At 41.6% G+C, this 576,716-nt stretch overlaps 5 protein-coding genes across 13 annotated transcripts; 3 read left to right on the forward strand and 2 right to left on the reverse strand.

Moving 5' to 3' along the window:
- The first annotated feature begins 67,336 nt into the window (after window positions 1-67,336).
- UBL3 (ubiquitin like 3) lies at window positions 67,337-123,606 on the forward strand. Its single transcript, XM_027727146.2, has 5 exons — window positions 67,337-68,317; window positions 113,405-113,513; window positions 117,044-117,130; window positions 121,390-121,467; window positions 121,845-123,606. Exons 1-5 carry the CDS (start codon window positions 68,291-68,293, stop codon window positions 121,895-121,897), a joined length of 354 nt encoding a protein of 117 aa, XP_027582947.1. The 5' UTR covers window positions 67,337-68,290; the 3' UTR covers window positions 121,898-123,606.
- A 49,750-nt stretch (window positions 123,607-173,356) lies between these two features.
- Window positions 173,357-218,272, forward strand: SLC7A1 (solute carrier family 7 member 1). 5 transcript variants are annotated; one of them, XM_027727139.2, is made up of 13 exons: window positions 173,360-173,459; window positions 182,367-182,466; window positions 193,546-193,929; window positions 198,097-198,255; window positions 200,505-200,679; window positions 202,589-202,713; window positions 204,281-204,503; window positions 205,259-205,398; window positions 207,115-207,217; window positions 208,961-209,172; window positions 209,504-209,649; window positions 211,838-211,946; window positions 212,540-218,272. In XM_027727139.2, the coding sequence occupies exons 3-13, from the start codon at window positions 193,560-193,562 to the stop codon at window positions 212,647-212,649; spliced, it is 1,872 nt and encodes a 623-aa protein (XP_027582940.2). In that variant the 5' UTR covers window positions 173,360-173,459; window positions 182,367-182,466; window positions 193,546-193,559; the 3' UTR covers window positions 212,650-218,272. The 5 variants fall into 5 exon arrangements, with proteins under 5 accessions (XP_027582941.2, XP_027582940.2, XP_027582943.2 ...); XM_027727140.2 differs by lacking the exon at window positions 182,367-182,466 and having other exon boundaries at window positions 173,357-173,459; XM_027727142.2 differs by lacking the exon at window positions 182,367-182,466 and having other exon boundaries at window positions 173,434-173,518.
- A 3,650-nt stretch (window positions 218,273-221,922) lies between these two features.
- On the reverse strand, window positions 221,923-469,808 carry MTUS2 (microtubule associated scaffold protein 2). Of its 3 annotated transcripts, none has more exons than XM_039386853.1 (15): window positions 468,993-469,808; window positions 390,114-392,700; window positions 383,960-384,200; window positions 374,469-374,675; window positions 285,286-285,447; window positions 279,609-279,707; window positions 274,280-274,488; window positions 247,301-247,367; window positions 240,473-240,687; window positions 236,127-236,232; window positions 234,237-234,310; window positions 232,710-232,808; window positions 231,144-231,263; window positions 228,655-228,752; window positions 221,923-224,359 (listed from the first exon to the last, which is right to left on the reverse strand). In XM_039386853.1, the coding sequence occupies exons 2-15, from the start codon at window positions 392,394-392,396 to the stop codon at window positions 224,143-224,145; spliced, it is 4,197 nt and encodes a 1,398-aa protein (XP_039242787.1). In that variant the 5' UTR covers window positions 392,397-392,700; window positions 468,993-469,808; the 3' UTR covers window positions 221,923-224,142. The 3 variants fall into 3 exon arrangements, with proteins under 3 accessions (XP_039242787.1, XP_027582936.2, XP_027582934.2); XM_027727135.2 differs by having other exon boundaries at window positions 279,609-279,710; window positions 469,522-469,807; XM_027727133.2 differs by having other exon boundaries at window positions 279,609-279,710; window positions 468,993-469,807.
- Window positions 469,809-536,223: 66,415 nt separating this feature from the next.
- SLC46A3 (solute carrier family 46 member 3) lies at window positions 536,224-548,335 on the forward strand. 3 transcript variants are annotated; one of them, XM_027727125.2, is made up of 6 exons: window positions 536,225-536,430; window positions 536,547-536,760; window positions 541,846-542,719; window positions 543,121-543,204; window positions 544,652-544,808; window positions 546,168-548,335. In XM_027727125.2, exons 2-6 carry the CDS (start codon window positions 536,569-536,571, stop codon window positions 546,253-546,255), a joined length of 1,395 nt encoding a protein of 464 aa, XP_027582926.1. In that variant the 5' UTR covers window positions 536,225-536,430; window positions 536,547-536,568; the 3' UTR covers window positions 546,256-548,335. The 3 variants fall into 3 exon arrangements, with proteins under 3 accessions (XP_039242773.1, XP_027582926.1, XP_027582924.1); XM_027727123.2 differs by having other exon boundaries at window positions 536,225-536,435; window positions 546,168-546,285; XM_039386839.1 differs by lacking the exon at window positions 544,652-544,808 and having other exon boundaries at window positions 536,224-536,430.
- A 2,760-nt stretch (window positions 548,336-551,095) lies between these two features.
- Window positions 551,096-560,693, reverse strand: LOC113991079 (proteasome maturation protein). The gene is made up of 6 exons (XM_027727129.2): window positions 560,647-560,693; window positions 559,145-559,242; window positions 558,180-558,240; window positions 556,028-556,129; window positions 553,212-553,305; window positions 551,096-551,624 (listed from the first exon to the last, which is right to left on the reverse strand). The coding sequence occupies exons 1-6, from the start codon at window positions 560,647-560,649 to the stop codon at window positions 551,557-551,559; spliced, it is 426 nt and encodes a 141-aa protein (XP_027582930.1). The 5' UTR covers window positions 560,650-560,693; the 3' UTR covers window positions 551,096-551,556.
- Window positions 560,694-576,716: the final 16,023 nt, after the last annotated feature.

Genomic DNA, 576,716 nt, shown 5'->3' on the forward strand with positions numbered 1-576,716 from the left:
ACCTCTTGGCCTGTGATTCTAGTTAATGCTCAGGTCATTGATAGTGGTGAAGAGAAGACTAGTGAGCATCCTTAGGCAAGATTGTGGTGATATGAGAGGCTATATGAGGTGGGAGTCATCTCACCTTACTTTACCTCTTGGAGGCAGGGTGTCCAGCCCAGTTGGCTGACTGGGCTCTCCCTCTCATCAGTGGTAGGAGGTGTGCTTCCCTTGGAGGATTCAGCTCATCCTAAGATGTATATTTAAGATTTGTGGATTGATACTGTTGAGGATAGTATTCAGAGTTTACTGTCTTTCTTTATCAGCTACGGCGGGGGAGTCTAATCTACAGATTAGAGGAATAACCAGCTTAGACTTGGCCAGTGGAAACTATCCATTTTGGTGTTTGATTACAGGTGTATTTTAAGAAGCCACATGGCTCAACATCTCTGGGAAGTGACCAAGCCCCTGTGAGCGCCAAGCTCAGCACCAAGGCAGTCTTGCCTTCATGGGATCACGAATCAGAGTTTTATATGGCTAAAGCTAGAGAGGAAAGTCCAATTCCTGATGCAATGTGCCACTATCCTCAACTTCTGCTCTTTCAGAGTCCATTTTCTCATGCTGGGGAGCTGAAGACTTATGCTTCCTACTAGAAAAATGTATTCGCCTTTGGTGGAAAAGTGAAACCTCAGCTTGATTTGCCCTGGCCAGGCTACCAGAGGCATCCATGTGCCTCATTCTCTCCCCATTCCTTCTTCCATCCTCTGATCGCAGATGCCTCCCCAATGCCCTCACATCTCTCCAAAATGGCTGTACTGTGTCTGGTTGAGCTGGAGTTCATTTCCCCACAGCAGCCCTCACAGTGCTGTGCTTTGCATTAGTAGCCAGAAGGGTGTTGATAAAACACCGGTGTTTTGGCTACTGCTGAGCACAGCATCAGCACTGTAACATTCCTTCCTCAATCAAGGGCAAGATCCTGGGAGGGGATCCAAGGGGATCCAGGCCAGCTGAACCAAACTAACCAAGGGGATATTCCATACCACATTACATCAGCTCAGATATAAAAGCTAAGGAGCAGGAAGGCAGGCATTCATTGTCTCCAATGGCTGCCTGCTGAGGAACCGTCATGCGTGCTGAAGCCCTGCTGCTTGGGAGTAGCCGACCATTGCTGCTCATGGGAAGTTGAGAACAAACCATGTTATCTTTCTCTTCGCTTTGGTTTTGCATGCACAAGCTTCCACTTTTGCTTTTGCTTTAAATAAACTGCCTTATCCCAACCCATGAGTTGTTTTTCCTCCTTACTCTCTGCCCTGTCCCCCTGGGAAGGGGAGTGATAGAGCGGCTGGGTGGGCACCTGGCATCCAGCCAAGGTCAACCCACCACAACAGCATTCATCATTTTCTTTGCTGACTCTACCTCCTGTGTTACAGTGGCTCCTTCTCCCTCTCCAACTACCATGTTATGTACTCCAGAGACTGCCTCACAAGACTTCAGAAAGGCTTTCTCTGCTATTCAAAGAGAAAAGAACATATTGCTTCTTGATTCTCAAAAGCAGTCTGTGTTTTGGTCAAGAAAACAACTAATTTGGCCTTTCAGTGCAATAAGACCAAGAAGAAAGCCAAGAATGTTGATCTGCATCTAAAAAAGGTATACTCTGTCAGCACAAACATGACAGATATATTTTGTATCTGTGGAAATCCCAAAAGAACATTTTGGAGGATACCTACGAGTGTACAGACAAACCACTGTGCAGGAGTAGGCTGTTTCCAAGGAAGGCTCTGTCTCCCTCAGGACTCTTAGCAAAGCAGCAGTGCTGGTGACCCTGACACCCAACAGGCTTTCATTCATTGTAAACGGCATTGATGGAAAAGCAGACTTGAGCTTGTTCCACAGGGTACCTTAAATAAAACGTTACACAGAGAAATTGTTCCACCATTGCAAAGCTCTTCCTGGATTTTAAATTTATGATTATGCTCTTTCAACCCTGCATAATGCCATGAAGAATGACAGCATCTCATCTCTTGTTCAGTTTCTCACATCTTTACAAAAAGTCAGTCTTTTGTTTTTAGGTCATAGGGATGGAGCCACTGTCCTCTGCCCATGAAACTGCTTGAAGGAGGACAGATGTTAGTTCATTTAGTTCAGCTACTAGACTGTCTTCACCAAGTTTTCTATTCCCTTTCATGCTCCCCCTGAATTGCTACTCAACAGCATTTCAGCCTTAGGGCTTCTGCTCCACACTGATCTCCTAACTGAGATGCAAGACTGGAGAACTGTATGTGTCTTACTCCAGACAGCAAACTGCCAGCAAACGCCATCAGCAGTATGTCTGTGGGTCTGGCAGGTCCTGAAGCCACAGGTCACACAGGGACCACTGATTGCTAGAGCCTGGGAGCTGCTCTGGAGGCAGTATCTCGAAAGCAGAGCCTAATGAAAAATCTCTCTTCTTGCTGCCATAGAAACTGAACAGGCATAACAACTTGTTACTTCTCTTATCTCCAACAGCTCAGCATCTGAAGTGACTTGACCTATGAAGATATTTGCATGAAGTATCACCCAATAGTTGAAGAAATGGGATTGAAGGAAAAAAAGAGAATAATGTCCCAAAGTTCCTTTGAAAGCCAGTGGGCAAAGGGGAAGTTTTGAGAAGTGGAGGCACTTCTCTGGGATGAGAATCTAGGCAACAGAGAGGCCAAGAAGAGACTGTTGGCCAAGAAGAGTTCACTGTGGACATGGAAAAAACTCGGCAGGGTGTTTCCAAGCTTTCCTGTGACCCAGCAAGCTGCAGGACCAGCAGAGCTGTATAGGCTTCATTGGTATGTTGCTTCTGGACAGCATTTTCCATCCAGCACTCCATTTCTTGTCCAGATAGTCATGTCAGTGTGAAGCTGCGTTTCCTGGGGAGCAGTGGTTGTTGCTGGAGTCCCATCTCATGAAGAACCTGTGGGATGTGAGGGCCCTTGGTTCCCCTCGCTCCAGCCAGCCCCACCACTCCCAACACCTGTGAGAAGATCAGGCTATCCACAGTGAGGGAGGGCTTTTGCACTGAGTTGGCAGCTTTGTGAACTGAAATGTCCTGTCATTCAGCTCAACCCCCTGCTGCTTATGCTTTCAGGGGAAAAAAATGAAACTACAGATTAATTTGGGGTTTTAGTGATTTTTTTCTTATTAGTGCAGTGTCCGATACAAAGAAAGTCTGTCTGCTGTTGCTTTTAAAACTCTGAGACCTACAAAGGATCTTCAGAGCTCTCAGACTGGCCAGGGGCTAGAGCAAGTTTTATAAATTAACAGAGATGCAGGCAGGAGGAACAGGCTCTGTCAGGCTCCTCTCTCTGCAGGCAGGGAGAGACCAGTTTAATTCTAGAAGATGCAACCATTGTGCAGAATGTGACATTAAGACACAGCCCTATTGATAACATTCAGATGCTTTTTTACTGCTCTTGGTGTCCCCCTGAGAGCATCCACCACTCTGCATATCACAGATAATGGGTTTAGAGCATTTTTACAAATATGTGCCCCATTTTAATGAGTTTTGATCAACCTGTGTAAAGAGTTAAGACAAGCAGATTGTGAAAAATGAACAGTACTGAGTAGAAACACCCCTTGAAATTTAGAAAACTGTGGCAACGCCAGAGTTTTACCATGGAGTACAAGTCAATCACAGGCAAGTGTCACATGAAGTTTGCGTCTGAAGCATTTTCTTCTCTCACCAAACAGCTGGGGGAATCCCAGCTAATATCATGGGGTGAGATCCTAGGTGCTAAGGGAGAATGTGTCCTGAAAATGTGTGAACTCGTGCATCCTTTGCACCGTGCTCTGACGGCTGTGGTGTAAGCTGATGCTGTGATGATTTTGTGATTCAGCTGCCCAGAGAAAAGCTGGAAGAGTTGAGGAGTCAGGGAAGAGGAAGGAAAGGGAAGTCTTCAAGAACAGAAGAAACAGTGACACTTGCCTTAGAGTGCTCCTGGGGGGTCCAAGGTCTTGGTGAAGACCATGCTGGGAGGAGCTTGCCTGCCAGCACAGTGTGAGCAGGTGCCTGTCACACTGAGGATGGCTTGAAGAAGGTCTGCCATGGTGCTGGCATGAGCATTATGTTTGTGGATCATGGATACTGCTGTATTTTTGGCTGGAAGAGCTCTCACAGTGAGATCACTGGCAATGCTGGACTAACCTCCAACATTCACTGCAGCTCTTGCAGGATCCTGCGACAGCTTAACTTCCCCTGGGGAAGATTATAAAACGGTAAGTTGTTGTTTCATATGTTTAATGTGGTAGTAAATTAGATGAGGATCTCAGCATTTAGTTGTGAAACTCAAAAAGCCAGATATTATCCATGAGCCCTGACATCTTCCCAATGATATTTTGCAACCCTGTGGCACGTGCTGGTGAGAGTTGAACTCTTTGCTCCCAAAACATCTTTCTTATAACCAGGGAAGATGCTCTGCTTCCTGCAGCAAAGCCTCCAGGAATAAACCTTCCCACCATGCCCTGCTGGCACCAGGCCCTACTTCTCTCTGTCTCTTCCCACTCCACTGTGACTGCAGCAGGCACTGCAAAGGGCTTGGATACATATGGCCTTTTGGAGGCTGGAATGGATGACCTCTCTGGCTGGCATCATCCCTGAGCACTGCTGCAGCCCAGCGCACTGATAACAGCCTGCAGAACAGTCCAGGGGCTGTGACTGTGCTGGGTATGGGTAGGGCTCTGAGCATCTCTGTTTGACACTTTTAGTTTTCCTGTTTACCTCTGCTGGGTTTGCCCTGCCATACCCTGAGTGAACTTGGTCAGGCAGGCATGGACTGGATCCAGAGCCTGTTGCCTTATGAAGCACTGTCATTTATTTGGCTGAAGAAGTTGCTCCACTTGCTCAGCTGGATGCCTCCTGCCAACGCAGTGGCATCACTTTGTGTGAGTCCTGTCTTTTTGCCAAAGACTGTAAACCAGAACAGGGCTGTTTTGGGTGGGACAGCCCAGGTGGGTGAGAATTATTCAGGTACCCAGGGCATGTTTGAGAGAGTCACAGTTTACTGTAGGTGTCATCTTTCCCCTTTGCAGGTACCATCCTGCCTGCTTGCAAGCATGTGGTCAGAAGCAGCAAACCCCTCAAGTGCCTCGGCATGTAGCCATCATCTTTGCCCCATTCTGTCCCTGGGTTCTCACACCAAATTGGACAGCACCCTGCAGTAGGTGCTGGGGACTCAGCTGTGAGACCCTGGTTCAATATCACAACTCCTGGACCTGCTGCAGGTATTGTTGTGTTAGGGGTTTTTGGTTGGTTGGTTTTGGTTTGGGTTGAGTTGGGGTATTTTTTGCTTGGTTGGTTGTTTTTTCATTTATTTTTTTTTAATTTTGTGTGTGGTCTTTTTAATGTTTATTTTTATTTTAATCACATGTTGAAATCATTGGCACCCTCCCACTGAGGGCTGGGCATACCTATAACAGAATAACCTGTCCCCAAACAACTCCCAAACGGACCCTCTATTCTGAAGTGAAAGGATTTAATTCTGAATAAATAAGTTTTGGACTAAAACCATTTTTACTTTACCTAATCAGCCAGCTGCTCTGGAATGATTTCTTCAGAGGTGTTTATTTCAGTCTGGTTTTCCATGAAGATACTGTATACATATGCAGTGTACTGGATAATGATGCTGGCAAAATGAAATGGTCTCCTCTGGAACATTTGGGTTTTGCTCAACAGGTTATTCACATACATGGGCTATCCCAAGAGAATGTCTCCCAAGCGAATGTCTCCCAAGCCTTAGATGCTTGGGAGACCCTACCTTCTGGCTGGACTGAGCTAGGAGTGCAAATATAAGTGGTTTTGTTGTTGCTGGACAGTATCTTTGTCTTGGATCAAACATTAGGAGTTTGGGCCTTGCTTCTGGCACAGCAATAGCACTTCATAAAGAGGAAAGAGATGACAGTTCTTTTCCTATGTTAGCTTTGGCATGGGTCAGTCTTTCTTGCAAAATAACCTCTTAAATTAAGCTAACAAGCTTTCAAATGGGACAGGCCATCACAGTGTGGAGTGGAAGGGAGGAAGAAGGTGTGTCCTGTTGGCCATGCTCAGCTGTGCAGAGGGTTGTGTACCAAACAGCCACACAAATGTACCAAAATTTTATGCAGGATATGTCAAAGTTGTCCCTGCCCAGGCCTGGCCATGGCATTTGCCCAAAGCTCATGCACTGTCACGATCGTGTAGGAAAGGTTGTGGATGCTCTGCTGCCTTGGGGCAGAGACCCTATAGGGACCCAAAAGAAAGTGGGGAATTCCCCAGATGGAGATGGAAGGTGACCTGTGGGCAAATGCTACCCAAACACACATCTCTGTGTCTGTGGGCAAGGATCTGGCATCAAACCCATCGAGGGGCAGTGCTGGCACGCAGAGCCAAAACCTGTGGCCAGTTGCTCATCGGATACTTGCCATGTCATGGCTGTTGCCTGAGGAAAGGTCCAGATGAAGAACCACAACTTTGACATAGATGAGGATGCAATATGACACACTAGACCTCACACATGCTTGTTTTTGAAGTCTTCAGGATATAGGACATGGAGATTGTATCTGCATAGTGACTAGAAGGTGCCCTGGGCTGTTGTCTGGCTCTGTGGCAGATAGATTTGGGTATCTCCCACCTGTGTGACTGAGCTCTCTGTCTCCCAAAACAGAGTGATTGTATTCAAACTACCTACTGGGAAAGGTCCTTGTCCTGCACTAACTCCCTGAGCATGCCCTGGAAAGATTTGGAAGAATTGTGGTCAGCATGGATGAGCCATGGTAGAGCACTGAAGTCTAGCCCCAGAGAATGCTGCCTACCATGCTGCTCACAATGCTAACACGGATATAGCCAATGAGTATCCAGCTGACAGAATATGTGAAGGAATATTCCCAATTTCTGTGCAGCATAGATGCATTTTGACTTGTTTCTGTGAAAACCATGAGGAACACTATCCAATACAATATCCAAATTTCATTCTAAACCGTAAAAAGCTAAACATTTTTAAGTACTATAAAAGAAAACAGGGACAAGCTGAAGTGGTAAAAGAAATCAGAATGCAACTAGTCCTGCTTTCATTGATAAAAACGTCCCTTATCATCCTGTAATATAGCCCAGTGTAGGCTATATTGGGCATCACTTTGCTCTGAAAGCATCACATATTACTGATGTTACTATGTTGGTCAAGAGTCATTACAGCTACAGTAGTGATTTGCACTGTAAAATTTTGGACTTTTTTTTTTTTCCATAATTTCAAGTTGTCATTTGGGGAAATGCTTGCTTAAGGGAGAACTAAAAACCAGGTGTTTGTGCCAGGAAAAGTTCATTGTATATACAATAGGTTACATTTTATTCCTTAATAGTTTATTTATTGAATATAATGTAGAGAACCTGAGTTGAATAGGAATTTCTGTCACAGTCCATAAATAGTGTCAGGTAAATGAAGACAGAGGATGTTGTGTATTGAATCATAGTACAATAGAATCATTAAGGTTGGAAAAGACCTATAAGAACATCAAGTCCAGCCATTAACCCAGCACTGCCATCTTCACTGCAAAAACATGTCCCCAAGTGCCACATACACACATTTTTTGAACACTTCAAAGGCTGGTTCCCCCTTGTCTATGGCTGTGGGGAGCCTCCAGCTGCCTGCGGGACCATGGTGCAGTGCAGACTGGGGCTCTGTGTACCTTTTTGTCCTTAGGTCAAGGGCTTTGTTGAAATCTGCAGAAATCTCTGGCCAAGTGGCTGCGGAGGGAGGGGATAAGGGTGTGCCATGGTCTGGTCCTGTCCCCGCCTGGGTCTGTGACTGTAAAAGGCAGGAGAACAAACAATGGAGCAGCCTCCATAGGCAACCCCTGCCCAGGGCTCTGCTAGATTCATGATGCCTTAACTTGGTGTCAGTGTCCTTGTAGAAGGCAGTGAACCTCTGTCTGTGTGGCTGAGGGCAAGAGATTGCGCCATAGTGTGGTATCATCCCTGTCTGGGTCTGCGGCTTCAAAATGCAAGATAATATCAAAACCCATCGGAAGCAGCCACCTTGGCTTACCATGGCCAGCCCCTGCCCAAGGTTTTCCCAGCCTCAGGCCCAGGCTGTGAGACCCACATCTCCCTGGCAGCCAGAAGACACTCATCCCATGGTGTCATGGACCATCACCAGGCAAGTGCTCACTCTGGCAGTGCCAGCACATCAGTAGGTTGGTGCCAAGAGCTGGTGCCACTTTTCATTGTTTAACTTCGTGTCAGTGTCCTTGTAGAAGTTAGCAAATCTCTGGTTCTGCTGCTGAAGAGGGGAGTGCACCATGGTCCTCGTGCTGTGTTGCACCTGGACTTTCTTGTGGCCATGCTCTCCCACAGCCTGGACCAGGATCATGCGTATGATGTGCCTCTGGTCCCCCTGGTGTGCACAACACCTATGAGACAGGCAGTGTTTCCCTTCCCTCATGTTTTCTTAGGAATGTGGTAGAGAACCAATGCAATGAGTTGCAGGTGTGTTTTCTATCCTGAGGTGTAAAATTGCCATGGCGGTTGCCTAATTAATTGTCATAGTTAATTGTTTTTCTCAGTTTATTTGTGCCTCAGGAGGCCTCTTTCCTGCTGACTTTTCAGTTTGGAAACATGAGCTGTCTCCACCAGCCTTCACCAGCACTGTATATTGCAGATGGAAATGTGATGGTTGTGGTTGCTGTTTACTGTATGATTGCTTCTAGAGTCAAACCTTCTGGGGAAGCATCCCATGTGCAGATAAAGCGTGGTGAAAGCCAGGATGTGAATCCTGAAATGGATTTCAGGAAAGAGAAGAAAGAAAGCACCTGTGGCAGAAGTTGGGCTCCAGTGGTAGACCTTTGCCTTTGGGAAGATAACAAAGGTACTACTGAAGCCAGACGGAGTTTCCAGTCTAAGTTTGTTTGCCACACACAGACACTGATCACCTAACAAATTGTCTGGGTCCCAGGTATTGGGAAAGAGCAGCTATAAATTATTTCTGGGCTAGAATTTCTGGCACTGACCCTCTTTCCCAAAGTTTATATAAGAACTGGGCCTCCTGTGATCTATTTATTGTAGAATGATTTGCAGAAAATGCACCTCTAACAAGGTTGTGCCCTTTCTTATGGCTCTGTGAGGCATGGGATGATTGTGTCCCAGCTCACCACTTCACTTACATGTGTCAGTGAGTGTTTGGAGGGGGGAACAATGGGACAGCCTCCCCTGCCCAGGGGGTGAGTCCCAGTACATGAGGGAAGGTGAAAGGTGTTCACCCAATTTCTAGCATGGGTTACATGGACTTTTTCCAGGAAGTGTTCAAACCATCCCCATGAGGGACAGAATGAGGACAGCATCCCTGCTTCCATGTCATCCACCCTTGGTTCTGGGACCCCACACAGACATAGGGGGTGACATCTGCCCAACACATCCTTCCCTGCAGAAAGGTAGTAGCTCCAGCAGGGGCATCCTAAGGGCAAAACTGAGCCCTTGTTGAGCATCTGGACGATGCTGAGTCTCCAGCAGACCCAGAAGATACGATGGACAGCAGCATTTTTGTAACTCAGATCGCAAGATACCCCGCAGAGAGGACAGGAGGGCTCCGAACTGCACAGAGGCGTGGGGAGCGAGGGCAGAAGACGGTGTCTGCCACTATCATCCCTGTTCCTTTGCTGATCCCGGTGTGCGAAGCCCTGTGCATCACCTTGGCACGCAGCGTGCGGCCAGCCGCTCCTTGCACGGCATTCCCAGTGTTAGGCAGGGTGCAGCTGCCCTCTGCCGGCCTCCTGCCGCACAGCTGCCCGCTCCCTTGGCGGCTGGAAAATACAGGGATTGCGTGGATGTGCTGCTCTGCAGCGAAAAGGGCTCTTTGGGAACGAGGCGGGATTCCACGCGATGCCATATCTGCTCGTGAAAGTGTTCGGAATAGGTATTTCTGCCTGGGTTTCCCCAGGCTCAATCATCCATTGTACGATGAACGGGAAAGTGAAATCGGAGCTCTGAGTGTTGGGGCACGTGTTGCATGGAGAGGGTGAGGGGATGGAGGTGCTTGGTGCTGATTTTCAGATGCTTCCATGTCCCTGGAGGCTACTTATGTTTCTGCGTTTTCTGATGTTCCTATGTCATCCCCAGCTGTTTCTGCTCCTGGCAGAGGAGAACTGACAGAGGGCTGATTTAGTCAGATACAAGTCCAAAGTCCCTGGAATAGAATTTTAAAAGCACATTTAAATACTAATTTTGCAAGCAAAACTCCTCTATTGTAAGAGGAGAATTGGTGGTGTCACGCTGGTGCACTCAGCAGTCAGTGTTGCATTGCAGGTGAGCAGCAGAGAAAGCAGAAGGGATGAATTCCCTCACACTTACCCCACATCGCTGTTAGCATTTTGGGGTCTGGAGGCTTCGTGCTGCAGAACATCATTGACTACAGGCATGTAGCAGAACATCCAGGTGTGACCACACAGATGACAATGCTGTTTACTCCTGTGGTCAGCATTCAAAACAGCTGGCTGAGTTGGCAGAGCTGGTTGTGGTAGCTCATACACATTGCTTTGGTGCTCCAGAACCTGGGTTTATTTACTCCCTATGACCAAGAAGCAGCAGGAAAAGTCCCAACTCTCTCTGTGTTTTGACTAGCTTCCTGAAGACCACTAGGTCTTCTCAAAGGATTTCTTAAGGATGCTGTGGGTAGTGCTCTATCCATCCTTGCCAAGGTGTGAACACGGGGAACAGAGGGGACAGCTGTGACTATAAACTGAGTTTTGAAGTTGCATTGCTATTTAGCTTCACCTGACACAAGGATGCAGCGTTACCCCAGATTTTCTGTAAAGCTTCTTTCCATACAAATGTCAGAGAGGGGCTGGAGTGAGATACTAGGTGAAAAATAATGGGCTTTTTAATGCCCAGATGGGTATGATCTCCAGCTGTGCACAATGCCAGGTAGTGGCTATACAGGGAGAGCTCTGGAAATGCAGGTTTTGCTAATCAAAAAATGATGAGTCAAACCAGGAAGGCCAGGCACAAAGGCAAGGCCCTGCCATTTGTGACTGTGGACTATGGAGAAGTGGAAGGGCAGAAGCATTGCTGAGCCAGGGTGCACGGTGATGCCTGAATGAGGTGTTCAACTACAGCCTCTCATGAACATCTCAAGTCCACTGTGTCATGTGATGCATCTCTGGGTGGCCAACTTTCTTCTACTGAACTTTGATTTCCTTCTGTTTTCTCTCTGTTGCAGTCACCAGTGAGCTGAGTTCCTGTTGAAGCTTCCTGGGTGTCTCAGCTTGCTCCACTGGGTGCCGGGTGGGCAGTGCCATGACATCTCCTCCAAATTCTTGTCATCCTCAAAGCAAAGTCCCCACATGTGTAGTGGTGCCTGCAGAGCATAGGCAGCACGAACAGACGGGATGGGGGGTGCAGTCTGGGGATGCTAAGAGGGAAGAATAGAAACTGTACTCCTCTTGCTCAACTTGGAACAAAAATCATGATTTTAAGTGGAACTGTCCCCCTCTAATTGAATATGATTGATGATAATTTGGTTGGACAACTACAATTCTCACAAATACCTTGGTGTCATTTTGGGGAATGAAAAAAGCATTATGTTGATTTGAGCTGCAGAATTACCAGTGGCCACTGAAGTGTACAAACAAAAATAACACTTCCAGGATGGTTTGAGATTGGAATACTAAATGCAGCAGTGGGGCTGCTTTCACAAAATTGTGGATAGAGTGATTCAATGTGAAGTGTTTTAAACATAACTAGCAATACAGCAGAGTTTTAATTAAAAGTGCCTAGAAGTAATTAATTATTTTAGCAGTTCAAGCACAAACTAAAAATTAAGTTCTCACCCTCTTGTAAAGCAAGATGCTGTTAAGGGATGGTCTTTTTTCTATAGAATTTTAGTGTTATTCTAGCTCTGCAATGGCAAAAAGACATGTGTAGGATTATTGTTTTGCCCAAAATGAGACAGCAATCGAGCATGGAGCCTGGAAGAGAATGATGTCCCCACTCTAGCCCCAGGGTTTTGAAGCCAGGGTGTCCCAGTCTGCCAATTTCAAGAGATGCTACAGAGCCAGGAATTCCATGGCCCAGGCATTTTGCCCCTGTTGTGTGTTAGGAGATCCCTGGCAGTGGAGGTCTGGGCCCCAAGGCTCAGATGTGGTCAGAAGATACATGTATTAACATCCTTCACTGCTGAAAACATGTCTTCAGGACAAAATCCTTTTGAGAAGAAAGAATTACTGTCGACTCCTGCCTGATGAATCTCCATCAACTCCTAATAGCCTCTGGCAGCTGGCATGGGGTTTTACCATGATCGTGAACTATAGGTCCTGTGTTTTTGCTGTTGCTGGGACACAAGTTTGTGATTGAAGCTGAACATCTGCTTAAAAGCTTGAATGCAGGGATATCCAAATGAGAGCTGGAGATTTGCTTGCCTCTTCAGACCCCACAGACACTCAATCTTTTCTAGCCTAGAATTATCCAGACTGCAGGGGACCGTATATCCATCTAAACCTGGCAGATGCTGCTGTTCTGTTCCCACGGAGTTTGGAAAAGAAACCTAGTCCTAGCTGCACTTAACTTTATGACACCATTTCTGCCTGGACGGCAACGCTGCAATAGCAGAAGGGATGGAAAGCTGAACAAAGATGCTATTATTTATGCATTTGTTACTCAGCTCTTGTTTATAAAAGTCGATATTTGTAGTCATTTCCCACCAGCCCTCCACAGGGAGGCACCGATACACATTGTGAGATGTTTTCTGTGGGTGCCAGATTTCTCACTCAGCTCTGCTCTCACAAAGCCTTGCTCTTTCGGCTCTTTGCTGGTCCTAGAGGCTGTGGGTAGCACTATGGATTCCACTACGTGCATAATTACCAACACAGATGCCTGTGCAAATGTAGCAAATTACAAGACAGGTAGCACATGACAGCCTCTAATTTCACCTCCAGCCTGGGCGCCAGCAAAGAGGGTTTTTTGCAGTCGGTGCAGATATCGCTGCTGGAGAGGGGGTCAGTGGGGACAGGAGAGTGAGGAAGGCTTTGCTGTCCATCAGTGGGGCTTGGTCCCCAGTGTTTTTTTCATTTTCTAGTAAGTTTTTTTGTTTTGAAGAGAATCTAAAGTAGAGTTGGATGAGAAATGGTGAACTGCTGGCTGGGTAAGCACACATTCAAGTTTCACTGCTACCATATGGCTAGTCCTCCGCGAGCCTCAATGCTTTTGGGGGCTGTGGGAGCAGCTGAAGGGCTACAACAGTAAATAAAAGTGATCCAGGCTCACCCCTTTGCTCAGAAACTTGTAAAATGTTGCACTCCCTTTGCCAGGCAGTGGGAGGCAGGGTAGAGAGATGTTCTTCCGCCTCCCATGGAATCCCCACCCTGATCCCCAAGATGTGTGGGCAGGTCCCCAACCCTAGCAAGGACGAGTGGCAAGTGGAGAACTGGTCCAACCTGGTGGGGGTAATCCAGCTGGCAGGAGCATCCCCGCCCACAGGATGTTCTGGGGTAGCTGTATCCCCACTTCCCCATCCACTAGGAACCTGGAGGTGCTCTGAAGGGAAGAAGCATACCCAGGGAATTTTGTTTAGGGCTGGAGGAGTCACTGCTGCAGTCACAGCACTGCCCGCTCCCACTCTGTGCCAGCCAGCTGATGGTTTGGGCAAAGATCTCTGTGGACATGCTTGGCTCATCCTGCTGTGTCAGGGAAATTTTTTCAGACATTCAGCCTACATTTCTGCTTTCTTAATCTCATTCTTAATGTTCTTTGCTTAAGCCCTTGGGGCAGTAAATAGGAGGCAGTTTAGCAGGAATAGCTAAGTAGCTGTAATGAGATTTCTGCTCAGAACGGTTTTGCCTCCCCGTTCATCTGCGTCATGCCACTTCTGCTTGAGTCAGCGTCCCCTGGAGACGTGCTGCTTGCTGAGGTCTTCCCCCGGGATTTATTTTTAGTTCTTTCAAATCACGATGAATTAGCTTTATATGCCTCTCCGTCTGTTCCCGTGTTTCACCTGTGGCTGACTGCAGGTTCTTCTGCTGCTAGGAAAAACTGGAGACCAGAGGTCCTTCCAGTGCAAGTTTGTCCATCTCAGTTACAGCTACTCCACACAGTGAGGAGGTTTCCTGCAACATTTCTGAGTGTAGGAGTAGGGTTGATGTTGTATTCTCTTTGACATCAACTTCTCACAGACATGGAGGAGCTTTTGTAGGACTTGTGGTTTCTTTCTGCTGTAAGAGCAATTCTTTCCCCTCTCTTTGCAAGATTTACAAATTCATTTAAGAGGTCTGCAGTTACAACTTTCAATTTACTTTATTTACTTTTCACTTTTGTCCTGCCTCATTCTCTCTTACTTTGCAGTTAAATTCTCTGAACTCCTGCCCAGCTCCTCCTTCTCCTCCCCTTTCACACTTCTTTTTCCTCCCAGGACTGAGACACTCACTGGAGTGGGATAGTAGCTGCAAAGGTCCACAGAGAATGGAATCTGCTCTTAGCCCTAAAATGCAACTCTAAATGAGGGATAACATCCCAGTGCCTCCTGTTTCACCCAGGGAAATTTGCCTTCTGAGTCTGCTGCAGACAGCCCCCACTTATCCTGATGGTCCTCTAGTGCTGTATTCCTGCAGCCCTTTTTGCCCTCGGATGCTCCCCAAAACTCTTCTGCTGCACCCCAAGATGCGCAAAACACACCCTTGGCACCCATTGCTGTGAGAAGGCACCACTCTGGCAGGCTATGATGTGGTCCTCCTATTATTTCAGACCTTTGGAACTTGAAAACCATGGAAAAACAACAATTACACTTAATGACCATGGGGGCACAGTGCAGGACTCCAAGCCTGGGCCAGCTCTGAGAGACCAGGCCACCTTCCAGCAGGCTGAGCATAAGCTACTGATGTCCCTGGTGCAGGGAGGAGATTGAAGTGGCTGCCATCAGATGGAGAGGTGCCTGCATTGCACAGCCACAGAGCTCAGTCCTGCTAAGCAACACCAGCAGTAAGGGCTTGAGCAGCTTGGGCACAGAGTTACCTGAGACTGCAGGGTGCTCAGACGTGCTGCTCCAGTTGTCTGAGCTCACCTGGACCAGCTTCTCCAGCAAAATACCCTCCAGGTAGCCACAGCTCCTTCTGGGCACATGGGGGTGCGGAGGGGCCAGTCTGGCAGCATAGCAGCAGGGAGATTTGCTCTGTGGGCAGCAATGAATAGTAATGGGTGGAGTTTCATCCACTTCTCCTCCGGCAGTGCCTGGCCTCCTGCTGACCTGCCAGCTAAAGGGAGCCTACTGTCACCTGAGCACCAAGCACCCGGCTGTCTCCACACAGTATTAAGCATTTTTTATTCAACATATTCCCTGCTATTGCAGGAGGTTTTTCATGCAGCAGTGTGCTTTAGCACAGTCTAGCTTTGAATTTGTTTTTTTTTACTATAAGTCTGAATTTTGTTATAAGATGCTGGAAGCTTTTTTTGGCCTGTGATGTGCAGAGAGATGTGAACAGAGTCTCTGTGACCCATAAGTGTACAGTCTTTTACGGATGTTGTTCCTTTACAGGCCTTTGCCAGCATGTTTCAACCTCAGCCCAGCCTCCTCCCATAATGTTTATCACCTCTTAAAACACCCACAGCATTTGAATCAGTCTGTTTGGGAGGTAATTGATGTTATCAGATGTGTGTGTCAGAAGGAATTTGTCCCTAGAGCAATTAGGTTGGTTGCTTGTCTTTCATGGGATCTCTCTTGATTTATATAAATTGCAGTAAATACAGGCTTGGCCTCCTGTTAGTCAGGCTGCGACTGGTCTGACTGGGGTGATGAAGAGCTCCTGGGTTTAATGTCTCTGCATATTTTCTCGTAGGCGAGTTCCTATATTTGCTGCCTGCATGTGTGCACAGATGGTTGGTCACCAGTGGTCCTCTCTGAGCCCAGCAAGCAGTGGCTGCACACTGAAACACATCACCCCTGAACCATCATGTTGGTCCAAAAAGGGCATGTTTGGTTCAAATTCCTCCTTGGAGCAGCTGGCATGAGATACCCCTCTTTGGCTCTTCCTGCTATGTTACAAGTTGATGTTCAAATAATGAGTGATGCAAAATTATGCCCTTCCTATGACAGCTACGGAAGAAGGTTGTGTGTATCACACACAAATAGGTTCTGACCCAGGCAGTTCAGGGTTTGACCAAGCCTGTTGTTATGTTTCAGACTTAGCATGTCTGTTAAGTGCTTCCCGGGTCAAATCCCGAGGAAATGCTTGACAGTCCTGGGGGACAAAACAGCCATGGGATGTGCTGGGGCAGCAACTGCAGTAGAAAGCCACCCCAGGATGAGGGCATACTGCAGCTCCCATTTAACTGACCAGAATAGCTCCTGTGAGTTTTGGGTCTGGAGACTGTCCTCTTGCAAAGCCTCTGCTCTGAGGGCCAGGGAAGCCTCATCTCCAGTCACAAAGCAGAGTAATATATTTCTCCTCCAGGGAGTGGTACTGGAAGAGCTGAAATTGTGTCAAGCCAGAACTGTCCCTGTCTGGAAAAGCCAGTTTTCTCTCATCGACAAGACCTCAGACCTGCCCCATCCTTTCACAAGCAGCCGGGTCCAGCCTAACCCTCCTCCCCTTGTGGTGCCTCTTGATAGTGACATCCATCCCTAGCCCTGGTCAGGGGTGCCTTGCACTGGAGATCCAACTTGTGGGTGCTTAAAAAGGTGAACTGAGGTTTTCAAGTCTGGTTCTGCCACTACAGTGGTTTGAAGAAATGTAAACCAACTAAAAAATGAAGCAGTGCTCAGGGCCCAACCGCCTATGCTGGGACAGCTTATGGGTGTGCACTGTCTCCCAGAATGCCTTCCACCCTGGCAGCAATCACGGTGAGGCACCTCCTCTGTCTTTAATTGCTTCCTTCCGTTGTGCCCTCCCTCGCTGCCCCCGTCCCCGTCCCACATGGCCCAACCAGCATTGGTGGGCGTGTTCCCCAGGATCAGGGGCTTTCTCCTGACCTATTTGCAGCACGGAGTAGATTTTGCATTCTTACCTTTGTGTCTTTCATCTTTGTCTCCCTGCACCCAGATTTGGGCACTCACCACCAAAAAAGCTGTGCCACTGCCACCAGCTTGTACCTGGTAACGCTGATATATACACATGCCCTTGGCTTACCTTCTTGCACCTGAAAACATTTCCATTTAAACTGTCTAGTGAACATGATCACAGAGAGTTGTTGCAAATAACCTCCTAAATCGAGGTGTCACCTTTACCCAGGATGAAGAATTACAGTTTGCCCAAAAAGAGAAATCTTGACCATGGTCAAGAGATGCTGTAGGTGCCTTGGTGAGCATTGCTAATGGTGGTGCTCATGTATCTTAGTGACTCTGAAGATAATTTTAAGCATCCTAAAATGCCTAAGAGGTTGCATAAATAAATATTCTAGACAATATTCATGCCTCACATGTTAACACAACTGTTAAGCACCAGACAGCAGGTGAGTAAAGAGAGGAAGATGCCTGATTCCTGTAGGGACCTAAAGGACAGTGGAGCCAGGGAGCAAACTGTTTTTTCTGGCTTTGCCAAGAGGCAATTCTCTGATCTTCATTTCCGGATTTCATGCATTCTTCTAAGGTGAAGGTCCTGGGTCAGGTGCTGTTTCTTCCAGGGCCATCTGGAGTCAGAAAAGCAAACCTCTGGATTTCTTCTTGTTGTGACTACTACATGTGGGTATTTACTATTTGATATTTAATCAAACAGAAACGTACATGAATGGAATGTGATTATAGTAATAATGATAAAAAACAAATCAAACAACAAGAATGCAAGAAGACATCAAATTACACTGAAATTAGTCAGACTGTCAAAAATGAGAAAAATGCTAGATGTCAGTGGAGCCTTAATTCCCACCCACCTCTGGGTGACACAGGTTGACAGCCTGTAATTGCACCATGACACACTACTTTGTTTACAGGGCTAGGATGAAGGGTTTTGGGAGAAGGGAGGTGGCAGGAGAGAAGAATCAAGCTAAGCATGGCTGGCAGTGCTGATAACTCTAGATCCCAGGTCCAGCCCGGCATCCTCTCCTGCACCAGCCATGGGTCTATATATGGAACCTTCACCTCCTTCTCTTACCCCCTTCTGCTTTTACCATCCACATCCAGTGTGTGGCTTGGTTGTGTGCACCCAGGTATTCCCTGCACAGGCTTTATAATGATTAATTTCCTCACAGGTGCTTCTTCAGTTCTGTCAGTGTGGCAGCAATCTGCAGCCAGTACTTATTCGGTCTCCTCTGTCCCCTTGCAGGAACAGGTGGAGCCTCCCTCTTCACTTCTGCAGCAAGGGGGCTGTGGTCAGTCTTCCCGTCTCATCTGTGATGCTCAGAACAGGATATTTTCAGTGTGCAGAACATGTTTCATTACAGCTGTTCATGCCTAGCCCACCTCAACATCACACGTCCCTCTTGCTGCTCCCTGGGTATCGGGGAGATGGGGACGTCAGGTCACCTGTGGGTTGATGGGCTGGTGGCATCACTTAGAAACATCATAAATTCAGCAGGGGCAGAGCCCCATTCCCTGGCTGGGCCCTCATCTTCTTCAACTTGTCATTTCAGCAAGTCACTGTCCCTCTTCCCCTTTCAGTCCCCTTCATTTCTTCCCAACTACATAACATGAGCAGTGATCCTTCAGGCAGCAGCCTGTCCTGTGCAGAGCCCAGGCACGTTCCCAGAGTATTGTCTCTCCTGTCCCAGATGGAACGTGGGGCCCAGCTGATCTTCAGTATGTGTCCATGCAAGTAATTTTCCTAATGCACAGGTTAAGTGAAAGTTTCACAAGCAATTTTACTTGCTGCTGAAGCACAATTAAGCAACAATGATTATATATTTTATTTGTGTACCCTAAACCAGCTATTTGTTATATCATGTACCATGTTGGTAGAAACATGTTCTGAAGGATGAAACTAGTGGTTTAAATTGCTGACCTATCAGTTTTTCTGAGTACTTTGGTTACTTTTTATTTTCTGTTTGCACAGCATCATTTAAATTCAGCTTCCCCTTGGGTATTAAACAGCAAGAACTGCAAACAAGCCCCACTTATAGGGAGATCCAAACCTTTAAAGTGCTCCTCAAAAGCATTGCTACTATGAGGGACAGACCATAGGTTTCCTTCCAAGCAACAGTGCTGACCTTCATCAGTCCTCCCAAAGCAAGGAGAAACTTTGAACCATCTTCCCCATCCCCAGATCTTCCATGATGGTGATTTCATGGTAACTGCAGCAAACTATCAATTTAGCAGGAGAATTATCTGCTGTGTAATGACACCTTCCAGCCTGGTGACAGGAATACTTCTGAGCTTTCTTGTAATGGTATAAAAGCCACAGACAGGTCATTTGGATGTAGCTTTTTCAGAGTTTTTGGAGTCTGCTGAAAGACAGCAGATCCTGTCTGCCAGACCCTTAGTCCTGTTAGTGTATGCCTGGAGAACCTGGTGTGAACGTGGGTGGAGATGGGCACTGTGTGGTTGTAAATATATGTAGGATAAATATGAAATTACTTTGTAGTGGGGACGAGTGTATAGAATTTAGAGAAAACTATGCTGATATCTGCCTACCCTTAGATCAGTCACAGGGAATCTCCATCACTCAGGGTACTCCAACTTCTTCTGGTGGTCCAGTCAACCTCTGCTGTGGACCTGGCTCTGCAGTTGTGGATGAAAGGCTGCTTGGATCTTCACTCTGTCCCTAGAAACAACCCTGCCCCTTTTTCTCAGAAGAAAATCCCCTCTCCTTCCCTTCTCCAAGAGTTATTGATTCTCAGTTTATTCAGGGAGCAGTTTTTGGTATTCCTGCAACACTTTTTTGGCAACATTCCTTCTCTCAAGGAGAGAGGCTGAGCACAGTCATCCCCTGACTTGACAGCAAGCAGTGCTGTTAGCAACTTCTGCAGTGCTCAGCTAAGGAATAAACACCTCCTGTGAGCTGCTCTCTCCTCTTAATGTGTCAATGTTGAAAGCTTCAGTGCAGCAATACTGCAATCCAGTGTTAAGGATCTTCATGAATCAAATGCTGTGACCACTTTGATGCAAAATATTCAGGATAAACTCACTGATGGGACTCTGCTAGGTGCAGGCATTGACAGACAGACATCCTCACCTGCCCTGCCGTATCCCTCCAAGTGACCCTGCGCCGTGCTGACCTGACATTAGCAGCAATGGACTGGAGTCTCTCTATAAATTCAGCTTTTGGATGAATGAGTAAACTGGCAGCCGTTCTCTATTTGCAGTCATTGACACATTGCTGGGGCTGGAATGAGCCCACCCATGACAGTAATTGCAGGATGACAGGAATTTTGGGGTGGCTGACCTCCAACCCCAGAGTTTGAGGGATGCCAGTGTACCTGTTTGGGGAGTGGAAGCTGCGGGAATCCAACTCACCCTGCCTAAGATGCGCAAAAGATTCATTCAGGTGTTCAAAGTAGCTTGTGGATGCTCTGAATGTCCTGTGCCAGACATGTCAGCACCTGTCATGTTTTTTAAATTTATCCCCTGTGGTCTTTGCTGTAAACACTGGAGCAGCCAGCCCTGCCTTGTGCATGCAAGCGTTCAATGAGTTGCAAAGTTGTCCCTCTGGCTGTACACTCACAACCATCAGGGGTGGACCTGCACATCCCCCAGCCACAGCTCTGGCCTGGGTTCAGTTCACCAGCATGATGATTTTTGTTGTTGTTGTTGTTGCTCTGAGCTGGCACATCTTAAACACTTTAATACAAAGAAAATGAGGATCAAAATGATAAATGAAATTCTGGGGGCTTTTTCTGCCCTGGATCCAAGCAGAGGCTGAAAGGGGAAGCAGCCAAGGCTTCCTGCCAGTTCTGCCACCGCTCTCCAGGAAGCAGCTGCAAGCAATCCCCACGTGAAGCATCCCTGAAATTTGCTCCTAACAGCAGGAGCAGCCTAACCATCCTCCTTGCTGCAAGAAGCCCTTCCCTGGAGTGGCAGGTGAGGACAGAGTTGTGAGGAAGAGCGAGGCAGTGGTTCCGTGCAATGGCAGCCCTTTGCCATGCAGCAAAAGCCACGGTGAGGGTGTACCAAGGGGACCTGATGTACTCCCACATACAGTTTATTTCTTGAAATTAAAAGCTTAAAAATAACTTTTGCTGCTGTGGTGGAAAGCCTTGGTAGCCCCACAGGAGCACTGCTATGCCTGAAGTGTGGTGATTTGGCGGTTCACCACTCATGGACCATCTTCTTCCTCAGTGATGAAGCAGGCCAATGGGAGCCCACTTTGTGCTGCCAGGGCTTCAGTTTGAGGAAATAGACTTAATCCATTAAAAACAGTGAGGTGGCAAGCCCAAAGGCAGAGCGCTGCAGCATCCCCCAAGCAAAGAGAGCAGATGTCACTGCTGCTTGCTCTGCTGCTGCCACCCCACCTTGTGAGGTCAGCCGGGATCAGTGCCAGGGCCCAGCTCCAGAGACACTGGAGCATCGCCTCCACTAAGCCGCTTTCTTTACCGCTCCCTATGGCAGGGATCAGCACTGTGGGTGAGCTGAGGCCATCCGTGGGGTGCAGGGACTGGGGTCACCACAGCTGGGTGCAGGTTCAGCAAAGCCATCCTTAGCAGGGAGCTGTGGCCAGCTCTAGGCTCGCAGAGAGCAGGACATCAGAGCCTGGTGCCCCATATGGTACAGCCACAGGTCTCTGTTGCCTCATTCTTCCCCCTGCCACAGCCAGGTAGTCCCTCCCCATCGGAGCCAGGAAAGATCTTGCAGAAAGATCTTGCTTGGTCTATAGCATCCTTCCTGAGCTCCATCTGGCCTGGAAGCTGGAGACAGGGGAGCTTAGTCTACAGCTCTTTGTGCAGTGCCGAGCTGCCCAGAGACCCCATTGTTACCTTAAATGCCCTGTTTCTGATAGAACAACTAAGGGGTAACTGGTAAAACACGGGCATCTTTTATTTTCTTCTTTTATTTTTATGTTTTTGCAGGGTGTGACTGCCTTGCACTGTGTGCTGTGCAGAACAAATAGGTGTTTTTCAGGGCTGCAGGGCTGCCTGGCAGGAACATCTTGGGATTGGCCCTGCTCTGCCCATCCATGGAGCTGCCTGCAGCCACCTCTGGCATCAGAGGCCTTTGGCAGCACTGCCACAGCTTAGCTGGACCAGAGAGTCTCCAGTCCTGCTTGCACGTAACAGGAGGAGTGGAGGCCATCGTGGTGGATGAGGAATCATCCTCCTGCCTTAGGTTTTGTGACTTGCCCTGCCTGGGCACATGCCATGTGCCAGGGTGCGCAGCCTGATGCAGGGCTTAGACCTGATCCCTGCCTGCTACTAAGGCAGCTGAGGAAGCACATGCCCATATCCTGCAGTACATCTGGAATGTAACAGTGCCTTTCTTGGGGTTGGTGATGAAGTTTCCCTGTCTGCCTCACCCTGATCAACACTCATTAGGGTGTTCCCCGCTCATCCTCCCTGCCCACTGCAGCAGCTCCAGCCCCAGAGCTTCGGCTGGGAGTGGCTTTTGCCTCCCCTGAGGAGGGGATCTGGGGGCCAGTACCTGGGGGAAACACCATCCAAACCTGTCAAGATTAGATTCCTGTAACCCCAGCCAGGACAGGGGCAGTGCTCAGCCCTGGTATGTGACAGTGGTGCTGGGCCCAGTAAAACTTCCCATCTCCCAGAACCAGCTGCTTGTCCAGGTCACATCCTAGCTCCATGCCAGGAAAGGGAGGTCATCCCAGCACCCACAGGGGTGCATACCCACCAGCACCATGGACATGAGCATTTTAAGGAGCAAGGGGCCAGATGACCCCTTTGCCCGAGTTGCCTTTGCAACTTTGAGGGTGTGCATGACAAAACCAAAATTTCAATTTTTGCAGGTACTGAGTCCCACCATCCCTTTAACACTGTCCACATCTCCATCACTTGGTGAAATGATGTCACCTCCAATGGGTAATGGCTGTGGCAGTGGTGGGATTATGTGCCCTGTGTCTGCCCCTCTCAATGGAGGCACCAAGTAAGCCATTTATCAGGAACACAGCCTTATTTCATGTGGTGTGGTAGGTCACAGAGACAGAGCTGGTGTGATTGTCCCTTCCCTGGGCCATACACGCACATACTTAAAACTGGGCAATCGAATACTCGGTGTATCCTCAAGGCATTCTTTATTTGCTTTGCAGTAGTGAACAATCATGTCTGACAAAAAAAATCTTTCTTTTGATAGTTTTCCCTTTTTTAGCAGCAAACCTTCAGCTTTTCCCAAGGGCCTTGGTAAAACTAATCCTAACCTCCTATGTTTCACCAATCACCCCCCCACATATGTCAGTGGTGGGTTGGCATAGTTGAGGGTGGCTCATACCCTTGTCCTTTCACTTTTTGCCTGCCAGAAGAAAATCCTAGACCCAGGAAACACCTCTTGCCAAGTAAAGGAACAGTGTTAGATAGATGCTGAGGACTCAGAAATCATCGCTCTTCCTCTAAACGAGGAGAGCTTAAAGCTGTGCATGGGCAATACGAAGCGCTGCCCCACGCATTCTGAGAGGGGACATGGGAGTGTTGGTCACTGCACAAAGACATCTCACTAGTTTGATGCAAAGGCCAGGTTAATCACCAGCCTGCCACAAAGCCAAGAAACCATAATATTCACCCTGTGGTCTGTTCTGGCTTCCCTCAGGATGCCTTGGAGCATCTGTGACACTTGTATCCCCCACTGAAATGCTGACTTGTTTCTGTCAGGTATCCCAAGCTGGTTCTTCAGTGTCAAGCTGACTCATAAGTCGCTGTTTAATTTTATGTGGAACATGACAACACAATGCACAGTGTTACCCAGGGTTACCCGAACCTACTGAGGCTGTGTGCATGATGCAGAGCATGCAACATCTTCCTGTTGGAAGGGTAAAATGCATGCAAGGGCAAAAAGCAGCCAAGGAAAGCAACATGGAACCCTTCAGTATCTGTCTGTGCCCCTGGCATCACCCAGCTACAGGGTATCCCATGCCAAAACAAACCCCACATGAATGCATGGTGGGCTCTCACTTCCACCCAGGATGTTTCTGGGAAGTAAGTGGTGTGTTTACTGGGGGGAGGGGAAGCATGCTGTGGTCTGTCCCCACATAGCATGGTGCCGCTGCTTCCGCATGGTTCCTCCTCTCTTGTGATCAAGCTTGGAGTCATTGCTCCCAGCACTTTCCTGACTCACCTGCCCAGATCACTTCCTCCAGCACTGCTTGCACAGAGCTGCAGTGTGAGGGCGTGCATTTAGCAGAGGTGTGATGCTAATAACAAGGTGTAGGGCAGCATAAACAGGAAATCCCGCCACGAGACACCTCCAGCGCTTAATCAGGCTTCCAGAGAGAACCCTCACCCCAAAGAGATGGAGCAACTCTATATCCTCTTGTAATGCTGTGTGGGAGCGCTGCTGTCGGGGTGACAGAATACTGTGACTGGCCCAGCTGCTCTGTCTTTGGCAGCTCTACCCTCCAGAAAGTGAATGTGAGCAGGAATCAGATGCCTGTCAAATCCAAAGAAGAAAGATTGACTTGCCAAAACTATTTAGTCTGTTCAAGGCAGAGTAATAGATGCTTGTCTGAGTTGTGTCTACTATTAGTGGACCTCTTCCAGAATGGTAGGAGATGTGATGAAAAAAAGGGGCTTCCATTTTAATACCTAATTAAACAGCCTAACTTAGCCAGGAACTGCTGCCGTGGAACTGAATCCAAAAGCTAAAAGAAATAGCGGTAGCTATAGCCTGAAGCCTTAGCAATGAATGAGTGAAAGAGTAAAAACATCTGTCCCTTGGAAGAAGGTCAGAAAAGGCTGATAGTCCTCTTCCAAATGGAGAAAAACCTCTCCAGACCGGGAAATAAAACTGTTCCCACTGGACCCATGCCCCTCAGTCCTTGACAAGCTGGCCAGTGCAGTGGCAGATACTCTGTCTGTTGCTGTGGTTCAGGCATATGGCTTCGTGTGGGCTGCAGTGGTCCAGGGTTAGCACAGAGCCAGGGGGATGCTGTGCTGCTGCAGGAGTAGCCAGTATGTCCCAGCTCAGCCCTGGCCTTTCTTGTGGTATTGCTGGTTTATTAAATCATCAGCTAGGCTGACAGCTCCCCAGTGTCTTCATGGCTTTGTCTGCAAATCTGGCTTAATTCCTAGCCTTGAAACAGGCTGGGAACACAGCATTCATGGAGAGTTACAGTTCTCAGCATGTTTATCAGGGAAAACCTGGCCTTTTCCATGACCTCTAAGGGGTCACCTTAGAGGTGACCTTCTGGGCTTTTCAGACTGTTGGGGTTTGCCTTCAGCCTCTGTGCTGAGGGAGATGTGTTGTGAAAAGCAGACCATTCCCACATGCTCCCGTTCTTTCTCTTTTATTATTTTTACCCCTGTCAAATAGAGAACAAAGCCAGGACCAAGGTAAGGCAATTCACATCTCTCCAAAGTGATGCTCTGGGGATAACCCAGAGAGGTATCCACACATTGCATTATATATATATATATATACGTATGTATAGAGAGAGATCCAACCCCAGGAGGTTTCTCTACAGTAGCTGGCGGCTTCTGGGACAAGGTGACCACGTTTTGTGTCCTGCTGCCACCAGTTGCAGCCTGAACTGCTGGTACAGTGCCTGGCTGGGCTGCTGGGACAGGGCCAGGACCATTGGTTTCACAAGGCACAGGCTTTACCTTCACTCCAGGCTCAGCCCTACCATAATCAGGCCTTCACCCAAATCCTCTGGGATACTGTGGCCTTTATAATCAAAAGGCCAGAGCAAGCCCTTGGCCCAGGGTCTCACCTGTGTGTTACAGGAGGCCTATTGAGCCCAGATGGCCAACTGCTCTCCAAAACTTTATTCACAGAAAAGCCACTCAGCCCAACTGCTTGGGATGTTTGAGCATTGCCTCACCATCTGAGGAGACTTTATTGATCCCCAGGTAAGTAATCAGTGAATCTACCCACCTTTTTTCCTGCCCCTGTCCTCTCCCCATTTCCTCAGTGCTTGCCTTGCACATCTTATGCTCAGGGAACCAGTGTTACATTTCGATTTTTACCTGTTTGTCTTGGACATGTACATAGAGCAATTATGGTACACAGGAAAACAACAGTAAGAGGTACACCTAGTAAACCTGCCATCTCCTTTTTTAACTGCAGAGTTGTATTTTAAGCTGGGTATTACAAGGCTTACTTACCACCTTACTTTTAGCGGTAAAGAGAATGGAAGGGCCCAAATGACTCATCTCGTTGGCCACCAGAAAGCTGTACTGCTGCTCTTCCTCCCTCCTCAGCTCCAGCAGCCAGTGGAGGGTCCCTCGAGCATGATGCTGCTAAGGAATGATCACGAACTAATTTCTGTGGCAAAACAGGCAATGTCTTGGTTACCCAGGCCCAGTCCAGTGTCCAGCTTCCCAAGCGTGCAGCTTTCGTGTAATCAGTCTATCTCCTCTCAGCAAAAGACAGATATTGGGAAGAAGGCAAACCCCCATTGACAGGGACAGACCCACCTGCCCTTGCCCCCTTGCCCCAGAGGGATGCCGAGGTGAGGGGCTTGCCCGAACTCACACCACAGCTGGAGGTAGGAACAATTCAAATTTACAAAGTACAGCATTGTGCTTTGTGCTAAGAGAGGTTTAAGCTGTAATCTTCCTTCGCCAGCTCTCATATACAGATCAAAGGGCAGGATACTGTGCAGGCTCTTTTGGATGAAAGATGCTTTAAAAAGTAGAGAAGTATTTATTCCCGACCCCTTTCCATCCTGATTTGAGATGAAGGATAATGCCAAGCTCACTAGCAGCCAGGCTGGGAGGGCAGCTTCTCCCAGAGGGAGATTTTACCATATGACTTGTGTCTGCAGGCATGGGAGGAACAGTGATAGCATCAGCTGAGATAAGAAGAGAGAATCCAAACTCTTATCCTGGCAGCCTGGAGGTCAGGAGAAGAGGCGGCTGAACAAACTGCAGCTCAAGGGCCCAAAACACCACAACTGGCATGCCACAGATTATTTTGAAATAAATATGCACATGCCACTCCCAGCACTCAATTGTTTTCCATCATTAAACTGAAAGAGAGCAGGTTTAGATTAGATATTATGAAAAAATTCTTTACTGTGAAGGTGGTGAGGCACAGGCAAAGGTTGCCCAGAGAAGTTATGGATGTCCTATCCTTGGAAGTGTTTAAGGCCAGATTGAATGGAGCTCTGAGCAGCCTGGTCTAGTGGAAGGTGTCCTGCTCATGCCAGGAGGGTTGGAACTAGATGATCTTTAAGATCCCTTCCAACCCAAACCATTTTCTGATTCTATAATTCTGTGATCCTTTCTGGAGCAGCTTAGGGGCCACTCTGGTCCTCCACAGCAGTGGAGCTGTGCTGGGGCTGCTCCCTGTGCATCTATGAGTCAAATGTACACTACAAATCCCTCGTGGAGACAGGCACAGCCCAGCCACTGCAGCATGCACAATGGCCTCCTCTGATAAAAAAAAACAGTGCAGCCTCCCATGGGAAGAGTCACTCTATCTCTGCCTCATCCCAAAGTAACAGGAATAAGTATGACCCAAGGCAGGTGGGCTTCAGCAGTCTGAAAAGGCTCCGTGCTTGGATAAGCAGACTTGGAGCACTGTTAGGAACTGAGAGGGTTGCAGAAAGGGAGGTAAATTTAGGTCCATGCCCCACACATCCATCTGAAAGATTTATTGCTCTGCCTGGCAGACGAGTCCACATGAAGAAATGAGACACCATCACTGGAGAGATGACTGCCCACTTTAAGCATAAACTGTGCCCAAATCATCCTCTCTGGGTTGTTCCAGATTTGCCTGAGGAACTGTCAGGGGAAAATACAACAAGATTTTTCTGTCAAATGCACCCATAGAGGCAATTTTTTCTAACCTGATTTGGCTGCGGAGTTCTGGATGCAAAACCAGGTGGGATGAGCTCTTTGCCCACACCCTCAGTGGCCACTGCTGCAGGGACCCCCTGGCCTAGCGCTGCCTACACTGGCAGATGCACCCCAGCATCCTGGTACCCCTGCATCCTGGTACACCATCACTGTACCCTGAGCTTCCAGCCTTCTTCCCTGCGAGCATGCACACGGGTGGGCATCTTTCTGCCTCTCTGCTCCTTTTTGGAGTAATTTCTTACCTTACTGGTCAGCCTCAGCCAAATGCAGCAGCAGGGCAAAGGTAACCCAGGCAAATAGATTTGTGCGAATCCAGTAAAAACAGCCCCCCAGGTAAGGCAGGATGTCCTCTGTACTCAGGAAAGCTGACAAAAAGCTGGTGTCAGTGGGACCTTAAGAAACCCAGGTGAATATGATCAGTAATGCAAACATAATATGATGGGGGAGGCTGTGTCACCATCATGGGGGAGCTGCCAGCACCTTCAGTCTGCAGGTGGCAGTTCCATACATTCCTCCCACACATCTGTGCCCAGCCAGGGCTGTTGTGTTGTGCTTCCTTCCCCTTAAGGGTGGGTCATCATACATGTGAGGAGCAGAAACTTATTGCTCCCCACCCCTCTGTGACTCACAGGGCACCTGCTCTGCCTGAGCTGTTGTAACCATTTCGACATGCACTGCCATCTGACCCATTCCTGGCAGGTCCCTCGTGCTCCAAAGACCCTTGAAGGGCATCCTCCCTGGTGTGGGACAGTGGTTTGTGCACCACTGTGATGTTCTTCCTAATGCCCTGTGCTGGCTCTGAGCTCCACATGGATGCTCTGTGACTGGCTACGAGAGCTGGCACCACCTGTAAGGCACAGAAACAGGGCACGGATGTTGCAAAGATACCTCTCTAATTGCCCTGAAAACCACCCTTCCAAATTCGTGATCATCCTCTGACCTGTCAGAGGTCAGACAACCGTGATGCTATTTTTGTCTCATCTGGATCTGTGCTGCAGTATGCCAGCTTGTCACCATGATAGCTCTCTTCCTTCCTAATCTCTCATCACCCTTGATGGTCATATGCAAGAGAGTGACTCCTTTCCTGTGAAGTGCCATGCCTAAAGGATTAGTTTCAAGCAGCCCATGAGAGATTGATCTTGGCAGCTGTGAGTTACCCTCTTCTATGCTATGTTTCTTAAACCCACTGTTTCATCTCTCTGGCATCACACAGAAGAGAATTCCAAGTTCCCTTTTAGTTTTCTCTGCTACCCTTTAGGAGGTTTCATGCCCAAAATCCCACGGGAGCTTGCAGGAGCTGAACACTGCTTTGCAGAAGCAGGGAAAAGATCCCAGAAGCAGAGACCAACCAAGGGGAACCTCCACAAGACCTGTTTGAGATTTCACAGGAACTGTAGGCACCAAGAGGAGTGTGTCTAAGTGTCCATGGATCCAACTGCTGTTTCAGGTAGTCTCTGGACCTTCACACACCATCCCAGGGGCTCTGTGTGAAGTACCCGTGTCACGGGACAGCCGAGCTCACCATGCCATCATCTTGCCACCCGCAATTTCCATAGGGCTCCATGGTGTGGGATCTCTTGGGAGGTGGTGCTGAGGTTTGGTCACCCCAACCTCCTCACCACCTTAAACACCAGCTTACTCTCAGACCTGCCTCATTCACACAGTGGTAAAGAGCTGCAGGCATTCACTCCATGCCAATGCCAACACCTTCAGCATGGCTGCCGGAGCACATGGTGTTTGAAGAATCTCTGATCGGTGGGACAAAAAGGACTCCCTGGGTTTTGCGCTTGGCAGGAGGCTGAGTGGACTTCTGGGACCTCTTTCAGCAAACCAAAACTGCCACAGTGCAGTGATAAAAAAAGCTTATCTCGAATAAACATGCTCTACCAGTGGGAATCTGTTATTTGAAAGCTGACAGGTTAATTCTGTGTCCCATCAGGGATTGTCTCTCCCTGGGTGGTTGGTGCAACCCTATGCCACCTCCATGGCTAGAAATGAACCCATGTGTGTACCTCTGTCTAACCTGGGTCAGACGTGCCCAAATGGGTGCTTTTGCTGAATTGAATGATGATGGGACCACAGTCTGGAATTGCCTGCCCTGGGGGAGAGCACCTTATGCCTGCAAAATGGTATATGCTCTGCTTGATAAACCCTTGGGTTTTCAAAGAGATAATAGCAGCCAGAAACATCACTTCCTAGAGAAATCAGGGGTCAATAACCTTTGGGGGGAGAGGGAAACTTTAATCTGAATTACATACCTGAGAGATTTCAAGAAAGAAAAGGACTTTAAAGGCTGCTGTGAGTGGAATTTCCACCCTATGCAGGCAGCCAAAGGACCTGGGGCACACAAAGGCACCAGGAGAGTTTGTAGGAAAGCAGTGGGAATAAAACAGCTTCTTTGCAGAGAGCTGTGTCCCTGGCTCGCCTGGCAAAAAGACCTCATGGAGGGTGGGTATTAGGCCTTTTATCTGCACTATGTAGTGATAAAGGCTCTGGGTCTTGAGAACATACGAGATCAAGTGTGAAAATCAAAAAAGGGCTTTATTTCAGCTCCAGGCAGAAGGAAATAAAATGGCCACCCTGCCATCCTGAGGGAGCATTAGCAGCCTTAAGCCAGGCAGCTCTAGCTCTCTGCTTTCACACAGCAAAGCAAAATCTGTTTTTGATATGTGTGTGTTAGGGGGGCAGAAGAGTCCTGTGTGAATTTGAAAACTCATAAGGAAAAAAAAAAGGGGGGAAATCTTGTGTTAGGTTTAGAATAAACAATGTTTAGCTGTGTTTTGCAGTTGTGTTATTCTCAGGCACAATCAGCAGCAGACTCATCAGACTGAATCATTTCAGAGCTGTGTGTAAGCCTGCCGCTTTATTTTTTATTGCCATAGGAATTTAAACAGAAACAACTGTTTCTCTACTCTTCTTTTTAATTTTCTCTTTTTTTTTTTATGTGTATAATAGAATTGCAGTTACAGAATCATTTCCATGGGAAGAAACTCAAGGCATGGCCAGCTCCAAAGCTAGACCAAGTCCTCAGACCTTCAGTTATGAGTTTCTCCAGGGATGGAGATCCCAGCTCCTCACTGGGCAATCTGTACCAGTGTTTGACCACCCTCATGGTAAGATACTTTCCTTATAATGAATCAGAATTTCACTTGTTGCAACTTGTGACTATTGCCTTGGTCATTTCAGTATACATCTCTGGGAAGAACCTGCCTCTCTCTTCCCTGTAATGCCCTTTAGGCAATGGACAACAGCACTAGGTCCCCCCCACATAGGCAGCATTAGGACCTCCCTACACACAATCCCCCTAAAAGTCCTGTTGTGCAAAGCACCTTTGAAGCACTCCCTCTTCTTGCTTCAGACTATTCTATTACCACCACCTTCCCTGCTCTGACACTGCTAGAAATCTGGCTGGGCTTGGGCAGCTGTGGCTTGTGCTGGCTGAGGGGATACAGCCTTTACAAGCAGTTGGTGCACATCCCACCCAGCCAGTTCACAGACTTTTTGTCCTTTGCTTCTTCCTCAAGCTACAACAAACCCATGCCCACTGATGTCGCTTCTTGCTGATGGCTGATCTCCCATGCACCGTACTCTCCCATCACAGCTTCAACCAAAACTATGGAGAGGGAGTCAGGACAAGTTGGGCACATTTTGATACCTTCTTGGTTACGTGAAAACGTGAGTATGGCAAAACCTGCACCTCATGTCACCACCTTCCCTTGCTCTCTGGATCCCTCACATCACCCCAAAGCTGGTGCATGCTTGCTAGTGCTGCTCACTAAATCACTTGAGTGCCTTCTGACCGTGTGTTCCCTCACCTAAAGGGATGAACGTGGCTACCTTGAGGTCACTGCTGTGCAAGACACATGTGACTCATGCCTGACTGCCCTCTAGTACAGGCATCAAAATGCTCTGGGGAGGGTTTCTGTGCTGGCCCTCTAATTCCTGTGCCTTACTCTCAGAGTGGGCAGGTTTCCAGCACGGTTTGCAGGCTGCTGGTTTAAGGTGGATGCTGTTAAAACAGTTCCTGGATGTATTGGTGTCATTGCTGAACTGCATATGGTTGCCATAGAAATGTAGAACACACAGATCTGACTGATGATCATCTCTTGTCCCTCCCTTTCTTTCTTTTGCATTAAGTAAAGGAAACTGCACAGCTAGACATGCCTTTGAGGAGCGGATTGGGACATCTGGGTAGCCAAGTGGTGGTTTCAGATACTGAAGCTGCAAGCAGCTATGTGTTTACTGATAGACAAGGGTAATGCTCAGGGAAGAGACCTAGTCCAGAATGGATGATGAACAGAAGCTGGAGAAGGCTTCTGCTCAGCTACAACCTTATACTGCTGGTGGCGGCACAAGGTGGAAGTGATCGTGGACCTCAGTTTTGTTATGCACCATCCCTCCACCCTCAAAATACATGATCTCACAACAGCAGAAATATTCTTTCCTAAATAATGATCCATTTTTGTGTCCAGAGAGCTCTGCCAGCTATTTCACAACAAATACTGTTTGTACTGTACAGCATGACATGATATGATCTTTAACTATATAAACTTGCTTTCCTCCTGTAGACCCTGGATAAAAACAATAAAAAGCCTCATTCACCTTCAGAATTACCAACTGTTTGGTACATGTCCCAGTGCTTCTGATTTTTAAGCAATCTTGCTAGTGTTACTCTTGCTGCGGTTGTGTTTATAACATGCTTTGAAAGAACAAGATGAGGTCACAAACGATCATACAGCAAAGAAATATTTGTTAAAATATTTTACCAGGGACCATAACAGAAGCATTTAAGAAAATGTTGAAGTGTTAAGAGTTTAAAGAAATGGGACTTCCCAGCACAGCCAGAATTATCTCCTCCTTTGGTTTCACAATGTCCTCCCACAGTGGAGCCCTCACCAAACCTGGTGGTTGCTGCAATGTGAGCTGCAGCCAAAACATCCAAGACAAGGAAGGCCTTTGCCTTTTTGGAAACTACTTTTTCTCACAGAAGCCCAGAAGCCACCCTCTGCTCACCTTAGAGAGTCCTCCCTCATGTGAATGCTGCCATTAATGTCAGAGGAAATGAGTGCATGCCCAACAGCATGGGAAAGCCTTGCACAACCAGGCCTAAACATAAACCAGACATGAAAGATAGTGTCCAGTAAATATAATTGCGATAGCTTGGGGCCCCAGCCAGCTTGTGTTAATGTCAGGGGGTGTCAGCTATCCTGGCTTCACCTCCAATCAGATTCAGCCCATGGTTGAAACACAGGGTGTTTTCTGAATTAAAAGCACTCTTAAAATTCTCCCTATTAACTGGTGTTTTAAAAGTACTGTGACATAAGAAAATGAGCAGCAAGGCTCCTCCTCATGCTCAGCAATCAGGACTGTATTTCTTGCTGCACAGCAGTAAGGATGTTTACTGCAGCAGCCTGATGTGCCAGCCAACCTGATGCCTTCCAGCTGGTGGGATGCTCATGGATGGGCACCATCCATACACCCAGCATGCTGGGCACCATCCATACACCCAGCATGCTGGGCCCCATCAGAGGGCAGAAATTTGGGTAATTGCCTCTCTGAGAGCCAGGCTTCCAGAGCATATAATTGAGCTCAAATCAAATTGCTCATCAACAGGTAATCAGCTGGTTCACTGGATTTGCTAAGAGTCATAGCTGATGCTTTCTTGTGCCTGTGTTTTGTTCTTTGACACATTCCAGAACTTAAGGTCAAGGTGGGGAGCAATGATCTGTCCATCCTGCACGCCAAAGCCTAGCTTCAAACTCCAGCCTCATAGTATCTTGAAATGGCTTTAGGTTGGAGGGTTCAAGCACACAACATGTAGAAGATTGCTCTGGCACATCCCTTTTCTGACACTCCTCCAGAAGGAGATATGATTTCCCAGACAGATTTCTGGGCAACCCAGCTGCTGGTCGGGTAGAGTATGGGCATTTTTTTGCAATATGAATGTGTGCAGTAACGATGCTTAAGCTTTCTTGCATGGTACTTGAAGGATATAAATCAATTTGAATTTATACTTCAAGGGCATAAACCAACAGCAGCAACAGATGGATCTAATACTGGAGATGCTGTGGGCCTCTGACAACGTGTTGATGCTCTCACCTGCTGCTGGTGACTGCAGGAGATGCCTCACACCTTGTGAGACACAGGGAAATGTCCAGGCTCTTAAAAAAAAACACAAAACCAACATTAAAACAATGCATCAATTTGTGGCCTGAGTTTCAGAGTGTTTACAGGACCTTTTGCACTGGTTTCAACAAGAGAAATATCCCTGCAGGGTGATGGTTTGCAGGAAAGGCAGCATGGCTTGCCTGCACACACAGGCGAAGTTTCAAAGGCAATGGAGATCAAAGGAAAAGGCTTCAGACAAAGCCACAGCACAGAGTACTAGGTATGTTAATAATTTAAAACCAGTTGAATGTAAGAATAGTCAAATGCAGGCATTGAAGGAGTCATAAGGCTTCTGCAGTGAGTACAGCTCAAGGCAGGAGATAGGCACTGATGCAGGGCAAAGGGCTCTCACTGCCTGGCTTTCCCTGCTGGCTTGCCAAGGGAGGTGACAGACTATCTTCCCTCTCCAGAGGGCCTGGAAGCACAACATGTACAGGTGAGCATATCTTTGGGAAAAAAACTTCTGTTTTTTGCTGGGTGTATATGCAGAGCCTTTGTAAAGTTGTGAGTGCACAGACTATGGCCTGCTGTAATTCATTTTGTGTATGAGCGACCTGAACCTGAGTATGTTGAGTGTGCCCAGATGATAAAACCAATTTTTGGGGTGATAGCTAAAAATTGTTAATAAGTATTATTAGGGAGATGAATTTTTTCTTTGGAAATAAAGGATTTTTCATCAAACTTTAATTACCAAGGGCCACAGATCTTTCTTAAACTGAAAACAATGAACTTCAGCATGAATTGTGTTCTTAGGTGAGTAATGAGATATTGGAAAACTCACTTGGTGATTTTTAGGGATGAGTAAGAGATGATGTAAAGAAAGAACCTGTCAGAAAAGTGCTTGTAATTATTCAGCACTGACTGCATGAAGAGAGGAAAATAGGAATCTGAAATGAAGCTCCCTTATAAATCCATCTCACAATATTAACGTATAAATTTTAGAGGTAGCCCACATAACGGCTTTGAGTTTCAAGTCACAGGTAAGATTCATTTTTAATGGTACTATTTTTGCTGTGGTGCTTCTGACAAATGGCCAGAGAAACGTCTGTCTTGACAGCGCTTAAAATTAGCAACATCTCCCTAATAAAGCTAAAGGCAGGACCCACTTTCTGAACCTGAAGGGGCCAGAGCAGCCCTGAGTGTTCAGCACAGCTCAGGCTCCCCAGTGCTGTGGGGATGGTTTTCTGTGTCACAGCAGAGTCTCTCTGTAGGTCCATGTGCCACAGCCCTTGCTCTCACTGGGTATGTGCATCAATAGCTTCTCTGGAGGACCTGTACCAGCATCTCACCACCCTCAAGCAAAGAATTTCTTTCTCGTATCCAGTCTAAACTTACACTGTTCAACAGTTTAAACCTGTTACCCCTCATCCTGTCCCTGGTAAAAAAACTCTATCGTTCTTGTAAAACCAGTTTCTGTACTGAAGGGCCACAATTAGATCTCTCTGGAGTCTCCTCTTCTCCAGACTGAACAACCCCAACTTTCTCAGCCTTTCTTCTCCTGTTCCATCCTTCTGATCATTTTCATGGCTCTTCTCTGGACCCACTCAAATAGGTCCATGTATTTCTTTTACTGGGGGCCCCAGAGCTGGATGCAGTAGTCCAGGTGGGGTCTCACCAGAGTGGAGCAGAAGGGGAGAATCCCCTCCCTCGGCCTGCTGGCCATGCTGCTTTTGATGGAATCCAGGATATAGCTGGCTTTCTGGGCTGTTAGCATGCGTTCCTGAGTCATGTCCAGTTTTCATCCACCAGTGTCCTCAAGTCCTCAGCAGGGCTGCTCTCAATCCATTCATCCCCCATGGGATGCCCCAGCTCAGGTGCAACACCTTGCACTTGGTCTTGTTGAACCTCACGAGGTTCCCATAGGCCAGCTCCTCAAGTCTGTCTGGATCCCTCTGGATTGCATCTCTTCTCTCCCGCGTATCAACTGCACCACTCAGCTTGGAGGTCTGCAAACTCACTGAGGATGCACTTGATCCTACTGTCTATGTCATTGATGAAGATACTAAATAGTATTGGTCCCCGTATGGACCTTTGAGGGACACCTCTTGTTACTGGTTTCCATTTCAACATAACTATAACTTGTTCGACACAGCCATCCAGCCAATTCCTTATCCATCTAACAGTCCATCCTATATCTCTCCTATTTAGCAGCAAGAGTGTCATGAGGGATCATGTTAATGGCCTTACAGAAGTCCAGGCAAATGACATCTGTACGTCTTCCCTTGACCACAGATGCAGTCACTCCATCATTGTCAGGAACGATTTGAACTTGAGAAGCCAGTGTAGCCAGGCAGTCTGTGTCCACTGTGCATGGCCAGTGCTTTTGGGGTGAAGGTTTCCCTTAGACTAGCTGCAGCAGAGAAGAATGTACGATGCCTGGGGGTGAGGTGTTGAAGAGTCCCAGAGCTGGTGGATCAGGAGGCTGGGGATGTTGGAGCTCCCTGCTGCAGCTGACTGCTCGAGGCTACACTAAACAAATGTGTGGCCTCCTTGGACCTCAACTGGGAATTGCTGTTCCCATACAGTCTTGCAACCCTGCAGTTGCTATTTTTAACTCAAACACCAAGAGAACATTGGTGTTTCTGAAACAGTCTGGTGGAGATCCTGCCCTAGTTGCAAGGCTTGTATAGTTGGAATGTGCCATCAGTCTTGGGCTGAGCCCCGGGTGCCAGCAGTCAGCACAGTGTGCTGTGCATTGCCATGCCAGGCACAGGATCAGCCCCCAGGAAAGAGGAACAGGATGGGGATGATGGAGTAAAATGCTTACTCAGCACCTAATCTTGTCAGGTCTTTTAGTTTAGGGTTCCTTAAGGTACGTGCCTACACCACACCTACTTATATATATACATACTTATATAGATTTCAAATCCAAAGTTGAAGTGCAAAGACTTTTAAAAAATTTAAAGGATTTAAAGACTCCTGCTAGGAATTATGCTAACGTGGAATAAGAGAGAAAATAAAGTTTTACCCTGGCTGGGGGAGCAAAAACTCAAAAGAAGTGGAGGGAAGCTTGGTGTCATGTTTTTGTCCATTTCCAGACATTGTTACAGCACATGAATCATGTTCTGTGTCTGTGAAATGGGGACACTCAGCCTCTTTGCCACCATGATCCCTAATGTCCTCTGCTCATGGGCTGTCCCTCACTGCACAGCACAGTGTCAATACTGCTACCTCACACTACTAAAATAAAAATAACATGAAATAACAGAAAATTAAACTTGGGTCAATGGCTACTGATTGGAAGTGAATGGAGGGGGAGCAAGTTCGGAGAGGGCTCATATCAGGTAATACAGCCAACAGCTGATGCTTCAGGAAGTATTCAAGAGGGAACATGGGGTTTTTTCCTCTCTTCTTCTCTTTTTTCTGCATCTTTTTTATTGATCTGCAAGAGGAGAGAGTTCTGCGGCTGCTATATCTGAGAGCTGGTGGTATCTCATGCCTTTGCCTGCAGCCCCTGTCTCTGTAATTGTTTCTGGCTTTCTCTGTACTGCATCTTGGTCTTTCAGCTGTCTGAAATTAAAGGTTCTTCTTTACCAGTCCCTCACCTGAGCTTCCTGTTTCTACTACTAACCAGCAATTTTCTCAGCATCCTGGATCAGTTCAGTATTTCCATCAGAGGTCAGGTGTTTCAGCTGAAAAGAGCCACTGGTGGTGAGATTGTCCACCTCTCCTTTTGTCCCCAGCCCTCCTCCTCCTCAACCAGCACATGGAAGACGAGTTCAATTCTCCATGTCCTCCTCCAGCACAAGCAGCTGGAGCGATACTGTAGACCTGGCATTTCCCTCATTTCAATGTTCAAACAGCAAAGCCACCCTTATATTTTCATTTTTTGAGGGGAAATGGGTGAGTGTTTCCATATCGCATCTGTGTGCTCAGAGCTGATAGAGGGGAAAGCATTACCCTGCTTCTCATGCCTTCTCCCCTTCTCTCTGACCCTCTGTGTCTGGTGGTGTGGGCCTGTGACAGATGGCTGCTCAGTTTGGAACAACGTTCAAGCCTTGAGATGCTGGCATTTCCCAGGCAGAGTGGTAACTGGATGCAGAGATTAGCTTTGGCTCATCTCCATGTTTAAATGAACTTCCCCTAATTAGTGAAATTGCCTGTGCTTACACTTCAGACAGATCCTCGCTGGAATTATATTCATAAATTTCTTGTGCACCGCTTCATGCAAGCTCAGTGTGAGGTGTTGATTATCCCCAAGCCCCTGGCTGCTCCCACCTCTGCTGCAGTGGCCATATCAGTGTCCAGGGTTTATGCCCTTTCACACTCTCCTTGCTCACTGTGTCACCTCTTTTGCTGGAGATGTGCAAGTTCCTCTTCCTCCATCTCTCAGTGGCTACTCTAACACCACTAAAACCATGACCCCACACCTAAACTTTTATTATCCACCACCCCCTGCTCAAATCCCACTGATATCTCTAAAAGGTCAACTCATGATGAAACTTTCCCCACCTCCCTTTGTTAAATATGTACCATTTTTAGGAGACCTTATGGAAGAACTACTTTAGGGAGTTATGTGTGTACATATTATATTGCCATATTTTTGCTCAAAAGAGATTTTTGGTATATGGTGAAGACTGTGCTCTGTGAGACAAATTAAGTCTGAGGGAAAAAAGAAAGAAAACCAAACAAATTAGGCTTGTTAAGCTCTACAGTAAACTGCTGCAAGGCTGAAGCATGACATAAAAGCTGGGGTTTTCAAAGGGCCCTAGGGGAAACAGACCTGGGACTGACACTGAATTTAATTTGCTCTATGCTGAAGGAGGCAGCTTTGGAGAAATGCCCACATGCATGCTGATTCCTCCAATAGAAGTTTTACCTGGTTTAGCAAAAATTAGGAGCTCCAGAGCAGCCAGAGAATCCTTGTGATGGATAATGAGCAGCAGAGAAGGAGTCCCTCTGCCCTAGTGCACAGTGAGGACTTCATGAGCACCACGCTTGCCTTTTAATAGAGATATTACTTTTTCTCAGGAGATATAAATGGGAATTTATCCATGTACACAGACAAGAGAAAACATTTTCAGAACAGAAAAAAACCACCCCAACCCTCAACAAATTGCACATGAAATCTATGTAAGAACAGGAAATGAATTTTCTGTTAATAAGCCTTAAGGTTAACAAACTCAGAAGAGCCAGAGGGTGAGAACACTGCCCAGCTCTGACACCTGCCCTCCAAAGTGCTTTTTATTTCATGTCATTTTTTAATTGCATGGATTTCTCTTTTTCTGTTCTTTGTATTGCAGGCAATGCTTTGGATGGCATAAAGAGGCATCGAGCCAAAATGAGCTGGAATTGAAAGAGAACTGAGGGAAAAGCAGAGCTTGCCTGGTTTGAAAATATTTCTTTTTAATGTGGAAAGAGAGAAACCAAATAGGCAGAGTTCCCTCCAAAGGAGAAGACACCAAAACCTAATTCAAGTCCTGGCTTCAAAGTGTGATTCCTTATCTAAGCGGCAGGGTTTGTCATCACAGGTTCGGCCATAGAGAGACAAGTGGAATAATAAGAATGAAAATGTATTTAGTGCTTTTAATATAAAGATGTCAATCTGATTTATTTCATCTTGAATTCCAGTATCTGGAGCTTTTGTTAAGGACCAAGATGCTGCAGTTGCGCAGCTTTAGCAGCACTGTGACTCTTCATTACAGCTTCTTCTTTCTCTCTTATATGTGGGGGAAGAAAGCTTGAAACTCTAAGTCCTGAAGATCAGCCTTCAAAAAGCTTATGAAAGATGTCTAGCTTCTGTGGCTTTAAAGCCTCAGTGTTTAGAAGCAGAATGAAGATTTTGGGTGTAACTGGGGTAGCTTCTGGGCCTGGCCAGCATGAGACACGCACTGTAACTGAAAAGAAAAATAAAGAGATTGCCATGTACATTATTCTTTTCTTTTTTTTCAAAAAAATTTTATGTCAACTTCATAATGGGAAGGAAATGGACAGATGCTGACAGTTGACAATCCCGACTTTACCTAGATTTGTCCCAAAAGCAGGATGATATGAATGTGCTGGAGGGGACTCAAGCCTGTGAATAAAGTTTGACCTTAATACAGGTAGAGAGGGAGTGGGGCATTTGTCCTGCCTCAGGTAGACCTTTGTGACTCCACCAACAACCAGATGCTATTTCAGGTGCTGTATATCAACCATAGGATCTCTCCTTGGTAGTGATGTCTCTCTTCAACCAGGCAGGGCTTGCGAACTGCCACACAAGGTCCTTGCCTCCCCTTCAAGTATTTTGCTTGGGTTTGCTTTGTGATTGAATCTTTGATGGTAGAACTTAATTTCATTCTAAATTTGCATGGGAATTAATCCAGTTACTCCAAGCACCAGCTATTTACAAAGAAATGATGATGTCCTGGGTTAGAGTAGCTCTGGGGCCAGTGATTAGATCACCAACCCTCCCTCTTGCTTTGCACAACACACAAAGAACATGGCATTCTAACATCAATATACTCAATACACTTTTCAAACCCACCAAGTAAATGTGCACTGAGAACGTGCTGCAGGTAGACTTGGTTGCCAAGGGCTGCTGCCTCCTTCCGTAGATGTGCTTAGCGTGTACATGGTTTTGTTTAAACAGGAAAATATATTGAGGCACTTCATCTTGGAGCGTTCTTGCCTCTGCTGCCTGCATTCCTCGCTGGGGTGTTTAATACACATTAAGTGCAATGTGTTTGTCGGACCCTCTGATTAAAATACCATCAGGCCAAGAGTAATCAGGGTGACTCCTTAACTAGGAAAAGGCCAGTTATGTTCAGTTTTTTATGATATTTCTTTTTCTTTAGGTTTCATGTCCATTTTCCCATAGTCTATATGCTTTCCATAGAGTCTCCAGTGGCCACAGCAATGGGACCTGAAATAAAATCCACATTCACAATTTTCAAGCATGACTTCTGGCCTTAGGGTTGGGTTTCTTTAGCTTGCACAGTGTGAAAGCTTCCTTCAGCCTCAGCTGTGTTTCTTGTGCAGCCAGGATTAGTGCCCAGTCAGTGAGGCAATGCTCTCCCCATGCCCATTTTTCTATGCTAACCAGGGACAGACATAAGAGAGCTTACAGAGGAGGGATGATGTTGCATGAGGTAAATTCCAGCTGAGATTGCCCTATTTTCAGATGCTCAAGTTGAGAGAGGTCAAGGTGCTTGGCCTGTGTGAGAGTTCTCAGCAACAAATCTGGTGCCCTTGAAGTGTGTTGAGTTGAGCAAAGACACTCATCATCCAGCCAGGTCCTCCTCCTGATTAAATATGTAGTGTAAAATCTAGTTTTAGTCTCTTCTGCTCAATGGGGTGATACAGATTTATAGAGGTGTAATTCTTGCCCAAATGTGAAAATTTACAGATGCAGTTGTTCCAGAAGAATCACACCTAAACCAGTCCTTGACTATTACTCCAAAACCAAAATGACATTCCCCCATGATGTCCTGAAACACATACTTTGGCTGAATGCAAAAAGATATCTCCTTACCTTACTGAATTTGAGCCCACAAACATCAGATCCACAGTCCCACAAGCATCTTGGTCTGCAAAGATGACAGCAGAGCTTGCTTTCTGTGGCCTGCTGAGCATGTCCTGGGAAAGGGTTCTGTTTGCTCCACCTTCACCCCCAGAACCCCCCCTGCCCTGAGCCCAGTGATCACTGGTGGTCCTGGACTCACTTTGCACTAAGCAAAATCTTTCTAAGAGCTCCCAGTGTGGCAGGCATGGAGAGGGTCTCTCACAATACCCTCTGAGTTTAGCTACTGGGGATGAGAAACAGATCTTATCTGTAAAAAAGAAAAAAAAAGAAAAAACACAGCCACTGACCCTTTCTAACATCCTTTTCATCTCCTCTCATGAGCCTATTCTGGGCTAATTTTCTCAAGCAATCAAGTTTTCCCATCTCTATCTGATACTCTTTCACTCAGACCGAGACACTTCTCACCTGCAATCATGTTTTTTTCTAGTAATCAAAAAAATCCCTGCAGTACAAAAGAGAAGTTATTTTTCCTCCTCAATAGATGAGGCTGTCGAAGTGGGTTTCCATTAGGTGCACTATATGAGCACTGAGGATAACAAGTGCTTTTGTTGGTCTCATAGCTTCTTCCCAGCAGGCTGGGTTGCAGGTGCCAGAGACCTCCCTCAGTCCACGGCTGATCTGGTTCCTTGTGGTACATTAGGGACACGGTGGTTTAAGACACTTGCCAAAAATCTAAGTTGTGCCTCGACAGTTTCTCCAAATGGTCATAAGACACAAGGCAGATTGAACTGAACTTGGGGGATAAAAGGGCACCAGACCTGGAGATAAGCATGCCAGTGTTTACACCAAAACAAATACTTGGAATAACTTAACAGAGCTTATCCTGGAGAAGATGTAGAACAATTTGCTGAGTATGTTTTCAAGAGGAGATAAAGCAGGCCAACAAAATTCATTTTTACATATATTAGGAGAAGTGCAAGGAAATGCTTTGGAAACAAGGGAGGGTCTATTTGCTTGTCCTGGAAAGATAAATATTTTAGGGTTAGTGGTTATGGTTGTCAGCACCTCACCTGAAAGACTGTCTAGAGGCCCATTTGCCAATAATAATGATCAAGTTACAGCATTACAAGGCCCAACACGTGAGAAAACCAAGCAAAGAAGTCACTACTGTACAGCACTTCTCTGTATGTCTGCACAGGTTGAGGCAGTGCTCTAGTACTGCACAAACACTGCTGTTAGTCACAAAAGCAAAGTGCCTCACAAAGAACCAATACTTGGCGAACCAGTTGACCAAGGAAATGGAGGCTGCTGTAAGAAGAAATGTTATGTTTGTAGTGTACCCAAAGAAAAGCCAAGAGGAGCTGTTACTGCCTCTGCAAATGCCTGAGAGAGTAGGAAAAGCTATTTAAGGTAAATTCTGTAACCAGAAAAAAAATTATAACCTGCTTCTACAGCAGCTCATGCTGCAGAGAGAAGATCTTTCACCATTGAAGTGTGATGTTCTTTGAAGTCCATGAGCTCCCCAAGGCAGTTGTGGAGGCTGGAAGCCCTGCAGTGCTCTGCAGCCTGGAACTGTGGGGCAGGGGCTGGCACGTTATCCTGCAGTGCTCCCTCCAAGGAGGGAACTGTGGAGCAGAGCAATGTCTGCTTACAGCACTGAACAACCAGCCATTGTCCTGGGGTTGGCAGCCCACGGGGATCCCTAAGATAAGCTGCTGGCTGAAACCAGATCCTGGATGCTGATGATGCCTGCAATGTCCATCAGTCAATAAAATCAATTGATCTCCTTTTCATGGAGGGGAAAAAGCACAGAAGAATTAGCCTGGGAATTGCACCCTGGTCACATCTCTCCCCTAAGAAGAAATGAGTCTCACAGGCGAAAATAATGTAGCACAGTCAGAGCTGGTCCAGTTTGAAACACTGGAAGCCACGTTTGTCTCATTAGCAAGGAGGAGCAAATGGGGACAAACCCCAGAAGAAGCAACAACCAGAAACATTGAACTGGAGAACCCCAGTGAGCCATGCAGGTCCTGAAGGTGTTTAGGGTGTTGGTAGAGAAACAGCAGCAGGGATGCAGCAAGGACCCAGAGACCCCAGAGACCATCCTGGAGCCCTGGCTGGGACTGGTGGCCACCTGCAGACCAGCAGAATCCCAGGGAGAGGAGTCTCCTGCCCACTCAGAAGATCTTTCCTCTAACTTTCCTCTGTTTAAATATGGTCTTATACTGACAACTGGTATAAAGATCCAGTAGCCTGCAGTCAAATCCTGGCCATAGGATTTCTGGTGCCCCAGATAACAGCTGTTGGAGGAGACTGCAGTGACCCCATTTATTCCCTGGTTACCATTAGCAAGAATGGCATGCCCACGTCAATTCAGTTATATCCATCTCTGCTGATAATTTTTCTCTCTGGAGGAATATAAATATTCATTTCTCCTTTCCACTTATGAGGGGTTTCTTACAGCTGGGATAACCTCACTGACATCCATGGCACGATTTCTGGTTTAGAAAGAAAAAAGTACCAGGGAGGTTGGCCATGCCAGGGTTTTCCACACCCTCCATCTGGTTTGCATGACAGGATTTGGTTGTTTTCTGACTGCATGGCAGTGCTGAGATTTGCTCTGGCCTTTGAGGGCTGCTCTAGCCTGCAGGGAGCATGGCAGCACCTGCAGGGAAACAGGCAGGTCTGCCGGGAAAGAGCCTGCCAGAGCTGCGGGAATTCATCTGCTGGAGCCCACCATGTTCTGCCCAGGTGGAAGGAGCCTCCAGGTCTTGGGACAGCCAGTACCTCCTCCATGCACAGTGCACTGCATACTAGGGTCTGAGTTAGACTGGATAACACCTTGTACAGTGTACCAGCAGAAAATGCTTCATCTGTTCACGAAGGGATGCAAGAGTCATTATTTGCCTCCAGACTGATTATATACAATACCACTAGATACATTTATAAAATAGTGCTTTGGGTTTGCATGGTTACAGGGAAGGGCTACAGGGTTGGCTTCTCTGAGAAAGTTCCAGAAGCTTCCCCTATGTCTGAGAGAGCGAATGCCAGCCAAGTCCAAGATGGACCTGCTGCTGGCCAAGGCCAAGCCCATCAGTGAGAGTGGTAGGGCCTCTGTGGTAACAGATTGAAGAATTGGTGGAAAAAAGCTGTTCGACAGCAATTGCAGGCAGAGAGGCATGAGAATATGTGAGAACAGCCCTGCAGACACCGAGGTCAGTGAAGAAAGAGGGGGAGGAGGTGCTGGAGCAGAGATTCCCCTGCAGCCTGTGGTGAAGACCATGGTGAGGCAGCTGTTCCCCTGAAGCCCATGAAGGTCCCTGGGAGAGCAGATATCCATTTGCAGACCATGGAGGATGCCACACCAGAGTAGGTGGATGCCTGAAGGAGCTGTGACCCTGTGGAAAGCCCATGCTGGAGCAGGCTTCTAGCAGGACCTGTGGACCCATGGAGTGAGGAGCCCACACTGGAACAGGTTTGCTGACAGGACTTGAGACCCATGTTGGAGCAGTCTGCTCCTAAGGGACTACACCTCATGGAAGGGATCCAGGCTGGAACACTTTGTGAAGAACTGCTGCCCATGGGAGTGACGGGATTGCAGCAATCCTAGGCACCGTGTCAAATGCGTGGGGAGAGCCTGGAGGTTTTGAAATCTGAGCAGACCAACACAGAGCACAGAGGTGAAGAGACTTGCCCAGGGTCAGAGTGCAGTTTAGAAGGGCAATGAGCTCAGGTCCCCTTGGCACTGCATCGCATGTACAGTTAGGCAGGGCTGCCTTAGTGCTGTGTATGTTTTTGGCCTGGTTACTGCAGGCTTAAGCTTTGACTTCTAGCAGCACCATGCTTCCTTCTCATACCCGAGCTGGAGGTTCTTCCTTTCACTTCTTCTTTCCCCAGCTGCACACAGCCTTGGGGCAAACGGCCAAGAATGGCAAGTTCCTCTTTGCAGCTTCCTCAGCTGAGTTATGCAAGAAATTAAATGGTTTATGCTCCCCCTCCTGCCCCATTTTCTATCTTGTGACTTTATGGAGGGCATCTTTTAGTCAAAATTAATAGCCAACCATTCTGATAGCGGTCTCTGGAGTTGCTGATCTGCCCTCCTAGCTCCAATGCTGCATATATGGTGCTGGAGCAGCTTGGCTGTCACCACACTGCAGTCCTCAACACAGCTCTTTGCAGAAGTCACAGCCAAGATGCCGATGTTTCACAGGCAGCTGAAGTGGTTGTCTTCACCAAGTGCCCAAGCTGTAGTTGGCTGCCCCGGAAGAAACTGTTTCCACCAGACACACTCCCTCTCACTCTTCTGAGCAGCTATTCTAGCTACCAGGCAGAAGCCTATTGTCATTAATCAAAGCCATACCAATGAGAAAGGGCAGTAAAAAATTGTTTGAGGATATTTTAAATCAGAAACTATTTTTTATGCTTCCTCTTGAGATCAATCAGTCTCTGCACAGGAATGAAGCATCTCTTTTCTCTTCCATTTCCTTTGTGCTACTCTGATCCCAGGAGGGTGCTAGCAAGGGCAGAACCAGGCGCTCAGCTCCCAGGGCTCCAGGAGCTCGGGATACTCAAGCTCTCTCAACACCATTGTGAAAAGCAGCAGGCTGGTGGACAAAGGCACACGCTGCTCTGCTGTGAGGGCTCAGGCACCAGGCACAGCATGTGGGAGTCAGTCGGTGGGTGCCTGCTGACTGTCCTGTGCTGGAGTCCCATGATGGTGCCTTGTGCTCCAGATCCTCTGCTGTTACATGCAGGTGCCTTAGGTCCCAGGGGACAAACCTGGCGGCACTGTGGCCACTGACTGCACAGGGCTGCCTCCTCCCCCAGGTCTGCCACCCTCCTCTTTCCTTCCCCCTCATTCAGTTCTGTGCTGTTCAGTGCAAAGCACTCCTTCAAGGTGAAGGTCACTTCCAAGAAGTCTGGAAGAAAGACCCAGGATATTTTTCAGCATCCCCCATAGATGTGGGCCCCTATACAACCCACTCAAGAGTTCCTAGTCTTTCCTGAGGGCCAGCAACTTGGCTACAGATTTTCTGTATGCACTTTAGCATCCAATTTTTCTTTCAGAACTGTTTGCTCTGAATAAGAAGCTGCAACACCTTTACTGTGCCAGAGTATGCCTTACCCCTCAGCTACAGCTCACAGTTCATTGCACAGTCTTTGGGAGGACTCTAGGTGCCAAGGTGCATTGCAAACTGAAGAGGGTCAAACCTTCCCTAACTCTGAAATTACTGCATTTGCCTCCCCAAGCCCACCTCCTCCACCTCCCCCATCTTTTTATCAGCACAGTCTGGTTAAAACATTGGGGAGAGAGGCACAACCAAGCTCCTCCCAGGGCAAGATGAGAGAGAAAGCATATGTTTAGTGCCAGCTCTGACCCCAACTCCATGTGTGGCTCTGGGCAAATAATGCATAGGTAGATGGACATGAACTCCTAGGCAGCACCAGCTGCCTCTGGCCAAAATGATGTGGTGACCAGAGAGTACATTATATGATTCCTGTGGCCTTTGGGAGAATGAAGGAGATGTGCCCATGGTACCTATGGAACAGGAGGGGCGTGGCACAGACATGTTACCTGCCTTCCCTTCCCAGCAAGGCTGATGCAGCTCTGCAGGAATAAGGGGGTTTACAGCCTTGTGAACATGTCAAAGTTGTTTCTGATCTGCTTGGACATGTTTTGTAAGGTCAGGGAAGGGACTGTGTGGCTGTTGAAACTGCTTCCCTCTGCTAAGACAACCAGACAGAGGGCAGGGGGAAGGGGCAGTGTGAGTACTCTGCTGAGTGGCAGGAGACGTGGTGGGGCAGGAGGGTCATAATTCCCAGTCCCTTCTTCTGGGCTTGTTTCTGAGTTTCTCTTCATATCATTCCTTGTGAGCTCCTGCATTGCCAAGGGGGACCTCCGCTGCTACCAATGAAAAACCTTATGTTAGGGGCTCACAGAGGGCCTGTGACAGAGGGAGAAACTGGCCACATGTCCCCACAGTGCCTGTGGAATTGCCTGAGAAGAGAGAGCATCCTCTTGTCCAGCGTCTCCCCTTTCTCCCAAAACCCAGACACACAGTATACCCTCTTACACCTTGTGACAGCAAGTGTACAGACCTCTACTCCCCAAGGGATTAGTCATTCCCATCGGGATGACCCGCGACACAGCCGGCTAAGCATCCAACTCCTCAGTCTGGCACCGGGACAACCCCCCAGGGCCACGACTGCGCACATCAGTGCTAAAAATCATCACAGTGACACCAAAGGCTGTGCGGTACAAGGTGCGGGAATAGGAAGGGATCCGGCTTTCTGTCGCCAGCAGGTGGCATCGCCACTCTCGACGCCCTGACCAGGGAAACCAAGAAAAACGTCTGCTTTTCTATTCCTTTTTTTCCCTTATTTAATTATTATTATTAGTAGTAGTAGTAGTAGTAGTATTTTTAGGTGCCGGTGAGCCCAGAGCTGCAAAGCATTTGATGGGTAAATTTTAAAATAAATTTATAGAAATCGATTTTCTCTAAAGGTCTGTTCATGCAAAACCTAATGAAGGAATGCTGGCTCATTTATTCCTGGAAAATAAAGGGCTTGATGTGTAATATGCCAAGTATCCTTACGTCCTCCTAAACTGAGCAGCTGAGGGTACTTAGTGCCTTGGGTTTGACTCGAGGAGGACCCAGGAACATATTTCTTATGCAGCATCTCAGAGTGCCTTGTGAGGTGACAGAGAACCATGCTGGATGCTGATCCCAGCCTGTTCACCTGCCAGGTCCTACATTTCACCCGCAAAGCACTGACCAGGGAAGACAGGCTGTGCCTCCAAAAGCTGAGTCAATGAGTCAGCAAAATAATGCTGACTAAGCATTTTCCCATTGCGGAAATCAAGCACAAAGCGTCAATGACTTTGCATTTATTAGGAAGAATTACTGAAGTGGCTACAAGCTAGCAGCCTTAAAATAACCAGCTACTTCCCTCCAAAAGAAACATCCTTACTAAGCCCAGGTGATAAAGATTTCAGTGCCCCCTCCCCACAGCAAGGCCGATTTGTCTGAGAGAAGCATAAGCCAATATATCCTGTCATCTCCACTTACATGCTGCTTCTACCATGTCAAAGGGTCAAGTATGTTATGTTTTGCACGTACCATTAATGATTAACTGTTGTCTATAGAGGAACTAGTTTTTCTCTTGGCTTTTAAAAAAATAGACCTTGAAAGATGAAATGGAAAACCAGCCTTGGATTGATTCCAGTGGGTATTTGTGACCACGGCATTGTTGGTGCAGAAAATTAGAAGGTATTTCAGGCTTTTTTTCCTTTTTTTTTTTTTTTCTTTTTTTTCCCTGATCTGTTCCTGGTAGGTTTGAAAACGGTTGGAAAAGTGTGAGAGAAAAAAAAACAGGCTTGTGGCTGGGGCACATAATTTCCTGGTCTGATTGCCAATTCTGCATGACCTTGAATGGGTCATTAGGAAAGGAAAGCACTTCTGTTTCTAGGGTTTTACAAGTTTAAGTCCAACTCCCAGAGACAGAAAATCTGGGTCAGTGTCATCCCCTGAGCTCTGGGGCCAGGCCCTACAAATATCGCAGGCTTCCCTGAAAGTGGTTGTGTAGGTTCTCCTTGCAACTGATGGAGGGTGAATCATCCCACCTATTTTGGGATGAGAAAAAGTGCTCTTCTGGAGAACCTAGTAAAAAGAACATTTTAAAAAAGAGGTTCTCAACTTGGCTTAGTGGCCTAATTTTAAGATGGCTGAAGGTGATTAGGATGAGCACTAGCCTTAACCTCCTCAGAACCTTGCCTTTGAAGTGGGAACAACTATCCTTTCTACTGTTTTATTCCTTTGTATACTAAGATATTCACAGAAAGGACTGATTCCTACAGTGGCAGGTAACTTGTTTCCAGCTAGACACCAGATCAGGGAAGGTCAGCCTGACTCAGGGGAGCTGGGGAGCTCTAGTCCAACCCACCCCCCCCCCGTGAGTCAAAATGTTTCCAGGGATGGAACATCTACCACCTCTGTAGGCAAGAGGTCCCACTTCTCCACAGCTCAACTTTCACATAATAAGTATCTCCTGATGATAAAGGAAAATAAAAATAGTTATGACTAAATTATTTTTTAAAGACACCCTCTGGTCATTGGGGAAGAGATGGAAACATGAATAGAGAGTCACAGATCAGTCAGTTGCTGTGCACAGAGACTGTATTGATGGACATGTTAAAAATATCCATATGGATGTAAGCCAGAAACTATTTAGTGTCTAAAATGGGATTTCATTTCCTTTTCCTTCCTTTTGTTTTATGGTTTTTTTTTTTTCTTATTCCAATTTTTCTGAAGGACCCTATCCATGATTCATTACGTCAACATTTTACACTTCATTTGTTGTGAGTCAGGAAGGGTTTTTATCTGCTAAGATGCTTACAGCAACATTTCAAATGGTACATGGACATATTTGCAGGTAGAATTCCAGTTCACTGCTGCAGAGCTCTCTGTACCAGTGAGCAGAAAACTTGGTGCATGGCCTCTCCCTCCAGCTCTGCAGGGAGCTGGCCTGTCCTGGGGAAGGACAAAGGGTTAAAAATCATGTCATCCCAAGAAAGCACAGGTTTGAAGGAGCTTCTGGAGATTACCTGGTGTGACTTTCCCTTGAAAACAGTCTTAGATTAGATTTTCTAACTCACTAAGCACCATCTAACTCACTAAACCATTCATTGCATCCTCTCCCATTTTGCCATGTGTCTTTTGAACTGGGGATGCCAAAACTGGACCAGGTCCATGAACTCTGTATAAGAGTGTAAGAGTCTCATCCACTGCTCTGCCAGCTATGCTATTGCTGGTCCAGCCCAGGAGAAGGCTTGCTTCTGCTGCTGCAGGAGGTTGCTGCTGACTCAAATTTGGGAAGCTGCATTTCTGCTGCTCAGAAATGTTAAGGAGGCTGATTTCAGTGGCAGGTACACAGAAATACACATGGATCTGTTTTAGAGCAAACGTACTGAATAATTGATATATCCTAAGTACAGCACTATAGCATAATCTATGCTGGATGCAACAAGAGTGTTGTGAAAGAAGCAGAGGAATATAAAGACCTTTTGCCCAGGAACTACAAGTATTTAAAATCATTATCCAATGACTTAAACCCTCTCTTCAAAGTAGCTAGATGTATTTCAGCACAAAAAATAGAGTGCGTTCCTCAAAATGAATGTAATAATCAGAAAGCTTTTATCAAAGGTCCCCAATTAGTTTTTTACAAAATTTCAAGACATTATGTGCAGAAAGCAGGTTGATTTTCTCCAGCATAATGGTGGTCCTTTGTGAGACGTGACAGCGAACTCCCTAATTAATCTTCGAAATGTCAGAGCCTGCTGGAAGTAATTGAGCCTGACAGTTCAAGGACCAATTAACTTTAAACCTTGTATTTTCTCTTGCTTCCTCCACAATTCAAGGTCACTTATTTACTTTCTTTTTATACAATTTTTATTGTTCTTTAGTGTATCTTACTCATATCTGCTTTCCTGGGCATGAAGATCAAGACTGAAGGTGTTAAGTCAGGTGTGTTGCACTTAATGAACCCTCGTGGAGTTTCCTGACTTCACAAGAGAAGAAAGCTCCTGTAAGCAGAGGGCTGGTCCCCAGGGAGCAGCTCACTGTGGGAGATGCTAGCCTCCTGAGGTATCAGTAGTATCCAGGAGCAGGGAGCAGACAGTGTTCCTGGGGCTGGGCATCCTGCAGAGCGGAGCCAGTGTAATTCATCACCATTGCTGTCCCAGTGAGGCAGCAGGGAGTAGTTTTTTAGGCCCCATATAGTGCTGCAGTTTCACTGCTCAGCTTTATGTGAGCTGCATTACGTGTGCTACAACCTGCTGTCTCGGCAACCTCCGCTGGCCTCCTGCATCAGGTCTCCCAGGGCTGGTGTCCCATTTGTCTTTCTGTCTCTGCAGTCTCATTTGACCCTTGGCTGAAAAAAGATGAAGGACTTTTGCAGCAGAGGCTCCAAAATCCATCTCCTGCTGTCCATACCCATGTTGAATGACTTTGTGGCTGTTACTAGAAAGGCATGAAAAGCCCTTTCTCTGGTTGACAGGTTCAGTCTCTGGTTGGAAGGCTCAGACTCTGGTCACGCATGGAAATAGAGCACGTCTTTGTGAGAACAGTGTGTGTGAAAACTCCTGAGCTGACCACTGCATTGGTTTCCATATGGCAAATTTACAAGGACAAGTGAGGCAAAGAGCTATTTGAGAGGTGCTCCATGCGGGTGTACCTGAGCTGGGAGCTGTGGGGCTGCCTCCAGGATCTCTGGCAGCAGGAGCCTGGCAGTGGGAACAAGCTCCTGTGCCAGATCCTGACCTCTGCTGGCAATGAATGGGTCTCCTCTGGGCACAAGGACAGGTAACAACATCCCTCCACTACCTCTTGCTGCTGGCAATGAGAGTCACAATTGTCTAATGGTTTCAGCCTTTTTCTGCTTTAGGCATAGCTGTGCTGATTACATTTTCCCTTAGTGTAAAAGGGAAAGAATAGGAAGGAAAATTCTTCCTATGAAGAATAGGAAGGAAAGCCTATTAAATGGCAAGCGATTTGAGGGGAAGAAAGGGTTTTCATCCACTCAGGTCTGATCACAACAAGGCTGCAATTTTGGGTCACTGGAGTTACATCACAGCAGTGGCCATCTCCCATTCAGCCATTAGCTTCAGACACACACAGCTCATACCTGAGCAGAAGAATCATCTGCTCCAGAGATCAGGGGCTGAAAAAGCTGTATCTGATTTCCTCGCTCTTTTTTTAAATCCTCATTTCCTCTCAGCTAGGCTTTCTTACAGCTGCCGCATAACCCTCTCCAGACAATATCTAATCGGTCTGTCACAGGCGTATCAAGATGTCCCTTGAGTGTGATACCTAGTGATGACTGACAACTGTCGTTAAGCACTACTCTGCAAACGACAAGGCTCATTTTGTTAACAGGATTGCCTAGATTCAGTCTGAAATCTCAGAAGGGAAAAAAAATGCCATATGTTCACACAGGATTTATATAATGTCTCCTTTTACAATCCCTGTAATTTAGTAGCCCACCAAAATTAACATATGATTATACTAGCTATATATTTCATATATATTTTTGTTGGTTTGCTTTTATGTGTTCTGTCAAATAAAAGAATATTTGATCTGATTCAGGCTGCTTTCTTTGGCTAAATGTTATCCAAGCCACTGCAAGTGGCCTCTGAACCAATGAAATAGAGGTGAAATATCAATGCAGAAGAGGTTTCTGAAAAGTTACTATCTTATGGTAAAGGGGTGGTGGTGGTGGAAAGCAAATATATTGAACCAGAGAGCAAATGGCAGCATGAATCTTTTCCATGCAGACATTGCAATATTTCCTCTACAGTTATGGTTTTTTTTGTTCACACTCTTCTAGAAAGACCATATGAAAGCACTATTAATTTCAGTTTTTCCTGGTCACCTTCCTATCCTGTGTCGAATGATGCTGTGATGACAACACACCATCTGAAATCAGCTCCACTATGAATTAAACTACTTATTCAAGTTAGAGAAGTCAGGGGTTCATCAGAAACAGGAATCCAATGTTAGAAGTAATAAGTCTTTTGTTAAGGCTTTAAAGGATCCTGAAGTGTAAGGAAATCACCTCCATCAGCTTCCCTTTCTCAGTGTTGCAAACAAGGCATATGGTGACATGTCAGGAACTGGCGATGCTGAAAGAGGGGGGATGACTTTGAGCAAAGAGTTTCTTGTCTGTGTGGCTGAAGCTTACATTTATCCTTTCTTTGGTCTGAACACCCTCACTCCCCTGCCCTGGCTACCCTGTCTGGCTCTTACCACCAGGACAGCCTGGAACCTATTTGGGTACCTCAGTACATTGATGTTTTCCTGCCTCATGGCTATATCCTTTGGCTCTATGCACAAGGTGTACCACCCACAAAGAAAGTGAGGATCATTTTTCTTCAAAGGTGTTGGTATCAGGGAGGGATGCTGCCAGAATAAAAAAGTACTTTGTTTTCCTAAATGAGGTCCAACTCTGAGAAAGGCAAGGTGTCACTCCAAAACATGTACATGCTTCCAGCAGCTGAGATTACCACACCAGGAATTTTGTAGGCCTATAGTATCAGAGTATGGTGCTAATAACACCAAAGTTTGACCCCTGTAGGGGCCTTTCATTTAAGGGTTGGACTCAATGATCCTTGTGGGTCCCTTCCAATTCAGAATATTCCTGACTCTGTGTGAAATACTCCTCATATTAAACCAGCATTCACCTTTGGGTTTAGCCCAGTTATTCTTCTGAAAGTAGTTGTTTCTCCCCTCCCTATCACTGATGTGTTGGGAGGAATTAGGGGAAAGATGACGGTATCTGGGCTCATAACTGTAAGTATGAAACCTGGTACAATAGTAAGTTCATCCAGATAGAGATAACCATGCTTCAAGCTGGCTGCAATAGAATTTCATGTGCTACGGAAGTAACCAGGGAGGAGAACAGCTACTTTCGATCACGCCTCCAGCAAGCATTGTGTCTACAGGGATATGTTTCTGGGTACTGCTACTTTTTCTTTCTTCGCTCTTCATCAAATCCATGACTTCTGCTGCATCCACAAGTAGAAACAGATGATTTTTCATTGTGCTTTCAAAGATGAAGCAAAGCAGTAGCATGCAACAGTAGCATGCAACAGAATGGGACTGGTAAGATTTACTCTATCCTACATTGCCTTCTCTGTTTTATAGAGCATGCCTGAAGGAGTGTAGGAATGGCAATGGACCTTCAGCTGCTGTCTCCAGAGAGAGGAATCATTTTGCAGACACTTGCATTTTGGCTAAAGGAAACTCCAGCATCGCCTGTAGTGCTGTGCACTCTCTAGCAAGGGTCTCAGACCCTAGTCTTTTCCTGGTGTCAAAGCAGATTTGTCCTTTTCCTCTCTTCCTGCACTCCAAGGACAAGTCTGAAGGTAACAAGAGAAGGCTTCCTCCTCTCCAAGTCGGAAGGCATTCAGGGGCATTGCTGGGAGCCAGAGCCAGCATGTGGCTTCTCGGGGTGTCAGATGTGGAGTTCAACATCAGGAAGAAAATCCTCATGGGTTCCTGCTCCTGGGTCCTATTACAAAACTAAGTGATTGCATTTTCTGCTTTCTGTGTGTTTAGCTTTTTAAAAGGCACAAGCATTTTCTGGTTTCAAAGTGAGAAGCAGTAAATACATTGGCTTTTGAGTGTTTCTTATTGTCTTTATTTTCAAGCAAAGTATTTTAGTTCCTGTACACGGAGGCATTGCCAGCTTTCAATATACAGGATATTTAAGCTACCTGGGACTCTGTGCCATTGTCTTCCCCGTGACTTCACTATGTACAGGTGAGACTGTTATTTCCATAATGTACAAGTAAAAGCTCATTGGTAGCATGAGCGTTTCCAGTAATTAATGCTGGAAAGGTTAGGCATGTATCCCTTGATGAGATATCACTGTGCTCTGGCAACAGGGATATCTCACTTCACTACTGTGTGCAAGGTCGTTTGTTGTTCTAAGAGCAGTAAAGTGTTTTGTTGTTTGAATGTTATGAAGATTGTGTAATTCGGATGTGTTGGTCAAAATCCCTTGAGCACTCTGTTATTCTCAGCCCGAAGCTCCTCACTGCTCAGTGTGAAGCTGGAGGGGGCATTTTTCTTTTTTTGAATTATCAGCAGAGCAGGAATCTTCTGGCAGCAGGAATACCATAGTACCACATCTCAGCTGAGAGGCAACCACTCTTTAAAATTGATCTGGCATGATATGAAGTGCTTGGACTTTTGGAAGAGGAACAACAAACTCTCTTGGGGGACCCACACCCACTCAGTTTGTCTTAAGATTAAAAATTCAAGGTTGGGATTCCCATTACCTAAATTTTACTTTTCAGGAGTCAGGCATTGGTGGCCAGAAGCCAGTCACATTGGCTACCTGTCTGGTCAGAGGAGAGATGGGTTGCCAAAACATGGTTCACCCCTGTGAAGACAGCTGCCAGAGTACATGGGAAGATTTGCCCTCTGCTCCTGCCTTTGTAGTTCATTTGAATCTTAAGAAAAACACCAGCCTTTCAGATGGCTTTGAGGGGAATCTACTCCTAAGTGTTCAAAGCTGCTGTAGAAGACTTCTCTTTAAATTGGGGAATCGATATTTTTTCCATGCGATTATGTTGTTGGGGTGGGTTTTTTTCAACCCGCATGCTTGAAACAAATGTGAAACCTGTTAAGAAACTAACAGATGGGGTTTTCTTCTGTCTTGGTTTGTTTTTTTCTTATGTGTGTCAGTATTTTCCAAGGGAGGCGTTTGATCTGAGACAGGCTTGGATGTCAGAAAACTATGCACTGATCCCTCAGAACACAGAATTCTGTTTCACCCTCAGAGAAGAGAGGGTGGTCACAGAGCTGAGAGCAGAAGGGTAAAAGGATAGGGCTCTTGGCATGTCCTCTTCCATTTGCCCATGAAACAAGTTTATCCAACACTTAATTTGATAGATTAACAAAAGAAGATATCCCTGTAGAGCTGGAAACAAGCTTCGTTACGCCACTTCCCAACAAGTCTCTACAGGATCTAATTTAACATATTTATTTGCTCACAAAAGTGCTTGAAGAACAACAAACCTGTCCTGTACAAGGACAAAGAAACTCTCTATTCCCATACTTTTCAAGTTGAATTAATCATAACAGTAATTGTATCCTTCTGTTCTTTATTTGTACATGTATATCTGATTCTGTACAATGAGTGAGAGTATCCATAAAACTTCCCTGGGGCCCCAGAATGCTTTGGACTCAACTAAAACACCCCAAATGCCCTTCACTAGAAGACCCCCCAAAATATGCCAATTAATTCTACAACCACCCATTTCTGTGAAACGCCCAGGGGCCCAAGCACCAGGTAATAGAAAGTAAGGGATTTCAGGAAAAAGAAACAGCTGGCTTTACTCATGCACACACACATATACTTTTATAAATACATATTTCGATATATGTATGTTTCTATGTTCACTGTCCCCATAGGACTGCTGACAGACCTGGTCACCTACTGTATGAGAAAAGGGCAAGAGGTGTTTCAGAGTCCTTGTTCTCCAGAGCTGCAAAGCCAGGATTCAGTCTGAAAATGAGAGAAAAGAAACAGACGTGCCACACTATGGGCCTTACAAGCAGAAACCATGTTGAAACTTCTAAAATGGACTTAAGCAAACCACTTGATCTTGACATTTAGAACAGAGCACCTGAGTAGTTCACTGATGTCCTGAATTTAGTTACCAGAGCAGGTGCTTAAGCCTGATTTTCAAGGCCACAGTGTGCATGACCTGATGTCTGCTTCATGGCAACAGGGAGAGGATGTCTTCTCTCCACCCCCGGCCATTAGAAGTCAGCCCCATGCACAGAGCACACAGTATAGACTTTCCCAGGAGTTGATGGATTCCTATGGGATGTGTTCCTGTGTATCTCAACACAGGCCAGTGAAGAGGTGCAGGCTGTGCTTAGTTTCCACACATAAATAGCCTGGGATTAGTGATGTTCTTGGGATTAAGCATGTGCAAAAAATACTTTGCCAGAAGAAGGAAAAGAAAGACTATGAGAATGGAGATCAGTGATGCACACTCTACTAGCTGCTTAACGCACACAAAATATTCAGAACAAGGTTAGACACATGCTGCCCAAACTATTCAGCTACTTGTTCATCAGCTTGCAAAACATTGCATCAAATCCTGTTAGATTAATAGGAAAATATTTTTTAAATGGGGAAGCCACTCTCACCTTTTTTAATATAATTTTTCTAATAATTTCCAAGTCTACAGAGATCTTGTCTCTTCTGTCACTATAGTTGCCTATTTATATTTGCTAAAAGGTAAACCCATTTTAAGAAATCACCTCTCTTTAGATTAGAGGATTAAATAAAAGGTTTAAATGCCAAAGAAATCAGCACACTCATTTATTTGTCAACATCCCCTGATACAGCAATCCTGTGATGCATCACTTGGATGCTTATTGTGGAGAAGGAATAGTGTTGCAGACAGTGAAATGAAACTGAATCTAGTGATGCATGCCAGCAACAAGAAAACCCCAAAAAATTGCTTTTCAGAAGAATTTATAACCAAACTGTTTAAATTATTTCTTCAAACAAGTGCAGGTGTCACACACCTCCTTGTTACTCTTGATACAAGTTGCTACAGGCTGTCATTTATTTAAAGGTTCAACTATAGGAAAGAAAAAACAAATACGGAAAAGAAAAAATACCACTTTTCATATAAAAATTCAAATTCTACAAAATACTGCCGATGGTTTAGAAAATACAGAAAATGCAACAGTGGTTCACGGGTTCTTGTGTATTTTCGGGAGGGCACACACTGCTGCCATGCCTTACCAGGCAGGGGCAGGATGGTCTAGTGCTGGTGAGCCTATGGCAAAGACATAATGCTCAACTCTGCACTGATCTTTCAACTCTCTATTTGTATTAGTACCTGTGCAGGACGTGAGGACTAAGCCAAAACCAGACATAAGAATGGGTAAATGCCTGCATTTTAATGAGAATATATTGCTTTACTCCCTGAGTTTATGAATTGCTTAGCTACATGTTCCTCTTTATTGCTCTTCTCCATCCTACAGGCTGCGAACTACTCTAATACTCTTCCGCTTCCCTGTTCACACTGTTTTTCTCATGTCTTTTTTAACCTGACTCAGATTTGCAACATTCTAGGCTCGGATGTGATTAAGAGTCACCAGATGGTATTACTGGAGATGGTTTTGCTTATCTTATTTAAACTGGCTTATTTGAGACCAGTTCCTTCCTGAAGAATTTTTTATGGCCAAGTGTGATGCATTGCCAGTCTCAGTTGTTAAGAATTTGAAGAGTAAAATCTATTTTGTGTAGATGAAGTTGTTTTTTTTTTAAGATAGATGTGTGGGTTCTGCCTGTTGGTTACATCTATGCAAGCAAACAGCCAGGAGCCTTGTAAATCCAAAATCAATCTGTGGAGAAGTTTGCCTATATTATTAAATTTGTTAGGATCCTAGAAAGAATTGTAAAGGTCTCATACTCTTAGGGGGTGGAAAAGTCAAAGCAGCATGAGACCTCTGCTGGATCACTGACAGCCCACAGAAATGTGTTGCTTTGAAAATCAGTTGTTTATCAAAAGGTTTGCAGGCATATACTGCCTGCAAAAGCTAAAATGGAAATGCATTTTTTGTTTCATCATGCTACACATAGTAATCAGGAATAGCACAATTCAGTCTGATGAGAGTTTTCATTCCTTTTCTTTTAGGGAAAAAAATCTGAATAGCTTTTTCTTTTGCAGTACTTGCCTCGTTCTACTACTTTAATGTACAGCTTTCACTGGCTTTCTCAACTGCCACTTATACACTTTCTAAAGCACAGGAAAATTAGTTTTTGATACAAAAGGGAGGAGGTGTTTCATAAATAAGGAAAAGCAGGAGTTCACTTTTACTGCAGTCATTTCTCACAGAAAGGGCAGGGAAAGTGAACAAGATCTTTGTTTGGTGGCATTTTTAATGCTCTTGAAATACTATAATATTCTGTGTAACCAGTCTCTCTTTAAGAACTACCTCTTGCTGCACTACAAAGAAATCTGCAGCAGTGAACTAGAAAGCATACACAAGTTACATGGCATATTAGAACTATGAAGAAAAAGAGATCTAGACATGTTTTCCCCAAGCTTTCATGTCCTCTTCTTGTTCTCTTCCAACAAGCCTTTAACGATCAGCTCCCTCACTGTGTCCTCCATGTCCTACATAAAGATCCTTCTGGAAAAATGAAAGGTTTTCAGACCTGATGCCACTCTCACCTGGGTAATGGGACTCTGCCCACACAGTTTAATAGCAGCCAGGCTGTACCCCAAGGACCTGATGTTGCAGACTCCAGAGCACATGCTGTGATCACCGAGTAGCCTCATTTAGCAGAACAAGCAACCCATAACCTTCTCACCTCTCTCAGGAGAGCGTCAAGGCATTTCAAGTGATGCCATAATTGTAACACTTCCTAAGTTACTTCATCATTCATCAGTTTGAAAACCAAGTTAATTAAGTGACAATAGAAGGTTTTGTGCCGTAAAGGAAGCAAAAGAAAAACATTTTCATGCCTTGAGGTGATTATTATTTAAGCCCTGATCCTGCCAAAGTTTATTCACTTGCTTAGGTATGTAGCTAGTTCTGCTTGCTGTTATGTAATTCCTTCAGCCTGTGCCCACTGACTCCAGCCAGGGTGGTACCGCTTCCCTGGGGTTGGATCTCAGCCCTCCGGAATATGAACAATGCCAAGGTCTGGGTGAGTTGGTGCAGAACAGTCCTGAGTATCAAATCATGGTTAACTTTTCAGCTAAGCTCTGCGAGGAGCTGAAAACACAGTGCTGGTGGGGAGAAGTGAAAGAGGTGGGGAGGAGTTCACAAAGTTTGTCTTCAGCTGTACAAAAATTAAGCATCTAGTCTAAAGTAATTGTGTGGGCTTTTTAAATGCTCAATAGAAGGAAGTTAAACATCTTATCTAAGAGGTCAAGGTGGTGGATGTGCCTTGCTCCAGTGACGACAAGATGGAGGCTGGACAAGTACCTTAGATAAGATATGCAATATTTTTAGAGAACTAAATTCAGATGAGTTGAGTCCTATCCTTAGCATTCCAATAAAAGGAATCTGAAAATGTGGCATAAGTTTTGGCGCATGGGCAAAATTTGGCACTATTGCTCTTCATTCAGCTGTTGTGCTGCAGCTTGCACCAAAGACACCAGCCCATTGCCAATGACAGACATAATGTAAGTGAGCAGTGACAAATTCTGACAAATTCTCCTTTCATTTAACTTTTAATTAAAAGAATTTTAATAAATTAATGCAACTAAATTTAATAAAAACAAATTTAATAAACACTAATATAGCTCTTTAACAGCAAGTACACATATATAGAACAAACTGCAATGTGGTAAAACCTGTCCACTCAGTCTTTCAGACTCTGTTGCTCTCTTGCCGACAGTAAACCAAGTAGAAGACTTCTAGTGCTGACTGTTTTGGGAGCAGTTGTCTCTACAGCCCAAACACCTACTACTCTCTACAGAGGCCTTGGGACTAGAATGAGAAAGGGAGGCTAGAATGAAATCAGGCTCTCCTGGGTTCATGCTCATGATGAGCAAAAGTGAAAACAGAGAAAAAAATCAATCTCAACACTGGCAGCATTCAGGACCCAGCAGACTGACTCTAAGCTCAGAAGTAACACGGAATTTAGGTTCCTATTAATTTGTCCAATCCCTCCATTTATCGTATAGTAAACCAGGAGTCATTTAGATTACGTCAATGAAGCCAAACTCATATAATATTATTTTAAGAAAATGCAGCCTAAAGTTTGTTAAAAAAAATTCCTATATGCAAGACTCCATTCCCTAGAGCTACTTTTTTTTCTGTATTTTCCCCTGTAAAACTGAAAGAAAGAGGACTATTCACCAAAACAAAAAGCAGTTATTCAGTGTTTCATATACTGACAACATTCATCCTCAGGAAGTCTTTGTCGATTGTGCCTCGCATGTATAGTAATAAAGTAAAAGAAACACAAAACTGTGGTGTCTCCATATCCTATGGATGACATGAGACTATTGTCCAGTTATGTTTAAACAATGCACCACCACTCATGGAGAGTCTCCCCAACAACAGTAGCCAGTTACCAGAGGTCAAGCAATCTCTTTAGCCAATTAAAACGGGCATTTCTAGACACTGCTTCATTCAGATATTGTTTCTAGTCTGAAGACTAGTGAATGATAGAAAATAAGGCAAATTAAATCTTATATTACATTGACATAGCATATGTAAACAACAATTAACTCCTCAGTGCAAATTATGAGATGGATTTTTGTTTTCAGTTCAAGTAATATACAATCAGATTTGTGTGTAATCTATCTGAGAGCTTCAGCTAATTTTAAAAGTGTTCAGAGAATTAATACACATGTGTGCATATAGATTTAGACCCTATATAAGTATATGTTTAAGTATATATACATGTACATATAATGCAAGTAACAGCCTTAAATTACAGGCATATGAAGGTCCTTAAATTAAAAAAAAACTGAAGAGTTCTAACATAACCAACATGAAAATCAAAGAAGCAAAAATGATTTCTTACTTCAATTTTGTATTTTTAGTACTAATTTCATAAATGGTAAATGTGAGCTATAATGGGAGCTCACTAATGTTTAGTTGCCCACTAGAGACCCTTACAGTAAAAAAAAATAATAAATAAATGAACTCAGCTGTCAAATAATGTAAAAAATAACCTGCTGGAGTCAGCAGGACAGAGAGATGCTAAAACAGTCGGTACCCCAGGGTCCCTGCAGAGCCTGGCTCTGTGCAGCTAATAGGCTACATTCAGCCTTGGGCTGCAGCGGCTCCTGTAAGGCACAAAAAAAAAAGCTGGGATCCTGGTAGCACCAACAAGCAACTTGAGCTTCAGCTCTTACATTTCAGAGCTTTGCAAAGCCATTTTTCTTCTACATCCTTGATCTGTCTGAGAATGATACCTGGTGCTCTTCTACTGTCCTCTCTTGAACATAAACCATGCATTTTTCTTCCAGACAATTTCTTTTGCACCATTCAGTTTTGCAATAGTCATCCCCCAGAGTCACAGATTCTGGTTCCCTTTTCTGCAGAGCTGTTATTTAATTTGATATGGCACTTTTCCTGACCTTTGGTCTCCCTCTTCTCTGGCAAATTTTAATAATTTTTGCCACCATATATTTGATTTCTTGACAGTAAAGAGTATTTTACTGCTATGTTTTGTTAAATTCAAGTTTCAAGTTCAGATCTTGAGCATTACTTCAATGCTTCCCCTAGTTCCACCTTGTTGTCAGGAAACTGATCCAGGATGAATGCTTTTCTGCTAAAACTTCTTCCTGTTTCTTATCAATTATAAAATAAGGGAGTTCTTCTAATTGTTTTCAGGGTTATTTTTCTGTATGAACTGGATAGATGGATCTGTTAATTTCTAGATGTACAGATAGTTAAACCACCTCAAGAGCACTGGTGATTTGAGTACTCTCTAAAACAGGCTCGGTGACTCTTTATTCGCATTATTCTTTCCTTCTCCTTATTCCACCTTTGTACCCTCTTCTATCAATCTTCACCCTTGCTCTTAGGAGTTACCTGTCATAATATATGACACCAGTAACTGTGACACCACTATGTCCTATCTCTGCAACACCCATTAGATTGGCAGAGCACAGCCCCTGCCTGGTTCAGCTGCATCAGGAAGGTCAGGAATAACCTTGGGCACTCAGTATCACTTGGCTGTTTCCTATCGTCTTGTGTTTATACCCAGTTACTGCAAATGTGAGGGGGAAAAATAAATCCTTAAAGCATATTGGGGCATTCAGAGGAACAATGCAAATAGTTTTAAACAGCTGCATGGTTTTATTTTCCAGCAAGATCAGTATGATGAGTAACTTATAAAGTAAATAAATCAATCATGATTCTTGCTGGCAGTGTGTATTATAAACTCTACAAAATGTCAGAGGTCCCTTTGTTGCCTTCCTGCTGGCTTGCAGAAAGGTGAGGACCTGAGGAATGTCATTCCCAGAAGCCTGCTGGCATAGACAGAGAGGCTGATAGGACCCACATGCTGGTTTGGCTTGACACGGAAGCAGCAAACAGGCAAAAATCAGTGTTCTTCCAAGGTGAAAGGAATCAGTTTAGTAAAAAAAAGAAAAATCTGAAAACACAAAATATGATTTTTTTCCAGAGGCCAGAATGAGAAACCAATAGTGCATAGGAGCAGACGGAGGGTGGCCGGCCCTTGCTTCCAGGGCAGCTTTTTTGCCTAAACGCTTCTTAGTAAGGGGCTTGAATTCAGTGTGACTGAGTCACATTGAGTTAAATGCGAACTTGGCTCTGTAAGAATTAAAAAAAAAAAAGGTCACATGTTTCTACAAAGGTATTAAAAGTATCCTGTTGAGAAACCTAGTGTGTTCCTTGCTGCCCTGGATGTCTTGCCTCTGTGGCTGCCAGAGAGGGAAAGAATCCTGATCTGTCCCATGGCCAAACCCTGGAGAATTAAACCCTTTGTCTCAGGAGCCTTTCACCTTCTTAGGCTGCTCTGAAAATCTGGAGACAAATCAGAAATTGCCTTGAAAGAAATTTTGTGGTGGTGTGTTCCCTCTCCTGAAGATGATACTGTTCACAGCTGCATCAAAGGGAAAACACTAGAGAACACTACTTGGACTAGAAGCTTTCAGTGTCAGTCTAGGGGTGTATGTTCGAAGTGGTCACCAACCCTGGCAATAAAAACTGTTGGGAGAGAATGCCGCTCTTCTGAAAAATGGCAGACAGTCTAACACGTTAACAATGGGTTATGCTGTCATTAAGGCTATAAGGGATATGAAGTTTTGTGCTTTGGGGCATGAACCAGCCTCTCTGGCAGCCTTGGCAGCAGTGGAAACTTAGCAAATAAGATGATTATAACGTGATTGTCCATTGTGGGGGTTTGTGTGTCTTTCTCTGAAGCATTTGATGCTGGCCACTGCTGGAGACAGGATATCTGGACTAGACATTGGCTGGACTACTAATCTGATTTAGTATAACAGACCTTTTATTCCTATTAAGCACATCTCAGTAGAGAGTCAGGTTTCAACTAGTACTGATGGCCATGAAATGCTAAATCCACAGCCCAGTCTACTTGTAGATACCTGGCACAATTCTTCTCAAAGGGAATAGAGCGTGGCCAAATTCAACTTATGCCATGTCATATTTTTCAAACAAGAAGTAAAAAACAAGTTGTATACTTTATAATTTTCTCCCATAAATTGAAAAAGTAATGATGATGAATGATTTTGTACCTGGATGGCTAAATTCACATGACGGTTCTGCAAAGGAGACTTAATAGAAATAAGATTTGTGCATCTGACTACAGGATTAAGCTCCAAAAGCAGAATAGCCTTTTAAGCTCTCTGTGTTGCTAGCATTCCTCTTGAACAGCATTTCCCCTTTTTGCTTGATCCTCAGATGCAGAAAGTATTTGTTTTCTGATGTGTATGCCTGTAACACTTGCTTGGGGTTTATCTGCAAGCTGATCCCAGACTCAGCCCGCATTTACACTTTTGCAGGGTCCCTTGTTCCACCCGACTACTGCTGTCCACAACTCTCATTTCCTCTCTCTGCAAATGTGAAATGAATACTATCATAACAGCCTTTCTTAGTATGTGCCAAAGAGAAAAGGTCTTTTTTCTGTTTTATATTTGACTATTCTGCATTTCAAATTACAAAACTGGTGGGATTTACCCCTACCATCATATGTAGTACAACTTCTACCAGGATCATCATGCAGCACCTCTTTTTATTCATTTGTCCAGCACAATCACCCTAAAATGTTCTCCAGCATGTACCAATTGTGCCAGATCCTCCATTCATTTATGTTTGGTCATCATAGGTGAGAGCTGGGGAGAAAAAAATCATTCAAATGTGATATAAATATCACCTGTTGAGTAGACCAAACACTATGAACCATTTAGGACAGAACATGATATGTACTTAGACCATGCTGTGCCTAATACTGTGGCATTCTGGTCAGCAGTCTTAACTGTAGATTAGTTTAGAGATAATAATAATAAAAATTAAAAATCAAAAAGATAATTGACATCTCTTGGTCAGTACAGCTATATGTCAAAGAGAGGAGCCGATTCTCATTTATACAACACTTGACAGAAAAGCTGACCAACTCGACCGTATGCACAAAGCAGCAAGGACCTGAAGTTGTCAGGACTTCTGACTTCTCCTCTACCCCACTTCTTCATCAACTCAAAATGCATGATCCTTCCTCTTAATAGACTGCTAAAACAGAGGCAAAAAAGCAAAACCCAGAGAATCATGCTGGTTTCTTTCCTATGGTGATGTCCTATGGATGTACTTGTCTTTATGCATCACAGATGAGTCCCTCCATCTAAATAATTAAAAAGAATCATCTCCAGTGCAGCAGATGTGCCCTGCTGCTGCCTTCTTGCCTTGCTGACCACTCATTCAGTTTGCCTGTGTTTGTTGCTGTCCTTACTTGCCTGACTTGCTCGGGCACACAGACTTCTTGATGTTCAGCTGAAGGGTATTTCCACATAACCGTTGGCAATTCATCCTGTGAACTGTAAAGGATTACACAGTCTGCCTTGCCTCCTCATAGCAGAGCAGGTGGGAAGGGCCATGTACCTCAGCTGTCACAGTGTGGCCAAGGACAAAATTTTGAGTTGCCACCAATTTCAGTTTACAGTAGGAGACAGCTGTGATCTGCAAGGTGTCTACAAGGCCTGACTGAGACTGGAGATGTCACTGACTCCCAAAAATGTACCATCTAAGCAATTAGGCTGGTAAGAGAGGGAGTGACGTACCTAAAGTCATACGATGCATGACGGTACAGAATCCTCACAGAGATCATACGTGTAGGGCCACTTCTGCTGGCCCCCAAATCTTCTCCCAGGCATCAGACAGGGCTGCTTGCTGTCCGATCTGTCTTCTGAGGTAAGTAGTTTTGTGCTATTTTGGGTCAGAGTACAAAGTAAAGAATTATAACCTCTACAAGGGACAGTGTCTCACCAGGGGTTGCCTTTGCAGCATGAAGTCTTAAAGAAAGGTAACCTCAAACTTTTAGTATTAAAGGGAACAACTCTGTCTTAATTTCCTGTGGTTTTACATGAGATTTGTCCACAAAGGAACCATCTGTCACCGTCTGCTTGATTTCCTTGATTTATTTTTTTTTTCTTGGACAGTTTCACAGTATTGGTATGCGAATGTGCCTCTCCACACCCCTCTCAAAAGGCCAACTCATTTTTTCAATAGATTTGCACCTTGTAGGGATTTTTGTGTCTTTGAGGTGGAGTGTACTTTTCATCAGGCACTGCCTTTCTTTGTTGATTGCTGGTCTCTGGGAGCTGGATGGAAGAAGGAACAAAACACCCAACACACACACCAGCTCAGGTTACTTGGATCCCTAAAAAACATGAAGCTCTTCAGGAAGCGGGCTGGCTTTTGAAGGGGTGTTTGACATGCTGAAGGGAGTGCTCTTTCTCCGGGTACTTCCAAACCTGAAGTCATTGTTTACTGGAGCTTTTTTCATTATTAAAACTACACATTTTGGGGAAAAAAAAGAACCAAAACACCAAAAAAAAAACCCCCAAGAAAACCCTAAGAATAATGTGAGAAATGAGAAATACAAAGAAGTGATGTACAGACCCAGACTTGCAGATCTGGGGTGCAAAAAAACCCCAAACCAATGACATGAAAATATAGCAAACTTCCAGGATCTGAAGGGGGCCTACAGGGTGGATGGAGAGGGACTCTTTGTCAGGAACTGTAGCAATAGGACAAGGAGTAACAAGTACAAACTGAAAGAGGGGAAATTTAGGTTAGATATTAGTAAGAAGTTTTTTACTGTGAGGGTGGTTAGACAGTGGAACATGTTGCCCAGGGAGGTTTTGGATGCCTGAACCAAGGTAAGGTTGGACAAAGCAACCTAGTCTAGTGGGAGGTGTCCTGGCCCATGGTGGTGGGGGGATTGAGACTAGATGATCTCTGGTCCATTCCAACCCCTTAACATTTAATGGTTCTACGGAAATTCCTTTTTTTTTTTTTTGGAAGCCGTCCAAGAGGACAGCGCGGGCCACGCGCTGGGAACGGCACCCGCTGCGGGAGGAGGGGGCTGCGAGGGGCGCACCCGTGAACGCCCCCGAGGAAGCTGCAGCGCCCTTGGGAAAACGCCGATTTACGTGGCGGTCGGGGCGTCCCCGCTGCCCGCCGGGGGAACCGCCGCCGCTGCCGCGGAGCCCCCACAGTGCCGCCCCGCCGACACCGAGGGAGCGCGGCGGGGGTCGGGGGCGCGCCCGGCGGGGCGGGACGGGGCCCCGCGGAGGGCGGGCGGCCCCGCCCCGGCGGCGATCGGAGCCCGGCCGCCTACAAGCCCCATGGTGCCGCGCGGGGCGGCGGCGTGTGACGCGCCGGGAGAGGGGGCGGTGGCGGCGGCGGCAGCGGAGGGTCCGTGTCTCCCCTGCCGCGTCCCCTCGCTCGGCTCGGCGGGCGCCATGTTGGCTTGAGCCGAAGATGACAGGGGGCGGCTGCGGGCGAGGATCGCGCTGAAGGAGCGGCACCTTCGGCTCGTGGCGCGGCTAGCGCGGCTCTTGGGGGGCGCCCGGAGCGGCCGGCGGACGAGGCGGGAGAGGGAGGGAGGGCGGGCTGAAGAGGCGGCGGCGATGCGAGCGGAGAGCTGAGGCTGCGGGAGGCGGCCGCCGTCGAACGCCCCCCGGCCCCCGCCGAGTGCCGCGGGGGAGGGCTCTCCCCTCCGGCCGCCCTCCCTCTCCGGCCCGTGTCCCCGCCGGCGCTGTTGGATGCCGCACAGCGCCTAGGGGGGGCCGCAGCCCGGCGTCCTCCCCAGCGGCCCCGGGCCCACCCCGGCCCTCCCGCCTCCCTGCTCCGCCGACCAGGGCAGGAGCCAGGTCCTGCCTGCGCGCCCGGGTCGCCTGCGCCGGCTGAGGAGGTGACTTGGACGCACTATTATCCCGCGTGAATCATCCCGTCGTCATTTGCCGAGGCTGGGAGAGAAGGCAGAGGGAGAGAAGGGGGGAAAAAGCCCGCACGCAGCTCATGTGGCGGTGTAGTCTTGCTGCCTGGTCTACCTGGCACCGCTGGTGCTGCTGCCGCCGCCGCTGCTGCTGACAGGGATCTGCTGCCATCTCTGGTCTCCCGCTGGCTCCTCCGGTACAGCCTGGCACCGCTGCCCCTGGATATCCCTGCTGTTCAGCCAGCCGCCTTCCCCGCTGCTTGCCGGGCACCTATTTCGCGTAGGGGACGTGGAAGCTGCTGCCTCCGACACTGACACCGGTTTTGTTTCTTGAAGATCTCCGGCGGGCTGCTCTTGGTGCTGCCTTTTTTTTTTTTTTAAGTTCATTTTAAGCCATTTAGGGTAACATCAAAATGTCCAGCAGTGTTCCAGCTGATATGGTGAGTCTTGGACTCTTTATTAGTAGTGTTATTATAGAATAACGTTTATTTCGACCTGTTTTTGGCAGAGAAGATGGAAAGAAGGGTGTGGGAAGAAAAAAACCAAAAAAGTCTCCGTTGCGTATTTAAGGAACATTAAGTTCCCAGTTAATAACCCCCCCTCCCGCCCCAGATGCTGGTTCTGCTTCGCTTTTTGGTAGCGGAGTGGGAGATCTGCAGCGTCGCCTCCTGTGTAGCAAGGGAAGGGGGATACCAGCGCTCCCTTACCTATGGCCGTCAGTACCTGACTGCTCACGCTTGTCTCGTGTAGCACTGCTCTTCAGCACCGTTGAGCATTTTTTGGGGGAAGATAAATCGAAGTAGAACATTTGGGATGAATTGCTCGACACGGTTTTTTCCTTTTTTTTTTTTTTTTTCTTTCTTTAAATACTTCTTAAACTTGACTTGTATCTTGCCGACGCTTTGTCTTCTGATGTTGGTGAGAAGTTAATCTGTTCACTTGCTGCCGGGTCAAGAGCGAGAGAGAAATTCTCGTGGGCTTTATTTTCATGGCGAGGTTCTTTGTGCACTAGCTGCAATCTGGACATTTTTCAAGGGCACTCCTAGTACTTCTTATGGCGGACTGTACTTCAGCTTGTATTGGATACTCGGCTCCGTACATTTAAAATAGGGAGGGATAGCTGGGCATGAGGAGGTAGGGTGAATCAGGTCTGCTAGGTAATCGTCCGTTCAGCACGACTTTCTCCGTTTGTATATTTTTCCATGAATCAGGATATATTTCCATAAATCACTTAATTGGGGAAAAATAAAACGCCAAACTTGTAGCTACAGTTGGGTATGTTAGTTCTTTATTCTTAGGGCAGAATATTTTCGTGTATCTCCGCACGACTGTTCACATTTAAAGGTACTTTCCCCCCACCCCCGAAAGCAGAAGACTTATCTATGGTTTTTTTTTTCCTTTGAGGATGAAGTTCTGTTTTGAGTGTAAAACCTGTCCCGGTAGTGATAACAGTAAAACCGAGTAGCCCTTGTTTCAGTCATACTTATGGCAAGTGGGCTGTTGAAATAATGGTATCATGTTAGTTGCTGACTTTAAGTGTTTCCTTCGCAGCTTTTGTACAGCAGTCACAATGAGTAAATTTTGACCAAAAAACCCCCAAACCAGTAAGATATTGGGGATGATCAAACACGTTTATAAGCTTACTTTTTTTTTCCTTTCTTCTGCCTGCCTTTCTCAAATACTGTAAATAAATTTTGCTTCCCTTGGACGAAAAGACTGATCAAAGGATTTAAAGTCAGAGGCAATAATCTCCTCAGCTATCAGTTCTCACATATTTCTTTTTGGTCTCTCTCTCTGACTGTTAAAGCCTTCTGAACCTCCTTCTTGCTTGCGTGTGGCTGTCTAGCGTTATATCACAGAAATCCTCGCCTTGGCTGTGGAGGATTAGATGCAAATCTCAGTGCTGCTTTTTAAGTTGCCTGGAGGAGTCCCTTGACTGTGACATGAAGCGCACTCCTCTTCCCTCTCACCCTGGGCTGAGCTGCCACCTCCACACTCCTACTAGGTCCTGGCTGCCACTAGGCCTGTAATGTTTTACATTTTCTACAAAAGGTACAGATGTTAAGATAGGTAAAATACAATTTTGATTCTATGAAAACTACTTCCTTCTGTTGTTACAGTGTAATGAGAATACCACTGCCGGGAATAGCTGGGCCTAGTGCTGCTCTGTTTATTCAAATCAGGAAGAAGCTTGTTATACATAGTGATGTTTAAATACTGAGTCATTACAAAAACATTTGAATGAAGATGTTACCAATGACGATAGAATTTAACTGAATAAATAGATATATTCTGCTCTGGATGTATTCTGCCCTGTCTTGGGATCATTTGTCCTTTTTTTTCTGCATTATTAACTGCACTTTCTCTATGAAAGTTTGATGTGTGTTGTGGAAATTCCAGTTATTAATTACAGCTAATAAATATTACTTTATAAAAAGAGTGCTTGAAAACTCATTTTGGGTCTCCTTTTGTCACCATCCTCCATATTTCAAAGGAGGTTGTTCAAGAAAGAAAATGAAATTGCCATTTGTTTACTCTTTAAAAAGGAGCACTTACCAGGCTGTCGCGTTGTTTATATATGTTTTTATTTAATGTAGGATTTTGAAGTTTGCATTTCTCTTATCCACCCACTGTGTAATTTGCATTTGCAAAAAATTGATTTCCCATTTCTTCAGGAGTTGGCATCAGTGTGATGGAGTGTCATGTTATGAAGACTCCATTACACTTAGTAAATCTGCTATGAATTACATAAGTATTATAATAATTATCTTGGAGACTGTTTATGTCAGATTCATGAACTAACCCTCTCATAATAATAATATTGTAATTGCTGCTTCTTAAAAATGTGTTCATTTGTCTTCCTGTCCCACCTTTGAGAATGATGTGCTCTACATAAATTCGTAGTAAATTATCTGATCTTCAGCAAGCTTTGTATTTGTAAGTAGGCATAATTTGACCCAGTCTCCCGTTCTCTGACATTTAGCTGACTTCTTTCCAGAACTGCAGCAGATTTTACCAGCTAACCATTTCAACATCACTTCTTAAATAATTAACACAGTACTTTATAATTTGCATTCCACTAATAAATTGGATAGTGACACACCACATTCCGGGTATTGTAAGTTTGTGGTGCATTATTCCTTGGCAATGTGTGCTACTTACAGGTTAAAACTCCACTCCTGAAATAAAACCTGCTAATATTGACCTCTCTACCTGAGTAGTGTCATTACCTTCATTAGGACTAAACATGTATGGGGCAGTACTTGAAGATTATACTGCATATTTAGAGCCTAATTTGGTTCAATTTTTCACTGGTGACTGTAGTGGCAGCAGGGCACCTTTGATTATGTTCAGTAATTTCATCAGGTAATTTATCAGTTTTACCATTTGTTAGCAGTTAGAGTTCGACTGTGAATAACATCAGGGTTGTTTGCAAGTTGTATTTCTTTTGTAATGATACATAGACATGAGGTGGTTTATGGACTTGTGAAATTAATCACGCTGGTTTTTTGAGTGGACCAAATGAAAATGGTTTGATATTTGTTAAAACACTGTAGCTAACTATTTATAGCTATGAAAAACTCAATTCAGTCAAGAAGTTATTCCTCAATTGAATAATCCCCGTTATTTGAATGGAGTCATCACAAGAATCTGGCAAGCTGCATCTCTGTATTCTGTGTGCCTAAGATACTTCTCCTTCTAGTTACAATTCTTCAGACATCTTAGAATTCCACAGTCTTAGAATTTAAGTCTGCATGACTGAAAAGTATTAACAGTGTCCACTGTTTCCTGTATTTGGTGCATTTTATGTAGGTATGAAAAGGCTCTGCCAGCACTCTCTGGGCAGTTCTTTGCATGCCCTCTGTGTGAGTAGTAACAGAGGGTGATGCTTTCGGCTTGTGGTGGGGTTTTTATTGTTTGTTTGTTTTGCCGTCAGGTTGGGGTTTTTTTGCATTTGATAAACAGCAGAGTGCCAGAATCTGTCAAACAATTAAAGGTTTTAATTTTTTATGTGCACAGCTATTGAATCCGTATGCTATATTAAGAGATGTAGGTGGTATGGGAGAGATTATTTTTAAGAGAACTAAACGTTTGGTGCGAGACAGTTGCAGACATACAAGAGGATGAAGTATAGGGTCTAAAATACTTATATGTTTGGGCAATATTAAAGGGGGTAATAGGTGGAAGAACAACAAATAGAAACCCTGCTCAGTTCACTCCTTGTTAGTGTCAGCATCTTTAATGGAAATGTGTAGGTGCATGTTCTTTTTTAGGAAATTTAATATAGAATGGTGATGAATAGTTTAACATACATAGGGACTTCCTTTTTCATCCATATTAATGCAGGCTAATGGTGGGAAAGGTTGGACTTGTAACTGATGCTGCATCAGTAGGGGAATCTTAGCATCCAAGAATAAGGCTCAGACAGGAAAGATTCAAAGGAGTAGCTGGTTGTATGGCAGCTGAATTTTGTTGTCCACCGTTCAGTCTAAACAGTCATTTAGGAATAATACATGTACTTTGTTCACTGATAGCATTTTAATGTATTGGAACAAAATGTGAGAAGTCAGGCATCTCTGTTCTTCTGTTTTAGCTGCTTTTCTTTTTGCCTTCAGTAGATCCTTTTTCTGGTTTTGAAAATTAATGTATTCCTAGTAGCCTCTGTGCTTAACAGTCATAAGTTAGTCCCCTACTTTTTTTAATAATAAAAGTCTAATTATTCCTCTGTATTTTTGTAACCCCCCACATGTTGAAAGTTCATTACATTCTATGATCAAAATAGCTCATCGAGTTTTTCTGTATGGATATTTTTTCCTTCTCCTTTTTTATTTTTCACAATTGTTTGCTGATTGTAACAGATAGGAGTAACCTATTTTTTGCCATTTTCAAGTGTTTGTTTTGGGTTTTTTGCCTATTCTTGGAAAAGGAATTGGTGGGATCTGTGTTAGAAAGAACAGCTTGAAGAAGCTTCTTCCTGACTGCCTGTATATTGAGCCAATATGTAAGCCGGTTGAGCTGTTGTGTAGCATATTGCAGTGCTTCTTGTAACAAAATGAAGAACCTCCTTCTTGTTATCTGTAGCAGTGGCCAGGGATAAACTTAGCAAAGCTGATGTTGAGTGTATATAGTTGGGTATACTCCAAAATGATTTGTTTTTATCATTTCCCCCACCCACGTGTTTTTGTTTCACAGATTAAAAAATGTCATACCTATTTATCTAAAAACCAAAAAGAAACATCTTAGTAACTACTGACGTTTTATTTATGGTATTGTAGTAGAAACTTTGTAACATACTAACACATTAAAGGTACTCTGAAACAGTGTTTGCTTGTCCTTCATCTCATTTGCTTTGGGACTGAGCAGCTGCAACCTGTGGATGAGAGGCTGGGCCTTGGTGCAGCTCTGTACTTCAGATGGAAGCGTAGGCTGGTGGTGTAAACTGTTCCTTCCTTCCTGCCACCCACCCTTGTTGTTGTTGTTACCTGAATTGGTTTCTCTTTGCTTTTGTTGTCTCACTCCATGAAATACTGGAGGGCGCATATACTGAAGGACATTCAACTCCTCCCTTGTTGGGAATGCTGGGAAGCCAGCAGTAGCTGCTGGCAGGTTCCATCAGGACTGAGAGACAAAACCCAAATGCTGAGTATATCTGAGTGTGGTAAAATGATCACATCTACAGCAGGAACTCAATTCTGCACGTTAAAAAATTTACAAACAGCATCTGTGGTAAATGGACAGGTCAGTCAGGGCCTGAATGGGGACAAATTGCACTTGTTAGGTGTGGAATTAGGGACAACTTTAGGTATGTGTAGTCTGTGTTTCAACTTGGAGCTTGTAACTACTGTTTGTGCATATATAAACCTAAATTTTAGATCATTCAAGGCCCACATCTCACTTCCTTGGCTTGGCGTAAGGCAGTAGTAGGAAGTTAGCCTGGCTGAATGTGGTCCTTGCAGCAGACTTCATAAGCAATGCTTTCATGATACTGTAAACAAAATGACTATGGGCATGCTTTGCTGCTTTTTTTTTTGAGAGTTCTTCCTAAGTGCAACTTTTGTTGAAAGCCATGATCATGGTATTTTCAGTCAGTGGGATTTACTTGTTTTATATTTCTGGTCAGATTTGCTTCTCAGTAAAAGTCAGAATGTAAACTTTTGGTGATGTCTGTATATCTGCATATACAGTAGTGAGCAGAACGGAGACCTCAGACCTGACTCAGCCTGTGAGTGCTACACTAGCTTGCAGGAATCCAGAAATATCTGGAAAGTGACTAATCATTCTTGTGGTTTTATGTAAAAGAGATAGTACAGCTTATTTTCAGTCTCTTCTGAGGACAGTATTGGATCCACTAGCTTGGTTATTCTGAGTATGGTGAAAGGTGTTGCTGCCGAGCAGTACTCTTTCTCACATTGTCTGTTTTCACAGCAATTAATTGAGGCTACTGAAGTAGCAAGCCTTCCCTGCCACAATTTTGCATGCATAAACTTTAGCTCATCATGATTATTAAGGGATTATGACTGAGTACGCTGATTTCATTTTAGAAGTTGTTGAAAATGAGCAGAATGTCAATAAGAAATTTTAATGTCATTATTCTCGTGTCAAATCTAAACTTTGAGACCCCAGCTCTTCACCAGTTTCGACATAATTTAGAAATCTGTCTTTTTGTGTTCAGTTATTGTTAAAAATTATCCTGTAAATTCTTCTAGAAGGACAGCCTTTAATTTTTGACAGCTTCTGTTACACATAATGTTGCAGAACATCTTAAAGCAATGACTGGAACATTTTTCACTTGGTATACCTCCAGACAAATAGAAAGTCACAGATGTACCGCTAAGTGTTGCAAGCACTGATGGTGAGGAAAGACTGAGAGAAGGAAAGCATGAATAATCAAGACCCTGCAAGAACTGGTAGAAGAAGAGGTTACTGAGACATCGGTTGAGGTTCTGCAAACAGCATTGTGCACTTCAATATTATGGGTTTTTTTGTATCTGAAAAGAAATTTAAAGGGGGAGAAAAGATGCTAAACAAGCTTTCTAACAATGTAGATAAATTATGTAGGAGGTCTGTTTGTTTTTGAGAGCAATACTTAAAGAAAAAGTTAAGACCTTCTTATTTGTAGGTCTGTTGTGCCTCAAAGGTATAGTTCTGCAAAAATACTTAAATGTTGCAGCTTACAACTCTTATATATTTGTGGAAATTTAGTGTATTTTGTGGTCACTAACTGGAAATGTGTTTAGCTGCTTGACAGAGGATGAATTTATTGCCACTTGTAAACTATACACAGTGAAGGCCTGCTCTCAATTCATAGTAAAACTTTGCAAGTATATTAAAAATCTGATTAAAAAAGTAGTACATTTCCTACAAATAGTAACTGTGTATAAAATGAAAATTTGGCAGATTGCACAACTGTGATACTACCGTCGGTGTCTTACAGGGGTTTTTTTCTACTTTCTATAAAGAAATGTGAAAATAGTTTGCCAGTGGCAGGATTACGTTTGTGGGTTTGTTTTGGTTTGGCTACTCACTTAAAATTATTTGGGTGATTCAGTTTACAGTTAAATGGAAAGCTTGTGGCAGAGTTTAGCTGAGTCTTTATTCCATGACACTGTTGTTATGGAGACAAAAATAAACAAAAAACTCTTTTGAGTTTTATGTATCTGATACAGACTAACCAAGTAAAACCAGAGATCTGTCTTGGGCTTTGGTAGCTTTGGTTTCACTGCTACTGAATAAGAAATCTGTGCCTTAGTGGGACGTAGGTACCAAAACGATACTTCCTGTTCAACTGCAGGGATGCAATCTGGAGATGTTTGTGTTGGTGTCTGCCTACTGTGACGCTTTCAGTCTCTCTTGAGGGCTGGCACAGGTTACTGTTCAGGCCAGTCTAATTTATGTCAGTAGCTTGGGCCACTGCTGAGGAACAAAGGTGGTCTTATTGTGGAGTGCTCTTTAGCTGCAGCTGAGGATCTGGATTTTGATCTGTGAATCTATTGACCATTTGAATGGGAATGAAAGCTTAGCTCTTTTTTTTTTTTTAAGCGTGGTCTTGAGCTCTTCTGTAAGCTCTGTGATCTTCATTATGCAATATTAACTGTTTCATGTTGCATAAGAAATTATCTCAAGCACTTGATAAAAGTGGGAGACCAATTTCAAAATAAACACAAGGAAGCTATATGTGTTTTTCTTTGAGATTGAAAAGAAGAATATGTTTCATCTCAAAAAGAATAGTACTTCAAAGCCATATACTGTAGCATTGGTTCGTATCTCCTCAGCTAAGTTAGGATATTGTAATGCTTTGTGGTCTGGCGGAGATCCACATCACCATAATCTGTTTCTGATACTTAACATATATATACTCTAGATGGTACTACTTAATCTGTCCCCAGAATCTAACGTATGTTTTTAATATAGAGAAATAATGGAATAGTGATAAAATAGTGAAGTGCAGTGCTAATCAAATATCTTTCATAGCTGAGGTTGTAAATTGAGGATTCTTTTCTTAGAAGTAGATTAGTGCCAATCTACATGTGAATATATGTGGCATATACTAGTAAGTCTCAGGAAACTTATTATAAGTTACATTACTGTAAAATAGTTCTTCTAAAATAGCAGTCCCTTTCAGTATTTATTTTAAAATTAAATATTGTCTTACATGTTTTAGACATGCTTACCTTTTATATACTGTAAGAGAGTAACTAGAAAGCTTTGTATGCTTTTAAAGTCTGAAGTACCTAGTTGCAGTATTTTCTTTTAATTATAGAATTCATATTTTATGGGCAGTAACATCAAAATAAAGTTAGTTTTTTAAATAGTGTTGTGTGTTTGATGCACAACACATTACTTAGGGCATATTAAATGTGAATATTTATGTCATTTTTCCTGTGAATGAATATGCTTTTAATCTGTGCAAATGAGTTACACATCATAACAGCTGTGCAGTCACTTCTGAATCCAGGTTATTGATCTGTGATGGAAACAAGCTTGATTGGACTTGCATGTTTTACTGATTTATACTTTGCAAGCTTGTATAGCTATTTTTGTCAATAAACCCCAAACTCTTAGAAAGCTTTATTAAAATGTTTTAGGAGTGTGGAATAAATCCCCATTTGCTAACTCCATATGATTCAGTGATAATGAAGTTAACATGAAATCACACACAGAATTCCAGTACCCATATTATAACACATAAGTGTTGATGAGGATGTAGTATATGTTTATTAGAATAATTAAAAAACTGTTCTCTCAATAGAGTTGTGTACTTTCTCTTATGAGAACTTCCTATGTTTTTGCTTGCATTAATTTTCTGGATTTTACGTGCTGGACTGCAGTGTCCTATACTTAGCAGGACTCGTTGTGGGAAGGCATCATGGGTTTTGTTCCAAAATATACTGTAATGTGTATTCTTTATGCTGTGGATTTCCAAGAAAAGCTGTTTTAAAGACCACCTGTATAATTCAAAGATATATTAAGTATTTTATGCAAGGTCAGTTCTGTGCTAGTTCACTTCAAGCGCAAATCCAAAGGAAGGAAAGCTTTTATCTCAAAAAAAAAAAGTTAGAAATATGCTAGCAAGTATTTCTAGTTGTCTAGACAGAAGACTGGGGTTTTAAGGTACAATGTATTAGGTCTGGCACTAAGGGAACAGCTTGTTACCGAGATATTTGACTTTGTCTTGAGCATCTCATTTTCATAACTAATGGCAAGGTGACTAGGAGCTCTTATTAAAGAGGAACCGCTACTGGGTTTGGTTTCTGTCTACTTACTGCCTCTGGCCAGTATATTTCCATGAGAATCAGGATTTCATGTAAGCCTGAAAATGAGTAGGTTTTTTTTTTTAATTACATATATTTAAAATTATTTGGAGTTTCAAAATAGCCACTGTAGTGGGTGGAATGCTAGGTAGACTGTAAGTGGGGTTGTAATGAGTGCTCTGGTGGAAGTGGCCATGGGTGATTGCCAAATTGTCTTAGTTTGGAGAAGGTCATGTTGGGGTTGTTTCTTCTCACTAGGAAGGGAGAAGGTGGTTCAGGGGATAGCCAAGGAAATCCCTATGGAGGGATGCAGTGCAGTTGCAGTGTATTTCTTTTTCGAGCATTCTCAGGCAGGCACTTGATGATCCTAGCTTATGTGCTCCTTGCACTTAGCTGCAGGAGGTAAGTAGGAGTTGGAAAGCTTTTGGTGGGGAAGTTTCGATGTGGATGGACTCCAGAGCCGCAGCTGTAACTTTCCTTGAATTAACTATGAAGAATGGGAAATCTCTCTTAATCGAGCCTGGTGCTATTTTTAAGCTGACCTTGTCTTTCAGTACAGATTTTGTGGCTTTTAAGCAAATACAGTTTATCTTGTATGTTTTGCTATTGTGAGTATGGTGTATGTGCCATAGCACTATGTATGTCATACATGGAAAACTCATATTAAGAGGGAACTCCTTCCACTTTTAAAATGAAGTACAAAATCAGTCCTAAATACCTGACCGTTCAACAGTATTTATCCATCCTATGGTATAAATGCTTAATTGTCTCTTCTTCCAGAACCAGGTGCTTTTCCCCCTCACCTTATTCAGCACATCCTTATTGTTCAGAGACTGGATCAGTGTCTTACCTTCCTGTACTGCTCAAAATTTTCTTGGAAGATAAGTCTTAATCTTCCTGTGATACTAGTCTCATTAATAAGCATTTAATAAAAATCCATTACTTTTGGAAAATCTGTGGGAGAAGAGTTTATTATTTATCAAAAATTGTGGATATTGTGGAAATATAGTTTCACTTAAATATACTCCTTATGCTAGATGACTCTGCAGCAGAGTTGCAGGGAATAAAATCCAACAGTTTCAAGTGCAGTTAGCCAAACAAAATTCAAACAAGATCAAGACTTTCTTGTTGTGTTGTTTTGGGTTTTGTTTTGTTTGTGTGTTTGTTTTTATTTTTGTTTGGTGTGGGTGGTTTGGTTTGGGTTTTTTTGGTGGTGGTTTTGGTTGGTTGGTTGATTTTTTTTAATGACATTTTATATTTTAGCTAAATTTTGTTGATATTTCTCAAGCCAGTGCTGCTCTGGTGCATCTTCTATGCCCGTCAGTCTAGATTGTTCAGAGCATGACTGTACTGGCATTTGTTAAGCCAGTGTGCTCTTTGCTGATGTGAAGGGTTTATTCCAAAAGAGTTCTTGTGGACAGTGAGTTAATTATAATGAGGCAAAAATCAATAAAATATTTATACCCTGAGATGTGCTCCAAGAACATTTGGAGAAAGGTTGTAACTATATTAACGAGTTGTAAATAGCAAGTTCTGAGGCTAATGCTTTAGGGGAAGCTGGTTTTCATATCCGCTTTATTTAGGGTTATGTTAGATTTCTTTCCACTCTTATTATTGTTTGAGAATCACATGGTTTTGTTGAAGTGCTTTTGTTGATCTTGCAAACAGCCTGAGAATCTGAGCACTTTATTATCAATTATTGCCTTAATGTAGCTGTCAATTTTCATTTGCCTACTTTTCAAATAGCATGCTCTCAGTTTAAATCTGAAACAATCTTATGAGAAGGAAACAAATCCACAGCAATTTCTCATGTTCAAGGATGTGGGGATTTAGTTTTATTCTTAAATTATCTTGCTTAAATTCTGTATTAATTTTTTTTTTTTTTTTAGGAAATTAAATGTAAGAAAGACAACTTGTCCTATCCGTAGAGCACAGAATGATTTTCAGTCAATGCTTTTATCTGCAAATGTGCTGCTTGGTAAATTTCAAAGTCAGCTTTGAAAAAAACCCAACTCAACAGACAAGTAACAAAGTGAATAATTCAGAGTGCTGACGAGTGCCAGATAAGGCAGAGTGTAGGTAGTTTCCTGCCTTTCGTAGTTGATTCTGCTGCTGCATGTCAGGCCTGACTTTGATGCTTAGGTGTCATAGGTTATGAATTTTATTTATAATGAACATGTGGTTAGGAGGTGATTTTGTTCCCTTTAATTGCTCTCTTCGGGAAAGAAGAAAAAAGAAACTTCTTGGTTTATCTTGTAGTTCTTAGCATATAGAAATGCATACCAGAGGTAAAGAAAATTGGTGTAGTTAGTACAGTTTTGAAGTTGGTTTTCTTTTTTTTTTCTTTCACTAGACTTTTTTTGCAGGAAATGGAAGATGGAGAATTATACTTGAATAGACTAAGCATTTTTTCCCGTCTTATATGACATCATAGTTTTTCTTGTAAAATCAGATTGTAATGTTCCAAAAAATGGGATACAGTTTTTAGGAAGAACCATAGCTCTTTCTTGGGAGTTTGAAATTTCCTATACAAAAATCACTTACTCAGAATCAAAAAATATAGTAGTCTTATATTTTTGTTCTGTCTTTAACTTTTGGGTAAAGCCAGCTGGTTTTTTTGGGGTGCTCTGTTGGAAGCTGTATTGGCTCACTGTAGGTGTCTGTGGAGCTGTTGGGATAGGGAAGAAAAATCTTTTGAATTGTTTCAAAGTAGTTCTTGCTGGGTGGCTGAAAAAGATGACATTCACTTTCCAATGTAGGCATTTTAGACTACTGCAGCAGTTTGTAGGATGGGTGGTGGTAGCAGCTGAAAGGAGTACAGGGAGAAGACAAATAATGATTACACAACCATCTAGTGACAAAGGTACAGATGCTGAACATATCAAGTGTCAAAGCCATCAGGCTTATTTATGAACAGTAATTTGCTGTACAAGCACAATGGGCTGCAAGAAACAGTCAAGAAGTCATCATAATTTTCTCTTACCTTGCATGGGTTTTGTGCTTGGAGTGATTAAATGTCATTTAATTAAGTTTTTAATGTGTCAATTGATAACACATTTCTGATGGACACCCTTGCCCTTTCTCTGCCTGCCAGGCACAAACATATCCAAATCCATCTCTTAATATTTGTATTTTCAGTATTGCTGCAGAATGTAGATAGAAAAGCAGTGTGTGTTGCTTTGCCGGGTGGAAAAACTATTGAGATGTGTCTGTGTAAACATTATCTCACCTTTTGGCAAAAGTCTTACATTACCAAATACAGGCTTTAAAGCAGTAAGGCTTCAAACACTTAATTCAGCTGCCTTAAACATGGCATCTAATGCCAGTGTGCACATGCCAACATGTCCAGGATGTTCAGAGAGGACTGGCAGCAATAACACAAGAGTTCCAGGAGAACCATGCCCTACCAGGAGGTGCAACTGCTCTATATGAAGGGAATATTTCACAGCACCTGAAAATAGCACTATATATATATATTTAGGTAATTCTTTTGAGCTGTTAAGAGTTTTGTAAAACCTCATTTCCTATCCTTTCATACTGGTTTTTGTTAGGTTGTCGTTTCTTAACTGAAATTCATTAAGTAGTGCTTCAAAAATCATTACATTATTTAATTTACAGTAAATCATGGTTCTGACAGCTTTGTTATTTTCTACAGAAAACTCTCACATCTGCAGTTGTGAACACTGCAAAGGAAAGAAAATTTTCTGGCATTCAAAATACATTGCTGTCATTTTAGTGTACCAGATTTTCTAATTACAACTCTATGGGAATAGCAGTGTAAAACTGCTTGTAGTGGTGAAGTAGGTACAGTGTGATTGCAGATCTTTGCCAAGCATGACCCAGTCTAAGCTGTTGCACACAGCATGTTAACAAGAAGAAAATGGAAGTTTATACACATTATCACTGTAAATTTAAAAGTAATTTAAGTTATCAAACAAATGACAATTTAGTTAATTTTGAACATTTTTAAACACACTATCCATCTTCATCATAATCTGTTGTGTAAAGTTGGATTTGAATGGTCTGTTTTAAAAATCACAGCAAAAATGGTGGTGTGTTTTTCCCTAGGTGTGTAATCACACCTGTGGAGCGGGAGAGAAAGAATACTGTCTTTACATGTGCTATGTTGATAATACTGAATTTTTTATCTTGCAAAGAAAGATATGGATTGTTTGGGTTTGGGTTTTTTTTATATTGGATTAAAAGAAAGAGGCTTACTACTTTAAGCTTGACAGGTCTCTCTTGACATTTGGCCTGACATATTTGCCTGAAATTTTGCCTGAAATTTTGGCCTCAAGATATTTCATATCCACAGAGCAGAAATGGATGAGTGAGTTGAAAAATTGTGCTTACATAATTAGATAATGAAGATTCTTTGGTATTATGTAAGGTATAAATGTAGAGAAGCTTGTTATCATTGCCCTAGCAAGGTTTCTGTTGTATACTGGAGTAAATTTCACGCCTGTATTTTGATAAATACATTTTATGTTTATAGTTTGGAGGGCAGCTTTTGATACTTGTGTATTGTGTTATGAATTGAATTATGAATTGAATGAAGCCTTTGTGCTGTGTTTCATAGTAGCACTTTTGTCTTGAGTTTTGAAACATTAGTTTTGTGTGTATGGTGCTTCTTCATTGGATCTTTGTTGTTGCTAGTTTTGTTTTTTTGTTTTTTTTTAAATTCAAGGTAGAAATCTAATGGTCATAAAATTAAACCTTTCCAGCATAAATTGTTGTGAAATTGTTGCGCAAGTTATTTTGCTTCATGTGTTGAAGAATTTCATGTAGAGGAATCTTTATATGGTATTTATATCTAAATATAGTCTTCGTTCCTTTGACAAGAATAGTCTTTGCAGTTTTGCTTTTAGCAGACTTCTTTTGGATGGCTAGATTCCATTACTGAGGGATTAATGAAAAATTGACAAAGAAGTATTGATAGATTGGGAACCTTGGAAGTAACACTTGACCTGAAGAGTCAGATTATTTTTCTTTTTTAAAATCATTTTACAGTATAAAGAAGCAAAGAACTAGCAGTCCACAACTATATTTGTTCAACTCCATTTTCTGCTGTGGATAAATGGGCTGTTACACTTTATAATACAGCCTCTATTTGTGGATGAGTGTATCACGATTGTTGAATGCAGGCAGTTTGTTCAGAAGACTTTTATTGTTCAAACTAAGCTGAAAATGATCTGTAGGATAAAGCTGTAACATAGTTCTGAATTTCCATGTTTGGAAAGCATTATATTGCCAAATCTGCGCACATGTCTTTGTTTAATTATATTTCCTTTCCTTTGAAGATTGATGGTTAATAAATTACATATCTATTAATAGAACATGCACAATATTCTATTAAATATTAAATTTTAGGGTTTAATTTAGATAGGAAGAGAATTTCCACCCAATGTAATGTATTAAAGAGGTCAGTCTACGTAACTCTTGTGGGCCCTGAAGTAAGTAGCATGCACATTTGTAGCATCAGTATGCTTCTTATTTAGGGAGAATTGACTGCCTAATCTGTAGTGACAGATATTTGAATTTTGTAAGTTTAATAATTATAGAATCATAGAATAGTTTAGATTGGAAAAGACCTGCAAGATCATCAAGTCGAACTGTTAACCGAGCACTGCCAAGTCCACCATCTAAACCATGTCTCTAAGCACAACATGTACACATCTTTTAAATACCTCCAGGGATGGTGACTCAACCACATCCCTGGACAGCCTGTTCCAGTGTTTGACAACCCGACTGTGAAGAATTTTTTCCTAATATCCAGCCTAAACCTCCCCTGATATGTGTTCACATTTCTGTTTTGGAAATGGTCAAGTCTCTGTAAATGAGCAAATGTATTATTCAGACATGTAGAAATATTATAGGTTTTAAAAATTAGAATGAAGAATTGCAGTTAAGTAGTTATGTTGTGTTTCGCTTTCTTTTTTAAATTGATGAAAGACAGGGCTATGCTACTTTAGCTTGAGCCCATGTTGAGCTTGTTTTTTTGTGTCATTGAACTTGCTGCTTAAGAGTTCACAGGACTGACAGACTATTATTTCCAAGTTTAAGAAAAGTCTCTAATATAAACGAATGGTTTTTTTAGAGGATACCTTCACTTCTTCCTGTACCATGTGAAGAGGTTAAGACTTTGATTTATGAAATAATAGAAGGGAATGATACTTGTTATTTATAACAAACAAATCTCTTTTTCCCTCAAACCCTGATATAAAACAAAGATAACAGCATTACTCTTTTCTTTGGTTACATGGCATGACATTCCAAAGCATATATGTAGAAGGCAACTTTGTAGCTATGTGAATATGGGGAAATTTTTTATTGTTTGGTTTTTTTTTTCTTAAGCAATATATTATTTAGGCTTTTTTTGCTTGGTATGCCTCTAACTTTTTTGCTTGAGGTACAAGGAAGTATCCTTAAAACTCCTTACTTCTCTGAGCATGGAATTTTTTTTTTTTCAGATAACAAAAGTACACAATGGGATATAATCTACGTGGTTTTTGTTCTAAGCATATGTATGTGCACTCCAATAAATGCTTGGTTTTGTTTCATCTGAGAATTATTTTAAGGGTTTTTAAATATTGTATCTCAATTATGTTAAAAAATTATATTTGGAGACTGAAGCAAAGACCAATTTCATAACCTGTGCCACCATCTGTTAAATACACCAGAAGCTTATTTTTTTTCCTGGATGAGTTTAGCCAGCTGTCCATTTTGCACTGTTGCCCGGATGGAGGCGTGCATTTTAGAATAACACAGTAGGCTTTCTGTCAGTTGACAAAAAGCTTTTTTATTTTGATCTGAGACTCCTTTAGCTTGTCTGACACTTCCTTATATTTAGTCTCTGGCTGAGGAATGTATTTGAAACCATTCCCCTGTTGCACTCCTGTAGTCTGTGCTTTCATCTTCTCCCACTTAGGTCTGGAGCTGCTCCACAGGACGAGACATGTGCCATGCCAGCGAACCCTCTGCAAGACATGTGGACGTATTTGCTAATGGCAACCCAAAGTCCATTTAATCCTATTGACATCCAGCCCACGTGGCATTCAGTTAATCTGTCAGACACTCTCCTTGCTTTATCTGACCCTGTGAGATGATACAGCAACCAGCTCTTCGCTGACTGCAATTTAGAACTGGCTTTAATTTTAAAACATAGTTTTAGGAATTAATTTTCTGACCTCTGTGGGAATTTTGCTTTTTTTTAAATTGTAAAATAATGCCTTAGTAAAATATAGGAGAAGTCAGTTGAAGAAGCTACCTGAGGCAGTGCACTGTATTTTGTGATTTGGATTTCTGTGAAATACATTGTGTTCTGTGTATGATCGCTCACTTGTAGAATAGCAGAGCTCGTTTCATTGTCTCACTCTATTCTGTCAGGTTGAGACTGTTGGGCTGGGAAAGGGTTTGGCTTCACTTTGTGTGGAAATCCTTGTTTGCCTATTCTTCATCGCTGTGTTAGCTAGAGGTGTCTGCACCACTTAAAAGCATGAAACCTCTGAATTCAGTGTTGTGTATGAATACCCCAGTATATTCTTGTCCTATCCAACTACATTTTCTGATCTTCTCAGAACATCAGCACTGTTTTGGTACAGCTTGATGAAGTAGCATTTTGCTGTGTCTCTGAAGTGTAGATATGCCCATGAAACAGAAACAGGAATTTGTTGCTATTGTATGGAGTATATCTGGATTACTAATCTAGCTATGGTATCAAAATACTTGAAATGTTTGCTTTCCTTATGTGCATGTGTCAATTGGATAAACTGAACGTGAGAATTAATTGCATCCAGTCTCTGCCGTTTGTACATAGTTTGCTTTGGCTTAACTTTATTGGCCCAGCTCATCAGAGGCTTATTCTAGGAAGATCAAGGGCCTCAAATCTAGGCTTTTAAAATCTCCTTTGCCCCAGCCCTTGTCTTCAAAATCTCACTGGAAGCTTTGTAGCTAAACCCAGAATATATAAGGTGATCGCAAGACAGTTCATTTATCTGTGTTCCTGGCAAGTGGACAGCCGAACCAAGCACTAAATGCCTTCATTCAAATGTTTTGTTGAACCAGTAGACAAAATAGTGCTGTAAGCTCTGTTTTGGCAATTCGGTGTCTCCTTCTACTTTCTCATCTAGTCATTATGTCTGGACAGGATTAGCCATGTAATACTTGCCCTCCGCTGGCCATGCTTCCACCATGTCCTTATAGTAGGATTTAGTTAGTGGTCCTGCTGCCCAAAGAAGAATTGACCACTGGGTGATTTGAGGGAGTAGTAATCTACCAGAAATTTCCCCAAAGCTTTTCCTTATGTCCATCTTAAAACCACTCTTCTGATGATAGTAGTTTTACTAGATCTGACCCCAGCAGAGGGGGGAGAGTGGGACCATCCCTTTCATTGATAGCCTGCATTCACAGAAGTCCAGATGTAACAGGAAATGCACACTCTTTATGAAAAGACCAGCTAGCTGAATGTTAGAGATCCAAGCGTGCTTACATTTATGTAACCACCACTGTACTGAGACAATGCCAATCTCCAAGCAGGATCATAGCAATGAACATAGCTTAAAGGATTAGTTGCTTGTCAGGCAAAACAGAAGCACTCTTTTATTTTTTTTTATTTATTTCGTGAACTGAGTTTGAATAGTGAAAGGTACATGAATACCTAAATAGTCTTCATTTTAAGTAGTTATTGCTGTTATAAACTTCCGATGGAATTGAATTACCAAGAAGAGAATTAAGGAAATAAATTTCTTTCATTTTAATGCCTTTTTGATACAGTATTTACTCACTTCCTTCTCATATTCTGAGTGCCGTATTTATCAGACATTAATCTCCCTACTGATGGTGTTTTCTGTGTGTGGGAAAATAAATCAGAGGAAGGGTGAGAAATCTGTAGCAATAAAAATCTGTTGGTCTGACAGAGGACATGAGTTTTAATAAAGCTATAATATGCACGTGTGTGGGAGGCATTGGAGGTGTTCATCTCTTCCTGTAAAATGTTTTTTTGTTTTGTTTAGCCCTTCAGCTATCGGTTGTAGTAGTGAAGTAGTGGTATAAACTGTTAAGGTAGGGTAGAAGATTTTTTCTTTTTAAGTCTTGGAGTCTCATAGAAAATTTGTGAGTCAGAAGTTGTTATGCAGGGATATAGTCCTAGACCCATAATAAATTACCTTTCCAGAACTTATTAGTAGGGCTTAAACCTGTTGGTGAGGCTGCAAAATGGGGTCTTTGAAGCTCTACTCAGTTTTACGAGTGCTTTGGTATATGGAATGTGTTTAATACAAATGGTATTTAAAAGTAAGAAAATTCATATTTCTAGATCGTTGACTCTTAAGGTTAGAGAAGACCTCTGAAGGTGTGTCGCCCAAAGCAGAACTACCTGTGATGGTGACTCAGAGCAGGGCTAACCTCACACTTCAATCACGCTGCTCGAGCCTTGTTCATTGGAGTTCTCTCTGTGTCAAAGATGCCAATTCTGCTGCCTCTCAGGGCCAGAGCTTAACCCACCTTCACTGGGAGGGTGCATCTGCATGTGCAGTGGGAATTTTCCTTGCTACAGTTTGTGACTATCAAAATGCTACAAAATGCCGTTAGTATCGATACTTTAGCTCTTTGAAACCATCCTACATCAGAATTCCCTGTATTTTAAACTCTGTAAGTGATGGATATGGCATCTGTAGCAAATAGGGAGTTTGCCTGTGCATAGGAGTTTGAAGAGACACCTGTAAGGTTTTATCAGAATAACCTATCATTCTTCATTCCCAACTTCTCTACATTGAGGTGTTTGCCCTTATTGATAGATAGAATGGTTATGATTGTATAGATTTGTATTGAAAATCAGGCTTACATGAAATATCAACAAAAAGGTCCATCTCAGTTTCTTAGGTGTAAGTAGGAAAGTAAATTTATATTTTGGATTAAGAGGGACTTAAAAATAACAAGACACTTCAACTGAAGCTAGATAGCTAAATAGGAACAAAGAAAAGAATTCTTCCCAAATGCTGAACAGGCCATTTTGTGTGTGAAGCTTTGGAGAGGAGCAGTTGATCAGATTTTTGTAAGGCAAAAGACAATAAACAGAGAAAAGTTTACTCTCTTCTTTGCTGTTTGTAATGGGGAAAAAGTACTTTAAAAATGTATGAACAATGTTATGTTCTTCCATCCATCTTTTTGGGTCAGCAGTTAACCTTTTTTTCCTTGCATGTATAGTAACCCACGTTTTGTTCACTTATATACTTTGTTTAATGTGTTTGGGGTTTTTTTTGTTCCATTGGTTTTGGTTTTGTTTTAGACTTTATTTTAACATCTGCATCAGGCTACTGAAAGAAATAAATACAAAGAGAGGAAAAAGAAACCAGCAAATATCTTACTTAATCTGAATGGTGTCAGTGATACTAAAAGATGTGGAAATTGTGTTTTAAGTAGTTCTCTGAAATGCTGCGTTGCATATGTTTCATAAATTTTCGAAAAGAGATATTGCAAGAGAAGTTCTCATCTGTGAAATATGCATCCTGGTGGAATTTGGTGCTGGAAAAGAGGAAGGTTTGGAACAGAATATTGCTCTTTGCTTTTGTTATCAAAGAGGAAAGGGGCCTCAGTTAGTGATGATCTTGTCTGGACAAACGTGATGTGTGTTTCGCTCTCCTGTGTTTCACTTGAATGTTCACACTGTCGCTGTACCTATAAAACAAAAACTCTTTTATTTGAATATCTGTTCCCCTGGCTTTATTTATGAAAACCCCTTCCGTTTTCTGAAGCATGGTAAAACACAACTAATGTTCTTAGTTTAATCCTGCAAGGCCACTGGGACCTGTACTCCTCGGGATAATGTCACATTAAATGTGACCAATACCTCCCTCTGTATGCTGTCAAGCAGTGTCATCCTTGCAGCAGGTTTTGTAGTATTTTAGGTCATGTGACAGTATATTGGATACTGGTTTTTGTGCTATGAGTGCTCATGTGTGTCCCTTTTGCTATCTCATTCTAGTACCAGGTGTAAACAGGCAATGACTTGTGAAGGAAAGCACATTTATAGTATTTACATATCAAGGGAATGTGAGTGACTGATTATATCTGGTGACTTTTTTGATCCTTTGGATACAGGAAAAAAAATATCCATGCCTGTTACTCAAAGAAAGAATTTCAATACTGGAAATAAAATTATGACATAAGAAAGCGCAAAATTACCTATAAAGTTTTTTAGACTCAGTAAAGGGTTTGGGTAGTTTTCTAGGCAATTGATGCTTCAGAAGATCTTAATTTTAATGAAAATGACACTATGGGATTTTTTCCTCCCTTCACATATGAGCCATGAAGAGAAAAGTTCATGCTGTTTTAATGAATTTTAAAATGACCTTTTCATAATCTTAGGAGTTACAGGAGGATATCATAAAAAAGAACAAAAAATACCTTCAATTCCCAAATTACTTTCTGAACAGATATTTATGCCCTGCAATATGTTTGTCTTTCTAAAGAGATCCAATAGTTGGTATATTAAATATACATTTAATTCTCTGTGCCAGCAGAGGATTATGAGTTAAATGAGAATAATTTTAAGTAGGTTTATATACCAACAATTGAAAATATTGTAGGAGATGCCTTTCTTCCCTGGACTTCTGTCTGACCCAAAAGTCCTAAAATCCCTGGTGTGGTTGTGGGAAAAACTATGTTAATTCAGGTATTATGTAGACAACCATATGGTAGGAGAAGAAACAGAAGGATTTTTTTTTTAATTAGATAATGGTGGAGATACTGTAGACTGCAGCATCTTACAGTGCCAGCTGGAAACTATGCCATGCCCCTTGCCAAACTGCTGATGCTTGTGTGAGCTTTCTTCATCAGGGCTTTTTACAAATTCCAATTCCTCTGAGCACAGAGACAGTCCATCCCAAAATGGGCAAAATGAGTGGATGAACCAGTAGACTGGCTTGGTTAAACAAGGAGCTCATGGTTGGATCATTAAGCTTAAGGAGGTTGTGCCTAACAGTTGTTTTTCTACCTGCAGGTTGGTTACAAGCAGACCTGCAGGGGTCTGTTGTAGGACCAGATTATTTAATATCTTCTTTCAGTGACCTGGAAGGGGAGACAGACACTTGTCTTGTGAACTCTCTTCTGTGAACACCAAACTGCAGGTGCAGTTGACCTGTGTGAGGGCAAGGCTGCCATGCAGACGGACCCAGGCAGCCTAGGGAAGGTACCAGCAGGAAAATCAGAAAATTCAGCAAGAACAAATGTCTTGCAGCTGGGGTGGACTAACCTCCAAAAGTGAGGCTTGCTGGGGACTGACTGACTGGGGAGTCAAACACAAACTGCTAGTGTGTCTTGGCAGGAGTGAAGGCTGACAGCACCCAGGTGATACCAGGAAGAACATAAACCAGGGAATTAGGGGAAATGAGTGTTCGCTTTCACTTGGCTCTCAGTAGACTGCATCAGGGATACAGTGTCCAGCTTTGAACGTTTTTTTCCTGTAACTCAATAAAAGAGGAAATGTGTTGATGAGCTGCAGCATGTTCAGCAGAGGCCAACAGAGGTGGAGCACTTCTGTGAGGAAAGACTGAGGGAACAGGACTTGTGCCTGGAGAAGAGCTGACTTTGGGGACACCTAACACCAACCTCCTAGTATCTACAAGGAGGCTGTCTAAAAGCTGGAGCCAGGGTCTTTACTGACTGAAAAAGGTGGGAGAATGAAGGACAGTGGTCACAGATGGGAACAAGAGAGGTTTTGCATTGTGGAGGGGGATCTTTAGTGTTCAGGTTTACTTTTCTCTATCTTACTGCTTGCTAGAGAAGTCTTCTGGTCATAGCAGTTAGTAAAAGAGCTTCCTTCTTTTCCTAATCCATGGTGAACCAGACCACCCCACGCAACTTCTGAGCGTATATATTTTTATGTTTATTGTATAGCCAGCAGAATATGCTTGGAAGTAAAGATACTTCATAAATTGGCCGAATCTTTAGGTTAAATGGCAGTTTTATTGTTAGGAAATTACCTTGAAATGATTTTTAATTAAATCTAGGTTAAGATAAAATTTAAAAACACACTGTATATACAATATTGCAAATAGAAAGCATAAATGATATAAAGAACACAACTACAGAAATGTAAGAGAGGGTATAGTTAATTGATTTATTTTAAGATTGAATGTGGAATACCTCCCTCTTGTTTCCAGATAGTTTGCCATATTTTATTTCTTGAAACCCACCTTGACAGGGATTCTGTCTTTTTGTGTTGTGTTCCATAGGTAGTTGCTTCTCCTGGAAAAAAATTTTATTTTTTTTTTTAATCACTGACTTTTAAGTCCTGAAAGGCTGTGAACGTATTGAATCACTTCCTTGAAACTTCTTAATTTATACTTCAGAGATTGTCTTCCACTGTGCTAACACAAGTACTGTCTTACTTTCTTGAAGATGGAATTGCAGTTTTGTTTTGTCTGGTGTAATTTTCAGTTGGTTTTGTCTTGGTAGTAACAACTAAAAAAGGCTTGAAATGTCTTGCTCTATTTTCTGTGCCTTCTCTAATGCTTATAAATCTTTGAAAGAAATGTTATCTTCAACTACATCATCTATCTCTGTCCAGTATTCATTAAACAACACACTTGTTACTAACATCTCAATGAGATATATGTATATATGTATGTATCTCACTATTAACAATAATAGTCGAGTGAGAGATATACATATCTTTGTATATTACAGCTTTGGGGTGATAATCAATCTCAGATAATCTGTTGCTCAGGGATACAGGGATACTGTAACATTCTTTTCTCTTTTTTTTTTTTTCTGCAGTGTTTTTATTGCTTTATATGACCTGACTCTCTTTTACTCCAGACTGTACTTTGCTCAGTTGCATTTGTGTACTTGTCTTTTGCTCTGTCTCTCCCTGCTATGACTTTCCCAAACACTTCCTTGTTCACAGGCAGAACCTTCTGATGCCGGATTTGTATGAAAGCCTCTAGTCCAGGCTTGTGTTCTGGTCCAGCTAAAATATCTGTCCCTCTGATACATCTTTTATTAGCTCAAGCAGAACTAGGCCTAAAGCTGTCTGCTTTACCTCTGTTCTGGGTACACGGGCAGTATCAGCTTTCTGATCGTCACTTAGGTCTATAATCTGGGTACCATTTTTGAATGGTGTGATTCACAGGCCTTAATGGGATCTTATTCAAAGCTTTCAGATTCTTGTTTCATAACAACTCTAAGTAACTTAAGTTGTCTTGTCCCTACAGCTAGTACTGTCCAGGTTCTCCTCATGTCTTTTTTTTTTTTTTTCACTTACTGCAGTATTCTTTTCTCTGACTCGTTTTATGAACTTCCAGAATGATCTGCAAAGATATAAATGTAATGTTTGCATTCTTACTATGTCTGTTCACTATCTCTTTCTTCCCTAGTTCATGAAAAATAGGTTGCTTATCTTTGTATCATACACTTCTGTTTTCTGCTGGGTTGTTTGGCTCACAGTGGCAACTGCATGTGCACTTAATGATCCAGTGAGTACATCTCGACCTTTATCCCATACTGCCCGTTCTGTCCAGAAAGAGTGTTGTATATGTCTGTTGCAAACTTAACATTTTCATTCTTTTTACATCCCTTAAATTTCTTGTGCAAGTTTCTGCAAGAATTTTGACAACACAAAGATAATATTCTAAGGCTACAGACCATAATAATAGTCAGCAGTGCTGTCTTTGTGGTTTGTTTGTTGAGCTTTTGTATTTCCTTGAGTTATAAGGGACAGCTTTTTTATTCTGGTAACAGTTAAGTGTGCTAGACTTCAGTTCTGGGCAATATTGTCATACAGATCAGTAAGGATGATGTGGACAGTGTCTGCTTATAAACTGGGGAATATAAGATTTAAGGCAAGCTGAAAGTTGTAAGGTGTCACTCCTGGAGTGACAAAAGTCCTGGCCAGCAGCTAGGCACAGCAGTCAGAAAAATGGTACAATAGTAACAGGTACAAGTAGGACAAAAGTTTGAAGGCAAAATTTAAGCGTGCTTTGGGTCGTGCAGACACTGCAGGTGAAATGAATGGTCAGATATGTAAGAGACTAAACTGGGAGAAAGTGTATAATGTCACATAAATGTGTGAACACAAATGAGTCACTTGGACTGGGTGCAGGTAATTAGAAAACACTGCTGAAAGCAGGAAAAATTAGGAAAATAGAGAAGAAAATTGATAGAAAGCAGAATGTTGTAAGAGGCAGGAAGGGCAAAGAGCATCCAGGATCACAGGAGTTCATAGATGACTAGGGATTAAACAGAATCATCAGAGTAATTTATTGCAGCTTTTGTTCACCTTCTGAAAATAAATTGGGTTTTGGTTTCTTGACAAGTTGCAGTCAAACAGGAAAGGTGTTTTTTGGGGATTTGAATTTTTTTCCCCGAGGAACAAGAACTCACCCACCTAGAAAGAGTAAAGTTAATTGTGTAGGATGATTCATGGGGGAAGCTGAATATGATATGCTTATAGCAAGATTTCCCCAGCGTTGTATATTTGACATGTATTGCTGTGGATGGTTGGTTTCTTCAGTTGTATTTACTTCCTCATGTAGTTGCATTTAGTTCAGTGTGAAGTTGGAAGTGAACTTTAGAGACAGTAAAGTGGACCAATGAATTAATTACCATAAAGCTATCAGCTAAAATGACTTCCGCAAAGAATGACTTGTTGCGAAGCTTCTCTTCAAGATCTAAGTCTTTCAGGAAAGAGTAAGTATTGTGTTCTGATACAGTTTCCAAGATAAGTGTGAATAGATGGGTTTTCTTCTCTTAAGTTAGAAGGTAGTTATGTATAGATAGTCAGTTAATGTCGAACACATGGTACATCACTCAAGCATTACCACTGGACCTTTACATTTATTTCCATTTGTCTTGATACAATTCTTTCAAACTTTAAATTTAAAAAATTGCTTTTAAAAAATACATGGAAGTGCTTCTCCTTTTTCCCTGTCTCTTCATTTTTCTCAGAAGCAGTCACTTCATTCTCTCCCTCCTTTTGGACAAACAGAGCAAGTCCTTTCTTAAGTGAAAACCAGTGTAGAAAATATCAGTGTCATAGGTGTAAGTCTCAGAATATTAAGTGTGATCGGTGTAGAAGGCTTCAATAGAAAACCTGGGTCAGCGTTAGCTATCTCTTTCCTGCTAACACTGTGTGGGTAATATCCTTCTTTTAAATTTAGAAAGATGGCATAATTAGGGACCAAAGAAACAAAGAATTTATTCGGCGCGCCGGGTCCTTCTCTCACCGAGTTTTTCGGGGAGAAAGACCCCGTGGGCGTACAACTTATACCTTTTATAGTTTTCCAAAATCCCACCCTTCTCAGATAAGTTTTAATGTATTCCTTTTTACCTAAAAAGGTTTCTTTTCTCTGAAAAGGGGCTTTCCCTTTATCCCAATTGGCTGCAAGCCATTCTCTGTCAAAGGTGATAGATCTTCCTTTGTTCTTAGCCCAAGGAGAAAAGGAACCTCGTGTACAAAATGGCCCTAAAAGATTTAATTTTTAAGAATTTTCTCATTTCCCTTATCCTGCCAGAAGAGACCCTGATACCCAAGTTCAGCTCTTGGAACTTGGATATCTTACAACTTCACGATACACCTATTTATAAAAACCCCATATTTTTATTTCTCATAATTTTATGTATTAATAATGAAGTGAATATGGGTCCGTCTTTCTCTAAAAATGTTTTTCTGGACATATTTGAGTTGGATATACAACCTGCAGTTTTATGCATCAAAAATGTAATTGTATGGTTTCATGAGCAATTAAAATACTTGTGACTGTTTAAAAACCCAAACAACTCTACAAACCCTTTATTTTACATACAAATATCTAATCTCTTAAAAGATATGTATTTATAATTCAGAAGCACTTAATGCTTTTATGGAAAGGGGAAGCAATCAGTGTTATTTCAAGAAATTAAATATTTGTTCTGTGTTTTGTGCTGCTTTCATACTTGAATGTGGGCAAAGGGGAAGACATTTTGGTTAGTAATACAGTTCTATGTTAGAGCATACGTCAAGTGTTACCAAAAAAAAGCTAAAGAAGCTAGCATAAAAATATATTAAAATTCCCGAGGTACTGTTGGAATGACTGAAAGTTGTTCTCCTTACTAAGCAGAAGTTGTAAGGTCTTTAAAATACGCTAATTTTGGCAACTGGTGGTTCAGAAGTTTTGTTCTCTGCACAGAAAACCATTGCCTGTGGAAGCCACTGCTGAAAAATATTTGTTGTTCTTTTTCTTAAGCTCAAACTAAGAGCATGTACTTAGGATGGTGCTTTTACACCCCTTTCCAGGGACAATATGTCTAACTACAACTGTTTGAAGTGTGCATAGGTACAGCACAGCCTTCAAAGTGGAAATGGAAAGTTTTCTCAGGTTGAGGCTTATGCCTTTGGCCTGTTATCATGAACTTATGCTTCCATCTGTTAATCTTGCTGCTTTGCTTATAGGATAATTTTTTCCCCATATGTATTTCCCAGTGTTTCTGTCTGCACTGATTTTTGTGCAGGAGACCAATCTTATTGACAGCGTGTGTGTGTTTTTGGAGAGACAGAAGGGGATGGAAGGGGATCCATTTAGCGCCTTGTCATCTTTAATCTTTTTAGTTTTCTTCTTAATGCTTTTCTACGAAGCAATAATAGCTCTTTAGGAGAATCTGTTTGGCTCCAGCCTGTTGTTAGGAAGCAGCAGAAGCAGCAGCCTGGGGAGCTGCAAGTCAAACTTCCAGGTTCCCCCCACAAGCACATGGAAATGATGCAGAGGCCTCACTTGCACCTTCTTCTATTGAATCAGTGTTAGTTGGACACTCAGCATCCATTCAGAGCTTAGTTTGTTGAGAGAGGGGAAAAAATAATAATTAAAAATAATTATGACCTTGTCTCGTGGTTTTAATGTCAGTTATATTTCCTTCCTTGATGAAACAAACAGTATAATAACAAGGGAGTGCCATTGTATTTTCCTTTGGAAAGCTTGGAAGTCTTTAACTGATGAGTGTCTGTGAATGTAGCTTGTGAAGCAGAGAAGTAGGATGAAATACACTTTTGATTTATGTCTCTATAGTAATTTAGCCTGCTGCAAGCACCTTCCCTCTGTGCAAGTGCTGTTACCAAACCACAAAAGAAATAATTAGAAGGCAAGAAACATTTGGGTTTGTGTTGCAGTTTGCAAAGTTCTGAAGAAACGTGTTTTCTCTGTATGTATGTGCATGTGTTTTATAGTAATGATTATCAGTATTTAAAGATTGATCAAAGTTATGCTCTTTTAAACTTCCCAGTGCACCTTAGACTTAGTGCACTTGTATTTGACTGAAATTTTATCCATACACAGAAATATCATAAGGAACTATGTTTACTATTAAACATTGACTGAGAAAATAATGGGTTCTAAGTAGCTATGAATTGTTATTAACCCTTAAATTCAAGGAGATTTGAGAAGTTCAGGTGTATGCAAGGGTAAAAATGCTGTTTTGGGGGTAAAGGATTACTTTTTCTTGATGAAATATGATGTTTCAAAATAGATCAAAATTGAGTGGGCCACGTGCTGAATTACTTCCTTTTTGGACCTGAAAATCATGCTTAATTGTTTGTTTGAGGTAAGAAAAAGGATGGGGAAAATGCTGTAGGAGTTAATAACTATAAATTGTCTATGTACAGTGAGGCAGGTTAATGGTAAGATTTAAAGAGCATAGAGGATGTGCAAGGTAAGCATTCAGTAGAATTTACTAGTTTGTTTTAATGAGACAAAAGATGTAATTTAGTAAGAATAATTGTGAAAATTATTGACATGACTTACGTCAAACAGAGCTGTTAATTTTCAAGAGCCAAAACCAGTCACAGAAGGCAGGAAAACATCCTTCATTTATGGCACTGTGGAACTGAGACTCCCCATGAAGATTTTCCTTCTTTCTCTCAGATATCCAGAACAGGTTTGTGACAAAGTAAGACTCTATCTGCAAGTTAGTATTCTCCGTAGGGAGATTTTATACTGAGAAGTAATACTGTAATTAATAATTATGGAAGTGTTTAAAGGTATACGGACTTTACCCTTTTGTTTATTGAGCAGAAGTTGTAATGGGAAAAGATAAAGTACCATTTGTAAAAATGCTAATAATATATGACTTGCGAAGGAACTATCTCAGAAATTTAAGAGTTTGAACTTGTGAGCTGATAAGCATTCTAGAATGTAAGATTGAAATAGTATCTTAATTTTCTTTTATCTTTGTGAAAGTGCAAATTATTAATATTGTCAGTAGACTAACACTATTAGTAAAAGTGTTATTCTACAGATAATGTATCTTAATTTTTCACAGTGGCATTGCATGCGAGTTATTTTTCATTATAATGCGGCCACATTGACTTAGTATATGTATGATGCTTAAAAAAACCTGTTTTTTAGCAACACTAGTCACTTTTTTATTACTGAATCTATTTTCTTTCATGCACTTCTCTTTGTTCATTGTTTTGGAGTTTCAGATAATTTGCCCTTGTCTTGCACTGATTTTTATAGAATATCCTTATGGAGACTTTTTTTTATGAAGACTTATTATTGTTTTGATATTTAGTGTGTTGAAGGTTGGTTCTGTTATGTTAATCTGTTCTATTTCCCAATATAATGTATATAAGTGTGTAAGAAGATAAGTGATATTACATTTAATAATGTAAGGATTTTAGTTTATTATTATAGATAAAGTCTATTCTCTTCACATTTAAAGAAAGAGAAATGGATTGTGGAGAACAGATGTGTTCTCAGTTGCAGGGTATGGATGGGTACAAGATTGTAAGGTCTGTGCTGCTTAACACAGAGCATACATGTGACCTTTCCTACATTGTTTTGAGAAGATGACACCAAGGCTTTTGAGATTTGACTGTTGGCAGGTAATCAAGACAATGGTTTGTTCAGAGAGCAAATAGTACCCTGATGACTTTACTGACGCACTTGGGGAGGAAGGTGAATATGATCGTCTGGTTCAGTGCTTGCATATAAAGCTAATTAAACTTTTTAATCGTACCTTTGAGGCATGTATTGGAAAGGTCCAAAATACCATAGGTTTTGAAGAAAGGAGTTCTGCTTACAAGAGGAGTCTTTTAAAATTCTCTGTGCTGCAGTTTTTAAAATGTGAACCAAGTTTTTGCCAGGATAGAATATAATCTTTGATACTTGCTTTAAAGTTTCTGATTTAAAGTTTTTGGCTCAGAGGTACTTGGGGCAAGCTTTTATTGGGGACATATCATGTTAGGTATATTTAACTGCTCTTTCTGTGAAAGGTTTGCAACTCAAGAGGCTCAGTTGATTAATACCATTTTACTTATTTTTAATGGAATATTTGTGTAATGAATATTTGTGGACAGTTACTTTTCATGGCCTAGAGCCTCATAGGGTTCATGTAGCTTTGCAAAGTTTGTAGCTAATGGCCATCAGTCTCATTCCATGCCACGTCCATCATTGTTGTACTTGATTTTCTTCCTTTTGCTGCTGGTCTGTTGCTGATGTTATTCCTGTGTTCTTTGCAGTCTGGAACTGGGGTAGACTCAGTTTTTTGTGGGTTTTTTGTTTCTGTTTTTTTCTGTTTGTGTTTTGCTTTGGATTTGTTTGTTTTTTTCCAGGGAGACAGTTTCTGGGTTCTGTAAGTTTTTGTAGCCTGTCGTCTTGTCCCACTTCTGCATTTCCTTTGTTGTTCCTCTCTGTACTACCTTGTCTAGTTGCTTTGTGTTGGTTTCAAACTTTATTAAAAAATCTTAAATTAAAAAAAAAAAAGTTTTTTGATCATCACTTGAAGTTTAGACTAAAGCAGAACTGAACTGTCCTGAGTGGTACTCACCTGTTAGAGCTGACACTCTAAATGTATTCCCCAGAGGACAAGATTGAATGTTCCTGTAATGTGGTGATGTTTACATCCTAGACAATATGTGGCAGTGTACACTTAACCAGCTACTCAGATCCTTGATTTGTCGTGTAAACACTACATAGTGTTCATGAAACACTTATTTTGTATAATTTGGTGGGCTGTTTATTATAAGTAAACAGTCTGTTGAAGTAATCAGTGAAATAGTAATATGCGCATGAGAATTCATTATGTTTGTTGAAAAGTAATTTCTGAATGAGAATGTTACTATGAAAGGCAGATGATGCCACAGTTGTGTCTGGCACCACTAAGGGACAGTACCACTCGTTGATGCTGATTGACTCTCTGCTGAATAGTCGCCCAAGCCGTGGGTAGCTTAAGACAATAGTTTTCTTGATAGCTGTTTTGTATGACAAATGCACTCTTCTTTCTAAATGCCAGATTCCCCTTTCAACTTTGTATACTTATTTGTCTCCCAAACTGTTAGGGAAGAATGAAATAGATCAGACTATGTGGATTTTCATTCTCTTCCTATGGAACAGCTGTATTTTTCTATACTGTCTTGTGTATAAGTGCTAGACCCTTTGTAAGAAAGGGTTCTATCTACAGTTCTACTACTGTGCTGTAATTTTGACTTGATAATTAGCTAGAAAACGAGTTGGCTGAAAACTAGAAACTTTTGAACCATGCGACTGTTAACATCAAGTTTTATGCACAGAACTGTCATTCAATCAATATATGCATATATATTTCCCCCAGAAAAGATTTGTACTAAGGAATGTTGTGTCTCCTGACAGCTTGCTAAATTCTGTTCTTATCCTCTTCTCTCCAAAAGCATAGCTCCATTAACTTTCATTATGTCACGACAGGAAATGCAAAGCTGTGTCATCTTTCTTTTCTGTAACAAAAAGATGATTTCTTTGTTTTTACATAATGATTTTTGTTATAACTTGGGTCATCATAGCTGGCATGGACATCTATCCACAACTCTTGAGTTGAGCATGTTGAAGCCTAATAGGAAAGACAACCTTCTGGCTTGTTTTTCTGAGAGGTTGCCATTTCTCATAACAGCAAAGTAATGCTTTGATTGACATAAATACATAGGTTTAGTAATCATCTGTGAAATAATTGTCCTTTAACTATAGTTATTTATAACCAGTGGTACCAGTGAGATTTTTCACAACACAGTTAGTTGATGCTATCTCTCTAGACTGTCCTGCCTTTTTCATTAGTGAAAATAGGATGAGAGGGTCTTTAAAACCCATTGTAATATTTGTGGAACTATTAATAAAGCACTCAGTTTTAAATCAACATCTGTCCTGTAAAAGAACTGTAGCCTGGAAGTAATATTATATATAAAGCATAAGAAGCAGCTATCCTAAAAAACTAAGTCTGAGTACACAAGAAACAAAGAGGAGAAAAGAGAGATGGATCATCTCCATGTCTTGGAGAACTCAGACGTGCAAAGGTGGTGAGTGGTAACTACTTGCTGTATTGACCACATGTGCTGAAAACATGAGGACAGGAAAGTTTAGGATTTGGAATATGACTTAAGTCTAAAATGATTTTATTCCGGCAAAAGTCACAATGTATGAGGAGAAAAGCCTGTTAAATGATGTATTCTCCTGTTGCCTATGTATATAGATTCAAAAAAATTAGTTCAGGGAAGTAATACAAATTCCTTTTTGCTTTAAAGGTAAGAATCTTGGATACTTTGGGGAGCTTTCAATGACATACCTCTGTGGTTGTCCATACATAGTGTTTTGTAAACCATAATTAAGGTGCAAGCTAGCACACATGTTGCCCCAGATTCACAGAAGCCAGCCTTACTCACTACTTTGACACAGAGCAGATGGCTTGTTATCATGTAGTTGTTGATGCAGTAAGAGCTGACAGCCATGACCAGTGTTGCTTATAATCACTGCTGATTAAAAGACAGTATTGCCTTCAAGAAGGCAACACTGTTCTCTCCTCCTGGTAAGGGTTTAGTGACATCTTAGACCAAGAGGATGTTTATGCTTAGAAGATGCCTGAATATCAATTGGATCTTAAATCTGTGCTTTTTGTATTTGTATGAAGATAGATTTTTCTAGAGGGCTGGAATGAAGCATTTTTATGTAATTCAATGGTTTTTGTGTAGACTCCAGGCATACAAGATAAGATAAAAAAATGATACTAAATGTGTGTTCTCTAAAAAAGCTTTTCTTACCAATTCATTTTTTTTTCTTCCTCTTCACTATAATCTAATTTTCTTTGAAGAAAACTCTTTTGTGGATGAAAAAGGTTAAGGTACCTTGCCAGGCAGACAAAACCATGCGGTAATCATACAGGGATAGTGCATCAGGAACTAGATCATCCGAGGAAGTTGAGCAGCAAGTTAACAACTCTTATATTGTATGTTTCTGACTCCATAGAAGGCTTAACAATCCTGGAGAAGGAGGAGACCAAAACAAAAAGGCACCTTTAATTCCTTTGGTCATTAGTAGGCAATCTGGACGTGCTAGTGCTCTTCATGGTGGAGATAGGATAAGAATTACTATTAGGCTGCCAGCTGGTTGGAAGAACACAAGCACTTTGCTGGCATGCAGTAAAAGAAAGGTTAATAAGCTGTGCCTTTTAGTGTTCAACAGTGAATGTAAAGCATAGCAAATAACTGGATCAGATCTTATTTGTGATATCGTTCCATTAACTTCAGTCAGTTGACTTCAGCAGGCTTAGCTTGGGGATGCATTAGTGCCATAATGTTTAAATAGAAGAAAAACATGTAAGCTTTCTGTAAACATGGCTTACATTTTTGTTGAACATGAAGGGTAACTCATTGAGGAGGGAAAAAATGGAAGGTAAAGTGTTCATTATTGTGTACTGAGAAGTACAGGCATAGGTCAAGCTGTTTGCTCTTGAAGAGTTGTATTCTGAATAAATTGGATCAGCATCAAAATCCTTGATCTTTTATCACATAATTCAGTGTTTTCTCTGGGCTATTATAGGATGAAAACAATTAGAAAAGGTTGCATTCTCATTCATATCTGAGTTGGTTACTTTTGCTAGAGTAAATTAGCTCTGGTCATTGAAACATCCATTTTGATTAAAATGTGAACTATATTCTGCATCAGAGACAAAATATATATATATATATATATATTTATATAATGCCCTGTCTCTTGCCTTTAATTATCACAGTTCAGTGATTTAGATAGCATTTTGGAATGGCAAAACTTTGGCTGACTGCCATGATACACAGTAAGCCCAGAGAAGCTAGGAATTGGTAGCTATTAATAAAAATTTAATTTTATGGTGTTCCCTAAATACCGTAAGTGAAGCAAAATACATCTCTAAGTCAAAGTGCAACTCTTTGCCTCTTTCATGTTTTAAAAGATAATTAGGATTTTTTTTCATTTTGTTTTTGACGTGTATTCTCAAGGCCTTAAAAATTGAATACTTTGGTGCTGACCAAGTTACAGAATCATACCAGATGAAGGACCTGTCAGCGGAGTCCTAGAATGAGACACTGAAAACTTAACCTCCTACTGCTGGTATTTCCATTGGGATATAGGTCCTGAAAAATCTTCGGGAAGTCTTTTTTGTTCATATGATGTTCTTCTTAGTAGCTCAGAGTTGATATGAGGGGACTTCCAGGGGGACCACGTGACTCTTTATTTGCTTTTAGGGAGTGGCTTTTTTTCCTAAGAATTTCTCAAGCTGTGTCTAGTTTAAATGGTAAACAGTATTTATATTAGCTATAATCTTCTACTTAGTCACAGTACGTTTTTTGTATGGTAAACTGTATTAAAAACCATATAATGCAGCAGTTACTGCAAGAGAAAAGAGAAGACAAAATTGGATTCAGAAGGTTGTTTCGTTGCTCTTGTATTATTTTTCTTCTACTCCAAATCAGGCTATTTTTATACTTGATTGTCATTGTCCCTTTCTGGGGGCCTGAGGAGTAGCACATTTTAAAAATAGGCTTTGCATTGGAGATTAATTTGTTTCTGAGAAAAAGTATAATTTCATGCTATACTCTTCATGAGTAAGATCTCATGAATCCTTATGCTCTCATAACTAAGGGTTAGATATTTTATTTCCAGGACAGTGGAGTGATTTTTTGGTGGAGTTTTTTGTTTGTTTGTGTTTGTTTGTTTATTTGTGTTTTATTGGGTTTGTTTTGTTTTGTGGGGTTTTTCCCCTTTTTATATAAATGCATTTTTTCCTTATTATAAGATTTTCCAAGAAATTTTCTGAATTGGCTAGTTACTTGTGTCTTGGCACTTACACATTCATATACATAAATATTTACACTGACTTTCGAGTGATCTTTAATTGCTGTTCCTGTCTCACATGATAGAAAGTAGAAACAGAGGGAAAGGCAGTTGAACTTCTGCAGTAAAGATTAGCACAGGAATGCAGAGAGATCAATGCATCTTTATTATGTTTAGGTAACTTAATATGAAAAATCACTTTTTAAAACTCCGTTTAAAAACTAACAAAAACATTAAAACCCCTCAACGTTCAAAAACAAAATCTCACTTTTCCCCTGAAAATTAGTATGTGAAACTAGATGATATCCATGAACATATGCTGCTTGCACTTATAATTGTTTTGATTGTTCCAGTAAATAGCAGCTCCCTTTAAATGTCCTTTTTTTCCCATATATTTTCAACGTTTTCTTTGTTTTCAATTTTTTTTTCTTCAGTGAACTTCAGTTTTTGTCAAGTTATAGGTGATGTTTGTTTTCATCCAGCCTATAACTGGAAGATTATTTTCAGCTTTACATATGACCTTACTGACCTGTTTGGGTTATAAAATTGTAATACCTCCCAGTCTAGGTAATATTCTAGGAATGTGGGTTAAATCAAATTGACCCTTACAAAAATTGGTTAAAGGTAAAAAGAAATAATTGATTGGGGATTATGAAGGGATGGAGGGTATCTGCTTACCCCTTGGACTTGGAAAAAGTAGCTATCTATGGAACTGGTTCCATATATATGGAATTGTATGTTCTCCTTTGTTAGCAACAGCAGTAAGTCTTCACTTTCAAACTGGAGATTTTAGGCATTTCACAAAATAAGTATTCACAGTCTCGATGGTCTTGCATCAGTCTTTTCAAAGATGACATTGAATTCTCCTAAATAATATTTTTAAACGCTATGTAAATAGTCTCTACAGAATACATCAGAACAAATGTTGAGTCATATCAGAATTAAATCCAAATTTATGTAAGTGCCTGGAAGTATCATTATTCATGTTTGTGTGATGAACTTCTAAGCTTTAAATACCAACTGGTAGGAGAGGGTGAAAATAAGGTGATGGGCTTATCCAGGGGCAGTTCTTGAGAAGAGGTGGCAGGATGGTAACAGAGATGGTACATGCTGATTTCCCTTTTAAATTCTGGAGTCAAATGTTGGGATATGTGTCATTAAAAGATAGTTTTAGATAGAGATCAAAAATATAGAAACAGACACTTTCTTTTCTCTCTCCTACTCACACTCTTTCCCACTTCAGAAAGAAAATGTGGAATGCTCTTCTCTGCTATTACTTTATGTAAGTTCCGAAGAAGTCATACAAAAGCCTGTGTTGGTGCTTCACCACTAACTCCACGTGCTACAGGCCAGGGACCCCCAGCATATATCACACCAGGATGGCCTGGTTTCAGTGTTACTGGGAGTCCCTCCTGAGAGCAGAGGCTCCGTAGTTATTGAACCACCTCAGTGTGGCCATTTGCAGCAGAGCTAATTGGTTTGGCCTGCAAGCACAAACTTCTCATGTGTGCATTGACATTTGATGCAGTTTTACTGTTATTTCCACTCTTGTGTTTGGAAATAACTGGCTCAGCGTGGTATGCTGCTTGCTAAAATGGTCTGTACCAAAATTTTATGTTAATCTAAGTATATCAATTTCTCTGTTTTGTGTTTTATTCACTTTAGTTCTCAGTGAAAATACACTTACTCCAGCACTGGGTTGAAAGGATGATCTTTGAAAATAGCAAGCTTGAATGCCACGTAGTTTACTTTCTGCTTTTTTTGGTTACCTATTTGTGTTGTTTCATGGTCTTCTGGAATGTGTTAAAGACATAGTCTTCTGTGTGTTGCAATTTGCACATTATGATCCTGATGGACTTAGACAATTATAACCTGTGCAGGGTGAAACTGCCCTGTCTGTGGCTAATGAGTAATCAGAGGTCTTTCTCTGAATCTTCCCTGTCAGAGTGGATTCTCCTGGGAGCCAGCAGGAGACAAGTTAATTCTGTACCCTATGATTAAAGGATGTACTTGGAATACAGTAGCCAAAATTCTATTTGACCTGAGAAGACCAGATACTTGAGTACTTGCATTATTTCAGTTAATGGATTGCATCTGTTTTCTTGTACTGCTGGGAGAGAAATTATTCCTGGGTGGACATTTATTTCATTAAATCATGGAAAAATATTTTACTGATAGAACCTCAAAAAAAAGTTATTATTCTGATTTTACTGTCATATTAAAACTGATTTTCAGTGAAAATTCTTAGTTCTTAATTAGCTCCAGCAAACACTTTGGTATGTTGTGTTCACCTCTCTCCTCTCCGAAATAACCCCCAAAACCCAAACTGAACAACTAAAAAAACAACCCAGCCTCGTTCCAGGAATGCAAACAGTCAGGATAGTAAAGGAAAAGGTATGTAAACTTCACTGAAATCCATTGTATTTTACTGGTTATTTTTCGTAGTATCTGTATTAATTTATTTTGAAGAACAGTGCTTCCTAGAGATTTCTTCTTAAAAGATAAACCTGGAACTCATAGGAGGATATTGCCATTGTTCCTGTGTTCTTTGAACTGAAGTGAGGAAATGGATGAAGTGTGACCTAGCACTAGGATTTTAAGTTCAAGAATGTCATGGTTTCCATAGAAACAGCTAGTTCTATCATAGCTACCGAGTTAAATGCTTATAGGATTTTGCCTTTTTTCCACCTCTAAATAAAATTTGCTTTATTTTGATTTTCTCTTTTCCTTCACTTCAAACTTCTGAAATTTGCTAACCTAATTTTTAGCAGTGCAGTGTTGCCTTAGGTGTTCCTTGTTTGAGAAAGCAGTTGCATATAGTAACACATTTGTTTCATGTGGTAGTAATCTAAAGGTGAATGTGTCTTCGGAACAGGCTATGAAGTTCACCTCAGTCCTGAATAGAGTGATGCAGGTGCTGTCACAGTTTCCTGGTGTCATGTTGGGATTGCCCTACTTTCACAAGTGGTGTGGCTTTGAATGAGTGACACAGCTCTGCCAACCAGCAGGCAATGGAACTTGTATTCATTCACAGGGACAATTTATGTTTCTTCTCGTGTTCCATGACAATTGTTTTTTCACGATACAAAATAAATTTATAATGGATGCAAGACACTGTAAGGGTAGAGTAAAGCCCCTTTTTGCATCCAAAGGTAAATACAGGAATTCTGAGTGTTGCCAAGTGTAAATTCATACTTTTGCTCACTTGCTTCCTTATCATATGCACCTTAGTCCCTCTACCAGCTAGTTTCTTGGCCGAGAAGGAGCTAATGTTATTATTCTACATGTTAAATTCCCAGAAAGTTCTGGAAATCTTCAGAAGGCTGCTTGGGGAAATGAGATTCAATGATCATGAGCTGATACAGCTAAAATCAAATGGAAGAATAAACAAAGTAGGAGTATACATAAAGCCTTGGATTTCAAGGAGGAAGATGCTGATTAAATATACTGGGTTAGTAATAGGGAGACTATATGAAGAATTTATATGTTTGGTATTTCTTCAGGTCAAAGACATTAAAGTTATAAAACATCTGCATGCTAAATGAGTGGAAAGATGTGAAGAGAGACTTTGAATTTGACAGTTGTATAACCATCTCAGGAAGGATGTTGAGAAGGAGCAGAGCAGAAATAATGGAATAAAATTCACAATATATATTTACCCAAGTTAGATTATGACAGACAGATTCATTAGCCAGTTTTCTTTGGAAGGAGAGTGTTTTCCAGATGAGGGAAATGCAGAAGTGTATTCTCTCTGGACTTCAGTGACTAGTTGATGTTGAGTAGGAAGGGATCCATTTGGGAAGGCAGGGGTTGATAAAGCATGTGACTTGGGTGGAGAAGATGGTAAGGTACAGTGTTCAATGTGAAAGTGTCAGGCTAGCACTGTTACGCTTAGTGGAATTCTTTAAAGATAATTTTGGGACCAACTGTCTTTCTGATATTTTCTTTTATGCCACTGACATAAGGAAAATCAGTATGCCCATGAAATTTGTTGATGATGAAAATTTAGAAGCACCAGTGGTACAGAAGATGATCACGGTGTAGTATAGAAAAGATTGGATTATCTCAAAGACTGAATTAATAGGAACAAAATTAATTGTATTAATATAAAAATATCCTGTGCATCATGAGTGGTTAAATGCTATATTTTGTAATGCAAACTTGAAGGCTTATGTCATGGAAACAACTGGACTAGAGCAGAGCATTGCAAGATTACTGCATTGCGAATGTGAAACAGTTGTGATGTTTGTATAGAAAACAGAGGCTTTTGCAGTCAATTTAAGGAGGCTCTGGTATAATTTCATAAATTCCTGAAATACCATGTAGAATTCTAATTATACATACTAAAGAAAGATTCGTCAAGACTAAAGCAGATATGGTTTAAAGTGAATTGTAGAATCATTCACTTTGGAAAGGACCTTGAGAAATTTTGTAGCCCAACCTCCTGCTGGAAGCAGGGTCACCTCTGAATTCAGAACAGAGTGCTTGGGGCTTTGTCAGTTGGATCTTGAAAATCCACTAGGGCAGAGCTTCCAAAGCATCTCTGGGAGACTACTGTTTTGATGTCTTCAGGGTGAAAACTTTTTACCTTATCACAGTTCAAATCCTCCTTTCCATATATGAAACAAGATTTCTGACTTGGACCTCAGCAAAGAGGTCGTTGTGGTAATGTAGGCATAGGAAGGCTGGTAATAGGTGCCCACTAGGCCTCCAGGCCTACCCAAGCCCAGTTTCTTTGATCTCTGTTGATGTGCTTCAGAACTTTGAAGACAGTGATCCCACCAAGGGCCAGCTTTTTAATGAGGAAAACTTTAGCTTGTTTATTTTAGCAAAGTGTGTCCTTGTCTGCAGATGTAGAAGAAAGCCCTTGAAACCCTAAGGTTTTTTTGCTACAGTGCAAAGTAAGTGAGTGTAACTTGTCCAAGAATAAACATAAGCTGGGAATGGGAAGAAAGCCCTCAGTGGAACTCTCAGGTTCTACAGCAGCCTTCCAGGGAGTGTAAAAACTGAAGTTCTTCATTATGTTTAGCTGGATGCATTTCCAAGAGTGACCTGGCCTCTAGAACCTGCAGGTCCCTGCTGACTTGGCTTATGTTTGATGCTGCTGTTTCACTTAGTTATTTGGGTCTGGTTCAACCGTACATGAGTCTGGTGGAATCCAGTCAGCTAAGTGTACAGCGTGGGGCTGGGAGGTTTCTCTTTGGCCTAGAGCCATTAAGAAACATTGATGTGTCTTTGGAGAACAAACTTATTTCTTATAATTAGGAACTTGAACTAGGAAGTAAGTGTATTGGATGTTGAGGATCAAATCATTTTGTGTCTATATTTTAATCTTAAAACAACTGAAAAAAAGCAGTTAGTTTAAACTTGGGGCTGTATAGCGTGTGGTGATATGACACTTCTCCTCCTCTGCATTTCAGTTGTAAGATGGGAGCAATCTCAGCCTGCTACTGGAGCATAAAATTGATAACAAACTGAATTGTTTAACTTAATAGATGGGAAGTCACTTAAACATTAAGAAATGAAATTTACAACCTACACAGTGTTTCTTGATGTTTAAGTGACTTCCCATTTAGCACTGTGGCACTTAAGACATTTTGTAGTTATGCCTTAATGAATGAACAAACTTTGTGGATGGCTTTAACAAAGAAAACACAACTCATTCTATATCTGCATATACGTGACCCAAATTTCTCTTCCAGAAGTTGTGGTCACAGTTGTTACTACAGTCTTTGCATAGACATAATTTTAATTTACACATTTATTCTATTTGGTATTTTTATTTGCTTTTGTTTGTTGTTTTTTTTTTTTTAATTTTATTTGGAGGGGGTTGTTGTTGTTTACAGAATATAATCTACAATGAAAATTTTTATTGTGTATGCAGTGCAACTGATGGGGTAGTCACTGGAGCTCTGATTATGAGATTGGGGGAGGGGAGAGGGCAAGGTTTGCATGCTTGAGATCACAAACAGAATGTGCCATTACATAACTGTGCAGAGGAGTTATAGTCTGCAAATTGCATTTAATCCTACTTCTGATGCTGTGGCTGTTCTTGGCTGCTTTCACCAGTAATGTTGCAGTTGGTACTATAATGCAGAAATGTGAGGATATAATCTGTATCACTTTCCTGTAGCAAAAGGCTGGAATTCCCTTTGGTAGCCTGAGAAAAAAAAAACCCACATAATCAGGATGGTTGTTTTTACTTCCCCAGTGGAAGGACAAACTTGTCAGGGCCATAAAAATTGCAAGAGTGTCTTGGGACCAAGGCACTTTTGACAAGAATGGGTGGATGGGCTTCAAGCATACAAGGGATACCCATGCAACCTCCTTGCTAACTTTTAACATAGGAAATAGGATACAGGGTAGTTAAGACCGCTGAGAATCCTTTCTTAACTTGAAAAATTAAAATTTGCTGCTTTTGTGTCAAGCCTTCTCTACCTAACCAAGATTTTTTTCTGCATTTTGAGTAAATGTGTATACACATATGCTCTTATTTTTTCTTCCTTTTTCTTTTAGTTCTGAGCTATCATTAGTAGAATTTTGGCAAAAATATTTGTTTCAGATCCCCTATACTTTGTTTGCAAGATTAAGTAGCACAGCAGTTACAAGCTGTTAAATTTCCCAATGCTCTTGAGGGGAAATTTAAAGGCAAGTTTTGGGGTTCTTTGCTTCAAACCCTTTGGGGTAGTGTGATGTGGAACTCAAGAATAAGATTCCTTCAAGCTAAGGTTAAGAAACATAAATATATATATATATCTTACATAGAGAGAGAGAGAGACAAAAAGATGCAAACTAAATGTGTCAGTGGCATGCCGTACTATAAATAAGAAAATACTTTAACCTTTCATTAGAACAGCTGTTTCCTTGCATTTGATGCAACATCTGCTTGACTGACTTAAGAATTTATTTTGGGCTTCTGCTGATATTTGATGAATTATTTTTTTTTAAATGAAAATATTCATCCTGCATTTTACACATACTTTGTAATATACCCTATAAAATTATTAGCTTATTTTGATGTGCCTTTTATATTTCATAGTAAGACTATAAGAAATGTTCTTCAGCAACAAAAAACTTATCCATCTTGGGGAGGTGGGGAGAAATAAGGATCTAACATTTTTCATTCTTTCTTTCCCCCCTCCTGTTGCTTTGTATTGATTTTATGTTGCCTATGAACTGCAAAAATATGATTTTCCAGGAAGCAAAGTTGGTTTTGGTTATTTTTCAGTGATACTCATCTCCTCTCTGTATTCAGTGTATGGTCTGCCTGGTAATCTCAAAACTCAGTAAAAAGAATAAAAAGAAATGTATGTCCCTAATGTTACGCTAGCTGAAAAATAGCTTCAGTTCTATGTTAAGGCTGTGCTATAATCATATTTTAAGTGCTAAGCAGGGCTAATCTGTTTTAGTCACCTCCTTGTAGGATGCAAATCAGAGAGTTCTAGGGAGCTGATGGTTTGGTGTTATGCCTGCTGCCTAGGAAAGTGCTATGATCTTCAAAACAGGTAACCCCCACCACAACTAAGCTACACACAGATGAAGGAAAAGAAATCCTTAGATAACCTGCACAAATTCAGAGTTTGGGGACTGCTTGGCCAGAGGGAGGGGGGTATCTCAGGAGCCATTTAGAGTATAGGAAATGGATATGGGGAATTGGAGCGAGAGGCAGGAGGGCTGCTGGTCAAGAAGCACGTCCCCTCTAGTGTCTACAGCAGGCACTGGTACCAAGAATTTGGGGTTGGTTTGTTTGTTCTTTTAAACAGGCAGCCTGTTCCATGTACAGTAACAGTTTATGATGCAGTCTTAACTTCCTAAATTTTTGGCAGTATGTTGGTGTTGTAATGAGATGCATTAATGCTTAAAAAATAATTAAAGATAATGAAGTATAGAGAAAATGGAATCGAATGCGGTACATCCCACCTCCAAAAGCTAGAGCATGGCAAGCTGATGAAAAGAACTTATTTTCTACATAGGCATTTTTATAGTGACATCTGAATATGTACTTAGTAACAGATGTGGTGCTGTATTGCAAACTGTTGGTTAAATAGCAGAAATTAAAATGTATTAGAGAGACTGTGTGTGTGTCTAAGGGCCTGACGTAAAGGACCTAGCTGAAAGGAGGGAAGTCAGCTCAGAGAGAGCTCATTATTAGAATCATTATGAAACAATTGTTGGATCAATCTTAATGTTTCCTGATTGATTTAATGACAAAGCTAAGTGTAAAGAGGACTTGCTGCTAGAATTCGTTGATGACATGAACTTTGAAAAATGCTTGTAATTTAAAGAGAAAGAAGTGTTACACAGAATTTTGGGGGGGATTTCTTAGGCCATGGGCCCAGACATGGGGGAAATATGAAACATCTTTGTGATGCAGAATACTTCTTTATACCTAGCCTTATTTCCCTCTGAGGGATGGAGTACTAGAAGTGGAATGAAATTTGGAGCCATGTGCTTTAGGGTGATACAGCCAAGTTAAAAGCTTGAAAGCTGAATAATTGAAAGGATCAAAGTAGACAGGAGTACAAAGTCACCAAGCAAGCAGTGTGGTGTAGGTATGAAGAAGGTATATGTGCTGTTGGGACACAGTCACAGAAGGTGTTTCCAGTAGACAGAGGAAATTACTGGTGTTATACGAACATCTGGTGAGACATCATTTAGTATGCTTCAGAAATAGTCATCTGTTTGAGGAGAAAATTGAAGAAATTGAAAGGTGCAGAGACAGGCTCCTAGGATGAATGGGAAAATAGATACCTTACTAGAGAAAGCTTGAAGAGTTTGTCTGGGGTAGTCCAGCTAAAGGAATCATATATGTAAGTGTTGTCTATACATACACAGGTGGAGACAATTAAGGGAGGAGAAATACTTAAATTAAAAGACAATATTAGCAAAACAATAAATGGACATAGTCCAACTTGTTTAAGTTGTAATTCATTGCAGTAGTCAGGTTTTTGGAGTAATCAGGAACAGTGGAACTTGGTCTGCTTTTTCTGCTTAATGTTGGTGAGATTTGAAAGTAATTCCCTAATCATTGTGGAACTATCAAAGAAAACAAAACTTTCATATGTATAGCCAAACATGTTCTGAATTTTATGAAGAATTGTCTTTGACTAAACAGCATTCCTGCAGCTTCTCTCCTTTAAGTTTTTTCTCTATTTCCTGGTATACAGCGATACTCTTACAGTGGCTGTGGTGCTTTCTCAGAGACAGCAACCGCTTGGCTGCTTTCCTGGTCTAATGGTAGAACTTGTATTTTCCAAAGGGTGTTAGCAGGAGGACAGTGAAGGCAACCTAGACCTTTTATGCTCACTCTTTTATACTTGCTACACTTTGAAGTAGAGACTGAATTGCTTTTAGGAGGGGTCATTTTCTTCATTGACCTTGAAGTGTTCTGGATGATAGAGATTTTAATTTCGATACCTCCATTAGGTACTTAAAGATGAATCCAAGCCAAAGCATTCAAGAGGGAATAGACAACCTCTTCAGAGAGTTTCTGAAAGTAAGTGGAGAGTAGGTAACTGAGGCTGGGCTATCACGTTCAGTGGATATGATGCACTGAGATTTTTGACCTTAAAGTCTTCAAAACTTGTGCATCACTGTAAATTTTTCCCTTCATATTTGATGTAGAAAACAGTTTACTGAATTCCAGCAAAGAAAGCTTTGTTGCAACTTACCCTGAAGTGAGAGCCACAGTTTGAGAGTGTGACTTGGAAAGAAGTATCCAAGCAGTTAGTATAGCTAAAGTCTGGCTAAAAGTTGATGAAATGTGGGCTTGTAGGTCAAAGCACAATAGCAGCTAGACTCCTGCTTGCCGTGGGCATTGGTAAGTGCTAGCTACCCAAACATCTTTTATGACCCTGCTAGCAGTTGCTTGAGGAGCCAAAATTTTATCTTGTTTGCATTGTAAATAATGTCACAGTCAGTTCATTATATGTGTTATTTTAATGCTATATGGGAAAGGAATAATATTCTCTAATTTGCAAATAGAAGAGAGGAAAATTATGGCTGAAGGTGCTGATCATTTCATATAGGATATTAATGAAAGAAAAATGACTATGTGATGTTATTACTGTGTTGCATGTGGACCTCAACCACTTTGCTTGTAGTGAAAAACAGTGGTGGGACAAAGTTTTGGATTCAGAAGACTGGCAGCGGGATTCAAGCTCGGTGGCCATTGGGACCAGGGAAGCATGCTGACTCCCTGGTGTTTTGTAGGAGATGCCTGGCTGAGATTAGGGCTGGAGGGAGCGTGCTAGGGCTTTTATTTGGGCCGACAGGCTATTCAGGAGCAGATTTTGATATTTTTAATGTCGTCTAAGTGAATTTTTCAGGTTTATATTTTTCCTCTTCATTCAAGAAGCTGTGTTGCCAGTGTGTCCTTGCTAGAATTTTTTTCTACTCTATTGAAAGCTTTTCTTGATAGCACAATTGATTCAATCAGTAACTATGCGAGTCTTCTGGTGTTTATAATCAAAAATGCCAACTATTAGAATTTAATGTTCCTAGATTATGTATAAGTGAACAAAATTTTATTGACCTCTTTGACCCTCTTTTTAACACTGTCTTAAACTGTTTTCTCAAATCATTTGGATCAGTCTTCATCCAAAATCAGTTACAACTTTTTAGTAACCATAAAAAAATTAAATAATTTAAGTCTTCTCTGTAGACTTTCTTAATATTGGTTTGGTCTTTTTTTTACCAGATAAATTTGCGCCTCATCTTGGTAAGTGGGAAAACAAAAGAGTTCCTATTTTCACCGAATGACTCTGCTGCAGATATTGCAAAACATGTGTATGACAACTGGCCAATGGGTGAGTAGCCGTGTGGCTTTGGCTTTTTAACTGGTGAGCAAGAAGCTTCCCTGTATTGTCAGACTAAAGGATCAATAAACTAATGTCTATGCTCAGCATTCAAATTTAAGTATGTTTACTCTGTATCTGGACTGGTTATAAATCTATGGATTTATATACAAATACAGTTGGCTTGCCTTCTTTTTCCCAGTTTCTTTGATTGGGTAGATTTTTAGATGTCTGCACTGTTTCCTACTTTCTAAAATTTGCTTCCCCAAACTGAAATACTTCTTTCCCCCTTTCTTTAGACACTTTTCTTGGTCAATCATGTTAGAGGATCTAGTAAGTGTGAGGAAATGTTAGAGATATAAAAACCTCTTATATGAGGACTAATATAAGCTAATATAAAATATAGCATGTCACATGAACACATTAGTAAAATTGAGTCTAAGTACTTCTTCCTTACTGCCCTTATCTTGGAAAGGATTGGTAATACTGATATTTTTCCAGGAAAAAAAACAAATATAAAAGCACATTTTAAGGAACATTAAAAGACTGGAGGTTGGTTGTGTGAATATATTTGCTGTTATGCAGGAATACTGGCTTCAGAAAATAGACTTGAGAACTTAAGACGTGTATTCATGTATGTGAATAGTTTCCCAAAACAAAGTGCTTCTGTTTTGCCCGACTATGATTTCATGGGAAAATAGCCAAAACACAGACATAGCATTACATACGATGAAAGAAAATGCTTCTTTTGGTACAGGACTTCATTTGAGTTACTGTTTTGATGTTAAAAAGACTACTATTTAGACAAACTAAAACATTGCCCTATCTGTTTTTGTGGTGCCTTTGTCAAAGACATATGGTGAATGATAATTCATGCCAAAAAGTTAGTGTTGCTAATCTGTATTTTAGGCCTTAAACTGGTCTTTAAGGTCAGGAAAAACAGAGTTCCAGGGGACTTGTTTGTTGTTTGATTTGCCGGGATGAAGTATTATGTATTTAGTATATATGTAATGAAGGAGGAGGGTTTAAGTCCTCTGAAGTATTGAATACAGATGTAAAACACTTTAGTACCCAGAAATATGGTTGACGTAGCATCTATGTAGCTGCTGTTCATATTTTAATGTGTGCCTTCAACATAGTAGTCATAACCAAATGTTCTTTGTGTACTTTTATCTGAATTGAGGCAGAACTGCTTTTTTTTTTTTCTCGTTCAAGTTTATGCTTGAACATGTGAGGTCATGTTCCCAGTCTTGTGAAGAGCTTGAAAGTTGCAGATTCTGAGTTTAGAGATGGGAAGAAACCCAGACTTTTAAGTCTCTTCTTTAAAAAAAAAGAAAAGTAGAACCAGACATGGAACCCTCAGTTCAAATACCTGCTGTCCTGAGGGAGTGCTCCAAATCTTGATGAATATTTAATTGCCTTTGCAAAAAAGAATACTCTCAATTTAAAAGACAGAAAAAAATCTGCTTCAGAATAGCATATAGATTTGCACAAACATTAGCCCACTACCTGTTTTCAGACTGAGAGGGCTCCTCTTTGCCACAGAACTGAGAAATCTTGATGAGCACTAAAGTTTCCTTGAAATTGAGATAATATGGTTGTTTTACTACCACTTTGACTTGTCACAGTCTCATGGGGAAAATAGTCACAAAATATCCTCAGTTGCATGCTGGCAGGGTTAAGGCAAACCTCTCCACACCTCTTTTGGCAATACAGTTGTTAATTAAAGATCTCTTGACTTCTAATAGAAAATGCTGAATTTATTTTAATGCATATCATCTAGGTAGGTTACCTATTCTCTTCTTCCCCTCCCCCTTTCTTCTAAATAATAACTTTTTTCTTGTACAGCAATTATCTGAACTTAAAAAAAAAAGTAGATTCAGAGAGTCCTTGGCTCATTTAGTCATCAGTGGAAATTAAAATTTGAATTGATGTCAGAAAGAAATGTTTCAGACTGCCAGCCAAGAAGAAAGGATGGGTAACTTGGCAGTTTAACAGTGAGAAAATACCTGTGCCAGAACATAGTCTGTCTTCTTTTGGTTGTGATTTTACATCATTATGGCACTGTAAACTGACTGAATTTCTCCTCCTTACAGCCACGCTATAGTGGAGTTCAGACTGTATGGAGTAAAAAAATAAAAATTGGTATTCTAGCAGTGTGATAATTCAGATCCTTTACATAGCCCAAAGCATAGCAGAAGGGGCATGTGCTTGAATTGCAAGACAATTGAATGAGTGGCAATACTTGAAATTCAAATAGCTTTGTCCCCCCTAATTTGATCTAATCTTATGAACTAGGCACATGGCAGCACCTGGGAATGTTGCAGCCTCTGCCGTTGGTACCAGCCTTGCCTCCTCTGTATTCTGGGGCTGATGGCTCCTGCTGCCTGCATCTCTGCCTGCTTGCTTTTTGTACCAGATGCCTCTCCATACAGTCTGCAGCCATGGCTTTTGTTTTAAATGCTTCCTCTTCCTCCCTTTTCAGTTCTTCTTCTTTTGTGGTGCCAGTTGATACTGCCTACATGTTAATTGTACGTTCCCAGTGAACAGGTTGGTTTTTGTGGCTTGTTGGGATCCCTTGCTGAATATTCATTTTGGTATATAAACACTATCAAAGCAGAAATATAGAACATTTGTGAACAACTGTTGCCAGATAGCTGGTCAGCTAAGAAACAGAAGACACTGTATTCCCAGAGAGCCCATTTAAATTCAACATTTCAAGGCTTTGTTCTGAAAGCAAAGTGCATATTTATTTGTTCTTCACATTATGACAGGGAACGGTAGAGGATCATTTAAGATTATAATTTATTCATGATAACTTAAGCATTATAGGAAAATGCATGCTCTGTTTTCCAGCACCACTCTTTGCCACATAAAAATATCCATAGATTGGCCTTTGAGATGTTCCTTAAAATGTACTGGTGGGTGTCTGCTCTGAGAGAGCTTCTGTTCCAGCGGAGTGGCTGTTTGGGGCTGCTCAGGTCACTGCCCCCTCTGGACATGTATCTGGTTGGATCTGGCCATCATTGAATGGTGCTGAGCTGCCTCCAGAGCTTTTTTTCAGTGCTGTGATTTAAGAGTCCTGTTTCAAATGACCCATCACATGTGCTTTCGCTCTGTGTGTGGCTGCTTCCCATTGCTGGAGAACGCCTCCAGTTAGTCAATTAGCTGATGAGGAGGAGTATGGCTTGAGAAACTTCTGAATGGGAAGAAATTAAGGCACTTTTTGCCTGGATATTAAGAAGCAATTTGTATATATGAAATATTTTGTTTAGGACTTGTATATGTGCTAAATATATCCTGCAGTCTGTGAAGTCAGTAATGTTATGTGTTTTAGTGCCCAGTGTCAAATAATAAATTTAAGAATAGACTTCAGGTGTGCTGCCCTTGAATCATCTTCCTGTATCTTCAACCTTTATATACTCTTTTTAGTGTTTCATGCAAAAGAACCCTGTTCTTAGTTTTCTTCCTGGTAAAGGTGAAAGAAATAACAAAAGATGTTTTTATTACAATGTAACTGTGTAAATTCTCTCTCTCTTCAGATTGGGAAGAAGAACAAGTCAGCAGTCCAAATATCTTGCGGCTTATTTATCAAGGGAGGTTTCTTCATGGCAATGTGACATTAGGAGGTATGAAAATACTTTTCATTATACATGTTACAGTCAGGCAAAGGGGATATTTATTTACAGGGCAGTGAATACTACTTTACTGTTCAAGATCACAATATGGCTTGCTTTATACTATTTTCCTCTGTGTAGAGTGATATTGCACTTTATTGTGTATTTTTCCATGTTGTTACCACTAGTTAAACTTTGGGAGGTACCACCTGCTAAGTCAAGTCTTCTCTTGCACAAACAAACTGTAATGCTGCTTTTATTTGTTGTCTTTCTAAATGCAATATTTTGTTCTACCTCTCTTACACTGCGCTTACCTGGCAAGCTACTTAAGAAGTATCTGAAGTATTTTGAAGTGTTTGATAAACTTTATAATAATTGGTCAGACAATACTTCAAATCTAACTGCAACGCAGGAAGACATCCTATGAATGAGAATGAGGGGAAGCATTCTTGCTGTCCAGTGCTCTCCCAGGGACACAATTGCATAGTTATGCGAAAACAACAGTAAATGGCTTCAGTTCTTGTGCTGAGGAAATGCTGTTCAACTCTGCCCCCTCGTGGCAAGTGTTTCCTCACAATTACGTATTCTGGTGGAAATCTTTGCTAGAGGTGTGACACGCATTTGTAACAGTAATCTTTCCTTTTGTAGGTAACGTTTGCCAGTGTGAATATCAACTGTATCAATGACTAAAAAAAATGAGACTCTCTTTTCTGTGCCAATTTAAAAATAAATTAATTACTGCTTCATCTATATGATTGTTCATGATTTGGTACTTGAATGCAGTACAGAAAAAAGAATATAATACAAAATCACCAGTGAAATGTTTTTGAAGTTAAGATGAACCTGAAAATAATATTTCTGGACTGCTTATGGTGATTTTCATGAAGATGTGACGGGGATGATATAGCCATTGATTCTACCATTTCCAGTGTTGGCTAGGGATGTACTTTTAGAATAGATTTATTCTCCACATATATAAATTTTTAATGCTGCTATATATACAAACGAGATCATTGTCAGCTCAGCTGGAAGAACCTGAAATTTTTATTCACTCTTTAATTTGTATTTTTACCAGGTGACAATGAGTGCAGCTAGTAGCAGTTGGAGTAGAGTTGAAAAACAAATGTTAAGTCTTGGATCATCTCTACAATTAAAGATGCTAGTCTTACCCTACATTTCCAGGCAAGGATAGCTAAATGGGATTTTCTTTGCCATTCATCTCTGGGGGTTGCTTTTTACCACCAATATTTGTTCCTTTAGTGACATCTGTCTAAATCTGAAACAACTTTGAATATTTGTTTAATATGTTTAACATATTATTTAATGAGTTAAGCTGAAAAATAATAGCTTCATGCTGATGACTCTTCAGGTCTATGAATTTTGAACATTTACTTTGGCTCAGGGCATTTCAGTTCATTCTTAATCATTCAGGCATTGCAATTTAATCATCATGTTTTTATCCCAAAGATCTTACATGTATATTAGTGTTTTTCAAAAATCCTTTTGTTGATGTATTGTTTTAAGAAAAAGGATCCCTAAACCATTGGCTTAACTTCAGTACTAATGAAGTTATCTGGAGTAAGATTATACAACTAAAAGGGGAACAGGAATTCATAAAACAACCTGAAAAGGCTCTTACTTCAGTTTGTGGTGTTCATCAGAGATAACCCTAAGTGAACTAGTTACCTTTAAAAGGGAGATGGAGGGGGGAGGAAGTTTCTTGCTAAACACAATATTTAATTTCTTATGCTGTTATAATACAGTTTCATTAAGCTTTTCTAGCTGCAGTTCTCTATAACTGAGTTATAGCACTTAGTGTTATATTTGCTTTCGGTGATAAGGAAATATTGACTGGAATTTGGACCTTCTGAAAGTCACTTTATCATCCAGTGAAACAAAAGTTTCCAAGGAAACAGTTTGATGTTTTCTTTTTTAATGCGAGTCCGGTTTTGTTCACATTTAAAAATTACATTTTAATGTTCTAACTGTAACTTCGTATCTGTGTAGTGGCTTCTGAATTTGAGACTCCTATAAACTAAGAGGCCTCAAACAGTGAGAAATTGATAGGAAAAAATGCTTTTGCGTGCAAAATTTTATTTTAAAGAAATCATCCCTTTTGTTACCTTCTTTGAATGGACTGTCACTACAAGAACAGTAGAGCTAATGGCACTGGAAGCGATAAAGAAAAATGGACCCCTCTGTAAAGCTTGCTGTGCTGCTCTTGCCTGTAGTGCTTGAGCCACACTGTTTGGTAGTGTCTTGCCTGTGCTAAGGGTTGGGGAGTTGGCTAGCAAGGCAGAGTCTGTTGTTCAGCTTCCAACAGGAGATTTCATCCTTTAGCTAAATATTTGTTCTGCAGTTTGTATTTCAAATAATATTAGTTACGGAAGTAATACATAATCAACAGTTCCCCATTTCTTGGTAGATAACGGTAATCGACAGCATTCTGTTTGCTTATTTTTAGGGAAGGGTGGAAGGGAAGTCAACCCACCACGTACCATCCATATTGCAAAAAGCAGGGAGAAGTTTAATTCTGACAATAGAAAATATGGAAAAACAGTAGAATTGAACAGATGGGAAAGGAATTAAATATGATTTTAGTTTAAGTGAGAGAAAGGAGTGAGAGAACAAAGAAAAGAGCAAGAAAGGATTACTGAGCATAGGTTAGGGTGCTCAGATGCTGTCATGTGCTCCAAGAAAGAAGCTAGAAATTGCTAGCAAGAACTATGCAAACTAGTAGCTAAAATGAGTTAATTGAAATATTAGCATATTCTACTTGATTACTGCAAACAGTTAATCTCCATGACTCACTAATGAAGTCTCCCGAAGTGTCTTGATATAATGAAAGATGTCCCTAATGTGATTAGTTTGTAATATTTTGCTCTTTCTGTAATAGCTTTTCAAGAGTTTATGTTATGAAGACAATAGTTTTGTTTGCCAAGAGCATATTAACAGTCTGTTAAAGTTTTTGGTTGTACCAAGTACCCAAAGTATGTCATTGTCAGATTTTAAGCTATCAATAGCTTCTAGTTTCAGGCACAAGCAATGCTTCAAGTAAACTAAGCAACTTTCAGATTTGCCTTTCCATGGAGATGACTTTTCCCGAAGTACAGCTGCTTCAAAGAAGCAGTGGAGTTCTGTATCCCTTTGTAGGCTTACACCTGTGTTTTAACCTGTGTTTCAATCATAACTTGCATTTTTTCATACAAATACGTAGGCAATAAACATGATTTAATAGCTGTGTTTTAGTGAGGCTTGTATTGAATACATCTAATTACCAAATACTAGGTTTGTTTTGTCATTAGTGAATCTTTAATCTATGCTATAGTAATTAAAATAAAGAGACATTTTTCTCTTCTGTTACCTTCAGGTTTGTTTGCCACTCATTATTCATTTATTCACTTAAAATGCCATGATGCACCATATGGGAAAATAAAAGATGTAACTAGAGTTTGATAGGGCAAATTCGACTCAAGTCAGAATGATTTGTGCATTTAGGATTAAGTTCTTGTTAAATTTATCACTAACTTTCTTCCTCTATAAGCCATGAAGGACAAAACTTACAGCATCTTTGCCTTATAGTTTTTAGAAAAACAATCAAGGAAAATACTTTAAGTATACACTGTGTTCGTATACTTAAATCAGAATGTGAAAATTATCATTTCAGTTTCAGAGACAAGCTTTGTGGAAAGCACTATTTTTTTTTATTTTTGTGTTGCTGAACTCACAAAGGCAGCACTGTGAGTATTACTGTATATGATTTAAGGTGTTTTAAATTTGATGTTTTTCCCATGCAGCTGATGTTACAGGTTAATATTGAAAGGCAAGATCTAAACATTTTCTATTTTGAAAAATCTGTGTCATGGATCAAAGTATGTTTTGGGAAAATCTTTTTTACAGTAGTAGCTCAGTGTTCTGATATCTCAGGAATAACAATTTAGTGGCTGAATTAGCCACTTTTTGCATCCTTATCACTAAAGAATGCTTAACACCTAAGTCTTGGTATGAATGCCCACTTCTACTTTTACTCAAAAGAGGAATGCTAAGTTTCCTAACAGGAATATCATATCTCTAAGAATGCAGTGTTTTAAGTGACTATTATAATGCCCCAAGGCCCTGATTTATAGAACTTCAACCAGTAAGCAGTTCAAACCTAACAGTATGAACTTTTGAAGAGATGCTAATCCAGTTATAGTTAGTTTCAGTTGGGTATTTTGAAGAAAAAAAGGCTGCTGTAATGTGTTAATAATTCTCACTTTTTCCTTTTGCAGCATTAAAACTTCCATTTGGCAAAACAACAGTGATGCATTTGGTGGCTAGAGAGACATTGCCAGAGCCAAACTCTCAAGGTAGGCTGTGCACTAGAGGTATTTCTTACTCGAGTAAGTGGCAAAGTGGTCAGATCTCTTATAGGCTTTTTGAGTGTTTTATAAGAGAGAAAAGTCAAGACCTTGTGCTTTTTTGTGAAGGAAGTAATGGAATGCTTTTGTACTTCTTTATAGAAAACTAAGAATTTAACTTTCTGGTTTTGTATTTTTGTAAACTGCAGAAATTCACTGGTGAAAAACCAGTCCTGAATTATTTTTCAGTTATATAGTATGCATGTGTATAATAATAAATAATTTTTTAACTGCAAATAATGTAGAAGAGACTTGTATTAAGCATACTCTCACACAGAATTGCTTTAGAAATGGCATGTAAGCAAAGCTTTCTTCTTGCTTTGCAGGTCAAAGGAACCGTGAAAAAACTGGAGAAAGCAATTGCTGTGTAATCCTGTAAACCCTGTTAGCTTTACCTGCTAAGTGTGATGTAATATAGTCTTTGTCTTTCATGCTGCTGGAATAGAAGAGGCCCTACCTTGCTTCAAACACCTGTAGGAAGAGCCTGTCTGTAAATCCATGGAACTGAAATATTACACGAACACTGTCTCGTTAGTCTTTTTTTTTTTAAAAAAGATGAAAGATCTATGAACACTTTCATTGTTTATTTTTTTTCAATTCCTCCCTTTTGTTTGTTGAATAATCTTACAGTACATCACTTTTGGAAAGAATTCAATCTCCAGGAAGGTTTGTGTTCTTTTCCATAGCAGGAATCATTTTGCTACCACAAAAATCTCCATTAACTGGATCTAACCAGTCAAGCTTTCTAGATGCAATTTGCACTAAATATGGTTGACAGTAAATTCTCATCAACAATCTGTAACGATATTTGAGACATTTAGTAATAACCTGCAATGTGTAATGCAACACTGGAAAATAGTATATTAATAATTAAAACAAATCTCACTTATGGCCAAATCAAAGGAAAAACTGTTAAGTCAATTCTACGTAAGTCAACCTTGGTGGCCAAACTGGCACAGAATACTAACTAAACCAAGTCTAACTATATATATTTTCACTGCAACAAACAAAAAAAAAACTATGTGCCTGTAATTTAAAAGCACTCTGTAGAGGGCTGATGAAACTGATTCTTTCGTTACTGCGTGCGCTCGGATCTCGTGTGTTAGTTGAGTGCTTATTGAGACAGCACAAACAAGTGCAGAGAGTGCGTTTCCTAGCCTTAATATGGGAGGGGTAGTTTCCTGTAGTTCATAGGCTTTTATTATTGTGCATAAATGTTAGAAAACATAATTTACTAATCAATTTTATGTATTTGAATATTGGCAATGGGTGTTTTTCAGTCATTTTTCTCATCTGTACCTTAGACTCCAGTGTCATGCTTACTCATTAGAGACTTCAAAAGAATTATTAAAGTTTAAAAAGCAAAAAGAAAAACTTCTACCATAATACTAGTTTTGTTTCTTTACGTAATCTGCATTTGGTATTAGTGCTTGCAACGGTATTAAAATCAGAAGCTGATTTTTGAAGGCGTACATAATTCAAAAGGATGCCATTCTTTTATTTCATATCAATACTTTAAATGTTGATATGCTAAAGAAATTTGCACAGCACTAAAGCATGAGCTAGTTTCATCTAAACCTGTAAAAAATAAAAATTAAAAAAAATATAAAAGATTTTATATTTTTTCACTGGGGAGGAACTCTTCCTGGGTGAAATTACAAATATATGTAGAATATATTTAATAAAAAACTTATAAAATACATAACTATAGAAGTTAAATATAGATTGGCGTGTAGTATAATAGAACAATATTCCATATAAATAGCTTTAGCCTTTAAAAAAATGAGTCACAGGTTGACATTGTGTTCTGTACTTACGTGTCCACAACTCTTACAAATGTTCTGTGTAATCGTTTTTTCGAATGATTGGCATCATTCAAATGTAAACAGGTTATTTTATTCATTGTTACTGCTTTGATGAAATGCTTTATATGCAGTAGATTTACAAAAATATTGTTCATACTGATCAGAATTAAATTTGTATAGAGCAGAGTTTTAAAACAAATTGTAAATAGCACTAAACATTTTCTTTCTGCAACCTGTACTGATAGACTCTTCTGTAAACTAAATAAAAGAATATTGTAGTGCATTTTGGTGGTGTTTCTAGAGTTGTAATTGGGTCTGTAACTGCTTTTAATAATACCTCCTTATCTGCAAATTAGGTAAGGGCTCCATTTTATTTATTTTAAAAAAGGGGAGGCACAAAACCTGCTGAAAACTGCTAATGGGATTTATCACTTCAGGTTTGTTTTTCTTTCACCTCACAAGTGACCTAGAAGCTTTTTTCTGTCGGGGAGCAATGCGAGCGTGGGCAGTTGCCCATGGTGTCTCTCACAGGAGCCGTGTGCTCGTACTGTAAGTCTTTGTAGTCTTCATTTACTGATGCAAAGAGCATACACACACACACCTCTCGGGGTGTTGGGAACTGAGACGACAGTGTTACGTTCTCAGATGAGGGCATTTCCTTGTGCTCTGCCGTGTAGTTGCTAAGAAACTATAGGGACGCAAACCTTCTTATTTCAGAAGAGAAAGGTATGATAGACTTCCCTTTTTCAAAAAGCTGACCACCTAAGTAACGCAGAGTCAGATGAGAAATGACAGTACAAGAAAAACAAATGGACTGAGATGGGACATGCTTTGTTAGTTACACAGGTCTTTCAAATGCATTGATTTTGAAAAACAACTGTATGAGGTGTAATCCTGATTTGAAAAAGTAGCTGGGTACTTAATACAGAATAAATATATGAAAATCCAGTGGCTTCTAGTTAAAGTATTTGGTGAGGTTCTGTAGCAAACTGGAGTTCCCTTTTGGTGAGATGAATAAGATGCATGTATGCACATGTCCAAGCAAATCTTTAAATGCTGCCTGGCACTTAAAACATGAGCTTGCCAGAATAACTCCTCCAGAAAGAGGATAGAACTGCTTGCCTGAATTTTCCCACAAATTGTCAGAATTTTGCCCATGGAAGAGCATTTCTGTTGTGGTGTGAGGCAGGTGGAAAACTAGGGGGAGATTGCTAAAAGATTTGTGCTTTTTTCCTTGTATGCTTTGTATTGTGGATTGTTTATTTGCCAAAACAAAAGCAGTAGCTCTTAATCCTACATTTCTCAGCCTTGCTAAAGCTCATGCATATGCTTCTCTTCTATTTTGATTGGAGTCAGGTGGATACTTGCAGCCCAAAATGATTAAAGCTTAGTCTTTGCAGTGTCAGTCAGGCGGTTGGGTGCTCTGATGATACACTGAAGAGTTTGACATTTGATTTTTCACTGTTAGATAGAAATGATCTTTTCCCTTTGGATGAGTTAATAGATGTCATGGAGAAGGGGAAGGAGAGGATGAATTGGAGTCCTTCTTATTCTGAAATGTCATGAAGGGACTATATCTGTTTCCCATATCATTGTGTGTGTGTTATCAGTCATAAACTAATAATCACACATATTGTGGCCAACACCCAGAGTGCTGTGCGGCCCTTCAGAAGGACCTTGACAGGTTGGAAAGATGGGCAGAGAGGAACTGCCTGTAATTCATCGAAGGCAAATGCAAGGTCCTGCACCTGGGGAGGAACAACCGCCTGCACCAGTATGGGCTGGGAGCTGACCTGCTGGAAAACAGCTCTGTGGAAAAGGACCTGGGGGTCCTGGTGGACAACAAGTGGTTCCTTGTGGCCAAGAAGGCCAATGGTATGCTGGTATGCCTTAGGATGGAAGAGCATTGCCAGCTTGTCGAGGGAGGTGATTCTGCCCCTCTACTCAGCCCTAGTGAGGCCACATCTGGATTGCTGTCAGTTTTTGTAAGATTATGTCCAGTTCTGGGCTCCTCAGCACAAGAGAAAATGGCACTCCTGGAGCAGGTCTAGTGGAGGGTGACAAAGATGATTAAGATGCTGGAACATTTCTCTTACAAGGAAAGGCTGAGGTATGTGGGCCTGTTCAGCCTTGAGAAGAGACAACTTAGAGGGGACCTCATCAATGTCTATAAGTATCTGAAGGAAGGGTGTCAAAAGGAAGGAGCCAGACTCTCCTCAGTGGTGCTGAGCAATAGGACAAGAGGCAATGGGCAGAAACTGATGCACAGGAAGTTCCACCTGAGTATGAGGAAGAACTTCTTTACTGTGTAGGTGACTGTGCACTGGAGCAGGTTGCCCAGAGAGGTTGTGGAGTCTTCCTCACTGGAGATACTCAAGAATCATTGGATGAAATACTGTGCAATGTGCTCTAGGATGATCCTTCTTGAGCAGGGAGGTTGGACCAGATAAACCACTGTGGTTCCTTCCAGCCTTACGCATTCTGTGATTCCATATTATCTGGTAGCAATGAAAGTACTCTGCAACTTCTGGTTTTTTTAAATGATAGCAGAAATATGACTGTTGAAACAGTCTTGGAGATCAGCTCAGCTGCTGGAGAAATAAAATGTGTGGCCACTGTAATGTTAAAGGCTTTGCTAAGGAGCTGCATCAATATTAATCCAGTGCTGATCTCTTGCAGTTTCTGATTACCTTTCATTAGTACACTGCATTTGCAACAGGAGGAATGGTGATTTAATTTAGAAGAGAAACACACAGCACTCTCAAAAAACTTCCTTCCTGTCTCACAGGTAAGAAGGCAGGCGGGTGTTCCAGGGCTAGCCAGAAATCAGGAGTGTCTGCCATTGCTCTCCGGGGAAGTAAAGCTTGTGTATTTTATGGTTCTGTGTGTGCTCCCATAAGATTTGTTACACAAATCTTGCTTCAAGAAGCAAATAGGGGGATGGATATACTTCATCTAAAACTCTCATGCTAACTTAATGCTAATTAAGTGGGTCAGCTTAAGGAGATTTGGAGTTATATGTCCTGTGTAAATCGGCATTTAGATGATTAATAACAGTTGCACTATTGAAAATGAGGAGAATTCTGTGCTTAAATCAGCAAAAATGCCAAGATTTGTTAAGACTCTTAAAGGAGATTTCCTACCCCTTTTATTTCTTCTGAAGTTCTTAGGTTCTTCCTAGATATTCTGTCTTGGCCATAGCTTCTCAGTTTCAAGCTTATTTGCACAATGAAAGGTTTGTTGTTATTCAAGAGGCTGACAATAAAATATGGTTCATAACAATAAACTGTTAACAATCCTAATAAAGTAGAGGCATGTTTGTCCTGTGCCACATGTACATACCTGTGAAGAGGTTTAAAAGGTAATAGCTAATTTGCTTACCAATTTATTACACTAGGCTGTATAATTAAAAAACTGTTATGCTCTGGGTTTTTTCAGGAGTTATGATTGACTTCTACTGTTGTTTTTTTTTTTAAATTGATAAGGGTTTGGTTTTGGTTTTTTAAATCTATCTGGAAAAGGAATGACCAGTGAGACAGAAAATAGTGAAGATTATTAAAGTCAAGCTCACAAAAAATGAAAATGTAATGATACCTTATCAAGCTCATGGAGTGGATCACAATGACAAATGAAGTTGCAGATTGGAATGAGAAGGATGGCATAGATAGAGAAAGCAAAGTACTCATACAACTTTTGAATTTTAAAATTACCTGCATCAGTCCGAGTTCTGGGCATCATGGACAGATACTTTGTATTGCAAGTTTCTTCAGATTTTGAAAATGCTAACAAAAATAGTGAGACGGCAGAAATATTATAGAGAGATTGAAGAGAATGAAAGGTTAGAATAGCTACAGTTATGATTAACACAGAAGAAAGGGATGGAGAACTTCTATTTTTGTCTTGTGGCTTTATTGGCCCAATTTTTACATTTGTCTTTAAAGCAGAGGTGATAAATTCGGGTTCCATAGAAACATTTTTTTATTCAATGAATGGCAATTACTGCCACCAAATGTAATTGGAGGAGAACAGCTGAGCAAGATATAAAAGGAAAATATATCATTGTATCAATGAAAATTTGATAGAATTTCCAGAATTATCAAAATTAGTGATGCCAAACTCTTTCCAACAAGTTAATATTTTTGTCCTTCAGATATTACTTTACTGATCAATGAAGAGTCCAGCTCTTGGGGAAAAAATACTTCAGGAGTGTTACCACCTCTGTTCTGTACAAGCAAGTGCATCATGTGAGGCCCAGCCTTTGCAGGGCCGGTGTATCGTGTGGCCCGGCAGGAGTTTATCTCTGCAAGTCTCCTGCTGCCCAAGAAGGAATTTTGATCAGAGTCAAGGTGATGTTTGTGCTTTCCTGGAGCAGGCTTGAGGGAATAATTTACTGTGTTTTAGCTGGTGGAGAATGTGAACTGCAGTTCCTTAGGGCAGAAGCTGATGACTTGAGCGGTGCCAGATGCAAGCACCTTGCTTTTATCTATTCCAAGGATGCTGAATTTATAGGTAGTAAATGTTTTGACTCTTCTAACAGAAAATACTCTTCAACTACTATTTTGTTTGGATAGAGGCAAGGTAGTGGGATGAAACAACTATTTTCTTTTTGTACTTTCACCTATTCTTTGAACTAAAGATCAGGAAGATACAATGGGAGAAGTTTTAGGTGCCTACCATAGGATCAACTATTAATGGCTGGTCAAAACTGACTGACCAGCAGCTGTCCATGCCAGAAAGTGCAACCGTGGGAAAGAAGTGACCACTGCCCACAGTCAGCAGCTAATTGCCAGGGTGAAGTAGCTCAGGTTGTGAATGGGGGCCTGGAGGGCTTGACAAGCTGTCATTTCGTGGGGCTTTCAGTTGTTGCCTGGCAAAAAGGGGGATTAGGATGTCGCGCCAGTCATTGGGGAGCAGAATAACGGACTGAAACTGCCCATAGAGGTTAGATTGGAAAATTACTATTTTAAAAAATCCGTGATACTGGAAGTCAGCTCTATGCTGGATAGATGATATTGGACTTCCAGACTGAGACAGGAAAATACGTACTGGCGTCTGTCTTTCCTGGATCCGTCTGTTACCTGTGCTGGCTAAATTAAAGAAAGATTGGATTTCAGTTCTTTAATTTCTGCAGCTCGCATGTGTCCCTAAATAAGGATCATTAATCCCCAGTGCTTCCAAGGTTACGACTCTGCTGCAGCAGGAGCAGAGCTGGCAGGGAGCTCACGCCCTGCAGCCTCACTGAGGGGAAAGTCATCACCACAACTGTGCATACCGTTGTGAGAGGAGAAGCACAAAGATCTTGAGTGGGATGAAATGTCAGTGTGGCGAGTCAGCAAGTGTTCAACCAGGGAAACTACCAATCCATGTGACTGCACCAGCAGCTGAATTTTGTGTCGTTCAGTAAACTCAGTGTATTCTGGAAAGCAAATATGCAAGAGTCTTCTCTTGCACTCCTGCATTAACAAAGTGGTGTCAGCCAAATCTTTTGCTTCCCTTAACAGCATTCTAGGGAAGGCTCTTCTCTCAACAAACAGGTACGAAGGCTGCATCAGGCTCTATTTTTCTTGTCCTCTGAGCAATGACCATCTCTGGAGCATCGCATCATTCTGATTTTCTCCCAGTCTGGTGTTTCTGGCTGCAGAGGACAGTGATCACCACCAGACACCTGCTCTTCTGAGCTGAGTCCGCAGCAACGACTGGAAAAAGACATTGCCAATGTGGATGCCCTATCCCTCTATACAGCCATCTCCGCTGAGCTGCAGACAGGACTCGTCCATGGCTCTGGTTGTTGATGTGTAGTCTGAACTGCCTGGAGGAGAGGAATACACTTTGAGCTTCCAAGAAAAGGGCAGACCTACCATCCATGATGCTGGCCAGCCCCCAGCTCCAGCTGCATCTGCTTGTTTTACTTGGGATAAGACAGTGTGTTGCAGTAAAGAACCTCACGGTAATCAAACTAGTAAGAACTACTGGCCCTCCTGCAGCAGGGAGGCCGTAACCCCTGGGGTGCTTTTCCAGGTCTAATTATGACAGCAGATATGGGTCAAGAGCATCCTCAGCTCTGTGCCTACTGCAGAGGCAAGTGCTGCACTGGTATAGGCCTGCCCCTGGGACCATGGGGGACAGGTGGGGGAAGAGAGTTTGGGGAGGTGGTTTGGGACCTGGACCTGCTCCTCTTCTCAGCTGCTGGAGCTCCTTGTCACAGTGGACCAGGGTTGGGATCGCTGGCCCTAACTTCAACATTCCAAACTGCCCTTGGAGGAACTTGGCTGGAGGCTGCTCAACTGCCAATGCATTTTACCATCTCAAGGTTTGTGATGATTAGAATAATCCTCAGCTCACAGCTGGGAGGCTGGGATGTAACTGCAGGGCTGGGACACCCTGAGGCAGCCCTGTCCTTGGAGAGCAACTGGGGAGATGCAGTCAGTGCAGATCACTTCTGCCAGCTTCCCATGGCTGCACAACTGCTCATCTGTGCCTCCAGCCCCTGTTCAGAAGCTGACCTTGATTACCATGGTGCTGCATGGCTCAACCTGACTGCCAGGGAGCAGTCTCACTGCACCCCTTATTTCCCAAGTCCAACATACAGTGCTGGAGCTGGTAACTCCACCGAACCAAATGCTCCCATGAGCTCCCTGGAGGCATGCTCCCACCAGTGGGATGGAGAGGCTTGAGCTTCCAAAGGTCTTGCAGGGTACCAGGTCTAAGCCCATTGCTTTCATTTGCCTCACTGGCCCAGCAGCTGCTGTCTCCCCCTGGGCTCCATGGATGTGGGGACTGGAGGGGCGGTGAGGGTTTCATTCTTCAAAGATATAGTTTCTTCTGCCTGGTGGTTGAGTTACAAGGAAGCTTTTGTTCATGTCAGATATCATGTGTGTGCTCCTGTGCCTGGCTGGTTTTTATCACTCAAAAGTTAATGGTTAAACCCTGGAGACTTCAGCCAGGCACTAAGAAGCCTCTTGTTACCTCTGGAAATTAAAGCAGCTCGAAGGTGTGGTGACTTGTTGCCTGTGTATGTGCCAAGCACCCACTCTGCCTTTGAGGAGGGCAGGGATATCAGTGCTGTAGTTTGTGCATGGATGGGAGGATCCGTCTGCGGCAAGGCTTGCATGCACAAGTTCATGGGCTGCTTGAGGGAGCATGGTCTTAAAGATATTGGGTGGGTGTTGGGGTATCTAAATCTTTAACTCAACTCCCCTTTGATTTAGTAAAGAGCTTTCCTCCTGTTTCCTGGAAAGGGGAATCAATGTGCAGAAGTTAGTCAGCTCCATTTTTTTCAGGCAACAGTTCTGCTGGAAATACTTGCCTGGAGGGTAGGTGTAGGTATTCCCCTGTGCTTCAAGAGGGAAGAGTTGGCCAACAGATAGCAAACAGGGAGATTCCTCGCATCTTCTTAGAGTGAAATATCATTGCTGCAAGGGAAAACCTGAAGGGTTCCTCTGGTCCCTGCAGGCTGATTCCAAAACCTGGAGAGACATCTCTCCTTTTTCAGGTGGAAAAATGGAGACAAAAATCACTTTTGTGTTGGGGGCTTAGAGCAAACAGAAGAACCTGGAGATAATGAACCTTCTGAGAGCATGACATAAATGACATTCAATGTACAACTCACTTTTTCAGCCTCTGAGAGGTATTTAAATGTGAATGGTTCGGTCCCTACACCTCCAGAATGAATACTCCCTGACTTGACAGACCTTTCCTGGAGAGCCAGTGGGATTTGCAAAATCCCTCACTGAAGCTTATTATCTGCTGAGCGAGAAGGGAATGAAACCTGATAGCCCCGCAGAGCTCCTGGCCCTGTGTTGGGCAGTGAGCCTTGGGCAGACCCAGCCCTGCTGGCACCAGTGTGGGCTGGCAGCAGCAAGGGGCTTGGCGACTGCGTGGTGGAGCTGTCTGAGCTGGGCTCGTCTGCTTAAGGAGGTTTAAATTAGAGGTGTGGGGAACCCTAATTGCACTGTCAGGCCAAATAAGTCAAAAGGGTGGTGAGCCAAAGCCGAAACAAAGTGTTTGCAGAACAAGAAAGAGATCATATGTTCAGCTCCCCTGAAGCAGAATTGCTGTCAGAGATGCTGGTTTCCAAGGTTAAAGGTAGCACGGTAAGGGAAGAGGAGGAAAAAGGCTTAGTGCAATTCAGCTGGGGAAGCAAGCAGGGTACCGCAGTGTCTGGGCATCAGCTATGAATGGCTGGTTGTAAATAATGCTGCTTCCAGCACTTTGGGATTTTGCAGACTGTCATATGGAGGCTCTATTGATCCCTGGATACAGGTGCTGAATTTTGACATCCGATAGTCCATTACAGCTGCAGTTTTCAAGCTTGTTTCTTTATAGAAGTACAATTTCTGTCTGTGAAAAGAGCTCTGTGTTGAGAAATTCTCCAGGGGAGAGAGCTGGTTTCATAAGGAAGTGCAGAAGTGACTAGTGTGGGGAGCAGAGGCCTTGGCTTTTCATTTGATGTTCTTGCCAGGTCCTCACACGGGACTCACAGACCTGCAGATCAGGATTTTCCCTCCTGTACCTGTTGCCATTCCCGTGTCAGGGTGTTTGTGCTTACTGATATTTTCTTAAAGGTGAAAATAAGGTCTCACCAAATGATAATTACCAGAGCAGACCCTTTTAGTCACCTTCGCAGTACTGTAAAAGCAGCTTGACTTTTTGTCCAATTTTTGTAATGAAAACAGTATTTTTCTACTGGAAACCAGAAAAAAAAGGTTGTGTATGATACACTAAAGATGCAGAAGTATGTAATAAATGCTATTATTCATTTCTAGACTGAAAATCCAGCCACAATGTTTGAATCTGATTCAACAAAAATTTTTTTCTTTTTCTATGTCATGTCCCTTCTTTACACCTCTTTTAAGCATGGAATTTGCTTCATCAACGTGAAAAATTGCCTTTTTATGTGGCATAACATCTTGTCAGCACTGGACCATAAATCCTGCCATGCCAAGGAGATGTATCTCCTTCTCATGGCTTCTCCATCACTGCTCCCTCTTGAGACTGCCAGCCCAAGCACAGACAGAGGCAGAGATCACCACCTCTGGATCTGGATCACACCCTAGATGAGGCTGCCAGGTTTTCATGTGCTATCAAGAAACCATGAATGGGCAGGTCTCTGAACTTCTTTAGGAAAACCCTACAGTAATTTCCCCATTTTATATCTCTGTGTGGATCCTGTACCAGTGGTCTGTGTATTTTCATACCTTTTTTTTTTTATGTGGCAGCTGCAGAATTTGGTTAGCCAAGCTGCGGCAGCAGGAATCAGTCTCCTTATATGAGGTAGGCATCTTTATGATGCAGTTGTGTGCAGAGCAATAGCTGCTCTGCTAGTGCAGTCATTACAAAGCAGTCGCAGGAAAGGTTCAGAGCAAATAGCTGAGGACTGCATCAGGCACAGCACATGGGGAAGGAGGAAATAAGACTGCTGTACTCCGAGACGATACAAGAAATGCTTTAGACTATAGATGTTGGGCTGGTGTGCAGGTACATCATGGGGACCAAACCAGAGGGCTGTCTGCTTTCACTAGCAGCTGTCTCACAGCTAGGCTCTTAGTTTCCTCTTCTGGCACATCATCTCCTTTGGGCTTTTGCATTTGTCTTATGCCAACCTGCAGGACATTATTCACCATGTGTTGAGAAAGTGTAAGAGAGATTTTCTTATAAGCATATGAATACAGCTCTAAGCTGACATAATATCCCTGTTAGGAAAAGGCAGACAGGGATGGAGACTGTACTGATTTTGCCCTATTTAGCTTTACTCCTGTGTTGGTCCCTCAGTGCTTTTTTTCCATCTGTCTGAAAAACTGAGGATCCACCTTATATAAATACTTGAAGCTCATTTGTTACATGCTGTTGTGCAAATTGGTCTGATAAATCTGTCAAGCCTGACTGGCCTGATGGACTGTTTGAGAGCTACAGCTGCCTGATAGATTTTGCTCAGTCTTCCTCTGCCCAGAGTACCCTGGGATTTATCATCAAACTGAAAATTGCTGCACAGTTTCCTTTCCTTCCCTTCAAAGGCTACAAGGTGTGACTGGGCTGCCTTAGTCAACCGTTGGGAATCATTCAGCAATTTTTTTCTCTGAGCAGGTCTGTTCTGCTGCAAACATTTTGGAAATCAGAAAGGCTAATTCTCATTTACATGAAGGACCACATATGCAGTGAGGGAGGTTTCAGCATTAACAGATGGGAAATTTGCATGTGGATGGAAGCTTCCATGCCTTTGTGTCAGCAGTGATGCAAAGGGCTCCCAGCCCATTGAACCCAGATCACACTCACATCATTCAAATCAAAGCAATTCCTATCAATGGATGGGGGACAGAGTGTCCTGCCTAAGCACCACACATGGGTAGCAACTGCAAATGGACTGGTGAAGGAGCCAAGATCTTTTAGAGTCTCCTCCAGAAGAAACTGTTTAAAATGGCCTAAAGAGTGCTGGGACCCAGTGTCAACACAACTGTTTTACAAACTTTAATTAGCTGAGACTTCATTTTGTCAAGCTATCCTTGTTGCAGGAAATGATAATGCACTAACAGAAGTAGCCAGTGCAAGGCTATTGATTTTTAGATGTACACTGATAAATGAGAAGCACAGGAAGCAGACTTGGCTGGTCTCCAAGGACTGCCAATGGAGAGGCGTAGCAAAAAGAAAAAGGTACTGAGAAATGTGGCCCCATCTGATTTCCATAGTAGCTCATGGAAAGTTTTCTGTTGACTCCAGTAATTTTAATTTTTTTTCATTTGTCCCTTAGCAAACATGGTGAGAGCTCCCATGGAAGTTTCTTACTGGAAGACTTTGTTCTTTTTCTGAGTGCAGGAGACCTCAGTCCTTTTCAAGACCAGAGTCAAGTCCCTCTGGGAGGCAGATCCCTCTGGATGCCTGAGTGAGTCAGCAGGCTGGGTCAGTCTTCCCCTCCCACAGTTTTCCTTTGAGGACCTCCTGCAAGGGACTAGAAGAGGAGAGAGGTGTTTCTCATGGTGGCTTGTTCTTTTGCTCTGTCCATGGTGCAGATGCAGCCATGGAAGGGACCTGCAGACACTTTTATCTGTTTAGGTGATTATAGTACCATTTCACAGGTCATCCTATTCTGTGTTATTCCTCCGACAGCTTTGTCATGTCCACTGTCTTAGAAATCAAGCCTCTGATCTCACAAAGACTGTTGTTAGTGCACTGCTAAATAACTACTAAGAAGAGAATAAAATTTGTGAAGAGGAGAGGAGAAGTTGGTAGTGCCAGCCATTCGAATCTACACCCTGGGTTTTTTCACGAGTCTTACACATGGTCCTATTTCTTGGAAAGTTCATTAATATTTGTTTTGAAACATATTCCCTTTAGCAGAGACAAGCTTTTCAAATGTACCATCCTCTTCCTACTCTCTGCTGTTTTGAAGAGCACAGTGTAAGAGGTTTGGAAGATTTGCCACCATGCTCACCTGAGTGTAGCGTCACGAGTCCATAAGTACAGTTTGGAGATGATGTGCTAACTTTGAAAGTTCATAGAGATTGTGTGAGGTTCCTAACATTGGGAGAAAAGCAAGTGTTGCACCCATCTTGGTGGGAAAAAGCTGAAAGTATGATCCAGAAACTACAGGCTGGTCACCCCTTTCTTTCCCCTTCTCTGGGAAAACCATGGAGTGACCTCTCCTACATACTCTTATATCTGAGTTAGGATGTTAAGGTCCGGATGGTTGGGCAACCAGATGGGTAAAACTAAAAATCTGTCTGGATGATTAGAGGTTAATGGGTTGTGCTCTTCCCACAGTACTTCCCAGTAAGTGGGGTACCACGGGACTATCGTGGGACATGTTCTGTTCAACATTGTTAACCAATTACCTGAAGGATGGAACAGAGAGCACTTGTCAAGTCTTCAGGTGACACTGAACTGAGGTGATCTGTCATTACAGTGTGGCCAGCAGGACCAGGGCAGATCGTTCCCCTGTGCTCAGCACTGGTGAGGGTGCACCTCGAGTCCTGTGTCCAGTTCTGGGCCCCTCACTACAAGAAAGACATTGAGGTGCTGGAGGGTACCAGAGGAGCTGAGGAAGGTTCTAAAGAGTATGTCACATGAGGAGCAGCTGACAGAGCTGGGTTTATTTAGTCCGGAGAAGAGGAGGCTCAGGGGGGACCTTATCGCTCTCCACAACTAACTGAAATGAGGTTGTAGCCACGTCCAGGTCAGTCTCTTCTTCCAGGCAACTAGCGACAGGGCAAGAAGGCATAGCCTCAAGCTGTGCCAGGGGAAGTTCAGTGTGGACATCAGGAAGAATTCTTCGCTGAAAGGGTTGTCAAGCATTGGAACGATTGCCCAGAGAAGTGGTGGGGCCACCATCCCTGGAGGTGTTCAAGATACGACTGGATGTGGCACTTAGTGTTATGGTTTAGTTCACATGGTGATGTTTGGTCAAAGGATGGACTTGATTTTGGAGGTCTTTTCCAACCTTAATGGTTCTATGATTCTATGGTTATGCTGCCATTCAGAGAGATCTAGGCAGCCTGGAGGAATGGGTCATCAGGAACTCCATGAAATATAATAGTGACAAATGCAAAGCCCTGTCCCTCTGCAATGACCAGGGGACTGCCTGGCTGGGGGCAGTCAGGCTGAAAATGTCCTTTTGCCACAAAACTGAATGTCCACCGTGAGGGTGGCAAGGTCTTGGAGTGGGTTGTCCAGGGAGGGTGCCCTATTTCTTTGTCCTCAGAAGCTTTTAAGACCCTCTGGGACCCTGAGTGTCCTGGCCAGATCTCATTGCTGACCTAGCTCTGAGCAGCAGGGTGGACTAGAGACCTCCTGAGGCCCCTTCCAGCCTGACATATCCAATGGTCCTAAGATCAATGAAATGCTGAACCATTATCGGAGCTACAAACTATAGCCTGGTGCATTACTTACCCTTCCACACATGCTGCAGCCCCAGCCTCATTTATGTGTATCTATTTCAAAATGATTTCCTGACAATTACAAAAAAACAGAAATATTTCAATTAAAAATTGCCTGAGTGTACATAGTGATATCCTGTGATGCAGCTGATGACTAGGTCCAAAAGCTATTTATTCATAATTCTTCCAGGAACCTTCTTACTTAAAACCAGGGAGAAGTTTAACACTGGTTGTCACTATGGAAAAGCTAGTCCTGCTTTCCGAAGCAGCCCTGAGAAGGATGGGAGGAATAAGAATTGCTGCAGTATCCTCTGATGAGGTTCTGCTAGCACAGAGGAGGAAAACTGTGATGAGCTTGCACTGGGGAAGAGTAGGAGAAAGCCTCTCTCTGTCTGTGCCTGGAATGAAGGTGGCTTTGTGTGGCAGGCAGTGAAGACCTCTGAATACTTCAAAGCCTTTGACCTCCGGATTGCAGCGAGGCAGGCAATCCATATTTAGGTAAATAAAAGAAAGGTCAATCTGAAAAGGATAATTTATTTTCTCTGTTGCACTCAACAGTGTCTCCAATTCAGATGATTCTGCCAAAAAAGCACATTGGTAATGAGACAGAAGCAGGAGGCAGTTCGTTTCCTGTCCAGGCCATTTTTTTCCTCTGGCAGGTATCTCACAGCTTCAAAAAAATTGTGCGGCTTCGGCTAAACAGCCCTGGCTTTCCTGTACCTCCTCTGCATGAAAGTGGTCTCCAAGCCCCTAGATCAATACATTCCTTCCTGTCCTTCTGAGATCACTTATCTGCAGTTACTTCACTGCTCTTCCTGCAGACTGCTGAGCTCATTGGTTTGCCGCTTAAGCTGGGTGCACTGAAAGAAACCTTCAGATTTCTGTGCCCCAGGTCAGTTTGCTGGTTCAAAGGCATTTTCCTCTTTTGTGACAGCAAAGCCCAGTCCCTGGAAGCTGCAATTCATTCTGCCACTCCAGCCATGTCATCATTTGCCATCGGTGGCACAATAAGAATGCAATTCCTGATGAATGAATAAGACCTTCCTTACAATTGATCCAAAGTGCTCTTAGGCTTCACTTACAAGCCTATGCAATGGAAATCTAGTGTTTATTTTGGAGGGTACAGGCAAGGGCAGTGCTGGATCCCCCTCCTGCCCCTGGCTCTTCCCCTCAGCTGTGCTGTATTCCCAGTTAGTCCTGCACAATCCTGCAGTGGGCAGCAGAAGTAACTGAAGACACTTCTACTCCCTCCAACGTGTTTTGGCTACTGTTTAGCTGCATTTTGAGCTGCCAGATGATTTTAGGCTATACCTTGGTATAGTGTTTTTGGAATACCCAGAAAAAACCCTCCTGATCTCCATTCAATCCCCTCTGGGTGTGTGCCAGGGGCTGCTGCTGCCCCCTCGTCTCTGTCCCTGTAGCCTCTTGCAGGGCTGTGCTCGCTGCAGTGCTGCTCCCAGGCTTCACAGCAGGGACGTGGAGTGGGGCTCAGATCACTCCCAGGCACGTAGCATACACCACAGCTTTCACAGGGTCAAATGATTTGCTTGCCTGCTTGGAAAGAAAGGGCAAAAAAGAAATGCATCTATCTCACAGCAGTTTATGCAGCAGAGCCACATACTGTGGCATTTCAGGGACGGAGACAGCAGCTGCCCACTGCTGCAGCCCTGAGCATCAGTGGGCTCAGACAGACCCAGAGGCATGTCCAAATCAGGGAGCAGGGGGTGAATGGGTCATAGCTCAGCCCTGGCCCTTCCCCAACCACGGACCATATGTGCACACATAGGTTTGTCCTGGCACAGCTTTCCAAGGGATGAGTGCCATCCTCAATGCAGAAGGCTTCCTGAGCCACAGGCATTGGCTGTGTGGTGAGAGGTTGGCTCCAGGAGGCTGTGCTGGCACCTACAAGCTTGAAAATTTTCCCTCGCCCTCATAATTGACATAATTATCCAATTACAGGAGAGAGATGTTGACTGAGATTCATGTCAAAGGGGAGCCAGGAGGGTGGCTGCATTCAGGTGAAATTCTGGCTAAAAAGCAAAATCCCTCAGCTGTGGTTTCTGCTTCAACACTGGGAAATTTCCCCTTGTCCCTGCCATTTGATTGAGCCATTTCTATTTTCTGGTGTCTCTGGTTCTCACCAGGAGCCGACTGGGACTCCTGGCAGAGGCCATGTGTTCTTTTGTAATTTCAGGAACACAGAAATCCCATTAGTGTGCCCTTGTCTGGCCCCAATAGCTGGGCATATTCCTGCTACAGGGGAGCATCCTGAAGGCAGCACATGAGTGTCAGGGTGCAGCATGTGCTTCACCTCCTATAAACAATGAATAAGAGGGAGAAGATGGGAAAAAATTCATCCCAGGAGTGTATTTTAGTCATATGCAAAATTTTATTTTGTTGGCTATTTAATGCTAGCAGAGACTGCTCCAAATCAGAAGGGCAGCTTGGATGCTGATGCTCTACCTGCAGAGGTGGGCATGGCTGGATGTGATGACTGCACGTAATTGTTCCCTGTTGCTCTGTGCAAAGTGTTGCTGCGTCCTCGGTACCAGCAAACTGCGATGATGAGAGACAAAAAGGAGAAGTTGCAAAACATCCCTGGCAGCACTGGGTGTGAAAAGCAGAGGAGCGATGAACAGTGGCCACTTCCTTGCCTCAGAAACTGTCCCTGGGTTTTGCTCATCTATTTTTAAAGTATATTTTATTGAGACTTATATGTGTGCAGTGGCACAGAGCCACAGCTGAGCTCTGAAGAAAAGGCAGCATTTGGGCTCCTGGACAGGCTTTGCTGAAGTGAAGTTGCCCAAAGCCAGTTTCAGAGGGGATCCAGGCCCCTTCCCTGCATGCTGCTGCTGCTGGCATAGCCTCACCATCCCTCTGCCCATCCTGGCTTATTGACCCTGTGACTGGACACAGGAGATGCTGGTCTTGGCTCATGTCTCTCAATGGTATTTTTTAATTTGCTTTTCGATCTCTTTTACTACCATAGGTCTAAAAGGCCGTCATCACCTTGTAGGGCAAAGCTTCCTGTGCCTTCCTCCAAGGAGAAAAGGGAGGGTTGGTATAAGTTATCCTTGGGGTAGAGGGGATGGACTGTTTCCCCTGGACCCCTGCTCATCTTTGCTGTGTGCTGTTGTAGGTGTGCAGTTTGGGAAGCACCCTTGGGTGTCCCTCTCTGTTCTGGAAAGTAGGGTGGGAGGAAGAAAGCAGAAACATACCGCTGCAGGCAACTTATGGGTCTGGGAACCACCTGCACGCTGTTCATATTGTTTTGCTGTGACCCTACCAGACAAAGCAGAAGCAAATGCAGCAAGAAAATGATCACTCTGCTCTTCTCCTGAAGTCAGGAGCATCCCACAGATACACAATGGGCTGGCATGAGCCTGGCAGGCAGCTGTCCCTTTGAAAGGGATGTAGGGGCAAGTCCTACATCCCAGCCTAATGATCCATCCTCTCCCAAGTAAGATGGATAAAAAGGGCAGAACAGGCTTTGTCCTGGGCTCAAAAAGTGCACAGCTTTTTCTGCAAGGGAGGATCAGCTAAATAGGGTTTAACTGACTCTTTTCAAGGAAGCTGACCAAGTGTGGGCAGTAGGTAAGCTGTGACCCAGTACTGCATGAGTGGAGGGCTGGTTGGCCATGAGAAGTCTCCAGGAGGCTCCCCAAAGTACCAGAAGTGTGGAGGGAGGGTGGATGCACAGTCAGTGGCTAGCAGTCAGAGATCCCCCCTCTGGGGCTGGGTTGGGGGCGTAGGGCAGTGAATGCCAGCTGATGAGCACAAGACTGAACTCGTATTTAAAGGTTCTTCCGTTCTTATTTTCTGTGACTCTGCTTCTGTGCTTGGGAATGGATTTCTTTGTCAACCATAGAAATACGAAGGTCTGTGTTATTGGGAGATCTTTATTGCCAGATATTGCCATCTGACCTTTTATTCTCAGTTGTCCAAGATGTGCAGTGAGCCCAGAGCAACCTTATCATATAATCATAAAAACTGTTACTGTCATTGCAAAAACACTTAATTTTAGCTCAGATTTCTGAGGAACTGATGTCCATAAACTCATACAAGTTGTCCGTCCATCTGTCTCGCCAGCCAGGCAGCCACCTAGGTCTGCTTGCTCTCAGCAGCTTCTGATGCCATTGATCAACTCTATCTCAATCTGGCAGGCAGGTGTCGGTCCCAGCAGTGAGCAGATAATACAGATGATGCAAGGAGTGGTGGATGGCTGGGTGGGTGAGAGGGATGGAGACCCAAAGCAGGAAGGCAGGAGTGTGAGCTGGGTTATTCATTGCTGATGTGATCCACCGATGGCTAACACAGGGAGCTGGGGCGCGCGACACCAGTGTGTGGAGATGGCCCATCTCCCACCCGAGTTGCTGGTAGATGGATGCCAGCTGGGGACAGAGGTGGGAAATAGGACATGAGTTCTGATGTGATAAGATTTTGGACCCAGCTCAGGAGGAAATTGGTCTTTTCTTCCTCTGCTATCCCCAGGAAAACCATCTACTGCAAAGCAGAGCTTGAGCTGGGCAGCCGGGAAGGGCGGAGGTGGGGGAGAATCTGCCGGGGCTGGTCCGGAGTGCACCATTATTTCCCCTTATTTCCCTGTGGTCAAATCAGGGCAACGCATTTGCATTTTGTGTGAGGTCTGAGGAATCGGGCACTTTGCCTCTCTCCCTCCTGCCTGCCCCTGCCTACGGGATCTGCTTGTCTTTAGGCGACCACATGCTCAGTAATTCAATCCCTATTGTGTGGGCTATGACCACAGCTTGGGAAATCCTGATTTATATTGCCAGGGAGTTCAAAGCACAGCAGACAGAGGCCAGGGCACCACTTGACACAGAACAAGGAGGCAAATGGTCCTCTGGATGTGCTCTCTGAACTCAGGGCACCCTGGGGTTCATGGACTCCATTCTGCGGGAGGATGGTGAAGTACAGTGAGGAAGGGTTTTCCCACTTTGAATACAATATTTTGAAAAACGAAGAGTAACTCTTGTCTCATTTATCCCCTTTTCTGTTTTTCTAGCCCTCTAAACATGTAGGCTTCTTTTAAAAAAAAATCTTTGTGAGACTTTATCCTGAAATAATTCCAAATCTCATAAATTCAAACACGCTACGTACTATGTAGCCAAGCGTCATAAGCCCCATGGTGAGGCTGCAGGGAGAAGCACATTTAGATATTACCAGGGCTTGCTTTGCCACATCACTGGTTTTGTGGGAATAAAATTGTGCTGCAGACTACCCTCCAAGAGCCTGTGGCTTAATATCCTCAACTTTCTCTAAACTGTTATAATAACATTTTTAAAAGATCCCAGGTGAAAAGTAACCTACTCTGACTTATAGATGCCATTTTGCTGTATCCAAACATCTAGCCAAAATTTAGAGACTTGAAAGCTATTTTCATCTGGAGAGAAAACAGCCTCAGGATGGTAGTCAGTGTATTTCAAAGGGTTTTTTTCTGCTGTTGCTTCGCATTTGTGTTTGTGCCCACTGGGCTCTTTACTTCCATTTTTAGAGTTATGCCTACTCCCATTTGTGAATATCCAGGCAAAGAGTTTGCTGTCTGCAATGATGTAGAAGCTGCACATATCTTACATTTGTCTGGAGTGGTGACTTTCACACCAGTTGACACCAATGGGATCTCCAGGGTCCCTTGTGACAGTGAAGCTTTTCAAGGGCAAAAAGATGACCAAGTTGTAGACTGGTCACCTTCTGTGAACTAGATGAGAAAATGCAGGTTTGTAACCCTGCAAGTCCTTTTAACCCCAGCTGATGGAGTCAACTGTGCGTGCATCTGTTCGCATGATGTATTTCTGAATCAGGCCCTTCAGCCTCCTCAGAGGAGCAGCCTACCTTTGCCAGGACTTGCTCCTTCGAGAGCCTTTTTCCCTTCCTGAGCTTTTCCAAACCAGTGGGCTGTGAAGCAGACTCCCCTACCACACCCAGGGGGTTTATATCCCCAGCTGCACCCTGCTCCCAAGGCCTGCACAGCCTCTTCCATAGGTGTTCATCACTATGATGATTTCTGAAAGTAATGTGCAGTGGCTGTACATACCCACAGTTGCATAGGAAGCAACATCATGATATGCTGGGGCCAAAGCATGGGGCAATCGGGATGCACAGGTGGGGTAATGTGCACCTTCCATGGTCCACTTCCCACCTTCCCAACCCAAGTAGCTTCCAAGCAGCAGCAGCACTTCAGACCAGCTGTAGGGACATCGTATCTCACCAGACCGCGGGAGGAAGGATGCAGAAAAATCAATGGGCAGCATCCATTTACTGTAATGGGCTTTGGTTTGGGTCAGTGGGCTTTCTTGCTTCTGTTAACCAACATTGCAGTCCACTGTGCAAAGGCAGCACTTGAAGCTAAAAGGGAAATAAAATCCCGTCCCTGCAGAGAATGAAGACAGCCCATTAGCAACACATGCAGTGCTCTCACTCGCATTCTCTCTGTCTGTCTATCGGTCTGTTGTGACCGGGGTTACAAGTGGAGGAAGGGCTGGGATCAGTTTATATATCCATTTGTCATTACAGGATTACTCGGAACAAAGTGTCCAGCACACAGGTTTCCCTGAATAATCCTTGACATTTCTGAGAGTCAGAGGTCTCCCCACGCTATTCAGTTTGCTGACAAACTTTTCTTCTGGCTTAACTGGTGCTGAAATTAGATTTTAAAGTTACCTGGTAGCCCATGCAACTCCTTATGGAAAAGTCTATATCAGGCGTTTGCCCCATAATGGGAGCTGGCTGAAGGCTTGCAGCACATGCCACGAACAGCTCCCTGCCCCCATGTCCCCTCAAAATCTCTGTGGGAGCAGGCTGCCACATGTGCTTGCCCAGGCCAGCCTCGCTGGTGTTCATGCTCCGTGATGAGGAATGGCCAAGCTGCCTCCACAAATGTGGCGAAAACCAGATTTTCCACCCGCTGGGGAATCTCTCACTTGCCCCTGCCAGTGGAAGGCATCAGCAGCGAGGTACCTATACGGGGAAAATTGCTCAGCTGCCAGTACCAGAACCAGGTGCAAGACCAAGGTGCTGGTGGAACTTGGTGAGAGCCAGGCTGGAGATCTCCAGGGCTTGGCTTCCCCCGGTCTGATGAGCCTGTGAGTGAGTAATAAAACTGTTGGTGATTAACAGACTTTTTAAATGGGGCTAGGACTTGGAGGCAGTCCAGGCAAACACAAGGTGCTCACAGGTATGCCATGACACACAGAGGAACTACACCCGTCAGGTAAATTATTCATTGCCATTTTCCCAGCTCAGCTCTCTTGCTGACCTGGTATCACTGACGAAGAAAGGTCTTGAAGGAATAACTGACGAGGTGGGACCAAAAGGTCAGAAAGCTGGGACAGAGGCTCAGCATGCAGGTGAACATCATATCAAATGGAAAACAACGGGAAGAGGCAAAGATTGAATTGGGAGGTGGAAAATGAGACAAGCTGGAAAACCTGGTGGAGCACTAATGGAAGTAATTAAGGCTGTGAAACTGGCAGCAGGAAAAGAACAATTCTAGAAAATCTGCAAGGACTGGAGTGCACTCCCAACATTTTGCCGAAGTCAGGAATGAGCATGTATAAGACAGCTTTGCTGAATGGGTCAGGATGTTGGAGCATGAGAACAGTGGTGACATAGGGATGAGGACCATGGAAACAAGCCAGCTGGAAAGAAGGCTGCCAGAGTTGGAGAAAATAAAAGATGATGTGATGAGGGAATAATAGAAGAAACTACCCTGCTACTGAAGTTTCTGAAAAGACAGCTGTGATGACTTGAATGAATGTCAGGAATGGTGCCTAAAAGATACCCTACATGGCAATGCACATGGGAGTGTGAGGTGCTAGAAACAGAAGAATACTGAGCATGGGGCAAGCAGTGAGAAATAAAACTGAGCTAAATGGTTTGAAGACAAGGGATCCTTCTCCAAGACCAACAGGGTAGAAAGAAACCTCTACTGAGAAGATGGACTAGGAAAATCATTTTCTTGATTCAACTAATTCCTAGAAGGGTTTAAACCCTGACTTGATCCATCCAAAGAGCACCTCTCACCCAGGCGTTTGAGCTGCTGGGGGTAAGGCAGTGCCCTTGAGGGGTCTGGTAGAGAGCTGGAAGGAGCTGTCCTATCCTGGGGACAGGATTAGGATCCAATGCTCTCCTCCAGCTTCTACTCACAACCAGAAGACACCAGAGTGCACTTATGATCCCTTGTGTGTTCAGGGGACGCAATTCATGGACAGGCTTGAATATTTTATTGAAACTTGTGAAATAGCAGTCTTCAGACTATCTAGGCACCTACATCCCATTGTAATCCTTGGAGTAGGGGCTGGCACTGGAAGACCACCATTCTTCCTTAGTTTTTTTTCTCCTTGGGAGGTGCCATGGGTTATCATGGCTGCCTGCTGTGAGCGGGGATAGTTCAGAAAGTTTTCCATGCAGCTCTTTGATGCCTTTCTGAGATTCATCTTTGCTTTGATTTGCATTGAAATTTATATGTGCCTAGCTTGTGTTTTGGAGCTTTGCTGCTTCAGGTAGCAGCAAAGAGACGGTGGCTATTAAATGAATAATTAAATGAAGAGAAGCAGTTAAATGAAGAGAAGCAGTTAGTACAAACACAAAGGCACCTATAAAAAAGGAATGATCTCATCTCTTTTCTCATAAAGACAAAAAAAAGCCTTATGCAGGTTAGGATATTTGGCTTTCAGGAATTCAGATGGGAATGACTTAGTTGAAGTAACAAATATGTCCAAGAAAAAAGGCAAGAACTTCGATTTACATTGTTGAAAGAGTGCTCCTTCTTCAACAGGATGGCTTGCACTGCGGTAGCTCTCACGTCCAGCAAAACCAGAGGCGGGGACTGTGCCTCTGAGCACAGCTACCAGTGAAAACCGGGGTGGGAATCAGTGCATCAAGTGAGAACGTGGTTACTTAACGTTCATTAAATGAAAGCAGCACTTCACAAGCAGCGATGCAGGCTGCACATCTCACATTACCCATCGCCTTCGGGGAGACAGCCCAAAACCAGGAACCTCCTCCCATCTTACCACTAGTGAGGTGCGCTCTGCAGCATGAGCACCTGGGCTTGCAGGACCTCCTTGCTGCAGGAGGATCATGATTTATGGAAAACTGAGGACAAGGATATAGTGTTTGTATTTTTTTCTTACTGAAAACCTGTAGCCTAAATGCATATGCAGAACTGGCTTGGCTGATAGATCTGTCAGGCCTTGCTCTTGTCCAAGATTTAACTGTCAGCCTGTCAAAGCTCAGAGCCTGAATTTTATTTCTGCTACCACAGTCGTCAAATTTTCAGTCAGTCCCAGATGGGATGGTTGTTGTAATCCTTCACCACATTGTGTGTGCCACCAGGGCATACCTACAGTCCCTCCCAGGACAGTGGTATTCAAGAAAACCTAGGAGAGAGGAAAAAGTCTCTGTTTTATTTCCACAGGGTGGTTTTTCAAGATTGAAGAAATGCTGGAGATACAGTTGTGGCTGCAATTGCTTAGCCTTGTTAGCAGCAGTAATCCAGGAGAAAGTATCTTTTTTCTTTTTTTTCCCAAGAGAAAGTATCATTTTAAAAGAAATTTTTAAGGGAACATATAGAGAAAAAGATTGAATAAAACCCTGAAAGCAAGAAAGGAAGCATAGCACTAAAGTAATAAAATTATTTTGCTTCAACCCATCCCTGATGAAATACTTGGCTTATTCTTTTGTAAGGCAACATGTTATTCTGAAATTCATTTAATACAATAAAAGCCCTGTCAGTTGTTGAAATGACAACAAACACTTTGGCAGACATCAAAGGATCTTTTTGTCTTTCTCAAGTTTAGTTTTATAGGAAATTCCAAATCTTGTTGGTTTTGATCCAGCAGAGAATAATAGCCCATTGCAAAATGGGGGAATTCCTCACAAAAACTGAAATTCCAGCTCCTGCACAGTGCTAGTTACTCTCATTAGCTTTAGTCTCTGGCTTGCATACTATCTGGTTTACCTCTTCTTCCTGGGACACCTTGATGCAATCACAAGTGACAGCAAGTGCTGCCCAGCCATGTCTGCCTCCTCCCCTGCCCTCAGCAGCTACAGGTCCCTGGGAGAAGTACCAGCTCAGAAGAGCGAGAAGGACAGGGAACTCATCCAGCATGGGAAAAGATACCCATGTTGCTTTGTGTTTTGTTCACAAAAAGCAGACAAGGAAGAAAGCAGAATGGGGCTGGCAGTTTTGCCAAATGTGGTCATGAAGGTTGGGAGCACGCTCATACCACTGGAGAGGACACCTTGCTGAGGGGGAAAAGCTGTCCTCCAAACTTGCAGGCAAAAATGAACTCGGGTTTGGGCAAATTGTCTGCAAAAGATGAAAAGTAAAGTCTTCTGGAGCTGCAGCTTGAGCTAAGCCTGGTTCCTTCTGGGCTTGTCCCTGGCAGGAGTGTGCCTGCAGGCTCTTCTGTCTAGGCAGGAGAGAACTCTTCTTCTCTACCTGGACATCTATATCTACCAAACGAATAAGATATCTCCTATTGCAGCTGATCTCCACTCTGTAGTTAGGTTAATTGTTGAGGAATGGAAAGATGGATGTTGAAGCACTTGTGGGAAAACTACTTTTCTTCCTCCCCAGCATGATTGTGCCAGCTCATCTTGAAAATTTGTCCAGAAGAGGGTTGAATGTAAAGTGATTTAGCGCTGGATTAAAAAAAAAAAAAAAACCAAAACATCAAACATGAGAAAGATTTTTCCATCCCTAGTGTTTTTTTTCTCTATATGGTTTACACACTTCAGCATCACACAGAAAATTGTTTTTAATGGAAAAAGTATACTCACCACTAGGAAAATCAGTGTTGCTCATATGCAACAGAGCTGCTTGCCCAGGCCAGGTGGTTGCCATTCCAGACACGCATTTGCATTCATGCTTTATTCCTTGTCATATTTTAGACCCTTTGCAGCAAAATATTCTAGCATGAGGCTTCCCTTCCAGATGAGAAGGTTGCACAAGAGCACCAGCTGGGGCTCCACATTGCAGTTCTTCAAAACACACTTGCATCATGTCTGCAATTTTTATGTAGTCCTGGCAACCATTTCTGGGTGCTCCTGCAGCATACATGAGAGCCAAAGGTATCACAACCTTTGAGAGCATCCTCACTGGTCCCATGTACACGTCACACCACTGACTCCAATCACTCAGTATCGACGGGAATGCACTGGCCTGCAGCCCTGAGGCAGGATGTACTTCCAGTTAGGGAAAAATAAGCAAGAAAAAAAGAAAATAATTTGGAGAGGGAAGGGTAAAAGTAACAAACTGAAAGAATAGGAGCATTTGATATGACAGAAATACAGTTCTTTAATAATACTGAATGGAACACAGTCTAGTTTGTTTTCCAGGTGTATCTCCTGTGATTCACACACTGACTCATATGAGAGCATTACCAGTTATATAAAGGGATATGTTCCTGAAGATATGTCATGGCCTGAAATTTTCATAATGAAACAATCTGCAATAAAACCAATCTGGCCTGTTATTTATAAACAAACTTGGCCTTTGAACATTGCTATTAAAGGTTAAACCTTAACCTAATGAATGGACGGTTCAACCCTTAAGTGTCCTGCTCAATGCCACCTATGACACTGATATCCAAGAGAATGGTTTAGACCTCTGACTTCCCAGTGTTGACTCCATATAGCCTGTCTCAAACCATAATCTACAGGCACCTCCCTGGGATGTTTTGATGGCTTCTCTTTATTGACCATGTAAGCAGGCAGGGTCTGGGCATGCTGGAAAATTTTGCTTTGAATTGCTTATTACTCTCTCAAACATGGACTCCACAGGAGGCACCAATGCCAATTGTCAGTATAATAGAAAATGCCCTGAGTATCATCTTAGGCACTTTTTGAGACATTTGTCTAACCCAAGACACCATTTGATCTGGACATATGTTCTTAAATAATGGTTTTTCCCCAAAGAGAGCTCAAAAAAATTTCCGTGATTAAAAACTTAATTATTGCATAAACAACTTTAGCTTAATTGCAAGCTCCAGCTGAACAGACCCACTGGGATGTTAGGGAATCACAGCTAATGTTCAAAGAACCCTGATGTGTTTCTTCACAATATTGAGTTAAGTAAAATCCTTGAATTCTTCCAGTGTTATTTTAAAGAACTGTGTGTGATAAGTCAACTTGGTTATGTGCTTTGTGTGAAAAATTGCCAAATATCCCACAGGGCAAATATGAAAAAACAACAGAGGAATAATTCTAAAGAAATGAGACTTTATTGACTTTTCTGTCCCACTTTCAAAGGCCATCAATGACATATTGTTGAAGACTGTGACTTCACAATTTCATTGCAATAGCAGAAGGTGGGTAGTAAAGTGAATCTCATGTTGGCATATCATCAGTTGTGTGATTTATCTTTTTCAAACCAAAAAAGAAACAAAGCAAGCGAGTGAAGAATGATGGGGAGCAAGGAAACGATGGCAGTCCTTGATTCAATCCCTTCTGATATCCATGACAGCTGATGCTGGTGTATCACAAGGAAAGGATTCATATAGAAGAGGATATGATGGGAAAGCAAAATTCATCATCAAGGAAATTACTTTTGAAGAGAACAAGAAAATCTAGATCCCACACTTTGTGTTGGTTTTGGGTTTTTCTAAGCAGAGAAATAATGACAGGTATCTATTTAGTCTACAGCAGCATTTTTTTAATCTTTTCTTCTTTGCATTTGCCAAATGCTGCTGTTCCAGCAGATCAAAACTGAATAAGGGCTTTTACTCTGTGCCATATCACGTTTCTGTTTTGCAAGTGGTATGCCTTGAACAGAAAAATCAGTGTATGATAAACCTATTAGTTCAGGGAGGACCACCCACTGTCACAGCGGAGGCTCAGCAGTAAAGCTTGCAGGGCTGAGCCAGTGTGGAGGAGCACAGCTGTCCATCACAGGCCTCCACTTATCCACAGCTGCACTGGCATTGTCCATCCACATGACCATGAAGATTTAGGATCTGTTCTATTGTCTTGTTTCTACCACCCTCTCCAAACCTTTTAAAGTCTCAAATCACACACTCCTTTACCAGGGGTCACCTTTGATTATTCTCTTTGCCATACATCTCATAACTCAAGGGCCAGTTCTCTTTTTCCTCCTAACAGTTTAGACTCCATATTGACTCTATCAACACCTTTTTATCTATTGATATCTATTTTTACCTATTGCCAGTGTAGTCCCTATCTCAAAGAACTTGCACTATGAGCTTGAGAACAGCAATCCGTATCTTCCAACACCTTAAATGGCCTTGAGCTGGTAATTTTCAAGGACTACTATGAATGACATCATGTGAGGTTCCGGTGCAATAATTTTTAAAAGCAATAATTTTTGAAAGCCATCTCCTAAGTTTGTGATGTGAACAATAATGGAAGAGGAGAAACGGGGCAGAGGTGCTTGCTGTGGAAGCAACAAGGGATGCTGAGCATGAACAAAATTGCATATGGAAGGGTAAAACTACAGATGGGCCAGGCAATAAAGAATGAGGTAGCTTGTGCTAAATTATAGCACTGACCTGTGGATGAACTGCTGCCATTAAGTGGTATCACTGGTGAACCCAAACTGGTTCACCAGTTTGTGTGGGGGCCTTTAGAAGTTTTTCTGAGATTCCTATTTTCAGATGTCGCTTCCAAGGGTTTGGGTCCTGCTGGAGATGGGACAACATGAGTTCAAATGCTGACAGTCATTGATGCTTCTTCCTGGAAGGCTGTGAAGTGCTTTTTCTCTTAACATTTCAAACAAAATGTCCTTGAAATGTCAGTAAGTGTAACAATGTGATGAAAAGGATTTACAGCAGACCTGCCTGGAATGTGTATGAGGGGACAATGACAAGCAAGGAAAGAAGAAAAGAAAGCAGGCAGAACTGTAAATGAATGAAAATACAGGGTTTATTTATCAAAACAGAATTTAGCATCCCAGTAACAATCCGGTTGTTCTCCATTACACCAGAATATGTGTTATATATCAGTATCTGTGCAAGGCTGTTTCTCTTAGCAGTAGGAGCCTTTCTTTCCTGCTAGACTTTGAATCTGATTTCCAGATTATCCTAATTATTTTCCAGCTGAGTCAAGATACTGGAATGTTTCTTTTGGAATTGTCCAAAATGAACTTTTCCTTCTTTTCTTGGAGATTCACTTCTATTTCTGTATGGAGTTCAGAAAGTTCCTAGTATTTAAATCTTCTGCAGCTGACCAGTTTCAATGGCAACTCCACACACAAAAGACTGTACAGAAAGACCCTTGGCACTGCTGCAAATGAAATGCATGAAATGACTGATGTGAAACTGCCCGATTCAACAAGTATTTTCCAGTAAATTTAGAGGAAGAAGAGTAATCAAGTTATCTGGACAACTCTGACCAATTTTGCAGCTATTTCTGTGGTGACAGTGGCTGGGGGAGAAAGGAAGTCAACGATGGGCAGATACATTCAGCTGCTTATCTCTGTCATGTCTTGATTAATACAACTGAAAGGCAGAACCTGTTATTGAACAAAGGGTCTTGTGCTGAAGTCACTGACAGACACGTGCTTTGAGGAAAGCAGATAGGCCAAGCTCGTTTTGGTACATGAATATTACTATGCATGATGTTTATCTAAGCATTAAGGAGGAAAAATAAATAGAAGAGAAAAATAGGGTCTTCTCTGAGTTTAAAATATTAAACAGAGGCTAAATGATTGGTTCTGAGCTCTGAGAAGCCTGCTTACATGAATGACTGACAAATGAAGATGTGAACCTTATTTAAGTTCCTGGAATGGGACTTTGGGCTTTCTACTACAGAAAAACATTTTCTGAAAGTAACGGCTTTATAAGTGTGATTAGCACCACCAGAGTTAACTGCCCACTGAAATCAGTGATCCCTCATGAGAGGTCCAGGACAGTATTTGACTCCTGTGAGTGGTTGCCCTTCCTCATGCAGAGGTGCTTAAAACAGGGAGAATATAGATGGGTGGGATAGCTATAGTTCATGGGACTGGATTTATCCGTATGCTGGGGAATGAACTGATTGCTCTACTTTTGCATGAGCTGAGTTATTTTGCGTTCTGGTTATGAATGTAATTCCTTCAGGGGAAAGACTTCCTGACTGCAGTTATATTTGTTCTTGCCATGGAGCCATTCCCCATCTCAGTGTGCTTAATTTACTTTCCTAATGTTGTCAAGTTGCTCTCAAAATTAGAATTCCAGCTTTGATGTACCAAAAATACCAGGCAGGACTCTCTAAAGTACATGTAGTCTGAAGCCTGTGTAGAATCACTACCCTGGAGACTAGTGAATTAATGGAGAAATTTTTAACAAAAAGATATGGAATAATGGAGCTATTTTTGGATGTTCTTTTAAAATCAGTGGCTGTCTAAGAATGGTAGCTTCTAGCACAGGCTTCATTGTAACTGAAAAATGGATCCATCCACAGAGCTCAATCACACATATATCACACAGGCTGACAGCTCACATTTTATTACCTTTATTTAATGCTTCATTTCTAAGTGATAATTATTTTAATGGGTGATTATTCTAGTTTTGAGCCGTTCAAGGAATTTCTGAAATGGGTAAGCAGGTGTAACTTTTAACAACTTTTGTTTCATATAAATTTGCCCTATAATTGATCATATAAGTCTCTGTGATACAATTCCTAGAATATGATCTGACTAAAACCTATCATTTTATCTCCTTTGAGATACTTATATACATTAGACAAGGTTCTCCATTCCCTCTTTAATTATTTGTTCTGGAAATAAAATCTTCGGTGGCTGTTTGAGAAATAAACCTGGAGTTCAAAAACTCCCATTGGAAACTGTGGTGAATATAATTTCACAGAAATATAATAGCACAGAAAACTTTCTATTTACTGAACCCGTTGTGGTTTATTGGGAGAATTCTGGAACAGAGAGAGGAAAATGCCTCCTTCTATCGGTTGCAAATTGGATCATATCTAAGTTTAATTTTGAGCTCTGAGACACCCGTACCAAATGAGTCAATAGCCAGATAAAGAAGAAATACAAGAGATTACAGTCTTCTTTTCTGTATGTCAGCCTTTCCCTGGCCCTGTTTTGGTTACAGGACAAGAATAAGGAGTTCTAGACCTCCTTCATTCTTCAGGGTACCACAGAAAAATAGCGTCTGGAGGCAGGAGCTCCTAATTTGGTGGTCGTTGGATGAGAAAGACAGGCATAGCCATGAAAGCTGTTCACATCCTGTCTGTCAGGATAGAGATTCCCATAGGGTACTGTCCCAAGCAGAATGCAGCAAGTGGACACAGATACCCAAGGAAGGAGAACATCTGCTTCTCAAGAACCACCATTGCAAGGGAAGGCTCTGGGGCTATGGTTGTATTTGTTTCTCATGCTGAAGACTGGTGTGGGGATGTATCTGAGTTGGAAGTTTTCCCACTTACTGCCATTACAAGGTAGGGGATTACCCAAGGATTTTCCCAATCCTGAATGGTGACAAAGGCAGATGTGTGAGTCTGTTATGAACACATTGGGGAAGAGTTGCTGCTGCAAATGACTGTGTTCATCCTTATGGCCATGGGGGAGGAGGGCAGATCAGTCAGGATTTGGTCTTGTTCTGTTTATTATGACCCCAAGAGGATGGCTGGAAGGAGGCAAGGCAAGGCAAAGCAAGGCAAGTTGTGGTGAGGAGAGGAGTATATGGTTTTCAGATAGAAAATAAGACATATGGAATCTTGACATTTTCTTTACTTGTCCCTGAATATACATATCATCACCAAATAATTAGTTCTCCAATTTGGTCATAGAATCATAGAATCATAGAATCGATTGGGTTGGAAAAGACCTCCGAGATCATCGAGTCCAACCCTTGGTCCAAATCCAGTCCATTTACTAGATCATGGCACTCAGTGCCACGTCCAATCTGCGTTTAAAAATCTCCAGGGATGGTGAATCCACCACCTCTCTGGGCAGCCCATTCCAATGCCTGATTACTCTCTCTGTAAAGAATTGTCTCCTGATATCCAACTTAAATTTCCCCTGGCGGAGCTTAAGCCCGTGCCCCCTTGTCCTATTGCTGAGTGCCTGAGAGAAGAGACCAACCCCCACCTGGCTAGAACTTCCCTTCAGGTAGTTATAGACGGTGATGAGGTCACCTCTGAGCCTCCTCTTCTCCAGGCTAAACAACCCCAGCTCCCTCCGCCTCTCCCCATAGGACTTATGCTCCAGTCCCTTCACCAGCCTTGTTGCTCTTCTCTGGACCCGCTCCAGCACCTCAATATCCTTTCTGAACTGAGGGGCCCAGAACTGAACACAATACTCAAGGTGTGGCCTCACCAACGCAGAGTACAGGGGAAGGATCACTTCCCTGCTCTTGCTGGCCACGCTATTTTTGATACAGGACAAGATCCCATTGGCCTTCTTGGCCACCTGGGCACACTGTTGGCTCATGTTGAGCTTCCTGTCAATTAGTACCCCCAGGTCCCTTTCTGCCTGGCTGCTCTCCAACCACTCTGTGCCCAGCCTGTAGCGCTGCAGGGGGTTGTTGTGGCCAAAGTGCAGGACCCGGCACTTGGCTTTATTGAACTTCATCCCATTGGAATCAGCCCATCTCTCAAGTCTATCCAGATCCCTCTGCAGGTCTTCAGGAAGCCTGTGGTGTCCAAAATATCCATAACTTTTTTTTTCCAATTCTGGCTACTTTTGTATTCCTGATGAATAGATATATAGCACAAATTTGTGATAAATCAGAATAAATATATTAGTAAAAGAAGAAACAGTCACAGCAGGACACAATAAATCAATAATACCTTGTATGTGTTACCAGCTCCTGCTAGACAGACCCTCATTACTCTTCACTACTGTCTCAAGGTACTCTGCACACAGGAAGGTCTTCAAGTGATGTGGCTAAAGCAGCCTTTGTGAAAAGTAAGCTCTCTTCTGGCAGTCCAAAGATGGATTTTAAGGGATTAAAACCAGTATTAGGATAAACCCCACCAAGTGTGGCTAGCCCAGAACTGTGTGATACCATTCAGATATGAAACAATATCACTAGCTGGTCTGGTGAAACAGGTCAGTTCCTCTTCATTGACAGGGACATTTAGGAGGGCTGACTGCCTGAACAGTTTGGGCTGCTCTGTTGTTCCCAGACACCTGACATGCGACTCTGGATACAGCTCAGAGAAGAGCTGGCCCTAATGCAGCATATGGTTACAAACCAAGCACTCTGCAGTGTATTGACATTCCTCGTGCAGCCCTGGGAATGTTTCAGCCTGCATGGTTCTTGGATGAGCAGAAAGTACATCAGCAGCAGCCCTCCAGGAGGATGAGGTCTGCATTCCTAGCTGAGGCTCATTCAGTATCCTGAAGGGCAGAACTCCTTTGATCATGTTTCATCAGCCTGATTTGCTGAGCAGGTTTCAGCCAACTTTTGATCTGTGGCTGGTAGCACAGTCCTAATTAGCCAGCAGCCAATTCTGCTATCAGGTGTCAGCCTCTGGCTTCAGGCAATGGGCTTCTTGAGATGGCACCTGCTGCGGCAAGAGTCAGCAAGAGTCTTCCCCTGGGCTGCCAAGACCACAAGCTACCGCCTCGTCATACACATCTGGATTCACTGCACTCCCAGTGTGAGCAAGCTGGGACAACCTATCAGGAAGAATACTTGTGGTCAGCTGTGAGAGCTACACAGAAACCTATGGTTATGTTTTATCTCTCTGTGGGACAGCATTCCTGAGGCATACGCCATCAGCCTAGTCTGACCATATCCTACTTTTTCAGTAGAAGATCCCCTCTTTCCATGTCATTTGTGGTGGCAGAAAAAACAGGTGAGCCCTAAACAGAACTAATAATTGTCTTGGAACATAATTCCTCCTATTCTCACCCTCACCTCTATTTCTACACTTCAGTCAAAGCACCACAATTCAATGATTGCAAGGTGTCAACCATTTTGGGATATCTTTTTTCCCCAGATAAGAGTTTGGTTCCATGATGCTGCTCTGTAGATGTCCTCAGCCAACTCTTGCCAGCGGAGTACTGGACATGGAAGTGAATGCTTTCTCTTGTGAATCCACATCTGCTTGTGTTTGGATGAGTCTGGCTTCCTGAAACAGTCATGGTATTTTGGTCAGATGATCACAAAGCATCCAGACAATAGAGCTATATAGTACAATGTGGTGAAGGTCACACTTGATGAATATTACAGTGGGTGGCTAATTGTCTTTCCAAAGCTTTTAGATGCAAAAGAAATTTCAAAGAATAAATATCTGACCCTGCATCTTCAAATGCAGCTAGTAGGTGTTTAGAGAACAGCTCAGATATGAGGGAGTGATACAATTGATTTTAGCATCTTTTTGGCACCAAGTGTACCAGGCCAAGTGTGTGCCTGGCTGGTAACCAGGGCTAGAGGTTGTGTTCCAGCTTTTCCTGATCTCTAAGTTGTCAGACATACCCAGAGGACTCTGCTACCAGCATGGAGGCACACAACCAATTCACCAGCTGCAATCATGCCATGGACCCATCACATTTCCTGAGCTTTATTGTGCATGTTCATTTTGAGGAATATCAGATAGGCTTCCATAGTAAATAGCCTACAAAGAAAGGATAATTTTCCTACTTTTTACCAAGTCTCCTGTGGGGGAACTGGAGGAAGGAGCAGAGAGGAGAATCTGAGTGTCATTGAACCTTCTAGGCATACCTGTTTGCATTGGCATCACTAATTTGTCTTGTGACAACAAAACATCACATACAACTCTGAATAGGGCTGTGTGCTGTAAGGCAGCTCTTCTGCAGGAACTGAAGTTGTGTGAGGCCTGCTGGCCAGCCATGGCTTGCCTTTATCTTCCCAGCTTGAGCAGGGATTCTCATTAAGCCTCTGCATTGGCCAGTTTTTCACTTAACTTACAGCTCAGCAGCACTATTTAAAAGGTTTTAACTCAACAGATGTCGTTCTGTGTGGACACCAACTCAGATCATGCTGGTGTCCTGGATACTGATTCTGGCTGCAGGAACCTCTTTGGTACATACAATTGCCTGTCAACAGGGCGGGGCTTGTGCTGAGCCAGAAGAGATTTGTACATCTTCTCAGGAGTATCTGTTCCAATCTCAGTCCTGGAACAGACCGTCCTCTCTCAGTGTGAAATCTCTCTATTCCAGTGACTTACTCTCTCTTCTCCCAAGAGGAGGCAGATGTGTGTCTAATCGCCCTTGTGTCACCCGAGCCATTGGAATAAGTCAGCTACCACTGCACCAGATGCATACAAAAGTTGGTTGGTTTTGCCTTACTGTTAGTGCAGACTGCTTGTAGCTTGTTTGGAAAAGCTGCTGCAGATGCAGGTTAATGCTGACATTTCCTTAACTGCTGGTGTCAAGTAATAACATGGTTGATGTTTCCTAGGGGATTAGCTGGACCCTGCAATGTCACCTGCTGGTTCTTGGTGCTCTCGATTTGTGTATCTGCTGTATTTGCTTTCCCTGGCATCAAATCATCGTCAAGCTACAGCCTCTCTGACACTCAGTGATCTCTCTCACAGCAAAAAATAAAAATAATTCCTGTAACATTTAATCATGAAACCTGCTGGTGAATTCTCTGCACTGTGCTGGGGTATGCAGGGCTGTGAAAGCTTCACCAATAGAATCAACCTTGCACTGAGAAAAAAACCCATCCTGCCTCTCATGAAATATTAATTCATGTTACCAGCTTCAGCATTCTAGGTTTTTGCTTTTTCAAAGTCATCAGCTTGAAGGAAAATATATTTTCAGCCCTTGGCCTGTCAAATACAGAGCAGAGTTGTTCTGAGAGTTGTTTGTCAGCCTGATTCTTGGCTAAACTGCTTGAATTTTATTTTCCATTTGGTCTAATCATCCTCAGCCTTGAAATGAATTGCTCTGGAGCCAGTATCTGGCAGTGGGAGTACCCAGACCTTGGAGTCATTGTTAGAGCTGGGTTCCTGTGGAGAACATTCAGAGAACTCTCTCATTCTCTTTCCAAGTTTGTTTCCCTACTGTCACCATAGAGCATTTTCTCATTTAAATAAAAGCTGACCATCTGCTCTGGTCTCCGCAGCATTCTTCTAGTCAGCTTTTAGCAAAACAGCCTAAGGAAGTGCCGCACTTTCTGGGAAAAATCCCAGCAACCACCCTTCTCTACTAGCCAATAAATCAAAGCCCACACTCCAGCACCTTCTGGCAGGAGGGTGCAAAGATGTTATTACTGCAAAGGGGGAAGGAATCCCAGGAACACACAGAGAATAATAATAGGAGAAGACTTATGATTGGGCATTCCGCAGCAACAATAGTGTTTCAGAGGCTGTTGCCAGAGCTACTTAGGTGCTGTAGTGAGGCTCCCACTACACAGTGCTCACAAGCTAATGATCAGTCAACGCTGAAGGGAGCAGCCTCTGTCAGCTGCCTTAGTTCTGTGTGGTTACTGAACAATACGTGGCACCACATGTGAAACAAAATGGAAAATACTCCTAGTGAAAGAGGGAAGCCATTCAACAAACAGACACAGCACAAGGAGCTGCAGGCGCTGTGGCAGACACCAAAACCAGAGATGACACTTGCCATTTGGAAGGAGGTGCAAAACTTGCAGCACCTCCATCATTTTGCAGCATTGACGGAGATTGCCAGCACGTCCAGAGTACACATGGGTGCTCAGCCTCAAACCACACTGGATATTTGTTTATTTTAAATTGGATACAGTTACCTGAATTGATGTGGTGCCAAAATCAGTTTTATTAACACTGTAAGCGACATCACAGATAACACAAGAATGCAGTAAACCCTAGAGACCACAGAAACTTATCTTTACCAAGGAGGGGTGTGAAATGCAAGCTCAGTTAAGTATCAAAATGAATGTAAATTTGTTACATTCAGGAACTCTTATGTGCAGGAAATGGAGTCTCATTATTTGGGAAATCCTACACTCTGAATTTCAACAGGAACAATGGGCACCAAAGAGAGAGGAGACTGAAAGAAGTAAGAGAGCAGAATTCTCTGATGGAGAGATTTTAAAGGATTCCTGTAAATGTGTTGGAAGGGAGTGATTTCACTACATGCAAAGGGAATGTTTTCTTAAGGGTGTACTTGATGCCAGATATTTTTCTACACTTGACACTCCATCATCAGCAGGTCTCTGGCAAGGCTGTAAAAAGACAGCACATGTTTTTTTACATTCAGTACTCTAGGAGATACTCTTGTCTCCAACCACTGCTTAATTTTCATTCAGCAGGTCAGATATTTCAACAGGCCAACCAACCATCTTTTGTTTTTCTTACTGCGGGGAGGGATGGAGACTGCCCTCACAGGTCTTTTAAAGAGCACATCAAATATTGGTAATGCTGATGCTGCATTTGGGCTAAGAATTTGACACAAGACCCCTTCATTCTGCATCTCCTATACTAAGACCTGGGAAAACACAGTGTCAGAGATCATGCCAACACACCAAACTGCTCTGACACCAGCTGGAGCACTTAGGCTAAAGCAAAGTGATGATAATGGAAGACAGCTGCAATATGCTTGTCCTGCCAGATAGAAAGGTTTACAGAAAAACATGACTCATCTTCCTCAAGCGACACCTGGAAACTGAATAATGCAGAGACTGAAAAAATGGGAGACAAATCTCATTCGTGGGAGAAACTGAAGGAATCACTTGAAGTCCTGCTTTAAGGGCAACACTCGGTTGGCTGATGCAGCTCTGGGCAGAGCCAGAGGACAAATTTGTCCAGGGTGTAGATATTTCAGCACCAGTGCCAACACATAAACCTCAGAAATCAACAGAACATTTTAAATCGGTGAGGTTGTTTATTTATGCTGGAAGCTATATGTTATAACCATCTCAATTCTTACTTGCTATTACCTTTGGCTTGAGGAAGTAAAAGGCGGGGGGAACTGCCTCTTTAAGGGAGCCTGGCAAGAGCTGGGAAGAATGAGCTGTGCTTGCAGAGCCGTGTCAGGCAGCCCAGAGCAACTGGATATCAGGCTTTCAAAGGAGCCTGTCCCCATCAGTGTCCTTTGCTAGGACTGATTGCAGAACATATTTAGCCTTCTATCATTTAAATGCACAAATGACTGCTCTGTGACTCAATTAATAGCTCCAGTGCTCCCAGCCTGGCTCTCTCCCTTGAAGGGCAAAAGGCCTTCTCTCTGTGACTAGTCTCTGTGACTATTAATGCTCCTATAATGCTGCAGACTTGTTCTGATTTTCATGATGTGGCACTCCAGACCCAGAGCTGATGCCAGCCTCCCAGCTGGCTCTCCCAGACTTGCTTATCCACTGTGCTCCCTTTGCCAGGGCAGCATGTCATACATCTCAGTCCTCAGGGACAGCCGAAGAAAGGAAGGAGGAAAATTGGTACTATTTTTGTTTAGGAGGAAAATTGGTACTATTTCTGATAACACTGAACTTACCAGGAATCAATTTATCACCCCTGAGAAAAGGGTGTCCCAGTGGACACCCAGCTCCCCTCCAGGCAGTGGGATCCACTCTTGATTTCTATGACCAATTCTCTGCCACCCCACACCAAGTGACTGCAGGGAAGGATGGGAGCCCAGTACTCCTCCTGTCTGTGCTACACATGGTCACTGATGAGCGGTGATCCGAACTCTGTCATGAGCTTCTGCAGTCCCAGGATTTCTGCAATCTTTTTGTCACTGGGCAGGAATGCAATGGCTCCATGGTGAGTGAGTGACACAGGGCCAGCACTTGCTGAGAGACAGTAATGGTCTTGTCAGGTCCAGTGAACCCTGCTCAAGGTCAAGACTGTGGGCCAGGTAGCGGCCCCCCACAGGCATGGGCTTTCCAGTGATGCAGACATGTTTTCACATAACACTTCTTTGGCTTCCAAATACCAGGAGAACCAGACTTGTTTTGGGTGAAAACATTGCATAAGGTGATTAGGTACTTTTTGACTGAATTGAACTTTGCCAGAACCTAAGGAAACACAGTGGGTGAAGTTGGAGACAGTGAACACCAAGCTGCTACATTTCAGAGACAGCAAGGATCTGAAAGGATGGGGTAAAGACCAGTGTCTGGTTTTGCCTCAGACAAGTGGTTTTTTGCTGAGAGACTGGGGGATGATATGGTGCTCTGGAAAAAAAGTATTCAATGCTACCAATGGGAGGGGAAAGCTGGGCAATTTCTAGATAGCACCAAAACTGGGGTGGAACACAGTAACTCCTCTGGAAAAAAAAGCATAAACAACAGCCAAAATCCATGAGGTCTTAGAGGACTGCATCAAAGATCTGTGCATTAAAATAAAGCCATATTACAAACCTAGAAGTGGGTAGTAAATGACTAAGAATGTCCAAAGTCTCCGAGGCTGAAAAGGAATGGACCATGTTAGGCAAACATAAACAGGAATCACCACATGGAAATAATTCCACACTGCTTTTTCATTGTCATCCTCAAGTTTTCTGCAAGGGTAGCACTTTCTCCCTGAAGACTGCAAAAAATGCTCCTTCATGAATTCCTGATTGTAGGCAACCATCTCAGAGCAGGAAAGGGAGACAGATGACAGGGGCTGCAGAAAACCCACAAGCAAGCACAAGGCACATATTTCGTGGGAAGGGCAGTGAGCAGAGACACAGGAAACATGTTCTTATCTGGGAAAGATGTCCATATCTTCTCACTGCCTTGGTATGGTGCAGCTTGAGGGAAAGAACAGAACAGAAGGAATCAATCTCAGAGATGCTAATTGGGAGAGACTGGTTTCAGGCTGCACCCAGTCTACACCAGTTTACCCTGCATCAGAAGAACTGTGAGGCTGTAAAGTAGAGAAGATATAGGTCTGAACTGTCTCATCATGAAAGGGTTATTGAGTACAGAAAAAATGCTGGGTCTGAAGGGCTGGAAAAGACTAAACAAGCCACCTGAATGAGAGGATCTGATCTGGAGCTTTTGAGCTTATCCTTAAAGGTTCAAGAAAGAACCAAAGCAGGGTCCTTGCAAGTCCACCTGCAGCAATGCTGAGGGCACCCCTGCTCACTACTAAGGGCTGTACCCAGGCAAACGCAGGCTGAGAGGTAACTGCGGAAGCAGAAAGGGATGCAGAGTGTCAGGAAGCATAGACCACTGCAGACAATGAAGAGGAAGGTGATGCTCCTTCAGTGATGGGGACTGAAATGACTGATACAAGCTCATTTTGCCCAGATATGAACTAACAAAACCAGGAAGACTGGGAAGGTCCAGGCTGTTGAAGGTTGTGATCTGGTAACTCCAGCTGCCATGTTTTGGACCAAGAACAGAGGGTGCCTGGTTCAAGGCATGGTAAATCTACAGACGTGGAGAAAAGTAGTGGCCACCTCAGCCTCTTTGAGGCAGGGATTTTAATTGTGGGCATGCTTTGGTGTGCTTAGGGTGATGCTAGAAGGAAGGATGAAGCAAGGAAGAAAGTAATGGGATTTGAGATCATGGGTGGAATGTTTACTGGAGATGTTAGAGGAGACAATCTGACACTTCTTAGGGTAGGTGGCATAAGTCTTTTGCAAGAGCTAGGCCAGATTGTGGACCTGGAAGGACCTGTTTTTTCAGGAAATTGAAAAAGTTTTCTGAAGGGTAGCAGGGTCTAGGTAAGGGAATGCTAACAAAAATACCCAAACCAACCAACCAAAAACCTTAACAAACAAACAAAACAAAAAAACTCCCAAAAATTACAAAAATTGGGAACTAAGAACAGACTGCAAATTGGTAAGCTCAAATAATACATGGCTTATGTGTGTGAGGTTCAGCTGCAAAGGGCAAGAATCGGAGCTGTGGAGGGCAATGACCCCACTCCTTATAGAGCAATGGGAAGGCAAAAAGGATTTTTCTAGAGGGTGTGTAATTTTTGTGGAGGAGCAGACACACATGTCAAATGGAGAAAGACCAAAGTCCAGTCTGGTGTAATTAAGAACGTTCAAGTAAAAGCTGTAGTAATGGCTTCTTTTGCAGGCAATATACTGTATTTGGGAACCTCTAAATAGGGATGCTTTTCCCTCAGGAGAGTTCTTCCAGGCCACATCCAGGGAGGTTGCTCTCATGGCACCAAGAGCCAGCCTTGGGATAGTTTGAGTTCACCAGTGCCCCACTGTATTGTTCCTACTGGAGGGGTTAGGAGGGCTCAGCCGTTGCCCTGCTCAGTGTCTGACCCGGCCAAGGCTTGGGAGACAGCATTAGCCCCACCAGCACTTTCCAAACTGCTTCCATCTTGTTTAAGCCAGCCAAACGACCCAGCCTTCCCAGAGTATAATCTTTGGGTAGGAATGGTTTTCCCCTTAGATGTTTCCTGCATTGTGTCATGGGTGCAACATTAATTTCTGATGGAGAAACACAACCACACCTCTGAGGAGCGTAGGTGCCCCACAGCTCCCTGGTTGGGGTTTTCATTTTGCTTTATTTTCATGTAAATAAAGGGGAGTTTGTAGGTGTTTGGCTGGGGAGTTTCTCCATCAGCCCAATGGGAAATTCCACACCGCCCGGAGAATGTGGAAAGAAATTAAGACCTACTTAAGACCTACTCTTAAGACCTTAAGGGATACTTAGGTAACAACATCCCACAAAAATCGAGGGATTTAGGTCCCCAAAGGTCTTTGCGGGTTTGTTCCTCCTTGGGGAGAGGAAGGTTCGGTGGCGGGAGGTGAAGCCAGGGAAGAGAGGCGCTGTCCTCAACGCCGGCAGTGACTGCTGTGAGAGGAGCCCCCCAGAACGCCGGGGGTCCTCGGTGGAGCGGACACCGGGGGCGGTCTGAGGGCAGGGTGAGGCCCCAGCAACACTCACTGCCAGCCGACGCCTGAGCCCCGCGGAGCAGCCGCTCTTCCCGGGGTCTGGGCTGAGTTTGGCGGCGGCTCCCCGCGTTCCGTCCGCGGGGACGGGAAGGGAATGGAAGCGAAGGGGAGGCCGCGGAGGCAGCGGTGGAGGTGGGCGGCAAGGCCCCGGCAGGCCGCGAGGGGGCGCCGCAGGACGGCGTCTGTGCCCGGGGCCGCCGCGCGGGCTCTGCCGGCGGGACACGGGCCGGTCCCGGGCGGGAACCCGGGCTGGCCCTTGGGAGGGAGGCGGGACGGAGGTTGCTCCTGCCTCACCATTTCCCGGGGGTTCAAGGTGTGAACACGCCCTTGGTCGCGACACGGTGCGGTCTAATAATTTCTATTGTATTTAGCGATGGTGGTCGCAGGCACAACCTCCTCGCTTGCCTGGGTTTTTTTCACAGGTCTCGGTCACGTACTCAGAAACCATCACCTGAGTACGAGGGAGAGTAAGAATTTGGCTATCGCGGGCTGCCTGGGTTATCAAGAGAGGCTGGAAATGATGCAGAGCCACTAGTTCCTGCTGTACAGAGGATGCATGTGGAGCCCTACCATCACAGTTTGGTCCTATTAAAGAGGAGACTCTCTCTAATTCAGGCAGGAACACAGAAATAACAAAACCTGTTTACTACTGCAAGTACTGAGCTGAGGAAAAAAGAGAAGCAGCAGCAAAGACATTCTCACTGGAGATATTCAAGAACCATAAGGGCACAATCCTGTGCAATGTGCTCTAGGATGACCCTTGATGAGCAGGGAGGCTTGACCAGATGCCCCACTGTGGTTCCTTGCAACCTTACCCATTCTGTGATTCTGTGAAGAGGGTGCAGGGGATGTCTTTGAGCAAGATAGGAGGACCACAGAAACAAGATCTGAATATGGAAGAAGATGGCACATAAAAACATCACGATGTGCTGGGTGACAAACTGGCTGAAAGGCAGAGCTCAGAGCTTTGCAATGAATGGGGCTACATCTATTTGGCAACCGGTCCCCAGTGGTGCTCCTCATGGCTCAATTCTAGGGCCAGTCCTGTTCAATAAACTTAGCAATGATCTGGATGCAGGAATTCAGTGCACCATTAGTGAGTTTGCTGTGATACCAAACTGGGAGGTACTTTTGGCTCTCTCGAGGGACAGACCTTGCAGAGGGATCTACATAGATTGGAACATTGGGCTATGATTAATGGGATAAAATTCACAAGTCCAAATACTGGATTCTGCATCCTGTACGGAGTAATGACAAGCACAAGTATAAACTGGGAGAGGAGGGGCTGGAGAGCAGCCTGCCAGAGAGAGATCAGGGTGTGCCGGTGGGCAGCAGCTCAATGTAAGTCAGCCAGCAGTGAGCTCTGGCAGCCAGGAGGGAAAATCCTATCCCAGGGTGCATCAAACAGCATCACCAGCCGAACAAAAGAGGTAATTGTCCTTCTGTATTCAGCATTGGTGTGGCCTCACCTCAAGTATTGTGTGCAGTTCTGGGCCCCAAAATTTAAGAAGGTCGTGAAGGTACTTGAATGTGTCCAGAGGAGGGCAGCAAAGCTGGAGAAAGGGCTAGAAGGAAAAGTCCTGTGAGGAGCAGCAAAGGACTCTGGTTTTGTCTAGTTTAGCGAAAAGGAGGCTGAGGAGTGACCTCATTGCTCTCCATAGCTTCCTGAAGAGGGGATGTGGAGAAGGAAGTGATGAGCTCTTCTCCCTGGGGTCCAGTGACAGGATGCACGGGAATGGTTCAATACTGCACCAGGGGAGGTTCAGACTGGGCAGTAGGGAGCATTTCTCTACTGAGAGGGTGATCAAATACTGGAAGGGACTTCCTAGAGAGGTGATTGATGCCCCAAGCCTATCAGTGTTTAAGAGGCATTTGGACAATGCCCTTACTAACATGCTTTAACTTTGGGTCAGCCATTCGACATTCCCTGTACTCCCCTGGGAATGCTCTCCCAATTTTCACCTCTTTTCAGTTCAGGGGGTTTCCCAAGTCCAACACAGTTTTTACTTGTAGCTCTGTTGGGTCCTTCCGCCAAGCACTTGTCCGGTGTCCCTGCAAATATTTTGCATCTTGAGCACTGTTTGCATTTGATAGCTCCTGGTTTTCATTTAGAGAAGAGAAGAGAAGAGAAGAGAAGAGAAGAGAAGAGAAGAGAAGAGAAGAGAAGAGAAGAGAAGAGAAGAGAAGAGAAGAGAAGAGAAGAGAAGAGAAGAGAAGAGAAGAGAAGAGAGAGAAGAGAAGAGAAGAGAAGAGAAGAGAAGAGAAGAGAAGAGAAGAGAAGAGAAGAGAAGAGAAGAGAAGAGAAGAGAAGAGGAAGAGAAGAGAAGAGAAGAGAAGAGAAGAGAAGAGAAGAGAAGAGAAGAGAAGAGAAGAGAAGAGAAGAGAAGAGAAGAGAAGAGAAGAGAAGAGAAGAGATGTAGTTGGGATGTAGTTTTTGTAGTGAACATATTATAAAAGAACTAGTTACAGCAAAAAATCTCAGATCAGAGTGTTGACAGCATTTCAGTGGAATGGGGAAAAGGTTAAAAAATATCTTTCTGGAGTTTCTTTGTTTGTTTTTCCATAGGGAAAACATCAAGAAATTTAAGAAAAGTAGTGACTGGAGTTAACCAGTTTGACAAGCTCCGAGGTTGCATATGACAGAGTATGAGAGTTTGCATCAGAGGCAGAAAATCTTTCTGGAATTTGCATGCTCAACAAGGGGAAAATGAATGAGGAAGTTCTCCAGAATTACCTGGATGACTGTCCAAGGAAGGATGCTAGATGTAAACAGTCTATGGGAACGGATAAAGAGGTCAGTCAGTCTATGCAGCTATGTTTTGAAGGTCAAAAACTGTAGGAATTCAGCTCAAAAGTCAAGCTGAGTTAGACCTTGCAAAGATCTGTGAAGATAAATGTGTAAAGGTTTGTTAACAGTATAAATAGAAACAAAATTCAAAAAGGAGGAAGTAGGGTTGCTGTGCACAGCAGGCTGAGATCAAACACAGTATTTGGACCAGATCAAGGGCCAGACCTAGGAGGGTACACAGGGCTGTAGTGCCAGGAAGTTAATTTGGCTCTGAGAACAGAGCCAAATGCTGAGGAAGATGTCTTATTCTTTTTTATAGTCAGTGAGAGAAAGTTACATTTTGGGGACTAAAATCTGCCACAAACTGGTGTGGTGTCTGAGCTGCTCACGACGAAATGCCAAAGCCACCTTTCCAAAACTTTGTCTTGTCTCGTTTTAGGTCTATTACAAAGCTTCAGCCTCCCTGGCTACACCTGTCTTAGTAAATAAAACATGATGAGGGTCTAGGATGGTGTACCAGTGCTCAATTGCCCATAGTGTTTAACAGTTCCTGCTACAGCTTTGGTCTGTGCAAGACAGCCCTCTCCCAGACAATGTCTGTGCACAGTTCATGGGACAGCATGGCATTGCTCTGCTCAGTGAGCAGTTTGGAGGTGGTCATGTTGCTATGGAATTGTTTTGGAGAAGAAGAGGGTTTTGCTGAATGGATGCAAGCTGTGCAGCTTGCCATCAAAGACAGATAACAGGACACAGCCCGTTCTATTTAGTAATATGAGTCTAGCCTCTGACACTGGGATGATATAAATGACTCAGATGTTATCAGGACATCTTGGATGACCTCAGTCATGTACTGTTAGGGGTCATTAACCACTGGATAACTGGGTTTTGATTTAAATTGGCAGAGAACTGCAGCATAGCATATTTGAGGTTTCTTGTATATAACCTAATCTTAGATCCTTTTAACGTCTGAGTTGCTCAGAGAGTCCTCTAGACAACAGGATGCATGACACTTTATATCCACCCATTTAAGCAGAGCCCATAGGCTCAGAGGAGTGTAAGATTCTGTGTGAAAAAGGAGAGCAAGAGGGAGATAACATGGCACTTGCTCTGTGACAGGGGCAGTGAGATTGCTAGAGGGATTCTTAGGGCTCAGTTGCTGCTGTGGAAAGCCCTTCCAGCACTACCTGAACTCAGTGATAACATTTTATGATAGTTCTCTGAGTGCTTCTGATGTAACTGCACCTTGAGTACTAATAGGAAGGTGTGGGCTATTTGATCAGTTGGCATCTGAGCTAATGAGCCTCCATAAGTCTGGAAGAGGATTAGGAACATTGGTCTGAGTGCAGAGGCCTTTACTCAGCTGCATGTTAGGCTGCCAAGTCCTTCTTTATATTTTGTCCTGAATGGATATAGTTTCCAGCAGTGAAATTGAGAAAAGCAAATCAGTCATGGGACTCTGATTTTAGCAGTACACAAGATGTTAAGAGACATTTTGAAGTAAACCTATACAAGGTTCTGGATTTAAATGAAAAATGGAACACAAAGGCAAGTGAGTTCTCAAAAGGAGGCCATCGATCTATTAAAGCAAGTAACTTGCTATTTTACTGTCTGAAATCTGAAGTCACTCCATTCTTGGCAGTCACATGGCTCCTTGTTTTCAGCATTGAAGGAATAAAATTGGGTCAGGAGGACTTTAAAATCCACTGTCTGATTCAAAGGCGACCTCTTGGCCTAGCTCTTGTTGCATCAGTTTTGTTTGATGCATCTCCTTTGATTCCTCGGTCCCTGAACTACTGCTGAATTCTATAGTGCACAAGCAAAGAAAAAAAAAATGGAATAAATCATGAATAATGAAACATGACAGTATCACTCTGGCCACAGCGGGAAAGAACGTCCTCCCACTGAAATGGAAATACCTGTTTGCAATTATCTTTTAATAGTTTTATTTGCCAGCTGTTATTATTATAAGGCTGAATAACTTGGAAGGGAGCAAGTCACTCATGCAACCAAGAATGAAAAGGAAAAGAGACAGTGGTCAAGAGAGGTGATTCTCCCCCTGTACTCTGCTTTCATGAGATCCAACCCAGAGTGCTGTGTCCAACTCTGGGGTCCCCAAAAAAGAAGCACATGGAGTCATTCGAGCATGTCCAAAGGAGGGCCATGAAGATGATCAGAGGTCTGGAGCACTTCTATGAAGAAAGGCTGAGAGAGTTAGGATTGTTGAGACAGGAGAAGAGAAGGCTCTGAGGAGACCTTATAGCACTTTCCAGTATCTAATAGAGACTTAGAGAAAAGCTGGGGAGGGACTTTGGATAAGGGCTAGCAGTGACAGGAGAAGGGGGAATAGCTTTAAACTGAAAGAGTGTAGGTTTAGATTGCCCACGAGGAAGAAATTATTTACTGTGAGGGTGGTGAGGCACTGGAATAGGTTGCCCAGAAAAGCTGTGGATTCCCCATCCCTGGCAGTGTTCAAGGCCAGGTTAGATGAGGCTTTGAGCAAACTGGTCTAGTGCAAGATGTTCCTGTCCGTGGGAGGGAGGTTGAAACTAGATGATCTTTAAGGTCCTTTCCAACTGTAAGAGACTGAAATGGTTTATGGCTTAAACATTATTAAGACCACCAAAGCCCACTCCCCACCAGAATATGCCTCGTGGATTTCAGGTAATTGGACTGTGAGTTAACCCTCCTGATGGGAATTTGAAGTAAGATAAAGGTGGAAGTATTGACTAATCATCTCAGGTTTAAGGAGAAATAGAGAATGCTAGGAGGAGGCCATAGTCCACAGACTCCTTTGCATACTCTCCCCCTCCCGTGAGAGACTGGGCTGTTAGTGCTAATGGCTCAAGCAGTCAGCAGAGTGCTTTACTAACAATGTGCAGAGGGGCCACCCGGGTGCTGAGGGCATGCATACCCGACACCTCAGGCTACAAGCTGGCTAAGAAGATAAGGAAAGAGGCAAACCCTACCAGGCAAGGTAGTGTTTCTTTTTCCATATACAAATGACTCAGCTGTGATAACTCCCCTTGGGGGAAGACAGAGACATTCACGCATGGCCTAAAGGCATTCATCTCTGCTGATGAGCCGTAATGGACTCAACTTCACCGATATAATAGGCAGCTGTAATGACTTAGACCATCACAGAGCCCCGAAGTATCCCATGATTCACAATATTACATCATCCAGTGTAAAACTCCACCTCCCAGGGGAGGTACTAGGCATTCCCACCTGAACCGGAGCATATATAACTGATGAAATCTTTGAGGTTTGTGGACTTCCCCTGGCTTACCCTCACCTGTGGCGCATTGTGACACCAACATAAACCATTCTATGGTTCTATGATTAGTGAACATCCTGTTAGTTGCAAATGTAAGGGTGACTAAAAGGTGTAGGTTGAGCATAACTCTTCTTAATACAAGATACATCCCCGGATGGGACTGGGAGGTCCAGGAGTGGAATTCCACCATCCAATGCATGGACTCTCTGGTGCAAAGTAGCTTCTTCTGCAACCACCATTGTGGAGCCTTCAGGAGAGAGGATTCTGCTCTAGGTGGCAAATATCTCATACTGAGTGGCACCTAGTAGGACTGCTGCCAGTGTATCAAGAAGGGCATTCATGAGAGAGCATCTGCCAGCTCCCAGTAAGATTCAAATGCTGTAGGAACTGGGAGGTCGGACTAGATGACCTCTGATGGTCCCTTCCAACCTTACTCATTCAGCAATTCTGTGACCACCTCACCCAGAACAAAAATACCACCAGCATTTTGGCTCTTTGAAAGGCAATGTCTCTTTGTTCTAAGGCTTTCTTCTGATACACTTAGCTCTAATTTGCATGGGAAATGCTCAGGGGCTGAATTTCTTCCAGACTCTCCCTTCTTGCTGTGATGTTGTACCTCCAGGGCATACACTGTACACAGCTTTCAAGGCTGCTGTGCCTTCTGCTGGATCGCTTCCTTGATCCCTTGACTGGTTCTTGTTCCTTGCTCTGACACCATGCAGGCTGGTTTGTGTGTTATCCTTGTAGTTGTGGGGGTTTCTCACCCACATGATGCCGAAAGAGCCCACACTGAGGTGGTGCCTGGCCTTTGTGAAGCCAAAGCTTTTGAAAAGCCCATCTACCTCTGCAGTCTTTCCATTTTCCCACGTACACATTTCTGTTACATCTTCGCATTTGGCTAGATACATTTTGCAGGACTGCAAAGTCACTGCTAAGTCACAGCAGCTCTTCCCACCCCACTGCCTTCTCAATCATGCTTTTGTGGTAGACAAGGCAGTATTCATCTTACACTTAATTTCACACATGCAGGCCACATCTGTGCTTTGTAGTGAAACAGCACTTAGGGCATGTCCCTAAGCACTGTTCCACAAGCAGCTGTATTGACTGCTTTTATATTAGACTTCTAAGCTTGCCCAAGACAGAAAATGCATATGCAACAGAATGGTTAATGTCCACACTATTAAATCCTCCTACCCTCCAAAAAAAAAAAAAAAAAAAAAGTGGTTCCATGTGTGGCAGGGAATGGCCACAGGTTTGTGCTAACAGATCTTGTGTCTAAGGATTATTTGGGACACTGTTACTTGGCATGGATGAAAACTGTGCTATCAGCCTTTTAAAAACTTTAACATAAGGGTGATTAAGTTCCATGAGTGTTCCTTAGCTTTGTTTAAATTACAAGTATAGATGGAGTCAGCATCACACTGTGTCGTTCCTGGCAGTTTTTGTATGTAACAACTAGCACTCTCTTGAACAACACATAGGCAGGTTTTGGATGATGGTATGCCCCAGGACCATTTCTAGTAGGTGGCTGGGACATGGCCAGGTCTTTCTAAATTAAGATTCATCCAGGGCACTTTAGGTATCTTCCTCAGAATAAGTCCTCCCAGACTAGAAATGAAGATCTCGTTAAATATATATTTGATAAAGACATATAAAAGCCTGCAAAACACAGAGATGGAAGTAGGGATCAATTTTTTACTATCTTCTCCAGTGCAAGAAAAAGAAAGCTAGCAAATAGCAGGTTCAAAAGAAACAAAATGAGGCCCAGGATAGAAGAGAACATAGAATAATACCATAGAATAATCAGTTCCACAGATTAAAATGAGCTAGGACAGGCTGACCAGCTGCTTAATTAAAAAGCAAGGCAGGATTAAGGTGCAACAAATGATTTTTGAATACAGAGTTCAAATTCTAGAAAAAAGAAATTTCAGAACAATTGGTTGGTTGTTTTTTTTTTTTTTCTTATTAATTGGTACCTGGTGTTCTTTGGTACCTCAGCTTGGCATAAAAGAGGTTTTCTTTTTCCTGAAAAACTTTAGGAGCCATAATCTCAGACCACCACTCCCCTTATTTATGCACCCACATCTATTAATAAACACAGGAGATGAGGCAGGGCTATATGGCAGTGACAGGCAGAAGCAGACTGTAAACATGACAGGTATAGCTGTTGGTCTCACATGCAGCAGCTTATGAAGAAACACAGCAACGAAACACAGTTAGAAGGTTTTTTGTTAATGCTTACCCCCAAAATGTCCTCCAGCCTTTCCAGTGGGTAATCCTTAATGAGCATGGTGCATTGTTTAATTGACATTAAACAATTTATTTCTGTCTATTTTTTATGCCTTTGACTGCTTATTCACTGAAGGATTGTTCTACTGCTCTACCTTTCTTCCGGAAAGGAAAAACAATTCCTTACGCTTTCCTTAATGAATATGTTTCTCATCAGCTTTTTTTTTTTCAGGATTCCCTCAAGTAGGTGTATTTCTTTATGGTTAAATGTCAAAATAAGCACAGTACTCCAGCTGAGGTTTCAGCACTATTGATTGCAGCTTCATAATTGCTTTCTACAACCCACATATGTTTTCATTAAGGTGCTCTACTAGAAAGATACTGTTCTTTTGGGGGGCTTTTTTTTTCATTAGTATCATTAGTCCCATGCAGCAGTCTCATGTGACTTTTGGGATCCACTGTAATTTCCCAACATTTTTCTAATCATAGAGTCATTTAGGTTATAAAAGACCTTTAAGATCATCAAGTCCAACTCTTAGCCCAGCACCACCAAGTCCACCACTAAACTCAATGCCACATCTACACATCTTTTCAGTACTTCCAGGGATGGTGAGTCCACCATTTCCTTGAACAGCCTGTTCAATGCTTGGAAACTTTTTTGGTGAAGAAATTTTTCTTAATATGTGATCTAAACCTCACCAGTAAAATTGAATTGGTTCCTCAGCCAACTGTTCTCCACTGTTTATTTGGTTTTCTTTCCTAAACTATCACTCCTCTTTCTAAAATTCCACTTTATTTTGGACAGTTTCTTCAGGATCCATGTTCAGATGCTGTCTCATCCTGCAGCACACTGGAAACTTTTTCCATAGTGGTCTCACCATGGACCTTATGAATGGTAATGGAAGTGGGATCTAGCCAAACCTGGCACAGACCCCACGCTGTTCTCCTTTTGACATCCAGAGCTCTTTTGGGCTGTTTGCCCCAGTTTTGGGTACAACCATGGCAATTTCATCAACAGTGTATTTCCTTGGTTGAGGGCATCGTGCTTCGTGGGTGGCAATGTCAAAAGGCTAATCCAAGTCCACTGGCGTTCACCACTATTGAATCCTGGGCTTCATGAAAAGCAGTATGACCAGCAGGTCGAAGAGGGTGATTCTCCCCCTCTACTCTGCTCTTGTGAGACCCCACCTGGAGTACTGCAACCAGTTCTGGTGTCCCCAACACGAGAAGGACATGGAACTGTTGGAGTGAGTCCAGAGCAGGACCACAGTTAATAAGAGGACTGGAGCAGCTCCCCTATGAAGACAGATTGAGAAAGTTGTGGCTGTTCAGCCTGGAGAAGGTTGTGTGGAGACTTCATAGCAACCTTCCATTATCGAAAGGGGGGCTATAGGGAAGCTGGAGAGGGACTCTGTCAGGAACTGTAGGGACAGGACAAGGAGCAATGGGTACAAATTGAAAAAGGAGAAATTTATGTTGGAAATTAGGAAGAAATTTATTACTGTGAGGGTGGTGAGACACTGGAACAGGTTGCCGACGGAGGCTGTGGATGCCCCAGCCCTGAAAGTGTTCAAGGCAAGGTTGAGTAAGGCCTGGAGCAACCTGGTGTAGTGGGAACTGTCTTTGCCCATGGCAGGGCAGGTTGGGACTAAATGATTTTTAAGGTCCATTCCAACCCCTTAACATTCTGTGAGTATCTACTGCATCCATTTCACCATGGCATCACTTGCTCAGCCATGTTCAGCAGAATCCATCAGCTGTCAGTGCATGGTGTGCGGTACAGCTGCAGAGATGATTCACTCCATCCCAGCCCCTCAATTCTCATTCCCTAGGAGTCTGAGGGACAAAAAAAGCCCAAGTAGGTTCTCAGTCCATGCCGAACTAAGGCATGAGCTGCTCGCGTGTGAAGGACATGCCCCTTGCCCCAGGGAGGTGACCTCCTCCCTGTCCCTTGGCCACGCGTGGCCACGACCAACCGCGCGGTTCTCCAGTCATGCGCTCCCAGCTCTCCTGTGGGCGATGCGCTGTCCCCGGGGGCTGCCGATCCTCCCAGGCCTGGCCTCCCCCTCCCTCCCCCCCCACTCGATGCTGCCCCCGGCCCGGCCGGAAGAGCCGTGGCGTGACAGCCGCATCCATTGGTGCGGGGAGCGGGGCGGGCCCTCTCTGAAGATCTAAAGCGGTGGCGGGGAGCGGGGGACGCCGTTCAGTCGCCTCGCCTGTCGCCCGAGCCCGCCGGCGCCGGGCTGCCCCTCGCTCGGCACGGGTGAGTGCAGGGCCAGGCCGGAGCCGGGGCCGGCCGGGCTGCGGCGGCGGCCCCACGCGGTGCGTCCATTTTGCATGATGCAACCGGGGTGGCGCGGAGCGGGTGGGCTGCCTCCCCGCCCGCCAGCGCTGCCGTCCCTCCGCGCTCTCCCGCGGCAGGTCCCTCCCTGAGCGCCCCCCTCCCCTCCTCTGTCCCCCACCCTGGGCTGGCGGAGCGCTGTCGCAGCCCCTCTGCTGAGGGCGGGATCCCCCAGAATGCCGGCGGGAAGGGCCTTTGCATGGTGAGGGGATGGGACCTGCCACCATCGGCAGTTCTCCCGCGAAGGTTGGCGTCACCAGGGATGCAGCGGGCTAGGGCAGAGTTGGAAAGCTCAGATCTGTGCTTGCGTGTTCCCCAGCTAATCTCTTTTCTTGTTTATCTTCCCTCTGCGATGCGAGGAGCGCCATAGGGAACATGCAGTGATGGAGATGAAGGCCCAGGTATCGAGGAGAAACCCTGGGCCATGTCCCTGATGGCCTCTCCATGCCCAGGGTAGCTCCCGAGGGACTGCCGTCTTGTGTTTTGCTTCCTTTTTCAAATTTAAAAAGAGACTGAGAATTTACCAAAAATGCCGGTATCCTCCGTAGCTCTGGAGCCAGCCCCGTATCCTGTGAGTTGCCAAAGTCTGCTGCTCCTGAGCCTGCTCCTGTGACCGGGACAGGGGCTTGTCTCCGTTTGGTTTGTCAGCATTTTGCAGGCAGCTGCCCTGACTGATAGATGGGTCTCTTCTTTTTTGTGTACGTATGTGTAAATGTTTGTGGCAGATGGGGTATAGCCAGAGCAGGGGGAACCAACTAAAAAACCCTTAAGAGGAAATTCATATAACACTAAAGCTGGACCAAAAGTTTGGGACTACATACAAAATTGCTACTCAGTTGTGTTGTCAGCTGCTAGAAGCCTTGGATTTAGAGCAGAGTGGTGTTTTTGTAGGTGTTGTACAAACTCATGACAGAAAGGTTTGCAGCTCTGTAGAGTGTCCAAGCTGCAGATCTGGGTAGAAGAGCTGAGGTGATCATGGTGCTGCAGCTTTACGAGTTAGCTGGCTCGTAGCTAAGTGGTTTTGTCACTTGTGTGTGGTCATTTGCAAGTGTTACCTTTGTGCTTGAGCAACAACTTCATGGTGATGTCCAGATGAGGTGAACCAGTGGACACCCTACCTTGTCTCCTTCTGCCCACCTCTGTGGACTCTGCAAAGCCAGCGGGGCAAGTGGTGAAGATGTGCTCACACGTGTAGGTGTCGTGTGGCACCCTCTGCAGTGGGACAGCTCTTCAGTCTTGAAGCTGTTCACTCGCTCATGCGTGACTGTCTCTGCTGTCTCCAACTTAGAAACAAATACCATGAAGACTTGGGAAAAAAAACAGGCGGAAATTTACCTTTCTGGTCAGATACTCTGTGGACTTCTGTTGCCTTCAGCAGTCAACTGACTTGTTTTTTAGACAAGTTTTCCATATAGTACAAAAGAGGAGGGGCTGTGTAATTACGCAGGCTCCGTAGCTACAAGTGCTGACCCTGGCACAAAGAAAGAGCAAACTCATTGCTTGAAAGTTATTTTGCATTCGGCTATTTTTAGTATCTTGCATTTTGAGTGATCTGACAGGGACAGGCCACATGCACGCTTTAGATCGTCTCATTGGCTTTGAAATAAAGCCTTTTCCTGAGCAGAGGAACTACTGGATGTTTAGTCCCTGATTTATGACACGTTGCAGGTATTTGTAAAGTCTTGAGCCTTGCCGCTTGTAGGGTTGTGCTTATCAGTGGCACTCCTTGTTTTGAGGTGGCTGTGACAGAAACCTGAGGCCTACTAGGCTTCTAATTCAAGTGGTTAGTTGTGAGCGTGGGTGAGACGTGATTGCATAAATACAATATGCTCTTGACTCCACGTGGAGTGAGCAGGATTTACTGTACGGAAGCAATTAGCTTAGACAAGAGGAAACTCGTAACTTAAACCAGTTACTGGAGTAACCAGTTCCGAGTAGTATTTTTATTGAAACATGGATCACTCCCTTTTTTTTTTCTTCCTCCTTTTTCCTGTGTAATCTATTGCCAGATTGCAGGCAGTGTTCATCCTTATATGGAGGTGTGCCTGAACTCTGTGTCTCTGCTTTAGGTTGTGCGACATGGCTAAAGGTTGGGTTCAGTGATCTTGCAGTTCTTTTCCGGCCTTAACAATTTTATGATTCTGAGACAACATGAGTGCGTGCCAATCTAACTGGCATTGAGCGCAGCTGATGGCCTAGTGTGTGCAGGAGGGAGAAAGTAAAGGAGTGGTGATGGTTATTTAGTCTAAGATGGAAAAGAAGAAAAGGAGAAATATGGCTTGGTGAAGGAGGGCAGAGATCTTGTTGGAATTACTGTTTCTACTACCTTTTGTTCACTCTTGATCTGCCAAGTTCCTCAACCTTGGTCCATCATGACAGGTTAATGACACTTTAGTGGCCTTTCAGAAATGTCACTTCAAATTGTATCTCAGCTTTCAGAGAGCAACATGGTCTCTTTTCTTGACCCATATCTGTGATGCTAAAAGCATCAGCGTGGAGTAGAGCAGGAGGAAAAGAGGGTGAGTTACTTTGTCTGCAGATGTGCCAGGTGGATGCTGGCTTGTTCCTGGTGACTTACGGACTGTGCCATTGTGGTGCCAAATGGCAGCTAGGAGTGTGACAGGGCCCCTTTGCCTGTCCTGAAGGATGAGCTAAGAAGTCCTGCTGATGTAACCATATATGTGGAGAAATAAGTGGCATTGACCAACAGAACGGTGAGGCTGCGTGGTGTGGAGAGCTAGTTGAGTGCTTCTGGGCAGAGCTGGTTGGGCTCAGCTGCAGTCAGTGCTGACCCACAGTTAGTAACCCAGAGGGATCTGATCTTCTCTTCTGTGTGTATCAGTGTGTTTGGCAGTAGCCTAGATTTTTTCTTCGTTATCCCTTCATTATCCTTGCAAATCTCTCATGTGTTAAATGGTGTTGAAGGTAGCATTTGTCTGAGCAGATGTAGTCCTCCATGTCCAGGTATTCAGCTCCAGCTCCTTTTATGGTTAGCCAGGATGTTCCTGGCACGTGATTCATCTCAGCCCAGCAGAGTAAAGCAAATGAGTTGAGACCTGACATGTGCTTTCTGATGACTCTAAAAGGAAACATAAATGTGTAAGTGTTTATCTCAAACTTGTGAGGTTTTCGGAAGCCTCAGTGACTGGCAGTTTGCAGTAAGAGTGGGTTTGTTTTGGTATTTGAGCACTCTAAGGAGTTAGTGCAGTTGTTGCAATGTCACTGACTACTAAAACCAACCAGAAAAAAAAAAAAGGAAAGAAAAAGGCATAGCTGAATCTGATAGTCAAACAAAACATGAGGGCTATCACTTGCCATATGATGCTCCCACTGGTTGCAGGATTCTTGACAACTGTCTGTGGGTACTGGGCAGTTTGTGGGTGTCAGGGATCAGGAGCTGGGGCTCCCATCTTCTGTTGTGGTTTGTAGAAATCTAGGGATGCTGCTTGCCCTGGCAGCACTAGCTGTAGCTGCCTTCCCTTGATGCTCAGTCAGGACCTGCTGCCATTGCCAGGGTCCCTGACACTGCTGGAGATCAGCAAGGTGGTAGAGTCATAAATCCTGTGAATGGTATCTGGTACAGAAGTGCCTTATTTCAGATTTTCCAAAACAGAATACTGTGAAGTGTTTGGTTCCAGGTATATTTTTGCATTTCTGTTTGGTTTTGTTTGTTTGTTTGTTCTCAAGTAAAAAACTGTTCAGAAAACTTTATTTCACAGAGGCATGGTTTTGGTGTGTTCAGGAGCTGCAGTAACTACTGTAGAAAAAAAATTGCTGCTAGCTTCTTTGCTGAGCAGGATCCTTCATTAAATTTTCCTCTTAATCTTATCTGTTCCTCAGTGCCTTCCATGCCATGTCTTGACCCCTTTTCTGGGGAATCCATATGATTGCTATATTTACTGAAACACTAAATTTATTAGTCTACTTAATGATAGTATTCAGTTTTGTATTTTCTTATTCCTCTTTCTCCTGCCTCTTTCTGAGATGAGGAATAACTCTTGGGTTCTCTTTTGCAAGATTACCAGAGAAATATTCCAGCAGGCTTTTCTGAGCTGTAGAGATCTCACAATTCACTTTTGCCTCGTTATTTTCTGCATCCTTGTAATTTGTTTGTATCTTTCCTTGTAGGTCTTACTGGCTCATTTAATTTTAAAATTACAAGGATAAGGATTTCACTTGTTATGTTGGATTTGAGGACTAGCAATTAATTACTATCCTTAGTTACTGAGCAAGCTATGCTTTTATTGAAATTCAGTGCCTATTTCAGTCATCCACTTCTGAAAGTTTATTATAAGCCACTCTAGAGTTAAAAAAAATAAAAATTAACAATGAGCTTTTTGTTTTACTGAGTTTGTCCCTGGTTCTGATTCAGGTAATTTATGTATTCCTGGAACTCATTCTGTTCAAAGAGAAGTGTATACTACGATTAAGATGAACGTATGTGAGCCTGACTATAAATCATTACCAGATATTTTAGTATAAGTGAGAAGAACCACATTGTAGGGCACATGCACACCATCTCTGGCTGCAGTTGTGCCTACAGAGAAGTTTGCTTCTGGCAGCTGCTCACTGGCATCCCAGCTGCAGAGGCAATTGCTGCTTCAGTTTTCTGGCTGATACACGAGAGAGCTCCCCTCAAATTTGTGTCAGCTCAGGTGAGGCTTGGAAGCACAGGCTGCCTCACTGGTAGGTCTTTGCTAACTTGAGTTAGCAATTAGGTTATAGCTTTGAAGTTTCAGCTGGCAAAGTAAATAGTATGGTGTTTCTCTAGAAAATATTTTTAACTCGGGTTAGCAGTGTTTGAGTGAAGTGATTCAGGGTGCTGTACAGATAGCTCAGTGCACAGAGCAGTGAGGATGATGATATTTGAGAGGTAAAAGGCAGTGGTTGTACTAAGCATTTGGGGACACTTACCTCTGCAGCTGGTGCACTTGGAACTGTAAGAAGAGCAGTCTGCACTGGTAAAGGTGCTGCTCTGAATGTTGGCAGTGGACCACATTGGTTCAGTGGTTTGATTAAACCAAAGGTGAGGTTGCTTTGAGTTTATGGGGTGTGGTTTAGTGCTGCTTTCCATTGCTATAAAAGAAATACCATGCAAAATCACCTTTTAATTTTTTTAAAGCATACTGAGATCAGGGCTTGGGAGAACTTGCTTCCAAAGGGTCTGCTTCCTCAAATTGCTTACTGTGAAATCTGGAGTCAGTAGGCAAAACCAATTCTGAAAAATAGGAAGGGATAAAGTACAAGCTTTAAACCATAAGAAAATCAGTCCACTGTTAATACTAGTCACAGTTTCATTCAGTCCCAGCTGACGTGGGAGGTTTATTTGGATGTGTATGCAGCAAGAGTAATGGTACTGTACAAGAAATTACTGTGATTTGATAAATGAACTGTTTTGCTAAGCTGAGTAAGAGCTTGCTTTTGTCAGGTGAAAATTCTTGAACTAAACTGGTTGGAAAAAATGCGTTGAGTTTGTAGAATTATGTTGTTTTATTGAAGTGACTCTTTTATAATGCAGTTTCAACTAGCAAAGTAAAGAAGGTGTTGTATCTTTAGAAAATATTCCAGAGGGGATTAGTTGGCTCAGGTAACTACAATATAGTCTTTCATCCTTAGGTTGCTGATTAAACTCTCCTTGGGGTTGCGCTCTGCCTGACAGCTGTTTGATGACCTGTGTGAGATAATTCTCAAGCAAAGGATGCTGCTGCATGCTGCTTTATTTTTTTTCCCTCCAAAAAGTTCACAAAACAGGATGACCTGTAATACATGTGAAGATTTTTATTCTTTGTCTCAAGTTGCAGGGAGTGTCTGTGCATCAGGCTAGTTTGTGTGCTTATAACTTCCAAAAGCTGAGAGCAGGCCACTGAGAAAAATACAGCACTTGGCTGATACAGGTTTGCAGTGCAAAGGTGCTGTACTGTTGTATACCTGTCCATGCTGACTCCAGGTGCATGAGGCTGTGCAATCAGCTGGAAGAAAGGAGCAAAATGTTCTGGCACTCTCAGTAAGAAGAAAGCACAACACCCAGAAGTCATCAGCTGGATGATGGATTAGGGTGGAGGTGCTACATCTTGGAGGAGAAATACAATAGGTGTTTGTTGGAATTTTGGAAGTGAGAACTGCTGTGAGATTGGAGCAGAAATTTGGCCTCTAGCAGCTTTTCAGTTCAGGAAAGGTACCAACACAAGCAATAGAATGAAAAATATAACAGCTAAGTAACTGAAGAAGAAGAGAAGCAAAATATTTTTGCTTTGCTCTGAAGGTTCTAGGATCAGTGCTTGGACAGTCCTGAAATGCAAAGTTTTGTTCAGAAAGCACTGTTATTTTTGAGTAACACAAGTGTAAGGAAGAGTTGTTGCTCTCGTGAGAGAAATGCATGTCTGAATTGCTAAAGCTCGAAAGACAATTCAGAGAGTTCACATCTTTTTATTAACTGTCCACAGAAAGAGTAGTTGAAGTTTGTTGAGGTGTTTTTGCTTCAGCTGGCCCTAGGTATGGTCCTGCCTTTTCTCTCGAGCATCAGTCTGGTGGAGTTTTTGTAGATATCTGCTAGAGCCCTGCAGTAGCTAGGGAAAGCAGGTGACTCTGGAGGGCCATAGCTCCCATCTCTCATCCAAAGGGTTAAGTTTATACCTGGAGGTGCCTGTCTTTGCCAGCTGGTTACAGAGGGGGGTGAGGTGATACCCTAAATCCAAATGTCTGCTTTGGAGTGGGCTGAAGCTAGTCAGGAGGAATCCTACCCCTCATAACCTGGTTGGCATGTGAAGAAATACAAGGATGTCCCCCAAAGAAACTTGTATAAGTAATGAAGCCACTCTGATGTGCTTTGGCTGCTCCAAATAAACCATCACAGATGTTAGAGTACTTTTGAACCTGTTTTTTCCTTTGAAGGAAATACCTAGAGAGCAGAACAGCACGGGGCAGGGCACCATCAAAAGCACAACAGCAGCTCCTTGCTTTTCATGCTCCTGTTCAGACTCTTGGGGGGGAAATGCTATTTATCATTTGTGTCACTTATTTTATTTTAAAACCGCCTATTTTCCTTTGCAAGTCCCAGCACAGTGGAGCTAATCAGAATATTTACAGCCAGTAGTTTGTTTCCTTCTTGCCATCAGTTAAAATGCCTAGCAGCAGCAGAACTTATTATACTTCAAAGTTTCTTGTTCTAGGTAAGTGACATGGGGAGAGATGACACTGTACGTGTTCTGAGAGGTGTTGCATTATACATTTCGACATACTTCTCTGAGACTGTCACATTTAGGTCTCTCTGTGTACTCCCATAAATATAATTAGGAGTGATTTCCTTTGATGCCAGAATGATGGTGTGGAAAAATACAATAATGTTTTTAAAAAGTTTAGCAGACTGGATGATATTAGTAATTTTTCTCCCAATAAAAAGTGTGTACTTACTCCAAATACTGTAATTTGCTGATAGGGACACAATTATTTTTAAGGATAGCAATATAACTTCTCTTGACAGGACTATGTGCTGGATGGCTTCTCATATCTCTGTCACTGGGCTCTGGGTGCAGGTTTTGGGGCAGACCAGGCTTCTGCATAAAGGGCAGGGAGGTGCAAGTGGCGATTCCAGTACATTCAGAAACGTGAGTGAGATTTTAGCCTACAAATCGGGCAACTACTAGGCTGATGGGGTTAAATAAAAAGTAGATGGCAAATATGGTTATTTTGCTCATGAGAGTAATCTCATCTGTAAATTGACTTGTGCTTCCCAGGGAACAAGAACAAACTCTCTTCATGGAGAAATGTGGGTTGCGAGAGCTGGCTTTCTACCACACAGACAGCACAATAAAGTGTAAGGCTGACTACAAGGTAATGCCTCTCCTTGTGCAAAATGGGGCTGAGTCTGCACTGTATTTTGCAGCAGCCTCATGGCTAGGCTTAGGCCAAACCTGCCAACTTTTTGCATTTCTTACTTCCTAGTATCTTTGCATCATCCCTGCTCTCGCTGCTCCTTCAGCTCTCACATACATGAGCTTTCTGCCCAGATCTCTCTTTGGGCTGGCCAGTGTGGAGCCCTGTGTTGAGGGGGGTGCAGGATCCCTCTGCATGGCATTGGCACCAGCAAGACCTGAAATATGTGGCTTGTGGTCTGGCTCACAGTTTGTCTGGTCAGTGTCATCCTTGCGTTTTTGGGTGGGGGAACCCCAAACCCCCACAAACTTCAGCATGTCTTGATTTGATCCTGGACAGGAGTGGGAAGCCTTTATCCTGCTTTTGATAAAAGTTCTGAGAGAAATATGAAAAGCGCTGTGCCTTGGATACATCTTTCCTCCAGCCCTTCCCTGGCAGCAGCCTTGCAGCCTTGAGCATTTGGGTTAGGTGGAGGCAGAACTCTCCCTAGACAATAGCTCTCCTGTCAGGGAGCAGGAAGGAGCTGAATGGTGAACTCATGGCTAAGAAAAGAGTATTTACCCAAAGCAAAAGAACCTCCATGCCTACCTCACTATAAAATTTAATTGCACATCAGCATTTTACCTCTTTTCTGGTAAGATTTATTTAGGTAGAATATATCAAAACTAGTCTCTATCTGTGTGTGAAAACAGGGGTTGGTTACCCTATTGACATACTGATCAAACATCATGCTTGTATCATTTACCATACTCTGTACTTATTTTATACTTAAATGCCTAAAATGGATGCAGTTTTCTAAGGTATTTTTTTGTAAATCCATCAGTTTAGGAGCTGTGAAGTCTTTACCATGGTGGGTTGTGGGATTATTGGCAAAACACTTCTGAGACTGTGGTTTTTTTCCTCACAGTAAGTAATCCCATTTTATATGCCTTCCTTTTTTTTTTTTTTTTTTACTAGTTGGACACTCCTGTCCTTCCGAATAAGGGATTTTACTAGTGGTGGGGTGTGGCACTGAGCAACTGTAGAAGACCGGCAGGATTGGGTCAAACACTGAAACGTAAGTGGGCAATTTATGGAGCATGAAGTTTTAACAGCAGGAAAGAGCGTGGGCGAAGCTGCCATGGAAACTGAGTGTAATGCTTTCAAAAACCCCACAAACTCTGAATCACTGCTACTCCTAAACACTAGTGCATTTTTAGCCACCCTCTCTGCTCTTGATGGTGAGAGGGTAGCTGCTGGGAAAGGGGAGGAACGTGGGAAGATGATGCAATGTGAGCACCTTGTTGTAAACCTAAAGACAGGTATCAGTGTTGGCCAGGCTGGGAGAGCCAGGGTGGGCAGTCATGGCTGGGATGGTTTGATCTCAGGCCAGGAGTGTCTGCCCTCCAACCTTACCATGGTGAGGGGCGGTTGAACAAGCGGTGCTTTGTTGCAGCCTGGGAGGTAAGCTTGGTGTCTGTCATCCCTGCACGTGCTGGCTGGAAGGGGGGGGGGGCGAGTGGCTTTTGTCACCTTCCCTCTCTTTGTCCCTCACACAGACCCATACTTTATCTCCTCTTCTCTACTGCCTTGCACCATCCTCAGCTCCCATTTTTCTGTCGGTATATGTCTAGACTGCGTTGACGTGGACATATCCTGTAGTCCTGGCAGCCATGCTCTGTGACTGCCCTGCCCAACCCAATTCCCATCCCAAAACAACAGTCCCCAGTGAGGCATGTGTCATGGACTGGCAGGGAAAGGGGGTTGTTAACCATCAGCAAGTTGCCATATCCCAGCTACACTGGGAGTGTGGCCACACCGTTGGTGCTCAGCATGCCCTGGGTTGGGCTGCCCAAACTGTCTCAGTTAGGGCTTCCTCCTGGCGGAGCTCCTCATGCTGTTTCCAGACTGCTGGGGCATCAGTGGCACATCCAAGTCATGCACTGTTTTCTCCTTCAGCAGTGAGTGACCTTGGTTAGTGGGGTATGTCTGGTCGAAGGCTAGTACTAGTTTGATCAGCATTCAGTCATTGCTTTTATTCCAGTGTGCTCAGGACACTGTCTCTCAGGGAAAGGCCCTTCTGAGGAACTCTCTAGCGGGAATTACTTGGAAGAACCACCCCTGAAACTGCAGGCACGCAGCATCCTCTCTGCTGCAGGAGAGTACGTGGCTGCACATACCAGCCAAGGAGGGTGTGAAGTGCTTGTCTGTGCCTGCAATGATGAACGTGTAAGGCTTGGAAGGAGCTGATCCCTCCCCAGCCCTTGAATTATGACTGGAATGTGGGAATACTGAGACTAAAAGCAAACATTTTAGCTCCTTTCACACTAGGCTTCTCTTTCATATGGTGTAAATCATGTTCGCAGAAGGCTTTAGTATTTGATCTGTAGTCATGCAAGTGCCCTCAGAAGGTTATAATATTTTGAATTCATCTGGCATGTTCAATGAGAAATTAATTTTGGCTTCTTCAGAACAGGGAAGTTTTTCTTAATTCTTCCACTATGTTGAGTCACTATCCAAAAGCTACATGAGAGTGCAGGGCTGGCAGTTCTGCCTAGGGCAAGCCCTTGAATGGCCTGCAAATCATTGGAAAACCTCCTAAATTAATAAATGTATTCTAATTACTTTCTAATGACTTTATTTTGATTGCATAAGCCTAAAGGAATGGTGTGGCATACTTTGATGTTTCATAAAATCTTAGAATGGTTTGGATTGGAAGGGACCTTTTGAAGATCCATATAGCCCAATCCTCCTGCCATGGATTTGCTCAAAGCCCCATCCATGCTGACTCTGAATACTTAAATTGCATACACAGTTACCCAAGGATAGCAAAACCTTTCTCAGAAGCCTGGAATCATCTTGGCATAAGGCAAGGGAGCCCTGTGACTTGACCACATAGGATTTCTGCTCTCCTTCCTCCCCAAACAAATGTGTGTCCTGCACAGGCTGAGCTCTCCCTTGTGTGAGCAGTTCCTCTGAGGTCTGTTACAGAGCATTTCCTCTGGAAAAGCTCTTCAAACACTTCCACCTTGTGCACAGAAACAATGTTCCTGCTTTCCCAGTAAAGGGATTCTTTATTTCAAGTTGGTATCTGTTATGGGAATGGAGGAAGCTTTTAATTGGAACAGCAGCACTGGTGCAACAATGCTGGAGTGTGCCTGTTAGAGAAACACTGGACGCTGACCTACAGACATGCTGGTCCATGGGGGTGACCAAACCCAGGTCCATGGTCCAGCCCGTCACTTGGCAGGATGCTCATGGGTTGCTTGGCAAGGGTGACCAGGGTCTGTTGCTGCCACGTGGCCCTGCCTCCAGCTGGAGCTGCCACTGCTCACCATAACCTACCTGCTGGCCTCCACCTGCTCCCCCCTGCTCAGAGATATAGCAAAATACACTGATTTATACCCATTTTGATTTGCCCCTTGTCCACACCTGAAAATCCCTACACAACTCTGCCCTTTGTCCTGGTGAAATGGCGGTGTTCAGAGAAGTCTTTTCCTTCCTTCCATCTGTCAGAGTCATTGGATGTGTCCCATGACTGTGCAGGATAATATTTTTGTTCTATATGAAGGTTGGGGTCTTAATGTTTTGTTTGTTTCCCCACTATTGTTTTAATAACAGCCTACTTCTATCTCTGTCTGACTTGCTTCCTCATCCTCTAAGGGACATTCTTCCACCTTCTTCCAAGGACTCTTGTCCAAGGACCACAACAGGAGCATGCTGAATGACACGGCTGAATGACTTTTGGCTAAGCAAAGATTTGTCTTCGTTTTATCTTGTTTTAAGGAGAGAGAGAAACTCGCTTATTTGATATTGTTTCCCAGAGCATAAGTTTTTTTCTGCTCGATGCGTAGGCTGAGTCCCTGGCAGGCTATGGGTCACTTCACTTGAATTCCTGGCAGTCTGTCTCAGGCTCTCATTTGGGAAGTTTAATTATTGGTGGAGATCCCCTTGGGTTTTATGACAAATTGAGGGAGTTAAATCAAGCAATTTTCTTACAAAGTGTAATTCGAAGTCATGCTGAGGAACTGTTTGAGGAGACTATTCTAGACCTGGTGGGAGACTTTTCAATTAGATGCTTTTTCATCAGAAAATAGTGATTCATGCAATTAGAGAGGTGTGATGCCCTTTGGCTAGGCAGGAAGACATTTCTGCAACTTTCTGATCTCTGAGGAGTTGTGGATGGCAAATGCGATGCTGTCCTTCTCCAAACATCTGGGTGCTGTTTTGAGCTGACAGAGGATCTTCAGTAGCTGAAATTTGAAGTGTGGACTGAAAGGGCTGAGAGCACTGAAGGCACTTTTTGCTGGATGGTACTTCTTGGGTGGGAATCCATCCTGGAAAGTGTTGCATCCCTCTCCTCTGCCCTGGCTGCTGTCTGTGGTGGATTGCTACCCAGTCAGCTGTAGGCAGAGGGTTGAGTTCGTTTCAGTGGTGCTGTTTTCAGAACAATTCCCCAGTGGTTATTCTGATACAGCTACGGGGTACTACAGCGCAGTAGCCTGGGGAGAGGAACATCTGATTTCATGATTTAACCCTGCCAAAACAAACATGCTGTCTGGCTGCACTTGAGTCTTTCCTGCTTTGAGGCAGGGTGCACTATATCCAGTTTGTCTAAAAGGTACTTCTCTAACCTGTTCTTGCAACACTTGGGTGGTATCCTGTCCTAGCCTTTCATCATGTCTGCAGCTGGAAAGCAGTTGTAACATCAAGTTCCTCACTGCAATTTAAGCATGATAGGATGTGTTCTTCTGCAGTAGCTAAGCAGGGGAATAAATGTCTACCCAACCTTTTATCTGTTGAATGGCTTACTGTGTGCCACTTTTGATGTTAATCACAGCTGGAGCTTTGGGCATCACAGCTTCCATACTGGAGATTTTGAAGGTTGAATTCTGAGAGTTTGAAGCATTCTTCCCATGGCTTTCACAGCAGGAACCTCTCTCCTTTGTTTTGGTCAAAAATGGCTGCTCACTTCAAAATGGGTTTTGTGTATCATCACAAATAACCCGGATGGAGTTTTCTGCAGGTGTTGAGAAAAAACATTGAAGTTTACCTGCTTTGAAATTTTGGGGAAGTTGAGACTTCTTGCCTAGACTTGGGGAAAAGGATTGTCTTTGCCATCTTGAAAGTTATCTTGGGATGGGAGTGGATTTTTTGACCTTGATACAGTTGGTAGCTGTAACAGTATGGAAAGCGGACGGGTGAGCTGCAGCACCCTGACATTCTCCCAAGGTGGTACTAGAGCATCAGCACCTTCTTCATGTCCAGTGGGACTTGGTGTTCACTTCAATAACTGATTGCCAGTAAGTGGGTGGCGTAGGGATTAGAGAGGGCACCTCACTGCTCCTTTTCCAATGGAAGAAATCCTCCAGGTCTATGAGACGTGGAGAGGAATGGGAGATACTGCCTCGGAAATGTCCCTAACACTCAGGAGCTTGAGTAACAGAACCTGCACCATGCCCAGCCATCTGTGACAGTGTGCTGGTCCCCCAGTACCACCTCTGCTGTGGTGTTAAAGATCTGCACTCAGCAGAGTAATAGGGTCCCCTTCATGTGGGCAGCGTGCTGTTAAGCAGGTGAATAAGACTGCATATTGTATACACTTCACACCCCCACATGTGAGTTTATATTTAACTGAGTGGCTTCCTTCTTTTGAGTAGCAAATGCCGTGCTAGTGGTTGATCTTCGTTTTTAATGACAGAGTTGGCAAAGAATATAACAATAATGTGTGTATATATATATATATACTATGATGTAATCTAGATTAATGTATATTGAGATATAGGCATACATATGCACAGTGTGAAAAAGAAAAAATATAGAATTATGATAATCAAGGAGGGAACAGTTTAACAGCACATGGACAATACATTCCTTGTCTGGTTAAAATAGTTCATCAAGACAGCATCTCTTTACACACAGTGAAACAAATGCAAAGAATTACAGCTACTTTGGTGGCTTTTGGCTTGGACTCCTTACCATTGCTGCTGCTATGGTAAGATGCCTCCCAGTTTTGCATAATGTGAACGCTTGGTCATGCCTTTACTTCCGTCAGCCTTTTTGCTGGTGGCTGGCATCTGCAAATGCCTGTGGTCCCAGCCTCTGAGTCAGTTCTCAGCACTTGTCTCAAACTTGTCTTCTCTAAACTGCCTGCCCTGCTCAGCACAGGTGGTGGGGACACTTGCAACAACTTCAGGGACACAACCAGATGCACCTTGGGGGCTGATGCCACATCCTTTGCTTCTGTTTCTAAAAATCTTGAGGTAGGTGTTCAAATGTCTGTTGGGAAAGTTCAGCATCTTCTGTAGCCATCTTGTCTCCTCTCTGTTGTTTGTTGCAGGGTAACATAACAAAATACTGGAGATTTTCAAGGCAAGACATTTTGGAAGGACGTATCTGACACAATTCCTGCTTTATAGTGTCAAGTATTGCACTGAGGACTTACATGCCTTGGTGACTTTTGGCTGTCTAAATGATGCTTCAAAAAACATTCAGTGGTTCTAGTTTCATCCCTTACAACATGATCTCTTTGCATTTAGGAGTCTGCAGTCAGATCTGACACCCCCAAAGTATCTGTAATGCTCACAGCAGCAGTAGGAATTGAGGTTTTCCGCCTCTTCTTTTTCTGCATAGGACTTCTCTGTGAATGATGCTACCTTGGGGATGGAAGTAGCAAAATCAGCCTTTTGCAAAGGGCTCCCAAGTGGGTTTGTTACCCATGTGTTGATCAAAAAGTTGTCATCACTACATGCCTGATCAAGGAGCTGACTGTGTTTAAACTAAAAATACAGGGTCAAAAGCATTTCACATTGCGAATATACCAACGTGGTGCGAGCACAAGCTCTTTGTTCTGCAGATGAGTAGCAGTGATGAGTACAGCTATATGGGGGATATTTTTCCTCAGCATCTTTTTGGCCTTCAACAAATCTGAGACTGTCCACAGAACATGACTTTGCTGTGAGAGAAGAGTACTGATGGCAGTAGACATTTTCCACGTTTCCACATTTTCCATGTTTCAAAATAAGCATATGTGGGACAATGTTGAATGGGGATTTCTGCTCATGCCTCCTCCAAGGAGGTGCCTGAGGAGTTCATTAGACATGCAGCAGGGTTAGGCTTAGGTTTTCTTTTTTCCTTAGTAGAAAACTCCTTGTTCTGCCTAATCAGCTTTAATTTTATGCTCTTCTGCAACACGGAGAAGAAAATTCTCAGGAGCAGCAATGCCTTGAAAAAGATAAGGAGTGGTTTTTCAGAAGCTGAAACAAATTGTAATTGTTGAGGAAGTGATAGTACTGCTTATGTAAAATGGTGCCCTGTCAGCTTATTTTTATACATGGTGTTTTATGTTTAGCTGGACAGATGTTTGTTATGGTTTACTTTTTGCTGTTAACCACATGCAAGATTGCTTATTATCTTATGAATTTGTTTTGAAGAATGTTGTTTTTAAAAATGTTGTTAATGGGGAAGGAAATCTATCGACCTGATGTAATAGGTATGTTAACCATTAGATAAGAGGAGGAAGAATATCTTATTTTATTTGAAAATACAATACAGTCAAGGCACAAGAATTTGGACAGGGAACAAGAGTAACAAACATAAAATGCATTGTAAATAAAAGACAAGGACCAGTAACACTGGGTGGAATTTGGCTGCTATTGAAGTTGGTGGAAGCTTTGCCATTGACTTCAGTGGGACAGGATTTCACCTGAGGATGTGGCCCCTGCCCCAGGATCCGCCTTGCTAAGTTATCCAAGTGTGTCATTGCTTCCCAGTGCTCTCAAAGACCTTGGCTCCTGCTGAAATGTGGAATGCCCAGAGCCTTGGGGCAAAGGCACTTCCTATGCAGGATCTTAGTGGTCGAGGCTTGCAGCTTGTTGTTTCTCATTGGAGAAACCAAAGCTAAAGCAGGGGTGAGAGCTAGGCGTGTGCAGAAGAAAGCTAATTGCCGTTCATTCAGATCAAGTTTCCTCAACTGGAAGGTGGTTATGTACCATCAGGTCACATTTCTGGAATAATTTATATTGTTTTATGTTACTAGGACTGCATTATACCATGGGAATACTGACTGTACATTCAAAAAATGGCTCATCGTGTCATGTGGGGTTGGGAGTGGGAGTGGGAGGAACCAGCCCAGAACACGTTTCCTCACTTCAAAGGCAAGGATCACTGTCTGAAACAGTCAGATCACAGCTGGATCCAACTTCTAAGAAGGGAAAAATAATAATCTCCACCAAAATCACCCTTTGATACAATTGCAAAGATAACAAATGATACAGAGGAAGGGTTTTGGGCAAAGGTGTAATGACCCCTGTACTGCATCCTGCTAAAGCAAAAGATTGTTCTCCTGAAAAAAATGCTACTTATCTTTATTGAAGGTCTCTTTGTCAGGCTACAGTGAATATAATTGAAAGTGAAAGGTTGATTTGGTACCTGCTGTTTCAAAAGCAGTGAAAACATGTAAGAGGTGCTTAGGATGGTGATCAGTTGTCTGTGAGATGAACGACAGTTCTGTGTTCAAGGGCCGCAGAACATGGCTGCAGTGTGGGTACCATACCCTGCACGCAGCTCCCTGGCTGTTACCTGCAGCTGTAGGAAGCATTTTATTCACAAAAGAGATGCTCAGATTTTGAGAGGCTTTTGGGGCAGGAGGAAGTCGATATCTTGATCTGGAGATGAGCTAGAACAACGCTGTCCACTGGCATTAAGCCAATTGCAGGATGCTGATCTTAATTTCCAGATCTGTCGTAATTAAATAGCCCTTCTTCTAAACAAATTATCCATAAGAGGCAGTTCTGCTTTATTCTTGGTAGCTGTAGTACATCTGTGAATTCTTGTAGATATGCCAGAGGGAGCTCCAAAATGAAATATTTTTGAAATAAGTTTCTTGTGGGATACTCTTGAGTGATACATAAACTTGAAGTAAATCACTAGATTTTTTTTTTTTTTTTAAAGAATAAATTGTACATCACTCTGCCAAGTTCATGCCCTGATCCTCCATCCCTGCTCTAAGGGGCTGTTTTTCTCCTGGGGCCATTGCCCCTCCCCAACTCTATTGTTGCCAAAGAAGTGATTTTTTATGATGTGTGTGACGGCAGGGCATTGGGTATCAGATACACCTCCATTTTCAATCCAGAGCTAAAACTCCCATTGATTTGGGACCACTAAGTCATGTTTGTTTTGCAAGACACCAGATTTAGTTAAGGTAAATGGCTATGTAAGAAGTAAAAGGTCTACCATTATTATTAAGTAGTGTGTTTTTGAAGCCAGAAAGTCCTTGAGCCAAGTCCTGAAAGAGGCTTAGCATGCACAGCTCCTTGGGTGTCAGTGGTGGTGGAAGGAGGAAGATGAGTGGCTCTCACCTGCAGGGAACTTTGGTCCACCTCCACCAAGAGGCACTTGCCTAGACAAAGATAATGTCAGACTGCACAACCTGACCTCTGCCTTTTTCTTTTGTCCACCACAGAGCGTGTCCTCCTTGGAGCTTTGTGCGCTGTGTGGGGACAGTAGGTCACTTACACTCTTCAAGCAAGCATATCATTAGTGCCATTTAGCAATTATGTTCAACCCTGTTCCCATTGTGTGGGGATCATAGAAACCCATGTGTTGATGAAGGAGTGCACATCACAAACCTTTTCTTTCTGCACATTACACGGTCCAACCCTCCTCCCTCATCTTGCTTTTCCATGTAAGAAGTGTTCAGCACCTTGTAGGATGAAACCCAGTGTGCTCAGCAAGGTTGATGTCAACTTGGAGGTGCAAATCCTGAGGAACATGAAACATTGCATAAATTGCTGAGATCTGGGGAGGCCTAGACTTGTAGCCTCACCAAGAATTAAATGTCTCAGGAAAATCTCTGAGTTTTCTCCCTATTGTTTGTCCAGCTGAGCCACAGGGGTCCATCCAGGCCTGACCAGGGCTCTGTGCAAAGGGTATGCGAGCCCCGCCCACCTACACTGCATCCCTGTAGACCTCTCTGGCGCATTGCTCAGCTTCTCCCTGAGCTGGATCATCTCTTTACCTCCTTTCCTTTTTCTGTCTTTATTAATAGCCTCAGCTGGGACTTCCCTGTAGTCTTCTATGCTGCTTCTAACTCTTCTGTTCGGGCCATTGAATGTCTAAACCTTGTCATAAATATTGACTTAGCAAGAAGTAAACTGTTTTTCAGCAGTCCTTTGGCATGTCTTGATGTTTCTGTATACCTCAGAATAAACCCGTGCTTGTCCTGAAATCCCGAGTTTGGTTCTGAGTCAAACTGGTCTTGCCTTTGACACTGACTTTGGAAAATAAATTCATTAGCACATCTTCTGTGTGTATCCCTCACAGTTGGCTGCAGTTTATGACAGGGATTTCTTTGTTTTGATTTGGAGGGCTTTTTTTGTATCTTCTGCAGCATTTTCTTCTTGGTGCATGGCACTGGGATTCTTCCCGTTTCCTGGAGCTCCAGGCTGAATGTAAACCAGAACCACTGCTGAGCAGAGTGGATGAGTTAGCCCCATTGCTGTGGTCTTCATAGGATGGAGGCATCAGTGGGATCTCTGCATCACTCTGATGAGAGTTAGGCAAAACCTAGGACTTGTGTTGTCCTAGAAACCAACAAAATTCATAGGGAATGTTCCAGTGCTACAATCCTGTGTGTTTAATCCAGTTCAGAGTTCAGGACTGTCCTTTCCCAGACTTGGAGGGGTGGGCAGGTGTCCAGCCAAAAAGCAATCCTGGCTGATACAAATTTGTGTAAGGTTCAAGTGGGCTGCGTGAACAATCTGACATATGAATGCACTTAAAAACTTAGGTCTGTCTTCCTACTGAAGAGAGAAGATAGTTTTCCCTCTCTGTATGCACTGGGAACTCCCATGGTTAGTGAAATGAGATTTTTCTGATTGGCCTCAAACCTGCCTTTCTCCATTTGTCTAAATCCATGTCTGTTGGGAGCACGTTGGTGGGAGACAATTCCTGACACAGTGGGACTTGTAAATCCTCAGCCCTGTTCCTGCAGTTGTAATTACTTTCTCATAGTTGGGGAGTTAGCATAAAGCCACGAGAAAGGGATTTAAGCCAGGACTTAGGACTGGTGTCTTGGAAAAGGGAAGAGGATTTTTGGTTTTGTAGTTGATTTTATGGTGACAAAACTGAAGCATGGATTTAACAGTTGATTAAGTTTCTTAGCATGTATTTTCTCACCTTTTACACTGGGTTTTTGTGGAGCTGATGAAGTACCAATCTCACTGAATCGTGTTATAAATTGCATTTAGTAATATTTTTGCCTACACATTATTCTCATCACAGTATTGATGTTAATGTGCAATGTGTACTGCTGGAAAGTGTACACCACAGTCCAGCATTGCATCAAAATAAAAGAACCTTTTCCTTTTCCATAATAAATGAAGAAACATTTTTAAAGCCTTGATGCTGAAGCCAGGCTTAATGGTGCGGTGTGGATATTGGGGTTGGGCTCTCAGAGCTACAGGATACTGTCTAAGATTGAAGATGAGGTTCATCCTTGTAGGCTGTGTTGTGTCCACACAATCTGTAGATTTGTAGAGCAAAGCAGTTGTTTCTGAGAATCTGATGTCTGCACAATACATCTGATAGAGGAATTTATCCTGGAGTAGCTCTTCCTGCAGACTGAGCACCCATCAGGTTGGGATATGTTGTGTATGCCCCTACAACATCCTCAGGTTTAAGTTCATCCCAGTAGCATCTGTTTTGTGCACTTCACAAGCTCTCTGCAGCGTGACCCAAAGTGTGGTAAATGGGGCAACTGGGACATTCACTTTTAAAGTACTCTTATGCCTAGAACAGGAGAACCCCTCTGAAATCTGAAAGGTGGACTTTGCATTTTTGGCTTGCCCACTTGTGTGTTGACTGGGTGACTGTGTAGTGGGGTGGAAGCTGGACTAAAGTGCTGCCTCTCCCCTGGGATCACACAGGCTTTGCAGCATGGCTGGGAGCTGGAAGCAGAAAGTACTTTGGGTTTGTTTGTTTTAATTACCTGTGCTAAGTCTAGGTAAAATGGGAGACACTTTTCCATGTAAAAAGGTGGAAAGTGGGCAGTTTCATTTGGTGAAATGTAACAGTGCTGTAGCATCGTACCTGTGCAGCGATGCTGTTTTGGGAGGGTATTCTGCGCTAGATAATGATGGAAGCATCTTTCTTGCAGGCTCAAACACAAAGATGGAGTGTCAGAAAATTACCAATTTTGGAAACCAACTTCTTCGCCGGAAAAATGTTGACTGCACTCGAGAAGACAGTCAGCTTTCACGGTGCCTCAACACATTTGACTTGGTGGCTCTGGGTGTAGGCAGCACTTTGGGTGCCGGTGTCTATGTACTGGCTGGAGCTGTGGCACGGGAAAATGCGGGACCTGCCATCGTTCTCTCCTTCTTGGTTGCTGCCTTGGCTTCGGTGCTGGCCGGACTCTGCTATGGAGAATTCGGTGCTCGAGTTCCTAAGACAGGATCAGCTTATCTCTACAGCTATGTGACTGTGGGTGAGCTGTGGGCCTTCATCACAGGTTGGAATCTAATCCTCTCCTATATTATTGGTAAGTATGGTGGGTGGGCTGTGACACCCTAGATTTAGTTCAGGGTGGCAGCCTGGTTTGTAAGGTCAGCCTTGTTTGAGTGCCTGTGCTACTGTTACAAAATAGATGGTTCACTCTTGCACTCACAGAGGATTTCAGGACTCATCTGTGGGGTGTGTTGTTGCTGGCTCCTGTCAGTCAGCTACAAGGTGGTGTGCTGCTGGCTGAGGGTTTGTCCTGATGCAGGCTTATTGCTGTTGTGACTTCTGAATCTCCACCTCATCCCTTTGGCATCCCCTAGCTGCTGCACACTTGCCAGGATGCAAAAGAGTGTTCCCTCTGCTGAGAAAGGAATTGCTGATGGAAAGATGCTTTTATACAGAGCATTTGTACTCACAGCTGATCAAGGATTAATTCTGGTCCCTTTGGGATCTATTTAAAGTATCTGGAGATCAGAGTTTTGTCTTGTGAATGCCTGCAGAATTAAGCTGAGGATGATCTGCAGGTTCACAGTCTCTGAAAAGTACAAACCAAATCCCTTCTAAACCCTTGACTCCCACTAGGAGAGGCCCTGGATGAAGCTCAGAGCATGTGCTATACAACTCAGCTGGTACATTAAAACTAAGCCACACTTTGCTAATTAAGGATTCATGTCTTTTCAAGCACATTCTGGGCAGGCTGCTTGTCATCACGCTTGTAATTAAGTCTGCAACCAACTTGCCAGTTGAGAGTGAAAGCTTACTAGTTAAAGTGAAAACTGATTGTATGCTAAATTATTAAAGGCATGGTGTTTTTTTTAGTGCATTTTATGGGAATGTAAGTATTACTTTGTAATTTAGTTTCCGTGGAATTCACCTTCCCATGGAGGGTAAGATCATATCAAGAACAACATAGTGGCTTAGCAGCTGTTTGTCTGAGGTCATGTTGGCTCTGCTCTGTGTGTTACCTGAAACATTTTCCTCCTTTCCTCTTCCTCTTTTTTTTTTTTTTGTAAAAAAAAAAGAAAAAAAAAGAAAGAAATGAGATGAAAAGCCAGAGTCATTAAGCTCATCTCCTTAGGAAATCCGAGTCCTGCTGTTCTTTTGTGAATAATATTCACTGCAAGGAGGGGATAAAAATAATTTTTTTAAAAAGTGAGCATGTAATTTCCTCCAGACTTCTAAAATGGACTCTGCTTAGCCTACATGTAGAAAATTTGAACAGACTTCTTGGTGATTTTTCTTCTGTTCCAGAAAGGTAATGATAAATCGTCTCCTTCGTGCTCCTCATCTAATTGGTTTTGGGTCCCTTCCCACCATGATACTGGACGACCAAAATGACTGACATAACTGTGGATGCTGTCCCAAAACCTGATTCTGCAAATGCACGATGAAAAGATTTGCCTTCTGAATGTTATATGCTCAGGATCTGGGCTCAGAGTGGTATTTCTGAGACTTTTTTTTTTTTTGCCCTGTCATAATGGCTTTTGAATGACTGCCTCAGTTTTTATTTCAGAGTTGGCTGCTCAGTGTATTATCACAAGGCAGAAAATTCAGTAAAAAATAAGTAGATACAGTCTATTGATGTGTTCAAACACAACTTTTTTGCTTTTATTTCATTCCTGTGTCAAAAACGTGTTTGCAAACTGGCTTCCTCATAATCTGTGAGGAAGGGCGGCTAAGGAGGAAAAACAACTGGGGGAGAATATGAAGTATAGGAGGTCTCTGTTTCTTTATCTTATCCAGCCTTTTTCCCAATGCTAATTGCCCCTCCTGTGAGCAAGGACAACTCCCAGCAGCTTCAAGGGTGTGGAGGAGAAAGATGTATTGGCAGGCACACACTGCACTTCAGAGCCAGGAGTTGAGAGGGGCAGAAAGCCAATTTTTTTCTCATTTGTGCTGAGAAAATGCCAAGCAGTGCCACTTGCATCTCTAAGGGGCTCAGTCTACTTGATGTTTTCATGCTGAAGTTCTCAAGCATCTGTTCAGAAAGTATTGTGGGGGTGGAAAAAGAAATCCTGGGGTCCTGGGATGGGTGGCCGATAGCTTTTAATTAATTGAAGTGACTTGGCTTGGGGGAAGGCTGATGTGAGGTCCTGGAGGTGGGTGATGAGGAAAAAATGGGTGTGCAACTGATCAGTTAAGGTCTAGAGAGAAGGCAGAAGGTGTCCAGGACCAGGATCTGCTGTGGCCTTTCTTCTGGGATGATGTGAGTTTGGGGAACCATGCCAGATTGTAGGAGGCATTTCAGGAACTGGAAGCTGGTGGGAGCTGGTAGTATGATGAGTATGATGAGTAACAGCATCCCTGGTGAATGGCTGCTGCTGGGTTTCTGGCACTTGGTGACCTTCTAGCCTGTGCCTGTTCCTGCTGTGAGTCCGACACCTGCGTTCAGCAGTTCTCCTGGGGGTGGTGAGCTGCAGGCAGGAATCAGATCAAATCTGGCGAGGTTTGGCTGACCCAGTCCTCCTGGGTACAAGTTGAATGTCTTTGCACTGTGCTCTCTTAGCAACAGCAGGAGATTATCCAGGTGTCTGCGATGTTGGAAGAATGTCAGATTCCCCCTGCTACCTCAAGGCTGTTGGTTACAGAGAGTTCATGGTAAACGGCTGATAACTACGTGGAACTGGCATCCAAGCAACTGGCATCTAATATAACACATGCAGGAGCTGGTTGTTCCTGTCCTAGAACATGAAATATTAGAACTAGGACAAAAAAATTAGCGTTAAAATAGTCTTTTTCCTCAAATCGTGCCAAAGTTAAGCTGAAAAATTGTAATGTGGTATACAATAACTTTTGGAATTTTTCAAGTTTAAATTGATGGCAATGATGTCCCACCTCATTAAAGGTGTTCACACTGTGCACTTTGCTGTCTCAGTGAACAGAAGAGTCTCCGAACAGGTCTGTTCTGCAGCTTATTTTTATGCTGTTGCAAAGCTGGATTGGGGCGGTGAGTGTTCCCAGCTGTGCTACAGGTGCTGCCCGCCGCCGCTGCAGAGGATTTAGCTGTAGGTGAGCACGGACATTGTTTGACATGATTGCAGGTGCCGGAGTTGGGACTTGAACACCCACACACAGGTGAGTGTCTCAGAACAAACTGTTCTGGGTGGAAGGGGGCCCCTGATGGCATCCTCTGAGGAGCTGCTCTGCAAACCAAAACCAAGCCAACCTCTTTTTCTAATTAGGTAATTATGTACAGTAGTAATTATATCATGCAATTAGGTGCAGTTATATATAGTGTACTGTATGAGACATGGGGAGTATGATGGTAACTTTAACACAGGAGATGGAGAAATTGGCTTTTACCCAAACCTACTTATTTTACAAAATTCTGTCACTGTCTGGTGGTAGCTCCTCGTTGTTACTATTTCAGTTCTCTGAACTGACTGTTATGGTCCATACAATGTCCCTAACTTGATTGTCTTAAGACTACAGGTTCACTCCTCATGCCAGCAAGCTGCACGTGGTTGGGTGCTCTCGAAACTGCAGCAAACGGCAAACCCAGAGGGCAAAGTCTGAGCACTTGCTGCAGGCAGGAGTCATGGCACTTGCTGGGATCATCGCCAGCATCCTGCAGTAGGCTGACTTATGCTCAAATAACCTGTAAATCGTATCTGGGTCTTTATCTTGCTTGGATGCTCTAGCACTGGAGGTCAGAGCAGACCTGCAAGTCACGAGAGAGCAGAGCATGCAGAGCTGGGCAAGTGGTGTGGTCCAGGCTCTGATGCTCCAACACTGTGCTGCTGGAGGGCAACTGGCTTCTGTGAGGTCCCTCTGCCTGGCCTGCAGTCACCCCACTGGGGCTACGAGGGTCCTCTGCCAGCATGACACTTGGACCTCTCTGGTGACATAAATAACCAAGTTTGGGGGAAAGTCAGGCTACTGGGGGTGTAAGGAAAAGGTCGGTTTGGGCAGTATCTAAGGCAAAGTTGAGGTTTATGAGGAAGCCAAAGTAAAAGGATATTTTTCATCTTGTCAGCTGGGCATCAGTCTGAGACCCACCACCTGTGTGTGTTACCATCAGAGCAGATGCCAGGCATGAACACAGGCTGTGAGCTGGATATGCGGAGGAAAGGCTACTCCCAGCACCTGGGAGCACACGTAATGTTGCTTTGAGGCCCTCCATGCCAAAAAGCCTTGCAAGATGCCCCTAGTTTGGAACATATGCCAGCCACAAAGGGTGATCTCTGTCCTTTCTGTCCTCTGGCAGGAACCTCAAGCGTGGCCAGAGCCTGGAGTGCAACATTTGATGAAATCATAGGGAAGCACATTGAAGAATTTTGTAAAAAGTACATGACGATGGATGCTCCTGGAGTGCTAGCAAAATACCCAGACATCTTTGCTGTGGTGATAATCATCATTCTAACAGGTGAAACACTGGGGGGTTGTGAGTTTTGGACCTCCTTCTCCTGTAATTTCATTGTTTGCTTTTGGAATGAGCACGAAGTCCTGATTTATTTTGGACAACATGTTAGAGACTCTTTCTTTCCTACAAGTGTTGGATTGACCTATATAGCTGCTGTGGAGTTAGCACAGGGCATAGCCTGTTTACAAGGTTTTTAATTAGAGGGGAACATTCTCAGTATTTTTGAGCCACTTTTAAAACCTTCAATCAAATTTTATATAAGGAGGAAAAGAAAAGGTGACTTGTTATCCTCAATCAGGTATGGAAGTTTAATCCTTCCCTCCACAAATCCTATTACACAAGAATTTCATAGAGTTGGTCTATTAACCTTATTCCCCCTACAATAATCTGCCAGTTTTTGCTGCCTTGAGATAGGAAAGTGAGGAAAAAAACCACAGACTCGGTTACAGTCTCATATACTACTGTTTTGTTTTTTTAAAAATATATATGGGCTTCAGTTTGCAGAAGTGAATTCAAGTATCCAGAGAAATAAATGTGTAATAAACAGTCAAGGCGTCTTTTCTTTTTCTACAAATGTGCCAAGGCTTTGATCATAATTGGGAAAAGTTTTGAAAACTTATAAGATCAAAATCCTTCTGAATGTTTACCTCTGCTCCAACTGGATCTTGCAAAGCGTTACCAAGTTTAGGCAAATTTGAAAGATTATGCTTCTTATGTACTCCTTTGTGGTTTCCAGAACACAGAAGCTGCAGTGCCACACTACCAAGGTTATCCTGACATTTCCCACTGATCAGAATGGCCTTCTCACAGCCTGAACTGTGCTCATGAGCACAGGCCTCATAAGCAAGGGAGGCTTTGAGATCTGGGTTTGCATTTGGATCTAGGACTATATCAAGGGCTGATGAAGTCAGTAGCAGCCCTCTGTTTTTGGGATTACATCTGAATGGGAGAAAAGATTTTCCTCATTGTTCATTTGTATATAATTGCTCTAATTTCAGTTTAGATTCTGGTCTTTCATCTCAGATACAATTTAGAATATTTAGGACTTCTTACTTTAACAATACCAAAGTGTAAAATTATGCAGATTATGGATGGCTTTATGGCTCTGCATGAAGCAAATTCCCTTGATTTTAATAAAAAATGCAAGCCAGTCTTTTCTCAAAAAAGCTGCTGAATGAGCAGCTTTAATCTCAAATATAAGCACCACAAGTTTATTTCTACTTGCACTATCTTGAGCTTCAGAGTTCTACTAGGTACCTTACAAGTTTTCATGGGCAGGTATGCAATCTTTTGAAATGCTTCCTTGATATGGCTGTGTCAGCTTATTTCCTGTCTTAAAAGAAGGAAAGGTGAGTGCGCAGGATGCTCCCCTCTCCTTGAAGTCCTTTAGAGTAGCAGTAAAAGGAAAAAACTGTGTTGTTCTTGTCTTCTCCCTGAGGCCTGTGTGAAGTTTTGTTACCTTCTCCCTCAGCCTTAGATTTGGATTAAAGGTTTCAGTTCTTAAAAATTGGGCACCTGAAGAGTAAATGCAAGTTATGAGAGCTTGTCGTTCTGAGGAGCCAAGCTATGCCTTAGTGAGATTGTGTTTGCCAAAGCCTGTGACCATGCTCTTCTTCAGATAGATTGTCTTAAGACCAGGCTGAAATCATGCTCTTGCTGAGCTCACTGGCAAAGCTCCTACTGATTTAAATGGGAGCAGAATTCCCAAGATACCACCTTCTTCTGTGTCTTCAGCACTAGAAATAGCTGCTAAAAGTAGAACCCTCCTGGATTTGGTCCTTGCTTGTATTTCCCCTTGTTTCTAAGGAAAGTTGACTCTTGTTCATAACTTCTGCATTTGGCCAAGAACTCTAAGACAACGTTCCTTCATAAAAAACCACCCATGGTGCTTTCTCCGGGTCTCTGGGTAGAATTCCAGGCTGTGTCTAGGTGGCAGAGTGTAGCAGCATGAGGTGACCAGAGCTGGCGTTGAATGTACTGGAGGTTTAGCTGTGTTAGCAAAGCACTTTACCAGCGGCACATACCACGTGGGCGTGCTGGGTGGGAAGATGTGGCACATTCTGCAGTAGTAATGTCTGGGCTGGAGTCCTCATTCTACTTCTGGATGAGTTACACCTGGGCTACTTGGCTTTGTGGAGAAATGAGGTGTGGTAAGTTGGGCAGAGCACAGCATGAACAGAGTTGGGCTATGTCTGTGAGTCCCCAGCACCTGCTGCTGGTGGCAAAATACCTGACTGCCGTGTTTTCCCTAGGGCTTTTAATATTTGGTGTGAAAGAATCCGCCCTGGTGAACAAAGTGTTCACCTGTATCAACGTCCTCGTCCTTGGCTTCGTCGTGATCTCTGGTTTCGTGAAAGGATCTGTTAAAAACTGGCATCTGACTGAACAGGACATTTACAACACCAGCCACAGCATTTATGGAGACAAGTAGGTTGCATCTTTTCTTCTCATCTCAGAAGCTGGTGCATTTTCAATAGCAAGTTTGTGGGGGGGGTTGTGGGGTGAATTAGAAAACCAGTGAATGGGATTGCTGCCTCCTTTGCCAAATACCTTGGAGGCAAAGCTGGCTTTGGTGGGTGCTTTTTGAAAGCGGTCTGTACTGATGGGCTGAAACTGCTAGGAATAGGCTATGTCAACGTGGACCCTGCTGCAGAACTCACCATTTCTAGCCTTGTGACCAGTATGACACCCAAATTTGAGAGAAAAGAGCTCTTTAGACAACCTCCTACTCAAGGCTTCACCAGACTGGCTCTGGTGCCTGTATGAAGCCATGTCCAAGTATACTGTGTACTTTCTGTGGATGCTTGGGCAATATCCTTGGGGCATTGTTGTACCTTTTGGAGACTTTGTTCCAAACGCCTCAATAAAATGAAGGCAAGTTGCAGATAATTTAAATGCATTGCAGTAAGCAAATCACAAATCTATTTTTAATGACATTTTTCTTCTTGGCCAAAATTCTGCCATCCTATACAAGATTAAAATTAAGGAGCTTACAAGTTAGTTAGCTTACTAGTTAGACAAAACTATTCATTTTTGCTTGAGACTGTGCAACACAGAATGAGGGCCTTTAAATATCTCCATATATATCAGCTCAGTCCCGGCTTGCTATGTAACCCTTTATGCTGGCCTGCAAGGAAGCAAAGTTTGGCACAGTCTGTCGAGATTCATAAATGTTGTGTGAGTCAAATTTAGCTTGTGTAAAAGCCACTTCTTGAGCCTCTGCAAAACTCAACCTGCTGCAAACAAATTGCTTCTATAGGACAGGTCCCCCCTCCTTTCCTGCTGTTATTCCCATGCAAGGAGCAATTAGTGCAATAGTTTGAAAGTGTAGCTCTTTGACCTGTAGCGTTTCATATTTTTGTAAAATCTGTCTGGGGTTTACTTTACTTTATCACTATTTCCAGGGTAATCCATGTTTGGGTTGTGCTGTTTTTTGTGGGCCAGTTTTCATCTAAGTCTCAATAGAGTTTCTTCGAGAGAGTTCAAATGCTTACACCTGATAAGACTTGCAGATTTGGCATTTACTTTAATTGCCTTAATTCATCCTTACAAAGGCTTTTCACTGAAAAAAGTGACTTAAGTCACTTGAACTGAAGGATATGTTTTTTATTTGTCACTCAGCACAGGCGCATGGATCTGGGCTCCCAATCCAGAGTGCACTGGGATCAGCATGTGTCTGTATGTTGACTTAAATTAACTTTGGATAAGGCTCAGCAAAGTATTTGGTGTGTCAGGGATGCAGGCTCCACTTCTCCCTTAGGGCTACAAGCATGGTTTGAGTATTAGCTTGGCACAAGGAATTTTGAAGTTGAGAATAGAGGATTGGATGGCTTTTAGACAGTCGTGGCACCCTGCATTCCTCTCTTATGTCTACTCACCTACACTTTGTCCCAAATCCCTCTTAAGTGAAAAGTGTATGGTTTATATGTTTCTCAGTCTTCAGCTTTTAGAATTACATCTTGTGCTTTTTCAAAAGCTTCTGTTTAAATGAATATGTATATCTACACACATACAGTAATATTAGGAGAGAACTTTTAATATTCATGCTATTTTCTCTTTGTCTTAGCCAAGACATTTTTATCCACCCCACAAAATGGGTAGTGGGAACAAACCACAAACCATTTTTATTCTGGGCATTCCCCAACCTGTTGCAGGCCAGTCCAGAGCTCAGCACTGGGTAGGGCTTAGCATTTTGCCTTGTATTTATATGCTATCATGTGAAAGGGAGAGCCTGTTCCTTCAAACTTCGGCTTTGAATTTTGTTATGAGCTGTGTGAATAGCTTTGTTACTCCCACCTAGGCAGGATCACTTCTAATCCAGTGCCATGCGTTTTAGTCAAACACAGGAAGAAAAGCTCTACGGTGTTGGAGGGTTTATGCCTTATGGATGGAATGGAGTCCTCTCAGGGGCAGCCACATGTTTTTATGCTTTTGTGGGATTTGACTGTATTGCTACTACAGGTAAGAGGGAAGATGTTCTTTTTTGTTATGAACCTGGTTGCTGGTAGATTGGCTTTCAGTAATGTTGCAGAGCACAGATAATAGGGAATTCAGGGCACCACATTCATTGTCTCTCTGAACCTCAGCTCAAAGTAGAGTTTTGGATCATCTACTCCTAACAGTGAAAGTGCTGAGTTTGTCCAAGTCCCTGGGTACCTGAGTGCTGACTTCTAGCTGCTGTGGCCGGCCATTAAACCGTGTAACCCACAAGCTTCCTCCCTCCTTCTTTGCCTGTAGGGCCCACTCTTGTGGATGGTCACTAACGGTCCATCATGTCCAGTTTTATCAGTTAGGCAAACAGGGAAGGCCCAGATTCAGATACTTGGTATGACTGGGGAAGTTTGAGCGTCTAATTCTAACCGATATTTTAATCAACAGGTTATTTTAGAATAGGGTTCTTCAGGGCTTTCAGCTGAAGAAGCTCTGATGGTTTGGAGCCAAAGAAAGAGGAAGCCTCTGGGGAGTCATCTGCACCCTAAAGCTGTGCCTCAGAATCAGGGGGAGTTTTAATCTCTAAAGATTAAGATACCTCATTTAGAGAGAGAAGCCATCAGCATTGTCATATTTCTTCTGGCTAAGAAGAATCTCAATTCCCTGGAGAAAGGAGGTGATCCTTGATTTCACATTAGACATGAATTGAGTTGCTTCAAAGTTGGAGCAGAGGAAGAAGGAAATCATGACAAAGACAGATAAAGCAATACTGCCTGTTATTCCAAGCAAGGAATTTCAGAAGTGCTGGCTCCATTACTCCAGCCAGTCCTAGAGTCTCTCCTTGTAGGAGAAACATGTTCATCTCTCTTTGACTTCTGGGTGTATGGATCTGTGTTTGTTAGTTCATTCTCCTGAAATGTTAAACCTCAAGAGCCCTTGCTTTCAGAGCAGCTTTTTAGGACAGGGAAGGCACAAATCTGTTTCATAATTAATCAGTACCTGAATTTTGATGAATTTTGGTTTTTTAGACATTTGTCCCTACTTGGTTGTTGAAAATTTTCCATAAAAACTATGGGGGGTCCTTTTTTAAGGAGGGATTTTTGAAGACCCATATGATTATCAGGTGCTCTGCCTTTTCCTGTAACTGGGCACCTATGGTGCCATGTTCATGGTGTATTAATTCTGGTGGAGATGCTACTGAAATGGTCATCCAGGGATTTGTCCTACAACTGCACAATAATTTCTTGTTCCATCATTTGTGATCATTGAACTCTTCTTGGGTCTGCACCATCAGTGGGATAGAAGGAGTATACAAGGATAACCTGTTCTGGGGAAAGGACTGTTTTCAATCCAGACTGTTTCTGTGACTGCGTTTACAAGGCTTCCACAAGTGTCTATCAGAAGGATTGACAGGAGCAGCAGAAGTGGGAGCAAACAGCTGTGGTAGGCCAAGTGGATGGAGCAGTCTGTTGACAGCTTTATGGTCAAAGAGCACCTCAGTGCCCACAAAACCTTTGAAAGCCCCAGCCAGCATGCCCTAGATTGGGATAAAGTTCTTGCTTGTCATTTAGCTGATATTTAAATTTCTTTCTTTTAGGCGAGGAGGTAAAAAACCCTCAGAAGGCCATTCCTATTGGCATCGTGGCATCTCTGCTCATTTGCTTTGTGGCCTATTTTGGTGTGTCGGCTGCCCTGACTCTCATGATGCCTTACTACCAGCTGGATACCAATAGCCCTTTACCCAATGCCTTTAAATATGTGGGTTGGGATGGAGCCAATTATGCAGTGGCTGTCGGTTCCTTGTGTGCCCTTTCTACAAGGTAAGACACTGCTCTTCCTTTTTGCATCTCTCAAGGCAAATCTCCAGCTCTTGTAAAACATGGAGCAGAGATCAGGCATGAAATTCAGAGCTATTGACTTCAAAAGGACCAGGATTTCACCCTGTGATAGATATCAGAGATGCACGTAACCAGTATCACTTCAGAAATTCCCATCTTAACAGAAGACCCAGCAGGTGCATTTCAGGAATATAAATATGGATTGAGTGACTAAATCATGGAGGCAACTACGCAGTGGACATCCTGGCATGCTGGATGGAGAGCAGACTTGTGTCAGGTAGTGCAGGGTGCATCTTCTGCAGCATGTGGGGCTTGCCATATCCAAGGCCATCTGTCTGCAGATTATCTGCAGGACAGCCATCTGGATGGGAGGCAGGGCAGGCTGGAGGCAGAATATGTCATCTTCTCCTGCACTCGGGAGGCCCATTTCAGATCAACTTAGACATATTCAATTAGTTGAGCAACTCTAGAGGCTCATAGAAGTTACAGCTCTTTTACTACCTGAAAGTCAGGCTGTTTTCATGCCCCATGGCTAAGTTTAAGCATCCAAAATCATAGAGCTGCACCTCATTTGCCAACCATCAGTAACATGGGTGTTCGAAGGGGGCCCATGAAGGAGAAGCTTAAGTGAGCGAAAGCCACCTGTGTTCATACTGCCATAAACTAGCTTTTGTTTGTATGCCTGTGCTCAGCAGGAAGTGATATAAGTAGATTATTTCTCCCTCCTGTGTCTGTAGTCTCCTTGGCACCATGTTTCCGATGCCTCGAATAATTTACGCTATGGCAGAAGATGGACTTCTCTTTAAATTCTTGGCTAAAGTCGACGAGAAGAGAAAAACTCCAAGAATTGCAACAGTGACATCAGGAGCTATTGCAGGTAGGATCAAAAGACTTGCACGAATCTGAGGAAAGGAGACATAAGCTCATCATTGGGGCAGATAAGTCCGCCTGACTCTAGCCCACTTACTAATCCGATCTGTTGCACAGCTTGACATCCCAGAGGGTGCCCTGGGTTTCCAGGGCATGCCTTGGAGGGTTCTGGGTGAGCATGAGTAGCTTGCTGTGTGCGTGTCCCTCTTTCTCAGAGCTCATTGCTGCCATCCTGTCTCATGCCAGGAATTGCCTTTATCTGCTCCCTGGGTGCTCTGCAGACCTTAAAAATAATTAACTCCCTGCAAGGTGGAAGCCAGTGGTGCCCCAGCGTCCTTGTGGCTGCTGGTCTGGCTTGGCTGAAGACACCTCATCACCTGTGGGTAGGAAGTCTGCGGAAGATGCCAGAGCAGCCGGAGACAGGCAGATGGCCCCTGTGGCACTGGCATTTGTTAATCAGTTAGGCACAGCTGGCAGCCATCCTGTTCTCTTCTTCTTTCTCCTGGCCCCCCAGAAATATCAGAATTAAACCTCCCAGACAGCAAGGATGAGTGGCTTACCCTGTTCTTGCAGCCTCTCCCTCCCTCACGATGCTTAGCAAAGAGGGGAGCCTTGCTGCTTCCTCTTTACCTGCCGCTGCAATGAGCATTCTGCTGGGATGAGCCATTGGTACAAAAGTGTACCACCTTTGGTGGGGAGTTGCTGCCAGACTGCTGCCCTGGGCTCTGAGCTCCTATGAAAGGGCTTAGCTCCTGTTGCTGAGACTCGCAGAGCCTCCTCACAGCTGCTTCTCCCACACCTTTCTCTTCAGGTATTCTTGGGTCCATACTGTGGTGGGGTAAGAAAAAGAGCCATACAAAGTTTAAAAAAGTGCTTTGCAGTCCCTTTCGGTCTCGTCTGAGTGGTCCATAGTGCCCTAGGACCAAAGCCCACATGAAGCTGCAGGGACAGCACTTGCCAGCTGAGTTTGAGTGCTGGGCTGGTTGTTGGGCCTCCAGGTTATGCATTAAGGACAGGCTGGGCCAGGCTCAGCTCTGAGGTCCCTGCACTCTCATATGACTGTTTGCGTTACCTGATGTCTGACTATGTGTTCTCTGCTTACTTGCCTTCTGAAGGCCCCTATACAAAATTCTGTACAACCGGGGTTGCCTGGTGAGGGTGTGTAAGCAGGGTAATCCCTAAGGGATGGCAGTCTGTAAGTTTTTCTGGAAATCCCCATGACAAGACATGCTACCTTGAAGATGCCCTCCTTGATGCTTGGTCCCGTTGCATGCACAAGCTTGGTTTCACCCCACCTGAGCTGAGACATAAGGCAGCAATGTACTGCTTATCCTCTGTCCCCTGTAGCTACTTCCAGGAGATAATTGTGGCTTTAGGGGTGCTGCGGCTCCACTGGGGGACTCCAACAATGAGGTTGTGACTTAAACTGCTGCTCGTTTTTGGTACTTGGGTGAACATACCCGTATGAGATGAACAGGCTGGCATTTACTGTAGTAAGTGGTTCCTCTTGTTTCAGCTAGCGAGGCTGTGCTGGGACAGCATGCGGAAGCTTGGGGTATTCATGTGCTGAGGCCTGCCTCTCCTCATCTCAGAACATCTTGAGCTCCCATGCCAAGTCCTGAGCAACAGTCACACATGTGCTGTGTCGTCATTAGCACTCTTGAAATGTGCGTGTTCTGCTGTGTTACTTGTTTTTCTTCTCTCTCACCTTCTTCTCCTACAGCTGTTATGGCCTTTCTTTTTGACTTGAAAGATCTTGTGGACCTCATGTCCATCGGGACCCTCCTGGCTTACTCCTTGGTAGCAACCTGTGTGTTAGTACTGAGGTAAGAATGTAGAAACCGCCTTTCTTGTCACACTGGCAGAAATCCACACAGTGATCAGATGCCTTCATAGTTTCTATAGGCCTAGTGAAACTATGAGCATCTCCAGCTATAAGCATATGAAGAGCTTGTTTCTCTGAGCTCGTGGGAGACTGTGTTAGTTGTATCTACAGTGGGGTCCTCTGAACTTGGTTAACCCTTGGTCCATACCACTCCTGCTGCGGTCAACTCTAAATGCCCTGGGAGATATGCCAATGGATAGGGATGAGAGATGTGTGGTCCTCGTCACCGCTCTTATTCTCACTGGGGATACACTTTCAGGTTGTCTTATTTTTGAAAGGGGGTTCAAGGTAAAGTCTAACAGCAGCAGGAGCAAAAAAGCTGAGCATGTGTTTACAGGATCAGTGCCTCTGTGTCTTTTAGAAGTGCTGAGCTCCCCTAACTTCCCAAACCTAAGCTGAAAATTGAGTGTCTTCAGTGCTTGGCACCTCACAGATGACAGCACTCTACCAATGAAAACTGTACTATGAAGATCATGTTACTGAAAAATACCTTTGTGTGTTCAATGACTTATTCAGAGTCAGATAGAGGCTTTCTACAAGCTCACAGCAAATGCACTGAACTAAGAAGAGTCTTGCAGCTGGTGAAGGGCCAGTGCTGTACTGTAGTATCATTGCTTTGTGTTTGTGCTCTCCTCCCTGCCCCTTAAAAACCCTTGCCAATTTTCCTTGCCCTTGTTACTTTTCCTGATTTCCGAGCCCAGTCTTTTCCTCAGAGCTAGAAATGGCTTTTTAATTTGTTTTTGCCAGTTGCTGTACCTATTGCATGACATTTCCCCCATCACGGATTGGCAGAGCTGACAGCCTATCTTGTAGTGGCTCAGGCAGCTGATTTGTCTGCCCTGTTGACTGCCTAATGATGTAGCAGGTGAATTGTTTTCAAAGCTATAAGATCCTGGTACTGGTTTCTTGCTGTGATTGGACCCAAGGATTTCACTGCATTTCTCAATTTGCAGTGTTTCCCAAATGTCCTCGTTGTACACACGTCCCCATGGGAGCAGTTTTAAGGTCTTTCAAAATGGCCCAATCCTTTAGTCAGAATTTTAGGTGAGTCACAGACAAAACATTCTGTAACAGAGAGTTAAGGCTGAAGGGGAGTGATTTTTCTTTATGGATCCACATGGTTGTGTGTCACAACCCTTTTGAATGTGCTGTTCACACAGGCAACAACCATCTCTTCCTTCCCTGTGTGGCAGCAGACAAGGTAGCAGAAGAGACTGGGATAGAGGAGTATGAGGCACCAGGAATGTCTCTGCTGGGTGTGATATCTGCTGAACTGTTAGCTCAACCACCTCCTTTCCAAAAGGCAAGAGCTGAACTGCCACTGATAACACAACAGCCTGGTTATGACTATCTGTCTGTCCCTCTGCCGCTTCCTTCTCCAGTCCTATCAACTCATCATGTTTTCGTGACAAGGATGACAGTGTTTATGAAAGAGCACTGTATGCTTTAAAACACTTGACCTTACAACCAAGCTGTAGGTGATAAGATCTGACCATATTTGCTTACATCATTGTGATGTTAGTCATCAAATATCCCTCTGAAACAGAAGGGTGTAGACATTATGTGGGCCTGTTCTGGTGCTGTAGTGATCTGGGGAGCAGCCATGACTATGCATGTGGCTTTTAAATGAACGGGTACCCTGTGCCAAACTGATTGGCTCTTTGTGTCATTTCTTTTTTCCTAGATACCAGCCAGAGCAGCCTAATTTGGCATACCAAATGGCTAGGTCAACAGAGGAGACAGATAACAATGAGTCTGTGAGCACCAGTGAGTCACAGACTGGATTTTTGCCAGAGGAAGAGGAGAAGTGCTCCTTCAAAGCTATACTGTTTCCCCCAAATTTGGACCCTTCCAAATTATCTGGCTCGGTGGTGAACATCTCAACCTTCATCATTGGTAAGCACTGGGCAGTGCGTCTCTGGAGCATAGAGCTGGTAGGTCTTTGTACTCACCGTGGGGGGAAAACTCACATCCTTGCTGTGATTTTCGTGAGCTCTTGTAATGGCCAAAATAACTGAAGATCTGCAGATTAAATTTCTGACTTGAAGAGAAATGCACAGATGGGGTATGTGGGGGTGTATAGGGGGAAAGACATATCTGTTATGGTTAGTTTTTTAATAAGTTGCTGTTTTGTTTGCTGACCTTTCAGATTCTGCTTGTGGCTTGTTGTTGGTTTTCTCCTGTATCTAAAAAAAAAAAATCAGTAACCTTTGGTGTCTGTTCACAGGTTTCTTTATTGTGTGCAGCTGTATCCTGAATGCCCTTATAACAAATATTGCAATATATGTATGGATTATTGCTGTCATCCTTGTTCTCATTGTCAGCTGCATTATATGGAAACAACCTGAAAGCAAAACTAAACTCTCCTTTAAGGTGAGTGTCCTGGGACGTGTAGCTAAAGAAGAGCTGTTTTGGGAGGTGCTTGGAGGTGGAAGTCCATGTTGGCCTGTATCAGAAGGGTGGACCTGGCCAAATATAAGCATGATGTGAACTTTTCCATCCAGGAGAAGCTGGAAGGGCAGACCCTGCTGCAGAGGTGTGGCTGGAAGGGAAGGGCAGACTCTGCTTTCGAAAGCAGATGGTTATAAGATAGGGTAGAGTCGGAGACTGGAGGAAAGAGGATAGTTGTGAAGGGCCACATCAGATCGTGGATACAGAAGGAGAAAGAACCCAAGAAGCAAACTTGTATGTGAGGATCAGAGGGGTACTCACTAAAAGGCTCTAAGAAAGTGAACTGTCATGTTCTCCTTAGTCCCCATGGAGGCTAAGGCATGACCATTCTCTCTTTAACTGCCTTAAGTGTGAGAAACCGTTGTTTTCCTGCCCTGTCCAAGTACACCATCTTTTCAATATTAAACAAACACTGGGATGTTTTTTTCCCCCCAGTATAATCCTGCAAGTCATGTTTTATTGTATTGATTTCAGGCTAGTTCCCCAATTTATTAAATTAATTTTGGATTCTAATTCCATCCTCTAAACTGCTTTCATTGTGACTGCTTTTCAGATACAGTTTTTCAGTAAATTCACTGATTTTAATAACTTAATCCAGCTAGAGTTTTCCAAGGTAGTATTTCCAGCTCATTTTGAGTATTATGGTCCCAGAGGTAGAAACAGAAATGTCCAGGAGCAGAAAACTCAGGAACTCTCATCTAGGCTGTATTTTCTAAACTTGCTTCTGAGGAGGTCTCTTCACCTTTCACTGAAGGTATTTTACCTCCTTTTTTTCCCCTCAGCCACTACCCTGTCCAAGAAAAAAGAAAATTAGACCTATCACTGCTAAATCTGTAATCATAGAATCATTTAGGTTGGAAAAGAACTTTAAGTTCATCAGGTCCAACCATTAACCCAGCACTTCCAAATCCACCACTAAACCGTGTCCTTCAGTGCCACATCTACATGTCTTTTAAATACCTCCAGGGGTGGTGATTCCACCACTTCCCTGGGTAGTCTGTTCTAATGCCTGACAACCTTGTCACTTATCTCCTTGCTGCTCTTTAGACATTCACAACCCGACTGTGATTTTTCTCCTAAGTCACTCTGGAAATCCAAGGCTGACCTGTTTGTTCCCCAGTTGTTTCTCTGTATTCTTTAATAGGTAGTTTTTCTCCCTTCTCCAGTTATTAGACACCTTACAATTCTACCAAGAGCTCTCAGAGATGCTTATTAATAGTTCAGAGATCACTTCTGCAATATCTGGGTACATAACTCACCCACCTAGGGAAATTTTATTTGTCCCTACTGACTTGACAAAAGCCAAATTTAGAAAAATATTCTTATTTTCTTTTCTAATTTGTGTGCCTATCTCCTTTCTCTAGTGATGTGAGCAGCTGCTTACTGTAAGTTCTTTTTTTTTGGCAATGCTTAGATCAAGAAAGGCCCACAACATTTCAGCCTGTTTCTTTTTATAAATCTTCTTTTCCCTTAGGAGCAAAGTTCACTGTCCTATTAGTTCCACCATATTCACAAAGCTTTCTATTGTTATAATTTGTCTTGTTTGATTTTATCTTTACATGCCAGTGCTATTTTTTTATATTCTTATTTGGCATTTTGGCTTTACTGTCTCATTCTTCTTTGACTCTCAGACCACTAAGGCATTCTTGGCACAGCTGCAGTCATCTCTTGCAAGATTTGCTGGTTTTCTTCTGCTTCAGGATGATTTTCTCTCTATTGCTAAATTACCTTGATATCTGTTGAATGAAGTTCCTTAGACCCCTCCTCTGACATTCCCCTTACCTTCCTCTCTTACTCTTCAATAGGTGCCTCTCCTTGGTTATTCCTCTTCTCTCCTTCACCCCACAAAATTCGCCTCCTTTCTAAAATTCACCTCTTGCCTCCTTACAGACCACAAAACAAGCTTCTTAAAACAGATGAACAGCATTGTTTACATCCCGCTCCCATAGTGGACTGATGTCCTCCTTTTGGGTTTAACCTTGCTTTTTCTCAGATCTGACAGCTGAAGTTTTGGTAACAACCATCACTTCCCATTTACAAGGAATGTGATGTTCGTTCCTGCCCACTGTTCCATCCCTGTGGATGTAACGTATCCCTCATTCTTTTTCAGGTACCTCTTTTACCCTTTCTTCCCGTTGTGAGTATTTTTGTGAATGTTTACCTCATGATGCAGCTAGACGTAGGCACATGGATACGGTTTGCAGTCTGGATGCTCCTAGGTGAGTTAGAGAGTAAAAAATGCTATGTTCAAAGTTACTAGGTTTTGTTAACCAGAAATTTATTGTAGCATTCCAGGGAGGGATTCTGCATTCTGATCATCCCTGGGCAACCCTGGTGACTTCACTGAAGCCATTTAGGCAGTCTCAATCTTTCTTTAAAATTCAAGGGTCTTAAAGCCTTTGTGAGGACAGCATAACAACCCATGAACCGTCTTATGGGTCTTGTTGCTGACAAGAAACCATAGAGCGTTTTTTGTTGACTGGCCTTGAGTTGCTGTCCGTGTGGTGGGGCTTATGGTTTTGGAGCTGAAGAAGCTGAGCTGTATCCCAAGATGTTCCCAGTAGCCATGTGGATAAGGCTGAATTGCCTGAAATGCTCAAATGAGCACCCCATTTGGGGCTGGGATAGATTGACTTTTAAAGACTAGTGCCTGTGGGCTTTTTTTTCCCCTAAGGATGGTAGTGGCTGTCCATGAGAAGCTAACGATCAGGGTGGCTGGGCTTACACTGGTGTAACTTGTGTCAGTGGGTGTGAGTAGGGTTTTCTGCTTCCTTACAGAGCTAATGGTAACCTCTCCCCTTGGCTTCTACAGGCTTTATCATCTACTTTGCCTATGGAATACGGCATAGCGTGGAAGCCACCTACGCGGCGTCAGCAGATGTGGAGAGAAACACAGACGCTGGCTCAGACAGCTGTAAATGACTGTGTTTGGCTTACAGGCAACTGGTAGCTGCAGTGAAAGAAGCTTTGTGGTGGGGATCCTGAATCAGATTGCACCTGATCAATCAGTAATGCAGGAATAAGAAAGCCTAATGCAGGCCTCCCTAACCCTTTTGCTGCAGCTTGCGGTTTGTTTAGTAGCACAGTTAAAAGGGATCACAAGGAAAAAAGACACAACTCTGGAATACTCCTGGCAGCACTGTCAGCTCACCTGGGGCTATGGGCTTCCCTCTCTCCCTCTCCTGTTTTGTTTTTTTCCTCAGTATGTAGAAAGAGAACTGCTTCTGTGTGCCAGTTAACCTTAAATGCTGCTATGAAACCAAGCCTCACAAAGGTCTTTCTCAGTAGCCCTGAGAATTACCTCCCCACAGATACTCTACCTGATTATACATGGAGCAGATTTTGCAGTGCTACTGTCAAGTGTAGACCAGATCCATCCTTCACCCTATGTGACCTGTACCCCACGTGTACGCACAAAAAAAGGCTCTCGCCAAACAACAGATTTCACTGGGTTAAGAAAGCACCTGCAAGATTTTAATTCTTTAAATTATTAGGTCTCATAGTTTTTGTTGTATTTAACTTGTTTTTTTGACTATGTACTCATATGCTTTAAAGCACATTTCCACTGCTGTGAAATGTTGGGAAGGTTTGTGGTTGCTGTTTGTCAGGTGAATGGTCGCTCGCCAGCACACAGGGAACGCCAGTATATATTGCTGCTGCCTGTACACTCCACAGAAGGATTGCCAGGTTTAGTGAGGGAACTGTGTGGTGCAAGTACTTGAAAGGCCTGAAAGGAATGGGTGCCTCTGAAGAGATGTCCTGCCTCTTTGCCTTGGAAGTCACCAGTGTGGCTGCAGTGGTGGGGTGGTTGGCAGAGGTGAGTCCAGCTCTGACAGCAAGTGGAGTCCTGTTTTCCTCTTCCTGCATCAGTTCTGTGTCCTGGCCAAGTGGCATTAGCAAAGGATTTGGCTGTGATACTTCCATTTGGTGTTGGTGGGTGGAACACATTTCTGCCTTGGAAAGGGAAGCACAGAAGAATCCTCAGGGTCATGAAGTTCACTCATGAGCAGTAGTGGTGTCTGCCCCCTGCCCAGGGGAGGCTGTGGGGAGGTGCAAGGGCTTCTCAAGTCCCAGCAGAGCATGCAGCCCAGAAAACACCGCTAAGCTCTAGGGTCTGACTTGCTGAGGGGAACTTTCCCTTTGGGGCTGGAGATCATTTCCAGAGCCTGGCTGTGAAAGGTTGGAAATTTGGAGTTGAGACCAGGGGCTGTGTTTGGTTGGCAATGCCTTGGTTTTGCTGCAAGATGATGTTTGTTTTTTTGAATTCTCTCTAATAGCTTTCCCCAGCCAAATTCATCCACTACCCTAAAAAAGGCTTGTTAAAGCATCGTGAAGGTGGACCATGCCCATGTAATGCCACTGATTTAAATTCATGCTTCAACTTGTACTGAAAAACAAATCATAGAATCATGGAATGGTTTGGGTTGGAAGGGACCTTTTGAAGATCATCTAGTCTAGCCTCCCTTCCATGGGTAAGGACATCTTTCACTAGATGAGATTGCTCAAAACCCAGGCCTCAAATGCTTCCAGGGATGGAGCATCCCAAATAGATACTGTGGAAACCCCCTTTCCTGACTGAGTGGATGCTTTCCTAGGTGTCCTCCATACTACTGTCTCTGAACACTGGACAATCTTTAATCTATTTGTCAGCATGGCTCTTGCTGATGAAGCGACAGGCTCTCGTCCCCATTATTCAGTTGGATAACTGAAGAACAGACCCCTGCGTGACTTGCCCAGGGTCTCACCAGGCATCTGGTGCAGCAGAAAGGAGAATCAGACAATTTCCTGGGTTACATGGCTGGACCGTGGACCATCTCTCACATGTTTCCAAGAAAGACTTTGTAGCCTTTCTGCCCACTGAAGAGTTTTAATCTTGACTTCTTTCTAGTGCGCTGGGAGGCTCTTCTTGGCAGGATTGGAATTTGAGGGAGCGAAGGCAATGTGTTCATTGCTTCCCAGGTGCACTTCAGGGTGTGTTTTGAGTGCAGTTTCCCCCCAAAAATGAAGTCGGGGTCTGCTCCAGTCAGTGGGTCTTGACCATCTGCCAAGCCTTTGCACCTTATGCATATACAAAGTCTTAATCAAGCAGGGGGAGATGAATATAGAAATTAGAAGCCACTACGTTGAAATCTATTTTGTTTAAACACAGGCAAGGTCAACACACTCCACAGCCTCCCAAAAGACACTGAAGATGTGGTGAGAGGCAAGAAGATGAAAACTCAGAGGGGAGCAAAGTTTCCTATTGTACTAAAAATGTAAGGATGTTTTTCTCTACCTGGGTACCAGCTCCTGAGCAATTATAGCATTAAACAATGACCATTTAGGGGTGAATTCTGACTGGAAGTGTGTTTCCAAAGAAAATTATTTTAACATATACAGATTTCTTGCTGTATGTAAATTTTTTTTATATAGGTGTTAACTTATTTGTGTTGTCTGCTTAGAGATGTGTTCTGGTTTTTATATTCCATTACTTTGCTTCAGCTTTTGTGGCATATAATAGCAACACGTAGAAGAAGAGGAAGTCCTGATGGGGGCCATTTTTCTTCAGTCGCTTTTTCTCTGAGAAGGTTCATAGGAAAACCATTCTGTGTCAACAGATTTGATATTTAAATGTGCCCTTATGTGTACCAGCCCAGAGCCACATGCCATAAATTTGCTGGTAGAGGTGAGGGTCTTTAACTCTGTCTCCCGCTGCTCCATCATGACTTCTTCAACCCATCAGTTCCCTGGTGGTAAGTGCTGCTGTTGCTACTCACCAGATACAAGGAGGTGGAGGGAATCTGCAGCCCTGCACAGTGACAGGGAAGTGCAGGTGTCTCCCTGTCTCTCTGTGTACCTGCTTCTCCTGTGTCCAGCTGGACCTGGGGACCTCCTGACCTCCTCTTCACATGTTTTGACCCAGGGAGTGGACTGGTGAGGAGGTGATGAGTTTGACACAGCTGCATACTTCTGCCTCGTCCTCTCCTGCCTGCATCTACCCCTTGCTTGTCCATTTTTTTAAGCTAAAAGGCAAGTCTGACTGCCTCTTTCCAGGACAATGTCAAGGACTTTGCTGAATAGTGGTTTTTTTACTATTTTATGGGGTTTTACCATTTTCTGCCTCCCTGCTGATGTGTGCATGTAACATAGATCAAGCGAGGTATCTTTGGAGTCATGCAACTGCTGCTATAACCTTGCTGTTGTGGATGATACACTTTCATTCATTTGAGCTTTCCTCTGTGAATAGTTTAATCATAATTTTATGATGCAAATATTTTGTAGAGCATTTTGTTGCATGAAGAGTTGGGAATGGACAAGCAATGCCTTTGCTCGGCACAAAAATAGATCCTGGCATGCTTGATATTTAGGGGCAGGCTCTGGCCCAAAAGAGTGACCTTATTTCAGCGTATTTAGTTGCTCCCAGTCTGCTCACTTGAAGTTTCCTTCTGGGAAAGCTGTTGGAAGGGTCCTACTGACTGCTGGTGCATGGTGGGCAGAGGTTGGCAGCATTGAGGCTGCAACTCCCAGTTATATAGCAAGTCTGAGTATGTAACCAGCCAGCCCTTCTCAATGGAAAATTACTGTCAAAACAGTTTTCCTCCCCCCCACCAAACAAAGAAATTTTTTTGGTTCAGAAATGACTAGCTTTTGATTATTTACTTACTATTTTCATTCTTTTGTCACTGAAAGTCATTACTGACTGGTTTTCGACTTCACTTCACTTTACCCTTTTCTCATCCCTCAGGGTGGAGTTTGATGCTTCTCTGGGTAGAGAGTGCTTGTGCTGGGAGTCGAACAGCTCTGCTGCATGAGGGGGTACTCTACTGTACTGTTTGGCCATTGTGGGGGCTGGGGTATGCTGCAAACAGACTGCTCCTGGTTCAGAGCCATATGTGCTTGGTCACAGCAGGGGAGAGGGGGCTGAAAGGAAACACACTGGTGGAACTGCTGCTGGTGCTGACACCACATGCTGCTGTTTACTGCCGGGGTTTTAGAAGGGTAAAGTTTTAGCTGGCAGTGCCTGCCATAGATGCTCTTACTCTTCATCCATCCCACAAAAACAGGCTCCTATTCCTGGTGTACAGAGAGTGCCTGTCACTGCCTGTTGCCTCCGTTCCTACTTACTCAGAGACCAGAAAGTGATATGATACAATATTATGTTTATATTTGTAAAATCTGCTTCTTTAGTGATTGCATTTTATATACTAATGAATTCCAGTAAAAATTCTTAAATCCACCCCTAAGGAAAGCCATGTACAAGTAAACATTGCTATCATCTGCCCAAATGAAGGAAGAGCGACAGGCAGGTCTGGCGGGCGTGAGGGGCTTGCATTGACAGGGAGGAGGAGGAATGAGGCTGGTTTTCATGCAGCAGGCTCCCCTGAAATCCCTTCCCTATGTGCATCTCAACACTCCCCTTTCAAAGCAAACCTCTTCCCTATGGCAGAAAAAGCATCTCTTCCTAAAGCCTTGGATAACCTTGCGATGTCCGCTGGGATTGACTTTCCAAGCAGGTCTTATTTCTTCCTTCTCCTTATGAAAAAATTGCACTTGTTCAAGGCTAAATCTATACATACACAGTGAACTGATGCTTTCTCCTCACAGCCAACTCACCTTTCCACAGGGCTGCCAGCCTGATGTGGGATGCCAGCCTGCCTGCATCCCAAAAGCAAGCTGAAGGCAAGGCTGCCTCGATGGTGTCATCAGTTGTGCTGCCTGTTGCCACTCGCCTCGTGGTTTGTCATTCATTTCCCATTCCAGCAGCAATGCCTCTGCCATAACCCCCCTGGGCTGCCTTACGCTTCTACCTTACAGTTGCAGCTGAGGTCCCACTGGGAGTCTGACACCCAGCTGGAAAACAGATGATCCTGGAATGTCTCTGCTAGCAAGAGCCAGACCTCGATTTTTCTCAGGGTATTTGCTCTTGGCTCACACTGCAAAACATGAGGTTCATCTGAGACCTGGCAGGCTCCAACCAGCAAGAAGCACCTTTTCATTCCAGTGCTGTGTGGGGCAGTGGTTTTGGCAAAGTGACTCATATTTTTGGGACAACAGTGGGAAGCAAAGGGTTCCCTTGCAGCACTTGTGTGTTCCAGCTGTGCTGGGTGCAAGGGGCAGGAGGAACTGGTAAAGCAATTTTTCTGACCGAAGCCATGGAAGAGTGTATATTTTTATTTTTCAATTATTAAAATTATTAAGCAAAATGTAAATAATAAAATTTCCGTTGTCTGATGGTCTATTTTCCTAATGATTTTCTCAGAACTTTTTATGGGTGTGATAAGTAGTTTTAATGCTTGTTCAGTAATCAAATCTATTTTTTGTCTTCTTTATCTTTGTTTCGGTTTGATTTTTTTTTTCTTTTGCCTTTTTTACCAAGTTCATGTAGCAATTAAAGCCTTAAGTTTTAAAATGTGAACCTTGCCCCTAGAGCACAGCGCAGGTGTGTGGCTACTTCTAATCCTGGCAACACTGTAAATACTTCTCCCCTCAGCAATGCTTTTGGAATTTGGAAATTCACATGTAATTATCTGGTACAACATTAAAACATATTTCTTAATGTCCAAAATTATGCCTATTGTTTGCCCTCATTTGCAAGCCTGCCTCTGTTTTCCACCTTGTTCCAATGTCTGCAGGAGAGCACTTGCTCAGGGAGCTGCTTGTGGTAACTCTACCCTGTCTTTTGGATTTGCTGAGACAGGTGGGACACTACGTAATTTGGGGAATTTTTTGCAGACTGGGTCTGTGCTCAGTGCTGAGCAGGTTGTTGCTGCTGACAGTGAGGTGACTCAGCCCCTGTCTTGTACTACCAGTTCAGGTATTAGGTGGGACTTCAAGAACCTGCAAAGGTAACTTAAAATTGACCCAGGTGATATAAATTTTGCTCACATTGCAAAGTTTGGTTGCCTCAGGAAATTAGCACTGTGTAGTGAATGAAGAGTACTGCTCGTGGGATTTTCCAGGATAGGGCCTGCAGGACAACACAGAAACCACCAGGCAGGAGGAGGCTTGTCTGCTGCGTGCCTCTGCCTCCATCACTTGTGTCCTGTGGCAGATGAGCCAGTGGCCCCCGAACACTGCTTTGCTTCTTCCTTTAGTCCTGGTCCTTGCCACAGCTTCCTTTGTGCTAAGCAAGGCAGGGGCCTGGTGAAAAATCTTTCAGGAGGATGTCATCAGGTATGTTTCTGAGGTGGGATGTGCCCTGACCCCTTTTTAATCCTTGTGGCAAAGCCCAAGCAGTTTCTGGCTCTCAGTGGGAGGGCAGGGTGAGGGCACAGGGGATTGGGTGTTGAAACTTAGTGAACTGGCATTCTAATAAGAGTGCAGGTTTTTGCTACTGTGCCTGAACCACTGGCAGAAATGTTCCCGTTACCACATGCTGCACTGTGACACCTTAATAGAAACATTGCAGACCACAATCCCTGATCTGGGAGCCCCAGTCATATTGGAAGCACCTTTAGAAAATGAATCCATGAGAACTTAATAGCATGTGAGCCACAGTTAGGAAACCCAGCTGACCAGCCCTGCTGCCCGGAGGCTAAGTGACTGTCTAGCTTCAGTCTTTACCTTAATGGGGTAACCCTTTAATGAAGTTTTGCTTTGTTTTCCATTGATCTTGGTTTCCGTGTGCAGAGAAAACATGGCAGGACGTGCTGGTCTGTATGCGTCAGCCCATAGGTGCACTGGCGCATGTTTTTATTAATCAGGAATATATTACACTTATCTGTACATCGTAACTGAAATTATACAAACTCTTCCTGTAATCATTAGCCACGTAGTAAACAGGACCACAGAACTCCTGCTGTGCGGGAAACTGTACAGAGGCTCCTCAGCGTGTCCATGGGACACAACCACCATCAGTGCAGAGACGTAAAATACCTGATTTTGCACTTGATAGTTCTCCTTTCCTCCCCCTGCCCACCACCATCACAAGCCTTTGCTACTGTGTATCGACCGAGTTAACACATCTCTGCCGGCAGCTGCAGGAGGTCCCATCCCAACAGGGCCAAATGGTATCTTTCCACAGAAAATTCTGTGGCCCCCACTTGCTGCTGGCTCTCCTGCCATCCCATGGCTGATACCTGCTCCCAGTGCCTGTCTCTAGAGCCCCTGCAGAGCAGCTGTAGGCTAGTTTTATTGCCGCTGCACCCTTCTGCATTGGTTAAAGATTAACCAAATCAAACAGCTTCTTTTTAAAGACAGAGGCGATAAAACCCTTTCCTGCTTAGTGCTGGCTATGTTCCCTCTCCTGCCAAAGGCTGCCCTACACTATCAATTGGGAAAGTCCCTGCAGTGGCCATGGCATTTGGGAAGTCTCCAGCCTTGCAAAAGCAATTACTTCCCATTGCTTGCCTTTGAGCAGGGACAGCCAGTGAGCACAGACTAGAGATATGGCCCCTACACCACTGGGAATGCCAAGCTCACATTTCATGGTCACACCTCCCTGGCATGAGCAGGGGTTGCAGGCTTGGCCATGCACTTGGGGGGGTTCTGTCCCACTCAGGAATGACTGCCCCACTCAGGGGCTGTTCCCTTCCTCCCACTGTCTGAGTGACCTGGGCTTTTGTTTCACACCTACTCCAGCACGTAGTGGCAAGGAGGGACAGGACAGGAAAAACAGGAAAAAGGAATAACCTTTTTTTTGGGAAAAAAAGTCTGTGTTTCTGGGCTCGCACCAGGAGGAGCCACCCTTAACACCCCCCACAGGGATGGGTTGCTGGGTCCCTTCTGGTCAGGCAAAATTTCCTACAGCTTTGCTAGTGATTGGGCAGACCCCAGAGGCCGTGCCAAGGAAGAATCCAGTGAGAGGCAGGACTGGGAGGCAAAAATTCGATGGGAAAGGGATTGGCAATGATACGGAATGACGGTGGAGCTGGGTTCAACACCAGTTTTCCCACCGTAAAAGCCCCACTCCCAATTCACTGCTGGAAGCATCTCTTGCTATGACTTTAAAACAACAAAGTGATAAAGCACCAGAAAAAGAGAGAAAGGATTAATAAATTAAAACAGGCTCAGCCAGACTGTCCTGGGCCAATAGTATGCTTTAGTGTGTTTAGCACAGAAAAGTTTAGAGGAGCATCATGGTAACATCTCTGGTTGTATCAGCTCAACCAATTTACAGAGGGTAAAAAGGAGGATTCTAGAAACTATCAACAAGTCTGACTAATCTGGTGGCCTTCTGCAGTGGTGTGACTGTGCTGGTGGATGAGGGATGAGCAACTGATGTCATTTACCTGGACTCCGTAAGGTCTTTGACAGTTCCACACAACATCCTTGTCACCAAATTGGGGAGATATGGGTTTAATGGATGGAAGTTAGATACGGAATTGGCTGGATGGTTGCATTGATTTCCATGTCCAAATGGAAATCAGTAACAAGTTGTGGCCCTCAGGGGTCCATATTGGAACCAGAACTGTTTAATATCTTCATCAATGACATGGACAGTGGGATCAGGTATACCCTCAACAAGTTTGCAGATGACACCAAGCTGAGTGATACAGTTGATACACTGGAGGAAAAGGATGCCATCCAGAGGGACCTTGACAGGCTTGAGAGGTGGGTCCATGTGAAAATCATGAGGTTCAGTAAGGCCAAGTGCAAGGTGCTGCACCTGGATCAGGGCAACCCCTGGTATCAATACAGGCTGGGGGATGAATGGATGGAGAGCAACCCTGAGGAGAAAGACTTGGGGATACTGGTGGATGAGAGGCTGGACGTGAGTGTTCAAAGCCCAGGAAGCCAATCATATCCTGGGCTGTATCAGAAGAAACATGACCAGCAGGTCGAGGGAGGGAATTCTTCCCCTCTACTCCACTCTGCAGTGCTGCGTCCAGCTCTGGGTTCCTCAGCAGAGGAAGGACATCGACCTGCTGGAGCAAGTCTAGAGTAGGGCCACAAAGATGACCAGAGGGCTGGAGCATCTGTCCTATGAAGACAGGCTGAAAGAGTTGGGGTTGTTCAGCTTGGAGAAGAGAAGGCTCCAGGGAGATCTTGTAACACCTTCCAGTATCTAAAGGGGACCTGTAAGAAGGATGGGGATGGACTTCTTACCAGGACCTCTAGTGACAGTACAAGGGACAACAGTTTTAGAATGGAAAAGGATAGGTTCAGATTGGACATAAGGAAGAGATTTTCTTACAATGACAGTGGTAGGACACTGGAACAGGATGTCCAGAGAAGTTGTGGATGTCCCCTGTCCCTGGTACTGTTCAAGGTCAGGTTGGATGAAGCTCTGAGCAACCTGATCTAGTGGAAGGTGTCCCTGTGCATGGTAGGGTGCTTGGACCAGATGATCTTAAAGATTCCTTTTAACTCAAATCATCCTATGCTCCTATGATCTCATTTTACCTGAATTGTATTGATGGGATGAAAGATGACAATGCAGTAGGTATTGCAGGTGTCTGTGCAGTTAGTAAGTATCAAAGTGATTAAAGTTGTACTTGGCAAGAAGGGACTTTGTGTGCATGTATGTGCTAGGTATCTATCTTACTTTCAGGTTGTATTTGCTGGACACACTAAAATCTAGTAATGCATTTCAACAGCAGTAGGTGGTGTGGCATGATCTATTCTAACAAGATGCTCAATTTACTCAGTATCACAGTATCATGCAAAAGCTGCTACAAAAATAAATTTCTCTAAAAAGGAGAAAAAAAAAATCACGTTTTTTTTTTAACACTGTGGAACAGGCCACAGGTGCTTTGATGGTGGTTGAAGCTGTATCTAAGCTGCAGTCTGTGAATCCTGAGTATTTCCCAGGAAAGCTGAAGCATAGCTCCCACTCAAGCAGTTTGCAGGGCAGTGCAATCTCATCCCTGTAGGTGCAGGGCGTGCTGGTGCCACGCACACCCAGGTGGGAGAGCCACCCTCCCCACAGCACTCCTGCACCCCAGGGGTTTGCTTCATGTACTGTCTCCCTGCTTACTTTGACCCCAGTGCACAAAGCAGGCCTGCATGCAGGCTCTTTGCCCTAAGCTGGGTAGAAAAGCATCCCACAGATCTCTTTGTTTTTGAAATTATGCTCAGGGATATTTTTTTCTTGCTAGAAGTGCCCATGAGGGCCCTGCAGACTGTCCCACCACAGCCACTTCTCAGCCCCACCACTCCCTCGGGTGGGGGGTCACTCGAAGCCTGGGTGAACATTTTTGCTTCTAGATGGGAAAGTTAAAGTTAGTTTAGCCACTCATTTCCATGAATCTTCAAAGTGCTCTGTAACTTTAGGTAAGCTTTAGCAATGTGAAATAATATAGATATGTGGAAGGAAAGTAATTCTGACCTCATTTGCGCCTGTGTAGTTGGCTGTGCTCTATTTGGCATTTCAGGTGGAAGGAGGCTAGAGCCCTAGCTGTTGCCCAGTGTCTCATCCTAATATTGGAAACCTCTCACCCAGCACAGGTCAAGGATGAACAACTTTTTTTCTCCTTCTTGCTTATGGAACTTGAAATAAAGCAAAATGGACAGGAACCTACAACCAGAGATTCTGATTGTATCCAAATCAGGCCAAGGTAAATCAAGATAAGATCTGACTAGGATTTAAAGACACTAAAATTGAACGACGTTAACCAGTAACCTCTACCAAATTTGCTAAACCCCTCAGGTTTCTCATCTCTAGCCTATCTCCACTTACAATATCAATGGTAAGAGTTAAAAAGCAGTGGATGGTATGCATATCTTATCTGGTATTCAAAGCAAAGGTGATGGTTTCAAAGGCAGTACTGTCTCAGAATTTCAAATTCGCTGGTGTTCATGTTACATAGAGTACCACTTGGTGGTCATTTGGAAGGCGCTTCTACTTCTGTGTAACTTTCTTCTAGGTTGGGTATAAATATTCCTGGGAGTCTAAACAGAAATGCATTTTGTTTAGATACAAGTCTTAGGCACGAGTTAGAAAACTGCTGACTGTAATGAAAATATATCAGCACTTAGTAGTATCCAATAATATAAAAAATGCAATTCAGAACATCTGCAACTACATATATATGTGTGTGCGTCTATATATAGGTATAAAGGTACAATACGTACATGTATATAAACACAGACACATATACAGAAATATTCACAACTTGAACTGTATTTGTAACTAACCTGAAATACTGCAGCAAAAGTTCATTCTGATGAACCATTATTAGAGCATTTTCCAACTTTTGGCTCTAACCATACATATAATGTTCACACATCAAACTAAACTTTTTGCTATCCTAACTTTCTGCTGTTCTAGCTTTTTGCTATCTTTTTTGCTACCTTAATCAACATGTCAGAACCAAGAATTTCTATATGGGGACTGTAAGAGTACCCTGCCTAGTGTAAAGCTATGCAGCTACCAAACATGCTTGCAGCCATGAACGCTGGGCGCCTGTTGATGGTAATACTTCCTTGGAGGGTAACATTTTGCAGATTGGAAATGCGTAAAAGGCAGAGAACCTCCAGCGCACAGCTGCTGATTCATCGCCGCAAGGTTCTGACTTTTGCTGGAGAGGAGTTCTCTGACGAGCAGTGATAAAAAGAAGTGGACGATGCAGGTGGGAGTTTGACGGGGCTTACGGCATCTCCCTCCTGCAGCTTCCAGAGGAGCTCTTCGTTAGTCCTGCTGAGCTTCTTCTTCTCCTCCACTTCTTTCTCAACATATTCTTGAAGATTAGCATTCTCCTCTGACAATTGCCTGGAGAGAGAAGCAGGACAACATGTAAGGCACACCAGGGCAAAGATGGTTGCATCAATGCAGCCAGCACTGCACAAGAGGCAGGACCAGGCAGAACACTGAGCAGCAAGCCACATCCCATCCCATCTCAACCCCCTGCCCCTGAGCTGCTGAAGCTGGGGCACAGCTGTCACCAGATCTCTTCACTTCTGGGTGAGAAAGGCATCTCCACAAGTCACAGCTTTCCCACACTGTCTGACTCTGCCTCCAGATGCACCTGTGTCTTTGCTCTATACCTCTTTGAGGCATCTCAGCTGCCAAAGCTTAGGTGGGATGAACCCCAGCCTTCTTCTCTGGCCTTGTGCTACTGCCAGCATCATGTATGGCATGCAAAAGTGCCAAGAACTTTGTGCACGGACCATGCACTCCAGACACTTTAAAAATGGCCATTTTCCCATATAGACAAGAGAGTAAAAACTAGTAAGTCCTAAAAGAAGAATCTAGCATATTTATTTATTTATTTGTATATTTGAAAGTGCTGGCCTTCCCTGGGAAGCTGTGGGTTGGTGAATAGGGTGGAGCTGAAGAGAACACCATCAGTCCCACGGTGGGCAACTAGGACTGCAGAGCATGCCCAGCCTTGGTCACTGGTGTCTGGAGAGGACTTCAGAGCTGGCCCCAGGTACTTGGCTTGGGGATGTAGGTAGGCACAGCAGTTTCAGATGTCCTCTTGCATCGCTATTTGCTTGTGGCCGAGTTGGTTTTGGCTCCCTGAGAATGAATCCAATCTAAGTGTTTTCTCCTCACTTTCAGCACATGGAGGAAGCAGGTGCACAGCATGGGGTTGTGGTGTCTGCACAACCTGTTCACTGGCACAGTAGTTTCTACCTGGGAATGGGCCAATAAATCCCCTGCCCTTGTTTCTCAGCTTAGATGCCAAAGCTGTGCAATGAGTGAGAGAGCACTTGTGGAGTGTCAGAGTGAGTGCAAAGAGGAGAGAAAGCAGTTGCATCCATTGACTTTTTCAGCTCACTGCTACTGAATGCAAAGGAAAAGGATTCTGCCCTTTCAATGCTCCCAGCTTTAGCTTAGTCCTGATGCAGGATGCAGATCAGCTTCAAGGCCTTCCCTCTCCTTTGTAAAAGCTCATGAGGCTATAGGTCCTTCTCCAGCCACTATTCCTGACTGCAATGCTAGAGAAATTTGACCAGCAAGGACCAGGGAGGTGTTCTCCCAGAATGTCCAATAACTTAATGGCTTCTGGGGAGCTGGGGCATGGGCACCAGCCTTAGTGAGTTTGCACCAGGTGACTGGTTTTGAAACAAATGAAGCAGTGCAAGTAGAATATGGGACCTGATTAATATGTGTTTTGGGCATGTGCTGACAACAGCTACATACTGAAGGATGCATGAAGGAGCACCAAGATTCTGCAGCTCCATTACGCTTGGGCAGGAGCCAGGTCCTGATGTGATCAACCTGGGGCAGCTCTGGGCAGGTACCTAACCTGATTTACAGGCCTTTTAAGATTTTATAGAAATGAACAGGGAGGAACCTAACCTTCCCCTAGGTGTTTCCAGCATTCAGCAGCAGCTGGGTGTGGATTTTGGATGCACACAAAAAATTCTGTACAACTCCTTTTCTGGGTGTAGCCTGAAGCTTATAGCAGATGTCATGGGCTGCTGGTGCACTCAACAAAAGCCTCTGAGATGGTGGGGTTGGCATTTCTGATACTGTTTAAAAAACATTTTTTAAGAATTTCTGCTTTTTTTGTCTTGATTCCTACAGAAATGTGGTTCAGGCAATCAAGAATATGTCTGTTTCTTCTCCTAGTCCCTGAAAGTTCTGAATCATGGAGCAGCAGCTAGCAGAGTTGAAGGATTAAAACACAAGTTGACAGAAGTTTTCAGAAAGCTACTGGCCTGGTAGAGAAGAAAAATCCTATCATGGTCCTAATGGGGAACCAGCTATAGCATGAGCTCACAGTCTAACAGCCATGAGAAAGTCCACATGGGACATCACTCTGAAGAAGTAACTCTTGCTACACACAGAATTACTTTCTTTTGCAATGTCGAACAAGGCAACCATAAAAATTATATGCAAAGCCCCAGTACATTTGTTTCAGACAGCATTTGCTGAGGAAAAAATAAAAAAGCACATGCTCTCCCTGCCTTTGTATGTCTCTTAGTGTGTAACTGGCTGGTAAAGCTCATCTGGGTATTGGGAACAGGCTAGTCACAACAGCACAGACCGCAGAGCATAGTGAGGGACTCAGCTCCCTCCTCTGCTAAAGGCACTACTTGGACAGGAGCAGACATGATCAGATGTGTTTCTCTCCCAGTCTCCCAACTGTTTAAGCAGCTGTAACAAATCACAGCCATAAACCAACAGAGATCTGCAGGGGAACACCAACATGACAGAGATGTGGGAGAAGGTGCTTGAGTCGTGCCCTCGATCCAAAAGGTCCAGAGGTCAGTGGGTTCCTGGGCTATGCCAACAGAGGCCAGATCTGGTCATGTTCAGCTTTGGCTGCTGGAAATTACCATTCTTCAAACAACCCCAGTCCAATGGACCGAAAAAATGTTGGTTGATTGGAGGGAGGATCTGAAATGTTGGGAAATCAGATGATTTTTTTCAAGTGTTTGGGGAAGTTCCAGCAGAGGCTCTGTGGAATTCCTGCATCCAAAGCTGGGGCATAGTAAGGCTTTTGTCCCTCCCTTTGTACCTGCTTGTGGCTATAATTGAAAATATCTCTGTGGTGCACCCCTCAGGTCCCCAACACCTCTGGAACACCCCTCCTGACCATGCTGCAAAGACTGGCTTTTCTCTGGCTCCCCTCCCTCCTCTTCCTGCTGTTGGGCTGTCACAGCTGCTTGGGCACCCAAACTGCAGGCTGGCAGAAATAACTCCAATCCGTGTTGTTCCTCAGCGAGGGCAGCTCCCAGAGCTCATTCATGCTGTACTTCCCAGGCACTGCCAGTACAACAGAAATGAGTATCTGCTGCCAGGAAAATGCAAGTCTTAATAACTCCAAATTTAAAGCCCTGGCTGTGCCTATAGCTGCCCCATAGCTATTCCCAAATAGTTACTGCTGAAAATTACTGTCCTCAAAGATGACTTTGAAGACTGACCTCAAATTTAGAATTTCTCCCAAAAGATGTTCTTGAAACCAGTACCTACACAGTTACAGGCAAGAAATAAAGTACTGCAGCTGGATGCTGGCAGGGAGTGGAGGGAGAATGCTATTCACTCAGCCAGAGACAGGTAGCTGCAATGCAGAGATGCCAAGCACTGAACCAGGAACTCTGGCTGCTGTCAGGCGTGGAGAGAGACTGCCACTTCCAGGCCACAATTCATTCAGCCCTAAAGCAGGTGTCTCAAACTGGTCTCATGAACCAGACCTTAAAAATTCCTAGTTTTCCTCCCCAAGCACAGAAACACTGTAGACACCCATCTCAGACAGTGACATGTGTATTACAGGTATTTACAATCAGGTGAGAGGAAACATAATCCTCACCCCATGTGAATGTTAGTGCACGTAATGCTGCCTTTTAAAAATATCTACATGCAGGAGATAATTTCAAAAGGCTGAATCATTAACAAACGAAGCACTTGAAAGACAAAAACTAAAATCAGAGATGAGATGCTGACAGTTTAAAAGTCAGCTAAAAAATAAATTTAATTTTTGGCCAATGGCATTATTTCTGACTGCAATGACAACTTAGGCAGCTGCAGGGTTGGTACAAGACCAGCTCTAGTGTCTCCCTCTGGCACCCTTTCTGTCTGGCTCCAGCTGTGGTCTCTGGCCTTAAAGCAGATTATGAACTCTGGGACAGGGACTGTCCTACCCTTCTCTTTATATACCACCTAGCTAACACAAGGAGCCTTGACACCTTTGCCAAGTTGTGACAAAGGTGCAAAGAGGCAGTGCCAATGAACAAAACCATCTATGGATAATCCTGCCTGGGTGACAGCGGCTTTGGAAGCATGTCTTTCTGAAAACATCCCATTCCCATCCTCATTCCCACTGATTAATGGGTTTCAGGGCGCTGATACTGAGATCAGAACCACCAGCAAGTTCGCTCTCAGCAGCATGTCAAAATCATGAAAATACACAGACAGATGTGTGGCCTTCCTTATATTAAAGTAAGCAAACCCCAATATAAAAAGGATTTTTTAATAGAACAAGCAGAAAAGGACACCAATACACTTTCAGGGTGAGGTAAGTTTTTCCCCTTCTGAAATAAGTGGCAGCCTTGTGCAATTATGATCTGGAGCCTTCTTTCAAGCTAAGACAGATTGCAAATATCAGCACAAACCTTGTTATGACAGTATTTTGCTCAATCCTGGCTCTGAGTTCTTCGTTCTGCTGTTGCAGCATGGTGATTTTTTCTTCCAGTTTTAAATTTTTTTCAACCTGCAACAAAAGGTTTGTTAAGTCTGAAGCACACCCAACACCTGATCCAAGATAATTTGTTCATTTTTTGTCCATAAAGCAACTTCTAAAATTTGAGGATAGATGGAGGTGGTCATCTTGACTGCAGCTAAGACTTGGAGGTCTGACTCACACCACTGCATCATACCGGTGAAGTAAGTGGGGCCATCAGCAGAGCATTGAGCAGGGGCAGAGCTGAACTAGCCTTTACTTCTAACTGAGGAGGAGGAGGGTCTTAGTTTTGTTCAGTGCAAATAAAGGTTTTCCTCAGTGGTGCCCCCCCAGTTTTCATCTCTCAGGGAGCCAGCATTATGAGCTGTTGGTCTTGGACAGGAAGCTGGTGGCACTTGGGGAGCATGGGGATGCCCAGCATGGAAAGGACATTGTGGTATAAGTGGTCCTTCGTCTCGTGATGAAGGAGGAGTGCAAGGTGCTATGATGGACATCATCCAGCTCAACTAGTCTCATCAGACATAACAGTTTGGTATCCAGCCTTTAGGATTATGATTCTTCAGTTATGAGGAGGAACAACATCACCCAGCAGGGCAGAGGATGCCCAGCAGCAGCCTTAGACTGCTGCTGCGTTCATATGAGGAGGGTTGCCCTTTGGAGACTTTCTCACTACTGCTAACAATGTCAGCTTGAATAACCAGCTTAAACTAGACATTTAACTTTAAGCTGTAATTAATTGAAATGAATCCTATCCCAAGCACAGGTAGCTTTTATTCATGACAGTTCAAGGACAGAGTCTGAGGATATCAATAGCTGTGTATTAGAACATCAGTAAGATGTTTATAGGCATGTTCCACAGCCTCAGGTGCCCTGTTTTTCCCAAGCTTTGAATTTGACATACTTTATCACCTTAGTTCTTGGTTTTCCAGCAGTTTGAATTTTGCTGAATTCAACAATTTTGAAAGAAAATAAGATGACACAGAGTAACCTTATCTCTGTGTGAGCTCGGTTATTGAATTTCCCAACCTTTTATAAAGACCCAAAGTACTGTGCACTGGAGTTACCAATAACTCTCACTTAATGGGGGAGATGTCAGTTTTATGTAGTGTTTTCCAGTCTGTGCAGGTAATTGCAAAGGATACTCCTGATTCTCAGATATTCTGGCCTGGCCCAGCGTATTTTGTTAGAGCAGAATGTGAATTCTGGCCCAGTTTTCTGGCTCTGAGAGAGGAATCACTGTCATGGGCACCCTCTCTGCTTCCTCAATAGTTTTCAGAAGTAGTACCTATGCCACCTTCATTTCCAGTCTCCCTTTCAGCAGCCAAGGAGCCAAGCCTGACCCTGTATTTGAATACCCTCTTGCTCCCTCATGAGGCACCTCTTCTTTCAGAGCATTTGGAGATGCCATGTAGATGTTCTGGTACTTACAAAGGTATACCTTTAAACAGAAAGCAGTTGTGCCTTTGGACCACAGTAGACAGTGTTTTACTGTGATAAAGGGCAAGAATAGGACTGTGTGCTTGTATGTGGTTAATCAGCAAAAGCAGTTGAATGACCAGGAACTATTATAGGCTGTTGTTTGGGACTCTTTTTTTCCTAGTATAACCCTACAGAGCATGTTTTCAAATGCTGGTTTAGCTCCAGGAGCAGCGCATTGGAAGGAGCACAGATAACAAGCCTCAGTTGTAAAGAGGCACTTTTCTCTACATCTACTTACTCAAGCATCTGTTCAGCAAAATAATCATCGGAGTTCTCAAATTTCCCTGTAAATGGAAGCAAATCTTGCTGAATGCTGTGCTGAGCCAGCTGCCCCAGCTCCTAGCTGAGGTATTGCCTCATCCTGTCACCATACTGCACTTTTACTGTCACTGCAGGTTATTCACAAAATGAATCCCCTTTCCAACAAAAAATGTAACTGATAGTGAACTGGGGAGTTCTTTGTTAGGGATTCCCACAAGTAAAGGATAAGAAAACAGTGTAGGCTGCAGAAAAGCATTACTGGTGGGTTGGAGAGACCTTTCCAAGAGTAAGCCTTGCTAGGGGTTACTTGCTAAATATTGCTAATTCATACATAGCTCCCTAAATGTCCTCAGGAGCAGCAGCAAGAAACACCATGGCTCAATCTTCCCCATGTGCCCTCCCCAACTCTAAATGGCTACCTGACTCCTGGAGGGGCTTATGATGCAGGCCCTGGGCTACCACAAAGTTTCCCTTCCTCCATTCTTCCTACGCCACTCACCTCATTGTCTAACCTAACAGGCTGAGCAAGTATTGACTGAAAAACCCAAAATAGATCAATGATGTGAAAATCTTTGTGTCTTGCCCCAACCTCCTGTGTTTACTCACCTCTCCTAAGTTCATCTGCTGTAACCAAACTTTTACTTTATTATCTCTGTAGGAAAAATAACAATGACAACTCACCTGTTTTTCCAGCTCCATAATCATCTTCTCCTGTTGGTGAATCTGGAAGTTCTTCATTTCAAGAACATGTTTTAAGCTCTTCAAATCTTTTTCTAAGTGCAGATATGGAGCTCGCACAATCTAAGAAATATGTCAGTGATTTGGATATGTCAGCCATAAATGCATCTTCAGCTATTAGAGAAAAATTCCTTTGTGTACACACTGGTTTAGGAGTCTCAGTGGTGTGAAAACCACCTGGACCTCTGGTCTTCTGCAGCACACCAGAACACTATGATATTGTCTCCCTTGACACCTCTTTGGCTGGACAGCCAACAATATCCTTTTTTTGACCAGCCTCATGGAGAGAAGGATGGGATGCCAGCTTGTTCAGCAATCCCATTCCTAATCATAGTTTGGCAACCACATGAGGTGTTTTATGCTTCTGCAGGGATTTTGCCTTGGGAAAAGTACAAACATGAAACTGAGGAAACTGGACAAGTGGGGTGGAGGTGAAAACTACAGTGTTCTGTCTTGTCTGCACTGATGCATCATAGTGCCTGTTAGCAAAGGTCAGATCTGGTGGGTAAAAGTTCCCCCTCTGCTCAAGAACTTCAGATGTAGGTATGTAGGGGATACTAGTGTTCAGCTCATGGGCAATATTTGTGCTCTGAATTATACTGATGAAATACTGTCCCTGACTTTCACTGCTCTGAATTTTTCCCAGTGTAACTCACTCCAGTGAACTGTCTGGTGGAACAACACTGTGACACAGCAGAATTTGTTCTTGCACGTAAATTAAATACTGCAGTGGAGGCAGAAAAGGACTGATGCTACCTGTTTCCCATGGCCAAACCTGTTTTATACATTTATGCTTCTTTTCTAAGGAGTTCTGTCACCTGAAAATTCACTGAGCCCCTTGCACACCCTACTATTTTCATTGTGTCCTTTATGTCATGTTGATACAGCTGCCCATGAAGTTGTGCAATGAACACCCTGAAATGCCCCAAGGTGAAAGAAAACTCTTTTTTGGAGGGTCATTTCAGGGTTATTTCATTTCAGATAAATAATTGCAGTGTGTGTTTACTTACACACTGTAAATAAACAGCATGGATGCAGTAGGCAGCAGTTGAATAAATATTTCATATGACAGGGCTTTCCCCTGCAAATCCAAAAAAAAAAGAGGGAATAGAAGGAATATCAAAGAAGTTGTTTCAGAAGGCACAAAAAAAAAGAAAAAAATGTAAATGTGAAAAGATAAAGAGGAAAAAGTGAAAGAGATGAAAAAGGGAAAGAAGAGTAGATATACTAGGATAATAGGATATACTAGATAGAGTTAATGAAATGTTTTGGAAGCAGAGCTACAAATGCTGGGTGAAAGAATAAAGAAAAAGAAGTGAAATCACAAAATGATGGACCTAAGGCTAAGATTTCTGACTCTTCCCCAGAGCTCAATATTTGGAGTCTCAGTTGAGACCTGCCACCTCATCCCTGGGGTGAGGATCCCACTGTTATTCATGGAATTGGGTGATGTGAGTCATATTTAGAAACATGTATCTTGATGACTGTATAGTTAGAGTTGTCATCTACCTTCAGTTGTTCCTCAGTGTTTTTCTTCAGAGCCTCTTCAAATCGGTCTGCTTTGGCCTTAAGAGATTGATTCTGGAACGTGAGGGTGTCTATCTGGTCCTGGAGGGGAGAAATACAGATTAATACACCAACTGTCTTATTAACCTTCATACAAGTCAGTCTGCATTATGAAACTACCAGGAAAGCTGAACAAGGCTTAGAAACCCCTGCAAAGAGGTATTTTTTTATGGAAGGACACTTGAACATACAATGGAGTGCTCGACAAGCCTCAGAGAATCACAAAATCCTTGCAACACCTGTGGTTGATGCTAAATCATCCCATCACCTTGTGCTGGATGAGAATGAATGTGTTCTTCCTTAGGAGAGCTGGCATTTATATCATATGGATGATTGTGCAGTTCCTGAAGTCTGAATGAAGCAGTAGATGCCCCACCCCTGCTTCCTTCACCTTTCTAGGCTGCAAACACGGTAACAAGAATGATAAATTCGTGGTGTGGACTTTAAATGATCGTCATTTCATCTCAGAGCTATACACCGGAAAAACATGTTATTGTAAGCAATCATATTCCTGTTACCATCAAAGGCATATCTGTACCCTTGTCTATACAACACCTGTAAAATCCACAGTTGCTGTGAAATTTGTGTTCTTATCTTTCACAGTAGTGATTTCTTGGCTGCAAAATTACATCAGCACTTATTGCAAAACTGCTGACACACCTCAAGCTGTTGCAGCAGTGCAAAAATACGTGCTAGTTAGAGGGTTTAAAGTTGTAATTCATCTCTGCCTGTGAAATCAAATAGGACTTGCACTATTTGCTCTGGCATCTTTACTTGTTTACACAAGAATTCCAAACTTAGCATGTATCACAGTCATACTTCTGCCCTCCACTCCTTGGAATTTCTTCATCTTGAGAGCCTGATGTTAAATAGTGGGATGTGGGAGATGTGATGTGCAGGGCTGACCCTGGCTGGCCACAGCCTGCCTGCACAGCAGGGCCAGCCTTGGGCAATCCTCATCAGGGACCACATTGCCCTCCAGTGGGCCTGGAGATGCGTCTACAGCATGGGACCGACTTTCCCACTTTCAGGTAGCAGGGAAGAGTTTAAAGCAAAGGCACGGGGCCAGCCAAGGAGAGGTCAGTGTTTCTGAGCCCTGGGGGTGCCTGCTGGAGAGTACCATGTAGACAAGGTGATGCTCGCAGCCACCACAGATGCCAGAGCCCGGCCTACCACTCAGGGAAGAGCTCAAATTTACCAGCAGTCAGCAGGGTCAAAAGGACATTCCTTGTTTTATCCAGATGCCCTTTTGTCCCTTTACGTTTGCCCTCTCTCCTGAACCATGCAAGGGGGAGGAAAAATCCTGAGGGTTTGCTGGTAGATCCCAGTTTGGACAGGCAGAGGACAAGAGGTGCTATAGCTGGTAAGAAGTAAGAGCCTGGTGTGCTGGTAGCCAGCAAAGGGACTGGGGCTGCCCATCAGCTGCTCTGCAACATCATTACAGGGGTGGGAAACAAAGAAACTGCTAACCTGGAGTGACAGCCGCAGATTTTCGAAAGTCTCTTCTAGTTGTGCCTTTTCCAGTTTGTGAGCAGTATTCAGTTCTGGGGAAGTTGCACAGACATGATATTACTAAGTGAAGCCTGTCAAACCAGGGTCCGAGAGCACACAAATCTTGAGCCAAGTGCAATTCAGGATGCAGTTTTAGGACATGTAGGTGGAGTAGGAAACTGCTAGAAATATACTCTGTGAGTTGTTTTGAGGATCAGTTTTCCTTATCTCTCACTGGTTGCAGATACCTCTATTTTAATGTGACCTTATTATGGTCATTCAGTGGTTTCGGAACTGCTCAAAAGTCCCAGCTCCCGGGTACTCTGAAAAGGATCAGTCTGACAATGGGTCATTTACCAACGCAGAGTGAGTATCCCCAGATCAAAGATTTTTAAATTAGATATATTTAAAATCTTGGCTTGCAATTTCTTTGGGAAGATAGAGAGGAGGACCACGACCTCAGGTGCAAAAATGCAAATGATAGTGCTTCTCCCCAAGCCGTGGCAGATGAGCTTTGAGGTTTATTCCAGTAGTGAGACTGACAGAGAAGACAAAAAACATGATTAAATGTTTCTCTGCTAGAATAACTCATCCTGGACTTACAAATAACCAGAAGTTTAATAAGCAAAGAGAAATAAAGTTTAATTTCTAAAGCAATGGCACCAAAATGTCATTCAGTGCAGTAGGAGCACCTACCTTTTTAGCCTATAGACACTCTATTTGTTGTATTTTCACCCCCAAGTCCATGGGATTCTGCCCTCTAACCCCTGCCACAGTAACAGCAGCGATAATACCAGTGCTCCAGGGTACTGCGCAGCGTACTATCCCGCAGCTGCTGCAATGCCTTTTCCAGGCACAGGAGGGCATTTCATACCCGCACCAGGATCAGGGAGCACAAACTTTGGCCACCAGACCCTTGATAAACCACAACTAAATTTTATCATCGAAAAATACCAACAAAACCGGCCAGATAAGAATATCCTCAAGCAAGAAACAGCTTTTTACTTAATTATTTTCAAAATTGCATATGTTAATTTACAGATGGTGTGTTAGACACCTTCTCTGCCTATGGGAGAGGGGAATAGACTGTTCTCAGTTCATGTTATGCTCTGGACTGTGTCTCTAATTGACACAATACAGAGCTAAGCAATATGGTCTGATTTGGAAAATGTGGGAAAACCTACTAGAGCTATTTAAAAAGTAGACCGTTAGGAAAAAAAAAGAAAAAAAGAAAAAAAAGAGGGAGATTGTACAGGTAGCTGTTAAATGTCAGCCAAAGCATTCACAAAGACATGTGTTTAGAGACTGAACTGGAAGGGAGGAAACAGCTCTGTCTGCAGCATCAGTCCTGTGTCAAAACTGTAACACAGAATAAAGATAACAATGCTGAGGTACAGATTTGCGTGAGTGTGTGGCTTTGGTCTGCTCAGCATGGCCAGACATTTGCTGCTGAAAATGATGAGTCTTGTTTTTAGAAGCAATGTGAGCATTTAAGCACCTAAATTCAGAGATATCCAATGAGCTCTAGTCTCATGAATACCCAAGGATTAGCCTCTTGAGAAAGTAGGTGTGTGAAGTGAGGTGGAATTTGGACTCTATTTTCAGCAACCTATGGAGAGTCTTATCTTTGACCCAGAGACCCCCCTCAGATAATCTCAGGTCAAAGTTAGATGCTGTACACACTGCAGACAATTCTCCCTCTGCCCTAGCATGAACTTAGTCATCCATCCCATGTGAAAGCACTAGACCAACACAGATTTTCTGTATCACCTGCTCTGGAGGAAGAAAATTCAGGCTTACACAGTGTCACTACAGCATTAATTCTTGCTCTGGAATAGCTGTGTAGCTGTTGGGTCGTCTCTGGCTTACCTTGAATCTTGCAGTCATTCTCATCCTGCAGTACCGTAATGGCAACTATGTGGTTATTTTCCAACTGTAACATTGCAGCTTCATGTACAGCTGTGATATCTTCCACCTGTTCCAACAACAGTGAGTGGAGACATGGACACATGATTAGACACACCGTGGCACACTGACAAGCCACTGCTAGAGAGCTCCAGTGAGCTGGAAACACTAAAGGCATCTACTGAGCATGACAATTCCAGTACCTGAGCCAGTTTTATTCATTACAAAACAGGCATGTTGATGCCTTGAGTGGTAGTGTGTAGTCGCTGCTGATAGTATTTTTGCTCTTTTAGCTTAATGGTGATAAATATGTACATAGAAAGCAAAAGGTCAAAAAGTCCTTAGGTGAAGACGGCATTTATTAAATGTTCAGAAATCTCAACATTGCATTAATCTAAATTATATTAATGACCACACAACCCACAGCCATCATGGGAGTGAAGAAGCCATCACGGGAGCAACTGGAAGAGGGCTGTGGGCAGCCAGTGCACCCAGTGGGTTTGTGATTCCTTCAGTATATTGTTTGCTAGTAGACTTGGCTAAAGGTAGAATGAGATCCCTAATGATGGTCCCTTGATATACATCATTAAAGAAAATACAATGAAAAGTGGTGATCAAGGTTAAGTCAGTGGTCCAGACCAGTTTCTGAATGCAATGCATTGATTTGTTTTTCTGGGGTTTGTAACCACAGTGGTCTTATTCCTTATATTTAACACAATAGTGTCTGTAATATCTGGCAAGGCAGAGGATCGGACTATTATATATTCCACTATATGGAATGAAATGGCTGTTCATTCCAAAGTGCCTTAACTCAAACCAGCTTTTTTTGTTCACAGTTATGTTAAATGATGGTAGAAAGTTACTGCAGCTGAGTTTACCTTGACTGGAATAAATGTTATTTCACTGCTTTTAACAGTCAAACGTGTTAGGTAACCCAACAGAAGCAAAATTTCCAACCACATTGGAGAAAGCATGCTCTTAGAATGAAAGTTAGGTATTTAACATGGAATTTAAAATTATCCAAACTAATTTTCATAGTAATGTGGGAGATGACTCAGTGGTGAAGAACTGTTCGTAAAATAATTGGGACTCAGCCTGCTGATATATTGCATGAAAGAGCAAAGAAAGATGGGGGGTAGATGACTCAATAAGCTACTAATGGGACAGGAAGAATTATCACTTGACTTTTTCCAGAGCACCTTGTCCCTGAATATGATGTCTGTAGGCTGAAACCTCATGAGCATTGCCATGTTCTTTACCTCATCCTTACTTAAGTCTTTATTCATACTTTAATTGCCTCTCAGCTGAGCAGCACCCCATAGGAATGATTACGCTCAACTCCAACCCCTTCAGAAGGTGAAGGGGTCTCTTCTCACAGCCACCATCCTTGGCAGGTTATTTATCTATAAAGTCAATTAGATATGTCCTAAATGATCTGTAGGGATTTTTCTATCTTCTGCATGTTTCATATCCACATCCCAAATGACTCTTTTTTATCTTCCAGCGTGACCTCCTGTCTGCAATTTTTCATGGCAGATAGTCAACTTGGCACTGGAAAGCAGATCTCTTGGGTGCTAATTCCAGTTTTGCCACTAAATTACTCTATAGGCATGATCAACACACTTAACACAAGTCATGTTTATTTCTGGCTATAAAAGGTACCTCAGGCGGGATTTTCAAGCCTTAATAAAGTAAAATCAAGAGAAGGCTCTAGTGGGCAAGCCAGATCACAGCCTTTATTCTGCAATTTTGCCCTTAGTTACAAGGAGATATGAGAATGCACTGGCATATATGATCAGTTTATGAGGAGTTTGGCTGTCATGCTCTGCTATCTCCTCAGAAACAGCTGACCCTCCCAAACCAGACAACTGTGTATCCAAAGAAACAACAGCTATCCAGTAGTGAACTAAGTGGTCACTAGAGCAATACAGCATGGAAGATTAAGTTGTGACTAGAAACCATGAAAGTGGGATGACTATCTTCCAAATTAGATGCATGAATACAGAAATACATGCAGATCCATGGCCAAAAGGATTTTGTTACTGTTATTGCCTTCATGAACGCAAATTCAAATCCCCCCATGCAGATGGACAGCTCAAGTACAAGGCTTTTCTCATGTACAGCGTAAGAGTTACATTTCCTTGGCCAAGAAACATTGGTGAGCAGCTTTCCAACATGGCCTGTCAGCCTCCTCTGATCCAAGAGCACTCAACACAGGATGGGTTTACGGAAAGGGAAATTCTGATAAAACTCATCATGGTAGCTGAATTATGAATTGAAAATATGGGGTAAAACTCTGATATACTAGGGTCACAGCAGCATTTTCAAAGCAGTGGAGAGGAATGTTTGTGTTATCTTCAGAAATCAAGGAACTCCCTCTGGAGCAAACCCACAGAGGGAAAGATGCATTTCCACTTCTTCTGTATAATGATGTATAGAGTGAAAGTAGATGAAAATGAGAAAAATAAGCATACTTCTAGTCAAGTTCTACAATGACTTGTATCACCCTTTCTTGCACTGATTAGCTTGAGAGGAGAAGAACCAAGATCTGTTCTTGTGGTCCTCTGAGCTTGCAGAAGCACTTCAAAGAGTAGCAGAGCTCAGCAAAAAATTAACTGTCAGAACAAATTCCTTCACAAATGCTGATGTCTGGTGTTCCAGGAGAGCCAAGCCTTGCAGCTAGAGCCCATATCTTCTACCAGGCAGACTGACACAGTGACACAGCGAAAGGAAAAAATTGTCAAGGCTTTTGGGAACATGACACCTCTTTCATATCAGAAAGAAAAGCAGAAAATGTAGAGGCCTTGCAAGAAAACCAACTTGCATAAATGAAAATGAGGACCAAAAGACATGGATGAGCACAGGTTCTAACCATTCACAGATGAATATTTTGAAAAATATGGTTTAGGACATAAAAACCTATTTGATAGTACCTTCTAATGCATCTTTGAAAATCAATGTAGTAACAGAAACGGGTAGTTTGTCTGGGGCAAAACAGCCCAGTTGCTTCAAGCCTTTGTGTTGCATGTTACAAGCCTGTAAATCAATACCAACTAGCAGGCCCAGCAATTAAAAAAGGTAAAATCCGGTAGGAGTCCTTCACACCCCTGCACTAAAGAATCAAACCAAATTGCACAGTGATACCAAGGGCAGCAGTCACTCTGTGTGTCTGTCCGACATGGCTGTCTGACCCAAGTGCCAGTAAGGACAGCTCCTATCCCAGAAGTGTCTTACAGTACATCAAATACAGGCAGTATTGTTGACCTTAAAGACTGCAGGCTGCCATCTCTGCTGTGCCGCATCTCTCCTCTCCTGTGAGCTCAGTGCAGGTTAGCCCTTTTCTCTGGGCAAAATGCTGGCAAACAGGGGGCCTTATTGGCTGGGCTTATGTTCCACAGACAAGTGGCCCTTGTGCTGCATCAGATGCCCGAGTGGCATGCTCATGGCAGCGGGGGCTGTGGCATGTTAAAGCCTAAAGGCACAGATTACAGAGCGCATCTGAGTGCAACAGATACACATGTGAGAAAAGCCCTCATGACCCGGGGAGCTGGGTAGTGGATAAGAGTTGCAGCTGGAAAAATCAGAACTGCATCCAGTGCTTATTGGGGGCAAAATGAGAAAAGGCTGGGTAAAGGCATTATTGGCATAATTCAGGCCAGGATATTCTGCCACTATATGAGAGGCTCCCATAGGTGAGTTACAGTGTTGTTCACTTCAGCCATTCAAAAATAAGACAAAAGTAGCTGCTTATGAGAGTATTCCTACCTAGATATAGAAAGGAAAGCAAGGAGAAACACTTGTGACATACACTCCAAGAGATTAGACTGGATGGTGAAGCAGAAATCAGGGGATCTGGAGGGCATCATGTGCTTGATGTTTATGCTGCATGTGTTGCATGGGTGCTATCACTTCACTGTAGTTCTGTTTAACTAGCACTAGAAATAATAATGGGCATGGTTCTGCTGCCCTTACCTGTGTTGAGCAGGTTCTTGTTAAGCCTTGGTTTCATATAAATTGCCTAAAATAGGTAGGTTGAGGAGCAAGTATGTGTGGGGAGCAGAGATACTCAATATTTTTACTGTAAAACATAGGGAAGCATGTGAAGACAAGACATAGCAATGTAATAGACTACTCTGTAGAAATAACAGCAGAACTAATAGTGAGAAACAGCAGTAAAGATAGTCATAAATACATTTTTCCAGTCATCAATTCATTACCAGTGCCTTCTTGTTGGAATGTTCAATTTCATTACCTGAACCCTCCCAGTACTGGCATGGACTACTCTTCAAAGGCCACAAATGGAGACTGACCTTATCCTGATGCTGCAATTTGGCTTGCTCCAGCTGCAGCCTGTGCTGCTCCTGCAGGTTCTCCCTCTTAGCGCTGTACTCCTCCTGCAGCCGCTGCTCCAGCGCCTGCATCTCCTCCTGCTGCTGCCTGCGGAGCTGCTTCCCCTCCTCCTCGAAGCGCCTCTCCAGCTCCTCCTTCTCGCTCAGTAGTTTCTTCCATCTCGCTGTGTTGAGGGCTATGGGGACAAGACCATGCAGTCAGACTCTGAACTCCTCTGGACCCAACAGTGGAATTGGACCTGTTTATACATCACTGAGCACGGTGGTTCTCACTGACTCTGGGACTTCCATAAATCTCAGCCAGCAACAAGTTCTTGCTGCTGATTCTCCCTGTCCCGCTCTCTCACACACACATATACACATGCATTTGTTTCAATATAGGCACTGTCAGAGTATGGAAAAGCCCATGGAAAACTGGAATTGAAAAATAACAACAACAATAACTATAACATTAATAATAAATAAAACGCAGAATTCTGTGGACCTACAGGGTGACTGATTGTCCCCTCCTGGCCAGCACAGTCTTGGATCCACAAACTGAGGCTTTGGGGATTTTACTTGGCCTTAGATATAAGAAACAGTACGTGAGACAATCACTTGACACAAAGCCTTTCAACTACGATATAAGATTTTTCTTATTTTCTTATCTCAAGACACAGTCTTGTCTAAGTTCCCACTTCCAGTGAAGGCAGAAGCTGCCTGGGCTCTTGAGGAGCACCCTGTGCACATGTTATGCAAGGAGTATGATTGATGACTTGACCAGGAGAGGGATTGCATCTCACACTTCCCATTTTCCAGCTGTTAGAAGGTGGTCACCGCATAAACCTGTCTTTTGCACCACCTCCAGCAAGGACTACTCAAATCCATTAATGCACACTTGCTTAAAATACTTTTATACTCAAACTACTCTCTTGTGTGCTTAATGGAATCAGAGAGCACAAGTGAAAGGTTGATACTGAAGGAAATCCGAAAATGTGAAATTTTTACTCCAGTGAACTAACCCAGTGATTATGTCCCAGAATTCACAACCATGTCTACAATTGTTTTCCAACAGTTCCACCAAGTCAAGGATAATCAGTCCATTTCCTCATCTGGTTCCTCACCTATATTGTTCCCAGGATGCAAGGAAAGCTGTGTCACAAACACTCTGTTCTCAGCCTTTTGCTTTGCTAAAGAACAGTTGCAACAAATCCAGATGCTGAAGACGTGATGTAAGTTGGACAAGATCAGCCAGACAACATTTAGAGAGCAAATTTGTAAAGATCCAACAGGTAAGAAGTGATTAAAATCATCATGACCACAACATTCAGAATACTAGAGGAGAGATGGGTTTCTAGAGCTTCTTTCTTATTTAGACTCACAGCCGATTTAGAAAGATCATCAGCTTTTGAACAAACTGTCTGCATAGTTATCCTTCCTTTGCCTTTCAAAATGCACATGCCATGCACAGACCTGTGTGGCACTGTAAACAGGAGGATTGGAAGCAGCTGTCTCCCTGCTGCATGCTTCAAAACCATATTTATCCTATGACCATATATTTGCTCAGTATCTGGCACCCTGCATGTTTTTCTGGCTCCTTCTACGATGGTGTCAGACTGTGCTCATTTTTTCCAGGATAGCAACAATTTGTCCAAATTACCACTGCTGCCCCCACAGTTCATGTTGAGTGCACCCATGCAAGGTAGTTTGGGCACCCAAACTAACCATTTCCTTTCCCACATAGCTATTTTTCACCCTGTTTAGAGCTCTGCTTCCACACTTACTGGACATCAATATCCAGATTTGCTCAGTATGTCCAGAACAGGATCCTGTTCTGATCCTGATGTTTTCTGGAGTACTGTGAGGAACTCTGTGTCCCTTTGAAGCTCTCTGCTCCTTACAGAAAGAGAGTGAACCAGTGAGCTTAGCACCTCAGTGGCAGCACATAGAAAGCTTTCCCACCTGCCTCATACTGAAAATGGAATGGCACAATTTGTGTTTTATATGGTCATTAGCTGGAATGTCATTTGCTTTTTTATTTTCTTTGGCATGTAAAGTGATCCCAGAGCAGGAGGGGTTATGCTTGCAGCTATGCCTTCAGTAGAATTCAAACTTCCTCAAGCTTTAAATTGGAGCTGTAATGAACTCCATCTCTCTCCATCCTCTCTGATGAGATTACCCAGCATATAGGAAGGACTGGGCAACGAAATAACATGCTCTAACCAAAAGAAAGTCCATCTGAAACACTTCCTGTAACCTGAAACACAAAACTATTCACAAATCAAACTCTGATGCAGCTGCAAAATGGAGGGAAGAGGAAAGCAGGGAAAGTGTGCTCGCATGGCATGTTCCCCACACACCCAACAATGCCATTGGAGGCAGAAAATGGGGCCATTGCCCAGGAAATTTGCCTTATAGTGAATATAAAATACCTCTAATGTGAAGGAATGAACCCTACTGTAAGTCTCAGACTAAGACAAATGAGGCCAACGACCGAAGGGGTGAGGAAAAACTGAACCTCTTCTTAGTGAGGAGATGGACCTTTGGGCCTGGCTCTACTGGAACAGGTATAGCAGAAAAAAAACCCCATGCAGCCCAAGGCTCTGCAGCTCTCCTACCCTCCTAGGGAGCAGGAACCAGCATGGGAGAGCCCTCCCTGCTGGAGCTGGCATTGAATCTGCTGTGGCGTCAGTGTGTGGTTCTGGTGAAACAGCTGCGTCAGCACCAGCAAGGACCCCAAAACAGATGCCCGAACAGAAGACTGGCTAATGTTACTGTAAAACAGTAAATTTCAGGCATCAGGATAGGGATACTGCCAAAGTGAGCCACTCTTGTAGAAAAAGAAAAAAATCACTAAGAAAAGTTATATGAATCTGTTAGTGACAGGCAACAAGACAAGGAGAGCAAAACTACAATTGGCTGCTATCATGAAGAGTTACATCCTGGTTGTCTTCTTCCTTCTCTCTGGGTATTTCCCTTGCTGCTTACAGGCTGGAAATGACTCTGACATAACGTGGCATTTCCTGGGATGGCAGTGTGCTGGGTTAAATGAGACTGGCTACGGTTGCCTCTCTATTCCCTGAGCACCGAGCGGCTTTTACAGTGTGCAACAGATGAGCAAAACCCATTTCTGAATGGGCTGGGACAGTGAGGGAAACATAGATGTTACCACTGGACTGACACCCTGCCACACACACAGACTCTGAGCCACAACCCAACTTCCCATTCAGGAGGGTAAATCTTGATGGAACCAGGGGGCTGGTGTCTTGTGGCCCCACAGAGGGACTGTTTGCCCCCCTGAGAAAGGGGCTCTTTGCCACTTAGACTCTTCTCTTCTTCCTGACCCTTGACCCCAGATTCACAGAGAAAATCCCAGCCACCACACTCAGGTGAGGGGTCCTCTGACTGGGAGGCATATCCAGGAGGAAATGACACACAGGCTTTGGCTTCCAAATTCTTGTGAATACAGATAATACAAATTTTAAACTTGACATCAGATTGTCTTGTCTTCATCTAGTTTTTTTATGCATCTTTATACCTCCTCTCAACTCACTTCACATGCCATTGGTCTGCAATAAAGAAGCAGGTAATTCTGACATTTAATTTCAATTAGCTTGAAGGGAAATAGCCCATCTTCAAAACCTCTTTATTTCAAGAGACTCGGTGTTGCAGCTGAAAAGTGCTTATATTTATAATTTATAAAGATCAGTGTCTTGACTGTAGAATGACTGGTTATCATGTTTTTCTAGCCTTGTTATTTCTAGCAAAATACATGAGCAAATCTTATTGCTTAAAATAACAAGTCCCTCAGTGTTTATAGAGGCCATATTCCTCCCCAGGACTGGGGAGGGAGAATCACTTTCCTATTTCACCTATGCTGGTTTCAGACGAGGTGTGATACACTCACAGCAGTGCTGGGGGTAAAAGTGGGCACTGTCTGAACCTAAATATTTTGCTTGGGTTCAGAAGGTGCAGGTCTCCCTAAGCTATTTTACACATGCTCTATCACTGCTATTGCTTCAACAATGCTTTTATTTGCCAAAAGAATTTTCCTTAAACTTAATTCTGACTTTCTGAACAGTGTATTCTTTCTTGCAGCTTCATTGCTTTGTATAGCAGAATCCTGCAGTTTCTGTTGAAGTTAACAAAGGCCATGTGCTTTCAAAACTAAGCATGTTCAGCGCCTAAATTGTAAGTCTGAATTACAGCTATTGCCTAAATAACTAAATGTTGGACACACTGCCTGTATCAACCCTGGCTAATCCAGCCTTGTTTCACTGACTCATTAAGGCATTTGCATCAGTGAGTCTGACATGGTGAATTTACACATGAGAAATCAGGAATTTCTGACCAACACCCATGCTGTTTAACTGGACTGGTTATTTTTAAATTAATGAGTGACTACTTATCAAAGTGACTGGAACAAGTCAGAATACAACTTGGTTCTATAACATGCTCTGTAGATTTTTCCTAAATTTCTTCATAGAATCACCTATAATTCATCTGATAGTGAGAGCAAAATAACCCTCCTATAGCACAAGGGGGCTGCATGTCTCCAGTAGCACCCACAGCCCCAGCTTGAACTGCTTTAGAGATAGCAAAGAAATGCACTGACAAGAAAACCTCTCATGCACGTGGCATTTGCCTTTCACCTTTTCCACAGATTTAAAACACTGGTTGTTTCACAAAACTTAATTTTATAATTTCATACCAAAGGAAAACAGACTGTCCAGCAGTTTTTGACTTTCACTAAAAAACATAGACACTGATCTTCCATATTTATGGATACATACTAGGATTTGTACCGCTGATTTATTTTTTTGCATTGTGCTGAAGTGCAATACCTGCACATGTTCATTTTTTTGTTCATCGCTACTGGGAGTCCTTCTACCTGGCTACGTTGCATCTCATGTTGCACCTGTTATAGAGAGATTACCTTCACCCAGCAGATGACCAGACACCTGTGTCACTCCTAAACAGCCTCTGCTCAGCATCTTGGTGTCTCCCAGAGTGGTGGCTTGCTCAGGAAGAGCTGGCCTGTAATGGCTTCTCTCCATTACACATGCCTACAGGACCACTGAGGACAGGGCTATTTCACACCACCTTTCCCCTTTCTGAGAAAGAAAGCCCATACATGTCTACAGCTTATCTCCCTTCTGAAGCAGTACAGCTCAGCCTGCTCTTCTGGAGCATCTGGGGTTCTTACCAAAATTGTCTCCACATTTGCCATCGTGACCCAGTTCTGGGCAGAGGAGGTGTCTATTGCTGCATGTGCAAGGGCAATAGCAAGGGCAGGCAGTGCCATGATCTCCTGTTACTGAACATCCTACTCTGTGACCCCCAAACAGGCCGGCACTTACTTATATCCTTGGCAATGTTCTCCAGCAAAGCCATCAGGGATTTGTATTCACTTCAGCTGTACAAACATGGTGTAAATGGAAGCAGAACTCTTCATCTCCAGCACTGAACCTTTCTTTCCTTCCCATGTCACTACCACTTGAAAAAATACTCATGAAAATGAGCAAACTCACCCTGCTAGATTGAAGCAGGGCTTTCAAATGAGAAATGAATATTGAACTATATCAGATATGCCCTGCCTAAAGAATGTACCAATCAACCAAAGGTGGCTACAATTCCTCTTTGAGAACTGTGGAGATCAGAGGATGGAGGAAGGCAGACATCAGGGAATACCTGCAAATGCTATTCTGCCATTCCTGCAGTATATGTTGGCCATGGGGACAATAAAGCTCACCATGAAATGAAAATCAGCCAAATAATTTTGGAGGGGTATATCAGGGAACACAAGTTGATGGGTTTCAGAAAAGGGCTTTGCTCAGCTTTTCTGAAGTGGATTGTCTTAGGCAAGGTGAAGACGAAGCACAGGAAGGATCTGCAGTTCTGCCCATCTCACAGGGGTGTGGCCTGAGCCTTCCTTTGCCAGCCAAGTCACCCTCTGTCCACTTGGCACAATCTGTGTTTACTGTATGACCCAGCAACTGGGCTCCCACATGAAGGGAAAGCTAAGAAGTCCCCCCTGTTCATAACTCCAGTCATTTGTGGTTCCAACACCTTTTGGTACCCAGGGTGTCCCCTGCCCCAGTGGTCCTCCTCTCCATTTGCCCTGGGGTAGATGAACCCTACATCATACTCATTCTGGGGAGATTCAAGCCCAAAAGAACTCAGACTGTTGACTGAAGCCAGAGCAAAAGCCCACCTTCTCTCTCAGGAGTTAGAATATCTTTACACTCTCCCTGTCTCCCCTGTCTAGATCAGAAACCAAAAGGAAAAGTGATGTATGCAGATACCCAGGGAATACACAGATCAAATGGGATGCATTGCTCTTCCTGTCTCTACCAGGAAGAGACCTTAGAGATATTAATAAGCAAGTTTGGAGTTTGGTGTCCTTCAGTTTGTATCTGAACTGCAAACCATGCAAATGTTCATAATTAAGTGATGCATTCCTAGTCACTATGCACTGCAACAGTCTCAAGTTCCCACTTTTCATCATTATGCTTTGCCCTTGGCAGTGGTGATGTTTGAGAATGGAAGCTATGGATTTATGAAGAACAATTTCTCTAGTAAAGATGATGCACAACTAGCTCCAGCATGTGTGGTGATGGTCCCATCTCCACAGCAAAGAGGTAAAATCACAGTTCCCTGCAAAGCCACAAAACCCCTGGTCAGTAGGCTTCAGAAGACACTTCATCACATGCATGCAGGTTCTCCAGGATCAGGTCACAAATAATAATAAAACTGATTTTGTGTAAAGTGAGAAAATCACTTCGTTGTTACTTTTCTTGTACTACTTACCAACTTCATCCCTGACCTTTGCAAGCTCGACTCCTAACTCCTTTATTTTCACAAGGGCATTTTCATTCTGTTTAAGGAAAAAGAGAGAGAAGTATGTATAGTCCCCAGTTTTATCCCAGATAAGCACTTTCATGTGTTCATTTAGTAAAGCAGATTAGATTGATTCCTCAGATTTGTTTTAGGGGAGAGGAGTGGGATTATAATTAATTCATTCAGTTTTTAAATCAAGCTTAGGAACCACGACTCACTGGCTAGAAATACCCTGTATGTCTGTGAATACATGTACACACACTCATGTGCACATGACAGCACAAAATACTCTATTTACTCCTATGTGTCTAAAAAGACATTTTTTTTTTTATATCATATTTTGGTCAACCTGTGTACCATTTATGGCTGGACTGCATGTACAATATTGATTTATTAATTCTGTTAAAAGACTTTAATCTATTTATGTCTGCATTTAACCACCTTCAAACATAATAATATGCTCACACAGTCAAATTTGCAGAGCAGATAGCTGTACACACACCGTTCTAGACATGGTGAGCATACCCACACAGACACCACTAATAACCTGAAGTTCATGACTATTTCCACGTTTATTCCTGTGATTTCATTACCTGTAAAGAACAAGAGCTCCTTTCCTTGACTAGTCTCAAAAGAAATCCAAATACTTAAGGAAGTAAAGTGCATGAATTGGCTAAAGGAAAATAAAAATATATTTATATTAACAATGTTAAGGTGTTACTAATAAAATGAAAGGACTTTGACAGAAGATATCTGATGAGTGCTGTACAAACTGACAAAGAAAATTCTTAGGAAAACTCCATTGGAGTTTGATTTTCTACAATAAATCCCAGCATAATGGTTCAATCATACGGGCACTTTAAATTTAGAGATGTATCCTGAATCATATTAGGAAGAAGATAAAAGAAGGTATCCTGCTGGGAAGTTCACTATTAGGAAAACTAGATCAAACTACTATAAATATGTTCCAGGTTAGAAAAGGTCAAGAATCCTAAAAGGACACTACAGAAAAGTTATATTCAAAAGAAAGGGCAGTGCAGTAGTAAACTGAATTACAAGGAGTCCTAGAAACAAAATCTTTCAGTAATAAGCAAGCAAGGCTAACAAAAATCTAGGACACAAAAAGGATTAGTTTGGCAGCAGGATACATAGCAGATAGGATAGCAAATTAGTTCTATATTACAAAAATGAAAGTGGAAAAAATATTTCAGATCTTAATCTTTCTGTTTATTTTTCCTGCACCTACTTTTTAACTCCATTGAGAGAACTAACACATCTTTATTTCTGGTACTACCAGAATAATGGATTGTGGAATTTATATTAATCCTTTACTACTACCATCTTGGGAGGACTTCCACCAGATCCAAGGGACACACTTTCCAGAAAGTTTGCTGTAAACAGAGTGAGAAACTGAGCTGATTTGAGAGCCTTGAGAGTCTGAGGAGACCCAGATGATGTGGGCATCTTTCTTACTCAGTTATGGGAAGATACCAGGAGTGCAAGGCCTGGTTCCTCCAGTCAGCTCCATACCCTGCTGAGTAATGCACATGGGGCTGTGTGCCAGGACTGCAGAGTGTCCAGTCCCGACCAACTGCATTAGGCTCAGAAAAAAATGATGTGCATTTTTTTGTGTTTTGGGGTTTTTTTCCTAATTAGTAAAAAAGTTATGAAAAAAAAATTAAAAGGTCCAGATAAATACAGCCTGGTATGTTAAAAAGCCAGATCCCTTCACATATATTCCCAAATCAGCAGCCTTACAGAGATAAGGTTTCCCCTTTTGGAGAATACCACTGCATCTGCCCACACTGTCTGTTTAACTCACGGGAGTAATTTTAAGAAGTGTTCTTGTCAAATTGCCAGGACTTGGTGCCCTTGAAGGTGTCTGCACAGGGATATAGTGGGTACAGGACTTGCAGATGGGGAGCACCCACTCAAATTACCAGGCTTCCACTATTTGAAACAAAAGCCATTTAAGTAAGAAAGCTCTGCACAAACCATTGCCAGAACCTACAGATAAGCAGAATTCAGTGGGATTGTTACTATTCTATTTACATGAAGAAAATTAAAAGCAATTAAAAAAACCACATCCTAGGGAAAAAAAAGGGGTTTTAGAATTTTGATCCCCCATTAGAAATATTACATTATGTTTTATCTTAGGTAAGGTTTGTCCTACCCTTGAGGACACTTGGTGGTGGGACCCTCGGTGCTGGGACCCTCTCCAAAAATGTAGAGAATTGCCATGGTGTCAGCTTAAAAATGCTATCCCATAACTCAAGGTCCAGCATGGACACCAATCTACCAGGACAGTGGGCCTCAAGTCTGCCTCCCACCATCCTGGGGCCATGGTTTCCAGAGCAGCCCCTGGGGCTGTCTCAAGCAGCTGATACTGACACAGCTCAAGTGCCTTTGCTGTCATTTGACTGCCTTGCCAATACTTTTTGCATTGTATTTTATATTGGTTAGTGTCCTGTTTGCTCTTTGGGATTTCATATTTATGTTTCCTGGGAGGTTATACATGCAAAGGTTGGCCTCAGTGCCAAGGCCTCAAGTAGTCCCACTTTCTCAGAGCGTTCTTCTAGAGAGCAACATGAGTCCTTATCTTCCTCTTCTGCAAGAGAAGCGAGGTGTAGTTTTGGCTAATCATTGTATCGGCCTCCTGGGTTCCTGGATGCACAGTGAATTTACAAAAATCCCTGACATCTTCTGTTACAGCAACCTGCTTTGTTAGTCTGACATGATAGGTTTGAACTGCATGTGTTCCTGCAGCAGTCTAAACACGACAGTAATGCAAACCGAAAAAGCCCCTACTTGTTATCATCGACGTGGCTCTGCAGATAACCAGCACTTCACTGTCAGTGCAACCAGGGAACTGGGAATGCCAGTGCTAAGGAAACCAAACATTACAGTAGAGTAAAACTGGATCAGACTTTGGAATGTAAAGCTATCAGAGATAGCTGAGATTCATATATATCCAATGTCAAAACAACAAAGCAATTTGAAAATTCATAAGCACACAAGGAAAACTTTCCTGAAACAAATGTATAAGAAACCAAATTAACAGGACATCTCATTGGGTTTATCAGTCTTCATTACTATTTATCTCAACAAAACATTTGAAAGAGAAGACAAGGTAAGCAGCTGCCCTCCCAATAGTTTTGTGTCTGACAGGCTCAGCATACCAAAGGAGGTTTGTAGAGGTCCTGTACTAGGCCACCAGTTGGAGCTGAGCTACGGAGAGTTAGCAGCTAAGGGCCAAATCCAACTTAGGTTTAAAAAGGTTCAGCGACCATACTAGTGACACAGCTGTTTCAAGTAGGTGAAAAGGTCAGAGACACTGTAAGGAGATTGTGCAAATATTCAGCATTTTACTGCTGCAGTTAAATGGAAAGGGAGAAAAAAAAAATCCCTTTGATGTGATCTGGAATTCATTTTTTTCTGGCCAAATTGTGAAACCGAAACAGTGGGTTTTGTATGAATTAAAATGTCGCACTTATTTTTCATGTACTTTTAATGAATGATGGGTTTCAGTAGATCTTGGAAAAATTATGACAAAGGTCTTCTGTTGCTGCATCCCAAGAAATTACTCTGATGCTGAAGTAATTTTCATAAAATAAAATTACACTCATGACAGCGATGAAGAAAACCTTCTTCCTCATTCCAGAACTCTCCAATATAACGGTTGAGTCTTGCGTCTGGAATGTGCCCCATCTCCTCAGACAGAAAGAAAAATAGAATAGAATAGGTAGAATGATATGTTTGCTCTGTGTTTAAACTACTGTCTGTTGAGCAGAAGACGCAGTAGCAACTGTTTTTCATATGATCAGCTTTATAACACAGACTTCCCAATATTTCTCCTGTGAAAGGCTTGACATCAGACTGCATTTCAGTAAGTGAAACAGACACTGAAAATGGCACTTGTGTATTCTCCGTTCAACTCAAAAATCCTTGAGGATAGACTGAGGCATGACTTATATTGGTGCAATTTCCAAGCAGCTCCAGAAAACCTGGCATGTAGTCAGGCAGGTAGTCAGAGGCATAGGAAGGAAACATGAATTAATCCAATTAAATAACACTGGCCAAAAGTTAACAGTGTATTAAGAAAATAAATCAGCAGAATTTAGATATAACTGCATGTGAGGACCTAGAAAAATAACTTGGCAAAAATACGAGTCAGAGGATGGGTAAGATGCTGGTGTTGTCCAAACAGATTAAGAAGAGAAGTAGTGATGAAGGCTTGGGAGCAGAGGCTGGATATCTGAAGATGTCTCTGCTCTAGATGATCTTCAAAGGTCTCTTCCAACCCAAACTATACAATGATTAAGTGATTCTATGAAAGGCTCTGCTTCAGTTGCACGGTTTCATATGACAGGTAAGATATCCTTGAGGAGACATCATCAGGGAGACAGGTCAAGATTTTACTTTGGACCAGGAATAATTGTGGGGTGGGGAGATTTGCCTTAGAGTCTCCTCTGAGAACTACAAACTACCTGAGAAATACTAATTAATTAGAAATACTAATTAATTAAACCTCCAGGTGCTTTTTAAAAATAGGTAAGTAATAGTAGACCCATTGTAGAAATGGAAATGGGTCAGATGAGGCAAGGAACATCAGAAAATTGCCCAGACCCACACAGGAAGTCAACCGCAGCTGGGAAGTAAACTTAGGAAGTTAACTTCCCAAATTTACACGTGCCTCTACCCTGCCAACTTTCATGTTTGTACATATTCTAAGGCCTAAATGTATGTACAATGTCTCCACAAACACTCCTCAGTTCTCCGCAATACCTCCTAAAAAATGCACTGCACAGAGATGCTCTGTGGCACTTGTTATTAAAACTGTTCCTCCAGAACAGCTTTTCTGTATCTGAAGCTTTCAAAATATTAAAAAAAAATGCTGACCTGCAAATGGTGCTTAGTCACTGTTGCTTTATTCAGACTTCCCTGTGGCAAGGTCTTATACAAAAAATTGGAAAGAGAATAATATACATTGAGAATTCTCTTGTACCAATAAATATTTCAGATGATACCTGTAGAAGCAACAACTGAATCCCACGGCAGCTGATGCTCAAAATTATCTATAGTCTTCCTTCAAAAAAGAAGTGCTTTAACACTGCTGTTCAATCATGTTGTCAGGTAATCCTCTCTCATAACATTCTTTAGGTTTAGGTTAAAGTTCACAAGGACCTAGATATCCCCCAGTGACCGCTATATTTGACAAGTTTTATATTAACCCACACATTTTTTCTTAACCTAGTTAGTAGCACTTCTCAAGCTATATTTGAACATATTATTAGTAAATGGGAGACACTACCAGTTTTTCATTTCATGTAGTAGATGAATATTTTGAAAAGCCAAACTCTAACAGAATATACTTCACAAATACCTGTTTCTGCCAAGATATTTTCTATCAAGCAAATTAATTGCATACATTCGTTCTCTCACTCTTCTGTATGTACTTAAAATCCAGGCAAATTCCCAGAAGAATAGTGGGAAAAGCTATGTGTTCGAAATGTCCCACAACTTCTCTTGCACATGTTATTTTCCTGCTGTCTGTAGCTACATAGTTACCTCTGCACTGGCATTTGTTACATGACCCATTTTGATGCCTAGGTATTTGTTTGATTTAGACTCACTCGGACATAAGAAAAAAAGGTAGTTTTGTCTTGTTTCATTTCTCCTACATTGGAGGATCAATATTCTGTCAGAGAGGAGGATTGTTGGAGAGGTAAAACCTTAGGACAGCTATAGGCTGAATAATATCTCTTCAAACTTTAAAACTCTGTGCAAGTTTCCTTCATAACTTGTACTCCGCATGGCTATTAAAAATGTATGAAAAGCAGAGCAAGATATCAAGCCGACTGTTGCTACAGAAGATGCCAAAGGTCCCTCCTTGCTTCATAAGCATCCAACCTTTACATTTACACTGCAGGATAAACTTATGTAAGGCACTGCAGTGCATGAGAAAGCGACAGTTAGACCTGTCCCTGGTGAAGGGGAGATCACCACGCTGTAAACAAGCCAAGCATCGGTCCCCTCTCCGCCACCCTGGATGCGCACACGCCACCGACGCCAGCGAGAAGCAGCCAGCACAGGCTCTATCACGTCTACTTTTCTTCCCTTTCACGAAAGGATAAAAAGAGGCAAAAGTACCGTCTCGTCCTCGCACCGAACGGGGGGGAAACGTGGAGCAGCATTTGCCCATCCTGGCAGGACCGCCACCCGCCGTACTGCCACCCGCCGGACTGCCGCCAGCCTGACACGGAGCCAGAGGATGAGCCCCGGGCGGTGACACTGGCAGGAAGGGATGTCGCGTCCCCGCACGCCGAGGCTGGCCAAGGGGACTTGTCGACCTGAAGCGTCCCGGGGCGCCGGGGGATGCCGGGGCCGGGGGCGAGGAGCCGGGAGCGGGGCAGGGACGGTGTCGCCGAGCCGGCGGCTGCTGCGGCCAGGCGGGTGCGGAGTGGCGGAGCCGGCGGCACCTTCGCCCCCCGCGGATCGCTGCCCGCTCCCCGCCCCGTCGGAGCACCGCTGCTCGCCCGCTGGCTCGGGCCTCTCCCGAAAGAGAGCGGTCGGTTGCTTCGGCTGGCAAAGGCTTGCCCAGAGCAGGGCACGTCCAGCAGCGCCATCGCAGGGACGTGCCGGGGTGGGGGACGGCAGGGACGGGGTTTGAAACTTCGCAGCGACATCCTCAAACGCGCTGAAATCCCAGAGTGAGCCTGTGCTCTCAGCCGGGGCGGTTCTGGTTTCTCATCTTCCTGCCGCATTCACAGCCGCTTATCATCATAGTCCCCGTCTTCCGTGTCCGCTCGGATGGTGCCTTTAACGCGAACGACCCCCGGCTCGCTGCCCGAGCGTCCCCCGGCTACTCTCCGCACCGCTCCCTAACCCACTGCTTGGTGCGAGCCGGGCAGCAGGGCTGCGGTGCCGGCGGACCGCGGCTCTGCCGCACTGGATCCCGTCCCGGCCGCCCTGCGGGCTCTGCGGCTGAGCACAGCTGCCCGCCGTGCTGCGCGGCCCCGCGGCGCGGGGGCTGCTGCCAGCGGGGCGGGACAGAGGACGGGGCCCCGCTTCCAGCGGTCTGCTCTCCCCGAGTGGGTCCACTGGTTCTTCCGTGGGCCGTGCGGGATGTCCCCCCGAGCGTTCCCCCGCCTCCCGAGACAGTTTGATCTCCCCGTAAGGACTTTCCCTGAAGTCGTTTATTTAAATCTCGAGGAAGATCGACCTTTCTGGACCTCAGTGACTCCTTGTGATGGGAAAAACACAGACCTCTGCAACGTACCTAGAGACTTCTGTAATCCTCGAGGGCTGGGGTAATTTTTTGGCCATCTATATGTGGATATAAACCACATAATCTAACATAACCCTAACCTGCATATATACACATAGTGGTGCATATGTCTGATCCGTATCCATGTGCCCAATGGGTACATATTTTCTTGTCCAGACACAGGGCATGGAGCTGCATGCACCTCTCCCGTGCTCTTGCCCCTGGCATGAAATATTTTCCTGAAAATATTGCCTTCCAGAAAAAGGTAAAAAAGTTCAATGACTCGCACTCAAGGTGTTCATGCTGCAAATGCCTATTTAAACCAGAAACCCATTATTTTCCTGAAAGCCAAACCACTACCAAACATACAGAAAAACTGTATTATCCTTAAAGCTGAAACAGCTTCTGATAGGAAAGATGCTCAGATCTGTCCCTCTCTGAACAGGAGGGGTTTTTTTAATTGTATGTCCTACTGTAAGAGGTGGTGCACAAAGTGATTTTGAAAATAGTAGGAAACAACAAGAATGTCCAGTAAAACTGTTAAATTACATTTAAATGCTCAGGTAACTGCCTGGTTCATGCCAATATCTTATTCTCTACCCTTCCTCAGCCCTGCCAGGGATTCAAGCAGAGTTTCAAAATATCAGTCAAGTAATTAAAAACAAACAAACACAACAATAACAACATAGAAACCCCAACAAACAAACAAACAAAAATCAAACACCAGACCAAAATAAATTAAAAATCTCACTCAACGTGCATGTGTTTTGTGTTCAAGATCTAACTTTTCTTTACAGCATATGAAAATTAATTTGATTGGCTACTGAACAGCTACCGAAAAAAGGTAAAAAGAGACTTCCTTGTATGGTGAAATCTTTTTATCCTCACTGTAGAAGCCTCTTTTTTTGCCACACAATCTGAAGTCTGTGATTTGGATCTTTTACAGTCCAAATCCTGACTGGAAACTTTTTAACTGCCATAGACAAAAAAAAAAAAAAATTCCCATTTAGAGATGAATTACCATAGCCATTTCTCTGAGTCGGCCATTAGAACTATAGTATTTAGATCAACGTGTCTGACTATCAGGCAGGGAAAATAAAACCTTGTCATTATTCTTTTTGTCATACTTTTAAATTGAAGTACACATCTTTTTCAATCACTTCACTAATAACGGGAGATTTGCTGTTTGCATGTGATGATAAGTCTAAGCTAGAGTTTAGCTAGCAAGGTCTATGCACCACTCTAGTACCACTTAAGCAGTAAATTGGAAAATAAAATATTTAAGTGAAACTTAAATGAAGCAAAAGTCATGGCTTGTCCTTCTGGCTAGGGTGCATTGAGGCCCCAGAAGCCAGTTTGGGATTGATAAAGAATAAGGATGTGATGGGTGAATTCCTGGGCTCTTTGGTCAGCTTAGATCCTTTTGGAGAAAGTGAGCCCAAACATTCGGTTTAAATTAAGCCTCATCTTGTGGGTCAAGGTGTGTAGCATTAAGGTGAGAAAAGATTCAAGCCTAGAAAGCAAAAGGAAAATTGAACTATTTTAAAGAGCAGTTCCTCAGTCAAATGCATAAACAAGGATGATGAAGAAGGAATTCAGGAGGGGTCTCTGTGGTGGGAGCATGATTACAGATTGGAGGTAGGTCACTATGTGGAGGACTTTGAACACACACTTGCAGGCATCAATGTCTAGGGGATTAAGGATATAGAAATGGAAATGAACATGGCTGAGAGAGGAGCAAAACTCAGCAAAACAGGCACACCAGGGAGAGGACAATTCCTATACCCAAATTCTATGAGAACTGGCACCTTAAAAAACAGGTTCAAAGCATGCTTTTTAACTTATCAACTCTTAATTTTAAAATGCTAGTCATCTGCCTGATTTCAGTGGCATGTGGTACTTGGAACAAATACTGAGAGGAATAATACATTAAAAAAAAGTGTCTAGCATAACAAAGCACCAAAGACAGACAGATCCCACTCCAGTTCAGACTGATGCTTTTGTACACCAAAAGAATTTATATTTTTAGATGAGGGTAATATGTAATTCCCACCTACTGGGGACCCAGTGAATTCAGATATGCTGCCAAACACAATATTGCTCATTAGGCTGGGAAAGATGGGGAGTTGCTGAAGAAGAATTAAGCAGGGAGGGCAAGGAGTTGCAGTAAATGGAACTATTGGGCTGAGTGGAGATAATTAATGGAGCTGTTCAAAGATCAATCCTTGGAGCAAGTTATGTTGTTCGCTTATGACCCTGGTCAAAAATTAGTGAGGGCTAATGAGATGCTGGGATGCACCATCTGTCAAGGGAGAGTCAAAATACAATGCTTGTCAAGGATGATATGTAGGGCTATAGTAGTGGTCATGGGAAGAAATACAGAATACTGAGAAGTTCAAGGTCCTGGTCACAGGAACAAATAATAGGAAATTCAAGTAGAAGATGGAAACTCAACAGATGTAAATAACAGCAAAAAAAAAAAAAAAAGAATGTTGCTTATGCAGTCATAGGATGACTAAGAACTATGTCTATGGTACAGTTCTGAATAGAGCAAACACAATCTTAGGTTCTAGGAAGACTAACAGGGAAGTCTAAATGCCTTATGAAAAACCATAGGGAGGCCTCACCTGAAACCTCACACAGTTCTGGTCACCTGTGTTTTGGGGATAGCAGTTCTGATGCAGGGAATATGTAGCCTACACCACTGGAGGCGTGCCATGTAAGTACACATCTGCCTAAGGAAACAGTAAAGTTGAAAAATGATAGCTTTCTATAAATACATCAAGGAGGAGAACACTAGGAGAGGGAGAAGCACTTAAAGGTCAAAAAAAAATATTACATAAGAATAAAAGGGTGTAAATGTGGGCATACTTAAGTCATAAAACTTTCCTAAACAGTCCTCTGGCAGGAACAGAGGAAAATATAATTACATTTAAACAGAAATTTGATCATTTTGGGGAAGAAGCTATAGGATTTGCTTGTTGGCAACAGGAAGAACTGGATTTGATGACCTGGAATGAACTTTGCTAGCCTTTCCTATCCATTCAGTACCGCTTGTCTGTGCATTGTTGCCAGTATATTGCTACGCATTTTGCTGATGGTCCACAACCAAAATGTGAATGTGCCTCTGCCAAACTGGTTTGCATGGAACTCTGTCCCAGCAGATCTCACTCACATTGCCCTTCAAGGCAGAAAGAAGAGGTCTGTGGATAAGACAGAGATCAACAGGGGCTGAAAAAAACTGTGCTGTTAAGGTAAAAAACACCTTACATGAAAGTTGTAGCTTTTATTTCATTATTTGAACAGAAAATAAAGATAAGTTTCTTGTTACGTATAGAATCAGCAACAAGTATAAGAAGAGTAAGTCTGTTAAAAGTGTTAAAAAGAGATTTTAAAACATAAAAATAGTTGCACACCACAAGCGACTTAACAGAGTATGTTTTAAAACATTTATTGACTTCAGTGAAAACACAATGTAGTTAGTACCTCACAGGGTAAAAGCTCCTGGGTAATTACAGCCCAAAGAAGACATCTACGTTTTCCTAAATGTCCCAGAGGATGCTTAGTCTGTAAACAACCTATCCTAATGGTAAAGAGGCACCATGGGCAGCAATTCTTTCCTTTAGTGGCAGAATCAACACTACCCTCCATGAAACACATAATACACTTCCTATTTACTGTCCAAGCAATTTCAATATTTCGCATCTATCTGAACTAAATTGGGAGAGGTAGGGATAAATTAGCCATATTTTATAATTTACTAAGGCCCCCAAATGGGGCACTTTATTCTCTTTAACTCCATAATGGTCTTTATGTATCAGTGGATACACCCTGCTATACAGAGAATAAACAATAAATCGTTTCATCAGGGTTCTATACATATATTCTAACATATATAAGAAGACTGGGATTCCTAACTATAACTATCTGATATTTCCCTATTTTATGGAGGTTGGCTAACCTTCCTGGGAGTGATAGTGCTTTCCCTGGATCTTTGCAGTGCTGGCCCACAAAGATTTGGCAAGTGTGAAGATGGAGATCTTTGGAGAACGAAAAATGGGACCGAAGTCTTGGGAAAGCTCTGGGAGTTAAAGGTGGTAACATTGTACTATGTGTGTCACTGAGTAGGAGAATCCTCAAGTGAACTGCATATTATTCATCCTTTATGAAACACTGGAAATGCTTGCTGAGGGGCATACCATGCGAAGTACTCAAACAAATATTTAACTTAATTTGAATAGATAACAGTCTGAGGGCACGAGAGCAAAAGACAGCACAGGAAACATGAAGGGATGCAAATATGTTTTGCAAGAGGACTGCCAGTTCTAGGAATAAGTTATCAACAGTATCCAGTGCTTATGGAAATAAACTTAGGAGACTAGGAGAAAGTTGGAGACAGTGGTTACAAGTGAGGACCAAGAGGACTGAAGAAAACACCATAGGAATACAGAGAGAGATAATGGGGAGAGAAGGCTGAGGTGGGGCATACCACAAGTTCAAAAACTGCTTCACCTGATTCTGCAGATAGCATTTCAGAGGACAAAGAAATATGCTGTGGAGAAGGGAGACAAGAAACAGTAGACTACAGGAATGAGGAGATAAGGAGAGACGGGAAGGTCAGATTCTGATTACGTGGTGCATAACTGAGACTCTGCAACTTCTGTGACGTCTCAACTCTCAAGAGTGATGGATAAGTCAGGCTATTGGCAACTGCCACCTCCTGGCATTCTCTGCAGTCAACAGTGAGAGGTGGCTGTGACACCAACATTAAGCACCTCCAAAGGATGGTGTGAGGAGAAGCCTGCTTGGCGGCATTCAGTGAGGGCCAGCATTTTGTCTAAGGCAGTGCTGAGGCAGGATAGAACAAAGCTATTCCAGTAATGCATTTTGAACAGGAGGCCCAGAGGATGATTAAGTGGTGTGCCACGAATTATCACTCATGACAAAGATGGGAGAGCAAGGCAGGCAGAAGGGACAATCCAGCACTGCTTATGTGATTATCACAACCTATTTCTCTGCACATACTCTTCTCAAAACTGTTAGTTATAGTTTGTGTGACAGAATATGCAGGTGGAATTCCACAGAATTTTGATATCTACAAGAGAGAAGTTAAGTGTACTGACAGAATTGTAGACAACCGGGGAGACTGAATTTATTTTTCAATAAACCAAGCATGGGCCTCAAAGACTGCAATGCATTTATTATCAGTATTGTTAATTCTTCAGTTCTGCAGACAGTGTAATTTGAAAACAGTCTCAACTAGTCCTAAATTCTCTTTCCAATTTCACTTACTGAAATTGCTAGTCACATTATATTTCCGTGAGTGCTTGAAACCAGTGAAGATGACTGTTGCTGTCAAAGGAAGTGATTTCATCTTCCCTTCTCCTGGTCACTTTTTTTGTCTCAGATTCCTTCCTTGCGGACACACAAGTGTTTGTGCAGTGAATCAGATTGGGATTAAACCTAACGGAGTGAGAAAGTGATGAATTTGAGGAGAGTCAACCTTGCTAGGGCAGGATCAGCTTCCCCAGGACAAGGAATGGAGTCCACACTGCTCTCAGCTGTGGGGAGAGTCCTATCACAAGTCCCTGAACCCTAACCTTGTCAGACTGAAAACCATACAAATACAAAAAGAAAATACATTCACTAGTACATTTCATCTTCCTTGTTGGAGGTGCATTGCAAGTTTTCTCTGACGCAGCTCTGTTGTTAGTAGCACAATTCTCCACATTGCACTTTACACATATACATGTAGAACATCATCTTCCAGTTTGAAGATGTTATTTTTGTTCTTACCTAACTTAAAAAAATGATTCAGAAATCTAATACAGTGATTTTGAGATTTCTGAAGACAGGAGCAGTCAGTTATGAGTTTCAGCTAGATGATTTGGTTAGAGCTGAAAGTCATGCCAGATGCCCCCTGAATGGCAATTTCCCTTGGATTTACAGTAAGGTTTCATATTTTGCATATTACTCAGTATCATGAGGTTTTAATGATCCTTGGGCAACTTATATGGAAGAAAACATTTTTTTATATAGTTTTTCAATTATACAATTATGCCATTGCATAATTAGATGAATAGAATATTTACACTAGAATTTAACAATTTAACATGTACTATATGTTCTCTGTTTCTCAAGCATGAGAGCCCAGTCAGCTGACTAATTTTTTAATTCAGTTCTCATATACAAAGAATGTGAGGAACTAAAAAGAATTCCTTCAGACTTTTGTTATTTCTGCTAGTGTAGCCTTACATTTATTTTAATGTCAGTAGCTTGTAAGGCCATGGATTAAAATGCACGAGAGAACAATACTTTATTAGTATGTTTCCTAGCTCTTGTTGTCTGGAACAGTACAAAGGAAGCATTTGCAGAGAATTCCAAATGAACTAATTCTTGCTGACAAGGAATTCATGTCTTCTCATATGAAATATCCTTTATACACCAAGATCACAAGGAAAAATGCATGTTTTCACTGAACTCCTCACCTGCCCTCTACCCAAGAATACATCCCCTGCAAGGCTGTTTCTAAATTCCAAACCTCTCAGTAGCTGGAAGCAGATGGCCATTCTCTTAAATCAACTTTGCAGAGAAATGTTCCCTTCTTCTCCCAACAAACAGGGAATCTCCCCTCTTCCACTCCTGAGTTATTCTGGACCAAAGCCAATGACAACTCCAAGCTGCTGTATTTTAAGGCCACGCAGAGCAAGGGACATCCTGCAACAGTAATGTCAGTGACAAAAAATTCCAGCAGCTTTACATGAACCAAGTTCCTCCTATAAGGAAGATTCTCAGTTCTCTGCTAAGAGGAACAGTACTTACTAATATTAATAAGAATCCAATCTATCAGTTGTGGCCTTGGGATGTTTTCATACAAAGAAAACCTAACTCAGATGATTTTTAGAACTTATTTTTAAAATGCATCATTTATACTAATTCCTCTGTAGTTAGAGCTGGTTTTAAGAAGGAACCATAATAAATAGTTCTCAAATCACCTTCTGAAATTATAATGTGCGAGAAGTGATTATAGGAAGCAGCATTTGAATCAGATCTCAGGGGTGAGAGCAAGGCCAAGGAATTCCAGGAGTAATGCAGCTGAAACTTAGAGTTCATTTCTGGAACCTGACAGCTCAGACCTGAAAGGGAGGTTAAGCGAGAGACAGATTGTGCTTTGGGTATTTGATTCAAAAGCATAGCAACATGTTTTTGGATGTCTGTGAGGACATAGAAAGAGTATCTAGTAGATATACTTTCCACTTGAAAGAATAGCAAAAATGTCAAAGTCCTTGGAACATAATAATTACCATTTATATATATCTTTGAGTCATGGTCCATCTAATCTAGATCCTGCATCGAGACGTGATTATTACCAGAAACTTCAGAAGATGCAAGTAACTCTGCATTAGAGAGTGTGATGAAAAGCTGTTCTGCATGGAAAACTCATTTTAACATCTATCTGAAAAGGCTTCCAACCTCAAAATAGGTATCTCCCCTCTAACACCCATTGTATCATGAAATATTGTATGTCCAGATATTCTTGCAGCCAACAGATCTTTGTAGAATTTAAGGACAAAGGACAAAGAGATGGTTCAATCAAATAACGTGGTTTTTGTGTCATGGGACATGACATTTTACACAGTTACTGTTCTATAACTATATTTGATGAAAGCATCCCCTCTACGAAGGCATCCATTGGCAAACTGCAGACATGAAGGTGTGTAACTGCTTTCTCTTCTCCCAGTGGTTTGTTCTAATAACTGATCATCTCTACTCCTAAAGGTCTGTGTTTCTTTCACGTGTTGAAGCAGTTTGTGCTAAACTTTCCCCTGCTAGAGGAAAGAGCTTTCTGGTACACAGAAAACACTTCTTATGGGGACTGTTCTGCTCTGGACTCAAGCCACTTTGTCCTTTTTTACAAAGAAAATCAGCTGTGCTCTGCTATTTATCACAGCAAAGGATTTTTCCAGATCTCACAGTTGCTTGTTGCTCTCCTCTGTTTCCTCCCTATCTTTTCATTGTTTCTAAAGTGTGAGCACCAGTGCTAAATGTCATATATTCCGTATCAGTCTCCCCAGTGCTGAATGTGCAGATGTTATCAACCCCTTACTTCTACTTGCTATGTCTCTGCTTACTCACCCCAAGATCTTGACAGTTTTTCATAACACATGTTCACAACAGGAGCTTACATTGATTTGTGCTGACAGCAGAAACTCTAATTACTTCTGGAGTTGCTCCCTTACAGCTGATGCCCAGAACATGGTTCTGTAGGCATGACCTGCATTCTGCATTTACATTTATTAATTAATATCTGGTTGCATTTCAACACATTTTGTTTGAACGGGCTCAGCTTCCTTGATCCAAATCACTCCATATTATTGACAGGTCCAAACACCCTCTCTGAACCAGGCTCTCTGTTTGATTAGTATCAGCCAGAATTGTGGGGGTGAAGGGAAGAAGTCTTGGGCTTTGCACAGAGGGAAGTCAGGATTGTACTGAAAGACAGTTCCAGGCAGAGTTGGCTTTAGCCTGGCTTTGCTGCATCCATCACTCCTCAAAACTGAAGCAGTGGGAATATGAGCACATTGGTTTTATATGCTCGAAGTGTAGGCAGATTGCAGTCCGCTAATCAAATATGTGGGTCTCTAGCTGCTAAAATCTGTAACCACAATCCACATGGACTGCAATGGGGATATGAAATTGTACCTGAAGAACTGAAGATCAAATAAGAAATCCAATTATAAAGAAAGTGATGCTTTTCTGTCAGAATGTCTATATGAGAGGTTTTTGCAGATGTGGCACACAGTCTTGAAATGCTTAAGGTAAGAATAGTAATCATAGTCTATCTGTATTTTCAAGCCCTGCTTTGCACTGGAACAACCTCACATTTGCGAGGAATTTTCATCAACAGGGAAAGTTCCACTACAATGCCACAAAATCCCTCTCGCGCATCAGGTCAGAATGCGTCTGCTGATGGATCTACATAAGAAGACTTACGATATTTACACTCTCGCCCCCCGGGATTGCAACAGTAATTTTGGAGAGACAGAGTTATATCAGCAGAGCATTGTAGTTTAGGAATATGCTGTGGTGAGGGAATACAGTAAATAATCTGGAGTCTTTCTACAAATGACATTTAAAAACACCTTTGGGGCAGGGGAAAGAAGACGGAACAATTTTTTTAAAATGCACCTAAAACTCAGTAACTTCTAGTATCTCATTTTAACTAAAGATAGGTGAAATGAAATTTTACATGAAACAGAAGATATTCCAAGACTATGGGAAAGAAGTTCAAGCATTATGGTCAATTGTATGGTACCTACACAAATATATGGCATATATCCAAATGTTCCATGCTTATTTCTAAATTAATCCTTTTAATGCATTTAGCCATTGCTTTGAGTGTGCTATGCTCCTTTGTAATGTGTTTGTTTTTAAGAATATCAGTTAGCAAAAGGTGAAAGCAAAAAAAAAAGATCAGGCCAAATATCTGGAAGCCTGTACCAAATAAGGAGGTGATCTCTGTTTCTTTACAGTCACAGCAGAAAGAAATCCTGAAACCATTTTCTTTTGCAACATGAACCCTACTGGAAATGCAGAGATATAGGGACAATATCCAGTCCCTCATGAACGTTTTCCTTCTACTTTCCAGGACAGAATAACTCTGCAGGTACTTACACCTATCAAGCGCATCTTTCCCTAACCTACAAGTTATCTGCAAGTTGTTGTTGCCTCTCCAAAGGGCAGGGGTGGCTTTTGAAGACCTGCCTTGGTGCTTATCTCCTGCCTGGAGTTAAATGTGAGGGAGGTTAAAGTAGACATCTCAATATTACACCTCAGCTGGATTTGATGATCTTAATGGTCTTTTCCAACCTAAATGATTCTACAATTCCATTCAATCATCTCATACATATATATATGTCTATAAAGGTATCTTAGCTTTCCTCTACAAGAACTAGTGATTAGTTAGCTTAATGGACAAGATGTTGTGTTTATATTTGTGATAAATGCACTAAATTGCAGTTTTATTTTGGCCTCTTTACTTTAGCAGTAGCATTCAATATATACTTGCTCCTTTTTTAGGTCTTTCCAAACAGAGTTCTCTACACTATATATATCAAGGTCACTTTTCTCAAGAAAAAAAACAAGGAAGAAATGTAGCCTTTTTTCCTTCGCAGATGAAATCAGAGTGTGGCAATAACAGCTGTGGAGCCTGTCTGCCTGGGAGGCAGCCATCAGCCCAGCGGTGCTGCTGAGGACACGTACTGCTGTTCATTTCTGCAACTGCCCAGAGACACGTGCTGCACCACAGGAAACACTGCCAAGGGCAGATGGGACGAACCGGTGTGGGATGTAAAATATTCATCACACCTGCTTGGTGCAAATGAACATGAACAGTGGGAATATCCCTGTCTGCAGAAGGGAAACTACTCACTGGGCTCTCTTTTACAGCTCACAGAGCTGCATACACACAACCATTTCTGTCTCTGCACCACCCAATGTATGTGGGACTCCTTGGCTGCCCTCACATTGCACTTAGGTGATGCAATCAGGTCATCTCACTGTCTGGTCCTTCTCCCTTGGTGCCTGTAACTGTGACCCTGTTGGTGATTCCAGACGCTGTGATGCTCCAGCCCTATCCCTTATACAGTCACTGAAAACACGTCTTCCCAGAGGATACATGAACAGCAGACCAGACCATACATGTGTGCTTGTGTGCATGCACATGTATGTACCCATGCACACAAACACATGACTATCTCCTCATATAAATCCCCCAATAAACTAAACATAAGGTAATCTCCTGACTCAGTCACTTTGACTCCCCACTTTTAATTGGGCTATTGCCTATTTAGGTGCTAAGCACTCCAGGACTGCAACATCATCTTTATGTCATCTGTAAAATGTCTAGCACTCTGTTGGGATAACTGCAGGACAACAAAAATTTTAATGTCTTGACTTCTAATGTGAACATTACATGGAGCTCAAAAAAGAGGAATACATTAAGTCTGCCAAGTAGTATCTGTTTTCAACACATCCAGTTCAATCCAGACATCCTTTTGTGACTTGTTCTGTGTAACTTGATTAAACAAAAGCTAATGTTAACTTAAACAGGTTGTACTGCACTAACAATAAGAAGGTAGAGATTGATTTTTCAAGTGAAGCTAGACTTTATGTTTTGTGATGGCTAAAACCGTATTATTTCTACAATTAAAAAGCTGGCACATCATTGGTTTGATGGACATTTAGAATTGACAGACCTTTGTTATAGATTGTTCCTCTTACTAGACTGTAGAAGGAGTAAAATAACTTGAAAAAACTTCAGTTCTATTGCATTGATCATTATTGCTAATATTATTATGATGCCTATACACATCATTACTGGACATGTCTATATCAATGTAGCCATGCCACTTTGCCCTGAGGGAACGTAAAATCACCAAACAAAAGTATTACTGCCAGAGGTCTGAAGATACAAGCAGGGAGAAGGTAGGAAAGGCCATAGATGTGTATCTGAGGGCCAGAGAACTTCTGGGATGCTATGATGGGCATCTCCAGGTGAGGCTTCAGCCACAGAATGAGCTAGCAGGTGATACCTGAGGTTGGCTACATGGGAGAGAGGAACATGGATCTGCCAGAGGGAGGACAGGTTACTGGAAAGTAACTATCAGTATGTAAATATGTGTCAAGTTATTCGGTGGTCACTGCTTTTTCTGAGTGGGGAACTTAGTATTTCACTTCTCTCTATGTTTATTGCAACCTTCCTTAGATTATCTTTTTTCAAAGATTTCATTTTGAAATGACTGTTGAAGATTATCTGTGAATTGAGGCATGGCCTCCTCCTTTACAGCAACATTATAGAGTGACATTTAGTCTCATCATAAATATTTTAAAAACAAAAGAAGTGCTGAAAGGTATGTCTCTGAAGGGAGGTTCGTCTTTTTGACTCCCAAAAAGAGGATGGCATTCCTCTGACCCAGACAGGCCAGATCTCATCTACCCCACTGCTAATGAGAGTTATGAGTCTTTATACGCTCCTCTTTAGTGGAAACTTTGTCTAGCCTCACCAGATTTCCTCTATTCTATATAAAAAAATTTCTATAAAATTTTATTTGTTAAATATTTCTGTTCTGTCATGGAAGACGAAAAATTCTTCAAATTCTGGTGTGATTAACACTTTCATATATGCACCTTGTACATATTGATCAACAATGAATTGCTCTGTCACATTCTTAATAGAAATCTTGGTATAGTATCTCTGGAGAATAACCGATGAACCAATCAAAGAAAAAAACTCCAACAAACACAAAACACCACAAAACAAACAATGATTGATCTGAGGAATTTGCCTTTGCAGTATGTACCCAGCAGTAGCTGCAGTACTACACTGCTTAACATGTCTGTGGGCCCTGTTTGAATTCCGTATCTACCTTGCTGGTGTTGGAGTTGCCTGAAAGAGAATATTAGAATCATTTATGTGGAAAAGACTGCTAAGATCATCAAGTCCAACCTTAACCCAGCACTGCCAAATCCACCATTACACCATGCACAGCATCTACACATCTTTGAAATCCTCCAGGGACAGTGACTCAATCACATCCCTGGACAGCCTGACAACCAATGCCTGACAACCCTTATGGTGAAGAAATTTTTCCTAATATTCAATCTAAACCTCCTTCAGCACAACTTGAGGCCATCTTCTTTTGTCCCATCACTTGTTACTTGGGACTTCTCGTCCCTTCAACAGTCCAGGAAAGGTAATTTAGAAACATCTAAAGTTACAGCTCCTGTTCAGGTAATTTTGAAAATGAAATTGTTAGTTCAGAGACTAACAAGTCAGAGATGAAGGAAGTTATTAATTCAGAGAAAGTATGCCTAATTCCAAGTTAGTTCACAATAATTTCCATTTATCTGATGAACAGAGTTTGACGTTATAAATGGTTTTAAACCATTTAATAGCTCCAAAATCACTCTGCGACAGGTCTAACCACTGCATGTGCACGAAAGCCACACAGAGTCCATGAAAGCACTATTCCAGACTGCCTTTACCAAGAACAGGTAGTTCACATGTTTAGAGCTAATCCTGCTTATAGATTTCTGGCACAAGGTACTGACCCAAGAGTGTCAAAGTCTCTAGATGCTAGAATTGTTATTCACTATGGAGGTTTTATTTTTCTGATGAAGCAAAAGTTTTGTGGCAAAATGCAGACACCTTGAGTCCAAAATATATCTTTTGGAATATTTTGGTATCGACAGATCAAAACCATGGCTCTAACAAACCCTGCCCAGATGCATATTGGATTTCTTTGGATGGGCAATGTGATGATTACAGGGCTTTTTTTCCCAGTAAGCACAAGCACCCTGGACTACTGATGGGGTCGCAGTTGAGCATCTAACTCTGATAGAGATTCTCCCATTGTCCTCTGGACTGGAGAAAACTTGAAAAAAATTGAATTCCCAAGCTCCCTGTGGCAGAAACAAAGGCCAAATCTAATAACAGGTTGGAAAGTGAACAGTTATTCAGCAACTCATGGTGTCGATGTGACCTGAGAATGGCATGACCATTGTTGCTTGGAAAGAACAGGATCCTTAACTACGCGTTTCCACTGACTCCTTTGCTGAACTCAAAGAACAGCATAAAAACACTGTGATTTGGGTTTTGTCTGTCCCCTGTATGAATAGAGGCCACAATAGCACTGGACTGTATTAATCATCACTACTTTTCACTCCACTCCAAATGTGTTGCCAAATCCCTCAAGCCCACCAGAAGACATTTATCCTTCTTGGAGGCTGACATCATCACAAGAGCCACTCCTGATTCTTATTCTAGCTTTTTCCTCTGAATGCAGTATGAAATCAAAGCTGTGAAAGTCAGTTGCTTATGCAGAGATCAATAATACAAAGGGAGAAAATAAGTTCACTTCTACCTGATGCTTGGCACACACTTTTAAATATATTTCTCCTCAAGGACAACATGTAAATAAAGAGCTCTTTAATTTTTAATGGCCACTTAAAACCTCTTCAATACGAGTACTAAAATGCCTGGGGCTTTTTCTTTTTTGTCTCAAAATTTGAAATATTTATGCGTAACTAACAAAATTCTTCTCCAGGGAAGGGATATAAACATACTCTAATTTCGGGTGTTGTTTCAAAACAAGGCCATGTAACTATACCAGCGCTTCCCATGGAAGCATATTCTTCCACCTCCTCAAACCAAAATTTGTGCTACTTGTTGCAGCAGTGTCTGTGAGAAGGCCACTGAAGACAGAGGGAGAAGCCAAGAGGTCCCTTACACTTTTTTTCTTCTGTTTTGCAGGGACTGAAGCAGAGCTGGCCACGCTGTCTGGAAGCAGTGTAATGTTCAGTTATCCAGAGGATCAGGAGACGAAAGATATTTTAGGGGCTTTAAGGTTTCTATGCCTTACCTACTCACTGCTTGTCTTTTAGCATCCATAGCAAATAATCAGGGGCCTGCAGAAGGTAATTTCCTTCATTTCACAAACCCTGATCCATTCCTCGGTTAGACTGACCATGTGTGAGTGGCCTGCATGTCCCACAGAAGCTGCATTACAGAGTATTCATTATAAGGCTTGCAAGTAAAGGAGAACTTCTGGATTCTTACCCCTCTGTTTTACCATAACTAGTAGCCCCCAATACCAAATCTTGTGATTTTCTCCTTAAAAAGCAGTTTAGAAAGCTCTAAATGATGACAAAGCTTCTAATTTTTTTCCTGTCAAATAAAAGTGTTTTGTTTTTCTCAAAATGAGTTTGATTCATGACCCTAAACTTTTAGTGTTCAATGAGTCCAATGTGTCTGTTTTCCAAGATACAGAGTGAAAATAGTAACATGCTCTGATTGCTCTGATCTCCAGCAGGAGCAATGAAAAGACTGAACTTGCTCAATACAGAACATCTAACCAAGATGTAATTGTAAGGGGGAAGGAGCGGCACTTTTCTAAGGACTATTCTTGGGAAAGCAGTACCCCTGAAAGCTAGAAGGTCAACCTTTCTGGCAAGTGCTGGCTTCTTACCACTGTGCCACTATGAGGCACAAACAACAGATACATTTCTCCTAAACTTATTCTCTGAGACAGTTGTGAAAATAAACTATTTTCAGCTCAGCCTGAGATAATCACTTGAAATGCTAGCCCAAATTAATGTTTTGGAGGTAATAGTGGGAAGTGCCAAGCAACTTATAAATAGTGTGACCAATTTTGCCTCTAGCACAAGCAATCATTAGCATTTGGCCAAGGAGGTTATATGACACTGGGTGGCATATTGTCCATTCACAGAACAGAAACATTACTCTGAAAAAGACACACAAGCACACATCTATCTGTTATTCGAACGAGGGGAAAGGTTTTCCTTGTCCATCCTAAATTTTGCAGGACATTGCTACATGCATTTACTTGTCTGTAAGATGTGTATTGTACATCCACTCAAAAGTAACTCACGCTTAGATGTGGAGACAAAAACACACACTGGTTACCAGTGACACACCTTTCATAGTGCTGGTAGACACAAAGTTCTGGAATGCCATCAAGTCACGCAGTGTTGTCCCAACTCTTGTTCGGGACATTTGTCTGGTTACTCTATTCCCAGCTGATCTGACTGACCTCAAGTGCTGGGGGCTGTCCTGAGCAGTTTTTCCCTCATGATGAAAACTGCAGCATGAGGCCACGCTGCAGGTCTGGAAACTCCTTCATGCCCAAGCAGAGCGTGGGACAGACTACCTCAGAGTAACCCTTTCCCTTATCTGTGCTTACCCTTGGGATCTGCAGCTCAGAAAGTATCCCTTCCCTCACATGCACTGTAGCTCTGGAGTTCTACTCTAAAATTTCAGAGGCAGAACTTGCTATTGGGACTTCACTTATTGGATGCTTGGATTGGCAGAAAGTCATTAGCCCAGTTTCCAGGGCCTTGGCACATTTTGGCCATGACAGCCCTCAGCACAAACATGTCTTCTATGAGTGTACTAGTGTCACTTTAGAGACACTAAAGTGGGTTTTTATTCTCTCCCTATGTATGTCTGGAAGGACTTTTCCTCTAGAATTTGTTACTTTGGATTACTGTCCTTTAGGTGGCACTATTACCACTTCCAAGAGGGATCACTGCTGGATACGTTGCTTAACAGGACTGAAACTGGGCCAGGACTGTCACTGTCACTGGGCTAACAAGCCAGAGCCGGCCAGGACCGACTCCAATCAGGGGGAGCCCTTCGAGATATTTGCTCTAAAAAATCTTCATGGTATCCTCTTCATAGTATCACTTCAGCTTCTGACAGTTCACTTTGGAGAACCCCTCACAGCACAAGGGTTGTATTGGAATGATGAACATCTGACATTAAGGATAAAGTTAATTTACTCCCCTTCAGAATAAATTTGAAGCAGTTGTCAAAGTCAACAAGAGTCATATGTGCACATATGAAGGTCTTTAATACATCTGTTAATTAAATAATAATTAAAAGCCATGCTCTCTACCAGCACTGCAATCATTATTTTTCATAATTAGCTAAATGCTTATGTCAGAACCACTGTTTTAATTTTTTTGTGTCTACTGCCCCAAACATAAGCAGGTTTGTATCACCTGCTTATGTTGCCTAGACTTTTCCTGAATATAGCAAATTGGTTTAGCTGGCATTTAATGGGTCTGTATTAAATATTGCTACATGTTGTGCACTCCTTGATGTCAATTAAGTGAATCTTGCCCATTAAGAACATTTTCAACTAAGAAAGAGAGATGAGTCCAGGATATTATTCAGCAGTAGTCCGAAACAGCCAGAAAACAAATCCAACAAAACTCAAAGAAAATGGTCATGTAGTCTGAAGGTTGCTACAAGTGCCTAAAGTTGGAAAGCTCTCAAAGAAGCTGCTAGTGTGGTTCAACATTCTTTATTACATATGCACACTCTCTTTCTTCAGCTAAACATGTCTGTTGGACATGTTTATTGGACATGTCTGTTGCACTGGAGCTTTCCTCAGCTTTGGAGAGGGAACAGGAACAATGTGAGCAAGACAAGAGAGCCACGGTCATGGGTAAACTCCTACCTGCATGCAAAACACTGGTCCTTGGGCTTTTTCTAGGATTCAATCCTGTTCTTGCTGGCTCAGAGCACATTTTCTAACAGAATTTAAGTCCAAATCAGAGAAAAATCTCTGTTTTGGACATTGTTATGGTGTGGGGTAAGGAGAGAGAGAGAGATACTAAAATTTGAACACAGGAGACTAAAAGCCTAAGAGACGCTCCCTTAGTACCAAAATAGAATTGAGCCCTCTTCTGAACAGAGTGGAACTCCAGCTTGACAAATCCACCCCAAACTTCTCTGGAATAACGCCACACCTTTTTCCTAAATGAGTATTTTTCCTTTACCAAACTGCAGTTCCACTCAGATCTCAACCATTTTGCCTGCAGGCTTCTCAGAAACACACACAATTGTTATTATTTTTATAGTGTAAGAAGTTTTTTTTCCCATGCTGCCCTAACTCAAAGCCAGTTATCACACTTTTGTTCAAGCTTTCGAACAATAATGTCATCTCAGAAAATGTCTACAGATCGTATTTTCTAATGACACTCAAAAACTTGGGAGTTTGTGTCTATGTTGCAAGACAGCCAACTGCCCAGTTACGCAACTACTTGAGTAGTCCCAGATTGTCCCATTACATGTAGGCTCTCAACTTTAGCAGCAGTCTCAAGCCTCCCTGGAAGTCTCAGACAAGACAGGCAAGCACCTCAAGCAGAAACTCAGACCTTCGGTTCTTTAAGTAGTCTTCTCAAAGTGCTCACTTGCCTGCATGCACTAGAAATGGAGGCTAAAGCAGCCATACTGCTAACTTAGGTACCACATCTGGGTTTCTAATGGAGAACTGGTAGGCTCACGGTGCCTGTACGTCTCCTCATCCAGGGAAGCCTGTGTTGTCTTTGCCTGGGAGAGGTCTGAAATTCCACAGGTGTATTATTTTTCACCTCCAGGCACTCAAGAGAGGCACTACTGCAATCTCGAGCTGACCTGATAGCACAAAGTACAAAGGAGTTGGGAACATGAGGCACAGCTATGCTTGGCCAGGAAAGATCCCTAAGTTGTTCAGTTCAGGAGGCATTCTCAGGACAGACATAACATGCACCAACAGAATGAGAGTCATCTCAAAGCTCAGTTGCAGCAGCTGTTCTCATTTAAAGCATATCCAGAGGAGATGAAGAAAATATACCCAAGCTTCCAGAATTCCTTCAGCAAATTGTGAATGAGGCATGTGATGAAAAATCTCTCCCTAGTGGGCAATGCATAGACAAAGATGAGCAGACAGTGCTCTGCCTTTTTCTGTTTCCCTCTGATTTAAACAAGGATTAATACTCCACAGTCAGCTAAAAAAAAAGAAAAAGGTTAGAAATGCCCAACAAGTCCAGAAATGTCAAGCCTAAAGAAAAATAGAGGCGGAAGATCTCCTGGGAAGTTATTTAAAATATTTAGGACATTTTAAAAATTCCCTGTTTTTTTCAGTTGAGTGAAGCTCCCCCTGGCAAGATCAGTTCCTACTTAGGGAACAACGTGAACTGCGGTTGTTTTTTCAAAGGTAACCTTTCCCACAAATATAAAAAACCCCTCAAACTAAATAAAATATTTCAGAATTTGTAAAGACTGATTGAATCTGAGTTTTGTTTTCTTGGTGTTCTTTCTACCATTTAACACTGAAAGTTTATTCTTATTTCTTCCAAAAGTAGACAAAAAGGCAATCAAGGATATTATCCGAATCTTGAGTCCTACTGTTGGTAATTGTCTCAGTTTTTACAAAGTAGCTGGGACACCAGCTTTACCTGGGATGGTATAAAATACATGGGCATCATGTGAACCAGGCCTGGACCTTACAGCCCAGCTACATTTCCCACTAAACAGTTTTTGAAATAAGCAAGACCTGCAAGTCTTTCATGATTGCATTTGTGATCTTAAAATGTATTCATTTTGACTTGAGTTTAGTTAAATAAATAAGCTTCGCTAATTACCGACAACATTTTCTTTATGTTCTCTGTACCTAAGGAGTGCAATCTTCTAAATGTTGAGATAATGTTATTCTAACCTCTCCAGGAATTGGTAACTCTGTAACAGAGACACTCTGCCTGATCCAAGGGGAACAGGAAGAGTAGATAACTTTTCAGGGAAAGAAAATTGTTTCCTTCATCTAACACCTTTGGCTAAATGCATGGATTGTTTTTGCAGTTGCTCACAAGTGTCAACACTTCAGTTACACTTTCTATTCCAGTTGTACTGCGACTATTCCAGAGACTGCGACTTCACTCTTAAAAACATCCTGAAGCCCCTCCATGCTTGTGACAAATACTTCAGTCAAAATTCTTCCTTTTCCAAGTTTCTGAACTTTTAATTTCAAATATATGGAATCAAATTATTCAACCTAAACAACCGGATGACATCTACAATCAACACACGATTACTTTGGCCACCCAAATCCCAAGCTTGGTGACTTGACAAAGGTGCCAGAATCCCCTTGCCTTTGCAGATTTTCCTTCTACGATTCTATGAAATTTTAATTCCTTTTTCATAATAACCATTGCAAAGAAATTACATGCTTTGGTCCCAAGAACAACTTTTCAGTGACTGTGGAATAACTTTGGGCAAGGGACAGGTGTAAAGGTGAAGTATCTTTTCAGTGGTAAGAAGTACCCATTGCACTTACCTGCCTGAAAAAGTACTGTGTTGTTATAGCAAAGACATCAAAGCCACAGTTGGCCCTTTTAAGCTCATCTTGAATATTAATTAGTTGCCGGGACTGCTCATCACACTTTTCCTTCAATCTCTGAATGAACTGCTTTTCAGTGTCTCGACCTTCTCCTGGTTTGGGGGAGAACCCATTCTTTGGGGTGGTAGGCCTTTGCTTGGGATGTCCTACAAAGGAGAGAAGAAAAGACCATTCAGGTCACTTACTTATATGTATAGACATGACCCTTATATGTTTCTAAGGCCTTTGGGACTCATCCCTACAAAAGAAAAAATGGTCTGTAGCACTCACACAGAACTTTAAGACTTTCAAAAAAAGCAAGAACACAGTGGCTAGGGGCCAAAGTTCAAAGCTTTTTAACAGTCATATCACCTCAGGCTCTGAGCCTGAAGGTCTTGTACAAGTTGGGAAGACTGTCCTAAAAGTGTATCACTGAGAACTGATGTTAGAGGAAGGAATCACCTCACCTGTGTTAGACATCTACAAAAACAGACGTCTGCATGTTGATGTGCAATGCTGGATTCTCTTAAATGGCAGTGAGAGAAATGGGCACTTCCAGGTCAAGATTCCCTTTGTCTTACTGTGGATGTGGAAAACAGCTATTTGACATTTATATTTTGCACATGATTCCTTTGTCCACCTGAACCCCATGCTTGGTGACTTGACAGAGGTGCCAGTTTGCCTTTGTAGATTTCCTTTTGCCTCCAAATAGGACAATGAGGAATCAGAGTTGTCCCTCCCTGAATGCAAACACAGCATGGGTTGCTTGCTATTGGGATATCACAGTTTCTTTTTATCAACAATCCTGCAGTCTACCTTGACAGTTCCCCTTGCTCTCACCCTTACAACACATCTAAAGTTGCAGCATTTAACAGGTATGTATGCAAGTGCCACCAGGTACTGTGTAAGGCTGATGAGTTACATCACTGGCTCTTCATGGCTGCTCTCTCTGCATCATTGGTCACACCAGAATCACTATATGGTTTGCCAGAAGAAATAGGCCCAGACTCTGGCTCCTCTGATGTGCTCCAAGTTGGCTTGAAGCAAGCCCGATCCTGTACAAATGTCTGAAAGCACTAGTGTAGCTTGTGTTTAGGATATCAGCTCAAATACAGTGCCACATTCATGTGAATTGCACAAGAACTAAAGCTTGCTCATGGTAAGCCACTGAAGGACAGTGAGGCTTTTTTCCTAAGTTCATATCCTGCTTGAGTCAGCTATCAATTTCTCTGGATATACTCAGTTATGAGGATGAAGCAAGAAGAGGCAGTGTCCTGGTAGTGTCAGGCTGCTCAAGCCAGCGCTCGGACAATCTGTTTTGTCTTTACCTTTCTAGCTTTCTGAGAACTCTCCTCTGCAAACATTTATGGCCAGCTGGACATCACCTTTGCACAGCCTACTGATTATTTTTTTTGCTACCCTCAGTCTCTCCTCAGCTGATATACTCTTTAACTCACTCCTGAATACCGGCCAGGAATCTCTGCCTCTCTTCCACAGATCCTCCCATTAGTGTCCAGCTGTTAGCCTAGGAACTAAAGTCAGTAAGAAAGGGGGAGAAAATAAGAGTCAGACACCTTAGTCCCATGTGTTACTAGAGATGATGGGCATGGGTCTGGAACATTTCTGCGTTAGCAGAAAGGGTCAGGTATGCAAGAATATGAAAAAAAAAAGGACAGTTTGTAGTTTTACAGTCTTGTAGAATACAGTTCCTGAAAAACAATACAGAAACAATGTCTCCAACCAGTCTTCAGCAATGAATGTAACAGGGGACAGTCTTCTGCTGTGGATACTACCTACACCTTTCCTAAAAACCTGAAGAATCCTTCCACAAAGATGCCTCTGATGGTATGATTCTGAGACAATTTGTAAAGTGGAATATTGTTCCAGAGGTAATTTTGTCAGATGTGCTTTAGACCTTTTAGATCTTTAAGACCATGGCCTAAGTGTGCAAATGGATCCTTAGGGCAATTTTACTAGATGAGGCAGGGAAACAGTATGGCTTTGACAGAGCAATACCCCAGGAACTTATTCCTACTTTTTCAGGTCCTCAGCTTGTGTGGAGCTATTGGGAGCATATCTACCAACTTGCCCAACTACGTCCTGGCTCCAGGCTAAGCTTACAGGGATCTAGCTCCAGCAGAAATGCTCCCTCATGTCTCCAACTATCTCATAGTACAACTGCAAAGAGCTACAAGTGCAAAACAAACTTTGAAACTCTTTGTGTCCATGTCTTGAATTTGCAAAAAAAGAATACCAGGTTTCGCAATATGTAGAGGCTAGTGTCATGTTGTTGCAAGACCTAAGTAGTACAATACAAGGAGTTTCTGTCATTAAGAGAGTTCAGCCAGAGAGTTCAGCTATTGCCCTTTATCCATTTTTTTGTCAGTTAAAGCCTGTGAATATTTTTTTGCATGGAATGGTATTTTCTTACAGATTCTTCTGTTCATGTCAAAGGGCTCTTAACTGTAGGGCAGTAGGTAATATCACAAATAGGTAGGTACCTATCACAGTAGGTAATATCACAAAATAAGAAATTCATAAAACCAATACCCATAAATATCTGTCTTTTTAGAATAAAAATCTTGGGTAGTTTAAGCAGCACAGTGGTGTTACAACAGAAAGCTTAGGGAGAAGCGTAGAGGAAAGCCCTTGAAATCAGTCCAGTTTTAATTAAAACAGAAACCGATGAGGTTGTTTTGTCTTATATCTTTCTAGCCTTCCTGTTCACTGGAAGATTTGAAGTGCACATCTCTGTGTTGTCCTTGTCAGTATTATAAGCTGTCCTTCTAAATTAAACAGTGCTATTCTCCTCAGGGATAAATCTGAATTTCTCGGTTCATTTGGGTCTGAAAGGCAGCTTACTAAGCTTATTCTGCCATTGATGTCTCTCTTCTGTTGCTCTGCACAAAACAGGGTATATATTAATGATGCTGACCCTGATCCTGAATGTCCTTTTTGCTGATGGTGGGACCAGGGGGGCAGACCCAGTATACTCTGAAATCACTGAACCCCTTTGATCTGCTTCAAAACTCCCAAGTCTTTTTTATCTACCTGAATGTTTGAACCAAGAAGACATAACAAGTCTATACTCATAATTAATACAGTCCATGAGGATTTAGATGGGAAATGCAATTTATTTGCCTTTTAACTGTCCAATTTCTGACATTCTGGTAAGGAAAGTGAGCAAATTACTTTGAAACAATTGATATCAAGCAGCCTGTACAATGATAGATGTCAGAAAAGGGTAGCACTGTCCTAAAATGGAGTGGAAGGAGAGCACCTGCATCTAGGGACATCTGCTCCTAGACAAAGATTTCAGGGGTAGTAATGCATCAATAGATAAAATTGAGATCCCTAAAAGTCTCTGCATCTCAAAACTCCCTTGCAAGTCTTCAGGAGGACTGATCCAAATCCTAAAGACTAGATTTGAGCCTAAAAAAAGGTGTATGACAGTCAAAAACCAGCACTAATTAAAAGGAACTGAATGTGAGGACACCAGTAACAGAAGAAAATACCTAAAAACAGCACTCAGAAATTTTAGAGCCTGCTCATGGCCAGATGTAGGTGTGATGGAGTTACCTGATGCAGGAGTTTGTGATCCTGATGGAGGAAAACCTGTGATACTGCCCCTTGGCACTAGCTACACTCACTCTGTTCAATGGCTGCTTTGACTGTTTTTGAAATTGTTAAGTAGGTGAAAAAATTGTCTGCCTTTATTGCTTTGTTAGTGCTGTTGTTATTTTAAAGAATGCCAAAGGCTACTCTAAAAAAATAAGTGAAGATGAGGTTTATTTTCCTACTTGATCCTTACAGTGATAAACATCTTTAGATTGTCTTAATTTCAGACAATCAAGCTGAACAAATTCTAAATCAGTCTGATGGACAGAGGTCAGTTTCTCAACCTCTCATGAGAAAGAAGAAATCTTTGAGGCCTCATGAATTGGATACGCCAAAAATTTAAGCCTTGAAAATCATTCAGTCACCCGTGGAAATGCAGGTCTCCTTGACAAGACAAATATACAGTACAAATATGCCGCTCTTCCATTTTGCTTTCTAATTCTCAAAGAAGCAAATCAGCTGTGCTATAACATGCTGCTACAGCCACAATCAGTGCTGATGCTTAAACTGGACTCTGACCGTTACAAACACTGGTGAGCTTCTGGTCTGGCACTCTGCAACAGATTCTTCTCTGGATCTCTCTTGGTGATCTCATTAGGTGAAAAACAGTCTGTAAATTATATGATTCAGAGGACATCGTTAAGTTCACCTTTTTACTCTAATATCTTTGTAAGGAGAAGAATTGTGGGTCCTGCTGGTGCCTGGTAAGACTAAATTTAACCTTCCATTTTCTTGATTTTGTTGGTTGAGAAGGAGAAGAATAGGGACTGAGTTTAGTAAACATGAAGAGACTCCTGATGCAAGTCATAGGAGCTGAAGAGTTGTTCTACATGCTTTATATTTTATCAAATAAAGCAACATGGGGTTCTACCCCCATAATTATATCTGACATATCATATAGCCGCAGAGATGACATTTTAAGATCCAAGTAGAGTCTGAAAAATGAGGCAACAGAAGATAAACTTCAAGCACAATGAAATTAGTGGGACCATGCACGCTCATTTCAGAAACATTTACATCAACCAAAGACCAGTCTTACAAAAGCCTTTAGGCACCTTATACATTTGTCATTGTACACTTAGACATAAAGAGAAACAAGTTATCCTCATTTTAGTAAACAAAGGTATTATTCAGAAATGCTAAAACCATGTGGTTTACCCAGTATTGAAGGGCAAATTGACAATGTCCCAATAGCACTTTGAAGGTTATTTCTATAGATAATCTCTTTTCCAATTATGTGTAGAAATAGCCCAGGAAATTTACTGCCTCTGCATAAAAGTAAGAGTAGATTCTGAGTAATATATTATCACTCCAGGCAATTGTGTGAGGTGTCTTATTTCACTATATCTATCTGTTCTCTTTTTATATAAGAAAATTGTAATGATAAAAAAAAATTCTCATTCCCTTAAACATGTAATGGCAACAACTCTTTGTTTTGAAGTAGAGACGATCGCATGGTTGTAACAAAGAAACAAAAGTCTATTCAGCTCGTGCATTGGTATGATAAAGCCTGCTGTACTCAAAGCCAGCTTTATGAACCTTGGACACAATCAAACCTCACTTAACAATAGCAGGTCTCAGATTTGAGTGTGTTAACAAGAGATGCAAAGTCAACAAGTCTAAATCTTCCCTGAAGATTGGATTCCCCCGCTTTTGGGTTCATAAATACCTGGTGAATGGAGTTTTGTGGCTGTTACTGCTGATTTCTTAGGGGATGACACAGCTGGTCTGTTAGCATCCTGATCTTTTTGTACTTCTTTCTTCACACCTGCTTTAGAAAAAAAAATTAAAGGTAGAAAGATATCTGTTTTATAATTCTGTTCACAAGTGTGCAGAGCTATGTCACTGAGATACATACCAAAATGGCAAAATACAAGTATTTCTTCAATACACACCCTAGACTTCACACAGAATGCTGCTACACAGCACTTCAGTGTTGGATGCCAACCTGCCACAGCTGCAAACGCAGCTGCGTGCATGTGGTTGAGCTGACATACACAGCACTAAAGAAGGACGAAAGAAGGCCTTACATACTACCTTGGTTTTTCAGTCATCTGCACAGTGACAAATGCCACTAAGGCACAAACAGCTACATGGGTAGCCCATCCTATCTTTTCTGAGTTCAATGCTCTGTCCCTTTACCTTGCTGTACATCCTCATTCTGGGCTGCAGGAGAAGCCGACTGAAGTTACCTGCAGGTCCCTGCTCTATCAAATTTTTCCAAGGTTAGGAAACTGCCTTTTCTGGTGACCAGCTTTCCCAAGACAGTCTCATACAGGCAAGAGATAGGCTTGAACCAGAAGCAGGCAGGACGTGTCAGAGCTGTGCTGGATGTGGCCGCCCAGACACAGGAGAGTGGGTTTCTGCCTGTGCAATGAGTCAGCAGCACATTCAGTGCACAAACCTACAAGACACTGTGCCAATTCAGGATTCAACAGGGCACGGAATTTTTCAGAGAGGCAACTCAGTGTCTGTTATTATTCCTTCTACCACTGGTGCTCTCTGGTTAGGGCCTCGGGAGGGTCTGTCAATTGTCAAAGTTATGTGGTCACTGAATGCCTCTTATACCAGGGAGATACCACTTCATCTGAATGCCAGAGTGGCCACCCAAGTTCAGCTCACCCCTCCTGCCCACCCACAACTCCCATCAAAATAGTTGTGGGGATCATGCTGAGTGCAGTAACGTGAAGTCCTGCCCTGCTTGTTTGACCATGGTGTGACAGTCACAACCACAGTATTTCAAGCAGAAAACATTCATCATGGAAGTAAGAAGAAAGAGCAATAAAAACCAAGCCCCTGAGACATTAATGTATTTTCCTGTTTGTTTTCCTCTTTTTTACCATTATTGTTTGTTGAGGGTTTAATTTTAGCCTGAAGGACTGTGTCACAGCCCCTAGATACACATGAAAAATAGAGAGATCTAAAGGCAAATGATTTGTCATAAAGGAAAAATAAAGTTTGCCTTATTAATTTTCCCTTCTCTCATGAGTATGTTCACAGACATCTTATAGGAAAATGTCCCACAGAATCTAAAGTATCTGAAGCAGGAAAAACAAAATTGTATTTTCTTGGTGATGCCTAATGACAGTGGCAGTCCAAAAGCTAGCACTATCTTTCATTTTGTTTAATGCAAATGTGACCTATCTATTTCAGCAGTGGAAAAAAGTTATAATTTTATATGGGGATCATAATCTTCAGGGACACTTATTGGATTACTAGTTTACTGAGCTTCATAATTTCCAGCATTTAATTGCAGAGTGCTTCTGCAAAGAGTACATGCACCTGCACAAGCCTTGTGTCCAACTGTTTGTGGGAGGGTGGCATGGGACAAGGTCTAAAACCCTCTTTGACTCTCTTCCACTGTTCATAGGCAAATCACACCATTAGTTGTCAGGGACTGGTAAAGACTGAACTCTTCCTCATACCTTTACTTTTGTCCATCTCCATTTTCTCTGCTGTTTATAAAGTCAACTTGTTGATTCTCTATTGGGATTAATACTTTTCACAATAAAGTGACTGAAGATATAAATTACCCATGTCTGCCACCTATTGCACTGTACTTTACTACTGAGCAGGACATAAAATAAGTTTATGGCTGTGAAAGCAACCTGAGATGGGAGCTGTGAGACAAAACCAGAGCTTGTTTTATAGGGCATAGTTTATGTAGTTACAGATTCAAGCATTACTTTTCCATGGTAATGAGGCTTTGGTTTTTCTGTCGCTTTCAAAACAAAAATATGATGCACAATTGGGCCACAGACTGAGCTCCTCCATAAATTTTGCTACAGCAAACACAGACAATGGTAAGGGAAAATGTGTGCTTTCCTTATGCTTTCAGCAGCAAAGGGTATGTAAATAATTAACTACTTTTGTTTTTGAGACATTTTCAATGGCAACACCTGAGGAATTTTTTCAGGCTCCCCCATCCCCCAGCCTTAATCACAAAGCGAGGAACAGTTCCCCAATTAGAACTTGGTTGAAAGAAAATAGAGCAAAGTAGCAGAGAAGCCCAGAGAACATCGTTTTGCAGAGGGCAAGGCAGGGTCTGCGGAGAGCAGTGGTAGTTGCACGTGGGTACAGATGGTGCTGACCAGCAGGGGCAGCTGCATGAGAATCAGCTTCAGAAGGTGGGAGATCAGCAGAGAGAAGGTGCAAATAGATATCTTGAAAAGGGCAGATAAGTAGGATTAGTAACAAGGAGGAGGAAATGAGGATAACTGCACTCCTTCAGTTTACCAGACCAGGAGAGCTCCTAAAGTCTGGTAGGGTGGCAGTGCAATGACTGGGCAAGTGAGGAGGAGTTGTGCAGCAAGGGAAGAGCCAGTGCCTAGCACATTCTTGCTGGAAAAGGCCAAGGAGAGGGAAACATGGAGCTAATAATCATTTGACTTCTTCATAAGTAGAAGGGCCCTGGTGTCCTCTGGCCCTCCTTAGAGGAGAGGGATTTAGAAAGCACACAGCAGGCAAAAGAAAGGATGATCTGCAGGAGCAAACTGTTATCATTCTGCTAAACTCATCACCCACAGGGAAATTTTAGAGGAATAACCATCCCTAGCATCTGACCTCAAAGAAGAGCTTGTGCTGAACATTTTTCTAAAAATGGGGATTCTTCTTCTCTTGTCTTTTGAAACAAGGGCTGTTAGTTGGTTAAAAGACAAACATTCAGAGAACATGTTTATTTCAAGTGAATGTCCTGCAGGGAAAATTAATGTTTATATTACAATTATTTGGGCTCAGATTTTGTCATTTCACAGAAGTATCGAATTTCAGGTTTAAAATATCTGAGAGAGAGCATTGGTGCAATGATCAGCATTATATGTGGGACCACAGGGTATGGTACAGCAAGAGGTTATATAGTCTGATCTTTTCTAGCTTGGAGTGCACTAGAAATAACTCAAAGGCTAAAATGCACATAAAAGGTCTGATGCTCCACAGTAACTCGGGAAACAAGACAAACATTTTAGATGTTATTACAGGCCTGAATGCATGTAAAACCTCAAACAATACTCCATCAAATGTATTTTGAAATGTCAAAAGGTGTTGTGCATGCAATCATAAAATGAAATAAAAAATACAAAAAATGCAATTACAAAAGGAAATAAGGCATCATGAGTGTGTATTTCTTGAACTTGCACACTGTTTCAATTTTTTTTCTAAATTCGTCTTTTAAAATGTATATTAACTCTAATCTGGAAGAAAATTTATTTCAAACTCTTAGTGTTATTGCCCACAGACTTGAAATATGAAACTCCAATTAGCTCCGTGTTAAATGCTTGTATATTAGCTTTATACTTCTGGCTGCATACTCAGGGCTCTTAGTAGATAACCTCCCAGCAAAAAGTTCCTGGCAGAGCAAGAACCACCACTAACTTCCAGGCCTCCTGGAACAGCTTCCAAGGCTCTACCAAACCCCTCTACTACAGGAGCTCAGGCAGCAAGAAGTTGTCTCTCTGGTAGCCAGTAATCAAAGCCACAAACTATTAATTTTTACATGAATCTACATTCCATTTAAGGTTACCAATCTCCCAATATTTCATGTCTTTTAAAAGCTATATTTGTGTAAAGAAATGGATATTTCAGGCCATAAGATAACTGTGAGCATAAATATTCGCTCATCTTGTCTACTAGTGTGCTTGCAGCATTTGCTTCTGAAAAATGCATCCAAATGCACAGTTCTATAAAGGTACTTACATTTCCTAATTAAAACACACAGCCTGCTCCAAAAAAAACAGAAGGAGCAAATGCAAAATAATTAGAAATACAAGGCAAAACATTCCAGAAATCACTTGGAAAAACTGCAGACAAACAAAGCCATTTCTCCATTCTCACAGCACTGCTGAATGCTAGTCTAGGAACCAGAGCAAAATACGCTTTATCTGAGACATCTTCTCAAGTGCTGCTGCAGAATCAGCACTTGTATTTGCCTGTAGCTTTCTGAGTCTTCAAAAGCCAGTATGGTGGTATAGGCTTCAATTTGCTTTCACACTTCAGAATGAAAACATGCTAACAAATCGCACATTGAGTATTTATTCAAAACAAATCCTAACATGCTGTAGACATCGTTAACAATTCAGTGGGACTGCCTACATTCAGATGGATTCCAGCTGTTCTCAGGAGTATTTTATAAGTTAACTAATGCAGTCTGCAAGTTTAACAAAAAGAAGGGCTTGCAGTCACTCACAGACAGAGAGAGCCACTTCGAGCTTTCTTCTGTCCTTCCCCCCGATATCCACGACTAGTCATGTCCTTGGTGAGTAATAACATATCTCTGCATGCATTGTTTGAGACAAAATGAGTAAAGCTGGAAATATGATGGATTCTGTAGAATATGAGCAGCCTAATTCTCTCTAGAGACTCTCTCCTTCCTGTGATCTATGAGACACTGAATAAATAAGTAGACGTAGAAGTAAGACTATGTATTTATTGAAGTAGAAACTGCTAACACTTGTGCTTTCAAATTTAAAGTCAATCTGATGAGAAAAAAAGGACAATTACTATTTCATTGTCTCATCTGAAAGTGATTGTTTTCCATCTTTTAAAAAGAAAAATCTCTTTATCTGGCATTAAAAAAAAAAAGAAGAAGAAGGAAAAAACCCTCCTCACAAAATGAATCATTCTTTGGAATAGAAAATCTCAGGGTCATTCAGAACATGCCCCTGACATATCTGCTGCTACTTTCTTCCCAGCTGATATTTTCTTCCCAGCTCCATTTGCAGTGTGTTATCAAACCCAGTGGAACTTACATAGAGATGAAAGACTGTTGAATAAGAGCCAGACTGGACAGGGCTGGTGATTTACACAAAATTATTTATTATGGAGTCTAAACTGTTAGATTTAATCTGAACTTGATGGAACTTGTCATTTGAGACATAACTGGATTGAGCAGAAGGAGGGCTTAGGTAAGGAAACAATTTGGAAACAAGACTAGGGTTTTTTCTGTTTTATTTGCTTGCCTCCTTCTGCCTCTCTGAGTGAACATACCACAGATTGCTAAAGCCTAGAGGCCAGTATTCTCATCCTTGCAAACATACCTAGCAATAAACTATCTGCTCAGTGGAATGCTTTGGTCTCTAAAGCAATGCAATGTTTCCAAAAATATATACAACAAAATATACACTAAATCTCCAGCATGTGTAGTTAGGGACAGTAAATGCCTTCAGCTCCAAACACAACTCACAAAATGAGATTACAGCTGTGTTTCAAAGAGACCACAGTAAACAGAGTTCAAATCAGCACACTGGCAATGCGCCCAAGAATGGCAAGAAAATTAATTAAGCAAGCATCATAATAAGGCTTCTGCATTTCTTCAGCTAATGCAGGTGGTTTTTTAAGTTTGGAGCACTTACCAGCAGATGCTGTGGCAGTTTTTGGTGCTAGAAGTAAGGTCCTGCGTGGAGTCGCTGTGCCGCTTGATACCTGTGTCGTGCTCTTGCTGCTGCCCTTGGGAACATCTTTAGAAGGTGCAGATGCCTTAGGGGTGGCTTGCTCTTCATTTCCAAAGCTGGAACCTGCAGGAGACCAAAACCGCGCTAATTATAAGTCCATAAAAAATGTATGTGAACTGTGGCATACAGACTGAACATCTATCAGCAATTATAATCTACAATGACATGTTCTCACTGTGACTTGGGCTAAGTTACACAGATTTTGTCCAATATAAACATTTAGGCAGAAAGAAAGAGTTCCCAACAACTTACTGGACTCTTGGCAACTGTTGGAGTCTGATTCCATTAGGAACTTAAGACCTGCTTTTGGTCTAGCTCCATGAAGGTATATGGGTACAAGGCTCAAAAACAAACCAAGAAATTTCTATATTGCTTACGGCTTTGGAGCTACTACAGGAGCCAACCTATGCATTCACCCTAACATTTGGGAGCTACTGGTTGTCAGAACAAATGAGAATAGCAGTGGTGCAAGGCTCCAAATTCTCTACCCAGGTAGGATTTCCCACAAAATGTCCCTCAGATCATATTCAGATATTTGAATAAGACAAAAAACAAACAAAAAAATTCTGCCTTAACTCTTACATCCACCTCAATCATATTCTCATAACAAATCTTAGGTTGCCAAGGTTTCCACCTTATATTGACTTCTTTCAAAACTTTTAATAGGTTTGGTTTCCTCAAGGATTTGACGTCTAGGGAATAATGGCATCCTAGGTTCCTTGTAGATATAAGGAAAACAATCTTTTTTTTAATATTTGAGAAAGGTAAAGTTGGAGTGTCTTCTTTACCTATCTATCTACAAGGTCTAAGAGGAGCAAAAGATTACAACAGATCCGGACTTGAACATTTGCAGATAAATATTTTGTTTGAAGAAATGAGTGGAGATAGTGATAAAAAAACCCAAGGATTTTAGAAAAGGGTATAATTCTTATTTCAATTGTTTTATAAAGATACAATACAATATTGTTTAGGTACTATCTGCAGGAAAATGATAGCATGATTTTAATAATTAGTATGTCCAAGTCTCCAGTATTTTTAAGACATAGGTTTCTTGAATGTGTGCAAGTAAAGGAGAGATTTCGCATTTGCCTTTCTTACTGAAAATTTACTAGAAAAAAAATGCAGGTTGGAAAAGAAAATCCTATATTCTGATAAGAAAGAATAAAACTTTTGGCTCTGACAAAATAGCTAAGTTTTGCTGTGTCTTTAAGGTTGTTGCATATAAGTCTTAATTTAAAGTGTGTATCTGCAGTATAAACGGATTTCTACAAATATATTTGACCTTTGTCAAGCTACATTAAAAATTCAAACAAAACAGTGTAGTGTACTTTATGCTGGAACAGAAAGACCGGAAGCATTTGTCACCTTCACACTGCTGTGCACATAACAATCCCTCAGCACATCAGATCATTGTTTTATATCCAAACTACACAGATTTTTAACCAGTGTAACAAACTTTTAAGACTATGTGCTGAATTATCCACTGACAAAACACTGCTGATTTCAGTGAAGTCACATCAGCAGAAAATCTGGCCCATCCTAACCCAGTCTCCTCTGCAGCTGTGCACGAGGACATCTCTTCTACCAGGTGTCAGGAGGATGTTGCAGCATGTGTGACCACCTCAGGCTGTTTGCATCACACTCCTAAAGTTATTCCTGAAGTGGTCTCATACATGTACTCACCCAGTCACTTTGGGTAGCACCACCACTCATAGACAATTTTTTTCTTTCTTCAGCTATTTGTTTAAAAGTTTTAGCACTAACCTTGAAGAGGAAATTATTCTTTTTATTTGAAGAGAAATTCTGTTCAAGTCCTCTCTAATGTAAGCCCTTTATTCTCAGTTGTGAAATGTATTACATGGAGAAGTTTAAACTCACAAATCTGACTGAATGGAAGCGATTCCTGCATTGAAGAACAATGCCCAGGTGAGTTACATAACTTTTACTAAAAAAAAACCTAAAAAGCTTTTCTAGGTATTGAAGCTAAAGTGCTGCCAGCTATAAACACTTTTTCTGTCTAAAACACAGCATAAGAGGTCTGCTAATTACATAAATGAGTGGGTGAGAAAGCTGACAAACACAGCCTCATTGCATGTCTGGATCAGAAATGCCAGTGCCTGGAAAGAGCAGGTCACACAGCTTGTGCTGTGGCTGGACAAACACCTCTGGGGAAAAAATGCAAAGAAAAAAGTGATACAGCTTTTGATCTTTTATTAAGAAATGGACTCAGAGAGACAAGCTACATCACTGTACTGGGTGTCTTGAGGCCACAGGGGCAGCCTGCATCAGGGGAGGACAGGGCTGTCCTGTATCAAGAGTAGATGCTTCCAGCAATGGACCCATCACAGGGCAGAGCCTGCCCTGTCAGCCAAAAAGGAGGTGTTGCTGTTTAAGAAAGGGCAAAATGCCGCTGGAGAGGACCACGGTGGAGTAGATATCCACACAGCAATCCATGAAGGACCCCACATTGGCCCAAAGGAAGTTACAGTCTGTGGAGAGTCCTCACAGGAGCAAGCTCCTGGCAGAAGCTGTGGCCTCTGGAGATGAGAACCACACTGGAGCAGGTTTATACTGAAGGACTGTAGCCCTGGGTAAAGATCCATGCAGGAGCAGGAAGAAATGTGAGATGGAAGAAACGGCAGAGAGGAACTTTTGTGGACTGATTGCAACCCCCATTCTCCTCCCACTGCGTTGCTTGATGGGGATGTGGGATGGGGAAAGTAGAGAAGGGAGAAGTGAAGTCAAGACTGGGAAAAAGGGGTGTGGGGAACCTATTTTAGGGTTTAGGAGTTTTTTTGTCTTTTTTTTTTTTCTCACAATTCAACTCTATTTTAATTGGAAATATATGAAATAATTTTTTCCAAGTCAACTCTGTTTTGCCTGTGACAGCAGTTGCTAAGTGATCTCCCTGTCTTTATCTCTACCCATGAACATATTCACCTAATTTTCTTTCCTGTCCTGTAGAGGAGGTGAGATAGTGAGACAGTGGAAAGGTGAGTTGTCTGGCAGCCAGTCAAGGTCACCTCACCACAATAGCAATATCACTATAACAGGATTTGCTGAGATAAGGTCAATGTAGTATCTCCCATTTTGCTTTTCACTCAAAGATGGAGTTTGGAAAGAGACAGTGGGATAAAACAACATATGTGTGCGTAGTATGCCACAAAACCAAATGTTTGCCAATTCCATGGATATCACTGGGACAGTTTCTAGTTCCCCAGGAGCAGGGGAAGGTGATTTCCACCTTGCTACATATGGTGCTAGATTACATATTTCTTTTCAAATAGCATTCAAAGAATAAATTAAATTAAAGATATAAAAGAATACATATTCCTCATGGTCTAAGAGGAAAATAAAGTTTTTCCTTTACTTCAAATAATCAACTTGTAGAAAAATCAGAATGCTTATTCATCGGATGGTATTTGTCAGTCCGTCAGGGGATAATGCCTTCCACTATTATGCACAGCAGGTGAGTCAGTAGCATTTGCCCTCCCATAATACCAGCTCTTATTTTTCAGTAAAAGTCTGTACAGAAACACTATATGTGCAGTGGGTGAACAGTTTCCAGGTGATCACATCCTTGGTTGTATTGTACCTCTTCCCTCCTACTCCTCTACTCTGGCATTCTGTCAAAACCGGGGAGACTCCTTGCTTGTCTTTGAAGCACCTGGAAAGTCATTTGGGGGCTTCTACATAAAAGTCCCTGTATTTTTGCAGACTCTGTGCTCTATAAGAAGCAGCACTGCTGACTTTGCAGTAGAGTGTTTAGCAGATTATTAACAATCTGCTGGACCTAAAGGCCTTCAGCCTCACTTTTATCATTTCCTCACTAGGAGCCCCAAGGAATCCTACTCTTCTGCTTGTGAAAAAAAGAAAAAACAGAAAAGAAGAATAGTTGTTTGAAGAGTTGCAGTTACTTTGTAGAGTCCTAGCTGCAGCCAGTCTTCCCCTACACTCTTATGCTGGTAGACATGCAGAATTCAGGGCTGGGAACTTATTGTAGACTGTGTGTTCAAAGAAAACCATGACCAAAATCCCACTGGCTCCCAGATGCCTTTGAACCACCCTCTCTCCGTATCTGCCACTCTTCTCTTCACCTTCTGGCCCTGCCCTGCCACAGCTCGCTTCAGGGGCTCCTCACACTCAGAAAAGGAAGGCTCTCTTGTAGATGTCACTTGGAATTTGTGTCTCTTGTATGTGATCCTTTTCTGAAATTATTTACAAATATTTCTTTTAAAAAAAGAATGGAAATATTTATAAAAAACGATGGAAATATTATATTATGTTATATATGACCATAAAACCAGCAGGAACATGAATGGAAAGAATTCTGCATTTTATGAGAAATTAATTAGGCGATGTTGTGTGGCAGGTCTTGATCTGAAAGGAGACAGCGATATGAAGAGCTGTGTTCTGGAGCCCCACAGCTACAGATTTCCCTGTCTGCAATCAATGGCAATAAAGTCTCCTTTTGTTGGAGAACTAGATCCTTTCTAGAAAAGTAGCTTGTTTGACAACACCTACAGGTCTCTGTTTTGCTGACAAACTGCAGAAGAGTATTATAGCTTCTGCAGCTCCATCTCGTTGGCAGCAATGTGAAGCCTATTGACATCGAGTGAGCTTCCAGCTCTGCATAGCAGGTCAAGCATTCACTGTGCGGGCAGTAGACATGGAGCTGTTAGCTCCCACCACAGCTGTAATCACACCCAAGACCCTGGGAACATCCTGGCATCGTGTGTGTTGACTGAAGGACAAACATTTACCCAGGGTTATAGGAAGGCCTTTCCATGTAAAAGATCCTCGGATACTTCTTGATGCCAAGTTAATGACAATGAAGGTATTGCATGAAGTTGTTGCATCAGTGATCCCACTTAGCATTTCTAAAGAATTTTCCATTCACAGAAGTCAAGAAGCTTTACAAAAGGAGTTGAGCCACTTTCCAAATTCACACAGCAAGGAAATAGCAGAGACAGAGAAGTGAGCAGGAAAAACTGATAATGAATGAGGACTTTTTTTCCACCTGCAAAACACTAGGATGTATTATTCCCCTGGGTTTTACTAGGCTGCACTTTTGTGCCCCAGTTTTCAAGTACAAGTACAAGGACAAAGTGAAATTTAAAATCACTGCCATGGGGAATGATTTGATAAGGAAAATACCTAAACTACTGTGAATAATAAGGTGATGTTTAAAAACAAAACCAGCAAGACATAGTTTTCCCTAATTTGGAACATTTGCCCATCCTTCAGTTAATGTCCATTCTTTATTTCTGATTATTATTTGTAGAGTGGTAATTTTTATAGAATTATTGCAAGATATGCAAGCTGTCAGCTGAGATTTTTATTTCACTGTTTTAGGGGCTACTGCTTTGAAGTTCAACACGGCTTATTTCAATATAACACTTCACAGTGTAATTTTCAAGAGATACATTTGAACATACAGCTCTGTAGCTCAAGCAGAAAAAAAAGCTATTGACCAAGTGGTACAGTGTGATCAATAGTCCTGAGGGCTTACCACGCTATTAAGATGCTATGATAGTACATAAGATTACTAGCTGGCTAATCAGTTTTTTTTCTTTGCAGAGAGCCAGTATCTGGCATTTCTTGATACGATAGGCCAAATGTACAAGAGATCAGGGACCAGCTGATGACAGATTTCTTTTCCATCTAGAACAAGAAGAGGCTTGAGGATTGATGTCCACACAATGCTTATGCCTAATTTACTTAGCTTCCCATTGCATTTTTTTGGATAAGACAAAAAGTAATGGTGATGGTCAGTTTTGCAGGGTTCCCACCCTTTGAGAAATAATCCCCTGTAACATATTTATTTTAGAGAAGGTTTGTGCCTGACAACATGCCTTTATAAAAGCTGATTTTTCAGAAGTCTAAACATTCAAAAATGAAACCTGAATTTTGAATTTTTAGGTTAATAATCCCGCAAAATAAGGAGCCAAATCTGCAGTGCCTGTCAGCACAGGAGCCAACTCTCAGGGTTTTAGATAGCTTTGGGTCTCTGCACTGCTGATGACTACCTCTGAGACAGTCCCTTCATTGCTAGGGAGGGAGTTTGACGCCATCACTGATGATTAATGACAGTTATGTGATCAGTAATGGCTTTTGTACACTATGACTTATATCTGTAAGAGATTGCTGCATGTCCATCCTTGTCCCCATGTCCTCCAATCCTAAATCCAAGCACCTTTGTCCTATGACACCTGCTGTCAGATGGTTTTGGCCCCCTGGATCTGGCCATGCAGAAAGCTGTTGGGTACCTTAAGGGTGGGAACCCTGCAAAACTGACCATCACCAGAAGAGCTGCAAAAGCATATCTGTGCAAATGCACTGGCAGGCTTCTCCTTCACCTCCAGCTGTCCATGACTGATTCTGCAGTCAGAGGCTGTAACCTGCACTTGCAGCTGATCCAGGTAAGCAAAAGACAGAAGTTGAATTTCTGGCAGGACAGAGGGAAGAATCACCTCTTCAGGCTGTGCTTTCCTAACTCAGGTGGCAGTTGTGCTGCCAGGGCAGCACTCACAACCCTACTCACAGCAGGATGCCCTTACAGATACGGCCTTTCTTTGAGGCTTGGTTCACCAGGCTGTATCCATGCTGCTAAATAAAAGCTGTCCAAGTGGTGTAGAGTGGCTCATCCTGCCACAACCCAGTCTAATCATGACAGCTTTTCTTGAGGAGGTTAGAGCAGCCCAAATGGTAGCCACAGTGTGAAGAACTGACTGAGGGACCAGGAGACCGGGTTTAGCCTGGCTTCCAGGCTCTCCCTTGCTTGACAGCACAGCTGGACTTGCAGCCAAGAAGCATCCACTGTGCTGGGCCACTTTGCCAACCACTGGCAAAGGAGGTCATTCAGGAGTGGGTTTAAGAAAAGTGGAGATGTTTTGTGTCTGTGAAGTGGAATTAAAGCTCCTTCCTATACGTTTGACTGGTTTTGATGACACTGAGTTTTTGAAATCTGGATTAATTTTTGTGGCACAGAAACAATCTTCAGTGTCTTTCATACATAATAGATAGTAGAAATACAACCTTCTGCTGATAAACCTGCTTGTATCAATACTAACTAATTCATTTCATATCACCAACTAAAATATAAATTTTTGGATCTGGCTAAATGTATTTCTTTCTTGAGTGGAGTTACAAGTTGCTCCTTACTGAATTGTTACAAGCCTCATTGTACAAGGTGAAAATTTCACCACAAAGTAAAATTTCTGTATGTGTTAGTGGGAGTTGCAGACAACTTGCTTACTATGCCAGACTTTCAAATCAGATAACCTGTTTTATTTGGGTTTCTGGTAAAATGTTACATCTCTATCAGAAAAGACAAGCATTTTTTTTATGTAATAAAATTGCACCATATGTTGGTGGTAGCTTTGTCTACCACTGGTGGATTGTACAGCTGATTGGCTAGCTGAGTGCTTTTGCATAGCTGGCTAATTAAAGCCCCTAAGGCCGTAGAGTGAAGACAGCATAGTATTTTGCTGATCATTTGTAATATTTGTCAGAAAGGATAAGTTTGTTGAAATCTTTCCAAGGATACCTGGACTGCACAGACATTTTAAAATGGGCCTTAGACATCACTGTGTATCCACCTTCTGAAAGGGCAATCTCCTGGCACTACTTGGAGCTGAATTATCAAAGGTCATTCATGACCAACTCTTCCCTACAAGCTTTCCTCATTCAGTGTACGACTCCGATCACAGTGACAAGAAACATGTTATGAATACTCCACTGAAGTGTCTGACGTGGTACTCTGAGGAGCTGAGGCAGTAGGACTCCATACTAGAGAAATACTTGCTTCTCTAATTGAGAAGAGAGAAACACACCTGCTGTAAGCTTCTCCTTGACATATGGATTAACATTTCTAACAGATCAGATCAGAATCTTACTGTGTAATTACTGAAGTCTATCAATTAGTTGTAGCAAGGGTTGGTTCTTAAAACCTGAGGTACTCTTGAAGGTAAGCAAGTACTCATAGTGTTTTGGAAGCTCTACGCTGACACAATTTAAGAAGAACATATTACATATCAGTTAAACATTTAAATTCCCCTCAGCAAATTCATTTTGGGAGAGAAAAGAAGTAGCTATATGCAAGCAACAGATTTTTTTAGATCCCGTGTTCAGTACACTTACTGAAATGAACTGTTACTGAAGGACGAATTTGTAAGAAAAACTGTATTTGATTCCCAGTGAGGGCAACTGAAATGTTGCCTTTAATGCAAGAAAAGTCTGATTTATGATGAGTGTTTTAGACAAAATGCTACTCTCTATACTAAACAAAAACAGGTGAAGTAAAACAAGAGCAGATTTACTTCAGGTATTTGTCTGGCATGGTCATGTACTGTCTTAAAAAGGAGATGAATACAGGTCCAAGGGCCACTTCTTCCCCCTGTTGCCCATCAGGGTACTCTTCCACACCACAATAATTCCCAGGCACTGTAGAGCTCTCAAAGTAACACTGAGCATTGATGGCATTTTTGCCAAAGACAAATATATGACCCAATGCCCTCAGCTGTCAGAATGACCCGTGATCATAAGAGGTTGGCCAAAAGTTAAAATAACCAGAAAGAAGATATAGATAACATCAATTTTCTACTACCACTAAAGCATTAATGGCATGAATCAACGTACCTAGGGGAGAAGTTTCCTGAGTAGGAAGGTTTTGACATTCCTGGGTAGTCCTTCAGTCCCAGCACCCATATTTCTTGAGGCACCAGCTTTGTAACATGACTTGTGCTCATGACCATCTGCTCTAATGGCACTGAGCCTGCTTCTGAATTGGCATACCAGTTTTAACAGGGCACAGGCACCAGTGAAAGACAGGATTAGAAGTGACATCTGCTCTGCAAGAGGTTCCTCCCGATGACAAGAAGTGCCAAATTAGAACCACATGCTTTATTATAGGGAATGACATCTGTTGACAAAGCATTTTATCATCAGTAAATGCCTCTTCCCTGGAATCGCTGCTTTTAATTTGCTTGAATGCTGGCTTGGAGTGACATATTTTTACACTTAAAGGTATATGTAATTCTTGGTAAAAGTGTTATGACATTCCAGTTGTGATAATGAATTCCACCAGCTTTAGCAATCCATATTGGTTGCCACAGCTCACCAGACTAGGAGAGGTTAAGCAATGCCCTAACAATTATCAGTGCTTAAGGTCTGGTAGCATTCAGTCCTGCTCCTTCTCTGCCAAATAACAACAACATGGGTGCTACAGTATACATGGAATTGTGCTAGATCAAAGAGCTAGTAAATGTGTCTGACTCCTTCCTTGGCATAACAATGGCTTCAGAACATGCAGTATGCATTAAGGAGCTGAGATGTCATACTAAAACCTCAAGGATGGAAGAGCCTTAGAAAGTTCCCAGTTAGTCACCAGTTAATTGCCCTTTATGAGATCAGGCACAGATCCTCAAAGCTGCTTAGAAACTTAACTCCTATTTCATTTCACATTCAAATTTAACTCACACTATTTATTCTTAATCACCATCTCAGCCCTGAAGGAGTTTCAAACCCATAGATGTCTCCATTTCAGAGTATTAAGGATGCAAGCAGCTGAGTAGAACCTGCCTTGAATGCTGAACAGTGCATTGGCTAGAGGAGAAAGGTGGTGATAGGCACCAAAGTTGTGTTTTGGAGACAGGTAGGGAGTCTTCTAAGCTGTTCAGAGCAGCTATTTGCTGTGCTCAGATCATGTTCATCCCCTCGGACAACATGTTATTCAAGAGAAAATGCACTTGAGAACCTGCTTTTCCCACTTAACTTTCACCAACTCCTTTGTAAGTAATGTACAACGTGTACAGTGCTGCTCTGGACTGACTGCTGTCTAGATCTGTGTTTTGTGGCTATTTTAGGTGTCATACAAAAAAAAATCTATAGCAAAATAAAAATCTGATAAAAATTTTTGTGTAGTCCAGAGTTTCAACATTCAGGAAACATCTTTCAGTGTAAAGCTTTATTTTCTCCCTTGTGCTGGCTTTACTGTATTTTAAGGCTCCAAAAATAAGCTTGACTCATAGAATTCTGCTGATTAAGTGTTTTCCTTACAAAACACCTTAACCTGTTTGATCAAACTAAGTTTTTTTTAACAAATATTGACAGTTATGAGGAGCCTGGATATAAAACTGCAATTCAAAAACACCTGGAGAGAGGAACACAGAGAGAGCAAAAAAGGCTTATATTATAAATGGCATTATCTATGGAGAGTAGGCATAAATTTTCAGTTATGTGACCTGTTGAAAATTTTTTCTTATCTCATGCTTACTACAAACAGTGCCTTTAGTATATTATTTTGGGCAAAATTCAATTATTTTACAATAAACTAATCTTACAATTAGCAATACTAAATGCTATGACTTAATGATCCAGATAAATTAGTTTTACAAAATGTTTTAGCTATGATTATATTTCTATGAACTGAAGCAATCTATACCAACTGACCTATAATCTTTTGCAGGGAACAGATGTTTAACTGCATTTATTTCACAAAATGAAAGCTCTTAAAAGTATATAAAAATAAAATTCTGTTGAAACCCTCAAAGGTTAAATAGAGGAGGTGGTTTCTTAAAAAATGACAGTGCCTTTATAGAACAAATTATTTCTTCCTGTGTATTGGAATTTATCTGACTGCCAGTATGTCATGGTTTGAGATAGCCCCAACATCCAATTCCCTAGCTCCATTCCCCCTCCCACATCTCAACCTAATGTGAGATGGGTTTTTCCAGACAAAACACACACCAGACTCAAAGTGGGGAAAGGGAATATATTACAATGACTGTACAAATAAATACCATATCACATTATACACATGATCACAAACTATCTCTACCATGACATATAGTATTTACAATGGATCAGATCTCTTCTCTCCTCCAAATAAAAGTCCAGGAGGGAAAGAAGGACAGATCCCTTCCAGTCCTTAAACAGCAGCATCTTCTAAGGCAGCAGGTTTCTTCTTCTCATGCATGCAGCAGCTGATAGCTGGCTTTCTGCCAGCATCCACAAGGGAGGTATCCAAGCCTCTCTCTTGGCCCCATCGCCTCACAACCGAGGGGTCTTCCGTGGACTTCGTAACCCCAGACAAGGTCGTTTCACCACGTCATATCACGAAGACACAGGGGGGTCTTCGTGACGGTCTGGTATCTCTTGCAGGGCCTCTGTGCCCTGTCTCTCAGGCTGCCACCGTGGCAGCAGTGCAAGGGGGGGGGAGAGCCAAGGTCAACTCCCCCTGCATTCCTCTCGGAGCTCTCTAGCTCCTTTCTACAGTGCATGTCGCACTTCAAGGCTCTTTCAAGTAAGAGTCCATCATCTTCCTCCTTCCAGGAGGTCTCAAAGGAGTTTTGGGGATCTGGTATCAGTCTTACCCCCAAGAACCCTGTAGCTCTCAGCTGCTGGCTCTCCTTTCCTCGACTCTCCTTCCAGGAGTCTCCTCTGCAGTGCTGCATGTTGCTTCTGCTGCTTCTTCAGTTTAGGTTCTTATCTCTGGCTCTCTGCCACCGTTTCTCTGGTCAGCGTCGGCTGCTGCTCTGTGCCCATGGAGAAAAACATCTCCCGGCATACTACAGGCACCTAGCCCAGCTTTATGCTGTTCCAGGTCCCTGCAGCCCCCAGCCAGGGGCTGGGAGGGGGCCAGAGGCCCCAAGGGGCTCAGAGCCCCTTCCTCGTGGCTCTACAACATGGCCACCTCTCCTACAACCAACAAACTACAACTCTTCTTTTCCGGTCTGGTTGTGATATGTTTACATTTCTGCAGGAGCGCCCATTGGGCAGAATTTCAAAACTTCCAGGGGTTTCCACCCCTTGGGGTCTACCACTTCTCTTAGTCTCTGGGGAAAACAAGGTTCAAACCACTACACAGTAGCAGTATTAAACTGAGCAGCTTCTCTTTATTACAATAAATGCTACTGATAGGTAATAAAATGTAAGGCCATTTAATTGGAGGATGCAGAAGTGATTTCCACAGGATTATAGTGGCACAGACAGAGTGGAACAGTGAAGCTGCACATAGAATTGGCCCCTAGGGAGTGAAGCCACCAGGAGCACCATGAGCAGGACATGCAAACACCTTTCAGGTGGCTGGTATCAGACACAGCTCATGAGCAAGATTCACATAGAGTAACTACACAAGCAGCACATGCTAAAAGCTGCTAGAAGGAAGCAGTGAGTGCTGGCAGAGGGTGACTCTCTGCTGAGAGGCATATAGGCACCGATTCACCCATCTGCTGGCCTCATAGATAGTGAAGGGAAGTTTGCTGCTTGCCAGGAGCCAAGATTTGGCATGTCACAGGGAGACCCCCACAACTGGTTAAAAGTCCCCTACTTTTTTTGCATGTGGGCACCAAAGACACAGTTAAGCAAAACCTGGACAAGATCACGCAGGACTTCAGGGCACTGGGGGCCCAAGTGGAAGGGACAGGGGGTCCAAGTAGTCTCCTCTGTGCTGCCAGTCTGGGATAGGGCTGAAGGCAGAAGCTCATGTATCATGTAGATCAATATCTACAGCATCGCAGGATGTTCTTCAGCAAATACAGACTATTCAGGAGAGAAGTGATTCACCTGTCTAGAAGAGGCAGGAGGATTTTGGTAGCAGATTGGCTTACTTAGTGAACTGTGTCTTAAACTTGGGGAGTAGAGTCCACAGTTGCAACACCTGTATATCCATAAGCGACAGGGTGGATAAGTGCACCTACCAAAGTAGTGAGAAATGCTACCCAACTCTTTTCAAAGGCAAGTACACACATAGTCTGTGCAACAAACAGGAGGAACTGGAACTCAATGACAAGTCTGAGAGTTATGATGCTATAAGAATTATAGAAACTTTGTGGGAAAATTCACATGGGATGACTACAAACTCTTTTGTACAGATAGAAAGGGAAGAAGAGGAGTTGTACTTTCCAACAGCACTCAGGAAAACAGTGTAAAGAAGCACAACGAAATGGTATTTCATTGGATCCACCAAACTGCCCTCAAGCAAGGCCTTCCAATGATGGCAGAGGAAGATGCATGTCCCACCAAGTCTTTACATGGCAAACAAAAATGTATGAGCTGTGTATGGCTTAAAGGCTGCAAATGACGTATAGATAATATGAAGTTTGATTCATCGTAGGTGCCCAGGAAAAATATCTGATAGTTGAAAAGACACATTCTGTCACTATGTGTTTGCCCTTGCCACACCACAGCTGTGTGTCCAGTCAGGAAGAGAGGGAAAGGATGAGAAAGTACCACCCAGACACCTCTGAGGGCCATAATTGAAGCACGGGCAGATCTCCCTTCCACATTCTTTCCAACAGCCTCTCTGACTGTGATATCTGTTAAAAGCCCTATAAACAGTGGGTAACACAGTATCCTCTCTGAAAGGATTAGAAGAAAACATGGTTGTGCGGATTGCACCTGGCCTGGCTGGGACACCTGATAACACTGCTCTGTTGGACAAGGTCATGCTTCTAAATCCATTGCTTTTAAAAAGTAAGGTCCTGATGTTACAAAGAGGCATAATTACTTGCACCCTCGCCATTGCTCTTTTTCTTAAATAGCACCTTTGAAGATAAATTCACTTGCCCATTTCTAGCGTGTGAAAACCTGAATTGTAGGATTAACAAGAAATATCCTATTAATTTCACCTCTGCATGAATCATTCTGTAGTTAAGACTTATAAGAGACTACTTAAATGAAAGCTTTTTGATCATACATTTAGTATATGGGTTATTGAAGTACAACTTCTTACTTCGTACAATTTTAAATCCCAGTATTTTTTTTTTAGGCACCTGAAATTATTAACAAGATCAAGAACGGGTTTGTGTATGTGGGGAGTGGGGTGAGGGGGTGAATGAGTACAAATTTTTTTTGAAGAGGCACAAAGTACAGTGAGAAGCATGATCTGTAGTGTTTTATACCAACACAAATAATGTCCTTTTGTATTTTAGGCACATTTAATTAACTCTGTGTGTATAGTACAAGTGCAGAAATACTCAACCAAATTGTAATCTACCAAAAAATTGTAATTCAAGTGATTTCCATAGTACTTGAGTTGCAGGATAAGGTCTCCAACACCCCTGTACTCTTGAGGAGGAGCTGGATAGCTCTTAGCCCTGCTGATGAATGGCAGAGGCCTCTGGAAAGTCGAAGCAGCAGATTGGCCTTTGAGACTGTCCTGTGTTGTTTTGCTGGCTCCGCAGAGTTTCCTTCTCCTCCACGGTGGCACAATTTGACAGGACCATCACATGCCCTTAGTGTTTCTCTTATATTCCTGGCCCCTGAAGGCAGGTGGTAATGTAAAAATCTGAGTTGCTACTACTATAAAAGAAACTTGTGCTTTTTTTTAACCTTCTTCAGCACTTATATGTGGCCTGAGAGCATCTCCAACATCTTCCTTTTAAAGAAATATCCTGGGGTTTTTATGAAAGGGCATGAACAGTATATCACATTACACTGCTGTGATGGCATACAGGTTAAAGGTGCCTTTGCTCTAAGGAGTGCTTAAAAAGCTCCTCCTTCTCTCAGTTAAACATGAACAAATATCTCAGGTCATTTGAGTCCCAGTCCTTGACATTTAAACATGTGGGTATTAGCACAGCTTTAGAGCACTGATACTGAAGACAAGGAGGCTCTTAGAGGAGACAGAACAGTTTTACAACTGCAAAAAGGCCAGTATTGGTTACAATCATGTGTATCTTATTTGTAAACTCCTTAGGATCTGTGAGGCAAGACATACCCCAAGACTGTCTCCTTCCAAATTTTCTGAATCCCATGGATGAAAGAGGGAGTGGAAGATACTGATGAGGCTCTTTGGATGAAGAACATTATTCTTTTCTGCATCAAAACAAGAAAATAGGGCAAGAACTTATGGAAAGCAGCCTGGAGAGAAAGACTTGGGGGTTCCGGTGAATGAAAAGCTGGACATGAGCCAGAAGTGTGCACCTGCATCCCAGAAAGAAAACTGCACTCTGGGCTTCATCAAAAGCAATGTGGCCAGCAGGTCAAGGGAGGTGATTCTCCTCCTCTACTCTGCCCTTGTGAGACCACGGCTGGAGTGCTGCATCCAGCTCCTGGGTGCCCAGCACAAGAAAGATGTAGACCTGTCAGAACAGGTCCAGGGTAGGGGCACAAAGAGGGCTGGAGCACCTCTCCTATGAAGACCGTCTGAGAGAGCTGGGGTTGTACAGCCAGAGAACAACTTCTTGGAGAAAAGAAGGCTTTCTGAAGACCTTAGAGCAGCCTTCCAGTACCTAAAGGGGGCCTACAATAAAGCTGTAAAAGGACTTTTTACAAAGGTGTGACGTAATAGGACAAGGGGGAATAGCATTAAACTGATTTAGATTAGATATGAGATAGAAATTCTTCACTTTGAGGGTATTGAGGCACTGGAACAGGTTGCCCAGAGAAGTTATGGATGCCCCACCCTTGAAAGTGCTCAAGGCCGGGTTGGATGAGGCCCTGAGAAACCTGATCTAGTGGAAGGTATCTCTGCCCGTGGCAGGGTGTTGGAACCAGATGACCTTTAAGGTCTCTTCCAAACCAAACCATTCTGTGATTCTATAATACAGGTACTTTTTATTTTACCCATGGTAATTTTGATAGCCAGTAGAGAATCACACAAGTGAGCACAAGTGTTTTACATGCTGGTGGAGAAAAGGGAGAAAGAGTTGCAGTCCACTACTTCGATTATCCAAACAGCCCTCAAGGAGCAGTGATCCAGGTTGTCCCAGTCCTACACTCCATATTTCCAGTCCTGCCTGGAAGCTAGGGTAGGACGCAGGCTCAGAACAGGGACTCACTGGAAGAGTGAACTACAACTACTGGACAAAACTAAGGTGAACCCACAGCTCCATTACTCATCTTTTGTCACCTTCATCATTTTTTCATTGTGACCTAAGTGACAGTAGATAATGGATTTGATGTAACTGAAGATGCTGCAAGTTTCAGATGGTGACCATTATTCAGTTTCTCTCCCTAAAAAGGAAGCAGAGATCCCGAAGTATGATTCTGCAGTCAGTGTCCTGCTGTCACCATTACAAGGATCTTCTGCAGAGATTCAGATTACCGGATATTTGTTATCAAGACTTTTTCTTTATACTGAAAAATGGAATAAAGTATGTGATGATTAGTAAGTCAGCACTTTGTCTGTGTTAGAGGCAAATCCTGGGGAATCAGCCTAGCTTCTCCAGCATCTTTTTGTCAATGCTCTTATTTTAGTGAGAGAGCTATGAAGATTAATTAATTGCAAATTGCTTGGGATGAAAGGTAAATATTAGATACTGTTAAGAAAAAAAAGCTTATCTGCAGGTGAGATGAGGTTTATCTGCTTTAATTTGCACCCATGAAATTCTGGTAAATGGAGAAATCTTTGCTAAAAGCCACATCCAACCAAGCTGCTACTGCCTACAGTGCAGTATCACAGCAGTCATTCACTAATGAAACCCACCTTTATCTTGACAGCTTTCATTTTAAAACAGTGTGGCAACCACTGCTGCTTGCCTACAGGAAGATGCTGCAAGATGTGCAAAATAATGAGGATAGATTTTGCATGAAAAATGGAATAAAGTATAATGATTGAAAGGAAATAATTGTGCAAATTGCTTGGGATGAAAGGTAAATATTAGATACTGTTAAGAAAAAAAAGCTTATCTGCAGGTGAGATGAGGTTTATCTGCTTTAATTTGCACCCATGAAATTCTGGTAAATGGAGAAATCTTTGCTAAAAGCCACATCCAACCAAGCTGCTACTGCCTACAGTGCAGTATCACAGCAGTCATTCACTAATGAAACCCACCTTTATCTTGACAGCTTTCATTTTAAAACAGTGTGGCAACCACTGCTGCTTGCCTACACGAAGAAAGATGTGCAAAATAATGAGTAATTCATGGATGTAAATTCTATTATATATATGCGCATATATATATACATATATACATATAATGCACACACACTGTATTTTTAAAACAATGGGAAATTTTGAAAATTAAAACTATTTGCATAGGGGTTATAAGAAGAAATATTTGACACACAACCAGAGTACTGAATCTGGTAGCAGTACTGTTCTGTACACTTACTCCTCTAATAAGCAATTCTGAGCATATTCCAGTATAAATATAGCAGAAAGATATTAAGATAGATAAGATGAGAGTGGTCAGAGTTGGTTTTCAGGTGGAATTTGAGACCTGAGACACCTGGCAGTGCAACAGTGAAAGCTGAACTTCTTTTGAGTGATCTATCTAGAGCCTAAGCTATGAAATCCCCAACTCCTGACTTGTATTTCCCAAACCACATGCTGTTTCCCTAAAAGTAAAGCTGCTAATGGACTCGCAGGGTGTGTGGGAGGAGCATTTACACTACATGCAAAATATTTTTCACATTACAAAAAGCAGATGCTTGACATACAAATGACCTCTGATACGGTAAGCATAAAAATTGTGCAGCACAGCAGTTCCTTGCAAAAGGCTGAGCGTGAAAGTAACTAAGAGCAACCCTCTTCTGCCAGGGCTGAGTTGAACTTGGGCTAGTGAGTCTGCTAGTACTGGTAATTGAAGAGTTCACTCTCTTTTCTTTAAAAGCAAAATTCATTTGGGCTTCTATCCTCTTGGAACTTTTGCAGGATAAAAGGATTGTGATTACAGTCCTGTAAGCATAAGAACCTACTCTTGTCCAAACATGAGGTGGGCTAATGTCAACTGTCAACTGTCCAGGTTGCTGCCAAAGGACAGATTTTGTTGGCAGTGCAGCTTTCAGGCTAAACTGTGCCTGAACACTTGTGTCTCACAGCATGTACGGGCAGATGGTATCTATTCACGAAAGGACTAGAGCACAAGAGGAGCGGCTGAGGGAATTTGGGTTGTTTAGCCTGGAGAAAAGGGGGCTTAGGGGGACCTTATTGCTCTCTACAACTACCTGAAAGGAGACTGTAGCCAGGTGGGGGTCCATATCTTCTTGCAGCTAACAAGTGACAGGTCAAGAGGAAATGGTCTCAAGTTGTTCCAGGGGAGGTTTACATTGGATATTAGGAAAAATTTTGTCATTGTAAGAGTGATCAGGTATTGGAACAGGCTACCCAGGGAAGCGGTTGAATCAGCATCCCTGGCAGTGTTAAAAAAATGTGTGGATAAGACACCTGGGGAAATGGTTTAGTGGTTAACATGGTGGTGCTGGATTAATGATTGGATTCAATGATCTTAGAGGTCTTTTTCAACCTTAACCATTCTATTCCCTGTTGCTTAAACCTCTCTCAAATGGTGTTGTTCCTAGTTGTGTTATAACAAACCTAATTTAATAATCCAATACCCTTCAAATGGCTCATTCTAACAAAAGGTGTGGGCAGCACAGTGGCCTTGGTGGACTCTGCTAGCTCCTTTGGTGTGACTTGAATTCACCAAACACCTGGCAGACCCAAGATGAAGAAGGTAGACTACAGTGCATGGATCACCATACCAAACTGAGATATTCTGTGTTTAATCTAATGCCATGAACAAGCATTGAGAGATTCAATACTTGGTGATTAGCAGCAGAACCTCAGATACTTATTTTTTCTTTGTGACTGCAAATTACAAATAATGTTTTCTGAGAGCAAGAAACACTATTAGCCCCATAGAACACACACACAAAAAATATTTTGTATTATAGACAATGTCTCCTAAGCAAAGTACAGCCATCATTCAAAATTAAGATGCACTCCACCAGAATCCCAACCTCAGAAATAGCCAGTGGCTTCTCAATAGCTGGAAAAAAGCAAACAGCTTCAACTTTTATAAGTGGTAACAAATTTTTCTTCTGGTTTTACACAACAGGGTTTAATGAACTTCCTCTGGAGTTTGTTTTGGGTTTTGTTTTCTTGTTTATACAATGAAAAGACAATAGGAAGCTTGAAAACATACTGACTTTTTCGGATCAGTCAACACACCAGATACTGCTGGTGTCTCTGGAAGGTTTGTGGTTTTGTTCAAATTCATAAAGAAATTTTAACTGCTACACCACAGACAGGGGTTTTATCCTCTTTGTATTCTCTGAAATTTAGTTTAACAAAGGTTTCCTGTGAGTTTGGAAATGTAACATATTCAGCTGAAAAATCTCTAAATTAGATTAACTGGGGGCAGTGGTGGTTCTTCAACAGGATTTCACCTGGTTCTTGTTAGCAGATTGCAAGGAGTTGCAATAAATCAAAAAACTTTTTGTGCTTTGGGTGATTCAGAAGACCATTTCTATGTAAAAATGTCAGCATCATTGCCAGCTTCTGCCCATCTATTTATTTTCTCAGGAAGCTGTTTTGCGAATAAGAGGACTAATGGAATCTGGTCTGCTTTGAATTTGTGCTGTGTGCTTTATACATCTCCACTGTAGTGATGATGACAGCACACCCAAGTACCAGTCATTCCCAGAACAATGCTCCCAGCTCTCCATCAGATACATCATGAGCCTCTACCATGGTACCCACAGATCCTCCTTGTGTTTGCAGCTTCAGTGTTTCTCTCCTGAAAAGGCTTCAGAAATGACCCAGAGAACCTTCTTTCTTCTCCCAAAGCCTCTAACTGCTATACAGGCTCTAGTGTTGCGGCAGGTTTTGTGCCAGAAGGCCAGAGAGACCCCACACCACTGAGCTCACAAGATAGGATTTTTGACAGTGGAAAGCACTGATTTGGATCTTTGGCCTTTATCAAACTGCTACTTCTATGAAACCCATAGAATCTGGATTGGCTCTTTCCCTCAGAGCAGTTAAAAATGCAGGAGAGATGGAGAAACTTTGGTTTATTAATATAGAACCAAACCCTCAGAATAACACAAATTTTGTTTATTTGGCAAATCATGAAAAAAACCTGAGAAAGCCCAAACATTTGAGGCATTGTCATCACATTTAAAAGTTAAACATCTCCTGGAACAATAAGGATGGCTTTTGGGACCCAAAGGAAGGAGGTAAAGCCTTTCCTTGTCTCTGTCAAAATGACTGCATTGATACTGCAAAGGAAGCATGGGTTTGGGCTTTCCAATCAGTGAGCTGTGGGAAGCCTCTCTAGTGCTATGCAGACACTGCAATTTAAGCAGAAGTACAGTCCTAAATTAAGAGGCTCAACAAAAATTCAGCTGTCATACATTTGTTACTAAATCAACTGTTTTTAAGTGATATATTATTAACTTAAATGCTACATGAATCCTTCAAAAGCTATGACTGAGTCAATTAGTGGAGTGGGAGTGCTTTCAGGCTATACTTAATACATGTCTTATTAATGTAAAGCCTTCAATGTGATTATGACCCAAAGTCAACCTCCATTTTATCTGTCAAAGTTGTTGTAAGACTCTTTATGTGGTAGAACATTCTCATCTGAAATTCTGACTCTTTTTTAGAAGGTAAGTACAAATCTTTTAGTAGCATTACTTGAGCCTTGAGGCCTGGATATCCCAGGGGCTCCCTCCACAAAACCAGGACCACCAAGCATCCCAAATTATATGTAAACAAACACACACTTGCATACAAGAATTCATACAGGGTTATGTTTTCTATTTGCTTCCCAGAAGCAGAAAAATGTCCAATAAGAGATGAGGAAGATCTGCTGACAAGTTACTTCGGCTTCCTGAGTACTTCCGAAGAGTCAAGTGGATGGAGAGCATCTGAGTCCCTTGGTATTGGGGATCACTACTGGGTTTACAGCATAGCAAGCTAATATCCCAGCTGCCTGCAGCCTACATGGCTTTAGGTGGACATCTACAGCACAAAGTCTTACTGGGCTGCCCCAGGGGGTAGACAATCCCAAAAGGACACTTGTCAGCTGGCAAGGGTTAAAGCCACTAGCTGTTTACTGTGGAGTGCACCATGGCCATAGCTCAGCCAAGCAATGACACAGGCAGAGACTTGCTGGTTCACAATCACTATCCTTACCACCGCCTGGAGCAGATAAGACAGTATTAATTATTTATAAATTTATCTATTTATATTTATATATTTTATACATTTAATTAATTATATTAATAAGTGCTACCAGACTATATTTAATAGACTCAATATCTGACAACTGCTACAAACCTTTAAGTTCTCTTTATTTATGCTTCTCTTTCTGTAAACATTTAAACTGTTTACACTTCAAGTGATTTTGAAAATACAACAGTCTATATAACTTCTTTTATGTACCTAGAAAGGACCTCCTCTAGCAGGGCTGGGAAACAATTCAGAGGTACAGTATGAATCAGAGATAGAAAAGAATCACAATTACAAAGATATCTGATATCTAGCAACAACTATGACAACAATTCTTTGAAAACTTTGTGTAGGTGTATCTATCACATAGTTTTAAATAGGAGCACTCAAAGATAGCAAACACCTCAAGAAGAAACAAAGCAGAACTGTGAGAGCTCTTGAGTTTGTACAGCCCTTAACACAATGAGGCTGAAAATGGTTGTGCTTCTTTTTCATGTAAGAACAAAATATCAGCCCTACTGGCAGACAACACATCCAGCTAACCCAGTTTTCTGTTTTCACTGGTGATCAGCAGCAGAGGCTGAGAAAAAAAAAGGCACAGAAATAGAGCAAAAGATAGTAAAACCTCCCCTTCTCCTATAGTTTTTCCAGCCTCAAAAGCCTGGTGGTTTGGGATCTCTCTGCTCAAGGTACTTTCTGTGTGCAAAGCAGCCCTCTGTGTCTTTCCATTCTATAGGTTTCTATGATCTTTACTTGTGCCCACGTAACCTTTTAGCACCCACCAGCAGTGCCACACTTTAGTCTCTCCTTTTTTGCTCTGTACCTACATCAGCATGCTTCTGTTGAGGCAAACACAGGTGACTGGGTTCAACAGAAGATTGCCAAAAACAGGGGCAGGCTGGCACCTTCACAAGTCCACCCATGCAGCTCAGCTGCTGATGCCACCGTGCTCTGTCCTGGCTGTCAGGTGCATGAGGAGAATGGTGCTGCTTTACCTGCCACCCTGCCCATTGCTGCCCAGCCCCAGAACTTGCTCTTCCCTGGCCTTGCTGCCTCCCCACCTTCCTACTTCCTACCTTTCAGTAGGGGATGTATTTTCCTGACTTTGAGGTTAGCACAAATGCCTCAGTTTGGAGTATGTGCTAGGGCTGGTTCCTCGGAAAGTGATAAGCAAAACCTTTGAAAAGCAAATCATTGACCAGTATCCTAAATTAGTAGCTAAACAGCATCTAGGAATTTTCTAAAATCTCTGCCAAACTGTACAGTCAGTACACACATGATGCAGAAGTATTTGATTTATAGTCAGCCCCTACTTACATTTTGATCCCCATGCACTCTTTCTTCTCCAAGAAAGACCAACAAAGTCTTTTGATAGAGAGAGGGTGGGTGGTCTCCCCTGACTTTCTTCTTTCCTTTCTCTTCTTCAGCTCTCTTGGTGTGAAGGTACATGTGTGCTGTGGAGGGGTGCTGAGTGTATGGGATGAGTCATTTGCTTTCCTCTGAGCCCTGTTACATACAAACGCCAATCACAGCGAAGAACAACAGGCCTCTGCATTGGAAATGGCCTGGGAACCAACCAGCCTAAGCAAAACCACACAAATCATCTGGATACACGGAGCCCATTGCAGAGAAATGTTTTTCTTTAGGTCCCAAGTTCTTTATTGACTCACATATGTCAGTGCTCATCAGCAATTGATTCTGAGAGTTTTATTGCAAGCTTCTGCTTCGGAAAAAAAAACCAGTTTGTAAAGGCAATTGAATTCAGGCTCAGCCTTGTATTCCTTTTTAAGACAACTTTCCACTACACTAATTGATTTTCACTTTCCAACGCACTGTGCGTTTGCAAACCGCCAGTTCCCAGATGGACCCGTTAGTGATTTACTGCTATGGCCACTGGAGGGCAGCCTCGATCCTGACAACTCAGCCCAGGGGCCGAGCAAAACTCGTGGTGCATCCTCCGGGAATGCTTCTTCCGACACACCAAGTCAAGCCCAAGGGAAGGCTTGAGATCTTAGTTTATCTGAGGTGGAGGAACAAACAAGGGAATATTTGTTTTCCTGATGGATAGTCAAATCCTGGGTTTACTACTTTCTTCTATTTATAATTCTGTTAAATTAATTATTGATAAGGTTGGGAAAACATTTAGATGAAAATTCAGACTATTCAGTTTGCTTACCTAAGTAATGGAATAAGAAAAGTATAAACATGGCAAAAATGCTAGAGTATAAACTGTTTTCTGGGAAGATGAATTCAGCATTTGATGAAGTAGGAGAGTTCTGCAAGCATGTCGAAAATGGTTTTAGTTACAAGGTACACTGTAAATTTATAATTTTGCAAAGAAAACAGGAGTCACTCAATGAACTGATTGATATCAACACTTGGATATGAACAAAAGGGTTAAAAGAAAATAATTTCTCTGGAAATAAACCAAAACACATTCATCTATCCAGTGATTCAGGAAATAATCAGCTTGACAGTGCTGGTTTTGGCTGGGGTAAAGTTAATTTTCTTCATAACAGCTAATGTGAGGCTGTGTTTTGGATTCATGCTGGAAATGGTGTAGATAACACAGGGATGCCTTAGTTGTTGCTGAGCAGCACTTACACAGCGTCAAGGCCTTTTCTGCTTCTTGTATCACCCTGCCAGGGAGCACACTGGAGCTGGGAGGTGACAGAGCCAGGACAGGTGACCCCAGCTGACCAAATGGATAACCCAGACCATACGGCATCACGCTCAGTATATAAAGCTGGGGGGGAGAAGGAAGAAGAGGCATACGCTTGGACTTCCCAAGTCACTGTTAAGTATGATGTGGTCCTGCTCACCTGGAGGTGGCTAAACACCTGCCTGCCCATGGAAGGTGGTGAGTTACTTGTTTTGCTTTGCTTGTTTCATGGTTTTTGTTTTCCCTATTAAACTGTCTGTATCTCAACCCATGAGTTTTATCACTTTTGCCCTTCTGATTTTCCCCTCTACCCTGCTGATGGGGGAGTAAGTGAGCAGCTGCATGGGGCTTAGTTGCTGGCTGGGGTTAAACCACAACACTGTCCCAGCTTTGCTCATTTGCTCAGAGCTACTTCTCAGTATTCCAGCAAGAAATGCTCCTGTGAGAACTGAGACCACAGCCCAGTGCAGCACAGTACAGTGAAGGAAGAAGTATGTTGCCACGGGTCAGTGACTGGCTTTTATTTTTGGAAATCAATACTGCCAAGAAGCTACATGTTTTATTCCGCTGCTGCACAATCATCCAAGTCTTAGACTAAAACAACAACATATGTAGTGACACCATAAAATACAAATGTGACCTATAATGTAGCTGGTGAGAAGGGCAGCAATGCCTGGAGTAAGGTTACAAGTTACATCTTCGTTGCTGCCCTTGCCTCTGCACAGGTCAGTGGCCAGGTGACATTTCACTTCACTCGACCCACATCTCAGGAGGGTCTGAGCAAATTCACAACTATCTGAAAGGAGGAGGTAGTGAGGTGGGGATCACTCTCTTCTGAAATGTCTCAAGTGAAAGGACAAGAGGAAATGGCCTTAAGCTGTGCCAGGTGAGTTTCAGTTCAGATATTAGAAAAAAAAATTTACACTGGAATAAGTTGCCCAGGGTTCTGGTGGAGTCACCATCTCTGTAAGTGTTCAAGAAGCATCTGGATGTGACACTTGAGAATATGGTTTGGGGGTGATGATGGTGGTGCTGGGTTAACGGTTGGGCAAGGTGATCTTGAAGGTCTCTTCAAACCTTGATGATTCTGTGATTCTGTGAAAATGCACAGAGACTTTCTTTGCTCTTAGCATCCTCTAACAGGAGCATTTTCCTATGATCCTGGAAGCAGGACAGGCAAGAAGAAAAGGAGACAAAAGAGGTGCCATACACTAATTTCCCGATTTTCAGCTTTTACTGGACTAATGAAAAAGTGATGAAATAAAAAATCTTCCTGGAGAGTAGTAAAGAGTCAGGAGACATATTCAAGATTTTACCTCTATAGATAATGACATAATGGGAATCCACCATGTCATAAGTAGGCACACTAGGTCTAAATATAATGCAATCTATTAGGATCAACTGTTTTAAACATTGCAAGTTTATGATATAAAGGGGTTTTGGGGGACAAAGTTGTCTTCCAGTCCAGTAGGAGAAATCTATAACCCCAAACTCAGCTTCTTTCTCCTGAAAAAGTTGGCAGCCCACAGCTTGGACAGGTGCACTCTCTCTTGGGTTAGGAACCGGCTGGAGGGCCGGGCCCAGAGAGTGGTGGTGAACGGTGCTGCATCCAGTTGGTAGTCAGTCACTAGTGGTGTCCCCCAGGGATCAGTGTTGGGCCCACGGTCTTAAGCTGTGCCAGGGGAGGCATCCAATAGGTTGGATATTAGGAAGAAATTTTTTACAGAGAGAGTAATCAGACCTTGGAATGGGCTGCCCAGGGAAGCAGTGGATTCACTGTCCCTGGAGTTTTTAAGACAAGATTGGATGTGGCACTTAGTGCCATGGTCTAGTAACCATGGCAGTGTTGGATCAAGGGTTGGACTTGATGATCTCGGAGGTCTTTTCCACCCCAGTTGATTCTATGATTTTATGACTCTACGATTCTTCACCATCACTTTGCCACATGGGAACACCCATTTTGGCAACTCCACTGTCTCCTTCACTGGAAACAAGGGAGGCACTAAAAGATTGCTTTGTGATTCTATGCGTCAGAAAAATGAAGTTTAACAAAGATGAGACACACAAACAAGGGCAAAGCAAAACACAGGAGCATCAAACCTCCTCTCATACTAGTTTGCAAAATGAAGTTTTTAGTGGGGATTGCAAAATTCTCAAATATTTGATACTGATATACCAAACTGGAGCCATCCAGAGGGGATGTGCACCAAACAGTAAAAGGTTCCCCTACAACTTCTTACAAATATCTCTAAACCTGCTTATAGTAAAGTACTGGTCACTGAAACGTCGTAACAGTTTGGGGTCTTTTGTAATATTGGACATTCATGTCCAATCTGAATTAGCAAAAAATTACCAACTCAGGGTCCTGAAATTAAATACCCTGAAACCCAGTGACCAGTGGGGGTACCAAAGGATAGATCTAAAGGTCAGAAGAAAGCCAAATTTTCATTCAGTTTTCACATTCGCCACTGACACTTTTGTGACCACGGTTAACTCAGCAAAAATGTTGCCCTAAAAATTGGCTATCTGAATTTGAATCAGTGACTTCACAAACTCTTTATGATCAGCAGAGAAAAAGAGACATCTGCAAAGTCTCTCTTCTAGGAAGACCCAAACTGCTTTTAAGAGGTGTCTGCTTCTCTCTGTTGATTAGATAAGAAGCCTATGGTGAGTACTGCAGCTAAGAAGTCTAACTTTGAGATATCTAATTAGTGTGGATGAATCCCAAACCTAATCTGCTTGGGCCTTTAATATCACATTTGCAAAATAATACAATGGACAATAATAATAAAAACAATAATTATGCTATTAATGCAGACATGACAAAACTTAGCTCTCTATTCAACTGTAAAATACCATTTGATCCAGCAATGCATGAAGTATTATATTTGATTTCATTGTTTTGCTAAGAACAAAGAAATTAGAAGGCAGTCAAGTGCCAATAAAAGAGAATAAATATGTGCTGCTGATATGACTGTTTGAAGCTGAGTTAACTAACACTATACCATTTACCATCAGAAGGCCTTCCTCCAACATGCTTAGCTCTTTAACTCATGTTATGATGTAAATGCCCAAATAAGTTGATGGTTTAAACGGGACAATTAAGTGTTGCCTTAAGTGCTCTGCTGGATTGTACCTGAGAATGGACCTTCTAATTGCTACGTTTCCAAGGAAATACAGGATCTGTTGCAATGGGTCGGATTGATGCTCCATGTGGGCTTGTGTGCAACTATAATAATGTAACTGTAGTAAGTGAATTTCAGGGTAAGAAAAATTAGGAAGGGTAAGAAAAACGGCTATGACAGGACATGAAGAACCCATCTATTCTGGGTGATTTTTGACAATTTTACCATTGTAGATTTATTAACTTTTATTCATGCACATGTACTGTAAATTCAGATAAAATGTCTCATCTTCAGAGGATATCAGCATAATGTAACTTGATGTAAGAAATTTACAGGAATTTACTGTCTGTAGAAATAAGAATCTTTCTTAAGTTATTCTGTCTGACAAAACAAGGTCTGCTTTTTCCATGTCAGAAAGCTTCTGAAGCAAAAGTTTTATCAAGACTTCTAAATCCCTGATGTTATCAAATGCAATTTGCAAGAGTTGAGCTTTACCCTAAAGAGACAATCTTCCCTAAATCTAAAATATTTCATGGATTAATTCTTTTAAAGCATGAAGCCATTAGGTGAAATCACAGCATGCAATTTCATGTAACAAGTCTGTACTCTGTATTAAATATTAATAGCAAAAATGAAGCTATGAAAGAAGCTATGAATTGAAGACTACAAAAGTTGGCACAATATATGGAACAGGCCACTTGTGAGTGACAAGTTTGACTGCTATTTTAACTGGCAGATGTAAAGTATTCGATCAACAGCACCAAATATTTTTTAGGACAAAAAAGGGTAGAATGAAATGACCAGCCACTTATTTTCATATTTTGGTAAAGAACAAATTACTTTCCACCCATGAGGAAGACACATTGTATGATTAGATGTAAGAGATTAAAGTAAATTAATTGGATGCTATGGGATTAAAAAATAAAAAAGCATGCATTTGCAATCATCTGATTGATTGAGGGGATCTAATTTTTGAAAGATGAAATAAGTAATTTGCCTGCATATAGTAATCTCACTGAAATGAGCATGTATTTTCTGCTCCCAAACTGAGAAATATATAAATAAGTATTAATAAAAAACAAAGTTTAGAACTTATCAGAAGAAAGCTTCTCTGTGTAAGATTAAACTACATCTATCACAACTGTGATTACAGTTACAATACGTGCTATTTTGTGAGCAAAGGAGAGGGAGAGGATGACTGGTTTTTTTCTGCATCTCTATTTCTACAAAATGATGGACTAAAGCTGAAAATTTTTTCCCAACTGGTATATTTATTATGAGCCCTGTCTCATGCAGATCTTCTGATGCCTAACAGTATGGGAACTCATACTTTTGCATTTCTCTCTGTCCAAACACTTACAGGGTAGCTCTCCCTCCACATAGATGTTTACTTTCAGGAAACTCGTAGAGCTTTAATAATTCTTAACCCGTTCTCAAATTAAGAGTTCAAAGGAACTAGGAGAATTGCTGACCCACATAACTGCCTGAGCTACATTTCCATAGGAAGCCAGGCCAAGGTGAATGTACATGGCCTCAAGTATTCCTTCTGTCTTCAGCGTCTCTGCCATCTCAGATTGATGTGCTTTTTCTATCCACAGAAACAGTAACTGTCTCTCCTCTCTAGCTGCATGAAGAACTTATACAACTGAGAAAAAAAATCATTAAATACATAAAATGAGCTATGGAATTAACTGTGAACAAAGATGCTGCTTAGCCACATGCAAAAAATTGAGCCAACAATTATCTAGTTTGCTTTATATTTCATTGAGGTTGATGTACTCCCACAAACTATGGATTATTTAATAAAAGGAATTCAAGGTCATCATGATTAAGCACTGATTAAGAATATGATATTAAAAATGTAAACTGCTGGAAGGTCTAGGACATCTGGTATGACCCTTTGAGTTTGTTTGAGAGTGTAGGCATATGCTTACATTGTACCAAATACTGTGCAAGTAGCTAATGTTGCAGTAAGGACATGACACAGGAAAGAATATTCAGGTCACCATAGGCTGAACTCATGAATTGCATAACATTTGCTGAAGCATAGGAACCTAAACAAATTTTAAAAAACTTACAGTGAGAGGCACATATTTTGTGAAAAGGAAAAAAAAGTTTCATTTAATAAACTGTGTCGGTTAGTAAACAAAATAAAGTTTCCAAAAAGGGAGCATTCATTGCAAAATGATAATATGAATGATGGTATTCTCACTAGCATATATCACAGGCAATATATTTTCAATTTAAGTAAGAAAAGCAGCAACCTCCCTATTTGCAGCAAAAAAGGCTCCACATTAGAAAATGGCAACTGAAGTGAGTCTGGATTACTTTAAAATAAAGACCACTCAAGAAGCACTGTTTAAGGCAGACAATATGTAAGCCATAATCTCAGAAAAAACTACTTTATTAGGAAACCCAAGATGATTTCAAAGGTTAGTTGAGGCAAATGATTGACTTTCACTTTTCATGCAATCAGAAATCAATTGTTCTGAAAAAATCGCCATCAAATGCTTTTGTGAACTAGAATTGAAGAAAGTACAGACTGTTTTAAACTTGCAGTTTAATATAAGACCCTGAAGTGTCTCTGACGAAGGCTGAGACAGACATCTTGACTCAAAAGTCAGAAAGTCCAGCAAGACAAACAATGAAAGTCAATGTCATATCCAGTTTTAAAACCTAAAGATGACAGAATTACAAACAAAAGAAAAACGAACAGGAGATGCTGCTTTGCAGTCCAGTTCTATGGCCTTTAACACACCATTTTTCTTAAATGTAATTTGCTGAGCAAATGTTTAAGATCAGAAGGGACCTCTGCCCCACTTAAATTGACCCCAACCATGTTAGAGACCCTATATATGCCATCCAGAGACTTTAACATTGAGCCCCAATACTTGAGGCGGGCATCCACATTTCTTCATTAAGCCAAATGACTGCTTGTCATAATTGCAGAGCAGGAAACACCATGGTGCCATCAAATATCTGCAGCAATGGCAAGGGACTACAATCTGCCTGTAGTTCCCAGGGTTTCTTCCAACTGGATCTAGAGAAAAATCCTCACATTTAATTGTCACTTGGACTGGGGGGACTGATCAGTCACATATAGCAGAACTGTTGTGCCACTTTAGGCCACCATCCACGATTAATTAGGCTGCACCGACACTTTTAACACTTCAGAGGAAGGAGGTTTGGGTACATGCCCAGAAAGCACACAGCAAGCTGTGTGGTAAAGGCAGTGATAGCTGGTAGGTGCATGGAGGAATCCTTGCTAACTGCTTGAGTGCTGCAGGCAAGGGGCTAAACCCTTGTGTATCATGAGCTAATGCAGAGTGGGGTTAATTGGGGCTTAATTAATTAATTAATCAAGTATTGGAACTCCCTTTGATCCTGTGAATACCTGCCTATAGCTATAGCATAATCTTCTTCCACATCTCCTCACACTCCTTTGGCCTAGCAGGTACAACTTTGTTTCTTCTTCACACTCAGGTGGATATGTCTCATGCTTGCCTCTGGTCCTGCCACAGTTCCCTGACTCATATGCATTTAATTCCCTCATCCTCCTTTCCAAAAGTAGCAGAGACTACAGCTGTGAAAAGCTGCAAGATTGAATCCTATGCTGGAAAGTTCAACACCAACTTCTGCAGAAACAGGGATTGACTCCGCCACAGCCTTTGGGTCCTTATGGACTGAATTACATGTGGGTTTTACTTGCATATATTAGCTTAGTTTGATTAACTTTACCATATATTTTACTACTTTTGCTTTCTTCCATTGCCCCAAACAATTCTCAGAGCTAAGGCTTTTGTTGTTGCCTGTTTCCCTCTTCTGGCACGTACAGGATCTGTTTGTTGGTTTGAATAATTTGCCCATCTGCACAGACAGGATCTAAGAGCGAGGTGTTTATGTAAGGTCACAGGCAGGAGAGTAGATGAGACATCCTTTTTGATCCAACCACTTTTGTGTCTAGTGACTCATTGCCACAACTCTTTCACTCTTGTTTGACTTCTTAAATTGTGTGCAAGGTTCAAAGCAGTGACAATCTTTCCAGAGCAGGGAGTCAGGAGCTCAGAGGCTTCAAAATGCTGTAAGTATCTGTGTAGACATCATCAATATTTAGCAACCTAAAACCTTGGAACAAGCAGGTTTCTGACAAAAGCTAATGTTGTGACAACAGAGAAACAAAGGAAACAAATCTTGGGAGTTACTGCCAGCACTCTTGAGCCCAGCACCAGTATGTTCCCTGCCACAGCACTGCAGCATCACTCAAACAGCAGGAGGGGAACATAAAACTAGCATCCATTTATTCTTCAAGGAGGCTGGAAAGCTCACAGCAAATACAAGGTAAGAGCAAAACTTCCAAAAGGGTCTTAGGATATAATCTCATCTGATTCACCACACAGCAGTGTAACCTCACACTGAGCTGGCTCCACTGTTCCCTTGTACGTGCACATGAACAGGTAAAAAATGCAAAAAATGGTGCATATCTGCAAAAAATGGTGTAATGGTTGCTTAGACAAACACCCCTAAAATCCCATTCTGTCTCCTGACCCCTGGGGTTGAAGTGCAAGGTTGCAGGCTTAAATGCAGCCACTTTTTCCCACTGTTTGGTATGACTTGCTGAAGCAGCAGATGCCAGGGGATGAGGGCAGCTGAGGGTCTGGCTGCAATGGTCAGTGGTGTGGTGACCGAAGAACACCAGCACTGCTGCAGTGCCACCACAGGCTGCCCTGGAGCTGCAAGCCCATGCAGTCACCTGCTTCTTGCAGGGATGTTTGAACTCCATAGTGACTTGTAAGGAACAGGGAGGGTGGCTATGGCAGAATCTATGTCTCCTCTGAAGAGTAGCACACTTCCAGCTGCTCAAGCTGGACTTTAAGCATTTCCCTGTCTGTGTTTCCCTTCCTGTCATCCTGGGTACATGCCAGGCAGCCACTTTTGTGACAGCACTGACTGTCCTGCTGCTGCTGCTGCTGCCCATAATGCTAATGGTGCACATCCCTGGCCCTGGTAAGTACCCCTGCGTTTTTCCTTTGGCCCATCTGAGGACTCGGTTGTGACTCCTTTTGAGCAGTGACAATGGAGTCAATGAATGGGTAAGTGGGGAGAGCAGCACAGGGGGAGAACCATGAACAAATCCCTAATTTACTGTGGACTCTGTCAAAGATTGTTGCCTTGGGTATTATTAGGAAGACGGTCTGCCTATGAAAAAGCATTTTATAAAGAGACAGTAAAGAATACACAGACAAATAAATATATTTATCTACAAGCCAAGCCCTTGGAATTAAAATGAGGCTCAACTCATAATCCTTCATCAAACCAGGCACCTGTGCAAAGAGCACTGGGAAGGCAAGCAGTCCCGAAGAGAGGTGTATTCCTCTTGAGGATACATCAAAAATTTGACTGTACTCTACTCCTAAAATTATAAAACAATCATTCATCTTCTGCTGGGAAAAGTAGCCTAAGGCTTAGAAAGAGTGTTTTTTGTTTGATTAGTCTTTAATGGGTTAAAAAGTCATAGCTTTGATGACAGTGAGCGAACCAGAGTTGACTCCAGTCTGGCAGATACCCACACCCCAAAGCTAAACCTCCACCTTCCAACAGGCTCATTTTAACCAGCATTTATGTTCAAAGCACACGCAATGCAAAACTTGTCTTTAGAAGTAGAGTGCTGGGGACAATAAATAGCTGCCAGGTCTGCACCATGGCTAGGGAAAGGACACAAACAATGCTGAGCAGTGCAGAAAGGGCTCCTTGTGCCTCCTGCTTCCCCCAGCCAAGTTCAATGAGGCTCCTCCCTGATTCTATGCCTAGACTGCTCCACTTCTACTGTCTGTCTCTTCTCTGCAGTTGGTCCTGGCCCTTGGGACAGCAAAACCTTCTTGTTGCTGCAATACCTCAAGGTGGCTCCTTCCCCAGAGTGCTTCTGCTTTAGACAGGACAAGCTAATGCTGCTCAAATTGTACGGCCAGATGGCAAATAAAACCTCCCAGCTGTGAGGTTAAATGCTCAACTCTTCCATCCTCCTAGGGGTCTCCTTCAAAGGCAGCACTGCTCCAAGGCTGACCAGTGTTGCTGGCCCCCCGGGGACCAGGCAATTCCTCTTCTCAGCTTGCAATGAAACCTGGCAGCAGCCTCTCTTCCTTGTTTCCTTCAGAAAACATTTGTAGCCACAGGTGTAACACGATCTACAACTGCATTAGAGTAACACAGAATCTAAATGTTCCAACGCATAGGGTGTTATTTTTCCTTACAGTGCAGCTTTTATCTGAAGTTGTTCCTCCTCTTGGGCTACCCAGCGCAATTATTAACATGGACATCCCTGAGGACTCTCATCCCATGCTGCAGCACTTCTTCAGCCTCTCTATGACTAATCAAGTACACGAGCATGAAACAAACTTGTACTGTCTGGCCTCATCTTTTTCTTTCTTAGGCTGTACTGAGAATAAACAACACTTTCACTGACTACAACACATTATTTGTTTAGCCAACCCATTCTCTCCCCGCTGCATTACTACAAAAAAATGTAATCACCCTTTACAGTCTTAGAAAACATCAATATATAACCACACCATGATCTCCTCCACAGTCACTTTCCTAGGAGAACTGCATCTAAATGAGTTGATTTTAAGGCCTTTGGTAAACTGTGAAAGACCTCAGAAAATTTACTTAAGTTCACATGCTTCAGAAAAAATAATCACAACCCTTGCAGAGGTGGAAAGAAAAATTAAACAGAAGTTCATAACATATTCACTGGACCCATATGAACCACATGGATCTTGTAGACTTTTAAATATATTTGCTCAAACAGTAATTAGTAAACACTGCATCTACACAAAAATAGGGACTCAACAAGGTGAAAGGATCTGGGTATAAGGCAGAAGGGAGCATTTTACAGAGTAAAATAAATGATTTGCAAAATATATAATTTTTTTAAATAGAGAATTTTTGGCAATACAACTGCTGTTAGTTCCTCCCATGTATACCATGGAGTCTGTGACCAGTAACACAGCTTTGGCCAGCAGCACTAGCCTGGGGTGTAATTAGCTTCTGGATTTTTATTGTTCTTGCCATAATTTAAAATAAATCTGTAGGACCAAGTAGATAAATTAAAAAAAACGCTGAAAATGAGACCTATTACTGAAGTGGAACACTGACACTGAATTTAAATTGCATCTAAAGTCTCTCATCAAGTAATAGGCAATTCATCATATCAAAATTCCCTCAACTGAAAATATTAGCAATTAGACAAAGGCTGTTAGCACACCACAGCAGAAAGGATATTGGTTTTATAAATACCAGCTCTGCTTATGCTAACAATAATGCCAGTAGCTATATTTAGTATTGCTGCTGACACGCATTTAAATTTCAGGGCATGCTATACAGGGAGAAGTTGGCTCATTTTAGTCAGAGGTTTTCTGAAATAATAAATCTTTTCCAATTATGGTGTGTTTAAGTTGTCCTCAAATGGTGTACTGCAGGCCTACTGAGAGTCCATCAATTGATACTTAAAAGAACATCATGTCTAATTTTTCAATTACTAGGTCCAAGCTTAAATGAATCACTGTTAGAAGAAATTTTGATTGCTATTGATTAGGTCTTTGGGTAACCTCCATACAGAATCAGGTCCTGTGGTACCTCTTGTGAGCTGTTGCAGGTTCATGCAGCAGACAGTGCGCGGCTGGAGAAAGCAAGAAGCAAATGTGTTCCCAAAAAATGCAATGGAAATGCTTCTTGCTGAGACAGCGGAGGCTGTGCTGCAAGTAAGGGGGTGGGACAAACAACTGTGGGATAAATCACTACAGAGCCAGGGCAGTCTTTGATGGGACAGCACCAGTGGAATGTTTGGCCTCATATTATGACAGATGAGAAACTGCTGAAATCCAGGACATGCTCTTTCTCTAGCATTTATCCTTAAATGTGACTCTGCCAAAATAGTCCCTCAATTCCATTTTCAAATATTTTTAATTTTCATTTTGTTCTTCTTTGTGAAACCTTACAGGCAGAGCTGAAAGTCATAATCTGAAGTGATACCTATGCTGATCTCAGCTTTATCCACTTCACTTCTAGTTTTCACTTAATGAAGAGACTCACAGACAAAACAGTTCTCCTGGAGAATAAAGTTTTCCCCAACATGAAACAAAAAGGGACTTAACTGTAAGGATGGGTTTAAACCCAAATATAGCATTTTATAAAGGAGACCACAAAACGTGGGACTTAAGAAAATCTTCAGATGTGATTTGACCAATGCAACTCTATTTGCTTTTTGTCTCCACTAATATACAGCACAACAAAGCTCTTTTCCAGCTCTTTCTCAGTCTTTCTTACATTGTCACTTACAAATACTGTAGGTGAGGCAGCTGTTCCAAATTCACTTTTTAATCCAGCTATGGATTTGTATCTGTGTCAGTTTTACCACAGCATCAGATGTTTAAACATTTTCAACCACCATAGAGCAGCAGTCCAACCTCCACAAATCCAACAGGCATTAAAAATATACAAAAAAAGTCAAGGTTATGTATCAAACTTAATGTACCATGAGGACACTGGCAACATCCACCTCATCAATCTAATTAGCTTACTTGGTTAGAATACGTTGCTAATGAACACCACGGTTGTGGGTTTGATTTCTGTATGGGCCATTCACTCAAGAGTTGGACTTGATGATCCTTGTGGGTCCCTTCCAACTCAGAATATTCTGTGATTCTGTGAATCTAAATTTTCTAAAGAGAACTGTTCCTACCAATAACAAGGACTTGTGTTTAGGAGCCTGGACAGTGTATATACTTAGCAGAATATAAAATGAAAGGCCAAATAGTTATGTATTTCTATTAATTACAAAACATCCTATATGGAAATGGAAGGGGAAGGCTGCAGGGGGGGAATAAACAAACAATTTGGATGATTATAACATAAAGTAACTAATACCTTTACTACTGCCTTTCTTGGTGATCAGGAAACCCCCTAAACTTGTCAACCTTAACATCAGAAAAATCAGACCAAAATACAGCACCATGTAAGAAACCCTTAAACCCCAAATCCATCAACATGTCATCAGCATAATGAAGACACATTCAGTAACTGCTTCTCACACCAGAAATATCACAGTCTGGGCATTTTACAGCCCTGGATTTGCTTCATTCTACCCAAGGCACTGGATATACTCCCAAAAATGAACCACTCTACACCCGGACAAGGATGCTTTACATAAGTAACAGAGAACAGAAACACACAGTTGTCATACACACCATGAGAAATCTGTTTCCATAGAATAGCCATTCCATCTCTGACTTCTCAGTCCATGGCCCCATGAAAGTCTTAAAAACATCTTCAAAAGCTGAGTCTGGGAACTGAATTTCATAACTCAAGTGGACACTTAAAATTATGGACTCAGAGGGGAAGGTGACTTTATGGCACATAACAATTTTGCTCACTCACAGCTAGACCATTGCTGTTTCACAGCTGGTTATTACTTTTCCCTCTTTGTCCTAGAAGAATTAATGCCTTTTTCAACTCTCACTTGTCTAGTACCAAGGACTTTTTTCCTTTACATCATCTAGCTATTAACGTAATCAACTTAAGCTCAAAGTAGTTTAAATATAGTTCAAAGCTTACGACATCTATATCATCCCTGAGGATCACACCTCATGTGTCTGAAACCTTGCTTACATTTTACCCCAATTCTGTCAGATATTCTACTAAATAACATTACCTTTCCCTGTAAATATTTTGCCTTTTATATCCTTTTACCACCCTGGCTATAAGAACACAGCCACACAAATATTTCATTTTACGAAACACCAAATCATGCATTTCCAAAACAATATTCACATGGATTTTAAGAAACACCAATGCTTTATAGCACTCAATTTTACGAAACATAGAATCATGCAAATGAGAATGATTCTAGATCTGCTTGTATCTGGCAAAGCCTGGGGAATACATACTATGGCTATTTAAATTTGAGAACCTACAAAACCTCTGTGTATGCTGGATTCAAAGCTGGATTTGTTTTACAAGTCTACTTATCTCAAGCAAAATACACAATTCCCAGATGAAATTAAAAGTAACAGCACTTTGTTTCCAAGCAAATACTAGGGAAGTCTTACAGGTGACTGGACTGAAAGGTCTGAGGCTATCCAAATCTGTCCTTGTCTTCCCAGTCCAAGCTGTGACCAGTCACACGTCTCTCCCTTGTCAGGTTTGTCTTGGGGGGATTTCATGCTCCTAACATGGGACCTGCTTTTGGAGGTGCCATGTATAAACATTTCAGTGCCAACTCAGACACAGGGCACACTTCCAGAAAATAACATGTCTGATGGCTTATACCCCAAAACCCTAGCTGTTTAATCTCACCCATGCAGGGCTACCACACTCCCTAGGGTTGCAATCAGTTCCCTCCCAGTGCCTCACTACAAAACACCCATGAAACAGTTAAGATGCAGCAGCTGGGGAAAATACCCTTGGAGAAATCCAACATACCCTCCCAGCTTGCTGGGACAGGCCCTCATTACCACCAGCTTGGTGACACACATGGTTTCATGGGTCCTGGTACCTGCACATTTCTTCATCCTCCCTTGAAATTTTCAGAGATTATTTTTGCTTTTGTACTGCTGTCATCATTGCCAGAGGTTCGGCATACCCTGAACATGCACAGCTGTAGGAGCAGGTACAACCGAAGAATCTCAAAAAAACCTTGCGCTCTTTCACGATGTAACTGGGATTGCATAGCCAGTAAGCATTTCCAGGATTTTTCTTTTGGCCTTTAAATCATATTTCTTGCCTGAGCCTGCCAGACCTCTCACTAAATAGCTTTTGATAGCTTTCAGGACACAATGTGAAAACTTGTCATTTGCCAAGTTTTGAGAGCAGAGAAGAGGAGGGAGAGGAAACTGGCTCTGAGGAGCACTGAAGACACCGGGAAGCTCTGAGAGTTGCTGACGCCAGGTAGGAATATTGGTACAAAACAGAGCGATGTAGCGAGGGCAGTAAATAAACAGATAATGTAATTGCTCTTTCTGGATTGAATCAGATAGATGTTAGAGACCAGAAGGTAGATTCCTACTCCATCATTTTTCATGCTACATCTGTATCATCTTTCACACCAAGTGAAAATAGACAATGGAGAATGAAAATGGTCTTACAAAATTATGTTGGCAGAGGTATTACAGCCTGTGAGTCAATAATAAACTGTTGCCCATTTTGTCAAAGATAATGTTATGTTCTGTCTTAGCTTTGACAACTATTTTTCCTCACTTTAACACAATTCCTTCTATTTCTTGCCTTTTCCACCTGGTATAACAAGACTCCATTTACAGTGCTTTTCCTGTACATCTAAATATGCTAGTTATTTTGTGAAAAATTATTAAATCTCTCATGAACAAACCACAGTGATTGAACAGGTTTGTCTGCTTTCCTGTGGCACTGTGCACACTGGGCTTGTTCAGGGGAGGTCCCTGCCAGTGGCTACCTCAGGGGATTCTCTCAAGAATATATAATTTTAATTAAACATTCTTCTCCTATAAGCAATGCAATTAGGAAAAAATACACAGTAAATTCTGATATTGGTATATTCCTAAGAAAACCTCATTTAGTTTTCTGAATTTAGTGTAATTTGAGAAAATACCACAATTTAACCACAGCAAATCCCTAGCTCTGACCCTTCAATATTTAAAAAGCAAATTCAGTCTTCTCAGTCTCTACCAGGTTCTGAAAACCTCTCGAAAACTAACTAGTTGTGTTATGTAGGCATACGTCTGTGTATGTAGGCATAATATTATTCAGAAATCTTTCCACCTCACATAGCCAGTCTTTTACATTTTATTCATAGGACTGAAAAGGACTGTGTGCCACATTGCCACTGTTCTCCTAGTTATCCTTTTAATTTTTTACAGTTTTGCTAAAAAAACCCAGGCCAAACCAACACTGTATTGATTTGTAGATTCTTGTGTAGATCCAGTGAGGTCACCTACCCTCACCTGCATCAGCCATGAGCATCAAATTGATCTCATGGAGATTTTGAAACCTAGGAAGTACAGGACTAGTCAAGCTGCATATATTGGCAACACTTGCACTCATGGGTACCAGTTGTTAGAGCAGTACAGTCTGTCCCACCAGAGAGTCTGCTCTAAGATTTTAAAGCATTTCCTTAATTATCAATTCCAAATTAATTGCTTCTTGCAACTAAGTGGACATGCACTAATGAATCCAAAGCCATAAACAAGAGAGGGAGTAATTGCTTAGATCTTAGATCAGATTGCAGTTATTTTTCAGTCAAATGCTGTGCTTACAGAGTGGAGGAAAAAAAATGAAGGCTGAATAAAATTCTCTGAAATTTAAATATGCCTCAGTCTTTCAAAAAATAGTATTTAATTTGTTCAGGCTTTTGATCACTTACGGGGAAATCCAATGTAGGAACCATTATGCTTTAAAAAAATATTACCTGCTTATCTAAACTCAAACAGCACAATCATGCTAGTCTATTTTACTAAGATTCCAGAACTTAAAGAAAATTTATTTTTTATGGAAATAAATCCTATCAGTGATGTCCATGGTTCATATAAACTATTCAAGATCCTTCTTTTCTAATCATCTTTCCTGAAATAATCTTTCATCTGGTAGCTTGGGATATGATTCAGGGGAAGAATATCAGTGGCAATTCATAAACACGTGATGACAGAGAAGGTAAGACTGAAAGATCACAATGTGGCAGAGGACTGCTGTTATGCAGAAGTTAATAAAGCGCATATGCCACTTCACTTAATATCAATAAGAGTCTGTGGATATTACTTACTGTTCAATACACTTCATATAACCCCCCTGATTTTCACAGCACAGTCTATAGTCCAGAAATGAATTTGGAGATTACATGTTGTCCTTATGGATTTTTGAAATAGAAGTCACCGGTTTTGTGTTGACACGCAGTATTTGCTTTAAACTAGGTTAACGTGAGAAGCAGTCAGGGAGCATTAGAAATACAGCAAACACAGATTATGTGCTCACGCATTCCCCGAGGATGCACACAGCCTGGTTGCAAGCTGGGAGGATGCACATAAAGTTGGTGAAGGCACACAAACAAGACACAATGCCAGCTATGCAGATGGATGATTACAGAAATATCCCATGCAGTATATTCCCAGCCAGAAAAACAATGGCAAGTGGTACCAATGAGCATGCACATTCCACAGCTCTGAAACAAAAAAATTGTGGCCACCGGGATGAAAGGGAGGTGCCAGGAGTCATTATGAAACCTTAGAAAAATTTGGAGTTGTGAGAATCTCTGTCAAATAGAGTGACAGAGACTGTTCCCTTTGGATGTTGATGTCCCAGGCCACCTGTAGCAGATCTTTCCAAAGTCACCCAAACTAGGGGGAGGGAAGGAATGGTAACACCAGAGTTCACAAACCCATTATACCTGCATATAGGTATCATTATGCTCATACTGCTAGAGAATAGTGGTTATTATGGGCTGAAACTTCTCAATTTGGTATATTGCAGGAGAGGTTAATTTTTTGCATACCTCCAGTGAATATATTTCTGACGGTGACATGTCCTTTCAGACCAGTGTGTTCAATCAAACCTATGACAAGAGTCTTGCAAGGCCACTTTGTGCTGATATGGCTCATGCCCTTTAGTTGTGCATTGAACAGGATTTGAGTGTCCACATAAAATTAACATTACAAACTCCTTTGTGACTCTGTTTTTCATCTCTCACACCTCGTAGTTGTGTTCCCCTTTTCCCTGCCATGATATTTTCCCTCCATGATTTTTTCTGAGTCCTGTTTTGTTCTGTTTCTAAGAAAGGTGGGTATTGTTAGATGGTTGGGTATCACCTAAATGAGTGCTATGGGAGATATGCATGACACCTCCTATAAATTACAAACTGATGATGTTTAAGAAATCAGTCTTATTTTTTATGGGTGTTGAATTCTTGTTTCTTCCTTTTCTCAAGCTGAAGAGATGAAATTCAGTTTTCATAAAAAAGCCATGGGATATAAAAGAATTACAATTTTTACTAGTTGTTCTTTGAATTTAAATCAGAACTTTGAGTCTCTTCAGGTCTGATCCTTGCATTTCTAAAATACCACAGTCATTTTTTTACTGTGATTCTCAGTGACTTGCAGATGGGTCGTGCTACTACCATATAAAGTATTACACTGAGAAATTACCATTAGTCACACTTTTGCATCTCTTGAGACTGCAAAAAAAATATTTCATTTGGGCCTTGTGGTTGAGAAACTATAAACCTGCTTGATTTTCAAAACAGGTTCTGAAAACTCTAACACATATAAAATAGATCACAGGTTGAATTCTCTAGATTTTTTACTTTTTGCACCCCAACAGGCTACAAGTCCTAATTTCCAAAGACAATATGCACACCCCTTAGGGATAACATCAATTTGAAGGAAAATCCGTGAGTGTCCACTGAGTTATGAAAATATACTGAGTGACCAAGATGTAGCCCTGCAAATTATCAAGAGCAAATAGGTATAGAGGTCACTTCTGTAGTTTGTCTTTGTTACTCCCAACTGCACAAAGCTCTTACTCTAAATTAGATTCCCACAATGTTCACTGTGAACTGTTCAAACACCACAAAAGAAATATGTTTATATAAATAACTACACTTTGAAAAATTAATGCACTTTTAAAGACGGAAATCTTAACCAGCAAACAAGCTGCTAAAGTCAAAATTAAGGTTTCCACGGCAACCTAAGCTACCTTTTCATTCTATACCACTGAGGGAGGGAAGTTCTTCTGGAAGAAAGATGCAGCAATGCAGAGACTGAAAGTCAAGATGAGAGGGAAATGAGTCTTGTGCCCTGTGCTTGAGCCCCCAACACACTGGCATAGATTACAAGCTCTGTGACTTATAGACATTTAAAAATTAGAAACTTTGCACAGATATTATGGCATACTAAACAATTAAAGATGAGAGACTTAATTTATCACGAGGATTTTGCCCATTCCCTTCCATTCTTTCAATTCAGAGCAATAATTCTTATGGTTAAAAGATTACCGGCTGTAGTAGTTCAATTAAAGCAATGACAGGTTTATAGTTTTAGCATTGTGTGAAGTCCTGTAGTACATCCATGTATTATACCATTGGGTCCACTTTGCTTTGTTTGAGAGTGAAAAATACTTTTATTTTAAAAAAGCAGGAAAATACTTTTTTTTTTTTTTAAATCAGGCTTTCTCTTCTTTCTCCTCACAGTTTCTTACAAGGGTACCATCAGTAAACTCTCATTTCCTCTGTTGTTACCAGTCAAGGATCTGTGAAGTATTCCCTAACCAACATCATCAAGTAGAAGCCTTGTAAACAGCAATAAGAAAATCCAACCCAAAACTCCAGGGAAAGCCAAGCCTTAAAGAGCTGAAGAGAAATATAAGAGGACTGTGGGCAGTGAGAGTGACTGGATGTATCATTCCAAGTCTTTGGGATGAAAAACTGATTGCCATTGACTTTTCTTCTGAAATGCCTTGCAGGAGATTGGTTATTATGTGAATGTATCACTGTGTTGTTTTGAAAATCGTGAAAATAATAGTTCCCAAAAATGTGAGATTCATTCTGCTTTCAGCAGTAGGTTAAAATGACTGCTGCTTTTTCAAAGCGTGTATTCTGTGTGATCCAAACACAGCTAGATGAAAGCTACAGTTTCAGGGACAAATCAATTATTTACTACATAATCTTGAACAAATCTCTTAAAAATTTTTGAGCACAAAAATAACTCATGTGACAAAATCAAACTGGGGCCTCTAAGATGTACAGATAGCGAGTGTGTGACAAGAGAAATTAAATTTCCCGAGTAGGGATTTCAAACTTGTCAGTACTCACAGTTCAGGGACTACTAGGAAAAGGTGTTCTTTTAACAGATGTGTTTTTTCAGCTCTCAGATGTTTCGCTATGCTCTGAAAACCCTTTTCTACCTTCCACGGGGAGAAAAACAGCCCAGTTCAACACATGGAACTCTTGGTAGGGTACTCACTATACTGCTCTTGCCAGTGCAAGACAACAGCTGGGTGTTGAAAGCTTACTTGTCCTGGATGCCACATTTAAACTCTATCTAGAAATTGAACCAGGTCCCCTCTGGGATGTTCTTCTGAGATTAGCAACATGGAAACAGAAACAGAGAGAAGCAATCAAGGTTGAATTTTGTGTGTTTTGTGAACACAAAGCAAGAGTAATGCAACGTGTTATAGGCAATCTGCATTCTCAAGGCAGCAGATACAGTGGATTACAAAGCAGGCAGGCCCTCTTTGATGCCTGAAATGAGAGAGGGAAGCTGTCCTGTTCAAAGCCCAGCTCAGTCTGGGGAGAAAGCACATTCTCTCAACGGTTGTTTTCTTTTTATCACTGTAGTCATTTGGAGCTCTCCAGAGGATGTGATGCTACTGTAACTCCCACGTATCTTGGATTGATGGGCAAGAGGTTATGAAACCACACACACCACCACAGCCTAACTGTGGGTGTCTAGGCATGGCTATATCCATACTGGGGGGAAGCCTTTTAGAGGGACAGACATCTCCACTCCAACTGCCTCTCAACTAGAAAAGTGGATATATATAGGCCAAAATGGCAGTAGTATTGAGGATGAGCAGACACTTTCTACTGAAAATCCCATTTTCAAAAACCTATCACTCAAATACATTTAATAACTTGGAATATTTTTTCCCCATCACTTCATTAAATATCTTTGTTTATTTTCAGCTGGAAGGATTCAGTGTTTTTCTTTATCTCAGCAGCGCTGCCTCCCCCAGCCCACAGGCTGGGTTATGGTCATGGAATAAATCCAGGACGAGCAGTACAGAAACAACTCTCTGCAGCATGTTGTTCTTGTGCAGAATCCCAAGGTTTTACTGCAGATGCTGGAAAACTTGTTTCTACTGGCACTTGGCTAGATGAGAGGGTTGACCAATGCTATTGGGAGACTGGCAGTCAACATGGCAGGAGACTAAAGGATAAGAAAGGACAATGGTTAAGGCAACTGACCGTCACACTGGAGAACGACTTGGACTCCAAAATCAAATCCCTGTGGGAGAGTGGTACATCACTTAAACCAAATATTTTACAGGTGGTTGTAATTTGCACATTCCTCATCCTCTAAGCATACCACACAAGACCTTCAGGTATGATTTCTGAAAGGGATGTCTCTGTGAAAGGGTCAGTGAGAAATGTACTTCCAGCAAATAATCAAGTGATCAGTGACAAAGAGAAGTTCTCCTGCATTTGTGTTTAGAGCTCACTACAGCTATTTATTACATATTCATGACAGAGTTGGAGAGCAGACAGTGGATAAGGATTGAGGCCACACTATATACAAGAAAACTGCCATAAAATGGTGAAGAACTCTTTTGTCTTTGAAGTTTAAAATTGTTTTTATTGAAGTGTTGGGTTTTGTGTGTGCAGCTACAAGTATTCTTGTATCTATAATTTGTGTGATCATATGCAGTCACGTATCTGAACAAGCAGGCATGTAGTCTGCATAAAAACTGAAGAGAGATATTCATCTTTTAAAAATTGTCTCTTCTCCGAGCTGTTTTCATCTCTTGAAATGAGATTTTCATTAATAGATGGTGGCTGGATTAAAAACTGTGCTCTCAGCTTTTCTTCTAGAGTTCCAAATATGAAGCATATTCAATGTGACAAAAATTTCACATCTTTATCAATATTTTATTAGTAGTGGAATGTGTTTTCCTCAATGCCTTTTGGCAATATTAATTTACTGTACTCTTCATAGTTAAAGGAAATCACCTGCTGTTTCATATCAATGCAAAGAGGAAAACAGAAGTCTTCAAGTACTCATTATCAGCTTCACTTCATAAAGGATATCTTATTTGTTTGATTCCCTTATTAGATTGCTCTTTTCTTTGTTAACAGGGGAATAAAGCACCCAACAACAATAAATCTAGTTAATTGTGTGAAAGGCTTTCATGTACTTTTTGTGTATACAGGAACAGATAGATTTTGTACCTCTCAGTGTTTTTCTCATTTAAGTACATTAATATTTTCAAAGGCAACAAATAAAATCTTGATTTCAAAGCCTTATAGTTAAAATACTACTTTAATTTGGAAGATTAAAAAAAAGATTGAGAGGGAGCTGCAGAGCAAAGATGCAGAATACAAAATGTGTCTAATGTTGGAGGTCCTTTTACTGTGGCAGCAGGAACATAACACATATCCTGTGACCTTGCTTTGCAACCAGTTCCTACAATTTGGTAAAGGATATCATTCTAGTAATTATATATGGGTTCCCTGCTGCCATAGTTATCCATGGTGTTGTGGGGCTCTGAGCAGCAGTGCTTCAGTGTGATGGATTGCTATGGAGAATTGACCATGCTAGAAAGCAAGCTGTCTGATAAAAAGAGTCTATCATACAATAGCTTCCTTGGCCACAACCCCAGGGATGGGGTTCACCCATACAAAATGCATTTTAGCGATTGGAAAGTGATGTTTTGCACCCGTGATTCTCATCAACCACTTTGTCTTATTTGACTGCCAAGTTCCCCAAAACTGGAAATATAAATAAATAACACTATTTTACATGGTAAGGATATCTTTCTCCAGTCTATTGAGAATATCAGATGTGACCCTGGAGGTCAGCTAATCTTTGGGGCCTGTAACAGAATAGGATACTAAACATGACCTGTGCTCTGCAGTCATCTCCACACTTCTCACGCTTCTCACGTACAGAAAGAAAGGCTTCCTAACAATGAGAAAACAGATAATTCCCTCCTATTTTCAGCTTATTACAGGCTGATGTGCAGCTAAACACTATTTTATTTTCATTTTATAACATGAATTTCCTTAGAAAGACTATGATTATTCTTTCATAACAGTGAAGAAGTGAGCAAAATTTTTTTCCTCATTATTTAGTTTTTATCTGTGAGCTCAGCTTCTTTCTACCTTGCAAGGGCACAGCCCACTTACAGCCAGGTTTCCAAAATCTCAGCATGAATCTCCACTGAATTTTTTCTGAAAAACACCATTTTTCTGTTTTTCACCAGAAATATTTTGTTGAAGACAAATATTTATTTTCCTTCCTATTCCAATAGTTTGCAAGTGTCATTAAAATATTGTTCAAAATCCCATTATTGGGATTCGTTCTAAATTAAAATGTTTATTTGTATATTTTTTAGTTACAAAAAAAAAAGAACTTTAGAAAAAGGAATTGTATTTGCACCAAGTAATTGGAACATCAGAGTCAACAAATTGTTTAGATTTGCAAAATGAAGAACACTGCCGAAAAGTTTGCCACGGAAATATTAACTCTATCCTCCTATGCAAATGGATTATGGCACAATCTTTAATTACACAACCATTTCCTGGTTTTCCACTGCTCCTTTCAGATCCCAGTTTCAACGGTGTGCCAGGAAGGATCCTAGAGGGGTGCTCGCTGAGCAGTGAGGGCTCAGTACCAATTCATCTCCTGCCTCCCATGGTGGTTGTTGTGCAGGCTGTCCACCACATGATAACAAGCATACAGCATTACAGAGATATCCATCTATATGATGACTACCTAGAAATACTGTGCTTTGTTATACTCGGGCTCTTCCTGTTCATGGAACCACCTGTAGGCCACCAACCAAATTACCAGGAATGCCTATGAAGGTTTCTGAAACAGCCAGCCTATCAGTTCATACTGGCAGGCACTGATGCTGTAGAGTTCATGATTTAATGTTTGAGTTCTTAAAGTTAAGCCTGAAGGACATATCTAAAGGTGGTGAAGAAAGAAAACTAAAGTGTCTAAAGCTTATGGAGAAATCTCAAAAATTTGCTTTCCAGTTTTTCTCAGTTGGATTGATCAGAAATGGGTTATCCAGAGCACTGTGCAGGAAGACTGCTACACAAGTGTATGAAGTGGGGAACCCTTAATCCAGCAATTCACAGTGAATTAAGAAAATACACATATGGATACTGCAAATTGTGAATTCATAAGAGTGTTTGTACAAGAAGAAGGCAAATCTCATTAGGGACTGGGAATCTGCACAAGAAAGAGTAGGAATAGCCAGAAGGGACAAGTTTAATATGTAATTTCTTTGGGAAGTAACTAGAGTATGTTCAACAGAAATAATTAAATTGAAGATCAATGGCAAGGACAAACAAGGAAATACCCTGAGAGATATAGGATAATTTATTTGTTTTATGAATGAAGCCAGTTAGTGCTTTGTCTAAAACCCTATGAGCACAGCCAGTGCTTGTCCAACATGTAAGTACTCATCTAGGAAAGCCATCAGAAGGAAGGGAACAGAAAGATTTGCTAAGGGTCTCAGCCAAACAAATCATTAATAATTGAGGGGCAGTCAATATGTCTGATGCAGATAATAGAATTTTAAACAATTACCAATATAAAAGAGCTTTGCAGACAACTAGCACATTTTGACAGTCCCTCTTAACAAGTCTTTTCGGGATGCAAGTTTCTGCAGAACAGTTTCTGCATTTCTATGTGTGAGGCATGTGAGTTGTGTGTGCATGTGTGTGTACCCAGTATTTAGCAGATTAGAGACATGGGCACATAAACAAGCACCATGAATTGAATTCTACTAGAAAACAAGTTATAACTAAGAGCCAATAGGGAAAAAAACTTTAAAAAGAAGTAGTAGAAAAAAGATAAAAATCTTCAAGCAAATAGAGATTCACAGAACTACAAAAAATCCTGAAATCAAGGAAATTTGTAAAACAATATGTCATGGCCAATTAGATGTAACAGAAAAATCTCCAGCCAGTAGAAGTATTCATGTGCAATGCATTTTTGTTGAATGGATTAATTTATTCCTTTGCGCATTTACTTCTCTCCGATAGCCAATGAAAACTACACCCAGGAGAAATTAGACACTAGTATTGCTACATTAAGATGGTGTAGACCAAAACATGTTCTCTGCAAAGCAGCATTATGACTACTTAGGAGATGTACAGCAAGAGCTGCCTAACCATTCCACAGAATTGTTTGTCATATAAAACTATCTGTTTTACTAAGCCAGGACACTGAAAAGTCATAAACACCAGCTTGGGGCAGCTCAAAGAGACATCATAGGGATGTAATTTTTTTTTCCTTTGGGTCATTTAAGGTATCCTTTCATGTCTCTGTGACTTCATACAGACACACATGTGCCTTAGCTGGTGGCTGTGTATTGAAAATTGATGGGCATATAACACAATGCAATTTAGGTTCTTTAGAGCTCTTAATCAGATTCATATTTATGATCCAAATAATTTGCCAAACATTCTCAGTAGTTCTTCATGCAGGTATTTAAAGTTATTTGTTAATAACAATCACAAACACAGTGAGTGTAAGAACTAGTTCTATTTTCATAGAATCATAGAATGGTTTGGGTTGGAAGGGCCCTTAAAGACCATCTAGTTCCAACCTTTCTGCCGTGGGGAGGAACACCTGCCACTAGACCAGATTGCTCAGAGCTCCATCCAACCTGGCCTTGAAAACTGCCAGGGATGGGGTATCCACAGCTCTTCTGGGCAACCTGTTCCAGTGCCTCACCACCCTCACAGTAAAGATTTTCTTCCTCACGTTCAATCTAAACCTATGCTCTTTCAGTTTAAAGCCATTAACCACTGCCTTATTACTACATGCCCTTGGAAAAAGTCCCTCTCCATGTTTCTTGAAGGCAACCTGAAGGTACTGAAAGGCTGGTATAAGTTCTACCCAGAGCTTTCTCCTTCTCCAGGATGAACAATCCCAGCTCTCTCAGCCTGTCTTCATAGGAGAGGTGCTCTAGCCCTCTGAGCATCACTCTGGACTCACTCCAGCAGGTCCATATCCTTCTTATGTTGGGGGCCCCAGAGCTGAACACAGACGAAAACTCCAGGTGGGGTCTCACAAGAGCTATCACAATCGTTGAGAACAACTGAAAGGGCTTTTCTGGTAAGACTGCCAGGAGAAGATCCCTTCACACTGAATCAAAGAAATGAAACATTAAAACATCTAATAGAAATTAGTATTTATGGTTCAGAGTAGAACCACTTGGGAAGCCACAGAAGGTCCAACACTGCTTTCTGCCTATTTTATAGAATGTGACTCATAAACAAACAGTGATGAAAATCACTACTGTTGCCATTTACCATATTTATGAATAAGAAAGAAAGAAGAGAGTGAGGAAATGTGTGCTGAGGTTGTGGAAAAGATTTATGTCTCTGTTGTTCTAAAATGTAGTCCAGCTAAGTGAGACCGCTGGTTGCATGCTTCATGAAGGCTTCTCAGTGTGCGCAGAGGAATCCACTCGAGCATGAAAAAGCAGCCAGGAAATGCTGGCCTTGAGGGAATAACTCACTACTTCAATATTAAACATGTGTAAATTATTTAGCCTGCTCTTTACACAGATTTTCAGTTGAGGAGAAAACAATGAAAAATCACCAGTAATTATCAAGTCACTACCGTGTGTCTTTGCCTCAGAAGACGCAAATGTGTCAAACTCTGCCAATCTCCCTTCTTAAAACATTCCATATAAATTGCTTTATATTTCTATTTGCACTGCTTCGAATTCTACTACACTTACCTTTTAAGAGAGAAACACACACAAGAACAACTATCACCAAAGTGAAGCTCAGAATCACATGATCTGCTTTGTATGTTGCTTCAAAGGTGTTGTTTTAAAAGGCGATGGTTGTTTTCCTCATATTCTGTAGCAATAACTTGCTCTTCAGTTCCAGAGAGGAGCATTCCTTTCTTTTTCAAAGATCCTAATACAGTTTATGCCTAATGTGCTGCTGCTAACATTATTTACAATAACATTATAACATCTACCAGGTCTTTTACAGGTCAATATGACCAGAAGATAATGTTTATTATGAATTACCCCTAAAAACTATCTCCAGAAACATTAACTTCAGCAGAAATCAGTGCATTTCTCTGCATTAAAGAAAAAAAAATCTTGTCTATTGTTTGTTTGTGCTGCTTTCAGCCAGAGATCTTGTGGAGAGTTTTGTTGCCCAGGTCTTCAAAGCACTGTTAAATATCTCTGCCCATAAAATAGTACAGGTTCATAACTTCAGATCTCCCTTTAGAATTCTGAGCCATACAGCTAGAGAACTCGGCAAGAGATGCTTCTCGGGTGCTCAAAGCAAATTGCATACCAACTTATGGACATCATAAAATAAATCATAAATAGAAAAAAATCTCGCCATTACAAGTAAGTGACCAAAGTGTACACAACATATTAAATCAGAAAAAGAAATTACGTTGAAGTATGGGGGGTGTTGGTTTTTGTTTGTTTGGGGTTTTATTGTGTTTTTGTTTGGTTTTATGTTTGTTGGTTTGGTTTTTTGGTTGTTATTGACAAAAGACATTTCAGTAGTGGACAGTGCTGGTCCCTTTCTCCAGACACCCTGAAAGTCAGCAGGAGCCTGCAGAAAGTGCTCAGTGCCCCTGTGCAATGGTGCAGGTGGCATACACATCACTTCTCAGGACCTCCCTTAGATGACAGCGCTTCCACAGCCTCCCACATGACCTTCCCTGTCTACAATATCTGTAATTTAAAAAGAGGTTCTATAACGTCTCACTTCAGTGATTCTGCAATTTTCACCCATTAACTACTTGTTTTATCCACTCTGGGAATTGAGAACAGACTATTACTTTTTGCAACACCTTTTCATGATTTGAAGACTTACTGTATCTAACCAGACTTTTCTTCCTTAGGCTAAAGAGACCTGTTCACGTCAAATTGACAATATTTCCTTACAAGGGATGGCATTTTTCTGCCTTCCCACCTTTCTGCAGAATACAATTCCTGTTATTCCAGCTATTGCACCAATCTTTTGGAGGTGTTTTTTTCTTCCTTCTGCCTATCTCCTTTTACCTTCTCTTTCAGTGAAAACAATACTGACTAAAAAACCCAACCCTAAAGTCAAAAGCCTGAAAGGAAAAGGCTGAAAACTTCTGTCAAAGATCATAACTTTTTTTCCCTTTCAAAATAAGAAAATATAATTATTTTCGCATTTTCTGGAGAAACCAGCAGTAGTTTTCTGCCACTTTAACACACAAGTTGGACATATGCAGCAGCATCTTAAAATATGTTATGAATGTGCTACTATTTCTACTCAGTGCAAAAATAAGACAAGGAATACAGTTACAATTATGATGACATATTTGTAGTTCTGAAAGGGAAATTGTCTAAGTGTAGGTATCTTCCATTATACCTGAGCAAGTTAAGATGAATGAAAGTACAGATGAAATCATCTTGACTATTATGTATGTGTAAAAAGGAAAGTAGGAGAATCTCTGTTCATTCAGTGCTGCTGAGTTGTTCCTATAATGCTTAGAAATATTCTGGATTGATTATGTGCCTTAGTAGGAACAAACAGAAAAATACAGGGACTGACTAGAGAATCTGTGTACTGAAATTCACTGTCCTGATAGAGTGAGCAACCACATCACATAGTTCTGTTCACAGGCTTAAAAGTTGTGGGGCTTTTTTAGCTACTTCTACTTAGAAGTTCTTACTGATCCTCTTTCCTCCTATATTAAAAATATTCTGATTTGTAAACTTATTAAAATTTTAGGTTTAAATTTCTACAGAGCCATATATACCTAGATGTTTTCATGCCAACGTGATCCTCCCATTTAGGTTTTTCTTTATCCTCACTTGTATCCCCCCATCACAATATTTATGCACAGAACTTTGTACTACTAAACAAGACAAATCTTTAATATTTTATCTTATATATCAGGCTGTTAATACCCCTGATCTCTTTAGTAGTCCTTTTTTTGCATCTTTGGGGTGAAGGACACATTCATGCTGGAAACACAGGGAAAGAAAAGCAAACCCAGAGAGGACTAGTGGACACTTCTCTCCAGCCACCAGCTCATGAGCTAAACTCTAACTGCAGAGTTCCCTTAGGGGATTTGCTAACAGTCCTCACACAAATGATGGTGAAATGAAACAGATGCACCAAAACGAAGAAACCATCACTGGTCACCAAATGGCCACCCATATGTATTTATAGGCTACATCTCCTCTGGGCTTTCAGTTTGCCAAACTATTTGAGACACGGGAATTTCATCTCACTTTTGGCTATGGACAGTTTCTTCCCACTTCCTGCCTGTCTCCCAGTGCAGTTAATCTCTTTTGAATAAAATGCAGTTCTAAAGGAGGTCTTGCCAAAGTCTTATGTGATAGAGCTCATATTCTTTCTGCTGAAATAGTCCTTTCCAGTAATCTCTAGGATTGTTTCTGATATTTTCAGGGTCATGTGCCATTGATTATATTAATGTTCACAAGGTAGAAAATACAACCAGATCTCCCCATTGAGGTTTTTCCAGCTGATGAGCTCTTAGTTTGGAGTAAAATCTCCTCTTATGAGTTTCTGAGTGCAGGAACGTGTATTTTTGTACAATTCAATTTCATCCCACTTCTATTACTAGAGACTTCAAGGTCATCTGACTCTATTTGTATGGTAACCAAATCTATTCTTTATTGATGCAGCTTTCGCACTTGAGATTGCCAGCAAATTTCATTAACAAACTCTCACCAAGGTCAGAAATTAAAATACTAAATAAGATTAGCCCCCCAATCAATTTTGGAGAAACTCTATTAATATCTTCACCTTAGCCCGACAATTCCATTTTCGGTGGCACTTGAGCTTGTCTTTCCTCTGGTCAATTCCTCACCAGTAATGCAATTCATATACTAATCCTGTCTCCTCCAGACGAAGCAGCACTTTTCTTAGGTATATTGTATCAGCAATTTAGGGAGCTGGCATCTCCCGTGCCTATAGACCCTATTGTCTTACAAAGAGCCAACTGACCCCTTTGAAGGGAAGAACCAGGAACCAGAACCGACTATCATGGATATCCAACTGAGCTCCTGTCCCAAAAACACATGGAAGACATTACCATGTCTTAGTCAGTGTGGAAGCAAGAGGAATAACTTTCCCCAGATGTCAAAGAAAGAAATCAGCACAGTACCCCTCACAGATGGTTACATCTCATCCTGCTCCCATCACAAAAACAAGTGCAGGAATGGAGGTCAGAGCTGCTCTTTTCTTGGGAGACAGGGCCTTGAGAAGGAGATGGCAACATAACTCCTGCCATTCGCTTGCTGTGTCTAAATGACTCCCTCAGGGATGTTTCTCTGCCCATCGTTGTAAAAAACCCTGATCTCTTGATCCTTCTTTTTTTTTTGTTGCCAGTAAGACAGAGTACTCTGTCACCACACACACAGTTGCTCATCCTGGCTCTTTCATCTTTAATTCATGATTATTTTTTTTTCTGACAGAGAAGATTTATTCAAACAAGAATCACTTAAGCTTTCACTGATAGCCTTCTTTATACAAGCAACCAGACTAGAGGTTCACAACAATCCTTACATGCTAGCATTAGCACAACCTAAATGATGCTGCCTAAGAAAGCCAGAGTGCCTTCACCTTTTATATTACACACTAAAGACCATATGGAAACTCATTTATAAGGAATGAAGTGCACTGACCTTCTGTCTTATTGCAATGCTTCCAAAGATCATCAAAAGCCAGTACAAAGCCATCCTGACAGATATATGGAGCATGGTGTATTCTTTCATTGTTACCAACCGAAAGCAATTTTTATCAATTACACACACATCAAAGAGAGATTACACATTGGCTATGAACTATTGCTGCCCTTATAGTTATTGTCAGTATTCTGCTGTGTTGGAGCTGACAGTATTTTTGAAGAGAAATAAACATTTTCATTTAGGCACTGAGATAAAATAACCACAAGTTAGTCCATACAACCAATTAAATTAATTAAGCCTCCTTTCTGTAGAACTGCTCATTCATATATTTTATTTAAACTTTACTTCTTTCCGTGTGAAAGATATAGGCAGATTCCAACTCTGACGACATTGTACAGTGATTGCAATGTGTGTTAGAAGAACAGCACAAAGGGGTAAACAGTTTGCACTATGATAGCTAATAACCAGAGTGGGGGCTGAGAAAAACACAGACAATCATAAACATCAGCAAGAATCAACTGTAATGGGCATTTCTGAGGACCACAGGAAGGTATCATGCAGCCCCCAAGTAATTTTTTTTTAAATAATGGCTTTTAAGATGTCAATTTAATTTCTAAAAATGTTCAATAGTTTATTTACTTGAAAAGAAAATAGAAAATGCTCTCAAATACGTGTAACATTTTACTGATGTGAGAAGTGGGAAAGAGAGAACAGGAACAGGTTTGCAAGTGACTTGGATCATGTACTGGAAATTTTAGGGCATTTTGGATTCTCTGCTTGAAGCAGCTATTAAACTATTTCCTCAAGACTGAGCTAATTTAATGACAAGGAAGTTCAAAACAATGTCAAATTATGCATTTTTAAACAACTCTGAGTGTTTATGCATCATCAAATAGTATACAAATTTGATTTATCTTTTGTTAGTGAAGTTAGGCTCTAGCAGCAAGCCCAGAATTCATCCTTTGACTCCTCAGTTTAAAATATTTAATGTTTCTTAATCCAGCATGGAGAGCTGTGAGACAAAAATAAATGGAGCGCACTACTTGCTGCTCTATTTTTGATAGCTCGCTGATTTTTTTGAACACTACTGCTTAAAGTGTGTAAAATATTTCTCAAGGATAGAAATACACAAACTGCAATCAGTCTCCTCTCCTTTTGTTGTCAGTAAATTGGTTTCCAATAATCTCAGAGGTAAAAGGAAATGGAAGAGAAGCACGCACCCCAACATGCTGTACGGGAAAACCAAAACACATTAGGCAAAGTAAATGTTGCATGTCTCTTGTGTAATTAAAAGGGTGCAGGAAAACATCTGGACTCTTCTAAAAAATGGAATCAAGAAATTGACTACTGGGGAACAAAACAAAGAAAAGAAAGATGTGTGCGCTCAGATTTCCCTCAAAATTAACAAGCGTGACATCGACAGCAAGTGCAGTGACAGCGGCAGCAGCTGATGCTCCCCAGCGCAGACCTGTGCCAGCAGACCAGCGCCTGGGAACAAAAGCTGTAACGCTAAGCATGAGAGCGACTTGATGGAAGAGAGCTCATTTCAATAATACCCCCGTTAAGCCCTGATGTTCTAACTCCAGGCTCTCATGGATGGATATATGTCTGGGCTGCAGCTGGGAAATGCGGCTGATCTGCATGTCCTAGAGCGATTTAATCCAACAGCAGTGCTGGTGTGATGATTATCCAGCCAGCTTAAGCACATCAATCTGCGTGACAACCACACAACCAAGGGTGGTATTGCTGGAATCACAGGCAAGAAGTATGACCTTCCTAAACGAAAATCACAGTGTCCTTGACCAGCAATTGGAAGTGAATGCAAAAATAGACATGATCTGATCTTCAAAGATTTACTCTGAAAGAGACGGAAGGGTGGAGTTCAGCTCCAGATGAGACATCTGTACATAGGTAAGACAAAACAGGTATCTCTGTGTGGTCTGGGTATGCTAACAGTATATCATGGGCAACCTAGAAAACACATGTGGAGGTGTATAGTGGATTGTCCATTTCATTCTCCTGGAGATGCCAACACACGATCAGCTGAACAGCTTTATGTACTGTCTCCAACTTGTGGTCAGTGACATCTATTTCAACTTGTTAGAGGAGACATTTTCTGATGATAGAGTATCCTGTTATTTTCTATGACAGGATTTACTTTTGCTCTGATCTTCTGAGCGTTGTTTTTTACATCAGGATTTGAGAGAGCAATATCTGAGATGGAGCTCCCACAAGGATGGGCAGATTCTGCCCTAAGCTGTTACACAGAGAGGCTGTTCTGAATAAATCCGAACTGAATCGCTTTCCTGACTGTGAGGGACATCCCATAATCTCTGGGTGGATGAGATCTCATACTTCAAAGAGGCATGAAGAGGGAGAACTCCAGGAATAATACAGATACAGGAGGTAGTGGTGTTTTCCTAAAGGTCCTTTCACTTCACTATGGGATAGACCTGTCCTAGGGGCTATAGCCAAGTTCTAGGCAGTGTCTTTATACAGTAAAAAAAGGAGTACCAAGGACCAAACTCAAGCACTAGGTCCCTGATTGTCCTTAATGATTAGTTCCATTTACTAACTCTATTTTTTGGCAATTTCAATTACTTATCTCCAACACGATAGTGCTACAGAGGAACCTAGTCCCCAGTAACACATTGCCAGTTCACACTACTTGACTTCTGAGACAGGAATCAGTCCCTCGCTCCATTTTCCTCATAATTGTGCCAAATTCCCAGACCCCTGCAGCTCATTAGACCTCCAGACAGAGATGCTGATTGTCCAGTAACCAAACACCAGAGCCTTGGCCACAAGAATCGCACTTGAACAACTCATGAGTCTTTAAGAGCTAGTGGTAAGCCATGGTCTACACGGTGTTGAGTCTATGAAAGGGTTTGCTTTTAAGATGAAGTAATCATTGCTTAAGTATGTTCAAATGCTACATCATCCCTTCATTCATCGTAGTGTATTATCAGCATTTTCTTTCTCCACTGAAAAAAAACATGGACTGTCACTCTGAATTGTAAATTCTTCTATGAAAAGGGAGAGAAATGCATTACATATACTGTGATATACCACCTAGACTGCTTTTCTTTCACAATTACAAAGCAGTTTTAAAGAATTGCTAAGAAAAAATAAGAATGATCTATCTGTCCATGACATTCTCAGTTAAATCATAAAGGACATGGAGAATGATTAGGGCTAAAAATTTTTTAAAGATTTCAGGGTTAATTTTTTTCTGTTTCACTTTACCTTACAAGCACACAACCATGAAGTCTCAGCAGGGAGGGAGATGGAAATTTTCCTAATTATGATTTTATTAGGAATACCTACTACTTAGCTTACTCATTTGCACAGAAAATAACAGATGCAGAAGTGAAATACACAGTAGGGGCAAAGTGACAAGACAGATGCCAAAAGTAATTAACAGAAAAACTCTGCAAGTATGAGTGCATAGTTGCCTAATGTCACCTCCAGTACCGTCTCTGAAGGGAAAGAGAACCATTCAAAACAATCTTTGAAGATTTCCACTGGAGTTTACATTTGTGTCAATATAAGTATCCTGGATCAACAGTGTCAGCTGACTCAGGCAGATGTAAAGTGGTCCTCATAGACACTTGAACTTCTTTTTTCACTAGCAAGACATCCTCAGCCAATGCAAATAGTGCAGCGCTATTTTTTTGGTCTGAATTTGAACTGCTTAGCTCTAATGACTGGGTCTTTACAGAGAAACTGGAGCTCGAGATGGGAAAACTCAGTATTTAGGATAGTGTTTCGTCTCCACGACAGCAGAAGGATCAGTCAGATGTGAGACATTTTCATCTCCAAAGGAGCACAGCAACTATTCATAGTCAGAAGCTAGTGTAAGCAGTGAGAATGGCCTTCCTGGACTACACTGTGAAAATAAGTGAAGAATCCTTCGTCTTCTTTCTGTGCAGTGATAGTTTAAAACATTTTTTTCAAAAAGATCATGTTTTCTCATTGAAAGCATTCTTGACAGAGAAAAGATACACCACTAATTACGCTCTATGGATGAGAAACAGAAGCACAGAAATTTTGTTTTCACCGCCTTACAAAATAAGCCACCAGGTGCTTTGATTCCCAATGTATTTGCTACTCAGTGCACCTTAGTGTTCCTCTCTTATCACAAGAAGTATCATCAGGCAATAAAGAGTCCTTCTGCACCAGCAAGAGGAAGGTCAAAATATCTGTTTGATTGCTGTTCAGATGCAAAGGCCAAGGCCACTTGGTCTGTTCAGCCTGGAGGAGACTGAGGGGAGACCTCATCTCAGTCTGCAACTTCCTCACAAGGCAAGAGGAGGGGCAGGCACTGATCTCTTCTCTGTGGTAACCAGTGACAGGATCTGAGGGATGGCCTGAAGCTGTGTCAGGCGAGGTTTAGGTTGGATATTAGGAAAAAGTTTTTCACTCAGAGGGTGCTTGGACACTGGAACAGGCTTCCCAGGGAAGTGGTCACAGCACCAAGCCTGACAGAGTTCAAGGAGTGTTTGGACAAGGCACTCAGGCCCATCCTGTGATTCTTGTGCGGTCCAGGAGTTGAACTTTGATGACCCTTGTGGGTCCCTTCCAACTCAGCATATTCTATGTCTATGATTCTATGAAGTTTAAAATTAGCTATTATTGATGTTGGCAATGAAAAAGGGAAAAAATGGAAGGGTTGGACTACAAACACAGTATTTGTCCTACCAGCACATTGCCAGCAGACTACATCTTTTATTAAGACAGTTATACAAAACTTAATACTTAATCATGCACCAACACTTGCCTTTGAGATTTGGGAGCAATAATAAAAATAATAATTGATGTTAATTAGCTTCACTCAACAACTCTTCTACACGAGTTTCAAGTTGGCTTCAATTACAGAATCTCTTTATACCAATGTGAAACTTATTAAGAGCACTCATGCATATGTCTGTAGGCTCATTTAACTAAGTAAGTGTTCATATTGTCACTGTCTTATCTTTGGAATTTATGGCTGTACATATAACAAAATACAAGAAATGATGTTACTAAATTTGGTGTAACTGGAAGAAGAAGAAGAAGAGATAAAAATATTTATTCACAGATGTTCTCAAATAGCAGACATAAGAATGATTCCTGCTTTCAGTTAGCTTCCATTAGTTACTGACTCTGGAATCTAATAGGAGGCTGTATGCAGCGGAAACATTTTTCAAACCCCAGCAATATTTCATAAGGATCCTTCTCACAATGCTTCAATTCTAAAAAAATGTTTTGCATTGTCTGACAAAAAATTAGAAATAATTGTCCAGAGCTCTAACAAAGGAGCAAATGATTAGAGGCTACAGTCAGTCATGGATTCATCCTTAGAAGAGGAGGAAGAAAGCTTCAGTGAGGCCATTTAAAAAATGTTCTGAGCCGCAGACGTTGACCAGACCTCTTTCACAGACAGCTACATGGCTGTACCTATGTCACTCTTGCATGTTTTATTCCCTCTGACTGCCACCTTTATTCTTCTTTCTCTAATGTTGCTTATGTTGCCTAGAGAACTTACCCATGTTTTTGTCCTGTCCTGACACAATACTTTATTCTTTCTCATACTTGTGGACAATGACTACTGTCCTCACATTCTTTTTACTTTGTTTTCACATCATTCAACTACAAATATTTCTTTTAATCCAAAGATATATTGCAAATTCACCTTCCCAGTCCTAATTTTTTTCTGTTTGTTCCTCTGGATTTACAGCTGATGAGGGATGCTCTGAAGAAAGGGCTGGAGGAAGCCTGTAAAAGGGCTGCCCCCCTCCTCTTGGAGCTGTCCTCATGATGAAGCTCTTGTCCTCGGTTCCCATCTGAGCTACATCACAATGGTATTACAGCTGTGCCCATTCCTGATCATGGACCCAGCCGGTTCAGACTAGGACCCTAGACAACAGGCTAACTTGGGGCTTGACCCAGATCTGCCTCATCACTATGAGCTCGCCTGTCCCTGAGCTGGGCCTGTCCCTGGTTATGATTTCCAAACCTGATCCTGACCCTAACTCACTGATCTGAGTTCCTGCCTTAAGTGTAGACCCGCTCATCACCACAGACTCTGGACTTTCCCAATTATATACACTGTATGATCAGAAGGGATGGTTGGAAAGACAGATGAGCATTATATGCCATAATTTTATGAAGTTACGCCTAATATTTTGTTCTATATCTAGACTGAGTACTTTAAAAGCAAACTATTAGCATTGTTTCTGCATATCTGTGACCTGCTCAACTTTTTTAGTTCTGAAGTTAAGCTAATAGTTACAGCACTCCTGTGGTTTCTACAATCACTACAGGAAGTCCAAAAGAACTGTAAAACATTCTTTTGGAAATTAATCCCTTCAGAAAAAGAATGTAAATTAAAATAATTGCAGTGGACCTTGCAGACTTTCAAAAACAATGCAATAATTATTAATCAACTAATATACAACATGCAGAGTTCTTTAACAGTTGAAAACTATATCTAGGAGAAGTTGGAGAAAAGGATCCAGCTTGGACTTAATTTTGTTTCTTTGCTTCTTTTTTACCCATCTTGAGCTATTGGACATCATGCAAAGAATAATCTTTGGTTTCTTCGTAGATTGAAGAACTCTTCATCTTCTGGTCTTTATAAATAATGGTCCAGACATTACAGCTTCTGCAGCCTTGTGCTGCTCCATCTTTATGAAGACAAATGTATCCAGGTCTAAATACTCTAGCTAGACCATTAGGTGTACAAGCTACATTATCTTTTTCCTCCTCATAATATAAAAGTTACTTCATTTGGTTCCAATAGTAGGTGTAATACAACTTACCTAAATAAACCAGGATACAAAAATTGTTCAAGACTACGTTTCTGATAGTTTCCCACTGTGACAACTACAAGGAAATTAAACCTCTTCTACCTTTCTTTCCACAGCTAATGTCAGGAAGGAAAGAATTCTTTTTTCCATACCCTGTTTTACTGAGAATTTATCTACAACCACTTTCAAAGAGCGTCTGTTTATACTTCCAAATTAATGTTTGTAGATGAAGATACAGAGTACCAGGTGATTTTCATAACAATAATGTTGATTTATAACTGAGAGCATACAAGATGAAGAATAATCAGATAGAGTTCTACAATATGAAGAATAATTAATAGTACTACAGTAGAACAGCTCCTGCAAGTGAATGTACAAAGAAGGCATGGATGGGCAAATGGGGTGTTCACATAATGAGAGAAAACTCAGTGGAAAATACCTTGCAACATTTCCTTACTTTTATTCATCAATAGATTTAAAAAAAAAAATTAAAGACAGGAAGGTAATTAGTTGCTTGCCTCACAAGATATTAAGGAAATGGAAGTAATTCTTACCTTCAGATTATTAAAGATAGCACACAATCCTGCTGACATGTAAAACCAGATTTCTAAAATTTACAGCTCCCAAGCATGGAGACCTCAGGAATACCTGTTTTTTCCTTTCTTTTGTGCTTGTATATCTCCCCTTGTCTAATTAGTGTGATGTGCTGAGAGACGAAACTGAAGGGAAAGCTCTGTGCCTGGAGGATGGAAGGCACATTGCTCCATCTCCCTCTTCCACATCTCTTATCAAGTCCTCTTGGTCCCATCCTGTGGCTGCAGAAGGTGCTCACACCTGCCTGACTATCAAAAGATAGGGTCCTATTTTTGGTGGTGCAACAGGTCGGCTGGTGGGAAAACCTGTGTTAAGCTGAATTTGTCTCGTAAGGCCAACAGGCCTTAACTCTTTTCTCTGGAATTTCTCTACTCCTAATGTAAACAAATACCACTCAGTTTTAAAAAAGCTGTTCTGATTGTAGCTTCCAAGTAAAAGCCTACAGGTCACAGAATCACAATGACTGAAAAATGAATACACTACAGTAAGGCTGAGAACTGACAAGAGTGAACATGCCAGGAGGAAGGACAATCCAAAAATAAATCAAATAAATCACCAGATGCTCCAGAAGGCACAAGCCTTAGGTACTAATGGTGCGTGTGCCAAAGACAACAACGAAGGATCAAGAGTGTAGAAGCCCAAGAGACCCGAAGAATACACCAGCTTTCAGACCCTAATATACAAGCAGTTCAAGACACCGCTGTTCTCCAGCATACACTGTAGAATTCATGGGACAACATTATTCTTCCATTGTTTCTATTTGCCAGTATTCTGGAGGAGTTGTTGGGAAGCCTTTTTATCATAATGGTAGCTTTGAAGCTGCGAGATGCTCTGCTGAGAACTGCTGAGCAGAAAGCAACACAAGAGTTCTTCTCTGATAAAAGCTGAGCGATTCAAAACCAAAATGTGCCTTAGTATTAGGATCAGAAATCTTAACATAAAGCAGTACTTTCAAAGCCCATCTCTCTCAAGTACTATGAAATTCCATCATGTAGGTCCATACATGTCTCCCATTCATTTTTCAAAGGCTTGATCTTATTGGCATTACAAGTATGGATTGGTAAGTATTTAAATTTGTTTGTTCACTTTTTGTGATTTCTAAGACACATTCAGTTCCTGGTGTGGAAACAGGTAGAAATATTGCATATTTAATTTAAACAAATCCTGACAGCACTGATAAACTATTCCAAATGATGCTATAATTTATCATAATCAGTTAGTCAATTAGAACTTGCCTCAGTCAGAAATTAAAAATTATTTTTAATCTATTAAGACATCAGGACAACGTTAAATCCTGTTGCAATCTATCCCACAAATAACTGCACAGGAAGGTTGGGACAGCAGTATCAACTCAAACCAATTTTTTAGTTATTTTTTTCTTAAGAAGTTTGAAGCCTTTCACATTCAAATATTACAAACAAGCACTGATCAACTAACACAAACCTTCCCTTTCTTAGCTATTACAGATACATTTTCTGGGTAGTCTTTCTTTTGCAGGTGCAAAATGCTTAGTCTACAACAAGAGTAAGTAGCAATATTTCAAATTTTTATTCTTTTTTTTCATGACTGTTAAGACATTATTTGCCATCACATTTAAAGGGTAGCTGCTTGAGCCACTGTGAACTGTGCTGAAGTGGCATATTTCTAAGCCAGCATGGAATCACTTGTGACTACATCTCAAAAATAGCCCAGTAAACAAATTTCAGGAGGTAACTTCCTCAGAGATGAACATACAGATGAAAAAAAAAATTATATTACAGTGCTCATTTGCACATGTAACAGCAAAAAAACCCAAAACCAAACAACCAAACCTAAAAAAATAGTTGGAATCATCTAAAGTATTGGTACTCCTATGGCTTTTGACCAAGAGCCTGGGAGGCAGTGCTTTCTAAAAATTAATCTTTCTGAGTTATGATATTTTAAAAGATTGTCAGGGACAGGAGGCTTTCTTCTGATTGAACACTTCGCTCACAAACAACATACAACCTACCAGGTTGACTCAGTTCACTAGCCATTTATTTCTGGCAGCTGAAATGCACAGAACTAAGAAAATAAAGAAACTTATCCTACAGTGGCTTTCTGAACTCACTCAAATTTGGATTTGAAGATTTCTTTCTGGTGCGGAACAGCTGGTGCACCACTGCTCTGACAGCTCCATCTTTAAGAGACTAAGATTTTTTTCTTTTTCATTTTGCGGACCCAATATGTGCCTTTGATGACTTTCATGAGACAATACAGATGCACCCACAGCACAACTGACCTGTTGTGCTGTGGGTGCATCTGTATTGTCAAGAGCTTTGAAAGCCAGCACAGGACAAACCCACCTGTATTACTCTGCCTTTTATGCAACTGAAAATTAGCCCATCCATTCTGCACCTCTTCCACCTAAAACAATGGCTATCTTCTATCACTATAGAAGAAGGAAAATAATTTGATTTTCTAATTCTAAAGTACTTGTACACCATCTAAAATAATAATGTATGTAGAAAGCAAATCATATCTAGCCATTGTTGGGTATCCTCAGTTTTGGCCCAGTTTCATTTCATAGCATGCAAGCTAAACTTGCACTCTCCTAATACTCATTAATCGTGGCACAAAGAAAACAACTAAATAAATGCTAGGCAACAACCTACAAATACTCTTTGAAAAAAGCAAAGACACAAAGACAGCATTGTAAATGAGAGTATCTGGGACTTCTACTAATTGGATTTTCAGTATTGCATGGATATGCCCCATTCATTTACAGAAATAATTGAGAGGACCATCAACACTGTGTTTTTGTCTTTTTACTATTTCTATTACAAGCTACATATAGGAATCTGTTCTTTGTTTTGCAATACACCTTTTCTCACTCTACACTGTAAAATACAGTCATCTAAATATAAAAAATATCATTGAAGACACAAATAACTCAGATGGTTAAACATAAGTAGAGAAACAGCAGCAAAATTTCTGTCAAAATACATTATCTGCAATAAACCTGGCAGAGCTCTATGAAGGCTCAAAGTTACTAAGCCACACATTTACTTAGTTTTACTCAAGTCTATCAGAAAAGTCCCCCACGGGAGAATATTAATGGAAGTTTGCAACTGCAAGGGTTTTTAAAATAGAAGTGATAAGGAAGAGTAAATAATTTTCTTGCCAAGCTGAAGATGTAAATGCTCTCAATATCTCTGCAACTCAACAACTTTTGTTATAATCTTGAGAAGGAAGCAGTATGCAAGGTGGTGAATCTGCTGAGGAAACAGAATAATTTAAGTTACACAAAATGACTGAGAATGGAGAGGAATTCCGTGAGGATCTAATCAAAGTGGATGATTGGGCAACACAAGAGTAGATAAATTTTAATGAAGGTAGGCACAAGGCAATGCTTAGTAAGTAAAACTGTTCACTTCAACTTTATACTTACTGATTAGCCAGCATATTTGGGGGAAATACACTAGCAATGATGATAATATTGCCTATGTTCTTCTCAGTGTGCTAAGAAAAGGGCATTGAATAAAAGGTTTTTCTCTGTGAGTACTGTTTATTTTTCTCTCCTCAGTGTCTGCTGTCAATTTGTTCACTGTCTCTGATACATATGAAGAAGTATGTGCTCATCTTTTCATAAGGAGAGCAAGGAAAAACAAAACTCCTGTGGCTGTAAAAAGTTTAAGAGATGTCCCTTTTTTTCCAGCTTTTTAAAATGTGTGGAAGGAACAAGTTTGTGGAGAATAGAGCGTTAGCTAGTGGCAATTAAGTGATTCCAAATTCAAGTGAAAGAAAAAAAATTCTCATCAGTATTGGAGCTAATGCAGTCTCGTGCCTTGTGCCTTCTGGCTGGACTCTCCAGTGTCTAAGAGGGCTAGTGTTTTTAATGAAGGTTTCTGCTGATTGGGACACTTCCACTGCCATTCTCCCATGAGAATCTCCTGCTGTTAAAGATGATGAGCTCATTTTGCTGGCTTTCCCTCAGACAGAACATCAGTAAGATCCTGCCTCCCAGATAAGGTAAATTCCTCAAAACTTCTGACTCTTTATGTTTGCGTGTGTCTGATAAATTTGGTTGGATCTGGCCAACAGTAGTGGCAGTGGTTTTGGAAATAAGACTAACAGGGGCAATATGAGACAGACTGCAGGGTCAGAGCTGACCCTTTCCAGACCTGCACAATGCAGGTTCCTCAAGACTAATCCTGAATATTTTACTCACCAAAATGCTGGCTAGATTTGTCAGCAAGCAACAGCCCCTTTCTATGGGGAGATTGGCCACTAGTGTCTCCCCAGGGCTGCTTGTAGTGCCAAGATTGACCGATTTACCTGAACAGCAAGAAGCAACAATGTCACCCTTGCTGGGGCCAGACATGGGCAGCTGTAAATCAGAGAAGGCATGACTGCCATGGAATAGGTAGTCTCCCAGGCAGTCTGGCTGGCAGAGGTGATAGGTACAGGAAAACCTACTGGAGCTCATCCTGCCTTCGCTCTCCAAACCCAGCAATTTAGTCTCCGGTATATTGATTTCAGCTGTACAAAGCACCTGCTCCTGCTTCAGCTGGATACACTGCAGTTCACGTATGAAAGAGAAATCCCCACTCCAGGAAATTGGAAGTGGCCTTTGGATGTGTATCATTAGCCATGCCACGGGCGAAGCGGCAAGAGCCATGCTCTGCTGCTCCCACACTGCAGAGAACAGCAGCTACAGCGAGCCACAACCCCTGAGCATGTCTGGGCTTTGTGGAGAGAGGAGAGCAGAATATGTGCTAAGGCCATCAGCTACTCTACGGAGAACTGGAAGAAAGCTGCCCACCAGGAATATCCCAAGATCCCAAGGTATCGTCATCCTAAAGAAAGTAAGGAGGAAACTGAGCTGTTGCTCTGCCTGCCCCACAAGTGTCCTTTTGCTGGGGTGACATTCACAGAGGTTGACAAGAGGTGCAGATATGAATTCAACGTCTGGTACCTTTCCCGAGAGATCGTCCTCCAAGGACAATCAAGATATTATCAGTCCCTATAAACAAGGGGCCTTGCTGGGGTCCAGTGTGTCCAGTTAGAAGCTCCTCATTTTTAGAAGTGCAACTTGAAAATGTGTGTTTACTCCAAACTTGTCTGGTGATTTACATGACTCTGTGGATACTAAGCTGGAGCTCTCAGTGTGCTGAAAAGTTTCTTCCCTCAACATCTTGTAACATAGAAAAAAAAGATCTAGAAACAAAATGAGAAAGGGATACAAGAAAACTATATTATCAATTACTAAATGTTTGCATTGACCAGAGCTTAGGCACATTAAAAAGGAGAAAAAAACCCAAAACAAAACAAAGTACTCAAAACTCAAAATTATGTGGTCTTAATGTAACATTTTTTCTCAGGTAGAGCCTCAAACCAATTTCAACAGCAAGATTAACCTGAGGATACTGTTTGGCTGATTTCCTTGCCCCAGGATATGCATCCTATGAAGGAGCTCTGTGGACTAGGAAGCCATAATCAGTATAATCACATTTTTATACTGCAGTAGTATGAAGGGAAATGAGAGGATCAATAATCACTTTGCTTAGAGAACATGGTAACTCCTCAGTAGAGCAACCCACATCTGAAGACATTCATAAAAAAAGGGCTACACAAGGAGGGGAAACACAATGGCACTAGAGTCAATACAATTTTGCCAAAAAGACATTGAAAGTAAATAGTAAAGCTAAAAAAACCCATGTATTTCATAACAAACTACTTACTTTTCCTCAGATGAGATTTCTTGCTGCCTGTGCAAACACTTTCAGTCATTAATGGAAGTAAAGACACCGCATAAAATACAGCAAATATCAGAATCTCAAGGATTTCATGCATAAAAAGTCCATCCTGGGAAGCAGCAGTTATCATTATTTTAGTCCCTATTTACTCTTTCCTAACTCAAGAAAACCCATGTTTCTATCCAGCACCTCTGAACTGTGTTACTATTCTCATTCCTGTTAAATATGCAGTAGGAGGTAATCTGCTTAGCAACCAGCACAAACATATTGCACCAGAAGAAAAGGAAGGTTCTTTGACAAGCAAAGTTGGTTAGAAGCCAGCTAAAAGACCCACAGGCACCGCACTCAAATGTCTGTGTTTTTTGTATAAACTATAAATTAATAAGAGGAACATCAGGGACAAACTAAATCAACAGTGATTTCAGGGCATACCCAAGCAGGTAAGCTATTGCTTGTGCACACTTACTATGGCAGATAGACAGAATAAATGAGAAATAGTTGTTCCTTAGTGCAGATTTTCCACTATGTAATCTATGCAGCTGAAACAAATGGTTTGGCCTCCTGGTCCCCCAGGTCACCACAGCACTGTCCCTGCAGCAGCAGGGGTGGGTGCTGAGTGCCCTCACCAAGAAGGTATGGCCAGATGCATATGGCACGTGCTAAACGAGATGAATCTTTTTTGGCTTTAAAAAACATTTCCGTGGCTGTGTGAGCAATCAAATAGCATTGCACTTCAGGAATTCTCAATAAAAGCACCACAACAGAAGTGAAGGACCAGATTTAGGCATCTTTTACAGAGCCAGACAGGAAAAGGAGGAGGAGGGACTGATAGACACTCACTATTTGAGGATTTGACTGATAGACACTCAGTCTTTGAGGATGTGGCTTCAAATCCTTCCAAAGGATGTGCTACCTCTGTCTGTACACAGGGGAAACATGGAGATAGGCAAAAACATCTCCACAGCAAACAGCTGCTCTAGCCAAGCATGTCCCTCTAGCCCACCAGAACATGTTGTTCAGCTCAGCAAGAAATCACATCCCTGTGCATATTTTCCCACCAGATCCACGCCCAGGACCTGTGGGCACTTGGCCATTTTCTGCTGCCTGTCTTCTAGGGAAGGATGCAGGAAAATAAAAAATGTAAGAACTCTTCACTGCAGTGGGGAAGACTGTGAGGACATCCTTCAGCTGCTCTTCAGGCCATTCACTGACAACATACTCTCAGGATTTTATTCACACCATGTCAGAAGACCCAAGAGCTTGTGTGGCACCATTCTGGGGCATAAATTTATGAAAACTCTCCTGAGAAGTGACAAGATTCACACTCACTCTGCAACATATGGCTGAAAACTTAAAAGAGACTGGGATACCTCTGACTCAAAAATAATTGGCAATGATGCAGCATACTCAGTATGAAAAAAAAGAAAAATCTTTTGGATTCCATTTTGACAAAAGACCAGGACAATAATGACTCTAATGAGGCCGACACATCTAGGAAGCCACTGTGATAGGCTTCAAATAGTATGTAAGGCAGATCAAAGACAGACCATATGTTCTGCTAGAATAAAAACATATGTTTTAAAGGACAAATCATTCATGAAGAATTGGTTAAGTGGCATACATCATGTACAGGTACAGAAGTGCAGGACACTGCTACTACAAGCAAAAAAATAGCAGAGTTGGGGGTGGCAGTATTGTGATCCAGTTTTTTAATATATTAACATGGAAAATACCATATTCCAGGAACTCTTGATATTCACAGAAATAATCTTCCATTAATCTTCACTTGGTGGCAGTGACTGTTTCCATAACAAGAATAGCTGTATCTCTGATGTGCCATGTAGCACAAGAAATAATAGATTCAGCCTTAAAGCACACACAGCTAAAAATGAGGGACAAATTTTGGAGAGAACTATGCATCATCCATGATGACAAACAGAAAGTTAACAGGGGCAGAGTGGTAAGCAGGCAGATCAAATGCAACCAATGTCCATAGTTCGTCTTTAAAGATAAGACATGGCATCAGAATTTAGGGAATGAATGGATCAGAGCTGAGTCAATATAGACTAACAGTTCAGTAAATATACCCGTACTGCTCACTTGCTTTCTTTGTACAAGATAAAAGAAAAAAGGAATCAAAACCTTCAAATTACAGAGACAATTCGCCGGGCAAAAATTATTTCTTTCTGTTCCAAGCCAGCCAGAGACCACTCTCAGGAAATCAAGCATTTCTCAGACACACACTATTTTGGATGCACTTCGTTTTTCAGATGATCCTTGCAAAGATTTCACAATCGTCACTTAAAAACAGACGTGAAACCCTAGGCACAAGGGATGGGAAATCCTACCTGTTGTATCATAGAGCTGGAAGGCAGGAATGGGGCAGACTGACGTGGCTTCCCTGGGTTTCTTGTGCATGGACCCATGGCATGTGTAACATGGCCCTGTAGACTGCCACACTGTCAGTGCCCTGGGAGGCGAGGGCAGCTGGGAGGCCTAAAATCAGCAGCGACTTCAGGAGGAAGCATGTAGTTCTGCAGGCTTCTCTGACCATACTGAGAGAGGTCTTGTGTTGCTAGAGCAGTGAGTAGCTCACACCTGGGGAGCATTGTAAGTACCAGAGTCTGGATATCTCCTCAATTTCTGAATCCCTGAGATGAGATTCATCTATGGAATCACAAGTGTCTGAATCCCCAGCTCCCCGCATTTTCCTTGTGCACTCACACAGGCACTATCCTTCATTATGTGTTCAATGCAGCTCATCTATCTCATTTGTGATAGGAATATTTCTTTTGACAAAAAGAAGCCCTGCAAAATCTTCCACAATGAAAGGGTATTTATTCCCAGAGGATAATAAACTGTCCCTCAGTCAAGGCTGCCCTATCCAAACAAGTTCTTTCCCAACCAGGCTTTCTCAGACAATACTTAGGCAGACCTGAGCAGGTGGCTGTGAGAGCTGAACCTTTCAAGTTCATTTTATAGGATAAACATGTCATTTTAATGCCTCTGACATGGCAATGTTTCATCCAGTGCATGAGTAGCATCCTGTCCCTGGCACTCATAGGCAGACCTCTGAGGCACCATAGGTTCACAGTCCTGATTTTTGTTTATGGAACTTTTAAGGACAGAGCTTTGTGGCACGGAAGCCCTGTTTATATTTCAGCTGCTTTAGAGGTCAAGATGTAATATGGAGATTTTTATTGCCCCTTATGCTGGAGCAAACTCTCCAGGGCTCTTGAAAGGGGAGGGGCTGCACTTGCATTTATTCTGACCACACCTTGACTGACTTCAGAGGGTTTTGGAAGATGACTTTCTCTGAGAGAACAAAAGCCCATGAGCAAATTGAGCTGGTCCAATTAATACAGAGTATCCTGCTCTACCTGTGGTTTCTGAATTAGAAAAAGTGATCATTTATCTGTAAGTAAATACACTCACAGTTCCACTCCCCTTTTTTCTCCACAAGGATTCTCTATCCTATAGTGTAGTTATTTGCAAACTAGCTTAAAGAGCTTATTCACTGCCAAAGCCTGCTTATGTGAGAAGAGAGCAGGTTTATTTGCCCTTGACAAAAGAAATACACTTAAGTCTGAATGACAAAGCCTGACTCTTGTGCTATGGAAGGTGACTCAGCGCGCTCTGAGAAGGCTTTCAGCTCCAGAGGGTGCAAGTGTTACATGACAGCGAGGACTGCTGGTCTTACCTGTAGTTAAAGAAGAAGCTCAAGTGACATAGTTGCAGTGGGATAGGAGAAGGATGATGGGATGCATCTTCAGAGAAGAAGGTACCTGAAGGCAATATTCAGGGCAGGTGTACCCTTAATACAGCTGTATCCTTAATACAGCTGTACCCTTAATACAGCTGTACCCTACAGCAGCTCACAATAGGCAAGCACAGACCAAGGCAGGCTTTCCTAGGTCTACCTGCAGTGCCATGACCCAGTCTAGCATGATCAGCTGCAGTGAGGACCTGGAAAAAAAAACATTTTTCTTCTCTAGAAATCGTTCTTGTTCACCATGCAAAGTTTTCAGTATATTATAATTAGCAGCTGTCACCTGTTATGCAGCTTTTAGAAAGGACCACCTTCCACCTGCTGATGAGGACGGGCTGATGAGGTGAGCCCGAGATGCCTATCACCTCCTAAAGCCGGTGGTCCTCCAGCTGTTTAGGCAACCAGTATCACAGTACTGCCAAGGCTGCTCCTTTCATCTCCTGCAGCAGCAGCTTGGGATGCTTGCTTGGCATGCTAGCATCAGTGCTAAGAGGACCCAAGGACAGGGGAGAGTGACACGTTGGGTCTCATAGTGTGCATGGAGTAGGTAAATGGGGTAATGGTGTAAAAAATGGAACAGCTTTTTAAGCAAAAGCAATGGGTTTTAGGACGAACAGAAACCCTTACAGTGCTGCTGCAGGTGTGCAGGGCTGCTGTGAAAGCCACCTCTCGGAAATTCCCTGACAGGATGTTTGATATTAAAATGTTTAGATGGCAATTAATCAATCCATATTCCTGGACTGTTGTAAATAAAACCAAACAGTAAGTTCAGCTCTTTTTTTTATTGTGTTCTTTCATTTTAACTACCAAGGGTACCATTTGAAACACAGAGAAGGAACATTTAACTTGACAGTTTAGAGGCTAGACATTAAAATATTGAAAGCCGCTGATAAATATATATATAGTATTACCAGTAACAAATTGCTTTTAACAGCTTGATACAGTGGGGTTTATGATGATTGTTTATGATGGTGTTCATATCAGTAAATACACCTATATTCCTTCAGGAGAGGTAATTACTAGGCCTTATATTATTTCATATTTAATAATTTTTTCCTGGAACAGAAATAATTCATAGGTAAGGGGTCATACAAAGGGGTTGTAGCTAGTGTTACCAACAAAGCACTCAGAATGGCAAGTACCCTGAAATGCAGTTTAAGATCACCACTGTACTTCAAAGAAAGGAAAAACATTTATTTTCTTCTATACTATAGAGAAGATTTACATTTAAAAAAACTATTATTTGAGTTCAAAACTTTCAGGCAATCTCCAGTCTATTTCCTTGACACAGTATCTGATGTCACTGAAAGTTTCAGCACACACATTTCCTAGTAACTACACTACATTAAAAGATCTTTTAAGGGCAGAGCTCACCGCTGCAGTGTGCAACACAGGGCTGTGTACCCGTCGCAGAGCTTCTGGCTGGAGAGCACCATTTGCTTAGCTTGAAAGCAATACTCATTAGCACTTGAAAAGTCCTGAGTATGTTTACAGGGTTCAAAAATTACTTGGATTAATAAAATCCAAATCACCTCCCGCACACGGCATTGCAGAGAACAACTGGGTCACTGGATCTCTAGTGTGTGGACTCTTAAGTCATTATAAGTGCATGTTTAAGAGATTAAGTAGCACCATCTAAGGATTCGGAAGGATTTTAAATGCTGAGATATTTATCAGCTCAAATATATATATATAACTCTCAATTGTTTTCAGTGATGGATTAAGCACATACAAAATCTTTCCCTAATGTAGTTTCAGCTGCTGTTCAAAATGAGGTAGTCTAACAAATGTATTTAGGACAATGAAAAAAAAATCCACAAGTGGAAACGGGTCCAAAGGCTTTATTCGGAATCCTTTGAAGAAATGTCTCCTGTGTTTTCTAATCAGCAGTGTGCTGGTGTGAGTGCTGCATGTTCATAAAGCTGTATTAGTACACCCTTTCTTGCACTGGGGTCCCTCTGGCTTTGGTTAGGTTAAGTAATTGCTGGTATCAAATTAGTACATTGATTTCCAGTGGTAACAAAGTTCCTGTATCCTAAATTACAGATAAACTATTGCAATAGAGCAGAGGAGAAAATTAATGAATGTACTCTTATTAAAAACAATCAAAACACACAAAACCAAACCAAAACAAACCCCGACACCCCCAAAATCAACAAAAAAGTAAACATGCCCAAGCAATTGCAAAGATAAGATGTATAGATCAACTGAATAATGATTATAGTATTTTTAAACCAGATAGATAAGTAAGCATGTGTTTACTCAATGTGGCTGAGCTGCGCTGTGTTTCAGCAATCATATAGCTAAGGAGACAGCTGAACATTTCAATGTACTCAATACTGTACATTAGTTAAGGATAAATATATTTGCTGCAACTGCAGCTCATGCTGGGCAACTCCTACAGCCTCATTTCAGAGCTAGCTGTAGTTTTACTTTATTGGTTTAGTAAGGTGAACTTAGTTGAAGAAAGCAGAGTATACCAGCTATTCTTTTTTAAAATGATCTGATTTTCTTCACTAATTCATCACTAAAAGGCACAAACAGAATTACTCTGAATAGAACTTAAACTTGGGTGCCCATCTTCATTTATGGAAAGTTTTGAAGGTGACAGGGAAGAGGACAAAGCACATTTTAAAGTGTCATGCCTTCAACCTATGAGAGACTGGAGCCTGTAGGAGTTCAGATGGGTTAACGTCGTACCAAGAGCAGTCAGCACATAAATACAAAAAGCATTTCTCACACTTTGCAAGAATACGGATCACTTCCTGGAGGCAGGCTAGTGATTCCACATGTTACATTTTACCAATTAAAGGCTTGCAGGTGGTACATTTGCCAAGGGAAACAAGTGATCTTGGGTCATCTTCCTGGCTCTGCCCATTCTCTGAGGGGTATCCTTGGGAAAGTCATGTCAACACTGAAAAGTTTAATTTTCCTGTCTACATAGGGGATCGGTGATTAACTTCCATTATTAAAAGTTTTACAAATTGGGATTTATATTAGCTTTATATATCTAGTCCATGTCTGGGAACCACACTCAGACAAAGTAGAAGTCCAAAGATAAGGAATAGAAGATTATCAGAGGTCTTTGAAAGTATGACATGGGGAAAAGCTGAAGCACTTGGATTAAATCATTTCTACAGAAGAGAAATGAGATGAGACATGACAACAGTCTTCAAATATGTATTAGGCAGAAACAATTCTCCACTTCTGATTTGGGCAGAAACAATTATCTGCATCCTCTGCAGATAGAACAAGAGAAACAGGTATAAGCTCTTGCAAGAGAAACATAGGCTAGACATCATGAATTATTTTCAGAAAGTAAAAAAGGAACAAGCTTCATAGTCAAGGTCCATCCTTTAAACATGTGAGAAACAACAGTAGAGAAAAATCTGCCACAAATCATGCAAGTACAGCTGATCGTTCTTAAAGAGCAAGGACTTCTTGCCAAGCTGCCCTGTTTTCAGTGATCCTATGTCTCTGATCTGCCTAAGAAAGCTTTGTGAAATGCCTTACATACATTACCATTTCTTAATGGGAAAAGTATCTGTTATCAAATATGGTCTTTTCTTGCTGCATTCTGGCTATACTTTTAATTGTGCACTAGAGTATAATACACATTAGGACCATATTTCTAGTTCCACGTTTTGTGGTCTATATGAAAGTGCCTTTAATGTCTAACTTCTCTCTTTGCTGTTCTTTGATTAGCTTGTTCTAATTTCCCTGCAGCTCACATGACACAGTTCTCTCTTTTCCCTATGTAATGTTAACAGAGAGGCAGCTCGCCTGCTGGTTCTGTAAAAAAGTCACCAATGGGACTAACTGAGCTCCAAGAAACTGCTTCATAAATTTGAATACTTTGATATGATAAATGCCAAAGCCAGCTTTACAGGGATGAAGGACTACATCTACTTCTCTGCTGAAATGCCCATGGAAGTTCTCTTTCAGCTCAGAAAGTCTGGAGGGGACATCACTGCATCACATAAAAGCATAAATGGTTCTAAAACTTTCCCCAAGGAAGCAGAGCTTTGTTCCACTGGAGATCAGAACATGTGACTAAATGCGACATTTGTGTCAGAATACTTCAAACATGGTCTTGAAGCATTATCATGCTCCCCCTGATGTGGTTTAGGAAAAACATCTCTTCCAGCACATTGTTCCCACAGCTGGTGGTCATTTTCCATGTTGTGCTCCCAGAAAGCTCATCTCTGGGTCTCTCAGACCACCTATCCTGGGACAGAGCAGGTTTAGAGAGATGGAGGCACCTGGGCTTCAAATACCCCACATAAACCTTCCAATATGCTCCAAGATGGCTCATGTGAAGAATATGGCACATACAGATGTTCCTCACCTCTTTCCACAAGACAGTGATAACAACACTTGTCACCCCCTAACAGTTTTGTGAAAGAAAACCAATTATTATTTACCAACATTTTTCAGTAGAAATTTCTTTAGAAGTATCAATGTATTAAATTTCACTTAGAGACAAAAAAAATTGACTGAACAGATTTGTCCAGCGAAAATAAGGGTTTCTCAGTCTAGCCATATCATGCAACACAGCAATGCTGAAATCTGTCACCATATTCCATCCCTTCAGCGAGCAGTAAAGCGCAGGGCAATTTCTACGGAATCAGTGGAACTGGAACTAACACCACCATGGGGAAAAGCTCTTCATATTCCAGCTAACTGAAGCTCTTTATGCAGCTGTAAATAGATTAACCTTCAAGTGGCTAATAATGTATTGGGTTTGTCTTTTTAAACAAAAGTGAGGTATTTGCAAATGTAGGTTGTTTATTATCTGCTATTCTTGGAGTTCCCACTAGCAGTCACAGTGGAAACACCTTGTTCCTGAGTCCCCTGAATGATATGGATTCCCAGCGGGTGCCACAGCATAGTCTGCTGGAGACCTCTCCTTCCAAGATATATGGCACTGACTAGACCCCATGAAGCCAATGAAAACAACTACTCAAGTTAGGAGAAGTGCCAGTGATTTTTAACCCCTAATTACTCACTGTACTTGTACTGCTTAATTCCTATGGATCACTCTGAGATCTTGGAGAATTTGTCTTGAAACCTTGTGCTGCAAACCACCATAGTTCATGGACAGTTTAGGACTCCTGATGCAGGGTGGGTGCCAGGGCCACCTCCAGCTAAACCATCCCTTCCCATCTCTCAGTGCTTGCAGATTGCTCTTCAACTTTTTATACCCTTTATCCATTTCCTTTAACTCAATACCAGAAAAACTGCTTTATCTCCAGCACAATACTGTAAAAATGGAAGGAAAGTATAAAACCTAAAGCCACTCAGCCCTTACCGGATGAACAGTAATTCATATAAGGTGATTTGTTACTGTATCTTTGCTAAAATGTTGCCAGAATTGAATAGTTAGAAATCTGCTAAGCAGAATTTAGAATGAAATGGAAGTCCAGTGTCAACTGTGGCTTATTTAGGTCTGCAAGATAATGCTAAAGAGAAGTTAAATTTAAATGCTTTTATTCTGATCATAACCAAAATGCTGTATCAGCAGCATATCAGTTGATACACAGGAATATACACTACATATTGGGGGACATAAAACACACTAAGTGCTGCACTGGCCTAGTTTATTTTACTACACTAGGCTTCTACATCTCATCTCTCACTCTTGAGACACATTTGTATTAAAATCACCAGGTCCAATACCAAGCCAAGGACAGGGATCGAGAAAGTTGAGAGCGTTCAGTCCCCAGCTGTGCTCTGTTTGCAGCAGGACCCTAACTTCAGAGCGCAGCAGCTGCGCAAGATGAAGCGTCAGAAGATACCAGCAGCAGGCAAGCACAGCTCCTCACTCCCACAACCACAGGCAGAGGCAGCGCATCGGTGGCATCAGCATCTTGTTAGCCATGGGCAGAATTGATGCACGCTCAGGCACCGCTGGGCTAATTTAACTGAGCACATTATCCACCACAATCTGTACGTTCAGCCCTCGCTGCCAATGTGAGATGCCAGCCCCACCTAGCCTGGCTCCAAGTGACCAGGGCATTACATTAAGCAGTGGGAGGACCCTGCAATGGAGATGGAAGCTGCAAAAAATTCAGATAGCCAAGTCTGGCAAAAAAACCAACTTCTTTACAATCCACCCAGTGAAAAACATCTAAAAACTCCAGTGGACCTTCCTTCCCCAGAAACTTCCCTCCAAAATACCTATGCAGTGAGGTAAACTTTCAAGCAAGCCTGTAGTAGTCTCCTGGAAGCATTATCAAAGCTAATTATATATACATTTCATTTCAAGCTGCAAAAGAGCAGGGTGAAGCTTTGCGTCTGCTGTAGTGGAGGCAAATTTATCACAATTCTTACTTAGTACCAGTCTTGCAAATCACGTGCATCACGGGGAATGTGCGTGGTGCCATGTAAGTGATGGGCAGCACCAATAAGAGAGGGAATTCTTGTCTAAAGGCGTGAGAGAAAACAGCAGAACAGAGACAGTGCACCGGCATGTTGGAATCAGATACTAACAGAATGACCAAGTTTTAAAAGCTGTTAAAATAAGGAATACGGTGTATTTTAGCAGGATGATTACTCCAAATATCTGGCCACATGGGAAGAGGAGAAGTCATAAATGAATGACTGCAGATAAGAGGATCACTATTGATGATCACAGAGAAAATGTGAATGGAGAGACTGTGCAGGCAGGTGTCAGGATATGAGAATCATTAAGAAATGAAGGTAGTTGCTAACCATTCCTTTAATACAGAAATGTTTGTCACATGTAAACAATAATAGTACTTAGGAAACCAGCACTTTCATCAATAGTGACTGAACCTCTGTTGCCCAAATCAGAGGTGTGCAAATACATACAAGAGGCAGTTACCCTCTATTGCAGCATGGCTTATGTCATGTCAAGATTGTCCTCCCATGGGCCAAGGACCTGCGATGTTTTGTCCTCCCCCACACGAGGGCTGGGCATGATCTTGCTGCTTTTGTTTCACCCCTGCCAAAATGCTTCGTGCCACTCTGGCTGATTCTATGACAGCTACTAAGATACCACTTAGAGAAAGATTTCCCCTCTATCCAACTCAATTAAAACCAAAAAACAAAATAAAAAATTACATGGTTTTCAAAATGTGGGCTACATGAAAAATCCGATGTGTTTTCAAATGTACCAATCTTTGATGTTTTAGACTAGTTTTACTAGTTGGGATTTTTTTTAACGTGATAGCTGGCATGATCTAAAGTGGGGAATACCAAATAAATCCTAGTTGCAAATTGTTCACTCTGACGGTCCACATTTTAATCTCCTGACTGTGGCTGATAGGAAGCTTCTATCACTTAGCAAGCTGCTTAGGGGCTTTCTTCAATTAATCTGAATTTTCTATCTGCAGATACTTTTGATTTGCACAATAGGTAGATAGATGACAGTTCAGGAGTGCACACATTCCCCGAAGCCATCATAACTGAGCTCCACTGATCGACTGTTGGTAAGCCATGCATAATTCAGTACATCTCTTAGAGCAACCATCACTTTGCCAAAGGAGTGGGGCTGACTTGTGCGTACAAGAGACAGTTTCTTAGGATCAGCTTTTTTCTTTTACATTTTCTTGTTTCTTACTTTCAGGTTTAAGCTTTTTTAAACTACATGTCTTTAAACTACATCTTAGACATTTTTAGAACATTTGTTTGGAATAGTTTAGAAGTATTGTTTGGAAGGCATACAGAGACCATGACGCTATCTCTTACTCTTCTTACTTTCCCACACAGCTTGACAGTGTACAGGCCTGTTCTGTATCTAAATTTACAAGCTGTGACAAGTGATAAATATCCTAATTCTAAAAAGCTATTGTGTACCTCTGAGACAATTAAAATTCCTTAGATACCTAGATGCAGTACATAATACATTTAGTCAACATTAGAACGTGTCAGAGAAAGAATGTTTTATCCCAGGACACATCCAAGCATCTAAAAATAGCTCTTCAGTTTAAATAAAAGTACTGTAATAACATTCATTGGGAAATCCCCTTTCCTCAGATTACAAAAGTAATGTTAATTCTTAAATAGTCTGGTGATATGTGGTAAGAACTGAGTAGAAGAGTTTATAGAAAGTACCAAATAAATTATATGTATATATATATATAATTTTTTTAGGAGAAAAATAGGGTTAAAAGTGGGGAATTTTTAATTCTTTCATCTAACAAAAAAAAATCATACCGCACATTTCAGAGCATAGACTGAGCTCTAGGCTGCCGCTGTTCCACAGAGTTTAGCAGCAGGGGAAGGTATACAAGAGTTTCCCAGGTTTGGTCATAAGATGATTTGATCAAGACACGCCATTTTATTCAAAACATATAATTCCTCACTCAGTTTTGCTTAGTTTCTCTGGAGGTTGTACATACCTTTCAAGGAATGGCTAGCAGGAACACAGTTTAACTGTAATGTGTGATAGAAAGGAAGTTAACTACTGACTACATATAAATACTACACCATAACAGTGCCAGAAATGTACACTATTTCTGAGATGCATAGCAGTGGTAGGAAACAACTCATTCCTCCATTTACTGTATTGCTTCTCTGCTTTTAGTGGTGAGGTAGAAGGGTGCCTCCTAATTCTTCTTTGACAATTAGAAGCTATTTTTTTTCTTTGTGATAGCTTAAGGACTATGATGGAATTCATCTTTGGGAGGCTTGCTTTAAAAAAAGAAAACAAATAGAGAAGACTGATGCCATGTTCAGCTGGAGAAAGGTTTATGACATCAAGAACTAACTGATCTGACCTCTTTTTGGGTCCAATATCCACTGTGTTAGTGTTGCTGGTGGTTGCTGCTGGCATCACTCCACCAGCTGATCAGTGTACGCATCATGTCCATTGCATTCTTGTCAGCAATTTTTACCTTTTTACATAGAAATGCACACTGTTCAATGACTAATAGCCTTATTAGCACACTATTTTAGTGCAATAATCATGGCTAGGCTTCGCGAACGAAGATTTGGGAAGGGCTCTACCCACGTTTGTTGCAGGTGCACTGGTGGCTAAAAAGGCCAATACGAGATAGACATGTCTGGTTGCAAAAGGCACAGCAGAAAGACTCCTTAGGAGGTATATTCTGCAGGGCACGCTTCTTTCTGCGTTGTCTTTTCTCCTCAAGAGTGATCCTACATGCTTTCTCAAAGGCAACAGCAGCATTATAGATAGTGTGTCTAGTGCAATAATAGTGTGCACTAAAACAACACAGTAACCTTATGATGGCTTGGTGAACCAGCACACAGCAAGTGATATGCCCTACTCTGAGATAAACCTCACCAACCCACAATCAGATGTTGAGGTTTCTATGGAAACACTGCCAGCTATTCTGACAAGGTCCAGTTTCCACATGTGAATCAGAGCACTTTATTCTCTCATCCTAAACACTCACATTTCCGCATAAGTATTTCTAACTGTGTAGCCTTTTACGGGAGTAGTGATAACTTAGACTGCATCAAACCATATCAAGCAGATCTTGAAGCTGTGAAGAGCATAAATGAAAGATTTACACCATGTAGCCCAGCTCAGCTGACTCCTTGCCACAAGGAACAGAGAGTCAAAGGCTTTGTTTGTAAACCACAGCTCAACCCAAACAGCAGCAGCTTTCTCCTCCAACCACACCAATGCCACAGGTAGACCCTTAAAGCTGCCACATGGGAAGCATGCTACCATTTCTCAAGCTCAGCTCCAAGGGACTGAACATTTGCTACTGCTGATTATAGTATCCCTACGTCTGGTGTGCCAACAGCCTACAGTTTCTGATATCTCCCACTCTGAAAGAAAATATTGTGCAATTGTTTCCATTTTATTCAGCATAGTGTTCTTGGTTGGAGGGTCTCAGTCTGTCATTTTTCTGCCAATGGTGGTATTACTTATTTCAGACCTCAGTCAGCTTTCTTCTAGCATTTAAATTAACTTTGGAAATCCCGAGTTGAAAGCCTGTGGTCTCACACCTGTCACAAGACAAAGAACCACAATATTTTGAGCTGTTTACAGCCTCATGTAATCTTGTCCAGGCCTTTAGAGACTGTCAGGCAGCAAGCTGGAAGGAAAGGCTGTTTAAACTGCAATTTTCAGCTTCTTGGATCTCAACAGACTTGTGGCAATACTGAAAGCCGCAAAAGATGCTGTTCCTTCTTCTATTGCAGATATTCTCAAGAGTACCTGGAAGACTTACATAAATGACCTCAATTTTAACCTATTTGGGCTAGATTAGTGTGATGGAAAAAATGCCATGGGTGATATTGCAGCCCAACCTCTACATGGAAAAAGTTTTTCCTCTTTTGGCTGTAACGCTTCTCCCGCAACTGAATTAGAATTCACAAGTCTTCTGCAGGATCCCTAATGGGATCAAAGATTAGAAACATCTTTGAAGTTTGTCTTCCTTTGCTCCACTGTTAATTCATACCTGCACTAATCCACCATGGTTCTCATCTAATCAGTCACTCTCCCTCCCAAAAGGGACAGTTTACAGGCTTTTCCCAAATCCCCATTTATTTGTGTTCATTATCCACACTTCATTTTGCAAGGGCATACCATTTTGTTTATTGATTTTTCATGTACTATAAAGAGGCCAGCTCTGTTTTGTGAAATCTTTTGGTCTAAATGAGATTTGCCAGTAATATTTACAGTACTTATAACCTTGGTCCTGTTTATTGCTAGTATGGCAATTGGATTGAACTGTGTGTGTGACAAATTCACAACATTTTACTTTTGACAGCAGTTATTAATAATACGATTGAAATGAGATTATCTCAGTCTCACTTTTTAAATTTGGTCCTTCTTGAAAGAGATCAAAGAAACACTGAACCTCAAACTTATTTGCTTCTTGTTTAGGAAAACAAGCTAACAGCCTCACTGACCCTAAGAAGAAATCACTCAATGTAAAACATAATTTTAAAAATCCTTTTAAAATATACATAATTCAAAACTATGACAAAGGTATTTCTTTGTCTCACTGCGACTCAAAGTTGTCTCATAACTACCATATCAACCTTCTTTTATCTTTAAATTAATGCTTATTTTTGGGGGAGAGGGGAAAAACTATCTTTGAAAGAAAGCCTATTATCATAAAATTTTGTAATTAATTTTGTCATTGACAGTAATTAGTTCAGTCAGGCAACTGTTTGATTTACTTACAGATTTCAAAGTCAGAGTATCTCATTGTGCTCAATAGCTCCAACCTCATAGACAATACAAAATGCAAAATTTAATCAGAAGCAATATGTGGTGCTTTTTGGAAATGTATCTTTCTGGAGTTGAATGCATCTGATTGAATTTCAGAAAGCACAAAAACTGCAGATGAAGTCAAAAAATACCCCAGCTATGAGCCCCATAGCTAGACATCCAGAATTCAGCCTTTTAAAATACTGATTTATAAACTGAAATGAAATGCATGAGAGGGACATGGTGAAGAAGAAACTTTCTTAAAAGTCTTGTAAGGTCGTACTTCATTAGTAGGAGACTATGAAGATTTTAACTATGGTTCCATTAGAAAGCAGATTAATCCAGAATGGAGGAAATGAAGGATATTTAAAAAAAAAAAATAAAAAAAGAAGAAAGAAAAATTTTTAAAAAGAAGGAAAAAAAAGAAAAAGAGAAATGGATGAGCTCTCACTTCTTCAAAGCTTTACTTCTTAATTTTTCTTTGGGCTAAATTAAAAGATTAATTCATTTCGATGAATACCCACAGGGTTCACTTCTAAATGAGTATTTCCCCCATCAACAGATAGAATAGGAAGATTAGAGTAGGAAAAGGAGACAATTTATAGTGAGCTTTCTGGTCTTCAGAATGGTTTTAATTTGGATGTGACAGACATGTTCCAAATGTCTGCAGCTTGCCTTCATATTTTCAAAAGGACATTTTACATGCCACTGTTCCAAGTGCTGTGTGTCCCCAGAAGGATACATATTGTGCTTGTCCCTGTTACTGGCTCTGGACTGACTGAGGCTTTCCCGTAGACCATAAAATTCACACTTCACAAGCAGCTCTCTTCTTCCTCATGACCCCTCACATCCGTATCAGATGGGATACCCTTCAGGATCCCTGAAGACTAGATATTTTAGAAAATGTGATTTAAAGATCCAGACATTTTAGAAACTATTTCACTGATTTCTTTGTATCTGTCTAAGAAATGAATGAAGTTCATTATACACCAATAAATAAAGTAGTCATGATCTCCTATTGACCATGGCAGCACAAAAACAGCCACTGGACACCTTTAAAATAAAGAAGGCGCTGATGAAACCACCCATTATTAGGGGTATCTAAGCAGGCTGCCAAAGTAGCTACACAGACGAGACTGACATCTCATGAACATCTCCCCACAGAGTTAAAGAATGGACACACTTTGGGTGTCTGTAATGGGAATAATTTAATCATGGGGCAATGCACTACCTTCTCCAGTGAAACTGGTGTCTGGCAGCCTGGTGTGCGAGTGGTTTGAACTACTTTTTACCCTCTGCAGATTAAACACTAAGAGTTGCAGTAACTAAATTAGGTGTTCATAATCAGTCAAATAATCCTGTGTGGACATGGGCCAGGAAAGAGGATTTGCTGCTATCTGCCTCTTCCTTCTTGCCCTATTACCCAGTACCTGTTCAAACATTTGTACTCTCCCACCCCATTTTATGGACAGGAAAGTGAGGTGGATAATTTAAGCCACTTACTAAAAAGTCAGACAGAAGTAAGTGCCAAAAACTGGAACTGGAGCTGCCAGGTCTGAGTCAGGACAATTTTAGAACACAGACACAGAATCTCCCAGATCAGTCTTCTTACACCTAAAAATGAAGATTTTATATGGCACTTTATAACAATAACATACATGATGATTAAGCACTCTGTTGAATTGAGCTGTCATGAGAACTTGGCAAAATTCTTTCAACAGTTCTTTGCTCATAACGAGTGAGTTTTGCAGACTTGAGAGTTTCATGGATTTTTTTTTTTTTGGTTTGGACAAACTTAAGCTCAGCAAATTTGAAACCCCTTTATATTTCTGGTTGGCATCTTCATATAAAAGTACTTCTACATTTCCAAACCAGCTTGATCTTCCTGTCTGTACTCAATCATTGCAAGGTGTGGTACAGATCTTCCCAGTGTGGAACTGCTTCCCTCTGTTGCGTGTTCTGATGGGCAGGGAAAGAGGTAACAATGTAGATAGCAAAAACATTATCTAAGCTATTAAAATATTATCACATTTAAAGTACTATCACAAGCACCATAGCTAAAACCCACTGAAATTAATGGACAACTTATAATTCATCACTGCTGTTTCAGTCTCTGCAAACACAGAGAAACCTCTGTGCCTACACCTCCAAGTCATTCTTTGAATGGTTTTTTTGCCCACCTTTAACAACTAGAGTATGAAAAGTAAAGTCTGAGAGTCTGAAAGGCAGCTAAAATTTCTTTTAGCCATTGCTCTTCCTGGATGACATACTGCATTTTTCCAGATGCTTCGCCCACAAAGCTGAGAATCCTCACTCAATACTGTTCTATTTTAGTCCTATTCAGAGTGAAATGATGGCATAAAGTGATTCTTCCATCAAAATATTAATATCAGAACAAGATCAAAAGGGGGAAAAAATGAATTTGTCAGGTAGAAAACCAAACAGAAAATCAGTCATAAAAAAATGATTGGAACGTATTTTCATGTAGCAAATTCTTTGTATTTGTGTTTACATAATACTTATGTATTTAAGAACACTTAGTATACCTATCTACCATGTGACAATTTTGAATGTTCTACCCATTTTGAAGGCAATTAGGCATCTATTCAAGGCTTCTGTTCTTACTTTAATTTCCTCAATTCTCCACCCACCTGAATCTGACACTTTGACATTTTTGCTCACTAGAATGGAAATTCAACATTTAGCAAGGCTAGGGAATGCAAGGTCAAAAACCAGTGAGAAATTCAATATGTTGAAGAAGGGATCATGAAAGTTTACATAAAACATGCAATTTCATATTTCTATAATTTTTAACAAAGCAATAGCTGTCATGGGATACTAAAACAAGTTTTGAAATATTCACTATCATTTTCTTGTTCAGTCTGAAAAGAAATCACTTCAGCATTCAGAGCTGTGAGTAGATATTGAATAGCATTATGTCTTTAAGTCTAGTGCCTCACTGGAGAAGAGTTGCCTCTAACACCATGTTATTATTCTATTTTAAGAATCTTGAGCAACAGGGATTGCATCACTTGAGTTGGAAGATTATTTAATAGACTAGTAGACCTTATGACTATGAAGTATTTCCCGATATTATACCTACATTTCTCCATTTCCGAAACTCATAGCAGTTACCATACCTTAACTCATTCTGAACAATCTGTCCTTCAAATTCTCCACACATCAAACTCTTCCACAGTTCTTAACAAACTCTTTCCCATGTGGTACTTACAAACATTAGAGTCTATTCTGATGAAGTACATAAAGCTAATTACATGAGCAGGGTATTCAGCTGATCACTAAAAATGCAGATACAAGCAAGTGAGAGAACTCCAAGCCCCTCAAAATAGTAAAACAGAAATTACAGTCTGAGTATCATATTACCTCACTGCAGAATCACAAGATAATACTAGGAACCACATCCCACAACTGTGGGCCTTTGGTGTATGACATGAATCTCTTAGGCAAATTTTATTGAAGCAGACTTCAACATAGTGAATTTAAAATTCCAAGGGAAAATACATAAAGTTAAGTATTTTGTTATAAATTAGCTATTTAGGAGTTTTTCTTTATGTTTACACAATTCTTTCACTCCCAAATCATGCTGCTTTTGACCTCAACATGACTTTCTAGTCATTCATTTTTTCTCATATTTTGCAGAATACATTCATACTCCTCTTAGATTGGACTATCTGAATTTTTCAATTCTAGCCAACTTAGACTGAAAACAAGCAAGAAGGTTTTTGACAAAATCCCTTTCATCTAAATAAAGAATAATGGTTTAAAATATCATGCATTTTTGAAAACCTCCAAAGTAGTAGTCTAGAGCTGACCGTAAACTTGAATTTTTCGGGTAATCTTTAACAAAAATACTAGTGGGCAAACCTATCTGAGGCACAGAAAAAACCTGGGGAGGGCTGATAGCAGGACCTGCAGCTGAGCCTCAGCCTGGGGTTTCCCAGATGCCCATCAGGTGTCAGACCATCTGATTTTGCCCAAGCAGAAGACATCACGTGGGCCTTGCTGCACTGTGGTATAAAGCTGCTCTGATGTGGGAAGCCATGGGATGGGAGGTGTGAAAGCGGCAGGAGTAGCTGCAGGTTTCACACTGAGCAGAGAGGAACATTTGTAGCAACAAAGGATGGACACACCACACACCCCCACCTCCTCTGGTACAGCAAGCTCTCACTACCTCCACTTCTCTGAGTTCTTTCATTCAAACACAACTGCCCTTGTCCTCCATATTGAACAAAGAGCTCACCCTGAACCATTTTAACCATTTCATTTTGAACAGGACAGGACAAGCAGTGGTGATCCGTGGTGAGCTCCCCTGATCCATCCTAGAACCCAGCTTTGAACTGAAATGGTCTTTGGCTTCTGACATTACATCTCACCTCCTTCAGCAAAGTGAGACGCTGTCTTATATGCCACCATTACCATGAATGAGCTTCACAGACCCTAGCTTCCCTGTGTGCAAACCACAAGTCACATATAGGCATCAAAAAGTGGATTTTAAATGGCCAAAACAGACTAGCGACCCTGACCTGAAGGTCAGTTCCCTGCCACAGAAGCTGGTGAGATGTTGAGCAGTTTCGATACCAGAGCTCTCCCTCCAGCCTCAACACAAAATTGAGCAGGACCTCATAGGAGCAGAGCCTGTGACTGATCCTGATTAGCAGCTGGTGGCACAACTGTCACAGTTGGCATGTTATTGATGAACAGCAATCTGGCTTCCACCCACAATCCAGGGACAGAACTCCAAGAAAGACCAGAGGACAAACAGGCAAGCGCTACACAGTGTCCCCTGTTCTACCATGGGAAAAGAGCACAGTCCCACCGTTGAAAAATCCATTTAATTGAGTAAATCTGAAAATGCGAGGTATCGCCAGAAAGTCAACCAAGGAGCACAGCACAGGCTCTGTGCACATCCAGGCTTCCTGCTCTTAGAGGGGTCACAGGAAGGGGAGAAATCTGGTGAAGAATAAAGCTGCCGCATTGCAGCTCCATTAACAAACTTCCCCTCAACACAAACATCACGTCTCTTTACTCTAAACAAGTAGGGTTTTACTCTCTAGACAGAGACACTGGTTAGGACTTACGAAAAGAAATGTGTTTGGGAAGGGCTAGTACCTCAAGACATCTGGTGGAGGAGCCAGTCATTGGATTTTTAGTAACTTATAATACTTCATGATTTTGAGGTGAGCCCCTTGAGTGACAACAATAGCAGCTTCTCTATTTATAATATATGCACACTTGTAAGATGTTATCAACTACTTCTGTCTCCCTGACACACAGAGATGCTGCTTAAATGGGAAATTGTGTTACATATGTTTGAAGATTTCTAAAGCTAGATCGTTTTGCATTTTCTACCCTAATGAGCTAGGAAATTAACAGTAAAACTTTATCCCGCCCTCTAGGAAACCTGATTTAGTCAAAGACATGATCTCAGGCAGTATCTATAGAATCAGCTATTTATTTAATTTAAATAAAATCATTCTTCCAGCTGACAGTGAAGGGAAGAAATGCTAAGATTACTGAGGCAATACTTCTTCCCTACATCCTTTCTGTGCATGTTGAAGTGCACCGCTGCTCTGTGTTAAATAAGATGAGGTAGAATGGAAAGCAACTAATTTGTGCTCCCTGAGTGTTGGGCAACTGATTTAACTCTTGCTGGCACATGGACTATAAATAGAAAAAGATGGTACAGTTTCACACCGATAACTTTTCTATGAAAGTTAATAAATCAACACTAAGGAAACAATTTTTTTCTTCCTACTTATCTGCCCTATCAGGAATGATGAACAAGAGTTGTGTTGCCTTTAATCCAAAGTAAGCATGAGATGCTAAGTATCATCTTGTGTGATGACTTACCAGAGGGCTGGCACCCTAAACATGAGATGCGCCCTCACCTGCTTGGCAACGCACCTTCTCCTTCTCTCACTCTTGTCCAACTAAAGACAAATAAAAGAATTCTGGGGTGGACAGCTGTGCATGTCACAGGAACCATGTGACAAAGGAGACCATCAGGAGTGGCTCATTCTCTTGCTCTCACATGGTGGTGGAGAGAAATAGACAAAGGCTTAGATGAGTTATCTAACTTGGCAGAAAGAGCAGAATTATAGGTGCTATTTTTCATCAGGTGACAGGCTGTGCTCATCTCTACATGAATTTGTACAAGGAGAACACTTCCCTTGGGTAATTTTCATATCCATCAAAACCTTTCTTGTAATATGCACAAATTGGTTACAACATCCTGATCCCGACATTAAAGAGAGTTACCATTTTCAATGAAGTCAGCTGAAACCAAATGCTTCCACATCCTTCCAGTGCCTGGAATATGGTTTCAGTTTTTATGGGCTTAATGTACAAATATAATATAAAAGTACACCAGAATATATAAACAAAATCAACTTTTTTTAAGAGAACTGAAGAGTCAGATGTAACTTTCTATGTCTGAGATTATTAATGCTCCTTTCACAGTGTTTTTTTAATGGAAATCAACTGACTCAACTTCAACACCTTGGAGTATTTTCCTTTTAGAGAATTCTCAGCTGTATAAGCTGTATGCATCTACTGTGTTCATGGATAGATGTCATTTTTTTCAGATTCACACCTCAAATTGCTAGACAACAACATTCCTTGCAGAGATGTGGCTTATATCTTATAAGAAATCAGGTAATTCTGTCCCCAACACAGGTTTTAGGTAACCAAAGACTAAAAGATTACAACACCAGATAAAAGGAAAAGCTTTCCAAAGGCATAAAGGTAGGGTAAAAACACAAAGTAAAAGAGGTTGAGTACTCTAAAAATAAGGTTTATTAGGAAATAAACAGAAATGAATGATCGGTGCAACAGTAAAACAAGATACAAGCATGTTTGGGAGCATTGGAAAAGTTAGAAGTCCCTACTCACATTACTCTTTGACATTTCAATCACCCTATATAAAGGAGAAAGAGAAAATCCTTGGGGTTTTAAACTATTTTCATTGTATTTATTTTAATTAATTTCAAAGTAATACAAACACTGAAGGATTTAGGAGACTGCAGCATCTTGTCTCCTCTGCTGCTTCATATCACCTGGCGGCCCCATCTGCAACCCACCCAGGCTGATACCACTTGCTTTGATATTGATACAGTTCAGGCTCAATCCAGTCTTCAAAGAAAAATGGGCATGAAAATTCCTCAATTCCCCTTTATGCTCTGAGCCCAGGGCATGCGCACTCTTCCAAAGGACTGCATGATCCAGTGGGGATTATTTTGTACTTCATGAAATTAACAGCCTTTACAGAAAATAGGATTTGGAATGACATTTCTGCCACGGGATCATTCAAAGTCTGGTAGATGAAACAACAGCTATGATATCAGTTCTGATCGCTTTCATATCACTAGCTCATATTATTTGCTCAGTTTTCTAAACTGAGTTTATTATACAGACTATTAAGAAGTAGAAGAAAAGAAGATGAGAAAGACTATATTGCTTATTTTAGATAATCTTTGTCCTAAACTGCTCTGCATTGGCTGCCATTTACTTACCATACACAGTTTACTATGTTTATTTACTATTTCATCTTGTAAGAAGGGATGTTCCAGGTAAAAACAAAATACAAAAATGCCTCAGGTTCAGTCTTAATGGGATCTTCTCTGTATCAGGGAAACCAGCCACTTCTTTATACGATGTACAGTCAGCCCCTATTCACCTATTAATATTTTAAATATTTAATATTTACTAAGTATTTGTTAATATTTAATAATTATTAGTAATATTTTTAAAAATAAATCTGACTCAGAAATCAAGATAGCAAACCAAAGTCAGTGGCACAAAAGAGATTAGTGAGTACTGCACAGATTTCATTAGACAGAAACTCCAATCTGGACAATCCTGAAATACATCTATTTAATATCCCTCCAGAAAGAAAGGCACTTTTTGGACTTACGGTTAGTTGTCCTGCTTTGATCACTCTGAGCACTGTCGTTTGACTGGTTGCTGGAGACAGAGGATACGCTTGAGCTCCTAACAAAACCAAATGCAGCCAGCTTTGCTGCTGGCAACCGTGAATAACCTGGAGGACGAAGTCCAGACTGGCAGGGCTTGGGAAGATTTGATTTTGCAGCACTTGGACATGATCCTTTCTTAAGATCGACTGAAAGAAGGAAAAAGAAAGAATTTTTTTTTAATACACTAAACTGGGAGATACTGATCATTTCCTGTAACACCCACCTACATAAAGGCAATATTAAGACTGAATACAAGTTTAATGGCTGATCAAACTGCAGTGATGTCTTATCCTTTGCCGCACTAAAAAAACATTTGGTGGAAAAATTACAGGTCACAATAATTTTTAAAATATGAAATGTGCCAAGTACCCATGAGGCATAACTCAAACTTCCAGCAAAGTAATATAGTTCAATGCTGCTAAGAATTTCTTTCAATGTTATCTTCTTTAATGCTGTATCACTTTCTAATTTTACATTTGCTATGTGCCAATTAAAAAAAACCTCATACACAGAGACAAACACAATACGCCTAACGTCCAATTTTGGAAACTATTGTAGACCGCCAACAGTCCTCTTCAAGGACACAGGACTTCTTTTTTTTCCATCAAAGAAAACACTTCTTTAAAGTTTTCTTTCAAATTTCTCTAAAAGAAAACTCACTTTTCTTGCACCAAGCCTGGGGACAAGGATGTGACCCATAAAGTTGTACTTTTTTAACATTCCACCAGCCATTTCCACTGAAGGACTTCTCCCCATTAAACCATCATCCTATGTGAGTGACATCAACCAAGTCTCAGACAACTGCCAATGGCAAGTTTATAGCACATGAAGTTAGGCAACAACAGTAGTTCAGCTACCATATCTGTCTGTGGTAAAAACTAACTGGTCACCTGTCTTCAGCTTCTGTCCTAACCCATATTGTGCTACTCTTGCTTAGGCAAACTTTCCTAGGCAAATCCACAACACAGGATCATAAATGTTCCACTTTGTCCTCACAGGCCAAAGGTCCATGAGCATGGCAGGATTGTCTTCAAGGCCAGGGACCAAAGATTAGAGTTTGTTTTTAATTGGAAGGTGTGGATACCAAGTGAATCTAGACCTCAACTGTATCTAAATTTGGACAGAATTTTTCTTTTTAGATTTGAGAACATATTTTTTTAAAAAAACATTAACAACATTCTCCAAAACCTGATGCTTGAGTCATCAGTCATCAGGACTAGTGGGATAGGAGACAAGGCATCATTAAAAACTATCAACATATTATGCCAGAAAAGGCCACAAAGTCACCCTTTTCCCATTCTTATTCAGTGAACACTATTTGTACACTAGCCTGACACATACTTCAAAGGAAGAAATGAACTTTCATAGTATAAAGAAAAACACAAATTAACTGCACAGTAAGAATATAGTCTTCATATTATTACCGCATTTAATTCTTTTGTAAACTATGTAGGTCACAGCCTTATTAATTTTAATGAAGCATTACACTTTGCAGAGACTTTAGAGGAAACAAGACTAAGTCCTTTGAGCAGAAAAGTGTTATGGGGATTTCGAAAGATAGTTGTGTACCTCATCACAATACTAATGCTAAGCTTTGTTTAACATTTCTTTTGTTTAGCATTTTCTTTTGAAATAGAAATATATGTAATACCAAGCTAAAAAGAGTTTTGTTATCCTATAAAACACATTCCTATAAAGACATCAAAAAATGCTCCTTGCTCAACAAACAAAGCAATTTATGTACTCTAGGCTCTTAAAAATGCATTTTTGTATGCACTTTTCCCAAGCTGAGTTCTTTATTAAGACTCAAGGAGATGGATACCTTTACCAGCCGAGAGGAGTACATGCTGTGCAGAGTAATCCAAAGGAAAATAACAAGTATCTATAGTGTGTAACAAAAGACTGCTAAAATCCCCATTCAGTTCTCTGGCACCAATAGAGGCAATTTTGGACTCTGATCCTGAATCTGGCTTCATTTGGATGGTGTGAAGATGGGCTCAAAGGTAGCTGTGGGTTCCAGGTGAAGGGCAGTGCAGGCATATCAGTACCAAGAAGAGACAAGCAGTGATGGTCACCATCAGTTTACTGCCAGGCTTGTGCAGCATTGCTTTGACAGTGGTCTATTACAGATGTTTTACGGCTATCTGCAAAATACCCTCAAGCCAGACTTCTTCCTTCTCCACTGCAAAATATTCCATGTGTCACATCAGTGACAGGATTATGCTCAGGCAGCATCCAGATTTCGAAGTAGAGCCAAGTACTCACGACAAGCAGCTGCAGGAGCAAGGAACCTGCCCAGGTCAGTGGCAGCAGGGAGAAGGTATGGGACTGTCTCTTGTGGGTTTTACAGGTTTCCAAAAATGCACCAACATGCCTAGACTACATAAGAATCTCTGAAAATTGAGGTGGAGGGAGAGATTTTACCATTTCAGAGCAAAAAAACTATAAATATCACAGATTTCCTGGAACAAAATAGGGGAAATTCCACTGAGGCAGTGGGGTAAAGTGGTTAGAAATGGCTTTATTCAAAAAGCATTTCAAATGTGCTTGCCCTAGGGCAGTGAGGTTCACCTGAGACTCCCACATCCCCAGCTCAACCACAGGGATGCCTACCACAAGTCCCCATATGGCCTGTTCTTTATACCACTGTGCAACAAGCGCCTGTAGTCCACAACACACCAAGCACCATGCGTGTCACTGAAGAAGAATAATTTCCTTAAAACCAGAAGGTCTTAGATGACAAGTTGCCCAGCCATCATCTTTACCTTTTCTTCAAAGTCATTCTCCCAGACTTGGGCAGAGGGTTCAGTGCTTTTTTTCTCACACTTTCGTGTGTGTTTCTAGTTTATGACTTCAATTCAAATTTTCCCTGAACTAACAACATTTTGAATCTTGAACTCATCATCAACCTTAAATTATTTTTCACTTCTCTTCTTTGTAATCCAGTTTTTCTGTACCATGAGGACCTGAGGGCAGGACATTATCCTCATTAGGGATGCATTCAAATCCTTAGAGCTAAGTAATTTTTTGTCTTCTTTCTCATTAAAATACATGAGGCATCAGCCTATTGTATGTATTTTCTGTTCTAAATATCAGGTTTTATCACAGATGTTCCTTATTTCTCTTTTTTAAAAGTATAGAAGTACTCCTGTAAACAAGGTCTGCGAGTTCAAAACAAAAGTTATTTTAATGAGCAGCTTTTGTTTTAATAAAAATCTGCCAAAATAAGTTAAAAAATTGGCAAAAAATCTTTCCAATTGTCTCACTGCCAGAAGCTAATTATAGAATTAAGTATTGTTGTCTGTACGCACATGAGTGATTTTCTTTGACGCTTCAAGCTGTTCCCAACCTGAAACATGAAAACATTTTGAGGTAGGGACTGATTGACACAAACTAGATGTGCCTGGGGAGACTGCAGAAAAGTCTGAGCTACACTTCTCGTGCATCCCCCTCGCACATGAATTACATCTTCATGCACGTCTGAGAAGCAATTTTCATGTGACTTCTCTGTGAAATCTGAAATATGTTTTAGCCGAAATGAATGAAAAATTAAAGAAAGGAATTACACAGATATGTTCTTATGAAAAAGAGTAGTGGTTCAAGACTTCAGCTCCACAATTCAGGGATCCTTGGCAAGCCTTTGTTATCTTGTGGTAGGGTTTTTGTGTTTGTTTTGCTTTGCCTTTTTTTTTTAGTAGCATTTCTGTTAAAACTTTAATGATTAGATGACATTTTCTCTCACTTTCTGATATTCTGAACATCACTATTCTCATTTCATATTGGGGAATCTGAGGCAAAAAACTTAACTGCAAGGTCACTGCATTAATCAGAGATAATACAAGCAGAGTTAACCCACCTCATTGGTATCTTTGTGCATTAAAACCAAATTGCACAAGTGAGAAATCTATTCTGTTGCCACTAGCTTTATGGTTTCCCTGTTATAACAATTTCTCTCTGAACAAGAACTGAGGCTTCAAAAATTTACACCTGAACAGCAGTGAGCAGGTTGTCCCAGCTACCCTGTCAAGCCTGGGACAATTCAGTTCCAAAGGCAAAACAGTTGCCACTGCTGAATATTAATTAATTTCTGATAGGCCAGTCCATAATGATATGGTAGCAAATGCTCATGTCCTCATTATTCAGATTTAAAAGCTCCAAAAAGTTGCTCTGTACCTTCCCAACTCCCAGGCAAACCAATGCTGGTTAGCACATTCTCAACACCCCAAGAATTTGTCATCTCACAATTCATTCAAACTGAAAATGTCTATGTTCGCTTTGCAGATAATGTGCAAAGCAGGAGCATCCCTCAGAAACTTCCAATACAGGAATTGCCAGTGCCTGAATCTCACTCACTGCCTTTGTCACCAAAAGCCTAGAGCAACAAGAACACTACTCCGTGCACCAGAGCTGCATCCCACCTGCCTAGCTGCTGCTTAGCTGCTGCTCACAAGTGCTGTGGGTGCCCAGCCAGTGATGATACTTGGGAGGAGGTAGGGTATGTAGTATTTGCCTGCTGCTACACCCAGATTGTTAGAGATACTGTTCTTATGAATGGCAGTTTGGTACAAGTCATATAGACAACCCTTGTCATATGATGTGTGTTTGTTCTTTGAAGACACAGTAATTGTTGGGAGCTGAGAGGTGGCAGATGGCTATGTCTCAAGTAAGATGACGATGTCCTTAAAAAAACCCATGAGGAAGTGTCTGTGGGTCTTTGAAACACTTGATTTTTTCTTTATGAAATACAGTCAGGTTGCTCTCTCATAGAAAGCAGAGTGCCAACTGAAAACTCTGCAGATCAGTAAAGGACAGAGAATAATTTCCCCTGTGAATTCTCCCCTTGTCATCTCTTTCCTTAAACAATTAAGAAACTTGCCAGTTCAAATCCAAGTACCCCAGACTGCAAACCTATAAACTAAGTACACAGTTGGTGTATCAGTGAGGCAACATTTCAGGAAGTAATCTCAAAATTCCTTTTCTATCATCAAATCTCATTTACATGTTCAATTCCTAAGTATTCCTGAGAATAAACATGAAAATAAAGCTTTCCTACTGGGAGAAAGCTGTAGACATATTGTAGCATTCATGATGAAATACATTATACATATGCAAAACCACAAATAAGTGTATGTATCTGTGTCTGTCTGAGTAATGAGAAACATTGCTGTCCTGATTTATATGTGCAATTTCTATCTTTATCAAAAGTTGGCTTGCTTAGAAATGAGAGGAGCATCTAGACCCTCAGGACTGACAAATTTTATACACAGGGAGGTGATAAGGAAACAACACTTCATTAACTCACTCTTTGAGAAAAAAATACTGTAAAGACTACTGAAAAATGCAAAATTAAGTGAAATTAATGAGTATATAATTAAAGTGAAGTTTTAACTATGAGATCTGTTATACTTTTTAAAATCAGACATTAATTCCTTAAAAATAATCAGCTAATGTCAGACATTAATTCCTTAAAAATAATCAGTTAATGAATGCAAATCCTAACACACTTGCTTCAAGAAGTCTTTATAACCAAGGAAAACATATTAATATTTTACATGTTATAGACACGATATCCTTCAATGCCTGTTTTGAATTACAAGTTTCCCACAGAAAGAGCAGAGTCAATTTACATAAAATTAACAAATGTTAAGCTTTTGGAGACTCTTTTGCACCTATATCACAGTTCAATGCCTTCCTATCTTACCTACATTGAAGAATGCTTTTTCTTACAGTCAGGCTGCTTCCCTACCCATCTGAGGCAAAGCATCACCTCAGGAGCGACACTGCTTAATAAGGAACTAGTAGCCAATGCCATCACATGTCTTATATGACTTATATCCTACAGATGAAGAAGGATCTCTACTCAAATCACATTTTACGCATCACACTTAGAGGTCACTTGAGGGAACACTCATTACTATTTTACTTTCTACTTTGCATAACTGAAAACTAACAAAACCTTTAATGTACTTGTAGTACTTGCAGTCTATCACAGCAGTTCAGAGATTTAATTATCAATTACTTTAGAGTCAGTTTATTATACATGGTCCAAACCACTCAGTTTATCAGTGCTACTTAACCAAACTGCTACATTATGAATGGTATGGCAAAGGGAAATAAAATCCTCATTATGAGGCACTGCTGCTGTCCTCGATACTGTGACATGGTGATTTCCATTTAAAAGACTCCATGGTCACTGGATGGTAACTGGATAGATCCTTCTGTTTCCATTGCCTCAGGGCAGGACTGAAATCGCTAGGATTGGAAACTGGATTAAAAGCTCAGGATCAAGCTGCAGGAGATGCTGATTAGCAATCTTGAAGGCAAAAATCCCCCCTACACTCTAACTGCTTTTGCTGCAGTCACCCAAGCCCTCACATCCCACAACACCCACAAGCAAGTCTTACTGGCTCTGCTTCCAGTATGCTGACCATATGTTCATGCATTTCATTTTCTTGTGTTTGTAAATATGACTCTATCAAAGCTGCGTTTAATCCTGCTTTTCAAATACTGTATCAAAACCAATAATGCAGATCAAAATTTAATACTACAACTAATTGCCAAATTAAGGGAGAATGGTTGAAAATGGTGTCAGATACCTTAACCCAACTGGCTAAACTGTGCCTGGCCCTACTCTAAGCCCCTCCAGTCAGCACCCCAACTGCTGTTGCATGCCGGGGGTTGCTGTCCCCTCCATCCCCTTCATGGCAATCAGGGACTCATCTCTGGTCTGTGTCCACTGCTGTGGGTTCAGGTATAGGAATTAGTTCTCTGCTGCCTTTGCACTCCTATACCAGTCTTGTCCTATCTTCTGTTACTTCAGCCTCTTTCATGAGCAATTAATTCTTCTCAAAAGGCAGTACTAAAGACAAAAAGAGTGCTAAGCTGACCTGTGAAGTTATACGCTGCTGAGAGAAAGATTAAGTCATTTGAGGCATACAAGGAAAAAGGCTTTGGTCAAGGAAAAGGTGATTATAAGTCAACCTTGAATGGATAATTGGGAAACAAATGCCAAAAAAAAAAGAATGTAAAGAAACCAAAATAAGATATCAGAATAGGAAAGATAAATAAAGGGAAGCATTGAACCAACAGAAAGCAGAAGTACTTTGCAACAGAATAAAATGTTGCAGAAAAAATAAACACATTCTTCCTCTAGCAAGAAAAATGGAAGGTGAGATGCCAGAAGTGAAAACAATGTGTCCTGAGGTGGACAGTGGAAAAGTAGAGACATTAGCAACCTCTCCAGAACAAGTCTTGGGTAATTTCAAATCAATAGAAACAGTCAGAGCCCAAACACCAGATGAGACACACTTTGGCATCCTGAAAGAGATGACGGACAAATTATTGGACTACAATGAGGCATCTTTATTAGCAAGGTATCAATAGACTAAAGAGAAACAAGCAAAATAACAGTTTTAGGAAGGAAATTATAGAAAGTTATCAATTAAATTTGACTTCCAAAACAGACAAATTCTGTGATTTAAAAAAAAAAAATCAAAAAAATAACAAGAACAAAAAACTTTTGAGAAATATGAAAACTTTAGGAAATACAACTTCAGTGGAATAGAATCACACTAAGAGCTAGTGAAATTTCCTCATGTATACTTCTCATGCACTGGTATTTTTAAAGGCACTATTAAAGACAATAAATAGGACTTATAGGCTGGTCCTGTTTAGATTGTAGAATATCACATAATATAGGAAGACAGTAAAGTAACATTTACAAGACAAGTTCCTATATGGATTAAAAGTGGCTAAGGAAAGGTCATGTTTGCTATCATCAATGATGCAGGATAATGTGGATAATGGATGGATGATGGATGAATAAAAATCAGGGCAACATTCATTTCTGAGGATCAGATAAGACAGTTTATTTGTTAATAGGTCCTGCTTGTATATTTCCCTCATATCTATCTTCTAAAATGTTTCCTGTTATACAACAGCTTACCCTATTCATATCCTGAACTCACAGCCTCTTGCAGTTTCATTGAAATGGAAATTATGATCCAATTACACTCTGCACCTCTATTCTCATGTTTAATGCTGACTGAACTCAAGTCACAGGGCTGAAATGGTGTTTACTACCCAGCCTGCAATCTTGGAATGTCTCAGAAGTCACATACAGCTGAGTTTGGTCAGCTTCTGCTAATGGCATCGACGTAGATAAACTCCAGATGCAGGATCAGATAGTAAAGGATAGTCGCAACAGGCACTGTTACAGAGATTTGATTTGATTTTCTGATAAACCCCAAATCCTGTCAACTAGTATTACTGATGGAGACTATCCTCTCAGGGTAAAGTCAAGACACTCTGAGGCATTTCCATTCTGAATTTCTCTAAATTTCTCCTGCTTCTTAGCATGGAGAAATAGACACTGGGGAGAGAGAGTAACAGTTTTTAAAGAACTGCAAAGAGAAGAAGACACCACGACCCCTCCACACAGAAGAGGAAGTAAATTGCAACAAAGGGGATTAGGCAAAACACTAGGGAAAACTTTAAACTGGAAAGAAGGTAATGCATTAGAGCAGTCCTGCTTTCAGAGGCTCCAGGACCTCATATTGAAAGTTTTTATAAATAGTTTTTCATGAACAGGTTAAATAAGCAAGTATCAGAAGGAATCTTATCCTGGCGCAAGAGAAGGGATCGTATGACGCCAAGTAATTATTTAAGCCCTTATGACTGTTTTAGAAAAATCTCTGCAGATTTGTAGGCTGTTAAACAGCTGCTATGTTTCACTCTGGAAATTACTGATTTTCAGTTGTCTCTGAAGTTGCTGCTGTTTAAATGTGCATTGTTAAAACCTCAAAGCTTTTCCAGGCTACCAAGAAGTGTCCTGTAGAAGTAATTATTATCTCTGTTTTATGGCATTGTACACTTCTTCCAACTCTTCTCTTGTTTTTCCCTCCCCTGTAATTCTTCTCAGGGTCATGCTGAGCTGGGCAGTAACTGGGAAGAAAAAGGTATTAGAAACGTTGTCTCTAAGGAGGTGTATACCAGGGCTTCAGAGAATCGAGTCTCTGCTGGCACATTTGAACACTGCCCAGGCTTTCAGAGCACAGCATGGTGCGGGAATGTCAAATCCAGATTAAATGATGGGGCCTTCATGAGGGAGGAAGACATCCCATTATCTTCTGCAGGGCAAAAGCAAAGACTTTTGAGGCACTTACAAGATGGAGGAAGATAAAAAGGAGCACAATGAGAATTATTGAAAATTATTCACCTTTGGCAATGACCTCCTAAACAACCTTTGCGCAAGTCTCAGACTCCTCAGTCAGCCTTGCTGCAGGATAAGAAGACACATCTCAAAGAGTGCTGTTGGAGCTTTGTAGTATCAAGATGGTCAAGATGTTGTTTATTTTGTGATATTTCTTTCTGAAAAAAAATCTTATTGGTGACTACAGTAAAAGGAAAGGAAAGAAAGTTCATACTTTACCTGAAGCATCAGGATGATAGAGGTTGGGAGCATTTGTTATTTCTCCTTGCTGATGGAGACAGCTACCTGAGGATCTTTGACTCGCAATGAGAATCCTGCTCTTTGCAGATGGTAACCTGGACACTGCACCCAGTCCTAACTGTGGCTTGAGTATCATGGCAGATCGATAAAAACTTGGTGGGACCTCATAGTGAGTATATTGTGGAGGGCAAAACTCATCTTTCGCAGGCCTTTCCCCAACCTACAGAAAAATCATTAACACAGATATTATGCAACAAATTGATACACGCAGACAATGTGGAGCTCTAAATTGCTTATAAAGGCTAAATTTCCCTCCTTGTGAATCCAGGCTTCAGAGCACTCCAAACTTCCAAAAAGTGATGATCTTACTAAACGAATCAAGCTCCAAAATTATCTACCTTACACACTCAGTATACAACTAAACCCAAATAAAGAAAACTCAAAAGAAAACAGATAAATGGAAGATCTTCAATTAGTGAAAATGATGTTACTGTTAATAATAAATGATGTTATTTTAGTTACAGAGGTATATACACCAAGAGACTGTGTAAGTAGAATTTTTATTAGAAGTTATTTAAAATATTCTTACCAGGACACAATTCCAGGAGAAGTTGGTTTTAATTTAGCCAGCTAAAAATAAAGCTGGAGGTATTTAAGTTCATTTTATCAGAGAAATTGTATTGCCAAATCATTTCTATGAGAAAAAAACAACTGTCTATATGTTCTTACTCCAAATAATCATTGTAATATGTGCCCTGGAGAAAAAAAACAAATTTGCAAATGTGAAACATTTACTATTTATTACAAATAGATGCTGCTTTGTTAAAATCAGTGACAAATCTCTCGGTATTTTAATGGGCATTTACTGTGAGGACAGCACAGTAAGTCCCAAGCCGGAAGTATTCCCAGCAAACTGGCTCACAGCAGTGAACTTGCAGCCGAGGAATGACCTGCTTCTTCAATTCAGCCCTAGCATCTTTCTGCACTCAAGCTGGGCTCTGATTCCCACTTTGCTGTGCTGCTTCATGACTCAGGGCAACAGCACAGAGCAATGTCAGTAGTTTTCATCTCTCAGATTTGCAAAGAACCATTTGTTCTTCTGAGCAGAGTCCAACTTCTCTACCATTTTCTTATAAAATGCGATATCATCATAATGTAGAAAGGGCTCATGAATACTTTTTCAGTCATCCCATTTAGGCCATGGGGATAAAAAAAAAAAAAAAAAGCCATAGGAAATAGGAAATCTGAACTAAATTTGTTTAAAAATTAATCAAAAAGTGCCACAGGCTACCTAGGAAAAATGTAACTGCCAATTAATTAACTCTGCTGTAAGTTATGATGCATATAATATGCCAAATCAATTTCTATTTAGCAATTATAAGCATTAGAATATGCACTTCAACATTGGCTATAAAAGCTTTGATCCTAACTCCTTCAAGAGCTTTAATCCTAATTTAGCAAATCTTTAATATGCTAAGAGACAAGATTGGCCTTAAACTATTAAATATAGATTTTTTGAGGCCTCTGCACAGGAACTAGGAGGGCAGATGCAACAAATACTGAGCTTTGTATTTTTGCTCTATATTTTTTCCTCCACTTGCAGTCCTATTTCCTGCCATTTGATCTTCCTGTTTCCTTTTTTATTATACTCCTATGACCTATTTCCACAAGTTAGGATGTAGTTTTTTACTGTATATATGATTCTTTAGGCTTGGACTGCAGATGTTTGGCTTCTTCCTTTTAACTTCTAGATATGAGATTGTTTTTCTGGATAAGCCTTAGTTCTTTTCTCTCTCCCTGACAAATTTATTTCCATCAGATTACACTATGCATGCTATCATTTCATATTTAAGTGGCAGTGAAAACACCAATGCCAAGTATTTCAGTATAAGGAAAAGAGAAAAATCTTTAAATATAGAAACCATGCCTTTTTTTATAAACTGGGTTGGTTTATTCAAATCTCCTGTTACCCCCTTTTTTTTCCTTTATTGACAGTATGCTAGGAGTAACACAGAAGGGCAACAAACATGGACACAAAAATAATAAATCACAATTATAAAACATCTTCTCAAGCTGAGAGAAGTGAAAAGGATTTAGAACAGAATCATTTAGGTTGGAAAAGATTCTTAAGATAATCAAGTCCAACTGAATTTAGTCAAATATCTCTCAAAAATTAGATGCTCCTTTTTGAAGAACCCAGTTTTGGGGGACATAAAACTTGCTATGAAGACACATTATCTTTTCTTTTCTGTTTATCTGTGAATACACCAAGTGTAAAATTCAATCGGTTTCAATAGACTTGTATAAAATTATTGCCATTTTAAAGCTCTTCAGAAAGATATGGATTAATATGAAACCTGTTAGCATTCTGTACTAGATTTTTGTACAGGGACTTTTAAAGAAAAGATCTGTTGCAGCCTGTTCCCTAAGAAGAAGGTCAGTCAAGAGTTTTCTTGTGTGTGGCTGTCGGCTCATTCCACAAACACCCGATATAACGAATTTGTTAGAAAGAGACAGAAAGTCTGCAGCAAATACTTAGAGCATACAGGAATTTCCCCAGGTTGGGTAGTCCCAAGCAGAGCTGGCAGCATGGCCAGCAGGTACAGATGCCCAACACCTTACTTCATGTTACTTCGTTTATAACACTGTCCAACATTATTGCCTCAAGCAAGAATTTGCTTGTCAAGTGTCTGCTTCAGGGAACTCTTCAGGAAAAGAGTTGGTAACATTGGTTCAGGCAAGTCATATAATGAGATTAAGGGGAGAAATTGTTGGTTGGACTATACAAAAACAATTCCCCTGCTCCTTTTTCCTTGGCAGGCCCTTCGTTTCAACAGAGTTTAGTCTATGCTCTCTGGAGCAGAAAGATGTCTGTGCTGGGGAATGGACCCAAAGAGGTGGTTGAATGGAGCAGGAGCAGCCTTGGTGAGGCAGGCAGGAGGGCTGGTAACCTTCTTATAGACCCCCACTAGAACAAGGGCTCTTGGCAGCAGCCATAAAATAGTGAGTAAAGTGAGCCAGCAACCACTCTGACAGAGCACGGACTGTATCCATTGGGTAAAATCTCACTCTGCAGACCAGGCTGATCCATGTTGGTCCTTGGGAACAGCCTCTGGGTAAGCACATGCTGGTAGAGCTGGAGAGTGTGCTCCCAGTCCTGCAGTACAGGCAACCTTGCATGAGCCTTGGAGGCCATGTGATTCCACTGTTTAGTTCACTAGCACAGGTATAGTCTTTGGGTGCTACAATTTGCTCTGCTACTTCACGTAGAGGCAACTGGGAACACAAAGTGACCACAAATACCCACTGGTGCTGACTAGAAGAGGACAAGGTCCACGATGAGATGGGGAGCCCACGTTGTGATGAAGCATATGGATAGCAGTGATCTGCCCTGGGCAACGACTGGTTTTGTTAAGCATTTCGCATTTCACCTTGAGCGGTAGTGTTTTTGGTGGGGGTTTTTTGTTGTTGTTTGTGGTTGGTTGGTTTTTTTGGTTTTGGTTTTTTTTTTAATGAAGACAGGCATGAAAAGATCTACCTACACACCATGCCAAGGTTCCAAAGAAAAGCACTTGCCAATGCCATAGGCAAGTCTCTGCCCATTTAACCTTAACTCAATTCTGCTATGGACCCAGTCTCTCAGCACAGCTGGAGTGCCTTCATAGCTGAGCTAGGATTTTTTTCTGAGTGCCCTAAGTGAACTTTGGCACAGGCAGTTCAAGGAGCCCTACAGGCCCCCCACTGCACAGAGGCAGCCCCCAAGTCTTTCTCATAGAGAGAGTTCTCCAGGTCTTTTCTTGGAGTCTCCTGTCCAAGAGAACACCTTCCTAGTTCTTCTAGCTCCTGGTACCTGGAGGGATATTTTATTGTTCTTACCACTTAGTTAGCTGAAGGGTAGTTAGAGATTACAGGTCTAACTGATAGCAGCTATTAACCCTATCAAAGCTATGTAAAGAGCTATAAAATGCTAATCAAAGCTCTCCAAAGCTTAAATTGGATGTGCAAACTGGTCAATCTGAGATTTTTTCTCTCACCAAGTCAGCAGCCGTACTGACAGAGAGTCTCCTTGTCTTCAAAACCTCAGAGTCTTCAACACTCTCCCTTCACCACAATGATTTTGATCTCACTCCATCCTAATTGGTTTCTTTTGGATTACAGATCACTCATCTGCTACGAACTCATACTGTGCACAGCTGCTCTTCTAAGTATCTGTTCACTTCCATGGATCGATCATTTTCCTTTCTTTTGATCCACACTGAGCCAAATCAGTCCCCTTTGCATTCCTTTTACTGGCAGGACAGCAAGGTTATTGCTTTTAGGGTGGCAGCCCAAAAGAGCAAATTTCACCTTCTGTTATCAGCTCCTGACTCCTGGGCTAATGCAAACTCATAACGCAAACAACAGTTTGAGTTTTCCTTCCCAGCCTCTCCTCCTGTCAATTCAGCTTCTCAAGCTGCTTCAAGCAGCTTGCTTGGGTTAGATTTTCCCTTATTGAAATACCCATGAAAAGTCATATTTCTTGGAGGAATTGGGGAAGATGCTTTGGATCTTCTCCAGCCCATAAGTGTCATACTTCTAACCCTAGTCTAGAGAAAACCAGGCTGCAGACTTGCCACAACCTGAGTCTTTCTCCAGCTAAAAACATTCCTCAGCTGTGCACAGAAATCTGTCCTTTGCTCACAGATGTGTCTGCTGATCCTGCCTGCTTATCTGAACCCCAACTGTCATAGACACCAGTGGTCTTTAGAGGGTCATGTCACCCTATAAAGAGCAAAACAGCTGCACAGTCTGGGTTATTTTGGTTTTATTTTCCATTGACAGGCACTAAACAATAATACCTTAGTAATTTTCCCTCACCTCACAAGGTGATTGTGAAGATATACTAATAACGGCTGGTATAAACAAACTCCCAATGACCTTAGCAATTCCTCCTCTGGACACAAAATATAAGGGACAGAGCTGAAAATGGAAGTTAGAGGTAAAAATGACAGTGGGCACTGTCCTTTCTGTGTTTGGGAAAATAACTATAATCCTTGATCACTTCAGTAGATTGCCTGTTAACATGCCATGAGAGTCAATCTACACTCACATACAGTATCTTAATTTGGGTATTTGCCAAATTTTGGTTGTCAACACTGTCACCAAATTTGTTATTCCTTGTTATTCCTTGGATCAATAGTGTATGTAGAATGAGGCAGGCAATAAATAGCCTTAATAACACATGAGTTACAGAACAAAAAAATATAACCTTTTTTTAAAGACTTGTTCAAACTAAAACCACTTGTGTTATCTTCAGTATTTATATGAAAAGCCTGGTTGTTGAGCTATCACAGGTCCCAAGAAGTAGATGCAAGGGCACATGCCAGACCTTAATGTAGCTTCTTCTTCCCTGTCCTTTCTCCACCTATGATGCAAGTTCATCCTTCCTCCACTGTGCTCACCCCCCAGAAAGGATTTCAGGAAACCAAAACTCCTGCCCAACTTAGCAAGGCAGAAACACGATGAGGTTTCAGGAGGCAGAGGGATTTTCATCACCTTTTGGCTGCTCAGGATGGCTTTCCAGGGAAAGGAGAAATCTTATTCGAGGTGCAGGTCAATGTAAGAGACAGCATTTAAATGAGTCAAAAGTAAATCTTTTTCTGTATGATATATATAATCTAACAAGAGCTCTGATAGTCCCTGGGTTTCAGTACAGCTAAACAGAAGGGAATTAGCTTAGACCTCTAGTGCTCTGTCTACAAAAACCCACCAGCCTTCCCACTAAGAAGGAAAAGTCTCTGTGGGCAAACTACAATCATTTCCCAAAGCTATTCTTTAGGGGAAAAAAAAGAAATTCCATTTATCCAATTCAGCATGTCTTTTCCTTTCTAGACATGCTTATTTTTAATACTAGCAGGTGACCAATTTGCCGGAAAATAGTGGAGGAGCACAGTGACAATTTCCAGTCACAGCTAAGACATTGCAACAGGGTCTGTGCCAGAAACAGTAAAGTTTGTTTCTGATGATCACATATTGCCCTGATTTAGGATTTATTTCTTATTTGATGTTTGAGAATCAACTTCTGGCAGCAACAAATAAGCAAATGATTACCACCTGGAATACAAAAGCAGCTGTCAAAGCTGCAGAAACTTACCTCCTGCAGAAACTTCTCACTCATTGGACCAAAGTGATGACCCGGGGGCCTAATTCCTGACACCACTAGTCCAGAACCAAAGAGTCTTGGCTTCTGGAGGTCAGGTTTAAATTTCTCATACAGGATGCTGGTGGGCTTTGCCTCCCCTCCGTTGGATGCCTTCTGTTCCGTCGAGATGGGCATGCTGCATGCTGGGCTACTGAAGGGCAGCCCTGCCGGTGCAAACAAGGGGTCAAGCTGCTCTATCGAACGAGGGTTTCTCCTAATGTATGTGATGATTTTAGGTCTCACGGGTTTGGGCCGGGGTATGGCAGGTTTCATCTCGACATTTTCTTCCAGCTTTTCACTGCAGTCACTGTCTGCACCCACCTTATCTGTGGGCGAGCCCTTGGGGTGGACAAGGATAGGTTTTGGGATGGCGCTGCTGCAAGCAGTCTTGATAGGCACTTTAGGGGATATATTTAACAACTGTGTGCTGTCAATGGGAGGTAGGACTGACAGTTTGTCATCATGAAGGGCATAAAGGTCCTTCAGATTACTGTTTGATAGCGTGGGCTGACCATTAACATCCAGAGTTGCCATTCGGCGCACGGGAGTTGGGACACATAAAAAGACATCAGCCTTTGTTGAAGCATTACAGCTCTCTGGTACTTCCTCTGGAGGATGTTCCTGTACATTAGCTGCTTTTTTACTTGAAACTGAAGCACTTGAGGTTTCCACATCACTGTTGTGGCTGTCAGGTTGTTGGTTTGACACTGTCTCTGCACTGCACGCTCTGTGATGATCAGAGAGATCAGAAGCAGGCACAACAGCATCCTCAGTACTTTCTTTGACTAGTATCAGTTTATTCTCATTAACTTTCAAGGCTTTGCTGTCAGGTGGATTAATATTATGTATAAGAGATATTTGTTCACCAACTGTTTCAGTGCAACCTGTGTCAACTTCATGCAAATTTTCATTTTTTCTAGGTGTCACTTTGACGCTGGATTTACTACCACAGGTGGGTGGAAATATTGTTTCCACTTCTCCATCAGTAAAATATTCCTCACCAACCTGGCTAATTGCCCTGTTGTCACTGTCATTGCTTCCTCTCCCTTTCCCACTGATAGTGACATTACCACTTTGCAATTTGTCATCAGGATAAGTTACCACCTGGCTTGACAATGGGTCCTCTACTTTATTATGGGGGTCTTCAAAATGGGATGCTTGAAATTTTGATGTGTCAGACTCAGAGCTTTTCAGTTCCTGCACTGCAGTATTTTCATCTCTTTGACACCTCAGGAACTCTACCAGCATAATTTTCTCTATCTTTTGTGGACATGTATTTTTATATTGTAAAGATGGTGCAGTTTTAAGCTCCAGCTTTTTACTTTTATCACCCTGACCTAATTGTGCTTCTGATTTACAAACAATCTCATTGAGCTTAACAGCTGAATGTTGAGAATGAGAAGTATGCAGTGTGCTTTCAATGTTAACATTTGGTACATTTTCTAGTTTATTTATTTTCTTGTTCCCTGAGGTAGATGGTTTGGAATAAAATACAGTATTTTTCTCTGAGGTATTGTCAAGTGGATGAAACATCATCCCAAGAAAATGATCCGTGGATGTTTTCTGTGATTTCTCTGTATTTCCTATCAAATGGTGAGATGTGTCGATGGAGTCCAACGATGCAGAAAGCAGACGTTTACATGACACACGGCCAGTGCAATCTTTTGTAAATGTTTCAGGCTGAGGAGAGAATTTACTTGGTCTTCCCAAGGAGAGCCTTTTTATTCTCTCCACCTCCACAGTCCTGGGTATTTTTCCCTTAGAAAAGTTCTGGGGGAAGTCAACATCACCTTTGGAAATAACCTCCAGGTTGGCATCATTTGTGCTACTTTTTAAATTGGACAGACTTTGTCCTCGGCTAATCCTGATATGCCTTGATATATCCTTAACTTCGCTGGTCCTACAGTCTTTTCCCGTTTCCTTGCTTGCGGTGGAGGGCAGCTTACTTTCCTGTACACTGGTGTGACAGGTCCGTGAGTCTTTGAAGGTTAGAAGTTTATTCTGCTCTGTATGCAGATGAGTAACTTTCTCTGTTCCTCCAGAATATATATTCCCACTTTCATCTGTCAAATCGTGTTTCTTAACGTCCTCATCAATAATTCTAAATTTCGATACAATTTGGTTGGCATTAGTATCCCCCACACTCACTAAGCTTTCATTATTATTTCTTATTTCGCTGTGGTTGTCCTGAAGCTGGGCATAACATGACTTGTTTGGAATTAATGGACCGCTCATTTTGCAGCTTCACGTGATTGCTGTTTTTTGGCAGTCCTAATTAATAAGAAAGTTCTTTTTTCTCTATCAGGTTAACTACTATGCATGCTTCAGTTATGTATTTAAACTAGAAACTGATCGGTAGAAAATTCATTGTCAGAAGGCTTGAAGTCTCTTGTCAGAGTCACATTTTTGTGCTGCTCAGTTGTCTTTTGTGCAGCTTCTGGACCTAGGAAATCTTTATGACGTGCAGTAAAGAGGTTTGGCGAATGCAAAATAGATCTGCTGAGTTCCTTCTGAATGACAGCCAGTTAATCCAGTCAACCTATGAGGAAAAAAAAAAAAAAACAACAAACCAAATAAAACAAAAAAAAAAAACCAAAGAGGCAACATCTAACTAAATCTAAGTTAAAATCAACAGCACTCCCAGGTACATCCCCAGGACAAAGTATTTTCAAATACTTTAGATGCTGTTTCAATCATGTCTTTGTTCCCAGCAAAGACTCTTACTGCAGCACAGATCTCTGACTTGAGAAGTTACACAGCAAAAACTGTCCTGGTTAGAAGAGTGGTTGCTACTGTTTTTAAGATACATAGTTATAGGCATAGATAGCCTGGTGAGGGTGGGACCCAACCTTGAGTTTCTAAACATTTTCATATTGCTTCAACAACGTCTTTATTACACCAAGAGTGGTTAGGGAAGCATTTAAAGCCCCACTGCATATATTAGCCATAAATAATAAAATTCCAGGTCCATTAGGAGAAGTTTATGGGTTTATCTCCTTGCCTTGTAGAAATCACTGCCATAATTGTGCTGACACCCCCTCCCCTTTGACATTTCTCAGCCAGATCTATAGATTCCAAGAAAGTAAAAACTATGGCGGGAGGCCTGCAAAGAAAAAAATATATTTTTTCTGGGACAGACGTATGTATGTGTTTTCAAATACAGAGGATTTTACACCAGTTCTAACACAGTCCTTTTGGCTCCCTCCCACGAGGGAGGGCTTTGGGAGCCCAGATTTTGTACTCTATCATCTCCAACAAGATGAAGGTGAGATTTCTGTCTATTCCATGTCTAAATTCACTCTCTGAGATATTTCTTGTACCCTGCATGTTCATACCCTTCATCATAAAGAAAGGTGGACACTGGAAATCGGAACGTGCCCCACAGTTCCCAGAAGGTGGAATTCAAAGCACAGCTGAGCTGGGTTTCTAACCAGGGGCTCACAGGGGCACTAACTGGAAGTGCTGATTAAGTCCACTGCTCTGTCTGTAGCATCTGGGTGCAAGTCTGAGCCCCCATTTCTAACATCTGCTATGAACAGGTCCTCCCAGCCTTTGCATTCAGTTCAGCTCTGCTCACATCTGGCTCTGAGTTCAATCCAGTTTCTTTATAGGATCCACACATGCTTGTGGAGTCTGGATTCAGGCTCCTGGCACAGTTTCAGCTTTTCAGCAAACAATAACTAAATAGATTAATTTATGAAACAGAACACAGTATTAAGAATTTCACTTCAAAACCACACAATTGTGTAATTATAAGTCTTTTCCACAAAACATTGTAAAGCAAGACTTTTAAACTACTTCTCAATTTGGTCTTATTCCCAGAGAAGAAAGAATTGAATACTTATTAAATTAAATATATGCATTATAGAGATTTTGGTTCATTTCTCATTGTTCCTTTTTTTCCATAAAAAATGACAATACCAGAATTTACATACTCAACTTGAATGCTGAACTATAAATGCTTTTCACTTAGCAAAGAATGTCTGTTGTTATCTCTTTGGTTACCTAGGAAGGGGCGTTGATGTGTTTCAGAAGGAGCTGAGTTCAGTTAGTTCATGTTTCTCCCTCAGCTGGCAAATGGCAACACACTCTGGTACCAAAAGTGAGAGCCAAGAAAATGATCACAGGGCTGGAGCACATCTCCTATGGAGAGATGCTGAGAGAGTTGGGGTTGTTCAGACTGAAGAAGACAGCTCCGGGGAGGCCCTTTTGTGGCCTTAAAGTACCTAAAGGAGGCTTGAAAGAAAGATGGATGTAGAATTTTTACCACGGCCTGAAGTGATAGGACAAGGGGTAACATTTTTTAACTGAAAGTAGGTAGGTTTAGACTAGATATAGGGAAAAAACTCTTTAGTATGAGTATGGTGAGACAATGGAACAGGCTGCCCAGAGAAATTGTGGATGCTCCATCTCTGGAAATGTTCAAGGCCAGGTTGGATGGGGCTTTGAGCAACCTGGCCTAGTGAAAATTGTCCCTGCCTATGGCAAGAGATATTAAAGATATTTAAGGCCCCTTCTAACCCAAATTCATTCTATGATTCTATGAATTTAATAGAAAGTGCAGTGAGGAAAACTTTGGGGAATAGAGAAAAATATGGAGGAAATTCATCTTCATCTTTCTTGCACTACCTTGTACTCTTTCACCAAGGGTGTCACCTGATGGCCAATAACTTTAACAGATTGAGGTGAGCTGACCATGGCTGGCTGTCAGATACCCATCTGCTCTCTCATTCTCCTTTCTTAACAAGACACAGTGGGGAAAACAAGATGAAAAAGCTTATGAGTTGAGATAAAGACAAGAAGACTAACTGAGTACTGTCGTAGGCAAAACAGACTTCACTTGGGGAAAATTAATTTAATTTATTGCCAGTTAAAATAGAGTTGGATGATGAGGAACAAAGACAAATAGCTAAAATGCTTTCCCTCACCCACCTCCTTTTTTGTCCCAGGCTGCTCAACTTCACTCCTTCATTCATGCCTTCTCCATCTCACCACTTGCTCTTTCCCTGTCTTGTGTTCCCAGACACACTGAACCCTGGGTGTTATGGCAGTGTATATATATATAAATTAGTAAATGATGATGGTGCTGTACATTAAACCCTAAGTACCATATCAGGCTGATGCATTTCAAATGTACAACTGGAGCAATACATTAATTTTCTACTTATTTTCTTCTTTAAATCTCTTACAGGGATTCATGGTATTTAAGATTATGAACAAGGTGCTAAGAGGTTGCAACTCTTAGCACCTCTGGTTTCTCTTGTTTACACTGCCCCCATTATGATTAGTAGCAATGCAAATGAAGGCAGTTTTGAAAAAAAAATCTTGGAAGTACCTGTATTCATTGAAAGCATCTTCACACACAGTGTGTAAGACACACCATGCTGGTATGCTTCAGAGACCAGACCAAGTAATTTGGCTTATTGTTGCTGATATAAATTCATCAATATGAGGGTCAGGAAAGATCTGTCCCCTCTCAAATACAGGGCACTGCACAACCTGAGACTAACCTCTTAAAGCCAGTTGAGATTAACCTCTTAAAGCTGCCAGTGCTGGCCAGAGACACAGAATTTAAGAGAAGGGATAATAAAGTACTGTCCAGGCAGAGATTAATCTTAGGCAGTTAACATGGCTCCTGTGTTTCCTCCAGAGCCAGTGAGACAGGATGGGCACTCTGGAAACGTGTGTCATGCTAACACCTTTCAGGACGGACTCGGTGCACCCAACCCTCTAATTTCATCTCTTCTTATGACATCCAGTCTCAGATTAAGGATGTCACAGACTTGAAGAACCCATTACATTCTTACAACTAATATCCATACAATTACCAAAAATATTTTCTTTTTTTTTTCAGAATATTGCATTCTTAACTTTGCAATCTGTTTTACAGCTGCCATTACAATGGCTACACAAAATAATGATTCTGAGATTGTAAATAATACAAGAATCCAGTCTGGAATAAAACATACTGATAGCACAAAACTCCTGCTAAATTAATATAAAAATACCATCAAGCTTCTATGTCAATTAATACCTTATTAATCCACTTTCCCTGTTAAGGAATACAAACTTTGGAGTTTGGTTCAATCAATGTGTTAAAGACTTACATATTGTCATAGGTACATTTGGAAGTAAGATATATATTTTTGTGTTACATTTAGGACCTTGGATCTGATCATTCTTCTGTAAATAGATGCTATTTAAGATGCTTTCGCTTGGATTTTCTGCAGGATAGTTTATTTTAAATGGCACTGTCCAGGCTCAACTTTGCTATGCTCTTTGGAATCAGTGAGATGAAAAGACTCAGCTGTGTCTGGGTTCTGTTGGCTCTTCCTCTATGTTTTATTACTCACCTCTCTTGATTGATGTTCGCTGACATACATACATCTGAAGTCACTCCCTGCTGTGCAGGAACGCTCTGAAATGAGAGGGATGTGAACCTCCTAACTCTTCAGATGTCCTCCTCAGCATAAGAGAAGGGGGTAAGAGGAGACTCGATCCCAACAATGACAATACTACATCACTCAGCAGCACCTCACTGGGGACTCTGGACAAGAAACATGTCTGCAAGTCTTACAGACTGGACTTGGTATGTGTAAACATATATATGGATAAAAAATTCTTGATACTGTATAGCGTAAAATTATCCCCTCTGAATCACTGAGAGTAGAAAATGAAGTCATAGCTCTCCATGTCACAACATCTTGGCAGGATGTAAAAAAAAAGTATATTTGTGAAAAAAAACCACCAAAACCAAAAAACCATCTTACAAAATGATGTGAACATGCTAGACAGTAGAATAAAATTATGATACTATGGTTACCTATGAATCCCACAGGGAGAAGAAAAGTTCAAGGAGACAGAAACAGAATTAAATACTTCTGTTTAACTTCAGCTGTATTAGTTTCCTTCTAAGATGTCTATCTCTTAAGAGCCTCTATTTTAAACCTGAGCCCATTTAATGATGATCTAGGAAAGAAGTCTGCAAGAGCTTCTTCCCATCTGATATTGCAGTTCCTCCACTACCCTCTAAGATGCATTTGGCCAGCAGGTCCTACCCTACCCTCTGGAGACATCTGGGAGAAGGAGAAGCTGAGTTGGATGATTTCTGTGCCATGACACACTGCAGGGACTGTATCAGCAGAGCTCAAGTTTGTAAAATGTAGCTGTCTGGAAAAAGAAAGCAGCAGCCTGCTTCTAAATAGTAATAGCAGCGATTTTTTTGGTTAAGCAAGCAGTATAGAAACATTTTTATCCTCAGCAGGCATTGAAAAAAAGAAAAATGGTGAAGCACTCCTGGTTTGTTTTCAATTTGGCACAAAAGTAGAACAGCAACAATTATGAGATATACAAAGGAATTATCAAAACACATGGACAAATAAAACTGGAAATAAAGAAATAAAACCTGAAATGCATCCAGAAGTTTGGCTCCTGTATAAATGTTTTCTAATGCAAGCTGTTATAGCTGCTTACCCATCCTGGTACTGAGAGTCTAAAACCAGAATATTTACAGCAAGACACACTGAAAACATCAGGGTGTTCTGGTAATACTGTGCATGGCTTAGGCTGATTGTTCTTTCAGTACAATGGGTATGAGAAGCACATGAACACTTTATTAACCATCTGCCATTGAACTGATGCCTCTTGCTACTACCATAAAAAAAAGAAAAAGAAAAAGCAACGGGTTTGTAAATGGCTCGGGCCTGCGAAAGGTCAGCCATGGGTCAGCATCCCGGATTGACTGCCCACTCCTGCAAGGTAAATGCTGTCAACCCAGTGAGGTAATGTGTTGCACTCCCCAAGAAAGAGCATCACATAGGCAGATTGTTCAGCCTGGAGAAGAGAGGTTTCCAGGTACATCCCATTGCGGCCTTTCAGTACTTAAAGGGAGCTTATAGAAAAAGAGGGAGAATGACTTTTTACATGGGCAGAGATAGGACAAGGAGGAATAGTTTTAAATTAAAAGAAGAGAGATTTAGGTAAGATATTAGGAAGAAATTCTTTACTGGGAAGGTGGTGAGACACTGGAACAGGTTGCCCAGAGAAGTTGTGGATGCTCCATGCCTGGAATTGTTCAATGCCAAGTTGGATGGGGCTTCAAACAATCTGGTTTTGAAAGGTGTCTGTAGCAGATTGACCCTGGCTGGATGCCAGGTACCCACTAAAGCCACTCTCTCACTCCCTTCTGCAACCAGACAGAGGAGAGAAAAAAAACCCAGCAAAGGATTCATGAGTTAAGAGCTGGAAGAGGTTGTTTTCTATCTTACTCTCCCTTGTCTGGTTGGGAAGGGGAATGATGGAGTGGCTGGGTGGGCACCTGGCATCCAGCCAAGGTCAACCCACCACAGTGTCCCTGCCCATGGTAAGGGGTTGGAACTAGATGAACTTTATGGTCCCTTTCAACTCAAACCATTCTATGATTCTATGATACATGTAGGGACCTGCACACCAGCCCTTCGTCATGACTCAGAGAGGAGTCACGAGGTGTGATGGGGTGTTTATCCTCCCAGAAGGTAGCTACAACTGCTTGATCACACCTTGGTTTAAAGCACAAAGTGAGAAGCCTCCAGTCATTTCCCTCAGAGGCTATCCTGGTTATGAGCTCCAAGTTCTCAAACTCCTGAAGCATCCTGGACAAGGGCTGAGCACAAACTTCAGCTCTGCTGACCTCTGCACAAGCAGCACAGATACGAACAGTATGAGTGACTTTGACTGCATTACAGCACCCACAGATAAACTCCTGCAGAAACAGACCCCAAGGAAAAAAAGAAATCTTGGCCTACAGGAAAGATGATCCCATTGTCTGACCAGTGCAGTGATGCAGGAAGACGGATGACAGTACATGAGGGATGTATTTGTACGAAGTGGGAAACAGATGGAGATTTTACAGTTACTACAGAAAACTGGCATGAACAGACACCTCCTGATATGTACAGTCGTCCCAAGGAATGCCACTGAGGAGAACTGGCAAACCAGCCAAAGCCTCGCTGAGGTCTGCTCTGGGAGACAAGATACCACCACATCTAATGCCAGGGCTGCACACTGCCAAGAGCTGAGCCCCACAAAAGAAACAAATACAGTGCTGGATGAAAAGGAAGTGAGAGTATCTTCTTGAGAAGCCCAAATCATTACAAAGAATTACTTCTAATGGTGACAGAAGTTGAAAGCTGATACTAGGATGTTAAAAAAAAAGCCAGTAAACCTCTTGGAGTGGGTAACATACAATTGGAATTAATTAGAAGTGGTGGAAAAGTGCTCACCCAGGCACGTGATAATTTTGTTAATGTGATTTGGAAGGGTGAGAACTAAGATTTGGATACAGTCCCTGACAGCTTCTATTCATAATGAAGCAGACACAGCTGTTTGGGGAAATTACAGCATAATCTCATCATTGGCAGATTCTATGGAAATATTGGTCTATGTCATGAAGAGGACAGTACTTCAGAGAGACAACTTTCTGCCTGACAAGCAATTAAGACGTAGGCAGAGAAGAGATGATAGAGTAAACGTAAAATTTTTACACACCGGAAAGTGACAGGAAGGCAGTTCTGATTCAAAAGAAAAACTGAAATGATCTGAAGACAATAGAAACTCTTGTAGAGTGTGGTTTTGTACCATTTCTAGAATTTCCGTCTTTCAGTGCTTTTAATGTCTCTATAGTCAATAAATTTTAATGACATCATTATTTACATGATTACCTATTTTACACCCATATAAATATTGTCATAAAAACTGAAGACAGAATAGCTTATGGTTTCATAAGGCCAAAGCAAATTTTTCTATTTTTTATTCAACAATAAAGCAGATTTTAGTTTATCCAAATTATTAATGAATTTATGTTGGTTTATCAAATTGATTTTATAAAAATTATTATGAAGAAAGCAGACTTAAACATTTGTCACATTTAGCTTCAAAATCTTCTAAATCAAATATTTTCATTTTCAGTTCCAAATAATATTTCAAGATCAAATTTACTTCATGTTGACAGGTTTTTTAAATGGCAAGTCAGGTGACACAGAAAGGTTACTTCCTCTACCCAAATTAACATTTTATTTTCCTAAATAATGGGATGATAACAAGTCCAGTGGAGAAGTCTTGCTTTCCCTGGGCCTATGAGGAGACATTTCTTTTTTTACTTTCTTTCCTTAGGTCAGTATTTCCCCTTTAGTTCTAGTTGCCATGTCACATGTAGGATATTGTGCACACCAAATGCATCAGGTATGGCCACATATGCTCATGGCTGCTCACCGAGCTCCTGAGTTCCTGAAAACTGAGCCTGTGATGAGTGAGGTTGGGACACAGCCAGAGGAGGAGCACTAAGATGGATTCAGCCCAAGTCCTGACTCACCAGAACCAACTAGAAAGCACCCAAATCACAGTACAGACTCATTATCAAAACTGGAAAATTGTTTTAATTATTAACATCAATTATTAACATCAATCAAGTCTCCACAAGGCATAAACCTATTTTTCAAGACTTCTTTATTTTTACATTTCTGTTTGCTTTCAAATATTCACTGTTGGGTAAGACAGCATAGTCTGATACAAGCAATCCTACTAATCAGTTCTTTATCAAAAGGCTGAAGTCTCTGATTGTCTTAGCAATGGCAACCAGGAGGCTGATTGATAACCACAGTAACTTGAGCAAATGTCTCGTTTTATATTAATTCCAGATAAGTACACCTGGTTAAAGGTAGAGGAATAGCTCATACTTTCTGAAGCACAATGTTCTTCAGTTTAAGGACTTGAAAGAAAAATAAACAGCAGAACCTCAGGGAAAGTCACTGTGAAGAGAGATAGTATTAGATAAGGATATCCTGGCTGTTTAAGTAGTAAGAGCTGGTAAATCGAGCATGGCAAGACCTCAGCCCAATCCACATATATCTAATGCCACAACCATGAACAACACCCAGGCAGTACAAGAAAAGCTTGAATTAAAAGCCTAAAGGAGAGAAAATTATCACTTATCACCCCAAGGCACCATAGAGTAAATGAGAATGGCAAGAAAGAAAGCAGTAAAGAAGTTTTCTTGGAGACAAGTATAGCCAAGACAAAAACTGATTCCTCCCAAACAAGTGCAAACAAATGGAAGAAAAATTATATATGAAACCAAGTCCATGCTGCCTCAGCTCAGCCCGTGTCTTACATACTGAGACATTACTCCAGGGTCAGCCCCAAACACAAGGTATGGGGACAGCCCTCTGCACTATTTCTTTTGCCCAGATGCTAGTAGGGGCACCACACATGCTCTGCTCCGCTGTACTACTGAGCACTCTTGGGCACTGCGCTGTTAATGTAAACAGAAGACAGCAGTGAAGGTGTGACATGCACCATTAGCTCCTGTTATTCTCCTCTTTCTGGACAGAGGGAGCAGCAAAGGGATCTGGCCGATCCTTTCTGAGCACGTTCACCTTGCAGAGCCCAGCCAGCAACTTCCTATGTCTCTCTCTATCCAAAAACATGAACTGCAGTTCATCATAAAATCTGCAACAGCTGGACGGTGGATGCGTGGGGCCTCAAAACAGTTTATTTCTGTACAGCCCAAAATCTTGATACAGAAAGGGGATAATGAAATGTTTCCAAAATGATCATTGTTTTTTTTGCTAACACTGCTAAATCTTTCCTGGCTTCCAAAAAACATCTGGGAGACAGAAAAAAATAGATTTAGTTATAAAACTCAACCATGAAAAAAGTTCATAAATTTCCTTCCAATTGAGCAAAAACCCAGAAACTCAGAAGCTTTGTCTACTCCAGCAAATTTACCCACTGCTGATAAAGCAGTTACAGCTGGTGCTGAACTCAGTTTAACTTCAAGTGTAGCCAAGGGTAAACTGTCTTTCCACATCATTTTCTGAATTCTACTGAATTCAACAGCAGGTAAATGTGTCAGTTCTTAACCGAATACCTAAATATGAATTTAGAACCCTAATTTTAGATTGCTAGGTTTGCATATTTCAGTTTAAACCACCATCAGTTTTGTAATGCTGTCAAACTTTCTGAAATATTACTGCAGATATATAGGCAATCCATCAGTAAAAACTGAAGCAAATGTAAAGCATTATCAGATTTTCTGCTCATTTGCTTTAACCTTCCATAATTTGATCTACATTTTCAAAATGCAGTTCAAATTATGACTTGTGACTACAGACCTCAAGAGGGAAAAAACAGTGCTAATTTGTTTTAAAAAGCAGTGGCAGGATGAAAACTGTGTTAAAATTCAGACTGGGCTCTGAACTAGAGAAGCCTGGTTACATCAGTTACTGTGACCAACATAAAGCTCAGTGTGGTTTTATTCACAGTTGTACTTTCCTACCATGCTCTGTAAAGTACGTGAAGCAGGTTTCCAGGTGTAATTCGAGCTGTTAGGAAGGCAGAAGGAACATATTTAATTATTCCATTCAAGCCACTCTGATCGAGAAGCTGGAAGTTCAGATGCCACGCTGCTTGCTTGCACCACATCTCCAGTGTGGCTGAGGGCTCAGCAAGGGCAAACTAGCAAGAAAGTTCTTATTTAAGAGCACAGAAGGCAGAATGCAAAATCTTATTATTCAGAAAGGTCAAGCACAACTAATGCATTACCTGCCTGCTGCTACTGATCTTGAAAGTGTACTGCAAGTACTCCACAGCAAACACTGCTCTGTAAACAATCACATTTGTTCTGCTTAAAAAAATTTGTATATGTTACTCAAAAACATTTGTAACAACTTGTCTGTCAAAAGATTGCATCTCCATTTTCATAAATTAACCAAAATTTGATTCAGCTTCAGCACTCTACCACCTTTCTATTTACCACACGCTCTATCACCACGCCTTCCTTACATGCATAGATAAATAAGAAAGACTAATTGTGAATATCAGGGATTTTTTTCCCTACTGTATTTTTAACATCAAATTTATAGACAATAAAAGCACAGGATTTAACAGCTTTTTCCTCTTTTTTTTTTTTTTTTTTTTTTAATGTTGCTGATTAGCACCTACAGTTATGCATCAGACATCTTCTGGATCTATCAGACACGGACCAACTGAAAACTAGCAAGCTGCCCCCCCATCCTCAGCCTGAGGAGGAAGGGATATTTCTTTTGAGTTGTATGTCTCAGCTTACAGTAGCCCCACTTAATACTTACCCCAACCTTACAATTGTTTTCCCTCCCTCCTTCTGAAGCTGGGAAGAGGTTCAGGCTTTGCAGTATGTGCTGCAGACCAGCTGGGCTTTCAAGGCAAACCACTAAAATCAGGTTAAAAAAACATGGGGTGACGTAAAGGAACCACCTGCAAATTCCCTTCTTTCTTCCTCCAGTTTGACTGTATGTGCAAACTGAAGGGAGAAGGATGTAGTCTCCCAAGGAACTGCTCAAGAATTTCCAGCTTTGCTGGTGGAGCTGGTTGGGGGACAAGTGCTGGTGAAGGACAAGCTGAATGTGAATCAGCAGTGTGTCCTTGCAGCAGCGATGGCTAACCGTGTACTGGGCTGCATTAGCCAGAGAGTAGCCAGCAGGTCAAGGAAGTGATCCTTCCCTCTGCTTAGCATGCATGAGGCATCTGGAGAACCACGTCCAAGTGTGGGGCCTCAGGTTGCTGATACTGGAGAGGATCGAGAGGAAGGCCACCGAGAGGGTTACAGATCTGGAGCATAAGGCATATAGAGATAGTCTGAGGGATTGGGGTTGTTTCAGTCTGAAAGATTGGAGCATGGTGGGGACATAACAGCTGTTCTCAACTACCAAAAAGTGGGAATAATAAGAGAAAATGGAGCCTGACTCACCTCATAGGTGCCCAGCCAAAGGAAAAATAGCAAAAAGAAAATCAAGCTTCAATAAGGGACATTTTAACTAATGTAAGAGGAAAAAGAAGTCATTGTGACAAAGGTGAAGCACTGGTACAGATTCCCCAGAGAGGTTATACAATCCTTGGAGGACTCAAAAGGGTCCTGAACAACATGACCTAATGGGAGAATGGGTCCAGCTGCGAGCAGGGCTTAGACTACGTAAAGTCAGACAGAAGGCCTTCCTCATCAACTTAACTCCATGATTCTAACAGCAGCAACTTCAAAGGGAGAGAAATCAAGGACACACTGCTGGAAACACCACTGAACAAGACACAGTGCAGCCTGAAATTATTATTTCTATCTCCAACACAGTGAATTTTGCCCCCAAAACAGTACCCAGAAAATGTAGCAGTCATCATTTGCTCAATGCTCCAGGAACAAAGGAAGGATCACCTATAATGTAAAGCTACTTTGTAGTTAAGAGCCGGGTTTTTAGGTTAAGAGCACTAACAATGCTGGAGCCACCAAGAATGTGGCAGAGATCTGGTACTCACTGGTAACCAGTGAGTTACAGTAGCTCTGATAAAACTGGCAGGCACGTGTCCTTTGCAAACAGAAGAATAAAATTCTCCTTCATGCCAGAATATTTATTTTTAAATCTATTGACTTTTCGGCTGCCTCTATCTCTCTTGGCCAAGGCATTTCATAGCATGACCATGGTTAGATGACATAAAGAGAGGACACAAAAGGAACACAACCCCTATAGAAATCTATTTAGTGCAGGTAAATCAGTGTCACTTTGTTAGTGAGTGCATTTGCCAAAACTCAGAAAATCATTCAAAAGACACATCTTATATATCTAAACACTGAACTATTCATTGTAAAAGCACTTAGCAATGGCTAATCCCAGGATCCTGCTAACACTGGTGTGGAAAAAATTGATGGTAAAATTGGCTCCTTACTCTAAATACAAGCTCTGCTGAACCTGGTACGTGAGTGCTACATTGAGAACATTCTTTACTCAAAAGTGTCAGAGAAACAGGACAAGAAATTCACTCTGTTTCACATCTGTGACATCACTGTCAGTGTATTATTACTGAGAGAAAATTATGGTGCCTCTTTCTTTCAATACATTAAATTAATTGTTTTCCCCGTGACATATAGACAAGAATAGGCTCAACTGCTCAAATTCATCCTTGTGGAGCAAGTAAAAGCTTTAGGCTACTCACTGACAGGACGGTGTGAGAGAAGGAAAAGGCTTTGACTCTGTGAAAGTGCTGCTCACCAATAAAGAAAACATCCCTGAATTATCAACCCAATTATTTTAATATACATGAAAATTATTTTGAGTGTTAGGTAGATGCAATACAACTCTTGGAAGTAAAATTTCACACTAATGGGAAAACTAAAGATTGCTTTTGCCTGAAACTGGAGAGATCTGCACCTCATGTACAGCTCTGAGCATGCCAATGTTTCAATAAAAAAATGGAGAACATCAAGAAAAATGCAAGATAAATGCTTCATAGGAGAGCAGTGTCCTATAGTTAACCACTGCATACCAGTGAGGTAGTTCATCAAACATTGTACTTAAATCTCATAAATAGGCACGGAACTATGATTAGAAGTTTTTAAGAACATTTTAGACAAACCTTAAAAATTATGCGATTCTAGATTATCTTGCCTTGAAGAGGAGGAATGGAAAATGTGACCTCCCTCCCAACCTTGTTTTGTAACTTATCTATGAAACTTTGGGAAAACGCAATAAAATAAACTAATATATGAAACACGGATAAATAATGACTATGGGAACTATAAACTCCTGTCCAGTAAATGCTTCCATACATGTTGAACTTCACTATCTTAAGTCATCTTACAGATTTCACGGGGTTGACTCAGAGCAGTAAAATTATGCACATGCCAAAGTGTTTGCACTATGAGTACAATAACCCTCACTTCTGTACAGCATGAAGAAAGATGACTGTTCACACTTCTATGCTGCCTGTATGAGAGCTTCCAAACAAAAATAATTAATGTCTGGAAACGTCTGGCTAGAGAAGAGCTTTCGCAGTTTGTACAAGAAACACTTGTAGGATTTTGACATAGAAGAAGTGGCGGGGCAATGAATCAGTAAGTTTTGTAATGCTTTTTTACATTCATTTGGAGTGTATGGAGACAGAATAAAAAGAATGACTTAGTATCAGAAGCTCCCACTTTTGCAGTCAGGATGTCTTGCCACCAAATGTTTTAGGATACTAGCACATTCTTGCCACAATCTATAAAGAGACCTTAATGTTGTCAGTCTTGAAGTAAAGTAAGGTATCTTTTTTCAATATTACAGAATACATTAATATAGTTAACAAATGGAAGAGTCAGTGATGATCTGGGGACATAAATCCAACCGTTTACTAACTTTTTTGGGGGGTGTGGGAGACGGGGAGCGTTTCCCAGGATGGGATCTCTGAGACCTGTTATGGCTCTGGCCAAAGAAAAGATAGTACGCATCATCCCTAGACAGAGTGCTAGGGATCTTCTTGGAACGCATACACAAAAGGAGCAATAAAGACTGTTAAGTCACACCTGATTTGTCTTTACCAGACTAATACACATTGTGTCAGATAACCACTTTAATAACTTTTATGTAATTGCTTAGAGGATTGAAGCTGAAAAGAAATAGCAGTTTAACTGGTCTGTCTAACACATAGGTTACTCTTGTATTAACACTGTTAGTGGTAAGAGAACGAAAATGAGAAAAGGGAAATTAAAGTGAAACAAACATTTCTCCTGTTGTGACTCAGTTCTGCACCAGAAGTGTTACTAGGGGCATTTTTACTGCCTGGAATGGCGCAGGACCATGCCTATTAATCATTAAAAACTGATTAAAAGAGAGCACTGAAAAATAAACATTATGAAACTATTGCCCTCATGCTACAGAAGGAATTACATATGGAAAAATTAGTGGCTTGTTCATTTAGTCTCTTTGTTTACTTACAGTAATTTACATGAGGCAATAAGGGAATGTAAATATCCAAAAGTACTATGGAGGAATGAAAATATCCCCTTACCAGGAGTAACACTAAAGAAACAGAGTGTCTCTTGGGTATTCCACACTTCTGATAATGAGTTAACTTTCAAGAAAGTTTCCACTGGTTAACTGACAATGATGGCACTAAATACAATGCAAAACCAGCAAGAGTGCTTTTTTAATAACTGTGGTCTGGCTTCTTTTATTTGGCAAACCTTCTAAATACCATTGTGGCATTATATTAAACTATCTCACAAATGCTCAATCAGCTAATGTAGCATTGCTGGGCTTGAAAAAACATGAAGACCTATTTGTAAATAACTTCTCCGTGTTCAGTGTATTTTTTTTTTATTCTTTCAAAGAAGGAAGGCTGTTGCCAAAAACTACGTGCCAGTATAATTTGGCAAGCTCTCTGTAGCGTTATCTGATCTGCAGAGACATTAAATCCGTACTGCAAATTCAACAACTTATTAGAAGGTGGGATTTGTGGTCTATTACACAAATACATATACAGTTGATAAGACATAATAGAACAGCTGTTGTGGAGGTATTTCCACATAATTCACTCAATGCAAGCAACATATATGCAGCTGACATCTTCCTACTGAAAAATCTTGGAAAGCCAGAAGTGAGTGCACACAATCATTAGCTATGCTGCCATTTTCATGTACTTTTTTCCCCCTTTGCCTTCAACACACTCAAAAGCTGCATCTTACACTAACTGTGGGCTGTATTTTAAAAAGGAACTGCTTATGTAGGAACTTTAGCATGTGAATTGCTGTAATTTCAGAAGTAGGGAATAGCCACCTGAAAGGTTTTCTCCCCTTGTTTGCACATAATGTTAAGTTTAAATAGCTAAAATACATCTGCAGGAAGGACACACTACATGGTAGATTTCAGCCTAGACCTACATTTTTTTAATGAGTGAATACAAACCATATACAGAAGGGGTTTTTGAAAAACAGAGATAAACCTTTCATTGTACAACAGCAGTGGGCATTGCCATAATGCAAAAGCAGGATGTTACAAGCTGTGGGGACACTTCTGCAAATCTCAAATCTGTGCAAAACCTATCCAAGGCCTTAATTACTTCCTCTGTAATACATGTATACCTAATCATGTTTCAACTTTCATCTTCTCTCCTTCCTCTCTCATGGTCTTGACATCTAATGTTCTGTTCAAAGCACAAGCAAGCAGAAAATTCTTTTATCTTATCCTTAGGGAAAGTGCAAAGCATCAACCAGAGGTAACAAAGTCTCTACAACATCTTTCCTCCTTATTGAGGAGAAATAACAGCCAGTTTCATATTTTGCAGGAGTAGGCAAAAAATTTATTGCTGTGAGTGCATAAGGAATCAGATGGTGTCTCTGATCCAATTTCTGCTATTTGATATTAAGTCCATGCCCCTATCATAGACATGAAAGCAAAGACATACGACTGTAGTGGTAGCAACTGAAATGAAATCAACATTTTCTGCACTATGGTCTTACTCCACGTACTTTTTAGAATGTTCTTTAAGTTTATATGATTTAGGAAGAACTTTTTCTGTTAAAACACAAGGCTTGCAAAAACAATGACACACCACAAGTACAGATTTCAGAATTGACAGGTTACATGTGTTAGGGCATTCTTGATTTCAATTCTGTGAATTGATTTTTAGGATGAAGAGTATATTAGATCACATGGTCCATAACATTTGATCATACAGCTGAATCTCATCCATACAAAGACATTATGTGTTGACACCAAGAATGTGGATAAATTAAAGCATTTCAGTCCCTGAGAAACCAGGTAGACACACGCAAGATTAAGGTATAAGAAGGCCTGAGGTCCATGCGCAGCAGGGAGCTGATGTGCTTGCCTGCACAGGCAATGCTCTGGGCCAGCAATGATGCCCCCTGACACAGTGAAAAAATGATGAGTTCTCTTGTCTTTGCTAACTTCTTCTCAGTCTCAAATTTAGCCAGGATTTGGAAGCTGAGCATCTTAATCAAGGCTCATCATCCAAGTAATTAGAAATACGATTGTTTCTACCTCTTGTCTCTGTTACTTGTGTCCCATCTCCACCACTGTTTCATCCCTGATTGTTTAGAGAATGCAAAAACCCCACAAGCTAAATCAAGCCCTCATTCTTCCCTCCCCACCCCCATCAAATACAAATAAATCCAGAAAACATTAATTAATTGCATGTTAGAATAAAAATACCATCAGATCAATGAAGTCTTTTAGCAGAAATCCCATATCATAATCACATCAAGGGATTTTAAATTTTAAGCTATTAAACTCCTGTACTTGTATATTGCTACTTGGGAACGGCTAGACATCTCAGTGCTCTGAGAGCATTTGGAAATTATCTTATTTTATCTTGTTCCGATTTTTAATATTTCAGTGAGGATGGTGGAAGAAGTCATGTATGAGCAGCCTTAACTTAAACACATCAGCTAGAAGTCCTGGGTAAGTAAAACAGAACTCACATGAAGTTTAAATCTGCCTTGTTCAAACCCCATGTACTGAAGAGAACTTAATGAGTAGTCTACTAAGGATCTGTAGACAAAAATGCATCCAAATCAAGCATTGAAATAATTTTAAGTGACAGATGAATTCATACAAAATGAAATTTTTTAAGAGGAACTTTGGGGGGAAATGCCTATGTTCGTTAACCAGATTACATGTTAGACATAAATTGTCCTGTTTTAGCTGAAAGACTCCACTGTACTCCTACAGGAAGGATACATGAGTTCTTCTGTACAACAAACTGGTATCTTTGGATCAGGTTTTGCATATTAAAAAAATTATCAATGAAAAATATTCTATGTGAACTGTGTTACTTTGTTTACACAGAATGTTTACACAGGTTTTTTTTTACAATGAATGGTATTTCCAATTCATCATGTCAGATTAAGATACAATTACACCTTTCAGTTGCAATTACTGCTATTGGTGCAAATGTTTTCCACCCATTTGTTTTAGCTCTATTGTTGTATAAGTTACATTGGCAAGAATTTTTCCAAACAACAAAAACGCCCCTTTGACACCTAACTTTTCATAAAATACAGTGATTTGCGTTCTCATAGCATAGCTCTCTTAATCAAAAAGAATATTAAGCCTTTAAGGAAAAGAAAAAAAAAAAAGAAAGTAGTATAGTAGTACTTTCAGCCCACACCTAGACTAAAAGTACACATGATTAGCAATGTTCCTGGGCAGTGGGGACAGCTGGCCTGAAATGGTCCATCAGCCCATCTTTATCCTTCCAAGCATTATTATCCCCCAAAAGAGGGTGGACACTTGCAACTACATCCCTGTGTTCAAATTTTGGAGATACTCTAAGGAAATATTTGGGAGGATATTAACCCTCACAGGCCAAAGTTACACCAGCTGCCATGCCAACAGTTTAACCAGGTGGAGATCAATGAGTGTTCATCAAGGCTCTCTGTTTAGTTTACCTGCATATATTTGGCTGGGAGAAATAGAAGAAAATATAGCTAATAAAATTGTAACTTTATGGAATGCTGCGGAGAACCTCACTGTACTCCTGGGCTCTGAATGCCAATGAAATAAGCCTGAAAGACAGGAATCAACCACTGAATATTAACAGTCTACTACTCCTGCAATCTGAAATGCTTTTGCTCTTTCAGCCGCTTCCCTTTGGAAAATAGTTTATGTAAGAAATAGCCCAGTAAATACATTCACATAGTATTTGTGCCTTCAGATTTTAAGAAAACATTTATTGCAAGTGGAATCCCCCAGACTGCAGCTGAGTATCTTTTGTCCCGTTTCTCACACGGTAACAAAGCCAGAGCCAAACCCTTTGGGAAGGAGATGCAGTGCCTGGAACACTTTACTGCTTTCTGCATCAAACTGCCTTTTTCCACCCAACTGCCTAGAGCTCTATGCAGTGCAGGCTTCCATCCTCCAGATGCACCTGCACCTTGCAGAAGTTCTTGGCAAGAAGTCATAGAATCATAGAATATCCTGAGTTGGAATGGACCCATAAGGATCACTGAAATCCAACTCCTGCCCCAGCACAGGACAACCCCAAGAGTCACACCATGTGCCTGAGAGCATTGTCCAAATGCTTACTGAACTCTATCAGGCTTGGTGCTGTGACCATTTCCCTGGGGAGCCTGTTCCAGTGCCCAGCCATCCTCTGGGTGAAGAATCTTTTTCTAATATCTAAACTAAACCTCCCCTGACACAACTTCAGCCCATTCCCTCAGGCCCTCTCACTGGTCACCACAGGGAAGAGATCAGAGCCTTAATGTTCACAGGAAAACATCTGCTGCCTTTAAGAGAACAGGTTTTCACCCCCATGGAGTTACTAAGGTAGGTTATTTTTTTCAGTCAAAATAACCCTGTCACCCCATTAAAATTCTATACATTTTTGTGGGAAAGTTTGTATCTCATTTTTTCTAAGTAGAGAAGGGAGCTATGACAGTGATAACTAATTATATTTGAAAAAGTATTTTCAAGAATAGATAGAAAAATTTCTAATTTTATTTTTTCACATTTTTCACATAAGACAGTCAATATTTTTTGACTAGTTCTTTTTATTTGATGTTTCAGGACAAAAGGGTCCAAGTCAGCTGGCATGAAGCTATACCATGACCTACCAAAAAAGTGCAAAGCCTGTACTAATTAACCTCATCCCACAATGGATGTAAGAACAACATCAGAGTGCTGAAGAATATTTGCAGAGACAGTAGAAGGAAAGCTGAGGGAAAGCAGGAAGGCAGGAAACAGTTAATTAATCTTAATGGAGAATGAGATAATTAAAATAAAAAAAAAAGAAAAAAGTATTGCGAAATCTACTATTTACAATGAAAGGAAAAATAAAATTAAAAGAAACTGGAATAGGCTGATAACCAGGAAGATGACAGAGAAATACAATCATAGAAGAGGAGGAAATTGCACCCATTTGCAAATAATAACTCTGGCCTTTCTCAAACAGAACTGTCGCTCCCAGGAAACCCTTCGGGTTTTGGAAAAATTGAAAAAAATAAAAGAAAACCACAAGGTGTGCAATCAAGACTTAAAGGAATGAAGTCAGACTAAATAACTCCCTATTACACCTTGTTTCTCAGGGTTTTGCTAAAAAGAACACTCGGAAGCAACCATATCCATTTCTTATCTGAACTAGATAATGAGAAATTCCTCCCTCTCTTTGCTCTCTCGCAGACTTCTCTTGCTTCAATTCATTTCATTTGCTGTGAGACTTAGACTGTGACCCTTGCATCTACCTGGTAACCTAAGGAGAGAGCTGCTCAGCTCAGAGAGATCCCCCAGTGCACTGGGGAGCATCTCTCTGCCCTGCAACACAATCAACCAACCTTGGTGGTTTGTTCCACCAACTCCAAGCCAGCCTGGCCTAGCCCTGACCTCCTTGGCAAGAGGAATATTACAGTCAGCCAAGTCCTGGCTTAGCCCAATCCCTGTTTGATCAGCAGAAGATTATGTTAGGAGCTAGGAGCTTTGCTAGCTGAATTCAGCATGTGTGTTCAGGCTCACTTCTGCCTTCCTGTTGTAATTACTTGATAATCAGCACACACACCTTCCACAGACATCTCCCAAACAAAGGGTCCAAAGCTCTCCTGTCATCAGCCTTTTCCCTTTCCTTGGAAAAGGGATCTCTGGGTGAGAAATTGTGGCATGAAGCCACTATCCTTATCATATACTGTGGGATGTTTTTTGAGAGACACAAATGCAAGCAAAGTGATTAGCCATGGCTGTGCCCTACAGAAATAAAACTGCTTCCTTCTGATAAGCAAAATAACTGTTTTGAATGTGATTTCACCTTATTCTGTGCAGTTACACAAATCAGAGATGTTATTTTGGAGACAAGGACAATAATGAAAATAATCTGTTCCCATTACTTCCATAGTATCAATGTTATCTTGCTTAAAACCAGAAAGTTTTAAAAGAAAAGTCTGATATCACATCTGGCACTTACGCCATGTCGAGGTCTGTCCTCATTCTAGCACCTGCTTTCTGTGGCAGTCAGTAAGCTCATAACACTTCTGTCTTGCCCTAATGGATTCATAACACAAGTAACAGCTAAAACCTAAATGGTTATCAGCTAGAAATGCTGGAATCAACTGATCAAAAAGCAACTGCAAGTTTCTGATGTGATGCAGCCAAAAGAAAGGCAAATGCAATCTTATGGAAGCCTTTTCAACACAGACTCACAAATATAAGTGTCTCTGTATAAAGCATTGGTGAGATACCAAGCAACCCAACAGTTAAACAGGGCTCAGATTTGGGTTCTCTGTCCACATAGAGTTAACCTGCAGCTAAATAAACACATTGTTATGATCCTTTCCCATTACCAGAAACTATTATTTGCTGCAAGGAGTCACCCCATTTGCTTTTCAGACCTGTTTAGACACAAAAAAATCAAAGTAATGTATATAAGCAGAGCAAATGTGGAAAGAAGTCTATTACCATTTATCTGGAGAAACCACAGAGATCATCCATGATGCAACCAATCTGAGATAGAAGAATATAATAAAATATATTACAGATATTTCACCGAGAAGTATAGTCTGGTGAAAAGGTATTATTTGAAATGTTGCAGCACAGTGTTAGGGCTTAGGAAGAGATTTGCTTCATTTTTAAGGATAGACCCCTTGCTCATTCTTGGTTCCTCCTCAGTCTTTATTAAAAGGCATAACTTGAAGTTGTGCCAAGTAATTTATAAGACCAGACCTTTATTGCTTTAGCACCTTTGAATTCGTTGTTGGGGGTTGACTCATACATTGCAGGTGTCTTTTACCTGCTTGACTAGCATGGGCCACTAAAGTCATCCAAGAAAAAACTACCCAAAGCATAAGATCAAATTACAAAAAAAACATATAAATGTATACTTCACCTCTTTTATTAACGGTGAGCTCCCCACAGACTTTTCTATTTTGCTCCTCACTTGCCCTACATGCGTAGCTTGCATGTTTTTCTTTAGTCAAAGGCTGTTCAAGACTGGCCCAAAGACTGTGGTATTTGGTCAAAGACTGTACAAAACTGGTTTTACACTCCTTGTACTTCACACAGCAAGGTCCTGTTCTCAGCTGGACGCTCTATGAGGTAATGCAATATAAATAGCAGCTGGAAAGTTAAGACAGAGCACTCAGACCTCACATCCAGCCCTCACATCCAGCCTACTCCCCTTGCACAAACGTAGCTCAAGCACACAGTGTGCTGTGATGGAGCAACAAATTTAAATCACCTGTGGTGTTCAGGTTTATCCTGTCTAATGCTCTGTCATTCAGCTATTCAGTGGAAAGACATTTCACACCACACTACTCAGCTTCATTTAAATTTTTCTACCCTTGCATGTTGCTTAAGCCAACCAAAGTTGCTGTGACAACAGGCTGGCCTTGTATGTAAAGCAGAAAAGCTTAGAGAATCTGGAAAAAGAGCCCCAGTCCTGCAATCCAGAGAAGGGGCAGCAGGTGGACATTTGTGTGAGCAACAAGAAGTGAGATGACAAAAAGAACTGTTGAAAACAGTGTGGACGGGGACCTTCAATTTAAACCACCATTGGTACTAAAACTGTTTTTTACTAGCTCGTGTCCTACCTACAATAACATGCCACAACCTATCCTTTGATTTTTTTTGGTAAAAGCAACTAAAATCAAGATTTAGGATTTGATTTACTTGTGATTCATCACTCACAACACACAGTAGGAGACTGTCCTAGTTGGGTTTGAGACTGAAGACTTAATTGGCAGTATTCCAGCCAGTCCAGTCTATTCCCTATACCAGTGTACAGATCCAACAGAAGCTGCAGTTTGCTGCAGTTTGCTGTTATTAAAAGTCAACATTCGTAGAGTAAGAGGCTGGACTCATCTCACCTTTCTGCAAGCATCTACAGCTGAACTAGTCACATCAAGTTCCTTTTACAAACAATAGAGAAAATGAAGTATTTTCAGGGCATAATTCATTCAATTTGTTCTGTGTACCTAGCTCAGATCGAGAGGAGTTAATTTTCTCTGCTGAGCTGAATGCTGCCTGAGGGGTGGTTCAGACAGACACCTACAGTGTAATCTCAGCATCTCTACTGGCCAGAGTGTCAGCCTTGGAGGTCTGAACTCTGGTCTCTGGACTTCAGCCAGTTTTAGTGGTGGGCAAATCATTTTATCTCTCCAAAGCAAAGGTTTTTTTCAACAAAATTTTGCTGCCCAAGAGGTAAGTGTTGAGTTTAAGCAAGTCATGAAGACATACTCCGCAAGCTGCTGAGAGAAATGGGGTCTTCCCAATGGAAATTCAAGTTAGACTTGTGGCCTGAATCATCCTGACTCTTTTATATGGTTAAGCTCAGGAAAATCTTGGCTCCCTGCTTTGCAATAGTATTTCCTATGGTTAGAATGTTGGATCCTATGGGCAGGGCTCTGGAAAAGCTTTTGAAAAACAGGTTTGACTCCTTCAGGGAAAACCACCACCCAGGCTTCTGGTAGCTGAAAGTAAATTAGGCAATCAAACAGACTGTTTTGTAAAAGCACTTGTCTTCTTGCAGTTCAAGAGTTTGTCTACTGTTGCAGTATTGACTCAGCTTCTGTGTTACCTACTCTAGACTTAAAACCACACAGGGAAACACAGATCCTCTGAGAAGCCACGCACTGAGAGCATAGAGTTGCTACACAAGGAACAGATCTAATTCTCTGGATCATCACTAACAGTCATGGCAGCAGTGTTCTGGCTTTACGACACAGGTCCCCTTGATGGGGTATGAAGCACCTCTTCAGCCAGAGTCAGGGTTAGGCAGACACTGCATTAAGAGAAAACTCTTGAGTTATGCTGTGCTAGAGCTCCAATAGGTTCATGCAAATAAGAAAAACCTTTGCCAAATGCAAAGGTAACAAAAGGGAAAGAATACAGGTTTTATTTGGGCATTCATAAGAGGTTTCCAGATTGACTGCAGTAGTCCTTGCGATAAGAAACTGTGACTGTACCCCTGAAGCAGTTTAATAATCTAAGATACTGAGTTTTGTAGTTTCATCTTACTTGTTCCTTTTTCAATAATCAGCGATTACTTTTTTTTCCTGAAAAGTTTATGTACTAGCTTTGGGGTTTGTGTTGGGTGATATTTCTGAGCACAGTTTGCAAAACCCAGAGGTTTCTCCCAAGCAAGAACACCCTTCTCCCTTAGGACAGCATCCCTGCTCCATTAACAAGGTGCTTCTTGGTACCCCGTTAAAAATCTTAACTTTTTCATTTTATCCACCCCAACCGTCTATGCACAAATTTCACTACTTTCTCCTGTTTCCGCTCTAAGAGTCTAAAAAGCCTTTTATTTTTCCACACAGTCATCCACCCCCAAAACATTTTTCTTCTATATAAATTCTCTAGTGTTCTATAAACTCTTCGACTCCTTCTTTTTCTCTCTAAAGGGATAACACGATGCTTCTTCCCTCCCCGAAGTTTCACCAGAGATTTTCTTTTTATCAATGAATATAGGTCAGTGAATTTAGACCATATGTGTTGCTCCACTGGGTTATTGTTCCATTTTACAGTAAATAAGGCAGGACATCTGTTTTAAAAGCAGAAAAACCTAGAGGAGTTTGTCATATCAGACTGGTTTTGTACACCTTAAGTGTCAAAAGACCTTGAAGACACAGTAAGTGTCCCAGAGGTCAAAGAGAACCTATGGGCATTTTAATCTGGAGTTATTCTTAATAAGAGCTCTATAGAGAAATCAAATTAAAAGCAACACTTCTTTGATTAGATGTGGAATTGCATCAGAATTCTAAGTTGGGAAGAAAATCATCATCAATCAGAATCCAGTGAAGCTGTGAAAGCAAACCCAGTTTAAACTTTTGTATTTCTAGTCTTTTAAAAAGGAATATTTCTATTATTATTTTAATATTTCTGATGGTCACATTGATTTTTTGATACTTTGATCAAATTATTGATGTGTCTCCATGTGCAGCATAAATATTTTTGATATGGATAACCAATGATGTATTTTTCATATTCTCATTACAACATAACAAATATACTTTAGTTACAAGGTATGTAATATGCCACAGTGACTTCTCTTAAAAAAAATAAAGTTAATCAATGCATAAGACTCTTAAACTCCATTTAAACTGCAGTGCCTGAGAGCAGTTACACAAAGAGTACATCTCACGAAGCATATTGTTAGTAAACAGTTTTTGACAAGTCTTGAGAGGAAAATTGTGTTAAAGAAAATAGATTGTTTTATTGCCTTATATTAACAGTCACTTAATCCAGGTTCTTAAATCTGAAAATGGAAAAATCTCCAGAAAGATCTGAAATAAATACTATGGTATACGCAGATGGTGATATTGGGGCAGAACGCCAGCATACAGCATCACAGCATTCGGCAAATCACAGGCAAAATAATTAATGGCATTTCTAGTAGCATAACACCCTGCAAACATACACACTGCCTCATGGAGTACTTGTCAGCAGTATTAATCTAGGAAATAATTAGTCCCTGTAAAGTTCTTTCACACTCTTTCACCAGATGGCCAGGCGAGACCGTCAGCTAAAATCCTGCTGTTTCAGCACTGGAGAAAATGCCAAGGATTATGCTTTATGCTACCCTGTGCAAGGTCTGGGCACGCTACACTATGTTCATGGTTTCATTTTCCCAGGTACTGCATACCAGTACATCACACTTCACAAATCCCATTGGATCATTTTCCAAGCATCACCGCCAAGCGCACTTCACACCCCAACATTTGCAAGCCACTCTGCAGAAAGTTTTGCCATCTGCCAAAACATAGGACCTCTCCAAATGGAATGAGATCAGAATTCATATATTTAGAAACAAAATTAATTCCAAAAGAGATGGTATAAAAAAAGAAATATGTTAATAGTAGCTCACAATTACAGTGGCCATCCAGTCAGGCAGCAGCTCCAGCCTGATGGTCAACTAACCTTCACTTTATCTCACTTCACTTTGTTATTGAGCAAACATTTAAAAAACTTTCCCGTGATATACTGATGGTTCCCACAAATATCCAATATTGGTTTACTCTACACATGCTGTACGATCAGCTACTGATTTAATGGCAGCCCGGTAATACAGAAGCATACAGCTGGGGTAGGCCTATCCAGCAGAAGTGCATACACTGGCCTAGTATTACATGCAAGCACTGGAATATGAAAACATACCTTCTATTTTGTTTGGGGTCACTGTATCCTAGGGTTATCTCCAAGACTCTGGAAGTCAGAGAAGAATAGCCTTTTCTTAGCAACTCAAGACCTGCTCAAAGACATGGAACACTGGATAAGGCATTTGACGTCTGTAAGACTTGCAAGCAGCAGCACAGGGAATTCTGGAAAGTTAACACTTCTCCTTTGAACAAGGAGCGGTGAGCCTGATTTGGCTGATGATGGGAAAAAGAAAACAAAATAGGGCTCTGAGCAGCACTGCTGTGGCTGTAGCTGAGGCAGAATTTCCATTTCAAAGCATGGTTTTCCATGGCCTACTTCTTCTCCCTTATAAATACAAGCTGCAAGTTAAAACTTGGCCCAAAGAGTTCACCTGCCACATTTAGGAATTAAAGACTGAATCAACTTGCTAAAAAAATTGCGAAAGGAAAAAAGATACTATTGTTAGTACAAATATATTTATAGAAAAATCCACTGCTCTTTTGGGAAGGCTGTGGGGAAAGAGAAAGCCTTGGCTGCTTGGGTTTCAAAAGGTCAACAGCAAACCACAGCTGCACACCCCTGCAAAAATAGTGATTATAGAGCCTAAGATGGCTCTTTAGACTTATCTGCAGTACAAAGTTATCTCAGGTCTGGACATGAGAAAAGAACTTTGACTTTGCAGGTTTGGTGTTGACAGTCACAGGAAAATAATTGTTCTCAGCTGTGCACTAGTCAGAGTTAGCCTCAGTGGTTTGACATGTCAGAGTTTGGCCTGACTGACTGACTGCCTGATACATTCAACCCTGCTTGGTAATGTCCAAATGTGGGATGGCTTTCTAGGGAGGAGTAAGCCTTCCCAGAAGTTTCAACCAACTAGCCCTGAGTAGAAATACAGAAGATTCGCCAGGATGTTCTCTCAAAGTCCCACACAGTCCAACAGAGTACTTTGAACACTTAGGGTTAGCCTGAACAGCAACACTCTGCCAGAAGCAGGGAACAAAGCAGTTGGGATTTTCCATGCAACTGCCTCCAGTCTGTTTGCCAGTCAGGAATGCAGAAAGCCTTCAAGACCAAATACCACCATGCTACTTATCTGTGAAAACAAGGGAAGTAAACAGGAAGGGCACGTGGTGCAGGAGGAAAGCTACATGTGCAGCTGCTCGTGTCAGGTTACTCTTAACAGCACCCAGACACCTTCCAGTAGTCCCTTAAGTGATGTGGCTAATGTCTGTTATATATGGTTCATTCACTCCTCCATCCTGTTTGATTATCCTATCAATATGTGGCAAGTCTCCCCACTTTATATGCTACCATGACCTTAGCTGTCTTTGGCACATTAATCAGTATGCAACTTGCATTTTTCAATGGTACAAAGCTTTTTCTGTGGGTAGCAAAAACTAGCAATGAGCACTGCCCCCCACCTCACTGTCACTACTAAAAGCCTACCAGAGTAATCACTGGTAAGCTTTGGGGAGCACTGGAGATTAGGCCATGGGAGTGATCCTTTGAAGAGTCTGAACGCTATAGCTGACATCTACAATAACCATTAGGGAAATCCAAGGATTCATTTTCTCTGCAAGAGCAATGAGCAATTCAGGCAACAAAGCAGTCAAAGAGGAGATAATTAAAGAAGACTTACTGAATAATTTACTTTGTGAAAATGAAGTTTAGTGTTTGGAGTTTCTTATTTAAGGAAAATGCCAGCACTTCAATAGAAGAAGTTGTTTTCTGAAGATACAGAGATGTGAGAAACACTAAAATATTAAGAAGTGCATTAGAAAACAGAGATTACATTTTAGGATTGTTTTAAAAAGTCATGACAGTTCTGCTGTATTTTATAGACATACTGCCCCAGATAAAAATTTTTTTGCATGTTAGCCTAACTTGTGACATTTTCTACAACATGCAGAAACTTTAACAGACTAAATGTAAAATCAGAATTTATTTCTCTAAAAAGCTCCAATTCAGACTCTGTTATTGTTCTCCTGCCACACACTCAGCATTGTTCTCAGCAAATATTTAGATAATATTTGACTAAGGCTAAATTGTCAAACAACATAATGGTCACCCCACAGCCAGAAACATAGACACGACAGAGATGCCTAATGCTTTCTTTGCCTCTGTCTTCAACACTGATGATGGGCTGAGGGTCCCAGTGTCCTCAGTCAACCCTGAACTGGTGCAGGATCTGTTGCTCCAGCTCAGCCATGGTGTATGGGTGTACAGCAATGCATATAAGGGTCTGGAGCACAGAGCAGTCCCTGGAAAAGTGTTTCTACTCCCAGTGTAGTTCCATTACTAGAGATAGCGGATGCTGGAAGAGTTGACATTTATCTACTTTACCTAAAGAGGGGAGATGATTCTAAAACGCATCAGCAGAGAGATCGATCTCACCCAACTTTCCATGCCTACACTGTAGACACTACACCTAAATTTTTGACTTTTAGCCATTTAAGATTAGCATTTACACTTATGTCACAGGCTTTGGGCAGAAATAATCACTGTCAAAGTCTAAAATAAACTTTGTGAATCTCACTCTAGAAATACCAATGTCTGTGCAAAGACATGCATTGCGGAAATGCAAGCAACTACTTCCAACATGAACCTCAATATGTGCCTGCAATTAAGCATGACAAATGCCAGCCAGCATGTGATGGGTTTTATTAGTCAGCCTCACTAGTAACAGATTTAATGCTTATTGTAGCTGAAGCCTGGAAGAAAAGAAGGAGACTACACACAAAAGTCACCCTGCCATGCCTAGTAATCAAGAACTGCTGTTTGTGCCAGTGTCGGATCTTGCTATCTCCCCCACCTCAGAAAAAGACCTGCAAAGTCTGACCAAGCAATTAGTGGAACACTAAGTTGATAATGGTGAGCCACTGGCTGAAATGGAGCAATTTTGGAGATGGAAGAAAGGAAAATAAATCATTATGATATCATTAAAATAATCTCAGTTCCTCTCCAGTAGGCAGCCAAAAGTCAGGAGAAAATGGTGTCAGAAGACACTAAAAAGTCAGGAGAAAAGGAAGAAAGGCAAAGGGAGATGGGAAGAAAAATCTTCAGCTCCGCCATACACAATTTCCCTGATTAAAGAAGGCCTTCGCAGGCCATCAGGCAAAACACAGTCTTGGTTACATAAGCCCTCAACATTTCTCATGACATTGGGTAGGCAGAAACACTATTCTCAGTTTGGTGAGGTCAGGAGCACAGGACACTTTCAGTTTTTCACTGCTCCTTCCAGCAGAGGACCAAAAGACACCAGTGCTATACACCAATTTTCAAAATGAGATACCATACCTCTGAGGGAAAAGGAGACCATCTTTTATAGCACAACAACTGCAGATAGTAACTTATGTTGAATGATACTTTCAAGAACAGGATGGTGGGAAAAAAGGTTAGTCCAAGATTATGAGCAGCAGATAAATACATTTTGTCAGATGAGAAACTGATTTTTCCCCTTTATATCCATAAATATCATGCTAATAGAAAAGGAAATGTGATGCCATGAAAAAAGGCATATTCCCATCAGTCTAATTATGCATTTCTAAAATAAAGCTTTCTAGTTAGGTTTGGTTTTGGGTTTTTTGGGGGGTTGTTTGGGTTTTTTGTTTGTTTGGGGTTTTGGTGGTGGTGGTTTTTGTTTGGTTTTGATTGTTTGGGGTTTTTTTTAGCTGGGAGAATTATCACATGAATTATTGCTTTTCATTCTGAAAATAGGAACTTACCAATTTCAATTGCAATAGATTACCACAATGAAAATCTGATAAAACATGGTTGTAAGGTACCCTGATTACTTTAGCTGAAGGTTGATTTTTATTTTTCTGGAACGTGTAATAGTAGTATCTGTATTTATTGAGAAATAAACTCAGCAATGAATGGCATAAAATGAACAGAAGAGTCTAGTCACAAAGCATTTAGTCACACAGTTTACTCATTTATATACTGTTTATCTTCTGGTATATGCCACAAGAAGTAATCATTTAAATAAACAACTTCCTTAGTAGGTAATAAAATGTTATTGAGTTTCCAGTCTCTCAGCATGTACTGTGGCTATAAATCACCCTTATTCTAAACTTATATTGATTTGCAGCCCCGGGAGATATTTCAGAAATGCCACAATTGAAAGGGAGGCACTATGACTCTATAGTCATTGCAGCAATCCTGAGAAGGGTATGGGTGTTTGGAAATATACCTGTACCTTTTCAGCTATATCAACTGTTATAATATGCAATATTACCTCTCCTGCAAACCTTACCTTTTATATTGCCCAAGCTTTTAAATTAGTATAAACCACTTTCAGATGTCAGTTACAGTTATTGCTGAAAATGTTCTCCTGTTAATTACCAAACTCAATGCTCTGGGAAAATCTGCCAAGAAGTGGATACAAAAATGATTTTGATCAACGCTGGCAGCCCAGACACAAAAGAACAAAGTAATAAAAGAGGCATCTCTTACTGTCCTGTATTCTCCAGTTTTGAGGTGCATTTGATGCATCTCTCTAATTAGAGATGATAGCCTACAATTGGTCCTGCCTCTCTGTTTCTAGGCTCCTTGAGGAAGAAAAGGTAGGAGCCAGTCATCCCTTTTTACTTATCTTTCTGACTAGAGTCTTCTTTTTTGGTGAAGATGATGGCACATGTGAGAAAGGTAGGGGTGTTCGTGATCTTGAATGACTAAACTGGCCAGTAACTTCTGTTGCTGAATCTCTCTGTCTTCAGCTCCCAGCCTCACCACACAGAGTGTCTGCTGTCCCAGGAATGTGAGGAGGACTGGAAACCCTGGAGAAGGGATTTCACAGTGCTCTAGGATGTGTAAAACCTTTGTGACAACTCAGTGGCTGCATCAGGGTGATTAATGTTGCATGCTGTCATCTGAGAACATCTGCCAAGAGCCAGGGGGATGCATCATCTGTCCCTCCCATACAAATATCCTTTAGACAAGAAAGAGGTTAGTCTGTTTTGGAGGACTCTTTATGTCTGGGTGGTCCCACACTGATCCTATAAAGACGTCTCTAGAAAAAACTTTGCATTAAAAAAAGCATATTAACTTTCCTCTGATTACAGCTCACAGCACATCTGAGAATCTTTTATTACCAGCAAGTGATGCTGGCAAGGAAGACATTACTACGTACCTGTTCAAAGTTGGACAAAGCAGTTATGCAAAAAATTAACTCCTCAGACTTGTACCAGGTAAATGATGATGAAATTTCTGTTCATCTCTTTGTATTTTTTGCTCCTTATATTTGAAACAAGGCATAGTTACACAGTATTATATCAAATCCTAATTCCTTCTATGCAACAAATACAGAATTTTAAAACTGTTTCAAAACCTGAATAGTACCTGGACACTCCTCAAAATGTAAGGATTTCCAATTTTGGCATAAGACTGTGCAGTCTGCTTTTAGCCCCACTTGAAACAAATGAGAAATGCTACTCAGAAGCTGTTACTACACAGTACTAAACTCTCTCATCTCTGCCCAGTGCTCGATGGTTTGGGAAATCATGGTTTGGACATACCTGTGCTGAGCTGGCCCTGTGCAAACAAATTCAGTCCAGTGTACCTGGGGTAAAGTCTCTTAGAGGTTCTTGGCACAGATTTCTCCACTAGTTTCTCAACAAAGATGATGAGATGGCTGAGAGAGCTGGGTTGTTCAATGTGTAGAAGAGAAGGATCAGCCTTCCAGTACCTAAATGGAGCCTACAAGAGAGCTGGAGAGGGGCTTTTTACAAGAGCATGTAGTGATAGGACAAGAGAGAAAGAGGGCAGGTTCAGGTTAGATATGAGTAGGTCAGTATTCTTTACTGTAAGTATGGTGAGGCACTGGAACAGGTTGCCCACAGAAGTTGTGGATGCCCCATCGCTGGAAGAGTTCAAGACTAGGCTGGATGGGGCCTTGAGCAACAGGAACTAGGGAAGATGTTCCTGCTCACTGCAGCATGTTGGAATTACATGATATTTAAGCTCCCTTCCAACAAACACCATTCTATGATTCTATAGTAAGGTAAGAGTATGGAAGTGTCATGGTATGGCACTATACAGTGCACCAGTGTGACACTGCACAGGGAAACATCCAATCTGCGTTAGCATTTCCCAAAGGAATCCAAGCAATACACTCTACAACAATTATGACTTTTTTATCAATAGGAGAAAGAAATTATATAAATGTTGTGCTGCTTTTGGCTGGGGTAGAGTAAATTTTCTTCCCAGTGGCTAGTATGGGGCTGTGTTTTAGATTTGTGAACACAGTGATGATAATATAGAGATGGTTTTTGTTATTGCTGAGCAGTGCTTACACAGAGTCAGGGCCTTTTCTGCTTTTCATACTGCCACACTGGTGAAGATCATGGGGGTGCATGGGAGGCTGGGAGGAGCCACAGCTTGTACAGGTGACCCCAACTAACACAAGGGATATTCCAGACCATATGACATCATGCTCAGTATATAAAGCAGAGGGAAGAAGGTGTGGGTGTTTAGAGTGGTGGTGTTTGTCATCCCAAGTAACTGTTACATGTGATGGGGCCCTGCTCTCCTGGAGATGGCTGAACACCTGCCTACCCAGAGGGCGCAGTGAATTAATTCCTTGTTTTATTTTGCCCATATATGTGGCTTTTGCTTTTCCTATTAAACTGTCTTTATCTCAACCCACAAGTTTTCTCACTTTTGCTCTTCTGATTCTCTCCCCAATTCTGCTGGTGGGGGAGTGAGAGAGTGGCTTGGCTGCTGGCTGGGGTTACATCACCACAATGCTTGAAGTGATTAAGAGCTCACAGTGTTCTGCTTTCTACATTATGGGCATTGGTCAAGTTCAGCAAAGACTGGATCAAAGGCTTCTAGGACATAAAATCAGGTTAGCTCCAGGAAGAGAGAAAACAGAGATCATGGAGCAAAAGACACAATTTGAGAAAGAAAGATGTGTGTACCAGGCAAATAAGACAAATGAGTGAATGACGTGTGGCAGATGTTGGCCACGTGGCTCACACTCAGGTAAACTGGTGGTGCCAGTAGAAGGTCTAGAACAAAGCCATCACATATTAGCTCTATTAACCTAGGTGGTTCACCCAAGACTCTTTTGTGAGGTCACCAATCTTTGGAAACTGTGCATACAGAAGTTGGAAAGAGAAGATATCAATACCAGACAAATAGGACTCACTTCTTTGAAGACTATGAGTACTGGTTTAGGCACCTGTAAAAGCTTTATCATAATCTCTGGGGAAATCCCTGTCTTCAACACAATTTAGATTACAGCTTTAGTGCCTGAGAAATTGCTTCTCCCACTCAGACCAATATTTTTTCTTAATGCCTTTTTATTGCTGTGTTGCTGACAAAGAAACTTGGCTTTTTTTAATTCCCATTTCATGTTATAATCCTTCTTTATTATTGTATTATCTTACTACTACTTACCTATGTAATTATTATTAAAGTAGAAAGTGAAAAACTGCATGAAGAGAATTACAATAATTAAACTTGTATATGAAATAGAAGACATTTAACAATTCACTGCACTTCCATGTGAAATCTGTTGCCACAGTTTACATGAGCTGGCAATGAGGACAGGCATCAAATTTTCCTGGAAACATTAGCTATGAACTGTAAGCTACTAAAAGTTTTCAGAGACCAGAAAGGGGAAGGCCATCTTTTTGTGTACCTCATATCCATTTCTTGTAACTGAGGTTCAACTCTATCAAGGCCACACTGTAACTTTTTTTTCAGTCTAAGTAGAGTCTCACCTTTCAGGCAGTCCAATTATATTTATTTATGGAGTAATGTGTTGTTGAATGCACTGTTGGCAGAATCTTACTCTGCACAGATAAACAAGTTGCCCCATATAGCTTCAAATGTCACCATCACACAAGGGAAAATATCACAGTTTAGATAGACGTACTACGACCAACACACTGAGAACTTTTACTCCCCTTCTGCTGATTGAAGAATTATACCCATGAAATGGGATGATTTATACAATTGCATTGGCTCTTGGCTAGAAATAGCTGTTACCAGCCAGATGCTCCTGAAGGATGGCTGCTTGCAGCATAAATCTGATGCAATTTGATACACAGCATGGCACATAGTCAAGATGAAATGATCCTTAGATGATTCTTCCATGTGCAAATCGTTTCAGGAAGACAATTTTAATAATGATAGTTTCTTTTTTATTAAGTCCTTCAGACTATTTTTTCAGATAATAAGCAATTGCATCCAGGAGAAGTGGCTACTTTCAAGTTAATATTTTATTAATCCTTTACCTGGGGCTAATAATCTAAGAAACCAGAGGAGCTAGCTGTTACTGAAATACTCAGTACTGAAGGCCTCTTCCAGGCTAGACTTCCACAGTACCTCCTTAGTACTATCTCCCACTTTTAACAGTCTGAGCTTGGTTATGCCACTATTTTGTTTGTTTCTCCCTTTTCTTCCTCACTCATATTCCTACGTATTTGCTTCTCTCTCAATGATAGCAAAGGGAAAGCCTAGAACTGACAAGCATGAATATAAACAGATAACAGTATTTAAAAATATGTGACTCTTTCCAGTCTCAGTCAAGGCACCACACCTTCTCAACATCAGGGATAATCCCTGTCCAGGACTGAACTGATGAGCTATCAGTGAAACCTACTCCACCTGGAGCAACCATCACATTCAAATTCCCCAGTAGTGATTAGGATGAAAGAGTACTGAGAAAATGCCTAGTCCCTGTGCTGTCAATGTTGTGGGTTTCAAACAAGCACAGGTTTTTGCTTCATGTCTAGACTTTTCATCTGAAGGAAAGGCACATTTATGCCAGTGTTGCCAAGAGCAAAAGCTTCTATGTGATATTCAGAAACTAGTTCCAGAACAACTTAATTTCATTTTTTATGGCATGCTTCTCCCAAAAAGCTCTTCATGGAGGTGGGATTAGTGATTAAGAGATGTGGAGGGTGGAACACATATGTCTGTGAAAACTGGAATTAATGTGATTATGCTAAGCAGAATGTATTCTGGGCATAAGTGGTTTGCAAAGATTTAATGAAATATGCCCCAAGCATAGAATTTTTTCTCTGGAAAATAAAGTGTGATATTCAGAGAAGATTGGGATAAAGGGGTATTTTACAGGCAAGCAGAGGAAAATCAACTATCACTTTATATGAAACACCTTCCCTCTGTTCTGCTCTTTTAATTTCTACCATAATAAAGCAATTATAATAAATTTATGATCCCAAAGTACTGTTAGTGCCATAGTTTTGCTCATGGGGAAAAAAAGGAAGAAAACAAAATAAGAAAAATTACACAAGTAGATAATAAATTGATCAATGTGCAAGAAGTATATTGGGGACAAATGTTATCAGTTGCTACTCATTCTAATACTCCACCATCAGGTCTAGTTCTGTGAAGAGACTGGGCATTAGAGGATATAAGAAGTCTTAAAATATTATCCCAAAGCCATGAAATGCCACTGTTTTGATGTTACATTTTGGCAGATTTCATGAAGCATGAACTTATCCAGAAGGGCAAACAGTCTGTGATGCCAATAATTCTGACTGCTTTGGAAAATGCGTACATCCAGATCTGCACACAAGAATTCCCCCAGTGCAATAAATCATGTCTTTTTTATTATTACACACACAATCACAAAAGAATTTTGGCTTTTGCTTATGTTTGTTACTCACCTTGTTCTCAGCCACATCACATACCCTGAAAGCATACCTTACACATCCTGTACAGTAGTCGATCAACACACATTACTGCAGTTCAGCGTTGCAGGATGGTGGTGTGTTGTGACACACCAGCGGAGTGAAAAGTATGGCAGGTCATTTGCAAGGTGATGTGGCTTTCTAGAAACCAAGATGTTGCAATTTTTTCACTTCATGGTGTCTCTAAATGCCACAGTTACCTTTCATGGCTTGCACAAGCAATTCCAGTGACAGCGCTACAAGGCATTTCTGCACAGTGGAGAGTACTCCAAGCACAAAGCAAACGTTCAGTGATTCCTATTGGTATTTCTTTGGAAAGTAGACAAAAATATATCTGCTCACCTTGGCCAGAGGATGACCAAGCAAACGCATGAGTGAACTGTAACCCAAGCATTTGTGCACAAAGTATAGCAGACAGGAAAACAGAATTTCTTTCAAGCCATCCATGTACTCATAGGAAAGTAAAACCAGACTGTGTATATATTTACAGGTGAAAAGATGAAAAAAAAAAGTTATTTCAGCTCTTCTCAACCAATTATGCTCCAAATATCCTCATTCAGGTATATCATGGAAGTTCATTTTGAAGTTCATAAATTGATTAACGGCAATTTTTCAAACATCTCATTTCATAAACTGGATTATTTCCAGGTATTGAACTCAAAAACTCTGAGCTTGGTCCTGCACTCTGGGAACAGTCTGATGGAAGATAGAAATACTTTTCAATTCTTAATTTTCTTCTTAAGTTTTACTAAACTTCTGAAAAGATTCATTTTAGACTTTAGTAATTCTTTTGAGTTGTCCTGAAGAATACAATCAAAAGCAAAAGTGAAACTTCATCTTCAAAAGCCAAAATTTTGAACATTTTCCCAGAATATTAAGACCTCTCTCTAAGTATGCAATAGCCCTCTTAAGTAATTAAAGTTGATAGAAGTTCATAAATGCTAAATATATATGTGTGTGTGTAGATACACATAAACATATAGGGAATACTTTAACCATACCTTTGCACTTTTTATATAACTTTCAAGGAACACCTTATGGAGGGGAATTCAACTTGCCTCTAACCAGCATGAGAGCAACTATTTAGCATGTGCTTATTATTTCTATGTTTTTATATCCCAAAAGACTCATTATGCCAATAATGTTCACAAAAGCTGAAGTCCTAATTTAAAGCAATGAGCAAAATACAAAGACAGTGGTAAGGGACAGCAGTACAATAAAACAAGGCATAGCTTTTACATCAGCTGTATAAGTTATCTTGGGTTATTTCACTGCTTATTTCACTTCTATCCTTATCTAATGCTATTTAGATGTTTGCAATCAAAGACTATATATGATAATTTAATTTAACTACAAGGTATTTGTTAAGACAGTGTACTTACTAGTGACTAGTTATTCTGAGTTTCATATTCAAAACTTCCTTGACCAAAAACATTTGTCATTCTTTTATACAAATTACAAATTTTGTATTACAAATATTGATTGATGTCTACTGGAGACGTGGTGCAACAGAGAATTCTGAATATTTTCTTTATTTAGCAGGTAAAATTAGGCAACTAGACCACGCTACACTAGCACAACTGAAAAGCTGAGTAATTTTCATAACACAATTAATTTCTTACCACATGCTGCCATTTAAGGGATTATAACAACTCTCCAGAGTAATACCAAACTTGATTAGAAGCCAAGAGGCCTGATTGTTATCTCCATTAAGCCAGTGAAAATCCAGACAACATGTAATTGACACCAGCAACTCTCAATTTGCACCAGTGTAACTCTTCATACAAAGATCAATTCACACGGCAAATAAAAATAATGTCTCACATAATGTTCTCTGGTGGTGAGAAAACCTTTATTGTGCTCAGCATGCCAAGACCTTTGCACCTCCAAAAGTAAACATCTAAAGATAGTGTGATGAATTTTCCACAGATATTGAGGTATACAGGGGTGGAAGTGAGATCTGGGAAGCTTTTCAGGAACTCCCAAGCTAGGTGTCACAAATCACAATCAACAGATATTTCAGGGCTGGATTCATCTGAACTCAGACATTTACAATGCAGGTAAATATGCACAAGGTTGTTGGCTAAACTCCCTCTGTCCACAATGGTTAAAAGAGTAATTTAGTAAAAGCAGGAGTTATCTCATCCTAAATAAAACCAGTCATATATATATATGAATGTGTCCTCAAAATTGGTTATTTCTCCTGTAGGGAACAGAAGGCATAGTCAAGGATGATCGGCTCTGATACACATGTAAAATATTCCACATATTTTTAGTTAATGAAAGAGATCCCATTTTTTGTATCTTCAACCTTGACTATGCAGACTAACTTCTGGTTTACTTCCATTTTGGCCTGCTCCCACAGTGACTCTTCCTAACTGGTTCATTACTGGCAGCACCAGTGCTGCTGTCTGTGGTTGAGGGACCATCAGCTCACAAGAACTTGGCCCAAGGAAATGGCCCCAAGTGCTTTTTTACAGTGTCATAAAAGTAACCCACTGAGGTAACATTTATACAGTGGTAAAGCACATCAGTTTTTATACAAATCAATCATTCTCTGGGACCATTCTCTGTCATTGAAGACAGATGCCCTGGAATAGCCCCTATCCACTTACTGAACTCTTAGCCTTCAAAAGGGAAAAGGCTGGTGTTCGGTGGTGCCATTCCTAAGTGCTAGCAGTGATCTTTCTTGAATAAGGTTACCTTTCTCATACACATAGCTACGTTCTGTGTTTATTACCTCTTGATTTGTTGAGCCTCCAGCATCCCCTTTCTGCTGCAGATCAAAACTGTGGTACCACCACACCAAACGCCCTGTGTGGGGCCAAGGCTGCACCAATCAGAATTGTATGTCCTGACCACTTCAGGCACAAGCATCCCATTGACTTTATGGCATGTTCTGTCCACAAAGGAGATGGGACTTTAGGCAGTGACCCCAGAACTGTATTTAAAATTGAAAACAGAAGCAGGCAGAATCAATTGAAATGTGGATGAGGTATAATATGCATTGAAGATGAAGCAATTTAGGGTTATTCACCCTTGCTGGTGAGCTGCTGCAAAGTAGCCTTGAAGTCAGATGTTGCCTGCAGAAATAATGACTGTCCAGAAAAAAACAAACAGCATGTCATCACTTCTCAGTCTGCCTTCCAATTTTCTCTGCTCACCAGTAATATACCTGCCAACCTGCCTTCTCCATTTTCTATCAATTTATTTTCCTTTTTATTCTAGTTTATTTTTATCATCTACTGAGTATCACAAGTGACAGGTAGATAACATATATTTATTTATCTATATGAACATACCTTTATAAGTTCAAACACTGACAGATGCTTTGGTTAGAAGATAGTCTCTCTTGAAAAAACTTTATCTAAATTTACACTCCATAAGAGCAATACAAATGTTTAAACGATTTTAATTAGACTTCAGTCAAGGCTTTCTCTAAACAAATAAATGTAGTCCCTCAATGTTTATAATAGACAAGTTGGAGAGGTCAAATACCACTTGAGAGGGTGGCAGTAAACAAAAGTAAAACTGATTAGCCAATCTTCCTTCTCTGTGCTGAGTGAGCCTCCAGAAGGAAAACCACCTGAACAGCAAATTCAGAATGATTCAGTTCTTGCAATGCTAAGCCGGGTGAGAAACAGCTCTGCTTCACCAGGCAGTTTAAAGCCAGCAGCATCCAAGGGCTCAGCTGAGGAAAGTCCCAGGGTCTTCCTTGGAAGTAGGGCAGCTGGCAGACTGGACACCCTCCCCAGACAAGATCTGAGTGCAACGGGTTGTGCACTCCATTGCATGACCAAAACCCCCAGTTTTTGTCCTGCCCTGAGTGCAGGCCTGGCCCCCTTGACTGCAGAAGCCAAATTTTTCTGCAGGAGGTGACTCCTCCAGGCAGAATCTTTCTAGGAAATATTAATGGTAAAAGGGTAAGCATTTCAGGCATCAGACTATGGAAAATGGACTTAAGAGACAACTGTGACACTTTCCTTAGTGTTCTTGTCCTCTGCCACTTATGGTTTGTCAGAGGATGACTGGTGCCTTGCATGTTATTTTTGTCCTTCTAGGGTTAAAATATGGCCAATTTACGAGTGTTATATTAAAAAAAAAAAAAGAAAGAAAATCACATTTCACTCAAGATATTAGCAGCTAAAAAAGCTATTATAGCTGCTGGAAACCATGAAGATTTAATCTGCTCTGACCATGCTCTGTCCCTCCGCAACGCCCACTGCTGATTAGACATCACAGGTACCATCTTCACAGAATAACAGAAGAATGAAATCCCCTCAGGATGATGTATTGCTTCTCCTGTAAGAACAGACAGAAAGTTTCTCCAGACCCATGACTCCCAATTGGCTAATTACATCTCACTAGTGAGGTGCAATGGCAGTACTTTAACTTCTTTTATCTTATTTGTCCTGCCTAAACTGCCTGTGTACCATGCTTCAAAAGTTGGCAGCGCCAGGAAGCTGAGGTGATTCTGGACTGAATGAGCCATCCCAACCAAATTTCCACATATGCTATGACACCAAGCAAGAAATCTCCATAATATCGAATCTGGGAGCAAAGCTACCCATTTTCTCAATTGATTTTCATTTTTGATGCCACACTGATGATTACACTTGGTACAAGTAGTGGCACTTATGCCGTCACATGCTGCTGTCCCTAGCATACAAACCAAAATCAATGTGAGAGTAGAAAAATCTACTGAACTGCGCACTTCAACAACACAGCAGGTGCTTTGAACACCCTCTATAATTTTAGATGAACAATTTCAGTAACGGTTTTGTCAGTCCTTTCTAGAAGCAGTGCTAATGGGCAACAAATAACAAAATGTACAGCTGGTGAAAGAAAAACAGGTTAATATGTTGAAGGAAGGGAAGGGAAATTATTATCATAAAACATTTTTATGGCCATGTGAATTCTGCACTGCACTGTGCAGAACAGAGATCACATCTTGCCCCTGCCGTTGATAAGGCAACTCCATCAATATAAGAGAAGCAATGCAGAGTCCAGTGGTGAGACCTCCTACGGGGATGAACTGACTACTAGGTTTTACAAGAAAAGAGAAAACGTGTTGGTGCAAAGGGCAGGATGGTGGCTGTGGCTGTGTAAGACTGCCTGACAGAAGTACTCAACCAAGCGCAGAGGCAATGGGGACATAGTGGGAATATTCCAACTAATAGCAGGGGCTTCTTTTTACCAGAAATGTTTTCTTGACTGAGTCAGGCTCTAGGGAATATTACTGGCATCTCCCCAGAGCACCATGAGGAGGTCCAAAACCAACATCTCCTCTCCAGACAAAGTAGCCCTTCTCATTTCTGCCTGATGTAATACAGCAGTGATGTATCTGCCTGAGCTGGGAGGTACCGAGCTTTTAGGGTTTTCCCTCCAGCACTGGGCCTGAGGCCTTATCCTGGGGTAAGGCAAAAACAACATATAGCAAGCAGATACAGATAAAGGAGATCATAAAATACTTCATAGTATCAGCTTATGAAATGTACATAGAAAGCACTTAGCAGAAGCAGAATCCTATGTTATCAAAACACCCACATTCCAGCTCCCATCTGTCAGTTTATTCTAGATGTTTCATACCACAGTTTCATAGAAGGTCTCCTTTACTAGATGCTTCTTAGACTATTTGCAGATAATCTTTCACGGAATTATCTACCTAAAAGTCAAAGTGTATATCCTACAGTATATCACAGGAAAATGTATCAGTGAGGTGAATAATTTAATGTTTTCTGGAGCAAAAGATCATTATCCTTGAAGGAAGCACACAGAAGAGCATACCAGAGACAGAGTTTATCTAGACTCTCTTAGGATGCTTCACTGCTTAATGTAACACTGCTGACCGGCCTTTCTATATCCAATCTATGATTTTAGATATAGGTGAAAAAGCAGATTTAAGATTTATAAACAGAACACATGCTACATGAAGGCAAGTGTCTATAACCTACCTTCTCAGGTGTTCAAGGTCCAAAGAAATAAGGAGTGAACTGTAGGTACTAAATGGAGTGAAATCTGACAGCTTGTTTACACTGAGGTTCATATGCATCCATACCTTTGCACAGATAAAAAACCAATTCCGGTTCATAAAAGAACTCTTTCTAACAAGGAAATCTAAACCTAGAAATTGTATCTCTTCTCTATCACCACTTTGACACTTAGGAAAAAGAAAGGTTTTTGTTTCAGTTCCAGAGATCTCTGTTGATGTGCCTTTGTGGGAAGAGAAATCCAGCAGCACATACATCTCCTAGCTCCTACCACTGGTCTGCCATGATGGGGTCTCAGTCACATTCACTGAGATGACTGGCAGGTAGCTGATGTTCTTGCTTGAATTCTAATGTCTCCCTCACGGTGCTAATTTATTCCTCCCTGAATTTCCTGCTGTTTTACTACAGCACCTCTAATACAGCATCCAAATCATTTGCACTAATACCAGAATTGGGCCATGATGACACATGTCTAGTTCATATGTTTTGGGGCTTAAGAATTTTTTTTCCTCTCCCAGGTCAAATATTTCACATGACTCAATTAAATGGCAGAATGGGATACTGCCAAATGTTTCTTTCTCAACAAAACAGAGACAGCTTTTTAAAGAATGTTGTTACTCTAGCCACATTTCATCACAAAAAATGAATACCTATAATTACAATAACTGCAATTATATAATGTCAAAAATAAGAAAAATAAGCAGTCCCACACTTTGAGGAAAAAATTGTAACCTGTATTATCCACAATCAGGCTAAAAATTCTGGATCTAGTCCCAGACTCAGAAATAAAATATACCTAGCAGTAATTGAAAAATAAATGAATCTGATTATAATCTTACCATACTCTAGCTTTTGCATTCCTCAGCTATGTGGCAAACAGATGGAAAAATCACATTACATGCACCAGGAGAAAAAATTTTAAGGTATCTCTGCGAACATCAGTTATCTTTATACTTAAATATTTTTGGTCTTGGAGCTTGGGTCCTACTGCATTACATGTGTGAAATACTTGGCCATTGGTTCATAACATCTTTTGACACTGGCAATGGATCTGCTGATGAAAAATACTGCTGGGTTTGCGGGTTTTCCATCACACTCAGACAGTGGCAGCCCTGGGTTCCATTTCAGCTCAGTCCTGATGTGTCATTCATGGGGGTTCAAAAGCTCCTCCATGAGGAGCTAAGCAGCCCCCGCTGAAGGCCATGGTGAGGACACACTCCTAGAGTGAGCCTCAGCCCAGTGGGAGGTTATATATGACTCCAAAGTCCCCTCCAACATCTGAAAGGGTGCAGAGACCTCTCTCTTCATGGGGTCTCCGTAACACCAGACTTGGCCATCCTTCTTGCACAAGCCACACAGAGATGAGAAGGGGTAGTTGGCTGGTCTAGGGAAGAGATGTTGCTGCTGAACCTCCTGATAGTGCCCCTGGGAGCTCCCAGTAACGTTCCCTAGGGCCTGACTCATCCAAGAAAACAGTGGCATTTCTGGGAACAAGGAACCCCTGCTATTTGTTGGGATATTCACACTATTTTCTGCAGATCTTGCTCTGTCTTCTTGAAGCTTGTTGGGCTGTGGCTACCTTTGATGGGCAGATGTGTAATACAGGATGTGAGAGAATCATGCTATGATTTGTCCTCAACTAGGAGCCAGAGGTTTCCCTTTCACTGAATGACATGCAACTCTTGCAATTGGCTCTTTCTTTATAAGTTAGCAAGATGCTTTTATGTTATTGTTTCTGCCCTGTATATACCTCTATAGATTTTTTTCAGTACTTAACTGCTTTAAGAGAATCAGTGTTTCAGCAAATACAGTGGAGCAGAAGTATCGTAGAATCCCATTTGCCATTCCAGCATCAGAGATCACGGTTAAATTAAAGGAAATAACACGTACAATGGATTTAGGGAAAAACTGCAGAAGACAGTGGGTGAGTGGAGAGACATGAAATTTAAAAAAAAGAGAAAAAAGAGAAGCTGAAGATCAATGTAGTAGCTGTGGGTAGGACTTAGCTAATTTTAGCCACCTGAAACTTAGGTGTATAGTCCAAGCTAATCATCTTAGCTTTCTCCATACAGTGAACAGAGAGCAGGAGCCACGTCCACAGAGGATTCAACCTAAACAGGTCTTCCAAGACAGGGCAATGCATCACACTTTGCCTGAACTCTCCCAAAGTCTATGCTCAGATGAGATGCATAATTTTGTGTTTTAACAGCACTGGAGTTGATATAAGATCATGCATCAGTTTGAGTGTTGTACCTATTTAATAGATGGACTTCCAGTTCAACATTTTAGCTTTGAAGATCTAGGAGAGGAAACATTTGGTTTTCATGGAAAAATCTGACATTTCTTGTGTCAGAGGAAAGATTTTCTTATAATTGCTCATCAGCAGGTCCTTGTCCGAACATTCAAATAACTTATGAGCACAAAACCTATTTGTTTTATTTTAATAAAAATGGGCCAAACTTACCACAAGTACAGTTCCATGTAGTACCATTCACTTCAAAGATGTTACATATGCTTACACAGCAGGGAATTAGCCCAGATACTGTCAAAATACTTCATTACTAGTCAGGTCAGACAATAAAACAGATCTTCTGTTTGCAAAGAACTGCAATTTGTGTCTAATGACTGGAAGAATTGGTATATAAAGTAATTATCAAAACTGGAAAGCAATCATCTCCTAAATGTGCAAAACCTCAAACAGAATTTGAATTTCAACAAAGAAAAAAAGATAGCAGGTGAAAAAATCTTGCTTTCTTGCAGACAAAAACACTCACTTCCTCCTTCCCTTTTCTGCACGGATCCTACCTTCAGCATTTTTTGGCTCATTTAAAGACCCGTTATCATAGAATTATTGACCCTTTCAGGCTGGAGAGGATCTCAGGAAGTCTCTAGTCCAGAATCAACACTGAATTCAGGACCAGGTTCCTCAGAGTTTTGTCCTGAAAACCTCCGAGCACAGGTAGACTGCACAAGTTTCACTGTGCTCATGGGACAGTGCCCTGTTCTCCTTATATCCATCCTGAAACACTCTTGCTTCATTTTATGTGTACTGTCCCTTGTCCACCTGCCATGAACCACCATGAAAAGCCCAGCTCCATCCCCTTAGTGACCCTGTAGGCACTGGGAGCTGCTGTCAAGTCCCCCTGCAAAGCTGCCTGTGCTCCAAGTTGAACAAACTCAGTTCCATCAGCCTCTCCTCACATGGGAAATGCTCTAGGCCTCACCATCTCAGGGGCATCTGATTAACTCCCTCAAGTATCAAAAATCTGTTGATGTCTTTGCTCTAATGGAAGGCCCAAAACTGGACTCAGTGTAACTAGATGCAGCCTAACAAATGCTGAGTAGAGGGGATAATCTCTTCCCTCTATCTACTGGCTTTGCTCCTCATTATAGTGCCTGGGATGCTGTTGCCCATCTTTGCTGTCAGGGCACACTGCTGGCCCAGTAGAACTGATGCAGAGGATTAGTCCATCACTACTACCAGAGTTTGCATTTGTCTTCATTTAATAGCATGAGGTTCCCATTTCATGAGGTTGACCCTCATGAAGGGTCCCTGTCCAGGTCCCTCTGAAGGACACTTCTGCCCTCCAGCATATCCCCTAGTTCCTCCCCAGTTTTGTGTCATCCACTAAGTTGATGGGGGGATATTGTGTCTCCTTCTCCAGGTTACTGACAGAAGTGTTAAACAGGATATATCCCCACACAAAGTCCTGAGGAATTCAACTCATATATAGTTTGCAGGTAGAGTGTGAACCATTAACTACCAGTCTGTGCACCCAACAAACCATCCAGTTTTCCACCCCTGTAGCTGTCCACCCATCTAGAGTATATCCCAAGCAGGACACAAGGATTATGCTGCATCAAGCTATATTAAACAGCTCTTGTGTATTATACCCACACTCAAATTGAACTTCTGGATGCTACTTCTGTAGTGTAGTTGCTGATGTACCAGGCATCATCTCTTTACCAATCTCCATGTCTGATCATGGCTGGAAACCAACAGCCAGGCAGAAAAAGTGAGAAGATGTGCCCCTATAAACTACAACCCTTACTCCTCTCAGGGAATAGGCTTCATGCCTACTATGTCCTTACGTACCAGGAGTTTTGGCATATTTTATAAACAAGGGCATTCCTTTCCCCTAAAACCCTGAACACTTCTGACACCTACCAATAGCTCTGAATTTCCCCAGTGACCTTGCCAACTTCTAGTACACAAACAATTTGCTAAGTTACCACCCTTTTCGCATTATTCAGAACACACATTGTCAAAAATATAATAATGATAATATATACAGCTTCTAATTAATATACAAGTGGTCTAAATAATTTGCATAAAGTGTCAGTCACAAAGTAGAACAAGCCTTTACCATCAAGTTTAAAAAAAATCTAATTAATCATTTCCCCTCTCAATCTTAGGTGACGAGTCTATTGCACATATCTGCAGGTGACCTAATATTTCCCGCAAAATACTCAGAGCCCAAAGGAAGTCCTCAAAGAAAAAGCACACATGGGATGTCTAGTCCAGCTCTTTCAGAAGTAGAACAAACACCCCAAACTGAGACTTTCACCTATGAAATAGGTGAACTTTCACAAGTTTACCCCAGTCTCTTTCCCTATCATTCCCAGAAATCCCTCATTCAGTGTTGAGATGCAGCACATGATCTTCAAAAGGATAAGGCTTCCCTGTTGGGAAGTTAGGTATGGGATCAGAAGTCAGTTTATAACAGACACCTAGTTTCAGTTTCAATGTGGCTGCTTTTTCTTATGAAATAACTAATACAAAGCGTCTAAAACCAGGTTGGCTGATGGGGGATAAGAACACTTAGATCAGATATTTAGAAAATATTTTTATTTTGCAATCTCTTTTTTAATTTGTACATCTGACCAGGAGTGGAGGACACAGAAACGTTGCTGGAAAATACGTATTTCTGTCCCTACCAGTGCAAGTCCAAAAACAAAGTATGGAGCTGTACATAAACTGGGAATCATATGCTACTTTCCAGTTTTAAGCGAGAGTTATTTCTGGAGGTGTCTATTAGACTATGTGGAATAGAGTAGTTGTCTGCAAGATGTACCTTGAGTGCCTACTATATTACTTACTATTTGGTTTCTGCTGAAGATACTCCTTGGGGAAAGCTCTTGCTCTCTGTTCATCAGAAGCCGTGAAAAGATATCAAAATGGGGAAAAAAATAACAATTCACTTTAAGTTAATAGGGAAGTTCTTTGACTTATAGAATATCTATTAAAATGACAGCTCAGTTTTTTCTGACAAGCACCAGACTAGATCATGTTTGAACTACCTTATTAAGGATTTTCTATTAATTTTATTGCCTTAGTTGCAGCTTGCAGTTCAGCACAAGCTTTGGGCCTGTGAGGGGCTGTGAGATCTGGACACACTGTGAGCAGCTTTCAAGAGTGGATGCAGCTCTTTTTATGGCAAGATGAAGTCTCAGGTCTTAGAAGTCAAAGAAAATGAAATTTTTGGCTCATAGGGTTACTGACTCTGAAACACGAATGGATGCAGTTTTTGGGACAGTGACCTGTTGCCAGCTTAAGTGGTGTGTGCTGGGGAGAGTGTAGGTAAATAACTTTCTCATTTCTCAGAATTGTTTTGATGAGAGAATTACACATACTTTGAAAATTCTAGTGGCCATGTAAATTATTGTATAACCCCTCCCAGGGCAGTAGAGATAAAAATCAATGTTAAATACGCATAAAATATTCTGAAAGCACAGTAAATAAACCAACCCCTTACAGTGCTATGTATTGCATACACTCTTCTTTACTTATTTGTTTATAGTACAAGCATTGTACTACTTCTTCAAAAGGGTGTTCTGAAAATTTAAAAAATAGAAGTTGTATTTTTAGTATGCAGGTAAAATTTTTTCTCTCTTTGCTTTATCTTGTTATTTGACATTGGATTTCTTTACTACATTCTGTTCCTGAATCTTCCTAGATAACTGACTATTCATACGCAAGACATGGGTGAGAGGAGGCACACATTTGACTGATATCCCATAAGAATGAGATTTTGGCTGTGAAAATGAGAAATGTGTAATGTGATTAGACTGATCTTTCCCAATCCAGAAAATAAGGCATTTATAAATCAAAGTTACTATATAATTTGGTTACAGGTATTCAATGGAAAAACGATCCTCATTCTCAGTTATGTATTTCCATTTATATTTAAAAAACTATTGATTCTGCAGGATGAGGAAGGTATCTCTCTGTGCTTCATTATTCCAAGTGACACATGACAAATTATGTTTTTCTATGGACTTTCATGGAGTCTCTTTCAGAGAAGACTCTTTTCCTCCAGTGCTCAGCTGTTAATCCATTCTTTTACTGGAAGAGATGCTACAGCAGAAAATGAAAAAAGTGCCTATGAGAATGTTAATCATGGAATGATTGATGCTGCCATTACAAGGAAAGGTTAGACAATATGCTCAGCAGTTTTTACTGCTATTTACAACACAATGCCAGTCATCCAAACCGACGACTGATCAATGCACAGATTTCAAATTAATTCAGAATGACTCCTCTGGACCTAATGGCAAGTCTGATAGCATTCATCTATTTTTATTTCCCCTCCCTCTTTCAGCACATGGCTGAAGTCTGACAGCATCTGAAATTCATGAGACTTTCACGGTTAGACTACCAAAGCCAACGTGTTGCTCTGTCTCCCTGCGCATCCCTCCTCATACTCTTGGTCAGCCATTACAAAACCCACCTAACAAAGCAGACAAAAAGGCAGTAGCCAAAATAACAAACTTGGAAACAAAAATTAAATTATCACCTCAATAATTTCTTCTGTGAAATATTTTCACAGACTATTCTTGCATGCTGCATTACCAACATGACTTCATGTATTTTTATTGGAAAATACATGAATTCTGGAATGTAGGTACACTTCTAATCCAAATACTATTGTGATGTGAGCCTAAATAGGCAAACTTTTAAAAACTTCTGTGAATGCATTTGCCTTCATAAATTATTTGAAAGTAAATATATCTATTGAATCAAAGAGCAAGCAATTAACGTCTGTATAGTGTACTTTCTTTAAGAAGTGGTTTAATTTCTATGTATCTTTTTTATTGCCAGCTGTAAAAAAAAAAATCACACCTAAACATTCAGAAAAAAGGCAATCAAGAAATTATCATTCTAATAAAATTACCTTTATTTGTAAATCCAGGAATACATTATTTATTTCTTTTATGCTAATTTATCCAATAATTAGAAGGATCACTATTAGCTTATCAGCATTTTAATTCCTCTAAGTGATTTAACTGATTTTACTAAGCATTGCCGCTTTTTTTTGAAAAGTATAGCAAAATTGTTTCACAGCATTGTAGGTCTTACTTAAGTATACCTGAGCAGTAGATATTCCTTTCCATCTCCATTATTGATTTTACTAATATCAGTGTGATTGCTCTTAAGCAATAACCATAACAATGACTAGAGTTTTACCTGTTATGTTTGTTTTCAATATTGAACACATAATTTTCTAATAATTCTAAGACAAACCTCCTTGTCCTCTAGTCCAGGTTCACCAACTAGTTTCTTGCATAATACTTTTAAACTAAACCAGCCAAGCTGTTACCTGAACAGCCATCTTTTGTGGTCATTTAAATGACCATAAGGGAGTATTATGTTGGCCTGAAAATGCTTTCCTTAGCTTTTAAGATGTGTTGTGAGAAGCTCTCCTTCCATGAACAAACACTAACAGAATTACCAACATACTACTTAGCTAAAGGCTTCCTGAAATTGCAAACTTAGGAGGTGTTTTTCCCTTGGAGTCTCAATCCACCCAAGTGCACCTGCACATCATTACATATTTGCTCAATGTCCATATTTCAGTGATGCCTGGAGTGGGTCATGGTCATGTCAAGCATTCAGAGATCATGTAGAGTGAAAAACACAGAACCAACACTGCAATTTATCTCCCTTTCACTTTATTGTGGACAACAAGTCAACAATATAGCAATGACCTGCAAAGAGTGAGCTGCCAAATAGTCTTGTATGTGAGATATTAAAAGCTAAAATAAACAGAATCAGGTAAATTCTCAACAACAATATGCAACAACACACTCAATTCAGGGTGACCAGAAGCACAGTATTTAAGCCATAACATACCTGTCATGTGCTATGAAGTTTAAATGTTCTTTATCAGACCATACCCCAATCTTTATCAGGTATCCAGGTTTCCTGATATCACTCTTCCAGCAGATCCCAGTGAGTTTCCCTTTGTTCCAGTCATGCAACCAATACACACTGTTGATGCCTCCTATCTCTTGTAAGACAGAAACAGATATTTGCAAACCCTTCTGCCTGCTGTGTGGTTACGTGTGAGCAGACTTGGTTGTGTCTAGTGGTATGTTCCCTTGCACCAAAGCAGGACAGCTTTGCAAAATGAAAGGATTTACCTAAGAACTTGGGGAGGAAAAAACCTAAAGTAGAGTTTTCATATGCATTCATGGCTACCAGTGTAAGTGCTCCCAGGTTTGGGGCCTCCAGGGAAGCTTCTCTTTTTAGATGACAACTTCCTCTTCACTTTTAACTCTGATCCAGGGGTTCACCATCCTGTTTCTAGCACTAGAAGGTAATGCCAGCCACTAGTCTTCCATTAAATCTTCAGAGAAATTCTTTTCATCGTTCCCAATAATTCCTTTGTTTCAGGCCAGATACATTTACTATCCCTAACATTTCACCTTTCCCATTTAACAGGAGAATTTAACTCCTCAGTTAAATTCTGTATCACAGTGCAGAGAAAATGAAAAAAATGTCTCTTAAATATATTTAACAAAAGTAATCCCCACATTCTGCACCAGTAAATAGGAAGCTTTCCTTATTTGATTTTGCATTACAGATTATGATGTCCTACATATAAAGTTTAAAGGAAAGAAGTTTAAAGGGAGGGCTAAAATAAAGACACTATACACCGCTAACTCTTCTTTTTCTTATTTACTACTACACACTATCCATTAATTCAGAAACACTACTCAACTTACCTTTTGTAGCAGGCTGTAGAAATCCCTTTTTTACAGACAAAATATGATAGCACACTTTGGCTTTGCAGTTCCCGTTACTCATTGCAATAAATCCCACAACATACTGCAGCCTTAAAAAACCCTTTTGCAATTCTATTTTTCATGCAGGAGGCATAAGAATCACATGAAGAGAGGCCAAAGACATGCCTCTGCACAAGGTCCTCTGCACAAGAGCCTCCTCATTTGTATGCAGCAGACCAGATTCCCACCAGTTTGTACCTAAATGTCAATCCTAATACATAGTTATCACAGTAAGATAGCCAAGATGATTTATCTTAATCATGAAGGAAAAAAATTACTATGTTTCATGAGCAAAAAGGCACATTTTGACCCACTTCTTTTGTAATAGCTGAAACTATAAATATATATATTTTTTCAGCTGTTCTTTCATTTCCCAAGTGAAGACAGCTTGGTTGAATTGACCAGAGAGCTGCTTATACTAACAACGGAAAAGGCAACCAGCACTTCTTAGCACCATGACCACTTTCTGTCCATTTCCCTTCTTAGAGACAAAATTGTCTTGTTTGAGACAGTCAAAGGGATCATAGAATCATTTAGGTTGGAAAAGACCTTTAAGGTCATTGAGCCCAACCATTAACCCAGAATTGCCAAGTCCACCACTAAACCACATCCCCAAGTGGCACATTACACGTTTTTTAAGTATCTCCAGAGATGGTGACTCCACCACTTTCCTGGGCAGATTTTTCCAATGCTTGACAACCCTTTTCAGGAAGCAACTTCTCCTGATTTTCAATCTAAACCTCTTCTAGTACAACTTGAGGCCATTTCCTCTCGTCCTGTCATTTGTTACTTGGGAGAAGAGGCTGACCCCAACCTGGCTACAACCTCATTTCAGGTAGTTGTAGAGAGTACTAAGGTCCCCCCATGAGCCTCCTTTTCTCCATGCTAAACAACCCCAGCTCCCTCAGCTGCTCTTCATAAGACCTTGTGCTCCAGACCCTTCACCAGCTTCTTCACTCTTCTTCTTTGGACATGCTCCAGTCATTTTACTCTTGTAGAGCATAAGCAACGTTGCTTCACTGTGACTAGAAAGGCTGTCATCACTACTCAGACTTTGGAATAGATCTTGATTACAGCAATGCATTGCTCACACCTTTATTTTACCTTCATAAAAAAAGCTTAACTGGGAACAAAGGCAATTCCTTTGAATCCAGTCTGTAAGCTGCCCCCTTTGCCAGTGCTGTCTGTTGAGCAGCCATTGTGATTTTTACTTGCAATCTTACCAAAAAAACATTTGCATGGATTTTTTTCATACTTTAACAGTAGTTCAGTTATTTAAATTCATGGCAAAAGAAATCAGTGTTCCCGACTCCCAAAGGCCACCACGATTCACATGCAAAGTATGTCTGTCTATTTCACTAGTATTTCCTAAGAATAGTTACTATCTGCCAATTTACACACAAATCCATCACCAAAGCAGGGGGAGGGGGTGTCATATGCCAACAGTGTATTTCTCTGCTGTCTTTAATTTAGATTTATAATAGTATTTTTTGCAAATAAATACAAGTTGGCAAAATACGGGTCATACTGCAAGGAGTTTCATTTTCCTCAGGGGAAAGTAGATGCCAAATTGTGATAGAACCCCAGGAGGCCATAAAGACTAACTTATAAGTCCATAGATATTCTATGGTAAGTTGACTAAATAGTTTTGGGGGTTTATTCCCTGCCAGAGGGATTATAGCTGAATTGCTGCATCTGCAAAATCCAAAGTCCTTTGCTGCTACAAAATTATTTTCTACTTGGGTCCAAGCTTTATGGTAGTTGGCTTCCCTCTCACGGAAAATCATAAATTATTTACAAATCTTTGAGTATAAGTCTGTTATGAATACATTAACTGTTCTCTTACCTTCAGAACTCCTTAGCAACAGGAACAAGTCTTCTAATGCTATTTTCCATCATATATCCCCTGAATATGCTGCGCCTGCTGTGCCACTCAAAAGTGGTGTATTTGCAACTTTAGCCTTATTTTAAAGAGTGAATTGAAAAAATAAATTGACTATAGGGAAAATACAATCTTTTAAAAAAAAACACAAACTATGTTGACCCAGTAGGTAGGTGATCTAACAGGTCTTTATGAGCTCTGCCTAGACACAGGGATTTATTGTCAAAACACTGCATACTTTTTAGCCTTGCTTATAAGGAAATTGAGCATTACATGATCACAGTTGTGGTGGTTTGAGCTGCCACCCTCCCCTCCCACCCCGGAGTGGGCTGGAAGTGGTTGGTCCCTGGTGAGTTTCCGATCAGGGACCAATCGGAGTTGTATTTCGCCCCTGTGAATTTAGCATATTGCAACAGCTGGAAGGAAGTTGTTGGCAGTGTGTGAGAGAGAGATTCGGAGCCATGAGGTGAGAGGAGAGAGGCCTGCGGGCCCCCTGTGGGAGGCCAGGCCCTCTTTCCTCTCCCTGGGATGGGCTGGGGGGAGCCCAGGACAGTATTGAAACTGAACCGGGTGCTTGTGGCCAAAGGCTAGGGGGCTTTTCTCCCCCCACTGTCTTGGAGAGGCAGTGGCATGGACTTGAGAGGCCAACCAGGGGGTTGAAGCTAGCCCCCCCAGCAGGCAGGCACAGCATTTGGAGTCGAGCCAGAGACGGGCCGAGGGGGTGGTCTGGAGCCGGAGAAGCAGCTGCGATCGTACAGAGCCGGAAGAATTCCAGGCAGAGGAGAGAGACCAAAGCAGTCTCACTGCTACCTTCTCCCCCCCATAACATCAGGGAAGGTAGCAACCTTGAGCTGAGACTGAAGAGATGGACCGAAGGGCTCAGTGGAGGCTCTACACAAGGTTTGGGCGAGAGCAGTCAAAAACCGAAGGAGGAATGCAGGGGGAGGAATGCCTCCTCCAGTGACACGGGGAAGCCGAGCTGATGCAGCAGCCAGAACAGAGAGAGGTCAAACCAAGCAGACTTTTTCTGGGTAAGGACTTTGGGTGAAGACTATTTGGGGTATATTAAAGACTGAGCAAGACCCAGAAACCCTGCAACCTGGAGAGAAAGAATGAACATCTTACTCTCTGGGAGGAAATGTCACAAACCAGGGGGAAAGGACTCAAAGCTGACTCCCTGTACCTCATGATGAAGACCTGGTAAAGCAAATGTTCCTTTGCAGTCCAGGAGGAGACCTCAGCAGAAGCTGAGGAGCTGGAGGGGGTGCAAAAGGCCCCTTCCCTGATACCCCAATGAGAGAGAGACTTTAACTATTGTCCTGGAGGGTTTTCTTCTGAACTGATGTGGGAGGACCCCCAGGGGTGGTAGAGATTATATTAATACTGCGTATTTATTTGTTTTTTAGTTTCTATAGTATTTATTGTATTAGTAATAAATTCTGATATAATTCCCCCATGCTGATTTGTGTCTGTCTGAAAACTTCTCTTCTGCGTTGAGCCAAATTGTGGAGGAGCTTGGAAATTGGATTTTTGGAGTCAAACCTCCACATATACATTTGTCAATCCTTCCTTAGCCACCTTTGAACCTGTTGGCCAATTTTGAACAAATTTGACAGCTGTGGTCAGGGAAGAAAGAGGTCTCAGAGGCAGAAGTCCTGACAGGTTTTGTGCAAATTAGAGGCTGGATACAGAAGATAGAGAGGAGTATTTTTCCCAGCCTAGGAAGCAACAGCCCATTGTCTGCACCCCTAACCCACATCAACCACAGCCTGGGCTGTTGTTTGCCCACCAGTCTAGGAACATAGATCAAACATGGCATGCTGTAGGAGTTGAGAGGGGTTAGGGGATGTAGGACACGAACTCACATAAACCCAAGTTCTCCCACTGAGGCTGCTTGGTTTTTCATAATTCTTTTCACAGACAACATCAGTGAGTAGAAAACTTGTGTATTAATTTATAATGCAAACCTATATAATTATGAAATTGTGAACACTGCCAGGCTGATTATAAGAAATAGGTAGAGTCTGGTCATATGGGATACATTGAAGTCATTCCACCAAATTCAGTGGAAACATGGCAGTCTGGTGCCACAGCTTTCCTGTAGTCCTTCTGTTTTGTTATTAAAAGGGTGACTTTTGGTCTGCCCTGGAAAAGATCTCAGTCCTCAGCTCTACAGAAATGGCAGTGGGGAGATGAAGGGTAGGCATCATTCCTCCCCAACCCTTGAGTGCTACATGTCAGCACTTGGAAACTATTGTGGGGCATACAAACCTGCCCCTGTGCACTGCCAACACTCTCCCTATTTGCTGTGCATCTCATCAGGTGTTTATTCATGGGGAAGCTTAGAAAAATGGCTCATGGAAAACACAGGTTGGCCTCTGGAGAGATTAACTGGAAGTCCCAGGGAAGCCAAGAAACGCAGGTGAGAAGTGAGACCAAGATGGGATGGGGGACTCACTTCCCTGCAGTTCCCAACTGCAGGACTCCATGGTTTGTTTGTGAGCAAACAGGATACCCTCCCTTTCCTAGGCTAAGTGGCAAACGATGCAAAACGGTCATCACAGAGAGAGGTCACTGACAAGTTATATTGGAGCAATTTAGATGAGAACAGTATGGGTATTCTGAATTACTGTGCTTTTGCTCTGTCTTTGTGTTTCGCCAAGGACAGCACAGATAGGCAACCTTTCATAATTGTAAGTATATTTTGTGTATATATATATATATGTGTGTGTGTGCATGTGTGTGTGTGTGTATAAATATATATATTCTCCTGAATGGTAGATTCAGTCTTATGTACTGAGAAAGCAGACTGCAGTGATTTGCTTTTAGTTAGTTAAGCTGTCTGAAGTGATCCAAGAAAGACATATCAAGAAAAATGCAACATTATTTCACTCTTCGATCAGTTTGCTTAGTTACAAGACTCTTGCCAAATACAAACGTAATATCTCTGCTAAAATTAGGATATTAGTTCTAATTACCAGGCACACAAAAATCTCTAAATTCTGGAGCTGAACTGATAATGTTACTATGGAAATAAGCTTAATTACTACAGACTAGATAAAAAACTTCTCGATGCTGCTATCTTTACAATCTACCTCTGCTCCTGAAAGTTTCTAGGTTTTTTGTCCCTCAATGGAACTAAATATCTCTAGTGTTAACAGTAATTAAATTCAGAGATTCCAAGTCTGAGGCTATTCTGAGATCGGCTTGACAGAGGCTAATGCAAGGGAAACATGAAGAGCAGTGCTTCAGTGTAATCATTCCAAACAGTTAAAATCACATTTTTATCAATACACCAATTCAAACACACCAGAAATGTGAATTCCCTATGTACATACCAATGAATGCATGTTCCTCCTGCACATTTTCTACACCTCACACAGGAGGAAAATTTATGAGGACAGCCATGTGGCAGAGGCTTTTCCTCCACTCCCCAGACTTTGGTTACCAATTACTCCTTATGAATACTTAAGTGTGCATATGGAGGCACACATGGATATGAATATATGCATGTAAATATATACACATAAGAAAAAGATCATTCATGAAGAGACTTCTGCATTTTGCTTTCCCACAGTGGGAAGCCCCTTGCGTGAGCTCAGGGTACTGAGGAACAGGCACCTCACAGGGCAAAGGCAGCAGGGCTCATGCTCCAGTGTGACCGTGACTCCACATGCTGGATACTGCAAGGTAAGGGCTCCAGAGGAGATAAGCCAGTTTTGCTGGGGGTGAAGGGGACAGAAAACAGGCAGGAGGCACTGGTCCAATTCAGGAACTGTCCAGCTGCAGGGGCTGAGGCAGAGCTGGCCTCACAGGTCTTGCATGCATCAACATGGAGGACTCTACTCCTTGCTGCTTCCTGAAGGGATTTCTATTCACTGTATGTGTATATTCATCCTGCTTGAAATATGGCAGTGCCTCAGCCAGCCTGGGACAGTGACATACAATGAACATGACCCACTGGCTACCAGCCCACAGGTAGCAAAATGCAGATGGTAAAAGTGAACTCCACAAACACCCAGTGACTGAAAACACTTCCAGCATTTGGAGGCAGCCTGCAAATATTTCACTGAGAGAAAAAGGATTCCAATCTATCAGATAAATTATACACTACAAATAATTTAAGCAGTCTTAATAAACAGCTGAAACCAGAAAACCCGCAAGGAGCACATTTTACAATGTTCCTTGTTGGTGGACTGCAGTGTAAACTTGCTTACATCCAATATGACAAATGTCACTTTGTTGACTTTAATTTAATTATTCTTAATTTATACCAGTCTGAAAGCAAAATAATTTGTTTAATTTCCCAAAGGAAAAATATACTGTTCAGTTCAGAAACATTTTTTAATGGATTCTTTGTTCATACTATTTTCGAAATATTTTCTTAAACCTATTTAAAATTATGCACACTTGCCAAATTGTACACAGTAATAATTCAGAGTTAATTGATCTCAGAGTAACTTTACCAAAAAGTGAAGGTTAAATATATCTGAACTTCTAACACTCTGAAACTGCATTTTAGATTGTAGAAAACATTTTCAAATTGGTTCAGAATTGAGGAAATGTGTCTGCTAGTTCATACATATTTTTTCCTTGATGAAATTGCAGAAGGTATATCAGTTTTTGGATTCACAGAATTTAAGCCCAGAGGAATGAACCAATTATCTGGTCTGATCTCTGTATATGATGAGTTATTAAATTTCATTCATTAGCTCCTTTACTGAGCCATCGAAGTGGTGACTTACTTCCAGCTGGAATTTCAATGGTATCAGCTTTCAACTATTAGTCCTTGACAATCCTTTCTTCGCTAGTCCTTTACTGTCATTATCCCTTTATGGCCAAGTTTATATATGACATCAAGTCATCTCTCGGGCTTTCTTTGAGGTGTTCAGTGCCTGTCACTGTGTTTTCTTTTTTCCATGGTTCCCTCCTGCACCTTTTTCAGTTTTTGATGTTCTTTTTAAAACAAGGACATAAATTCTTCAATTTTTTTTTCATCTATTTTTTTCTTCCTTGTGGTTTATACACCCAGAGACTGCAGTCAGCATTTGGCTATAGCCTTACTAGAATGCTTCAACTTTACACTAAATATTTGGAAAGAGCAAAAGCAGCATCACACAGAAGTTGTTTCTGCAGCCAGGTGGATTGCTTCAGGCTAACTGGCCTCATTAAAAGTAAGCAATGCCTCTTCCTCCAGCTAGGGCTTCCTAAAGGATAAATTCTGCTGGAGCCAGTATTGGGTATCCCATACAGACCTGTGTGATATGAAACGCTCTGAAAATACGTCTGCAGAATTTAACTTCCTCTTGTTTTTAGCAGTACAATTGTTGACATTGGTGCAAAAAGCAGGCACTGCTTAAAGCATTCAGCAGTGTCAGCAGCCACCTGCATTGGGGTGCTTCTCCGTAGCAAATCCCCCTCATCTGACCCAGAATGGCAGCACACACACCTTGTGAAAGGAAGATACAAAGCTGATGTGATCTTCATTACTTTAGCCTCTGCTCCTGGAGCAAGGTGGGAGTAGGGGTTGCCCTTGCTTGTGCCAGCAGAGTTTAGTCTGCAAAAGTCTGAGGACTGTGGTGTGGGGCAGTCTCTTGGCCCAGGCCCATGACATGCACACCAGCTCTGGGGACAGGGCAGAGGTGACAAGGCTGATGGTCAGGAAAAGACATGCTGTCCATGCTCCATCCCCACCAGCATCCATCCTGCTCTTCACCACAGTCCTCAGACTTTTGCAGACGAAACTCTGCCGGCACAGGCAAGGGCACCCCTAATCCACACAACCAATTAATTTTGATTAACCTCCTCCAGCAACCAGTGTGCGCTACACCTTCCCAGCAAAAAATCAGTCTGGTTTGAGCCCTGCTGCTACATGTCTTTTTCAGATTTATTTCTGATAACACTGCCAGCCCTCAACTCCCCATGCAGACCTCCTCTCAGTCCCTGTTCCCAAAAAAGCAGCAACTGCATTCAGGGTCTGCACTCAGGCCAGCAGTCTTTGCTCTCTCTGGGAAGGTGCAGCAGCTCCACCTGCTCCTTCCTCCTTAAAACCAACCTGTAGCACTCAGCTTCTCATCATGCTGCTCGATAAGTGAGGGCACCACTCCATGTGCATCCCAAGGGCAGTCCTCAGGGACATCATAGCTTCTTGCACAGTGCTTACTTGCATGAGTGGCATCTCTGCTTGCCCTGGGCACTCTCCTCCAACCCAATTGTGCCTTCCCAGAGAAAAAAAGCCAAAACGTGAGGCAACTGCAAAGTAACAGAATGAATGCAGGGCAGTAAGGTAATGGGGGGAGTAAAACTCTATCTTTAACCTTATTCTTGGCATGTATTTGGCTTTGAGTGCTCCACTATGCAACTTTAATAGAGTTTCCCTGCAGCAGGGTTACATGGATTTGTTCAAGTGCCTGCAGTGTCAGCAGGCTTGAGCACGCCTGCTTGGAGACTTTTCCACAAAAAGTACCCAGGGCTCTGACATCTCCACTGAGACGACAAGGCACCAATCTTCAAAGGTTCTTCTGAACTCCCTCTATGGAGCTAAGTTTATTTACTTTGAGGACATTGATCCCCTCCAGCCAACAGGGTACACATGGGCTTGAGCTGCTGCAAGAAAAAGGTTGGTTTGCCATGACCTTGCATTCCCTGAAATGCTTGGAAAGTTTTCTGAGACAGCTTGAAGCAGTGCACTGGATCAGCTGGCTAATTATAAAACCTGCCTGACTTTTCGTGCATACCTGATTCACGTGGAGATTGACAGCAGGGCTCATGGGATTTGTGCTGTGTACAAACATCAGCTGATTTTCAAATTATCATGAACAAAAAATCCCCAAAATCTGCAGCACACAAAACGCCCTGCTGTGCGAGCCTGCTCAGGCCATCAGGTTTAAAGTTTCGTAATTTCCACCTTCCCAGGGAAGCATTTGAAAGTTACTTTAGATGCAAACATTTCCACTTTGCTCTCCCTCAAAAATGTTGTTAAGTGGATCTGTAAAACTTCTAAAATAAGGTTTTCATCTTTGGACATAGGCCATGTTTGGGATTTCTTATCCAGAAAGGCAGATGTTTCACTAAGTTCTGGCCATCTGAATCCAGGAAACTGTGTAACAAAAACTATTTTGCAATCTTACCTATTGTTGTTGCCTCCTATATCCTTTATAATAGACATATTTATAATACAAGGGAATGTAAAATATATTAACCTAGATAGTAGTCAGTCAGTCAAAAAAGAACCACCACAGATCCACAGCAGATTTTAGCTTCTGCCTTTTCCAGAGAATAATAGCTGGCTGACTGGCTCTGCAAGTACTGGATTACACACACGCACACAGAACACACAGACACCTGTGCAAAATTAGTAGTTGGATTCTCTAAGAAAATTTGGGCATGTCCCCAGGCTAATTTTTCCCTCTATCTACTTGCAAAGGCAGTACTAAGTGGAATATGTGATATTGGAAATTATTACATTCTGAATCACCAATATAAATGCATTTGAATCTTACTACGACCTCTACATATCCCCAAACCCAAGGCCAATTTCACTGAATGTGCAGCTAGCTCATTCCCCTGCAAAGATGCTTCCCAGATAAATTTGCAGGTCCTTTAATATGAGCATCATTTCATGATTTCCTGGTTGCCATCAAGTTCAGACTCACTACATCATTTCCATTACTGCCCAGTCAAACAGCAGGTAGTGTTTGCAAATTTTGGTAATGACAGTGCAACACCCTATATGAAGAAGAGTTAAATATAATATGCCATAATTCATCCAAACCCAACAAATAATACTACATAAACTTACATGTCACCTAAGTGCAAAGTACTTAAAAAATATTCTTATTAAGGAACACAGTGTGGTGGTTCAGAAGCAGCAATCAGTGGTGGGATATTTACTAGCTCAAGTAGGTGGGAGACTGATAAATAAGAGGGCAGCTATGAGCCTGGCTGAGGAGCCTGCAATAGCTGCTCCTCTGAGATGGAGCAGCTGTCTTGGAAAGGGAAGAGAAACATCTGAGATGGAGATGGAAGCATGCCCTTTGTGGCCTGGGCTCACAGCCCCTGGAGGCAGCAGAGTTGAAGCAGGGAGAATGGGTATTTGATCAGTTTTGACTAATGGTGATACAGAATCTGAACTCTTATGGAATGGTAGCAGCCACTCAGAAAACCAGGATGGATGTACAGGCACCTGTGCCCACATCACGTGTGCAGCCACTCTTGAGACCTGGGGTGGCAGTCGCTTTCTAGAAACTGAGGCCACGTAAGACCAGCTGTGAGCATTCGAGGTGCTCTGAATAACAAAGTAGTAGAGGACATGCCTGGGCAAACCAAGACACATGGAGTACTTGATTAAATCTAGTCTTTAGATCTCTTTGCTTCTTTATAACGTACAGAGAGAGCTGAACGAGCAGGCTGCCACATTTTCTTTAAATTCAGTCCTTGTCTGCAGTATTTATTTGAAAGACCCTCTTGATGAGTGGGGAACAAGGAGAATGAGGGCAACCATAACAGTGACCTCTGCTTGAGGGAAAGAAATTATTTTCATCAAATAGGTTAAAACTGTTTTTCAGCAATGTTAACATCTATTTTGTATGGATACCATATAAATAGCTGGAAGAAAAGATATGCTTATTAAGGATCAAAATTTTCCAAGCTTTTGATTAAAGGAAATAAAAAACACTAGCTAGTCACATCTAAGTCCCCTGAAGGATTCCAAAGAGAGGAGAAAAGACAGGACATTTCCAATATTTTTTGGATAAAGAAACTGAGCACAAGAAAACTAAAAATCTTTCAAGCGATCTTGAATACTCACAATCAAACAAAAGCAAGTACAAGTAAAGCTTGAAGGATTTCAATGTATGCACATTACATTTTCTACTTTCCTTCTAGAGTTGCCTTAAAGTGTTTATTTTCTATGCAGAGATCAGAAATACAAATAAAAGAAGAAATAAATGTGCCTCCATTCCTCCTCTCTGCTTTGCAAGGTCTCCTGAGACCTTCAGGGGAGGGGCACTGGACTCTGCACTTTGCACAGACCTCCACCTTCAGGACCCTTAGCACATTACCACCATAGCACATTAGCAGAACAGCCGCTGTCACTCCTTTGATTACTCAAGATGAGACATTTTACCCTTCTAGGATGTAAATTACCAGCTGTCAAGTGGGTGCAAGGTACGCAGCTCTATACTAAGAAGAACTATAAAAATGTTAATCAATTCTAATCAATACCAGGTCCTGTGTCTGAAATGAGCCGCTGGTGGCAAAATGCCCACAGCAGAGCTGAGGTTCTCAAGCAAACACTTAAGTACAAAGTGAAAACCAATGGCCCCAAAATATGCCTCACATTTAAAAGTAGGCTGGCAGGAGTGATGCTGAGGAGCTCTGGTATCAGGGGGTACCAACCTGGACCAGCTGACAAAGAGAATAGGTTTTGGTATCCAATACTATCCACACAATAACTTTCATTAAAAAGGATCCCATGTCAAGTTTTCCAACCTGTGCTATCCCTGTACTGCCTGGACACACAGCACATGTCCCAGGACAGCGTGTTCTCATGCTCATCACACTAATGAGCAAACCCACGGCAATCCATTTCAAACCCATGGAAAACCAACATATGCGGTACCCAGGTACTCTTGAAAAACACTAATGGTTGTTTCATTTCAAGAAGGGGAGAAGAAAGGCTGAGAAGAAAGGTTCATTTTTCAGTGGAGGAAATGCAATATGGCCTAAAACTAAATGCCAGAAATGCATAGCAAATGAGATACATACTAAAATAATAAGCTATTGCTAGCAGAGCAAGTCCAAGTATTATTCAGGGAAGGAACACACAGAAACCAGACACTCACAATACACTCCACACAGTACACTGATGGACAATAAACCTGTCTTAACCAATACAACAAATTGTATGTGTCTCCCTGCATCTTTCATGGACCACCAGCTGCCATCTGTATGTTTCCATATTCATCTATCATTATCTCATACTTATTATAATTGTCACAAGCTTCATGAGGCCACCCCTCACAGTGGTCCAAGTCTGTCTTCCACTTAAAAATCAATGGCAAAACTGGAATCCCAGTGGACTGAGTCTTTGTTATTTCTAATTCTGGGGACCAAGACCTTTTATTTTCCACATAGGTTAAGCAGCAAATGACGTTGATACTAAAATGTTCAGAGAAAAACATTTTACCTGCAGTGTTTTGGGAGAATAATATATTTTTAATAGTACCAAAATACTGCTTGATTTTGCCTTTTATTTTTATTTTTGGTATAATAATTACCTTATTTTATAAAAATAAATTTATAAATTATAAATAAACCCATATTTTTTTTATTTTGAACATGCAGGGCTGTCCTGCTCCAGTTTCAAAATGTTTTTGAATGTTCCATAAAATGAAAAATTCATCCAAACTTAACAGTTTTGAGTTTGGTCCATCAGCATTTTCTGAGAAAAAAAAGATGAAAAAAACCCCCAAACCCTATGCCAAAAATATTTTGATCAGCTCTTGAAAACATTTACTTTTAAAGAGTCCCAGCTGGGCTGGCAGGAGATATGAAATGTTAAATGCTTTTAAAAGGAAATAAACTTAACTATTTTTTTATGCATTCATATCAAAAGATCCTCACTTGTTTGCCTTTCCTACCTCAAAACCAAAGATATATAGATAGACAAGTTGGAATTACTTACAAGTTGACGCTGAAATTCCAGTTCATGTCTATGTAATACAGTAGGATGCTCTAACATCACGAATCTCTAACAAGTCAGTATTAGTTCTGAAGTGTTACTAATTCTGAATTCCTGGTATTTTGGCACTTTAAATTAGGTTCTAGATGAGATTAGATGAGAGGTGGTTTTTCTTCATTGTTTGCTTATTCTTGTGCATTTATGAAAGCAATTTTCTAGTTCTCTAAAAGATCCCAAGTAAAGTACTGTAGAAATTGAATACACAAAATGTTACAACAAATAACAGAGAGACACAATGTTATATTTCCTGATAAATAGCTCTCTTATTAGTTGTGCATCCCAAACAGGAATTAATGCAAATCCATTTTCTTCTCTAAGATAGAATTTCATTTACTCCAGTGCCCTGAACCATAGAAATGATCATCGATATTTTACCCTGACACCCAGACATCCATTATAGGATCCCATTCAGACACTCTTCTTCCAAGCAAGGAGCTGAGTTCTCTGAATCAATCAGTCTCTGTTTACTTATGTCTTTCCCCATCTATAATAGCAGTGATTTAGTAAATCCCTCCGAAAATTAAATCTCAATATTAAATGCAGAACTTCAACATGTGAGCTGGCAGAATTCATCAGTGACATACGGATATTCCCCAGCTACAGGAAACAGGAATTTATTCATCTCAGGTTTAGTGCTGGAAGTGTTTCCCCAGCACACAGACTGCTTAACTCTGCTGAAGTATATGGTGTGCACCTTACATCTCAATAATAAAACATACTCCTACAAACTAAAGAGTTTCAGTTCCTGGTTCTGGCTGGAACTACACACCTTACACAACTCAGTGAGGACAGTCATTTTCTGAATGAAATGTTTGCAGCTGACTGCAGCAAAAAACTCAAGACATGCTCATTTGAAAACAACTGTTCCACCCTGCAGCTTGAGTATAAAACACATTGAGACTGGATGTGGCACTTAATGTCATGATCTAGTAACCACAGTGGTAGTGGATCAAGGGTTGGACTTGATGATCTCGGAGGTCCTTTCCAACTCGGCTAATTCTATGATTCTATGAACTAAGAAGAAGGGCTCTAACACAGACATCAAACTACTTTTGTTGCCCTTATCCCAGGGCAAAGGTAGGTATAGCCCAAAATAAGGACTCAGCACTCTGCTTACCTGACGTAGGAGCTGAGGACTCAGTTGACTTCTTGTAACAAGTGCAGCTCACTAATTCTGACTGAACACAAAGGAGATGGGCAAGACTAATTTGGCGGGGGGGGCTGGGGGGGGAGGGAATGAAAGGATCCTCAATGAGCAACAACGATTGCTGAATGATATGTTAGTGTTTTTCTTAAAGGACTTTGCTCCAGGAGACATGAGACTGAATAAGAATGAAAGCGTTCACTTAAAAGAAATAGATTTCTATCTGCCATGTCGGCAGAGAAAAGCTCCCCAGAGCTCTGAAACCCTCATGTCTCAGCATGTCACCATCCTAAAAAAAATTGCTAATATCACAGCCTAGCTTAAAAATTATAATTTACTAATTTTTAATCCCACACTTTGGCTCAGGGTTGGGTTCTTTAACTGCTCTCCATTTGGGTATACGTGAATCATATTTTTGATTTCTTCACCGTGAGGACTAGACTTTTGGTTTCTGTTGTCAGTGAAAGTTGTGATCTTGGTAGCTATATGTGGTTGCAGAAGAGACCACAAACTTTGCAGGACTTGCAGAAAAACCACATCTGCTCAAGTTACTACTGCCCTGGTGGAAAAAGGTGAAGGGCTGTAGCCATTCACGGACACAAGTAAACTCTTGGCTGGCTTTTCTCATTTACTTATTTTAAGAAAGAGGATTAGGTGGAAATTTGTGACGATCAGAAAATTTTGGACTATTGCTTTAGCTCAACCAACATCTATCCAAAATCTGAAAGCAAATGCTAAAATCTCACTACACCTAGAGCCAGGTTTCCCTTTTGTTAGAATTTGTGTCATTCTGTTCAAATACACACATGGCACCTTGACTTGACATTACCCAGTCACGATCCCCAACTTCATACTAAAATAATTCATCAGTAATGCTTCAGAAGGTCAAATAGCAAGCCACCCCAATTATCTTTAATAAAAACTTTGTGGTTTGTTTTAGAAAAAAAGTTCAAGTTTTCCACTCTGGCAAAAGAATCTGAAATATTTCAAGACACTAACAAGCTCCCTGTAATTCTGTGGAGAAAGAGGAGACATTTTTAGAGCAGTTCACTTGGTTTAGAAACACATGGTAAGACCTGGAATAGCAGGTACAGATACCCAAATGCTGTCTAAGTGGAATTAGCACAAGTGTTCAAGAGGACTGTGATCCAAGAAGTCCAGGCAATGAAGGAGTGGGCAACAGCCCACCACGCAACACTTGGGTTTCTGCTAAACATTTTCTTGACTGCTCATAATCTTGTCCTCTTGAGCATTGAGAAACTGTTCATGTACATATCTGTCTCCCACAGTAAAGACACAAGCCTGGCAGCTCTGTAAGTCTTTTAAGGCCTTACTTAGGTCCTAAGGGCTTGATTTGCTAATTTTGTTCAGATCCTAATTTCCTAACCACGCTCAGGGCAGAGCTTTAGGATTTGCTATGGTTTTAGGGATCTCTGGCGTGAGCAATCGCATCCCTTGATTCAAACCCTGAGGTTAAACTTCTGTTTTTCAAATTAAGAATCTCTTAATTATAGCAGCTCTAAAAACCTTAGACCTTCTATGGAAATGCATGTGGACCTTAATCTTTTCACAGGATCTGCTCTGCAGTCAGTGTACCACAAAGCACACAGAGGAAAGGAGCCATGCATGCAGCACCCCCTAAAAGAATCATTGTGGAGCTCATCCATCCCACCCAGGTCACTGCCAAAGATCTCCTTGTTCCTCCTGGCTTCCTTGTGCGGTGAAACTTGTCAAGAGCCCACCAAAAAGTCAAACCTACACCCCATGCCTCAAGGCCACCAAGACCACTAGGACTCTCCACAGGCACAGGACCTAATCCTGCCCTGGCTGGAAATAAGAACAACCAGCTGCACACCCTGGAAAGCAAACTCTGCAGCCAGTTTTTGCCAGTGCTGCTTCCATTTGCTGACTCCCCTACTCTGAAACAGGAATTCCCTACAGAGGAAAGCACTGGAGCAGCCTGGACAGGTCCGAGCACTGTGGCAGCCTCTTCTTTTAATGGTAGCAAAGGGTACAGTCCGCATAACATGCAACTTTTCCTTCTGCTTTATCATAAGAGAAGTTTTGTTGTGTTAATATATTTTATCCACCTTTCTTCAGTACGAACAGACACAAAAAAACCATGATTGGATAGTTCTAATTCCTCCATTTACATTTCTTTATTAATGTTCTACTCTGTGTACAGTAAACTGCTGCTGAAAATCCTCCTGGCAAACAACACAGGATCAAATTGAAGAGCAGAATTCTGCATTACTTATTACTAAAAAATGAATGGTGAGGCTAAACAACAACTCAGGAAATTATGCAAGTAGTAAGTATACATTCAAAACTACCCCCTATAAGCAATCCCCAGAACACTCCATAAAACAGGTTTTAAATGGAATATAATAACTGCTGTGCTATCCAACTGTCTTGATATAAGCTCATCAAAAAAGTAAGATAAACCTTACCATTCTTTTCAATCCAACACATACAAAATAAATCTTATATAGCAATAATTTGAAACAATATACCAAAAAAATCCCCAGAACAAAACAAAAACCCAACAAGAACAACAAAAAACCCACAAACACAAAAATTTAAATACATCATAGAAGGTCTGAGATGTTTTCTACTGTCTACAGCCAATTGCCAAAAATTCTTAGCACTGAACTCCTCATCAGTAAAGAATACACACAAGAATCAAACGCAGCCTGCCCTTTGTTCACACCACACAGACACAGCACTCCTCTCTGGGATGTGATGCTTACCAGTTTCTAAGCAGGACTACACACGTCCTTCAACAGTGTCCTCATAAAATAGACTTTCTTTTGCAGCTGTGTAAACTACAAATGACAACCGAGTAGAGTTTACTTCAAGCAGCAATAGTAGTAAGAGGCTGTGAGTGCAGCCAGTAGCAACCAGCACCGATCCCACTCAGCTCAGCTGTTTAACAGAACCAAAATGCAGAGTGCATATGTGTCCTGTGCAGACAGAAGACGTTTCCCTGGTAATTAGCACTGGAGCCTTCTACCTGGGGAGGCACTAAACTGCACTCATCATGAAAAATTAAACATCACCGATTGAAACAGAAGCATTTGTTCTCAGTGTCACGCTTTGGTACCATAACAGGAGATGAGAGATTCAGTATCAAATAGTGATTGCAGGAGACAGTGAAGGTAAACTAGTCAGAAATCCCAGCTTAGCATGCTTAGTATTACATCGGTGACAAGCCAAGGATTTTGTTCTCAGATCTGTTTGTTAGAAGCAGTTTTGTGCATTCAGCAAAGGAATCAGAAGGGAATAGCAATTACAGCCGCAGCTGAGCTTTTTAGACCATCACACCAGTGCAGCCCATTTCCCAGCAGGATGCTCCTATTGGGAAAACCTGATATCTACTCGACATTATTTTTCTTCCCATGGCAGTTCAAGCAATAGAATGTTTCTAAGCAAAACTGTAATGATTCAATAGAGAAATGAAATGTTCCACCCATAGAGGGACAAAATGTTACCTCACCAGAGCCAGCAGCATTAGTGGATTTATTGCATGTTATCCCAGAGTGGTTATTTTTCCTCCCAGTTCTAATTTTTTTAGCACGTAGTGGTTCCTTGATACAAGAACAATTTGCATAACCAAGCAGAGACTCATTTTGAAGCACACTTACAACAGCATCCAAATGCCATGCTGTAAAGCTCAACAGAGTCAGGAAGGTTTCAGTCTTGCCATTAAACCTTAATACTTCCTGAGGGCTGTGTAGTCTTAATTTTATCCTGTGTTTTTGCCACAGCACTGTGTGTAGTGTCATTTCAGTACAAACCAGATTAAAAACTGCACAGATTTATCTGATCTGTTCCTCTATCAAAGTTTTTGAATTCCCTTTTCTCTGGAAACCCAGAAGAAGAAGATAAATAAAAAGTAAAATTTCAGTTTTCTTCCTCACAGCCGCTTGAAATACACTGTCTTTTTTTCTTTTTCCTTTGTTATTCTTTAATTTCCCTATAGAGATATGGTAGGACACCACTGCTTTACCTGTGCAGATGACTTTTTAACAAATCATTTTAAGAGAACACACTGTACCATATTTGCCCATCTCATAGTGGAAAGCAGGTTAACAATGCTGTTTTGCTATATCAGTCTGTAACTCCAAGTTCTGTAGAAGTACCAAACAAACATTTGATGAGGGTATTGCAGTACTCACTTAAAAAAAACTATACATGCATAATTGGGGATACAGCTTCTGGATTATCTTGGCTTTTATGTAGCTCTTTGTTTATGTTTGCAATCCACCCTATGGTCTGCATCCTTTCTTGTATAGACAGGTTCTGTGATGGTCTTCAATTATATGTTTTCCTTATGCTTCTTTTTCCTCTTTAGTTATGCAGTGTCAGAATTAATAAACAGCTTAGAAAACGAAAATGTCACAGCTTAGTGCAGAGTACATCAATTCATAAAGTAGGATGCAGGACAATTTAAAGGTACATTTCTCAGTGGCAAGAAAGCTGAGAATACAAAGCAATACCCAATTGACTGCAATGAGAGCCAGTTAGCTTAAAAGATTCTCATGATTTTACAAATTAAGACAAGCTATTTTTCATAAACAGTGACAGAAGCATCATTTAAGAGCTATGAAGGGCACAATATGCTCAAAGGGATTAAATTTACTTTAAAAAAGCAATTTGCAGATCTCACGAAAAATGTTATAACAGTTTGATCCAAACCTGCATGCAATCAAAACTACGAAAACCTGCTAATCTCCCCCCTTCATTCAACCTGTCCTATAATGAAATACCCTGGGGAACCAAACAGGCCAGAGGAAATAACTTTTAGATTTTTTAACTCTTTGAAGTACTTGCTCTGAGTATAAGCAAAATGAGGGATAGATGCTTTAGAGATCGAAGTGTAGTTCAGGTTTAGCTTTATCAACTGGATTTGAGGAAATCACTGAGATCTGATTGAAGAAAGATACTCTTACCAACTGGCTTCTACCACAGTTTTTTTCCACGTGCAAGAATGCAATAATAATGCTTACAAAAGTATCCAAGGGGTTCTGAAAAAAAACTAGCACAATCCAAAAACTCCTGATATGTCCTTTGTAGAAGCAGAGAGAAACAAAAAAAGGTAAAAACTGTCACTGTGGCTCCTCACAGCCTCTCCAGTCTTGATGCAGAGCTGTCCCTGTTTCCCTCTTATAGTCCTCAAAATCTCTTTTCACTGCAATTGCTTTCAGCCACCCAGCAGAGAAGCAGGATGGGGGACACTTTCAGAAGTGTCCCAATCTCAGCTTGGGGACATGGATCTGATGCAAGGGGCAAAGCCCAGACAGTGCAGGTCCAAAACTACATTTTCTTCCCAGGGACATCTGAAGCAACACACACTAACTATGCATATTAGAAAACCACTCCTTCTGAGGGATGGATGGCAAATTATGTATTATATTAACAAGAAGAACCACAGCTCAGCAAAACAAGTGTTTCTTAACAACTGTATTCCTCTCCAGCTGAATTCTGGTGGACCATGTCCAATGTACTCCTGCTACTAGAAATCTAAGTTTCCTTCTAGGAACAGGCCAGGCATTTTAGGCCCAACTGAAAAAAATATTATTTTCTCCTCTTAACTACTTGCTGTGTTTAAACTTACCCCTTGAAACATGCATCTTTTACCTTTTTTGCCATCCCCAAATACTCCCTCATTTTCAGTTGCTCACAGGCACAGTCAAGTGCTGTAGGCTTCATACAAACATACAACAAGAAATGGACACCATCTCAAAGAGTTTATAGCAGGATGAGATAAAAAGAAGTGTGGGGAAAATCCAAAGTCATGTGGAAGAAAGAGCAGCAAAAAGCTTCATCACAGGTCACTGGACAGATAAATAACAACGAGGGAAGCACTGATGGTCTCCTGATGCTCAGTTTAGTGCTCTGTTTACTAGAAGCTCCTCATTTTAAGTACTTCACCCTTCTACTATAAAAAAACCCTAAGTATCTTAGGTGGTTGAGTTGAGAGTAGGCTGTATGTTCACTAAGAAATCTAGAATTTTGAACACAATGATGCACTAAAATGTAATTCTCCAAGGCATCTATGAAAACCTATGCTCTTTGTGGCTGGGAAAGGATTTACAGAAAGACACACATTAGGTATGTGCAAAAGCATTTTCTAAGACAACAAAACATATATGATGTGATTCTTGGGGTGTCCTGTGCAGGGCCAGGAGTTGGACTCAATTATCCTGATGGCTCCCTTCCAACTCAGTATATTCTATGATTCTATGAAAACATATATCGTATTTTATCTGAGAAAACACAGAATCAAAGTTAAACTGGAAATTATTTTAACCCATCCTGACTCTGATCCTAATCAGTGGCAGATAAATTAAATACAGAAGTTTTAATCCCTGAAGGCATATAGATATTTGATTAGGTAAAGTGTATGGATTGGTAAAAATTAATTCTGACATCAAAACCTGTATTGATTGCTGTCGCTCTGCTTGCCCAGTTTAACTAATGTGGCCTAAGGTATCTGTGTTTCAGTGAGCGTGGCTCTGTGAAGGGGCTGTTCCCCTTTCCTTTTCTGTTGTTTCCTCCCCATTTAACAGGACTCCATGGTGGTACCCTTCTGCCTGCACATACTATGCCTGCCCACCCACTTTTCTTGTGCTTAATTCCATTTCTATCTTGAGCTCCAGCAGGAGCTAGGACTGAACACTGGGATGGGTGTTAGATACCAAACAAAGCAAGTTGCTGCAGGTGGAGGCACGCATGGCAGCTCACTGTGGTGACAGGCCAGACGCTGCCCTTCAATGAGACTTCAGTGCCAGCAGGGTTCCAGGAACACTTGTGCCAGGAGAAAAGCAAGGTTTTGGTTGCTCCTTTCCTGAGGTTCTTGAATAAACAGTGCTGTTTGCTAGTGTCATGCTCTGTCTAGCACAGTCAAGGAGTTAATTATCCAGTATTGAGACAGTGATTACAGGCTAACAACTTGAACCTCTTCTTCTTAGCAACACTGTTTACATATTTTCAGGTCATTTCCACAGATCTGTGCATTTACAATTGTCTTATTTGAGCCTTGCAGATAGAAATCTAGTACTTCTAGTTTACCAGCTATAAAATTCTCTCTGTTCTCGGCAGAGTTTGCAATGCCTCCCAGTCCAGTACTACCTTCAAATTCAATTGATTTTTGAATTCACAAACCAAACCGAATATGAACTCCTGTGGGAACCCAATGGACACTACATCCCAATTTAAAGTATGACCATCTGTCATTACCATTTATGCCACATTCGGTATGTCTGATATCACTTGGGCCCAAGAAAATCTGTTTGGTGTGGGAGGGAAGACTGGGACGCTATGGTAGAAGGTGTTCCTACCCATGGCAGGAGGGATGGGAAACAGATGATCTTTAAGGTTCCTTCCAGCACGAACCATTTTATGTTTCTATGAACTATATCTATATAAGGTCAAAACTAATAATGCCAGCTTTAAAAAATCACTTTTAGATTCTGTTATTCTCCTTTTTTGAACCACATGTACGTTTCTCATAAGTTCATTACCCTCAAGATAACTTATGATTTTTCTCTTAAGAGAGTTTAACAACTACTTTACTATGGTCTGGATTTATATTATCTAATGGAATATGTCAGAATAATTCTTTTAAATCATTGCAATATTGCCCTTCTCAAATGGAAGATAATTCCAAAATTCTCATGACTGCTAAACAAATTTGCAATGATTTAGTAAATGTGTAGATAATTCCCTATTTCATAGATCCTGTCCCTCAGACTTGCAGGGCACCTCCAGCTGTCTCTGACTCTCTCACCAGCGTAACTGTTCATTTAGCATTTCATTTATCAGCTATCCATGCACATTAGGTGATATCTTGTTGGATTTTTCTTCCACCATAGAAAGTATACATGAACAAGGAAAAGTAGGAGAGAGAAATATGCTACAATGAAAGGGCTGAAATGCAACATATTTTGAAGTCTTACTGCATTCTCTTCTGGGCTACTCAGAGTAAATGTGAATGACCTATATACTGTGCATACACACGAACTTATCAATTGGGTTAGAAAGGTTACATCTACAGTGGTTCAGCTCCAAAGCAGTTCAAATAGAGCCCTCACAAAAAAAATCTCAGCCTTGCCTATCCACATTAAACCAGAACAATTTCTCTTTATAAACCACTGCTGTTCCATAGTTCATGATTCTTTTCTCTCTTGGTATTTGCTTCAGTGCTGGACCCAATGCTTGTCATTCAAGTAAGGGGAGATCTTTGTAGATATGAAATGCAAATGTTTTTTACATTTTTTTTTTGGACCAGCATTTTCACTTCAATTTGTCTGCTTGGTTAATGAATGGTTTAACTCTACAATGATAGCGACCCTGAAAACAGTCTATAAAGTTTCATTCTGTCCATTAAGATTAGACTCATGTTTCTTCTACTGGCCTTCAGTGTTGCCCCAAAATAAAACAATTTGGTGTTGCTACTACATTTGCCATAAACGCATAAAACATCATGCAAAGACTAAGCATTCAACATCATAAAGCAGGATGCATAATTACACAGCAGCTGCTCAATGGCTCTGCAGATTTAACCCTGTGAGCAGAATTTGGCCTGATGATTTAGAATGGGATTCAAACAGATGCCCACACTTCTCAAATGGCTAAGACTTAGTTTAATGTTAAAGCAGAATGTGAGCTAGATCCGTATCACCATAACTCTGTAATTTATTTTGTCTAGGATGTGCAGCTATAAGAAATACTGCTCCAGTGTCAACTCCCTTTTATTTCAAACCGGCTTTTTTTGTTACCTCCACTCTTGAGGTCAAGCAGAGCTGTACAGAAACACCACCTGCATAGATCCCCAGACCAGAAGATGCTCTGGGAATCCAGATAATGAGGGATATATGTATACCTCAGCATATAAGGGTGTCAAAGCTTTTGGCACTGGCAAAAAATTCCTGTGAATAGCTTTTCTGAATTTAAATGCCTGCCTCCCCCTTGAATGCCAAACATGCATCTCTAGCTCTTCTACTGGTATCTTGCAGTGAGGCATAGCATTGCAAGAGGCCAGAACCATGAAAATGAGCAAAAATTAGCATCTATCTTCAAATAAGGCTTTTTAGCCCTTTGTATGATTAGCCCTAGCTCTCCTAAAGCTCTCTCACCAAAAGTAGTTTTTGAAAGTGCGACAGGGTTGTTTGAAAATCTCAGACACTACTAAGGGCGGGGAGACTGCTGCTGTAAGGGAGCTGAAAGCTTTATAAGGAAACCACAGGAGCACTGGGAGGAAAGCGCTTTAAATACATAGTCCTGTTTTCAGCTACCAGCATGAGCATCCTTGGGGAGAACAAGTAGTTTCCTTTGCAAGAGCTGTCCCAAACAGCCCATAACCTGCTCCAGCACTGACCCTCCCACAGGGAAGAGGGCACCTGCAGGATGTCTCCATCTGGCTCGCAAACATCTCCTGCACCAACAATGTAGAGGGGTCTGTTCCAACAGGCAGCTGGATTAGGTGACCTCCAGCACTCCCTCCCAGGCAATACTATGCCATGGATCCTAAAACAGCTGGAAATAATCTTGTTGTGTCAAACAATGTTGTCTTATTCAATACATGGTAAAAAAAGGGAGCTGGAGCCAAGCCTCCTTCAGTGTGTATAGATACACACATATACACATATATATATGTTCAACACTTGCACCACCACCCTGCTACCTCACTGAGTGGGGAGAATGGGAGAAGGAAGCACTAATCTCAACAGCAGAACCTGGGATCCATCAGATCCCAGGATGCCGACACCTGGGTAAGCTGGGTAGCACACTATTGCCAGATAATGACAACAACCTTTTTAATGTATTAAAAATTCATCCAGAAAGGTGATAAAGGAGATTTTTTTGGAGGAAAGATCAAAATAATAATAGTTTCAAAGCACTGTACTTATTTTAGACATTCTTACAGCATGTTTCCATAGGAACTAGAATGCAAAGAAGCACACTGCAGCAGTGTTCACAAATGTTGTGTGGTTTAGTGGCTTGTAAAGGATCAGTTAAGGCCACCATGACCACTCTGACAGTGCCGAGCACCTGCTGCCCCTGCTGTACAACAGGATCTTAGCTATGATGTTTTGCAAAATGTAGGAAAAGAACCATTTTTCCTGTATTTTTTCCTCTCATCCTCCAGACATGGATGATTTCACATCCTCACACAGCCACTTTACTGAGCACTGCCCATTCAGACCCACTTCATGTGGGGTGTGAGGACAGCAGTGTTTAACCCAGATATTTCACAAATCTGTGTGGGAGGGGTTGTTTGGTTGCTGGGGAGGTGGGGTGTCCTAAGGAGTAGCACATGGGCCTGGCTTTTGTATCCAGCTTTGGTACCCACCTGCTGAGTGACCTTGTGTAAGTCACGTCAGGTGAGATTTGCTCCATCTGTCAGCTGCCTGAAATGCATCTAGCCCAGCTCAGCAGGTAAGCGCTTCCCTGGCCAACAGGACAGCAGGACAGTGTCTATCCTGCCGAAGACACACCATGGACAGGTCTCTCGTTCCCAAAGCACCCACGCACAGTCACCCCTACACCCACCTAGTCACATCCATACACTAAGCCCTTTGCCCACACGTCAATGTGCCTCGCGGCAAGTGATTATTTTCTTCATTCAAAATTATCTGATACAAAGCAAGGTCTGTGTCACAGCACACCAGAGCAGGATTTAACTGCTTGAAGTGTGTATTGCATGTCTTGGAGCAAGGCGTGGGCATGAGGGTGGTTTTGGTAACCCTTCTACTTGGACAGCACTGGAGGACATTTACGATGCAGGGAACCGGACGTGGTGCAGCATCACCCTTCACTCCTCCTGTGTCAACCCCCTTAGTAAGCTGTCCTCAAAACTAAAATGGGCTCTTTCTCCGGCAGAAATAATTAGTTGTCTCCAAAAGACAAGTGTTTGAAGCAAAGAACTCAGCCTATCAAATCTGGGAGACACGGACCTGGGACTGAACAGGAGAATTAAGCTATTTAGCTGCTTAGACACCATGTACTCAAAGAGGACAAAGCTGCTCCAGAGTGTAATGAACTGTGCACCTCTCCCTTTGAAGCGGTGTGAGCCTGAACGACCAGTTTAACTTTAGATGGTGAAAATGAGACAAAATTACTCCCACCTCTTGTGCTGTCATTCCTGAAAGCATGCAGCAGTGCAGTGACAGCAATCTCATTTTTAAAGGACTTTCTCACCAACTTTTGACAAGGGCTGGGTACTAGTTGCTTGTACTTATAGATTGAGAAAAAAATAGAACTTTGTTACTTACGGATTTTAAAACCCCTTAATATACATATATATTGAAACCTGCCTGATTCACACAAGTAAAGGTGGATAATTTTCAAAAATCAGGGTAAAACACATTCTTTCTTGGACCTGCCAAGTTTAACTTCATATTCCAGTAAGAAACTAAACCAAAAAGCTGGCCAAACACCTCTATCTAGAAATATCATCCAGATCACAGGTAGTAGGGCAAAGCAATCTCAGCTCAAACACTCAATCACTTTTAATCACTTACAAATATCTTTATGCTATTGTGGAAGTGCTAAAAACTTTTTTTTTGAAGTTACATTTTGTAAATCAGGGGTTCCATATAGCACAGAGGTATTTTACAAACAGCATAAGAAACATATCAATCTATATATTTAGATTCTCCATATACTTCAGTGTTTCTTACTCATCAAAGCAACTTCTGCTGTACATTGTGCCATAAGAAGTCACATTTAATTACAGATTTGATAAAGAAATATAGATATAGGATGTCTGAAACATGTCGTATTTCAAATGTTACGATGACAGTCTCAGTCAGTGGAAGGACAGAAGAAAAGGGGAGCCCTGACAGCCTCACACTGAAATTCGGTATTAAAAACCTGATTATTTGAAAGAAGAACATTCTGATTATTTAATCTCTTTTCATACCTCTCCAATAAAGCCACTTTTGCTTTAAAACTGTATCCCATTATGTCTACACCTTTTATTTTGAGGATCAGAAGCAGTATGTTACAAATACACATATTATCTGTGCTCCAATGCCTCTACAGTCATACACTGAAGTGGTAGAAGACATGCTGTAATGCCAATTTTCCAATCCAAGTGAATTTACTGGCCCAAACCAGTGCTGCAACAGAGATGCAAAAGCAGGATATAAGTTTTGCGCACCTGCACGTATTTGCACAACTCCAGATGCAAACACTGAAATTCCCAGCTGGGAACAAAGTCACAAGCCACAGTCAGGTGTACTAAACACAGAGAGCAGTCTACTTCACAGCCCAAATTAAATAAAACAACACATATAGCATACAGACAGCATATAGTATATAGATATTAGAATTTCTGATACTGTTATTTTTACACTAGGTAACTCAGACTATAATAAAGAAGAGTACAGTGTTCTGCATTGGACAAGCCAGCTGCTGTGAACTCACCCAAGCACTCAGCTTTCTGTTCTGGATCCCCTTGCAGGCAAGTCAGATCCAGGTCTTCTCTCTCGCATCCAAATTTTGTCTGTTTTTACCCAAGACCACATCTCACTCCAGGAAACCATTGCTTTCAAAGGGAGCACCAATGTCCAGGGCAGTGAGTGAACCCGGCTAGGGCCAGGCTACAGGACCTCTCTAGGGGCTAAGAACAAGCAGGGATCTGCCAGGCTGGCCACCCACTCCTGAAAGCATTTCTCCAGCTTAGCTTTCCCACTGTAAATTCTTGATGCAGAGAAACAATTAAAAAAAAGCCATCCAGTCATTTATCCTCCAGGCTGGAGAGAAAGGAGGCTGCCACAGCAGTGCCTGTTTTGAATGCTTGGCAGGTACACAGGCGCAAGGGGGATGATGCTATAGATAAGCATAGACAGAAATAGCTAGAAGGATGAGCTGGCTCGGGGTAGCGGTGGTGAAAGGCAGCAATCTCCCTTCTCCCATGATTGCACCAAAACTAGCAGCTGACCCGCAGACTCACCAAAAGTGCTGGCAGCAGAGGGTCCCCCCAGGCTCTGAACTTCACACTGGAAATATCCCCCTCGCACAGATTCCCTTCCCCATCTTGGGTTCGTGCTTTGAGGGCTGCATCTTCTCAGCCTGCTTCTGACTCAGAGCACAAAACCTGCTTGCTGCCTCTCCGCGGTTTTGGTGCTGTTCCCAGAATCCTGCCAGGAAGCTGCAGCTCACAGATCCCCCTGCGCCAGCAGGAAAATCCAGTAACTATGGCTCAGAAAATACTGCCGATGCACCAACCTGAAGTATCTGGACAGCCACCTCATCTCTCCTTCATGAGCAGCCTCACACAGTTCTCCCTACTGCTCTTACCAACCCACAAAGAGACAAGCACAGAGGTGTCACCCGGCGCTTATGCAACTCAGCTGCAAAAATACAAAACAGTTAAATGTAAGAGTTTTACCCAGCTGCCACCATTTAATAACCCTTTGTTTCCCCCTTTCTCTCTGTATGGGAACAAAGTCTAATTTCTTCTAAAATTGGAGAACAGTCTCACCTGACTGTACCTGCACTGGGAAACCAGAAGGATTAAAAATCCTGCTTTTTAAAGCTGCTTGAGCAGAAAAGGATTAGCAAGTGCCTCCTCTACTCTGTGCAGTATCAATCCCCAGGAACCCAGATCTTTGGTTGTCGGTATAATGAAACAACCCTGAGAACCCCAAGGCTTGAAAAGGGTTGAGATGGGGAAGGACACTGAGCTCAGCTAGAGGTGACAGTCTGGGAAAGCAGATTCAATCTGAGAAAAAAGGTGCAAAAAATATATGAAGGGAAGTAAAGAGAGTCACGAGCATCACTGCTGTGGTTTCACTAGTGGGGAGCACAAGTGGTGAGGGCATAACATGGTGCACATCTGAGAGGAGACAGACCACAGAAGACCTGGACTCGGTCACAGACAAGTGAAATTATGTGATAAAGCAGAATTCATGAGCAGGGCAGACAGCCAGGCATGTGGGAGCACAACAGAAGGAGGGAACAGGCATGGGAAGAAAGATGTCATAAGAAAAGGGAGGAGAAGAATGATCTGAGACACAAATGAAAAACTCAGTGCTTAGAAAACCACTGGGAAAAAAATGAGGAAAAGTAAATCACAAACTAACACTAACCCCATTTTAAATGAAATTGTGCAGGATCTGCTGCTCCTGCTGGATCACTCCAAATCTATGGGGTTTGATGGGATTAATCCCAGAATCCTCAAAGAGCTGGCTGATATCATTGCAGAACCTCTCTTGATTTTTGAGTGGTCTTGGGAACCCAAAGAGGTCCCAGTTGAGTGGAAGTTGGTGAACGTTGTCCCAGTTTTCAAGAAGGGCAAGAAGAAGGACCCTGGAAAGTAAAGGCCTGTCAGTATCACTTCAGTTCCTGGTAAAGTTATGGAGAAGATTATTCTGGGAGGTATTGAAAGACAACGCAGTCATCAGTCACAGCCAGCACAGCTTCATGAGGCAACCCTCATAGTTGATCAAGGAAAGCCAGTTGATTTAATCTTTTTGGATTTCAGTAAAGCTTTCAATATTGTCTTTCATGGGATCCTTCTGGACAAAATGTCCAGCACACAGCTGGATGAACACATCATGAGGTGTGTGAGTAATTGGGTCAAGCACAGAGGGTAATAGTGAATGGGGTAACATCAGACTGGAGACCTGTCACTAGTGGGGTTTCACAGGGCTCCATCTTGGGCCCTGTGCTCTTCAACATCTTCATAAATTACCTGGACACAGGACTGGAAGGGATACTAAGCAAGTTTGCAGACGATACAAAACTAGGAGGAGCTGTTGACTCCCTCAAAGGCAAGGAGGCCCTGCAGAGAGATCTCGACAAATTAGAGGACTGGGCAATCACCAACTATATGAAGGCCAACAAGGGGAAGCGCTGGATTCTGCACCTGGGATGGGACAACCCTGGATGTTTGTACAGACTAGAGAATGAGATGCTGGAAAGCAGCGTCATGGAAAGGGACCTGGGGATCCTAGTTGATGGCAAGTTGAATATGAGTCAGCAGTGCCCTGGCAGCCAGGAGGGCCAACTGCGTCCTGAGGAGCATCAGGCAAAGCATCAACAGCTGGTCAAGGGAGGTCATTGTCCCGCTCTGCTCTGGTGCGGCCTCACCTTGAATATTGTGTGCAGTTTTGGGCACTGCAATGTAAGAAAGATATTAAGGTCTTAGCATCTAAAGGAGGGCAGTGAAGATGGTGAAGGGCCTTGAGGGGAAGCCGTGTGAGGAGTGGCTGAGGTCACTTGGTCGGGTAAGCCTAGAGAAGAGGAGACCTCATTGCAGTCTACAACCTCCTCGTGAGGGGAAGAGGAGGGGCAGCCACTGATCTCTTCTCTGTGGTAACCAGTGACAGGACCCAAGGGAATGGCCTGAAGTTGTGTCTGGGGAGGTTTAGGTTGGATATTATTAAAAGATTTAGGTTGGATATTATTCTTCACCCAGAGGGTGGTTGGGCACTGGAACAGGCTCCCCATGGAAGTGGTCACAGCACCAAGCCTGACAGAGTTCAATAAGCATTTGGATGATACTCTCAGGGACATGGTGTGACTCTTGGGGATGGTCCTGTGCAGGGCTGGAGGTTGGACTCGATGACCCTTGTGGGTCCCTTCCAACTTGGGGTATTCTGTGATTCTGGTTATCTCCTGAGCCTGAAAATGTCACGTTCTGATATATGTTTCAATTCCCTTGGTGTTTACTCCCTTGTAACCACTGCAGAGCTGCTCCAGTGGTACATTACTTCACCCATCAAACCATGGTCATGTGTCCAGCACGAGGTGGGGGACATTCCTGAGAGCAAGAGGACAAGGCGCCTCTAGCGCAGTGGCAGGGCAGACAGGAGCCATGGCACCACAGCACTCTTCACGTCCCATGTCACCACTACATTGACCTAGGAAAGACGCACATACAGACCTAGGATCAAATACTGGTATTAGAGCTGCTGCCTTGCCCACCAGCTGCCAGCACTACTAGTTCAGGTTGCTTGAGGAAACCTTGTAGGCGACAGCGATCCTATTAAATTAAACATGCCCAAGTAGCTTCCCAGGGATGAGATCACCATCCAAGATAGGATTGAAATGGGTGACTGGATGCGGACGGCCTAATGGAGATGTGTCCTGACCTTCTAACTCCCAAAACAGTCCTGGGAACCCACTGGGAGAAAGCTAGCTGGCAGGAGTCAAATTCAGGCCAGGGACCACTCCAGCAGTTCCCCAGTGCAGGCAGACAGGCTTTCCTTGGGGCCTGGCAGTGCTCTTTGCTAAAAGAGACAAACTTGCAGCTTAACATAATACTGTGGTTGTTCAGACAAAATCTATTATTTTTTCATCCCCCTTCATTTGTCTTGACTACTCTGGAAAATCAGTAAAAATAGTGTGTTTGTCATGGTAGGAAAACTCAAGAACCTAAAACAAATGGCTTTTGAGATAAGGCTGAAAAAGGAAAATATTAGGTTCAGAAAGATAAAACTTACAAGTGACAGCAGAGATACAAAGAAAAACTTAAATTTTATGCAAACAGAAGCAACAGCAAGGGCAAGCTTTAAACAGTTTGTGCCCAGAAACAGTCTTCAGGCACATTTATGTGTGTTTTCAATGAAGGCAACCATTATTGTTATAAAAATTGCTACACATTTTTCTGATTATGTTGTCTTGTTAGACAAGAATCAATGTTGCATGACAGTATTTTCGTAGTACTAGAGCACCCACTGAAGTTTAAATTAAAGCTTTTCAAACTCATTAAACAAAGTATATGTGGACCATTAAAATAAAAAGTGTGTTTGAAAAATTTACAGGGTGCAAACTGTTCCTATTTAAAATATTCCTATCAGCTTAAGTTACCTTCTTTCAAATTAATGGAGAAGTAAGTTTGAAAAGAAGGTAAAGGTGATCAGAAGCTAGGTGGGGAATTTTTTGGCAGTTGATTGAAATAATTATTTTGCATCAAGCAGCTGACAATTTCATACCTGCCTCTGTGCATGTTTTGAACTACTTTCACAATAAGGTGAACAGTTATCGCATTTTCTTTCTCAAAGGGAGAACACCATTGAAGTATTTACAGTTTGATGTTTACCATTTAAATGCTGGATAAGAAAACAAGAACAGTAACAGATGGGCTTCTTTTAACCGAATTTAAGTTATTTAAAGCTATTTCTGGTTAAAGAAAATACCAATAGCAAACACAATATGCCTCCCTGCTACATAATATTAATCAGATTTAACATCTACAATTGTTGAATTAAAAGTGAACTGTAGTCCAGTTTTTAAGGTATATGATTAAGAAAACTTAGTGTTCCATTTTTAATTTCCAAAGCTGTTGAATGAACTATTTTATTTGCAAAGAATCCTTAAATATCTGTTTATCACTTTACTGGGATTTGGCTGCTGACTACTTTCACAGCTAAAAACCTGCTTTGGATGTCTGATCTTCTTTTCCAGCACCAAGTGAGAAACTGTCTTATCTTTTTTCTACCAGGAATAAACACTTTTGAAAACTAATTTGGAATCTCCTTACAGGCAACCATACACATACAGCTTATTTGCCAGTATAATTTTAGGAGGACACTCTTCCACCTGAACTATCATGCACGTCAGTCTTGCATCAAGACCTCTGAGTCAGAAAAAGTGAGTACACCCAGTTTGCCTCTAGGAAATAAACTAGCAACAGATACCAGCACTCCTCATCAGTCAAGCCAGCAACAGACAAAAAAACCCCATAGAAACCCTGTTTATTTACAAACCCTGTTGTAACAAAAAAGGGATGTTCCCAAGAACCATTTAAGTATGAAATCACACACAAGAAGAACACCATGAACCCAAGCGACTCATAAGAACAGATGCAACAACACTAGGAATAAAAATCTAAAATGCTTTCTTTATCTACAAAAAACTTGTGTGTCAGGATTTGCTGGTTTGGGCTGGGGTATAATTAATTTTCTTCACAGTAGCTGCTAAGGGGCTGTGTTTTGGATTTGTGTCGGAAAAAATAAAGTGTTGATAATTCAGGGATGTTTTAGATACTGCTGAGCAGGGTTTACACAGTATCAAGGCCTTTTCTGCTCATCATCCCACCCCACCAGCAAGTGGGCTGGAGGTGCTTAAGGAGTTGGGAAGGGGCACAGCAGGGACAGCTGACCCCAGATGACCAAAGTGATATCCCACACTATGTGGTGTCATGCTCAGCATATAAAGCTGGGGGAAGAGGCAGAAAGTGGAGGGGGGGGATGTTTGGAGTGTTGTTTGTTTTCTCAAGCCACTGTAACACATGGAACCTGGCTTTCCCAGAGATGGCTGAACACATGCCTGCCCATGGGAAGTGGTGCATGAATTCCTTGTTTCATTTTGCTTTCATGTACAGCTCTTGCTTTACCTGTTAAATTGTATCTCAATCCACGAGTTTTCTCACTTTTTCAATTATCTCCCCCATTCTGCTGGTATGGAATGCATGAGGGGTTGACTGGGGTAAAACCATGACACAAAAGTTTGAAACTCTACCCCTTAAGGGTGATTTTTGGTTTGTTTGTTTGCTTTTTAAATTGCGGCTTCTGGAAAAACATCGTCACTGATTTGCTTCAGAAATAAGCACAGTTTAGCTCAATGCACTGGTATATTTAACTATCTTTTGTCTAAATTGAAAGCATCCAGATATAGTTATAGTGTAGCACAGACTACAAAAGCAGCAAGATAAGATGACCATCAGAATCAGTTTTCCTCTGATATCAATATACAGAAATCCCAATACAGAATAAGAACTGTCTGGAAGAGAAATTCTAAGTGTCCATAGTGTACTTTAACATTCAATTCTAAAACAGTTTTTGGAGCTTATATTTTTTTGTTTGTTTGTTTTTGGTGTTTGGAGTGGTTAGTATGTTGAAGCCCTAGAGATGAAAATCCTCCTTGAGCCGGAACATTGTGAGGTCCAGAGTATTCCTTGGTTGCTCCCTACACATTCATCTCTGGCTTTTCTGAGGAACCTGTCAACTAGGATTAGCTTACTGCCTGCCTTTTAATGTATTAAGATGCTCATCACCATGCTGTTTAATGTTTTGATCATCTTTCTATAAAGGATTTGAAGGTATTTTATAGCAGTTGCCCTCTCAGAGATGAAGCCCATCTTGCCTCTCATCCCATCTCCAATAGCAATATGAACCAATACTTCATAGGAGGATGTAAGAGTAATGCAGAGAGCGTACAAGAAACAAACACTCCCTCATCTATGACTCTATGATCTCAGATACAGCCATTAAAGACGGAATAAACATGTAAGGGTTTACTTTATGTCCCTCTAAATTACTACAGTTTATATGCATGAGCTGTCTTCTTTTCAACTTCCTGGCCAGTTTCAAGCAACTTTGATGAAAGTGTGGAGTTTCCATAACTTTTGTGAAAGTTGGTGATCAGGGAGTAGAGCTAAGAAAAGGCTGTAAAGTAGCTTTAACTTCATATTATGACAACAGAAAGTCTTCATGGGAAAGCTTTTCCTTAACAATGGGAAAGCTGCAATTGTATAAAACTATTTTATGACACCAAGAAATTCATCTCCTCATCAAGGTTTCTCTCCCATGGTGACTGTCTATTGCCTAATATTCTGCAGCTATGACTGATGTTTCTGCAGCAATTCCAGCATCACTAAGGACTCCCCTGCATGTGGCTCCTCTGATACATAAACATTTAGTATATATCAGTTAAAAAGTGAACTAATCATGAGAGAAAAACCCAATACAAAACCAAGCTTCAATAGCTGTTCTGCTAGTTTTGTGATAATTATAATTCTGTACTCTTGAAACCCATAAAATTGTCAGTTTTTTTAAATTCTACTAATTTTTTGTGTACGGTGGTTCATGAACATTACAGTTGACGAATGCTACAGTTCTTTATGAGGAAAAAGTAAATCCCTTTCACAATCAATTTTGATTTGGCAACACATAAATTCAGAGAATGTCCCATTGCTTTTGTCTTAGAAAGCATGGTGGAGCTCCTTGTGCTCATAGGAAAGCTCTCTAAACATGAACACAGTGGAAATGTTCCAGGCAGTTCAGAAATAGCTTATTCTTCCTGCCCCTACTTTTGCTGATACTTTTATTTGGACATGATAGCACACGCTGTATACAAGAAAAGCTTTATAAATACTGGTAACTCTGCACGAGAACGCTTATATTTACAAGCATAAGACTTCTTTTTCCTAGCTCTAGTTTTAAAGACCAATAATTCAAGCCTTGGGTAAGGAGGGAAACAGAAGCATAGGGATGTCCATCAGCCTGGCAAATAATCATGAATCACACCAGTCACAGATCCCTGGTGAGAACCAAACACCAAATGAGAGGCTCTAAAATCCTTCTCTCTACCTACCTTCCATTGCCAATTCTGTGGATGCTAAAAGCCTAAATGTTCTTCAACAAAAACAACTTCAGTTCACTTGTATTGCTCTTGAAGATTAAATTATTCCCAGCACCACAGATAGACTTTCTCCAGAAGGATTGTTTTTCCCATTGTAATACTGGTATCTGATGTACATACGTGGCTACTTACTAAGTTACTTGTATTGAGGGAACTATTCAAGTATCTGGATTCAACCTCCAGTTATGTTTGGTATCAATTAAATATTTCCAGATGCCTGAACAGAGCCAGTCTAAAAGAGTACCCATGCAATTAATGAGTGCCATGCATTCTCGTCAGTGCACGTGAAAATGGGTCAGCAGCTTTTTAAAGTGTGCACATGTAAAAGATATCTTAAGATGCCCCCCAGCTCTCCTGAGTCTACAACATACACCATTGGGATAAAGCCTTGTTGAGCAGTATCTGTTTCTAACATACTGCAGACCATTTCACCTTCCTCTTTGAAAGCTTTTGTTGTGTTCCTGGAGTTTCCTTCTTCATCATCCCTCCAAGCTTTATTTCTGTCCACCCATCCCTTTGACTTCCAATCTTCTCACCTAATTATTATTCTTAGTTTCTTCTCTCTAACCTCAGTTTCATGCCTTCCTTTCTATATTTCCACTTGACTTTAAACCATGCTTGCAGTCATACTGTACTGATTGTTTCATTAAATTATGTATGAAAACAAGTGATAAGTACCATCCTAAGACACAGCTGAAGCTGCCAACGATTCTCTTGAACAATTAGCTATGATAGATCTTTAACTTTGCTAATAGATTTCACTTTACTCACTACAACTACTGTGGCTTAAGATCATGCCCAAAGACACTCTTAATAGTTAACCAGTGCAACTGGTTCAGTTCTGTGTTTTTCAGCATTAGCAAGCCAGATATTTTTAATGTTATTCCTACACACTTCCCAGCAGCCAGGACCAGAGCCTATGTAATGATGTGTGTCATTCAGAGCACACTCTTGCAATCCACAGAGCCCAGCCGTGCCAGCAGCCAGTCTGCTAAATGATCAGCTAGCAAGAATAAAAATATAGCAAGAATAAAAAGTTTAAGCTGTGTAAATAAGAAGCATTCACATAGCTGGGAAGGGAGGCAATAGTCACTGTGTTAAGAGACTATCCTGACTACAAAAAGGACCAGATCAAGGATCTGCTTCTCACTGCTACCAAATAAGAGGATTGCATATTCAATTAACCAGAGATATTTTCATATTCGTTCACCTCCATATCCCAAGTAATTTTCTCTGGCCTCTCAGAAGAGAATACTCAAAATAAACTCTTAGAGTATAAAAGCTATAAGCAGCACAGATGGCCAAGATTCACTAGATCTCTGGGAAGCCAACTTCTCAGCAGAAAAAAAAATCTCTTCCGTTCTCCAAAGGTATTTCATAGAGCTCATATTGTTTTATTACAGCAACATGAAGTGGCATAAACTCTTCCACCTTATTTTGATGAAGTGCCTACACTTATTTTCTCTCACAAGAAAGATGAGTTGTTCCCTTATGGAGTGTGGGGTTGGATAAAGGAAATGGTGCCAGCAGAAAAGCTTGCAGACTAATCAGCAAAGCCAAACTTTTACTACAAATGGAGACAACCAGGTTCTCTAGGGAAGAGTAGCTATTTAAAATTCAGGGCATATAAAGCCATAGAGGAACTTCTGCATTGCTCTATCCTTTCACACAGGTATAGTCACTCTCCTGGAATAAAGGTGAGACATCAACTAAGAGTAACTCTTAGTGCACTTGAGAAGGTACTCAGTAATGGATCCTCCCAGTGATCTTTTCAAGTCATATGTAAACAACCAGACATTCTGCAAAGGGAAGCTCCAGCTCTGACAGATCCTTACACCCAACAGACCAGATTTCAGGAGGATCAATTCCATCATGTACTGCAGAATTTTCCTCAGGATATTGTCCTACTATGATTTACAGGTGTATTTTTTCAGAAGTAGTGCAATTCCCTTGGATCAAGTGGCAAGGACAAGTTTTTGTAATTTCAGCTGATTAAAAAACCTCTACTCCAAGAATATGGCATAAGCCAGCTGGATTGTTACAGTATCAGCATACTTTATTGTAATGCAGCTTGCAGTACTATAAGCTAGGAATTTAAGGCAAAATCCAAACTCCTTTAATAATATTTACAGAAATGAAATAAAATTTGTTGTATTATGAAATACAATCTGGAGGTTTTTATAGTCCTGCAGACGCAGACTGTTTTCAATAAAATAAACCAATGAAAACCCAAAGGTCTCAATCCACTGAAATTTCAATGGAACTTGTAAACATGTGAAAATGGTATTCCCAGTCAAGTCACATTGCCTTTTGAAGCCAGTAAGAAAAAGTAGAAGGAATGTAAAAGAAAAAGAGGAAAAAGAAATGCATCTGAAGCAGTGCCCACAAGACCCAAGAAGAATTTCTGTTCTCACTGATGAGGACAGGACCCTAAACATGCAAAACTGATAGAGAGAGCCACCAGACCCTATCCGAACCAGATCTGTGGTCTGATTCCTCCCAATGGTTAGTGAAGCCAATGAGTTTCTTGACAAGCCTCACTTCTCAGATGAGTGACATATGTATGCATCACTATTTTCCAATTTAAACCCCCTCTTCAGTCAGCATATATTAAAACATACAATTTCAAAGTGTCACATGAAAGACCCTGCCCCAGTAAATCAGGTATCCATAACTGAACACTGTATAACTCAGGTGTTACACTGTGGTAGAGTTGCTGGAACGGCCTCAGTGCAAAGTGAGAGGAGACATTCAAGGCCCAAGTACTTTTCTTGCTCATTGATATCACAATATTCCATTGTGATATACTTAATCACAGAAGTCCAAAATGCTGAAGTCAATCCATAGAGTTCACTTTATAAGTTGTTCATCTTTGAGAAGAAATTATTAATTTCCAAGAAAGGCAGAAAGCTGAAATTTTAACTTTCTTGCTAGTATTTTTCTTCATAACTAGGAAAAAAAAAACAAAACAACAAACCAAGATTTGAACTGACCCACCACTAGTGATTAAGCACAAAACCCATTACACAGCACAACTATTTTTACCAGCATCCCCACCCACCTTCACCAGTTGACAGTCCCTGGAGATAAAAGCAGCGAAGTGTAACACAAACATAATCTTGCTGTTAGAGGCACTGGCAAGTGGCTGATGAGCAAGCCATCAAACTGGCCAAGGATCAGGTAAAGATGTGAAGGGCATTCAGGGCTTCCTACTCTCTGGCCATGGGTGAGAGGCAGCAGAGGAGGTCAGCGCAGAAGATGGTGTAGGAGGGAAGGTCAGCCAGGAGAGGGCTGTACACAGTTGTGACAGGGAAGCAGTTGCATCAGAAGTGGGGCACTGAACACCTAGGGAGTGTTACAGGAAAAGTGACAGGATTTGAAGCAGAATGATGTGTAGGTAACTCTGCTGTGGGAGTGGGCAGCAAGTAGTCAACTGTGCTCTCCGCACAGAAAAAAGAGGAAGAATATCTATTTTAGCTACATGCCTGCAACACTGGTGAGCTATTCACATAGAAAAACTAGAGGTAGAATAAGGTGCAGAATGGCATGGCAGGACATCAGGTATGTAGTCTTGGAAAGGGCTGACCTAGCAGTGGTAACTGCAACTGTGAAAGGTTGTAAGACCACATCAGTCCCATCCAGGAGCTAAAAAGAAAACCACCACCCAGGGACAGGGAAGACAGAATGAATTTCTAAAGTAATGGCTGGGCAAAAAACATCAGCATGTTTCCAAATAAAATATTTTTCACATGAAGTGCAGTGTCAACAGCAGGAACATAAATCCAAGAACATTTACTTTTATCAAGAAAAAAAGCTGAAAAAGTTGAGGAAGAAAACGTGTCAGGTGGGGCAAAGTTTGAAGAGACCCATCAGTAGTGGTAAAAAAACCCCAGTTTTTCTGAAAGCTGTTTCCTTCTTCCTGTCTTTATCAATAGATAAGCTTTCCCTTTTGCCTTTATCCAGACTTGCATGGCTATGATACCACCTAACACAATTGCAGGTCAGTTAGCAATATCAAAGTTTTCTCCTAACAGAACTAAAACATTATTTTCAAAGCATCTCAGCATGAATCTAGACATGGTCCACTCTAATTTGTGTCCTGTTCTCTTCTAGTTAAGAGATGAGTGTTTTGGTAACATGGTATTTCCTAACTCTCACCATAGTCTTTTTGCCTTTTGCCCAGGTGAAGGAAGGTGGGGAATCAAAAAACCAACAGATCTAGAAGATTTTTACTGATAGTAAAATAATTGAGATGGGTAAGGGAGTCAATCCAGGAATTTATTGCAGAGGCTGAGGGGATTAATAAATTCAGGGAAACCAGAAGAGAGACTTAGAAAAGAAGAATCTGGTTGCTGACCTTTGGGGTGCAGAAGGTGGTGACAGTCTACACCTGTTTTCACTCATTGTCACAGTAAGTTTATTCTAAATAATTTATATGATACAGGGAAAAAATTACTTTGTGCAAAAAAATTCCCTACATTTGGGGTCAAGTTTGGTATGGGAGGAGAGCTCAAGCTCCTTCATCTACTCCTCTAAACTTTCTTCTACCTCTCCATCACCACTTGCAGTATAAGCAAAGCAATCCCTTTCATATCCTTCAAAGTTTCATCTTTGCTGAACATTATCAGTAGTCCCCAGAGTTCTAATTTATATCCTATTACAGTACTACATGGGAATTAAATTAGCAGATGCCAAGCCAATTGCCCAGGGAATTTTAGCAAAGTAGTCTTTGAAATTTACTAAGAGTGGAACATATATTCACTGCAAAAATAGAATGATGTGGGTTTCTCTAAAAACTGTGGCAGGTTCACGATTATGTATGTTCGATTCTAATCTAGAAGTAGTATAGACCCCTAAACATATGAAATATTTATACTACCCTTAGGAGTAAAAACTGAGAAAAATACTAATTCTAAAGCCAGTTATGCACTTATATTCAGGCCTCTTCTGTTCAGAAAATCCCTAAGAGACAAATATCTAATAAATATATTCTTTAGGAGGATTTAGGAAAAAAATTTTTTTTTTGTTTTTAAATAAAGGCTTTTGGTATATTCTTGATCTTTTCTCATATTCTAAAGGGGAACAATTATTTACTTTTCTTCTACTTTTTATGGAACCAGCACTGAAAGCATGCTTTTGACTCCATAGAAACAGCATTTTAATGTCAGTCAAATTAATAAAGCCCTGAAATTTACAGAAACCAATTTAAGCAGCATCGGGGGCAGACAGAAGAAGAATGCTCTTGTAAATCAGAAAATGGAGGACAGGCGCCAAGATTCCTGCAATTATTTTTGAATGGTTTGTTATGTCAGCGAAGACTTCCTCTTCCTTCCTTAAGAGTTAAACTCACTTGAGCAAGAAGAAGTCTGAATCTCTCCTTCAGAGTCACATTTATATGCAATAACTGTTCATACCCTGAGTAATATTTGGCTGGACAGAAGGCTTACAATAAATTTCTGGCAAGCTTTTCTTTTTCAGGAAGTCAAAACTAATATGAAGGGCTGTGTACCGGTGTTCAGTATTGTAATAAGAACTAAGCATTGCAGATAAAAAAATAAACCCTTTCCTTAAGAGAGGAAAAGGAGGATCACTGCTGATGGTTCCGAGAAACCTCCTAGCTACTGTAGTGATAGATCCCAATGGTGGAACACAGACAAATCTGTAACCGCAGCTCAAATGTAAACAGATGAAATCTGACAGGAATTATGTGAATGCTAGAAAGATATGTCAGGCTACAATCCTATGCACTTCCAGCAGAAAAATAACTGAGTCTACATTTATTTATCTCTAAGTAAAATAAATAAGAGTAGAACAAATTTAACATTGAAAACCCCTGCAATTAAAAAATTATGAGTCACTCCTCCAAACTGTCATCATTAAAAATAAATTACGATACATCTATTTGTCAATTGTTAGTTCAGCCTTTGAGGGCAGTTGCATTGCTTTTTCTAGCTTTGCCCCCCTCAGACTGTAGGTATTAGAAAAAGCTTATACACATATGCATACGTAACATGTATGCAAATCAGGCATAAAAACAAATCATGAAATATCAGGAGACCCACAAGAAAAATCAGTAGGACTGTAACGAATGTCATTATAATCTACTAAAAAAAAAAAACCAGAAAGCAAGGAAGATTGTTTCAGACTTGGTCCTTATAACAAGCTCTCTTGTGAGCACAGACTAAATAACAATGTGCAATTTGGAGAAAGACTGAATCCACAGGCTCAGAAATGCACCCTCACTAGATCCCAACCCCACCGAGCAACACACCTCCATGCTGCCCTGTCCACATCTTTCTCATTGATAAAGAAACCCAGATGTCATGCCCGCAAAAGACTTCTTTGGATCCCAAACTCCTTGAACTGGATGAGGAAGGGCCACCCTCCATCCTACACATGTCCAACCAAGCAGCCACAGGATCAGTAAGAAGAGAACAGGGATGCATGCAGAGAAAACCCTGAGAAAGTCTGCAGAGCCCTACAGACTGCAATACTGGATTTTGAATAGCTGAAGTGCTAGCAGCATTCAGACCAGCTATGAGTAAGGATGCTCATGTCTTAGTGTTAGTAACTCAGTGGTGGCGGCTACAGTTCTGAATGAGATACAGCATTGCCTCAAAAATGCACACCCCAGCACGTACCACACCATTGATTCGTTCTCTAGAACTATCATATGTATTTCCGCATAGCTTTGAACTTGCATCAGCAAGATCAATAGTACTGCCTTTTATAGATCTGAACTCTCCAGCCTCACCTTTACTACTTCAGCATATATGAAAGACTAGCAGGATATAAAGAGATCAGGTTCGGCTCAATGTGTTAAGACACTAGAAAAATCAAACATGCGAGTCTTTGACTCCCAGTTACTTCAAAGGTTAAGATGGAAACTGAACAAGTTATCTGCCATAACGTCTTCTGAGCAGTATGAATATTTACTGTAAAGCATTTAATCATCCACCTTATTTCTTAACAATCTTAATGCCAAACACAAACCCATCCTGCATCTAAATTAACACTATTACCAGTAGGTCTTCTGACTTTCTGGAGTGACCTGTCAAGTTACAGCTGATGATTTTTCCTTATCTAACATTAAATTGGGATTTAAACTTACCAAAATATGTAAATCTAAAAGGAGCAGAATATTGTTTTGGTAGAGACTGCCTACTCCATTCCACTTTTCAGGTCTCTGGCTGCCACAGCCTCTTTACAGAGTAGTAGTTCCTATCTCTCCTATCTGAGCAGAAAATTTAGGACTTGAGAAAAGGAGGTTTACTTCCAGCTAGACAATCTGACATCCATTTGCAACCACGCTCTACCATGCATTGAGGCTGTAAGTGGAACAATTCAAAAGTCAGTTCCCACTGAGAAATCATTTTCACTTTTCAAAAAACCAAAAAAAATATTTCCTCCTCCGTAATCTTAACCTTATAAAAAGTATGATTCCCACTCCAGTCTTCCAGGAGATGCACACTCTAGCAATACCAGACAAAGAAAGGACTGTCACTTAATTAAGGCCAGTTTTTTAAACAGTCTGGCAATACCCCAGAGTGGTCTGGAGGACCATTCACACCAGTCCCAAGAGCAGAATGAATAAGACCAAATCAGGTCTGGCTCCCACACAGTTTCCCCACCACTAGCCCAGCGAATTTTAGCACTCCCAACACGCCTTACCGCTGACCCCATGTGCCCACAGCACATACCCTCAGTTTCACACTATAGAAAGTACTCTAGTGATCATCGTATTTCACAAACTTTGAATGGGAAAAAAGTGCACACAGAGCAACAATTATGCTGTACATAGATCTGATCCCAGAAGAGATTGCAAGCTGAGTGCTATGTAGTGCAGAACAACCCTCAGCATGGAGGAGAGCCCACAGAGCAGGTAAGTCACTCCCTGCCACATACCCTGGCTCTTGTTCAGCACTCCAGACACAGTCTAAGAAGCCTCCCCACATTTGCAGGTGGCAACATAATTCTGAGACTTCACAAGATTTTGGTTCATTTCAAAGCCCTTTGGGAGCCTATAGATGCGATGGTAAAAAAACAGAACTAGGATGATATTTAAAGATAGACAAAAACTGCACCATTACAGCTTATATTGGACAAGAACAGAATACAGGCAAGTCATGGAGGCACCAGTGTGAAGGCCACCTTCTCCTTGCCACATTTGATTCACAATTTCATTAAAACCAGAAAGTCATTTTTGCAAGAATTCATCAAAAACTGAATTTGATGGAAATTTCAAATACATTTCTCTGTGGATCAACATGTGATCATGAACTCAGCGATCATCTTCTGGATAGTTGTAGTCAAAAATCAACAAAAAATATGGGTGTTTCATTTTTATGGTAGTTGCCTTTGGACTACTTTGAGGCTGCATATAACCCCAGTCGAGAAGATCTTCTCAAATGTGTACTTTTGTCTGGTAGGCATCCAATCTCAGAAGACCTGAAGTATTGTGGATGTTCTAGCATCTACGCATGTGCAACAGACATTATACGGATGGTGTCCTGGAATATACATAACTAATTTTTGTGTATTTTGTCCATCTTTGGAGACAGTAAGTTATATAAGCATGAGTTTTGATGATTCAGGCAGGCAGTTAGGAAGAACAGACCTCAATTGCTCCTTTTAAAATGTGTACTTGTAAATTAAGAAGCATTTCAAGATTAGGCATCTGTCCAATTCTTTTTATCATTTACTGTATTATGTTAATGAGGATGCTGTTTCTTTAATTATCATTTGAAGGAAAAATTGCATTCAGTCCCTTGATCTTCCTTAAAACCATTCCCATGCTTGATTCCCCCACAGGCTTTTAATCACGCTGTTTCAGTGTGAAACTCCACATTTGAGAAAAACTCTCTCAAAACTGGTTCACTGAGAAAGTTTAAATTGTTTTGTCTCATCAGAACTATCCTCTACCACTTGGCAGCTTTAGGAGGAAGAGCTGTAAGACTCAAATTAATACTGCCTTTTGCACTGAATGCAGACTAACACTGAAACCTAATACACTGTGTATGTAACATACTAAATGCTAGGACTTGTTAGATGGAGGTAGAGAGTCAACTAAAATGAGCTATAAAAGAATATCATTCCATGACACTTCACCTATAATTCAGCAAATTCTACTTAAAAAGTACAGTATCGTCAGCTTTTAAATTTCTTTATGCAAAATTACCCATAATATGATGTTCATGGGCATTTCTTATTAGTCAAATGGCTTATCCATTTAGCTTCACTGTGGCTTTCTGGTTGTCCTGACAGAGGTTCCTGTAACAGAAGCCCTGGCTGAGCAGGAGCCCAAGCCCCACTGGCTGTACAAACTCACTCCCACTGGCAGAGCCTCTCCTACACCTCTGAGCTCACCCCATGGTATTCCCGTACCCTCGTGGTCCTCATGCAGGTACAGCAAAGCCTGCCCGCCTGGGCACTGGGTCAAGGGCCCTGTATCTCTATTTGCCCACCCTGGAAAGAGCCCCATGGTACAACAGGACTTGAAATGGCACCACATCCCTCCATATTCCCTTGGGATGGGGGTGGGAGGTTGCACTGGCCCCAAGCTTAACCCACCTCATCATATGCTGAGTTGCAGTGTCAATTAAGGGCCATCATCAATGCATGCACTGTCCTCCGGATGTAGACACAGTTGTATAAACTTGTCTTCTCTTCTGAGGAGAGGAAAAGGCCATCTTGAGTCACATCTGAAAAAGCACTGGTTCAGCCTCCAAGGCAGGCTCAGGACCCCCTCTGACATTCAGAGGGGAGATTATTGGCATTTCTTGGTTTGAGCAGAAGTCACCTTTGAACAAGACTTCTGATACTTGCTTCACTGCAGCCCTGAAACTCTTGATGCTTACTAAGTCAGTGTCGCTGCAAGGTGAGCCAGACAACATGTGATTGGTAGGGGTGAGGGGGCAAGTAGCACTCCCTTAGGCCTCTACAGAAAGATTGTCTGTTTTAGCACACACACTACAATAATTAAAGAAAAGTATATTCTAATGATGGTATATCCATCTAAAGCTTAACTGCAGTATTTATTGCATGTTGTGGTTTCATTCTACAGTGAAACTGAAAGATAGACTGGATTTTGTTAAAACTAAGAACCAAACTGCGCTAACATCTTGAGGCAAAGTATTTACAAACAAATATTCCGACATCTCATTTATCTGTTTTGCCATAAAATTGGCTTATACATGATTAATTATGAAAAATAAGCACAGCATGCTTTCATGCACTTTTACTTTGAAATCAAGGTCATACTTTGTTTGAAGTTCAGAAAAACAATATGGGTAATATAATTAACATATCAGAAGATTCTTTGCAAGTAACTGTATTTAAGCAGGCTAAGCCAGGAGCTTCTGAAATTGTAGCTATTCTGGCACTGAAGACAAATAAATCCATGTTTATATACAGCATTTTATTTGACTAATCCTTTGTAGTGAAAGGATGTTTGGAATAGGCATCCTCATACTAAGCCACACAGTGCTGAATGAAAACAGTGCTCTTGTCCCAAAGCCCCTACAAGCTAATTCCTGCTCTGTGGACTGGATTCCAGCTGGGATGCTGCTTCTTAGAAACAATTCAGTAATGGTGAGGTTATAGATTGAAAACCAATAATTTAAGAGATATAGAATAATAGATTCGTTTAGGTTGGATCATCAAGTTAAGATCATCAAGTCCAACTGTTAATCCAGCACTGCCAAGTCCACCACTAAACCATGTCCCCAAGTGCCACATCTACATGTCTTTTAAATGCCTCCAGGAATGGTGACGCAACCACTTCCCTGGACAGCTGTTCCAATGCTTGACAACCCTTTCCGGGAAGAAACTTTTCCCAATATCCAATCTAAACCTCCCCCAATGCAACTTGAGGCCATTTCCTCTTGTTCTATTGCTTGTTACCTGGGAGAACAACTCCCACTTTGTTACAATCCCCTTCCAGGTAGCTGATGAGGTCCCACCTGAGCCTCATTTTCTCCAGGCTAAACAACCCCAGCTCCCTCAGTCACTCCTCACACACCTTGTGCTCAGACCCCCCACCAGCTTCATAGTCTTTCTTGTAGTGAGTGACCCAAAACTGAATATAGGATTTGACATGTGGCCTAACCAGTGCTGAGTAAGACTTCCATAACCCACCCGAACACATACAGTGAGTCAGTCTACAGGTTCTCCACTCATGATACTTAGCCATTAAAATACTTTTGTGATAAGATCAGTATAATACTGGAATATATAGATCTTCCTCAGGCATTTGGATGTGACCACTTCATGTGAACCACCTTCTGCCCATACAGCTCCTAACAAACTCTCTCCAAGACTAGCTGTGAGAGTAATTTCTGGCAACTGAGCAACACCATATGCTGACAACTCGCTTCAAATAGTGAGAATTTAATTTCTAGGTGCATGCTGTTTTCACTAATAAAAATTTACCTGGTTATCTCACTAACAGCCATTTCTTATGACTTTACTTCTAAGCCTTTTACAACGCACAAGAGAAAAAGTATATCAGTTTTTGACCTCAGCTGCTGTCCTTTCTCTCTGCGTCAGTTGCTGTCCAGTCAACTGCAGCAACTCCAACTCATGAAGTTTACCTTCTTTGCACAGCAGCCTAGCGGTGACCACTGCCTTGCAAAAGGCCATGGATGGAATGTGAGCTGCCAACTTCAGATGTCTGACCGGCAAAAAAGAGCCTCCCCATGCCAAAACGAATGGCCAAAATACTTGTGATTGGTGTATTGCAGAGCTAGAAATAGAAAGCAATGCTTTCACCATACTGCTGGTATTTGAACAGCTTCTTTTTTAAAAGGGCAAACAATTCATTCCCCTTGCTTGGAATGGCAATGGCTGAGCTTCATTTCAATAAATATTAGAATTGCCTTTTTCAAAAAGGAAGCTCAATTCAATCAAAGGTTAAGAAGGTAACAGACAAACACACAATAAAAAATAAACTCTAAAAGGTTGTACTTTTTTACAAGAAACAAGGTGGAAAGATTAAATCATGGATACCTCATGTGCAAAAAGAAAAGCAGAAATCTGGAATATTGGCAAATGACAAGCTGGAACAGAGGCTGAGATCTCCTAGAAATCCATCAAATGAGGTAAGGGAACAGCATGAGGCATTCCTCAAGATCCTTGAAGTTATGAAAAATATTGCCACATTTTATTTTATTCTAGCAGAGGATCTGTTCTGGAAGGACCACTTTACTAGGGTGACTTTGTCTGCAAATTCTAGTCATGGCTTAATACAAGAGAGTAGTGAAATCAAGGCCAGCTGATGTTACATGGGAGTCCTACTGGATACAGGTGAACCATTTAACTAGAAAATTATGATTCACGATAGGCAAAGTTTTTTCTTTTGCAACTGGAAAACAATGTGTAATCTTAATCACTATCTAATTTACATACTTGGATATTTTAGAAAGACCATTTCTCAAACCTAAAAACAATCATGAGCAGGGGGAAATAGTCACATACAAAAATATAAAAAGGACCTGCTAAGAGATGCTTTATTACATGCCAAAAATAAAAAGGAAAATCACTGTGCTACAGCCATGAAAGGAAGCTTTTACGGTTGAAGAGTCCTGGCTACAGAGAGTGACAGCAGCAGCAGAGAAACCTGTAAAGCAAACCCACAGTACATAACAGATGGGGAAAAGACACTGACAGCAATGAATACAAATTAAGGTTGCAGAAATGCAAGCAAACAATGGAAGCAAAAAGCCAATAAAAATCCATGGTGAGGTTTATGACAATAGGAGCTCCTCCCTAAATGAAACAAAAATGCCAAGCAATTACTTCAATAGCTAGTCATTCCAGACAAAAGTTATTAAACAATTCAGAAGAAGACAAATTTATCAGACAACTACTACTACTCTGCATTCAGAAAGATGCAAGATGCTATATTCACACCTCATAGTGATAATGACATACTTTCCATTACATCAGTAACTGGACAGAGCTTTAAATAGCCACTCAGTTTAAACATCGAGTTCAAGAGTAGAGGGCAGATGAAACAATAACTTTTAATTCAATTACTCTTTTAAAAACCATGGGTGCACTGAAAGTTCCTGGTGACTGGAAAGACTTAATATCAAAGCAGTATTTAAAAAGGGTTAAGTGGGATAACCAAAGCACCTATTGAACAGTTAGACTAACATCAGTAGTAAGCAACAGCAGGAAAAGATTATCATGGGACACAATCAATAAGGCATTGAAAGACAGTCGCATAATTAACACCAATCAACACAGCTGTATGGAAAATAGGCCTGGTCATATAAATCTTATCATTCGTATGCAGTTACATCATCATTTGATAATGGTATGTGCTGACAGGGCACATTTCTAGTCCTAATTTCACATTATGCAGTGATTTAAAGTCATACTATATATAAAATCCTGAATTAAAAGATTCACGATACTACATCAACACCGCTCATAGCAAGTGAATTTCAAAAGTGACTAGCTAAATGGATAACAAAATGGAAAAATCAGCATCCAGATGACAGATCCTTTGTCAGGAAAAAAAATGAGGTACAACACTTGGAAGCTCAAAAGAGCTACAGACTGTCTTGAAATGCAAGGCTCATTATTTACTGGAACAATTTAATGGTGACATGGTAGACTGATTACTACTGGTACTCTTTAAAAAAAGACCTTGGTCTCTTTCAGAAAGATATGCTAAATACAGAAAAATTAAAGGACTACTGCTGATATACTCTGAATTTCTCTGACCTGCAATTGAACAGACAAGAAGAATAAATATTCATGTGGTCCCCTCTGGTCTTTAAATTTATAAGCCTAGGAAACAATGACCCAGACATTATTAATCCCTCAGGAATTTAATGCAATAAGTGAATCATGTGTAATACATCTGATACAGTATAAAGTGTCTTGAGTATTTCTGTGGGATTTCAACTGTAATCCAGTGTTAAATTACTGGGTGACTATCAAAATATTATCAAGTCACTTCCTTGAAATTCTGATTTTTTAGCTGAAAGCAGCAAAAATCTATCCCTCTTTGAAGCATCTCACTAGTTGTTTGCATAAATAGAGAGGCATGGTATCAAACTCTTGATTCACAACTTCCTACATTTTGACCTTTTCCTTAGGAAGTGTTATTTACAGTAACCCTATCAGAAAAGTATTTCCATGGCTTGTCAGAAAGCCTCCCATCAGGTACAGCTGTGACTAATTTCATGCAAATGGGGTCATGCTCTTGTTTACCCATCATCTTCCTAGTTAGTGGTCCCAGATCAGTAGAAGAGAGGTAAAATTAACATTAGCTCTGCCAAACACATTATTTGGTTCTATTTGAAGCAAAACACAGGGTTTTGAAAATGCCATTCCAGTAAACAACTCTGGAACAGGCCAAGAAACTTCACTCTCCCAGTTTTGCAGAAAGCACTTAAATTGCTACAACCCCAGTAATGGGAAGGCACAAATAGTTATAACTGATTTTAAACCAGTCATTTGTAATATCAGAAATGCATCAAAGAATATTTCTGTAAAGTCTTTGCATCACTCACTGTCATACCAATGTTGTCCTCAAAGAGAAGATATGCATTGCACTGTGAGTGCTCTTCGTGTGGGGCAACACAGCACTGGAACATCACATGCCACGTGTGAGACCATAAACACAAGATTTCTCTCATTTGGTGTTTAGTCTCCTGACTGCTGCAGGATTATGACCAGGAGGTAAGTGCCTCTCAGAAGACAGTAACACACCAGTTCAATCACCCATTTCACAGCCTAAATCACATTACTTTTGACTGAGTGTGACTGTTGCCAGAGAAACAGCTTTTGACTTGGATAAGGGATGGAATATTCCTCCCCAAGCTCTTGTGACCATACAGTTCCTACCAGACAGCACTGTCCCCAAAGGCCCCTTGAAAGCAAGGGGTCATGTCATGATGATGTTTCACCTTCCCGAGCCCTGTTGCCCCCACAACCTAGGTTGGACAGTGAGACAGACATGGTATAGGATTTCCTATATTGAGGATTGGGATGGTGGGAATGTCCTTTCCAATTATCTGGGTTTGCTTTCTCTTTTCTCCTATCTGCTTTCTGCCCTCCCTCTGATTATCACAGAAACGCCACCCCTTACATCATGTTGATGTTCAAACTCCTGCAGCCAAGCTGTGTTTTGTCACTTGAGGGACAGGGTCAGGGGTGGCCCCAGGAGATGCATACACAGGGAGGTATATGCTGGGCTACAAGGACAGTTCTTGTCTCTCCCCACAGTTGCTCAGGCAGCAGGATGTGGCAGGTTGTCACACTCTACTGATACACAGGGAAAAATCAACTACCCATCTGCTGTAAAACTGACCACAGAAGGAGACTTAGTCCCATCAGGACCTGGTCATCACAGGAAAAGCTACCTCAGAACTCTGGTTTTACTTGGTCCATATGAGGTTACCCCTGGCTGGACCAAAGCCAGGGATGCACTGAACCAGCCTGCTTGGAGGTAGGCTGGGATGAGGCAGCCTGTGGCTTCCCTCACTTCCTCCAGGATTTGGCAGTACCCCATCCAGCGAGCCTCCCTGCAGAGCCTACACTATCCTATCTTCATTGTTTTGAATCTTTTGAGGCTTTAGGACCCTTGTCTGCCAGCTACTGGTGGGCAAACACAGAGCCAATGCTTCCAGCCAAGCAGCAAATATTGCCCAGCAACTTGCTGACATAGCTGTCATTTTTCCAGGTAAAACATGATTACTGACCTCCCAGAGGCTTCAGCAGGCATTGTTATTGCCACTACACAGTCTCATGCCACTACAAGATAACCTTACCAGGATCTATGTCATGGTCATCTCTCAACTGACAAAGTTATACCTTCCCAAGCATGAAAGACCATCTTCAAATATGGTTACAATATCTCCAAAAGTAACCAGAGTTAGCTTAGATATATATATAGTATATTGGCTTAGATAATCATGTTTTCAGTATATACTAGCAAACAAAGCAAAAACATTGGGAAAGCAAAGGTCTCTTTTTGTTTGATAATTCCCCCCCAGTAAAAAACTCTCATGGTCTTATTTGAAGTCACCTTTATCTCCATTGTTTACACAATCATTAAATGGAGTTTTCATTGGATAGAATAGCAGTAATACAAAAATCAAAGACTTCTTGCAAGAATTCTTTGGTGGCAAATAGATTTAAAAGACCAAATCAGGCATTAACAATACAAAAGACAAGCTTACCCAGAATGTTGGAAAAAAAAATTTTTTCTTCCATTGGTGATAATTTGCCCTAGTAGACAGTCCAAGGGTGGAAATCTTAAAAGGTTAAAAAAAAAACCAAAACACCAAAAAAAAAAGACTCATTAGAATTAGAGTAGGTAACAAGGGCATACACTACCAAATCTTCTGTAAACACAGTGCTCAAGATTAAACATCCTGCTCTTCTGATTAGGATCCTGTCCAAGTTTCCTGGCATTAGCTCACAGATAAGCTGATCTATGTTAGCAGTGAGTGAAATGAAGCAACGGACCTACTCTCAAAAGAGGAAGAGAATACAAAATTTTTGTGAAACAAAAACTCCACATTTTCTGTTTCTCTTCCTCTGGAGTATCTTTAAAGTCAACATTCAAGTCAATCAGCAAAAGTATGGAAGAAAAGGGGAAAAAAAGAAAGGGTGAGGAAGATCATCCAGAAAACACACAGAAGGAGCTCCTCAGAGAAGTTGTGAAAAGATTGCATTCACAAGAACTAAGCACTGTGAATCAAAGAATGCGAGTTATGTCAAAAGACAACAGGTCAAGGCAGAAAAGGAAAGAAAGTCGGTCCTGAGATTTGATAAGAAGTCATGAGATGTGTTTTACCAGTGATAAAGAAGACCAAAGTCAAACTGCTGAGAATCAAAGATGAAACTAAAACAGGCTCTCCCAAGACTGACCAGATCAGAAGATGACAAAAAGACATGGAAAAGGTTTTTTGAGGGAAAAAAAATACCCTTTTTGATAATTTTTTCTTTTACATGTGATAGAAGTAATGTGTATTTATTTGTATTAGGATGGGAAAGAGACAGGAGATATTAGAGTGAAGAGTCAAGGTATGAGTGCATGGAAGATTAAGATGAGGGATGTGACTGTGGGACAAGCAGAGCAGGTGGAGTTCAGGTGAGACCTGAGAGCATGATAGAGAAAAAGGAAGAGTTAGAGAAAGAATGGGGAAGGACAGATGAGGTAGAAGGGGGTAAAGGTCGTAAAGGTCAGGTGGAGAAAAGTTTCATAAAAAGCTTGAAAAATATTATAAGATGGAAGATATAAATGGGATTTTAGGAAAGAGATTTAATCAAATAGTCTTTTAAAATGTTTTATTTACATGCAACTGATGGTCACTGTTTATGATACATTTCACATAAATGTGGTAAAATACCAAATCCAAAGTTACTCGCAGCAAAGCATGCACTAATTGCCATGAAATTTGTATTTTAATTAGAAATTCTAGGTAGGTACATTTTATTTTTTCCGCTATCTTCCATTGCCCAGCAAGGCAGGTTGCTTCTTTTCAAATAACTAAGTTAAGTTCAGTCTCATTAGCCATCATTTCTATTCCCCTGTGGTTTTAATTAGACAGGTCTCTTTGTGCACAGCTACCTCAATCCTTTCCCCCAAATGATCCCACAGTGTGGTTTCTTTAATGTCATCATTTTTCAAATGTTCCAAATTACACTGAAGGCAGCCAAGGCGATCAGAGCAGCACAGTGCTCTCCCATGGAGACAGCAAGGCAGGATCTGCACCCAGCAGTACACACACACTCCTTGGGCAGGGCTAAGTTGTTCTTTCACCCATTTTAATCATGACAACCCATCAGCATGACAGACTCAGGTGAAGGGTCAGACCCTCTGCATAGACACCAAGCCTAAAAACACATGAAGTTGACTTTTCCCAGTAGCCTCCCTCCTGCTCCACCAGTGTCCACGCTAGTCCATCACCTTCACACCTAGCACATGAAATCACAGGGCAGGAACAAAGCCCCTACACCCCACTGAAGCTAGGGGACACAGGAGTCCCCTGAACTCAGAATGACACCTGGCTGCAGCTCTTCCCCCACAGCACCCACTCTGGCAATCCCAGCACATTCCTCCAGATATGGGTCATGGTACTGTCCTACAGGCAGCAGAAAGTCTTGCAAGGACCTGCTCCAAAAGTCTGACCTGGTCTTTAGTCCTTTTTTTTGCCCCCCTCCCCCCCTTTTTTTTTTTTTCATTTTTTTAACAAGTACAGAAGGAAAGGTACCAAGACCATGAGATGACCTGTTCTGAGCTGGAAATGGGGGTAAAGGCTGATGTTTTGGGAAAAAAAAAAAAATATTGAAGTGGAGAAGAATCAGCTTTGCCCATAAGGAGAAAGACAGGACATTTTAAGGGCAGGACTTCTACTTCAACCCCTATTTCCATTCTGTTAGAAGAAAAAGACTAAAAACCCAGCAAGCATGGTTGGCAGAAAACCCCTCAGAGCAAAGGGCTCCATGGCTACTCTGCAGCCCCAGAGGAGAACCTGGGGAGCTCAGCACTGCTTCCAGGCTATTCCTGGCTGGCCAGGGTCAGCAGCAGCGCAGCAGGGATTAAAGCATCTTAGACTTGTTACATAAGGGACATGTTGCTCATGGATTCTCTTAAATCCCGAAGACACAGCTATTATGTAATAGGAACAATCAAACACAGCAGCTTTTTGTGATTTGATTTTTTTAAAAGTGCTGAGCAGCTAAAAATGAACAGTGTTCTTCTGTCAGACTCAGTGTTATGCCTTCCACTTTAATCAGTTTAACCTTAAAGCTGCTGTGGCTTATAGGGACAGTGACTCAGCTCTCACTTCACTCAAGATACAGAAAGGTGAAATAAAGGAAACTCGCCCACCTTCCACCTGGTGAAGGGCACAGCTTGTATCATCCAAACCAAGCCTGAGGGCTTTCATTGCTTCAGCATCACTACTTGCTGGCTCTACTGACATTAAAGGATTACTCATATGAATAAAGGCTGTGGACCTGGCCCCGAACTTTGCTGCTTGGATTTGATGGTGGCTGTGAGTCACTCTGATACTTGGGCTTTCATCAATGAAAAACACAAGTTCATTTGTATCATGGTTTGAGAGCCCCAAAATCCAATTCCCTAGTCTAAGCCCCCTCCCACATCTCAATCCAATGTGAGATGGTTTTTTTCAGACAACTGCACAAGACTCAAAATGGGGGAAAGGGAATATATATTACAATGACTGTACAAATAAATACTACAATACATTATATACAATCTTAGCTATCTCTACCATGACATAAGTATTTACAAGGGATCAAATCTCTTCTCCCCTCCAAATAAAAGTCCAGGAGGGAAGAAGGAAAGATCCCTTCTTCAGCACAGCAGTGTCTCTAAGGCAGCAGGTTCTCTTCCTCTCATGCAGCAGCATCTGTATCTGTATCTCTGCCAGTACACACAAGGGGTATCCAAGCCCTCGTGGCCCATCGTCTTCAAGCGAGGGTCTTCTCTTCTGTGGACTGCATAGCAGGGACAAGCTCGCGTCACCACGTCATATCACAAAGCTCAGGGGTCTTCGTGACGGTCCCTTTTCTCAGGGGATTCAAGTTCCCCTACAGAGCTCTGTGCTCTGTCTCAAGCAGTGGGGGGGTGGGAGGGGGGGGCAAGGTGTCGTCCCCCCCCCCACTCCGCATTCTTCTCGGAGCTTTCCAGCTCCTCTCTGTAGTGCATCCTGCACTTCACCCCTTCCTTCTAGGACGTGAGGGGTCTCCAAGGACTTTGGGGGGTTCTTTTGATTTCAGTTCTTACCCCAACTCTGTCCCTGTAGAGCTAGTTCTACTCTCTCTGCTGCTGCTGGCTCTCATTCTCAGCTCTCTCAGACAACTCTGTGTCTTCTTTGGTTGCATGCTGTTTGCTGCTTTCTTATCTTTTGGCTCTCAGCCACAGTTTCTCCGGTCAGTGCTGGTCTGCCACTGCTGCTCACGGTGGAGAAACATCCCCCGGCTCATAGCTACAGACACATAGTCCCGCTTAACACTGTTCCAAGTCCCTGCAGCCCCAGCCGGGGCTGGGGGGGGGTGGGGGGGGGCCAGAGCCCCCCAGGGGGCTCCTGCCCTCACTCCTCGTGGCTTTTACAACATGGCTACTTCTCTACAACAACTTCAACAACTATCTTCTCTTCCGTTCTGAGTGTGATATGTTTATATTTTGCAGAAGCGCTCATTGGGTAAAACTTCAAGGGTCACCACCCCCTGGGGTTTTACCATTTTATAACTTCAGGGGGAAAAATTGTTTCCCCCCACTAAAATTTGGTGGAGTCTCCAGAGTTCCTTGTCTTCTTGAATTATTACTGTAAATAATTCTGATGGTAATGCACACAATTTTACATGATACATCTATGCATACACATATTATTTAAGAAAACATGCATACACTAAGAACAAATTCCATTGTTTCTATAGGCCACCTAATTCATATTTGGGGAATACTCCAGCAATATCAAGGATGGGTAGATTTAGATGTTTCAGGAAGTCCTAGTTGATAATTTGTTCAAGCCGCTGTCACATCAAGATAAGCACTTTGCCCAAACTGGTTTTGTTTTAGAAACTTACTAATTTATTTCCAGCTTACTCTCTCTCCCCTTTATGGCTGGGAAGAGGAGTGATAGGACAGCTGGATGGGCATCTGGCATCCAGCCAAGGTCAACCCACCACTTGTTTAAAGAGTTTTTCCTTTTTTTATTTTTTTCAAGTGTTCTTCTAATGTTTTCTTAGTTTGAGATCTGAAAAGGAGAAAAACACTCTCACCGTAGATCTGATTCTCCTAGTCTCTCAACTAATACACTGAGGAAACAATCGAGTATCAGTGCCCATGCTGAGTAGTTGAACCTTGTAGCATTAAACCCCCAAAATGTATCCAGATTGTGACCATGATACAGCAACGCTGTCTGAAGCACTTGCTCCTGATCTTTGTAACATTTCCAGTCTCATTCATGCAGCAATTTGATTTCACCAGAGCTCATATAAATCGTTTCCAGAGATTGTGTCACTGGTTTTCCCCTTTTTAAAGCCTCACTATAATATCCCACCAACCACAAAACAACCTTTCATCATCAGCAAGAGAAGGAGCTAAAATCCCTACAGTCTGATAGACCACAGGGAATGAATTCATTCTGAGAGCATGACTCTGCCGAACACGGTCAAGTGTAATTTACTTTTAAATGTCTTATCTGTGCGCAGCATCCCGCCAGCTTTCCGTGTGCACAGCACATCATAATTCCTCCCAGCATACTGGTGTGAACAAATTGCATCGAGCTCAGAAATACTTAATATGAAGCTTTATTTTCCCCCCCCTTGGTCACAATCTGATTCTTGTTCAGTAACACTATCATACTCTGTAATGCAGAAACAAATTATTTGGGAGTCATCTGGTCCCTCTGAATTTTTCTGGCAGCATAAACTTGAGAATTATTGTGAGGCCTGCCTTGGACTGAAAGAAAAAAAAAAAACCACCTCAGGTGGCTTAAAAGGTTGTTGTTCCGCATGCACCATGCAAAACTTCTCAGAGAACACATGCCAGAGGGCAAAATTAGTATCAGAGCATCTCTCTTTGAGCTATCCTTGCCTGCCAGACTGGCTCCTTGGCAACCCTAGCATTTTGCCATGTAGAGCAATGTAGAGCACCCTGTGGGGACAATAAATATGGAAGCCAACTCATTTAGGATAAGCTATCAAATAGTTAAAATTCAAAAAGTAAAATTTAATAGAGAAACTAATTATCCCAGTATGTGTTTTAGAGGCTTGTTTACTTTAAGCTATGATTTCAAAAGGAAGTCATTCTCTCGTGTTTGGTGATTATGCCCATGAAGTGAGACTCACAGCTGTACAAAGAAGAACAAGTTATACCTTTCTTCCAGCTTTGCATCCCATACAGCACCTGTTTCAAAATAGTTTATAGTCCTCAGGCGCATATAAGGAGCAGCAACCTGTATTACACCATCATCTAAATTAAGGGTTATGACTGCAGGCTGGGAGGGGAATCCAAGAAAATTTTTCAGCTGATGGTTTTGCTAGTTTTGCAGATTGCATACTATCACTGATCTGCAAGTGATGTCACCAACAGCAACAGCCTGGTAACTACTGCTACACCAGATGCTTCTGAGGATTAAGCCATTTTCAGAGACTTGATTTTGATACCTCTGCTGTAACAAAACAGACTTCGCCAGCCACAGTCCCCAAATGCTCTGCAAGAGTGGGCCAGCACAGTCCTCCCATTTTTGGAGAGGAAGCTAAGGCATGGTCTTAAAATCACCATTACCACAATTATACAGGAACATAAGTTGGATTTCCTTACCCTCCAGAGAGTGCACCACTGGTGCAACTTTCTCTGCAGCACTACATGCTATGCCATGCTACCTCACGAAAGTGACAATAACTTTTCCTTGACCAGAAAACAGTTCCTGCCCTAAAACATGAAGATCCACTATCCTAAGAGTTTTGAAACTGTTTGACTGACTGCCAGCTTTGTAGCCACTTAATTGAACAAGAAAATAGAATTCCTTAAAGCAATTACTAAGGTGACTGTTTAAAGTTTTTTAAGTAGCAGGGTCTAGAACACAAGTCTGATGAGGAACAACTGAGAGAGCTGGGGTTGTTTAGCCTGGACAAAAGGAGACTCGGGGGACCTTATAACTCTCTGCAACAGCCTGAAAGGAGGCTGTAGTGAGGTGGAGGTCAGTCTCTTCTCACAGGTAACAAGCAATAGGGCAAGAAGAAACAGCTTAAATTTGCGCCAGAGGAGGTTTAGACTGGACATCAGAAAAAAAGTTTCTTCACTGAAAGAGTGGTCAAGCATTGGAAGAGGCTGCCCAGGGGAAGTGGTGGAGTCACCATCTCTGGAGGTATTTAAAAGACATATAGATGTGGCACTTGGGGACATGGTTTAGTGGTGGACTTGGTAGTGCTGGGTTAACAGTTGGACTTAACAATCTTAAGGGTTTTTCCAACCTAAACAATTCTATGAAGACCTGTTTTTCCATCTGATATCAAAACACTGATATCTGTTCAATGTTTTACAGACATCCCTTTTGACTGCAAAATACTGACCTGCATCTGCATCGTAACAGAGTAAAATGGGGCAAAGTTTTAACTGGTATAACTCACTTGGTTGTGAGGTTACAGCAATTTATAACAGCTAATCATTTCCCTACCTGCTTTGCACCCTACAAAACCCTCTCTAGGAAGGTCTTTCTCATGAAACCACTGACAGTCAGAGGACACGTGGTTTCAGCTTTGGTTGTACTCTGGAGATCTTTCTGCTGACCTTGGATGAAACACTGGACTTTATCCTGTTCCCAGTTCCCCACTGGAAAACTCACAATAGCAAGATGATACCATATAATAGCAATGGAGAGAATAAACAAATAAGATTTTCCCGAGAGTGAAGCATGTAAGGCATACCCAGCACCAGAAAGCGACACTGTTCCCAGGCTCCCGGTGATGTTAGTTATATTAGGACAGTTATACAAAAAGCCATTACAATTATTTTTCTAAAGAAAGACTGTTTTAACAGGTTTGAGTTTGCAGTAACAAGTTCAGATATAAAACAAGCCACCATGCACTTAAGTTTGCTCTTCTTTGCTACTTTCTTTCTAATTTCAGCTGCTTATGACTTTAACAATACTGACTGCAGAGGATTTTGCAATAGTTGCATTTAAACAAGGCCAGTATAATTATAAATAACTAATGATAAAATGCAATACTTGTCTAGCGAAAGCATTTGCTAAATCAACTGTGTCTCAAAGTAGTCTTTTTAGCAAACCTCAGCATCCAGACAGGGGTGGAGAGGAAGAGATCCCTTTCCAGTGCTTATTGCTGGCATTTCGGCAAATATTTTTACCAAGATATCCATTGTTATGATTACATCTTTTCTCCTCCAGACCCTTCAATAAATATTAAACCAATCACTGTCTATGGGTCTCTACTGTATTGTGCTTCCCTTCATCTACCATCATATGACTCTCTGGAGAGCACACATTTCACTGAAGCCTGCAATTCTGGCTGCAATTCTCTCTCCTATGTTTGGTGCTTCCTGCATGAACTTAGGAAATAGAGAATGCCCAACAAAAGCTGAAAATCTTGGTTTTCCTAACATAAAATGGAGAACTAATTCTCATTGTTTACCGAGTTCCCTGCACAAGCTCTGATATGCTGTTGTGCTTTTCAGCTGTGGAGAGCCACACTTCTGCAGTACACGTGCTGCTAGCTCTCCTCTCCCTGCTATCTTCCTAAATATCTATCATTGCTTACTATACCATAAAAGTGTTTTGCATAGAAATACACACTCCAGAAATTAAGCCAGGAGTTTAAAGCTGCTTTTTTGTTTGTTACAGTCACTATCACTAAGACAAGAGATAACATCCTAGAAAACTTTACCATAGAAGAAGCTTTGCTGTAAAGAAATTTAAAAACTACTTATCTGACCCAAACCAACACTTGCCATTTGTTAGATCAGTAGCCAAATACCTACTTCTGTCCTTAAAGAGATGAATATAAGGAAAAACATGGTACCAATCAAAAGCTACTTCAAGTAAACCACATGGACATAGCCTTGCAAAGATTTTCTCAGTCTCTGTGTTCTGTCCCATCATTTCTCCTCTCCCCCCATCCCCTCTCAGGTAGGGATTTCCAAACTCACAGTGCTTTGTTCCAAGAATTATTTGCAGAATCCCTCTTTTGTACCTCAAAATAGGAATTTATTCTCTAGAAATTACGGTGATGATAAATAAAGTCGAGTGAGAAGTTAACCCTCATTTGCATACATGTAGCTCACTCCTACCGCTCTCCAGCAGCACAGGCTGTACTGCTCTCCACAACAGATTGCAGAGATAGGAGACAAGTAGCTGGGTATATTTAATTGCATTGGAAACAGGCAGGCTGGTAAAGGGTTTATGTAGCAGGGGATACAGAAAAGCCCACAACCCTGCTTGAAATTGAGGACGAGAAACAATAAAACCCACAAGTGCTACACTGAATGTAGAGAGCATAAAACAATTACTGTATGAAATCACACACAAACCAAAACAAGGCATTTATGCATCACATTATATCCATCTCAGTTGCTGACAAGTGCTTCCTTAATGCAGTTATCCGTTGCAAAGTTAACCTGTATGCAAACACCTGACATATACATTATTTTGCTACCAAAGCCTTAGTATAAGTAAATATTTCTAATGCTTAACCAGCAGAGAAATATTTATTAATTTTTCGATCTTTTTAGTTTTTAATGCAATGATAAATGTCGAGCTCACGCTGGCTTACTCTTTTCATGTTTAGAGCAATCAGGGACCATTGGCTCCCTAATAGAGGTACCTGTAGGGGGCCTGTATAGGCTGTGTGAAGGCACACCAGCCCCCTTTGCACTGTCACCTTCAAGAAGCAGTGATGGGGACCAGAGAGAAAGAAGTAGAGACAAAGGTAGCAAGGAAGATAAAGCAAGGAGGAAAAAGGTACCCATACTCACTTAGAGTTGAAAACAATCGACCTAGATTAACACTCTTCAAGCAGACACATTTTATCTGAATATGAAGACCTGGATTCCCTGCCCTATCTTCCACTTATTTAGCTCTCCCTTCCTAGCAAAACGCTACCTTCTAATTCAGCTACTTTAACTTTCATCATTCCTCGGAAAAAATAACGAGATGCTGTTTAATTCCACGGAAGGGGCTGAGAGAAGTAGCAGTTTCAGCCCTGCGCGCCGGTGGGTTGCCAGCAAGCTCGGCACTTTTCCTGAACACTCCGCTCGTCCGTGCCTGGCCGCGGGTCCCCAGCCCGCCCGGGATCCTGCTCCCCGAGGGACTGTTTCCCCGCCGACACGCTGCTGGCACGCAGCAGGCAATTTCCATCCGTGCACAGACGCTGCACGGAGAGCAAAGCCCGATTGAGCCAGTCCGTTTATTAGCATCTCCAGAACTTTTGGCTGAATAGGTTTCATTACATCCATTATCCACCCTAATAAATGGGCTCGCTCCCCCATCTCGTGCCCGCAACAGGGGTACAGCAGCAGCCTCCAGACCCGCCGCGCCCCTCCCACGCAGGAGCCATCCCCGTCTCGTAGAGCCTTTGCCCATGTCCCGTCCCCGCTCACGGCGCTCGGGGAGCGCAGCCGGGACCACCTGGGCACGGCGAGCAGGGAGCGGCCGCCCCGGGACACCCGGCAAGCCGCAGGGGCGATGCGGGGCAAGGAAGGGGGCACACCCACCACCCAGCACTGCCCACGCCGGGACAGGAGATGCGCGGCGCTCACCTGCCTCCGCGGCGCCGCCGCCGCCGCCGCCGCCGGTGGTGGTGGTGGTGGTGGTGGTGGTGGTGGTGGTGGTGGTGGTGGTCCCGGTGCCGCCTCCTCCTCCTGGCTCCGGCCGCAGGACGGCGCGGCGGTGGGCGCGGGCCCCGTTTATATACCGGCGGGGCGCAGCCGCCCAACAGCGCCCGCCGCCGCCCGCGCCCGCCGCCGCCGCCCCGAGCCGGGCCGAGCCGCCCCGCAGCGCCCCCTGCGGGACCGCGCCGCGCCCTGCGCCGCCAACCCGCGCGGGGCACCCCGCCCGCACCGCCCGCAGGGACCCACCGGCCACGGCGCGGGCACCACTGCACAGCGGATGTAGGGGTAACACAGGGAGGCCAGCGATTTGTGGGGTGCTCCTGCGGCTGCTCCTCTTTTTTTTTTTTTTTTTTTTTTTCTGGGGATCGCCGTGTCTATTTCTGGGCCCCTCAATTCAGGAAGGATGTTGGGGTGCTGGAGCGGGTCCAGAGAAGGATGATTCGATATTGGAATGGGCTACCCATGGAGGTGGTAGAGTCACAGTCCCTGAAGGTGTTTAAGGAAAGACTGGATGTGACATTCAGTGCCATGGTCTATTGACATGGTGGTGTTCGTGCATAGGTTGGACTCAATGATCTCAGAGGTCTTTTCCAACCTAATTGACTTTGTGATTCTGTAATTCTGTGGAGGTTAGTACCCTAGAAGCACATAGGTGGTTGTTAGTGGGTTATCAAATTCAGGTTTTCCTGGGGAAAAAATGGTTATGGTCAGAGTCTGTGTAATGGTGCCTCAAATAGCATCAGACAGAAACGGGACTTGTTCGTGGCATGGCTTTTCTGCTTCTTGCCTGGCTGTACTCCAATTCTCCCTTGCTCCAAATTCTTTCTCTTTCACTTTGAAATGAGCAAGAAAATAGAAAAATAAATAAATACACAAGCAGACACATAAATTTGCTTTTCAGCAAAATTTGTAACTCAAAGGGTAATCTTCATCACTTTTGCTATGTTTAAACTGCAGCCCAGGGGTTTTACTCCCATAGCCAAGAGAGCTCTGTGATACAGGCAGAGGATCTTTATTGCATGTTTAAAGCCTTATCTACACCTACAGCCTGTGCTACAGCTCTCTCTGTGGGCACTGTTATATTCCCGACGAGCTAGCGCTCATTGTTTCAATCAGCTGTTAAAATCGGCAGCAGGCACAAGATCAGATGGGAGTTTTATGATCTGTGTCTAATGCTGGGCAACTCAATTAATTTTTATGAAGTCCTCTGGGCAAATGTATGAAGATCTGTTCAGGAGGGGGTGATGAAGGGGTTCCTGGTTTGCGAGGCCAGCCAGATGCTACACAGTATCCTCCTGTCTGGGAGCCCCCACAATGATGCCTGGAGATGCCAGGAGAAGAGCCTGGAGCTCAGGACCAACATACAGAGGCATGAAACAGCAAGTGCCTGGGAGTGTGGGAAGACATGGGAAGAAATGTCTGTGGTTTGCATCCCAGTGCAAACCTGGCCTTTTGACAGTTGGGATACAGTATAGCACTCTGGAAAGACTTCCCTTACCCGATGCCTGTCTGGTCAGGCTGGTGTTACAGCCTCATATGGCAGGACAGTCACTGTCACAGGATATATCCTTATTTCCCAGGCACACAATAACTTCCTTATTTCTGCCTGTGCTCAAACACACTGTGTCTGCATCTGTCTGCAATCTGAAGTGCCAAGTACCATCCCTGTGGCACCATAACAGAATCTCTTATCCTTAAAGGACCTTCCTTTAAGGTTTGTCTTCCTGCTGAATAAAGCTGTGTTCCTCGCCCCCAGCCCCGCCATGCTGGGCTAAATACTACGCTTCAGTTACAAAGACAATGAATATAAAGGATCTTAGCTGGTAAAGTCACTGAGAGCATATCTCTGACTGCACAAAGGAGGACCCTGACAAACCAGACACTGTCAGGTTTGGCTGTGATGGTTTAGGACATGAACTACCCTGCCCCCCATCTCTCTCTGCCAGAGCTATCCAGCTCCCAGCAAAGTAGGCAGGACAGGAGACATGACTGCACCTCAGTTTAGAATATTATTTATGTTCAGCCCCTGAGCCTACCTATGGTTAAAATAATGGGAGGGGACCCTGAAGAAGTGAACAAAACCATCCAGCACCCCAGCCATTAATTTTCAGAAAGCAGCAGTGCCATTTGTCTTGTCCAAAGGCATCACCATGAAGCTGTTGATGACAGGGAGTTAACAGGCTTTCACTACCCTCTTTTATGTCAGTACTTGAAAGGACCCACTGGCTGTATTAAAACAAGGACAATAACAGAGAAAGCCCAAATTTACCCAAAATATTAATCAGCCTGCAAAGATCTGTTATATGAAAAAAAAATAAAAAACCCCAAATACATGCCAGCACTGAGTTTCTTCCCTCAATCATTTTTGCAAACAATTATTGCATCCATCACTTGACTTCTGATCATGGAGCTATTGCAGTCTAAAAGATAATTCATGCTATTATCATACCTAATTAAAAGCTACTTAGATGTAGAATGTGGAATGTGGACCTCATTTTATTTTTAGATTCTGTGCAGAATTGAAATTATCTGCTGTAGATAATTCACATAAACTTGTTTTTCTTCAGCATTTGGAAAAGAGATTTGTAGCCCATACAAATGTTCAATGACAGATTTCTTATGTGACTCCAACAAACAGAAGGGATAACAAAAAATTGTTGTTTATGCTGTAAAGAGCAAAAGAAAATTATGAGAAACTGAAGCAGTGGGTGGCTTTTGTAAAGGTAGGCAGAGCAGTTTCAAACTGAACCCACTTTGTTGATGTGTCTAGGAACAAGCTGCTGCAGCTACAGAGAGGTGGCAGAATAGCCTCACACATAGACCTGGAAGTAGAAGGCAGCGAGGAACCCTCGGCCCCGGACAGGGACAACCTGTCTGTGAGCACATGTAGCTGGATATGGCCCTGATGGAATTGGGGGATGGAGTAACAACGTGCCTTGGCCACGGTTGACTTGGCAAGCCCCCCAAGTCTTCCCTCCCTGTCATTAAGGTTGGCACAGCGGAGGCACATTTTGCTGTGCATCCAGGCTTCATCCCCTGTGTTTAAACCAGCACCAGGATACCTCAGTAGCTCTGATTGCACTGATGGACATGGTGGGACCAGGTAGCAGCTGGATTGATGATCATCCACACTGCTTAACTGTAAGTGTGCTGCAGGACGCAGCCTTGGCCAATGCCATGTAGCCTGGCACAGCAAGACAGTGCCTGGGCACAGCCTGTGAGGTGGCATGCAGGAGGGACTGTCCCCAGCAAGCAGTAGAGATGGGACTGCATTGCTTCCCATTTCTTTCACCCTATGCAATCTTCCAGCTCTGTCTCAGGAGGCTTTGCAGGCACAAACTTCCCTCCAATTCGTGCAATACAAACCCTGTTTCATGCGATAAAACATGGTTCTAGTGGGCTACAGCACAACTATTACATTTGTTCAGACAGCATAAATTGGAAAAAAAAAATTTAAAAAAAAAAAAGAAAGGAATGGAAATATCTACACATTAATACCAAAGTCTTAGGGCCACAGGGGCACCAGGTTGGAGACCAGGATCAATCACTATGCAACATGGATATAGCCAGTCTGTGCCACTTGGCCCCAGGATCAGAGAGCAGTTCCTGGCCCTGTTTACTTGGTGATAAATACAAAGCTGGTGATACCAGAAAGATGCATGAGGCTCATTTCTCTGCAGAAATAAGCAAGAGGCACAATCAGTGTTCAGCTTTGCAGATTATCTGGGAACAATGAAAGTCAAGTGGAAAAAATAGCCTCCCCCCCATGCTTACATAAAGCTGCAAAAGCTATAACATCATAATAAGACTATTAGCTGCAGAAAATTTTTAGAAGGTTTTTGTACCAGCAAGGATGCAGCTTAGGTCTGCACAAGAAAGAGTCCACAGGGAAACTCCTGGGCTGCAAGCACTGTGCTGAGGGCACAGGAGAAGGGACTGGGGCTGCTGCCTAGGGGCAAAGACATGCAGATGCCTGGAGCCCAGCTCTGACTGGGTAAGATGCTTAAGCTACCATCTCCAAAGGGAACTTTTCCTTAGCCATTCAGGTCTGGCCCACACACACTTTATCGGCAAAATGATTGCAGTTGAAAGCATGATTTTTTATATTTATTTTTTTTAATTTAGATAATTACCATAGTCCTAGCAGTTTTTTTATTTCAGTGCCATCTTAAACTGCAGTTATACCAACTAAAATTTGAGTGCTGAAATACTTGTCCCAGTATGAAGCTATCTGATGCTGACTTAGGTATCTTCTGGTCTTGAATAGCTGTAACAATACAGGCTCTTTTCTATTGCACTAACACGAGGGGTGACTGGGTCACTTAAACTGTTATCAGTGTAATTAAAGTGGGACAACTCTTGTGGTGATAAACACTGAGAAGCTGGCTCCGACTGTGACTGCTGCTCTTCTCATCAGGGGAGAGACTGGGTTGTCATAACCTCACAAATAAACCCATACTGTAAAGATGTAGGGGAGCTCTATATAAGTTACAGCTAAAATAATTTATTCTCTCATCTGTGAATGTGCGCTGGCTAATTTAATGAGAAAAAAATGGCTGTAGTCAGGGCAAATCTATCATGTAAAGCAAACAGTCTTGCCAGAAAAATATCAACTTAATCTATAAAGTCAATTGCTCCTTCATTTAAATAATGAGGACTATCTTGTACACTCAAATTACTAGTGACTGAAAATCCTGAAAGAACATATTGCATTAGGCATGCTAACAGTGGTAACCTGCTCTTTTTTGAGTAGAGTACAACCAAGTGGTAAGGATGAGTTCAAATCCTCTTCAAATGGCTGGATTATTTTAAGCCATAAATTCAAAATCTTCTGGGATCACAAGAGCTGTGCCTCTGAGCTGTGTTACTGCTTGATATCTGCAATGAAACATTGCAGACAGATGATAAAGCAGTTTGATGTGAGCTCTTGTGAATGACACCATGGAAGAAATCTGTCCCATGAGACCTGAGGAATCCCAACCATGAAGAAGAGTAATTGCGGTCAGATAAAAATGGCAGCTTGCACAGCACATCAACTTCCTATCTGAATAAATATAATTAAGCACATTTACTTGGACAAAGGGAACTTTTCATGTGCATGATTTCTAATCATCATGAGAAAAGATTGCACAATTTAGGTAAGTTCTTTCTTTCTTTTTTTTTTCCAGTTTGTGTTGAGGAAACATTACAGTTGAGGAAAACTCAGCTGTTGTGATAGCCCAAGTATTGTGACTTTCTGCATATTATGGATTCTCATGGATTTATGCAGTTCCATATATATATATATATACGCATACATATACATATATGCAACTCACATACATAGTCAGAGATCTGTTTGCAGGCCTGCATCTACTGCTTTTTGAGCCACAAAGAAAATGGAGAGCCATTAGATCCTAACAATTCCTATTCAAATAGCAGCTTTTAAGAAAACTGGATGGTCACATCCCAGAAGAACCACCTCCTTCCAATTCCTCTGCCAAAAATTGGGATTTAGAGACTGTCAGAGTTCAGAACAGGAAAATAAGAAGGTTCAGTGTTAAACCTGGAGTACATTTTGGTACCTGTTTGCTCAGGCTGGGCTGCTGCTATCAGGTGAGAGACACACTGCACTCAAGTTGCAACTTTCTGACTGGGGGTGGGAAGGTCTGATTCTTCAGCCCTTTCCCCTCCTTTCTTCACACCTCCAATTCCAACTTGCTCCCTCATTTCCCCCAGCCCTACTGGTTGCTGAACTCATGCCTGAGCCAATTCATTTCACTAACCCTGCTCAAACCGCTCCAGTCGTCATTGCACAGCAGGGCTGCATTCCTGTTCTCCTTGTAGTGGCTCCAGCATTTGTTGGAGCTGCTCTGAGCCACCCCAGCATTGCAAAAAACTAACAGGACAACAAAGGCCTTCTCCTGAGTTAGCACATTGAACTGCAGCAGCAGCAGGGCTGCAGCACACCGCTGGGGATGGAGGGCAGGAGGCAAGACCCTCAGAGCCTTCAGCTGGGTGGGCTGAGGGCTGACTTGGCAACACAGCCAGTCTGATTTAAGGAGGTTAATTTTCTGCCAGGTTGATGAATGACTGGCAGAAAATGGGGAAAATGGGGAAAAAAATTAGGAAAACTGACCTGCCCCATGAAGGATCCCAGTGAGTGCCAGCATTGGTGGAGTGGGGAGAGCAGAAAATGGAAAGAGAGAAAGAAGGACATGGAGTGAAGAGGAAAAGGATTTCCACTTTTGTCAGAGCTGTTTAGACTGATTCAGTGTATCTTATAGCTCTGTTCATTAAAAGGCAGCTGGTCACGCAGATAACCTTCTTTACCCAAGGGAGGCCAGGCTTCCATTCCTCCCTGTGTCCATGGCAGGAGGGCTGCCCAAGGAATGGCATAGGAAGGAGTAGGCAGAGGGAAGTATGGCCAGTGGGAGACCCTGATCCAACTGACATCAGTTGTGAAACCACAGCCCGAGTGTTAAAACTCACAGCCCACACTGCAGACTGGCTTAGGGAACTGAGGTGCAATTTTTAAGATTTCCAGAAAGTTGCTTCAGAAAAACAGTCCCTGAGCAATGTAACAAGAGGTTACACTTCCACAAATAGGTAGCAGAATGGGCTGCAGACTTGTGGGGTGCAACAGTCCTGGTGTGAGGTAATATTGCACACCAGCCGTACTGCCCCTTCAGCCACCCAGGAGCACACAGAAACAAAGGGCAGAAAGAAAGGGCATGTGTAACAAAGTCGTCCTGTATGACGAGCAGAGGAAGAAGTGCAGGAAGCAGAGATACACCCCGTTCAGAAAGTATGGGTAGGAAGAAGAACCTGTATTTAAATTCAAATTTAAGAGCATGTTAAAGTTAAATTATTGATATGAATGAACCTCGCTCTCCTCTGGCAGCCCAGAAGCACCCCTTTGTCCATTATCCTCATCCATCACCTTAGAGATCCACACTGATCAATCAACACACTGCTCCACCAACCATCCTCACTACTGCGTTCTCCATCCTTCACTTTGATTGACTCTTGATTCATCTGAGGAGGAGGGAGATGAGGAAGAAGATGCAACTATTAAAAAGCAGCAGCAAGAATGCTCTCAAAAATTTTGTGTTGTGTTCAGCTTGGCTGGTAAAGTGACTGAATTCACTGGATAATGAACCAATTTTTCCTTTAGAATTAATGAAACAGAGGAGGATGTGTCAAGGACTGAAGAAATACCACTTATATACACAAGAACAGTGTAAAATGATGTAGAGGATGAAGAGGCAGGAGCAGGATTGTCCAAATCATCACCTAGGGGGGGACGCAGGCAGACCACAGTCTTGGCTGTTTTATCCTTGAGAATAAACACCCAGCGCACATCCTTTACTGTGAGCATTTTCAATGCCTTTTTCTGAACAGCCACATGCAGCATCATCTTCCTCAGATGAATCAAGATCAGTCAAGTCAATGCAGCGTGAAGGGCAGAAATGGAGGATAATGCTTAAGTGCTTTGTGTCTAAGACAAAGCAGCCAAGATTATTTCAAACGGTTAACTTCTCATGAATTCTGATGAGAAAAACTGATTCCCTATCCACTGCATGGCTAAGACTCATGCTTTTCAGGAACATATTCTCAGTGGGAAGGGAGAGTATGGCTGTGTATTTCTTCTAACTAGCTGAAGTAAGGGCTGAAGGTATTTCACAACTCTCCCAAAGCCCATGATTTCAATTCACTGAATGTTGCTTTATGGTGAAGAGGAAAACCCAAATGCACACAAAACAGGAGCATTGTATTTGAAGGTGTTTATGCTGTTGGGGAGCCAGGCCTGTTCAGGGGACTTAGGTAGGTTAGCTCTGAGACGACATTGCAGTCTGATGTTTTTACAGAGGGTTATGGACATTGCCAGACCTGCTGGACATTCCCATTTTACAGGTTGCTAGCCACACAATTGTCAGAGTAGGCTGTTGTAAAATCATACTCAAAGATACCTTCCTCAGCTGCCTGCTGGTCTGACTTACATCACAGCTTTGCAAGTCAGCAGTAAGAAACTACACCCTCTTCTCTCTAGCTATCACTGTTCAGACCTTTGATAAATCAAACAGAGAAGAACAGAATAGGTTTTTAACAGAAAGTTAGTTTCTGTTTGGATTGCTTCTTTTGAAGACACACAGCTTAGGATGCACTCTAGACAGTGAGCAGGGAACACAGAACAAGTGGCTGAACCAAGCCAGCACTGCTGTAGCAATAGTAAATCTACATGGCTTTCTCTGCATCTCCTCCTGGGACAGCTGGGAACTGTCAAAATCAGGAATAAATGAAAACAGGGCAGGCTCAGCTTTATCATGGCATCAGCTAGATTTCCTCAGAGTATGTTTAAATAATAGCACTGAAGAAAATAGCAGCTGGTTTACAGTAGAGCTGCTGTTACCTCTGTCATTCAACTGCTGGAAGAGCTGCACAAGATAATTTTCAGGGAAAAGTCATAGCATATAAGTATGTGAGGGAGGAAAACACAGCCACAAATGAGGACCAGGAGGAAAACAACAGACATACAGTCACAGCTGGGAAAGCAAAGGGAATTGATGTTTGTGTGGATGCAGAATAATGAGGTTTGTGAAATTATGACTGACGGCGGGGTTTATCAGCAGCCTGGAATGGCAGGCATGTTCCTCTAGAAAATGATATTGCAAAGGAAGTGAAAGGAAAAATTGACAGTGACTTTGACAAGCTCCAAGGAATGCGAATGTTTCAGGAAATGCTTCAGCAGGCAGTGACACACTGGCTGTAGCTTTTCTCCTGTAAGCAGTTCAGTCCAGCAGCCACAGAGAAAAGGAGCGGTGAGAACAAGTCTCAGACCTGACAGAGATTTCTACATACTGCAGACAAGTGAAAATCTTAGAAGAAGGACCATTATTTAGACAGCACTTATATTAAAATCTGTGCCCCCTTGTGTGCTATCCTCTTGTCTTCTTATCTGTTAGTCTTCTCTGGCTTTGTGGCACCATCCAATAATATCCCAGTTATCTGTCAAAGTTTTGACTCTCGCACTTCTCTAAAAGCTGGAGTGCAGTATCTGGCATCAGGGCCTGCACTAACTGCCCTGTGGGGTTTGGGGTGTGTTTGAGGTCCTTTCCCACTTTGCCTTCCACAGGGACAAGGTTTCACTGGACATTCCTGAGCCTGAGCCTGAGTTCAGCTGCAGAGAAATCAGAGTTTGGATTTTCCTGCAGATGCTGAATGTAACTCCTTGTCAATGGGAACTTCAATTAAAAGAAAGGATGGCTGTGGAAGGAGGAGGCTAGCTGAGTCCACAGCCCATCTGCCCACACAGGGCTGGTGGTTTGTCAGGGATTGCCACAGCCCCAGGCATCATTAGCCTCCATAGGGCTTGTATGCAACAGAGAAGAGAGACAGTCAAGAAAAGAGGACCCTCTTCTGGCTTCTGCAAGAGCAGAAGGAAAAGGCTGCTTCAGGGCTCCCTGCAAGCATCTCTTATACATCCTCTCCCAGGGCAGGCCATCCGTCAGTCTCGTTCCTCCTGGACATTTCCATTCGGACACTGCCTTTTCCACTTGGCTTTGTTTTGTAATGAGACTATGTGGACCCTGAAGCAATTGAAAAAAGAATTAAAAAACTACTATGTATCTGCTCTTCTGTGAAGAACATACTCATAAGTCCTACAGGCAGGGTTGGAGGACTGAAATGGGATTTTCTCCCCCTCTTATTTCTTTACTGTCTTTGTCCCTCAACTCACACTTGTTTCACAACACTCTCCTGCACTGACCTCAGAGATAGACATGTTTTAATTTTGGGCACTTGACCTATTGTCTTGGCTATTGTATTTAACCAAACTCATCTTCTCAGAAAGAAAGATTACTATCTGTCTATGAATTTTGTAAAAATGCTGTAGGAAATGTCAGCTTCACTGTTTCCAGGATTTGTGTTTAAGGACAAAGAATCACTGTGCCAAGCAGGGAATTACCAGCTCCTGACTCCTCCAAATGCTGAGACGTGAATCTTTATCAAACATTTGAGGAAAACTGGGATTAAAACTGTACCACTGCAGTTCAAATGTCTTCTGCCCCCCGTCCCAGTGGAGGCTGTGCCCATGCAGTCACCCTCGCCCAGGGCTCATTGTCACAGCTGAGCCCCAACTGCAGCTGGGGGCACCCAGGGGTGTGCATAGAGAGAGACTCCCTTGTTTTTCCTCTGGTGAACTCTGGTAAAACTTTTACTGAACAGAGCAAGCCTTCAGCTGTGGAGCTGCCAGAGCCTGTTTTTCCCAGGCTTGGCACCACCTGCTTGGTTTACCTGTGATAAGGTGAGGCAGTTGATGAAAGCTGCTCCTGCAATTAAGGCAGCTGTAAGAGCAAGACCCATGGGGGTTGTGTGGGGACAGCCAGGCTGCTGAGAGCACTCTAAGCCTGTGTGGCTTCTCTGGTGTCTAATAATTCAAGTCAGCTCACCTACTGTGCTTCTGACAGGGGCACATGGGGTGCTTGGCTGCTGCCTTTATGACACAGGTAGGTATTTGAGATATATAAGACTTTTATTGTCTTACAAAACTTGGCTGATACTGGCCAAAAGGAATTAGGAATCCAAGAGGTTTAAGAGACAAATAATATTTTATTAGCTTCCATCTGAAAACGTAAGCAAGCCTCAGCCCAAATTTTCTGTGTTTCCTTCACTTTATCTCAACTGGTGGGCCTGATCCTTTGCCACATTGACTCCTGTTTTGTCATTTATATCCAAAAGTATGTGTAGAAGTGTTATTACAGCTCCTCGCAGGCTCTCTTCTCACTGACAACATTTCAGGCTGCTCTGATCATGCCCAGACACCTGGAAAGGGTGGTGGTACCTCGCGGAGCTAATGGCAGCTTTTCCTGGGAAGAAAGAAGGTGGAGGAGAGCCAGAGTGGGAGAGTGTACTGATATAGGAACAGCATAGGAGAATACAGTGTGAAAAGAAAAGAAAAGAAAAAAGAATATGGAATGAAACAAGTAATGGAAAAGTCCAGAAAGTAGGAGGAAAGTGTATAAAATAAATCCTGATGAAAATTTACTTGCAACCTCCTTGCACTATGCAGTTAGAGACCAGTAAACACCAGTAAAAAAAGGTGTATACATCGTTCAGGTATTCCTTCCCCAGGATTAACTGTTTGCTCTGAGAAATACTGTTAAGTTCATTTCCAATAAGGAGAATATTAATACTTATAAAAATCTCAGGGCAGGAGATGAGAGGACACCTGGCAGAGGTCCTTATCCCCTAAGTGGTCTCCAAGCTCAAAATCAGATTTGAAGTAAAGAAACAAACCTCTGCGTGCTCATCTTGCTGTTCTTAAAAATAAGCAGTATGTATAGCTCCTAATTCCAGTGACATCTGCCTTGTCCTTAATGAGTGACAACTGATAATGTCTCTTCCCAAAAACACTTTTGACATTATCAACATAATCAGAAGTCATTCCAATATGTGCAGGCAATTAGTGATAACCTCATTTCAAATAAGAAGTAACTCCACCACAAGTGTCAATATTCATCTGGAGAATACGAATCTTTGCGTCATATTTAAATGAGTTTCTTTAATTAAACTGACAATGAAGTCAGTTCATGTTTATGGAAGTGCACCTCTTCCTCTATCATCATAAGTTAAAGCAGTTCTCTGAAACTCTCTCTCCTTTCTTTATTAAGAGCTTGCAGAATTGAACCAAGTTTGATTTTTGGCAGTCCTGTGGGTATCATTATACATGGGGCTCACCCACATATTTTGGATGTTCACAGAAAAAGAACCTGTGCTTTGGAAAGCTGTAGCACTGATGAGCCTGATGTAAGTAGGGACAGATAGGAGTCTTGCCCTGCATTGATAGACTGCTGCCTCTCACGGTTTAATATAACATTCAGCATTGCATTCAGCCATACAGATCTACATTTAGCTTTGCTACTCCATTTCAAAATCAGATATAAAGTTGCATATGGAAAGATGAAGTCATGTATGAGAAGACAGTATTACTGTTAAGATGGAATTTTATACCATTCATAAAAAGGGACAACTCTGATATCAAATGGTTGTGCAGCTGCACTTGCCTTTATTTTTCAAAATATAGTGCTTTTCAGCAAGAAACTATTCCATAACTAAATAAGAGTGCAAACCCAATGGCCTAAAGCTGTAAATGCAAGACTTTCCTGCACAGCTTTATTATATTGACAGTGTGAATAACACTATCCGAGCTAATAGTTGTTTCTGCAGGGATTTGGGGTATTTTTAATGTGTCTGAGATGTTAGCTCTCTAGCTAAACTGGTCTTACATACTCAGCTCAGCCTGCCTTGAGCCTGGATGATTTTAAAAAGACTATAACCTAGGATGGAATTGCAAGTCAGATCTAGGGCATCTGTGTCTGCGGTACTGTTACATTGTCTACCAGCATCATTCAATCTCCCTTTCCTTTCTGCATTCAGTCCTTGTAGATAAAATAAATACTGCCTCCAGCTTAGGCTCTGCTTTTTCAATTGCATGTCTCAAAGCTAACAACAAATAGGAGGTAAGCATTATCAACAAGAGTTTGCTGAAATCTTGATAGAGCTATTCAAAGCAATTTTTATGTGAGAGACTGTGTTTGAGATAGGAACCTGCGATGTCAAAGGGCAAGCTTCTCTTTCTTCATCTGACACAAATCTCTCCATTAACATTTACATAAATGTCGCTCCTCAGTCACCTCCTGGGAAAGGATCAGGGTCCAGGACAACAGCTTTTTAGGGAGTGCAGAAAAGAGCACATTTTAGCAAGTAATAGAGTTCTCTTTCAATTCTGAAGATGAGTCTGGAGTGGTTCATGCCCCGAGTACATAATCATCTCTAGCTTCACATTTCCTGCTGGATTTCCTCTCTTTGCACAGGCTTGCATCTATTTTCAAATAATTGTCATTTCCTTTCCCTGTCCTTGAAAACTAGCTCTTGTGTAAAATACTGTCAAATTCTATCCTCCCTCCATACAGTGTGTCATATTGTGCTTTTCTTAAGCCAGCTGATGAGAGGCATTAGACACTGTTCACAGGTGACAAAGAGCCTGTTTCAAAGCCTCAGCAATTTAATTTTTACTTGTTAATCAGAATCAAAACTTTAATAAAATTTCAGCTAAGCTGACATGAAGGGGGATATTCGATTTGTTGAATTACTGTGGCATTCCTAACTATGGATATACAACTAGCCATAGATAAAAGACCATAGCTGACATCCCAGGTCAAAAATATATCCCTGTCTAATTTGCAAGATGCCTGCAGGCTGCTCAGTGGGGACCTTCTGTATCTTCCAAACCATCACCAGTCAGCAGAGGGCAACATAGGCACAAAAACAGGGAAAAGCTTCACAGGCTTTTCACAAATGTGTAACCCAAACCCACAGCTCCCTCTGCTAACACGAGCAGGATCAGGCTCCAACCTACTGCAGCCAAGGATGAAACGTTTTGTACAATTAAGCCCTCTTTTCCCCACATAGAGCTAATAAGTAGATGAAAGGACACAAAATAAGTAAACTAGCTACAGTTGTCAAGGTCCAAGTAGAATAATTCAGAATTTCTGTATAGTAACTGTGAAGCAACTGACTATGGCAAAACCTGTGTGCTGGTTACATACATTTTAAATGTGAGTTCAGCACAGGGAAATGGGGCAGGCTCTAAGCTGGAGAACTAAACAAATGGGAATTCTGGTGTGACCTTGAAAAGAAAGTTGTAAGAAAGCAGTTTTCACTCTTGATTGCAATGGTACAAATACTGGACTGCATAATTCAGCACAATACGGCTTACATCCATGTGGTACCCTGGCATCCAAGAGGCAGGTAGTATAGAGGGGGTTACTTCCATTCTTCATGTGGGTTTTCCTCCATGAAAGGTGGAATTTTTTGTCAAATTGGGGTTAAGGTGAGAGCAGACACATGCTCAACAGAGCCACAACAGAAAAAACAGACAGGAAACACGGTAGGACAGAACAGAGGTATTCGCAGATTTCTGGCCTTTTTTTAAAAATTAGTCACAGCCTGTATGCCAAGTCTCTAAAAATATGAAAACCACATCAGCTTGGATCAAATGTCAGTTATGCTCGTCTGACAATGACCAGAAGTAGATACCTAGATAAATGTTTAAGGCAAGGAAATGCCTGTAGAGATACTGCCCGGAACATCCTGCCAAGCAGTAACAACCTGCAGGGCAGGGATTGCCTGCACTATATGTATGGGCTGTGTTTGTGTTTACCAGCCTTTCACCGATTTCTCTGATGATTCTTTAAATGCATGGAGACCTTTATCGCCCTCTATTTCCTGTGGCAAGAAGTTCACAGAGTCCACAGATGTTGTTTGAAGACTCACCTTGGGTTTTCCTGCAACTTCGTAACCACTGGTTTCCTTCATGTGTTTGCACTGGATGGGATGGTGAAAACTCTCCTGTTCTCCATTGCTCCAGCACTCAGAGGGTATCTTCTTCTCTCCTCTGTCACCTCTTCTCCAGCTAGAAGAACTGTACTGTTTATTTTTCATAGGGAAGCAACTCCATTCCTTTGACCACTTTTGACACCCTGCTCTGAACATTTTCCAGTCTTAATCTAGCTCTTTCAAGAGGAAGTTGAACTTTCTACTTGTATATTGCAGGGAATGACTGTGGACTGCATTAAAATATCAACTATAATTGAAGATTACTAAGCTACGAGACTATTCAGCTGCGTATCTGCCTTGTCATGATGCAGCAGAGATGTACAATAAATATTATACTCTCATAACTTAAACAAATGACAATCAGTTGTCAAATGAAACTAATGAAAATGAGAAGATGACAAAAATCATTCCTTCTTCTTTATTCCCCACCCTAGAGAGGAAAAGCCTCATAAATTATTGTCTCCTTGCAACTCTGTAACACAGCATCCCGTATCTTATTCTAATGGCATCTGTTCTGATCTCATTCCCACAGTCGGAGTGGTAGTTTCAGGTTTCCAAGCCACGCACAGCTTTCTTTTCTCATGATGAATTCAGCCTTTCCAGCATATCAGACATAATGTGGTTGCTATGGAATTGAGTTTGCCTTTTGCTGTTAAAAAATGATGGGCTTTCTCATTTAGCAGCATGCTATTCCATGGTTAGGGTCCAGAAGTGCCTCCAGCATCTGGCCCACCAGAGGTAGCTGCTGTTACCCCTTCAGGTCTTTATGATACAATTTGCATTTTCCATATGTGTTCTGACTGAACAACACTCACTGTTTTGGGGGTTTTTGTTCCTCTTTATGAGACACAGTCGGCCACTAAGGACTCTTGTACAGACTTCTCCATTTTTGGAAGGGGAAAAAGCACAAATGTAAAATCTGCAGCTTTGGTTGTTACCCATCTGCTCCTTCTGATTGCAAGCACTTACGCAAGCCCTGTGGCAGCCTTTGGGATTGCTACGTCCCCCTACATCCCAGGACACAGCCATCTGCTGAAAAACGGTGCCAACTTTTTGCACTACAGTAGGAGGGATTCATGTTGCTGCAGGTGGGTAGATAGTTCACAGGTTGCTCTCTTAGATCAATATTACCAGCCAGTACTATTTGGTATCCAGGAATAACGTCTCTCTGAGCGAATATACTGCCAACACACATAGCACGCAGAGATATGCAGGGGCTCTCACGGTTTGCCTGAGCAAGAGCCGTGCTGTGAAACACGGACACATAGGTCCAGCCCTGGAATGCCTGGAGGAAGTGAAAGCCTCTCCTCCACATACGGAAGGTGTCTATTCTTCTCGCAGATAAGGAGCAGCCCGCACAGGACCTGCGGCACAGCAGGGATGCCGAGCAGGGCCGTGTCTGCAGGCAGGCACGCCGGCCACGGAGCTCCCGGCACGCCGGCGTGGGCCCCAGCTGTGCGCTGCTCCACACGTACCGGGAGATCGGAGGAAGGATTTCCTCTGCTTGCTCATAGCCCTTGCACGCAGCCCAAGGACGAATCACGAACCTACAACTGCAAGATACCAAGGAGTTTTTTCAGGTTCCTGCATGCTATCTACCTCAGCCCAGAAAGAAAGCACTTAGTGCTCTGCACTCCCAAGCTCTGCAAAAAATATACATCAGGTCCATGTTTCATTTTGCTGTCCCTTATGGCAGAAGAAGTGAAGGCAGAAAAAAAGGAAGACATTCTATAGATGAGTTGTGGAGAGGCTGAAAAAAACAAGTCACAAATAAAATTTTTCCAACTCTTAGTTTTTTGAACCCATTTTCTGAGATAACACTGGACAGTTTCAAAACTGATTCATGAGTGTTACATTGTTGACTGCCACGAATAGCATACCACTGGATCAAAGGACCAGGCAACCTCATCAAAGAAAGGCCAGACACAAGGGATTACATCTCACATGTCACTGGAAACCCACCTATGAAATCAAAAGAAAACTGAAGGTTGTCAGGGGGCATATGCTCAAGTTTTGTGGTCTTCCAGGATTGAAATATCAGACTCCAACCCAAACTGTGTAAAAGCACTGCAATTTTCAGCTAGAAAAAGCTGTCAGCTGATATGCAGCTGTTTGATTAGAAAACACTGATTTTTGTCGTAGGGGTAGGAAACAGTTAAAGTAACTCTAGATGCTTATTTTTAAAAAATAATTAAAACATCTTTATCTTACAAAACAGGTTAAACCTGCTTGAGTGATTAATGAGTAGAGAATCCAGGGTCAGGTTTTGTAAGGCCTTCTCTGCTGCCAGCTGCACACGGGCTGGGTGGGTTTGGGAGAGCAGAGCAGAAGCATGTCCCTTGGTGCAGCAGAACTGGAGATCATGATGTTGCAGGAGCCTGATACGTGAAGTAACACAGTTGCTGAAAGGTGATCTTAGATTAATTCTCTTGAATCAGCAAACTTAAAACCTTAGATATTAACTACAGGGAAAGTTCAAACAACCTGACAGAACATTTTGGGATTTGCTTGTTGCAGCCTAGGTAGGTCAGAAGAAAGTTGTGAAATGTCAGAGTGAGATATCTCCCAACTCATCCCATGAAATCCACAATGGAGAACAAAATCCCTGTTTTGATGAACTCTGGCTAATGATGGAGTCAAAAATACCTTCAATGTCTTTTAATTTCTGGCAAGACCTGTGGGGGAGGAAAAGGCATTCCTAGGAAATGGAGGCAAGTGGCTACACAACTGTACTTGCCACAGCAAATTAGGCAGCCTGCCATAAGGTCAGTTCAGAAAAATAAGTATCCCCCAGAGCCATGATGCTGCTACAGGGCAAGGACAGACCTTCCAGGAATCAGCTGGTAGAGAAGAGTGCTTCCTCTCAGTCTCTGCTTTGCTCTCAGCCTCAGGCTTTGGTGAGATGATGACAACAATACATTTTAAAATGTACATTCTTTTGCATAGAAGTATATAAAATACTGTATATTCAAGATGAAAAACAAATACCCTTCCTATGTGTGACCTAATAGACTTTTATTTATATGTGAAAACTGTTGACAGCAGTGCGGAGGCTGGTCTGTGCATGTGCTCTCCTGGGAGACAGAATGGTCTTCTGACTAAAAAAAAAATTAAGAAACACTATCCTGTACTGTCCTTTGGAGATTTTTAATTTGGATATCTGAAACTCCCTCTCCATGAAGAGAGATGGCAGCTTAAATTCATGCCCTGAAAACTGCCAGCAGTTTTATGCCCAGCACAAGGACCCAGGTATACCTGTGTGGGAAATGAAGAATCAACAGCACGGAAAAAAAAAATTATGCAAGTCCCAACATTAAATGTTGTGTCCCATTGCTTTCCCACTGAAGAACCAGTGGGCTCGTTCTGGCAGAAAGGAGGTTAAGGCATCAGAGAAACAGGAAGCAGCAGTGGGAGGCAGTGTTGCATCACTCACATTTAAAGTCGCTCTCAGTTTTCCCTTCATAGATCAAGGGAAAGAATAGCTCTTGAAAGCAATTCAGAGTAAGACACTATATTCAACTATCTTTATTTTACCAGTGGGAGCTTCCAGTTTTCCTACCCTATTTGAAACTATAAGCCTTAATGCTTTAAAGTCATTTTGAAAAGAAGAATGTGTGCAACAAGCTTCATAACTCCTGCAGAATAAAGAGAGGTTAGGAATTGGTTTTGCATAAAGATTATGTTATTCAGTTCATGGGGAACCGTTACTGCCAGGCAGCTTCAGGGATGGCAGTGTCTTTGCTCTGGATTAGACAGATCTTATTGCTCCTGCTCCTAATCACATCACTGTTGATGAACAGAAAACTTGCTTTACAGTTGGGAAACAATTTAATCTGATTCCAGCCCTCTAGAAACAGGACTACACTGTAAATTAGTCATCAGCACTCCCTTGATGATCAGTGACAAACACCATGTGTTGTCAGGCAGGGTTTCTCTCCCCATGGTAGCAGCCCCTGTCCTGAGATGCCCACACAGCCAGTGTCAGAATGGGACACAAAATCTGGTATTATTTATCTGGAGAGTCTGCAGCCAAAGGAGCAGTGAACCCAGTGAACTGTCCGGAAGCACTTCCTGAAGTTCGAATAATTACACTAATTTTTTATTTATAGTTGATAATCCCAAGTGCAGGTTTAAGGACGCTAGGGTCAAGCAGCTCACTGTGACACATCTGCTATATTTTGTTTTCCTGGAATTATATAGCCTTTTTTTCTCTTGCAGTATCTGTATCCATGACTGACACATCAGATAGAGGAACCCCAGAACCACAGTCAGGCTTTGTGTTCCTCTTTGGGGTTTCAGGGCAGAGAACAGAGATATCAAGATGAGAATCAAGTGTTTGACACATTAAATATGAATAAATCATGAGGTTCTGTTTTGTTTATTGCAGTTTGGTTAATTTGTACACAGGTGATTAAAAATCACTCTTTCCAAAAATAAATCACTTTAATGACTTAATGCCAGACTATGAAATAGGATGTGTAATAATCCACCTAATCATTTATTCAGCTGGAGAATAAAATAACCACAAAACAAACAAAATAAACCCCACTGCAAACTGTTTTGGTTTTGTGCTCCATCTGTAGCACCGTTTTCTGAGGCTCATTTACCTGCAGGCTCTAGAGCCGCTGTTTCAACTTTCTTGCTTAAATAAGCTTCACTCCTTGGGAGCAGACTCTTCCAGCCAGTGAGCCAGTGAGCACTGAGATGGGCTCTGCTCAGCGATGCTGAGACAGTTATTGGGTCTCCAAAACACCTCTTTCCAGGTTTTAGCCCTCCGTGTGCACTCCTCAGAGCCATAAGGCTACAGCTGCCTGGTACAACTGAACCACCTTTCCAAGCCAATGCTGCAGAGCCCCAGGCCCGTTGGAGGCAGCAGAAGCTCAGGCTGCAAACCCAGGCCATGAACAACTGGATATGTCTGCTGACAACTATTTTTGCATGTCCAGCTCTGTCACAGCTGCTAGAAGCTGAGGTCGTGTTGACCTAGGAGGGACACGAAGAGATGATAGCAGTGTAACCTGTAACTAGGTATACCTTATAAGAGGATCAGATCTCCATTTGAATCCGTGGCCAGATTATTTATCTAGCTTTTTTTTTCATTGTGCACAGATAAGAAATTCCTGACTCCTAAATTCCTCCCTTTCTCCTGTCACATGACCACAGTAGCTCTGTATGTGGAAGCCCATCTGAATTTGGTAACCAATAATTTTGTCATTTATTAGCATAATGGTTCACATAAATAGACTGTTTGAATATGAATGCAACCATTGTCATCGCCCTTTACCTTAAGCAGGCAGGATGAATGCAGCGGATCTGCAGTGACCATCCTGCAGGTCATCTTTCAGCCTTGGAAAACTCTCTTTACTTTGAGAAAGGATCCTGCTGTAATTAGCAGTATGCTGACACATGGCAGTTACTGTCTCAAAGAAGTTGCCATGACAAAGAGATCTGACGCGTATTTTTAGACAGCACTTTAGGGTAAATCAACAGCCAGGTACTTTCCAGATGCACAGGATACCGCTGTTTCCCTAGTGAAAATGAAAGTCTTAATAGTATAAAAAGACATTTATTCTGTTCACCTTCATACTTTTTGTGTAAGATCATCAGTAATGCACAGCATGAAAAATGGGATTCCAATGCATTACTTCTTTTGCTCCCAAGCATGTAGTATTCCAGCTCCAGCCTTCAAATTCACAGTTACACAGATTCTTTGTCCCAAATGCGCCTGTGCCCCATTACACTCCCAGCTGTAGTACTGAAAAGTGTGCTTCAGAGTGTCTGCCTGGCATTGGCTTCACATCCTTTCAATATGTATATGAAGGAGGCAACAAGAATAGTGCCAGATGGCAATCGGAATGGAAATTATATGACGTACACATGTGATGCAATTTTCTTTTTTTTTTTTCCTTGTGAATAAAGCATCTTGTGAAAAGAGGAATTAAATGCAGTATTTATAACATTCCTTTATAAACATCCCCAAATTCCAGCAGAAGACAAAAGGCATGAATCATATCACAGCAGGCGCTATAGCTAGGGAAGTGGCCTTTATGAAGATTGCTTCCGTAATTTGGGCTCCAGAACGAAAAAGAGCTGCTCTTAGGAGATCTGTAGGAAGTTGATAATGGCTTATTTAATTGTAGTATCACTAATAAAATCTGAGTTTCCATCAAGAACATTTCCTTAGCTAAAAATGCCATGATTCTTCAAGCTGTAGTTTGATCCTGTTCATTTTGTCTATAAATGTTATAAAGCCAAAAAAACAGATTAGGACATTATAGTTTCCTTTAAAAGGAAACTTTTAGACTGCATCTGCAATCCACACCATACTAGATGATAAACAATAACTGACTTGGTATGCAGAAATAAAACAATTACTCATAAACCAGCTATCATAAAGCAGGGAAAATTGTACTGTGTCAATTATAGAGGAAATGAGACTATACTTTGCTCTTTATGACTTGACAGCTAAAAATGTCCTGTCAATTGACTCTTATCATTAAAGGCATTGTCCTCTTGCATAATTCTCCATCAGTTTTGGTGTCAGTTTTATATTCTTAACCTAGAACAACATTTGGCCACATTGAACTTGCATTGTATTCCTTTTACCAGAAGAATATCACCACATTCATATTATTCATGGGAAAATTCTGAAATAGAAAGGATGTGATCTAAAGCAACTTCTGATGTCAACACTAAGAAGTGTAAGATCCTCTAGATTCCCAGCATTGATGGACACCAACTATCAAATCAAAGGGATCTATAAATACCAGTCGCTTTCAGATGTATCTGACTTCAGACATCCACAACTGAAAATAGTAAATACAAATATAATTTAAAATTAAAATTAAAATACAAAGTATTAACCTATCTGTTTTCCCCACTATTAAACAGCAAAAGTTTGTCAAAGACGACAGCAGATCTCAAATCATTCAGCAATGTCCAGCCTTGATTCGTACCTAGATCTTTCCTTCTGAAAGCAGGAAGGGATATTTTGGGAAGCAAATAGTTAGGGGCATTAATGAGCAGTTCATATTGTTGCACCCAGACATCTGTTAATGCATTCCCTGCTACACCTACAGCAGAAGAACACAGGCTCCTCTAAATCACAGGGAGATGTAGGGCACCGATGGCCAACAAATACGCAATGACTAGGTGCAGATAGTACCACGATTATCAAAGTATCCATGACGCTGGCTTTGTGCCTTGTTTTGCACAAGTGTTCTGCATGGCCTAGTTTGGAGTTTCCTTATCTTTGTGTCATTCATCTCCAGTGCAGAGGCTGCAGCTGGATCCAGAAGATGTACAGAGGGCACAAAAGATGTGTGGATCATAAGGTGAAGAAACTCTTCTCCCTACACACAGACATTTTGGCACAATCCACCTTGCCCTGTCTAAGGTGCTCAGCAGCTGGAAATTACTTCATAACATTTTCACAGAAGAAGTGCTCAAAGTCAGGGCACAAAGACAAGCAGAATCCAATGAGGAATCCCACGCAGTACCACTACCTTGGTGACTAAGCTTCAGGAAATCCAGAAGGAAGAGAATACAAGGAGATGCTAATGGGAATATCACTTCCAGCTTGTTAGGACTGCAGTTGAGCCAAGGGAAGATAAGGATGGAGCATTCCTTTGTGCTTTCCCATCAAAGCAAAGAACTGCAAATAATAGATGACACAGCTTTAAGGGGAAAAAATGGATAAAAGCAGATCTTTCTCAACCAAAGCTTCAAAGCATAGAAGGGCAAAAAATTCCCGGAGCTGTCTACTTGCAAGCAGTATCAGGCTGCCTGCAGATGACTCCAGACAATAACAACAGCCTCAAGAGGATAGGCAAGATAGGATATTATGATAGCTGCAAAATCAAATATTGCCAGATACCACCATCCAGTCCCACATAGGACATGGCTGAAATAATAACCGGGGCTCCCTAACAGCAATTTTACAGATTGTGTGATGTTGCATAGCATTCAGGCAAGTTCATCAGCATGAAAAAAATGTGGGAGGGAGGAAGATTTATTGTGCAGAAATGTACATCTCAGTCATGGCTGAAAGCTGTGAGTTGTTATTGCTCCCTCCCAAATTGGAGCAAATTTGATCACATTCAACATCGTACATGTTTTCATCAGCAGAGAAAAAATTCTATAGACAGTATTTTGGAAAATGAGACCTTCAAAGTACAACCAGAAAATAAAGACTGTCAGCTTTTGCTTGTTGAAGGAATTGTTGATGTTCAGGAAAAAAAAAATTACTTTGGGGAATAATTATTACCTTGATTTCAGTTTTGTTGTCTAGCTGACGGGACTCAGTAACTGAGACAGGCTTGCTCTGATAATGCTGGTAGGGTCACAACACTGAGGATGACAGCTTAGTTTTCTCATTACTTCTTAACATACAGAGGATTGTCTAACTGATGCCATCTCACAAAAGTCAGCAATGAGGAAACTGAAGCTGCAGCTGCCTCTATCAGATGTGTTCTCCAGGGATGTGCTACTTTTCACCTTTCTGAAGTAATTGCAATTGTTTTCTACCTGCAGCCTCATCACCCTGCTGAGATATTTCTGCACCATATCTGTTACTGAAGGGGAATGCATAATATATCATCAACAAGTAACAGCCCCTTGCTTTGTCTTTCTAAATTCCTTTATCACTACAGGACACATTAATGTATTATAATAGCTATAGTTGTGTCCTAATCTGCATCGATTGTATTCCTTCCATTCTGTGGAGCGATGATATGGCTGTTGCACAGGAGTTATTGCTAACATCCATGAAATACCAAAATATCACAGTCTCTTCTTTTTTTTTTTTTTTTTGCATAAGACCAATAAATCTAAAAATCCCATCTTGCTCACATTTTTTTCCATTGTAAGTTCATATTTAGAGATGAAGAGAATTTTCATTGCATTTTAATAATTTTTTTCTCTTATGCTGCTTAAAAATAGTGTTGCTATTCAACAGCCTGGTGATTTTTCATCAGAAGATTGCTGTGGAGTTTTGTGGGGGGCTTTGTGTTGCTGTCTGGAGATGGCAGAGGATAGATGGAGTGTAGCTACTGCAGAGGCAGGACCACCAACCCCAGGTCAGTACCTGACACCCTATGATTGCATTAGCAAGGTGAGTGGGGCCATCATGTGAAATGCTCTAATTTCTACACAGCTTTCTTTGCTTTACTGTTCTTATATCTTTTTTAAGTAGGGAGAGAAAAATTTGACTTCCACAGCAAGTGACTCTTTATCTCCCTCTTGCTCCCCTAAACTGTTAGTAAGTGGTATAAATGTGCTTTAGACTCCTAATTGCAAATATGAAGTGGAACTCAAATTTCTGGCAAGATATGTCTAAATAAATCTTCCTATAATATTTAGGTAAATGAGGGGAGGGGAAGGGAGAGGAGGGGAGGAGCCAGGTTTCCATGGGACTGTGGGGTTTTGCCCATCTGCATGGGGTTTCACTAGTCCATCCCCTGAGGATGACAACATGGGGACACTGTGACTGTACCTTCCTTCTGTTGTCCCCAAGGCAGAATAGCTTTTCACTGTGGTTAGAGCCCATTGTAGGCTTTCAGCCAAATAATAATCAAGGCACGTGGCCTTTGGTTTCTGGTCCCTGCAATACCCTACCAATAGCTTAAAGAGTAGAGCTTGAAAAAAACAGCACCAGAGGAACCTCTATCTCCAAGGCTTTCCCTTAACTTTGATCGAGTTATCTTCAGTGTGTTGACCTGCCCTGCATCCTCTTAAAATCCGCTCCTGTTTCTTTCAACAAACCTGGTTACTGAAATGGGTGTAATCAAACAAGACTTTTTGGAACTTTGTTTTCCTGTACAGTAGACAGCGTGACTCTTCAAAATTTGTCATAAATTTCCACCTGTTACTCTGGGATTTCACAGTAGCTGATTCTGAAATGGGCTGAATTTTCTACTAGCTTAGAAACAAAATCCACTCTTGAAATTCTGAGAATCGTATCATTCTCTCTCTCATACAGCATTCTCTGGACCCTGTAAGTACAGGGTTGTGCTCATTAAAATGGTAATTAGTATAATGGGTTTGTAAGAGTTTTGAGGTTTTTGATTTCACAAAAAAACTATAAAATATTTTATGCCGAGTTTGGCATGAATGAACTGTGAAATTGTATTGGACTTAGGCTGAAGAATTGCATTATGATGGAAAATTAAATCAGTCATTAATCAGTTATTTCAGGATGCTTACTTATGAAAAAAATGTATTTTGCTACTCTCAGTTAAAGCAGGCTTGAGGTTACATTCATTTCAGCAGCTTTTCAAAGACAGGTAAATAATACCAATCTTACTAAGAAAAAAGAACCAAATGTAGTGCAAATTAGTCAAAATGCTGGTACCAAATTTTCTTCAGAAAATGCAGAATACTGATGTACTGATTACAGCTGCAATTAATAGTGTCAGCCTAACAGGAAAGCATGAACAAATGTGATTTATACCTACAAGGTCCAAATGCTCCATTTCCCTTACAGTGCATTTAACTGCCTGCTATGGGACACCTAATATTTGTCAGCTGTTTCTTCTGGCCAGTCTTTTTGTCCTCATGAGCTTTGTGACATTCCGATATTGCAACAGAATACTCTATTTCTCACAGTAAATAAAAATATTTCCAAAATTTCAGGTTGGGCCTTGATTGTAACCATTATAAACCAGTGGGGGGCTCTCTGGCAGTTCAATATTTTAAAGACTAAACAAAAGCCACAGTCGGGAAGTACAAAATACAATGGACAAACTTCAAGTTGTGATATTTCTGAATGAGTGTGTATCCATTGATCTCTTAAAACATTTTCAGGTTTTTTTCATAAAACAAAAGTACTGTATCTAGGGATGTGACAGTCCAGTCTTAGGAAGTTCAAAACAAAAGAAGAGGGGGAAAAAGAGGGTATTTCAAGTACTCACTGTTTCACATGGCTGGCTTTTCCTGAGATAAACATTATTTACACTTGAATACACTATGTGACATTGTAAATCTATTTCATGAATCTATTTGAATCATTGAAGACATTTAGTGATGTCTTCACTAATGTCTTTAAAAATAACAGAACTGTTCAGTTTTGAAAGAGGAACTTTTCCTCTGTTTTTCTGGAGAATGCACACAAGTTCAAGCTCAAAATGCCATTCTTGTAAAGGGTTTTCTTCTCAAGATGGGAAAAACAGAGTTTATTCAAGTTTAAAAAGAAAAGGTGTAAGAAGGTATAACCATTTCAACAGACTGGATTGCCAATGTTTAAATGTGTGTGGATGGAGCAGGACACGCAGAAAGTGAAACCAGTGAAAAGCAATAGTTAAGCTATGGACACTGGCTGGTTTCACGGAGAGCAGCTAGGTCTGCTGTTTGACAGCATGGCTTTTTTGGTTTCCAGCTCTTTTTCATACTTTCAAGCTTCATTCACCTGACCCATCTGCAAGGAAGTGGAAACGATTATGAAAGGGATTCCAGCTGCTTCTCTGAGGTGTCACTGCTGAGGAATAAGACATGGGAAAAACACCAGGTATTCCCAGGCCTCAGGCATGCCAGGGAGACAAGAGCTCCCAAGGTCATCACATGGCCTCAGCCAAAGAGAAGCAGTCAAAGTAGATGGGATGTAAAAAGTTGGGCAGAAGATGCGTCAAAGGAGTGCATGGAGTAGCAGGGAGCTCAGAGTGGCAAAGAGAAAAACCATCACATTATCAATGAGAACTGCCAACTCTGAAGGAAAGAAAAAAGACCTAGAGGAGTCAGACAGTACTTTCTCTGTTTCCAAATTAATTTTACATTAAGTCCTTAAGTGCTTTATTAGTAGTTCTTTTTCACATTAAGCAGTTTTAGCAGCCATGGGCATGCCATACAAATACAGTCAGGGAGAGTAGACAGCATAGTCATGAACAAGAGGTTCACTGCCTGTAAGGCACACTGTTACCATCAACTCCGTTATGCAAAAACACTTGATAACTGGTTTTCGGTTTCCCCACCACAGACCTCATTTTTAAAGTAGACAGAAGGCAAAACTTGCTGCCCACAGTGGCAATGAGGCTCAGCAAGTTTTGATCAGGTTCAGAAAGTCACTTGTAAAGTTATCTGAAAAATACTTGTACCTTCTTATGGAAAAAAAAAAAACACCCCCAGGCCCATGCAGAAAAATCAAAGTTTCTGCAGGGTTTTATGCAAAGTCATGCATTTATACAGCTGAACAATTCAGGCCAAGACAACCTGTTAGTAACTCTACACATTATAGCCCAAAGTGCGCATCTTCATGCAACCTTATTTGAGCAGCTCCTAATTCATACAGCCTTTGCCTTGCACATACCATGCTATGCTCCCAGTTTTTGTATTCTTCTATCAGTTGAAGATGATAGAACTGAAGTTCTACGAAAATAAGTGTGACCATATCAGGTAGACAAAAATTCACCTAGTTCAAGTCCCTTCTCTGACAGTGGTAAATAACAGATGGTCAGGAAACAGATTAAAGAACAAGTACATTATGTTGACTGTTCTCAGGATACCTTCCCTGCTTCCAGGAATCATGAGTTCAGCAACTTCTTGAACCAGGAAATTCATCAGTTATGGTTAGGTTACTGCGTTTAATAGGTTCATGAAGGACCTGTTGAAGGTGCCTAAACTGAGTCTTCACACTTATTATTCATTTGGCTAAACTGAATACCTCCCCCTCATGAGTGACCCAATTTCCAAAGGAATGGAGCTGCTTTATTATATATTTCCCCTGTGGGAGCAGTAAATAGCATTCACTACTATTCTAGAAGAAATTCACTTATCATGATGCCTAAAGCTGGATTCAAGTGCCATATTATCTTCAGCAATATTACTCCATCTTCCTGTATAAGAAATCTTGCAAGGAACTTGTCTGAAAACAGTACATGACATATCTGCTTCAAGCATTGTGATAATCTTAAAGAACCCAGGGAATTTCCTGTTGCTGTTCTATGATACCTAGGGGGCACCAGGAAACCTACCGTCCCCACAACTATTTTACAACAAAAAGAGTGTAATGGGGATAAATACCCAGTGATGTCTTTGTACATAAATTCACAGCAGAATTGTTCCAGGGAAGGAATTATTGCAGTTAAAGTAACAGGACATATCAAGCATCACTTTGCAGATCTTTCTGAACAGATCTGGGCAGACGTTTGGAAAATTAGGGAAATGGTGTATTTGGGTATTTTTTGATGGATAGGAATAAGAACTAATAATTGTGTCTCCTGCTGCTTTGAATGTCAAGAACCATTTCAGTGATCAACTGGTGAAGGAAAAATGACATTACCACCTAAACCATAGCAAGGCAGAGTGGAGTCCTGCTTCCTCTGAAGCCTTTCACAGGTTCCCCCTGTGAGAACAGGGATTTTTACCCCTGAGATTCTAAAACAGGAAAGAGCACATGAAACCCCTGTCTGGGGTACAGGCACAGCCTCACTCACCGCAGTTCAAACTCCTTCAAGTGACAAAGTCTTTGTCTTTGATCTCAGAGTTTGTGATGGGCTGCTCAGGCTCAAGCCTGACACACAATCCCCTGGCAGAATAGCAGCAAATCTCTCACTGGCATTGAAAGTTGAGAACAGCTTGTCATCTGCCACCACCTTTCTGACGGGACTCAGCTTAAATACTTGTATCCTAAACACACTGCATTCTGCTTTGTATCCTAAACGCAATGCATTCTGCTTACTGGTCTTAGGTAAGCTCCCCAAAAACACTGCTGCTTGTCTTGAGGGTTATGGTAGAGGATAAGCCCTTATCTCTGTAAAGGGGATGCAGCTGGCCAGTCTCAACAACTTACTAGGAACGAAAAGCACTTTTATTTATCAAACTGGAAAAGCATGTTGCTTTAGCAAACTTTTAAGAACAGCAAAAATGTAACAGCCTCCTGCAATAGAAAAGCACATGACTCAGATGCAGACACGCTAGCTCTGCCTCAGCTGCAGCAGCTCCAGCCCTGCCTCAGTTGCTTACTTTCAGTTCCTCATTCTAAGGAATTGTTTACATTAAATAAATAAAAATAAAAAAAAAGAAAGAAACCTTCTGTTTCAAATTAAAAGATTCTTCTAGGCAGAAGGATGCCTTTGTCCACTTCTGCAAATGAGTGAAGTGAAATACAGACCAAAGAGACAAGCACTTTGCTGATTCATGGTAACCAGGAATATCTCCAGCGTGCTGCTGCTGATTATCCCACCCAACACACAGCTCTGAAGAGAGGGGACAGAGAGTAGCAGGCAGGAGAGCATTACCAATACCACTAGTTATTTTTAAAAGCAGATTTGCAACGTAAGACTGAGTTGCTAAACTGGAGTTGTAAAAGCAGCTCATCAGAAATTGTGTATTAAGCAATATAGTCAGACAAACACAACTTACATCACCTATCTACAGTGAAGGGCTATCATATGTCTAGTACATAAATGTGATTGAAAGCAAAACAGGAACGAAACAAAAAATCCACCTCAAACAGGACCAAGCAGCTGCATAAAATAAATTTAAAATCCTCAAGTAGCCTGAAAGTTAGTCATGGCAGATCTAATAGTTTCTTGTAGCTTTGTTTTTGACTAGATGAAACCACAAGACGCTGTCTGCAAGCTGCACCTGAACCCAAGATGAAGGGAGCTGCTAAATTCTCCTCCACTGAGTCACCTAAACAGAAAAGCCACAAGGGTGAAGGGCTTTCAGTGGAGATATCTAAACCTGACGTATGAAATAGTCAGAGATGAGCACGGAAGACTTGCAAATACATGAGAGGTAAATAACTGAAAAGTAAAAATACTGAATAAACCACACCATTTGGAAATGGCTGCTGTTATGTGGTGTGTGTGATGAGAGGCCAGTAAGAACGTCAGTTCTGTTAAGATTATCTTATTCAGAGAAAATAAATATATCCTGATGCCTTACACTTCTGAGGATTCAAACAAGCACAAATTTTCTACACAACACTTAAGAAGAGTAATAAGTGCCATACGGCACAGAGACTAAAGTCAATGTTAGTGCTCATGCTGTGACAGAGGTGTTCAGAACATCACCCCACTTTCAGCAATGCCAAGTCAGTGGGATGTCTTTGCCCATACCTTTCAAGCACCTTCTTCCACACCAGATGAACTCTGTCACATTACTTTAGATATTCTGGAATGCAAAAAGACAAAAATGTGATTATTTTTGATTGTCTGTGATGTTCTGCTACCCCATGGGGCCAGAGGAGACTCAGACCAAATGCTACTCAGTGTGGATAGGGTCAGTCAGAGGAGAGAGTGGTGAAGGTGTGAGCCTCTCTTGTGCTACTTGGGCTGCAGCTCAGAGGCCTCTTGCTGGGGTATATGCTTTTAGCTGTCTAAGCAGTCAGAGATGCCATTGAAAATCAGTAATGATCTGTCTCTTTGGAAAAAACAGAGGTGCTTCATAACTATGTGGTTGGATCTGTTGAACAAATTTCCTTTGTCATGTTTTCTTTCAGCCTCATATTTAAATCTTCATTACTACTCTCTATTGTCAAGGCTTACATTCAAGCTTCAGAACTCAACACATTTACAATGAAAACAAAACAGTTACATCTAAACCTAGGTATGCCTCCGCAGAATTATTCTCTTCTCCTTTCTCCCAGTGGCAATATTTGGAGAACTTCCTTTATGTATCTTTGTTTGCCCTGCTCATGGGCATGATACAGGGTGAGAAGGGTTTCTGCAGAACTGCATTTTGTATAAAACTGACTCTCTGCCAAAAGTGTCCTTCTCTTTTCCCTTTTTAGTTTTTGGTTGTTTTTTTTTTATTATTTTGTGTTAACCACTGTTATCAAGATAGCCTTGAAAACATGAGTTGAATGTAAGTAGAGACAGTACTTCTTAATGTCACTCTGTAATCCACAAATGATATGTGGACTAAGGTTTGCAGTAGATTGTTAATGTGGAAAATTAAAGTCACCTCAATTTTAAAAATACTGAACTTGTTAGAAGGCAATTAAAATCACGTTTTGCATGGCAATACTATTTATTAAAGTCTTACTCATTTTTTGAGCAAAAAATTTCAACAACGCATTTCTCCAAAATGTCTTCAACTTTATCTGCATCAAAAGAATTTCCTAGAAAAAAAATGTTTATAGTAGCAGTGATTTTTGTGAACATAATTCCTTGAAGTGCAGGAGGCTTTATTTGAACATTTATATCACTGAAGGTAATGTCTTTGACTAGTGCTGGTGGGATCTCTCAAAAGTCCCTTAGAAACTTCATTGCATGTCGCCCTTTTTCCATGCCCTGACACACAAGCAACACACACACCTCCAAAGATCAAGAATTTGTTTGGGTTTTAAAATTTTTTTATTGGAAACTTAGCAAGTGCTCCCCCAAAGCATGACCTCTACAATAAATACATGTGTTCCTTCAATTCTTCACACATTGAGGATGTCAATAAACAAAATACAAACCAGTGCAGAGCTGCAGCCACATGCCTGTGCCTTGCTAAGTCTGTTCATGGGCATCTCACTCAAATATGGGCCAATGTGAATACTGGTGACAGGGGAGAGAAGCAGTTAGCTTGCCCTATATTGTGTTATTTGGAAATGCTCAGCTTTAAGCATCACAAAACCAAGCCTGACCTAAAAAATCCAATCATATCTATTGTTTTTAGTTCCCCTTGCAGGGGGGACTGGGAACCAAAGAGAGCCAAGTCTGTTCCAGTGCACCTGCTTGAGGGGCATATGTTACCCATCAGCGCTAGAAGATACTCATGAGCAGGCTTCAAGCTGTTGCACAAAGATAATCAAGTGCTTTAAGGTGACCAGCTCACACTGCAGCCTTGCCTTCAGCACTGGTGAGGCCACAACTTTGCTGGGGACACTTGGCTCTGCAAACCCAAGCCCAAACTCAGACACAGTTCTTGGCAGTAGGAAGGACAGAAGCAGAGGATGTCTACAGAACACAGATCCAGAGCGCCATTCTTTGGCAGTGGGAAGGCTGTTCTGAAGGAACTGTGAGCTAAAACAAGTTTGACCAGCAACCTGGGCTGTAAGACACTTGTGATCGTAAGGGAGATGCTCTTCAGAACAGCTGGATCTGGCAAGAAACATGATGGGGGGCTGGCCAATATCCCTCTGTGGAACAATAGAAAGTTCCCACAGGTTTAAAAATCCCTTCTTTACTATGCTCAAATAAATGTTGGCAGCTGGATGAGTGACCTGAACAGCCCCTCTCACCTAGCAGCCCATTTGCATGTAACCCTCACATGATTGGTTTTGCTTTACCTTGTGATACACAAAATACTGTCACAGGATGACTCAGACTTTGGACCTGGACAGGTTGATGAGAAGGACAACACTATCTACAAGTTGATTGCAGACCAGAGTAGCACTTTTTTTCAGTCAGTCTGTCTGTGTGTCTCTGTGAGCAAGCCTATATGTCTGACCAAAAAAGCACAAGTAAATGATCAAGGCCACTGAGCTTGTACATTGGGTTCATCCTATACTGAGAGACATGTGACAAGCCAGGGTTGTCCCCAATATTGGGAGTGAATGACATGTCACATGGCAGTGAACAAGTTAAAGCATTATTCAAGATCATATGACTCATGTTACAGATCATTTGTCTTCACTTTATCAAGGAACTGAATTTTCATGAAGTTCCTAAACTGCCCTTGCTTTTAGCAAATAGGACTTTTTGCAACATTTGTAATTTAAAAACAGTATTTAAGACTGAAAGGAGGTCCTCTGGGACTCCCCAGGTGGATGTACCAAGGTCTGAGGAGGATAGTGTATCAGATGCCAGGGTGCGCTCTCTCTTTTGTGTACACCAGGGTGAGTTAGAGGCCATATCTAAACTGCACAACTGCAGATGCACACCTGCATGACCTTTCATGTAGAGCTGCAGCATGTGCCACGGCAGCTGTTCCAAAAGGGACATACACCACAATGCCTTTCCCCTGACACATGGCATCAGCTATGTCAGACTCAAAGAGAATGGGATGTATGTCTTCCTGGCAGTGAGGAGTTAATGGTTAGGCTTGATGGCATTTAGACTTCTTTTCCAGCCTAAAAGATTATATGATTCTATTAACTGGAGACCCGCTGGTGGCCAACAAATGTTACTTTTACACATCCTGACAACCCAAGAGCGCTTGGAATGGAAGCAGCTACAATAAAACCTCTAAACCAAGTCAGCTGAGAGTGGAGCACACGCAGCAGCACGGAGGAGAACGCAGGTTCTTCCTTAGCCGGTGCTCGGCCACTTTGGCCCTGGGCGCGTTGATGCCCTGGGCCAAGCTGAGCTCCAGGCCGGGGTCACGGTGTTAAACGAGGCCAAAGGCGCCGCTGATAAGGCAGATTCTCGTTGTGCAACCAGCCCAAACAAGCCGGCTGGCCCGGTGCGCGCTGAGCGGCGGCGTTTGGCACGGTGCTGAAATCGCCAAACTGCTGATGTGTCCCGATCTGCCGCAGCAACCCCGCACGTCCCCGGCACGGGGACAAACAGCGCGGGGGGTGACACACTCAGCACACGGACGCTGCTCCTCCGCTCGGCCGCGGCCCCGCCTGCCACGGCGCCCCGCCCGCCGGCCGAGCGACAGCGGGCCGAGATGGCGGCGCTGGTGTCGTCCTCTCGGCGGCCGCAGCCGGGGGGCGGCCACCGGGCGGCGGGGGACACTCCCCCGCTGAGGGACGCGGCCGCCCTCCGCGTCCCGCCTCCCGCTGTCACGCACCGCCGGCGCCGCGGGGCGGGGGAGGGCGGGCGGCCGGCGGGGACACCGTGCGGGGGCAACAGCCGGTGCGCTGGGGGCCGGGGATTGCTGGAGGGAGTGTCCCGGGTAAGGTAGGCGCTGCCAGCGTGCCGGCGGCTGCTCGGAGGTGTGTTTCCCTTTCACCTTCTGAGGGAAAGGGAAACCTTTCCTTCTGAGGGTTTGCGGTTTCTTTTCTGACACAGGGTTTGAACTCCACACCCAGAAATGAGGAAGGTTTTGTGCGTGGAGCCCGTCATTTTCATATACCTTTTTGCGACTTCCCTGACGACCCCGCTGGTGCAGCAGTTTATCTACCGGCGGCTGTGGGAGCAGGAGTACAACTCCTCTTTCGTGAGCGATAGCAATGTCAGTCACTGCGAGCAGAATAAGAGCAGCCCGACTTATATTAAACAGAAGGTAAGACGGGGGAAGAAGTAACAATTGTAAATAAACTTGCAGCCAGGAGGTGCTGCCTCCGCGTAATCTCCTGTTTTATAACCTTACTTAACCTTTTATAGACAGAAAAGCTGTAGCTTTGCAACCTGCTCTCACTTTACTGTCTCATTGCTCGTGTGTTTCACTGTAGGTAGTGGTAGTGCTTTAAAAGACAAAGATTTGTCTCCAAGAAGATGCTGAGATAAATTCGTATTGTAGCAGGAGTTGAAAATCATCTGAGAGGATTTGGCCCGAATTGGCATTGCGCTGACGTTACAGCGGGTACAACTGGAGGCTCCTTGTAGCGACTCATGCATGTGTTTGTGAGCCGTCAGTTGCCTTTGGGGCTCCTAGTGTTCTTTGTAACCATGTGAAGTTTAAAAAATGTCCTGTAATTTTGAGGAATAAGATCTAGTTTAGAATACATTTATTTCAGAAGAATTACAAGAATGAGGAACAGGGGAGGTGAAAATAAAAAGGGTTGTGTTTTTAAAATGTGAAAAAAAATTTAGCTGATCTTTGGACAATCAAATATAATTGATGGTTTACCATTCAGAGTACTAGTCTACCTTGTTGAAATACGAAGACGTCAAGATAGCAACATCTCACAGTCAATTACATTTTTAGCATATTTTCATAATTCAGCATGCTAGATGGTGAATTGTTGGTTAGTACCTCTTCCATTGCACTTCTAATGCAGTTTTAATGCTTCTATTCTGCTAACTATGAGCTGAGCTGCCAGCAGGAGAGATGGTCATACTCCGTTTTCCTTTCCCTTCTCCCACCATGTATTATTGTATCTTGAAATTCTGCAGTTACAGGTTATGGTTTGGATTTGAGTGGGGCACCGATTCAACAGAAAGCTCATCTCTTGGTTTGAAGTGGTTGCTTTTTGAGTGTTAAGCAGTACATTGCTCTGACACTCGGTGGCCACATGATTGCTGTACCTAATACGGGAATAGCAGAGGGAACATATTTCCAGAAGAGATACAACAGAACCATCCATGTCAACAACAACTGACAGTTGGGTTGGATTAAGTGGAGGATTAAACCACTGTAAGGTCAGAAAAGTAGATGACTTGGAATATTAATTACACAGAAGGTGGAGTTATGGAAACAGTCAGCTGGCATTCCCTTATGCTGCTGAAAAGGTGGCACTTGAAAGTTTTTGCTCACATCCCATATTTGAATTTCTGATGTGCTGCATATATGCAAGACTGAGCACCTGAGCTTATCTGCCTCATTTGTCATATATAAAAGAAGATTTTTAATGGTACGTGTTTTCATTGAAGGTGATCAAAGAAATAATTCAGGATTTTTAGTGTGGTGTAGGTTCTTTGTCATGTGACAGAAGCTGGTCTTAGTAGAAAGAATGTGAAAGTAAAAGGGTTAATAGAATTGTAGTCCAACATGACTTCTGGGCTGACTCATGGAGATAATAACCAATTACTATCTGAGTAATTCTTGTATTTTATTTAGTATTAGCTCCCCGTTTGGTGCTATGTCTGGGCATTTTCTCATACAGAACAAGCAGCTCTAAGGAAACCATAAGTTGTGCATACAGTTCTAATTGCAGAGCCCATCAAGAAACTTACATTTCACAAACATTTTTGCATTTTGCAACCCCCCCCAAATTCAACCTGACTTTCAAATTGCCATCACATATGGTTCTGGATATAAGTCTTCATATTTCTTTTTGCAAAACACTAAAGCAAAGTCTTATTTTCAGCTGAAGTTTAGATAGCATCTCTAATTGAGGTGGTGGTGAATTCACACATTACAGGTCTTTTGGTTACAAAGTATAATTAACTTGATATTTGAGAGAGCAGTTGAGTAATGGCCAACAGAACTTCTTTGTTTCCGTTTCCTGCAAAATTTCCATTTGCTCCATTTCAGTGATTGCCAGTAGGGCATGAGCTTTTGAACAATTACACTCTTGTCTGGGTACCTTGCCTACATTTTTATACCACACTTGTTACCATAGCGTAAGAATTTAAATGCTCAAAACACCCATTAATTTAAGTGGAAACTGGTCTCTGTGCTGAGTAATAATCCTGTGTATGGGCCAGAGAGTAGACCCACTAACTTAAATCCAAGCCCTTTCCCAAGGAAGTGTGAAGTAGGTGTTCTGGATTTTGCAAGACCATCCTAATTGACATATGTTTATAGATGTTGCTCTTAGGAGTGTTCCCAAGAGGCTCAGTTTGAGATTAACTTTTAGAAGCACATCTCCCTTAATAGTTAATTTAGTGCAAATCCTTATATTCTGAGAATGAAGAAACTTTATACTAATCTCACCTATTTCAAAGAAAAATGTAAACAAAATTTGAAGACAAAAATCACTTGTAGCCTGCAAAAAGGTAGAATATAATTCAAAATATATAGTCTTTGCAGCAGCTAGATTAATTATTTCTTACAATTTGAAGAAAATTAGTCATTTTATAATAAAGTGAGTTCAAAGGTAATTTGAGTACAAGCTGAAGCATTCTGATCACTGGCTTGGATAATACTTTTTTATTATCTCAGAAAGAGCTATATTATTAATCATTGAACGTGATTAGCATCCCATTTACTTATCCAATCCATTCCTTTGTTACTAAGTAATATTTCTTTATGAGTCTGTCAGTTTATCATGTCCTGTACATTGTTCAATCTCAGGCACCGTGCTTCTCTCTTAATTTAATCTTTATGTAAATTATTGCTTCTTCATTTTCATTGTTTTAATTTTGAAATCAGTGATTTTAAGATCTATTTCTGTCTGTTGTGAGTAATTTTTCAGAGTAGAATGAATTTGCAGATTAAAAAACTAGACCTTTCTCTTCAAATGTATGTAGTTGTATTGATTATTGGAGTTACATAATTTTAAAGCAGCTGAGGGTTTGACCTGTCGTTTTCTGTATTTGTTTTTATTGGCTTTATAAAACCATAAAGTAGATAGTTGCATGCCTTTCACTCTACATGGAGTTTTCCTGTACTTCTGTCTTTTAGTCATCTCGTTAGAAGACATCAAGTCTTTTATGTCAGCAAGTGTATGGTCATTTGTGGTATCTGGATGTGTAGCCATGTTCTTTATGTTGCACAACTTCTTCCAAAAGAAAGACCCGCTAATATTTGCTGGTTTATTCCTTCATTATGGTTTAGCAATAATATTCGTATTATATGCTTAATGTGGGTTGAGATGATATATAATAATATTTAATTTTATTTTTAAGGCAGTATCATTTGTTTGATGTTCATGTCTTTGAACATGATGGTTCTAGTAAAGAAATGATGTTTCCAACTACATAGAGTTCTCTTCCTCAGCAGTGGAGGAGTTATTAACGTTTTCTGTCTCAGTTTGTTCAGTCTTCATGGTTTTGACCCTTCCAGAGTGATAACAGTGCTGGACAGTAGGACACCGTGAATCCTATGGCAGTCAGACACCATAAGGGAAGAGAGTAAAAGACTTTGTAGTGCTGGGAATCTTGAAGGCTTTCCTTGAGGACCTCAGGATCAGTTGAATTTTCCTCTTGCAGTAAAACCTGATATCTTGTAAACAAAGGAAGAGACTGAACTAGAAAGTCATTGTCTTTGCCTGTAAATATAAACATGAATTTATAAAGCATTCATCAGCTTTTAAAACTGCCCAGAATACATTCCTGTAAGTTCTAGGGTGTTTTCAATTTTATGGATGCTACTCGGTCAGGATTATGTTAGCTACGGACGAATACATGGAATGTAGATCCATACAGGCTGAGAATGGTGTGGGCCAACTTACACAGGTGTACCTGCTACTGATTTAAGAGTGCAGCCCCTGCCCAAGTCAGTGTTATGCCTCAGAAAACTTCATGAAAACTTTCAGTGTGACTTTATTCTCTGCACCTAAAGTTTAACTTAGAGAGTATAAAGGGTTTGTGCAAATAAAGTTAATTCCTTTTCTCCCGCTGCTCTTCTGTCTGATGAGATGGTTTTCTTTGAAAGGGCTGTTGTGGCTGCTGTCTGTCAAGTCTGCATCTATGCCTTAAAAGCAAGATCTCAATCAGCTTGCTGAGTATCCTTTAGCAGCTGCATTCATAACAAGATCTCTCTTTTTTATTAACCTTCCTTTAGTTTGTTTTTATCCTGCAGCCATTCATGTTCTGTTAAATGGTTGTTTTTCAGCTACATTTGATTTTTATACTTCTGTTAAAAAGAATTATGAAATTTTCCCCATAATGGGTGTTTACAGTTTATTGTTACAGTGTTAGCTGCTGTTCATGTGACACCTGCTGTAGCATATGTATAGAGACATCACTGACTTGGACAGTTTCTGAACCCAGAGCTTTACAGTGTTTGCAAAATTAGTTAATTCACATATCTATGAGTCAATATAATATTTAATGCTGTATTTCACATTTGTAGTTGTTATTATTGTTAGTAGTAGTAGTAACATGGTACACTGGGATGTCGGAGCAAATCCTGATCTGTTTACTTGCATAATTTGCTCTACTCCATGACTAGTTTCTTGTGACCCCCTCAGTAGAATTATTTGTGAGGAAAAATGTGAATAGGGAGCATGGGGTGTGTTCCTCAATCAAAGACTGGTTTACTACTTGTTTCTGAGTAGTATTAAAATAGCCCAGTGTCCTTTTGCCATACCCTGTATTGACGGAGTACCAGCTCTTGTAAATGCATATTGAAAAGAATTATTCTCTCGTCTCCATTGAAACTTCTCTGTTAACAGTACTAGTAAGACTGTGTCTTAAGAACTAATTTCTGGTTTAAAATGTAACAAGGGATATTTGAGGAATATTGAAGATCAAATTACAAAAGCAGGAGTCTGAATATGCAATTCCTTTGTATTAGTGATTACTGTAATATAATGCATTCTTATAAAGTAATGTGCTATATTTTATTATACCATAATATGTCATATAATCTTATAAAATTACATTGTATTTGGTTTAATAATAGTATAATTTATAATCTATAAACACATACTGTGCTATTCATCGTATTGCACCTAATAATTATGTAAATAATATTGTTACAGATTCCCCCCCCCAATGTATTACAGTATTTACAATTATTTTTATTTTCTCTTTGCAGGAAGTTCAAGAAAAAGCCTCTGTTTTTAATATGCAGTTGGACTTAACTGGGGCCATTCCCAGCCTTATAGTTGCCTTTGTCGTTGTAGCTAATGGGGATCGCCAGGGACACAAAAGGTCTTTAGTTTTACCATCAATGGGAGCTTTGATTGCTGGTATTAGCCTCACTGCAATATCATATTTTTCCTTGTCACTCTCTGTCCTATTTGCAGTTGCATTTGTTACTGGACTGTTTGGGAGTATAGCAACTTTCCTTGGAGGAGGCTTTGCTTTTATAGCAGATGGTTGTCATGATGAGAACCAGAAAACAACACGAATAGCTGTAGTGGATTTGATTTTTGGAATTGTATCGGGATTGGCAGGACTCTCATCTGGCTACTTTCTAAGAGGAATAGGCTTTACATGGACATTTGTGACAGCATCTCTGCTTCATGTCATTAATATCATCTATATTATATTTTTTCTGGAAGATACCATAGGTGTATCTGAATTCCAGCACGAGGTACCAGTATCCTATAAAGAACTTCTTAGGGAGACATTTTCTGGAGTGTACATGCTTTTTAAAACTGCCCCTTATAAAAAGAGAATTTTAATAATTGTGTTACTTTTTGCATTTATGACTTATATGTTTACTATGCTTGGTGGGAGTTCGCTTTTTACACTGTATGAACTGGATGAGCCGCTCTGCTGGAATGAAGTATACATTGGATATGGAGCAGCTGCATTCACTTCTGTCTCTCTGACCAGTTTTTTAGGAGTTTACTTATTTTCTAAATGTCTCAAAGACATTTATATTGTCTTTATTGGGATATTTTCTTACATTGGAGGAATGATCATGGCTGCCTTTGCCAAAACTACCCTGCTCATGTTTTTAGGTAAGTTCAGAATCAGTTTTTCCATGGTCAACAATATATATGACAATACTGCTGTGTTATCTGTAATGAATGCTGTTGTTGAATATTGGACGTACTATCTTGAAAGGGTCATAGAGAGGTAAAATATACATGGTTGATCAGACTGATTTGATTAAAAGATGAAATGTGTGGAGAGAACAGAATGAATTGCTTATGATTTGGTTTCAGTGCCATACAAATATATTTGATTTATTAATTTCTCTGTGCATGGATAATTGTGTCTCAGTGCACTTCTAGTTCTTTCCTGTTGCCTTTTATTATCTGAGGAACTAAGCACTCAAAAGTACATGAGTAATTAATTTGCAATGTATTTGTAAAATCCTGGATTTTAATTACTTCAATATCTCATGATTGCTTTACAGTGAGAGTGCCATCTTTGTTCTGCCTTATGCCTATTCCTGTTCTCCGATCCATGCTGTCAAAAGTGGTTCTCACTGGCGAACAGGGTGAGTAGCATTTGGTTTTAAACAATAAAATAATATGGTGTTTCAAAACAGAGATGCACCAAGATTACCTTTAAACTAACAGATCTGTATTGGTATTTTAAGACTGCATTTCTTTCAAGTTCCATATAATATGACCCTTTGTCTTGATATTAATGGCTTTTGATTCTGAATTTAATATAAACAACATTGTGTTAAAAACCACAGTAAGTTTCCACCCTCAAAGGAGATACTGTTCTTAAAATAAAGACCATGGGGAACTTGAAGCAGAAGAATGCTCAAGATTTATACAAATGTGATTTCAGAAGGGCTTCTACATTCACAAGATTTTGACATGCAGAGAAAGATATGTTTTGTTATTTAGTCAATGTCACACAAATTTAGAAAGGTAAGCAGTAGGTGGTCAACCTTCAAAGCACTTGAAAACAATTAGACTTGGATCTTCAGCTATGGAGGAACCCATCTTCATGGGTGCCTGTGGCTTCTTAAACATGTCCCAAAAAATGTAACGCATTACTTCTCAAAGTCCTGTCGTTATGGAACACAGGAAAAAACGCATATCAGGCCTCAAAATGTGGTTCTAGTATCCCATATTTTGCTTTTGGGGAGCATATATTTTCTAGATTTTGGGAAACATATGCTTTCTAGAAAACATTCTCCCAAGTTGTTTGGTTTTATTTTTTAGAAGACTAATCTTTGTATACTAAACCAAAGATCTCTTTTTACTAGCTGTGCTAACATAGACCTCTGGTTTTGCAGTTTCTTGGCATTCTTCAGGGCTTTGGGTACTTGAGTAGTTTGATGCAGGAATCAGGTTGCCTCATCATCCTTTTCTGCTTACGTACAGTGATCTTGTTTGTGGTCCCGTGATTATGAATACCGCTTGGGAAAACGTGTTCAACAAGACACTGATGGGGTACACTGCCACCCCAAAGGGCGGTTCAGTCCAAAAACTGTTCTTTCTTTCTTTTCAAAAATGAGAGGGACATGGTTAGATGCTGAACCAGCAGTCTTCATTGGGTCAGTCTTTTTGGCATACAGGAGTGAAGATTAGAGAAGGAAGAAACAATAAAGGGAAGAGTGAGAATAAAGAAGAAAATTGGAAGGGATAAAGGATGGAAGTGTGTAGAACATGGTTAATGAGGATGAACAGGTTGAATTTCATGTGATAAGCAGATTCAAGAAAGTAGGAATGGTGACAGAATAGTAGCAAAGAAAGTTTCCATCAGCAAAATGTTTTATTTTGGTTTTTTTTATTAAAAAGAACAAGCATTTTGTAGGAGTTTCCACAGAAGACATTTCCATAGCAAAGTATGATACTCTGATGCTTTTTATGTGTATACTTGCAAAAATACTGTCGATAGATCTTTCAAAACATGTTTAAAAATGTCAGTATTTTGAAGAGGTTTTATTTTGTTTTGTTTGTAATTCACCCATTTATTTTTGGCAGGTGCTGTGTTTGCTTGTATTGCCTGTTTAGAAGTTGTGACCGGCAGTGTTTCAATTTCAGTTTTTAATATTCTGTATGCAACTACTGTTGCATGGTTTTCAGGCTTTAGCTTCCTCCTATCGGCAGGTCTTTGTCTAATTCCACTGACTGTCCTGTGGTAAGTACAGATCAGGAGGGTGCTTCTGACTGCTTTTGCCAGTAATTTCTGTTCTGACATGAGTTGAAGCTGAATGGTTTAGTGTGGTAATTCTCAGACTTTACTATTTTCTAGTGTGTTGTAGAAGCTCCAGTTTCACACTTTTTCTCTGATCCAGCTACATTCCCTCGGCCTTATGCTGTGAACTTCCCCCAAAGTGAAGTCTACCGTGAATGTACCGCTTGTGGGCACACCATAGCCTTGCCCACATGTGTGTGCCTTCTCTTGGTTTGAGACCTTTACATGGTCTTTTTTACAGGAAAGCCTTTCACAAAGAACAAAAGTAACAGATCTCTTGAAATGCATGAGCTTAATTTTGCAATCTGAGCTCTTCTAGATGCTAATTAGGGTTACAAACATGACCAATCACACCATGAATTTAATGGAAAGCTCTCTGTCCTGGTCTTTGGTCATACCTTGTGACCCAGTGCCATTAAAATCTGTAAAAGATTTTAAGGCCCAAAAGAATAAACCTGTAGACGTGTTTAAAAAATAGACCTCTATAGCAGTTGTGTCTAATCGTATCTGGTGACCACCTAGTAATACTGACAGTGAAATACCATTATTCATGAGTACTCATAAAAGCAAAGGTCACTTTATGTTATTTCCAAAATAAATTACTTCTTTTTAGGATGCTGAAACAAAACTCTAAGTGACAGAAGGATCATTTTTCATTAGATAGATTTATATTCGGGGGAGGGGGGGAAAGGTGTATTCCTTAAGAGGGTGACACGCTTGCTAGAGACTTGTATAGTTTTTCCTTATACTTAGACTTCACCTCAGTCACCTTTTATCTCTACATCAGCTGCACTTTAAGATTTAAATAGGCAGTGATAATGCTGTAGCTTTAGAACATTTCACATCATTTTAAGTCTGTACCTGCTTCACTACAGATATTTACCATCAATCAGTCCATCTTGCCATCAGGACTGTAGTCCATCATCACCATAGATTTTTGGAAGTTATTTTTCTTTATCTTCTATCATTACAGTGTTTCAGGACCCTTTGAATAACCTTTCTCTGAACCTTTCTTTTGAGAGTGTCGTGAAATGTTGCTGTTTGAGAGCAAAAAGGGTAGTTGTTCCAGTCTGTAATGGACATGGTAGTCGAGTACTTTGATCAAAGACAGAGTAATGATATTGTCTGACTTCTGTAATGAGTACAAGTTGTGTCATTGCTTTTGTTTACTAAGATACATCAAGAGCTTTGTGCCACAGAAGATGGCCATACAGAGCTATCCAGTATGTTTGTTGCTGCTGAATCAGAATGCTATAAGTAACTATCTCAACTAAAGATATCTGTCTTATCTTTGTCTTACAGCTGGCTTCTGTGCACAAGCTGGAATGGGGAGGACTTGGCTCTGCTGGTACCTGAAGAAGTATCCAGCATAGAGAGTGCCGACAGTTGAACAAAAGATCCACACACCTGGGATTTCTAATCTCACATGCAGTGGCAGAGACCATTATGTCATACAGAGACCATAGAGATAACACAACACAATCTCCAAGTGGCCCTGCAGCAATAAGCACTAAAATGGTAGCACTCTATACCCAGTCTTTCAGCACTTGACTAAAGCTAGCTCTTAACTATGCAAATAGGCAGGCAGTTGAGATTATAATGCTGCTTTCAGCATGAAGAAAAAAATTAGGTAGGGTGATACTCCTTCCACTTACCCTTTCTCAAGTTTGAGAATGTCAGGTATGGATTGTGATACATCTTGTGTCATTCTAAATGGGGTGACAGAGATAAGTTATTAACTCAGAGGGTGCTGGCAATTCTGCTGAAGCCATTGGAGCTTGTGCCAGATGAGGATGTGGTCCACTGTGTACATCTTTAAAGTCCTGTCTTAATGATGAAGCCCCCAAACCTTTCTAAAATTACTAAAAAGGTATTTTTTTCAAGAAAGCAACCAACCTGGAGGCAGTACTTAACATCTGCTGTAAGCAGACTTACTGCTCTGCAGCTAGCAGAGTGTTTGTATAATGTATGATGTGTGGACCTTGCCTGTGATTTAGTTCTTAAAATGGAGTTTTACACAGAACTTTCAGGAAATTTCCAGCTTGCAGAGTGTGAAGTTCAGCCTGTGTCTACATTTTGCAGAGGCCATATTGCACATTTTTAATTTTCCATATATTAGGGACTGCGTACAGACATCTCTATTTTTTGTCCCAGAGATATTTCTTATTTTTTAGTTAAGTTGGTACTTGGTTTAAATGTTTCTTTTAATGAAAGGCTGTAATAGCATTTCTTATCAGTGGATCTTTATTTTCTTCACAACCCTGAAATGAGGTGACCAAATCTGAATCATGAATCTAATCATCTTGCAACAAATACAGCATAATTATATGAGCAGTTGAAGAGCATTTCTCATCTTCAAAGCACTTTACAAATGCTATTAAGAACATCCTTCCATAATAGATACTCTCTTCCCTCTTGCATAGGGAGAGAAATTAACAGAGAGGACAAGTGACATGCCCAAGGCCACAGTGCAAACTGGTGAGACTGCCAAACCTAGGAATCAGTTTCAGCTTTGACTCCTCACCTTTTCCCTTGAGATCTTTAAGTAGAAATTATTCTGAGTACTAGCTTCTGGAGTGCACAGTGGAAGTGAAAATATAACACCATGTTAGAGACCACTCCCATATGTTGATTTTTTTAAGAGTTTGACAGCCAATACTGTTCTGATCTCTGAAAGTGGTGTGTGACTTGTCCCCCAAAACAGATTAGACAGAGAAGTCAAAATCATGGAAAGTGGCTGACATTTAGTAAAGGAAACCTCTAGGAAAGCAACTATGATGTGGGAACTCACTTGCACACAGCATAGGATAAAAATGCACAGACATAGCATGTGCTGTATAACTGATGACCTGCTTACAGCCATTGATACCCATCACATGAACAGAGAACTCCTGCAGAACTTTTCAGTGGTACTCCACCAAGAAATAGTAGTACCGCATCATGATGATACTATTGTAGATCCTTCACAATTGAAGAATTGCATCATTTACAAGTTATGTATTGTGCTCACTGAGGTTTGAAAGAGGGTTCAAATAAGGTAAAGGAGAGCTTACAGTATTCAGGAGACCACTGCCTGCTCATCACAGGTGAAAACAGTACCGTTTATCCAGGGCAGAGGGAACAAGTATTTACACAGCTAACAGCTATAGCCAGCTCTTACACTTCTGTCCTGAACTACGGAGGGTGATGTTAGCAATTAAAGATCATTAGCTTTTCCTCGGTAGTTTAGACACTGGCCAGAAAATAAAACTGCTTAACTCTCCTCCTTTGAGGTGCCCAAGTTGCTGCCAACTTGTGGGCCGAGTTCTACAAGTGGGTCCAGAAATAATGAGTACTTGTAGAGAGATTTAGAAAACACTGATGTAAAGGATTTCAGCACAAAGATTACATTGTCTTCCTTGCCTCTTCATTATGCAGTTATGTAAGGCTTTCTGAAATTAACTATTTCACAGAAAACTGCCGGGGGGGGGGGGGGGGGGGGGGGGGGGAAGGCAAATGAAGAAGGGGTGTGTGCCTTCACTTCCTCTTCTTTGGTGCACACCCCCAGTAGCACTGAGAAGGTAGCAACAAAGCAAGCCAGTTCCATAGTGGTGGTGTGTTGGTCCAATTGAGAACAAGCACGTACGCTTCAGGAATGGCTTTGTTATGGTTTGCTTTTACTGTACAAAGTACGTGCTGTTTGCAAAGTATTTCTGGTAGATGCAGTATTTAGAACTGGCTGTAAATTTAGGTCAAAACACCAAGGATATGAACTGCATTAAAATGCCCAGCATGGTGCAAGCTGAGGAACCCAAGTACTAATATGCTTCAGATTAATAAATCAAAATCTCAGTTTATAATAATTGTTTTATTTGTGTATAATGCAAATGATTTTTATATAAATTAATAATGAAGTTTGTTTTTTTTAACTCTGTTGCATTTGTAGTTCTTGTACTTTTTAAAATTTTGACAAATGGCCAATGGCATGACTGGTAGAAGAATGTTTGTGTAACCAGAAGAAGCAGCACTATGGTATCATCTATTTTTTGTGATCATAACAAACAAACAGCAGAGCAGGAAGATGTGCTTTTACCTCCCTCTTGTGCCTGGGGAGAGGAAAAAATGCTGCTGAGAACATCAGTACCAAGAGAAGGCAGGGAACTGTAGAGCAGGGACAGCATGCCATGTTGAAGAAGTCAGGGTGGGGGCTTCTGTTTGCACCTGCCAGAGCAGTGGATCTGGAAGTGTTTTCCTCCCTGTGCTCTGTCAGAGTGTGTCCCAGCTCCACTGCCAAGGCATGGCACGCCTCTGTGGGTTGCTATGTGCAGTATCTGCTTTACAGAATGAGGCTTATATATGAAATGGGGAGAATGGGCTGGGGCAGAAAGCCCAGTCCCCAGCCCAACCCCCTGCAGCACTGTCTGAGCATAACCCTTCCTCTTTATCTCAAAAGCTCTTTGCCTCAGTCCTGTTTGACTCCCAGTACTTTTATTAACAGCATAAATTCTTGCACAGGCCTCTTACATGTACTATTTACTTTCCAGCCTGGCTAAACCCCTAAGATTAGCTTCCTTACATACATAATGAACAATGCACCTTCCTGCCTCTGAACATGGCTTGATCTCACCCAGGATTATTACAAAGTATACTAATTGTTGAACAAAACCACCTAGAAATTACATGCAACCTCCTACCCTGCATCTGGTTCTTCACTGCACTAATGAGAAACTCTACTGTAATTACTCATCTTAATGTAGTTTTGCTCTGCCATGCAATAGCATCCATCTTCCAACCAACACTAGGAAAGGCCAACCAGCTCAATACACTGAAGTAGGGAGCTATACAGTACCAGTAATTGTACAACTATTGGCTCAGTTTTCTGGAACAGTGCTGGTAGGAAGGCAGACCTTAAAATCCTTCTGAAAATCCATGCCCACACCATAAATTGTCCCAGACCTGGCAAGGTAATCCCTCAGACTTTCTGGCCTAAGCCTTGAACAATACAGTCTTATCAGCCCACAAAGGGACCAGGACAGCTATGGACAACAAAAATGGGAGTAGATCTATGCTTGCATGTTCAATTCATTGGTCCTATGTTTAACCTCCCTAAGGCAAAATAAACTCCAAACAAAATTGCTTGTACTGCATAGCAGAAGCCTCTAATCTCTGCAAGTCTCAAGTGAAAGACAATTTTAGAAGCTTCACTTCTTAAATGAAACAAGTTTAAATACAAAACCAAATAAAACCACCAATAAAGTGTCTCCTACTGTCATCTTAACGTTTCTAATTTGCTGCAATATTTTGCACATTAAAAGCACTATAAACTTTACAGGACAAAAGCTAGAAGCTTTGGCCCACATAGGGAATTTGTAGCAGCTATAAGCCCACTGAAAAGCACAAGAGATATTTGCAATTGCAAAAAGAGGTTTATAGTAACATTTCTGCTAAAATTATCTACAACAGAACACCAAGTGCACTTAGAAATTTAACTAAGTCATTAAAACTTGCTGCATAAAGAGTTCCTGTCTTAGAAATATTGTTTCAAGCTCCCCACATACGCCAAAAGATAACATTTTTTGAACTGCAGACTTTTTTTCTAATATGCCACATACTAGCTGCCTTGCAGGATTTATATATGACATATGCACATGTACGACATTAAAAATAATTGTTACAACCTGAATTTAATAAAGAAAACTTCAGCACACAAAAACCCTTTCAGTGGTGTGTTCCTTTAAAAGGTGTATTTAAGTATCGATCTCTCATTCTCCCTTAATTAAGACTTGATTTCTGTAAACATACAAAAAATTATTTATTTGTACCACCATATCTTCATGTTCTTACTGCAGCAGCTTTATTAGGCACTTTCATAATTAGGCACTGCATTCTTTCTTATTACTAAAATGCCTAGACCTAGGAGTGCTCTTTTGGACTATGTTCACAAATAAGATTTTAAAACATCTCTTTAAACTCCAAGTGGAATTTGCTTCTACTTTCAGAAACCAGAACATCCTCTCAGGGACACACATGAAAAGATCTATACTTTTAACTCTGTTCTTACAGCAATACTTCCAATTCTACACAAAGGCTTAACAGCTCCCTCATAAACAACTGTCAAGAGTGGGATAAAACGTATGTAGCAGGATTACATTGGCAGTGCAGATGTTAAAGGTCTTTAAAGATATTGCAATAAAAAGGAACAACACTGTTTGTGTCATGAGTAAGAGATGCTTGATTAATGATTAAATATATTTTGGAACGCAAGAGCATTTATAGCAAACTTTTATTCAATAGTTTAAAAAGTGTATGGACATTTTCATGAACAAAATGTTACTCAATGGAAAATACCTTCCTTTCCCTCTTAAGTTCTTCCATGAGAACAGCCATTAAATGCATTAACCTACAGCAGTCAATTTTGAAATGCATGGGTATTTCTGGATTTCTTGTGTACATATACAGCATTTCCATATTTAAGAAGCTATTGTCCTGAGCAGTGTATGAAAAGACATTTAAACTACCTAGTTACAGGACATTTACTTGATTGACAAGCACAGAACAATTTATAGACTTTAAACATTTAATGTGCCTTTTCATCAAGGAAGGCAAATGATAACTGTAGGACTGTTTAACACTGTTAGTGTCAATTTAGTATCATGTATTTAGATCTGCAGTAGAAAGACACACACAAAACATTTTTGTGGAGTATATTTTGTTACAATAAACCAAGCTTGTACTCCATCATCATGTGTGGTTCTCCCATAACCTCACTCTGTGAAGGATCTGGAAAAAGAAAAGTTGACAGCATGAGACTTTTACTAACGTTCAAAGACCATCAATAACTATGAATAAAAACATTTTTTCATTACAACGTTTAGTGCAACAGTTGCTTGACTGATTTTTGACAGTGTTGCACAATGCAGCTCTGTAACTCATAAGTCTCTATCCAAAGCATTGATCAGATAACAAATATATATATCATCATAAAGACACATATATTCTTCAAGCAAAAGCAACCATTTTTACATAAGCACAGATTCCTGTAGCCTGAATCTCAAGGCTGATCAAGTTTTGTGTTTAAGAAAACAGGTCTGATTGAAGCTTTTCTCCATAGTTGCCCTATACCTCTTTATAATACAACTTCTCTGTGCAATAGGAGCTCACAGTCCTCCCTTCTGTTAGCTGGGATATACTCATGGTTTCTCTTCTCCACCCAACTGCCTAGTTTCACAGAAATTCTATACCCTTAAATATTCCCTCCATTCTGTAGAGTATGGTTGACATTAGCCACTGTACTCAAAGGTTATGAAGTACTGTACAGAGAAGACAAGAGAGACCAATACTGATAGTATGAACTTCATTTCCGTATTAAAAAAAAAAAAAAATAAATAAATCAAGACCAGAAGACAGGTTATGACTGCAATTCAGAAGAAATACCACTTTCTTTATAGGTGTATCAGAGTGTTTTCCTTCCATAAATAAGACATATTAATGCCTCTAATTCCTCCAGAGACAAAAACACCTAATCCAGTCTCAGCTGATAAGTAAAGCCTTACCAAAAACACTTGTAACCCACTTGTAAGCATTCTATAAGCATCTAACAGCTTGTTGTGAGCAATGGTAAATAACCAACTTCCTATAAATTATGTTTGACACTGCTCTTCCCCCACTGAACCACAGGAGCCTGGGATTCCTTCCCTTGATCCCTGTATATCCATCTCAGAATTTTACTTCATGCCTCTAGATTCCTATTTATTCTTTATTATTTCCAGTTTCATATGTCCCCAACTATTTTCATTCTCCAATCACATGTCAAAATACTCTCTCCCTTCTTCCGTGTCCTTAAGTACCAGTTAGAAAGAAATAATTTGTTTAAAACCCATTTTTCCAGGTTTATTCTCTTTCACACATACTGACAGTCAGCAGAGAACCACACAACTGCAACCTATTGAGTTAATTTGTGGAAGGCTCTGGTTCATTAGTTCCATCTCTCCCCTCTAGCCTTTCTTTCTTTTTAATTACAAAACTTACAAAAACTTTGTATATTTGTAACCTCTGCTCCTCAAAATCTGCACAAGTTGTTAAAAATTTCTGAGGAAACAGGCATACAACATAAGTGCATAATCTTCTACTCCTTTAGAAACCCAGCCTACAAGCAAATACTGGCTTACACAGTAGTTCGAAGTAACACAATTAGCAGCTGAAGTACATTTATTTCTCCTTCCCCAGTGCTTCTTTGCTTTTAGGAATTAATTCTGTTCTTTGTATTTTGTAAGTTTAATTTTCTTGTTCCACAGAGGCAGAGAACTTCACAGCTCCCATACTTTATCTTTAAATGTTTCCATAACACTAAAACCAGAATGTATTTACCATTAAGGATATCCTCAAAACCAATGCATTCATCATTTCCCCTCAGAGTATCCAATGCCATGTTTGAACTGTGAAGAAATGGGAGACGCTGGACCTGTAAGAAGAGTTCAAGCAAAAGTTCAAGTTTCTGCAAGTCTGAAATTGAAAGGGTTCATATTTGGACTTCTCAGTCTGAAGCGACTGAGGAAAATCAAGAGGCAGTCACTTTCTTTAAAAACAATGCTGAAATAAGAGAACTACTGGCACATATAGACAGCAAAACCTATCTAAACACCACTATCTTCTGTTGTTTATCTCTCTGTTGGAAAACAGCTGCCTTTCAAAAGATTTTTAGCTTTCAGTGCAGTGAAAAGCTACTAGAGCAAATACTTTGCTTTAAAAAAAAAAGACATAGTTTCTTTCTCTTCTGTAAAGCTCCTCTCACATTAAGCTGGGGAGGCTCACTGCAATAAACACATCCACACCCTGCGGTCAGTACTGGGCAATTGATGTATACTGCTGTTGGACACCAGATCAGTTATTAGGTCAGAACTAACTTGTGGAGTGCATGTGTGAGTGTGTGTGTGCGCGTGCATGGAGAGGGAAGCGATGGGTCAAACCTCATGTGAGGAAGGGTGGCGTCCTCTCATATCCCTCATGGCAGCCCCTGGAGCCTACATGGGGAAGCCTCGGAGTAGCTGCCAGTCACAAACAGCCCGGGAAAACTCTAACACCACACATCCTTGAGCCCCTAGGCCAGCTCAGATTGGTAGGGACAGTGAGCACACCATCCCTTACCCTGACCTAAAATCCCCAGAGTGGCTGGTGGGTCAGAGACCCCAGCTGGAAGAGCTGGCCATAGGGATCAGAGCAGATAAAACCAAGGGCATGTGTTTGCCTTGTGTCGTGGCTCTGCCATTGGACATGCGAGAACTGGTCTTCTACGAGGCTTCGGAGGTAGCTATATACTCTGTCTCTCCCTCTTTCTCCTTCTCTCTTCTTGATGCCTCTGCTTCTCTTTCTTTGCTTCTTTCTTGATGCTTAGGAGGATAGAGGGATTGGATCTTGATTTAAGTGTTGTGGAATTGATTTACTGCATTTTGATTTAAGTGCTGTGGATTAATAGTATATGCTGAGTCAGTATTGTGTAAAACATTTTGTCTAGCTTGTGTGGTGTCCTTTTGAACTTTCATCAAGTCCCCTTAGGTACCCCATTAAATTAATAAAGAAATTCCTTGAGAACAAGCCCGTGGCTTATTATCTTGATGCTATCTCAAGGTATTAAAGAACTCTGTATCTATATATTAAAGTAAAACTCATAGCCAATCCCATGAGCCGGCAGCTCCTGGGGCTGGAGTTTTACAGCTGCAGAATTTGGAAACTACATCTCTGACACAAGTCAGGAATGCAAGTGAAAGAGCTATACTGATTTTCACATTTAAACATAATCCTCTTTGCAATTAATCTAAATCATAATTATTTCTCTGATCCCCACCAATTCTTAAGCTTCAAGTCCACTCCCAGTTACTTTCAACAGTCTTCTGTACCCTCCATGCACAGAATTACAAAAAAAATTTTAAGTGGCACACACAGCATTTAGAACCTAAATGTTCTGAGAAGGGTGTATCTGTACTTAAAATTGCATTCAGTGCTACTAGAGATACTTCAGTTATACCACGAACATACTTTTCAACCATAAAGTTATCATATCTCTACACACAAAATAAGTCCAAGATTTCCATAATCATGACTGGTACAACAGTCAGAAGTGCAAATACACTATTCCAGTAAATATCTTGAAGTGAAATTAAACCACAAGAGTACTTGTATACCCAACATGAATCTGGAAGTGGAAAGCCTTCTAATCACCATATTTTCCCCACCCATCCCCCAAAATATCTGTGGAAACACACTAGCAGGATATCCTCACCTCCCTCATTCTCTACAATGTGCAAACCTAAGTTAGGGAAAAGACTTTTCCTCACAAGACAGCACAGCTGAGATCCAGAGATGTTTTCATATGTCCCATCTGACTTTCAGATCATTGGGACTAGTTAGTAACTTCTGCCAAGTTTAATGCAGCTCACTGTGGTTCAGTAGCACCTGATCACTGGGAGTACAAAATTGCTCTAATACACTTGGAAAACCAACTCTTAATAGCTTGATAACCTTCCACAAGCCAAAAAAGTTTACTAAGACCAATGAACTTTCTGTGTTTCCTAAGGGACAAAGTCAGCCTCTCTCCAGTTACTCTCCATCCTAGGAGAAAATAAGGAAAAGGAGACAGACTCAGCTTCTCAATTCAGACTTAAAACCTTTGAACTTAACTCCCTGTAGACCTCCCTTGATCTTACAACAAAGGCTGCGGAACAATAAGCACATAGCAAATTCTCTGTTTCAGGTTTCACATTACCTCTATATCCCCTCCCAAATCACTATCTGCTTCAGACCTCCAAGTCTCTTTTCCTTATAGGTGCAGAGATTCCTTCCCATGAAGGCCATACATTTCCACAGAAGAGAGTATTAATTTTAGAAATTATTACTCAATTCTTCCTGCTTTCCTCTGAAGGCTGACAGGAAGCTAGTGCACAGAAAAGCTAGAAGAGTTACCACTTCACCAAATAACCAATAAAGCTGAAAGGCTTTAGCATATTGACTCTTCTGAAAACTATTAATTGCAGTGTTTGGTTAGTTGGTTTTAATGAAAGCAGTCCAGCGAATTAATTCCTTTTGGAAATATAACGTATCTCAAAGAAAGATGTCTCTATGAAAGTATGTTCCAAAAGAAGCATTTTTAAAGTAGTTTAAGTTATTACCTGTTGGATAAAAATGCTTACCTGTTTCACTGCTCTGAATTCCATCTGCAGCTTTAAAGGTGCATGGATTCCTTGAATATTTCTCAGCGTGGCAAAGTTTGTTTTATCTTGATTTAACTGGAACTGTCACAAACAACATTGATTTTTATTTTAGAAAAAGTTACCTTCAAGTACAGCCATAGAAGAGACTTGTGACCTGCTTACTAAATCTGTATGTAAAAATTCAGTGAAACCATCATATCTCAAATGTATGGGAAAGACAGTGATGCAGTAAGATCTGTTTTATGAAACTAAAATTGCTTTTTGCTGAATTTTATTCCAAATTAATAGTATCAATCTTATTATGTTATTTTTGATAATCAGGACATGTAACACCACCAAGTGGTATAGTTTTGCACTACTTTACTACCATATTGTCCGCATGAATAGGAACTTAAGTACGGTTTAGAGATCACAAACTTAAAATCCACAATTGATGTCATTGTCAGCCATCAAAGACTACTTGAAAATACTTGATATACTTCTTTTCTGATCAAGTAGGAAGACAGAGCACCACTTACACTCTGTATGACTCTGAAAAGCAAATGAAAGCTCATAACTTTACCAACTGCTCTACGACTGATCAGTAAGACAAAGAAAATCTATTTAGTAGAGGGTCTTTAAAGGAAAAGTGCCAGCTCATGAATACTGAAGTTCACAAAAGTAAGTTATACTTAATGTTAAGCTTAAGCTTGAATAACCCAAAAAATACAAATCTCTTATTCTGAAGCCTGTACTCAATCACCATGACAAAAGCCTACTAGTAGAGAACATTGAGTCACATATGAGATCTCAAAAACCAACAGGAAAATGCAAGCCAAAAGGTGCAACAAGCATTTTCTTCATAACAGCATATATTGAGTGCTTTTCAAAAGTCAGCAGAAAATATTGATTATATTCCTCAGTCCAAACTTATAATTCTGGTCACATTATTTTTTCCATTTCTTTTATTTTATAAGGGTAAGGATCTCTTGATAGCAGGAACTATGGGTTTCTACTAGTGCTACCTGAATAACCTTTGTAACATTTATGGCAGTAAAAACGACCATGGCTATCTCAGGCTAAGGTAAGTCTTTTCCCATTCATGAAAATAATTCTTAGATAAATTGGCCATAAACTTACAGAAAAACTAACCAAACAAAATGTGGGAGAAACAATTTAGAAGATTCGCATACTTCTTAGGGGATCACATTGCCTGTTTTAATTATTTCTATGCATTTTTGTCTCTCTAGCCTGTGATCTTTTAATTATGCAGGTTTTATATAGCAAGAACAGAGTTAAAAACTAGGTTACAGAAGTTTAAAAAAAAAAAATCAACTGACAAATAGCTCTGAAACATTTATAGTATTTATAAATAAGCTCATAAAATTGGAGTCACAATAACATCATCCTTGTAACACAAGGCAACACTAACACTGGTTAAAATTCGAACATATTAGACATTACAGCCAGACCTTGTCATGCTGCTTAACTTAGCAGTTTGGAACACTAGATCCCTCTTCACGATATTTTGATAGATTGGATACATCGTATCTTCTCTGCTGACAAAAGAGGCACTAGAGAGGACATTCAGCTCAATCAGCTGTCAAGTTGTCTGGTCTTAGCTTCTACAGACCACTCCTAACGGTCCACAAGTGATGACTAAGCCAGACAAGACCACACACACTTACGACAGACTGTATGTGTAAAATGTGTAGATCGGGACCAAGTAATTTATTGAAAAATACATGAGACTGAAAGTCTGAAAATAAAGATACAATAAAGTAAACCTACAGATAAAATGGGAGGATCAGCCTTCCAGAGGTGTCAGGTGGGTCTCTCACCTACCTATAGAGACTGCATACACAACTAACTCAATAACTTTTAGATGACTAAACCTTAGCGCACAAATCCCTACTTGGAAGCCTGTTTATATACTTGGAGAGAGTCATAAGTACGACGTTAACATTAAATAAATTTGCCCAAAACATTATTTGTATAAAGAATACGTTGCTGTTTTGAATATCTTTATTCTGTTAAAAGACAAGACTATTCATTACTTGTTACTGCACAAGCAGTCCAGGTTACCGCATTTTTAATTTAAACTTCATAATTAGCCGAGAGCAAAGATGGTTACATTTGATGTTATACTTACATTCTTTTCTGTCAACTCCAGTGGGTGACTGGGCAACAATTCACTTTTCACACTTGTAAAACTAAAAAAAAAGGTAAAAAAATTAACTGCAAATTAATTGGGATATTTTTTTAAACTGCATTCCCAAACTAATCTCAGATACAAACACCACCCCACAGAGATACACAATTAGCAATTAGCCCAGTCTGAACTACAAAAAAAAATAAAAAAAAAGCTTAACAGTGAAGTAGCAAATAAGGCCTATAACTAGAGCACTATCTGAAGAAAAAGAATTTTGATTTCAGGCACTCTTGTTCCTTTATGCTTGACAAAACAGAATGATAGTGTTTCTTCCTTGATTCCATTCAGAAATAGAAAAAATATTAACAAATTAAAACATAGTGGGTCTACTTATGTCCAAGCTACTCTGTATCTTATTTTAAACTCTCCAAGCTTTTACAATGGAATATTGTACATATCTCCCCCACCACTCAGCTGTACTACCAGCATTTAAAACTCCACGAGCTTATTTCAGATTCATTATCCAAGACACAAATAACCAATCTAAATAGTTTTGCACTTACATAAAATGGCAAACCCCAAACCCACTCTTTTGACTATATTACTTCTACATTTCATACCAATGCTGAAACTAAACCATTTCCCACAGTGCTAAGGCAGACTTACATCCATGTATACTAAAACCAGCAGATATTTCACAATTATTAATACTTTGTCTCTTTTGTAAAGAACAGCATCACAAAGATAAAAGTCTGTTAATGCTACCTACTTCTGGAAATGAGATTTCACAGAAAATCCATGCTTGAAAGAGAATTTGATTAAATATGTGGACTTTAGGCTATAGCTTTTGTGACACACCTTGCAAGAAACTTCTTTAAAAAGCCAACATTAACACATACTTTCTTCCTATATCTGAAGTTCATCATTGTCTGTGACACAATTCAACAAGTAAAAGTAGAGCGTACCCTCTGCGCAGAAGATCGGGACCTTCAAATGGCCCTGAAGCTGAAAACTCAGTAAGTGGGATACTATCCTTCAACAGAGAAGCAGTGCCTCTGGAATTCTGGAACAAGAAAAAAGTGAGGATTAGTTTAACACAACCAGACCCCTTTTGTATGGGTCATTAGGCCAGGCAAATGAAATAAAGTGCTCAAAGGCTTCTTAAAGTAGTCCTGGAAGCCTTAGTCTTTTGAGTCTCTTAAAAAAAAAAAAAAGGCAAAACAAAACAAAAAACCCTCAAAACACCAAAACACAAACCCTACACTAAATTAGAATTCTTTCAGGGAGTCTGGTAAGAGTTAAAGATCCCAATAACAAATTTTTTGGACCTGGTTGAAACAGCTGAAACTGCAATTACCCCTTGTTCGTTCCCACCCCGGGCTGCAGGGATGGAAAGGAAGATGGCAGGTCCTGAGAGCTGACAGGACAGAAAGGAACGTGTCTGAGCATTCCTTCATGTACTGCAATACTGACGTTGTCAAGTAAGGTTAAATTGATTTTAGCCATGGTTTGAGGCTGTCATAAAGAGGACAAGGTGTACTTAAGCAATCCAGTATGCCAGTTAGCTGAAAGAACAAAGGAAAAATAGCAATTTGTAGCAGAACACGAGAAGTCCACACACTTACTAAGTAAAGCCACATTAACCCAGACCACTAATTTCAAGCTAAACTACACGATTTTACTGAAGTGATTTTAGGATTGTTCACACAAATTGCTGCACCAATTCGTCAATGCAGAATAAATTCTGGAAGGTGACAGTAATGAGCTGTTCAGTGCAGGAGTTTCCTCCGGCAGCACTGTCAGATCCAACAGAAAAATCATGCTTACAGTTAAGGTCTTTTGTACCAAGCGTTAGCTTCCATTGACATCAGAACTATAAAACAGCCCTAAAATATCTGTTTTACGTGTATATAAAGCATCTACAACTGGCACACTCAACACTGACCAGACCTTTCTGAGACTGCTGTTAAGTGAAAGTATTAAAGAGATTAAGTACCTAGGGGACGTGACAAGGGAAAATCAAAGTTAAAGTCAAACGTAAGGAGAAAAATCACTAAATACTCCTCAAAAGCAACACTGTAGAGTCCCACCAGTGCCCAGCCTGTCTTAAGTGGTCCCACCACCGCTGCCCACCGCGGAGGGCCGAGCCGTGACCTCCCTCCCCCAGACTGCGGGAGGCCGGAGACCTCCGGGGCTCCTCGTCCCGCCTCGCTCCCAGAAGAAGGGCTTTATCCACAGCCGCCACGCGCCCTTCGCGCCCATGAGGGAGCCCGCCATGGCCGCGCCGAGCCCCCATGACTCAGCACGGCCCCGCCGACACCGAGGACACCGAAAGGGGAGAGGAAGGGGGGGGGGGGGGGGGGGGGGGGGGCAAGGGAAGGGAGGGCAGGGTAGGGTAGGGTGGTCCGGTCCGGCCCACTCCGCTCCAGTGCAAACCCCCGACCCCGCGGCCCCTGCCCGCACTCACCATCTTGAGCCTCCAACGCGCGCCACCACTTCCGCCGCCGCCGTCCGCTCACTTCCGCCCCGCCCACGGCGCGTGGCGTCACGGCGCGGGGCGGGCGGGGCCGAGCGCGGCCGAGGGGCGGGGCTGAGAGCCGGTGCCGCCCGCCCGCCCTGTGCTGCCCTCGGGGGGTTCCTTCCCAGCCCTGTGACGCCCTTGGCAATGGCCTTCCTGCTCCCGAGGTTGTTGGTCGTCGACCGAGTGCACTGTTCACAGAATCACAGAATCAGTTTAGGTTGGAAAAGACCTCTGAGGTCATCGACTCCAACCTATGACCGAGCACCAGCCTGTCAACTAGACCATGGCACTAGGTGCCACGTCCAGTCTTTCCTTTAACACCTCCAGGGATGGTGACTCCATCACCTCCCACGACAGACTAGTCCAATGTTTAATCACACTTTTTGTGAAAAGATTCCTCCTAACGTCCAACCTGAACCTCCCCCAGCACAACTTGAGGCCATTTCCTCTTGTCCTAGTTGCCTGGGAGAAGAGACCAACCCCCACCTCACTACAGTCTCCTTTCAGGTAGTTGTAGAGAGTGATAAGGTCACCTCTGAGTTTCCTCATCTCCAGGCTAAAACTCCAGGCTGTTCCCACATGCCAGCAAAACAACTGTCTCGGTACCGCCCTGGCTCCAGGCAGGAGCTGGAGCTCTACCTTCCCATGGTAGACCAGGGTGGCTGTGTTGCTGTGTCTGGTGTGGAGACCTCTTCTTGGTCAAACCCATCCCCTCCCGCTGGACCACAGGCAGCAGAAGCTGCTTAGATGACACCAACAGCATCACAATGCTGACAGCCTGAGGCAGTAAAACCAGGCTGTGATGCTTCCAGAGGTAAACACAGCCTCGTTGCTGGGCCTGCCTTCCCAGGAAGCGCTGGGTGCATATGAAGTGTCAGGGTGCACTGCTCTGGCAGAGACCTGAGGCAGCCCTTGGGACCCTGGTCTTCCGTCAGTGACCAACAGGGATGGGCCTGAAGCAGGTTAATCTCTGGAAATGAGTTTTGAGAATGACAGATATAAGCTGATGTGTTAGTAGGCAGGTATTAATAGCCACAGTAACTGTACGGTAACGGAATTAGTATTAGCTTGCACTTGAAGAACTTTGAAAGATTTTCTGACAATCAAGAGAGAATTTGCCACGTATTTCAATGCATAGCTCCAGATGCGTGCCTGGGATATCTATTTCACATATTTCTTCTGAGACCTGTAGTTCATAAAACCCTTTAAGATTTTGCGCGAAATTGCCCTGATGCTACAAATTTTGTATGAGGCATTTAAACACCACATCTTGCACAGAAACACAATATTTAAATACGAATTTTATATATGGCACTCAGATTTGGAAAAAAAAAGCTGAAAAATTTATACACTTTATACTTTGTTTTTCTCTTTCTTGGGCAAAATCCATCCACCTCTTAAAAAAACCCCACATTCTCAACCACAGTTCTGGCCCTTTGTATTTAGGTCTTAGGTTTAAAGCAAAAACTTCAAAAGAATGAGAATGGAGGACTGGGTCTTTTTAAATCATTTTTAGGAAAATGAGTACCACAAAGGTTTCTCTGATCTTGTAATTATAATGGGTATTTGGTTATTGTGGTGCTGGATTCATTATTATAGAATAGATGTGAATACAAAAAACAAATCAAGTTCCTGTTTAACTGCAGCTTACAGAAAAAGCTAGGTTTGTCACTAAATGTATTTATTTATTGACTGAGTTTGTTGATCAGGATATGACTGTAGAGATGAAACATCTAACTTTCAAAGTCATTCTTGCAGGACACAGACAGGATGCAATCAGTTCATGTACATTTTTGACATCACTGCAATCCACAGTCTAGGCTGCATAACATAAAAGAACATACATTGCAAGAAAGAACTGGTTTTCCTTTAAAGGCTTTCACAGTAGGGAAAACTTCCAGACATAAACACAAATCACACACATATTTTTCTCATCAGATTACCAAGTATTTTGAATTGGAGCAAGGCTTGATTTCTTTCACAAGCAGCTTTGTTTTAATGACCTTACAGTGAGCATCTCAGCAGTGAGTGATTAGATTCCTCTCTGCAACCCCACTGCAAGTTAATCTGAGTTATATGAGCAACTGTTGGGCTGACCAAAGCTTTGATCAGAAGCGAGAGCCCATGGTGAGCAATGAGCTCTTCAGCTGCTCCGAAGCAGAGGGCATGGCTGCCCTCGGTGGTACAAGGTGATTTCAAGGCTGCTACCAGCACCAGGCTGACCAGAGTGCAGACAGGAGCCTGCAGGCACTGCACCAGGCACAGCGGTCCCAGCACACAGCACCCCGCCAGGACTGTTGCTGGCTGCAGGTCTGGATAGTCTGCCTGAAGGCATCTTCCAGGCCAATGGTAACAGGGTAGAAAGTGAGGTGTAGTGACTGCAATTGCTAAAGAGGCCATTCTTTTCTGTGAACATTCTTAAAAGAGTATGTGGACGCTCTAATTTTAGTGTGAAAATAACTACTTAGCTCCTCTAAAATGTTTACTTCTGTACATTTAGGATGAAGAATTTCATGTGTTGCCTTGAAAGATAACCTCCAAATCATTATTTTTTCAAGAATTTCTCTTCATCATTTTATGTAGAGAAGGTCTGAAATGAATGACAGTTTCGAATATTTTCTGGATTTTTTTTTACCACAGCATTTTGGAATGTCAGATCTGGTTGTTTTGGTTTAGTTGGGGGGACTTCACTGCAGTTTCAAACAATCCTTAGACTATGGATTTTTTTATCTTATAGCAGTGAGGAAAGTGTTTACTCTTTTTTAAAAAAAACATACTCTTTCAAGTGCTCTTTCAGTAGTTTCATTGGTATTAACAAACAAAAACCCTCATTAAACAAACTTTTAGGCAGCCTGACTTAAAGTATATTCCTGTTCCAGTTACTTGGCTCTCTCTTGCCTGGATCCCAGCATGGCGTTATTTCATATGAGGTCTGTACATTTACCAAAAGAAACCTCTGGAAGAGACTTACCCAATGGATTCAAAACTTGTCCTGACAGAGGCAAGTGGGGCAAAGGCCACTCCATACCTGCCTCTTCTGCCTATGGAAGAGGAGATCTACAGAAGCCAGCTTTTTTCTGGGAACTCTACTGCTATGTTAAAATAGGTTTTGAGCTAATATATCCTGCCTTTCTACTAAATTAAGTGGTACATTTTACCTCTATCATCCCCAGAGCTCTGTTGTGTGTAGAGGAATGAAATATAGAAATACATATTGATTTATACCACCAGTGCTATTTAATAGTAGCAAAAGGAGTATGTTCTCCAAAGAAACTTGCCCTTGTATCAATTTTTTTTAATATTGATGCAGCTTTGTCACTTTTCAAAATCTAATTCCTTTAACATATCAGGGGGCAATCTGTTCTGAGTACGTGAACCTCTATCAGAAAAAAACCTTTATCCTGTGGGACTGGGAAACTCTTTCACTGGTTTCTGTCAACAGCCAGTTATAACTTGTTAAAGTGAAAGTACTTTTTATTTGTTTTTAATCAAATCAAATAAACACATTTCCTTTGATCTTTAAGAAGTCCTTTCTTGTTAACTTGCTTTATACTTTTATGTTTTGGCATTCATTGTAAATTTAATTATTTAAAAAGTTATTTTGTTTTACATTATTAAACCTTTTCTGAATTTAAGATAAACAGGGACATGTTTTGTTAAAGATTAAAAATAAATTTCACACAAAACTGCAAAATGTAGCAAAGATAATAACGTGTAGGCGTCAGAGTGTTCCAAAACAAGACTCTCTAGGGGCTCTTCTGAACACAGGGCTACATTAAAACCATGTTCTGAAAAGCCTCAGGAAACCCCTGACTCTAACCCACCCTTTCCTGAAGCTGGTGAAAGTATTTAGAAAAAAAGTTACTGTTGCAGGGATACAAAAAAAAAAAAAAAAAAAAAAGAATCCCACATATTGTCGAAGTAGATTGTTTTTTTCTGTTTGTTTACCAGAAAACTCTACAGTTCATAGGATTTTCTTGGATCAAAATTTCCCCATCCCCATGATTCAAAAGTAGCAAGCAGTCCAACAGATGACCAAAAAGAGTACATTGGTATCTCTCTATGAAATGTAAACTTTTTTAACGTGCTGTAGCATCTAGTGGGGAAATAATACTAACAATCCATTATTTGATTAATAAGTCATTAGCAAATTTTAAGTAAAAAGCTGGTATATCCATAGAAGTGTCTTCAGTTCCTCTTTTGGTAAGTCAAATAAAGCGGTTGGATTAAAAAAGAGTCCTTGTTATCTTGAAGCGATGACTTATTTTTTAGGTCGTCAGTGCTTTTGTGAGTCTAGGACTACTTTCTTTGTACTAATCCGTTGTTTGTATTCTGCGAATCCGGATTTGTCTGCGGTCTTTGTGCAGACTCAGAAAAGCAGGAGGCTGCGCTGGGAGAGCCGGTCACTAGGGGGTGCTCAGTATCCAAACACCCCGCGCCTGCCTTCCTCGGCGCTCGCCAGCCGCCTCTGCTCGTCCTCGCTCTGATGTTCGTGGCTGGTTGTGAGTACTTTTTCCTCTTCACCCATAATGCGGAGAATTATGAAAAATACAAGGTCGAAAGATAAAAAGTAAGGTATATACAACAGCTGAAGCTACATGGGCAGTACTTGGTGGAATGCTGGTAGGCGTATTTCCCTATTAATGGAAGAATCAGTAAACTCTATTGCCTCCTTTGGACAATATTAATCTTAAACTAATCCTTCAGCCTGAGTCCAGTGGTTAACCTAGCCAGTGTTTATGTAGTCAGGACCTGACAGTTGAGATCTGAAACCAAGTCCCTCACGAGAATTCACAGGAAAACATTTTTGTCTTTCACCTTAGCCTGAAGCGATTTGCCTCCCAGAGGCATAACCACTCTGCACATATAGGTGAGACTAAGAGCACATTTCCTGTAAGAGTGTCTTCCTAAGGAAACCTTGAATATAATTAATAGTAGTCACAGCTGAAAGAGTTGAATGGAACATTACTTCCCATTCCTGCTACTGTGCAGGGAAAAAAAAAATTACCCAAGAGTTTGCCAAAATGCCTAGCAGCAAAAGGGGAGTCCGAGATTGCTCTGACTCATAACCATATCCATTAAGCAGCAAGATAATCTGAAGTCACATTAATTTCCTCTTACAGCTGAATACAATAAATGAGCCCATAATCACCAAACTGAGAAGTTGGCATTTTGCACAGAAAATAGGCATTTACAGCAAAAATATATGCATCACTAAAAATAATTTTTCTTTTCCCTTTAAGACACTATCAAAGAAAAATTTTTCCATATGCATTTTCTGTGATTTTAAAAAAGAAATCGTGACAAAGTTTCTGATCCAACCACAGTGTGCTAATTAAGAATTAGGCATGCAGAGGGCATAGTGGAGGCTGGCTTAGAAATAGTTAAGACTCAAAACTCTGAAGGCAGTTATGTGTTGAACTCCTCAGGATGTGAGCCAGTTATGCCTAGATTTAGACAGAAAAATCAGAAGAACGTCTAGAGCCTCCCTATCATTGGCCAGGCTTGGGCTTGGGTTTAAATCTGATTACTCATTTCTGACAGAAAACTGGAGTTTGCTATATTGCAGGTAAACAGAGGTTGTAGTTTACAGTAAGCTTGTGTGCAAGCTCTGACACTTGTAGGGAACTTGCTTGACTTTTCAGGGAGTTTCACATTGGTGAGATGATCCCATAGAGCGGAACTCACTGAGTCAAGGCTGGAGCAAAAGAGCAACATTGTTTTCGTACTGGACAACTGCTACAGTGTTTCTTCAGGAAAAGTTCTTACTACTTTCAATGTTATTATATTGTAAAGGATGTTGGCAGTTAATTGTTTTTATGGAGAAAATCACGTCTTGAGAATTTTATTTTTGTTCTTTTTTTTTTGAAACTATGGTTGTACATTTTCCATGGATGATTTTATTAGTACTTCCTTACTACAGGTTTTCCACACAATGGGCTTAACTTCTTTTGCTCTTTGTATTGCATCTCTTAATTCTGAGTGTTTATGGCTACCTCTTTTATGACATTAAATACTTTTTTGCTATGTGTGTCATACTAACAGCTTAAATCACATTCCTATGCTCCAGTTTATTGCTGAACGATGATGAATGCGTGTTGCTGGAACTTTGTTACAATGAGATTTCCTGTACAGTTTATATAGCATCATGCTTGTGACAGAAGCTGTCAGTGAATTCAGAGTGGCAGCTCTATACTTATTAAGTAAAGAGTGTTGCAGCAAAGAGCCAACACAACTTTTTTACACAAAATTACTGAAGCACATACCATTACAGTATTGTAGAAAGTTTTGTATTTAATGTATTGAACTGAAACTAAAGAGAAAGGAAACAAATTAAGATCATTATGCCAGGCAAATTCTCTATTTTTAGCTCTATTTTTGCAAAGGAAGATTGTGGGTTAGCTTCAGAATGACAAACCATATTTAAAAAAAAAAAAAAAAAAAAAGAAAAAAAAGAAAAATTTAAATAATTTGATTTAGGCTGGAACCAAGAAGATGCAAATTAACTGTGAAAACTTGTGTGGTTTCTTCTTCTGAGGGACTTTTTAAAGTTGTTAAATATTACCGGAAAAACAAACCCCAAGCCATTTATTCAAAGAAGCAAACAGTCCTGAAAGGGTTTGGGAAATATATACAGTGGACATTTCAAGACAGACTGTCATATCCTCCTCTGAGAGTAAATTTGTGTGAATACCTTTGTGGTGAAGGATCAGAGTGGGCAGATCAAAGTAATATACAGGCTCAAGGGAGATATGGAGGGGGAGGGAGGTCGACATAGGATCACATTTGGATTCAAGGGCTCCTCTTGGCTCACTGTGTCCTGTCCACTGCTGTTACAAAGAGCTGCACTACATAATTATTTTTGTAACATCTTAATAGGCTTGCATATTAAGTTAACTTGATCCCATTCTTCTTCCTTCTTCTCTGACTGTTCTTATTCTGGGAAGTTGTGCTCGAACCTCATTGTTCTGGTCATGAAAACTTTGTGTCTGGACAGAAATAATTCAGAGGAATCTTATACTTATTTTTTCTGGTCGCTTTTAGCTCACGTGGTTCTTCTTCCTTGAAGAGGGCATGAAGATTCCAGGTCATCTGTTCCTTTGATAATCCCAGCAACCCTTCCCAGAACATGCTCCAATTTTACATTTCACATGAGTAGTCTTAAAAAATTTATAGAGTGCTTCAGATGAGGTTGCGTCAGTACCTACACAGCTACAGTAATACAATTTTTCTCATGCAGTGTAGGATCACATTTTCTTTTTTTCATAGTTGCTTCACACTGGTGCTTCATAGGATACTCTCAGGCTTTGTTGTCACTGCAGATCTTTAACTCGGAAGCGCTTACTTTGCTGTGGAAAGTATTAATCATAATCTCTAGTCAAAGACCCTGTTTTATTCTGCTACATTTCTATTATTCTCAGGTAATTTGTGTGTGATTAATCTGATGTTCCTCTAGTTTGAGACCTCATGACTTTCTGGGCCACCATTAACTTTAATTAACAAATTTCTATTTCTTGAGGGACCATCAGTTATGGAAATATTAAAAAAGACTCATCCTAAAAGCAATTCCAAAGGAATTCCAATATAGGCTGAATCTTCCCATTTCGAGGCACTTCACTGTAGTCTTCTGTCTGAAAAATACTTTATTCAAATTTCAATTCTACCATTTACACCCTTCTTCTCTATCTTAAACAGTGGTTTTCCTTGTGATGTTGTAACAAATACTAAACTAAAATTATGCTAGATAAGAACTGTGCTTTACTATTTTCAAAATCTCCTTTTTTACCATCAAGGAAGGATATTTTAATGCTTTGACATAGCCTCCTCTTAGCAAATTGGGGTTTTTTTCAGTCTATGTTATTTTTTAATTACCCAGTGCCTAACTACACTGTCCTACAAAGTTTATTATAAAATTAGGCATATTGTTATAATCAGATTATTGACTCTACTGTTATCTAAAATACTCTTTCCCTCTCTTTCCTAAATATAGTTCCTAGGTATACCACCAGCCAACAGATAAAATCAATATTTGTAAGATTTATTGAAAATCCTTAGTGATTTGTGATTGCTGTGCTGATTCTATGAGAATTGGAGGATGAAAATTACCTAAATTATGAAATTTAGGCTATTCATCTCTTAAAAATTTTCTGCCACCTTGGAAATAGACATTTCCAAATCTATGACCATTCAGTTGTTCCTTCTCATTCTGCTTGAAAACCGAGGAAGAATACTCATTTTGGGGGGTTTGTCCTGGTTAGAAATTGAATCTCCACCAGCAATATCTGCATTAAAATTATGATTTTTATTTTTTCCAAATTTGATTTTCCCTCTAGATTGCTATTAAATCTGACTGAAGTAAAAGATAAAGCTTTTTTTTTTTCTGTTTGGGAATAGCACGCTGACCATCCTGAAAAGATGAAAAAAAAATCCTTTGAAAAAGAGAGGAAGGAAGAGTGTCTGGAGACTTGTCCTCTGGGATATTTCTGTCTAAAGAGCATAAATAAGGATCATACTGTAAATTATGTGCTGTATTGTAGGTTCTCAGTGCACAAGATTTGTCTAAAGGAGACCAGATTTTTCTTTTTATAGTTGAGGGGGGACATGTGGATCTGCACAGTGTCAAAGAGAAGCAACCTACTTTTCTATATATGCTGAGAAATAGCACTGGGATTGGTTGGTGAGGTGTTCTCTCCCTTAGAATGGAAGATATTTTTTAAATATGTTTCTGTACTGTCTTATTTTACACACATTTTTATGAATGCAAGGCTAAAGCCCCAGACTTCACCATACAGACACAATACTACATTATACCAGTGTTGTCCCAAAAATTCTTAAAACAAAATATATCCAGTGTGTTTCCAAAGCCTCTAGATCAGCATTTTCCCACTCTTTAATTAAAGAAAAGATTGTAGACATCAGGTGTACCTAGAATTTTACATTACTCTTATTTAGCTCAGCCTGCCAACACATTTTGTTTATTCCTTGAGGCAGTACTCAGACCCAGCATAAAACATGTGCTTCCACACTTTCCTGGAAGGTTTTCAAAGACAGACTGAAAATTACATTCATTCTTTGAGATATGTTCCGGAAGGTCTAGTAACTGGAGACCACCAATTCATTCATTAATGATCTCGACTATTTTCTTGCTAGTCTGAGAATGAGAGGCTAGTGCATTAATCTAGTATTCTGTTTCAATGCCACATTTTCCCATGTTTTTCTGGCACTTTTCCTTAAAGCCTTGTGAAGTTATTCATCTGCCATTTCATACCCAATGTACCGTGAGCTCATGCCTTCTTTAGTCTAATGACAGATATTATGGAAAAATATCTGCTGTTAGTTGATATCTTCATCTGCTCTGCTTCCAGCAGCAACTCACACATGTTGTGGGGACTGATAACTAACTGCATTTGGCATCACTGTGGTTTTCCAAAAAGTCGCCCCAGATTCCAGAAGAAGAAAATTCCTCTGAAGCAAGATTACAGAGATAAGGAGCATGAAATGATGTGTTTGGCCCTCATTCTAGATACACTTATCTATTATTAACCACTGTCTGGCATATTTGAACATAATAAGAGGTGAATGTTAGGCAATTAGAAAGAGAAGGGTAGATTTCAGGATTATTTCTCTGTTCAAAGGATTTGACATCTGTCCTACCCCCCACTTCCTTTCCTAGCATTTTAAAACCACAAGCTACTGAGTTATGATAATACATTAGTCTTTGTAATATTGCTAAAATAATTCCATCATTTGGAAAATTCTGGAGAAAGAAACTCAACTCAATGCATTTATTGAGAAGTTAAAAACCACAATGAGAAATATGGAAGAGAATTCCTTGAACATTCATCTGTGCTTATTCACGATAAAATATTGAGAAAACATAGCTGTCTTGTAGCCAAAGGAAGGATGTTATGTGCTTACTTACTGAAATAAGAAAGCCAAAAAACAGTTTTCCATTGTCTCCCTCTCACATATTTTTCTTGCTTTTCTGAATTTTCCTGTAGTGAAATATAACTTGCTGACTGTACAAAATATGTCATCAAATTTTGGAAAACATTTCCTATTTTTTGTATTAATTCTGTGAATGTAACAGTGCCAGCTTTTCCTTGAAGCCTTGAGAGTCCAGGGTGTCAGAGCCTAAGCATGGAGTTATAGGACCTCATCGGGAAATCACTCTATGTTATCAGGTTATCTCTGTAGTGTCTTACTTTCTTTGTCTTTTCCTGAGCACAGAGCCTTTTTCTTCTCTTGCAATGCATATTCCACTTTGGCTTTTCTCTTTACTAGCAATGAAATCCATATTACAGGTGTACTTTACAAGTTGATTGTTCTTCTAAAGCAGGAGAGAAGCAGAAGAGGAAAACAATAAAGACATAAAATAAAGTATTTGCTTCTTGTCATCTAGGTGAAGATTGTATAAGGAGTCATTTATAACAGGCTATGAGCCTTAATTACAAAGTTTATAGGTAGATAATGTTTAGTTCTCACACCTAGTCTCTTCCTTCCTCTCTAGATCAGTGTTCCTTGGAGCTCACAATGTGTCTGCATTTTCCTAAAAAATCAGTGTATCTTCCTCTTCAGGAAGTGGCTTGTTCTTTTATAGCAAAGCCAATCTTTGTCCTCTTTAAAGGCCATATATCCTCTGCTGTCTAGGGCCAACACCCCTGAACACATCTGTCTAGACATGCTAGAGCATGCCTTCCCTCTTCCTATACTGAAAAACTGACATTCCCTTAAAACAGACTTCGCAGCAAACTTCTTGTGTCCACGCAGATACAGAACTGCGATTTTGAAGGGTGTTTGTCATTATACAAAGTTGTTTTCATAAATATGCATGTAAGATGAACCACAATTTTTCGTAAGCAAGCATGTATGGGTCACTGCTCATCCATTCTTTCCCATGCTGTGAAACACAACAAAACAAAATAAAATACATCATAGTTTTTTTTTTGAGTAAGCTGGATCCTAACATTTCAAATATAAAGGACAGCCTATTAGTTCCCTGTTGATTCTTTGTGGTCCACTGGTAGGGAATGTTGGGTGTCCTATAAATGTTATTTGATAAAAGCTGAGGCTAGGCACCCTGCTGTTTTTAAGGATCATGCTGAGACGAACTGCTGGTAGGATATGCAAGACAGCAGATTTGTTTATCTTTATTTCTCCGCTCACATCCCTTAGCACACATGGTTGCTGTTTTTGTTTTGACTAATTCTGACTTTTTTAAATGTGAGAAAAGTGGTTAAAATGATGTCATCCCTGTCTGAAGTTGGTACTCGTGTGAAAGAGTGGAAATGCTGAGAGGCTTCTGGCTGGAGCAGGGTGAATAGCTGTCCTGCAGGGCTGGATGCTCTCCTGCTCTCCCAGTCCCATTCATGGCATTGTTCTCAAGGAAGAGGAAACCAGGCAGTGGCATAAGGAAGCCCACATGCTTCACATACACTGATTCACTGGAGTTGCCCAAGAACTCTTAGCAGCCCAGAATCTGGTGGAAAGCTACAGTGATATATTTGCTGTTCTTACCTGCTTGGATCTACCCTATGATTTTCCTGAAAGTCGATCAGTATGGGGTTTAAGCTTTTTGAATTACATCTGGTCATTAAGATCTGCCAGCAGTGACAAGTGGATTGTGATCATTTTGTGTCCTGGATTTTACTTTTCCTTGAATACACAGATTTTACTGGTTTTTTAAACTAGAAGTAATTTTCTTCCCATGTAGGTTTTCTGTTATAAAAAAAAATTGCTAATCAATATTAGATATTTCTGTTAGTGTGAAATATGCAGTCATTGCTATATAGGACAAGGGTCAGATTCTGCTAGGTGACATACATAGAGAGAATGAAAAGATCATTTTTACTGATAGTCCAAGCTTAAGAAAAGTCAAGAGATAAAGGCTATAGACCAGCCCTATAACCTTTAAATTTTTTGTGTCTTAACCAAGTGATATGAATTTAAAATGCCTTTGAGAATACAGACATATGCTTATAAAAATGTAAGTCAGTGGTAGAAGATGTGTACATCATGGGTAGGAAGGCTCTATAGAGGGATCCATACTGGCTGGATTGATTGCCCAAGGCTGACTGTATGAGGTTCAATAAGACCAAATGCCAGGTCCTGCACTTGGGTCACAACAAATCCATGCAGCACTGCAGGCCTGGGGAAGGGTGGCTGGAAAGCTGCCCAGCAGAAAAGGCCCTGGGGGTGCTGGTCAACAGTAGCTGAACATGAGCCAGCAGTGTGCCCAGGTGGCCAAGAAGGCCTATGGCATCCTGGCCTGTATCAGCAATAGTGTTGCCAGCAGGACCAGGGCAGTGATCATCCTCCCAGTACTCGGCACTGATGAAGCCAAATGTCAATTCCTGTGTTCAGTTCTGGGCCCCTCACTACAAGAAAGACATTGAGGTGTTGGAGAAGGGTAATGGAGCTGGTAAAGGGTCTGGAGCACAAGTCTTACGAGGAGTGACTGAGGGAGCTGTGTTGTTTAGTCTGGAGAAAATGAGGCTCAGGGGGAACCTTTCCACTCTCTACTGAAAGGAGATTGTAGCAAGGTGGAGGACTGGTCTCTTCTCCCATATAACAAGCAACAGGATCAGAGGAAATGGCCTCAAGTTAGCCAGGGGAGGTTTAAATTGGATATTAGGAAAAATTACTTCACTGAAAGGGCTATCAAGCATAGGAACAGGTTGGCCAGGGAAGTGGTTGAGTCACTACCCCTGGAAGTATTAAAAAAATGTGGCACTTGGGGCACTTGGCAGATCGAATGATCTTAAAGGTACTTTCCAGCCTAAATGATTCTATGATCATCTTTATGCTGACTAAATTAAGTCAGGCTAACTGTAATTCCAGAAAGAATGCCAAAAGGGAAGATGTCAGAAGAGAGAGCTGATACGGATTTTTCTAGAAGCGTGGTTAGGGAAATAGTCTTGGCAGCAGATAAGCTGGTAAATCATTCGCTTTTGAGACAACTTCTTACATTTATATCAATGATAAAGTAGTTGGGAGAGGAGTTTCACTCTAAGATGGATTTTTTCTTTCACTAAACTCAGGTTTGTGGGTAGAGTCTCACTTTTGATTCTCTTATATATTGCTTTACCTACGGACTCACCTGGAAAATAATCACATTGGGATGTGTGTAAAACTCAGGCAGACAGACCACCACCTGGAAACAGAGGGCGTAGTGCCTATTAAATGGCATATGGTAGAAGTCATGTCTCCCTTTTGTGGTGATTTTGGCATTCAAAGACTGCAGTGCAAATGATGCAGTGCAAAGGGATTTGTGCTGTTTAAGGAACTGGCGAAAATCTCTGTGTTTGTAAGCAGTCAATGTACTTGTCCTAGGACAGTTCCAAAGATACTTTTTCCCAAGCATCATTCATATTTAACCCAAGTTTAATTTGAACCATTTGTTTTTCATCCAGAAGTTTATTTCTTGGAAGTCATTGGGACAGCTTTATGATTATAATAATCTAGGTTTTTTTAATACAGATATTACAATGTGTTTTTGTCAATGTATTATTGGCAAAAATGTCAAAAAAAAACCCTCATCAAGTGCAATTATTAAGACACTGAGGAAAAGAATCATCCATCCTACTTTTTATTCTGTTCTGATTCATGCTGCATCTGAAGGCTTGAGGAAGCAGTTTTGCATCATATCTTCCCAGGAGAGACTCTTCTAACCAAATGCAGATGTCTACATGATAGATGCCTACCCTGGAGCTAAAGCTCCTAGTTTTGCTGTCGATGACGCTCTTATGGCACAGTTGGTCTTACAATCAGACAAATGATTCAGAATTTAAGGAGATGTGTCCTCTTCTTTGCCCCATTGACATCCACTTGTGAACTCTCTTTTAGTATTATTTGGAGGATTCACAAATATCTAAGCAATAATGGATTTATCCTGTTACTTAAAAAGTCAGCAGCTGATTTATAGTAAGATTCAGGTATTTGCCCCAAATCACAAAAGAGCCTATAAAAAATGTTGGAAATGACAAATGACAAATACCTCCTTGTTTCTAACCTGGAAGGCTAGACAGAACATCCTTCCCCTTTTCAAACAATTTGGAAGCTCTATATAGGCACTTTATCTCCCCGTGTAACACTGCTATATTTATTTCTTGATTGTGTTTCAGCAATAATTCAAATGCGTGCTTAAATACTGCTTAAACTAAACTGGATTTCATCATGTGTCTTGCCACATTGTGTTCCTGTCATGATCCTGTAAATCATACAATCATATGATAATTTCAGCTGAAGGGATCGTAGGACTTCCTCTGGCCTAAACCCACTCCCCCACTCCAAATAGGGTCAGCTTTGAAATTACACCATGTTGCTCAGGTCTTTGATTATCTCTAAGGATCTGGATTCTGCAGCAGCCTCTTTTCCCACCTGAGCACCTCATTGGAAAGGTTCTTTCCTTATATCTAATAACATCTCCCCAGCTGCAACATGGTTCTCTGAGAAGAATCGGTTTTCTATAACCACCCATTAATTAGTTGTAGACAGCAATCAGATTCCTCCTTTGGCTTCTGTTCTCCAAGCTGAATGAACCCAAGTCTCTCACCCTCACTTTCTAAGTCATGTACTCATCCCTCTTAAACATTTTGGTAGCCTTTCTACTGATCTCGTTCTAGTCTGTCTCTTTGTACTGAAGATCGCCAAACTGGACACAGTAGCTTGGATTTATCTCATCAGTGCTGAACGGGGGGAAACCACTCTCCTCAGTCTACTGGCTATGCTCTTATTGATACAGTGCATGGCTATCATTCACTGCTGCATGGGAATACTAATGCAGAGCGGGCAATATAAAAGACCAGACACACATCACAAGCACTAAGCAGGTCCTGCTTATATATATATAACCATGCAAGATCATTTCTGTTCATTGCCTGAAGGCTGACTCCTGCCATGAACAAGAAGAAATCCAGAATGGGAAAAATCCATAAGTTCAGCAAACACTGACTGCCTTTGAACTTTTATTCAAATACCTTTTTGGTTTCAAAACTGCATTTGATAATTTATTCATTAATTTATCACTGCTTAATGCAACATATTATTTTATTATATGTCTTCTAAATGTCCAGTTGACTAAAAGAATTTTTCTTATTAACATTTGTGAAATGTGCTGAATGCTTCGGGTGAGGGATGTGCTCAGTGGAATTTTGGCAAAATCAAGAATCTCAGGAAAAAATCAACTTTTGTTGTACCTCTTTTATATTTGGCAGTTCATACCAGCAGAAAGCATGTCTTCACCAACTAGTTTCAATTTTGAATGATACAGCTTAATTTTGTCAGATTATAAGCACTGAGTAGAAGACTAAACCATGAAATCAATCAGAAATGCTGCTATTAGTCTCATTATATAGGTGCTCAGTAATGATCACTTCAACCTCTCTGAAATTCAAAGCTAGAAAAAAATAAGAGAATACAGAATGAGAACACTAGAAGCAGTTAAAATTAACAAAAAAAATATTTATAGCGTTTTTAAAAAACTAATCAGATATCTGGGTATATCTATATAGAGGTCCTGCCTCGGCGACCATTCTGGTCTCCTCATGAAAAAGCAATGGCTGCAGTCACAAATACAGAGAAGTCACTTGTCTGTTCAGGTGGCATATCACACTGGTGCTATTGTCCAGCTCCTTCCTTGCATTACCTAACTTTCAAGTGAGCATATAGAGTCCTAAATCCAAAGCATTTGGATGTTTCATTATTGTTATATTTCAATGAAGGGCTTGAGCTTTTCCAATTTAGAGGTCTGGGAATATGCATAGCTGCAACCTGACTTTATGTTAGACCAAGACTTCATAGCCATCTAATCCTCCTGCTGTGCCCTCGATTCCCTAGGAAAGACAGACAGGGCTCTGGGTGGTGGGGAGACGGGCATCTTCCAACAGGTGTCGAGCGCTGGGAGACGGGAAGTGCAGGGCACACTGCAGAGAACATCTGCCTTGGGTTTCAGACATACTCTTCAACTCACCTGCAATCCCATAACTGGACAAGGCCAAAACATGTCCTAAAGAGCT

Source organism: Pipra filicauda, unplaced genomic scaffold, assembly GCF_003945595.2.
Source record: "Pipra filicauda isolate LSUMZ 115617 unplaced genomic scaffold, ASM394559v2 scaffold50_size3627746_pilon, whole genome shotgun sequence".
Taxonomy (NCBI): domain Eukaryota; kingdom Metazoa; phylum Chordata; class Aves; order Passeriformes; family Pipridae; genus Pipra; species Pipra filicauda.

Bases quoted from the DNA above. Each gene is read 5' to 3' on its own strand.
- UBL3 (XM_027727146.2), top strand. From the start codon at position 68,291: ATGTCCAGCAGTGTTCCAGCTGATATG. The intron at 68,318-113,404 runs GTGAGTCTTGGA...TTTTTTTACCAG, and splicing joins GCAGTGTTCCAGCTGATATG to ATAAATTTGCGCCTCATCTT. The intron at 113,514-117,043 runs GTGAGTAGCCGT...CTCTCTCTTCAG, and splicing joins GTATGACAACTGGCCAATGG to ATTGGGAAGAAGAACAAGTC.
- SLC7A1 (XM_027727140.2), top strand. From the start codon at position 193,560: ATGGAGTGTCAGAAAATTACCAATTTTGGAAACCAACTTCTTCGCCGG. The intron at 193,930-198,096 runs GTAAGTATGGTG...GTCCTCTGGCAG, and splicing joins AATCCTCTCCTATATTATTG to GAACCTCAAGCGTGGCCAGA. The intron at 198,256-200,504 runs GTGAAACACTGG...TGTTTTCCCTAG, and splicing joins GATAATCATCATTCTAACAG to GGCTTTTAATATTTGGTGTG.
- MTUS2 (XM_027727135.2), bottom strand. From the start codon at position 392,396: ATGAGCGGTCCATTAATTCCAAACAAGTCATGTTATGCCCAGCTTCAG. The intron at 374,676-383,959 runs GTAAAGTATGAA...TCCTTCTTTCAG, and splicing joins CTATCATCCTGATGCTTCAG to TCGATCTTAAGAAAGGATCA. The intron at 285,448-374,468 runs GTAAGTCCAAAA...GGTCTCCTGCAG, and splicing joins TCAAAGCAGGACAACTAACC to GTTCCAGCTTTGGAAATGAA.
- SLC46A3 (XM_027727125.2), top strand. From the start codon at position 536,569: ATGAGGAAGGTTTTGTGCGTGGAGCCCGTCATTTTCATATACCTTTTT. The intron at 536,761-541,845 runs GTAAGACGGGGG...TTCTCTTTGCAG, and splicing joins CGACTTATATTAAACAGAAG to GAAGTTCAAGAAAAAGCCTC. The intron at 543,205-544,651 runs GTGAGTAGCATT...TATTTTTGGCAG, and splicing joins GGTTCTCACTGGCGAACAGG to GTGCTGTGTTTGCTTGTATT.
- LOC113991079 (XM_027727129.2), bottom strand. The intron at 558,241-559,144 runs GTACGCTCTACT...CTTTTTTTTTAG, and splicing joins CCCGATCTTCTGCGCAGAGG to TTTTACAAGTGTGAAAAGTG. The intron at 551,625-553,211 runs GTAAATACATTC...TTCTTTTTCCAG, and splicing joins TTTTGAGGATATCCTTAATG to ATCCTTCACAGAGTGAGGTT.